The 485,795-nt window shown below is 40.7% G+C and overlaps 9 protein-coding genes across 18 annotated transcripts; 3 read left to right on the top strand and 6 right to left on the bottom strand.

The window, feature by feature from the left end:
* Window positions 1-24,963: 24,963 nt before the first annotated feature.
* NCOA1 (nuclear receptor coactivator 1) lies at window positions 24,964-267,242 on the top strand. 8 transcript variants are annotated; one of them, XM_041756552.1, is made up of 24 exons: window positions 24,964-25,315; window positions 82,545-82,679; window positions 109,010-109,115; window positions 110,423-110,475; window positions 162,639-162,795; window positions 175,174-175,279; window positions 181,861-182,027; window positions 187,190-187,287; window positions 196,130-196,307; window positions 198,581-198,760; window positions 200,058-200,153; window positions 204,577-204,717; window positions 212,007-212,154; window positions 213,485-214,805; window positions 217,854-218,034; window positions 228,906-229,023; window positions 230,635-230,803; window positions 231,850-232,164; window positions 239,972-240,073; window positions 242,237-242,639; window positions 251,705-251,876; window positions 257,682-257,865; window positions 262,141-262,230; window positions 266,078-267,242. In XM_041756552.1, the coding sequence occupies exons 6-24, from the start codon at window positions 175,191-175,193 to the stop codon at window positions 266,246-266,248; spliced, it is 4,323 nt and encodes a 1,440-aa protein (XP_041612486.1). In that variant the 5' UTR covers window positions 24,964-25,315; window positions 82,545-82,679; window positions 109,010-109,115; window positions 110,423-110,475; window positions 162,639-162,795; window positions 175,174-175,190; the 3' UTR covers window positions 266,249-267,242. The 8 variants fall into 8 exon arrangements, with proteins under 8 accessions (XP_041612486.1, XP_041612485.1, XP_041612487.1 ...); XM_041756551.1 differs by lacking the exon at window positions 109,010-109,115; XM_041756553.1 differs by lacking the exon at window positions 110,423-110,475.
* Window positions 52,236-53,777, bottom strand: LOC121491883 (steroid receptor-associated and regulated protein-like; the record flags this gene model as incomplete). Its single annotated transcript, XM_041757013.1, has 1 exon — window positions 52,236-53,777. A coding segment is annotated over one exon (294 nt), but the record flags the coding sequence as incomplete, so codon positions are not given.
* A 14,708-nt stretch (window positions 267,243-281,950) lies between the features above and the next one.
* PTRHD1 (peptidyl-tRNA hydrolase domain containing 1) lies at window positions 281,951-285,810 on the bottom strand. Its single transcript, XM_041755681.1, has 2 exons — window positions 285,539-285,810; window positions 281,951-282,289 (listed from the first exon to the last, which is right to left on the bottom strand). Exons 1-2 carry the CDS (start codon window positions 285,788-285,790, stop codon window positions 282,119-282,121), a joined length of 423 nt encoding a protein of 140 aa, XP_041611615.1. The 5' UTR covers window positions 285,791-285,810; the 3' UTR covers window positions 281,951-282,118.
* Window positions 285,811-285,842: 32 nt separating this feature from the next.
* On the top strand, window positions 285,843-298,223 carry CENPO (centromere protein O). Its single transcript, XM_041755680.1, has 8 exons — window positions 285,843-286,031; window positions 286,203-286,307; window positions 288,849-289,018; window positions 293,212-293,329; window positions 294,180-294,439; window positions 295,760-295,931; window positions 296,651-296,814; window positions 298,086-298,223. Exons 2-7 carry the CDS (start codon window positions 286,274-286,276, stop codon window positions 296,782-296,784), a joined length of 888 nt encoding a protein of 295 aa, XP_041611614.1. The 5' UTR covers window positions 285,843-286,031; window positions 286,203-286,273; the 3' UTR covers window positions 296,785-296,814; window positions 298,086-298,223.
* On the bottom strand, window positions 297,865-379,920 carry ADCY3 (adenylate cyclase 3). Of its 2 annotated transcripts, XM_041755678.1 has the most exons (22): window positions 379,511-379,920; window positions 378,278-379,112; window positions 341,221-341,370; window positions 319,840-319,970; window positions 319,222-319,333; window positions 318,929-319,056; window positions 317,702-317,860; window positions 316,831-317,005; window positions 311,654-311,782; window positions 309,699-309,841; window positions 309,414-309,575; window positions 308,258-308,345; window positions 307,340-307,456; window positions 305,282-305,541; window positions 304,933-304,998; window positions 303,599-303,680; window positions 302,636-302,794; window positions 301,969-302,115; window positions 301,294-301,413; window positions 300,217-300,340; window positions 299,465-299,589; window positions 297,865-298,881 (listed from the first exon to the last, which is right to left on the bottom strand). In XM_041755678.1, the coding sequence occupies exons 2-22, from the start codon at window positions 378,950-378,952 to the stop codon at window positions 298,699-298,701; spliced, it is 3,435 nt and encodes a 1,144-aa protein (XP_041611612.1). In that variant the 5' UTR covers window positions 378,953-379,112; window positions 379,511-379,920; the 3' UTR covers window positions 297,865-298,698. The 2 variants fall into 2 exon arrangements, with proteins under 2 accessions (XP_041611612.1, XP_041611613.1); XM_041755679.1 differs by lacking the exon at window positions 379,511-379,920 and having other exon boundaries at window positions 378,278-379,433.
* Window positions 379,921-403,361: 23,441 nt separating this feature from the next.
* Window positions 403,362-434,358, bottom strand: DNAJC27 (DnaJ heat shock protein family (Hsp40) member C27). 2 transcript variants are annotated; one of them, XM_041757477.1, is made up of 7 exons: window positions 434,114-434,358; window positions 427,745-427,827; window positions 425,340-425,409; window positions 416,577-416,741; window positions 415,819-415,941; window positions 410,313-410,473; window positions 403,362-407,289 (listed from the first exon to the last, which is right to left on the bottom strand). In XM_041757477.1, the coding sequence occupies exons 1-7, from the start codon at window positions 434,198-434,200 to the stop codon at window positions 407,157-407,159; spliced, it is 822 nt and encodes a 273-aa protein (XP_041613411.1). In that variant the 5' UTR covers window positions 434,201-434,358; the 3' UTR covers window positions 403,362-407,156. The 2 variants fall into 2 exon arrangements, with proteins under 2 accessions (XP_041613411.1, XP_041613412.1); XM_041757478.1 differs by having other exon boundaries at window positions 416,577-416,681.
* Window positions 434,359-449,327: 14,969 nt separating this feature from the next.
* Window positions 449,328-449,775, bottom strand: LOC121491311 (60S ribosomal protein L31-like). Its single transcript, XM_041756093.1, has one exon. It carries the CDS (start codon window positions 449,739-449,741, stop codon window positions 449,364-449,366), a length of 378 nt encoding a protein of 125 aa, XP_041612027.1. The 5' UTR covers window positions 449,742-449,775; the 3' UTR covers window positions 449,328-449,363.
* A 366-nt stretch (window positions 449,776-450,141) lies between these two features.
* LOC121491882 (N-acetylated-alpha-linked acidic dipeptidase 2-like) lies at window positions 450,142-452,237 on the bottom strand. Its single transcript, XM_041757012.1, has 2 exons — window positions 452,073-452,237; window positions 450,142-451,923 (listed from the first exon to the last, which is right to left on the bottom strand). The coding sequence occupies exons 1-2, from the start codon at window positions 452,235-452,237 to the stop codon at window positions 450,142-450,144; spliced, it is 1,947 nt and encodes a 648-aa protein (XP_041612946.1).
* A 530-nt stretch (window positions 452,238-452,767) lies between these two features.
* LOC121491881 (ferritin heavy chain-like) lies at window positions 452,768-453,821 on the top strand. The gene is made up of 2 exons (XM_041757011.1): window positions 452,768-452,896; window positions 453,178-453,821. Exons 1-2 carry the CDS (start codon window positions 452,768-452,770, stop codon window positions 453,694-453,696), a joined length of 648 nt encoding a protein of 215 aa, XP_041612945.1. The 3' UTR covers window positions 453,697-453,821.
* Window positions 453,822-485,795: the final 31,974 nt, after the last annotated feature.

The following is a 485,795-nucleotide window of genomic DNA, read 5'->3' as shown; positions in this document are numbered from 1 at the left end:
CTGGACGGGTTATAAATGCCAGGAGAGTTAGAGAAAATTGGGAGAACCTGTAACTGAACAGGGCTTGGCAAAACTGGGAAGGCAGCAATGAGGACCAGCAGCTGGGAGCACAGAAGTGGAAGGGGCCTGGGGGCGGGGGTGGGGTGGTTCAAGAGACAGAAGTCATTAGGGAGATCTCATGCATTTTCATGACTATGGCAGATTTGTTTTAAGGCAAGGATAGAAAGACTTAAGGATATGGGCCATGGCCTTGGAAAGGATTTTGTATTTTATTCTAGGCGTTATTGGATTGGGTGTAGGCGTGATTGTGCAGGAGGAATCAAGGAGTCAAGTGATGGTACCATTTATGGAGGTGAAGAATTTTAGATAAGAACCAGGATCCTTGACTCTGACTCATTTCATTTTACCTTTGTTAAGTCTGCATTGTGTTTGGATGCAGGAGCCTGAGACGGAGGAGAGACTTGGGTTGGAACATGAGTCTGAGTTGTCAACACATAGATATGTAATGCTACGTATTCTGATGTAATCACCCAGGGAGAGAGTATAAAAGTATTACCATCTGCATTTTATGAGATAACTCAGGATTGAGGAACATTGAGCAACGTATCAGATAGACCCATTCTGCCACAAGCAAGTGGTGGAACCAAGATTCAAACCAAGGTCCATAATGGGTCTAAAGAATAGTTATTGTCATTTTTGTTGCTATTTTTGTGGCTATTATTTCTTGTTGAGGTTAAGGGTTTGGCTCTATTACATTTATATAAACCAGCTTAGTACCCTAAATAGTCCCATAAAAATCCTCTGCTCTGGTAGTCCAGTGCCCCAGGAAACCCCCAGGATCTGCCTCCACCTGTCATTACAAACCACTTGCCTTGTCCTGGGATTTCAGTTCCTGTTCCTTTGCCCAGCACCTGGTTATTTCTGTCTCTTAGCCCAGATCCTTTGGCCTGGCACTTCAGTGGGACTCTCTGATTGGCATGCTCCCAGCTTTGCCCATGCATGCTATCTTTCCCTTGGCTCCATCAGTTATGGCCCACGGGCCAGTCTTTCCTCATCTCTGAGCGTAGTCCTGGATCCCAGATCCTGAAAGTGAGTAGGGTTCCCTGGGTGCTGAACATCCAAGAGGATATGTGAGACAATTTCCTGTCTCTGTCCCTTAACATATATTCTTTCCATTAAAGCCATCCTGGACATATTCTTTTTATTCCTGTCTTACTTTTCCAGACTTAGGCTAATCAAGTAAGATAGGATAGATCTTCATTTCATTATCTTGGATCCTCTGAGCCTTCTTTTTTTGCTTTTCTCTTCCATCTGCCCCTTATAGACTTTTATACCTTTAAAATTTTTTTAATTATTATTTTTAAAGATATTTATTTATTTATTTATTTATTTGAGAAAGAGAGCAAGTGGGGGAGGAGCAGAGGGAGAGGGACAAGCAGACTGCCCACTGAGCAGGGAGCCCTACCTGGGGTTTCATCTCACAACCCTGAGATCATGACCTGAGCTGAAATCAGGAGTCAGATGCTTAACTGACTGAGCCACCCAGGTGCCCCTATACCTTTAGAAAAGCAACAACCTATTTTACCTTCTTTTTCTTGTTTCCAAACGTCTTTGTTTTTCTTGAAGACCTTTTAGCATTTCACTCCTGTGTCTTGCTCTCTCCCATACTGCATCTGATTGTTGCTAGCTTCAATATTTTTTTAAAAAATAGTTTAAACCGGGGATCCCTGGGTGGCACAGCGGTTTAGCGCCTGCCTTTGGCCCAGGGCGCGATCCTGGAGACCCGGGATCGAATCCCACATCGGACTCCGGGTGCATGGAGCCTGCTTCTCCCTCTGCCTGTGTCTCTGCCTCTCTCTCTCTCTCTCTCTCTCTCTCTCTCTGTGACTATCATAAATAAATAAAAAATTAAAAAAAATAGTTTAAACCTCAACTGTTATCTTTTGATGTTGACCAATTATAGACGTTGACCATCTCTTGCTCTGAGATGTCTTCTTACAACCCAGAAATATTGTTTGGGGGAGGGCCAGGTCTCCAAACATGCATTTCCTTCACTGCTCAGTGCAGGGTATCCTTTAAGTGGAATTCACCTATTGGTTATTTGTGGTCAACCTTCATTCAGATTGTCTGGGAGCCATGCTGGCCAGCCATTTAATATTTTCAAGATCACCCTGGCTAAAATATATTAATATTTCTAAAGATTTTATTAATATTTCTAGAATAGAGGCATGCTGAGAATGAGAACTTATTGCTTCTAAATGTCAGTTTACAAGACTCTTGGTGGGCCACTGACCTCTGTGTTCTTTCTGGAAATAATGTGATGAAATAAACACATCAGCATCCCAAACAGAAGGTTTATAGGGCTTCCTTGCTGGGGATTGCTGCTGCTAGGACTCCTCAAGACACTGGCTTTCCCTTGCTTTTGTCCAGGGCTTCTCAACCAGGGCACCTTTGACCCTTGGGGCAATAGCAGAATCTACAGGTGCAGGGGGGAGGATTACTTGAAAACACATTCAGCATTAGCACATACCTTTATTTAAAAAAAATAAATGAAGTTTCGTATTTTCATTATGTGAACTGAGGAAAGTAAAGATGCACGTGTGCAGAAAGTGAAATTATCTCAGTAGGGAGGCCAGGGAGAGGGCCCTGCTTTTCTAATTGTTGGTTGTTTTTGCTGTGACTGTAATAATACAAGAAATACATTTTACATCTTAACTGAGTACACATTTGTGTGTGCATGTAATAAAAACAAAACAATTTTTTTAGACAGTTTTTTTTTTTTTTTTTAGTTCTTATTCTTTTTTTTAAAAAAAAAGTATGGGTTATGGCCACCTACACTGATTACATGATCCATGGTTTGAAAACATTTCCTTCAGGTGACAATGTTAGGATCTTGGGAGGGCAAAATTCTTAAGCTATTTCTTTTAATTAAGAAAAGGCATTTTGGGGGGCACCTGGGTGGCTCAGTGGTTGAACATCTGCCTTTGGTTCAGGGACCTGGGATTGAATCCTGCACTGGGGAGCCTGCTGCCCCCTCTGCCTATGTCTCTACCTTTCTCTGTGTGTCTCTTATGAATAAGCAAGTAAAATCTTTTTTTTTAAAAGCATTTTTTTTTTGAAGTTGACCTGGCCCTTCAGACTGCACTTACGTCTCTTCTCTTCTTCCCAGAGTCCCTGTTACAATTACTTCTTTTCATCCCAACTTTGCTCAGGCAGTGTGTGACAGTGCAGAATCAGTGTGCTACAGAATGTGGAAATCCTAGATTACATATCACAGGAAGCCAGTAAGTTGTAGGCACGTGATTTCATGATTTAAACCTAAACTTATCTGACAACTTACTAAGAGTTTGATGAATAAATTGATTATTAATAAAGATATAATGCATTAACTTTGTCTTGTGATTTTTAGTTCTATCCGGGAATATTTACCCCCAATTCTCAACAGAAGTCCAGTTCTTAGCTTACCTGGTTTATAAGGAAGCAAAGCCCCATTTTCCCCTACATGCTCAAGGCCTCACTTTCCTGCACAGGATGTGTCACATTTCACTCAGCCTCTCGAAATCCAAAACAGTGATACTCTGCTGATCCCTTCCACTCATCCACATCTTCTGTAGCTGCTTCTCTTGCTGGACTTCCTCTTAATCTACTGTTTAAGTTAACCTTTTCCTAAGAGTGACTTTCTGATCTTTTCTCCTATTTCCTAATCTTCCAGCTCCAGTATTCCTTCCATCTTTCCCTTCCCCTTCCCCAGAAGGCAAGAGCCCAGAGCAGGTAGATCACTTACGTCATCCATCAAACAGTTGTGTGAACACAGTTTTGCACAGTTTCTGAAATCCAATCTGATGTTGTATTTTTTCCTGATCTAAACCAATAAGATTCATTTCAACATTTCAAACTGGTGGGAGGAGGAGGGGACTACCTTATGGCCTCTGAATAGGCCCTGTCTGTCTATTCTAATTACCGGGGGCCAGGGCAAGGGCACAATGCAATGTTAAAAGCATAGATTTCAGAGTTGGGCAAACTCGGGTTGATACTCTGCCACTCCCTAGTGGCTTGTGACCTTTCTGCCTCTTTTGGCCTTTGGTGGTAATCCTTTTTTTTTTTTTTTTTTTTTAAGATTTTATTTATTTATTAGTGAGAGAGAGCACAAGCAGGTAGGAGGAGCAGAAGGACAGAGGGAGCAAGAGAAGCAGACTCCCTGCTGAGCAAGGAGCCTGACACATGGCTGGATCCTAGGACCCTGAGATCATGACCTGAACTGAAGGCAGTTGCCTAACTGACTGAACCACCCAGGCGCCCCTTTGGTGGTAATCATATTGCTTACTTCATTGAGACATAAGTGAGAATAGAAAGAAAAAATGCAGGTTAACACAGGACCTGGAGCCTAGTGCATACTCAGTAAGGGGAAGCTATTCCCAGCTATTATCTCTGGGAAATGTACATTATGATAAGGATGTCCATGCACTCAGATGGAAATGGGAAGGCCTTCTTCCTTACATGAGGTACATCTTGTTGGCTTGTGGCTTCTCTGATTCTCTCTGCACATCTATTTTCCTCTATCTGCTGACAGCTCCCTCTTGCCTTCTCATTGTTTCTTGCCTCTTCAACTTGGGTTGGCAATTTCAGCCACCCCTGCTGTGTTTTTCAGTCCAAAGAATCAGGAGAGGGAACTGGGCTTATCTAGTTCACCTTTTTTGCACCAGACCATAGGGGTAAAATGGGCCTGAGTCCAGGACCCATCTCTTCAGTCACACTGAAGAGGTTACTTTTGGAAGAATGAAGAGTGTGATGTCTCTCGGGGACTTACTTGAGAAGATGTTACTTGGGAGAGAAAGTAGAAAATATCTTATCTCTAGTTAAACTTCGGGTTCATGGTATATCCTCTTTTGATCTAAAGTGTCCTAGCAGAGACAATAAAGTTCGACCAAGATGATGAATGGTGCAATTCACCAATTCACACACTTAATAAATGGGAGTCATTTGCTTTGTGAGAGAACTCTGCTTTCCATTAGGACCCATCATACGAGTCATTCAAATAGCAGTTGCTTTTCACACTTCTTATGATTGCCTGTAGCTTTCTCTCGGGAAAAGTAAGTTTCCTTTTGTCACCACCACTTCTTACATGATACTCAGCCTAGTGCATTGATTTACATTCTTAGATATATATGGATCTTTTTTCCACTGGTTTATTTATTATTGCATCCAGCTGGCAAATATCCTTTACTCAGCATCTCTTTCTACTTTCCCACTTTATTCTTTCTTTCTTTTCTACTTGCTCATAGAATATTTTCTTCCTCATTTCAGTCTTGTTTGTTTTTGTTTGTTCTGTGTACCTCACACTGCTGGACACTCAAGGATGTTGATGAATGAGCCTCCAGCCAAAGGTCTCTGGTGCTGCAGCAGCCATATCCGGGCTTCTGGAGCATAGAAATACCAGTACACTGTTCCTTGGCTGCCCCGTATAGGCTTCTATACCATGCAAGTGATTATAAACCTCAGTTCTACAGTTGAATCCGCACATTAAAATTGTTATTAGTAAGCTGGAAGACCTGACTCCTTCAGAAACATGTTATTGCTATCTATAATGGCCCTGAGTCATGACCTCCTTAGTTCATCCCCCCTACATTGATCGTTATCTGGCTCTCTCCATTTGGATATTTTCCCAATATCTTAGCACGTTTATTTTTATTTTTTTAATCTTTATTTTTTTAAAAATATTTATTTATTTATTTATTTTAGAGAGAGACAGATTGAGAGAGAGAAACAGAGAGACAGCAAGTGAGGGAAGGGGGCAGAGGAAGAGAGAGAATCCTGAAGCAGACTCCCCTGCTGAGCAAGGAGCCCAATACGGGGCTCTCAATTCCAGGACCCTGAGATCATGACCTGAGCCAAAAACAAGAGCTGGCTGCCTAACTGACTGAACCAGGCAGGCACCCCTTAGCACATTGAAAATGGAATTTATTGTATTCTTTCTCAAGCTGTATCCTTTTCCAGCTTCCCTATGACAACAGTGAGAACAGTGATGGTGAACTGTACTGCCTCCACTTGTCCAGGACATTGTCACTTGTGTTGCCCTTTAACACAGATCATCTTATTTGTGCCTCACAAAACTGCCATGAGGTTGATAGTGGCACTTGACAGATGAGGAGATAGCCCAAGAGGGGCTAAGTAACTCATTCACAGTGACAGAAGCAGCTCTTCTGATCTTGGTTCTGTGCTTTGGGCTCAGGAGCACTGCCTGGCACTTGCACGCTAGCCTCACGGTTGTTTCCGTTCCTTTTGTCAGGGTTCCTTTAGAGCCACATATCTAACACCCCACAGGGTTCTCCTGATTTCTCTTTTGCCGTGTCCCGTTCTTGCCACTCTTAAACCAGTTCAACCACTGCCTTCCCGTGTAGGCCCTCATCTGCTGTCTTCTCAGACAATGTGAACACCTCTCCTTTTCCATTCTTCCCTTCTGCTCTAATTCATCCCGAAGACATGTGTTGGGACATAAGGTTTATTTGAAATATTTTTTCTCTTTCACAGCGTCTTCCCCCCCCCCCTTTTTTTTTTGCCATGTCATTCTGAGGTCTAATTCTGGCTTCCCAGCAGGACTGAAATGCGGGTCTCACGTACAGCAGCTGTTAGGACAGTGGCACCACATTCATAATTCCCACACCTGTTTGAATAGTAAATATCTGTGGCTGATTGGAAAAATCATATGCGTCAATATGCCGTTCTCATGAAATCACTCCCTTGTGGCCTACATCAGCCTCCTATTTCCTATTTTTGAAAATTCAAAATAGGCCCTGTATGGAAGCCTGCCTGTTAGCTGTGAATTTGCTAACCTTGCCCTAGGTACCAAAGCAATGCAGCACTTAAACTATCTGTGCCAAGATTCAAAGATGCATGCAGCCAGGGCCTCCCTTCAGGGGGCAGATGATGGAATCATCAATTTCAGTGCTGCTAAAAATTTCCCAAGGAAAAGGAAGAGAAATAACACTTATTCTGTACCTTCTTGATGCCACCACCACCACCAACTCTGATATTTTATTTACTTTATCTCATTGAATACCTACATCAACCCTGCAAAGCAGATAAGCCTGGGGGGGAGGGGAGGAGGTTGGGGAGGGCTCACGCTTGGCCACCCAACCTGAATTCATTTGAGGGATAGTATCTGAAAACCTGTTGGGAAGGGACCTATTTGCTTGAAGAATTAAGGAGGGCCTGAGAAATGAGTCATTCTAAGGAGAGTGGGGACATATTTTGGCTAAAAAATGGGAAAGGTGGTCATGAGTATTGTAAACAGCCTGACGCTCTTATTATCTGCTGACTCTGCTATGGGGCTTCTTGCCTTAATTCTAGTGAGATTGAATAAATAGTCAGAAACAGCAAACAAAGCCATTTCACTTGAAAGCTATGGAGGCAGGATGTTATGGGCTGAGACACCTTTGCTGGACAGCTCATGTGGCAGAGTGCAGCCCACACGGCTCCGGAGGGACTAGAAGCAGAGGGCATGCAGTCCCCTTGAGCATGAAGGCATGGGGTCCCCAAGGCAGCAGGCTTCACCCCTGATTCCACAGCTGGAATACAGAGATGTGGTCGACTCCACAGGCTGCTTGGATGACTATAGTTTTTTTAAGAATACTTAGGAGACCACCACTGGCTCCACTTTACATGCCCCTTCCCCACTCCCAGAGCTATTTGGGAGGAAGTCAAAGAGCCTTGTTTCCCAAATGCTATTTTTGTTGGCACATTTTAGTCACTATGCATTCCCACACCTGGCTGAGATGGCCTGGGAAGTAGACCATGAACATATCTTCATCTCCATTATATGGATGAAAAACCGAGGCTTGGGGAATTTGAGTAACTTGCCTAAATTAACACAATTAGCAAGAGGCAGTGCTTCGATTTGAATTTAGGCCTTCTTCATTTTGAAGCCCATGCTCTTCCCACTGCCTTATTTATTCGAGAAGCATGTATCATGTGCTTACCACACATCAGGTACAAGAGGCAGTGGGAAATAATAAGATTCTGCCCAGATGAACCTCACAGTTGGTAGTGGCAGAGATTGATAGGTGTTTGCCAAGATTCATGGGCTTCTCTTCTTCCTAGACTCATAGTTGGGCTACATTCCCCAGCTTGCTTTGCAGTTTGGTCTCCAGCCTGCTGAATATGAGTAGAAAAGGTGAGTGACACTTCCAGGCCTTGCCCATAAAAACCTCCCTCCCATGTGTCCCTACCAACCTTGGAAGCCATGTGTGGAAAATGGCAGAGCTGCCTCCACTGATGAGGAACATATGATTTGGCCTGCTACATGAACAAGAAATCAATTTATATTGTGCTTGAAACATTATACATTTAGGGTTTTTTTTATAGCACTAGCTATATCTTAATTGAAACATACTCCCACATGAATACTGCCTAGAATGGTTTTCTTTTTACCAAAAGAACTACAGATAAACTTTCCTCCTTTTTCAACTAACTGCTTTCTAGACACGACTCTGAAAATCTGGTGGTGGTGCATGGAAAACAATCACTTGCTGGCTGGAATGGGCAACGCTGGGGACTTATATGAGAAAGCCTGCCTTGGTCCAGTGTTGCCACAACGACAGGACAATTCTTCTAAGTCTGACTCTGTATTAATCATTCCACTTTGCAAAAAGACTTGATGCTACATCCTCCACTCTGGCTTCTTCCATCAGTTATAACACAGGCAATGTCATAACCTTCCTCTGCCACTCTTTTGTTTTACTTTCAATTTGTTCAAAAGTCAAGTTGGGAAGATGGCTGCTGCCCGTTGGACCCCCCTCAGAGACCTTGAAAGTTATCATAATCTTTTTTACACATTAGAAGTCAGGGATTGATTGTATTATGAAGATTGTATAAATAATCCTCACAATAGAAGCAAGTGGTATATTATGTCTATGCTTTGTTTCTAGTACAATTTTTTCCTGAAGTAAATATATGCCTTATTTTTTTTTTTGTTTTGAATATTTTTAGTTTACTATGAAGCTATCAGGATTTTTTCCAGCTGTTAGGATTTATCTGTCAAAGGTTTTGAAACAGTACAATAAAAGTGCTATCTATAGAAGAAGAGTTGATAAATTGGGAAACATTGAAAGTAAGAATGTATGCTTGTCAAATGGCATGATTAAAATAGAAAGGAAAAGCATAGAATGGGAGGAGATATTTGTAATATAAATATCCCAAAAAAGTACTTGTGTCCAGCATAGTACAAGGATCCCAATGGATCAATAAAAGCACAATAAAAAAATGGGCAAAAGATCTCAATAGCACCTTAGAAAACAGGATTTCAAATAACTATAAACATATGAAAAGGTGATCAACTTCATTAGTTATTAGGGAAATATAAATTAACACCACAGTGAAGTTTTACACATCTACCAGAATGGTTAAAATTAAGAAGATAGGTAATTTATGTGATGTCTAGTATGTGGAGCAACTGGAACTCTTCCTCACTGTTGTTGGAAATGTAAATTTGAAAAAACCGTTTTGGGTAACTGTTGTTCTACCTATTACAGCTGAACTTATTCTGTGAACAGGCAACTCCACTCCTTATACCCAACAGAAAAGAATATATATATTCACAAAAGATGTGTACAAGAATGGTCATAGTGGAACCATTTGCAATAGTTAAAAACTGGAAACAACTGTCCACCAACAGTAGAATGGATAAGCAGTGTTGTACTCATAAAATACTATACAGCAATGAGAATGAGCAAACTATTTCTATTTGCAGCATTATGAATGAATCTCATAAAATGCAACACTGAATGAAAGAAAACTGATATAAAAGAGCACATAATACGTGATTCAATTTACATAAAGCTCAAAACTGGGCAAAACTTGGGTGCCTGGCTGGCTTGGTCAGTAGAGCATGCAGCTCTTGATCTTGGTGTTGCAAGTTCAAGCCCTGTGTTGGGCATAGACCTTACATTAAAAACAAACAAACAAACAAACAAACAAACAAAAAACAAATCAGGCCAAACTCACTGATGGAAATAGAAGTTAATTCAGTGGTTACCTTTGTTAGGAGGAAGGGGGCTTGAGGGAAACCTTTCAGATTGCTGGTTATATTCTATTTCACAATCTGCATTGACTACACATTGTTCACCTTATCAAAATCCTTGGAACTGAGCACTTACAAAATATGTGCACTTTTCTGCATGCGTGTTATACTGTAATGAAAAAATATTAAACCCACCAGATCATGCAGACATGTTGAACAGATACTGAAAATTCTAGGAGATGAGATACTTCTGTGTAGAAAAGCTTCATAGTGCATGAATTCATCATTTTATGTAGGATTTGGTTTCTTGCATGACAAATGTGAATTCCAGCATGTAGCCTTGTCAGAGGTGGAAGGGCACTCAAGTAGCATCTTGTCCAATGACCTTGCCACACTCCATTATTTATTTCATTTCATTTCATTTCATTTCATTTCATTTCATTTCATTTCATTTCGAGAGCATGTGCATGCATTTGCATACGTGGGAATGGGAGACAGGGAGACAGGGGAGAGATGAGGGGCAGAGGGAGACAGGGAATCTTAAGCTGGCTCCATATCCAGCCTGGAGCCCAATGGGGGCACCAGATCATGTCCTGAGCCGAAATCAAATGTTGGATCCTTAACCTCTGCCCAGGCACCCCCACACTCCTTTAAAGGTGAATATTGAAGTGGAGGTGCCCAGAGTGGATATCAGTTATTTTTTGTGGGCCTGAATCCCTTCCTGGGAGGCCTGCCCCTGCTTGATATGTCCAGTATGTTGTGTTGATGGGTTCAGTAATAGCATTCTGCCCATCTACCGCCAACAGGGAGGTTGATATTTGATCTTCGCTTGGCCGATAACATTTTTTAATCCTGGGAACTTCCATTTTGAGCTGAGACATCCAGACACAGAAGGTGGTGAGGCTGCATTATCTGAAAGCAGAGCCATAGAAATACAGTTCACAAGATCCTGCTACCAAGGTGCCTGGAGCTCTTTGCTTCTGCCCTCCTCAGGCCAAATGATCCAACAGATCCTTTTATTCTCTGACCTGCCTTATGTCCTTACAATCAATTCATTTTTTGCCCAGGTAATAATAGTTTATTTTCATTACTTTCTACCAAAGAATTGATAGAATGTCAGATCCCCAAGCTGCAAGGTTTAAAAACTAAATACTTTTAGTTCATCCAGGAATTATTAAGCTGCACAGAAAGAATTCACATTGGCCAAATTCACAGGAATTTAATCTGTAAACCACAGTATTAATTTATTGCTTTATTCTGCAAGCTATTCTTAGTCTAAGGACAAAAACAATCATTGTACAGAGAGCATTCATTTCATTTTTAACATTTATTGAGTATGCACTGCCTGTTAGGCACTGGTGCAACGAAAGTGAAAAACCAGAGATTTTCAATAAGATTTTCCCAACCTCTGAATCACTATCGTTTCTCATTCTACTTCTAGAGTGCTGCATATTTGATTTTTCTATACCGTTTATTTGGCCTCTGGTCAACAATCTTCAGTGGCCCCTCATCATTTACCTACTGTCCAGAATGCTTCCATCCTCCTGTCAGCCCCCATCCCAAGACAAGGCTTCCATAAAAGGACCTGGTTTTTCTTCCACTCCTTCCCACCTCCTCCCAGAGCCAGCTCTGTCTCCACACCTTCAGGTCAGTCTGGTTACCTCATAATGAATTCTGCCTCTCTGATTAGTTTATCTTGATCCTGGACACGCCACAGTTTGTAATTCCACGTGCCAATCTTTCTTTACATCTTACCCTCCCTCAACTCCTGGACCAGGTGGGCATGGGATCTGAGCTCTCTTCGTTCCAGAAGGTTGTTAGGACAAGGAGCAAGTCCTGAGGCCTAAGACTGGCATTCAAACTCTCAGAAGTGTCATGTATTTTCTTTACATGAACATGCCACTCTAGCTGGAACAATTGTTTACTTTTTTGTTAATAGAAAATAAAGTATTTCCAATTGTCTGCTTTTGCTTATATTGTTCTCTGTCCCAGGAATGTCCCTGTGCCCCCCATTTCTTCCCTTCCTGTCTGGATCCTAGCCATGAAGCACTCCATAAATGCTCCTGACAGATCCCTCAGTGCTTTTCACCACCTGGTACCTCCTGCTTCGGTGGTGACTTGGCCATGCCTGTCTTGTCTCTACTACCAGTTTTCAAGCCTTTCAAAGGCAGTTACTGTATCTTAGACTGTTCTATTAAGTATTGATTTAAAGATGTGTGCTGAGGTCCTACTCTGTGAAGGGGACTTTACTGGGCATTTGGGGCATACAAAGAAATATAAGACTTAGGTCCTGCCTTCAAATAGTTACAGCTCAGTTGAAGACACTTTGTCACTATAGATCACAATGACCTGTTCATATTAGTCTGCTAGAGCTGCCATCACAAGATATCACAGATTAGGGGGGCTTGAACAACAGAGATTTATTTTCTTGGAGTTCTGGAGGCTGGAAGTCCAAGACCATGTCAGCAGGACCGGTTTCTTCTGAGGCCCCTCTCCTTTGCTTGCCAATGGCTGCATTCTTGCTGTGTCCTCACATGGTTTTTCCTGTGTGTGTGTGTGTGTGTGTGTGTGAGTTTCCTCTTGTAAGGACACCGGTCAGATTGGATTAAGACCCACTCTTACAGCTTCATTTTAACTTACTCATCCCTTTAAAGGCCCTTTCTCCAAATTCAGTCACATTCTGAGGTACTGGGGGTTAGGGATTTCAACATATACATTTTGAGTGGGACATGATTTAGCATACAACCCTGTTGAATGATTGGTTACTGGTAACACTGTGGAATTAAGGTCTGACTGTGGCAATTACCTGTGAGTTGTCAACTAACACATTTCCTGGATTTTTGGAGGCATTCCGTCAGGTATACTTCCTTCTGTTGGTCTCACAGTACACAATACAATGTAAGACACAGAGAAGACCTTATTTCCTTAAGTAATCAATAGAAGTATATAATATCTGTATTTGGTTTTCTATCTTTTAAAATTAGAGGTGGAGGGCAGCCCGGGTGGCTCACTGGTTCAGCGCCACCTTCAGCCCAGGGCATGATCCTGGAGGCCCCGGGATCGAGTCCCATGTCAGGCTCCGTGCATGAAGCCTGCTTCTCCCTCTGCCAGTGTCTCTGCCTCTCTCTCTGTCTGTCATAAATAAATAAAAAATCTTTAAAAAATATAATAAAATAAAATAAAATTAGAGGTGGAGAGCCATTTGACCCACAGGAAACTTAGGGAATCATAATCCTATCCCCTAGTAGTATTCTCAGCTTGCCACTTCTTGGAACTTGGTTTTCTACTGTTGGTCCTCCATGTCGTAAGATTTTCTTTGAGTCTTTTTTGCTGGTCTGTTAGCATCTGGATATGACCAGGAAGGGTGGTAGGTATCAGGAATAGTTATAGGCTAATGAAGGTAATTGGCATATGGTAATTGGCATATTGGATTAACTAAGGGCAGGCCTTGTACAGGTGTGGCTGGTTCAGGAGTTTGATGAATCAAGGAAGGCAGAGAATAATGAAAGTGGCCAACATCAGGGTTTGCTGAAGTCTAGGGAACAAAGTTGAAAAACCAGTGAGTACAGTTCTATTCTACTAGATGGAGAAGTATCCAGATAAGAATTGGTGGTGAAGACATTGCTCTGGAAGCATGCAACATTGCTTTGGATGCTCTTTCTTCTACCTGGCAAAATGGCCTTTTGAAAATAGCTCTGATGTTCTCTGAGCATCAGTAAAAGCAATAGTCATGTGCAGTCCTAATCACCAGTATGCACAGGTGCAGCCTCATGGGTTGCTTAGGCCTGGTCTGTTGGCTTCTGTGCCATATTAGTTGTTAAATATTTTGAATATCACCCCTGTGCATGTGTATGATTTCTTTATATTTTTGGGTAAAATTTCTATCAAGGGCACCAGCTACTCTGCTATTCCGGGTTCTCATATAAAGATTTAAATGATAAATTTCACTTGGCATTCAGAACTCAGGATGATAAATAACTTTATGCTGTAGTGTACAGTTCCAATTAACATCAGCACTAAAGTCACCAGAACTGTCAGTTTCTCTACATGACAGTGACTACTGACAATTCATCTTGGTTTCCTGGATGTCATCCAGTACATTGGCCAAAGAGGACAGAGTAGGCATCTGTGTTGTATTTTAACCTCCTTCTTGCCTCCTTTTTTTTCTTCTTTTATTTGGATCTAAACTTTTTGCTATTGAATATGTAAGTGCAGAATTGGGAGGTTCCCTTAGCATTCATTCATTCATTCATTCATTCCTCTAAGAGGTATTTTAGAGTTCTTACCATGTGCTGGATACAATGGAGAGCAAAACCTGACATAGTCCTTGTCCTTGTGGAATTTAGAGTCAAATAGCTAGTGGCACAATAAGCCAAGAGGTCATGTCCCTACTTATGTCTTTAATCTCATCCCTGCCCACTTCCCTCAAACCTTGTTCAGTTAGTTTTCCTTTTTTGCAACTTCAATCTTTTCTAATAAATGATCTTCCCCTCTGCCCATCAACATGTCATATCTCCCTTCTACTGAAATGACAATCCTCTTGTCTTCCTTTAAGTTCTTAATTACCAACTTCTCTCCCCATCAACAGACTTGACAAGTGAGTTAGCCTTGACCTTCCACTGCCCACTCATTTCTTTTTTAAAAAAATATTTTATTTATTTGAAAGAGACAGAGCACAGTGAGAGAGAGAGAGAGAGAGAGAAAATGCAGCAGCTGGGGGGAGGGGCAGCGGGAGAGGGAAAATGAGGCACCCCACTGAGTGAGGAGCCCTAAGTGGGACTTGATCCTACGAGCTCAGATCATGACCTGAGCTGAAGGCAGATGCTTAACCGACTGAGCCAGCTAAGTGCCCCTGCCCACTCATTTCTTAGCCACTTGTAATCCTGCTTCCACCCCAACCTCTCTGGGTGGCCAGGTAATTTCACTGTTCTGTGTATCAACTCTATTTGGTCAACTGAGGGTTCGTCTTCCTTTTCACGCTAACAGCCAGCAGCAGACAAGTAAGACCCTTTAAATCTGTTAAACCTCGTCCCTGAAAGGCTTCCCCTGACTCACTCCAGGAAAAAACACTCCCTATAGGACGTACCTAACTAGCTGTTTGGCCTCCGACCAATTAAGTTCTCCAGACCTCAGTTTCCTTATCGGTAATATGGGTACGTCGTGCTAAGATCTCTTCCTGTCTTAGAATTTTGTGGGTGTAGGGAATTAGATGAGGAAAGAGCCATGGGAAAGAGTGTCCCCAATGTTTCCTGACCCTAGGGACAATAAGGGAGTGAGGAGATAGTTAGCTCTCTGATAGTTCATGGAGGGGGGTAGTTGGGGAGGGGAGTCGAGGAGATACTGGAGGGCAGTGATGAGGCTGGAAAATGGGGGAGGGGCAGAGGGGCTGAATAAATCCTTTCCTGGAATCGTAGCTCTAGATGCTCATGGAACAAGAAGCGTGTGTAGGCTCTGAGTTTGTGCATCCACAATACGCAGAATTTGAAGTATGTCCTTGACACACACTAGCTCAAAGAATGGAAGTACATACATTTCCCTTCCTGTAATGAAGATGCACAGTAGAAGCACTGTGGTGCTTAGTTGGATGGTGGTTAGTTGGATACATGAAACTTCCCTACTAGAAGATGAGTGTTTTGAGGGCAGGGAGCCTCTCTTTTCAGTCTTTACAGTTTCCCAGTGACTGTAGGAAGTACAGCTTGTTACATTGAACTGGAGAACATTCTTAGATTTTATTCAGCTTCCTACTGAAGGGAAATTCTGAGAGTGATTCAGAATGATTGACATGTTAGATTATTTTAGCACTGACAGTTGCACTTTATATGTTCTAGTTATATGAAGCCTTTCCTCATTTATTGTTGATTCATTTGTTATCTGTTTCTTCCACCATGTAAGCTTTGGAAGACAAAAATTGTGCCCCTGTGTACCCCCAACACTTACAATTATGCTTGGCACATAGTGGGCTCTTAATAAATATTTATTGGGTGATTGTATGAATGAATCCCTGGATACGATCTCTACTTAAAATTCTTATGGTTGAAAACTTAGGGCCTGACAGCTTGCCTTGGGACCAAGGAGATAGAGCTAGCAATTTCCCCCTTTCTGCTCTCTTATGCTTTTCCTCTACCCAAGTGACAGAGTTTGGGCTGTCCTGGAAGGTGGGAGGGAAAGAGGAATGTATCCATCAAGCCAAGAGAGTGGGACTTAAATCTCTCTGCAGCCCAGTGGTGAGTGGGCGTACAGGAAGGCTTAGCACAGCCCAGATGGAGGATCCCTTCAGCAGGTCCTGCCTGGGGATTCTTTAGCAGAGCCCCAGTGGGTGCCACCATGAACTCTCATCCATGTATCAGCAACTGGTAGGCTCCATCTTCAAGGGAAAATTTATAGTTGTCATTGGTCCACAGAGACATGAAAGAATGAATTGGTGTAGCAATAGCTATTAGTTGCATCAGTGTATAAAGTGCAGAATTGTGGGTTCTTCTGAAAGTCAAACCTAATGAAAAACAAAGCTGTGGGCTTTATGATGGATGCAGAAACCCCTGCCCTCAGTGAGCTTGCATGGTGGTGGAATCCACAACCTAACAATGGTGGAAAGGGTGTCACTCCTAGTAACCATTTCTGTTGCTCTTGGAGAAACTGGCTGAGCTGTGAAGAGGGTAAAGGTCATCTTCAATGGCTTATGCTTTCTCTCTGTGCTAATTACCTCTACTTCCCCTAAATGGGAAAAGAACCATCTGCTTGACTGAATTCATGAGAAATCTAAGTCACATGCAATTTGTTTCTCTTCCTGTCTTTGAATTCTGAAAGAAGATAGGTAACAATAATGCCCTTTGATTTGATAACCTCCTTTGAGGAATAAAGTCTAAGGAAAGAATCTAAAAGCAAGAGGGAAGAGAAAAGAGCCCAAATTTGCAATATTAGAGAATGGTAAAATCAATACAACTGAAAACCATACAATCCTTAAAAATCAAGAAGTTTGAGGCATACATATAAATGTATAAGAAATAATATTGAAAAAGAAAACTAGAACATAAAATACTTGGTGCACTTGATTATATGTCTGATTACTGATTTGTAAAAATATGTGAATTTTTATACACTGATAATGTGTTCTGTATTACTAATCTGTGTCTAGCTCAGTGCCTAGCATGTAGTAGGTATTTAGTAATGTTTATTGCATGAAGAAGAGAATCAGAAGTAAATTTAGAGAAATGCTTGCAGTTTATATTCATCAATTTCCTTTATTGCTTAAAGCTGCTTAAATGCATAACAAAAGAGTTATAAATAAGGTCATCTTTTCAATTTCACGTTCATGATGAGAGAGGAAGGAAATACCAAATGTTAACAGTAGTGGTGTCTGAGTCTTGAGCTACAGGTAATTTCTATTTTGATTCATCAACCTCTCTGTATGTTCTCAATTTTCTACAATAACCATAATCAAGGAGAAATGATTTGTTTAAAGGATCATCCTGAGACAGCAAATTACAAACGCAAAGGAATGAATCTCTGTCATTGAAACTGCAGGCATTATGGTAAGCTTGGGGGTGGGGTATGCCTGGCATCTGGAAGCACACAGCACAGGCCACCGCCAATCCAGTCCTCCTACATGTACAATTGACTTTGGCACTCAGACTTCAAAAGTGAGAAGCAGCTGCTACTGAGAGTCTGATTGAAGCCTACACATGTTAGGGAAGCATGCCTGTGTTTTATATCATTATTGCTTGGGAAAATAGATGATATTGTCATCTCAGAAGGGTGCAAAGAAAGCATTTGTTGCAGTATGTTTTTAGTAGTATAAATTTTAAATAACTAAAATGTCCATAATAGAGACTATAGCCCTTAGAATTCAGATGTAAAAACCAAAGGAATTTGCTACGTTGCTAAGTATGTAGCTCTGAAAAGGGAACTAACTAATGCAGAACCTAAATATCTTTTAGATAGAGCTGCTGCATGATGTATAGAAATAAAGCCACAGCAATGAATCCACGAGACCATTAGGACATGATTAGATATTTATTTGACTTAAAAAATATCTACTTGCTGGGCAAAAGTTTTTACTACCCAAATAAATAGCTTGGACTGAAAGAAACTAAAAATCACTATCATTTGCATGGGATATACATACATAAATATTGCACGGGATATAAATATATTATATACATATGATGGAATATTATATATATGATGGAATGTTACTCAGCCATAAAAAGAGTGACATCTTGGGGTGCTTGGGTGGCTCAGTTGGTTAAGCATCTCACTCTTGATTTGGATCAGGTCATGATCTCAGGGTTGTGAGATCGAGCCCTGGATAGGGCTCTGTGCTCAGTGAGGAGTCTGCCTGAGATTCTCCCTCTTCCTCTCCCATTGTCCCTCCTCCCACACATGCTCACTCTCTCTCAAATAAATAAATAAATAAATAAATCTTGGGGTGACTGGGTGGCTCAGTGGTTGAGCATCTGTCTTTGGCCCAGGGCGTGGTCCTGGAGTTCTGGGATTGAATCCCACATCAGGCTCCCTGCATGGAGCCTGTTTTTCCCTCTGCTTGTGTCTCTGGCTCTCTCTCTCTGTGTGTCTCTCATGAATAAATAAATAAAATATTTTTTTAAAAATAAAATAAATCTTAAAAAAAAGAGTGAAATTTTGTCATTTGCAACAACCCGGTGGATCTAGAGGGTACAATGGTAAGCAAATATGTCAGAGAAAGACAAATACCATGTGATTTTACTCATCTGTGGAATTTAAGAAATAAAACAAATGAACAAAGAAAAGAGACAAACAAAAAACCAGACTCTTAAATATAGAGAACAAATAAATGGTTATCAGAGGGGAGGGAAGATGGGTGAACTAGGTGAAGGGGATTAAGAGTACACTTATTGTGATAAGCACTGAGTAAGGTATAGAATTGTTGAATCACTATATTGTACAGCTGAAACTAATATAACACTGTATGTTAACTGTACTGGAATTAAAATTTTAAAAATCACTATCATTTGGAGGCATAACCATTCAATTTGCCTAATGATAGCTAACTTAAGAAATAATATTTTCAAATTGTTAAACAGAAATTTATAAGATTTTCTAGATGAAACCCTACATTTATGTAATACCTATTTCTATTTGCTAGAAGACACTAACCTTGAGCAGAGTTTAGATGCAGTTTGAACAAAGCAGCATTTTCATAGTCTCAGATGAAAACATGATGGTGTATGAAGGGGTCAACATCTAGGCTGAACTGCAGAGTAAATCCAGAGTCCTGTTGCTTTGGAAACAATAAAAGATAAGATAGGTGTAGAGTGTTTGTCCAGAAATTCCCTTATCTAAAACTCTATGTCTGGGTTGTAAATCAGAACTACGTCTCTCTCAAAGGATTTAGACTCTCTGGGCAAGAGATGGATGCTTCATTCTTATTGATATAATTACAAACACCATAGTTTCTGATATCTGTGATTGTAGAGAACAAAGTTTCCCAGTGAGTAGGAAAGCAGTAGTCACTTGAAGAAGGCAGCTATTATGACACTTTACAGCTGCAGTATGTCCTCAGGGGACACTGCATCCTGTTAACTGTGCAGCTGGTTTTATCTGTGCCTGTTCTTCCAGCCTGATGAATGGCAGGGAAGATTTTTACCTTCTTAGTTTGTGCTCATTTTTACTTTCTCATGGGCAATCCTAAATGCTGAACACTATACTAAGTGCTTCGCATACATTATTTCATTTAATCTTGACAATAATTGTTGGCTAGTGTCCTATTTTATAGATGAGGACACTGAGGTCTGGTAGTGTTTAAAGTGGTTTGTTCAAGGTCACACAGTTAGGAAGTGGAAGAACCATTTGAAACTCAGGGCTGCCTAACTCAAAATATATTCTTAATGTCTATACTTCAAGCAAATGTGGAAATTAAAGACTATTCAAAGAAACACTGACAAAATTTATTTATTTTGTGGTGCAGTGGCAGACTCATTCACCCTAGGTAGGATTGTAGATGGGAACAATTTTCCTGGAGGTCAGTTTGGCAAATGTGTAGTAGAAAAAAATGAAGCCAGCAATTCAAGCTAGCAATTAATCTAGGAATTTAACCTAACAAAATAGTTTTCAAACTGGGCACAGAGGCATGCGTTAGAATTATAGCATCATTTTAAAAATAAACAAAAAAAGCAAGAAACAATGTAAACATTTTCCAGCAAGGGATTGGTTAATTAAATGGCTAAAGAGACATACAATGAATGAGTATTCAGCCATTTTAACGATAAAGATGTGTTTTAGGGTAGCCTGGGTGGCTCAGCGGTTTAGTGCCGCCTTCGGCCCAGGGCCTGATCCTGGAGACAGGGATTGAGGGATCGAGTCCCACATCGGGCTCCATGTATGGAGCCTGCTTCTCCCTCTGCCTGTGTCTCTGCCTCTGTCTCTCTCTTTTTGTGTGTGTGTCTCTCATGAATAAATAAATAAAATCTTTAAAAAAGATGTGTTTTATAGTAATAGATACCAGATTATTGGTAAGCATTTATAGTATGATTCTATTATGTAAAATTGAATACCTTAGTATAGTTGTATGTGCAAATATGCAGTCAATATATGGAAAGGTGTTCACTATGTTTTTCTCTGGCTCAATAGTTTTTTTTTTTTTTTTTTTTTTTTACTTCTTCGTACTTCTCTTTGTTGAATATTTTATGAATTTGCTTCATTATTACAAAACAAAAAACTATTTGAAAAAAAGAGTGTCAAAGCTAAATCAATTCTTGCTTCACAGACTGGAGTGATTTCATGTACACTAGCCAGATGTTTTATAGAACTGAGAATCTATTTTGCTTTGGAGAAAATTCAACAGGTATGTTACAGATCCTTGAATATGTTCTAAATCCTGGACCTGGGTCAATAGGACCTGGTCTAAAATCAGATCTATCTGGGCTATAAAAGTTAAATGTCTTACATTTTCATTGAAAAAAAATTTCTTCAAACCACTTTCATTTAATTGGAGTCCGTCCTACTTGTCGATTGGCATTGTTACTTGGAAGTAAAGGAGCTTTCACTTAAGTAGCTAAAGCAAATGGATTTCCAAAAGGCTGCCTTGGGGTTCAGGAAGTAAATTTAACTATAAATCTTTCACCCCTTGGGGTTAGTTGGAATTAAGGAATTGGGCCTTGAATAGAAAGGTGGTGTGAATAGAAAAGTAGATGGAATCAGAGACGTGTTGAAAATGACCAGAAAAGAGATGACCAATTGAGAGAAATAAAAGTGGGTAATTAGTTTATGAAAAGATGCTCCCTATTACTAATCATTAGGGAAATGCAAATCAAAACTCCAATGAAATACCACCTCACACCCATTAGGATGGCTACTGAAAACGATATCAATAAGAAAAAAAACATAAAAAGCAAGTGTTAGCAAGAATGTGGAGAAACTGGATACTTGTACATTGTTGCTGGGAATATAAGATGGTATAGACACTGTGGAAATCAGTATGGAGGTTCCTAAAAAAATTAAAAGTACAAATACCACCTGATCTAGCAATTCCACTTCTGGATATATATACATACAAAAGAATTGAAAGCAGGGTTTCAGAGATATTTGTATACCCATGTCCATTGCAGCATTATTCACAATAGCTAAATAAAGTGTGTCCATCAATGGATGAATGAATAAGCAAAATGCAGAATATTAGTTAGCCTTAAAAAGGGAGGAAATTCTGCAAAATCCCACAAAAGGGATAAACCTTAGGGACATTATAAGTGAAATAAGTCAGACACAAAAAGACAAATGTTGTATGATTCCCTTACATGAGGTACTTAAGGTAAACAAAATCATAGAGACAGAAAGTAGAATAGTGTTTGTCAGAGGCTGGGGGAGGAGAGAACGGAGAGTTATTGTTTAATAGGTATACAGAGCTCCAATTTTACAAGATGAAAAGAGTTCTGGGGATGGATGATGGTAATGGCTACACAACAATGTGAATGTACTTAGTACCACTGAACTGTATACTTAAAAATGGCTAAGATGGTAAATTTTATGTAGTGTGTATTTTAGCACAATAAAAAAGAAAAAAAGTGGGTTTAACTGTTATGGCAAGTGATTATGATTTGCAAAGGAAGAAGAAAAAGTCAAAGGGTCTTTAGAAAGAGTGTAACCCTAGAAAAAAAGAATTCTTTCCTTAGCATCTATGGATGGTTATGGCAATATAAATAATGCCTTAAGTTTCATTCATCATTCAACAACATCTTAGATCTGCATGTCCTGAGGATGTTTTAAAGTTAATTAAACCACTGAGCTGCAGTGTGTGTGTGTGTGTGTGTGTGTGTGTGTGTGTGTGTGTGTGTAGGGGGCAGCTAGAAGAAGGAGATGCAGGAGATATTAACAATCGAAGCAGTGGAAATAGATGAAGCCAAACTAAGTGAGGGGAAAGAAGGGAAAAATAAAATCTTGAGGATACAAACATATTATGGCTTTGTAAGAAACAAGCAACCAAGAAAAGTGCTAGTAAAGGGAAGGTCAGAAGACAGGTAGAGGAAAAGAGACTGATGCAGAAGAGAGAGGAGAGTTTCAAAAAGGAAGAGTTTGCAGTATCCATCCAGCACTGTAGAAAGGTCCATAGTGGGAGGACTAAAGTGTCCACTGGATTTATCAATCAGCAGGAACTAGAGTGTAGCCCCAACAGGAGACAGCATCACTATCCAAGTGACTCATTTGTGGGCACCTTCATGCAGTCTGGACTGGACTATACTGGGAGTATGTCCTGCAAAAGGGGACAACAGGGTGGATGTGGAGATGCATAGTGCTGGGTATTTCCAGCTGTTGTTGGGGATGGGGACTCCGCTGGTACCTAGAGGTCCTGATAAACCAGGTGAGGGCAAGATCTAAGGAAGTGCACCTTGGGCGCCAGTAACAGATCTTTGACAAGAATCGACTGAATGGACATAAATGAATGAATATGAGTGAATGTGGGATGTGGGCGAAAGGTTGCTTTATGAGCAGGACAGGGAGAAGGTGGAGGATCGTGGGTGTGGCAGGATGGAGTACCTGATTCTGGAGGAAGCTGCTCACTGCCTCAGAGAGATGCCAAGGGAGGATGGCGTTTTCAAGGCAGTCAGGTTTCGGTTAGGACGAGTGAGAAGGGTTTCAGGATTTTTTTTTGTGTGTGTGTGGTTTATGTATACAATGGAATATTACTCAGCAATTAGAAACGACAAATACCCACCATTTGCTTCAACGTGGATGGAACTGGAGGGTTTCAGGATTGACAAGGGGTTCGCTCTAGGATAGAAAACCCTGGAAGAGAAACAGCAGATAATATTGCGAGACAGCAGCGGCAGAATAGGATTGAGGCAGGTGAAAGGAGCTAACTGGGGGAAAAGAGTGCGGGAAAGGATAGATGTATGCTTTACAAAGCTCCTCCGCAGCCAGTGACTCATTCATCCTTGGGACATCCCGGGGGGGGGGGGGGGGGGGGGGGGAGAGGTACTATATTGCCAGCCTTTGGAATGAGGGATGCTTTCCAGATAAGGCCATCACGGCTCCCAAAGCCTGTTCAGCAGCTGTTTGATTCCTCCAGTGTCAAGGAACACTCCACTTTTGGAAGTAGTACTTCCATTACAGAATTTAAAAAGCGGGTAGGAAAGAAGAAAGGTGTGGGCCCCCCTTGAGGGGAAAGCTCTGTCAATGACAGACATTTTGGGTAATTCATAGAATCGCAGAGCCAGACGTGTCAGTCAGATCTGTTCATCTGTAAAACGAAGGGGGCATAAGATCTTTCTTTTCCCTCGTCTAACAGCCTGTGAAATCATCTAAGCAACCACGTCCCAATTTTACAGAATAGGAAAAAAAAAAAAAAAAGAGAGACAGCCCGCGGATGTGTCTCTTTCTCAAAGTAATACAACGGGTCGGTGGAGGGCCAGGCCCAGGAGCGACTCCTCCCGGGTGTGCAGGGCCTCTGGCCGCCGCATCCCCACCTTCTCCGGAAGATGAGCGCGGCGGGAGGCTGCAGGCCGGGCGGCCTAGCCGAGAGCGCCCCGGGGCTCCAGGCGTCTTCCCGGCAGCAGTCGGAGGAACGCCCCGAGGGGAGGGGAAGAGTTGGGGCCTCCTTTCCCACACTTCGTTAGGACGCGGGCCGGGGCGGGACCGCGGCGGCCGTCCCTCGGGCGGGCGGCCGGCAGAGGGCGCGGGGCGCCTCCGTCTCCGCGGCCCGGCGGGCGGGGAGCGCGCGGCCCGGGCGCGCCGTCGGAGCTCGCGGGCGCAGGGTCGCGGCGGCCGGGCGGGACCCGAGCGCTCAGGGGCAGCGCGGCGGGCGGGGCGGCGGGGCGCGAGCGGGGCGGGGCGGGGCGGGGCGGGGCGGGGCGCGGAGGGGGCGGGGCCGCGAGCGGGGGGCGGTGGCGGCGGCGGCGGCGGCAGCGGCGGCGGCGGCGGCGGCCGAGGAGGAGGAGAACATGGCGGCCGCGGAGAGCGGCTGAAATGCCTGTTCTTCGGGCCAGGCGAGCGGGAGTCTGACGCGATCCGCCGAGCCCTCCCTCCCCTCAGACGGCTGGACCGCGGCCTCGAGCGCCTCGGCTGCCCCGTTCCCTGCTGCTCCCTCGAGCGGAGCCCGCGCCGGGTTCTTTCTGCATCCCCCTGCGGGGGGACCCCTGCTCCGGAGGAGGGGGCCGGAGAGCCGCGGCGGCGGCGGGCGCTCGGCCCGGGCACCGGCGGAGGCCGCGGCGGCGCCGCCTCGGTCCCGGCGAGCGCGGCGCCCGTCAGCGCGGCCCAGAGGCGGCGGCGGCGGCGGCGGCGGCGGCGGCAGGTGAGTGGCGGGCGGCGGGCGGCGGGCGCCGAGCCTCCCGGTGGGTGCAGCTGTCACGAGCCGCGCGGCCGCCGAGGCCTTAGGGGGCGGGGAGCAGCTGGCGCCCCTCCGCCCCCCTCCCTCCTTTCTCTCCGTTCCGTCCCCCTCCCACTTTCCCCGAGTTCTCCCTCGGCCTCGCGCGGCTGGAGGGGGCGGAGGTCGCAGCTGTCACGGGCGCCAGCTGGGGGCTGCGCCCGCGGAGGAAATTGCTGCAGCAGCGACTTGGCGGCCCCTTTTCCCAGTTGCCCTAGTTAGCGCCGACTGGGCGAGCATCCGCGGAGGGTGCGCGAGGCTCGCGGCCGCCGGCCCGGCGTGGGGAGCGGCGCCCCCAGCCCGCCGGCGCTCCCCGCCGCCGCCGCCGCCGCCGCCGCCGAGAGGGGGAGCCGGAAGTCGGCGCGGGCGCCCCTCGGCCCCGGCGCGCGGTGACCTTGGCGAGCCGGGCCACCTCGCCGAGTCTCGCTTGCCCGGACTGCGAAATGGGGATGACCATGGCGTGCCTTTCCGTAAGCGCAGCCTTCGACGGCGCTTCTGTGTGCCCCCCGCGCACTTGCTTTTTTTTTTTTTTTTTTTTTTTTTTCCTCCCTTCTGCCGGAGAGGGATTTCGGAGGTAGAAAGGGGATGGATACGTGAGATTTTGCTGTAGGGCCAGGGTTTGGTCCCCTTCCCAGGAGTCGGCTGAAGGGACCTGCGAGGGGGAGCCGACGTGTTGACTGGACGACCGGGAGGTGGGACTGCTTAATGGTCAGCGGCAGAGCTCGAGCCGCCCTCCCGTCTCTTCGGAAGAGACACGGAGAAACCGGACACCAGGGTCCCTTGTCCTTACCAGCCAGCTGTGGGGTTTGTTTTGTTTTGTTCGTTTTGCTTCTTTTTAAAGCGGTCACCCCCGTGGTCTAGGCTCTGCCGATGTCAGAGGGAGGCGGAAGGTTTGACAGTGAAGCCTGTGTGTGTGACAAGGACAGTCCACGGTGCTGTGGCTGCAGAGTTTGGTGGGCAGGAAAACTTTAAGCTGGAGGATCTTTCAGCCTTTCGTGCTGGGCTCTCCATGTTCACTGTAGAGGCGTTGAAGAGGCAGGTGTCCTTGTGGAGAAGGTGACTTTTTTTTTTTTCTTCTGAGAGGGCGAATTTTTAATGTCGAGTCTGATGATGGTGAATGAAGGGTTCTTGACTGAATTGCAGTCCCAGCACCCTCTGTGGATGCCAAGAGTAATCTCTGTGGCGATGATTTGTGAGGGCTGAGGCTTACACTTCAGTGATTAAGAAATCTTTGAGTGTCTGTGTAAAAACATTGCTGTGGTGGAGCGTACTGTGCTGCTGAAGGGATGGATATCAAGGGTTAAATTTGTTTGAGGTTTGTCTCTTCTGCTGGAATTGGTTGGAGGTTAGACTCAAAAAAAAAAAAAAAAAAAAAAAAGTTGGCCAAAGGGGCCTCTCAGCTTGTTTCACAGAAGCTATGATGTAGTAGGAAGGGGGTCAGATTTCTTCATGTTGAGAATAATGTGAAAAGAAAGTATTTGCTTGGGTCTTTTGGCTCATGAACTAGAAATAGTTTTGGGTGAAAGGTAGCAGTGGGGTTTGATTCAGCTTAATAAATGGTTATTCCTTGAACTGTTTGTCATAAACTAGATACAGTTTGGAAGTCTTTCTATTTTATCCCCTGTACTTTGTGGAAAGGTCTAATTTGGTTTTGTGAACTAGCATCTGAAATGTTTTCCCTCCATTTCTTATTCAGACTTCATGCTCCGGGAACAGTGGGTCAAAAAGGGGGGCCTGAATAGGGAAATACATGGTTTGGAGAGAAAATGGAGGAGTGTCGCTTGTCAGAACAGGTGTTTGGTTTGATTTTTGTAGACATTTTGCCCTGCTTATTTGTTACATTTATTTGACTCGCAAGGAAGTTTGAGTTTTAAGGTGCAAAACTTGAATTTGACATAGTTTGTAGTTAATCTCTTCCTCGTTTCTTTTTGAGAAAATCTGTAGGATTGTGTCTATTAAATTGCTTTCTGTGTGGTTTAAGCTAAGGGAGTATTTTAGATCTGCATTTTTGGGTAAGTGGTTTTATTGAAAAAAAGTGCTTGATGGAACTAATGGTGATTGTTCCACTTAAACTGGGATTATATAGACAATGCATTTTCCTCCCTCTTTCTGCCAACATTTGTTTTTCTTTCTCCCTCAATTCTAGGGTTTCATTTCTAGAAATCTGGGCTGGAAACAGAAGCAGCAGTTTGTATAATCCCAAGAATTTGCTTATGCCAGGAAGCTGTAAGGGTAGCATGAAGTGGGTGTGATATAAAGATACTGCTACTACTTAAGACATTTAACTGTTGAGGGAGTCTAGGGTCAAATTTAATTTTTGTTGAATTTCCTGTTTTGTGTGTATGTGTTAATCTTTTGGTGGGCAGAGGATTGGGTTGCTATGGTGCTGACTGGTATATATTGTGAAAGCGTTGGCAACATTTCATGCTTTTACTCTATAGAGAAGGGTGGTAAACAAACCTAAATAATTTAAAGATGTTCTCAGGATGGAATGTTTTCTGCATGTATTCTTCATCTTGCTAATCCAATGACTGGTCTTCACCAGGACTAAAGGTTGAGTAAGTGATGAGGGTAGTGTAGAAGTGCTGAAAGGTAGAGTGTGGGAGAGAGGATATTGGACATTCCTTGAAAATCTTTTCTCTGTTGGATTATACATCACTATGCTATTTCTAATTGTTTTTCAAAGATTTAGCTTTCCCTTCTTTGTTTTCGTCAACTTTATATACCTTCTGGTGGAGAGATACTACCTCTCTTTCTATTTTAGTTTCTCTTTTTTTGCCTTATACTCCAAGCGCTCCACATTGTTTGAATGTTATGTGGCATATCTTTTGGAGTTAGTTGGCCTTAAACCCTATGGCTTAATATAGCTTTTATTTTAGGGCAAGTATGGGAGGTCAGTATAAGCACATACTACCCATAAGCCTTAGGGTATGGGAGGAGATCCCCAGGATGCTCATTATTATCTTGGTAGTAGTTTTTGCCTTATACAGAGAGGATAATCACAAGAATTCTCAGAGGGCCATCAACCGCTTTCCTGGCAGAGGTCCAAAACCATGTGGTGGGCTCTTTTTTACGTTACCTGCATATATCAGGCACAGATAGGAGTGTGGGACTGGGTGAAAATTCATGCCATCCAGGAGTTGAATCGAGTCTGAGCTGCAGAACCGTACACATTTCTTCCCATGGTGTACAACTTTCCTACCCACTGGGACAAACTAGACTGTAGGAAAGGACTTCTTTGTTGCTTCTTTTCCTGGTTAACCACTAGTTTAGCCTTTGGTCATTGGTCTGAGAATGGGTCCTGTGGCCTCTGACGTCTTTTCTTACCATTTGAGATGAGATCTAGTCATTTCAAGCCTTTCCTTCTTCTCCCTTCTTTATAGTTCGACTTTGTACCTTTCTCTCAACACACAGGGTTAGAGGTCATAAAATGGCCTAGTGGTGGCAACTGGGTACTGTTCTTGGTTGCTTAAAGAAGTGCAAGGATTTTTTTTTTTCTTTGTAATTCTGGACAGGGCTTTATGGTCATACAGCATTACAGTATTTGGATTATAGGTATTTGGACTATAGAGAAATGGTTATTTTATATTTCCACAGGATTGTGGTTGAAGAAGAGAAATTATTACAAAACACTGACATCAACATATAAATCCAATTTGGAGGTGCAAATAGAGTGGGTTGGTGAATCCATGCTTCCTCCCCCATACCCCCATCTGCAGCACAGTATTTTTGAGGCTCCTTGAAGTGACAGGCTTTTAGAAAAGCTTAGTAGAGTTATCATATTTTGAAGATAAATACCTTATGCCAAAACAGAAGCAAACTATAGGCACTTGAGTTTTGTAAGACTTGAGATTAATCACCCTCCAGTCACCCTATCTTATATATATTTTGATATAATCGCTCCCCATGGATGTTTTAGTGTGGAGAGCCAAAGTTTAACTTTACTGAGACATCATGGACCCCGACCATTGGGAACAGACAGATGAGACTGGTAACAGTAGGTGCAGGTGTGGAGGTAAAATACACATATTAGCAGGACCAGAATTCTGATAACACTGTGGTGTCCACCATTTCCAGAGTGATACTTAACTTTGCTCTTCTAGCTTATACTTTTGAGGCAAGTTTAGGTTTCTTTTCGAAATGGAGGCTTGACTTCAGAAAGGGGATGATGTCCTGGCTCTTCCAGATACTTAATAGATGTCACCTTGGGCTAGTTACGTAACCACACTTAACCTCAGGTTTTCATGTGTAAAATCGGAATAATGTACTTACCCTCATATGGTTCTGATCTTTCAATTATTAAATAACAATACAGGCCTAGCATGATTGGCACAAGGTAAGACTTTAACAATGTTTTCTTACGCTAACATAACCTAATCACATAACTATCTAATCTGTCCCCAAATTCTGATTCTTTTCTCTGCAATTTGGATTTCCCTCTTTATTTCTGGTTCTACAATGTGGTCCTCCTGTTGTTTTGCACATGGAGAGAAGAGAGTCACATAGACTCTGTGGGCCTGAGTTTCTTTATCATTAAATCAGCATATTGGCCTGATTTCACATTTTTTCCTTGTGCTAAATTCTATGATTTGTAGGTTTATAGCTGTTTGCCTGCATGCATTTGCCTAATTCATCCTACACAGAAATGCTTAAAAAATTCCTTTCCAAAATGGTTTTTCATGTTATTGTTTGTAGCAGAGACTTTCTGTGGACAAATTTATCAAACGTAAATAATTTAAACTGTTCTTCTACTTTTCATTCTGGAAAATTTGCTGCAGATGGCATGTGCAGAAATGCTTTGTAAACTGTAAAGTGCTACACAAGTGAAGAAAGTTACAATCACCTGTAGATATCTTGCTCTGATCTTATGTTTCATTTTCTTTAAATTGTCTCCTTTTATCTCTTGACCTTCAAAAACAGGGTCAAAGTTGGTGTGTTCTCTAGAAAACATGATTTTTATCACCCCTTTACCATCAGTTGCTCAGTTTTTTCCAATATAATACATTTATTTCTTTTCCTTTCTTTTAGAAAGAAATCCTTTTTTTTTTTTTTAAATTGTACATTAAATTGTTTTTCCTAACTAGGTTAGAATAGTCCTTGAGATGACATGAACTACACCATTAAAATTTTTTTTTTTAATTTAAAAATTTTTTGAATTTAAATTCAATTGAGTTAGCATATACTGTATTATTAGTTTCAGGGGTAGAATTTAGTGATTCATCAGTTGCATATAACACCCAGTACTCATTACATCAAGCGCTCTCCTTAATGCCCATCACCCAATTAGAACCACACCCTTTAGAGTAAAGGGGCCTTAATGGCAATTTAGCACAACCTCCTTAATATTACAGATGATAAGACTAAGGCCAGGCAAATATGGTAATTTTCATGGGTCATGTACTTAGTGGCATCACTTAGGCAAGAACCCAAGTATTTGGCTTTTTCGTGAGAGGCTTTTGTTTTGTTTTAGTATTTAAAAGTTATTACAAAGAGATCTTAAATTTCAAGAATTTTAGTAAGCTTTTAAGTAATGTGTAAGTGAGAAGGAAATGAGTATTTTTATTTTTCGGTCAAAAATTGACTGTCAAATATTGCAGTCAGGTATTAATCAGGAATTACTTAAGGCAGGCAGCCCTGGTGGCGCAGGGGTTTGGCGCCGCCTGCAGCCTTGGGTATGATCCTGGAGACTCGGGATCGAGTCCCACATCGGGCTCCCTGCATGGAGCCTGCTTCCCCCTCTCCCTGTGTCTCTGCCTCTCTCTCTCTCTGTGTCTATGAATAAATAAATAAAATCTTAAAAAAAAAAAAAAAGGAATTACTTAAGGCTACTCTCTTGAAAACTATAAAAGTGCCTCAAGGGAAACGTCTGCTTTTCTTATATGGCCCTCATTCAGAGTCAGCAAATATTGATTGAGTGCTGTTTCAGAGACATACTGTCCTCAGGTACTGTGCTTGTTCTACATGTTACATTTTATAAATGAGGAAACAAGGTTCAGGGTGGTTGAGTGGTTGGTGTAAGAATGCACAGCTTATAGGTATTAGGGAAGACATTTGAGTCCAGGGTCGTCTGACCTAAAATCACAGGCATACCTTTGTTTTATTTTATTTTTTAAAAAACATTTTATTTATTTACTTAGCTTGCATGTACGTGTTGGGGGTGGGGTGGGGCAGAGGGAAAGAGAGGGAGAGAGCGAATCTGAAGCAGATTCCGAGAGGGTTCCATCTAATGATCCCAGACCACGACTTGAGCCGAAATCGAGTCGGGGACTTAACTCTAGCTAGGTATCTTGTCACAGGCATACCTTTAAACTGGCTTCTCTCCAAGGGTTTTTGCCACAGTTGACCACATTGTAACCTTATTTTTTCCTTTTTGGCCTTTCTCTGTTCCTTAGTGTGCTGTGGAGACTCCTGCAAATTCCTTGCTTTCTGATGACTCAGGAGCCCATATATACGAGTTACTTAATGATAGTGTCACTTTAAGATTTTCATGTTGTTTCTGATCTCACCTTTGTACTTTAGTAATGTTGATTCTTTGGTGCTTCTGTCTAGGTAAGCTTATCTTTGAATGGTTGGTTTTGGATTCTTAGCAATAAAATTCTGCCTCTCAAGTTTCGTTAGCATTTAAATAGCTAAAGCTCAGGTGCTTTTTTTTTTTTTTTTTTTTCCATTTGGAATAAATTGCTTGGTCATTCTGTGTTTCCACTTGTGCTTTTTTAAATTTATTTTTATTTTTTTAATGTAGGCTCCATGCTGGGCGTGAAAGCCAAGTGTGGGGCTTGAACTCACGACCCTGAGATCAAGAGTTGGGACACTTAACTGAGTGCCACCCAGGTGTCCCTCCACTTGTACTTTGAATGGTTGATCTCATTCTTATAGCTATAATATATTACATCTTAAATTTTTAGTTTGCCTGTATGATTAAAGTATTTACATGCTTTTATTATCAAGCATAGATTTGTTTAATGGAAGATATTCTATGAGTGTATATATGTTTATATAAAGATATCACACCATATTTGACCAGATAGTTAAAGGATGAAATGTCCTTGCTTTTTGAAAGCACTTGTATGTGTAATACTGGCTTTACTTTGGTGAATTTGTTTGGAGGAAATTGGGGGAAAAGTTGCTTGTTGTGCAAAGCCTCATACCTCCCTCTCCATTACAGGTGGTACAGGAAGTCTGTAATTGAACTTCTAAGTAGCTACTCAATCATTCATTCAAGACATAGTTATATAAGTACCTACTTTGTTCAAGGTGATGTGTTGTTAAAAGATAGGGAAGTTAAAAGATAAGATACGGATCCTGTTCTTAAGGAGATTATGACCTAAGAGAGGTGATAAGACGAACACACAAATACCTATAATACTGATTGAATGTGATGAGTGCTATGAGAGAAGTATGAAATAGTACTTTGGGGATTCAGGAGAGGGAGCAGTTATTCTCATTTGAGAGTGATCAGGGTAGATTGCATGCAGGGCTTGGGGTGGACCAGAACATTGAAGGCAGAGGATGATTTGTATGTGAGTAAGGGTGAGGAGAGAAGTATATTAAGGAAGATTAAATAGCAAAGATGAAAGGACAGAAAAGCTTGGGATTATTTAGGAGTAGTGAAAGGGGAAAGTGCAAGGAGGAGGGTGGCACCAGCCAAAGTAGGAGGGGACCAGATGCTGTAGGTGCAGTAGCAAGACATTGCAGGATTTTAATGGAGGGAGGTGGTGGGGAACAGTGAAGTATGCAGATCTGGATGAGATCTAGGAGAAATGTCAGTTTTCCAAATTTACATAGATTTTTTTTGGCAGGTTTTACACCCCAAATTTTATATTTTCATAGTTTTTGAAATGATTCCATATGTAAGGCTTACCACACTAGGAACTTATTCACTCATTTTTATGTATATTTGAGAACAGATTATGTGTTTTTTTTTTTTTGATAGGAGTTAGTACAAAATCTTTTTCACTGGCTTATACTTTTTTTTTTTTTTTTTTTAAAGCAGTAGCTGTTTTTTTAAACAGCGTATTATCATTTGGCATTTATGCAGCGGACTTGTTTTTTAAGTGTAAAAATGTCATCTCCTTGTATAAATATATTTCTCTGTATAAGTGAGGATGGTCATGTAAGTTGAAAGTCCCTGGCTCTCAATATAGTTCATGATTTATTTTACTGATTTATTTATGCCCTGCCATGTTCCAAAAAGGATTTAAGGCAGGATATGTCATGAAGAGTCTTGGACCTTGTTCTAGCCCTGTCTATTATTTGACTGAACTGCTAGCCAACATTACACTGAGGGAACAGTGTTGAAGACAACTGGTGTCACAGAATGTGCTGCAGTTGTGTCTTTTGCCAAACTGGTAGTAATTCAGAGATGGAGACAATATAATTAGAGTACCTTTAAAGATAACTCCTTTTAAACTTTGTTAGAATGCTAGGGAAATTGGTTAAAGGGTACTGCTAGAACACTTTGCCCCTTGAGAGTCCAGGCACATTAAAAACCATGGTGTCCACAGTAGAGTTTACATAAAATTATTTGGAAAATTGGAGAAATATTAGAGGTCTCTAAGGAAGTTTCTTTCAGTCTGTTGTGATGTTTTCAGTTTATAGGAGTCTGGGTAACTGGATTTTCAAATTTGTTATTTTAAATAGTAGACTCCTAACATCCTTTGTAAGGAGTCACCAGGCAGATATTTTGTATAATATTTCATAGAGGGTAACTGGCCATCTTAAGGCAGAGGTCTCAAGAATTATCTAACTTAAAGATGACTTATTTTTCTTTAACAAAAACACAGATGTTCCAAATTTGCTGACATTTTCTGTGACAAGTGGCTGTGAGTAGTATGCTGCATAGCAGATATTTATGAAAAATAAACACTTTATCTGCCCCTTTGGGATGATGGTTTTTTTTTTTTTTTTTTAAGATTTTTTATTTATTTATTCATGAGAGACAGAGAGAGGCAGAGACACAGTCAGGGGCAGAAGCAGGCTCCTTGCAGAGGGCCCAATGTGGGACTTGACCCCGGTCTCCAGGATCACGCCCTGGCCTGAAGGCGGTGCTAAACCGCTGAGCCCTGATGGTAAGTTCTTAACAGTGACTCAAAAAGTAACTACCGGGGATCCCTGGATGGCTCCGTGGTTGAGCATCTGCCTTCGGATCGAGTCCCGTGTCGGGCTTCCTGCATGGAGCCTGCTTCTCTCTCTGCCGGTGTCTCTGCCTCCCTCTGTGTGTGTCTCTCATGAATAAATAAATAAAATATTAAAAAAAAAAAGTAACTACCTTTAGAATAAAATAAAATTCAATGTTATGGATAGAGATTATTGAAAATGAATATTTGGAACAACTTCCATCATTATTGGATTTATGTGCTGAATATGATGTGTGTAACTTTAAGAATGTTTTTAGGGATACCTGGGTGGCTTAGTGGTTGGGTGTCTGCTTTTAGATTAGGGCGTGGTTCCCCCCCCCCCCCCCCCCCCCCCCCCCCCCCGGGGTCCTGGGATCAAGTCCCACCTCCGGCTCCCCTTGAGGAGCCTGCTTCTCCTTCTGCCTATGCCTCTGCCTCTCTCTCTGTCTTTCGTAAATAAATAATACAACCTTAAAAAATTGTTTATATATATATATTTCAATTTGGAAACAAAATTTTCTAACTTGTATAAAAACCTTGTAAACTTAGGCATTTTAAGTGATTTTGTGCCTATCTGCTGAAAATATAAAAAAAAATACGCCATTTGATTTATTAGGAAGAACAACTGGTTGTCACCAGAAAATACGGAAATATACTAGCTGAACTTTAGCAAAAACCTTTGTGTAAGTGGTGAATGGGATTTAAAATTGAATATATCATGTTTTATGCAGTGCAGCAAGTGATTCCTTCATTTGGTTTTACTCATCTTTGTGAAATATATATATATTTTTGCTATGATAGCCATTAAAACTAAATAAAGTAGTTATTTATTATAAAAACTGAAATTTAGAATGAGACCTCAAGTTACAATATTACAAAATATGAAAGCAAAATTAGAAAATAGCAAATCATATTCAGTCACATTACTTTCACCAAAAGTAGTGTTTTTTTTTTTTTTTTTTAAAGATTTTATTTATTTATTCATGAGAGACATACAGAGAGAGGCAGAGACACAGGCAGAGGGAGAAGCGCTAGGCTCCATGCTGGGAGCCTGATGCGGGGACCTGATCCCTGATCTCCAGGATCATGCCCCAGGCCGAAGGCGGCACTAAAACGCTGAGCCACTGGGGCTGCCCAAAAATAGTGGTATTAATAATAGTGTTTATTAGGAATAGAATGAAACTGTCATCGATAAGGAAGATAAATGCTTTAGAATTGTTTATTATAAGAAATGTTCTGGAAAAAAAAAGAAATGTTAAGTATCCATTTTTGTGTGTGCTTTACAAGGTACATAATTTATTGGTCTGGTGTGAACTGTATACAAATTATAAATGTACATATATAGCTTCCTATTCAAAAACTTTTAAACTGTGAGTATATGATAAAAAATGATTATCTGTTTTCTAGCAAGGGTTCTTAACTAAGAACTCTTGGAATTCATGGAACTAAGAGTCTCTAGGTAGGCTTCAGAGGGTCTATCAATACTGTGAAATTATACGCAAAATATTGTGTGTGCATTTCTCTGAGGAGAGGGTCTATAGCTTTTACCAAATTCCCAAAGGGGTTCATGACCTCCCCAAAGGTTAAGAATCTCCGTTGTTAAGGATTGGGACCTCAATAACTCCATTCATCCAGTCTTACTCTCTTGCCAAGTTTAATGGATATATCTGATGTCATTACTCAAGCCCGCAGTATGACTGGATTTGCAGTCTATTTTTCCATTTTGCAATAGATGTGATTATACTGCCTTTGGCCTTTACAGATGTTTGAGTTTTGTTTGTTGCACAACTACCTGGCCTTCATCACTTGGCTGCTCTTATATATCATTTCCTTCCTACTTCTGTCCCTCTAAACACCAATAAAAAAGACTGGACCTAGGAGTGTGATGGGAATGCATATATGTATGGCAGAGCCTAGTATCAGTTCAAGTGTAGGGAGACCCTGCTGGGTAGGCTGGAATTCACAGTTGCTGTGCTTTTAAATTTTAAACTCTTTTTTTCTAGCATTTGAATCTCAACTTTCTAGAGTCCTCAGGGTCTGATTTGACACATGCTAAAAACACTTTCCAAGTTTGTTCAGATGCTTAGATCTGTTCCTTTTTCTCCTCACTGTCATTGTTCTGATTTAGACCTGATTATTGCAGTAGTGTCCAGGTGGTCTTCAGTGAGTTCCTTGTTAAGTCTGTCCTAAAGTTTGTTTTGGATTGATTATCCTAATTTTTATTTTCATTGTGTTATTTGCTTAAAAACCTTCAAAGACTCTTCATTACTGTCAAGATAAAATTGTTAACTTAGCCTGGCATTTAAAGCTTTCCAGTGTCTGGCACCAACCTGCATTTCTGGTCTCATTTCCCACTATTCTCCTCTAGTAAACTGTTCCAAATAAATTGTCAATTTATTGTCCCTTAAACATCCCTTCGGCTTCTCTGTTTCTCCTGCTTTGCATAGTCCTTTCCTGAATATGTTCTCCTTATCCTACTCTGTGTGTCTTGAAATCCTACCTATTCTTTAAAGCTCAGCTGAAATTCCACCTTGCTTGTGAATTGTTCAGAATATAAATTTAAACGTAACCTCTTCCTTCTATGAACTCTTAATATTTATTTTCCTTATTATTCATTTGATACTTTACTGCCTTCTACTTGTGCAATTTTTTGTTTTCATGTGTCTGGTCGCCTGAATTAGTGTATGAGAATGGCAGAAGGGGATTATGTTTTATATTTTGTCCTCTGCAATGTCTTAAACACGTAGATAATAAAATACTTGACAAATCACATCGATTAAATCATAATGCTACTCATTAATGTACTTAGAGTAACAGACCTTTTTTAAAAATTATTATTGTGCCTGGATTACTCGTGCATATTATCTAGGGATTTTCTTTACTGATTTCAGGGTATTTGGGAAATTGAATTGGAAATCAGTTGGTGCCCAGAGAGCATATTGTCCTACAGTGTAAGAAGTTGGCTCTCATGGGCTGTGTTCTAAAAGTCTGGGGGAGCCTGGTGAGTCATTTGTCTCCAGTGTAGAGTTCTACCTGCCATGGATAACAGAAAAACTTGTGTTCCTTCTTCTCTCTATTTTGCCGTGCTGGAGACACACATTCCTAATGTCTTGGGGATTCCTATACTTCTGTTTTAATGACTCAGCCCACTCTTCTCAATAAAAGCTATATTTTTATTGAATACTTATTGTTTGGATGGTGCTATGGGGAGCCACGAAGTTACTGTATCTTAAGGTTCTTGCCCTTCAAGGAGATTGTAATCTTTATAAGGGAGTCTCATTTGCTTTAAATCATATGTGAATTAAAAAATATTAGAAAAGATGTCATATGGATATATATAACTAGTTAGTTGCTAACTGAGATATGTGGAAACTCTGTAGTGCTTACTATTTTTAGGACTTACTTGGAATTTATTATCATGTATACTTATTTCTGTATTTACATGTGCCTGTTGCAGCAACCACATTGCAAATTATGGAGGATAGAGCATTTATTGTAGTAGTTATATGTCAGTACCAGAGTGCTTTCATAGTGATTTACCCACAGTTTACATACATAGTGTGTTAATGATGATGCTAGGAGGCTGGCATGGTTTGGGTAGGCTTCCTGGAGGAAGTGAAATTTGAATTAGATTTGTAAGATCTGGAATATTAACTTACAGCGTAGTCTCCTGGAATGTGAAAAAAGGGGTCTGTCGTTAAAATAATAAACTGTGTTTTTGGTGCCCACTCTAGAACGTGGAATCTCTTTGGTTACTGTGCCTTTGGCCCTGAAGTGACCCTTCATCACTTCCTCTTATGTAATCCATTGGTCAGGGTAGTCACAGTCCACCTACTTTCGGGGCTAGGAAATGTGTGCAAGAAATACTTGGTGAGCAATAAATGGCTTACTATAGTGGAATTGGCTTTCTTTAGAGAGGTGAATGAATACCAGAATTGGTAGGCCTTGCTTGGAGTCAGTTGAAGTAAAAAGGAATTGTTTTGTGTGTCAGTCTAAATAGAATTTTTATTTTTATTTGTAAAAAGAACTTGTAGGGGATCCCTGGGCGGCTCAGCGGTTTGACGCCTGCCTTCCGCCCAGGGCGTGCTCCTGGAGTCCTGGGATCAAATCCCTCATCGGCTTCCCTGCATGGAACCTGCTTCTCCCTCTGCCTGTGTCTCTGCCTCTCTCTCTCTCATGAATAAATAAATAAATCTTTAAAAAAAAAAAAAAAGAACTTGTAATATTGAATGGTGACCTTGAGACAATTAAAGGAGAAATTTTAATAATGTCTCTAAGGGTAGGTTCTGTATACATTGTTTTGGTTTGTTTGAAGATGGTTTGCTACCATCTTCAGAGTATATATTTGAAACAGGTAGAAAGTGATTGGTTTCAGTAAAACTGATCCTGAGCTTTTCTACATATACTGTTTGGCTGGTGACATTGTAGAGTGGGAAAAGTGAGAGAGGGCATAAAGGGCTTTCTGACGCTATTGGAGACCTTTTGCTGTCTGAGAATTTGATAAAATTTCTCCTTAGAGTCCCATGAGGTCTTTTCCCTCCCTCTTATCAATATAATGCTAAGTAATTAAAATCTGTTTTCTCTGTTTTTTGTTCATCTTTTAATGCTTGGTTCAGTAAGGACTATTGGGTGGTGGTTAAAATGTTGGTCAAATATGCAGAACTAGGAAGCCCAATTTCTTATTTATATGTGAGGCTTATTTTCCTCCTAGTTTTATTCTTAAAGTCATCAGCCCTGAACTTTTTAAACCTGAGGCTTTCTTTATGACTGCATTCCAATTAGTATTCTCTTTTAAATAAAAAATAAACCATATATATAAATCATGACCATATTTTAACAAAAAACTTGAAGAAATGGACGAATATATAGAATTAAAAGGTGAAAGAAAAAAGAAAAAAAAATAAAAGGTGAAAGAAAGTCTCTAGTGATTATATGGCAGATGTTAATTTAGGCTCCCCCCCCCCCCCCATTTCAGGTCACAGTATCTTTCCTGGTGGCCAAGGCGTGGACGTGTGACCTAACCTGGATCTGTATTTATTCATTTATTTATATTTACTTTATTTTTTAAAAAATGGGGTCCACACCTAATGTGGGGCTTGAACTCAACAACCCTGAGATCACATGCTCTACTGACTGAGCCAGCCAGATGCCCCATCATAGTTTCTTTGGACACAGTGATTGCTGCAGAGTAGCTATATGACCCATACAGGTTCAGAGCCTTCCCTTGAGATTGAAAAACAGATGCTGGACAAGAGACAGGCTCATTCCATGGAGTTGCTAAACTGAGATAGAGTATGCCTGGCCACATGAAGGAAGCCTATCTGTTATAGAAAAGAATGAGGCCAACATATAGGGTGAAGGGGAGCTGACTGAGACAGTGTGTCTCTCTTACACTCAGAGATGCACAGTCATACACATTCTCACATGCTTGCATGCATGGGGAGTCATTGGAGCCTCTGGATCCACTTGAACCTTAAATTAGATCCACCCTATATTTTCCAGTTAAATGAGCTAATTAGTGTCCTGACCTGCTTGTGCTAGTTTGAATCAGGTTTTTGTCTCTTGGAACTGAAAGTTCTGACAATTCAGACCCCTTTTGGCATCTTACCCCTCCTTTCTTCCCTATCCTCTCTACCCTGCCATAGGATCATACTTTTTGAATTGTTATAGACTTTCTAAACTTCATATTGTGGGGATTTTTTTACATCAGAATATGAAGGAGCTTTTGATCTTTGCATGAAATGCTGCATAGCATTACATTAGATGTATATTCTATAATTTAGCTATCTTTCTCCCTTTTGATGGGCATTTAGATATCAAGTATTTTGCTGTTGCAAGCTATGTTTTGGTAGGCATCCTAGTTCGTACTTGTTTTTGTACATGTATGAGAATATACTTATGGAATTGAGGTAATGCACATTTAAAAAATTGATGTCCTTTCAAAATGTTACCCCAAAAGCTGTATCAGTTTATACTTCCACCAACAGTATATGATAGTTGCTGCTTTCCCCTACTTCATCAACTCTGGATATTATCAGTCATTTTTTATTTGGGCCCTATTTGATGGATGAAGATGGTATAATAGCATTGTTGTAATTTTAGTTTTCTATTTGATAAAACTGTTTATCTTATCAGATGTTTATTCTGTATTGGGTTTATTCCCCCTTAAGGTTCTTTTATCCATATTGTTCGCTTTCCTTTTGGGATGTTTGTCTTTTTTTTTTTTTTTAATTGCTTCCTAGCCATAATGTGCTTATGATGTAGTTGTATTTACATTAACTCGGAATGGCCTTGTTAGGCAGCCTACCCTGCTACCTAGTTACTTCAGAAAGATTTGAGATCAAAACCTACATCATATGTATATTTTACAGATGTTGCTGGACATTTAACTGGTTTATATCTAATAGCTTTTATAACTGCCCAACTCATTTAGTTAGCTCAAGAATACATGTCTTAATTGGATGTTCCGTGAGTGCTAAATTGAGGTTAATTTTATGGTTGAGATGAATGTTGGGAGACTCTTGTTATGAGAACTTTCCAGTTCAAAATCATTGAGAGTACCTTGAATGGAATAGAACTTTCAGACTTGACTGACTGGTTTGCCCATTGGTGTAGAATCGGAACCACTTTCAGAGGGGAATTTTGGCCCCATAAGAAAATACTTTCTTGGCTTACCTCCATCAAGAGGAGGGTTGGCTGCCAGGTATCTTTAGTGGCTAATTTTCGTAACAGAATATTAACCTGACTCTGTATTTGGGTATGAAAATATTTAGTCTACCTGTAATTAGCAGTATAGAATAGCTTTGCTCTAGCAAGTATTGTATCCACTTACTTTCTACCCAATTCTTAAAAAAAACCTACCAGTCAGAAACAACACTCTCTGAGGATTGCTTAAACATTGAGTCCACTGCTCTAGATCACTTGGATCAAACCAGAATTCCAGAAAACTAAGTATATAGATTGCATTGTTTTTGACTGGGGTAGAATTACTTTATAGAATTGTTATTTGGTCTAATGCAATCAACCTTTATTGAGGGCCATTAACATAAACAGCTTTATAAAATTGAGTACTTCTCTTATTATAGAAGTCTTGTGAGCCAATTATCTCCTTTATCTTAGTGCCCTTATTGATGGTGTAACTACTGCTACTACTGTTACTATCAGCAGTTGTCAGAAGATGAAGACTGAACACAAAATGAGCTAATTAATAGCTGATGGAGAATACTCTTGCCCAAAAGAAGATACCATTCTGGTTGAGGGGTTATATAATGGTTTGGAGTGTGGACTCTGGATCCAGATTCCCTGGGCTAGAAGCCTGGCTCTGCTGCTTCCTAGTTTTGTATGCTGCTTGTGTGCTAACCTCTTGGTGCCCTAGTTTTCTTATCTTTGAAATAGGGTAATAATTGTACCTACTTGTACAAGGTTGTTGTGAGAATTCTCTGACTTTATAAGGGTTGAGGATGGGGAGGTGGGGAATTGGATGAAGGTGGCCCAAGGTACAAACTTCCAGTTATGAGATAGGTACTGGGGGTGTAATGTAATATACAATATGTTGGCTACAGTTAATACTGCTGTGAGATATATTTGGAAGTCAGTAAGAGAGTAGATCCTAAGAGTTCTCATTACAAATGAAAGAAAACATGTTTTTTTCTTTTTTCTGTGTCTATATGACATGATGGATGTTAATTGAACTTACTACTGTGGTCATTGCTTCACAGTATGTATAAGTTAAATCATTATATTGTACACCTTAAATTTACACGGTTCTGTATGTCAGTTATTTTTTTTAAAGATTTATTTATTTATTTATGATAGAGAGAGAGAGAGAGAGAGAGAGGCAGAGACACAGGAGGAGGGAGAAGCAGGCTCCATGCCGGGAGCCCGACGCGGGACTCGATCCAGGGACTCCAGGACCACGCCCTGGGCCAAAGGCAGGCGCTAAACTGTGAGCCACCCAGGGATCCCCCTCTTTTTTTTTTTTTTAAAGATTTTATTTATTCATGACAGACACAGAAACAGAGACACAGGCAGAGGGAGAAGCAGGCTCCATGCAGGGAGCCCGATGTGGGACTCGATCCTGGATCCCCAGGATTACACTCTGGGCCGAAGGCAGCGCTAAACTGCTGGGCCACCAGGGCTGCCCTGTATGTCAGTTATATTTCAATAAAACTGGGGGAAAAAACTACTAAAATACATATACAAAAAAAAAAAAAAAAGAATTCTGTGAGTTTAAACATGTAAAATGCTTGAAACATGCCCAGTACAGGACACATGTAATGAAAAAGAGCTGCTGCTATTTTTCCCCCCATTTTTAAAATTTTAGTAAGATACACATAACAAAATTTACCATCTTCACCATTTTTAAGTGTATAGTTCAAGCTGCCTATCATCACCATTATTATTTGAACCCATGTAGTAATTTTTCTTCTAGGTCTTGGTAGCAGGAAAAGCTGTTTCCCCTGTCCAGTTGATCTGCTTATATTACATAATCATCATAACTCCTGTAGCCAGTGGTATTTTCTCTGTGTCAAATGGGCAGTCAACTTTTTAGGATCTTGTGGCCATATAGTTTGTTTGGTGAATTTACCTCTGACTTCATCTTATTTTTCTTTCTCTTTGCCCCAATCTCATTACTTCCTTTTAAAAAAATTCTTAATGCTCTCTGTAAGCTGTCTCACATCTTTTTTAGAATACTATGGAAGTGGGGTACTTGGGTGGCTCAGTCGGTTAGGCATTTGCCTTAGGCTCATGTCGCTATCCTAGCGTCCTGGGATCGAGCCCTACATCAGGCTCAGGGAGGACTCTGCTTCTACCTCTCCTTCTGCCCCTCCCCCTGCTCATGTCCTCTCTATCTTTCTCTCAAATAAAATCTTTAAAAAAAAAAAATGAATGTGAAAGCACTCAAATCCTCCTTGCTTTTTTTTTTTAAAATACTGTAGAAATAAACAAGTAATCTGCATTACGATGTGTGCCCATGTTAAAATTTCAGATTAATTTTCGTTCAATTTACCTTAACTGACTGCTTCCTGGTGACAGGGGAGGTGCTGTAATTTTCATTAAGATATCTCAAATCTCATCATAGGATGGGTTACTTCTGGGAAGGTTCCTGTTGACAGCTAATCCTGTTCTTGCTGTGGGTTTTCTTTTAAGCTTCAGTTACAAAAGTGTTTCTTCCTGACTTTTCTTGTTTGTTTTTTCCCTTGACCTTTGCTCCAGCCATCTCTTGTAGACTGGGGGAGGGGTTTGGGGAGGATCATTATAAGGACCTATGAACTTGTAGTCTTTAGTAAATGCTCTTCAGAATAAGACTTTTATCATAGATGTAGCAAGGCTGTAGCAAGAGTAAAAGCTATATGTATTGTTTGCTTTTCTTTTAAAAACCTGAATGTGGATTTATTATTTACAGGGAATAAAAAGAAATGTCCTAAAGCCTAAAATATTCCTATTTCTGGTTTTATCCCTGGTGTATTCTCTCTCCCAAGCAGATAATATGGGGCTGATGCTATGCCTTTTTGGGGGGAGAATAAAAAAAAATTTTTTTTTGATATCAAGATTGATTGAAATGTCTTTTAAGTCCTTTTTAAATTTGTAGATTCCTTTTTTTTTTCTTTTGAAATTATATATTGAAGAACCTGGGTGGTTCGTCCTATACATTTTATTATAGTCTGAATTTCTGTTTAAGGTATTTCTGTACCCATTCTATATATCCTATAAATTGGTAGTTTGATGTAGAAGCTTGATTAAGATTTAGTTTTGGGGGGGAGGGGGGGCAAGACGACATTATAGATAGTATTATGAGACATATGTAATGTCTGGTTGTCTTTTGGTGATGTTAGCAGCTGTTGGTATTGCTGTTGGTTTTTGATTCTTAAAATCCTAATGGAATCACCGTGGTGTCTAGATGATAATGGCTAGGTATTGCCTGCAAATGGCAGAGTCTATGCTATCCAGTAGGACTCTTGGTGACCACTTGAAAATGAAGCTGTGTTGTGTGGAATCAAAGAAGAAGACCTAAGTTTCAATCTTGGCTCCCATGTTTAGGAGCTGCTTGATCTTGCTTAATTAACAGCAACAGTAGTAGCGGCTACCATTCCTTTAGTGTTTATTTTACACCAGGTTCTGTACTAAGCACTTTCTATATGTTGTGCAATCTAATCCTCATAACTATGCTGTGAGGCAGGTATTATCATCTTTATTTTGCAGTTCACATTGCTGAGTAGTGAAGTAGGGCTCCTGCTTCACTCCAATCTCATGCTCTTAATAGCTCTGTTCTTCCATGTCTGTAAAAAGGGGTATAAATAGAGCTGCTTTATCTATCTTGTGGGGTTAATGAGATACTGTGTGTGAAAGTGCCTTGAAAAATATTATAGATGTTAAAATGAGAAGTGTGTCGGGCTGGTAATACACAGGAAAGGTGGAAATGGAGGCCTTTGGCTAAGTGATAGTGAAAAGTGTGGATGGAAAGAACCCTCTGGTCACTTTCTAACTTCTGTTTCCATTACTACTGCTGTTGACATGTGGGAGTTTCCTTCTCTTGTTAAAATTGACAGTGATAGAGATTTTATGTGTGGTAAATGTCATATGTCAGAGGTCACTTAAAAGTCTCTAGTTGAGTAGTGATGTCTTGGTTTAACTCCATGGGCCACATATGTAGGCTCACTACAGATATTTTTAACTGAGAGAGCAAGAGTGTAGTCACAATTCTTTTTCTAAAAGAATAAATATTTATTAAAAGTAGCGGAAGTGTTAACTGAATTTGTAATATAGTATTTCTTTAGCCGGATAGTGGGTCTGTTAAAATTATTTTCGATATCTTTCTTTTCATGTCTGAAGTATTTTATATTTAATAAACCATTCATTACTTAAAGTGCTAACCACAACTTTGCATGTGTAACAGACAAGAGAAATGGGCATGAATTTAGTACCTTCAGGCCTGACCTTCAGTAATTTGTTATTCATTATGATCAATTGGTAATAAGTACATGGACAACTGTGTTGAGATATGTTGCCATTTCCAGCTGGAAGGCAGAGGGTATTGTGATTGATGTCCGATGTCAGCCTGAGGCAGACACACACAGAGTGTAGAAATATGTGCTTTGTTTTTGCTAAATGTTGGTGGTGTGTTTATCAGAATGCCCTAGGGCTTGACCTGGACACGTTTTCTTGTACTGTGCTTATTGCAGTTCTTGTGTTCCTCTGGGAATCATACTGTCATACTGTATCTACTACGGTGAAATATTTAGGATTTCATTGTGATATTCCCAAGAAAGATTTCCTATGTGTCTGTCTGTCTGTCTGTCTGTCTGTAGGCTTCATACCTATTGTAGAGCCCAATGTGGGACTTGAACTCAACCCTGAGGTCAAGACCTGGCCTAAAATCCAGAGTCCTACACTTAACTGATTGAGCCACCCAGATGCGCCTTCCTATTTATTTTTTTATTATTTTTTTGAGATGTAATTCACATATTATAAAATTATCCTTTAGTAGCCTTTATTATACTCACAGAGTTATGCAATATTAGTAATATCAGACTATTTCATCCCCCCAAGGGAAATCCCATGGAACCATACATATTTGACCTTTTATATCTTGCTTCTTTTACCTTACCTAATGTTTTAAGGTTCATTCAGATTGTAGCATGTATCAGCATTTCATTCCATTTTATGGCCAAAAGATAGTATTCCTTTGTATGGGTAGACTACATTTTATCTGTTTAACTTTTGATGGATATTTGAGTTATTTCCACTTTTTGACTATTATGAGTAATGCTCCTATCAACTTTTACATGGACACGTATTTTCCTTTCTTTTATTAATACACATAGGAGTGGAATTGCTTGGTCATATGGTAACTGTGTTTAACATTTTGAGGAATACAGACTGTTTTCCCAAGTGGCTGCACCATTTTACGTTCCCACCAGCAGTGTATGAGGGTTCTGATTTTTCTAACTCCTCTCCAACACTTGTTATATGACTCTGATTCCAGCCATCCTAGCAGGTATGAAAGGGCATGGTAATTTTATTTGTATTTCCCTAATGACTAAGATGTTGAGCATATTTCATGTGCTTATTGGCCATTCTTACATCTTTTTGATAGAAATGTCTACTCAGATGTTTTGCCTGTTTTAAAGTTTGGTTATTTGCCTTTTTATTATTGGATATTAAGAGTTCTTTATATATTTTAGATATGAGCCCCATATCAGATATATGATTTGCAAATACACCCTATAGTCATGTGGATAGTATTTTCACTTTCTTGATGCTGTCCTATGAGGCACAAAAGTTTTCAGTTTTGATGAAGTCTAATTTCTTTTTTTTTTTCTTGTGCCTTTGGTGTCATAACTAAGAAACTCTTGCCTAATCCAAGATGAAAATTTATGCCTATGTTTTTTCCTAAGAGTTTTATAGTGTTAGCACTTACATTTAAGTCTTTGGTACATTTTGAGTTAATTTTTTTGTGGTCTGAGGTGGATTTCAGTTCTTTTTGCAGTAGAGATAAAGCTCATTATTTTTCATATTTGCATGTCAGCAAGACCCTCTGAGTCACCCCACTTGATCATATTTTAATCAGTATATGATTTTCTGCCATTTCATTAGTTTCACCTCTGACTCCCTGCTAATGAGTATTTTGTTGGTCTTAAGTGGAGTTTCTTTACCAAAGCCACGTTAACCTTTGCACTTAACAAAAATGTGAGAATTAGGAGGAAGTTTATTGATCACACAGTATAGCCTCTTACCACAGTAGACTTTAGCATCTGTGACAGAAAGGCTTTCAACTTCTTTTTGGACACTTTCAGAGATGGTTAGTTTACTGAATTATATTACACTATAATGCAATAGTTACATTAAGAAATCTTACCTAATCAAAAATCATTTTATAAATAAAAAATGTTTCAGAGGAAAATGGTAGTTATTGAGCTTATTGATAGTTTCTCACAATTTTAATTTTATTTTTCCTGTAGCAATTTAGGTTAAAAGGAGTTGGTGATTATATCATGTTATAGATGGAGTGTTTGTATCACCCCAAAATTCATATGTTGAAGTCCTAACCCCCAGTGTGCTGGTATCAGAAGGTGGGGCCTTTTCGTGATAATTAGGTTTAGATGAGGTCATGCGGGCAGAGTCCTAGCAATGGGATTAATGTTCTTATAAGAAGAGAGAGCTTGCCCCACTCCCCACCGCTCCCCAGCCTGTGAGGATACTGCAAGAAGGCAGTTATCTATACACCAGGAGGAGGACCCTTATGAAGCACGGAGTCTCCTGGAACCTTGATCTTCGACTTCCTGGGCTTCAGAACTGTGAGAAATAAATGTTTGTTGTCTAAGCCCTCCAGTCTCCCATATTTTGTTATAGCAATCAGAACTGACGAAGACATATCATAACCCACAGTGTTTTATAATTAATTGAGAGCATTAGATCCACCAGCACAGTAAGAGAAATGCTTTTATTCCTAGAGCAATTCCGCTCAGTTTTAAAAAGCTAATGGTTAGAATATTTATTCTTTTATTCAGAACATTTATTCTTTTATTCAGCTGGATTGTCGCCTCTGGTAGCAACTCTCCATTTTATCAATGTCCTCTTAAAACTTGGCATCTAAAATTAAAGTTAGTACTTCATGTATGCACATAGCAGTACAAAGTATGGTTGGCTGATAGTTTTTGTTTTGTTTCTTTTATATAACCCAGAATTAAGCTCTTTTTGGTAGCCATATCTTTGGGGCTCATATTGAACTTATGATCAGATGAAACCCTTTTTTAACAATTTACTAATAAACTTCATGTTCCATTCCTTTGAAACTGCTTAGAGTTGCTGTGAAAGTTGCTTTACCCCTACAAATTGTCTGGGCTCTTCTCTGGACCTATTGACTGTATGACCTTAGCCAAGATAGCACATTTCTTTGACCTCATTTATTTGTCACATGGAGATATTTTCACACTGTTGTCGGGATTTAATTAGAATATTTGTGCTCATGTGTACATATGGCTCTAGCACTCCAAATGGAAATAGTGCTTGTGAAAACACTCTTCTGTCACAGTTGCTTCTTTTCTGGCTTTACTTACTCTTGGTCAGATATTGACTATTTGTTAAATACATCCACCCAGTTCAGATCTTTTTTGTATCTTGACTTGATGGGAAATATTTCAAACATGGAGAAAAGAATAAAGAATAGTAGAAAAATCATTCCATGTACTATCCACCTAACTTGATTAGATCTTCACATTTTGCTGTATTTGCTTCAGATTTTTTAAAAAGATGTATAATGCTATGGAGTTGAATCCTCTGTGTGCCATTCTCTCTCACTTTTCCTTCCTACCCATTCCCTAGAGGTAAACACTATCTGAATATATTTGTTTCCTTAACTAAAATTACTGTTTTGCATGTTTTTAGACTATAGATACATACTGTACTGCAATATGCTCTTGAAATGTGCTTTTTCTTCTCTTACATTTTTTTTTAAAAGATTTTATTTATTCACGAGAAAGAGAGAGAAAGAGAGGGAGAGACATAGGCAGAGGGAGAAGCAGGCTCCATGCAGGAAGCCCGGTGTGGGACTTGATCCGGGACTCTGGGATCACGTCAAAGTCAGACACTCAACTGCTGAGCCACCCAGGCGTCCCTTTCCTCAACATTTTTCTGTTGGGTGGCTATACCATAAATTATCTACCTATTTGCCTTTGGATAGTTATTAGGTAGTTTCCAGTTTTTTATTATTAGACAATGTTGCAGTGACCATTCCTGGATATGCTTCTTGTGAACATGTGTGAATTTCTATAGATTGTGTGTATGTGTGGTATGTATGTATGTTAAGATTAGAATCGAATCACTGGTTGAGGAATATATGCCTCATCAGTTTTGGAGACTAATCTTACATTACTTAATAAAGTACACCAGTTTAGACCTTACTGCTAGAGTGTTGCTTTCCCTACCTTTCCTCCAGCAAGTCTTAGCATTATCTAAAATAATGAATTCGGGATCCCTGGGTGGCGCAGCGGTTTGGCGCCTGCCTTTGGCCCAGGGCGCGATCCTGGAGACCCGGGATCGAATCCCACGTCGGGCTCCCGGTGCATGGAGCCTGCTTCTCCCTCTGCCTATGTCTCTGCCTCTCTCTCTCTCTCACTGTGTGCCTATCATAAATAAATAAAATTAAAAAAAAAAATAATGAATTCATCAGGTTCTAGAGGGTGAGCAGTTATTAGGTTTAGCAGTTTCTCTGGCCAACTTTAGAAGTGCATGGCATGTATAAGGAAACATACTATCAAATGAACAGGCTCCTGGAACTATGTGGCTCCAGGTTTGTGTCTAACTTCTTCTGATATAGCCCATAATTCATTTGACAAGTTTAGTTGAAAAATAGCAACTTTTAATTTCTTGGCAATAACACAATGCTTTAGCATTGGTAACATCTTCATTGCCTGTATTTTATTTGATTACATTCTATGTAGAGCTAGCAAAGTAAGATTCTAGCTAGTCTCCAGCAATTGCAACTTAAATAAGCAATTAATATTATATGTAACCAATTAATAAATTTATATTAACCAATTAATAAAACTGGTATAGGATATATTAGAGTAATAAAATAGAAACATAAATAGAAAGTTAAATTTTTATGATTTAAGATTTTGACATTGAAAGACATTTGTGATCATTTGTGCAAAGTAAATATGATTAAGTACAGTATAATGTTAGGTGAATCTGTAGTACTGTTAGTTTTCTGATATACTGGTAGTTCAAAGGCAAAGATGGTGTGCGTTTAGTGGATTAAGAAGCAAACGTGAGCCAGAAATAAAGGTGCTTATCACATCTTGACTCTTGCTTAAACTCCAGGCATCAGAGTAAGTTACAACTGTTAAAATCTAGTTTAGCATTAAGAAAGAGCTTATCTTTAATTTTTAAAAAATAATATTAAAAGCATATTTCTTCTGAAGTTCCTAAATTATTAAATGTGCATTTAGGAATAATTTGTTTTGGGGACATTTCCTTTGGCACCCGTGTTAAATTTCTTTCTCCTTTGGTATTTTGAGAGAGTAAAGGTCATTCCTGTTCTATTACTTGGTTGAAAGCTGTCTTGCTGTCTTGTTTTTGTCCCTGTTGGCAGGAAAGGAAAATGCAATATTGTGGGAGATAAGGAAAAATATTTAAAAGTAAAAGGGAGAAAAACTTAGAGCAAGTAACTAGCCATACATAGGCCCATCCCTAGACAAAAACTATTAATATTTTAGTCAATTTATGAAAGTTACAGTATGGATTTATAATTTTATTCAGAATTTTTTAGTGTTTTTTTCCAAAGCAAATAACTGTTCTTTAATTTTTTGGATCAGGAGTAAAACAAACAAATGGGAATGTTCAGTGAATTTTCTTCAAGAAAGAAGGTATTCTTAGGCTGTCACCGTGGACCAGCCATTGCGGCTCAGCCAGCTGTAATGTCAACCCTGAGCTGCTGAATATGACCTCCTTCGTGCGGCTGCCTGGCGGTCAGCAGGCTGAACCTTGCTCCACAGGCTCTAAAGGCACAAGTGACATGGACCCTGACCTACCAAATCTGTTTTTTCTGTTTATGAATATGAATAGGTTTTCCTCTTTCTTAAGTGAGGAGGAGCAAAGACAAAAGTTCACCAAGCTATAAAAGCAGATAAAAAAAATTAAAAAAAATAAAAGCAGATAACTATGTTATTGTTGTTAACTGAGCCAAATTAATGGCCACCTTTATGAAATGTTAGTAATAATTAGTAGAGTTTACATTTAAAAAAAAAAAAAAAACTGGACCTAACTGCTTTTGATTCTCAGTCTGGTATCTGACCTTCTAGTCTTCTCCCATCTGTTGGTATCCTCTTTCTCCCTCTCTGTTACTGCCTGTTTTACCTGTTGCTGTAAAACTGCCTCTTTAACTTTTTCCCCAATGTACTCTCCTCTCCAGCTTTTTTTCATTTTTAATATATCTTGAATATAATGTTAATATACCAGTGTTTTTATCCCTCACATATCGTGTAACCACTTATACACACCATTTTGTTTGGTCTACGCAGAGCAATTTAATATCCATTGAATTTGAGTGCCTTAAGGATGGCATGTGTTCTGTTCAGTAAGATATAGCCCCCACTTCTTCCTAGTGGCTTAAACTTGCCCCATTTACAACTTTCGTTACTTTGGTGATTGTAGGGATTTGAATTTATATATATTTTTTTATACTGTATACTATATTCTCTGCAAAAGTCAGGAATAGACCCATACACATATGTTAAGTTGATTTTTGGCCAAGGTACCAAAGCAGTTCAGAGGCATTAGGGCACTCTTTAACAATTGGGTATCCACATGCAAAAAACTGGACTTTGATCCATATTTTATACCACAGTAAAAGAAAAAATTAACTCCAAATGGATCATAGAACAAAATATAAAGCCTAAAACTTGGACAGTTTTAGAAAAAGGGATAGTATAAATCCTTTATGATCACTGATAGGCAAAGATTTCTTGGATTCAACACCAAAGGTATGATCTGTGAAAGAAACTGCTAGGGATGCCTGGATGGCTCAGCGGTTGAGCGTCTGCCTTTGGCTCAGGGCGTGATCCTGGAGTCCCGGGATCGAGTCCCACACGGGGCTTCCTGCATAAAGCCTGCTTCTCCTTCTGCCTGTGTCTGTGCTTCTCTCTCTCTGTGTCTCTCATGAATAAAAAGAAACAAAACAAAACAAAAAACAAAAAAACCCTGCTAAATTGGATGTCATCAAAATTAAGAACCTCTGACCTTTAAAAGACAATATTAAGAGTGTGAAAAAAATAACCATCAGGGAAATGTAAGCCAAAATACAAAGAGATGCCACTTCACATCCGCAAAAATCAGATAATAACAAGTGTTTATAAGAATGTGGAGAAATCAGAATCTTCCAGCGTTGGTGGGACTATGAAATGGTGCAGTCACTTTGGAAAACATTCTGGCAGTTTCTTGGATATCCTATCGAATTCCTTCAAGTCTTTGTTCACATCTCACCTTGCGTGAAAGAGGTGTACCTATAGCATCCTGTGTAGTGCCACAGTTTTTCTCTTCCCTTTTCTTTTCTTTTTTAAAAATATGTATTTTTTATTTTTTTTAATGATTTATTTATTTGAGAGAGAGAGAAAGGGAGCCAGTGAGTACAGGCAGGGGGAGGGGCAGCGGAAGTGGGAGAAGCAGACCCCTGCTGAGCAGGGAACCTAACATGGGGCTAGGTCCCAGGATCCTGGGATCATGACCTTTTCCTGTTCCGAAGGCAGATGCTTAACCAACTGAGCCACCCAGGTGTCCCTCTTTTCTCTTCCTTTTCACTCATAATCCCTTTTTGTTCTTTTTTTATGCCCTAATGCATATAATCACATATATGTTTTTAATTTTTTTTTTTACATATCACCTTTTAAAGTACTGTATACTTTCCTTATTTAATTGTGTTTATTGTTTGCCTCTTCCCATTGGAATGTAAATTCTATGAAGCCAGGGTAGAATAGTGCCTGACTTACAGTGGCCTCTCATTAAATGTTTGTTGAATGAATGAGTGAAAGCTGGGACTGACTCCAAATCTCATGCTCACAATCACTGTGATATATATCCTTTCTAACAATTACTATTATTGAGTTTTCATAATGACTTAATTTTTATAATGATTCAGTAACTAGTACTTCATCTAGTTTTGATATAATTTATTAAACCAGTTCTTATCATGTAGTTTATTTCTGAAAGCTAGAGCCATCCATTCAGCAAATATTTAGAAGGCTTTAGAATCAGATTTTGTGTACCAGCCTCATAAAGATTGAAGAAAATATGGACCTTGTTTTCAAGGAACTGTCAGACTATAGTGGCATAGATATAGCAGCAGTTCTTATAATGGTACCTGATAAAGGCAATATTAGAGGCATTCTGAAGCTACAAAGAGAGTACACCAGATATGGTGCCCAACTCTATATATGAGCTGGAGGTTGGGTCTTGATTTGAGGTGGGGTAGAAATGGGAGGAGGATGGACAGCTGAACAAAAGGATATAGTAAATAAAATGTGCATTGAGGGAAGTTTTGGCCAGACATTAAAATAGATGGGAAGAGGACTGAAGATTGTCAAGGATGAAAAAGGTGAAGTACAACTTTAATCATTAGAAATACCGTGTTTTCTATTAATTTGTAGTATAACACATCATTGTAATCTGAGGAAGATTCTTCTAAAAGCCTTAAGGAAGTAATACATTTAGTTTGTATTTATCTTAAAATACTTATTATTATTATTATTATTTTTTTGAGTGAATTGGCTTCTTTCCATGTGCAGGTGCCTTAACCTGCTCCTGCTGGAGGGTGAATGGAGACAGGGAGGAGGACCCTTGAGTGTGTACTTGGTGGCTGGTTCAGATGTCCTTGATCGATCTAATGCTCTTCATTGGGCCTGGTACAAAGATTTCTTTCTGCTTGGCTGGAGAAGAGGGGCTGGGCTCTGGGAACTGCAGCCCCAGCCCCCGAGCTCTGGAGCCTGCTGTGCCAACCCCCTTCTCCATGGCCAGGCTCTCCCAGTTAATCTGCCTGCCCACAGACACAGGAGGAGAGGGCTTTGAGCGAGCCTATGACCGTTCCCCAAGCTGAAGACCTGGAGGGCACAGACTTCAGGGGGCTCCCCTTGGCCTCAGGAGCCTCCTGAGGGACCAGTGGACTGACCGGGGCGGAAGCTGGGGTTATAGTCCCTCTGCAGGGCGGCAGGGTGCCCCTGGTGTGGGTAAGGTGTCCCCCACCCAGAGGGGCCTCCTGAGTCAAGTGGGGCTGGTTTTCTCCACAGAACAAGATGTAGGTCTTCATTGGAGGAGTGACAGGTCACTCTTAGGAGAGGGTAGGATTGAGTACTTAGAATTCCTTTAAACTATAAACAATGGGTGTTATAAACTAATAGTTGTAGAAGTGAATGCTTTTACAAACCAGTTACTGTTCTAAGTATTTTACATGTGTTAATTTAGAATAATATATTTTACAGGGGTGTCTGGGTAATTAAGGATTGGACTTTTGGTTTTGGTTCAGGTCATTATCTCAGGGTCCTGGGATCTAGCACATCTGGATCTGTGCTCAGCAGGGAGTCTGCTTGAGATTCTCTCCCTCTCTCTCAGCCCCTCCTCTGACTTACAGACTCTCTCTTTCAAACAAACAAACAAATAAATAAATCTTAAAAAAGAGACTAATATATTTTACCGTCAGATATATGTATGCTTGAGTCATGGTTATCTGTAGGTAGATTATTTGTATTTGGGTTATCCATTCATTTCAAAAGACATCTTTGTTGACAGTGTCCTTTTACCTTTCCCTCAATATTATCCCAATTGTTTTTATTCCACCTGACAGGCTTCCCCCACACCATCATTTATATCTGTATTTTATAGCTGTTAAAATAGATTGTTTTTGTCTTCCACATTTGTTGATACTTGATGGGAAAGCAGATGTCGTGTAAGCCTAAGAAAAGTATATAGACTCATTTTCCTCATTCTTAATGTTAATATTATAAGATTAATAATTAATATTAAGAGTTGATATTCTTAATATTTTACTTATCTATTCAAGGTTTTTCTCTAATTACAATTTATTCATTGACATAAGTATCAATGGAAACCATTTTTCCCAGTCCTATTTTTTATCAGACTCTCTCTGCCCATAAATTAGGGATATAATTCTTAGAAACCATAGACTTTTAAACAATTTGAAGGCTCAGAATTGAAGGAGAAGAGTTATGAAACAGAATCCACCTATAGGAGCTGATTTCAGACAAGGCTTATGATGAACTTTATACAAAAATACCTTCAACAACATGATGATTTTTTAAAATTTTACTTTGTTATGTTGCCTGAAATTCTATTAAGCATTGATTTGGATAACAAATACTGCTTTTAAGATACCTCTGGTTAGGTTAAGAATTTATAATCTGTTCTAATCAGATTGGCTCTCCATCCTGAGTTGTGAAGAGAGAAATGTGAATATTGGAGATCAGGATATTATGGTAAGTTGGGGCAGCCAGAGTAGGGTTAGAGTTGGGTTCTATACTGTAGCAGAATTTGAGGGTACTGAAATTAGGGAAGGGGGAGTGGAGAGTGCTGTGTGGAAATGTGGAATTCACAAAAGACAAATTGCTTTAGTAAAAAAATTACTGGAGATGACACTTTAGGGTGCGACTCCTTTAAGGGGGAAAAACCCACTTTTTTCAAGGCTGTCTTGTTCTGATGACCTCCTGCTCACATGGTCAGAATTTAGGTTGGTTCTTCAATGTAGTCTCATTTTCCATGTTTAGGAGACTAGTATGGGGGTGAAGATTATGTTGAATTTGGGAAAGATAAAAGCAAGTAAAATGTGACTCCACTGTAGTTAATGTTGTAGTACAGCTTTGTAAAATAAGCATATGTGGACTAGCCTGTCAATTGGACCATCATTTGTGACATTTCTTTCATAGGAATATGCATATAAAATGTCAAATGGCTAACATACAGTTAAAATTAGAACAGAGATTTCATTTTAAGGATAAGGATTAGGGAAAAAGATTTGTAAGGGACCTTTTTCTTTAAATTGAGGTATAATTGACATATTTTTGATGTTATATTAGTTTCAGGAGTACAGTGTAATGATTTGATGTTTGTATATACTGTGAAATGATCTAGTTACCATCTGTCACCATATAGAGTTGCAATTTTTTTTCTGTGATGAGAACTTTTAGAATTTACTCTCTTGGCAACTTTCAGATATGCACTATAATAATATGAACTGTAGTCACCATGCTGTGTATTACATCCTTATGACTTATTTATTTTATAATATTTATCTTTTATCTTTTATGAAAGGTATAAAGATATAAACTTTCATAAAGTTTGACCCCCTGGGACCTTTTTTTTTTTTTTTTAGTGCATCTCTCCTGTTTAACTTGTAATAATGATTGTGAAGTTGACTTCTTCACATTATCTGCTATGAGACCTAGTTGTACTCTCTGAAGTCATATAGAACATATCTCTGTCCATTTTGATATGTCAGGGGGTCAGATATTTGATGACTGTTATGATGTTGCTATATGATGATAACTGTTCTGTCTTCCCATATGCTTCTTTTCTTCAGGCTAATTTCCACAGCTAATTATTTCTTTTATGCCATTGTTTTCAGACTTGGAAATCCTTCTAGATAGTCTCTAAGTTCTTTAAATCATGGTATTCAAAGACCTCATCTAACGGTTTAAGTGTGATCATGATCAGCTGAGATTAGAAAGGGTCTGTTTTATTGGTGTGATCAATATAGCCCAAGTTTGCAATTATTTTTTTCTTTTTAAAATGACCATATCCTACATTTTGTTCCCATTAACGACTTCGGTCATGTAAGCCAATAGATGATTTTATTTATGCATTTACCTATTTATTTATCTACCTATCTGTTTATTTTCGTAATTGGCTATTAAGCCAGTTCTTCATTTTAACTTTAGAGAATAAAATGGTGTATGAAATCAAGTCATGGATGTTGGGGGCAAAAAGATTTGGGTTTTGCTATTTATTAGTAAAGTGCCTTGGATTATTGACTTAGCTTTTTTTCTTTTTGTTTTCATTTTTAATTTTTTTTCTTTAAAGATTTATTTTTATTTATTTATGATAGTCACAGAGAGAGAGAGGCAGAGACACAGGCAGAGGAAGAAGCAGGCTCCATGCACCAGGAGCCGGACGTGGGATTCGATCCTGGGTCTCCAGGATCGCGCCCTGGGCCAAAGGCAGGCGCCAAACCGCTGTGCCATCCAGGGATCCCTTCATTTTTAATTTTTAAAAATATTTTATTTTTAAGTGACCTCTACATTCAAAGTGGAGCCTGAACTTAAAAACCCAGAGATCAAGAGTCACATGTTATACTGACTGTGTAAGCCAGGTTTCTCTTGTTTTTATTTTTTAAAAAGATTTTAGGGATCCCTGGGTGGCTCAGCGGTTTAGCGCCTGCCTTTGGCCCAGGGTGCGATCCCGGAGTCCCGGGATCGAGTCCTGCGTCGGGCTCCCGGCATGGAGCCTGCTTCTCCCTCCTCCTGTGTCTCTGCCTGTCTCTCTCTCTATGTCTATCATAAATAAATGAGTAAATCTTAAAAAAAAAAAAAAAGGATTTTATTATTCATGAGAGTCACAGAGAGAGGGGCAGAGACATAGGCAGAGGGAGAAACAGACTCCCTGTAGGGAGCCCAATGTGGACTCCATCTTATTAGATCCTGGGATAATGACCTGAGCCCAAGGCAGACACTGAACTGCTGAGCCACCTAAATGTCCCTGTTTTTGTTTTTAAATAAAATGAGGACAATAATACCTCATTATTAGGATTGTTATGAGAAGCACATGAAATAATCTAGGGAAAGGACTTTAATATGCTTTATTCTAGTGCTTTACTATGTAAATATTTGCTATATAGAGTTCTTTATTGGCTACATATTTTTAATATATTTTGCATCTATTAAATGTTTACATAAAACATTTAAAAAATTAATAGTAAGTATGTCAACCTTAATTTAGTTCTAATTTTTTTTTTTTAAAGATTTTATTTATTCATGAGAGACACAGAGAGAGAGAGGTAGAGACACAGGCAGAGGGAGAAGCAGGCTCCATGCAGGGAGCCCGATGTGTGACTCGATTCCTGGTCTCCAGGATCACGCCCTGGGCCGAAGGCAGGTGCTAAACTGCTGAGCCACCCAGGGATCCCCTCTAGTTTGTTTTTAACCCCGTGTTGTATCCTTTAGATAATTTACCATTTTTAATTTTCATTTATTGCATTGTCTAGCCTACCAGCGTTTATGTTGTTAGCAGATCTGATGAACAAGTTTTTGAATTACTGGAGCAAGTCATTGAAAAAAAATTTAACAGAGCAGCCTGAGGCTGAGCACTGAAGCTGGCCACCACAGGGTTGTCCCGTGGTGGGTATTGAGTGGTTAGTTAGCATTTTGTAGGGCTGAGGTTTATGGATGGCTTCTCTGCCTGGAAGTGTCCTAACCACTTCCTTTCTACCATTTTTTTCTCTGGGAGGATATTTGAGAAATCATCGTAACATTTATGTATTCTCTTTAAGTATTCTCATTTTTTTGATGAGTAAGTTTTTTTGATGGTTATTCTTTGAAAACTGATAATTTTATGACAAAATTAGCCATATTTAGCATAAGGATATAGCTTAAGCTTTTAGATAAGTTATTGATAAAATATACACATTTTTTAGTTCTAGTGTACTGCAGATTTTTAAAAATTAGTTTTACATTTCTCAGATTAGGGCTCGTGGGTGGCTGAGTGGGTTAAGCATCTGCCTAAGGTCAGGTCACGATTCGAGGGTCCTGAGGTCAAGCCCTTCATCAGGCTGCCTGCTTAGTGGCTCCCTGCTCTCTCTTGAGTAGAAATTAAAAAAAAAAAAAAAAAAAACCTCTCAGATTATTAAGTTCTTAGTGTAACTTCCCATGAAGTTCCTAAGAACTTCTTTACTACTTAACAGAAACAGCATTTTATTAGTTTTTCACTAAAAATTGCAAAGTACATTGCAACTAAAAATTTCTACTTTTAGAATTAACAATAGTTTATTTTTCTGGTGCCCCATTTTTTGTGCCATATATTATTTTTTAAAGATTTTATTCATTCATTCATGAGAGACACACAGAGAGAGGCAGAGACATAGACAGAGAAGCAGGCTCCCTACTGGGAGCCTGATGTGGGACTTGACCCCAGGACCCTGGGATCAAGACCTGAGCCAAAGGCAGATGCTCAGCCAGTGAGCCACCCAGGTGTCCTTTTTTGTGCCATTTCTAATGGTCAAGCAGAACATTCAAAGAAGTGATAGAAGATATTCAGTACAGTTTTAATTTATTTATTTTTTTAAAATATTATTTATTTATTTATTTATGATAGTCACTACAGTTTTAATTTAAACAAAAAATCAGTTTATCATTAAAAATTAGAGATGAATCATTGTTTGAATAATTACCATGACTTTGCCATTTATGTCATGAAATTTTAGTGAGTGAATTTTTATTGTGACTAACACTATGGAATTTCTAGTTAATTAGGGCTATGTATTTTGGGAAATAAAGACATCTGTTTCTTATACTTCACTTTTGTAATAGTATGACCCTGGGCCTGTGCTTCAGATTTTGGCTTTTATTCTCTCCGGTGGATTGTTGATTCTTTGTTCCAATGGAGGGCCAATATTTTTAAGCTAGCTTTTGCTTTCATATAATTATTTCCCATGAGTTTATCATCTCTATGTAGATTAAACATAATAACAGGGAGGGCAGGGCAGTCTCTCTGTCTCAATCTAAGTTAGTTTGCATTTTTCTTTTACCTTGTTCAGTACTTCCTTTAAAATGGCGAAGTCCAGAGTCCATATCTGTTTAGACTTGGATATATAGGACCTCTGCAAATCACTTCTGTGCTGATAGGGAGAAGAGGGACTGATGCATATCTTGAGGTGGATACAAGGTGAAGACAAGGTACTTATGACTATTTTAGATAGGAGATAGCTCCTAAAAGAGGTTGATTGCTATGGAGACAAGGTCTTGTGGGGATTTCTTATAATATCAGATTTCTTTACAGTCTCGTCTCAGCAGTAGTAAAGCCTCCCAATAAAAAATGGTCTTACAGCTTCTTTAGTGTTGTAGAATAACCATGATAGGGATCCCTGGGTGGCGCAGCGGTTTGGCGCCTGCCTTTGGCCCAGGGCGCGATCCTGGAGACCCAGGATCGAATCCCACGTCAGACTCTCGGTGCATGGAGCCTGCTTCTCCCTCTGCCTGTGTCTCTGCCTCTCTCTCTCTCTGTGTGACTATCATAAATAAATAAATTTAAGAAAATTAAAAAAAAAAAAACCATGATGGACTGCTCAGCTGAAAACTATGCTAAGTTTTTGTTTCTAGGATGGGGGAAGGGAATAGCCTGTTACCACAAGCAAACAAACAAAACTCCCTTTATTCCCTTGTAAGCCCATAACTATGCAGGTTTGAGAAATTTATCTTTCTTTCAATATTTAAGAGATAACCTTTTATGTTTGTTTGCATATTCACTTTTTAGGGTATCTGATAAAATTACAGAATAAATCCACAAAAAGAGCAAATCTTTTATCTGTGTTTCGTATTTGGTCATCTGGTAAAATCAGATCTATGGCGTAAATGAATGCTTTTCAAACTTTCCTTCCCCAGTTTGAACACTAGAAGCAAGACTTATTTATTCTAAGGTAGACCAAGAGAAGCTTTATTCTAAGAGAGACCATGGCCAAATATTGATAGACTAAAATTTAGGTGATGGTACAGGTTGGGAGAACTTTCATTTTTTTTTATTTTTTATTTTTTTTTTTAATTTTTTTTTTCAATTTTTATTTATTTATGATAGTCACACACAGAGAGAGAGAGAGGCAGAGACACAGGCAGAGGGAGAAGCAGGCTCCATGCACCGGGAGCCTGACGTGGGATTCGATCCCGGGTCTCCAGGATCGTGCCCTGGGCCAAAGGCAGGCGCTAAACCGCTGCGCCACCCAGGGATCCCGAGAACTTTCATTTTTAAGCAGTGCTCAGCTGTTAAGATGCCATTATTCTTCCCAAGCCTCACATGACATGAAGAGTAGTAGAAGTCAGTAAAGTTGAATGAGCTTTGTAATGAGAATTAGAAGACCGGGGTTCAAATCCATGTTCTGTGGAAGTTCTGAGCTTGAGCAGATCACTTTATCTCCCTCTCTGTGATTTGATTCTTTAATCTGTAACCTGAGGGCTTGCTTGTGCTGATCTCTCACAGTCTTTTCTGATTTATTGATTGATTTATTTATTTTAAAATATTTTATTTATTTATTCACGAGATGAGAGAGAGAGAGAGAGAGAGAGGCAGAGACACAGGGAGAGGGAGAAGCAGGCTCCATGCAGGGAGCCTGACATGGGACTCCATCTTGGGTCTCCAGGATCAGGCCCTGGGCTGAAGGCAGCACTAAACCGCTGAGCCACCCGGGTTACCCTCTTTTCCGATTTAAAATGATTGCATAATTACTACATTTTCCTCACTACCTCTGAGCGTCTGTATATACTTCCCCCCCTTTATTTTTCTTGGAGGAAAAGTTAAATGACTTTCCAGGATCAGTTCGTATGATTGTGAAACTGCCCATTCCTAATTCTTCCAGTGTTGTTGTTTATTCATTTATCCAGCAAACATCTATACAGTAGGATAAAACGAGATGTAATGTGGCAATGTGGTGGCACAAAGTGGAAGTGAAGCTTTTTGGTAAACCACGTGAGGGCTTATAGAGCAGGGCATCCCTGACCAGAATTTTATTTTATTTTTTATTTTTATTTTTTTTAAATATATGTATTTATTTAATATAAGGAGAGAGAGAATCTTTTTTTTTTAATTTTTTATTTATTTATGATAGTCACACAGAGAGAGAGAGAGAGAGAGGCAGAGACACAGGCAGAGGGAGAAGCAGGCTCCATGCACTGGGAGCCCGACGTGGGATTCGATCCCGGGTCTCCAGGATCGCGCCCTGGGCCAAAGGCAGGCGCCAAACCGCTGCGCCACCCAGGGATCCCCTCTGACCAGAATTTTAAAATGAAAAAAGCCTTAGTAAAAGTAGTAGCTTCTTTTTTTCTTTTCTCTTCTCTAAAGATTTTATTTATTTAACTTGAGAGAGATTGAGAGCGTGTGAGTAGGAGGGAAGGGGCGAGAGAATCTAAAGCAGGTTGAGTGCCCAGCCCCAGGTGGGGCTTGATCCCACAACCCAAGGTCATGATCTGACCCGAAACCAAAGGTGGGACACTTAACCAACTGAACCACCCAGCTACTACTACACCCCAAAAGTAGTAGATCCTTAATGTAAACAAAAATCAGGTAATATAGATTAGCAAAACTCAGGGAAACAACCAGTCTTAAAACCTCGATATTCATTTCTTCCTATCCTTTTGAAACTGGATTTTAAAGGATGCCTAGACGACTAAAAAGAGGCTGGTGGAGGAAGCATTAAAGGCAAAAGAAATAAGGAATACAAATGTATGAAGGCTTGAAAAAGCATGTCATGTATGCCAACTCTAAGAAGTTAGGTATGGCTGGACCATAAGGGGTATTGCATGGGGAATTGGAAGATGTTGGAGTCATCAGCCATACCTTGGAGGACTTTGAATGTGAGTCATTAGAGTCTGTAGAAGTTGGGAGCCCATAAAGGGGTTTAAGATAGGAAAAGGACAGATTTATGATGTGATTTGCATTTTAGAAAACTTATTTTGGCAGTTTCAAGAAGGCAGATTAAACACTTGCTACCTGTTTGCTTTCCTTTACCAAATCTATAGACATAATAGAAAAATATACATGCAGTCGTCTACAGAAATAAGGGGAAATCTCTGTAAATCAGAAACTGAAGAATTTCTGAAAATAGGAGGTCCAGTGGGTAACACTCATATCCAGAGGTGGGGGAAATTGGGAACATGAAGGGTCCCAGAGTAATCAGTAAGGTGATTACTATAACATAAGCAACTCCTACCTGTGTAAATTCTGACACGAATTTGGATGGAGCAAAAGGTCTGTTACCATGCAAGAATTGTATGCAGGAGCCTGGGTCTATGGGATAGTGCAGCACTATGGGTAACTGGCTATACTCACACGTGGAAGACCAGGCACTGAGGCACCCTGAATGCTCTTCCTCCACTCTGCCTGAAAAAATGTGAAATGAGTATTGCTTCCTGAATAAGCGGTACCAACAGAAGCCAGCAGAATGTAACAGAATCCAAATACAAGGATAAGAATTTCCAAATGTTTCAGGAAAGCCAACAGCATGCAAGAGAATCAACAAACAGAAGAGCTTGGAGTCAAGTAAAAGTTATTAGAACAGAGTTCTAAAATAAGTTTAGCCAATAATTTTAGATAAGGAGTTTATTATATTTTTAACAAAAGCGAGTGATTATAAAACAAGAGTAGGTGTTTATTAGGAAGAGTTAGTTAGGGATCTGAGGAATGAGAAATATTGTTGTTGAAATAGAACAATATTTGGTGCCAGTGGAGGATGAATTAGAACAGTACACAATTGGTAGCAGAGAGAACTGGCTCTTTCTGGTGATCCAGTGTTATGGGGTCCTGAACTAAGATAGTAGCAGTAGAGATAGAGCTGAGGAAACAAATACAAGAGGTGTTAAAAATAGAGAATTAATAGGACCACTTAGGTGTGAGAATGAAAGAGAAGAAGGAATCTGAAATATTCCTAGGCTTCTTGATTGGTTAAGTGGAGAAGTAATATTGCCAGAAACCACAATAGCAAATTCAAGAGTAAAGGTAATTTTTGAGAGGGGTAGGGGAGATAACTGTTCTCCTCACTTGAACATGTTGAAATTGAGATGCCTGTGAGACAACCAGGTAAATTGTTGTCTGTTAGACTAGTGGATGTATGGATTCAAATATTTGGGCTTGAATGAGTTTTGGGAGTCCTATATAGGTAAGTTTACTCAGGAGGAATGCAGACTTTGAGACTGAATGACCACTTTCATTTGAGAGCTAGTACAGGCAAGGGAGGGTTGGAATAGTAAGATGTATACCAAGAATAATATCCTGGAAACTAGAGAAGTAAGGATGTGGTCAACAAGGTCAGATTACCAGGGGGTGAATGAGGGCTGAGTGGTAATTTGGCAGTTCAGTGGAGGTGGAAAGCAGCTTCAGTGGAGTGGTGGGGCTAAAACTGTATTGTAGTTAGTTAAAGAATGCATGGTGAGGGCACTTGGGTGGCTTAGTGGGTTAAGCATCTGCCTTCAGCTCAGGTCATGATTTCAGGATCGGAAATTGACTCCACGTGGGTCCTGGTCCATCTAGCAATCAGAGGGAATCTGGCTTGTCCTCCCTATCTACTCCTCCCCTGCTCATGTTCTCTCTGCCTCTCTCTCAAATAAATAAAATCTTTTTTAAAAAAAGAATGCATGGAAGGTGGGATGAAAGGCTGTGAAAATAGATTTTGCAGATACAGGTTATATAGAGAAGGGAGGTCTGTGGGAGCTGGGATATGGAATGGATGCAGGGTTGGAGGACCAGTGTTCTTCTCTTAGTCTAACTTTCTCTTCCCTAACTTCTCTTCTTCTTTGTAGCTTCTTACAAACATTGTCAGGGGGTTTCTCTCATTTTCTCCTTTTACCTTCTCCTATTTCAGTCTTTTTTTTAAAATAAGATTTTTAAAAATTTATTCATGAGAGACACAGAGAGAGAGGCAGAGACACAGGCAGAAGGAGAAGCAGGCTGCATGCAAGGAGCCCAGTGTGGGACTCGATCCCGGAAGGAACTCCAGGATCACTTGTCCTGGGCTGAAGGCAGGCCCTCAACCGCTGAGCCATGCAGGCATCCCTCCTATTTCATTCTTAAACATTTCTCCCAACTCTACATTTTTGTTGACACTTATTTTCTCTTTTCTTTGTTTGGAAGGATTTATGTGATATCTTACCTTTTTTGTTCATTTATTTGTATGCTCTGTCTCCTCAGCTACTTGATACCACAAGTCTTTCAAGGTCTTTTTGTGCCTTAAACTTGACCACAGTGTCACACTGAAGATATTCAATTAAGAGTCATTGAAAATTAATTGCACAAATACATCTAGTTCCAAAAATCCCATTTGGAATAATTGTCGCAAAAAAAAGTGCATTTAAAAAATTATTATTTTAAATAGACTCTATGCCCAGTGCAGAGCCCAGTGTGGGGCTTGAACTCATGACCCTGAGATCAAGACCTGAGCTGGGATCATGAATTGAATGCTTCACTGACTGAGCCACACAGGTGCCCCCCAAAAGCACATTTTAGGTAATTAGAAATTTAATATGACTTTTGGGAAAGTTTGAGTAACCTTAAAATACATTAATTGAAGTTATATTACAGGAAGAATAAATTATCCTGCCCTGGTGCAATACCTATAACATCTATTGTTTGACTTCATATTAAGAGGGATGTTGGCAAACTAGAATCTTGTTCAAGAAAGAGAAAAGGGCAGCCCCCGTGGTGCAGCGGTTTAGCGCTGCCTGCAGCCCAGGGCGTGATCCTGGAGACCCGGGATCGAGTCCCACATCAGGCTCCCTGCATGGAGCCTGCTTCTCCCTCTGCCTGTGTCTCTGCCTCTCTCTCTCTAGCTGTGTCTTTATGAATAAATAAATAAAATCTTTAAAAAAAAAAGAGAGAGAGAGAAAAATGATAGGGTTGAGAGTGCTGGTTGTCAACCCAGTATCTGTTCTCCTTTTCATTCATAGTAACATTATTGCTGTTGTGTGGACACATCTTTAAGGCCAACTATAAAACATTTCCTAGCAGTTGTAAAGAGAAGTCTAAGGGTATGGCTTCTAGGAAAGCTCTTTAAAGAGAGAGAGTCATCCGGGAAGCCTCAGAAGAACTCTTGTCTCTTCCTTTTTTCTGCCTGGGACATGGATATGATTTCTGGAGGTACCATGATCATTTTTTGACCGCGAGATGACTTTGAGAGTAGATGCCATGGGGTAAGGCTGGCAGAGAGAAAAGATAGAGCAGGGAGGAGTCGATGGTGACTAGCAAGCTGTCAGTCCATCCTGATATTCCTACCTCCAGATAGATGTCTTATATGACAGAAAAATAAACGTTTCTTTTCTGTCAGCCACAGGTATTTGTGTGCCTACTTTAAACTAACACAGAGGGCTAGTCCCCAGACTGGATTAAGGCTGTTACTGAGGCCAACCTTAGCAGTCGGAGATATTGTGGCCTCAGCTGGTTTTGGTTTTCAGATTTGACCTTAAGGGAAGATTTTCTAAAAAAGATTTTAACACTCATCTAAGTGATTTTTAAAAAAATATTTTATTTATTGATTCATGAGAGACAGAGAGAGAGAGAGTGTGGCAGAGACACAGGCAGGGGGATAGGCAGACTCTCTGCAGGAGCCCAATGTGGGACTTGATCCCGGACCCCCGGATCATGCCCTGAATCAAAGGCAGACACTCAACCGCTTAGCCACCCAGGTGTCCCTCATAAGTAATTTTTAAGAAAGCTTTTCTCAGCTTGATTCTGAAAATACATGACCATCCTTTCTGTAGGTATGAGCAAACAAAAATTATAGGAGATAAGACTCAACAGTTCAAAAGAAGGAATGAAGGAATAATTTGAATTTTTATAGCAGGTAGCTCTCTGCAAAGTAGTTAGGACTCTGTGCCAGATATAAAAAAGTGAAATTCTTAGACTTAGTGAAATTTAAGAGGAGATTGTCACAAACAGTGGGCATCCAGAAAACAGGAAAAGGTTTTTGGAAAACAAAATCGTTAATTTTGAACTAAAATAAGTAATAATAGTGAAAAGTAACTGTATATTTAGGAAATCATATTAGTCAATTAGAACATGAGTTCAAATGATATTTCAGAGTTATGTAAAGAATGGAGCATGACAAAAAAGATAATAGGCACAGTAGATAGATCCAAAAGACATGGCATACATAAATTGAGTGTTCTAGAAGGAAAAAAAAAAACAGATGATGTATAAATAATCAAGAAATACTCAAAAGTGTGTGTTGAAAATATTGCTAAACTGATGACTTACATTTTAAAAAGAACTCTCCAAATGGCAGAAATGAGTGATTATACTAGTCATGTTTCTGACATTCAAGGATAAGAGAAAATTCCAAAAGTATTCAAGGAGGAGAAAAAAAAAATGATTTTCAAAGAAAAGATAATCAGATTGGAATCTAGTCTTTTAGTTAAGATATTGCTAAAACAGAGAATTCCAGACCTTTGGATTTATGGGCCAATAAAATGCTGATAGAAAACTTGAGTGATTAACATAAATTATCAAAGATTTTTTGACTAAGGGCATGAAATATAAAGCAAACAATGAATAATTTTTGTTTTAGGGTGAACAACAGTCACTTTTATTGATTTTACTGGGTGGAGAGTAGTGAAAATTTCATCACCAATTTGTATTGGTTCTTGGTTTGGAGTTTGGTAACTACAGCAATATCTACAGTGTAAGAGAAAAGGATATAAACTCAGAGTTTTATACTTTACCATACTGTCATTTACATATAAAGGCAAAATAGAGATTTCCAGATAGATACTATTTTAGAAATAATACTGTCTTTTGTATCTTTTTCAAAACAAAGTGTCAATAATATAATCAGTAAATTTAACAGATTAATATGAAACTGTACCATATAAGATATTTAGTTCTGATTATTTGTGAAAAAGTCATTAAAACTAAGCCACAGAAATAGCAAAAACAAACTCAAAAGTATTTTAAGCATTTATTGTGTTCCTACTGTGTACTAGGTACTGTGTACTAGATAGAGAGCTTGGCTCTCAGGATACAGTAAAACAACAACGTCATGTGAATTTTGCCCTTTGCCGGACCCCCATCCCTCCCGCGTGAGGATGCGGGACCATGAGCTCAGAGTCTAGCAAGTGATACAAGAAATAACCAGGTAGGTACAGTGTAGTGCAATGGATGCTCCTACAGTGGAAAAACTGCAGAGTGGAACATAAGCATAGATCAGGAGCTGGTTTCTTGAAGGAGGAACATCTGTGTTGAGACAAATGTATATATGTGTAGTATATATACAAGAATACAGGAGAGAGAAATTGAAAAGATTTCAGATTAGTTGATTGCATTGAGCGTACAAAGTGGGAAAAAGGAACAGATGAGACCAGAGGGGTACCTAGGGACAGTATCACATAGAACCTTGGAAACAAAGTCAAAGCAGTTGGGTATTATCTTGGGAGGAATGGGGAATTATTAAAATATTTTAATCATGAAAAAGTGATGTGATCCGGTTGTTTTTTAGGAAGATCACTCAGGCTATAGTATGGAGAATATTAGATTAGAGCCTGGTAAAATTGAAGTTGGTAAGATCACTTAGAGAGTTGTCTTATTTATTTGTTCTAACAAATATTTCTGGGTCAGAGGCAATACTGGGTTGGCTATGATAGGATCATGGGATGATGAGTAGTGGAGGAATTTGAGAAAGATTTAGGCTTTGGTTGGATATTAGGAAGATGTAGAGGGAAGAGAACAGACCTGATCTTAAATTTTTGGCTTGTGCAAGAGGTACGTGATGATGATGCTATTCAGTAGGGAAACCGCAGAGATGATGATTAGGGAAGGATGATGAGTTCAGTTTGAGGTCCCAATCCAAAAGATAGATAAGTGGATTTAAAGTTTAGGAGAGGGCTCTGGGCTAGAGATTTGGAAGGTAACTAAAGTCACATATGTGAAAGGTCACCCATGTAGAATGTGCAAGGAGGGAAGACATGATTTAGGCGAGAGACCTTAGGAACACATATATTGAAAATGAGGATTCTTTGTCTTTTTTTTTTTTTTTTAAAGATTTTTATTTATTTATTCATGATAGACAGAGAGAGAGGCAGAGACACAGGCAGAGGGAGAAGCAGGCTCTACACTGGGGGCCCGACACGGGACTCGATCCCAGGACTCCAGGACCGTGCCCTGGGCCAAAAGCAGGTGCTAAGCCGCTGAACCACCCAGGGATCCCCAATGAGGATTCTTCTAATAAGACTTTTAGAAGATTGACAAAAAAAGTAAGACAAAAATCCAAGAGCGTGTGGACTAACAATTCTGAAACCATTGTATGTGTATGTTGGTATTAAACAAACAAATGAATGGGTGGTAAACAGTGGGAGCCAAGTTTCTCACTTTTGGAGAGTGAAGTTACAGATAGCCCTGGGCAAGAGAAAGGCTAGAACGAACCATGTAGTATTGTATTAGACTTCGAGACATCAGTAGAAACTCATGTTTAGCTTAATATACATAAATGATTATAGAGACGTATAAATAAATGGTGTAGTACATATACATATATTTCTTTGCTCTATCTACTGAGAAGACCTAGAAGCAATGGTACCCTGGTAGCACAAGCACACTTAGGATTCAGATCTTAGTTTTTAATACTGTTCTACAATAAAAAGAACTAGGCTCCTTGGAAAATAGCTCATTCTGGGAGTGGGGCAGGAATATGCAACATATACCCTAAACATTTTATAGTGCTGAAAGTAAGAATATATTCAAAATCCCAAAATGTAGGGGCTTGCAAAATGATAGAGGAGCCAGCTGGAAAGAACTTCCAGAGGCCTTAGCAGGAACAATTTGAACAACAAAATAAAAAACATATTACTGGATTGTAACCCAGAGTATAAAATAAATATCCCTAAGTCCATACTGATTACAAGAAGTGACTGAATAAATAAGTGCCCCTACTTATTTATTTACCCAGTACAGAAGAATTCAAAGTAATTGATACACACTTCCCTTCCTCAAGGAGGTAGAACCTAATTCCCCGTTCTTGAATGTGGCTGCACTTAGGACTAAAAAGGAATGCTTGTTTGTTTGGATGCTGTTTAAAATTAAATAAGGCAGGGACCAAGGAATTCTCGTGGGCTGCAGCGTTAAAGAAATTGGTGATCTCAGTGGGACCAGTTCTAGGGGGAAGGTAGATTGTTTGGCTATTAATTTATATGTCTCTGACTTTAACCAACCTTACAGAGTATTATTCTGTGTGTTCTTATTAGAAGATTTAATCACAAACTGATAGCTACTTAGTGTCTATCAAAAGCTCACAATATAAAAAAATGTAAGATAGTATAATGACAATCTTAATGTTGTATTCATCTAGTTTCTTAAGAAAACTTTTTTGGAGATTTTGTTTGTTTATTTGAGAGAGAGAGAGAATGAGAATGAACAAGCAGAAGGGGCAGAGGAAGAGGAAGAAGCAGGCTCCCAGCTGAGCAGGGAGCCCCATGTGGGGCTTCATCCCAGGACCCTGGGACCATGACCTGAGCCGAAGGCAGACGCTTAACCGACTGAACCACCTAGGCGCTCCATCATCTAGTTTCTTGTATTAAGAGAGGCAAAGATATAGGCAGAGGGAGAAGCTTCTCGCAGGGAGCCTGATACGGGACTCCATCCCTGGACACGGGATCACGCCCTGAGCCAAAGGCAGAGCCCAACCACTGAGCCACCCAGGTATCCTTTTTAGTATATGTGCTGCCGAAGCGAGCACAAGGCGTCCTTTTTGTATTAAGTTTTTATAGAACAAAAGTATCAGGATCAAATCATCTCAGTCTCCCTTGACATGAAAATGCCTGTTACTGAGTTCTGATTTAATGATATACTATCTGTCTGTATAGAATCTACCTGTAAGAAACATCATTTGAATAATGTGTATTTTCTAAAATTGTATTTGAAACTGTAGTCTCCTAGGTTTGTTCTTTATACAAGTGCTTATGGTTCAGATAAAAAATTTATGTTTTCTTCTTAATCCAAAATTAAAAACTTACAACCTAGAAAAACTTACAACCTAGAAAACAATAGACCCAAATTTGACACTCAGTGTTTATAATTTGCTGATGTCATGATCTTTATAGTGTCTGTTTCAGTTGCCAACTGTCATATAACAAATTACCCCCAAACTTAATATCTTAAAATAACCTTGATTTGTTCTTTTTACGGTTCTCTGGATCAGGAATTGGCTAGTGCTTGGCGAGGGGATTCTTCTGTTCTATGTGACTTTAGCTGGGATCTCTCAATCAGCTGTTAGCTGAACAGGGTTGGACAGTCTGAGAAGGTTTTGTCACGTGCTTGGCACTTTGACCTATCTCCATATGGCCTTTCCACAGCATATGGCCTTTCCACAGCATAGTTTCAGGGTAGTTGGATTTCTTTTTGACACAAGGTAGATGGCTTCTAGCTTCTAAACGAGAAAAAAAGGGAAGCTGCCAAATTTCTGGTTTGTAGAGCTTAAGAACATCACTTTCACCACATCCTGTTGGTCAGAGCAAGTCACAAGGCCAACCAAGATTTAAGGAGCTGGGAAATAAGTCCCATCTCTCTCTCTCCTTTTTTTTTTTTTTTTGAAGTATTTTTTTTAAATTTAAGTAATCTCTACACCCGACATGGGCTTGAACTCATGACCCAAGACCAAGTCACATGCTCTTTCAGCTGAGCCAGCTAGGCACCCCCCTCCCCCACCTTAGCTCTGTCTCTTGATGAATTGAGCGACATGTGCACAAGGGAGAGAAGGAATCAATGGCAGCCATCTCTAGAGGGTAGTATGTACCCATACCAACTGCTGCAGTGTCTAATTTTTAATTTTATTAATATAGTTTTATTGTCATGAATCCTCTTTACCTTACATTTTAACTTGTAACCAATCCAAGTTCTCTTAGAAATTAGCAAGGCTATAAATATTAAATAAAAATTATTACCTTAATTTAAAAGGAAAGATTTCAGGATAATGGACAGGGGTCATGCTAGGGCTTACAATTCTCATCAATCTGTATACATTTATCTTGGATTAATGAGTATCTTGGATTATTTAGAGTTAAAAGTCTTCAAAACTTCTTTCTTCAGAGCTGTTATTATGAGAATTCTCTGCTTTATTTTTAGTTTTCCTGATTTAGAAGATTTACTGACATATTTCCATATATATTATTTTTAAGTTCTGATAAACTTGTGGAGTCTAGTCTAGCAAAGGCTATTGTAATTTAAAATCAAGATACCCTTTGATTTAGTAATTCCACTTCATAAGTATACAGATATTATTTACAGCATTGTCAATACTGAAACAATAAGAATTGTTTCCCATCAATGAGAGACTGGTTAAATAAATAATGATATATTCATATATTATGAAATTGTTAAGGGTATGAGGGAATTCTAAAAGGGGTGATGTGAAGTAAACTCTAAGGTGTATTAGGGATGCCTGGGTGGCTCAGGCATTCTAATCTCAGGGTCCTGGGATTGAGCCAGTGTAGGGCTGGCTGCCTGCTCAGTGAGGAGCCTGCTTCTCCCTCTTTCCCTCCCTTTGCCCCTCTCTGCACTTACGGTTTTTCTCAAATAAATAAATAAATAAAATCTTTTTAAAAACCTCCAAATCTTTAAAAACAAAAAATCTTAAGTTACATTAAATTAAAAAATCATAATAAGAAGCTCTGTAAGTAAGCCACCACTTTCATTAAAAAAGTATGTAAATGTTTTATATGTGTAAGAATACCTATGAATACTTAATAAAGAAAGAATAGGATGATTGGGGGAAAATTTCTATTTACCGTAATTCTTTAGGACAGTTCACTTTTTGTGTCAGGTACATATACTAACATTAACTTCAGAAATGCTCTGATAGCTTTGTTTCTTTTTTCTTTTTCTTTTCTTTCTTTTTTTTTTTTTTGTGTGTGTGTGTGTGTATGTGTAAGCTGGAATGTTAGATGTTCCATTCAGACAGGAGTAGTCTAGATTCAGGGAGCCTAAAGGCCAGTAGGAAAGATTAAACAAACGTAGCAAGTAATGAGACTGCTTGTTAGAGTTGTCATTTTAGCATTGTTCAAAATCTCTGGCCATTATTTTTACTGGATTGCTTATTGTCTTACTATATTGAAAAGTTCTTTATGTTCCCAGAACAAGTTCTTTAGGAATGTTTTGCAGGTACTTTCTGCAAGTTTGTGACCTGACTTTCCTAACACTGTCTTTTGAAGAGCAGAATTTAAAAATTTTGTTTTACTCTGATATATCAGTTTTTTTCTTTCATGGTTTGTGCTTTTTCTGTCACACCTGAGAACTCTGCCTCACTTGGGTTGGCAGACTACAGCTGATTTAACCCACTGCTTATTTTTCTAAATAAAGTTTTGTTGGAAAATGGCCATGCCCATTTGTTTACATATTGCCTATGGCTGCTTTCATGCTATAATGACAGTTGAATACAATAGAGACTGAATAGCCTATAAAGCTGAAAATACTTTTTGCAAAAAAGTTTGACAACTCCTAGGCTAACCTAGGGTTCTCAAATTTTCTCCTATGCTCTCCTCTGGCAGTTTTATAGATTTGCGTTTTTAAATATTTAGGTCTATTACTTTTTTGTATAAGATGTGAGGTATGAGTTAAGGTTCTTTGTTCTCGCCATATAAATTATCAATTGTTCTAGCAGCATTTGTTACAAAGACATTTTTTTTCCCATTGAATTACCCTGGTGCTTTTGTTGATAGTCATTTGACTGTAAATTTGTAGATCTGTTCCCTGGATTTGTATGTTTATCCTATGCCAAAACTACAGTGTCTTGATAACTATAGCTTTAATAGAAAGTCTTGAAATCAGGTAGTGTAAGTTTTCCAACTTTGTTCTTCTTTCTTTTTTTTTCAAAATTGTTTTGAATATTCTAGATTCTTGGCATTTCCATATAAATTTTAGAATCAGCTTGTGAGTTTTTAACCAAAAAAATCTTCTGGGATTTTAATTGGGACTTAGGTTAAATCTATAAATATTGAAGAATTGCTATTTTTAACAATATTGATGGATCTGATATTTGAAAACAGTATTTCTCCATTTATTGAGGTCCTTGGTATTTCACTCAGACTTTCATATGTTTGAGCACACAAATCTTCCATTTATTTTGTTATATTTATCTTAAATTTTTTGATGTTAATATAATTGCTGTTTTGTTCATTTATCTGTAATTATTCATTGCTATTGTATAGAAATACAGTTGAATTTTATGTGTTGACTTTGTGTTCTGCAATTTTGCTAAATTCTTTTTTTACTTTCAGTAATAGATTCTTTGAGATTCTCTATATAGACAGTCTTTTGTGAAAAAAGACAGTTTTGATTTTTTTTTTTCATTTCTGGGCTTTTATTTATTTTTCTTGTATTATTGTACTGAAAGTACAGTACAGTGAGTAGGAGTGGTGAGAGCAGATGTTCTTGCCTTATTCCTGATCCTAGAGGGAAAGCATTTAGTTTTTCATGATTATGTATATTAGCTGTGATTTGTTGTAGATTCATGTCCTAGGCTGAGGACGTTCCATTCTGTTCCTAGTTTTCTGAGAGTTTTGAATCATGAATGACTGGGCTTTTTCTAATATATTTTTTCGTATATTAAGATGATCATTTATGTTTTAATCCATTGTTAGGGTGAATTACATTGGTGATTCTTTTTCATATATTGATCTAATATTAATAGTGCATTCCTGGGATAAAGTCCATTTGGTCATGATACATATTTCTTTTTATGTGTTGCTGGATTTATTTTTCTAATATTTGGTTAAGATATTTTATGTCTGTGTTCATGAAAGGATATTAGCCTATAGTTTACTTTTCTTAAAATTTTTTTTGTCTGATTTTTGTGTCAGAGTAGTGCTAAAATTTATGAATAGTGCTGTTAAAATGAATTGTTTTCTTCTTATGTATTTCTGCAAGAGTTTATGTAATACGATACAACTTTCTTAGATACTTGGCTTTCTTACCAAGGAAGCCACTTGTCATACAGCTTTCTTCATGGAAAGGTTTTAAATTATGAATTAAATTGTCCTTAGTATATCAAGAGCTATTCTTTTTTTTTTTTTTTTAAGAGCTATTCTTATAATCTGATTTCTTCTTTTAATGAACTTGGTAGTTTGTCTTCAAATTTTCAAGAAATTGGTACATTTATGGAAGTAATAAAATTTATTGCCATAAGTTATTCATAATATTCTCTTATCCTTTTAATACCTATAAGCTCTCTAACGATGTTCCCTTTTCATTCCTGATATAAGTAATTTGTACCTTCTCTCTTTTTTTCTTGATCATTCTGGTCGGAAGTTTATTCAATTTTGTAGAATGTTTTATTTTTTTTTTCAATGATATGTTTATATATTCATGAAAGACACCCAGAGAGAGAGGCAGAGACACAGGCAGAGGGAGAAGCAGGCTCCATTCAGGGAGCTTGACGTGGGGCTCGATCCCGGGACTCCAGGATCAGGGCCTGGACCAAAGGCGGTGCCAAACCGTTGAGCCACCCGGGCTGCCCAATTTTGTTGAATATTTTAAAGAACTAGATTTCAGTTTCATAGGTTTTCTTTATTGTTTTTTGTTTTCAGTTTCATTTCTTCCTTCTAATTGCTTTGTGTTTAATTTACTCTTCTTTTTCTACTACTCTAAGAAGGACTTACATTATTGATTCGACTTTGCGTGTTTTCTAATATTAGCATTTAATGCTCCGAGTTTGCTAACAACTGCTTTAGAGGTATCCCACAAATTTTGATATGTTCTAAGTTTCATTCAGTTAAAAAATATTCAAAGATTTCTCTTACTCTTTGACCCTTGGGATATTTAGAACTGTGTTGTTTAATTACTAACCCTTGATAATTCTTTATCTGTCAGTTTTTTACTCTAATTTAATTCTGTTTTGGCTAGAGAAAATACATTATTTGACTTAAAGTCTTTTAAATATCTTGAGGTTCATTATCTAGCCTAGAATATGGTCTTTCTTGGTGAATGTTTCATGTGCCCTTGAAAATAATATATATTTGGGATCCCTGGGTGGCGCAGCGGTTTAGTGCCTGCCTCTGGCCCAGGGCGCGATCCTGGAGACCCGGGATCGAATCCCACATCGGGCTCCTGGTGCTTGGAGCCTGCTTCTCCCTCTGCCTCCTTCTCTCTCTCTCTTTCTCTCTCTCTCTCTCTGTGTGACTATCATAAATAAATAAAAATTAAAAAAAAATAATGTATATTCTGCTCTCATTGTGTAGAATGTTCTGTAAATGTCCAATTAGGTCAAGTCAGTTGATAGCATTTGCAACTTTTCTGTATGTTAGTGGTTTTCTATTTTCTTGTTATGTTGATTAATAACACAGGAGTAGTAAGGTCTATAGCTTTAATTGTGGATTTGTCTAATCTCCTGTTTTATTAAATTTTGTTTCATTTATTTTCAAGCTGTGTTTAAGTGAAAATACATTTAGGATTGCTATGTCTATGGGTGAATTGTTCCTTTATGTAGTGTAAGTGTCTTGTGGCTAGCATACAATTGGGTTTCATTTTTGATCTGATAATCTCTACCCTTTAATTGGATGTTTAGATAATTTTATTTATATAATCATTGATAAATATGGATTTAAATCTTTTTTTTTTTAAGATTTATCTATTTATTTATGATAGACACAGAGAGAGTCAAAGACACAGGCAGAGGGAGAAGCAGGCTTCATGCCGGGAGCCTGATGCGGGACTCGATCCTGGGTCTCCAGGATCGCGCCCCGGGCCAAAGGCAGGCGCCAAACTGTGGAGCCACCCAGGGATCCCCAATTTAAATCTATCTTGCTAGTTTTCTATTTAAAAAAAAATTTTTTTTTTAAGAGAGAAATGGAGTAGAAGTGGGGAGGGGCAAGAAGGGGGAGAGGGGGAGAGAGAGAATCTTAAGCAGGCTTCACACCCAGTGCAGAGCTTGATGTTTGGCCTGATCTTACCCTGAGATTGTGACCTGAGCTGAAATCAGGAGTCGGATGCTTAACTGAGCCCCCCCCCGCATCCCGGTTAGTTTTCTATTTCTGACTATTTTAAATTTACTTTTTCCTTTTTTTCCTGCCTTCTTTTAAATTAGTCCTTTTCATAATTTATGTATGTAAATAAAATAATTGTGATTATAAATTATAATTATAAATTATACATTTATAATTATTTTATAATTATAAAGTAATTTTATGTAATAACTTGGCTTATTCTGTATATATGGTTATATGTCTGTGTATACACACATATAAACATGTATACATGAATGTTTTTACATATACATATACATATATCTGTATACATACATATATATTGTAGCAGTTGCTCTAGTCATGGTTTCTCAACCTTGGCACTATTGGTATTTTCAGTTGGATAATTCTTTGCTGTTGGGGACCAGAGGGGATATCCTGTATGCAGTATAGGATTTTCAGCAGCATCTCTAGCCTCTGTTGACTAAATGACAGGAGCAACCACTTCCCCCCTAGGTGTGACGACAAAAAATGTTTCCAAGGTACCTGGGTAGCTCAGTTGGTTACGTGGTGAACTCTTGATTTCAGCTCAGGTCATGATCATTCAGGGTTGTGAAATTGAGCCCTGTGTAGGGCTCCATACTGGGCATGAAGCCTGATTAAGATTCTCTCCTTCTGGGGCACCTGTGTGGCTCAGTGGTTGAGCATCTACCTTTTGTTTTTGTCATGATCCCAGGGTCCTGGGATGAGACCTGCATCGGGCTCCCTGATCGGGGAGCCTGCTTCTCTTCTGCCTATGTCCCTGCCTCTCTCTGTGTGTCTCTCATGAATAAATACTTAATTAAAAAATAATTCTCTCCTTCTACCTCTGCCCCCCTTCCCTCTCCCTAACTTGTATACATGTGCCCTCCCTCTCTCTAAAAAAATAAAAAGTTTCCAGAGTTTGCTTCATGTCCCTGAGGGAGTAAAATCCCCCCCTGTTTGAGAACCACTAGTTTAAGGTTTAAAAGATAGAACTTTCACTTATGACAGTATTTATTTACTTATTTATTTTTAAAAATATTTTATTTACTTATTTGAGCAGGGAGAGAAGAAGAGACATAGAGTGCATGAGTACAGGAGCAGGGAGATGGGCAGAGGAGGAGGGAGAATTAGACACCCTGCTGAACCAGGGAGCCTGAAATGGTGCTCATCCTGAGACCCAGGTATCATGACCTGAGCTGAAGGCAAAAGATTAAGGGCCTGAGCCACTCTGGCTCTTTGGCAATTTTTATTTATGTAACATTATTACTGCTTTATGTGTCACATGATCATCTTATGAGCATATATATAATTTTCTACCTTCCCTCTTTATGTTGTCACAAATTTTACTTCTATATATGTTAATAATCCCACAATACATTATTACTTTTTGTGTTCTTATATAACCTTCTAAAATGAATAAAAATTAAAAAAGGCTTTTATATTTACCTTTTCTTTATAATCCTCATAATTCCTTTTTGTAGATTCACATTTTTACCTGGTAATTTTCATTCCTGCCGAAAGAACTACCTTTAACGTTTTTGGTGTCTACAGGCAGTGAATTCTGTCAGATTTTATTTGTCAAAAAATTCTTTCTTCATTTTTGAAAAAATAATTTTCTGGCTATAGAATTCTATGTTCAGTTTTTTTTTATCTTTCTACTTTAATGTCTTTTTGCTTGTGTAACTTCCTGAAGAAAAGGAAATACTAATCTTTGTTCTTTGTATGTAATTTTTTTTCTCTGCCTTTGAAATTTTTATCTTTGTTTTTCTGTATTTTGGCTGTGATATATCCATGTATATTTGTGTGTGTATACATTTTCTTATTATGATTGGGATTCTCTAGGATTTTTTGCTCTCTGGTTTGTTGTCTTGGATTGATTTGGAAAAATTCTTGGCCTTTACTTACATATTTCTTCTATCTTGTTTTTTGTTTGTTTATTTCCTTTTCTTGCAGCTTCAATTGAATGGAATTTGTTTGAAGTTATTTTGATATAGTTCCACAACTCCTGAATGCCCTAAGATGTATTTTTCCTTCACTTTTTTTAAACTGTGGTTTCATTTTGAAATATTTATGTTTGCTTGTCTTTAAGTTCACTGATTCTTTCCTCCTCTGTGTCCAGACTGCTGTTGAGCCCGTCTCAGGAATTTTTTTTCTCTAATAAAATTTTTTTTATTTCTATCTTTTATATTTTTCCTTTCTTTTACAGTTTCCATCTCACTGCTGAAAATGTCCATCTGTTTGTGCATGTTGTCCATCTTTCCTACTAGATCATTTAACATATTTATAGTTATTTTTAAATGTTAGTTTCAATAGCAAAATCATTTCTGGTTCTGTTGATTGCTTTATCTCTTGACAAAGGGCTTTTTTCTTTTCTTGCTTTTGTGTAATTTTTGATTTAAAGCTCATCGTTGTGTACAGAAGAATAGGAGAGATTGCAATGATCTTCTGTCAGGCTGTTTGTGTTGGAGGTTGAGTCAATCTAATCATGAATTGAATTTGGTTTGGATTATTTTACCCTCATTACCTTCATTGTACCTCAGGCTTCAAATTTCTCCAACAGTTGGCTGCTGTTCCCTTGTGTTTAGAGTGTGGCACGTGATCCTACAGGATTTTTCTGTGTTCCTATACCATCCTCATCTTTCAACAATATTTGCGTATCTGTGCACCTGAGAAATTTCTCTTTATGTTATTGTCCTCTTCTAGTGATTATTGTTGCTTGTGGGGCAGGATGGGATTCTCTGTTTGTAGTCCAGACTTAATCCTGGTCAGGCCCTATGTTCCTGGGTGTTGGTGGTGGGTCTTTCTTGGCTTTTCTCCTCTTTCTCCCACGTGGCAATCAAGCTCTGCCATTTGTAGCTGGTCATGGGGAAGAATATCCACCCCCCTATCCCCCCACCGTGGTAGTTGATCTCTTTTGGTACTGGTGTAGGATCCTTTGTCCAAGACTTTTTCCTGTTCCCCCTCCCCAATAGTGGCAGAATTCTTTTTTGCCTCTAACTTTTCCTGCATCAGTGTATCTTTGCCTGTGTCTGGGGGCTTGACACTATTTTCTCCCCCTCCTCCAGAGGCAAAGGCATTTTGCTTCTGTCCTCCTCTGAGGCAGCGGATTTTTGCATGGACCCTAGTGTGAGAGGGTCTTTCTGTGCTTTCCCTAAGGGCTCTGGGCTTTTGCTCTGTGTTTAAGGAAAGGTTGGGGCATCAGGCTGGGATTCTGGCCAGTACTTGTCACCTCCTGCTCACTTTCCTCATTGATGCAGGGCTCTCTCTAATTTACCTTTAATTTTTCTTGTGAGCACCTGGTTGAGGCATGTAGAAGAACTTACAGTTGAGTATAAACTCCCCTTGTGTCTGGATCCCCAGCCATTCCAAACTGACACATGAGTCTACTTTTGGTCTTTAAGAATTTGTTAAAATTTTAGTTGATTTTTTTGGGGCACCTGGGTGGCTCAGGAGACTAAGCGTTTACCTTCAGCTCAGGTCATGATCCTAGGGTCCTGGAATTGAGCCTTGCATGAGCCTTACTGCTCAGCAGGTAGTCTGCTTCTCCCTCTCTGTCTGCTTACCCCATCCTATGCTTGCACTCTCTCTCAAATAAGTAAAATCTTAGAAAAAAAAAAAGTAAACTAAAAGTAATAAACATAACTGTGTGAATCTTGAAAGACAATAGGAACATCTGAAAAATACTTCAGAGCTGACAAAAAATGTTGGCCTATGAAATAAAAATTGTATGTGAGATACCTTTATTTTATGGAAATCAGATTTTATGAATTAAAAAATAAATGCAGAACACAGAAAATTATGAAGAACAAGGTTTTATGAATCTGACTCTAGGTGAATAAATATGTAAGAAGGGTAGCTTTCAGAGCTTCTGGGTGGCTCAGTGGTTGACCATCTTTGCCTTTGGCTCATGTTATGATCCTGGGATTGAGTCCCATATTGGGCTCCCTGCAGGGAGCCTGCTTCTCCCTCTGCCTATGTCTTTGCCTCTCTTATGAATAAATAAATAACATATCAGAAAGAAAGAAAGAAAGAAAGAAAGAAAGAAAGAAAGAAGAAAGAGAAAGAAAGAAAGAAAAGAAAAGAAAAGAAAAGAAAAGAAAAAAGAAAAGAAAGAAAAGGAAAGAAGGAAAGAAAGAAAGAAAGGAAGAAAGAAAGGTGGCTTTCTAGCACTATTAGAAAGATTTCAGTTCTAGACTCGGTAGTGGAATGGATGGTCCCTTAAAACAGAAAGGAACAGTGTGTGTAGGCAACCTTATAAATCAAAGGATGGTAAGAATTACTGAATGTTTTTAGGAAAACTGGCTGGCAATTCAGAAAACAGTTTAGAGTAAAATCTCATTCCATACATCTTTTGGAATGAAGTATTGGAACAATTAGCCCATAAAAAGGCAAAAATCAAGAGTATGTATCTGCTATCATTGAAAGGGGAGAAATTTCTAAGCAGAGAAATGTAAAAGAAATGGAGAAGGCAGTAGTGGACAAATCTGGCCACCTAAAAAGAAAAAAACTTTTATGTTAAAAGCCAGTAATTGAGAAAATGTTCAGTGAATGAAAGAAACAGTGTTTTCACAACGTAAACAACCTACATAAACAATTAAGGAAAACATGAAGAAACTCCTCTCCTACCCCACCCCCCATAGGATTGGAAGATGAAGTGTGGCAAAAGTTTGGAAAGAAAGGCAGTGTGAGTAATGGGGGAAGGACCTGATTAATGACATATAAAAGGCTCACTGGATAACATTCAATGTCAAAAATTGAAGACTTTAATGTTATAGCAGGATCAGTCCACATGGTTGGGTATTTTCTTCCTAGCAGGTGATTAAATTGAACCAGGATTAGGAATTTGAGGGTAGTGAAGTGGAAAGAAGAAAGTAACATATTAGGTAGATTGATAGCTTGGGTGGCAAACAAGATTTCGAGACTGTAATAGCACAGTTACTAACTGGAGAGATGAGAGTAGGTGGAGTGCATCTAAGGGATTAAATCTGGACCTAGGTTATAAAAGATAGATTGGGGTATTGAATGATGAAGAGAAGAGTATAGAACAACCACATGGCCTGAGCCTGAGGGAAGGGATGGAATTGCTTGTGAGTTAGGGTGCCTACTGCCTTAGCCTTCATTCTAGAGGGTTCTTAAGCGTCAGATTTAGCCCAGTGGTTGAAAGAAGCGTTCGTTGATAGGTTGAGGATGTAGAGGTGATTTGTTTCACTATATAAAAGAGGTTTCCAGAAATTCCCAAGGGAAAAGTTTGGAAGGAAGGGCAATGGTAGGGGAACCCATGAGGTGAGTGAGAAGGCACAGAGGACAGACACTGTGGGCATGAAAATAGGGGAGAGGTGAGTTGGCCAGAATGGTTTGTGTTTTGAGTAAAGCCCACGGGTGATGGGTGGAAGCCATAGGTAGAATTAACTAGCAAGATTCCTGAATTGACCTGAGATATAATGATTTCTGTGGTCCTAATCCACTCTGTCCACTCTGTCTTTGTAATCTAAGGGGATATTAATTTAGTAGAAAGCTTAGCCCTTGGTGGTAAAGCCTAAACCAGTTATGCTTTAAGTAATGAAAGCTGGTAGGTTTCACATTTCTTATGTCTGCCAAGTCCCTCCAGTGTTAGGAGTTAGCTTTTTATTTATTTTTATTTTTTATTTTATTTATTGGAGAGTGTTCACAAGCATGTATGAGCTGGGGGAGGGGCAGGGGAAGAGGGAGAAGCAGACTCTGTGTTGAGCAGGGAGCCTGACTGGATGGTGCGGAGGCTCAATCATACAACCCTGGGATCATGACCTGAGTGAGCTGAGAGCAGACAACCAACTGAGCCACCCAGGTGCCTCTAGGAGTTAGCTTTGAGATAAATGTGGGAAGACATAGTACTACCATTAGTTTAGAAAAATCTAATTTGTCCTATCCCACTGCCAGTATCCAGTAATGAATGCTAGCCATTACATTGAGGTATCTTCTGCTAGGAATCCCATTCTCTCCTATTGTTCCACTTTACCTGAAACAGATTACTGAGGCCACTGCTGCTGGGTGATGTCAGCACCTCTGATGAGTAAGCTGATAGTTGAGGGTCCTGGTCTCCTTGGAATTCCAGTGCAAAGCCCAATTTGCTCTGCATACTTTCATTAGGGATCTGAACTTTTGAAAGCTAGTAACTAATGATCTCTTATTAACTTTATTTATTTAGCCTTTAATCTTTAATCTCAATTTTTAAAATATGTAGTGGGGACAAGAAAGAATTGGCGTTTCTTGAACAACTAAAGCATTTGTATAAGAATCTGCATGCTTACAGGGAAACAGTGATACGTAGCAGAATCTAAAGTCTGTCATGTTTTCAGTAGACTAAATGTATCTTCTTTCTCTTACTTTAGATCTGTCCATATTAGTGGAAATGTAACTGGAATTTACTCTGATGATAAAATCAAGGACCATCAGCAAGAGCATGCAGTAGGAAATTTTGGTTCCAAATGAAGACACCAAGATTTAGGATTTCTACTTTTTCTAAGGTATTTGAGGCACAAATTTACTTAAATCTGACTCATTGGAAGTCATTTTATAATGTTGGTTTCTATATATATAGATTTCATAAGTTTAGAAGTTTTTATGTTAGTGGTTAGCTTTTATTTTTTTTTAAAGGTTTATTTATTTATTTTAGAGAGAGCAAGCATGTGTGAGAGCACAGTGGGGAGGAGCAGAGGGAAAGGGAGAGAGAGTCTTAAGCAGATTCCACACTGTGCGTGGAACCCGATGCAGGGCTCAGTCTCATGACCCTGAGATTAGGACCTGAGCTGAAACCAAGAGTCAGATGTTTAACTAACTGAGCCACCCAGGTGCCGCGGGAAATAGAATAGTTCACCCTTCCCTACTCACTTCCCCTTAAAACTAGTTGAGAAAAAAATCGAGATTTTAAAGGGAGGTAATCTTTATATTTAATTAAGCATGTCAATGATAAATATACTGAGTGCAGATTAAGACTGAGTAAACTATGTTAGAAGATCTGGAATAAATAAATGTCAATTTAGTAATTATTTTATGTCATGACCGTCTGAGATTAGTAGCTGAATTTAGCACTCAGAGTCAGCTCACGTGATACATGAAATCTTAGTGATTGTCCTTTAGTTTGATTTGGAAACTTTTTTGTTCCTGTACTCCTAAATTTATTATTAAGAGTTTTCTATTCACTAAGAAGTATCACTTTTACTCCTCATAGACTGTCCATGTAGGACCTTTGGGATCTGATGGGGTAGTTTCCCTTAGACCAGAAAGGGAGATATAATTAAAGAACCAAGTGACACTTCCAAGTCATGGGGTGGATCCCAACTTTAAAGACTACATAAGACTGTTGAAAACAATCAAAGGAAATACAGTGTCAACAGAAAACAAACACCATACTCTATTTTTCTAAAATCACATATATGCCAAACTAGATATAGTTAGGTTGGTGTTTATTTAAAAACAAAATTTTTTTCTTCTAATTATGTTTTCCAAATAGGAAAGAAGTATGGAAAATAATTATTTTAGGGATCTGGTCAAAGTTGGTTGATTCTCTGTATACATTATAGAGGTTTGTAAATTAATCTTGAGGACTACAAAGAAGAAAATGTGAGAAAAATCTATCACTTATTACTAGGATTATTAATTTCATTTTGTTGTTTTGGAAGAAGAATATGTAACGCAGTAAGTTGTAAAATAGTAAGAATCCATGATATTGGAAAATCCCAAGACTGCTATAGTTATATGTAACCTTTTAAAGGAGGTGGTATAACTGAGCAATGTTTGTGAAAGTAAAGTTACCTTAAATCATGTAGCAGATGAAGAAGAATTAGATTGCTTCGATAAGAAGTTTTAAAACTGTTCTTGGCAGCTAGTAGATATATTATACTCCTCAAAATTTTTTGGTATCATTTTGAATCAAATGGTAATGATAATTAAATATATAATGTGTCTTATCAGAACCATTTCCCTTGTTTTTTAAAGATATCTTCTTTCAACTAACACTTAACAACATTAGTTGAAAGTCCAAGCTTTGTAAAGAATAGTTTAGATATAGGGAAGAATATAAATTATTCTATAACTTCATTATAAATGAAGTTGAAGAAATCTTGTACTTCAAATGTTTACTCTTGGGGCTAAGGAAGCTAAATACACTCATCTGAAAACCTGTTTAAAAACAATCATAATGGGCAGCCCCAGTGGCTCAGCAGTTTAGTGCTGCCTTCAGCTCAGGGCGTGATCCTGGGGCCCTGGATCGAGTCCCACATCGGGTTCCCTGCATGGAGCCTGCTTCTCCCTCTGCCTGTCTCTGCCTCTCTCTATGTCTCTCATGAATAAATAAGTAAAATCTTTTTTAAAAAATCATAAAACAAGCACATAAAGTCAAAATTTGGAAGCCCTTTCTAAGTAATATAGTACTGTGTTCAGATTCCTAACAAAAGTTAAGATTAGGGAATAGGAAGTTCTAATCAATTTGCTGACTACTTAGTTGTAGCTGTTAACTGTTTATGGTTCTATTTGTGAAAGTGCCCTATAGCTAAATTTATTTGCTTAATCCTTAAATGAAAGTGTCTCTAATTCCTCAATTTCTCATATCTCCCCACTCATTTACAATCATTTGCACGTGATATCCTTCATTAGTATTTTTCATTTTCCCCTTTGGAAATGAAAAATAGTGAAAATTTCACAAACTTGTGCTCAGAAATTTTATAGGATACATTTTGACAATATTTAAAAAAAATTTTTTTTGAGGGGACTTTAGATTTTGAGATTGTGGGGTGTTGGTTTTTTCAAGGAGGATCAAGACAAAATCAATACCTGAATTATGGCCCTAGAATGTTTATAAGGTTATGTCTTAGATAACAGTTTACATTAAGTTAAAATGGTACCTTTAAAAAATATTTTATTTGGATGCATGAAAACATTTGAAAACAAATGTCAACAAGAGAAGAATAGGTATTCCCTTACTACAGTTTTCTCTGCGGCATGATGGAAAGAGCACAGGCTTTGGCTCTCCTACTTTCATGCCACCCTGAGGAATTGAATTAATATTTTTGTCTTAGAAATATTGCTTTTTAGACTTGTGATGAAAAGTGAAATGTGTGTAAATTATATAAAATAATGCTACTCAGTGTGAGGTAATGAATGTTGTTGCTAAAGAAAGAGAAGACCACAGTACTGAAGTATCATTCACAGTTACCCTTCTCATAGCAGAAAACAGGTCAACTCGCGCTACTAGTGAGAAGCTTGTAAAACCAGTTTCAAAGTTAATGGCAAATATTATGCTTGGAGAGAAAGTAAAATGAGCTTTTGGCAAAAATCCCTTATCAAAGGCATACCATCTGGAAAAGCAATTACTGTCATGTGTGCACGCTAGCAGAATTTTTGTTTTTCAGTTGGATGAAAGCACTGATGTTTAGAGAACATACCAGCACTTCATAGAGATGTGTTACTGTTTATCACTGAGAAATCCATACTGCAGCAGAGGAGTTTTTTGTTGTTGTTTTGTTTTGTTGTTGTTCGTGGTGGTTGGTGGCCTTTGTTTAAAGCCAGTATTGCCTGGAAAAGTTGCATTTGTTCCTGTGATCAAAGCCTCATGAAGTTAGCTGCAGGAAAGGCTGCACCTAATCTGTGAGGAAAATAAATTATACCAGGGTATCAATTCCTATCTGCTTTTTCAGGGAGAATTGACATTCAGTAATGTGATTTGAGTCTTTTTAGATTTTATTTATTTATTTTCTTATTTATTGAGAGAGTGTGCAAGCAGGGGGGAGGGGCATAAGGGAGCGAGAAAATCCCAAGCTGACTTCACTCTTAGGTGCAGAGCCAGAGCCTGCTGTGGGACTAGATCTTAGGACCCTGAGATCATGACCTCAGCTGAAATCAAAAGTTGACTCCTAACTGACTGAGCCATCCAGGTGCCCCTTCAGTAATGTAATCAGCATCTTCTGATTGTGATTTAATATCAAAGTAGTAAAAATTGTGGATGTAAGCAATTTTTGACCACCAAAGACATGTCCTTTCAGCATTTTGTGAAGGAATGGTCAGTAAGAATAGGATCCTGCTTTTTCACAGTGGTGCATGCTAGCTAGGTAGTATGACAGGGCTTTAAATGTTTAATTAGTTTTTTAGTAAAATAAGGTAAATATATTTTTAATATTGATAATGCCATTTCTATGATTTCAAGGGGGCACAGCATAGTAAATATATTTAATATTTCAAATAGTAAGGACTTACTGAACTTGTAAGTTCATATTCACAGTTATCATGAATTTTAGTGTTGAGAAGGTATGAGTTCATAATGATAGTTTACAAAACAACTCACTAGTTTTCTTTGGAGTATGCTAAGGAGCCAGCTGTACCTGAATGTAACCAAATAATTGAAGAGAGGAAGTTTCTTTTGTGAGGAGTATTTTGGTTGATAAATGAAAAAGGAGTGATAAATAGAACATCACCATTTTGTTTTTGTTTTTAAGATTTTATTTATTTATTTGACAGAGAGGGTGTGTGTGCATGAGTACAAGCAGGAGGAGTGGTAGAGGGAGGAGCAGGTTCTCCACTGAGCAGGGAGACTGATGGGGGACTTCTGAGATTGTGACCTGAGCCTAAGACAGACACTTCAACGGGACTGAGCCACCTAGATGCGCTAGAACATCAGCATTTTGTAGTGAATTCCTGGACATAAGTAAAGATTATCAGTGGCTGCTAACATCACAGAGAGAGACAGCCAGATGTTAGAGTTCTCTCAATGAAAATTCACAATTCAACCTAGTAAGTATTCCTGCCAAAAAATTGAACTTGAACCTGAATCTCATCAAGCTTCTCGCTCTACCTACCAGTTTACAGGAAACACAGAAATAAGGCAACAAACGAAATGATACCATGGAGATATAGTCAGTAAAATCTAGGCTTTGGGGAAGTCCTTGAGATACACAACTTGTTTTTTTCAACAAATTAATTGTAAGGAACAAAAAAAGAGAAATGAGAAGGAAACTTGAGATTAATGGCAATGATTGGACTTTATCAAGGACCAGTTTTGTTTTTAATTTACCTCCTGATCTGTAAGCTGCCTATTCATGGCTCACTTTACTTTCAATCACTTGTTGATTTCATTGGTCCTGTTTGCTGAATTTCTTTATGAATCTTAGATAAAACTACTACATCCTTCCCCCAGCCCTCACACCTATTACATAATTACTTCCCACCTGACTTTACGTAGGTTATATAAGGTAAAATTAGGCAAAGCCCTTAGTATATGATTTAGCACATAATAGGTATGTAGTAAATATATGCCTTCTGATTTAAAAGGTAACTTCTTCATGATTTTGTTTAAAAATTGTTCCGTTGCGTTAATTAATTTTTAAAATGGGAAGGGGTGAATATGGCTTAGTTATTTTAATAGAAGTCCTAGGCCTGGGACAGCTAGGCCTAGGACAGGTGGCAAAAACTGTTGGTAATATTACGGTGGTTTAATGAGTAATCTCTGTGTTCTCTGCAAGGAACTTTTTTATAATTATCTTTGAGTTTAAGAAAGATTACTGAGAGAGTTGGTCTTCAAAAGAATACTTGCTTATTGGGGGTGGTATGGGACAATTTAGGAGGAAATGTGACTTGTTCCAACTCCATGGATTTTAGGATAGCTAAACTTCATGAAAGGAGGCATATAGGCTCTAGTAAGAAGGAAAATTTTGAGTGTCACCCTCAGGAAAAAGAGATGAATCACAATTATAGCCTTTTCCTAAAGGTTATAGAAGGTAGCCATCCAAAGACCTGGTATAGCTAATTAAAAGCTATATTATTTTTTTTGTATTTCACCATGCTACTTCCTTTATCTCAGGTGCACCTGTGATTTTGTATAGCCATAAACTGTAGCAACCTAACATATCTTTACTGGTATTTTTGAAAATGATATTAAAATATTTGGAAACTAAAGATGGTAGTGGTATAAGAATTCCATTTTTCAAATGACAGCTATAATTATTGAGTGGCATAGCTATTAAAATTGAATAATCAGTCACTTGACTATTAAAGAAGAGGTTTTGTTGTTATGAGTTTATTGGTTAGAGATAAAAGATACTTTTTGAAAAATAGGATAAATGTGTATGATAGAAACTCATACTTTTATCTGATCATGAAAGCTTTGAGTAGAAAGATGAAATACTTTACAAACTACACCTGGATACTTTGGAAACAAAAAGGTGATAGGCAGAATTAAGCATAATTGAGAGGTACTCAATTTAATGTCTGTTGTGAGTTGGTAAAGGCATTGAGATCTTTATTGTTCTGTTCATGATCATAAATGAGGAGGCATAGCTAATGTGGGCATTTACAGAGTTTGGGATTAGTGACTTTAAGGGAAAAGAAAGCTGACATAAGGAAAACAAAAATATAATAATAATAGTTAATATTTAATGTTCACTGTATGCCAGGCACTGTGACAGACACTTTATATATATTTTCAGATTCTATCCCAATATTCCTGTGAGATGTAAACTATTACATCTATTTTATGTATAAGAAACTGAATCTTAATAAGGCTTAGTATTTTTTTTTTTTAAAGTGGGTTCCAAGCCTAATGGCAGGGCTTGAGCTCACAACCCTGAGATCAGGAATCATGTGTTCTACCAACAGAGCCATCCAGGTGTCCCAATAAGGCTTACTTTTTTTTTTTTTTTTTAAGATTTTATTTATTTATTCGTGAGAGACACACAGAGAGAGGCAGAGACATAGGCAAAAGGAGAAGCAGACTCTTTGTGGGGAGCCTGATGCAGGACTCAATCCCAGGACCCTGGGATCATGACCTGAGCCAAAGCCAGTCGCTCAACCACGGAGCCATCCACGTGTCTCAAGGCTTACTTTTTGAGGTTAATTCACAGTAGACCCAGGATTCATCCATCTCTTTCTCTTGGGGTGAAACCAAAAGTTTAAATTCAGAAATCTGGGGATCCCTGGGTGGCGCAGCGGTTTGGCACCTGCCTTTGGCCCAGGGCACGATCCTGGAGACCCGGGATCGAATCCCACATCGGGCTTCCGGTGCATGGAGCCTGCTTCTCCCTCTGCCTGTGTCTCTGCCTCTCTCTCTCTCTCTCTCTCTCTGTGACTATCATAAATAAAAATTTAAAAAAAAAATTCAGAAATCTAATTTCTAATCAAAATTAGAAAAGCAAGTGTATTATTCTAGTTCAACCAAACTGCAAAAGGATAGATTTGGGAAAACCAGTGATTTAGCTAGTTCAATATAAATTTCTGATATGATAGGGCTCCTGAAAAGTTGTTGTAATTATAGATGTATTAGTTGGAGTATAGTGTCTCACCCAAGAAAGGTTGTAGTACTAACATGTTACTCACTAGTCAAATCACATTTTACTATGTTAGAGAAGAAGGAGGGATGCATTATTTGTTTTTGAAAATTCCTTATATTATTAAACTCTCTTTGCCTATGAAATTTCTAATTTCAAGGAATTTCCAAAAGTTCTTGAAAATCTCAGTAGCTTTTTAAATTCATTTTCATGTTCATTTTTAATTGAGTTAAACTGATAAAATACTGATAAGTCACTCTATATCAAACACTATTTTCAAAATTAATTAAATTAACTAGTATTAAATGCGTCCTTACGATATTAAGAGTAAGGACAGAGATTCTCAGTTTTGCACCTAACCTAATTTTATGTTTACATTGCTAGACCTGTTTATCCTGACTGTAGTGCAAAACTTGCATTGCCTTTTTAAAAAATTTTTTAGATTTTATCTGTTTATTCATGAGAAACACAGAGAGAGGCAGAGACATAGGCGGAGGGAGAATCAGGCTCCCTATTGAGAGCCTGATGCGAGACTCAATCCCAAGACCCCTGGTTGATGACCTGAGCCAAGGATGGATGCTCAACCACTCAGCCACCCAGGCGCCCCTGCATTGCTTTTATAATAGGGCTTATTTAGTCACTTTTAAAGCTTTCATTTAAATTTGGGATTAAGTATACTTTTCCAGTTGACCACACAACAGTAAAACTAACAAACACATGAATTTTAGGTTATGCCACAAAGGCAAACCTCAGTAAATTCCAGAAAAGCTGAAACTTTTTGCGTCCATTTTCTCCCTACAATAGAAGTTTAAAATGCACTACTCCAACCACTTGGAAAAATCAAACAGAAACTGTTCTTAAATAATATTGAGTCAAAGAGAAGATCAAATATACAGTAACTGATTATTAAGCTAACAGAAATGAGACTTAGGCTAAGACTAATACCATGCTTAGAAATAAATTGATTAAAAAAACTCAACTCAACTGTAGAATTTAATATAACAAAACCAATAAAATAAATGCCTAGGAGAAAGGAAAGATGTAAATAAGATAAAAGCAGAAACAGATACATTAAAAAAGAAACTAAAGAATTGAAAAAATCTAAGAGCCGTTAATTAGGATTAAAAAACAAATAAACCTAATCTTATCAAGGAAAAGATAGAAAACCAAAGTATGAAAGAATAAAGGGAATGTGTATAGATAAGAGATTTTTAAGTATATATAGAAAAGAAACAGCTTTATTTAACTATAAGGCAGTTGATTTGAAATTTCTTTGAAATGAATTGTTAAACACTCAAACTGCTTTAAGGAGAAAATCTGGGTAAACCAAGAACTACGGAAGAAAGTTTAAGGAATTTTCTCCAAAAATTGGTTCTGGAGCCAGATCGTTTTGCCAGTGAGTTTTTTCTAACTTTCAAGGAACATATAATTCCTATGGTGAGAAGCTGTTCTAGAGATTATAAAAAGATGGAAATATGCCCAACTAATGTTATGAAATCTGTATGAATATCTTAACAATGGTTACTTATGAGAGTGAGATTCTTTTGGGGAGTTACTGTTTTAGTTTCTATTGCATGCAAAGATTTTTATTGAAATTAAGATAATTGTGAAAAAAACCCTAGAAATTAAAAACATAGACAAAGATGACTTTTGTATCTGTTATTATATTTACTATTACTGATGCTCTTTATTCCTTTGTAAGGATCCAAGTTTTGACATAATATTCTTTCCCTTTTGCCTAGAGAGCATTTCTTTAAGTGCATTGCATCTTACAATGGATTTTTCTCAACCTTTGTCTAAAAACATTTCCACATTCATTTTGAAATATATTTTAACCAGATATAGGATTTTAGGTTGACAGTATCTTTCTTTCATTATTTAGTAGTCACTCCATTGACTTCTCAGTTTCATAGGTTGTGATGTGAAGTCTGTTTTTCTGTACGTAATGGGTCTTATTCTCCGCATCTAGCAGGTTTTTCCATTTTTTTCTTTTTTAAAAAATATTTTATTCATTTATTAGGGAGAGAGCATAGAGAGAGAGTGAGAAGGAGAAGCAGACTCCCGGCTGAGCAGGGAGCTCAATGTGGGGCTCAGTTCCAGGACCTTGGGATCATGCCCTGAGCCGAAGGCAGATGCTTAACTGACAGAGCCACCCAGACATCCCTCCCTCCATTTTTTCTTAATCACTGGTTTTCAGCAGTTTGATTATGATATTTCTAAGTGTGGTTTGCTTTGTTTTTCCTTCTTGGATTTTGTTGAGCCTCATGGCTTATGGTTTGAAAAAAATATTGTCCATTATATTTCCAAATATTTTTTCTGTCACCTTCTTCCCTCTAGTTTTTGGACCCCAATTACATGTATATTAAATTGTATGTTGCTATATATCATTGGTGTTTTGTTTTTCCTTTCTTCAGTACTTTTTTTCTTTGTGCTTCATCTGGATCTTTTTCTCTTGCTGTGTTTTCAAGTTAAGTGTCGAATCTACTGTAATCCCATCCAGTGTATTTTTCATTTCAGATACTCTATTTTTCATTTCTAGAATTTCCATTTCGACCTTAAAAAAATCTTGCACTTATCCCTCAACACTTCCATGTGTTTCTCTACCTTCTTGAGCATATTGAGCGTATTTATAGTAGCTCTTTTAACATCTTTGTCTGCCAAGTTCTGTGTCTCTGTCAGTTCTGCATCTGTTTCTATTGATTTGTCATTCTCCTGGTTATAGGTCATATTTCCCTTTTAATTTATATGCCTGCTAAATTTTCTTTGGATGTCAGACATTGTGAATTTTTTGTTGTTGGGTGCTGGATTTTGTTGTATTCCTTTCAATGATGTTAGTCTAATTTTTGGCATGCAGTTGAATTTTTTGAAATCTCTGATGCTTTTTTGAGACTTGCTTTGTTTTGAGGAAGCTTTGTTAGGGTAGGTCTAGAGCAGTCTGTTTTCTTAGAGCTGATTTAGAGTTGATATCTTCTGAGGATTTTACTTAATATTTCATGTATTATGAAGTGTTTTCACCCTACTTAATGAGAAGACAAACTATTCCTAATCTTGTATGAGTTTTAGGACTTCTTTGGCCTGTTTATTTTTCAGTGGTTCTTTCTCCAACCTTAGGTAGTTTCCTCTCATACATGACAGATCACTTCCTGCCAAAGCCTGAAGGGAACACCTCTGCAGATCTCTAGAGCTCTGTCTGTGTAGTTCCCTTTTCTTTGATTTGCTTTTCCAAAATTCTGGCTTGTTGGCCTCCCTGAACCTCAGTCTCTGTCTCTGTCTCCTCAACTCTCTGAGATTTCCAGGCACATTGAAGTCCTCACTCTCTATGCTGCATCCTAGAAACTGCTTCAAGGGTGTGTGAGATGGGCCAATGATAGGACTCACCTCATTTTCCTCTCCCACTTTCTCAGGAATCCCTCTCCTGCTTTGTTGTACAATATCTGAAGATTATTGTTTTATTAGTCTATTTTATCCAGTTTCTTGGTTGTATAAGGCAGGAGGATTAATTGGATTTCTGTTACTCCATCATGGCTATTTGTGGAAATACTTGATGGATTGGTTTTTTTCTCCTTCTTTTCTGTGGGTTAAGATGTGGGTCTAAGTATAAAAGAATCCAAGATACCAGTTGGCTTATTCTCAGTGTCTCAAATGTTAGGCTAACCTGTAACTGAGGTGGAGGAGTCCCTAGATGCTTGTCCAAACCCTTTAATAAACAGGCAATTTTGCCTGGTACATCCTTTCTTATTTCACTCTGGAACCTTTTGCGGTGGTAGGGTGGCTGATCAAGAATTATGGTATTCTATAATGATGTTCAGTATGCTCTGTAGTTGGCTAATTGAATTTAAATTAAAAAATTTAAAAATTATGGTATTCTGAATCTTGTTCAGATACCACATAGTTTTAATAAGTTCTTAATACTCTTTCTTTAAGCTGAATTAAGACCCATTTCTATTTATTTTTTCTCAGCTATTTGCTATTGCTCACCTTTAATTTTATCAGATTAGATTTTTTTTTTTTTTGCTAATAGCTAGTTATATAGCTGGTTGTCATTTTTTCATTTGGATTGTATTTACTTCATTCATCATGTATTTTCCCACATCACAGTAACCTTTAGGAGCTTGACAGGGTTTGATCTTTTATGCATTATATCTTTAGTTTTGTTCCTGCTTCTCTGTTCTTACCATTCTTTACTCAGAAATGAATGAACAAATAAATAACCGAATAGATGTAGACAAATCTATGTATGCATATATATACACAGTGCATATTTTCCATTCTATTAACTGTGACATATACTATTGATTTAATATATTTTCAAGAAAAAAGAAACATTAAATTTATTTTAAAGTTCTTAGACATTAGCTGACACAGTCATATATTCATACATACAATTTTTATACCATCTTCTTTGGAATCATAAAATCTAATCCTTTTTCAAAGTCTGACATGCTGGGACACCTGGGTAGCTCAGTCAGCCGTTGGGCGTCTGCCTTCAGCTCAGGTCATGATCCTGTGGTCCCGGGATCGAGTCCCACATTGGGCTCCCTGTGAGGAGCCTGCTTCTCCCTTTGCCTATGTCTCTGCCTCTCTGTGTGTCAATCATGAATAAATAAATAAAATCTTTAAAAAAACCCAACAAAGTGTGACATGCTGATTTTCCTCACCTGTGCTTGCTTTTTTTTCTTTACACATTATGATGGTATAGTTTTGAGTCATATGAGAAATGTTTGAATTTAACTGCTTTTCTTTTTTTGGCTGAACTCATCGTTTCAAATTTTCTACAGATAAACTGTGAATTAAATAATTCCCTTTTTTTTGAGACACCTGGAAACTTTTGACAGATTGATAGCTAGCAGTTGGGTGTTAGTACCTTGTAAAATGTAAATTGGTCACACCAGTGTCTCTCTTCCAACTCTGATAACTCTGTGGTCTATTTTGAGAGATTGGGCAATTTCTACTGGCTTTAATTGCCCTTGCTTGTCTTGCAGTGGACAACTTTTATACCACAATAGCTGTTTATTACAGAGCTTCATCATAATTCATATGAATATTTTCATCTTAAAATCTTTTCTTTCTTTCTTTCTTTTTTTTTTTTTTTTAAAGATTTTATTTATTCATGAGAGAGATAAAGAGTCAGAGACATAAGCAGAGGGAGAAGCAGGCTCCCTGCAGGAGCCCTGGGATCACGCCCTGAGCCAAAGGACAGACGTTCAACCACTGAGCCATCGAGGTGCCTCTTTCTGAAAATATTTTCAGGCAACAGTCAGGCTTTCAGATTTAACTTGAAGTTCAACTGCATATGAGTTAAACTATGCAGTTAATTCAGCTATGGTCATAGTTGGATAAACAGCGATCTTCTCAGAAAAGGTATAGATTTACACATGGGTACAACTTACTCTTTTGCTTGGCTAATGGTAGGTTTTTGGACATTAATTCTGATATTTCTATTTCAGAAACTTTAAAATATTTTTTAAGAAAAATAAATATCTTTAGAATGGAAGAAATATGATTTAGGAATTTAATATACAGTGAGGAAGCTTAAAGTCTGTCATGTGATATAATTATTTAATAAGTTTTGAGATGATCAAATAGCAGCTGTAAAAATTAGTATTGAACCTATCTGTATGCAAATATATGGTTAACTTTTTAAAACTGAAAAGCTAGTAAAACTGTTCAAAGAATAAAAAGGCTAAAAAATTGACCATAAAAAGTTAAGCACATCTATATGAAGAAAAGTAATACAAAATTAAAAATAAAAATAACAAAATGGAAAATATTTACAAATATGCCCTTAAAGATTATCCGACATTACTGTGAATATTTGAAAAATATTTACAATGCTAAGATTGAGTGAGTTTGTTAGTAAAGTAATGCCCATTAGATCCTAATGGGACATTGAGTAAACAAACATAAGGAGAACTGGGAATTCAGACAGTAGTGAATAACCTTTCATACTTACTGAGTAAGTATAAGAAAGTAATCCAGAGGCAATCCAGTGCTTATGCATTGCTTTTGAAGTTGGTACAGTTCATATAGAGGAAAGTATGGTAGTATATATTGTAAAAACCATAACCTATCTGTGATCATTGGTTGATAAGGTAATTCTCCTCTTGGGAATTAACCCTGAGTAAATAATTCATGGAATAAAAGACCTGTAATTAGAGCTATATTCAGAAAATATTACTTATTATGGTAAAAACTGAGGACAATCTAATCGGTTAACAGTGGGAAATTTGATGTATTATCAGTTAATATCCAAATATTTCATATCCCCTATGTATAAGCATAAGTACCATGACAGCAGGGACTGTATTATTTTTGTTCTCTACTGTAACACTATCGCCTAGAATAGCTTCGCTTATAATGAGTCCTGAACAATTATTATTGAAATGAACAAATCAGTGGAATAATGTTAAAATGAAATATACACATATGGAACCTGTTGGTAAGTACCTTGTGAGGAAGGGATATTGGGAACAAGTTGGCTGATAAGGAATTTTTAGAAGTTTGCACTGGATTGTGAAAGTTCAGTGAGATACGAATTTTTCTTGAGAGCCAGGAGTTGGGAAAGGCACTCCAGGAAAAGGGTCAGTGTGAGGAAAGGCCTGCCAGTAGCAATTGACTGCAGGATAAGGTAGGAGATGAGGCATAGGTGGAGGCCGTGTTATAAGTGGACTTTGTAAGGAAATCAAGCTCAGTAGGTGAGACTTTAATCTGAGTATGGGAAGTCACTGATGATTTTTCAACAGAAGTTGACATTGGAAGAGTTATTTAATTCAAGAAGTTTAATCTGGCATTAGTGTCCCGAACAAGTTTAGGCAGGGAGATCAGTTTGAACTCTGTTGGAAAGGGAGTGGAACTTCATGTGAGAAGTCCAGTTACAGTAATTGTAAAGCTGTTTTGTTTTTCATCTTGAACTATGGCTAGGAATAATTGTTCCTTTGTGCTAATGTTATTTTTATTAATTTTAAGAGTTAAACTTGGTTATGTAAAAGGACAGTGTCATTAGAAGAATAAATAAAAATTTAAATATACAGGAAAGATTTTACTGAATTCTTAAAGTTTAAAATGATTCTAGAAATGTTGAGGGTAAAATAAAACTATCTTAGGAAGCCTCCATTGAACCATGCCACACAGATATGTAATTCTTTCAGCTTTACTTTCATTTTTGTAAATCTTTCCTTTTATACTGTGGAAGAAAACTATGTCAGCTATCATTGTTCTGTCAAAAATATTGCTAGAATTTCTTTAAAATTATAATCTTCTAGTGAAGGATCAGACTTTTAAAAATTATGAATTGAAGGCCTAGTTTGCTATCTGGGACTTTATGGAAAAAGTAGACCACCCCACCACCCCTGCAGTTTTTATATTAGTGATACTGGGGTAGTGAAAGTTGACATTTATGAAGCAGTTCATTGTGCTGAATTAGAATCATGCAACTTGTTTGGAATAAATTAAAAAGAGATCTTTAAAGAAAAACCAATGTGTTGCCAATTGTCCAAGACTAAAATCTGCATTGTTTACAAAATAGCAAAACGTCATAAATTACATTATCTTAGATAAATGTGCAGATTCTTTTTAAAAAGTAGCAAGCATTTTAACTAGCACTTGACCAGTATTTTTGAGCATTAATGTTTAACACTCAGAATTAAAAATTTAAATAAAAGCTTTTAGATGAGCATATGGTGAGTTTTTAATTGAATTGACACTTCAGTTGAATTGGTTGAGGAGTGGGCTAGAAGAATATATCCAAGTGCCTAACTAAATCATTTTATATTTTCAGGGTTAGAGGTTGAGTTGGAAAAGGGCTTTGCTGAGTAGGTGATTTTTTTTTTTTTTTTTTTTTAAGATTTATTTATTCAGAGAGAGGCAGAGACACACAGGCAGAGGGAGGAGCAGGCTCCTTTCAGGAAGCCCGATGTGGGACTTGATCCCGGGTCTCCAGGACCACACTCCGGGCTGCAGGCGGCGCTAATCCGCTGTGCCACGGGTCTGCCCATAGGTGATGTTTTACCTGAATCTTAAGATTATTTATTGAGTATGCATGGTCTGCTCTACATGTCAGATATTGGGCTTTTTACATATGCATAATATATGGTTCGTTCTTCAGTGGACTAATAGTTTTTTATAAACTAACACATATTGAGATAAGGGTAGTAATGATGTGCCATGGGAACAGAGAGATTAATTTGGAGAAGGGACAGGAGGAGAGGGGAGTTAGAGCTTTGCAGAGAAGATGGCATGAGCTGGTACTTGAATGATGGGTAGACCCACACACCCTGGAGCAAAGGAAGAGGTATGTTCTTAGATAGGATGTGCAGCATGAAGGGATGTATAAGAGTTTTCTTTCTTTCTTCTCACTAAATATAAATAAGTATTTTGATCTTTTAATTGGTGGTTGTAGAAAAAAGCTCTGTTAATGTGTCAAACCATTTCTCATTGAATTCATCTGGGTTACCTTTATTAAAGTAAAAATTGTCTGAACTGCAAAGTTATAAAGCTACATTTTGGAAGAATGGAAGTGTTCTAAATCTTGATTGTGGTAGTTCTTTTGTTAAAATTCATTCCCCTGTCCATCTAAATTAGACATGTTTTATTGCATATAGATTTTATTTCAATAATGTTGATTTAAAAATTGCCTGTGAAATCACATTTTTTTTCCAAATTTGTACCTATTATTTAAAAACTGCATTTTTGAAGAAGAGATTTTCAGCTCTCCATTGTCAAACTAAATGTTCAACCCAAGAAACAAGCATGTGAATCATATAGCATTGAGCAGAGTAAAAGCCTGTGCTTTCGTGGAACTTATATTTTAATGGAAGAAGGAGACAGATAATAAAGAAAACGAGACAGATAATAAAGAAAACAAAGCATATAATTATTTCAGGTGATTAAGTGCTATGACAAAAGTTAAATAGGAGAGTGGTAGGAAAGAGTTTTCATTTTTAGGAAGAGGAACCAAATAAAACCAGAATTAGAAATCAGCTTTTTGGTTGTGTTCTTTAAATATGACGAACACTGAACTCTCTTAAGATTGGAACTAAGACTGAAAACCTGTGGAAATTGCATATGTAATTATAATATGTAATTGATTATACAATTAAAATGTAGAGTGTAAATGTTGAAACTTGAACACAATAAAATAAATTGAGCTGTGGGAGTTGAGTATAGGTTTCTCAATTTTTGTAGCAGAAATTCAGTAAATGCTATCTAAAATTCAAATGTGAGGGAGAAGCACAGTATTGGCCCTTGATAATCTTTTTTTTCTTAAGGTAAAGGAATCTTTCTGGCCTCTGTGTTTTCTGATGTCATTCTAAGTCTTATGCAAATGCTGTTTTTCTCTGGCTGCTTCCAAGATTTTTTTCTTTGTGTTTAGTTTTCAGAAATGTGTCTGTTTGGATGGCTTTAGGTTTAACACGGTTTGCAGTTTGCTCACTTCTTGGATTTGTTAGTTCATGATTTTTACCACATTTGAAAAATTGTTGGTCATATATTTTCAAATAATTTTGCAGTGCACACTATTGCTCCTCTCCTAGGATTTCAATGACATGAATGTGAGATCTTCTGTAGCTGTTCCACAGGCCCCTGATGCTTCATTTATTTATTTTTTTAACCTATTAACTTTCTGTTGTTCAGATTGGATAATTTCTGTTGATTGATCTTTAAGTCCACTGATTCTTTTGTTAGTCCATCCAGTGAGTTTAATATTGGCTGTTGTATTTTTCAGTTCTAAAATTTCCATTTTGTTCTCCTTTTTGTCTTTTATTTCTTTGCCAAAACTTTCTGTTTTTCCATTTATTTCAGTAATTGCTTATTGGTTCATTTTACTGAAAGCTCCTTTAAAAATCCTTGTTAGATAATTCAAACATCTTTGTCACCTCAGTTCTGGTGTCTTAGTTGTTTTTTCTCATTTAAGTTGAAGTTTTTCATATATTGCTTTATTTTTTTTTCAGAATGAGTATAATTATTATAAAAACAGTAGAATAAGAATAAAGAGGAAATAGAACCAGTCTTAGCTATATAAGCTCAATTTCTTTTTCTATAAAGAAGAAATAAGGATGTCTACTTTGTAGACTTTTGGGAAAGACTGCATGAGAATATGTATGTAAAGTATCCAACCCAGTCCCTGGCATATAATAAATGCTTAGAGAATATTAGTTAACTTTGATAGAGAACAAACTGAGGGTTGATGGAGGGACGTAGGAGGGGGATGGGCTAGATGGGATGGGTTTTATTTTTTTTATTTTATTTTTTTGGTGTTTTATTTTTTATTTTTTTAATATGTTTTTTTCATTGAAGTTCAATTTGCCAAATATAGTACAACACCTAGTGTTCATCCCATCAAGTGTCCTCCTCGGTGCCAGTCACCTCATCCCCTCCCACCTCCCCTTCCACTACCCCTTGTTCGTTTCCCAGAGTTAGGAGTCTCTCATGTTTTGTCACCCTCTCTAATTTTTCCTAATAATTTTCCCTCCTTTGCCCTATAATCCCTTTCACTATTCATTATATTCCCCATATGAGTGAAACCATATAATGATTGTCCTTCTCCTATTGACTTACTTCACTCAGCATAATACCCTCCATTTCCATCCACGTCGAAGCAAATGATGGGTATTCGTTCTTTCTGATGGCTGAGTAATATTCCATTGTATATATATATATACCACATCTTCTTTATCCATTCATCTGTCGATGGACATCGAGGCTCCTCCCCAGTTTGGCTATTGTGGACATGACTGCCATAAAGATTGGGGTGCAGGTGTCCCGGCGTTTCACTGCATCTGTATCTTTGGGGTAAATCCCCAGTAGTGCAATTGCTGGGTCTTAGAGTAGCTCTATTTTTAACTCTTTGAGGAATCTCCACACAGTTTTCCAGAGTGGCTGTACCAGTTTCACATTCTTGCCAACAGTGCAAGAGGGTTCCCTTTTCTCCACATCCTCTCCAATAATGGGTTTTAAAGAGGGCACTTGTGATGACCACTGGATGTTGTATGTAAGTAATGAATCATTGAATTCTACACTTGAAACCAATGTTGCACTGTATATTAACGAACTAAACTTTAAATACAAAAAGGGAGAAAATATTAGTTAATTTGGAGCTGCTGCTGCATCTTCTTTTTCTTCTTCTTTTTGATTATAGTGTGTTGAAATCATTACTGTCAACTACATCACATTTTAAGGGAAGAAGCTCTTTAAAAGAAGTCTTAACTCCTCCCCCACCCACCAGTTCTTTAAATTGTGATTTCTTAATACAAAGATCATCCTGTTTCTCAATACTGCCTTAGCTTTTTTTTTTGTTGGGGATAGACCTTTTTGTTGTTAAACTGGATGAATTTCCTCTTGTTCTAGGCCCCAGGAAGTTCATCCTGTTCCATCCTTTCTTTTGTTCCTTAGGGAATCTTCTCTCTCCAGGACCTATCCAGGGCTAAAGTGGAATGATGTATTATTGGCAGCTCCCCCTTTCTTGCCACCAGGATGGCAAATACGCCCCCCCCTTTTTTTTTTGCTCTTAGGATTTTACACTTAAGCATAGGGGAAAGGTTGGAGGAAGAGGTAGAGAAGGGATGGTGGTCATGACAGATAAACACAGGGATATGACAAACCTTAGAAAATCTGAATAGCTTTTTAAGGGCTTTGGTAGGTCCTTATTCTTGCTGAGTTGATAATTGGAAGCCCCTTTGAACTGATATATCTTGATTTTTTTCATTTTGTCATGAAACCCCTTTGACCGTGATGATGGAAAGTTTTTCCTGAGAATGTGACATTTAAGCTGAATTCTGAAAGATGAGTTAGAAGTAACTAGGTGGGGGAAGAAGAATGCGCAGGCAGACAGAACCATATCTAAAGGTCTTTAAGTAAGGAAGGAGCGTATAGCATATTGAAGGTACTAAGAGATGTCAGTGTGGAAATAAAGATGGTGTGATATAAGCAAGGGGCAATATCTAGACACATAGATCATTGGAACAGAGCAGACAATCCAGGTATAAAGACGCACACAAATATGACCAGTTGATTTTTGACAAAGGTTCAAAAACGATTCAGGAGAGAAAGAGTAACTGGTTTTTAGTAAATGGCTTTGCATTCATATACAAAAAAATAAACCTTGATTTATACTTTATACCTTATATGACGATTAACCCAAAATGCATCATAGATCTAAATGTAAAATGAAAAACTATAAAGCTTTTGGAAGAAGGCATGAAGGAAAATCTTTGTGACTTGAGATTAAGCAAAGAATTCTCAGATGTGGTACCAAAAGCACAATCCATTGAAGAAAAAAATGGATAGATTGGTTTAATAGAAATTAAAAGCTCTTTCTCTGTAAAAGCCACTGTTAAAAGACAATACAAGCTACAGACATAGAGTAATAAGTATTTGCATATCACATGCAGTAAAGGATTTCTCCCAAGAAAATGATAAAGAGGGGATCCCTGGTGGCTCAGCAGTTTAGCACTTGCCTTTGGCCCAGGGTGCGATCCTGGAGTCCCGGGATCGAGTCCCACATCGGGCTCCCGGCATGGAGCCTGCTTCTTCCTCCTCCTGTGTCTCTGCCTCTCTCTCTCTCTCTCTCTCTGTCTGTCATACATACATACATAAATAAATAAAAAATAAATAAATAAATCTAAAAAAAAATAATATGATAAAGAACTGTCAAAGCTCAACAGTAAAGAAACAAACAACTCAATTTAAAAATGAGTAAAAGACAGACGTTTCATTAAAGAGGATATAAGGTTGGTAAATAAACACATGAAAAGATGTTCAAAATCATTAGCTATTAGGGAAATGCAAATTAAAACCACAGTGAGATATCAGTACATGCCTGTTAGAATGAGTAAAGTAGGAAATAATTTCATGAGAATACCAGGTGCTATCAAGGATGCAGAGAAACTGGAACTACCATACATTTCTGGGGGCAGTATAAAATGGCACATATTTTTCTTAAAAGAAATTTTGGAATGAATTTATAGAGATTTATAGAAAAATTACCAAGACGATACCGGATGCCCATGTACCTCAATTTCCTATATTAACACCTTATAAAAAAAACCATGATATATATTTTAAAATGAAGAAACATACATTGGTACATTAATTTTAGCTAAACTCCAGATTTTATTCATATTTTACCAAATTTTTTTGTTTCTAATGTCCTTTTTCTGTTCTGGAATTCAAATCAGAATCCCACATTTTATTTAACTATCATGTTTTCTTAATCTACTCTGGAATCCCACATTTTATTTAACTATCATGTTTTCTTAATCTACTCTGGTTTGTGAAAATTTGGTAGATTTTTCTTCTTTTTGATAGCATTGGCATTTTTAAATAGTATTGGTCAGATATTTTGTAGAATGTCCCTCTATTGGATTTGTCTGATGTTTTTCTAATGATTAGACTTAGGCCTTAGTGTTTTGGGAAGAACACCACAAGAAGTGAGGGGGTGCCCTTTTCTTTACATTGTATCACAGAGTACAACATAATGTGACTTTCACTGTTGAGGTTAACATGACTGATTTTTTTTTTTAAATGCTCTTAAAACTAATTTGTTTTTTTATATAGTTAAACATATATTACCATATGACCCAACTGTCACCCTCTGGGTATTTACCTTAGAGAAGAAAAACTTAATATGACATAAAAAATCTGTATACACATGTTTATAGCAGCTTATTCATAGTCACCAAAAACTGGAAACAGCTTCAGTGTTTTCCTGTTGGGTGAGTAGATTAAAAATGGGGTATATCCATACAGTGGATTACTACTCAGTAATAAAAAGAAAAAAATTAATGATACATGTAACAACGTGGATGAATCTCAGAGACATTGTGCTAGGTGAAAAAAGCTAGTCTCAAAAGGTTACACATAGGGCGGCCCGGGTGGCTCAGCGGTTTAGTGCCGCCTTCTGCCCAGGGCCTGATCATGGGGACCCGGGATCGAGTCCCGCGTTAGGGCCCCTGCATGGAGCTTGCTTCTCCCTCTGCCTGTGTCTCTGCCTCTCTCTCTCTGTGTCTCTCATGAATAAATAAAAATAAAATCTTAAAAAAAAAGGTTACATATATTATATGGTTTCATTTTTATGACAGTCTTGTATATGATAAAAAGACAGTCATTCTGATTAGACCAGTGAGGGTTTAGGTATAGTTGGAGGGTGTGACTGTAACATGAGAGAAATTTTTTGCAGGGAATGGGGCTCTCTGTCCTTTACTTATGTTGGTGGTTACAGTATTCTATATGTATGTTGAAATTCACGGACACATGAAAAAGTAAAATTACTGTATGATAGTTTATAAACTGTAATTTTTAAAAAGTGAAGCTACAGTTAAAAGAAAAAAAGACTACAGAACTAGAACACAGAGTAGTAGCAAAATTGGTAAGAGGTATGAAGAAGTTGAGAGGAACCACATCATTTGGTTCTCATAGGACTTAATGGATTTTAAGCATGACCTGATCTGATCAGATCATTTTTAAAGAGAAATGTGTGAAATGTTTTTAATATTCAATGTGGAGAATGAATTGATGGGGGATAGACTGAAGATCTAAGAGGAAGAACAGAAAATAAGGCAGTTCTTGCATATTTCCTGCAAATATTTGTAAAGTCCCACTTCCTGAAGTCTGTTTATGGTGTTAGGATTGTTGTGATGATAAAAAATAATTATAATTACAAACAGTCCTTTGTTTTTTTTTTTTTTACAGTCCTTTGTTTCTATGCTTTTGACTTTTTTATACAGTTTTTGCACATTATACCCTGCTTTTCTTATGAAAAAACAAGACTTTGTAACCAACTAACATGATAATTGCCTAATTGTGTCTGGACAATATTTTGGTTTCAAAAATGTAGCCATCTTTAAGAAAATTATTTATGCAGTCCTTGGGATATTTTTTTAAATGATTTTATTTATTCATTCATGAGAGACACAGAGAGAGAGAGAGGCAGAGACATAGAGGGAGAAGCAGGCCCCATGCAGGGAGCCCGGTGTGGGACTCCATCTCGGAACCGCGGGATCACCCCCTGAGTCGGAGGCAGACACTCAACCACTGAGCCCCCCAGGCATCTCAGTCCTTGGGCTATTTTAATGCTTGCTCTTATTTTGTAAAAATGAGTGGAAAATTAAAGAAATTCAATTAATCGTGGTAATTGTAAGTATGCTTATAAATTGAATATTAGGTAAGACCAAGATTAAAAGTACAAATCTTTGGCTTTAGTCAGATGCTTATCAGATGAAAGTATATTAATCCATATTGTGTGTTGAAGTAAGAGGACAGAATTTGAAGAAAATTTAGAAATGTTTTAATTATATTGTTGATAACTAGTCTGGTGAAGTTAGGGACATACATGTGTTTTAACCTTCTAACAGCAAATCATTTGTTCACACATTTTGTCTTTCATACAAGTTTTCGGGAATCTATTATATATAAATATAAAGAGTTTCCTGCAATGGTAGTATTGCTAATTAGAAAAACTCTTTTATGTCAGGTCTCATGAAATTGTCATTTTTGAAGGCATGAAATTGTAGAATATTGGCAGTTTCACCTGGTAAACCTAATATACTGATTTAAATGCACACATAGTTGTAGGAAATATATAGTATTGTGTGGATTATTTTTCATAAATAGTATACTTACTAGTTGGGCATTATGATTTTTGCACTCTGCAATATGTTTATTTTTTTTATTTATTTATTTATTTTTTAAAATTTTTTTATTTATGATAGTCACAGAGAGAGAGAGAGAGGCGCAGAGACACAGGCGGAGGGAGAAGCAGGCTCCATGCACCGGGAGCCTGATGTGGGATTCGATCCCGGGTCTCCAGGATCACGCCCCGGGCCAAAGGCAGGCGCCAAACCGCTGCGCCACCCAGGGATCCCTACAATATGTTTAGATCTGTGTTTTGTCATTTTTTTCAGTTTCTACATTTTTTTTTGTTATGGCTATATCATAATTTTATTTGAACCCTCAAGGTTTTTACTGCAGATTGTTTATAATTTTTTAAAACTACTAACAATGAAGACAGAACTAGCCTTGTATGTGCTTTCTCATGCGCCTACATGAGAGTTCCTTCAAGATAAAGAGAGTGGAATTGCTGAGTCATATGGTATATACATTTTTAAAATGTATTATTTGGAAAATTTCAAACATATGCCAAAGTAGGCAAATAGAATAATGAATTCCTACTCACTTTCAACAACTATCAATCCTTGACCTATCTTGTTTATCTGTACTCTCACTCACTTTCTCCCCTCTCGTATTTTGAAACAAACCTTGATACCATGTCATTTGATCTGAAGTATTTCACATATTTCTGGAAAAGATAAGTGTTTTCTTTTTTTTTTTAAACCAATAATAGCACCATTATACTTCTTTGACATCATTAAATATTCAGTGTTCAAATTTTCTTTCTTTTTTTAAAATTTTATTTTATTTATTCATGAGAGACAGAGAGAGAGAGGCAGAGACATAGGTAGAGGGAGGGCTCTCTGAGGTGAGCCCAATGTGGGACTTGATCCCGGTACTCCGGGATCATGCCCTGGGCGGAAGGCAGGTGCTAAACTGCTGAGCCAACCAGGGGTCCCCAGTGTTCAAATTTTCAATTGTTTTAATGTCAATAACATTTTGTTCTGTATTTTTATTATTTTACTTGTTTGATTTGGGATCCAAGTAAGGATCACAATGATTAGTTTGGTACGTGATTATTTTTCTTAAGGTTTCTTTTAATCTGTTTTTCTCCTTTTTTTCCCCTCTCTCCCATTCTCTGTTTATCTTCTCCTCAACCCCCTTTTCTTCTCCTGCCCCCATTTCCCCATTTTTTTCTCTGTTTTTAAAATTCTTGCAGTATATTGATTGGAGAGACTGGGCTATTTATCTTAAAGATTTTTCCACACTGTGGCTCTTGCTTATTGCATTTTGTGACATTGTTTAACTTTTTTCTTGTCCTCTGTATTTCCAATCAACTTTTAGTTGGGCATGGATGCTTAATGAGATTCAGGTTTGATTTCTTTTCTTTTTGTCAAGACTATCTTCTAGACAATGTTGTCATCTAGTATAAGGAGCACATAGTAATGATATGTGCATTTTTAATTTGGAAGATATTGCAAGATTATCTTTCAGAACAATTGTTTCAATCTATACCTCCATCATTAGTATTTGAAGCTTTGTTTTTTTTTTTTAATTTTTATTTATTTATGATAGTCACACAGAGAGAGAGAGAGAGAGGCAGAGACACAGGCAGAGGGAGAAGCAGGCTCCACGCACCGGGAGCCCGATGTGGGATTCGATCCCGGGTCTCCAGGATCGCGCCCTGGGCCAAAGGCAGGCGCCAAACCACTGCGCCACCCAGGGATCCCCAGTATTTGAAGCTTTGTTTCACACTTGTGAACGGTTATCATCAAGCTTTCAACATTTTTTGAATTGACTAGTGGAAAATGTTTTCTTGGTCTTTTAATATTTCCCTAATTACTAGTGAGGTTCCTTGTTTTCTTTATTTTTAGGATCATTTGTATTTTCTCTAATGGGAATTGCATATTCAATGTATGTTTTGTCTCTTCCTGTTGGATTTGAACATTTTTCTTACTGGTTTTAATTTCTTTGGATCTTTTGATTACTCATCCTCTTTTTCTCTTATATAATGCCAAATATTTTTTCTTAGGTTATTGCTAGGCTTTGACTTTGATTATATTGTCCTCCAATATACAAAAATTGTACAAAAAATTAGCACATTTCTCCATCTTTTTATGATGTATGTATACTTTTTAGTTTAAGAAATGTTTCTTTCCTCACAGGCATAGAAATATTCACTTAACATTTTTTTTAATTGTAAAAAACACATAACATAAAACATCTTAACTGATTTAAGTGTACAGTTTAGAGGTGTTAAGTATATTTTCATTGTTGTACAGCTGATCTCCAGAACTTTTTTATTTTGCCAAACTGAAACTTTTTTTTTCTTTTTTTTTTCAAACTGAAACTTTTTTAAAGGTTTTATTTAAATTCCAGTTAGTTAATGTTCAATGTAATATTAGTCAGATGTACATGAAACTGAACCTTTATATCCATTGAACAACTCCCCCAGATCTCCCCCCAGCTTTTTAAAAATAACTTTAGACTTAATTTTCATTTTTAGCTATTTTATTTCTTTCTTTTTAAAAGCCTTTTGATGATATGGAGTATAAATCCTACTTTTATTTAAGTATAGTTTGCCATTTGTCATGGCAACATTTATTACATAGTCTGCCTTCCTACTAATACCACATTTGTATATACTAATAGCTCATATTTACAGGTGCTGTTTCTACAATTTGTATTGTGTTTTGTTGATCCTTTTTTGTGCTTATATGCCATTACCATCTACTTTCAATGACTTGTTAAAATAGTTTTTGATATCTAGTAAGACAAAAAAGCTTTTTTTCATAATGGTCTTTGTTATTTATATCTATGCATATATGTGTGTCTTTTCTCTGTATTTTGAATCTACTTCATAAGAGGCATGAAAAATTTTGCTAGCATATTATTTGGATTTATATATCAATTTGGGGAGAATTAATATTTTTAATATGTATATTGACTTTCTCCATTTATGCTTTGAAGGTTTTGTCCTTTTGGAAAGTTAGTTTTCTGCTTGAACACCTTATTTCACAATTTTTTATTCCTAGGTGATTTTTATTTTTGTTTCTTCTAGAATGAAGTGATTCGTTTTTTTTGTTTGTTTGTTTGTTTGTTTGATTGTTTTTAAATTGTAGTCTTCCTGCTCGGGTTTTGATTTTCCCTTACCCTATTTTACATTACATTTTCATAGCATTTATCACCTTGTAACAGAGCTGATTATTTATTTTGTGTGTTGTTATTACCTGTCTTCCTTACCTTTTCCCCAAACCTAGAATGTAATACCTCTAAAGACATCTGTCTTTTATATCTTGACCTCATGCTGAGTACTCCCATGAATTGCAGTAGTGATTCACTCTGTTGTCTATTAATTTTATAGGAATAAGTATTCACATCTTACAGAAATAATGTTTTGGGAGTGTTTTCCTTTCCAGAATGAATATGTTTTGTTTTCTTTTATTTATTGCATTAGTTAAGTCTTCTGATACTGTGCTGAATAGTACATGTGATTTCCCTCATTATTATCTTGTTCTTAACCTGCATGCAAATGCATCTGTTATTTTATTCCTAAGTATAATGTTTACCATTGGTTTCTTTCTTTTCTTTTTTTTAAATTTATGATAGTCACACAGAGAGAGAGAGGGGCAGAGACATAGGCAGAGGGAGAAGCAGGCTCCATGCACCGGGAGCCCGAGTGGGATTCGATCCCAGGTCTCCAGGATCGCGCCCTGGGCCAAAGGCAGGCGCTAAACCACTGCGCCACCCGGGGATCCCTTACCATTGGTTTCTAATAGGTTTTAACAAAGTAGGGGAGTTTTTTGTCGTTCCTAATTTTAACAAAGTAGGAAAATTTTTTTGTTCCTAATTTGCTAAAGATTTTTATTTTAGGATTTTGAATTTTATCAATGGGAAAAGGAACATGATACATCTCTAGGAGAATTTTCACTGTTTTGTAGATAACCTCACCAAGAGATGGGAAGCTGAACATACAGTGGTTGCTAAGAAATAGAAATTGCGGAGAGCTTTGGCAGTCTTACAGGGGTGAAGAGCCTTGGAGTTCAGGTACTAAGACATCTATAACTTGAGTGACTAAGACCGTGAAGAGAATATAAGCATAAAGTGAGCCCAAAAGTCTGAACCCTGTTGCCCCTAGAAATTGTTGCAGATTAGTAAGCACAAACTAATAGGCAGAAAAATTGAGCAGAAAGCAGCTGTTGAGAAGCTGAGAAGCTAAGCAGAGTTTTCAGCAGTCTAATGGTAACTAGAGAGAGAGAGGAGTCCTGGTAAATGCCCTCAGCTTTCCGATGAGATCTGTGAATAACTATGTCATAGCAACTAGAGAAATAGACCAGGTCTTAATGTGTTTGAAAACTGGCTTCAGGTTAGCTGATTGGATTAGCTCCCATTGCCAACCAGAAACTGAAGAAAATCTTCTATATAGAAAGAGGAACATTCACAGCCTCTAAAGTTTTTATTACACAATATCTGACATTCAGTCCCTAGATTCCACACATGCCAAGAGTCATGAACAAGAGAAAAACGGATATAGAAACAGATGATCAGGTGTGCACTTCAGTGAAAAATGTGCTGCTTCCATTATCCCTTTTTTTCAGATGAGACATCTATCATTTGAATTGTCTTTTCCCTATAAAACATCATTTTTAGGCAAGGCATCATTTTTTTCTCTTGCTGTTTTCATTACATTTTTTTTGTCTTTAGTTTTCAGAAGTGTAACTGTGATGTGTCTTGTTTGTGAATTGCTTTGGGCTTATTCTATTTAGAATTCACTTAGCTTCTTGAATTCCTAAGTTTATGTGTTTGGCCAGACTTAAAAGTTATCAGCTTTTACATTTGTTTAAGAGTCCTTTTCAGCCCTGCCCTCTTTCTTCTATTTGGGAGTCTGATGACATGAAAGATAAATCTTATGTTATATTCCACAGGTTCCCAAGGTTCTGTTAATTTGTTTACAGTATTTTGTATCTATTGTTCAGATTGGGTAGTTTTTTTGTTCTGTCTTCCAGTTCGGTTTTTCTTCCTCTGCCCATTCCATTTTGTCATACTAATCTTTTTTTTTTTTTTAAGATTTTATTTATTTATTCATGAGAGACAGAGAGAGAGAGAGAGAGAGAGGCAGAGACATGGATAGAGGGAGAAGCAGGCTCCCTGTGGGGAGCCTGATGCCATACTGGATCCTAGGATCCCGGGATCACGACCTGAGCCAAAGATCACTCAACCACTGAACCACTCCAGCACCCCTGTCATATTCCTCTTTGAATCTTTCATATCAGTTACTGTGTTTTTCAGTTCGGAAATTTCCACTTATACTTTTCTTTCTTTGCTAAGACTATTTTTTTTCTTGTTTGTTTTAGACATGTATGTAACTTGAGACATTGTTATGATGGCTGCTCAAAACCCTTTTCAGGTAATCTTAACATCTCCCTTATCATGGTATTGGCATTTGTGGGTCATCTTTTTTCACTCATTTTGAGATATTCCTGGTTCTTGGCATAATGAATGATGTTCATTTGATACCTGGACATTTTGAGTATTATATTCTGAAACTCCGGATATTATCTAAACATTCTGATTTATAACTGGCTTCCTCTGGCACTGCTCCAACATGAAGAGGGGGATGCTTTCTTGCTGCATTACTGCATGGAGTTCAGGGTTAGATAGAAGTCCATTAACTCTCAGGTTGGAAGGAAATTCTTTTTTTTTTTTTTTTTTTAATTTTTATTTATTTATGATAGTCATACAGAGAGAAAGAGAGAGGCAGAGACACAGGCGGAGGGAGAAGCAGGCTCCATGCGCCGGGAGCCTGATGTGGGATTCGATCCCGGGTCTCCAGGATCGCGCCCTGGGCCAAAGGCAGGCGCCAAACCGCTGCGCCACCCAGGGATCCCTGGAAGGAAATTCTTCATTACTATTGGTCAGGGATGGGAGTTCTGGCTTCCACTGACTTTTCCTTGGCTAGGAGGGTCAGGAGAGCCCTCAGTACTACCTTCCACATGGCCTCCATAGGGGAGGACCAGTTTCTTTAGGGCCGTGATGAAAGGCCTGACTTCACTGGGCCTCTCCTAATACCAGCCTATCATAGGGAGGAAGAGGGGGAGCCTTGTTATTCCAGGTGAATGTCCAGTTCTCCATGTGGTCTTGGCTAACACCATGCCTCCCAGCTGTCTTTCTGTGACACTACTGTCATTGATAGTGTGGGGTTCCCTGTTATAGCTTGGCAAGGGTGGAAGTCTAGGCTTCCCACTTGACCATTGTTGGTGGGGGATGGGTCCACAGCTTTTAAAATTTTTTGTGATGTTTGTCTAGGTATTACAACTTTTATCTAGACTGTCCCCTTTCTGATTTTTTGGCTAAGGAGAATAAGGTTTTGTTTGGTTCGATTGGTTGGTTTTTTTGAGGGGTCTGGATATGTTGGTATTTCCAGGTTGCCACCTTCTTCAGCTCTTAGACTGAGATAAATTTAAGTCACAAAAGAAAACCCATAGAACTCACTACCGTATCATTTTCTTTGAACCCTGAGGTCCCTGCCTGGTCTGCCTTCTCTTACCTTCAGGGTGTTCTTATATTTGTTACATATGATGTACAGGACTTTTAGTCTTATTTTTGTGAGAGGAATAGGAAAAAAAAAATATCTACTCCTTTTTCCCAGAAGTGGAAGTCTTCAAGTACTTTTAATTGTTTAGTTTTCATTATAGTTAAAATTCCCTTTTAGTCTGTTTGCCATATGCTTGAGTGGGTAGACTTTTATCACTGTGGCTTACATTTAGGGCTTAAATTTTTTTTTTTGAATAAAAGTGGTTCATCATCTAGCAATGGAAATTTTAGAATTAATCTCTTAGTCTTAATTATTTTGGAGAAAATGACAAATTTTTATATCCATTTTATTAAAAATATATACATAAAATCTCTAGTTTTTGTTTGCTTCAGTAGAAATGTCCCTGTGTGGTTTATGTATTAATTACACATATCTTAATGAATTAGTGAATTAAGATATGTATAATTATTTTACAATATTTTAAATATATTAAATTTATTTACTGCTCCATTTTCTAAAGTAGATTGCATTACTTTCATGTGATTGATTCAGTTAAATACAACTGTCATGTTGTTTTCCTAATTTCAGGTTCGTTTTACAACTACATCAGAATGGATTAATACACTGAGAAATCAGGGCACCTGAGTGGCTCAGTCAGTTAAGTGTTTGACACTTGGTTTTGACTCAGGTCATAATCTCAGGGTCATAAGAACTAGCCCTTATGTTGGTCTCTGTACTGAATGTGGAGTCCGCTTGAGAGTCTCTCCCTCTTCCTTTGTGCCCCCCCCCATAAATAAATAAATAAACCTTTAAAAAATACATGCTAGGAAATCACTAAATACTAATCTGAGGGGTTTTGAAATAAATAAGGGTAAGTTTAATATCATCTTAAATACTACCTGAATTTTTATAATGAATTCTTGATTTGGGCTTAAAATGTATGAGGTATCAAACTGGACATTGGGAAGAATATCTTCACTTTGATTTTACTCTCTGCTTGTAGCGATTTTCAGTTTTCTTTTGGATCAGGAACCCATTGGAGGGTCTACCTAAAGTTGTATGCAGTCCCTTTTCACAGGCATTGACACATGTCCAATCAGGGTATTTCAAGGATCTTCTAAAATCCCCAGAGTTCACAGATTTTGGGTCAACGCTCTGCCCTGTAGTTTTTAAGACATTTTTACATGCTTTGATACTTTTTAAAATATTACAACAACTTTGAGAATTAGTGGCTTGTATTCATATTTTACATTGAAGAAACTGTTGCTCAACATGGTGTGTGACTTGCCTCATATCACATGGCTGTCAAATGTGAGTCTAGAATTGAAGACACTCCTAACTTGTAATAATTTGAGAGATCTTCAACATTTTCTAGGTTCTTGCTACTTAATGTAAAATTGCTGCCCAATAAGATCCTGTCATTTTTTTCCTCAGTGAACACAAATGAGGATGTCTGTTTAGCCATGTTATCACATTGGATGTTCTTCATCTCCAGTGTTTGCTGAATTGATAATGTGCACAATGATGGTTATTTCTTTATATTTAGGGTCCTCTATCCACTTGTCTATCAGAATATTATGGATTTTTAGATCATTGTGTATAAATTTTTAGTATGTTAAAAGTATTAACTTTGTCATGTTTTTTGCAAATACTTTTACCTTTTTTTATTTGCCTTTAATTTTGTGATTTCCTTTTATGTGTAGAAGTTTTCAAATAAGCCTTCAGATTTCCTCTCATTACCATTTCTTCTAATTTCTTCTGTTAGGGTAGAAATACCCAAAGATTTGTCCCGCTCAATCAAGTAAATGCAGACACATACCTAAATTCATAGGCTTTTTTAATTTAAAAAAAATCATGAGAAAAATTGCAATCAGGTCATACTTTCATGGGTTTTGATCTTTTATCTTTTAGAATTTTATCTTTGAATATTTTTTTGTGTAACTAATCCTTTGGGATTTTTAAAATAAATGGCATTGTATAGAAGTCTGTCTTCCTTCTCTTAAGATAGCTGATAAGTTCTGATAGTATTTATTGAATGATTCTTTTCTTACCTACTTTTGGCAGTCTACTTTTATCGTATATAAGATTCCCATATACACACATATTTGTATTAATATTCCTTTGATCTAATTCTGTATCACTGCCTAATTATCATCCTGTTTTAATGTTATTATAACATTACAGTTTTCTCTTACTGGTCTTTCAAAAATAATGTGTCTCACTTTTGCTTTTAATTCTTACAGAATAACTTAAAATATATTCATCAAGTTAAATAAGGATTTGAAGGATTTTGATTGGAATTGCATCAAATTAAGGATACATTTGGAGAAAAATTGGTATCGCATTATTTTATCTTTATGGTCAGTCATGTTATATCATTGTTCATTCCTCCAGCCTTTGCTGTGCTTCTTTATGCTGCTTCTGTATGTATGTACCTTAGTGGAGTCAGGAAATCTTCTCCTGTACTCTTGGGGACTTTCCTTATATCCTCTGGCTCCCAGAAGTTTTTTTCTGGCCTTCTCACTAGAAAGCTGTGGTTTGCTTTCTTAGCCTTACCCCTCTCTACTGTTACCCTGCTGTATCCCATTGGGCCCTCCTGGGTTGAAGTAGTAAGGGAAAAAGAAAAATACATCGGGAGGATTTCCCCTATACATAGCATCCTGGCTCCTTTTTCTAGTTCTTTGGGACAGATGGACAGGTTTTCTCTTAGGCTTTTAAGTGTCCTGCCTCTGAGGTATATAGCTTTGTGACTTCAGCTTGCTTCAGGGCAGAGAAAGGAAAAAAATTAGGGAACTGGGAACTAACCCCCCTCCAACCCCAACACACATAAACTTCCCAGCTCGAAGATGCCCCTTTTACTCTAGCTAGAAAAAGGGGGTTTCTCTTGGAGTTTTTGCTGTGTATACCTGCAGCCTCATTCTGGGACTCTGCCCACCCTCATGTCCAAGGTTTTTAATTTTTATTTATTTTTAAAAGATTTTATTTATTTATTCATGACAGACATGGTGGTGGTGGGGGGGGGGAGGCAGAGACACAGGCAGAGGGAGAAGCAGGCTCCATGCAGGGAGCCCAACATGGGACTCCATCCCGGGTCTCCAGGATCACACCTTGGGCTGAAGGCGCTAAACTGCTGAGCCACCAGGGTTGCTGAAAGGTTTTTTAAAAAAGAGTAAACTCACTACCATATTGATTGTTCCTTCAGATTTCGCCTTTGCTCCTCAATGCTCCTGCCATTGTTTCCTTGTTAGAGTCTTCAGGTAGTTGGTTTTAGTATTCTCTCTAGAGCTTTTAGCTGTATTCAGGGGGAGAGATGGCTGTAGTGAATGGGCTTACTACTTCTTGGCATTCACTGAAGTCAGATTATTTCATTTTGAAAATAATTTTTGTTTTTATTTTCTTAAAATGCTTTATTGTTCCTTGATTACTGTATTTTATGAATAGATTTTTCTTGTTTTATGAATATATTGACTTCTTGAATCTCCCTGAAGATACCAATTAAAATTAAGGACCTTTTATTTCTTTTTGTTGCCATACTCTTTTTTCTTTGGGTCATTGTGCCCTTGATTTTTCACCGTAGTGCCTCTCTTGGTTTTTATTAAGTAGCTGATAAATTGTGTCTCTTCACCTTTACAGTATTTTCAAATGAAGGTCTGAATCAGTGGTTATCAGCTAGAATATATATAACAATCCCTTGGGGATCCATTTTAAATGCAGATTCCTGACCTCACAAAAACCTGATTCAGTAAGTCTGGGGTGGGGCCTAAACATTTAGGGGATTCTGATGCTATTAACATTTGGTAACTGGTATAATTCTAGAAAGGTCAATATTCTTTAACAAAGCATTGTCTTCTTTACTGAATATCATCACTGACCACAGGACTCTGCTGGTTGGCTTTCTACTTTGGCAAATGGGAGGTGGAGTTCCCTTTTCTTTATCAGGCACTTGCGGAGACAAGGCTAACAAGCTGGGACCTGCCCCTCCCTCAATTTCAGCTACAGGGAAGGAATTTGTATGCAGGGAGAGTTCGGATTAGTTCTGAGTTGTCTTTTTTTTTCCCCCCTCCAAAGATATTGTCCCTAGCTTGGTATTATCCCTGTCTCAGAGTTCATACTATAAGTCCTCTGACAAAGACTTTACACTCATAGTAAATGTTGACCAGCAATTACTCTTTACCATCAGAGTTGTACTGGTCATCTTTGTTGTTTTTTTACTCAGTTGTTCTGTGGTCTGCTTACACTCGCAGGCTCTCCTGACAATGAGGTATTTAAGACAGGGAAGAGGTAGATGAATGGGTCAAGGCTGCCATCTTGAACCAGGAAGCTACTGTTACTTTTAAAGTGATGTTCGTTTGTAATGTGCCAAGAGGTATTTTGAATTCTCACATACAAAAAACACCATAAAATCTGTAGCAGGATTACAACTTACTTATACTCAGGAGTGCAAAGAAAAATGTAGCTTCTTTATTTTTTCATAACTCATCTTTTTGTTTTGATGGACTCTTGTCACTGAATAACAAGAGGAAGAGTGTTCAGTCTGGTAAACTAAGTCTCTTAAATAGTAATTTAAACTAAACTCTTTGGATATTTCAGTCTGTGTTTGAATATTGTCATTCACATATCTGTTCTCTCACATCTTTCCAAGTGGAATCCAGACTTAAGAGTTGCATGTCTGTGGCTTGTGTGTCCTTGTAGTGGTAGAAGGGTGTCAGGACCTATGGTCCATGTGCTGTCTCCTCTGGTTTCTCTCTCGTGTCTCCTTTGATAAGTGGTTGTACTAGTACCTGCAATTGTGACTACTACTACTACCAGAACTGTCCTTAGGTGTTCTTCAGATGTCTGTGGCTGAAATTCACAATTGGTGTTACTTGAGATCTGTTCTCTTGGTTCCCAGGATTCATTGGCCACCTTCCCAGGTATCACAGATAATCTGAGGTCTGGCTAGGGCATTGCATTGGCCCTCTGGGCAGGTGGTCTCTTTTCCAGGCCTCTACTATGGAGTTATTTTGCTCCTAATCACAGTGACCTCTTCTGGCAAACTCCCCATCCAGCATCTTTAATCACCTTTCCTGTACTACTTTAGAGCCCTCAGGAATTTCCCAGTGTCTTCCATGGTACATAGATTAGGGAGACTCCAGAGCTGATCTCACACCCTTCCTCAATCTGATCATGCTTCTATGCATATTTTTTGATGGTTATCTCCAGCTTGGGCTGGTGTATAGAGGACAGGTGAGAGTTTGATGGTGTGTGAGGTAGGGGGATGCTCCTGGAAGGCAGACACTTGGCACATTCTCAGCAGGAAAGAGAGCAGAAGCCATTCTAACTCTTAAGATTTCCTTATTCCATCAAACATTTTTTCCTTTTGCAGCCTCTACCTGGAGAGAGTACTGGGAATGTTGGTCCACTCACTTCTCCTGTGTCTGTCTCACTTTTTTATCCTACTCCTCTAGCGAGAATTAGGAATTGGAGGCTTTAATTCACACTCTCTCTAGGTTTTATCCTCCTATCCTAAGTAACAAGCCTTACATTGGAGCCATCATATGCAGAAGGAATGTCTGCTCTAGAATATGGAAAAAAAACTATAATCTGGGTCTTTCAGGTTTGGTTAGAAAATATTAGTGTCAAAAAATTTTTTTTTTCCTTTGGGAAAACTAAACTTTAAATGTTTTTATCTCACTGCAAAACCTCGTTTTTAATTCAGAAGGTAAATATTAAATATTTCTTTCTCTTCGTATTCCTGAACTTCTCCAACCACATGGCTGCAATTATAGAATAGTAGAGAAGTAAGTAGAAGGAAATGCAAATGGGAAAAGTATTTTAATAACTGTTTTCATAATCATTAGGGTATATCTACCCTCCTTACTCTTCTTTTTAAAAATTTGTTTTTTCTTACATATTTATCCTCTTACCCTTTTAATTATAGTAGAGATTCTTATGATTATGTTTCTGAAACGTATTTTCGTTATTTGATTTGTATTAAGCCTATAATTTGGGTATCATTTTATGCCTTAATAATATTTTTCCCAAACAGGAAAATAGTATTTGTCTCTATTTTTTTGTATCTTCTTTAAGATACAAAGTCTTATGCATCAGTAAGGTTTGTAAAATTTTGAAATGTGGTTTTAAAATACAGGTCTCATTCTTTTTTACATGATTCTCTTTTTTTAAATTTTGTTGTTGTGTGTGTTTAAGAAAGCAGCATCCAGCTTGCAGTTCAGTTCCTTCTGCTTTATGGTTGTATCCTATGTGTTCCCATCGTACTTTTGTTTATTGGTCTTTTCTCGAATTCCTCATATTTGTGTTTACTAGAGTGTCATCAGCTCAAGGACAGGAACTCGGGTACTGTTTGTCTTTATTTGCCTTAATGACTAACATATCCCTGCTCATAATAGGTGTGGGGGAATCAGCAAACTCCTCTGATTGACTTTTTTCCATAGTTCCTACCATGTATTTTTTTAAAGATTTATTTATTTTATTTTAGAAAGGAGGGAGGGAGAGTTCCAGGGAGACTCCACTCTGAGCGCAGAGCTGAGCACAGAAGCCTGATGTAGGGCTTAATCCTATGACCCTGAGATCACAACTAGAGCCAAAACCAAGGGTAGGGCGGCCCACCCTACTGTGCCACCCTGGCATCCCATATCATATTCTGATGTACTATATTGTTTACTTACTTGTTTTATGTATAGTCTCTCTCCCCCCACTAAATTCTAAGCACTGTGAAGGTAGAGATTTTTAACTTTTTTGTTTACTTACTGTATTTCTAATATCTGGAAGAGTAGCTGGCACAAAGCTGACCAGTGATTTTTTTTTTAATTTTTTTTTATTTATTTATGATAGTCATACAGAGAGAGAGAGAGAGAGAGGCAGAGACACAGGCAGAGGGAGAAGCAGGCTCCATGCACCGGGAGCCCGACGTGGGATTCGATCCTGGGTCTCCAGGATCGCGCCCTGGGCCAAAGGCAGGCGCCAAACCGCTGCGCCACCCAGGGATCCCCCCGACCAGTGATTGATTGTGGAATGATTAATTAATGAGTTCAAATTTAGATAATTGTCTAAATTATTCCATATGACCTACAAAATATGGTAGGTATGAATTTCTGGTATGGAAAAAATTAATAATATAGTCATAAAGGTATAGAGTTTAAAAGCTAGGAACACCTTAATATCATTGAATTCTGTCTCATTTTGTGAAGTAACCAAAGGTGAAGTGACTTGACTTAAGCACATAGCCAGTTAATTGTTGAAATGGAACAAGAATTTAGAACTCTTGAGTAAAAATAGTGGCATCTGGATATGTAGTAGGCAGAATATATGTGATTGTAGGTAAGAAGAAGTACAAGGTTCTGGAATCAGAGGTGGCACGTTATCTGATTTTCTGTGCATCAGTGTCCTCCTCTGCAGACCAGGAATGATTGTACATTTCTTACAGATTGTTCTGAGATATATATGAGGCAAAGCATATTAACTCTTAGCACTTAGTGGAAGCTCAAGAAAGTAGCTTTCATTATTACTATTTGGAATATTTTTCATCCTTAGCTTGTGACTATGAAAGATCTTTAGCTGTTTTTGGGACTTTAATAGCTGTAGCTTGCCAAGCTCCCAGGGTCTTTGGATTGAGGCATATCTTCTTCCTTTGACCCAGAGAACACTCTTCTCTGGCAGCCTTTGCCAGTTTAGCACCTACTTATTTTTCAGGTTTCTTCTTGTATCTTGGATTTTTAAACTTTTATTTTGAGAATTTCTAAGCATATAGTGAAGTAGAGAGTATGAGGAATCGCTGTGTATCTATTACCCAGCATCAGTAGCATCAACATTAAGTTTGTTTATATATCAAAGAAGCTGATCTATCCCAGTAAAAATCATGGTTTTTTTCCCTTCATAGTACATTAACACAATTTGTCATTGTGTATATGTTTCTCCTCTATTAGACTGTAACCCCCATAAAGGCAGGAGTTGTGTTTATTTTCTTTATTGTGATGTACCCAGTGTCTTTTAGAGTGCTTGAAATATGGCAGGCACTGTACATGAATGAATTCTTAAATAACTGAGAAAGTTGCTAAGGGATTTGAAAAAAGGAACATTTGATGTAAACCTTTTGACTAATGAAGATTGAGAAGCATGATTTGGGCAGCTTTATATGAAAACCATAGGTAGCTTCTTAGGCTCAGATGCATATACAGAAGGACAAGCAACCTTGTTCTCTGTTTTTTTTTCCACGTAAGCTTCTGCTGGAAAGCAAATTCACTGATTCCTGGCAAGACTATCAGTTGAGTTTATAGGATATTGTTCATTGTAAATGATGAAATTAGCTTTTGGGGGAATCACTCTTGGATAAGGTAAAATGACGCATTAAAGTTCTAGACCTGTAAGGGTAAGGAATCAAGTACCTCCGAAGCTCTGTGGAGAAGTGATAGTCTTAGAGGCCTTTGCTCAGCCATCAGCCTATCTATCTCTTGTTATTATAGCTTCATTTGATGAAAATCAAGAAAACTGTTTTTCTCTTCAAATTGCTGTCCCCTCCTACTTTTTTTTGTACTGTTTTGAAGCAGTAACCATGGTTACTAGTAGAGGCTCCTTAGAGCTTTAAAAACCTCAGACAGTTTCACAGCTGGAGGCAGAATGATCTAGATAAAAGCATAAGAATAAAGCTTACTGTGGTTTTTTTTCCTTCTGTTAGAACTAAGTTCTTTCATTAGAGAGCACTTTGCATAAAGTGAAATGTTCTTTGTTCTCACTAGAGTAGACAACATTTTCATTTAAATTAACAGTAAGTTAGCACCTGGCTCCTTTTTAAAGTCAGGAAAGAGAGGTAATACTACCACTCCCCTGTCTTCCTCCAGAACTTACCCTCTCTCTAACCTCTTCTTTCTCTTTTTTTCGTTATCACCTTCCCTGGACCAAAAGTGAGTGATAGTAATACTGGGATTTAGGCTCAGATGGAAAAGGTTGTGAAGTTGCAGGTTTAGATTAATGGGGTAAAAAGGAAATGAGGGAACACTAAAACCTAGATTCAGGGGCAGCCCGGGTGGCTCAGCGGTTTACCTCTGCAGCCTTCAGCCCAGGGCCTGATCCTGGAGACCTGGGATCGAGTCCCACATTGGGCTCCCTTCCTGGAGCCTGCTTCTCCCTCTGCCTCTCTCTCTCTCTCTCTCTCTGTCTCTCATGGATAAATAAATAAAATCTTTAAAAAAAAAAAAAAAAAAAAAACCAAATTCAGTGGTACCAGGAATGTGTTTGTCAGGATCAAGAAAAATCAAGGGCCAGCTTTTGTCAGAGAGCCAGAGTAAGTGATTTCTAGGAGGAAGGCTAGGCACCAAATACTGTCTTGAGGAATGACGCTGTTGAGAAGGGAAAAGAAATCTATATATATTAAACACCTAGTATTTATTGTGAATATCTGCATATGTACTTTCTACTCTATCATGCTCTCTTATACTAGGCTGAAAGGATTCTTTTAAATTTTAAAATGACTCATTGTTTTCTTTGTAGTGATTTTCTATTCTGAAACTATGCCACCTTAGCTTACAGCTGGTTTATACCATCTGGTTTCTTGGTGTGATCTAGACCAGATGTTAGCAAACTAAAGCCAATAGGCCTTTTATGTAAATAAAGTTTTCTTAGAACACAGCCACCATACTCATTAGTTTGTATATAGTGATTGACTGCATTTGAACTATGAAGGCAGAGTTGAGTAGTTGCTACAGAGACCCTATAGCCTACAAAACCTAATATTAAAATATTTACTGTCTGGCTCTTTACAGAAGAGTTTACCAACCCTGCTCTAGATGGACTGGATCAGTTCATCTTGGACCAGATGTGAGAATGGTTAATGGGAGGAAAACACAGTCTTAGGTTATACTCCTTGTGGACATTAGAATAGTAACAATGTGAAAAGAGGGTTCTGGGGATTTGGATGAACATGGTTTTCTGAGCCCTTTTTAATCATGAGCCTCAAACCAAACTGGAAAGAAAACCTTAAGTGTAAACATTGTAGACTGGGTTTTTTTTTGGCATATTTCTTTGCCATTTATTCCTACACAGTTGTGACCACAGTCTTATATGGACTTACCTAATTTTATTACTTGTATACTCACATAAATGTAGATTTACATCAGTATTTTAATTGGAAATGACCTTGGAGATCATCTACTCCAACATCCTTATATTACACATGGCTGAAATGGAGTTTCAGAGAAGTTGTCGTATATACCAAATGTCACAAATGCAGATTAGTGGCAAATTTGGGGAGTAAAACCCTGGTGTTTTGACTGATTTCTTGCTGTCATGCATTCACACATGAAGTCTGCTCTGTAAGGCCTTGTCCAGTGTGTCTTTACATAGGATTCAGAAAACTAAAGCTGAAGAGGAGAGAAACATTAATTCCAGATTCTTAGTTAATTCTGCTACTGATATCTTTGTAATTTTTAGTAAATATACCATTCTTTGATAGAAGTAAGAATCTAGAATACAGATTAAGTTTGCAAGGATGATTATAGACCAAGTTCTAGATATTTGCTTCATTTCCTGGTAAATGCAATTATTCAAATAGACACAGCCCCTCTTCACAGTGGATACTCACAGTCCCTGAGTAATTTAATTTTAAGTGGAACATTGAAGAATCCAGAATCTGTGTTGTTCTAAGTAGGTTACATAAATGTGTTTAAATGTTTTTCACTTGTGAACTGAACAAACTATAATTTGAGATTTATGATTTCATAACTTTTTGAAAAAATTCCTTAAGAAAATAAGCTATAACTAAGAAGGCAAAAGAAATACATCAGAAATTATAGCCATCTTACTTTCATATTCCTGATAGGAATATTGCCATTACAATTGGGGCAGAGTCATTATTTTCCTTAAAAGGCCTCTCCCTTTATTGCATCAGAAAATAATCGTAGAATGTCTTCTTGCTGGTTCCCTGGGGACCCATTTTAGACAAGAGAAATCCTAAGAAAAACTTGCAAAAAGATCTACATTGGAAACCGTACTAAAAGAGAAATTATTAGCATCCGTTTGGCTTATTCTGAATATGATCTATAAAACCTTAACACCAGTGTTATTTGCTTATATTTAATTAATCTCTACAGAGTTGTATAATTGCTCCTTCTCTTCCTATATATAAGTGAGGCCCCTCTACTTTTTTTCCTTTTACATTGGAGAAGTGTTCTAAATTTTTTCCTTAACTTTTCTTTCTTTTGTAATATAATGAGTAAATTCACGTAGCTCAACAAACTTAACCAATCTTAATTATAAATTAGTCATGTTCAACTTTTAAAGTGCATGATTGCTATGTAATCTTTCAGAAATTGAAGCCATTTTAGTAGGTCAGTATTTTATATTGAGTTTTATATTTTTATTGAAGGCCTATCTCCAAATGGATTATATACAAGATCAAATATAAGTTTAAGTTTGGAATCCTAACTAAATGTTTTAATAAATTATACCTGCTTCATGATAATTGAGATTGACATATAATCATCATGGTTTGGGGATATCACTTATCTGGAACTGATTTACTAACATAGACTAATGTTCTAAGCTAGTAGTTTGAGTTCTTTAAAACCATGTTTCTCTTTGATAATTATAAGAATAACTGATTCCTCTTTACAGTTATTTGAAATTTAATTTGTTAAAAAGAATCAGATGCAAAGTGCTGCTTTGTTTTCAAACTTATTAATATATCTCCAGTTATTGAATTTTATTTACATTTATGGAATATAAGTTTCTGAGTTCCCTAGACCACTTTAGAGGGTTATTAAACTCTCCTGATATTATATTAAAATTTTTTTTCCATGTGGGAATTCTTTTAAGATGAAGTGTCTGTAGCATTTATTAGAGTCTCAAAGCTGTCCATCAGCTAAACAAGGTTAAAAACCACTCTTATAGGGCTTCTAAAGCATTGTACCTTCCAAAGGAATATTGAAGGTAAATTTGCTTTGTTTTCTAGAATCACTTAATCATAGAATCGTGGAGTGACCAACCTCCCATTTTTTAATAGGTGAGTGAATTGAAGACCCCAGAAGTTAATGACTGCTTACCCAAGGATTATCCAAGAACCCAGTAGGGCTCTTGTGGTATCCTGATTGATTTCCTTTTTTTTTTTCCCCCTGATTGATTTCTTAGGGTGTTTTTAGCCTTCCAGTCTCAACACAGAGATTGTTGAGCTTTCAACTTGATAGCAAAGTATTTGTATTTGAATACAAAGCTTTTGTGGGCACAATAGAAATCTTGAATAATTTGCCCCAGTGGATACCTAAACTACTAATCTGATGCTAGTTTATGTAGTTTCTTGGAGGGAGGAGGATATATGGAGTTCCCTGTAGTCCCAAGGGAACATCTCTTAATCTTCACAAAAAATTATTCTTCTGGCAGTGTCAGTGTTGAAGAAGAGCTTAGAGACATTTAATTCATTCGATTAGCAAATATTTATTGTGTGCCTACTATGGGGATGTAGGTTTCACTAGTTGATAAAGTATAATTGTGGAAAATTAAGAGATTGTGTTAATCTAGTAATATCAGCAGTTTAATGTTGGAAAATGTTCTTCATGGTTTCTTTTTTAAATTAATTAATTAATTTTTAAAGATTTATTTATTTATTCATGAGAGAGACAGAGAGAGGCAGAGACATAGGCAGAAGGAGAAGCAGGCTTTCCGCAGGGAGCCTGATACGGGACTCAATCCTGGATCCCATGAGCCGAAGGCAGATGCTCAACCACTGAGCCACCCAGTCATGCCATTTGTTTCTTCTTTAAAGATTCATTTTAGGGCACTTCGGTGGCTCAGCAGTTGAGCTTCTACCTTCAGCTCAGGTCATGATCCCGGGTTCCTGGGATCAAGTCCTGCATCAGGCTCCCTGCAGGGAGCCTGCTTTTCCCTCTGCCTATGTCTCTGCCTCTCTATTTCAGTGTCTGTTTTGAATAAATAAATGAGTAAATCTTAGAAAAAAAATTCATTTTAGAGAGAGCACTAGGGGGAGGGGCAGAAAGAGAGAGAATCTCAAGCAGAGTCTACACTTACCACAGAGCCCTGTGTGGGGCTGAATCCCAGGACCCTGAGATCACGGCCTGAGCTGTAAACCAAGAGTTGGACTCTTAACTGTGCCACCCAGGCACCTTGGAAAATGTTTTTCTTTCTAGTCACTAATCCAGAGAAGAAAATGTATAATAATACTGATAGCAGTTTTTGTATGATAGTTCTTAGTATACCAGTTGACAGAGTTATGGAATATTACAGAATCTCAGACTACTGGGAATTAATGAAATTACCTTATATAAATAAGGACCAAAGCTAAAAAAAGATTTTTATTATCACTCTTAACTATCCGATTGAGATTTAACTATTGTTCTTAAGTTAATGATTTTTTAATGTTTAAATTTGTGGTCAGATTTCTCATTCTGAACATAGATTCTGAATCTTTATATTATTTGGTAATTTAAGGTAGCTTAGTTACAAGTGTTAAAGCTATAGTAAATTAATTTGAAGTATTCTTAAATGAACTTAAATTGTAATCACTTTCCATATATACTTAAGATGCTTTCAAAATAAGAGTTTTATGATTTAATGTCTTATTACATTTCAAAGAATTAAAGACTAATCCCATTTTACAATATTCATTTTACATGGTATGCTAGAGATTTATGAACTGTGAGATTTTGTGCATATCTTTCAAATCCCAGTTAGTTTGAATTTTAAAACTGGAACAAGATTCTTCAACATTCTGAGTCCTATTTTAAGATTCCTTAGCCAGTTCAGCTCATTAAAAAAAAAAAAAAAAATCACTCCAAAGGAATACTAAAAATAGAATTTCTATTGTGTTCATTTTCACATTCTATGTCTTTTAAAATATATTTACTTTATTTTTATTTAAACATATAAAGTGTGTAGTTGATTTTCAAGGGTGAATATATGATTAAATATTTTAGATATAGGCAGTAAAATTCAATCGATGCAGAAACCTCAGTTGTGTTCTGCCCCTACCCCTTCCTGTGCTCCCATGATTAGTATCCTGAGCTCATAACCTTATATTTATTGCATCATCATTTATTGTATGTTTATTTTATTGTTTCTTTCCTCAACTAAACTTCCCCTATTCCCAAGTCCTTGAGGAGAGGGATCTAGATCAACTTTGAATCTTCAGAATGTAGCACACAAAGGATGCTTATATATTTCTTAAATAAACGAATTGATTGAGGGCATGAGGAACCTATCTTTGGGTCCTTTATACTCACCAAACAAGACTTTAAACTCTGGCATACTGTATAATGGTTTCCCAGAACCTATATGTCTCCAGAGAGATTGACTGATGGATGGATTTTAGTTCGTGTACATAATTTTGGGGGCTGGGAAATCTGAAATCTGCTGAGTGGGCTGGCAGGTTGTACACCCAGGAAATTATTGATGTTGCAGCTCAAGTCTGAAGATGGTCTACAGGCAGAATTCCTCTTCCTTGGGGGACTGCAGTCTTTTTTTCCTTAAGGCCTTCAACTGATTGGATGAGGCATACCTACATTATGGAGGATAATCTACTTTACTCAAAATCTACCCATTTAAATATTAGTGTGTATCTTCAACCAAATCTGGAGTCAGAATGTCTATTAGAAAAAAAGGAAGAACAATTGCAAAGAGTGAAAGAAGTTTAAGAGACGTATACCGGGATCCCTGGGTGGCGCAGCGGTTTGGCACCTGCCTTTGGCCCAGGGCGCGATCCTGGAGATCCGGATCGAATCCCACGTCAGGCTCCCGGTGCATGGAGCCTGCTTCTCCCTCTGCCTGTGTCTCTGCCTCTCTCTCTCACTGTGTTCCTATCATAAATAAATAAAAAATTAAAAAAAGAAAATAAGAGACGTATACCTCAATGCTGTGCACTTCATTTGGATCCTGATTAGATTAAACCAGTTATAAAAAGATGGACTTTGTTAGACAAAGAAAAAATTTTAAATGGAGTATTAGATGATAGGAAGAAATTGTAATTTTATTGGTTATGGTAGTTGGGATTGTTCCATTTTTAAAATTGTTCTCTCCATATGGACTAAAGTCTTCATGGGTCAGACAAATAGAATAACTGTGATTGCTTTAAAATACTTCATCTTTATCCTTATGCCTAAAATAGGTGGAACAGGGGGCGCCTGGGTGACTCAGCAGTTGAGCATCTGCCTTTGGCTCAGGGCGTGATCCCGGGGTCCTGGGATAGAGTCCCTTATTGGGCTCCCCACAGGGAGCCTGCTTTTCCCTCTGCCTGTGTCTCTGCCTCTCCCTCTGTGTGTCTCTTATAAACGAATAAATAAAATCTTAAAAAAAGAATAAAGTAGGTGAAACAAGATCAGCAGAACATTTATAATTGCTAAGGCTGGATAATGGGTATATAGGGATTCATTGTATTATTTTACTTCTATGTATAAAAGTTTCCATAAGAAAAAAGTTGTCGTTTTTTTTAATGAGTGAAGGTATAATAAAAACCGGGCTTGTCACATAGTAAAAAAAGTTAATTCATCTAAAAAACCTGCATAGCAGCATCTAGATTGGTTTTGACCATGTATCTGGGTACTGTGGCTTAGCCAAGTTGACATGTAAAATTAACCATCACAGGTACCAAGAAAGTGATTAATTTCAGTGGGGAAAAAAGGATTCCTCAACATTTTCATAAAGAAATTAACTATGGAAAAATTGAAATTAGTATAAGGAATATTAAGTTAAAAAAAGAAGCATGCATGGATGGCTATGGCCAGGACTCTATTTATATATTTGAATCTTATTTAAGTGCAACATAGGAAAAAAATTGAAACATAATGAACAGGTATTACATGCTATACAAATTAGGACATTTTCAGGGAACAGTGATCAGAATGGGGTAAATTAAGGAAAATATTTTAAAAGAATATACATTTTGATCAAATTTTCAAGAGTGTGTGCATGCAGTGTATACATATATGAAGTTGGGGGATGATCCCAATAAGTAGAATACCAAAGGTTTTTTGAGAGGCTTGGGTAGGGAAAGGCAGGGAATACTGAAGGAGGGCCTTGAGTAGTATACATTTTACATCTGTTAAGCTAGACAACGAAAATGACAGCAAACTTTTGAGAGTTAATTAGGAGAGACGTGATTAAATAAAAACATTTCTTGAAGATACTGTTTGGTTTGTATAATGGGCTAGAGTGATTTCTAAGCCCTCAACCACAGGAGATGAGAACCTGTACAAAGATTTATAAATAGAAAGAAAATCCAAGTCTCTTAGAGGTTGCAGTAGAACTTTGTGATTTCATGTTGTAGACAAAGATGAGAGAGGATATGCCTAAACTGGGGGTCTGGAGCTATAAAAATGATGTTGTCAATTTCAGTAGTGATGTGGAAATATAGAAAGTGGGTGGATAGAATATGATGAATGATGTACACACATGACTCAGAAGATATTCCATGAGGTAAAATTTATATTCTTGTATTCTATTATTCCCAGTATATTACCGAGGCATAAAATAGAATACCCTCTTTTAAGGAATTAAAAAAATATCTATTTATTTATTTATTTATTTATTTGTGAGAGAGAGTATGCATGAAAACACAATGTGAAGGGGCAGAGGGAGAGAGCATCTCAAGCAGACTCTGTGCCAAGCGGCCAGCCCAGGGCCTGGAGCCCGGAGCTCGTGTGGCCTCCTGAATCCAAGAGTCAGACACTTAATCTACTGTGCCACTCAAGCACCCCTTACGGGATTTTATCTAACTTGATATGGCCAGCATACTTTGGTTATAAAATTTATAGTTTAATATTTGAAGATATCCAACTACGGGTAAATCATTTCTATCAACTGTGTAGTTGATAGACTTTTAAGTTTCAGTTGTCATCTATTGTGACAAAGACAAAGAAAAACTGTAGAAGTTCAAAGTGACAGGGTATTTACAACTGTATTTTGGGAAGAATTTGTGAAGGATGTCAACTTAAGCTCTCATAAATAGGATTTGGAACCTCTTACATAGTGGGACTAATGGGGCAAGGGAAAGCCCTGAAAGTTGGAGGCTCTATGACCAAACACATATTACGTGTTTTAAAAGAAAGCTTTGTTAATTTGGATTATCTTAGAATTTATACATAGCTCTTTTATCTGCTTATTGTGTATGATTAGTCATTTCTATCTTCCTCCGCCTGAGTCCTGTTTACATTGACCCAATTGTAGCTTCAGTTAGTTGTATTTCCCTTTTTTCACTCATTCCCCTTCTCTTCTTTAGTCTGGCAGTCTCAAAAACAAAACAAAACAAATTAAAAAAAAAAAAAACCTATGAAAGTATCGGTTACTTCTTGAAAGTAACACTGAAATTATCTGTTATTTCCCATCTGTTCTTTATTTTGTTATCATGCAGTGTATATGCTTTTGTTTTCATTACTTTGCTTTAACCATAGGTGAGGATGTTCCTTGGTCCAGAGCCACATATTCCTACCATTGTCATGGTGCTTTGGCCTACCTCCTCTTCCCTTCTTTCCAGATAGGAGCTTTTTTTCAGTGATAGTATTTCTTCCTCTGCATGCTTCTTAGGCTCCATTCTGATTTCTGTTTTCCAAACCTTATTGCCTCTTACTGTTTTACTCTCATGGTAAATCTCTTCTTTAGATTGCATGCATTCATTCATTCATTTAGATTTTATTTATTTATTTATTTATTTATTTATTTATTTATTTATTTATTTATATTTTATTTATTTATTCATGAGAAACAGAGAGACAGAGAGGTAGAGACACAGGCAGAGGGAGAGGCAGGCTCCATGCAGAGAGCCCGATGTGGGACTCAATCCTGGGTCTCCAGGATCATGCCCTGGGCTGAAGGCGGCGCTAAACCGCTGAGCTACCCAGGCTGCCCTGGATTGCATTTATAGTAGTTTTTATGAAATGCACAGAACTTGAATTACTGAAATAAAACTACATTTAATTTCCGTACTTCGGTTACTGTTCTTTGCCTCAGTTTTCATCAGGTCAACTGATTTTCTTTCGAGGTAGTCAATTTTTTCAAGATTTCAGTAAATATTATCATCTTGCAATAAAAAATAGCTGATTGTTGAGACTTGTCACTTATAGTTACTGGAGAGTGGAATATTTAAAGTATTCATGCAGTTTACATGGATAATTTTCCATAATTCTATAGCTTCAATATTATTTTAAAAATAATACCATACATTTATAATCAGTGAAGCTACATTTTTAACAGTGCTGGGAAAAAAAGATTTAAGAGCTCCTGAACATCTTGACCTGACTCCTTTCCCTGATAATTCTATTAATTGGGATCCCTCTGGAGATTGGTCTTTGGAAAAAAAACCCACCTTCTTCCCACCTTTACCCAAGAGATGAGAGTATAAGTATTCTTTTCTTTGCATGTACTTTAAACTTGGTTAGAATTATTGTCTCCTGAAAGACTCCTAACTCTGGGAAACGAACTAGGGGTGGTGAAAGGGGAGGTGGGCGCGGGGTGGGGGTGACTGGGTGACAGGCACTGAGGTTGGGCACTTGATGGGATGAGCACTGGGTGTTATTCTATATGTTGACAAGTTAAACACCAATAAAAACCAAATTTATTAAAAAAAAAGAATTATTGTCTCCCCCTCCACCTTAATCGTTCCTTGTTAATACTTCTGTAGTTTCAAAAAATACTCAGCTCTAACTAAAATTAAGGAAGAGCACCCAGACTTCAGTGGAACTTTCAGTTGTTATTAAGTACAATTATTAAGTACAATTATTATTAAGTATATTAAGTATTTCCTAAGTGGTCAAATGTAATTTCCATTTGGAAATGTAATTTCCTAAATGGTCATGTGATTGGGGAAGAATAGGAACAAGTAGTTGGATGGTCAACTGATAAATTCGTTTTTAATAAATACTAAATTCTTTTAAATATTTGTATAATAGTATTTTCTTCAGGAGTAGTCTTCTAGGTAATCAAGACAATATATTTTAGTTAATAAATAGGAACATATAGTGTGGGGGGGCACTTGTGTGGCTCAGGTTGAGCATTTGCATTCAGCTCAGGGAGTGATCCTAGGGTCCTGGGATAGGGTCCCACATCGGACTTCCCACAGGAAGCCTGCTTCTCTGCCTTTTTTTCTGTCTCTCTCATGAATAAATAAATAAGATCTTTAAAAAAATAAAAAAGAACATAAGTAAGGCTATTTGAAATGCTTATATAATTATTCTCCATAAAATACTATTCTATAATCTCCTTAATCCATTTAATAAAAATTACCATCCTCCATTAAAAAGTATGTTAATATGAACCAAGCAGTAGTATGTATACCCAGTCTAAGAGATGGAATTTTACCAATACAATGGAAACTCCCTTTGTAAGTCTGTCTCAACTCATCCCTCTTCCTGTGTCTCCACAATGTAAACACTATTTTGAATTTTGTGACTGTTATTATATAAATTTTGAAAAAGATTTTATTTATTTGAGAGAGTGACCATGTGAGCATGTGCATGAGTGGGATAGGGGCAGAGGGAGGGAATCTTCAAGCTGACTCCCTGCTGAGTGTGTAGCTTGAGGCAGGGCTCAACCTCACTGAGCTCAACAGTGCTGAACCAACTGAGCCACCCAGGCGCCCCTCTTTTAATTTTTAATTTTTCTTACTGCATATATATCTGTGCCTAAACAGAATAATCTATTGATTTATTTATTTTTGAACTTTTTAAAAAATGGTATATTGTATGTTTAATCTTAAGGTCTTTTAAGTTTCTAAGATTCATTTACATTGCTCTGTACATTTATTTTCATGGCTAATTGTGAATATGTGATGATACTGTTTTATTGTTGATTGACACTTTTTTTCTATTATGAACAATACCATGATAAGTATTCTTACACATGTTTTGTGGTATACATGTGTAAAAGCAACTCTACCTAGGAATAGAGTTGCTGGGCCATATGGTATATGTATTTTCAATTTCAGAAAATTCTAAATTATTTTCCAATTTGATTTGATTATTAGATGTACACTAAACATTTGATGTTCTTCCTGGATATAGAATAGGTTATATTTTCTTTTTTTAATTAATTAATTAATTAATTAATTAATTAATTAATTTATGATAGTCATACAGAGAGAGAGAGAGAGGCAGAGACACAGGCAGAGGGAGAAGCAGGCTCCATGCCCCAAGAGCCCGACGTGGGATTCGATCCTGGGTCTCCAGGATCGCGCCCTGGGCCAAAGGCAGGCGCCAAACCGCTGCGCCACCCAGGGATCCCTAGGTTATATTTTCTACCTTTTTTTGTATTAAGAGTGTCCATTTATTTTTATTTATTTTTTTAAAAGATTTTATTTATTCATGAGAGAGACAGAGAGAGAGAGGCAGAGACGCAGGCAGAGGGAGAAGCAGGCTCCATGCAGGGAGCCTGACATGGAACTCGATCCCAGGTCTCCAGGATCCAGGCCCTGGGCCGAAGGAAGGCGCTAAACTGCTGAGCCACCTGGACTGCCCCAGAGTGTACATTTAAATGAGTTCTAGTCTGTAGAATGTGACTGGAAGTAATGTATGCCTCTTTTATGCTTGACCCACAGAAATCTGCCATGTGTGATCATCTAGTTTCTCTTTTCTCATCATTTGGCCAAGTTTTGTATCTCCCATACCAATTCTTTCATCTTTCCCTCTTCCTGTATACTGTACCAGGCATACCTGTATAGGTGTAGAATAGAGGTGGTGCTCAATGACCTCCCCTCTTTTGTCTCTAATTTCAAAGTTAATGCTTCAGATATTTCACAGTTATCTACAGTATTTTCTATGTTCTCTGGATACCCTTTATAAAGTAGGGATATTCTCTTTAAGATTTTTCTAAAAATGTTATCAGGAATGTTGAATTTCATCACATGTTTCACCAGTAACTATGGGAATGATCATTTGAGTTTTCTCCTTTGATCTGTTAATTTTGTGAGTAATATTTATATCTTTATAATGTTAAATCACACTTGTATTCTTGACATAAATTCATGCGGATAAATCTTTTGCTCATCAGTGCATTCAGTTTACTAATACAAGTATCTTTCAGTAATACCATTTTTTTCTGTTCTTAGTTTGGATAGTAAGAGGATGCTCTTTCCCAAACTTCCCTAGTTCAGGGTGCCCTTACACCAAAGCTATACTTAACAGCTACATTTATTAAGCAGTTAGGTTAAAAAAACGTCATATTTGTGTCCTAACAGCTTAGTCGCTGTTTGAAAAAATACATACATGAATTTAAAAAAAAAGTTATATATTTTCATTTTATTTTTAAAGAACCACAATTACAGTTGAACTGTGAACAATGCAGGGATAAGGAGCACTGACCCTCCACACAGTCAAAAATCCTGTATAACCTTTCACTCCCCATAAACTTCACTACCAGTAGCCTACTGTTGACTGGAAACCTTACGGATAATATAAACAGTCAATTAACACATATTTTGTATTGTTTTTTACAATAAGCTGGAGAAAAGAAAATGTTATTAAGAAAATTATAAGGAAAAGAAAATACAGTATTGTAGAGTATTTATTAAAAAAAAAAAATCCGATATAAGTGATCCAGCACAGGTCAAACCCATATTGTTAAAGAGTCAGCTGTACTTACTAATGGGATGTGTGCTTCTGAAAGTATTGCAAAACTTCTCAAATCTTAAAATCAGATTGGGCACTGCCATGCTCATTTCCTATTCCATGTTGATTTTCACATGGTGATTGCTTTTTATCATGGTAACTACCATAAACTCAGATTCACAAAGGTCATCAAAAGGAATACAGTGTGATTTAATGTTGAAACCATGAAAGAATGCACGTGATGTCTGACAGATGTTGTATATTGCTGTTTCCTTCAAATTGAAAACATCCCTTAACACCCCTGATGAGTTCCCTGTGGCACCTCAGGACGACTTGGAATGTAGTTTGGGAGCCACAGAACTAGTTAGGTCCTGACTTTTGGACAAAGGATAATGACAATGTGGACATTGAAGGATATTGCATTTTTTCCCCATTTGATATATCTTATAAAGTATTGAGGTGAATTGGAATAACAAAAGGTATCAGCCCCACCTTAAATAAAATGTGCTGTATAAATTCATTTTCTGTGTTGAAGTTTTGATTGTAAGGGTTATCTGTATTATATTTAGACTTTCACACCTGTGTTCAAGAGTAAGATTGACTTACTTCCTTTACTTCCTTTACTAATAGTGTTTGGTTTAGTACTAAGGTTATACTGGCCTCATAGGATGAGTTGGGGAATATTATTTCCTTTTTCTGAAAAACTTTTTTTGGTAAAACTCAACTACCTTGTGAGAAGATTTATTTTTTAATTGTTATGATTGAGGTTTTTTTTCTATGCTTGTCTTTATTTTCTTATTTTCTATAATGCCATATACTTTTTTTTTTCATATACTTTTTTTTTTGCCATATACTTTTAAGAACAAGCAATCTTTTTTTTTTAGGATTTTATTTATTTGAGAAAGTCTGAAAGAGAGCACTGAGAGAGAGCAAGCACATGAGCGGTGGGAGGTGCAGAGGGAAAGGAAGTGCCCCCACTGAGCAGGGAGCCTGATGCAGGGCTGGATCCCAGGAATAATGACCTGTCTTCAAAACTTGTACTTTTAAACAAATCTAATTGACTCTTGGTTTGGGAGAAGATTTTAAACTATTTGATTTAGTCACCTGGAGACAAGTGGGATTTAGTAACTTAGTCTTTCCATATCTTCCTGGGTTAGTCCTTTTTTTAAGGCAGCAATAAAAACTTTTTTGAATAATTTTAGATTTATAGAAAAGTTACAAAAATAGAATATTGAGTTCTGGTTTGCCCTTCAACCACCCCAACCTTTTCTTAACATCTTCCATACATATGATACATATGTCAAAACTAAGACAGTGACACTGCCTAATTAAACTTTAGACTTTATTTGGATTTGAGTAGTTTTTTCATTGATACCCTCTTTCTGTCTGGGGTCCAGCTCAGAGTGTGACATTGTATTTGGTGGTCATGTCTCTCCAGTCTCCTCTAGCCTTTGACACTTTCTTAGTTTTTCCTTGTTTTTATAACCTTGACTCTTGAGGTGTGCTGACCAGCTGTGCTATAGAATATCTCCCTATCTATGTTTGTCCCATGTTTTTCTCATGATCAAACTGAGGTTATGAGAAGAATACCACAGAGAGGAAGTGCCATTCTCATCACATCATTTCAGGGAATATATGATATCCACTGCATCACTGATGATGGTAAATTAACCTTCCTGACTTGGCTAAGATAGTGGTGCCAGGTTTTTCCACTGTGAAGTCATTACTCCTCTCTTTCCCTACTTAATTCTTTGGTAAGGAGTTCCTAAACCACTAAGTCTAGAAATTAAGCTCCACCTTCTAGAGGAGGAGTAGCTCCGTATATTTTTTGGAATTCTTCTGTTTACTTATTTGTTCAGTCATATGTTTATATCAGTATATCCTAGGTTCGTTTTAGTGGGTTTTAAGAATTTACCTATTTCATTTAAGTTTTCAGATCTACTTGTGGAATGGTTATCATAATATTCTATTTGTTTAATCTTTGTTTTATTTATAGTTAGGTTCTCCTTTTCATTTTTAATAATTAACTTGTATCTTTTTTTCTTAACCTCATCAAAGGTATTTTGTTACAGATTTCAAAGAACCAACTTTTGGTTTTATCATTCTCTTGTGTGTTTTCCATTTCATTGATTTATGCTTTTATATTTCTATCTTTTTTAAGATGAGGTTATTTGTTGAAATAACTTTTTACTTAGGCATTTAGCTCATTAATTTTCAGCATTCTTCTTTCCTAATAAAAATATTTAATGGGAATACATTCTCCTCTCAGTATTGCTTTTTTCTGCTTTTTATAGTTTTGAAATGCAGTTTTTTCATTATTGTTTCATTAGTAGTTTTCCAATTTTTTTCTGTTAAAAGATTAAATTTTTTTCTTTATTATTTCTTGAAATGTGAGGTATTTAGAGATGGAGTTTTAAATTTCCAATTGCTTGGCAGTTTTATGTTAGTTTCTTTCTGACTTTTCTTTCATTGTATTACAATTAGAGAATATAGTCTTTCTGGTGGTGATGATTATTCCATTCTCTTCTCTATGTTTTTTTAATTTTTTTATTTTTTTATTTTTTTTATTTATTTATGATAGTCACAGAGAGAGAGAGAGAGAGGCAGAGACACAGGCTGAGGAAGAAGCAGGCTCCATGCACCAGGAGCCTGATGTGGGATTCGATCCCGGGTCTCCAGGATCGCGCCCTGGGCCAAAGGCAGGCGCCAAACCGTTGCGCCACCCAGGGATCCCACTTCTCTATGTTTCTTAACCTCTCTTTCACACTTTCCTTCCTAATCACTTGTGTAGGCTGCTGTAAATTTATCATAGCTGTCTCACTATTCACTTTGTTTTAGTTTATAGTTAACTCTTTCATTGTGATTTTACTTGTTTTTCAGTTCTAGCACTTCTGTTTGGCTCTCTTTCAGATTTGCCTGTTCATTTTTTATACCCTCTGGAGCCTTACTAGTGTTTTCTATTTGCTTTTCTTTCTCTTTTTTCTTTTTTCTTTTTTTTTTAAAGATTTTTATTTTATTTGAGACGGAGTGGGAGAAAGAAAGAAAGCACAGAGGGAGAGAGAGAAGCAGAGCAGGGAGCCTGATACCAGACTCAGTCCCAGGAACCCGAGATCATGACCTGAGTGGAAGGCAGATGCTTAACTGATGAGCCACCCAGGCACCCCTCTATCTGCTTTTCTCTTTCTTTTATGTATTAAACATATTTGTATATTTGATGATTTTAACATCTGAAATTGTAGGAAATTTTTACAATTAAAATTTTACTGACATTTTGTAATAGTGCCTTGTTTACCTGTGTGTTTTGTGATTTTCTTTTTGAATTCTGAACTCCTTTGTTTTGGAATCCTGTGCAGTTATGAAACTTTTTGGTTTGGGTTCAGGATACATTCTTCTAGGAAGGATTTTTATTCCTTCTACTATGTGCTTGGAGTTGGGGGGCTTAGTCTATGAACCTGGATTTTAACCTAAAATTCTTACTATTGGTTTTTAGGAATATCCACATCATGTAGATGATTCTAGGCATCAAATTCTCATGATGTGTTTGCTAAAGTAAAAAGGTACATTTTCCTTGATGTTTGCCTTTGAGGTGTATTTGATGTTTGAGTTCATTCTTTTCCTGGGTTATTATACTGTTGGACCCAGACTTGGTCTGATGCTGTCTGAGACTTCAGGAGGCCTGAGCCTTTTTCCTTGGTCTTTCCTACTCCTAGTTTATGCCCCTTGGATTATCTGGCAGCTTTGCTGCTTGCTTTTTTCTTTCTTCTTGATTTGTTTCCATTCTTGATGTCAGTGGTTTTCCCTTGTATTCTTTATGGGGTATCCAGCATTGAAAAGGGTAATTTTTATATTTTATTGAGCAGTTTCAGATGCTATATAGCAGAAATGTTTTAAAACCTCTAGCATATTTCAGAGAGTGGAAATCTTGTTGGAAATTTTTCAAAAGAATAGTTTCTAGAGGGATCCCTGGGTGGCGCAGCAGTTTGGCGCCTGCCTTTGGCCCAGGGCGCGATCCTGGAGACCCGGGATCGAATCCCACGTCGGGCTCCCGGTGTATGGAGCCTGCTTCTCCCTCTGCCTGTGTCTCTGCCTCTCTCTCTCTCTCTGTGACTATCATAAATAAATAAAAAAATAAAAATAAAAATTTTTAAAAGAATAGTTTCTAGAAACCAGTCCAGATCCACAGACTAGAATCTGCAGAATGCAGGTCCTGTGGGTATTTTTTAAAACTTCTTAGATAATTTTAATTCATATAAGGTTTGAGAGCCACTGACAGAAAAAGTTAACTTTTTGTGTAAACTTAAGTAATTAAACATTCATAGCTAATGTTTATTGAAGGTAAGTTAACATACATAGTAGGCATGCAATAATTCTGGCTATTAGTATTATTTACATGTTGGGCTCTATTCTAAAACCTATATTGTAATCTATTCCTCACAACGGTGCTATAGTTGCTAATACTATCTTCATTTTATAAATGAGAAATAGAAGCACAGGAAATTAAATAACTTACCCAAAATTACATAAACTAGTAGGTAGCACAATTGGTATTTGAATCCAGGTAGTTAATATATTTCTAGAGCATTTAAGCTTAACCTATAATCCTTACAGTCTTCCAGATACTTAACATTTTATTGATTCCCAGTGGGAATCTAACATTGCAGAATATAGCAAGAAAAGTATATTTGAATTATTATATATTCATGTCACTTCAGTGGTATAGGGGAATCAGAATAATATAGTAGAAACATCTTTGACTTACAGGGAGACAGGCATGAATCCTCAACTGCTTACTGTATAGCTATGAGAAAGCAATTTATCTTTTCCGAGCTTTTACTTTTCTTATTGGTAAAGGAGGATAATTATTTTTACTTCATAGAGATTTTGAAGAAATAAATAGAACTTGTAATGTGTTGCCTAACCACATGCAAAGTAGAAGGTCAGTATTAGGATTTATGGTATCCACTAAGAAAATGATATTGACTCCCATACAGGAGATTATATTAATTGTCTAGGATGATGCTAGCAGAGCAGATGATGGTACTGGTTGATGGTGCTGGTGGGGGCCACGCTGACTCTCTCTCTATGGAAAATAGTTGCTGCCAAGCACTGCTCTAGGCTCTGGAGATACAACAGTGAGTAAGACATAGCCTTCCTGCTCTCACAGAGTTGACGATCTACTTGCAGGGATCCAGACAGATACTTTACTAGATGCTGCAGTATGGCCAACATAGGGTGCTGTGGGGACGCATAGGAGGATTACTCAGCCAAACCATAGGAGATGAAGAATGGTTTCACAGAGGGAGGATGATGATGTGGGGGAGTAGAATCATAAATCCAGATACAAGGCAAAGTAAAGACTGGTAGTCATTGCACAAAAAGTGTCCCATTCACTAATGAAATAGGTATCCTCAACATTAATGAAAATATCAGAGATGCTAAGAAAGTATGCTTTTATCAGGTCAATGTTGAAATATTAAGAGCCTACTTTTAGGTCTAGGCTTTACTAAAGTAGTTTAATTTTTTAAAGTAAAATATGGGGACGCCTGGGTGGCTCAGCGGTTGAGCGCCTGCCTTTGGCCCAGGGCATGATCCTGGAGATCTGGGATCGAGTCCCACATCAGGCTCCCTGCATGGAGCCTGCTTCTCTCTCTGCCTATGTCTCTGTCTCTCTCTGTTTGTCTCTCATAAATAAATAAAATCTTTAAAAAAAATAAAGTAAAATATAATATTGACATTTCTATAAAAAATAAAGTAAAATATTGACATTTCTATTAAAGAGCACTTTCTGAGGTATTGTATATACATGGCCTACATGCTTATTATTCAGTATTATGGTCACATTAAATTATGCTTCTGAGTGTGGGGGAGAAACAATGATCTCCAAAGGGTGGAATGAAGATTTTTTTTTGTTTTTTTGTTTGTTTGTTTGTTTGTTTGGAATGAAGTTTTTGAGTTGGGGTGAATATCACCATCGGCTGTTTACACATTTCCTTTTCTCTCATTCTAATACACATGCAATGAAAAAATATTTGTTTGCGTGGCTCATTTATAGTTCATAGTTTTAATTTGGTATAGTACATTGCTCTGGTATGGATTTGATATTGATCAATAAAATTGTATGTATAGGAGTTGAGATTTCTTTCCATCTTTTTTTAGCGCCCCTTTCCAATAAAGTAACGTACTAAAACTATACAAGGGAAAGACCACTCCTTTGGCAGAACTGGGATATGAAAAATAGAACGAATAAAGAATTTCTTAGAAGGGATGGAATGTGGGACTAGAAGAAAAAAAGAGGACATTGAAATGGGCAGTTGTTGGGACACCTGGGTGGCTTAGTGGTTGAGCATCTGCCTTTTGCTCAGGGCATGATCTCGGGGTCCTGGGACTGAGTCCCACATCTGGCTCCCTGCATGGAGCCTGCTTCTCCTTCTCTCTGTGACTCTCATGAGTGAATAAATAAAATCATAAAAAAGAAGAAATAGGCAGTTGTAATGGATAAAACGCAATCAGTGATTATAGGAATAATGAATGAGGTTGGTCTTTAAAAATAACTCCAGGGCAAGCAGTATCTCTATGTTCTGGCAGCCAGTTGAATGTGACTTGATGTAAAAGTATATTTTGATCTACAACTCAACTTGTATCCATATGAGGCCCACCAATGACTATGGTATTTTGCAAGAGCAGTCCCTAACTATAGCTGGGGAAAGTGGAGCTATTGGTATAGGCATTTGGAAATATTAGAAACCGGTTGTTGGAAGACTAAAGCTCTTTAATTCCTCAGGGTTAAGCAGAGGAAGAGAAAAATGAAATCAAGTTTGTAAAAATTAATTCTGGAAAAGATATTTTAGAAAGTTTATAAAATGAGGTTGAAATTGTAAACATGCTTTCTGTGATATTGAATCTTAGTATACTAGGAGTACCCCAAATCTTGAAGGGAGAAAAACAATTTTCCCCCAAAAACCCTTGCTCCCACCCCTCACAAAACCCCTTTATAATGCCACAAATTGGGGGCAGCCTGGGTGGCTCAGCAGTTTAGCGCCGCCTTCGGCCCAGGGTGTGATCCTGGAGACCCAGGATCGAGTCCCATGTCGGGCTCCCTGCATGGAGCCTGCTTCTCCCTCTGCCTGTGTCTCTGCCTCGCTGCCTCTCTCTCTTTCTGTGTGTGTCTCTCATGAATAAATAAATAAAATCTTTAAAAAAAAATAATGCCACAAATTTATGTAGAAATCTTCATTATTTGGACCTTTATGGCATGAAGTTGGGAGAAGGAGATAAACACCTTGAGCATAAAAGTATATAGGCTCAGTGCTAATAACAATATGCTAAGGGTAATATTCAATATGGTAGTATTGGGATATATTGAATTCCTGGCATCTTTGAGGCATTTGTGTCTCATTGGGGTTTATTTTAGCAAGGACTCTTGACTACCTTTGGGCACTTAGTTTCTAAGAGTTCGTTGTGTTTTAAGGGATTGTGATTTTTTTTTCTTTTTTTAGTAGGTTGAAAATAATTCTTAAAGCTGGACATTGTGATCTCTCTACCTTCAACTTCTGGTTTTCCTCTTACCCTCCTCTTACCTTTATTCATTTTCTCTCTTTTTTTTTTCCAATTGATCTTTCAGCTTTAAATGCTGCCTTGCCCTCAAATATTATAATTTTTCCATAGTAATTCATTCTATTCTCTCTGTAGTTTTCCTTGGTTATCTCATGCACTCCACTTTCATCAATATGTCAGAGATTCCAGAACCTTTATATACGGCTTATTTGGAAGTCATCTGGATTTATCTGATTATATGTCATATTCATAATTAATGTGGACATAACTGAATTCATTAGCTTCTCCCTCAGACATCTGTTATCTCCTATAAACTCATTCTTGGCTAAATGGTATCTATCTAATCAATCTCTCTCTCTCTCTCTCTCTCTCTCTCCAGTGTCCTATGCCAGGAAATGTGGTATTTGTAGGAGCTTATTCAGAGAATATAATCCTGAATGTAAACAAAATTTTAGCCAGGAAGATGCCTTTTCATAGCATTGTTTTTTTCTTTTTAAGATTTTATTGATATATTGATTTATTTTTTTAAGTAGGTTCCAGGCCCAACATGGGGTTTGAACTCATGACCCTGAGATCAGGAGTTGCATACTCTACCGACTAAGCCAGCCAGGTGCCCTGTAGTATTGTTTTTAATAGCAAAAAATTAGAACCAGTCTGCACCACTGCATTGATAAAAACTGTGCCACACACACACAGAGAAATATTTTGCACACGATACAAATTATGTGGAAGAATATTTAATGACATGTGAAGTTATATACATAAATTTAGTGAAAAAAGATGTCCTTAAACAATATGTGCACGATAAATCCATAATCATTAAAACAAAACTATGTATGTATCTACATTTGTAGAAGATGTTTTCATTAATTCTAGATGGTACAGTTATGGCTGGTTTTTATATTTTTATAATATTTTATATTTTATTCTTTTTATTTGCCTATATTTTCTGGATTCGAATAGTAGAATTGAACTATGTTTGTAATTCACACATATAGACAGTTTGATCTCTCTTTCTCACCCGCAACTCTTGTTGCTTAGTCCAGTGTCTCATTCACCACATTCAATTGCTGCATTAGTCCACCTGCTCATAATGTTGAAATTAGACTGCCTCAGCAACTCTCTTGCCTCTATTGCTCAGCTACCAGAGCTGTCTTCCTAAAAAATCTTAGCTAGTTGGGTTCTTTCCTTGCTCAGCCCTTCCAGTTTAAGTAGTTAAATGTTAAATCTCCAAAACCATCAAGAGTAGAATACTTTTTGGATATTTTCCCTTGTTACACTTTCGTCTGAAGACCTCCAGCCAACTAGAATTTGGCCAACTTAAGACTTAATATAACATTTTCTCCTAACCCTAACAAAGTCACTTTTGGCCGAATAGCTATGCCAGGTTTAGGGGTGGGGGAAAGAGAGGACGAAACAGAGAGAGAAAATATAAATTGAACTCAGGCATTTCCAAATCTTTGCTCTTTGTCCCTTTGTGTAACCCATTACATTTTGCCCTTGCTGGGTATTTGTTTCTATTCAAGGGACAATTTATTGGTTTTCTTGAGTATTTAGTTAGTAAGAACAAATAGCCAAATAATGAAAATCCATCAGTTTTAGTGCCAATTGTTATATCAGCAGATCCTATTAGGAGTATTTATTGAAGCATGTCATGCTAATAGTCCCAGAGTGTAATTATACTTGCAGATTTTTCTTGCTTTCAGGGAGTTTGTAACATGTTCCAGATGGTTAAATAGGAAAGAGTAGACATTTTGTACTGTCTTTTCAATTATGATTAAGAATTTGATGTGTTACATATTATTTATGTTATCATTATTGCTTTTGTTAGATTTAAACAGAGGAATTTTTAAAAAATGCATTGGGGTTTTTTATTTCTTTTTTTAAAAAATTCTTAACTGTGGTCAACAATAAGCAGTACCTTTCATAGATACTTTTCCCTTGTTAAGTCGTTTAATTGCTTTAATTTAAGCATCATTAAAATGAGATAATTGCATCTTAAGCAGTAATTCTTTTATGAATGTCATCCTTAGTTTATTCTTGGAAAGTATTTACTTGAGTTTGTTTTAGACTTAAAATTACATGGTGAACCTTCTTGAAAAAACTTACATAAGACAGAAATAGAATAATTTTTCCAAACTATTGGTGGTTCTTTGACCTTTTTTCCACAAACTGCTGTTCGATTCAACATTAGTGGGACATACACTTTAAATTTGCCAGTAGTAGTGATGACTTTTCACTCATCTTTTTATATTCTCTTGTCTACCTTTCACTGACCATCCAGCTACTTTTCATTTAAAAGGAAGTTTACAAAGATTAGGCAGATAGCATGTGAATGCAGAATAGAATAGTTTGTGGATCATAGGGATCCAGACCTTTAAACTTTGGCTTTGTTGTGACCTTCTATTAACCAATTTGCTAACTGGTTAGCTGACTTGAAAAATAATGTTGTTTTTCAGAGTAAGGAGTATGGAACCCCTATTAAATATGTTGTTTTTCAGTGAGAAATAGACTACTCTGTATTTAAGTTTAAGTACCTGTATAATTTTGTAATGTACCTTTTGTGTGGATGGGGGACAAATTGGTCTTGACCCTTAGACTACTGTTCTGTGTCCTTGAAGTTCTCTTCAGGATTTCTTGCACATGATGAAAGGAAAAAAAAAAACATAAAAAATATAATGCCAGTTTTGTTTTTAGTGATGAATACTGTAGACTATTCCTAAAAGATTTTGTTGGAATGAAGGGAGTAGTTTACATTCTGTATCATCCAGCAAGACTTATTACTTCCTATAATTTGCCTTTAAATATCTTTGTTCATTCTCAGACTTTCCTATACCTTTCTGCCTCTTGACCTTCTCTCTCCCAAACAGCCTGCCTTCTCAGTCTCTGCAGACTCCTCAGTCTTCCTCATACCTGCTGTATACATTCTGTATAGTTTTTTCAGGTAAAATTTTTATCCTTCCTATAAAGTTATTTAAATTCCTTCCCAGCAAGATCAAAGGTAGCCTCAACAGACTCAAAGAAAAGCATGTCTTTGGGGGAGATTCTGTACATCTTGCTATAATAAATTGGCATTAAATTGGGATTTCTATTTTCATGGCTATTGCCAAGTTTTATATAGTTTGGTGTGCTTAGCATGTACAACTGTCATGATAAAGTATTTTAAACTGTTTAATTTTGTGAGTCTGGGAATATAGAAAACAGTATGGGCAAATTTAATTCTTGTGTGTGTGTGTTAAAGACTTATTTATTTGAGAGAGAGAAGGAGCATGTGTGCACGCACATTGGGGAAGGGGAAGAGGGAGAGAATCTTCAAGCAGACTCCCTGCTGAGTGGGGAATGCATGTGGGGATCTGTCTCACACAACCCATGAGATCATGACCTGAGCCAAAACCAAGAATCAGATGCTTAATTGAGACGCCCTGTATGTGTTTTGAAAGTATTTTATATATGCACTGTCCCATATGTAAAAATTAGATTTTCTGCAAAAGAGATGTTTAGGTGGCATTAATTTTTAAAAGAATGATTCAGGGGCACCTGGGTTGCTCAGTCAGTTGAGTGTCAGACTCTTGATTTCAGCTCAGGTCATAATCTCATGCTCCTGGGATTGAGCCCTGCCTTGGGCTCTCTGCTCAGTGGGGAGTCTGCTTATGGATTCTCCCCCCCCCTCTGCTGTCCCCCCTCCCCTACACTTGCATTTCTTTCTCTCTCTCTTTCAAATAAATAAATCTTTAAAAAATTAAAAGAATGATTCACACTAGGAGTTCATTGAATGAAATATTTTAGTTTTATTATAAACAATGAGAATTGATTTACAAATACAGTATGTGCAAGACCTTTCCAGGCATATCTATATGAGTTAAATGTACATGATGACATTTAGGCCAATTAGGGATAATATCTCTGGATTAGTGGGAAGAGATGACAGGATATTTGAAAAGCAATCCTATTTAGAATTCCTAAGACCATCTTTTATCTGGTTAACTAAGCTAGAAATTTTCCTTACCTCTTCTCTGCAGTATCCCAGCCCCTAATCTCTTTTATCCACTGCCCTTTCTTCATGAGGCAAAAGAGGGTGATGTGACTGTAACTTCCATAATCATGGGGCCCTGGAGGCTTTAGTTATCCATTGACACCTTGCCTAGAATATGACATTTGGAACATCTAGAAAAGCGCAACAATGGTACCTCAGTTCTCATCTTTCTTGAGGTTTCCTTTATCCTCTTCACATATATCTGGTATATTTAAAATCTCTTTATTTTTCTGTTTTCCCTTTGAATACTTTAACCACCACACCCCTAAACATAGGTCCTGTCTGTAGATTCAGATTTTATTTTTTGGTATATGTTCAGGCAAGTTTCTAAGCAGAGCCCATGAATTTGCATGCCCCATGGGTCCAATTTGTTACAGATCTCTGTAGTCCTGTATCCTAGGAGGCTATGTTAGGAATTTGTACACACCTTTGTCTCATTTCCCCAATATTTACTCTGTTAACTATCATGTTGTGTTTGTAGCATAGTAGGCACATGGTAGTACTTGTGACACCTCTAGTCCCCATATATTTTGACCCATTAACTATGTGAGAGAAAGATACTCAGCCTCTTGGTCAGGCTGAATCAATTTATGTGTCTAACAAAATGGATGATGAATGTTGGAGAGGGAGAGCCATATAGCAGTTGGACCTCTTAGTGCACATTGTTTACAACTGCCAATTACATAGCTGGTTAGTATACTAGATTTTGATGTAAATAAGAATTCATTTTCTTCTCTTCTGGGGAAGAGGAAGGATAGCTGCAATGATAAAAGCTCCTGAAACCAGCATTTCTAAGCCTCAGCATGATTGACATTTTGGGTCAGATAATTCTTTGTTGTGGGGCCTGACTTGTACATTACTTGAGAAGCTGAGGACAACCAGGAGAGTGTAGTTTCTTTTGATGCACCTGAAAGCTCAAAGAGAGTATTGACTTTAGAATGGACAGAAGGTTCATCTCAAATCTCCCTAACCAAATTCTGTAAGGTCAAATAAGTGATAAGGGATCAAAGAGTTAAGGAGTTGGAGGTAACAATTTAGAGAAGTGATGTAGTAAGGATATAGGAGGCTTAAACTTCAGAGTCTTTGTAACATAGGATTTAGGAAATCTAGGTGTAAGGGGGTGGGAAAGCCCGGCTTATATGGATTATCTATGGGACTTTATAATTTTTTCCCATTTTTATTTGGAAACTTTTGTTCTTTAGTATTCCTGAATGTCATTTTATTTTCCTTTTCCAGGCTTCAGATGGCCATCTTTTTCTTTGAACATACCTTTGCCCTCTTCCTTAAGAACAGAGAAAGAGATCATGGTATCTATCTAGAACAAAAATTCTCAAAATAAGGTCTGCAGATTCCTGGGGGTTTGCATTAGTCTACTTAGGCAGCCATAACAGAATACCACAGACTTTGTGGCTTGAGAAAATAAATTTTGTTGTTTAATATTCTGAGCACCGGAAGTTCAATATTAAGGTGCTGGCAGTGTTGGTTTCTGGTGAAGCCTTTTCTTCCTGGTGTGCAGAAGACCACAGTGTCTTCTCATGGCCTTTCCTCTGTGAGTATATTCCTGGTGTTTCTTCATTTTCTTTTTTTTTTAAGGATTTTATTTATTATTTATTCATGATAGACATAGAGAGAGAGAGAGAGAGAGAGAGAGAGAGAGGGGCAGAGACACAGGCAGAGGGAGAAGCAGGCTCCATGCAGGGAGCCTGACATGGGACTCGATCCCGGGTCTCCAGGATCACGCCCTGGGCCGAAGGCAGGTGCTAAACCGCTGAGCCACCTAGGGATCCCCTGTTCCTTCATTTTCTGGTAAGGACATTAATCCTGTTGGATTAAGGCCCCAAACTTATGATGTCAGTTAACCCTATCTCTTTAAAGGCCCTATCTTCAAATACACTCACATTGGGTTTAGGGTGTCAACATACAAATTTTGGGGACATAGAATTCAACCCATACCACGGTCCCAAGATCTTTTCATGGGATCTATGACATCCAAATGGTTTTGTTACTAATACTAAGATGTTATTTGCCATTTGTAATGTATAGATGTTTTCACTGAGGGTACAAAAATAATGGGAGGTAGCTTACCACAAATAATCTGGTAGCTTACCACAAATCAAGGCGGTGGTATTCGACTGTATTTGTGATCATTATCTTCTTCAGTGATACATATTTGCAGTAAAGAAAAAAATAGGTTATTAAAGGGCTATTAAGTACTCTTAAATTTGCTCAGTTTTAATTTATAATATAATAAATATTGGTAACCTATATAAATTAAATCTCTTATCAGTCCTCTATAAGTTTTTAAATTTCTTTGTCTTTACTGATTGCTATGGCTAGGACTTTCAGTACTATAGTGAATAAAAGTGGTGAGAGAGGACATCCTTGTTTTGTTCTTGATCTTAGGGGAAAAGCTCTCAGGTTTTCACCATCAAGTAAGATGTTAGCTATGGGTTTTTCATATATGGCCTATATTGTATTGAGGTATGTTTCCTCTAAACCTACTTTGTTTAGAGTTTTTATCATGAATGAATGTTGTACTTTGTCAAATGCTTTTTCTGAATCTGTCGAGACGATCATATGGTTTTTATCCTTTCTCTTGTTAGTATGATGTATCATGGTGAACCTTTTTTTAATGTGTTGTTGAATTTGGCGTGGAGTCCTCAATAGTTTTTAAAAGTGTAAAGGAATCCTTAAACTAAAAAATTTGAAAACTGCTGATGTCAGGAGGAAAAGGAGGCCATTATGTATTACTAATTAAGAAAAAAAATTTGTTATTTAAGTAAATTTTCATTTTCTTTTTTCTTTTAAAGATTTTATTTATTTATTCATGAGAGACACACACAGAGAGAGAGAGAGAGAGAGAGAGAGGCAGAGACACAGGCAGAGGGAGAAGCAGGCCCCATTCAGGGAGCCTGATGTGGGACTCGATCCCGGGACTCCAGGACCAGGCCCTGGGCCAAAGGCAGGCGTTAAACCACTGAGCCACCCAGGGATCCCAAATTTTCATTTTCTAACCTTGGTTCATAAAGTAAGTAGATCTTCTATAATCAGAGAAAATAAATGTTTATTTAAGAAAGGTTGAATTTCTATATTTCTCTTTAATAAAAAAATAAAAACATGAATATGCTTTTTAAATTCCCAGATGATTCACGCCTCTCTCTACTTCCTCTTTTGGTCTTGACTTCAGGGGAGAGGATGCAGGGCTAGTTTCTGTATCTCTGGCCCATTTGCTAGGGGTTTTGTTGATGGATGGTAGGTATGGTCCTTAGGAAATGAATGAAGAAACCAATATACACATATATAAAGTATTTAGTACTCAATATAGAGAATTTTGAACAGAATATTTTTCAAGGAAGTTAAAGTGACATTTCTCATAAGTGGATTTTGAGCTGATTCTTAGGACAGATCATGAATTGACAGAGAGGAAAGGTGGATGAAGGAGAGGAGATGTATAAAGCAGGAATTGGCAAACTTCTTCTGTCAAGGACCAGATATCTTAGGCATTGTTGGCCATGTAGCAACTGCTCAACTCAACTAGTGTAGTACAAAAGCAGCCATAGACAGTAAGTAAACAAACATGACTATATTTCAACAAAATCTTATTTATGGACATTATCATACAGTTTTTTTGTGCTATGAAATATTCTCTTTTGTTTTTTTTTCAACCATTTAAAAAATGAAAACATTCTTGGCTCACAGGCCATAAAATAATAGGTGGTGGGCCTTGTTTAACCAGGAACCAGAGTTTGCCTGACCCCTGGTATGGAAGATCAGGAGGCTGGTCTTGGGCTGAAGGCTGGAAGATGGCTGTCATGATTTCAGGCAAAGGTGAAGAAAAAGTAGGACTATGTTAATGGGCATTCTGACTGGGGACTTATACATTTTGGGGGATCTTTTTAGGAAACTAACTTTTGGTTTGTTGATTTCCTCTTTTTACCTTTTCATTGATTTCTGCACTTTTATTATTTTTTCTTTTACTTCCTTTACATTTACTTTTGCTTTTTTTTCCCCTAGCTTCTTAAGATAGTCCCTTAAAGGAACTTTTACTCCCCCTATTATAAGCATTTAAAGCTATAAAATCCCTCTCTTCTAAACACTGCTTTTGCTATAATATAGCAAGTTTTTGTATAGTATATTTTTTTTAAATCATCATTCCATTTGATGTATTTTCAAAAATCTTTTTTCTTTCCTTTAAAAAAAATTTTTTTTTTTTTTTTTGCTTTGTAGATAATTGTAATTTTAAACATTTGGAGCTTGGGTTTTTTTTTTCCCCCTGAAATGTCTTATTGTTACTGATTTTTAATATAATTTCAGTGTGTTCAGGCAACATATTCTGATGTGTTCAATCCTTTAAAATTTATTTTGATTTATTAGCAGTATCTCTTAGGCAAAGTACCACAAGCACTTGAAAAGAATATGTATTCTGCAGTTGTTGGGTGTAGTTTCTAAAAATATCAGTTAGGTCAAGGTGGTTGATAGTACTGTTGGAATTTTCTAAGTCTTTATTGATTTTTTTTTTTTAAGAGATGCTTGCTTCTGTCAGTTGCTGAGGGAGAGGGATGCTAAAAATCTCCAACTATAATGGGTATTTGTTTTTCTCTATTTAATTCATTCAGTTTTTGCCTCTTATATTTTTAAGCTCTGCCATTAGAGGCTAGGATAATAGGAAATCCTAAATGCCATGTCACACGAGTGAGAATTCTTTGTGCCAGCTATGGAGGGCGCTGCTGAGTGATGACTCGGGGTGTGACACTGTGAACATGAGGATATGGGAATGGGGTAGAAGGGGCATTGAGGAGGCAGAGCAGGGGTAGAGGTTAGGCCTGCTGTTGGAGGTGCCTCAGATTTGGGTTGCTAACAAGTGCAATGTGGAATGTGACGATGATTCTAAAAACCTGAACAAGATATTGGTCTGATAGACATGGAAGAGAAATAATTAACAGTGTTTAATGGAGTGGAAGATACGAAGTGCTGGGAGAGCTGCTTTCAGCAGTTCAGAGAACTAGGAAACTGGGCAAATGGAAGTGTGATTGCTGGTGATAGCGGTGTATTTAATTGCGACTTTGAGTGATAGTGATGAGTGTTCTCTCATTAAATGCTCCTTAGATTGTGGTGGTGCCTGGATATATAAATGTAGGCATTATGTAGGAATACAGAGAAGTCAGGATTAGTGAAAGAGGAGCAGAGGTTCTTTTTTAAAAGGTTTTATTTATTTTTATTTTATATCTCTCTGTGTCTATAGAGATAGTTGGATCAATAGAGGGAAGGGGGCAAGCAGACTCCCTCCTGAGCACAGAGCCCAACTCAGGGCTCAATCTCAGGATCCTGAGATCATGATCTGAGCCAAAATCAAGAGCTGAATGATTAACCAGCTGAGCCACCCAGGCACCTGGAGCAGAGATTCTTTGTGCTGAGTTTTTATATTACACATACTATGAAATCATTCATTTCTGAAATCATTTTGGGATAAAGTTTTTATATGTGATCTTGGCTCAGACGTTACCCTCACATATTAACTGGCCTTAACCACTCCATTGAACATATAAAAGTAGCTCCCCTAGTAACTCTGCCTCAAAATATTCAGTTTTATTTACTGATCTTTTCCTCTCACTGGATGGAATGTGAGCTTTGAAGAGTGGGAACTTCATCTCTGTTGTTCATTGCCACACCCAAGCATGTGCTATAGTGCTTACCATGTATCAGGCTCTTAAACATGTGAAGATTGAATCAGTCTGCCTGTTACAAAAGAAATGATGTGTACTGAGTAAAAGAAATAATAAAAAAATATTTTATAATCTGATTTTAAAATAACTTATAATGTGTATTACCTGTCTTTTGAAGTCATGAAGCTAGATGTTTGATTATTGTCTGCTCTCCCACCTGAAGCTACTATGCATGCTACTATGTGGAAAGTGATAGTTAAATGTAACTGTAGATTAGCACACCTCATTATGTGATTATAACTTTGCTTTCCAAAAAATGGAATTACTAGTTGAAACCTCTAGGCACATAAACAGGCCACTTTTCTATTTAAAAAGGTATTATGTAATTTAGAAATATCACAAAAAAGAAACAAATATCTAGATACAAGTATTTTTTTAAAGATTTATTTATTTATTTATTTATTTATTTATTTATTTATTTATTTATTTATTTATTTATTTATTTATTACAAGGAGAGAGAGACAGGCAGAGGGAGAAGCAGGCTCCTTGCAGGGAGCCCAATGTGGGACTCGATCCCAGATCCCAGGATCAAGCCCTGAGCCGAAGGCAGACACTCAACTGCTGAGCCACCCAGACAGACGTCCCTAGATAAAGTATTTTTATCAGTTAACTTTAGTGGGTATCTATTCTTTTTGCTACCCTAGAGAGGTACAAAGAGGTAATTTGTCTTTGTCAGTTGATAGTGTGTGGAGTAAACTGAGCCCACACATAGAAAAATGTGTAATGCAAACACTCATAAAGTATATGTCAATTTGAACTGTTACCTAAAGTGATCTAACCTGTGTTTTGTAAAATGCCATCTTAGTACAGTGCCATCTTCGAACACATATAAAACCTGTACTGGGTTTAAAATCCTATCTGAGCATCCCACCATAGTGTTTTGGAGATTTAGAACTGCTTAGTTTTGATAGTCCTCAACAGCTGTCTTCCGATTCAGTAAAGTTGCTCTTTAAGAAAGAACTAAACACTTGTAGCTTAGGTGTTACATTTCATTTTTAGCTCTTTAAATGTGGACTCTCTCCAACATCCTGGTGTTTTCTCTCGCCTTGTAGCAAAAACAGAGAGATAAATTATTGCAGAATGATGCCACAGAAATGGGCTTTCTCCGATTAGTAGAGACTAATCCAGCAGGTTTACTACTTTCAGCTTTCTTTTCTCCATGTGTTCTCACCTTCAAACCTGTGCCTTATCTCGTATACTAACAATCTAGTGCCCACCTCCCACCCCCACCCCGCCGCCATGCTAGTGATACTGTTCTTGGATTTGTTTAGAAGGGTATAAATAATGTCCTTTGACCAGTTTAATGATCCTCATTGTCCTTAAGCTTTTAACTGCATTACCATTGTTGAATTGGAATAGATTCATTAATAACATAAATTAACCTTTTAAAATGTTGTGTACCTACTCTGTGCAAGTTAAAAAACATCCAGTCTTGGGAGGGAGTAACAATAAGCAGAGAATCACACAAATATGTTAATATATTTTGAAAAATGCTATGAAGGAAAAGTAGAAAGTGCTATGAAAGTATAAGGAAGGGCTGATTTAGATTACTATGGTCAGAGAAGTAGAGTTTTAGCTGAAGTTTGGACAGGGACTAGGAATTGGGCAGGTGAAGAAAATAGGAGATTATTTGCAACAAAGAATATATTCTAGCAAAGGCCTTGGAGTGAGAAAGAAGACTGGGAAATAGGCAGGAGCTGAGAAAGGACCAATGCTGCTAAAGCATAGCATGCTACATATGGGAAGAATGGCTATGTCATGGTTTGGTATTTTATTATAAGTGTTATAAAACCTCATGGAAGGGACATAAGCAGGAATAGGATATCAGATTTGTATATATGTGGTTGATGACTTATTTTTGAAATAGGCAAGATAGAGTACAATATAGGATGGCAGCATTTGGGTGAGTGTGAAGGTATCTTTAAAAAAAAAAAAAAAGGAATAGCCAAAGAAAAGGAATATAGAGGAGTTTAGTTTGGAACTTCTTAATAAATAGGCAGATGCTTGCAGATGTGGAGCTTAACATACAGCATAAATATAGTAGGAGCATTCTTTTGATAATAACTTGTATCCAAAATAGATATGTTTATACAACATTCAGAATTAGTAGTTTTGAAATCCAGTAGTCTGGACTTTTCAGTGTTTATCTCTTTAATGTACATGTAATGGAGGCTGTAGGAACCGTTAATATTTTAGATTTAGTAGTTGATATACAGGCACTTAAACACACAATTTTGGTTTTAAGGTTATAATCTGGCTTTCTTAAAAAGAGGGGGGACAAGAGATAGAAGTAGTGATTCAACAAAATACTTTGAATTGATGTTTTACTGTACTGTTTACATTTATTTTATCTCTACAACTTTGAATTTAAGCATCAGTATTTCCCTGGAAGCCAAATGAAAATTAAAAACAAAAAGCCATATGAAGATACATAAAATTTCCTGAATATGTATTACTGAAATAAATAAAGAAATGCAAGATATCCAAGTCTGGAAAAAACCAAGGGAAAATGTGATGGCTGCCATCATTTATGAGAGAAGTGGCTGCCAGGCAGAAGAGATTAAACTTAGCTGGCTATGGTTTGTTAATCACTTCGCAGTGTTTACCACGTGCCAGCCATTGTTTTAAACTACTTAAAAGTACTCCATGTTTACTCTCCTGACAACTTTGGGATAGGCACAAAGTTCTGCTTTTTTGTAGAGCAGGAAACTAAGAGGCACAGAGAGGTGAAGATCAGAAAGTTAGTGATGGTAGAGTTGAGTTCCAGAATCCATACTTGTAACCATAATGAAATATACATCAGTTATAAGAAGGGAATGTGGTTGCCTATAGGCAGATGTGGATAGCTAAAGCTCAGTTAATTTATTTCAGTGCAACAAAAAGAAGAAAAAAATAAATAAAAATAATTAAAATTTATTTCAGTGGTGTGAGGTTTTATTCTATCAGTATACTCAATTTACTAATCCATTCTATTATTGTTGAGCATTTGGGTTCTTACCATTTTTTGCTCTCATAAACAATGCTGGCATGAACATCTTTCATCATACCTCTTGTCCATGTGTACAAAGAATTTCCTCGGGGTCACAGTTCTCTTAAATATTGGTCCCCTCAGAATTCTTGCTACTTACAAATCTTATTCTTATAAATCTTACAAGATTTATTTTCCTGGCTGGAGTTCCCTGGAGCTCGTGCTTTTACCACAGAACAACGGTTTTCATATCTTTCCAACATAATACATTGTCTTCTAAAAACACCATGAATTTACCCACATTTTTTAACACATCCAAAAATTGTATGAAGAGGTGGTTTTTTTCTGGAGAGAGATTATAAGGTTTTCATAAAAGCATTTTGTAATCATAAGAACAATGAAATCAGCCTTCTAAAAATCAAAGATTAATAAGGAAAAATAATTAAATATTGCCATTATATTAAAAAATAGTTTTATCTTTAAAGTCTTTTCTTAGGCCTCCTTAATACTCTAAGATAGTATTAAGAAAAAAACAGATAACTATTGAAGGAGTTAAATAAACTTTAAATATTTTAAAATTATTTTTTAACAATATGGCTGGTTTAATTTCAAATTTTATTCAGATTTTTTTTGCCTTTGATTTGGAGAGCATGACCCTTATTAACATGGTCAGGATGGACAGCCCCGTGGCTTAGCAGTTTAGCGCTGCCGCCTTCCCAGGACGTGATCCTGGAGACCCTGGATCGAGTCCCATGTCAGGCTCCCTGTGTGGAGCCTGCTTCTCCCTCTGCCTGTGTCTGTGCACCCCCCTCTCTCTTTGTGTCTCTAATAAATAAATAAAATCTTAAAAAAAAAAAAAAAACATGGTCAGGAGGAGGAGGGTTGGTAGCATCATTCTTTCGTTCTTCTGTGAAAACCTTACAGTGTCTCTTAAGGAAAAAACATGATTTCACACAAAATTTTAGGTGCCACCTTCCTTCTTAAATTTTATTTGGGGTACAACTAATAAGAGCAGAGAAGTTACTATGGAATCTTAACTCTGTGTAAACCAAAGTAATTTCTAATTGCCACTAGTGTTAATTGTTTATTTATAATGACTCACTACAGAATGGCAGCATAGCTAACCTAAGCTAGTCCCACCACACCCAGATTTTGGTTAACATTATCCCTTTCTCTCCTCATCAAAAAGTACATCATAAAGAAGAAGAGTTAAAGTCATGTTGTAATAGTAATAACCTTGAATCTGCACTAATTTTATGGAAGTAATGAATGTACAAACATTTTAATTTTAAGTGTTATTAGTAACACATTACTTTCATTACACTAAACAGTTACGGTCTACTGCTTTTAGAGATTTGAAAGTTTCCTGTACTTTTTCACAGAGAAAAGAACAGACCACAGCTTCTTTTGATACTCTTCTCATCATAAGGCAGCAGTTGCTAACAGAAGGTGGATTTTTTTCTGTTTTCCCAGTCAGAATCCATGGTATCAGCTAATGTGTATGAAGAGACGTTCCCTTTATCTAAAGCTGGTCCTTTTTAAAAATTTCCAAATAACTATTGTATAGGCCTTACTGCCTGTTGTTTAGTTCTTTTTATGTCATATCATTCATTATGTTATTGAGTAATTTCAGTGGCTGATTGGTTCTTGAGAATGTCAGGATGGTGGATTTTAAAATTGGCAGAAAGATTAAGTTGTTAATAACATACATGAAGGAAAACTTTAAAAAGATTATGAAAAACAGGATTATTGAAAATAAACAAAATATTACCAATAATAATATAGTATTTGATTCCAGGTAAAAGTGGTAGGTTGAGCACAAATTAATATTGTTCCTTCCTCAAACCAGAGTTTAGTTAAACAACAACAAAAATAAAGTCTGAGCAGCCTGGGTGGCTCAGTGGTTTACCGCTGACTTCGGCCCAGGGCATGATCCCGGGGACCCGAAATCGAGTCCCACGTCGGGCTCCCTGCACAGAGCCTGCCGCTCCCTCTGCCTGTCTCTGCCTCTCTCTCTCTCTGTTTCTCATGAATAAACAAATAAATAAAATCTTAAAAAACAAACAAAAATAAAGTCAATAAGGGTAGTAGTTGGATTATTTTTAGTCATAAATCCAGAGATGTAGGAGAATTGAAGAAAAATAGGGTAAAATTTTCAAGGGAAAATTCTGGTGGGAACCAGGTTTCTCACATCAGTATTTGCATCCTAACAAAGAGTTTGCCCAGGTTGTCCTGTAATGAAGGTCGCAATCAATAGCCCCATGTACTTAATTAGAGCTTTAGATAAGCTTTTTTGTTTCCAAAGATCCAAATATCATGAAGCATCTAAGAAAAGCACCTACTATGAATAACAGAAACCAAAGTAAACAAATCAAGAATACAAAAGAACTTGCTGAAAACAGACTATACAGCCGAGGAAATGTTATGTATACATTCACACACATACACATCCAGTTATATATAGATATATATGAATATACACACACATACATATACCATATGTGTGTATAACATATCTTCAGCGAGATGGGATGCTACATCCATAAAGCAAGAATAAGATACTTTAAAAAGAGCATTCAGAAAACAATTCCTATAAATTAAGAATATGAAGCAGAAAAAAATTCAATAGAAGTATTGGATAACAAAGATTCAGATGCAATGAAACGCCAGGACACCTGCACCCCAATGTTTCTAGCAACAATGTCCACAATAGCCAAACTGTGGAAGGAGCCTCGGTGTCCATCGAAAGATGAATGGATAAAGAAGATGTGGTTTATGTATACAATGGAATATTACTCAGCCATTAGAAACGACAAATACCCACCATTTGCTTCAACGTGGATGGAACTGGAGGGTATTATGCTGAGTGCAGTAAGTCAATCGGAGAAGGACAAACAGTGTATGTTCTCATTCATTTGGGGAATATAAATAATAGTGAAAGGGAATATAAAGGAAGGGAGAAGAAATGTGTGGGAAATATCAGGAAGGGAGACAGAACATAAAGACTCCTAACTCTGGGAAACGAACTAGGGGTGGTGGAAGGGGAGGAGGGCGGGGGGTGGGGGGGAATGGGTGACGGGCACTGAGGGGGACACTTGACGGGATGAGCACTGGGTGTTATTCTGTATGTTGGTAAATTGAACACCAATAAAAATTAATTTATTAAAAAAAGTATTGGATAATGAATTGAGGATAATTGTTTAGAAAGTAGAGTAAAAAGGGAAAGAAATGATAAGCAGAAGATTGAAGAAAATAAAAAGATGAATCTAGAAGGGTCAGCTTACTAGTGTTAAGAGTTCTAAAAAGAGAGAACAGAATAAATGAAGGGAAAGAAAAAAATAAATAGTATAATCCAAGAAAATTTCCCAGAACAAAAGTGTTTGTTGGGTGCCCAGCATAAAGGAAGAAAAGAGATCAATTCCAGTTCAAGAAATAGGATATCCACATAGTCAACTAAGACTCGGTCTCCGTAATATTCAGGGAAATTCAAATTGAAATGAAATCCCATTTTTATCCATTAGACTGGTTAAAAAATAAAGTCTGATGATATCAGGTGTTGGAAAGAATATGGGGGAGATGGTTTGTATACATTACTAGTGGGAGTGAGTATGAAACAACCATTTTGGCAAGCAATTTGACAAATGGTGAGTAAAGTGGAAGATATGTAGCTACTGTAACTCAGAAATTCCACTTCTGAGTATTGCCATTAGAAATTCTTACACTCGGATGCCTGAGTGGCTCAGTGGTTGAGCATCTGCCTTTGGCTCAGGGCATGATCCCGGGATCCGGGATTGAGTCCCACATTGGGCTCCTTGTGGGGAACCTGCTTCTCCCTCTGCTTCTGTCTCTGCCTCTCTCTGTGTGTCTCTCATGAATAAATAGATACAATTAAAAAAAATTCTTATACTTAAAATTGAGGTGGTTGCATTAGCCAGAACTTGTGCCAGAATCCAACATCAGAATCAGGTAATGAAGACAGAAAGGCCTTACAGGAGAGGAAAATTGGAACCAGTAAATTGAAAGCCTTCAAGCATGCCCAGTAATCTAATCATGGGGGTCTAGTAGGAGTCTGTACTGTCATATTAGATCTCCTACTCTGGATTCCTCTGGATTAGGGTAGGGGTGGTGAGGAAAGGCTTAAAATGCTGAGCTTTAGATGGCATAGATAATTACATAGTAATCACTGATGTATAGAATATTTGAATCACTGTATTGTACACCTGAAACTAATATGACACTGTATGTCAACTATACTGGAATTAAAATTAAATGAAAAAAATCACTAGAGAAGTACATTTTATTTTTTATTTTTTCAAACATTATATTTGAAAGAGAGAGAGTAACCACGAGTGGTGGGGAGGGGGTGGAGAAGCAGGCTGATCCCAGGGCCCCAAGATCATAATCTGAGCTGAAGGCAGGCCCTTAAACAACTGAGCCACCCAGGCACCCCAAGGAGAGATAAAATTTAAGAGAGCTCACTGATTTCACAGTAATAACCAAACATCAGATTATCAAAACTGTCTGTTTTCTCGGTATTTCTTCATATTCCTCCTGTCTTCTTAGGTTCTCTGTGTCACCTATCTCCTGGTTCCATATTTTTTACTTCTCATTGCGTACATATCTTTTTTTTGTACATATATTTTTTGAAAATGGATTTATCTTGTGCTTTTCCATCTTCTTACAGTCTGTAAACGACTGTGCTTAGCCTCCCTCTTAGCATTTCTCTCACCCTCCCTCACATGGTTCACCATGAATTCATCAGGACCCTAAATCATCTGGCTTCAGTTACTGCCTGGTTTTGAAGAAGTACCCATAAAAAAATCTCAGGTTTTACAGAAGAGAGTGGCATCATGTGGCAAAGACTATACCCACAGGATTAAGTATGCAAGTGATTTGGGGTGTTGCTCTTCCTTGGAAGCCAAATAATGACAGAACCTAGGTTTATGGATGACTGAACAGTGCCATCTTTGCTGATAGTCAGTTGCTATTTACCAGTTCCTACACACATTTACTTAGAGAAAATTTAATGATAAAGTTCTTCAAAATGAAAGAACACACAAAATAATATCAGGAGGTTTGAAATGAATTGTTTCATTCAAGAAAATGTTCTAGGGCACTGTATAATAAATGCAAATAAACTAGACATATAAAGTGAGAAAAATTCAAATATAATGTAAATTGGGCTAATCTAACTATGAAACCTTTTTAATGGTTTTAACTATAAGTCAATATGAAAAACTAGTTCAGGGACACCTGGATGAGCGTTGAGTGTGCCTGCCTTCCGCCAAGGATGTGATCCTGGAGTTCTGGGATCGAGTCCCACATTGGGCTGTCTGCATGGAGCCTGCTTCTCTCTCTGCCTATGCCTCTGCCTCTCTTGTGTCTCTCATGAATAAATAAATAAAATCTTTAAAAAACAGAAAAAAAGAAAAACTAGTTTCAAGTTTCTTTGAGTTTTTGAATTGTAGGTTTAAATAAAAAAAAATCTTGAAACTATAAAAAGCAGTTAGTTTAGAGAGACTAGAAGAGGTAAATACTTTTGAATCCAGGTGATTGGATCGCTCCATTTTGTAACATTAAACATTTTACTTTAATATGGAATTCAGCATTGGGGGAAATCATGATTTATGGAAAACAGTTTTTATGCGGAAAGAAAAAGCCCAAAACAAGCATTAAAAAAAAAACTATTACAAATGTAAAGCAAAAGAAAAATAGATTTGTACTTATTGGTAGTGTAATGTACTAGATATATGTAAAATAAACCACTAATTTTATTTTTGAATATATGATTTAATTTGGGAGGAGAATTGAATCTTGGTGAATTCATGAAAGTATTCAATCCCTCTGTTTTTGAGGGGGTCTTTTTTAGTTTCAGCAATATTATAAAGAAAATTTTTAAAATTTTGTTTATTTATTTTGAAAGAGAGGCTGCAAGTGGGGGGAGGGGCATAGGGAGAAGGAGGAGGCTGACTCCCACTGAGGCTATACAGGGAGCCCCATGTAAGGGCTTGATCTCAGGACCCTCAAATCAAGACCTGAGTCAGAATCAAGGGTCGGGCACTTAACTGCCTGAGCCACCCAGGTGCCCCAGCAATGTTAGAAAATTTAAGTGTATAGGTCTTGTATATCTTTTGTTAAATTAATTCCTAAGTATTCTATGTTTTTTGATATATTACAAATTTGTTTTGCATTTTATTTTCCATTTATGATTGTATAGAATGAATAGAATTTGTAGACTCACCTTATATCCTATTACTTTGCCAAGTTACATATTAATCCTATTAATCAGATTCCTTAGAATTATGTACCTAAAAATGATTTTAAGTGAACAAAGACAATTTTAGTTCTTCTTCTCTGAATTTCCTTTTATTTCTCTTACAGCGCTGACTAGGACCTTCAGTACATCCATTATAATAATGAACTGGCTATAGGGTGCCTGACTGGCTCTCTCAGTTGAGCGTGCAACTCTTGATCTTGGGGTTGTGGGTTTGGGCCCCACATTGGGATTGAGATTACTTAAAAATAAAATTAAAAAAAATAATGAAGTAGCTAGAGTGAACATTCTAGCCTTATTCCTAAAATTAGAAACTCCCAATATTTCACCATTATATAAAAACTAGATGTAGATTTTTCATTCATCCTCTTGATTATCATATTAAGGGAGTTACCTTGGGCAGCCCTGGTGGCTCAGCGGTTTAGCACCGCTTTCAGCCCAGGGCCTGATCCTGGAGACCCAGGATCAAGTCCCACGTCAGGCTCCCTGCATGGAGCCTGCTTCTCCCTCTGCCTGTGTCTCTGCCTCTCTCTTTCTCTCTGTGTCTCTCATGAAATAACAAATAAAATCTTAAAAAATAATAAATTCTTTAATTCTTAGCTTGCTGAGAATTTTATCATGAATAGGTACTGATTTTTGTCAGATTTTTTTCTGTATCTGTTGCAATGTTTATATCTTTTTATTCTGTTAACATGGTAAATTACATTAACTGATATTTGAATTTTAAACCAAACTTCTATTTCTTGGATAAACCACAATGATCAAGGTATATTATCCTTCTTATATATTGCTGGGTTCAATTTATTGTTTTGCATCTGTATTCATGAGGCTGATTTTCTTTTCTAGTAATATCTTTGTCAAGTTTTGGCGTTAGGGATTTGCTTATTTAATAAAACAAGTTGGAGAGTATCTCTTTTCTGTTTTCTAGAAAGTATGTAAGATTCTTATGATTACTTCATTAAATGTTTGAGATAGCCCACCAGCGAAGCCATCTGGGGCTAGAGTTTTGTTTTTGTGGTATTTTGTATTTTGTTTTTGTTATAATTATGAAATAGTTTCTTTAATAGATAGCATTCCATTTATTTCCGTAGTCATTTTGGTAATTTTAAGGGATTTTTCATTTTATCTCAGTTACTGGATTGATTTGCATTATATAGTTTAAAACATTATATTTGTAGTATCAGAAGTGATATTTCTCCTATATTGATAATTTGTGTTGCCTTTTGGTTTTCTTGAACAGTCTTGCCAGAGTATTAATGATTGTTTTAATCTTTTAAACTGTTGGTTTTAATTTGTTTGAATTGTCTTGAGTTTGGATTATTATTTTGACTTCACCAACTTCTTTTTGTGCCATCTTACATCTCCTATTAGCTAATAATAGTAGATTCAGCCTATTCAGTGAATTTGACAATTTTTATACTGAACTATCTAACTCTTGAATTTTCATTTATTTTTTTTCCCCATTTACTGCCAATATTTCTCATCTGCTCACTCATCAAAATATCTTGAACATGCTTGTTTGTATTAACTGTTTTAATATCCTTGTCAGTTAATTCAAACATCTAGATCATCTTGTAATAGGATTTTTCTCCTGATTTTCAGTTAAAAATTTTAACTTCTTAGCATGTTTAGAAATTTTTTTATTGCGTCCTAGATTTTGTTGATGATATTTTAGATTGTTTTTTTTTAGAAATTGTTTTGGTTTTTAAAATTTTTTTAAATTTTTATTTATTTATGATAGTCACACACAGAGAGAGAGAGGGAGAGAGAGAGAGAGGCAGAGACACAGGCAGAGGGAGAAGCAGGCTCGATGCACCGGGAGCCCGACGTGGGATTCGATCCCGGGTCTCCAGGATCGCGCCCTGGGCCAAAGGCAGGCGCCAAACCGCTGTGCCACCCAGGGATCCCTGGTTTTTGTTCTAAATTACTGGGTAGTAAATACACACCCATACCATCCAGCAATTGCATTTCTGGGTATTTATTCTAGAGAAATGAAAACTTACGTTCACATAGAAACCTGTACATAATTATTTATAGCAGCTTTGTTCCCATACTGTTTAATTCATTTTTTTTAAGATTCTCAAAGTGACAAAATTATAGAAATAAAGGACAGATAAGTGGTTGCCAGGAATTAAGGAAAGGACAGGAGGGTGTGATTATAAACAGCTAAGGGAATCTAAGTGGGGGTATAGTATATGGATCTTTACATGTACTAAAATGCCATAGAGTTATAAACAAAGATATATATCTAGTATCTATATGTAAAATGAGTGAATGAAAAAAACTGGCAAAATCCAAGTAAGATCTGTAGTCTAGATAATTGTATTGTGCCGGTCAGTTTCTCAGTTTATGATAATATACTACAGTTATATAGGATGTCACTTTGGGGGTAGGTGAGTAGTATGTACCTGGATCTCTCTGTAACACTAATACAACTTCTGGTGAAGGTAAGAGGCCATCTATATGTATCTAATACATATCCATATGTATCTAATCACCAGAAAGGATGTCTGCTGTAAAATCATATCTTCATCCATTGTCTTTTGGAAGTATTTTTCCGGATCACCTTACAAGTTGGATTTTCTTTCTTTTTTTCTTTTTTTTTTTTTTTTCAATTTCTATCCATTTATGAGAGTCGCAGAGAGAGAGAGAGAGAGGCAGAGACACAGGCAGAGGGAGAAGCAGGCTCCATGCACCGGGAGCCCGACGCGGGACCCGATCCCGGGTCTCCAGGATCGCGCCCCGGGCCAAAGGCAGGCGCCAAACCGCAGCGCCACCCAGGGATCCCGGATTTTCTTTCTTTATGCAGCATTTCTGACCTTTGCCATTTCTTAGAAATGACAATAAAATAAATAGAAATAAAGATTAGAAATAAAAATTCTATTTCTTAGAAAATAATATGTCAATCTAACTTCCTTTCTGCTTTTATTTTTTTTCTTCTCCTTTTAGTTGTTTGCGTAATTGGCCTTAAATGAGGTGAGAGTGAAGAAAACTAGAGCCATCTCTGGAAACCTCGCTACCCCACTACCCTGGAAGCTACCTTCTGGAATATTAGACTTGACCATATCTGTTTTGAGGACTCATTATGAACAAAGAAGTCTCCCAGGTGGGAATTGTACTTCTTCTTTTATTTATTTTTTTTTTTTGTACTTCTTCTTTTAAAAGAGCTTTGTCTCTACAAAAAGTATGGAGGGAAAAATGATTACCTGTTGACTCTTTTTGTTAATGGAAATATGTATTTGATTTGAGAGCTTCAAGGTTATTATAAAACATGTGCTGATATTCCTAAAGGAAAATATTAGAGAAGTTCTAGATTACATTTTATGAATCACTTTAATGCACATTTAAATGAATATAGGATTCATATCTATATTTTACAATGTGACCATTATTGAATTAAAAATGGCAAGCGAGTAAGTCATCCTTAGATTTGGTCTATCTATTTCTAACTTGTATGCAGTCATTAAATCTATATTTGGTGCCCATTTTTTTACATTTGGGCATTTTTACATAGTTGTTTTCTAAGAGTTTGTGAGTTGAGGGAAGAATACTTGTGTATCCATGAACATGACAATGATCATAGCAGCCTATAGTTAGAAAGATAAACATGCATCAAGCCAAGACCGTAGGTAAAAAGCTGAAGGTTAATCAGAAACTGATTAATCAGTAAGTGGAAGACTTCCAGTGGGAGGTTTTTTAAATTAAAATATTTTTAATTGAATTATGACATTATACAGATAAAAGTTACAAGTTTTAAATATAGAACTCTTGAATTATCACGTGCAAATTTGCTAAACAGGTTAAGAAGTAAAACAATATCAACACCCCCAGAAACTCCCCTCATCCCTGCCTCAGCTCTATACCACCTACTCACTTTAAAGGAGAAAGTTGTCACCATGGAGAGTGATAGCCACCAACTTGAATATTGGGGTGTAACAATCATAGAAGTCAGAGACAGTTAAATTTAGTTGGCTGACAAGCAATACCAATGTTTGGAATAAACAATGAACTTGGGAGATAAAGGCAAGACTATTTGTTGGCAGAGAGCTTTAAAGCAGGGACTGGATATGCAAAATGATTTGAGAAAATACTCATTTGATCCTGCTACTTCTCACTCTAAAATCTCATTGGTTTCTAGAACACACTCCAGATTTCTGTCTTTTATGAACTGATGGTACCTTGTATTTATTAATTTATGTTTTCTGTTATTTGAAATCAGATTGTTGATTCTCAATAAAGAGAGAGAAATAATAAAGCATTTTGAATATTAAGCCGTTTTGCAAAGTAGGGTGTATTATATAAGTAAGATAAATTTTAATCATATAGGAGACCCCTCTCTTTAATAGTTTTCAGGAAGGGAATGTTAGTACCTTGACTTCATGAAAGAGAAAGGGAGAGAAAACAGAATGATCTAATGATTGATCTCTGGTATCGGTGTCTTTTTCCATACTCATTATTCATTGAGTGACTCTGAGAAAGTCTCTTTTCTTCGTATCACAATGAAAACTTCTATCTTTTCTATTTCCCTTTAACATTTATCAAAAACAATTTTAAACTTGCCATATAGTTGCAAGATTGGTATGCTCTGTATGCCTCCTACCACTTTCACCAGTTACAAACATTTTGTTACATTTTCTTTATCTCTCTGTATATTTACTATTATTTCTGCTCCTCCTCTTCTACCACCACCATTATGATGATGATGATGATGAATCATTTGAGACCTATAGACATTTATGATCTTATACTCCTAAATATTCAGTATGTTCTCCTACTTAACCATAATATAATAATGAAATTCAGGAAGCATTTTCATTATTGTTATTATTTCATTTATAGTTCATATTAGAATTTTATCAGTCGTCTGATCCAGAATCACACATTGTGCAGTTGTGACTGCTCTTTGGTTTCTTAACCTAGAATTATTTATCAGCTTTTCTTTGTCTTCCATAAAATTGACATTTTGGAAGAGAACAGACCAGCTGTTTTGTATAGTAGCACTCATTTTGAGCTCAATATCTGTTTCTATCTGTGTTTCTTTCTGAAGAGACTATATGATGTGTGAGACTTTGGAGATTCATAGATTTCTTAACTGAGAACCTTATCTGGTAGAACAAAACCTATAAAGATTTTTTTCAGGAGAAAGTCTGTTAAAACATGGTAGGGGCCCAAAATTCCAAAAGATAGATTCCTAAAGATGATTTGGACAGTATTGAAAAGAATTTTATATGTGTGTGTATGTATACATATAATCTTAAAATCCAGCAAGATTTATTAGCTTTTGGACAAAAAATAGGATTTGTAATGGCAAATTTTTTTTTATCTTAGAGAAATAGCACATTTCATTTTAAAGTGAATCACATCTTATAGGAAATAATTGTTTTATAATGGTGAGAGAAGTCAGGATTAGACATAGGATCAATTTTATTTATTTCTGTATGATGTTTGGACTAAGAATTGAGAAGACTCTCTCTTCTTATGTTTGAGATTCTTGTAAATACCACCCAGGATTTCTAGAGGTGGCATAATTTAATGTCAGCTCTTCTGGGAAAACTAATGAAGAAGGATTTTAGTGTGGAAGCAAAAGTTGGGAATATATCTTTGGCTTTTCTACTTATCAGTTATGTGCCTGTAGCTTAGTTATATAAGTTGAAATAAAATAAAGCATAGCCAGAATCTGGAATCAAACTGCCTAAGAATGATTTTTATCTCTGCCACTTGACAATGTTGAGCTGATTAAAAAATGTTTCTGTGCCTTGGTTTCCTCATTTCTAAAATGGATTATAGTATTATCTATCGTATTTTATGAGTGAATGAATTAGTAAGGTTTTATGAGTAAATTAGATGCTTAGAACAATGATTGGCATATAGTAAATGCTCTGTAAGTGTTGGTCATCATCATCATCATCATCTTCATCATCATCATCGTCAGACAGTAGTTTATCAGTAAGATAAAGCTGTTGAACTCAGTGATTCTGTAAGTAGAAATAATAATACATACTTCATAGAGCATTTGTGAGGAAAAAATGAGTTATACATATAAAAAGCATAAACACTGTATTATTACATTGTCATATCCTCTAAATGGATATTAGTAGGCCTCCTTTTTTGTGAACCTTTTTATTATTTTGTTCCTCTCAAATACTTTGTTGCTGACTTTATACTATGCAAATGGAAACAGATAAGATAGGCATTTTGTATGTTCTTTCTTATTTGGTTTTTTTTTTTTAAGATTTTATTTATTTATTCATGAGAGACACAGAGAGAGAGAGAGAAGCAGAGACAGGCAGAGGGAGAAGCAGACTCCTTGTGGGAAGCCCAATGCGGGACTCAATCCCAGGATCCCGGGATCATGCCCTGAGCTGAAGGCAGACATTCAACCACTGAGCCACATAGGCGTCTCCATTTTGTATATTCTTAAGTGCCTATAATAAAAAGATTTGAGAAGCAGTACACTAGATGACAATTGATAGAGTCTCTCTGATTCTGAACGTTTGCATTATTTTCCATTGATCCTGAAATATAAGCATTATTTCCAAAGTTGTTGTTCTGTCAAGAACACTGGAAAGTGAAATTTGAATTTCACTTGTTTATAGTTAGTCTTTCTTTGGGCATTGCACTGGAAGGGGTATGACTAGCTCAATTAGTATGATCATTGAGGAAATATTAATGCTATTTAACCAGCTATTCCCCTGAAATGCTTGGGGATTTATTTTTCATTTCCCAATGGGTATTAATAAGGTTTTTTTTTTTTTTTTTTTTTTATTAATAAGGTTTTGCGAAATATAAATGAATCAAGTCAGATGACTTAAATTTCAAGCTAGGCTCAAAAAATATATATTCTTCTATAAATTTAAGCAATGAAGATTTTATGTACATTTATATTATGATTTTATTCATGCCCCTTCTGCAGTTGGGGGGATGACCCTGAAATTAACTGGAGGTTTACCTGACTTGATCATTTTCTAGTGCCCTCAAAATATAATTCCATTGTTTTGGCAAATAATTAGTATGTAGCTCTATTACTTTGGTACTTCTGCTACCTTATAACTTTAAGGATCAAATTTTAGTATATTTATTTTTCTTTTATTGGTCTATATATGTACATTTAAACATACTGTATTCCAAAATGAGTTTCTAAAATATTTGAGGGAAATTGAACAGCTTCTGATCAGAGGCTTAACTCTTATTTTAGATTTTGGAATAATTTTTTAAAATATTTATTTATTTTAGAGAGAGAGCACATGTGTGAGCAGGGACAAGAGCGGGAGGGAGAGAGAGGATATCTGTGTCTAATGCTGATCGTTATTCTCTTCTGGCCGCAACTTTTAGCTGATTTTCTGCTCATTAATATTTGAATCTGAAAGAGGGTGAAATTGATGGGAAGAGAGAGACAATGAAATTTGTATTGCTTAGTTTTGTCTTTCTGATCACCATTTTCTTTTTTTAAGGCTGTTATTTCTTTACTAAACTATTAAAAACTTTACTCTGCAAGTAAATAAACTTATTTTTTTGTTTACACAGCTAAAAAGAGCTGTGGTCAGGAAGACTAATTTTAATCTCTTTTCTTTATTTATTTTTTAAAGAAATACCAACATATTTTCCACAGTTAGAAAGATAGGGAACTGAGTTTTGGAAGACATGGTACATTGTATATACAATTACCCAATGTTGTAGAATAACTGGAATCATCTAGTTTAATGGATTTCTAAGGAAATGTTGAGGGTGTTTCTGCCCAGTTGTCTTAATAAGATAGTTGCCACAAATATGTATTTCATATGCTGACTATCTTTCCTCAGGCACAAATACAACAGGAGTATTTTAACAAGGTGAATGCGTGTTTATTTTTTATTTCAAAAAATTAAATTTTAAATAAAGTCAATGTGAGGAATTTAAAATATTGGGTTTTAAAAGTAATTTGATTTTTCTTTTTCCTGTATTTATGTTAATAGAAAACAAAAAATAAACTTTTATGGCTCTTCAAAACTTACTCTTTCCTCTTTCCATTTAGAAACTATAATGCAAAGAAAGCATTTTTCTTAATCTCTAAAATAAGCTTTTAGTGGTAAATATGAATTTATTAAATCGTTTTTCAAAAACTACATAGTTTTAGAATTTAAGTTACCAAGTCCTTGATACTGCATTTATTATTAACATAATATATGTAAGATTTTGCACAGGATTTTCTTTTTAAAAAATCTGATGTTTTATAGAATCAGTGAAATAAGATAAAATGATGTCTTTGTTGCTTTGAATCCATTTTTGCCTTTATTTTTTATTCCTGGCCATAGAGTTCAGATACTGGCAAACCATTTATGGCAGAGTCTTATTGGGGCAAGGATTCCTCTCTGGGCCAAGGATAGCCACCACCTGAGTTCTGGTCTCTGGTTTTGTGGATTCAGAGTGACTTTTTGTTTCCAGATATTGAACGAAATCCTTGTTTAGGCATTAGCTTCAAAATATCTAGTTTTTAACAAAAAAAAAAAAAAAAAAGGAAACATTCAGAGAAACAAGAAAGTAAGGCATATACACAGGAAAAATAGCAATCAATAGAAACTGTCTCTAAGGAAGTCAAGACATTGCACTTAATAAGAAAAAGTAAATAAATTGGATTTCATCAAAATTATAAAGACTTTGTTCATAAAATGTTTGCAAGTCATATATCTGGTGGAGGCTTAGTACTCTAATATAAAGAATTCTTATGACTCAACAATAAAAAGACAACCCAATTTAAAAATGGGCAAAGGACCTGAATAGACATTTCTCCAAAGAAAATATACAAATGGCCAATAAGCACATGAAAAAGATGCTCAGTTTCATTAATGATTAGGGAAATAAATGCAAATCAAAACTAATGTGATACCATTTCACACCTCCTAGGATGGCCTGAATTAAAATTACAAAGCAGAAAATAACAAATTTGGTGAGGATGTGGAAAAATTAGAACAATTGTACATTGCTGATAAAAATTTAAGATGGTATAGGCACTATGGGAGACAGCTTGGCAGTTCCTCTAAAAGCTGGAGAGAGTTACAATATGACTTAGTAGTTCCATTCCAAGAATACCAAGAGAATTGAAGACATGCTCACATTTATACATACAAATTTTTACAGGATATTTATTGATAAATAGCTCCTGAAATGAAAGAACCTAATGTCCATCAGCTGATGGATAAACAAAATGTGGAATATCTAAACAGTGGAAAATTATTCAGCCATAAAAAGGGTGGTGAATATCCCAAAGTTCCCATACTTACTTACCGCATGAGAAAGATTTCAATTGACAAGGCAATGAAAAGACAAAAAAATTGAAAACATCTTTTAGAGGACCGTAGGTGTCTGAGGATGTTAGTCTGAGAAATGTTTCCACATGGCAGTTGCCCAGTGCAGAAGCTCTTTGCTTATCATGATTTTCCTGTGTGGTTCTTTTCATACAGCTGTCAACTTGGAGAGATTTAGTTCACAGAATGCCTCTCTCATCATATCAATGCTGTTTTGTGCTAATTGCCTGCTAAGCAATTTTAAAGTATATTATTAGAGTTATTTACTAACATCTTGTTACTTACTTTTCAAATTATGTGGTTCTCAGCTAAGTCTGGGGAATGAGTGACAAATGTCTTATGTTCTAGAAATTTATAATTCAAATGAAATACAAAACACTAATCTATTTCTTCAGCCCCACCTGTTGGTTTTGTCTGGTTTATTTGAGATAGATGTGGTTTCTAATTCCTAAAACTGTTCTCTACAGATGGCCTGAAGTTGTTTGGGTATAAGTTAGTGACTCTTTTCAAATCAACAGAGTACTTTTATTTAGAAACCTTAGCTCTTTTTTAAAAGGTGATATGCAAATTGGTTTCCTGAAACCAGCATTTCTTTTCTTAATGAACCTTATTTAAGTACCCTTACTGCCAAATGTAAAGCCATTCCACAAATAGAACAGCTGTAATAGTTTTCACTCATCAAAGGTTTTGCATTCCACTATCTGTATATTGTGTTTTGTAAATAGAAAGCAGTTAATACCAGAATCATATCATCAGCACATTGTTGGTGACTCTCATAGCTTCTTAGTGTTGGCTCTTATTTTGGTAGGCTGCCTGTCTGGCTGCTGTTGAATTATTGTCTAATATCTTCTCAGTTCCAGAATCTCAGATAAATTTAGAAGATGTCAGGCTCCAACCTGTAGTCTGAGGGGAGAGCACAGTATGGGGAATCTGATTTTAAATCTAAAAACATTTGTTGCTCAAAATGATACAGTCTGTGAGATTGTATTATTTATGTTTACAGTTGTATGACTGTAACATGACCTCATGTCTCTACAATACTATGAAAAATTGTAAGAAATTTCCCCCAAATGGTACAAAATTAGAAGAGATGTTCTCCAATTTCTAGATCAAGAAAACAGGTTTTTTTTTTTTTTTCCATTGAAAACAGAGTAACAAGGACTTCAAGTGAGCTCAGTTTCTCAATTATAAGAAAGAATTCCAGAGTTTTATGAAGGATTCCAGAAAATATTTAACCATAAAATATCTTAAATATCCTTTAAACTTTTAAATGTTGTATTAGTTAAGTAGTTTTGTCACTTCAAACTCATCACCTGTTTTAGCTTCTGTATCTCTTGGGCATTTTGTTAGACAATGGATATACAGTAAAAAAAAGATCTAGTAACTGGCTTTGAGTTCATAATATAGAAGGGGAGGCAAGCAGGAGAATTACATTTTATAGCATAGTATAGTAAGAAGTATATGGCCCTTTCTATTTTGAGAGCCAGTAGAATTCCAAGTGGGTAAATTCTCAAATGAGTATAACTTAATGTCTTTGGAGGCAGAAAAGACGGACAGATAAGGAAGTAATAAGTAGTCCCTAAGCAGGAAGTAGGGACTTAGCTATTTTTCTTTTGGTTTAGTAAACTCTAAACTCTTCTCTTTATTTTCCTCTTTGTTTCTTCTCTCTTCTATTTCTACTTTTAGTTAGTGTTCCTTCATTATTACAAAATTTGTTGCATAGTTCCATTTTTTTATATTAATACATTAAAAATATTTCATATTTTTTATGTGAATATAAAATGAAGTGGCTTCTTTGAATTTTCATAGGAAAAGAAGGTAGCAATTATATTAATTATAGTAATATTTTACTCAAATGATTATTCTTATTTTGTGTTTGGGTTTCAGAATCGTTTGACATCTTTTTTGTTGTGGTGGTTGATATTACAAGTCTGGCATATTTGCCTTTGCGCTGAGGCTTAAATTGTAATTATTTTCCTTATCATAGGTCCTTCCTCTCTCCCACCATAAGAGATTTAACAAGTTTTTTTTTTTTTAATGACGACATTAAATGACAATGCAGCTCACCTTATTTATTCATCATTAATAGAAGCCTGGAATTTAAAAGTCCAGCATATTTTATAAATGTTGAGTTTGAGGTGACAGATATCCAAATGAAAAAGTCCCATTTAGCAGTTGGAAACTTAAATACCAAATTACTGAGATGAGAAAGATTGTACTTACCCTTTGTAGCAGAATTCTTAGAATGGAAACCAGACCTTGTCATTCCTCTGTTCTTTACCCTCCACTGATTGCCTAATTCAGTCAGAGTAAAGCTAGTCTTTAAAATGGTTTTTATGGCCTTACATGATATAGCCTCCCATGATCTTTCTGATCTTTCTGAGATCATCTGTTCCTTACTCTCTGGTTCTAGTTACATTGATCTCTTTTATGTTTCTCAAAAAGCATAGTTATGCTCTGGCCTTAAGGGTTACAGCTCTTCCCTCTCTGCCCCTGCCAGGAGCACTCTTTCTCCAGATACCTTTCTCCCTTCCCTCACCTCCTTCAAGGCTTTGCTCCTATCTCAACTTCTCAATGAGGCCTTTTCTAACTATGCTGCTTAAAGTTGCTGACCCTTCCAGAACTTTCACACATATCTCTATTTTCGCCTAATTTTTCTCTGTAACACTTAACCACCTTCTAATATACTCTATAACTTACCTTTTAATTTTATTTATTGTCTCTCTCCCTTACAATAAAATGAACCTCTCTGAAGACAGTGATTTTTATAAATTTTATTCACAGCTGTGTCCCCAGTACCTCAAACAGAGGCTGGCATATACCAGGAACTCCATAAATATTTGTTGCTAAGTTAAGTTAGGGCTACCCACTGAGATCAATTTAAAGTTTTCTGACTCATATTTACCTTTCCTGGGAGCATGAAGTATACCAAAGATTTTATTTTTAAAGTCTTTCCTTAAAAAAAAAAAAAAAAAAAAAAAAGTCTTAGGCTCAAAACTAAAATTAACGTATGTAATCTACATGTGTGTATAACTATTAACTTATAGATTTTATATATAGTCATAAAGTATAGTATATAACATCTGTAATTTACTGGATGGCTCAGGCGGCTAAGCATCTACCTTCAGCTCAGGTTATGATCCTGGGATCAAACCCTGCATCAGGCTCCCTGCTCAGCGGGGAATCTGCTTCTTCCTCTGCTTCTCCCCTTGCTCATGATTTTTCTCTTTCTCTCTCTGAAATAAATAGATTTTTTTAAAAAAAATCTATAAATACTTCATTGAATGGATGTTTAGTCACTTAATTCACCAGGGTCCTATAATAGACACACAATAGGTGAGAGCTGATGGAAACTTTGTATATTATGTCAAAGTTAAATGTCCTGCAGACAGTGAGGATTTAGTGAAGGATTTTAAGCAAGAAATTGAGATGAGCAGACTTAAATTTTTGATAGCCCACTCTGTGTCTCAGGGAGACCATCTGGAAAGCTACTTTAATAGTCCAGCAGGAGGGGATGAGAGAATATGAAGAAGGAATGGATTTTGGAAATATTTAGGAAATAAAAATTGACAAATCTTGGTGTCTGCTTGAATGTGGGGTATGAGAGAAGAGGCTAGAATGACTCCAACATACCAACTGAGAGGAGAAATAGAAATATATGTGGTAATGTTAAGTTCATTTTGGAAAGTTGAATTTGAAGTGCCTGTGTGACATCTGGATAGAGATATATGGTGAGGAATTGGATCAGGGGTCTGAGACCCAGGAGGTGTGAGCTAGAGATGGAGTTTCAGGGATAGTCAGTACAGAGATATGTTTTGAAATCATGTTGAGTGAGTGGTATCACGGCAGGATAATGTATATACTCTGAGGGAAAAAGAGACCTTAGGATGTTAGGACCATGAGGAATTCTGACTCCGAAGAATTGGGCGAAAAGTACTCAGAATAAGGTAAGAAGAAAAACCACACTAAATTCTCATCTGTCAGTTCATAACTTAAACATCACCTCTTCAGAGAAGGCTCAGGTGATCCCCCAGTTAAAATTAGGTCTCCTCTATTGCTTCTATTAACCCTATTCTTTTTCTTGGTAACTTTATCACAATTTAAAATTCTGTGTTATTTTTGTGTCTTATTTATGTCTCCTACTGCATGAGGGCAGAAACCTCTCTTTTGCTGTCCATTACTTGCTCAACTTTTAGCACAGTGCCTGATGCATGATAGATGGATAGATTTATTTGTTAAGTAAATGAAGAAAGTTTGGGATCACAGAAGCCAATCGATGACAAAGTTTCAGAAGGTAACTATTTCACATGTTGCTCTAAGTAGTCCAGTAAAGTAATAATAATAATAATGATAGCTAGCAGTATTGAGCCCTAGTAAAATGAAGGAATGAAAAATGTCCGCTGTATTTATTGATGAAGAGGTTTGGGATGAATTATCCACTGAGTGAACACTGCCCCTCAGGGAGCTCTCTGTCTATAGAGGGGGTGATAACAATAGCCAGCTTCTCCAGGAGCTACAGTATGCTCTTTATATGCACCATTTAGTCCTCACAGCAAATCTGAAGGTATGTGAAGGTAATTATTACCCTTATGTTACGGATGAGGAATTAGGTTAAGGAGATTACACACTTTGCCCAGATAGTGGTTAGGTTGAGATTTAAACTTAAGGCCTTCTGACCCCAAGGTCCATGCTTTTAACCACTGTGCTCCAGTAGGGGGATCCAGTTGATTCATCAGGGAACTGATACCTTGAAAATGACATTTGAGCAGGAATGGTTTAGGTGCTGTTTATAGGACAGATTAGAAGTGAGAGTGACTGGAATTGAGAAACCAGATACACGGTTCTTGCATTAATCCAGAATGAGGCATTTGGTTCCAACTGGAATCATAACTATATTTGAAAATAAAGGAGAGGATGATCTAAGATCTCTTATTAAGGAAGAATTGACAGGACATAGATACCAGTTAGAAATCAGGAGTAAAAGGGAAAAGTAAAAAGTAATTATAAGACTACAATCCTAGGCATTGGAGATTTTTATGAACGGTGCTTCTAATATGGGAGAAATTCAAAATGTGCCCTTTTGGTTGCATGAAATAATAAAATTGTGATTAGAATTTTAGATGCTATTTATAACTGAAAGGGGGGATTGACAATCTTTGGTATTGAGAAAGGGCTAGAGACAGACTAAGAGTAAGTTTTAGGACAGGAGGAAAAGGATTTACTAGATGTATTAACTAAAACCATGTGAGAGATTCTCAAGGATCTTGGTCTTTTTTGTAAGAAACTTTAGAAGCACAGCTGCCATGGCTTAATAATTTTATAATTTAAGGAAAAGTTAAAGGTTTTTCCCATTTAACAAGAATTTTCTTTCCTTTTACAAGAATAGGTGGAGTGAAAAATAATGGAGGAGGTGTGTTGTTTGGCACTAATAAAATACAAAAGGTAGTGATAAATATAAGGCCAGGAATATAATTCTGAGTGTCGTTAGGGATTCTATGAAGAATAGTGGTTGATAGGGACAGGTCAGAAGGGATCTGTAAGTGCAGTCACTAACTGGCACAACATGTGAGAGAGAGACCTGGCTAGCATGCTCAGGGAAATGACTTTGTGTTCTCTGGCATCTATACCAAGATCCTAACATAGACTAAACATTTGATCTTTGTCGCCTGACTACATAGACACAAGGTTAGGAGTATAGAATTCAAAGTTGGTAAGTACCAAATCTAGTTCATTGCTTTAACTTCATTTGTATATGTATTATTTATTTTTCCTATTGTATAACATCCCAAACCTTATGAATAAAAGTTGTTTAAAATTCTTTTAAAAGTATAACCTAAAATGAACATAAAAAATATCTGACTCCAGATTATACATTGTTTTTACATTTACATCTAAAAATGATGTTTTTTCTCTGAAAAAAATTTCAGTATCTACTTCATGATTCTAATAATATTTTCATCCTAATTGACCTTTATGATTTCATAAGAGCTTATTAATTTTGTTTTATAGATACAGAAAAAAAAGTATAGAAACACTAACTCTCTGCTTTTGTATAGATGTAGTGGTTTTTATGACGGCTGTAATTAGCTATTCATTGAGAGACTACAAAGTTTAGATATCTTCTAACCTAAGGGAGCCTCCTCCTCCCCTGTGGTTAGAAAGCTCACCAGGCTAGATTTCTTATTGTTGTCCTTCCTTTTTAGGTGTGAAGTTTTTCAACATGAGTGGCCTCGGGGACAGTTCATCCGACCCTGCTAACCCAGATTCACATAAGAGGAAAGGATCGCCATGTGACACACTGGCATCAAGGTAGGAACACTCTTTTCTTAGTCTATATCTGAGAGAACTTCTTTATCAATTTCGACATTTTAGAGCTCCTGTTCCATCTACTCCAAGTTTACTGGTCTTCTTTGAGTCCCTTAGACTTACCATGCTGTCTTGCTTCCCCAGGGCCTTTCCACATGCTTGCTCCCTCTAGATTTCCTGGAACCTATAGAACACCTGTATGTTATCCAGATGCCAGCTTAGATATATTACCACCTTAAAAGAAGCTTTATTTCCATAACTATTATATTAAATCTCCCTCATTCATGTGTCTGTCTCACATTATGTCTATAGCTCTGATCCATAATTTCAAGTTTTTACTAATTATGTGATTATTTCACAAATCCCTGTCTTCTCCACTACACACTTAGACTACCATTTGGTAAGGACCTTGTCTGTTCTTACCATTTTATCCCTAGTTTGTAGCATAGTATTTGGATTATGTAGAATAAGGACACAGTAAGTATTTGTCAAGTGAATAGATAAATTCATTGTACATCTTTAATTGCTATCTTAGAACATTATGGTCTTAGTAGAACAAAGAAATATATTGTTATAATGTTAGGATTTTAAAGGATCTCTATTTATGAAATTAAATATTTGTATATTGTAAGGAATATGATCACCTTCAATTGGCTAAAAGAGAATTACTGCTAAGGAGACTCTAACAAATTCCGATAGAAAAGGAACCACAATCACATCAAAAGAGCAGCTTTCTACCCTTTGAGGAGAAGAGTGGGGATCCATTCACCTTCTAGGATCTAAAGCAAGCTTTCTCAGCCTTTCACACTATTGTCATTGTCAGCCAGATAATTCTTTGTTGTAGGGCACTATCCTGTATTGTAGGATGTTTAGCAATATCCTGGGCTTTCACACTAAAGGCCAGTAGCATCTTTATATCATTTGTGATAACCAAAATGTCATATCAGTTGTGATTGCCAGAAATGTCTTCAAACATTATCAAATGTCTGTCAGTATTTCCCAAGGATGGGGAAAGCAATATGGCCCCAGTTGATAATAGCTGATCTAGAGAGTTGAAGTGACAAAAGACTCTTTTGTCACTGGATTACATGCTTTTTTCTCAATGACAAGGAAAGTAAAGGATTTTAACGAGAGTGCTAGGCTCTAGGCTGGAGAGAGAAACTTAATCAGTTCAGAGAACTATCATAGAGAGATCATAACCTAAGTACTCATAACCACAGGTATGTATCCAGATGCTCAGAGGATATCAAGATACAATCCAGATTTATGTTGTCAGAGTTAATGAGAACTATCATAGAGAGATCATAACCTAAGTACTCATAACCACAGGTAATGAGTTAACTAGAACTGAGTTAATGAGAACTATCATAGAGAGATCATAACCTAAGTACTCATAACCACAGGTAAGTCTCCAGATGCTCAGAGGATATCAAGATACAATCCAGATTTATGTTGTCAGAGTTAATGTTCTTATTTCTATCTGTATATAACAAAGTCAGTTGTTTACAAAGGAAAACTTAAGAATAAATAATTAAAACTATGTTTTTTGGATTTCATTTTTTTATTTGGGGGAATTATTTAAATCTATAAAAGTATAGACACTAAGAAAGTATCTCTACTCATCACATATATTTTATGGTATTGTTAGTATTTTGTTAATATTTTATCATATTTGTATAGTCTTGTTTGAAAAAAGGTAGTAAAATAATGATTAAATTGATCTGTCTGCAATTAATTTCTCCATTTTTAATGATTATGTATATAAAAGGATTGGTGAGTAAATATATATTGTACAATACTGTATAGCATATATATTTTCCTATGATACACTCTTTGCAGCATGCATCTTGAGATATAAGCGCATAGATTCAGTCCTGTCACCTTTTGATTAAATATTATATTACAGCAACGTACACCATTTGAAAAATCCATTTCTCTACAGAAGAGAGCTTCCCTATAGATAAACAAGCTTTTTGTTAGAAATTTTCTCTCTTACTGCTAGCACTGCAGCGAACATCCTCATATATACCTCCTACTTTATACATAAGAGTTCCTTTAGGATCTGAGTACATATTTTTTTGGGGGATCTGTGTACATTTTTTTGTTAACTAGGTAACTACCACATTGCTCTTCAAATAATAAGCATCCAGAGCTTTTTTTTTTTTTTCACATCCTTACCCACACTACTCTCTCTCCTCACTTTAACTCTTTGCCAATCTGATTGATGTGTGTGGGGTTACAGTTTCAAGTATATTTCACTGATGACTAGATACATTGATCATGGTTTTTGTTTTCCTCTTCTGTGAATTTCCTGGTTATATCTTTTGCCCATATTCCTGCTAAGGTGTTTGTCCTTTTTATTTGTAAGAGTTATGTTTAATTTTCTAGGTACTACTATTTGTTGCTTAAACTTGATTCATATGCTATCTCCCAATCTAACTCTGTTTTTGAAATCTTTTGACTTATTTTAAAACCTTCAGTTTTCATGTGTCAAGCTCATGGGGGGGGGGGTCTTATTAAAGAATATTTTCCCCTCTACTTCAAGACCTTCACTGCATTTTTACATATTTTCTTCTAATAAATATTTAAAGTTGTAATCAATCTGGAATTTATTTTTGTGTATGATATAGTTTTATTTTTTCCTACGAAGAATAGAAGTGGTTATGAATGACCCTATCCTTTCCCTGCTTTTGTGCTGTTAACTTTATCATAAACTGAGTTCCTGAATAGATAGAGATCTAGTTTCGAACCTTCTTATGACAGTCACCTTGATATCTGAAGGGGCAGGACATTCTTTTTTGTCATTTTTCAAAATTGTTTTCCCTGTTCTTGTCCCTTTACCATTCCATTCAGATTTTAAAATCAGTTTTATAAGTTTCCCCTGGGGGGAAAAATACTCCTGGGATCTAGATTAGAATTTCATTTACTTTTATGCATTAAATTGGGAGAGAAATGACATTTTTATTTTCTAGACTCCAGATTCTAGAGCGTTCTTATTTGTAAATATAAAGGCTGTTCACGTATTCAAGTCTTCACTGTTCTTCAGCAATAGTTTATAATTTTCCTCTTTGAACAACTAGCCCGTCTTTAGTTAGATAATTCCAGGGTACCACAGAATTTTTATTGCTTTTAGAAGTGATATCATTTTGTCTATTGCACCTTCTAATTGGCAATTTTTAATATACAGGAATACTAATGATTTGGGATTATTGGTCTAATGTTCTGAACTTTCTTATTTGTTTTATGGTTTATTTATAAAACTTTGATATTTTTGTACCTACATAATCATGTTATTATAAATATCAAAAAACTAATATATTATTCTCAGATGTTTTAAAGATAATCCTTATATGTTTGTAAGGATAATCGAATGTTTGCTTTCAGAATGTTTGAGAACATTCTCTCCTTCAGGTTTATAAGTGTGGGCTTTAGTTTTCAATTGATATTTTTGATATGGTAAACCAAAACTTTGTGATTTTGAAACTGGAGTTTGCACATGAATACCACCTTGTCATGTTTCTTTTGGTTTGTTATCTGCTGTCACTTTAAACAGATTTTGAACTCATTAATCATAAAAGTGTACGTTATATTTTAGGGTATTGAGAGCCCTTGTGCCCATGAGCCCTGATAGAGTTTCTTAGTAATTGTTTGATGGGATGAGATGTCTCATATCTCCTCCTATTCTCTTTTCTCCATTCCTTAACTCTACTGGAGAATGGGGATTAAAATGCTGGTCTCAAAATAGTGGATAGCTGTGCCTTGTGCCTGTATAACATTTCTAATTCAGCTCAACAAGTGCTTTATTAAGTGCCTGCTATTCAACCAGCATGATGTGCATGATGTTATAAGGATATAAGTGAAATGAGGCATGTTTTCTATCTTCAGGGAGCTTGCAAATCTGGTCATGCCACACATTCTTCTAAAACCCTTCTGGGCTTCCTCTTACCCTGAAAATAAATAATCATAGCCAAAATGTTGATAATAGATAACATTTATTGGACTAATAGCCAGGAATTCTGCCAAGCGTTTTACATGTATCATCTTTAATCCTCACAAAATTCTGGGAGATAATTAATGTCATCATCCTTGTTTTGCAGTTAAAGAAATTGAAGCTTAGAGAAGGTAAATTGCTGCCCAGGTAACTTGCCCAGGGTTACATAGCTAATAAATGACTGAGGAAGTTTCAACTTGTGCTTTTAAGCAATGTACCATGCTCTTTATCATGGTGTATGAAAGAGCCCTCATGATCGGGCCTGGTCCTCATCTCTTGCCCTTTTGTTTCTTATTTATACATCAGCCATGCTGAACTACTTACAGGTTCTTTAACTTGACATTTTCATTCTCATTTTATACCTTTGAAAAAGCTGGGTTTGTTTGCCTCCCCCACCCTGAAACCAATCCCTCTCTACTGGCTGGGTTGGGACAATTCATTCTCTAAGTCTAGGTGCTACCTCTGTGAGCTTCTGTAGTATTACAGTCTTGTCAGTGTAATAGCTCCTTTTCTTTATTCTCACACTAATTGGGGCTACCTCTAATTTAACCGTGGGTCCCTGGTACATACTACAAGGTTATCTGGCACATAATAAGCAGAGGAACATTTATGAAAAAGCTAGTAGTTGAAAACAAAAGATACATGAGGAGTTAATTCATAGCTTTGTTAACTAGCATGTGTGCCAGATCAATGGAAGTCTGTTGGGCTGGTGAAATGTAGGTGGCCCAGAGTAATAAAGGAAACCTTCTTTTCCATTAAGGTAGAAATTTTTTGTCACACCTGCCCCTTCTTCAGTTTTAACTTTATTTGAATATATCTGCTCTCATTTTCTGTCCTTGCTTATTAGTTACTTCATTTTGTGGTGATTTTCCTAGTTTCATTCTTAAGTCATTTTATAGACACCTCAGCATTTCGTTACTCTTAGCTTCTTCCTTCCTCTGTCACCTCTCTGTCTGACTATCCTGCCATTCTATCACTTTATTTTACTCTACAGTGGTGTCAGGCATTTCAGTTTTACATAAAACTTAATGTCAAAAACAGATTTGAGGGTTCCACCACATGAATCCAGTTTACTCATATTGGAATTTAGACTCCTGGATTTAAACAGATGATACTTTAAACTGAATCTACAAAATAAGTGTAGTATGAATTAGTTTCTCTAAGGCAAAAACTTGTCAATTTGCAGACATGGGGTTCTCTGAAACCTTGCATATATGGAAATGTGTGTTACTCATTTTCTTCATGTTTTCAACACCTTGGTGTGAAATTTGTCAAAATACCTTGCTGCATATACCATCTGGAAATTCTCAGATAAAGTTTTACTAAGTAAGATGAGACTAATAACTCAATAATGAAAGGCTTTAAAGATAAAGACAATGATTATTATGGTTTTAAAATTTGGTTATGTTTTGGGATGTGTACCATTTTGTAGTATTTTGTTTTATGTAGTTAAATACATTTTATTGGTTGACTTGGTTCTTTTCAACACTACTGCATTGTTATGGAAATGCTATTGCTTTTATCGTGTTTTTTTTATTACGAAAAGTGGTTTTTTTAATTGTCAATTATGAACTTTTTAAAAAGCAACTGATCTTTCCCTCTTTTCACCTCTTTTTTTCTACCATTATACCAGATGATTTTGATTGCTGCTTATTAAAACAAAGAGCTATTTGTGACCAGTCTTTCTTATTATGTTAATTTGATAATGGAAAAATTCATTTCAAAGTAATACTTCACTGTCTTTGCATGTATTACATAAAGCAAGTTGCCTGATGATTTGGCTAATTAAACCAGGAGTAAAGACTGGAAAACAAAAGTGAACGATATTCATTCACTTCATTTGAATGAATATAAAATGCTAGCTGTTTGCACTATTATCCTTTGTTCTCATTATTTTGCTTCCAGATAAATAAAAATTGATTGTATTACATTTATGAGAACCTATAAATAGATGTCTTTTCTATTTTTTTAGAACAAAGTTGTATACAAAAGACATTCTCTGTACCTTATCTCTAATTATTGATCTATTATTCTTTTTATTTTACTTTTTGGATGGATACTCCTTTCTTTTTGATGAGGACCAACTAATGGTCTAATCATTATACAAATTAAGAGTTTATTAGAGATGAGTTTTTCAGATTTCCGAGTATAACTTATTTGAACTAGTATAATCTCACTGCTTAATTGATATATATCAAAGTTATTTGAAAATTCACATTTTCTATTTCAAGGAGTTGTTATTTAGAATATAAAATAAATTCCAAGTGCAACTTGTATATGTACTGTCTGCTTCCTTTTAATGTTTAACATTCATTGGCTATTTGAAATATTTGATACATTTACATCATTAAGGAGGAAATACATCTGTGATGGCAGTTTTTCTTTTTATGTATTTTGGCCAGAATTGTCTTCTGCACTTTGGTATTTTGGAGTATCTGTTTTTCAGATGTGAATTTAGATTGTTTTCAAAATCTGACTTTATATTTCAGATAAAATTACAGATCTCTATAAGGTTGTTAATATTAAGTACTTGAACAGAGAAGGAAGTATGGTGATAGAAATGTACACTAACTGGTTTTTCTTTGTGGAACAGCACTGAAAAGAGACGCAGGGAGCAAGAAAATAAATATTTAGAAGAGCTAGCTGAGTTACTATCTGCCAACATCAGTGACATTGACAGTTTGAGTGTAAAACCAGACAAATGCAAGATTTTGAAGAAGACAGTCGATCAGATACAGTTAATGAAGAGAATGGAACAAGGTAAACAAAACAAAACCATGGCTGTGTGCTTTTTTATAAGGACCTTTATAATATGTGATTTTATTTTTTTATTATTAAGAAATTGCTTTGAATTTCATAATTTTATTAAACATTTTTGTTTATATGGTCTTTATAACATGAATCTGAGAGCCTTCTTGTTATAACAACAAGGCTTATTAATTTAACTTGAACACTTGTTGCCTTGGGAGGTTATAGAACCTGGTACCATAAGGGATAGAGTCAAGAAACATAAGTTGTGGTGTCAGACCTGAGCTTTGGCACAGTGTTGAAAGACAGTAGCTCAGTTGTAGGTAACTCCCTCCATCTGAAAAATAAGTTGGTCTCTGCCTTGGCTCTGGGTGTGGGAAACAGTCTCCTCTGAGAAGACTCTCATTTTTTTTTATGATTCATATTTATACTAGCCATATTTACTGAGGACCCCACGCCACAAAATCCCTAGCAAAGAGTTAAAAGAGACCAAAGGCAGAGTGTCTCTTGGCCCCAAGACATTCCCAAAGAAAAATTGCTCCCAAGGTGATTTTATGCTAAAACTTTAAATGACATATGAGGAAACAATCTACAGTAAGTAGGACCCCAAATAACAAACATAAGGAATAGTCCCAAAAGAACTTCAGATTAAGAGCAGCAATGTGAAAAGATTATAAACAAATATATTTGTAATGATTAAAGTGACAGGATTTTAAGATTTTATAAGCTGGAAAGTCAATTGTCTAGTGACAGCCGATTGAGCAGACAGGAGAAACTGGTATTTTAAGTCTGCAGGGGAAAGCCAGTAAGAGGCTGTATGTCTCCTTGCAGCTTGATCTTAAACCCTAACAGCCTGACTCATGCTCCCTAAGTCAGAGGTGAGAGGACTCCCCTGGGGATCCTGAGCAGTCCAAAGGAAAAGACACACAGACACTGACCATTGGGAATGGGTCAACATGACAAAATCAGTTCCCTGTCTTGCCCCCTCTATCCACATTTTCTCCCTACTCCCACTAGAGCCCCCTAAGGGTGAGGATTTTTGTTTGCTCATCATTGTGTTCTCCATCTCTAAAACAATTCCTGGCTATGTAGTAGACTTTCATGAATATTTGTTGAATAAATAGATGAAGGGTTGAAAGATAGTGTGAAGAAATCCCTTAGAAAATAAAGTAAAAAGATAAGCAGTGGAAAGCAAAGGAAAGATGGGAATTATGGGATTAGTTCAGGAGGTATAACATATGATTAATTCCAGAAAAAGAGAACAGACCAAATAGAAGGGAGGAAATTATAAGAGTAATGATATAAAAACAAAACACTTCTCAGAATTAGAGCAGTGTGGATTTCCAGATTGAAAGCACTCATATAGTGCTCAACACAGTGAATAAAAAAGAAAGGAAAAAAGAAAAAACCCATACCAATGCACAATTTTTAGAAACTACAGAGAAAAAACAAGAGAAAGAAAAAATAGGTGCATACTAGATTTTCAGAATGTATCCAGATTTCTGAATAGCAGCACTGAAAAATGAGAGTTCTAAACCTGGAATTCTGTGTGCACCCAAATGAAGTATGAGTGCAAAATAAAGACATTTTCAGATGTTCAAAGCCTCAGTTGAAAAGTTTTTTTGTGTACTTTTTTCAGAAGTAGCTACCAAAACCAAGGTAGTAAACCAAGAAAGAAAGGCATAAGATCTTAATCCAAGGAAACCATAGAATCTTAACAGAAGAAAGATAGAATAGAGACTTAGAACTACAGTTGTTCATCTTCCTAAAAATGTAGCCAGTCCCAGTTGAAGCAGGTAGATATGGGTCTCCAGGAGGAAAAGTTCCATTTAAAAAAAAAAAAAAAAAGGAAGAATATCTGATGACTGACCAAATTGAGAGGAATTTTTCAGCTCTTGGGGACAGTTTAGAGATGAGTTAAAAAAAAAAACTAAAACACAAAATATAAGAAATGTAAATTGTAGCACATACCTTGGCTCATTTGTGAACCATGTATTTATGTAGCTACAGTAACATAGACATTAAATACTGATTGCTCTAAAAATTCTTGTAACTATATTGGGAGAATGGAGGGAGGGAGGGAGAGTGAGGGAGAAATATATGTGTAGAAGGTTGATGTAAGTTCAAGTCTTTTTATGATTGCATGTCAGTAATGTCTGTCATGAACATAATCAAGATATAGCAAATAAACATGTTATTGGGAAATACAGAATATATTAGCTACAATTATAGGCTAGGCTACTGTAACAAGAGACCCCAAACACAGTAGCTTTAACAAGATAATCTATGTATGTGTCAGAGGTTGTGATTCCTTCCATCTTTTTTGCTGTGTCATTCCTAGTATATTACCATTACTCACATGGTTAGACATGGCTCACCTGTCCATATCCCAGCTGACAAGAAGGGGGAAGAAGAAAATGGGAAGGCATGCTTCTTTCCTTTTAAGGATAAGACCCAGAAATTGCATGTCATTTCTGTTCACATTCCTTAAGCCAGAAAGTAGGTCACTTAGCTACTCCTGCCTTAGGATTTGCCTAAAATTTTAGATGTTTTGCTTTTCACACAGTTATTTAATTTACTTGGACTTGATGGTTTATGTTTTTTTGCAAACTTGTTTAAAACACAAAAACCTGTGTTTTAATTCTATAAAAGCATGAATTGATGAAGGAAGTAGATCTTAGAAATAAATGAGAAACTTCTATACCATAATAATAAAAAGATAGCCCAATTAAAAAATAGGCAAAGGCTCTGAATAGACATTCTCCAAAGACCTATAAGTGACTAATAAATTAGCACAGGAAAAATATGCTCGATATCATTAGCCATCAGGGAAATGCAAATCAAAACCACAATGAGATAAGATAGCTATCATCAAAAAGACAGATAACAACCGTTGGTAAGGATGGGAGAAATTGGAACCCCTATATGCTGCTGGTAAGAATGAAAAATAAAATTGTGCAGCCGCTTTGGAAAATAGTCCAGTAGTTCCACCATATTGTCCAGCAATTCCATTTGTAGGTAAATATCTGAGACAAATGAAAACATATGTCCACATGAAAACTTGCACACGAATATCTATAATATCACTATTCATAAATAGCTTAAAACTGGAAACAACCCATATATCTATCAGTTGATTAATGGATAAGTAAAATGAGGTATACTTATACAGTGGAATATTATTTGGCAACAAAAAGGAATTAAGTATTGACAAATGCCTCAATATGGATTAACCTTGAAAATAGGCCAAACAAAAGAACCCATCACATAGGACCACACAAGTATGTTTCCATTTATATACAATGTCCAGAATAGGCAAATACATAGAGATAGAAAGTAGATTGGTGGTTGGCACAGGGCTTGGTAGTTTTGGGAAAATGGGGAGTAACTCTGCTGAAGAACACAAGGTTTCTTTTTGAGATGATGAATATGTTCTAAAATGCATTGTGAAGGTGGTTGCACAATTGTGAATATACAAAAAACCATTGAATTGTATGCTTTAAATGCATGAATGGCATGCTATGTGAATTGTAGCTCAGTAAAGCTGTTACTCTGAATACTATATGAGATGACATTTTACACCCATTAGATTCACACACACACACACACACACACACACAATTGTGACATCAACTGTCCATGCAGATAAAGAAAAATAAAAACCCATGAACATGACCAGTGGTACATTTTCTTTAGAGAACAATCTATCAAACTTAGCACTTTTTTTTTTTTTTTTAAGATTTTACCTATTTATTTGAGAGCGCGCACAAGCAGAGGGTGGGGGGTGTCGCAGAGGGAGAGGGAGAAGCAGGCTTCCTGCTGAGCAGGGAACCTGAAACTGGGCTCGATTCTGCAGCTCCAGAATCATGACCAGAGCTGAAGGCAGATGCTTAACCAACTGAACCCCCTAGCTCCCCAAACTTAGTAATAGAAAATACACAGACCCTATATGATCTAGCAACTTCACTTTTAGTATTTACCCTAAAGAAACCTGTCACACATGTACAAAAAAGGAAATACTGAAAATAGTTTATTATAGCACTGTGATAGTCAAAGGTTTGTTAATAGTGAACTAGGAAATCTATGGGTTATTCATATAATATAATACTGTATACCAGTTCAAATGAATGAATCAAATCTATATCAGTGTGCTTAAATTTCAAACATAATATTGATTAATGAAAGTAAGTTGGAAAAATTCTATATATTTATGTAAACTTTAAGACACAAAACAACAATCTGTTATTCATGAAATCATACATGTGTGTACTTAAATAATAAAAACAGCTTAGAAATTATTACACTGACCTCAGAATGCTGGTTATTTCTGAAAAGGGACAGAGGAGAAATGGTGGCAGAGCATTAGTTCTGTGTGCAACATTTATTTTTTAAAAAGGAAGGACCTGAAGCAAATGTTAACATCTGTGAAAAATGAACAGTGGCTATGTGAACGTATGCTATGTCATTTTCTGTTTTTTTTTTTGTAATATATAAAATAGTTCATATTTTAAAGTGAAAAAATGATATCTGTATTCAATAATACCACATTTGGTTTTTGGCTAACTAACTAGTTTGACAGATTGGAAACTTATTTAAGTATAGTGCTGCTTTAAGATGATGGATGACTTTTCCAGCATAGCATCACTGCACAAAAGAATTTCAGGATCATTTAGCGGTTACGGGTTTATCAATCAGATTGCCATGACATGAATGTGAAAGGTTAGCTAATTCATGCAGGCTTTAAAGGAAAGAGCATTTGTTCACTCTTTATTCAGTGGCAATTGATGAAATCAGAAGAGTATAAAAATGGAGGAAATCATCATTCTTCTACAATTTAGTCATTTCTTAAAAACTTTTGGTGTAGACTTTTTCAAAAGGCTATCTATACTGTTTTTCCCACTGTTGGAACACTGGACTTAATAGGTTAGAATTCAAATTTTCCTGTTGCCATTTATTAGTTATATGATGTGCAACACGTTACTCAATCTTTGTCACCCTCAATTTTGTCATCCATAAAATGAGTATATTAAGATGAAATAATACTATTAATAAATATCACCTAGATTATAGATGTTATTTGAATCTTAAATTAGGTGAATCTTGTCTTCACAAACTTGCTATTATAGAGAAATGCACCCTTTTTGGATGTGTGACTTTTTGTTTCTTTATTATAGAGAAATCCACAACTGATGATGAAGTGCAGAAATCAGACATCTCATCGAGCAGTCAGGGAGTGATAGAAAAGGAGTCCCTGGGACCTCTCCTGTTGGAGGTAACTGTTCTCACTTAGTCACAAAATGATCAAAATCTTTGATCTAAGCCAATTTGGTTTTTTCTTTATCTTTTATGTTTTACTTCTAATTAATAAATTTTAAAACACAGTAAGTTTTCAAAAACCTTTAATAATTATTTTATAATCTATTTTGACAGTTATGGCTATTTCAGAATTAAATGTGAATAATGAATATGAGAACTTTTCATAAAGGCATTCTATGTAGTCAGATGGAAAACTGAAGCCTGCTGCACGGCTCTGCCGTTTATTCCTGGAGTGGTTGGGACTCTTTGGGAGCATAAAACATTATAATTTAGTTTGCTAGTGTTATCTATGTATATCTATGGTAGAATTTCACTTTTGAGTAAGGGATGCCACACTTTATCAGAGTAGATGTTTTCCTAAAAAGTTTCCTGATTAAAATTTTTAATTGTTTATGTAAATACTATAAGGGAACTTAATATTTTAACAACCCTCTCCTAAACTTTTTAAAGTGAAGAACCTTGAAACTTGAATAATCTTGTAATTATTGTCATTTTCTCTCCAGCTTTTCCTGTCTAATCCTCACTCCCTCTGTTCTCAATGCAGATGTTTTATTTCCGAGCAAGCTCATCACCTCAAGTGCCCCCTCTCATACATGAATGTTTACGAACATGTGTGTGGACACACTCATTCCCTGCAGAGTATGCATTTCTGTCTCTAGGCCTAGTTTCATTTGTACACTTACATGTATACATATACATACATATATATATATACACACATATACACATATTTTATATATTTTTAATATATTTTGTATAAATAATAAATTCTCCTTTTCTTGTCCTGCTTGAAGGCCCTCCTTTTTGGTGAAGTCTTTCTGACAACTCAGACTTGTATGAGTCTCTTTATGTTCTAGCTCCCGTATACCTTTTCCTCTATTACCCCAACTAATTGCTCTTTTTTTATTATCCATAATTCTCTCCGCCAATACTGCTAATGTGAGAATATTCTGAAAATTCAGTTCTTGGCTTTTCTAGCCCCAGAAATTCTTTGTGTGCTTTAGGAGATGACACCTAAATATGTACTTCTTGTTCTAACCCTTCACATACTCTGTTCCTTTATTTTTAACAGGCTGCTAAATATTTTTTACTCTCCTAGTAGCAGTTTGCCCTCAGAATCTAAATTCTTCATTTTCCCTTCATGTGACACAACCACTATATTACTTACACTGTCAGTTTTAATGATTTTTACTAAGGAAATGCACGTATTTTGTAGATAGTAAAAAATATATAAAGACATAGGTCATTGAAACTGAATAGAAATGACTGCTATCTGAGAGTGTGTATGCATACAGGATCGAGAGGGGATGCTAATCATACCTGATCGAGTCCGACGATTTTTATTATATCCTCTTCATAACCTACTGAATTGAGTGTGTGACACATGACCATATTTTGGAAACAGTGTTGTAACAAGTAAGGTAAAAATGTTTATGGTAGAATCTAGGTGGTGAATGTACGGATGTTCACTACAGAATTCTTTCAAATTTGCTATATTTTGAAATTTTAAAATGGAAGCTATTAGAGGAAAATACGTTAAAGAAAGAAAAGTAACTTTTGGTTTATTTCCAACTTCTACCACATCTCCTTGCCTGGTCTGGCACCTGTCACCGGCCCCCTCCTTGAGTACCCTTGGAGCTTCCTGGAGACCTGCTCTTCCCCAGCATTTACTGCCTATCTCTTCTACCCCACAGGATGTTAGTAGACTAATTCTTGCATATTGCCCAGTTTTCGTGTGTTGGTTCTGTCTGCCTTCTCAGTGCCAAGTTTAAAGCTAGGCTCAGGACTCCTTTGGATTCATTAAATATTTTATTGAATTTATTTTCTGCATATAATGTCTTTTGAGATACTAAGAAGTAAAAAAAAAAAGAGATACTAAGAAGTATAAGATACTAAGAAGTATAGTATAAGTATACTTATATTATAAGTTGTTGAGATTTGGGGGGTTCCTGTAGGAAAATGGTGATCACTTAAATCCTAGCTGCATCATACATTCTTCAGAAACTTCAGAGATCAACATGGAAAGCAAGTAGATTACCAACAAACCGAACACATCACACCTGGAGATAGAGAATATTACTGCTGCTTTAATTTATGTAAACATTCATTATTGCTGTGTGAGACAAGTCCACAACACTTTAACATGAAGAGGAAATGACAGGAAAATGTCCATTTAAAGCTACTATAAAAAGAAAACAAAGTAGGAATTATTACTTTTAGCTGATGAAATTATTACCTGAAAACCACTGTGAATCAAGGAAAAGCTGTAACACAGTATCATACATGATTTAGAGGCCATCAGGCAAGCAAATTCAAATATGAAAAAGCACATCAAGTTAGAAATTCTGAAACCTCAGAATAGAAATATATTTAGGTTCTTGACTTCAAGGAGCTAACAGTATTTTCATTAGCTATAGATATGTGAAACAGACTTCACAATAGAATCACTAACTTTTACAGACTTGAACGCTGCCTCCATCAGCAGCTTTTTCTCTGCCTTCTTCTGCATCCCCCAATCTTGTCCTCATTGCCTTAAACTTTATATAATCTAATCCAGGGCAGCTAGGAGAAGTGGTGAAAAGCCATCATGACAGTGCCCTTGGATTCATTCAGGCAGTCTAGAGCTTCACTACTCAGGAAGATAGCCACTAGCTACACATGTCTATTCAAAGTTAAATAAAATTAAAAATTCAGTACTTCATCCTCACCAGGCACATGTAACATGCTCAATGCCCACATGTGGTTAATGACTACTACAGATACAGAACTTTTTGCAATGACAGCAAGTTCTCTTTGGCAGCATTGATCTAGAGGGACTTGCTTAGATAGAAGATGTGCACATCTCAAAAGTAACCAATTATCAACCATCCTATGAGGAATTCTCACCATATAGTTTTCCAGTTATTCCCCCCTTTTATTTGTTGTTTAAAATTTTTTATTTATTTATCAGAGAGAGCACAAGTGGAGGGGGAGGGGCAAAGGGAGAGAGAGAAGCATATTCCCCTCTGAGGAGGAAACCTGACAACAGGGGGGTCGATCCCAGATTCCTGGGATCATGACCAGAGCTGAAGGCAGAGGCTTAACTGACTGAGCCCCAAGGTGCCCCTCCCCCTTTTAAACATAAAGTAGTATGAGTTAAGAATGAAGATACTGGAGGTGATTTCCTCATATTTAAAAGGAGAGTGGAGTTAGACTTTATTCAACAAATATTTGTTGCTTGACACATAGTAAGTACTCCTGCATTTTTTATCGTCCTCATTGTCCATTGTTTCTACTGTCTGAATTTCCCTACCTCTTATTCAAAACTCTGCGTTGTCGGACTCTAGCATCTTATCTCCCACTGCTTCCCAAGAAAAATTCTGTTTTAATCATGGAGGTTTCCCAGTACCTTCCTCAGCATTCAGGCCTCCTAACCTCACTTTGTGCCATTCCCTGCATTACAGTGTGCCTCTTGACCACCGTTCACCACCCAGTCCCTCTTTATTAAGACTCTTTGTGTTGTATCCTTGACAAAACTATCTCCTCTCCAGCTCCTTCTCAGCCCCTCCCTCAAATTTCCCTTTCTTCACCTGCCTTGTTAAATGTCCGCATCCTTCAGGGTTCTGGCCTTTGCTCTTTTCCTTTTTGTTATCCCATGCACATTTTGGGTACTAGGTACTTTTGTCTACGTCTGTGTCTGTGTCCTGTGATATATTTGTGTACATGTGTGTGCATGTAGGTATGTATAAATTATCATTTAGGGTACTTGGTTTTCAAGCAGCAGACACCAATTCTGACTAAATTAAGCAAATGTGAATTTATTGGAGTGCTATTTGGATATCACTGAACCATAATTGGAAATAAGATAAAACCAGCCTCTTACTCTTAAGGAAGCTAGAGAGCAGATAGGATATGAACAGTCTCCTAGAAAGACCCATCAGGAGTACCCTGCTGCTATGAATGCATTCCTGCCATGTTTGTTCTTTCTGTAATTTTCCTCAAGGTCCCCATTCAGATTGGAAGTCTCCCATTGGCCTGATTAAGAATCTCCTGAGACTTTATTTAATGGGAAATAAGTAGAAAGTAAGTCTCCAAAGGAAATCAGATATTCTGTGGAAGGAAAAAAGATGATTATAGTTAAGAACAAATAAACAGAAAACCAGATGATTCCATATGTACCTGTAAATTGCAAATGTCTATCTTTAGCTCAGATCTCTTTTCAGAATTTTACTCTATCTTGCTACCTTTTGAACATCCCCATTTGAATGTTCCTTAGTCATTTCATATATTATATATATATATTTTTTTTTTTTTTTGAGAGAGAGAGAGAGAGAGAAAGAGCAGGCGCAGGAGGGGCAGAGAGAAAGAGAGAAAGAAAATCTTAAGCAGCGGACTCCCTGCCCAGAATGAGCCTGACTCGGGGCTCAGTCTCACAATTCTGAGATCGTGACCTGAGCCAAAATCAAGAGTCAGATGCAGTCCACCCAGGTGCCCCTCAAATATAACATTTCTAAAACTAAATTTACAATGTGTCCCTTTACCTCTGGCTTAAAAATATGAGGGGAAAAAAGTAAAAATAAATAAATAAAATAAAATATAAAATAAAATAAAAATAAAATAAAATAAAATAAAATAAAATAAAATAAAATAAAATAAAAAGAGTAGATTCGGAAAAAGGCACTTATCTACCAGGACTCTTACATCATTAGTGAAGGATCTCCCTAAATGCTCATTTCCACAGCTGCAAGAGGTCACCAAGCGCTATTTGTTCTGCGTGTGTCAAATTCTCTTCTATCACTTCCACTGCTGTTGCCTTAATGCGGGCTCTCATTTGAACTGGAGTATCACAATAGCATTGCAACTGTTCTTGCTTCCAGTCTGCACGCCAAACCTACTGCCAGAACGATCTTTACAAAAGCAGATCATGTCACTCTTGTGCTTAAAACCGTTGCCTTCAAAAAAATGCCCATTGCCTTTAAAATAAGTTTCTTATTTTTTTGTTTTTGTGGAAGATTTAAAAAAAACGCATTTTGCTGTTATATATAACAGAGATAATAACAAGTGCATACAAGGTGATTTTGTTTTTTGAATTCTGGTCTGTTTCCTCTGTTACGAATGTCCTTTCCATCCCTTATCCACCTGAGTTACTATTCCGTGTCCTTTAAGACTTCTCTTGGGTGTAGTGTGGCCTCCTCCCAGTAGTCCATACCAACAACAGTAGCTCCTTTGCCCATTTTGAGTGCTTCACTCTGTGCTTAACCTTTTTGAATTCCTCTTTGTACTATATTACAGCTATGCGTACTTGTCTTTTTCCCTTCAGAGACCATAAAATTGTTGAGAATTGTGTGTTTTATCTCAGAATTTTTGTATGTTAACTAGCACGTAGGTGATAGTGAAACTTATGGAGTGATATAAAGCCAAAGCCCTGTGAAAAGCCTTGGCCAGTGTGGACCCTGCCATGAAACACTGGGGGGTCAGGAGAGAAACCCCTCTGTTTGCTAATGTGAATGAATGAATGGATGTTTGTTACCATCTGTGTGCAGCTTGGTGGAAGACTGACTGCCAGGGCATGGAGAAACAGAAAGATTCCTTCCCAGAATCACCTTGGAAGTTAATTATATGCACAACATACAAGGGAAACTTGTAGAATAAGAGATTATCAGCAGATTATATTAGTCATACTTCAAGAAATTAGAGATGTTTGTATATTCATAGGAATAGTCTCAAAGAATATTCCCTGAAATGTTACCAGTCTTTTGGGGGTGAGATTTTGGCCGATTTTCTACTATTTCATTTTTCTACTTAAGCAGTTTTTATAAGTATATATATATATCAACCGTAATTAGAAAAAAAAAGGCATTTCCAGCAAGAGACAGGCTGTCTGCATCCCAGAAGTAGGGTTAGCAGGACAACTCTGCAACCACGAGGGAGCCTTTGTAGACCTGTTTTCCAAGCCAGCCTTTTCTGGGGAAGCTCAAAAGAAATATGATGCCCCAGACTTCCCAGAGGAAACAACAAGTCCATGTAACTGAGGCCAAGCAGAGAGAGACCTGGTGAAAGTTCTTCACTCCCTGTAAGGCGGATCAGCTGCATTTTTCCAAAAGCCAGTTACTAGAATAACCGCCCAGCCTGGCAGTAAAGTGAGGTACAGTCAATAGGAGGAGAACTTGGAGAAGCCCCAGTGGGTCTGTGGAAAGGATACCACAGGTACTCCAGGCCTACTATAATAAAGGAGAACTTTGGAGTCCTTTGATTTTGCAGATACTTTAAAAATAATTACACCAAATAGTCCGGGTGAATCCATAGGTGCTGGATACTGAGCCCACTGTTGGCTGGTCTTCAGACTGGGCAGACATGATCCCAGAAGTGGGTCTTGTTCTCTCCCATTCCCTCTGCAGATAATAAGCGACTTCCAGAGACAGACATAGAAAGTGAAGAAAGCAAAGGAGAGACTGTGGCTTTGAGGATAGACAGGGTCACCAGGGAGGTAGAGAGGGAGGAACCAAGAAGGCACTGAAAACTAGCTGATTATAGAGGCTGGGTAGTGTGGCCCTTGCAGTTGGCTCACCATGGAGCAACCAGACTTTGCTTGCCTGTCTTTTGATGTCAATACTGTTTCTTGGGGCAGCCCAGGTGGCTCAGCGGTTTAGCGCCACCTTCAGCCCAGGGTGTGTGATCCTGGAGACCTGGGATCGAGTCCCACGTTGGGCTCCCTGCATGGAGCCTGCTTCTCCCTCTGCCTGTGTCTCTGCCTCTCTCTCTCTCTCTCTCTGTCTCTGTGTGTGTGTGTGTCTCTCATGAATGAATGAATGAATAAATAAATCTTTTTAAAAAAATACTGTTTCTTGCTCTAAACTATGACACAGTTATACCCACACTGTTCTTTATTAAACTTTAAGAGACTAAAAATAATATAAGTGAAATCATATTTATACAGATTCAGTTAATAGCTAAGAACAATTTAAATAATTTTGGATCTACTTTTAAATAATTGATACAGCTGTATTTCCATTGTTTCTATTTTCACAAAGCCATAAGGCAAATAATATGTATTGATCATCTGCTATGAAATTGATAGCCAATTTAATTTTTAAAAACCCAAACAAAATGATTAGTTAGAAATGAGGGTGCTTTCCTATCTGTGTTCTTGTAATCATGAAATAGGTTAGCAAAGGGTTTATCTGATGGTGAGGTTTTTAGATCATTAATTATATCCCTAGGTTTTTATTGAAATTCCATCTTTTTTTATCTTGGTGATTCTTCCAAAGTAATCAAAAGGTGTTGCATTTCCACATTTAAAAAAAGAAAATTAGTTTAAAGCCTACTGAAACTGGAAGATTTTTGAGCAGGTAAAAAGTCCTGTTTTTAACATTTTACACAGAGAAGAAAATTCTTACAGGTAATTCTCATCATTTTGGCGACAAAGTCACAACTAAGGTAACATTTCAAAACATGCATTTTCATGTTCTGTCTCTGTAGTGTAAGTGTCTTTTTGAAAGGCAGTTTACTTTTTCATTGTTTAAATTTCATCTTTACCCTGGATAGACAAAATTAAGTGTGTTTGTTATTTGGAAAACATCTGCTAGGTAACTTATTATCATAACCACTTGTCATCATAGAAAAGGTCAGCAAATTTGGAACACTTGCCTTTTTAAAAAAGAAAAATGAATAAGCCATGACATTATTAGCTCTTTTAAGAATTTTTACCACAGATAACTAGCACACTTATGTGAGACATAAGGATTTTCATGGTCATTTTACATCTTGTTACAAAATCCTAGAAATGTACTGTTTTCCAAAGGTCTTGTTTCTACTGCTTATGCATATTCTATAGCAAGTAAACTGTAGTATATAACAATAAATGGAAAGGTTATATATAAGTAGGGTGCAGTCATCAACCTCTACATTCTGGATCTTCTGTCAGGAATCCATGGTTTGCGATATGTCTGTCTGGACTGAGTTGAGGTATCAGGGTGTCAGCATGATTTATTAATCTTAATTTCTTCTTTGTATTTTAGATTATACTATAAATAGAGATTCTAATTTTTTCCCTGCACCTCTGGATTTAATGCTCCCCTTAGGGTATATATATCCTTTAGGAGACCCCTAGCTCTGTATCAAGAGCATAGAAGGGCCCTCTGTGATTTGGCTCTTATCCGCCTCTCCAGATTTATTTCCTGCCATGAGCCTATCTTATACCATGTACTCCAGCAACTCTAAACGGCTTTTTTGTTTCTTAATGTGCCACACTCTCCCCTTTGCCTAGACTGTTTTTCCCTCATTCCTCTTCCTCTCCTCCTATGTCCTGTAGAACTCAGGTAGGGGTCTGCAAACAGCCTTTCTTTGTTTCCCACCCCAACCTCAAGTTAGGTGTTTATCTTTGTGCTCATAGAATATTTGGTGTATGTTTCCGACACTGCATTACTGGTATTTTATTATATTTATATCTCTGTAGTACTGTACCATAGGTTCTTTGAGGGTAGAAACCAGGTCTTAACCTATAGTTGAGAGATACTTATGACTGTATGCATATCAATTATTTGCTTCACATCTGCTACCATAGTGTGTCTCTCTCAGAGGGTTGATACACTCATTCATGTCTGCTGTATATTACTGTATAGTCTGTTTCAAAATCATATCCCTTCTACAGAGAACATGCAGTATTAAATCTTCTATTAAGTATTAAATCTTCTATTAAATCTTTTTTTTAACTTGCCATATTTTTTATCTCTTTTTCAATAGAGAAATGTGTTATGTTTATTTTTCTTTTATATTTTTAACCTTTCAATCTCTTAATTTTTTTTTTTTTGACTTTGCAGGCTTTGGATGGATTTTTCTTTGTTGTGAACTGTGAAGGGAGAATTGTATTTGTGTCAGAGAATGTGACCAGCTACTTGGGTTACAATCAGGAGGAATTAATGAATACCAGTGTCTACAGCATACTGCATGTAGGGGATCATGCAGAATTTGTGAAAAATCTGCTACCAAAATCACTAGGTACAAAGCAATGTGTTTTTTTAAAAAAATATGAACTCTGTATAGCTATTATTCTTCCATTATACAGTAATTATATTTATAATACATAGTATTATTCTGAAATATGTTATGTTAAAAATATTTTTAAATTTAATTTCAGCCCAATATGTAAATATGAAGGGAGGGTATCATCAAACAAGTGATAGCATTCCTTTTATCCTGTTCCTCTTGTTATGCCCTAATCATGCGACAGTAATGAGAAGCAGAGCAGTCATCTGCCTTGCCACCAGAAGCTTCTGCTTGAAATTACCTGTTTTTAATTGTGATTATGTACAAGAAAGTGACAAATGTATATCCTTCCCACCACCCTGCTCAAAAGGAAAAAAAAAGGGAGTGAAAAAATACTATCATGTTATATATGTATTAAAATGAACATTTTTGGAGATCAGTAGTTTCAACTCAGAAGTTCCAAATATGGTTGGACAGATTGCTGACAAAAGAGTCTAGCTGAGAGGATGGATGGAGTCTGATTTCTAGCCTCTGTTCATTTGCTAAACCCTGTGCCTATTCCTTAGCCTATGTGTGCTCTAAAAGTAAGGGGAGGGTGTTGGCTAGAAATTCTATATAACTAAGCCACACATGCAAATAAAATGTTAATCTGTACCTCTTTATTTTCTATGTTATTCACTCAATAGGATAGAAGCTTTATTTCTTCTTTGAAAAGAGTACTGTGTGTTTATAGTACCTAGGGGCCTGAAATGGTTATTTCTATTAAAATCACTAGTTTGATATTTGAATTATCAAGGGGTCTTTGGTGTTTTGTTATAGAATTTTAGAGTATAAATTACTTTAGAGATAACATAGCGCATTCCTTTATTTTAAAGATGGTGCAGAGATAAAGTAATTAACCCAAACCTCATAGCTAGCTCATAGCAAAACCAAGACTCCTTCCTCCAGTATAGGTTTGTTTCCATGATTTTCTCTAACAGTTACAGGCTGATGAAATGGTTAAAAGGAAGGAGGGTCAGTGAGGAGGATAAAGTAAGAAAACTATTGGGAATGGTGAGAGGAGAGCCTTTTTAAAAACCCTCTGACTGTCACCATGGTTTGAACATAACATTGTAACTGGGATATAGTGACCCATCACACAGTGATGATCACTTGAAATATACAGACATCTGGGGCAGTCCGGGTGGCTCATTGGTTGAGCATCTGCCTTCAGCCCAGGGTGTGATCCTGGAGACTCGGTATGGAGTCCCACGTTGGGCTCCCTGCATGGAGCCTGCTTCTCCCTCTGCCTGTGTCTCTGCCTCTCTCTCTCTCTTTCTGTCTCTCATGAGTAAATAAATGAAATCTTAAAAAAAAAAAAAAGAAATATACAGACATCTTTTCTATAACTGAATTCCATTTTCTTATATCAAATCAGGCAACATTTATGTTTTAACAGTCATTTTTATGTATTACATAAAATAAAGCTTTACATTTTTTATTTTTAAATTTTTTAGAGAGGGAGGTAGTGAGGGGAGGGACAGAGAGAGAGAAATCATCTTAAGCAGGCTCCACAACCAGCATAGAGCCCAACTCAAGGCGCAGTCTCACAACCCTGAGATCATGACCTCAGCCAAAATCAAAAGTCAGATAGATGCTTAACCGACTGAGCCAACCAGGTACCCCAATTTTTATGTAATAACTTATTGATTATCCACTATATTTGAGGCATTGTTGCATATAAAGTATGAGAAAAAATGGTTATAAGAAGCCAAGGTTGGTCTCTGTATATTATAAATATTTTTTGACTCACAGTCTCCTCTGAGAAACTTTGAATCCTCTCCCCAAAAAAGTGCACATTTTTACAAGCTCATCCTTAAGAATACATGCCTGCCAGGTTAAAACTCCTGCTTTACATTGGATTTGTGGCTTCCAATCATTTTTTCATTTCCAGTTACAAATGGAAAAGTGTATTAATTAACTGCTATAAAAATCTGAGCAAAAGAGTAGTAAGCTGTTACTTTTTAATTTCTGCCCTTAACTGTTTATGAAGACTGTTATGAATTTGTAAGGCCTTATTTTTGAGGGGAGAAATCCTGCACAATCTCTTAAAAATTTTAGTTTTGTAATTGTTAGACATTTGGTAAGAAATACAAGTATCCTGTTGCCTCAGGATAATGTTAGGTGTGAAGAGATCTGTCTTTTCATCTGAATATCTAATAAAGCAGATGGCTAAATGTATGTCTTTTGTATCTTCAGAGTTTTTCACCCTATTGGCGGACATATAATCAATTTTTCTCCCACAGTAAATGGAGTTCCTTGGCCTCAGGAGGCAACACGACGAAATAGCCATACCTTTAACTGCAGGATGCTAATTCACCCTCCAGATGAGCCAGGCACTGAGAACCAAGAAGCTTGCCAGCGGTACGAAGTCATGCAGTGTTTCACCGTGTCACAGCCAAAATCAATTCAAGAGGATGGAGAAGGTAAAACAAAGGGTGATTTTAAGGTGTTTGATCGCTTTTTCCATGGCTTTAAAGATCATGAGAGTAACTGATTATAAACAGTATTTTTCAGAGAGTATTTTTCGTCACTATATTATGTATCATAGTGGCTATTCAACTTACTACGTTATTTCTTAATACTTAAGAAAAAAATTGCCAGCACCTAGAATCACCCCTTTCATATGCCCCCACACTCTCAGTTTTAAGCTGGCATTCCCACTAAAATGTCAAATTCAAACCAACTTGCTGCCTAGAAATAAGAGACGTAGCTAACTGCTGCCAGTTGGAAATGTACCAGATGCAGCAGGCTGTTGAACAGCTCTGATTTTTAGAAAGTTTCAAGTTTAGAGTGTGGGGAACGTTGGAGAATGGAGTTAGCATTTTTGAGGCCATACAAGGTAATTTATAAGGAGAAAACTTATGAACAGATGAAAACACAGCTGACGCTCTAATAGGAACATGGTACCAACAGGGCATTAGTCAAATATGTGCCAGTGGATGAGTTTTCCATGTGAGCTAGCCTGAACTAAGGTCAAGACACCACAGATTAGAAACTGAAGGAAGGACTAGGGGAGGTAATAGGTGAGAAATTAATCGGATACAAAAAAAGGCCATGCATGTAGCAGCTTTCATCTGCAAATAGGTGCCACAGTCAAGTGAGGACTTTTTACAAGATACACATGCCAGTGCCAGTCTGTCTTCTATGGTTGAAGTTCATGTTTAGCTGTGTGACATTCTGTGTAGCACTCAAAAATGGAAATGGGACTTCAAAAAAATTATAGATCCTAAAACATAAAATCCTCCATCAAGGGCAAAATAATGCTTCTTCAGAAAGAGTTAAGTGTTTTTCTCATATGGTAATTATTATCTGCATAGCGGTTGTAAGAATAGTCTTTGTAGCCATTAAGTATTGATAAGCATAGGAAATTGACTAAAAACTGTATTTAAAAAATCACTGTGTCCCTTTAATCTAGTGACAACCACTTCTTCAGGTTGCTATCATCCAAGTACATGAGATACATCTGTCTCCTCTGGTCTCTGTCAGAACATTCAATGGGAAGGGATAATTTATGCTAACTAGATCTCTACCCAGAGCTGCCAGTTTTTGGCTACCAGCAATTTTATCTCCAATATTATATTATTAGATCAGAGTAACTCCAGTATTATGTCAGATCCTATAACATGTGTTGTTTTTATGAAAACCATTAATGGTAAATGATAGATGTGAACTGTTTTCTGCCTTCTTTTCTTCAACTTCCCCTTATCTTGTCTTGGGCAGATTTCCAGTCATGTTTGATTTGTATTGCACGGCGATTACCTCGGCCTCCAGCCATTACAGGTGTAGAATCCTTTATGACCAAGCAAGATACTACAGGTATTAACTGCAAAGTTTAGATTTACATCCAAAATTTTGTGTCCTTTTGTTGTCTGCTATTTAGCTTCTGTTCACTGGTCTTATACAAAAAGTATTTTAAATGATGGTCTTGATATTGTGTATTTTATTTTTTTTATTTTATTAACTTTTAAAGATTTTTCTTTTAAGCAATCTCCACACCCAACATGGGGCTTGAACTCACAACCCCGAGATCAAGAATTACACACCCTACTGACCAAGCCAGCCAGGTGCTCCATTCATCTTGTGCATTTTAGATGCTGTAATCATTGCCATTGGCAGGGTTGTGGGGAGAACATTATAGCTATTCACATATTGTTTTGGTTATAAATTATTTTTCATAATCATGGAATAAAATTTTTAAAGAAATTTGGCAATGTAGATGTAAGTATATTTATTTATAAATGATGTTTTTAAAATTATGCTTCAATGTATCTGACTATTTCTTTTCCCTTCCCCCCTTTAAAAAAATATATATTCAAGACATATTGATTAAATGCCTAGAAGTGCCTGTCACTGTGTGTGACTGCTCAGGGTGTACATGACTGAGCAGAAATCAACAATGTAATTACAAATTGTGGTATGTTTTACGATGGAAAAGGTATGAGATAATAAAAGTGAGACTAATAGGGAGAACCTATTTTTAAATTCACTGGTTAACTAATGCCTACTGAGGAGCTGATATTAAGCTAAGCTCCAAAGAATGAGGTCGTGCCAACTCTGCAAAGTGTGGAAGGGGTGGCAAGGAAGGGTCATGATGCAGCATGAACACTCCTGATTGAGGAAGGAGAGCCAGCTGCAAAGGCCCATGAGAAAACAGTCAAGTGCTTTAGAGAAACCAAAAGAAGGGCAATAGAGCCCAAAGTAAGTCATGGTAAGAGTGCCAGGAAGTCAGGCCTTCTTTGTAAGGGCCTACTTTAGGTTTAATTTTCAGCCAAAACAAATTGTTACCATTCTTAACAATTTTCTATAGTATTTTTTATATGTTATGTAATCTTATCTTCACTTTAACACATCAAGTTTCATATTTTTACATCAGAGTTACTTATATATCACCTCTCATTTTAAAATAGGGATAGATACTGCGAGATCTTTTTTAGCAGACCAACATTTAAAAAATTATTTCTACTATATTTATTCTTTGTGAAAGTTTAGTTTTAATGTACTTTTTGACTTTTGCCATTATTTATAACATTTATTAGTCTTTGTTACAATATTTAATAATTTTTTAGTCCCAGAAATCTAATATTCCTGTTGTGTGCTTTATTCTTGTGTTTTTAAAGATAAGCTCCCAGCTGCTCTTACTGAAGAGTAGGTGGGGATAAATTAGCACTAATAACAGAGTATAGTAAAGAAAATGTCTAGGACTTAGAGATACGGCATCCGTACATAATAATTATCCCTCACCATAACTTTCTTCATTCCTTCTTTGAGTCTTCCATCTACATGTCATTTTCCATTTTCCACCAATGAACAGCTCTGGAAAAATTTAATAACCTTTATTGAAAACCAAAAATACTAATGCATGGAGAAAAAATAGGGTCCACTGAAAATGTAATTGGTCTTTTGGGTCACTAAAACCAAGTAAGGGCTTATGAGCAGAATAAAAGCTTGGTAGAAAGGGTGGTAGTCAGGCTACAGAATAAATGGAGACAAAGGAGGCCTAAAAATTATGAGGATAATTTAGGAACAGTATATTACAGCTTTTTCTTGTATTGCATTTCTATACATTGAATCTTAAATTGGATTATTTTTATAAATTTTTAAAAATTTGAGAGAGGGAGAGTGTGCACAAGTGGGGGGAGGGGCAGAGGGAGAGAAGCAGACTCCCTGCTGAGCACAGATCCTGCCATAGGGCTTGATCTCAAGACTGTAAGATCATGACCTGAGCCAAAATCAAGAGCTAGATGCTTAACTGACTGAGCCATCCAGGCACCCCTTATTCTGGATTAAAGAAAACTGTATTTTTCCACAGGAACAATGTTATTACTGATAGTTTTATTCCTGACCAAAGAACCAGGATTAAAATCTTAGATATACCTGATTTTGAGGTAAATGTATACAAATTTTAAAATTAAGCTCTGAATCATAAAATAATTATAAATCTAGAAGGAACCTCAGAGATCACAGATTCTAGCCCACTCATTTAACAAATGATAGAATGGTGACTTTTCCAAAACCATACAGCTAATTGCTGAGAACAGATATCCTTAAGCCCTTTTGCTTTATATTGCATTGCCAGAGCACTATTACAAGGACATGACTGTACTGTACACACTTATTACATAAAAGATACCAGAGGAAATGTAAAATATAAGGAAAATAGAAAGGTGCCAAAGAAATACAGTGTTCTTAAAATGTAAAGAACATTTTATTATAGTATCATCAAACTGATATAGATAAAAATTAATAAACTAGTTGCAGTATTAGATATTTAATTCCTTAAATTTTAGTAGTAGTTTTAATTCTATATGGGGTGGTTCATGTCCTTTTAAAAGAAAGTCTACCAAGAAATGTTGTACAGTGGCTTACCGGTTGGTTTGGTTGGTTGGTTAAACTTTCAAATCAGCCTGTTCATGATTTTCTAAGATAGTCACTGCATTACCTAATTATTTGTTACCATTACTAATAGTTTGATCACTTTCTCCCCTCCGATTAGTACTGACATGAATACATAAACATGAACACACACACACCCCACCCTTAGTCATTGGCCCTGAGAAGCATTGTTGCATGTGAAGATCCATGTGACAGTTAATTCTCTGCTATAACCAGCTCTTGACCTCTGATGTAATAAGAGGCAAAGAATAAAAAATTGTAATTCTTAGAAAATCTGTAATTGTCTATAGTTGCAATTAAGTGTTCACCAGGCCTTCCACAAACTATTCTTAAATAACAAAATTCCTTTATTTAAGTGTGAATTTCTTTCCTTTCTACCATTTACATTCTTACCAAAACTTGGGTGACAGCCTTATCAGACAGACTCAGATATATCAGATTCAAGACTCTGAGTTAAAGAGGCCTAATAAATTTATTTCCAAACAAACCAAGTGAAATATATAAAGAAGGGGTTAGTTAAAATGAGGATGCACAAAAAGTACAATAGGTTTGAGTTGATTGTAAGAAGAAGGAAGATAAGAAGATAAGTCAGTGATTCACAGAAGAGGAAACATGAAAAATACTTTACCTCATGAGTTAGGAAGTACAAATTTAGATCATAAACATTTTTGACCTACTAATTGTAAAAAGTAAAGAAGCCTGACAGTACCTCAAGTGATGGAGATGATGTTGGATTAATAGTAACTCTTATATAAGTTTCTGGGAAACAGTTTAATGTTATAAAGTTGGACATTCACATAACCTATGATTCAGCTGTTCTGTTCCTACATATGTGCCCTAGAGAAACTCTCAAACACATGCTACCATGAAAATGTAGACAGTGTTTGCAGCAGCATTGATTGTAATAACAAAAAGCAATACGATTTAGGTGTCCCTTGATAGGAAAGTATAAAAACAGAGGGATATGACAGGTGAGGATACACACATAATGGAATGGTATAGGTTATGTTCAAGTTCTGAAATTGGATGGTAGGTTTGCAGATTTTCATTTTATTAATCTAATTCATATATATCTTACATATGTTATGTTAATAAAAGATTGCATAAAGAAATAAAACAAATCTAGGTAATCCCAAACTAAATGAATTGGCCCTGGCTAACTAAGGAATAATTTTCCTGAATTCTTCCATAGCCATTTAGGAAATTTGTTCAAATATGCTAACAGTAGCAAATCACCACTACATTTTATAAAGCATATGTTCTTTGTGCAGAATGTCTAGCCAGTCTCAGTGCTCTCACTTGTTATCTTTTTCTGATTTAACTTTTATTGTCTTCAGTCTTTGTTTACTCTTAAATGAAATATTGCCTATGGCCCAAGAGGAAGTAGAAAAGGAAAGTCTTGCTTACTTTCTCATATTCTCTTCACTTTGTTATTGGAAATGAATTTAAACCAAAATATATTTCATCTCTGTCTCTCCTTTCCCAATAAGTAATCTAGTCATTTAGTATATAGAGAGTAGAATCCAAAGAGCAAACCAGAGGAGTTGGATTTTCATTAGTCAGTGCAGCTTCAGGTCTTAATGGTACAACTGTAATACTTGACTGGAATCGAATTTTAGAATATGATAAATATATTACACACTCCAAGACCAAAGCAGATTTTATCATGTAAGTGTTATATACACTGTTACCATATGTAATAAAAATTAATGGTGTTTATTAATGGTTTTGTCCATTAAGCATTTAGGGGCAGCAGCAAATTTCTTAGATATAGTTGTTGATTTTGAAATATGGGTGACTTACATCAAGAGGCTATCACAAATGTAAACTTCTGTTTTTCATGTAGGTAAAATCATCTCTATTGATACTAGCTCCCTGAGAGCTGCTGGCAGAACTGGCTGGGAAGATTTAGTGAGGAAGTGCATTTATGCTTTTTTCCAACCTCAGGGCAGAGAACCGTCTTATGCCAGACAACTATTTCAAGAAGGTAAAGTTTTTTCTCTTGATTATTTTCATTGACCTTTTTATTAATATGAAGTAAATTGTATAGAACTTATGGCTTGATAAGTATTTTCTCCAAATTACAGTTTTTGCAATAATCAGTTTTAGGAAAGGAAGAAATGGGTAAGCAAAGTAATTCATGAGTGGATCCTGAATTTGGGATGCACATTTTAAAGAACAGGGTATCATGTGGTGGTCACTCACTCACTCATTCATTCATTCATTCATTCAGCAGACATGTATCAAGTTCCTCACATACATAGACCACTATGTCAGGTGGCAGAGATACAGCGATGGCTAAGAAGCAGGGTTTTGCCCTCAAGGAGCTCAAAATATATTTGGACAATAAATGACTTTAAATATCAGTGTCATATGAGCTTATACCCAGAGGTATAACCAAAGAAGAAAAAAAAAACTGATTCTGGCTTGGAGAATCAGGGATGGCTTCAGAAATGAAGTAATAATGTCGTCTGACTTTTGAAGATCATTCCCAGCAGAACAGGCATGTGAAAGGACTTCTAGATAATACAGAAATCTGTATCTCACAGGTTTACTTCATTACTGTTATGGTACCTGTATCACCAGACCCAGGATGAAGTTTGGAGTTAAAAATATGTCATATTAAATTAAGAACTGTGTATATGCTATGTCATAGTACTCTAAGAGATAAAGTAAGTCTATTCCCTGCCCTTAAGGAATTTAATCATATTACAGGAAACACAGGGAAAATTATTTGAGAAAGTTCATAGAGTTTCAGAAGTGAGGGTTTTGATATACTTTAAAAATATTGTTACATAATTATGTTAGCCTAGTACTCCATTCCCTGTATAATTTATTCTCTATTCTCTAATAGTTTCTTTGAAGAGTCTCTTTGTATGACTCTTCCTGAAAAATAGTTTAAAAAAATATTTTTCAGTGTTCCATCAGCCTTCTTAATTTTAATATTTCCTGTAATATTACGTTTCCTAACTTTATAGATGATTTTTCCATTTATTACATTTTAGGTCAACTGCTTTCAGGTGGTATGTGGAGAGGAAGCAGCTTGTTTTGTTTTGTTTTGTTTTTTCCTGGAAGCCATCTATTCTGAATCTCATTAGTCTGATTGCTTCTGGAACAACTTCCTACAGACTCATAGTTCTCCATTGGGCCTCTTACTAGACTGATACCTTCCCCAAAGATGGTATTTCAGTGGATAGGACCAAGAACCTACATTTTTTTTCAAGTTCCCCGGCCATCCTGGTGCAGTCAGGTTTGGAAACCATTGCAATAAGCCACTAATGCCATTTATTGGTTACAAACTTCATGATTCCCTCTACCAAGAATGGCACTTGACTTTTGCATAAGTTTGAGACTCAGAGCACTATCTTCATTCACTGCCAAAATGCTGAAGTATATTACACTGTTTGGTTTTCACCTTAACTTTTTAAGTTGGGCCTCCCAAGACTTTATTTGGAAGACTTTTAATTAATTTTATTTTCCTATAATTTACATATACTTCCACCTAGGCAAAACAGATCTAAATTACTGTCTTATTCTCTAAATGATTAGATTCCCTATGGATGTGACTGAACCACAGTTGATATGTTTCTAAATCATTAGAATTCTCTATAAAAATACTGATTAAAGTATAACAAGTACCTCATTAATATATGAAGTAAAACAATTTAGAGTAAAATGTAAGATAATATAATTCAACACCTCTTCCCCATTAGTCATTTCTTCATGTCCTTTTCTTCCACTTCTTTGAGAAGAAAACATTCCTCAACAGAGAGCACTTGTGTTTTTCTCAGCACTGTTGTCCAGAGTTCACATGACTCTTATTATATAGTTTTGGAGAATCTGGTCAATTTGCCTAAAAGTGTGCATGGATTGAACAGATCTTTTTCTGGTATTTCATATTCAGCAGTATCTAACCTGGTAAGAAAACTGTGCCATGAAACTCTTACATGGGGATCATCTGTTAAAGATATTGGCATGCTGAATTACAGCTTCCTGTGAGGGCCCAGGTATCAGAAGCTCCAAAGGCAGTGCTTAAGTACATCAAGTGTGAGATCCATTGGTCTGTCAAGAGTTGGGGAGGTATAAGTTTGTATTTGCAGTTTCATTACTCCCTCTTCACATAAGGGTCTGAATGAAAAGAGTGAAATTATGTCACTGTGTAAAACTTGATTTTGTGTGAAACTTTAAAAAAGTTAAAAGTTTGTAAAACTATAGTTTTTGAGTCTTTTTTTTTTAATTTTCCTGCCCATTAACTTACTCTTTGAAGGCAGTGACTGGTAGAAAATCCTAATATGTATTAAACTTTAAGTTAGTTCTTAGCTTAGTTTTTTAGCTGCTTTTGTCAGAGATGCTCATGGACTGCTTTTAAAGGGAGTTTACTATTTTCCAGAATCAAATTTGGAAAGAAGCCCCACATTTCAGCCTAAGAATATGTGGGCATTCATCATGAACTAGGTTATAGCAGTGGTTCTTCACTGAGTTTAGGGGGGAAGGGATATCAGGATCACCTGAGGAACTTTTTAAACTATGAGGAGGTCTGTGTTAGGTGTGTATGGTTTGGAAAAGTTTTCCAGGTTCAGTTGGATTGAGAACCATTCCTTTAAGAAAGTTTTAGGTTAAATGCTTCCCAAGGGTCCTTGATAACATTTATCCAGGGCAGTTGTTAAACCAGATTTCTGGACCCCACCCACACTACAGAATCAGTCTATAGTCTAAGATGTTTTCTAACAGAGAAATTTGGAAAACATAAACCTACATTCCACAAGATATTAATAGCTGTAACTAAAGAATGATGTTTCATGCTGAATTAAGTTTGGGGAATGTTTCAGTTTCTCACTCTTGGGAATTCATAAGACATATAAAGTAAGTTTCTGGGAGGTAAAAGTACCTGTTTGACTTTGTTATCCAGACTTCTTTTTCCTCAGAATACTTATTCCTATAGCACATCTATCAGCACTTGGGGAGAGTAGCAGTCATGGGAATGTTAACATAGCCTAGGAAAGTTTTATAAAAGTTCTGCTTACCTATTATCAGTGATGTAATGGATCATCATTTCTTTTCTTTGAAAGAGGTCCATGATATATTGTTATATTGAAAAATAGGCTGTGAAAACACAGCGTATGTAGTATGATTTCATGCTTGGATGTTTATCCAATTCTAGAGGGTTTACAAAATGTGGACAGTGGTGACTCTGAGTGATGGGATTACAAATGACTTTATCTTATTCTTTGGTCACTTCTCAGTTATCTTAATTTTATAATCACAAAATAAAATTATTTTAATTTAAAAAATCACAAGGCAATTATAAGGAGTTTATAGTACCAAGAAGTTTGGAAGCATTGCTATAAAACCTAAGTTCCCCTATGAATGATTAACTAGAATGTTCTTTGAGAAGACTGGTGTACTGTGATTAATTCCATGGTCCATATAACAGAGTTAGCTGAAAATCTTTTTTTGTCAGGCTTGTTGAAAAAACTTAAAATATGAATTTATTTCCATTTTTAAGAAATTTCATATACTGAATAGGATTAACCCATTGATAATTGAAAATCTCCGAGCATATGGGGTAATTATTTTTCCATTATCTTGATAACTGTTTTTAAAATTGCATTTTCTGCATATATCTAGGGAAATACCAAAAGGAAAAAGAAGCCTCTACCAGCATTGACCTGTAGTACCCTACCATACATTTTATACCTATCCATTTAGTTAATATCAGTAAAGCATGCTTGTTAAGGTTATCTTGGCACCAAATTGGGTGGAATCAAAAACCCAAATAGCTCTACTTTTACAGCTGCTATGACCAGAGGAAATGGTTTCCTTTACTTCATAGCTCTGTTGAGGCCTATTCTGGAGGGGAAAACAAAACAAAACAGTTGTTATTTTAAAAGGTTCCTAGAAGAGTTTCTGGGGGTGTCAGAACTACCTCATCAATGGTGTTCCTCCCCACTAAGTGTTCTAAAAATTTTAGAAATGGACACGAGTCAAGAATCACAATACCAGCTAGCTATATACCTGGCAATACTAGATTGGAAAACAAGGCCAGGACCTGTGATCAAAATGACATTCCAGATAGTTTTGACTCGTCGTAACCTTGAAACCCTTTATAGGGAAAATTTCATGTGCAGAGCAAACATTTATCCAGCCAGCTCTATAAAGAACTATGGCTCCCTTACTCATGTCTTAATTCAAAATATTCATGATTGTTACATATGATCAAAGCTATTGGTGTGAATGGTATCTAGGGATTGGCTGAATGTGTCTGTACTCAGGACATAGGTACTTTGTGTTTGCTTGTTCCGTCTTTGATGTTTATTCAGGAAATATTCATTTAGTACCTACTATATACTAAGCTCCATACTAGATATTATCTTACAGCATTACTGGCTCCATTTTAGTGATGATGGGAGAAGGTTAATTTGCATTATGAAGTCCTAAAGTTGTAAATGACAAAGTCAGAGTTCAAGCCTGAATCTGACTTCTAGGGTCTTGTTCTTTTTTTGATCCATGCTACCTTCCTGTTTACCTTTCCATCTGAAAAACTGAGCATCAGAAGAATTTTAGTTAATTGGATAGCCTTAATTCTAATAACTAAAGTTTTACTATAGCTTATATTATCTTTTTTCCTTTTCAAAAAATGACTGTGAATAATGATGTGTATTAAGTCTTTTTCCACACATTATCATCCAAAATAAATAATCTAACTTTAAAAATTAAAGTGTGGTAATTTCCTTATATAAAGTTAATAGGAGTTCCCCAATTTTGGAATTTTTACTGTTTTGGATAGATAGAGTCCCAAATTAAGACAGCATAGTTACCAAAAGGACCAGTGATGGTTCTGTAATCCACATTAAGCATTTAAAGGTTTCTATGCTAGTCTGGGTTTCTAGTTCTTTCTCACTTTATAGGGCTAATAAACAAATCAAGAAACTTCTGTTAATTTTCATTACAAAAGTTAAGTCCAGATTCCTACTAGAGCAAGAACATAAATTGAGAAAAGCATTAGAGAACACAGCTAAAATCTAAAATCTCTCCTTTAAAGAAGTGTTATGGTAGTTGATCACAAGTCAGTATTAATCTGTTTACATGAGATTCAAGGAGAGTGGAAAATAAGAATGGGACACAGTACTAGCCCTTATGTTTATTTTAGTTTCTGAAGAAAGATAAGTGTGTGTAAAGTTATCTACCTCTTATTTAAAGTGACAGAGGAAATATTTAGGAAGTAATGAAAAATAAGATTGGAATGAAAGTAAAGTCGGATTGTGTGTATGTGTATGTATATACATATATATATACATACATACACACACTGTTGAGTATGGGAGACAGTAGTTACATGTCACTACCGAGTAGTTGAAATGTGGCTAGTGTGGCTGAGGAACTGAACTTAAAATTTTATTTAATTTTAAGTTTAAATAGCCACATGTGGCTGGTGACAGTACAGTTCAGTAGTGAAGAGCCGGTGTTTTTCAGGAGAATGGGGAGATCCTAAAATACAATAAACTGATGAAGAGAGAGATAAAATGGTATAAACAAAATAACATGAAATATATTGCCTGGCCCTTTATATAATAAAGCTTTATTTTTCTCCCAAATTAATAATTTATCTTGAAATGCTACTTTTTTGTTATAGATGTGTTTTCTAAAATATACTGTTAAAAAGATTTTGACAATTTGGAATCATTACATTTTTTTAGGGTTTTGTTATAGCAAAACATTTATTTATATCCTTAAATAGAAAAATTATCCATTTCATTTAAGACTCTTTCATCATTTATTATTTCATTAGGTACTAAGTTTCTCCCTATGTTATATTTGGTAAATGTACCAGTGATTTCTGGCTGAAATTGCCAGATGGGTAAGGAATGTGGTTGATTGGACATCAGTCTTAATCCTTTCAATTAAGTCTGTGTCTTAATTTTAGTATTTAGGCTTATTTTTGTATGGTATAGGTTTACAACAGTTTATACCCTCTTTAGCATATGAGGTATACCCAAAGCAGGAAAAGAGAGTGTCTTCTCTTAAGTAATATGTAGTTTCAAAAGATATTTATTATTAATTGGTCATTTTAAATCTCTTTAACGTGTCTTTAAAATGTAATAGAAGGGCTTTCTGAAATGTCTATGAAAAATAGTACTAGCATTTATTACAGGCTAAATTGTAATAGTCATTTGTGGTAGTAATTCTTATGTTTCCATGACTATGATTTTTAACCTATAGCTGAATCTACCTATTAAATCTTTCTTAAAATAGAATTGTATCATATTGCTAAAACATCAGTGACATTTTCTTACTTAGTAGTTTGGTATAGCCCTTACATATTTAATAAATACTTAACAATATGGTTAGAATTTTGCCTGCTATTAATAAACCTTTAAGACAGAAGTAAACTATGTTGTTTATATAGTGATATGAATGCCTTAATCTAGTTTTTGTTTTTTATATTAGTAACAGTTGCCTTTATCTTAATTTTTTACTACACTAACATCAAAAATAATATATATATGTAAATACACAAATTTGACAGATGAGACCTTAGTGATTCACATTCCTGAGTGAAAAATTAAGTTTGAATTTCAGTTCAGTGACTCTGCAAACTAATAAAAACATAAAGGATGAATATTATGGTGTATGAATGATCTCAGTAAAGCTGTTATTAAAAAAATCAGCCAGCAGGGCAGCCCCGGTGGCACAGCGGTTTAGTGCCGCCTTCAGCCCAGGGCATGATCCTGGAGACTCGGGATCAAGTCCCCACATCAGGCTCCCTGCATGGAGCCTGCTTCTCCCTCTGCCTGTGTCTCTGCCTCTCTCTCTCTGTCTCTCATGAATAAATAAATAAAATATTTTTTAAAAAATCAGCCAGCAAAAGGAAAAAAACAAACTTGTTAGAGATAATTCCGAAAGGGAGACGATTACTTGCTGGTATTTTTAATGGACACTTAATAAATTTGAAGAACTGTCCCATTATGGAGAAATTAAAGTTGATTTTTTTTTTCCTGGTTTGAAGTTTCTTCATTATTTTAACTTATGTGAGGAGGCACTCATTCAAGTAGTACTAAGTTAAAACTTGTCATCAAGTGTCTATTTCAGCCAGAATCCTTCTCCCCCTTCAGATATCTGCTTTGTCTAAACTATTCTTTATTTTGAGTTTGAGCAGGCAGCTGTTGAGAGGTCATTTAAAATGAGGCTCAAGGTAGAAATAAGGCTTGGTAACTCTCCTCTGCCCAAAGTGCAAGTGTCAGAATTTTAACTAGGTTTTTCTTTTGTTTGAAACAGTGATGACTCGTGGCACTGCCTCCAGCCCATCCTATAGATTCATATTGAATGATGGGACAATGCTTAGCGCCCACACCAAGTGTAAACTTTGCTACCCTCAAAGTCCAGACATGCAACCTTTCATCATGGGAATTCATATCATCGACAGGTACTACTTATTTGGAGAGCTTCATATGAAATAAATCAGTTCACATATCTCTTCTTAGAGAAAATTTTTTTATTCTCTTGATGGCTAGAAAACAAAAATTCTAAATTAGGCATTAAGCTAGTGTGATGAGTATATATTCAATATATCCATATTGGGTTTTATAGGTTTTTTGCCTAACAATAACCTTATTGTTCAAAAAAACACAAACACACAGGAAGGGTTAGGTTGAAATTATGTGTTTCAGAGGTAAAAACCAAGAAGGTGGCTAAAAATAGCCTACTTTCCATATGTGAACTTTGGTCTTAAAAAAGATTTCAGAACTTGTTAATATTGTTATTTTTATTTTTAAAAGTGCTGTATTCTTATTAGAGCAAACTTGATGGCTCCTGAGTTTAAGTTGACAGTTTCTCAAACTACAGGTCATTAAACTATCAACTTGAGAGTTTTGAATGTCATTGCCTCTAATTTGTTCTCCTCTCTAAGTACATTTTACATTGATATATATGGTAAATTCATGGAACCATTCTTTTATCCTATGAATTATTCAAAACCCTACATTTGCAACTATTTAAAATGTAGCATTAAACAAAAACAAAGACATTTCCCCTCACTTCATCTTTTCCTCATCTGATATATTTGCTTATTGGAACATGGTAATACCAGTCACAAATCTGTTGTCATAATTATGGATTTGAGTAAAGAGCTCGATGAAAATCTGAATTCAGTATTCTGTTTTTTCTAATTTTAGTTTAATTTATGCTTGTGAGTGGAATTAGCACAGTTCTTTTTTTCATATTGTGATTTCTCTTTCAAAACATCTGCTATGTCTGCATATCACCCTTTTTAATTTTTACATCAGTGACACAGTATTTTCCTTACCCAGTCTTCCTCTTTGGAGTTGAAATACTTAAAAGCTGTAAAAGGGAGTCATGAATAAAGACTTTGTAAACAGAGGTGTGGGAAGTTTCTCTTTCAATCAAAAATATTATTGTAATGTTAAGTATTTGTATTAAATTTCAAAAAGCTTAAAAGTACATATATTGGATTTTTTCCAAGGCCAAGAAAGATTTCTTTCCCATATAACTGAAACCGTTATCAAATTTATGGGACCATGAGCACTATTGCCTATTAAGTGGTGCTAATATTTCACAGTAGCACTAACAGTCCACTGTTTTTCCTTAATTTAAAGTGATACAGAAGCTTTTTACTTGATGGCTTGCAATATTAATGGGGTTAATGGTCTTGGTTTATAATATGCATCATAAAGATATTTTAATGGAAAGCAGTGAAGATGTTTGAATAATAATGTCTTTTTCCCCCCTCCCCCCAGGGAACACAGTGGTCTTTCTCCTCAAGATGACACTAATTCTGGAATGTCAATTCCCCGAGTAAACCCCTCCGTCAATTCTAGTATCTCGCCAGCTCATGGTGTGGCCCGTTCATCCACATTGCCACCATCCAGCAACAACATGGTGTCCCCCAGAGTAAACCGCCAACAGAGCTCAGACCTCCATAGCAGCAGTCATAGTAATTCTAGCAACAGCCAAGGGAGTTTTGGATGCTCACCTGGAAATCAGATTGTAGCCAGTGTTGCCTTAAACCAGGGACAGGCCAGTTCCCAGAGCACTAACCCCTCTTTAAACCTCAATAATTCTCCTATGGAAGGTACAGGAATATCTCTCGCACAGTTCATGTCTCCAAGGAGACAAGTTAGTTCTGGATTAGCACCAAGGCCCAGGATGCCAAACAATTCGTTCCCTCCTAATATTCCAACATTAAGCTCCCCCGTTAGCATGACAGGTACTGCCTGTAATAATAGTAACCGATCCTATTCAAACATCCCAGTAACATCTTTACAGAGCATGAATGAAGGACCCAATAACTCTGTTGGCTTCTCTGCCAGTTCTCCAGTCCTCAGGCAGATGAGCTCACAGAATTCACCTAGCAGATTAAATATACAACCAGCAAAAGCTGAGTCCAAAGATAACAAAGAGATTGCATCCATTTTAAATGAAATGATTCAGTCTGACAACAGCTCTACTGATGGCAAACCTCTGGATTCTGGGCTTCTGCATAACAATGACAGACTCTCAGAAGGAGACAATAAGTACTCTCAAACCAGTCACAAACTAGTGCAGCTTTTGACAACAACTGCAGAGCAGCAGTTACGGCATGCTGATATAGACACAAGTTGCAAAGAAGTACTGTCTTGCTCAGGCACTTCCAACTCTGCCTCTGCTAACTCTTCAAGCGGTTCTTGCCCCTCCTCTCATAGCTCGCTGACGGAGCGGCACAAAATTTTGCACCGGCTCCTACAGGAGGGTAGCCCCTCGGATATCACCACTTTGTCTGTTGAGCCTGATAAAAAGGACGGTGCATCTACTTCTGTATCAGTGACTGGACAGGTACAAGGGAACTCGAGTGTAAAACTAGAACTGGATGCTTCAAAGAAAAAAGAATCAAAAGACCATCAGCTCCTACGATATCTTTTAGATAAAGATGAGAAAGATTTAAGATCAACTCCGAACCTGAGCCTGGATGATGTAAAGGTGAAAGTAGAAAAGAAAGAACAGATGGATCCTTGTACCACAAACCCAACCCCAATGACCAAACCTGCTCCTGAGGAAATTAAACTGGAGTCCCAGAGCCAGGTAGGTAATCCCTCGCGTCATAGAATAAATAGTCATAGTTATTTTTTCCTTTTCATGTATTTTACTCCAACCATAAACCAGATTTGGATTCAGGCTATGTTTTGTCCTACCCATTGGGCATATATTAAAAGGTTAGTATCAATGGTTGAAACATCACGGGATGCCCTCAGAGGAAATGGTTGAAAAATCACAGGATGCCCTCCTTGGAACTTTGGAGGGCTATAGCTTTTTGTTGTTGTTGTTGTTTTTTAGGGCTATAGTTTTAATGCAGCATTCTAAGCAAATGGATATTTGCTTCTTTCCATAAAATCAGTTCACAGCTTTGGAAATTTTTAAACATACCTTTCCTGCCCCCTCCTTCCAATTCCACCTGTTGAATCCAACTCTTTGGATATAGAACACAGAAATCTGTATTTTTAAGAAGCTCCCCAGAGAACTATGATGTGTAGCTAAGTTTGGGAACCTCTGATGTAAATGAAATGGGAAAGAAGTATGAGGAGGTGGGCAAAACTGCTTGGTCTGGCTTGCTTTGCTATTTAGTTTCCCTTGAAATGTTTTTTAAGGCTGTTTTTCTTCTTATCTGATTCTAATCACCTTCAGCCCTTATCGGACAGAATAGGGACTTGGAGTATTCTAGGAAGCAGGTACATAACATACTCTGAAACAGAAATAAACCTTTGCATAAATTGTTATAGGTTAGGAACTTCTGCGATTAAGCTGAGGTGGGGATGGAGTGAAATTAACAGGCACCTTCACTTATGGAGTAATTGCTGTGGACCCTGAAGGAATTTAAGAAAAACAGAAAATGTAGTCTCTCCCCCCTAGGAGCTTACAAATTATTTAGAAAGAATATAGACAAATATGAAATAGCTGAAAATATATTTACAAAGCAGCTAATCAATGAGACATTTCATTTTGAAACAGGATTCACACTTAGTGTACATAGGTCCTTCATTTTTTAAGCCAGCTTTATGTTCTACCCTCATCTCACAGAAATCTCTCTCTTCCCTCAGGCATACTGCATTCTAGGCACATGGAAGTCCTTGCCATTCCTGGAATAAGCCATGTCTCTTCTAAGCATCTTCTGCCTTGCTCTCCTTTCTGTCTGCTGAACTTCTCCTCATCCTTCACAAACCAGTTCAGACATCATCTCTGTAAAGCCTTCCCCACTAGCCCTCATTAGACATTTCTTTCCTCTCTGCATTCATAGTGCTCCATATTGTCTCTATTTACTATTTGTAATAACACTATTTTGATTACTTTTATGTGTGTGTGCTTTTTGAGTATAAAGCTATCTCTCATGTTTCTTGGTACAAGTAAACTAATACTGTGCTTTTAAGCTGAAAAAAAGCTTTAAATAATAACTATATTAAAACTCTCTTTAAAAAGTCACAACTTTATAAGATAATGCTATTGTGTACAGTCGTGATATATGTTTTGGTTTGCATATTCATGCATTTCTGCTGAGTTTTACCTACGAGTGGAATTGCAGAATCATAAGATATATGTATGTTCATCTTTAGTAGAGAATGGAGTTTTCCTAGTGTGTACAAAGAATTCCCTCTAGTGTTCCATGTTGTTGCTAATACTTAGTAAGGTCAATCTTTTAAATTTTAGCCATTCTGGGGTCTTTGTAGTGGTACTTCATAGTTTTAATTTGCATTTCCCTAATATTTATTAGCCATTTGTATATCTTCTTTTGTGAACTGCCTATTCAGGTATCTTGCCTATTTTCCCAATATGTTGTCTTTTTCTTACGGACCCATAAGAGTTCTTTACATATTTTGGATGAGTCCTATAAAGTAGTATATTTGCAGACATCATCTCTATGCTTTGCCTTGCCTTTTCTTTCTTTTAATGGTACTTTTGATGAAATGTCTTCATTTAGTCCAATATGTCAGTATTTTCCTTTATGATTAGTACTTTTCGCACATGTATAACAAAAGATGTGTTCAAAAATGTTCATAGTAGCTTTATTTGTATTAGTCCCAAATCCATCACAATAGAATGGATAAATATATTGTGGCATGTTCATACAGTGTGTTACTATTCTATAGTGAAAACAAATTATTACTACATGTGACAAGATCTCTGAACTTCAGACATATAATGTTTTTTTTTTAAGATTTTATTTATTTATTCATGAGAGACAGAGGCAGAGACTCAAGCAGAGGGAGAAGCAGGCTCCATGCAGGGAGCCCGATGTGGGACTCAATCCCGGGACTCCAGGGTCATGTCCTGGGCTGAAGGCAGGCGCCAAACTGCTGAGCCACCCAGGCATCCCCAGAAATATAAAGCTAAGTGAAAGGAGTCAGACATTTTAAAAATACATCTATATAATTCTATTTATACAGTCTAGAAACATAAATTTTAGTTGAATTAAATAGTGAAACCCAAACAGGTAGACATTTTATACTGATGAACTGTCTCAAATAGTAATAGCATAATACTGTGAAATAAGGCCAGTTTTCTCCTATGCATAACCTCAGACAACTGTAGGGATACCCTATCTCATCTAGAAAATAGGTTTCTTATTTTATTAAATCCTCAAGTGGGAAGTGACCTTCCTGGGATCTTTGAAGCTGATATACTATTTATAAGGAAGTTTCCCAAACTTTTTTAAATTATAAAGTTATATCAGTGTAAATTTATTTTTCATTAACATCATAAAGTAAATCATTTTACAAGATAGAAAAAAATCATCCAAAAAAAAAGAAAAAAAAATCATCCATAATCAGTGGAACACAATATTCTTGAATTCTTTCCAGTCTAATCTCTTTCCAACGCATAAATTTTATGCCAAAATATAGTAGACAAATATTATGTGTACATTATCTCATACCCTCCACTATATTAATATCATAAGCATCCAAACTGTTTTCCAGAAGCTCACATAATTTTAATGAGGCCTCAGTCTTTCCAATTATTTCTTCTTCATTCTCTCATAGTCACACTTAATTCATAGAGTATAAAGGAACAACTTTTTTTCTACATTGATTCAGGTAAAGTATAGAATATGTTTCCTCTAACTTTGGTTTCCGTTCTTAGTTTACAGCTGACCTTGACCAGTTTGATCAGTTACTACCCACGCTGGAGAAGGCAGCCCAGTTGCCAGGCTTATGTGAGCCAGAGAGGATGGATGGTACAGTCACCAATGTAACCATCAAATCGGAGACCCTGCCAGCTTCACTTCAGTCCACCACTGCCAGACCCACTTCCAGGCTAAATAGTATGTGTTGGGAGAAAACCTTGTTTTAAATATGTAACCATAATGTGGATTAGTGCTTTATCTCTCATCATTACTGCACAGACCATTTTTTTTCTTGAGAGTGAACTATTTTTACATTAATGCCACTGTAAATAATGTATAGTTATTCTTATACATATGAATTTCACTCATCATGTGTATCTTAAGTTATTATAACTTCTGTCTTTCTGTAATTAATGTTAAAGTGAACAGTTGATATTAAGGAGAGCAATTTTGTGTTCTTACCCAAACATTCCATAGCAAGACTCAAAAATATGGTACTGGTCAGATTATATTACCCAAAGTGTCTTCCTTGAACACTAGTCCTACAAGTTGGAAAAAAAGGATTTTGTGCTAAAATCCACTGGGCAAATGCTACATGGCACATATACCATTCTCCTCTTAAAATTCCACATTGTATATTAGTTTTTAAAAGCCCTGTGTTAAAGATACCAGTTTACATTTCTGTAACCCAGCATTTACCATACTTCCTTGATTATGGAATTCTTTTCACAAGTCATACATGTTATCCCATAGAGCACCATTTAGGAGACAACTGTGTTGAAATGAGTCACTGGTACTCTAGCCTAAAGAGACACTTTGGTAGTATAATACTTCATAAAGATAGGCCTGTCAAGTGTTATTCATCTGTCAAATTTTGAAGTTGAAAATAAACGGTATTGATAATTCCATTGTGTAACCTTGAAACCAAAAGAAACTGAACAGCTTACTTTCAAAATCTGCCTGTGTTCCCGACCCAAGTCTTGTCCCTCTTTTGACAGGATCAAATGTGGGACTCATTTATTTCAGTCTTACTGCAGCTTTTAGCTGTCATGACACAATTCCTGCAAGTTTGCCAAGATTTCCAGGAAGCTGGAAAAAAAGGTTTTTGAGTCATTTCTGACAGTTTTGGAAGCAGTTTTTCAGCTGACCAGAGCACTAGGTGTAAGCTGGAGCCCAGGTTCAAGTCTCACATTTTCCTTTTATTAACAGTGTTACTCTGGACACATGAATTTCCTGAGCTTTATTCTGTTTACCTGCAAAAGGAGAATTAAATGAAATGACTCCAAAAGTTTGTTCTAATTGAAACTGAGAGGCTCCAGACTCTGGGATAGTAGGCACAGTTGGAGAAACAAGAAGGTACAAGGCTAAAAGGCAATAAAATGAAGTCCGACTATAGAGTGTTTTGATTCTGGATCCCCATCCAATATGGGAGCCTGGGGGATTTATCTCAGGAGAACTGAATGGCCAGAAAGATGTCTGGATATGGGTGTGTAAGGGGAGCTCCCTAAAGCCAGAGGTCACCCTGCCATTTAATTGTCCAACAGAAGGCTCCCAGAGGACACAAGCTTCACACTCCGCTCTCACAGTCTGTGTTTTAGAACACTGAACAGACACAACCAGAGATCACCAGGACTTTGAGGGAAGTGTGAGTAAAAGAAACAAAGAAAGAGAGTAAAAGAAACAAAAAGAGAGTTCAATAGAGCTATACAACAAGCGCATGGACTAAAACTGAACTAAACTAAAAAACCTAAAGTTTTTGAGAAGATATTTTATCCATATGGGAAGAAAAAAGGCAAAGAAGAAGAAAGAATTTTTGGAAGTTAAACATCCAACATTTTAAAATTTTAAGAGAAATGGTAGAAGACAAGGCTGAGAAAAACTATAAGAAAGAACAAAAAGACAAGTAGAAAGTTGGGAAGAAAAAAAGTTAAGATTGACCTAGGAGGGCCAGTAATGATTGATAAGAATCGGTCAAAGAAGCAATGAGAAGGGGGGCGAAAAAGGGGAAGAGGATTTTTTGTTGTTTCAAACAACAACAAAAAATCAAGAATGTTTCTAGAAAGAAACAAAGGGCATAATTTTTCAGATTTCACTGGCTGAACACATAGCTAACACGTACATACTAAAAAGACCTATACCAAAACTTAGCATTTGTAATTCTGGAACACACCAGAGAGAAAGATTCTAAAAGCTTTCAGAGAAAAGATGTGAATTGCATGCAGTGAGTCATAATTGCCCCAAACTTGGAAGCTATCAAGCCATGAAAAGACATGGAGATACTTTAAATGCATATTGCTGAGTGGAAGAAGCCAATCTGAAGAGGCTACATATTTACATATTGTATGATTCCAACCATATAGCGTTCTGGAAAAGGCAACACTATGGGGACAATAAAAAGATCAGTGGTTGATAGGGATTCGTTGTTAGTATTTGTCAGAGGGAGGGATGACTGGGTAGAGCATGGAGGATTTTTAGACCAGTGAAATTGTTCTGTATGATACTGTAATGGTGCATACATGTTGTTATAAACATGTCAGAACCTATAGAATGTACAACACAAAGAGTAAACTCTGTGAACTATGAGCTTTAGTTAATGAAAATGTATCAATATTAGTTCATCAGTCTAACATATGTGGTACATAAATGCAAAATGTTAATAATAGGAGAAACAGCCCAATCTAAAAAATAGGCAAAGGATTTTAAAAGACACTACATAAATAAAGATTGAAAATAGCCAACAAACACATTAAAAGATAGTCAATATCTTTAATCATCAAGAAAATGCACATTAAAACTATAATGCAGTACTGCTATATATACTACTACTATTCCATTGAAATACCCCAGATTTTAAAAACTGATGGTACCAAACAATGATGTCAAAGATGAGCACCTTGAACTTTGGCATTGCTATTGGATATATAATATGGTAAAATCTCATCAAATGAGACACATTACCATATGACCCAGCAGTCCAACTCATAGGTATTTAACAAAGAGAAATGAAAGCACATGCTTATCCAAAAGACTTGACTACAAATGGTCCTACAACATTATTCATGATAGCCCCAAACTGGAAACCATCTAAATGTCCATTAACAAAGAAATGGCACATTTATAAACTGAAATACTGCTCAGCAGTGGAAAATAAGAAACTAGTGGTTCATGGCATGAATTATTTATTCTCAAAAACATGCTGAGTGAAAAAAGTCTGGATCATTGGTTGCTAGTGTGGGGTTGAAGTAGGGAAGATCGACAGCCAAGAAGCTTGAGGAAACTTTTAGACATGACAGAAATATTCTGTTTTCTTTATTAAGACAGGAGGGTTATGAGTTTATATCTTTTTCAGAGTTTATTACAACTGTACACTTAAAATGGGTGTATATTATATGTAGATTAGACTTTAATCAAATTTGCTTCAGGAATATCTGAGATTAGAGTAATTTCTTTTTCTTTTTCTTTTTTTTTTTAGATTAGAGTAATTTCTAACTACAATTAACCATGCAAATTTCTAGTAGTTGTGAAAATAGGTAAAAAGACATTTTTAGGTATAAAAGGGCTCAAATATTTGCATGATATAGTCACCCTTTCTAGTAAAGATCCTTAGAGAAGTACTTCAACAAAACAGGGAGAAAACCAGAAGAGAAAAAGATATAAGATCCAGGGAAAACAGAGGATCTGAAAGCATAGCTGATTAATAAGATTAGGGAATAGCCAGTACATATTGAAACAGGTGGCCTGAATCTTCTGGAAAGGAGGCTTCTGGGAGAGAAATGAAATTGATTTCTTTGAGTTTATAGAAAAGATTACAGATAGGTTTATGTCAACAATGTTGAAGATCTGAAAGATTTCTCTAGAAAAGCAGGCAAATGAAAAATATAAGGCAATTTTTAACTCCAGAAAAAGGGAAGCATGGTACAAGAAAGGTTTGAACATAGTGCACAATGTAATTTTGCAATGAGTAATATTTGCATAATCATAAGAATCTAAGTATTAACTTTTTATTATAAAAAAACTGTGAACTCTGTTAGGGAATTGGGGACATGGGAAGTAGTAAGATAGGTAGGTCTGAGAAAATTAAGACCTCATCTATCACAATGGCAAGTCAGTAATCTCAAATTGAGACATAAGGAATAGCAGCATATGCACATTTAGAAATAAATAAGCAAATGAATGAGTAAATAAATAAATAAATAAATAATTTAAAAAAAGAAGAAAGAAATAAGCAAATGCCAAAGAAAACAGTTACACAAGTTGAGAATGGCTGCCTCCATTAGAAGGGAAGTAACCAAGGGATTAGAAGGGGTAAGATTTAAAGCTGCTTTTATTTGTAATGGACCTTTTGGTCCTGACTTTAAAAATTATGTATATATATTTGATAAAAAGTAAAGGTAATAAAAATAGAAAGTATTTTCCTACTCTTCAGGCCTGTGAAATTGGAATATTTTTCCTTTATAGTCTGTCCTGAGGCAAATAAATTTTGCTTCTCCCTTGAGATTTCTTCCCCCAAATATAGCTCCATATATAAAAGTATATAAAATAGGCCAGAATCTGTTAAACCTTGTGCTATAGTGTTGGCAAAGGCCAAAAGCATAAAAGGGAAGATCTCATGGTAAAGGAGGGTGAGGATGATGGTGCAGACAGTCTGCAGTGTAGAGGAGAAAGAAAATAAGATTTTAGGAGGCATAAGGCTAAGGAAACAAATTGGGCAGAATAAAGGAAAAGAGGAGATCCCTGGGTGGCTCAGCGGTTTGGGCCTGCCTTCGGCCCAGGGCGTGATCCTGGGGTCCCGGGATCCAGTCCCATGTTGGGCTCCCTACATGGAGCCTGCTTCTCCCTCTGCCCGTGTCTCTGCCTCTCTCTCTGTGTGTTTCTCATGAATAAATAAAATCTTTAGGGAAAAAAAAAAAAGGATAAAGGAAAAGAGAGTAAAGGATTGGAAAAGGAAAAAGAAGATGGGGACAAAAATATATTAGCATATCCTAGGAAAGAAGAGAATAGCCTCTAATTCTCTGCCTCCTCTAGCCTCTGTGATGGCCATCACTACCTTTCACTGGAACCAGAATCCGTCATTGAATAGCTGATTTCACATCTTAACCTTGTGCCCACCTGGGAAAATCAAGCATCTTTCTTCACTTTAGTCTTCAGCCTTAACCTAAGCAGTGTCAAGTGTAAATGCCTGGCATAGGACACATCATATTTAGTTACCATCATATTTCACCACCTGGGGTACACCAGTTAGAACTTCTGGGTTTTTCTACCATGGCACTCATCTTTTCTCTTACCTTTTCCTTACGATTTTGTAGTGTATTTTGAGAGGATCTCTGGGCCACATTTTCCAGATCAAAACTCAATCTTCAACTGTATCCATTCTGCTTTTCAGTTCTATCTATTGAGCTCTTTTAATTGCAGCTATCAGGTTTTTAATTTTCCTTCTCATGGAAGCCCATTAGTTTCTGTGGGTATGATGATAAACTTTGTAATCTGTGTGACAATACATTTATTCTACTTACTCTAGGCCTCTTCCTTTTTCTGTAAGAATCTTTTTTTTCCTCCAAAGTTACTTTCTTTGTTAAATTTGCTTCTCTCTCTTTCCTGCCATTGACTTCTCTGGAATGTTTGGTGCATTTACACTGTCTGCCTATATACTGACCAAGGCCTGAAATGAACAATCTATTTAGGAAAGAGAAACCCTTTTTACTCTGGCAGCAAAGGTAGGTTCTGATTATAGAAGCCCTGTTTCTATGTTGCTGTTGTGAGAGAGTGGGGCTTGGTAATGGGGAAATCCTCATGGCAGCCTAAGCACCCACTCTGGGAGATTCCCTGGGCAGAACTCCCACTTCGAGTCATGCTCTTACCCCTTTAATACCAGGGTCAGACGCCAGAGTCCTCTGCATGGGGGGTGGGGCCTGCCGCAGCTGTTCAGTGGCCCAGATGCCCATGGCCTGTTCTTGTACCTGTTCCAGTGACCCCTAAGCTTGGAGTTGTTCTGGGCTTCTGGAGAATCTTCTCTTTGTCTTGTAGATTTTTTACTTTCATTGAAGTTTTACCATTTGTTTCCTCTGTTTTAGCTTTCAGAAACTCTTCATCAGTTGAGTTCAGCTGCCATAATATTTCTCTTGCCTTTCCTCCAGCTAGAGACTTATTTTCCTTTTTTTTATTTCTTTTATTTCAGAGATAATTTTGGAGGGAAAATAAAATAGAAGGGATATAAATCTGCCACATTGAACCAGAAAATTTCCTTAGGTCTATTTACATACAAGAAAATAAAGGTCCAGAGAATGAAAAGAAAAAAAAATACACACAGACAAAAACTTGCCTGGTTTTCTATTTAGTACATGCAGATTCAGGATTTATTTATTTTTTATTTAAATTCAATTAGGCAACATAAAGTATATACTTAGTTTCAGATGTAGTGTTAATGATTCATCAGTTGCATATAACGCCCAGTGCTCATCACATCACATCACATGCCCTCCTTAATGCCCATCACCGAATTATCACATCCCCTCCATCAACTCAGTTTGTTTCCTTTTTTTTTTTTTTAAGATTTTATTTATTTATTCATGATAGACACAGAGAGAGAGAGAGGCAGAGACACAGGCAGAGGAAGAAGCAGGCTTCACGCAGGGAGCCCGACATGGGACTCGATCCCGGGTCTCCAGGATCGCGCCCTGGGCCAAAGGCCGGCGCCAAACCGCTGCGCCACCCAGGGATCCCGCCCGCCTGGTTTCAAAACATCCTGTTGATATGTACACCACATACCCATGCAGTGTGACCAAGTGATTTAAATAATTTTGTTAGAAATGTGCTACCAGAACACATCAAGAGACAGCTTAAGACACTATTGTTGATCAAAATATGTACAATGAGCCTCTTGGCAGTACCTTCAAAACTTCTCCTATGTCCTTTTGACTGTCTTTAGATCCCTAGCCTCTGAGGGTGAATTTGACTTCTGAAATTTTCTGGAGTTATTTGAAGCCAAATTTGTTGATCCAAAAAGAATAATATTTTTTTTAAGCCCAAACCAAAATTGGATCTAACTTTAAGGAGATATATTTTCTTTAAGGAGCTTTATACTATTTTAGATAGATCCAGAAGAATTCCAAAAATATTTGAACATTGACAGTTTCATTAGAGTAAGTGAGTGATCTTGTGACATGGATGATTTTATGTTTGGTAAACATTCTGAGATGATTATTTTTTAAATCTCATTAATTTGTAGTATATTGAAATAATTGCATAACACTAAAGATAATGAGTTTCAGATAAAGCATTTTCAGTACTTAAAAAATCCATTTTAATTTCCCTCTTTTTAGTGTGTTGTGCTTCTTGGTAGGTATCTTTTGCTATTACAGAGCTGTAATGAATAATCTTACATAGAGATAATTTACCACATATGAGAGTATATATGAAATAGATGTTATAAATAGAATTGCTTGATCAAAAGATAGATTTTGCCAAATCACCCTTCTTAGATACAATGCCAGTTTACACTCTAACTGATAATGTTCTTCTTTCTATACATCCTTTCTAAGACATTGAATTATACACTTCCTTATCTTTGCCAACTCAATGGTTTGATTTTTTTAAGTATCCTAGTGTAGTTTTAATCTGTTTATTTTTATTGTAAATTAGGTAGATCATTTTTTTTTAATTTTTTATTTATTTATGATAGTCACAGAGAGAGAAAGAGAGAGAGGCAGAGACATAGGCAGAGGGAGAAGCAGGCTCCATGCACCGGGAGCCTGATGTGGGATTCGATCCCGGGTCTCCAGGATCGCGCCCTGGGCCAAAGGCAGGCGCCAAACCGCTGCGCCACCCAGGGATTCCCGGTAGATCATTTTTCAGTGATTGCATGTGACCTACCTGTTCATATTCTCTAACCATTTATCTATTGGGTTTTTCTATTTTTATCATATGATTTATAAGAGGTTAAATTTTTTAGTAATGTAACTTTTTTGTGGCTAATGGAGATAGTTTTCCTTTTTACTAGATTTAAAAGATTTATTTATTTATTTTAGAGAGAAAGGGAGAGTGTGAGCAGCAGGAGGGGCAGAGGAAAGGGAGAGAAAAACTCAAGCAGACTCTGTGCTGAATGTGGAGCCTCATAGGGGGCTTGAACTCTCACAACCCTGAGATCATACCTGAGGTGAAATCAAGAGTCAGGTGCTCAACCAGACTGTACCACTCAAGAACCCCTATTTTAAATGGAGAAAATATTATGTTGAAACCTTTGCAAAAATGATAAGGAAGATTACTACCTCCACTTCATCTGCACCTACCCAACCCAGGGACTAGGAGATGTGTCCATGTTTCCATTTACAAATTGTTGTACTTGTTTTGTGTTACATACACACTTACTCATGTTTGATAGGGCACAAACATGACCAAAAATAGTAGGTTTATTCCCAGACTAGGAGAAGAGAACATATATTTCTTAAAACATTCCAGTAAGTGCTTCAAATTTTTACAGAAATTTCTAAAGGAAATCCTAAAAGGTTGAGGTGACTTTTAGAATAAAAACTAACTTCTTTTTATTATAAAGCCTGTGCAAACAAAAGTTTTACTTGAATCAGAGTTTGATTTGTTTGGGTTTGTTTCTTTCCTAGTCATCAAACTTAGCAGATAAATCTTATCTCATTTTGAGGGGATCCCTGGATGGCACAGCAGTTTGGCGCCTGCCTTTGGCCCAGGACGCGATCCTGGAGACCCGGGATCGAGTCCCACGTCGGGCTCCCGATGCATGGAGCCTGCCTCTCCCTCTGCCTGTGTCTCTGCCTCTTTCTCTCTCTCTCTGTTGAGGACTATCATAAATAAATAATAATAAAAAAATTTAAAAAATCTTATCTCATTTTGAGAAATTTCATCCAACTTATTTTCTTAACATCTTCCCCATCAAGACTAGTAAAATGAAAGATACTATATCCTATTACTGAGTCAAATAGATTATCTTATAATATTCAGTACTTATGGTAGACAGCCTTGTAAATTTTCTTTGACTCTTAAATAGAATTAATTTTGTCTAGGTTAGATTTCTGAAACAATAGGATTGAGGAATTAATGTATGGAATAGAGCAATGGGTCAACTGTAGATAATCTTTGACTAACTTCTTGATTTAAATGGTGATAGGAATTAAGTGGTTACTTCCCATTATCATTTGTGGTTGGTGTTTGGTGGGTTTAATTTGCTTTGTTTTTCAGAATTCTACAGAATTTTGTTTTCTATCATTTTTCATGACAGAGAAGATAAGTTTGAGAGCTATAATTTTTTGCATTTAGAAATGAATGTATTTACTTGGACTCCTATACTTAATTCATACTAAATGTTGAGTATATTTCACATAAAAGTAAGCCTAACATACTTTTTGTAGTTAATAATGATCAGTATCTACCATTAAACACATTTTTTTAGGCATTCTTAAATCTACTTATTCTCTATTCATTGGAGTGAGAAATTCTACTTAATTATGTTTTCTATTAAAATTTCAAGGCAGGGTGCCTGGGTGGCTAAGTTGGTTAAGTATCCTACTCTGTTTTAGCTCAGGTCATACAGGTCATAATGTCAGGGTCATGAGATTGAGCTCCATGTCAGGCTCTGTGGTGGGTGTGGAGATTCTCTCTCTCCCTCTCCTCTGACCCCTGCACTTGCTTGTGCGCGCTTTCAGAAAAAAGAAAGAGAGAGAAAGAGAAAGAAAAGAAAAGAGAAAACCCCAAGGCATTTTTAGTTGTTTTTTAAAAAGTATTAATTTGCTAGGACTGCCATAATAAAATACCACAGACCAGGTGGCTTAAACAACTGAAATTAATTTTCTCATAGTTCTGGAAGCTAGAAGTCCAAGGTGAAGGGGTTTGGTTTCTTCTAAGGCCTTTTATGGGCTTGTGGAGTCTGCCTCTTTGCCGTGGCCTCATGTTCATCCCTCTATATATCTTGTCATATCCTAATCTCCTGTTCTTATAAGAATACCAGTCTTGTTGAATTAGAACCCACCCTAATGGCCCTATTTTAACTTAATCACATCTCTAAAGACCCTGTCTCGAAATACAGTAACATTCTTAGCTACTAGGAGTTAGAGCTTCAACAATGAATTTTGGGGAAATACAATGCAGCCCTAACAACAATTAACTTATTTATATCCTTTTCAGAAATTACAGATAACCATTAGAGGCATTAAAAGAAAAGTCAAAAAAAGAAAAGTCCTTAATCTTACAACCTAAAATCAACCAAAGATATATACACTCTTTCAGAATTACTGCTAATATACACAGAATAATTTGTAAAACTAGAATCATTCTGAACATAATGTCTTGGTTTATGGGTTTTTTTCTTCTTCATTTAATGGTACATTATAAATATCTATACCATGGTTCATTAATCAGTACCTAAATTTCTGGAATTTAGATTATTTACAATTTTTCCTAAACAGTACAGAAATAATCAGATTTTCCAAAAAAAAATACCTAAGCAAAAACCTTCTAAAATGCATATACTGTTTTCTTTCGTTATAAAGCATAACAACCTCTCTCTTTATGGGTCATCATCAGAAGCATTGATTGTTATACAGCTGTGTTCTCACTTTGACAGCTGCAGAACTTTGTCCATTTTCAGAATGACCCCAGACTGCTGTGCCCTTTAGTTTCTGTTACTGTCTATTATAGAACATATTTTATCTTCTGTTTGCCACTCTTGTGTCATGATAACATTGTTCCTAACTATAGCAGATTCTAATGTCCTATAGATTGAAAAAGCAGCTAACCAAAATTGTTATAATTATCTTTAAAAGAAATAATTTCTGACAAAGTTCCAAATGATTCTCCCTATGGTAACATCAACTTATGTGCAAACTTTTTTTTACATCAGATTGTCTTTGATTCAGAGACCGTTTCTTTACTTTCTCACTGGTTATTATGTGGCCACGTTCTAGGCAGTTTAAGTTTCTGGATAAGGGACCTTTGTAACATTTTATAGGGGAAATTTCATTCTCCCATACAGTATATTACTTCTGTAAAATACTGTCATTTTATCTTCCATTGTGATACTGACTCCTTACCTTTTCTTCTGTAATCAGGGTTACCAGAGCTGGAATTAGAAGCAATTGACAATCAGTTTGGACAGCCAGGAACAGGTGATCAGATTCCATGGGCAAATAATACAGTGACTGCTGTAAATCAGAATAAACCAGAAGAGTGAGTAATACATTTCATATTTTATAAAATATCAGATACTAACTTCTACAACAAAGAACTATTTTCATAAACTGAATTCCAACCTACATTGGTATTTTGCGATATAGGAGTGGAAGCAAATGTTAAATGAAAAAAAGGTGGAATGGAGGAAGACACCCAAGTTAAACAGATTTATTTACTGTGTGACTGCAAGGCTAATATGTATTGTAATTACCAAAAGATTGATATAGTGTTTGGCGGTTTTATTTTTCATCTCTTGTTTTACTGTGATTGATTACTATAAAATTTCTGAGACCTGTAGATGAATTGAGCTCAGTATAACAATTATTATAAAAGCTCTTGAGCTTTTAGTTCTATAATTTTGTGTTCAGTATTTTCTCTTTGGAGCAAAATGGTATAAGAAGGGAAGGTACTTTTTACATCTACTCAGTGTCTCATCTTGATTAGAATTTAATTTCTTAAAGGACATAAGTAGCCCCATTCCAAAACATTAGAGACATCGCATGTATAGCAACCAAACTAGATAGTATCGAGTGTCGTTTCGAGGCGCTTTAACTATGCACACTATTCCCACTTACTTTCCCCAAAGAAGAAGCCTTATAATTATATAATTAAATTTGTATTATTATTATTTTCTATATATTTCTAAGTTATATGCATCAGTTGGTATCAGTTTGGATTAACTATGTATTTCCTCTATGTAATCAACAATTTTTTTGTTGCTTAATGCTGAGCATGTTTCATTTTCCTAGTTTGATTTCTTTTGTAAATGGCAATCAGATGTATGTTATCAGTACAATTTGATCATCTTTGAAAGTGAAGTATAAATAGAATAAATCTTACTATAGGCTAGGTGGTTTTTTTCCTTGAGATTTTGACTGAGCTTTATTTTTTACTTTTTTTTTTAAAGATTTTATTTATTCGGGATCCCTGGGTGGCGCAGCGGTTTAGCGCCTGCCTTTGGCTCAGGGCGCAATCCTGGAGACCCGGGATTGAATCCCATGTCGGGCTCCCGGTGCATGGAGCCTGCTTCTCCCTCTGCCTATGTCTCTGCCTCTCTCTCTCTCTGTGACAATCATAAATAAATAAAAATTAAAAAAAAGATTTTATTTATTCATGAGACAGAGAGAGAGAGGGGGGCAGAGACACAGGCAGAGGGAGAAGCAGGCTCCATGCAGGGAGCCCGATGTGGGACTCGATCCCGGGACTCCAGGATCAGGCCCTCGGCTGAACACGGCGCTAAACCGCTGAGCCACCCGGGCTGCCCTATTTTTGACTTTCATCAAGAATTCTTTTCCCTTTCTTAACTATGTTTAATTTTTCAAGCTATTTCTGTAAGCAAACAGGAAGAATATAGAAGCAAATTTCAGTGATTGACAAAGTAGTGAGAATATATTCTAGTTACATGCAGAACATTTATAAATTTCTGCACATAATATGGAACATTTCATTGTGTAAGAACTGATTAAAAAAACATCAGAGAATTTTTTAGAACAAAATTTGCATATATGTGTGTATCATATATATACATATATGTAAATTTTGTATTATTGAGATTGAATATTTATTTGCTATATCAGTCTTAAACTCTGTTATCTTTTGATTCTATAGCCAGTGTATTAGTTCACAATTAGATGAGCTCCTCTGTCCACCAACAACGGTAGAAGGAAGAAATGACGAGAAGGCTCTTCTTGAACAGCTAGTGTCCTTTCTCAGCGGCAAAGATGAAACTGAACTAGCTGAACTAGATAGAGCTCTGGGAATTGACAAACTCGTCCAGGTATTTATTAAAATTGGCATTGTTTAAATGATTCAATCCTGAGAGGCTAGAAAATTATTTTTAAACAAGATTTTTAAATATTGTTCTATGTGTGTTTAAGTAGTTTTATAATTTATTCTTGTGAAAGTTATCAAAATATAGCAAATAATTAGTTTTTTAAACAACAACAAAAAAGGTCATTATAATTAGAAATAGTTAAAATTAGAAAGTCTTAGCCTTTCCTATGGACCAGAATCTTAGAGGCTCCCCCTAGAATAGAATCCAGATTTATATCATCACTTCTTATTCTAGGACTTAATTTATCCTTCATACATGCTAGACTTCAACCTGTATATTCCATAATACCCCAACTTCCAGGTATTTTTCACGCTGTGAGGTTGAAAAATCAATTTAGTGCCTCATGACCGTTTTTTTAAGTAGCAGACTAAAAGGTATCAGAATGCATAGCCCACAGAAAGGGGAAGTTATGTTTCATAAAACTCTCCTTTCTGTTACATACATATGTGTACACACAAACACACACAAACATACTAGGTCACAATTTAAATTAGATTTTTTTTTTTTTTTACAATGAATGATAGTTAACAATTTTGAAAGCCATAGCTATGGCATTCTATTAGGCCAGCTATGAATTTTTTTCAAATAAGAGGACAGCATGAATTCTGTATTTGAGATAGAAAAATGCCTAACTAATCGCCCCTTTAATAATCTACTTCTCATGGTAAACAACTAAATATAAAGTTTGTTGACTCTTAGGCTTTGCGATGTGGTTCTTTTCAAACCTTTTAGCCGGTATTTTAACCATGTTTTTAATCTCTATTTTGAGATTTTTTAGACATCTCCATTCATCTGTTGCTCCATTTCAAAAGTAACTTTCATAAGTGATTCCTTTAGGTAGCAAACTCCTAGAGAACTTCATTAATTCAGCATAGTATTTTATATAAAATGTTCTAGAGATAACATGTTCTCAGATCCAAGATTATAAGAAGCATGTTATTTATTGGCAATAATTTATTTGTAAAATATTCTGGCTTATTTCCCAACAGGGAGGTGGATTAGATGTCTTATCAGAGAGATTTCCACCACAACAAGCAACACCACCTTTAATGATGGAAGAAAGACCCAACCTTTATTCCCAGCCTTATTCTTCTCCTTCACCTACTGCCAATCTCTCTAGCCCTTTCCAAGGCATGGTCAGGCAAAAACCTTCACTGGGGACTATGCCTGTCCAAGTGACACCTCCCCGAGGCGCTTTTTCACCTGGCATGGGCATGCAGCCCCGGCAGACTCTGAACAGACCTCCAGCCGCACCCAACCAGCTGCGGCTTCAGCTTCAGCAGCGCTTGCAGGGGCAACAGCAGGTGAGTCCTCCAGGTTAGCAGGTGGCACTTGTAAAGACCTGTGCTAACTCTCACAGGGCTAACCACAGCCCATTGGCTAGAATAAAGGTGTCAAGAGGAACAAGTCCCACAACCTTTATGAAAGACTCAAATCATCCTTGGTCTGCTAGAATAAGATAAAGAAGTCTTTCTTTCTTTATTTCTTTCTTTCTTTCTTTCTTTTTTCTTTCTTTCTTTCTAAAAAAGATTTATTTATTCATTCATGAGGGGCACAGACTGAGAGAGAGGCAGAGACACAGGCAGAGGGAGAAGCAGGATCCTCATAGGGAGCCCAATATGGGGCTCGATCCTGGTTCCCAGGATCACGACCTAAGCCGAAGGCACACGCTCAACTGCTGAGCCACCCAGGTGTCCCTAAAGGAGACTTTCATTCAGTTAAAGACAGCTAGCTCATAACAAAGTACCTTGAGACTCAAAATTTAAAAGCATTTTAATTTTGTTTTTTGAGATAAAAAATATTTAGGATGAACATCATATTATTATTAAATTAACAAAGAGAAATATATAGCTTAATTTATAAAGTAGAGCATCAGGAGATACTGTTATAATTTTTGTAACAGAAAATGAAATTCGTGTTGTTTGAAGTTGGAGTGATTGATGCTTAGTGATATTATATTAGGAGAATGGAGGAAAGGATAGTTTGGGGGTCCTAGGGAGTTGAGTGAGTTAAATCTCTCTCATGACAGGTAATGAGTGGGTATGATAGCACAAATATTTAAGATTTATATGCAGCAAATACAGAAATAAGCATCAAGAACCAAAAACCGAATGATTAAAAGTATTATCTCTGCAGGGGGCACCTGGGTGGCTCAGTGGTTGAGCATCTGCCTTTGGCTCAGGTTGAGATCCCAGGATCCTGGGATGGAGTCCTGCATCAGACTCCTGGCAGGAAATCTGCTCCTCCCTCTGCCTATGTTGCTGACTCTCTCTGTGTCTCTCATGAACAAGTAAATAAAAAATCTTTAAAAAAAAATAAAGTATTTAAAGCAATTTCATAGAGAGTTACAAATTCAGGAAAGAAGAGAAAGAACAAAATTATATTAGAAAGACAATATATATAACATTATAAGAGCTCTGATTTCAAGTCCTAGTTCTAACCTTACCTTATGTGGTTTCACAGTCAGATTATTTACCCTTTTAAAGCCTCTGATTTCTGATCATATCCATAAAAGAAGCTCAATAAATAATTCCTCTACCTCCCAGGTGATGTGTGGAATAAGATAGGACATATAAAGATCCTAGTGCACTTCCAGGCATGCAGTAACACTTAATAAATACTACCTATTATTATGAAATTATATTCAATAAATAATATAAAATTAGTTTCTATTCCACTTAAAAAGAAGATGAAAAGGAGAGATAAGATAGGAAAAAATTGTTAATGGTAGAATAACAGAGAAAGGAATAATTTCTAAAATGCTGGGATGGAATAAAAAACTCAGAAAGGAATTAAGGGAAGAGAAGGAAGAAAAGAGAAACAAAGAAAGGAAATAGTAATATGAGTATTAGTTGAAGGTAAACTACTCGTTATAACTTGGGATTCATTATTCTCAGTAGAGAGAATAAGAAATTCTTCTAGTTCACAAAACATAGTGTTCACAAAACATATTGAGGGAGACTATACTAAGAACCATACAAAGAATAAAACATACAGGCAACTCTTAGAATTTACAGTCAGCTTGTGGTATTTCAAACATACACACCTGAGAAATTCAATAACAGTGCGAGTCCTAAGTGATTAAGGGCTAACCTAAAAAGTAAAAGAAAACCTAGGTGTGTTGATTTTCTCATTTTACAGGATAGAGTCAGTAAATATTTATTGAGCAAGGCCAGATCAACAGTCTAGGTCAGATTTGTGAATGGGTGAAATAATCATTCACACATATTTTGAGAAAAAATTGCTTTTACTTTGATTTCTTCCTAAAGTAGCTGATAAGCAGAGGAGCAATGCAAAGGATACACGTGTAATAAGGATGCAAATAGGTAAGTGTGGTTCCCTGTTGCTACCTGTAAATATTATGGAGGCATGTCCAAGCTTGGTGGCCTTAGTAGCCCAATATTGAAATATCCATCAAGTCAGAGAAATACAAAATTTGAGGCACACTAACACAAAAGTTTAAGCCTCCAAATATGTCAGTACACAAAACAACTTACACTGCCATGTAAGACAGAGTCTCATTGTCCGGACCTACTTTTTGGGTGCTAGACTGTAAGTTCTTCTAACAGTGGGGCCCTCAGTCCACAGTTGCTCTTGCTTTGCAGATGCTTGGAGTCTTCTGTGTGTGTTCACTTAAAGGCACTCTGTGAGAAGGTCTGCCCAAAGCTTATGTCAGTCAGTATTTCAGTTAAGATGCTTTCAGTCACAAGGAAAGAAAAAAGATCCATTCAAAGTAGTAAAGCCATTTTATGTTATGTTATTTTTATTTTTATTTTTGTTTTTTAAGGATTTTATTCATGAGAGACACAGAGAGAGAGAGTCAGAGGCATAGGTATAGGCATAGGCTCCCCTGTGGGAAGCCTGATGCGGGACTTAATCCCAGGACCCCAGCATCACACCCTGAGCCAAAAGCAGATGCTCAACCACTAAGCCACCCAGGTGCCCCAGTAAAACCATTTTTAAAAAGTATTTTGACTTAGATAATGAGAAGATAGAAATCAAAGAGGTCAAGGTATGGTTACCTCAGAGGCTCCGGAATGTTATCAGGGACCTAGGTTCTTTCTATCTTTTTACTCTGTAATCCTTGGCAGCTAGAAAAATGGGTCTCATGATTACAAATATCACATGGAAACAAAACTAACAGGAAAGGGGGAAAGTCTTTCCTACGCATCTTTTCTCAAAAGCTAAGAAACTATTTCCATGTTCTTGTCCTTCTCTACTTCCTACTGCTCCAAAAAAAGAAAATGGACCAAAAAAAATTTTTTTTAATTTCACACATCTGGCTAGTCAGAACAGAATCATACATACACCTTTAACCAACTGCTAACAAGGATTAGCTTAGAGTACATACGTTACCCCTTGAGATGTGTGCTTTGGGACAATCAGCTGAACAAAATCCTATTCTGTCATTGAGGAAAAAGAAGAGGGTAAATGTCTGTAGGCTGGCAATAACAATACCTGATAAAGGAATTAAAGTTTAAATATATCATTGGCACACTAAAAATTAAGTGATTTTGAAATACAGTAAGCAAACATGACAAAATAATCGTATATAGACAATACAAATGCTTATGTAGAAAATCCAAGAATATCTATAGGGAACTTAGAATCAATAGAGAAGTTCAGCAGTGTTTCTAGGGGAAAAAATAAGAAATAAAATTTAATAACAATCCTTTTCACGAACAACAACCAATTAGGAAATATAATTTCAAAATATGTTATCTCAATTTATAAGACTTAGAAAATTATAAATCATAATTGAAAGTCAAAAAAAGATCCAAGTAAAGATACCAGTGAATGGAAAGATTTTTCATAAAGATGTCAATTGTTCTGAAAATAATTAAATTCAGTAGAATTCCAATCAGAATCTCAACATGAAATTTAACAAATAAATGCTAACTTTATTTTAAAAGCATGAATACAATATTAAAGAATAATGAGGATGAACTTGCCTTATCAGATACCAAAATTTAAAACCAAGCCTTAGAAATTAAAACAATGTGGAATTGGCATAGGCTAGACAATTCGACCATTTGAAACATAATAGAGAACCCAGAGACACACCCAGACATATATAAAGACTTAATAAGGTACAGAGGTGACAATCAGTGGAGAAAGAATGGCATGTATAATAAATACTAGTACATTTGGCTGTCCATCAGAGGAAAAAATTAGATTCCTTATCTCATACCATACACAAAAATAAATTCTAGATATTTTGATGATCTAAATGTGAATATGAGAAGATTACTGTGGCCCTTTAAAAAGGGGCATAAGGGAAGAGGTTGATGTTTGCCTTAAAATTTAAAACTTAGTAGATAAAAGATACCATAAACACGATGAAAAGACAAACCATAGATAGACTCAGGGAAGATATTTGCAACTCTGTAAAACTGACAAAGAATAACTATCCAGAATACATCAGATTCATAACATGGTGTTCGTAATATACTTTCCTTGCTAGATTGGTATCAGCTGTTTAGTTGTTGGTCATATCCTTTCATTCCTCCTTCCCTCTTGCCAAACACAGATCTAAAGCATCTCATAGGCAGGAATTTAGGACAGTGCTGATGACTTGAAAAAAAGGCACCAACTACATCATAGTCTTTCTTTTTAATGGATTTTAAGAAGTTCAGTTTAAAAACATTTCTTCACCTTAGGTATATCTCATTGACTGGAATGTGGTACACAAAAAGTAAAAAGATCCTAAGATATCTTTTAAAGATTTTATTTATTTATTCTTGAGAGACACCCAGAGAGAGGCAGAGACATAGGCAGAGGGAGAAGCAGACTTCCTGCGGGGAGCCCAATGTGAGACTCAATCCCAAGACCCCAGGATCACAACCTGAGCCAAAGGCAGATGCTCAACCATTGAGCCACCCAGGTGCCCAAGATTCTAAGATTTTAAATTTGATTATACAGTTATGAATAATCCCCAGTTGGGGAACAGAGTAAGGAAAACACCCTAGGAAACTAATTCTAGTTATGGGGGCTTTCCCATTCATTTAAGAATGTTTAACAACATCCCTGACCTTTACCCATAAGATACCAGTAGCAACTTTTCTCCAAGTTGTGACAGCCAAAAGTGGCTTCAGACATTGCTAAATTTCTCTTGTGGGGCAGAATCATCCCTGGTTCAGAACCTCTAGGCTAGATAATTATCTTTTGGGTTTCCTGTGGAAGCACTTCTGGCACTGAAAAAAAATCCATTTAGCAGACAAAATGTCAGCCATCTTAAACACAATGTGTGTGTTTTATATGTGTAGGCTGAGTTTCTAGTGTTCCACTGGACACAAGCCCCACGTTTCCTCTTATAATGCAAGCCTTTTGACCTGGACTTTATAGACTTTTGAATTTCTGTCCCCAGCTCTGAGGATTCCTGACCTCTCTTCTCCCACTGACCAAAAGTCAAGATTTCCAAGGAGTTAAAGGATACAGTGATCCTTTTGGGAAGACTTCCTTGGAAGAATAGAACTTGATCTGCTTGCTAGATAATGGGTAGCATTTTAGTAATCAAAGAGGCAGGTCAGAATGAGATAACTGTACACAGTGTTAGGTTGTACACAGAGTGAAAGGAGAGGAAAAGGAAAAGAATTATTTTAAGAGCATAAATAGATCCATTTTTTTTAAATGGAAAGTGCTTGTAGATTACTGGTATTTAGAATAATTTCTTCTTCTAAAAATAGCTTGTTTGTTTTCTGAGGTTGTGATTTATTTCCTAAGGTTATTTTCTCATTTTTACTACTTCTCAAGCATCTTTCCTCTGTCCTCACCCATTTCATTAACACATCATCTCACAATTTAAAGAATATATAAAGTTGTAAGTTTGGAAACCCAACTCCCGCTCCCCTGGCAATGTTAACTTCTCTTTATCGCTATGTTTAATGTATTTTCCCTTGTCTGCATTGCCTTGTCTTCTGTTTATAGACTTGCTGTACTTTCTGCCTCAAGTTAGCTCTGTCATCCTTCTTGCCACCCGGCAGTCTCACCTTTCAAGTCCCATTGAGCACACTCGTGTTCTTGGTTGTGAATGTCTCTGGAAATGCAAGTATAACACTTCTTGGTGGCGCCCTTCTGTATTGGCCTCTGACACTGAACAGAAATTCCCAGAGGACAGAGATTTGCTCACCTCTGTAGCCTTCAAACTTTATATAGTATCTTGCATACCCTTAATTTTTTGATAAATCTTTGTAAAATTAATGGCTTTTTTAAACTACTGTCTGTGGTCTATAGAATTTAAGAAGTACGTAGATTTTTTTTACTTAAGAATCCCTTTGACTTTTAAAACTATAATGTTCGGGATCCCTGGGTGGCTCAGTGGTTTAGCGCCTGCCTTCGGCCCAGGGCGTGATCCTGGAGACCCAGGATCAAGTCCACATCGGGCTCCCTGCATGGAGCCTGCTTCTCCCTCTGCCTGTCTCTGCCTGCCTCTCTCTCTCTCTCTCTGTCTCTCTCTCTCTCATGAATAAATAAGTAAAATCTTTAAAAAGTAAATAAAATAAAAATTAAAACTATAATGTTTGTATCTCCATTTTTAAGGTGATTCCAGATGTTTTTATCCTATGCCACAAATGCCTGAAACTTTTCATTTTTATGTTTATATTACAGTGAGCTTTTCCTGCCAAAATTGCTTGCTTTCTGATCTAACGGGAGTCAGAAAATTAATGAAACCAGAATTAAGAATTGAGCTGTTTAGAGATGGAAGATTTAATCACTGTTCACAGCAGTTTGGATTCTCTTATAAAACTTTCAGTCTTTCTAGTTTATATCTCATATTAAAATATATTAAATATACTAAAATATAAAATATGTTAAAATATATGGATAGTATTTAACATTTTATCTTATAAAGTACCATATAAACACAAAATAGTATTGATATTGTTTTTATTATCTCTCTGAACAGTTTATTCACATCAATTTATTGAGCAAGAAATTCTGTAAGCTATAGAGTGTTTATCAGGAAATATCACTTCTCACGTTGTTTGTTTTATTACCTGATGAAGTTAAGGCATGCCTATGATCTGGAACCCTAAGCTTGATACAGACACCATCTTCCAAACTAGTGTTCCATACAAGATTGTATTTATCTAGGAGATAAATATTAATGGCTAGATGTCAGGAAAAAAAGGCTCATGAAAACAAGTTGCATAGCATATCCCCTTCTTGAAGATCCACAGTGTGCTTTGGCCAATTAAAGGCTCAGAATTACTGCAGTAAAGAAATCTGTTTCACCTTGTGTAACCCATCATTTCCAATACTTAATACAGCACAGCATGCTATTTTCCTGGCACATCTATTAATATCCTGCAGAACAGTGTTCTTTAGAACACCAATTTGGGAAGTGCTGGTCTGAAGTAATTACTTCTTCTAGTTAAATAAATAGCCTATTTTCTCAAACCATTTGTTACTTACATAATTCTCTCCAGCGAATAAAATCATGTTGGATTTCCCCAAATATGTACTCATCTGACAGCTTCCAAGTGAGAAGTACCTCAACTTTTCCATTCATCTTCCAGACCTTTGTAGAATGTGCCCTATTGTGTACTTACTTTTATATTCACAATAGTTTAAGATGTGGGGCTGATGTTTCTTTTCTCGCCATTATTGTATTTATCTGAAATAACTGAGTATTAACATGATTTTAAGAGTATGATATGTGGGGGTGCCAGAGTGGCTCAGTCGGTTAAGTGTCCGATTCTTGATCTCAGCCCAGGTCTTATTCTTAGGGTCATGGGTTCAAGCTCCATATTGGGGTCCATGCTTGGTGTGGAACCTACCTAAAAAAATAAAAAATAAAAGTACAATATATGTATGTACATGTGTATATACCTGTATGCATATGCACACACACACACACACATACACATATATATGCACATGTGTATGGATTCTGCTTTTAAATGCTCTGTCCTATTTCGTATTCTGTAGGCAGGAAATATTTGAGAAGTGTTAGGAACTGCTAATCTTTTGGCAAATAAACATGGAAATAATAAACCTGTAATACTAAAACTTGTTAATAATTAGTAAAAAGTTTGTGTTACTCTATAAGAGCCAAAGTATATGTTTATATGTAGAAATATGATATCCCATTGTTCCTTTTTTCTTTAGTTGATCCACCAAAATCGCCAAGCTATCTTGAACCAGTTTGCAGCAAACGCTCCTGTTGGCATCAATATGAGATCAGGCATGCAGCAGCAAATTACACCTCAGGTAATATGAGAAAACCAGACATTGTTAGTACTTCTCTAACCCAAGTTGTGTTTCTTAAAGTGTTGACTTGAGTTTCCAAAATGGTCTGTGAATTGATCTTCTAAGGTAGTAACACAGCTCTTTTTTAGAATGAATTTATAATCAACTTGTGATACCCCTTCCTGATATTTGATCTAAAGCCAAGGGTCCTTTTCATTTTATTGGTATTGTTGTCATTGCTATTAGATACCAGGTGAATCAGTATAATACTCTTACTGCTATCCTGAAAAGGACCAGTAATAAGATGCCTAGGTAAGAAACTATGTGAATGGTACCTGAAACCTGATCAAAACCCAGTCACATTGCTGAGTTATCTTAACTACCTTGTGTTCTCTCCTCAGTCTGAGCAACAGTATTGTCTGTTTTTTATATATTTTAACAAACCTTGTACATGAACCCAGGGCCATTGGAACTTTTTTTTTAAGATTTTATTTATTTATTCATGAGAGACACACAGAGAAAGGCAGAGACATAAGCAGAGGGAGAAGCAGGCTCCCTGTGGGGAGCCTAATATGGAACTCAATTCCAGGGCCCCGGAACCACAACCTGAGCCAAGGGCAGACGTTCAACCACTGAGCCACCCAGGCGCCACCCCCCTTGAACTTTAAACATAAAAAACTGGGTAGCCTTCTAAGACTTGTCTAATACTCACTCCCTGCTTAATTTCTACACATAGCTCAGTATTTTTGCTTCAACCACTTTTTCATGTTTTCTTAACTAAGGTGACACAGAAATTTGAGAGATGAGGAATTTTAGACAGGACTCACAAAAAACTTTTCTTTTCTCCATAAAATGTACCTAGATGGATTCGAGGCAAATACAGGAAGCCAACTGTAACCAAAAGGATAAATATTGACAGAAACTACTGTTAATGGGACACCTCCGTGGCTCATCGGTTAAGCATACAGCTCTTGGTTTCAGCTCAGGTCATGATCTTGGAGTCCTGGGATTGAGCCCCATGTTAGGCTTCTCTCTCCCTTTCCTAGCCCCACTCCCGCTTGCTCTCTCTCTTTCTAAAGAAAAGAAAAAAGCGAAATGAAACTACTGTTAAGCAGCAGATATTGGCATCTTCATGGATCCATACTTGGGTTTCCCTGTCTTAAAAATCTCTGTGATTGGCTCATGCAAGGGAAATTAGGTCATAAGGAAACAAGACCTCACTTTTGTCATTCATATAAAGATGATTTCTATTAAAAAGTTATATGTCACATTTTCGTTTAGATTGGACTATATCTACTTGGCAAGTATAATTTTAAAGGAGTTATATACTTTGATCAGTTCCTCAATCTGAATTGAAATTTTCTAAGAAAGGCTTTATTGATACGCCATGTTGCTTTACGAGTTACACCAAAAAGTGATTGTAATCTAATTTTACTGCCGCTTTTGTCATTCCTAGTATTTTAGCTATTAAAACACATACTCTAATGCCTGGAGTAGTCTTTACTGCAACAATGATATAAAAATAGATGGTTCCGGGGCCCCTGGGTAGCTCAGTCATTTAAGCATCTGACTCAGGTCATGATCTCAGGGTTATGGGATCAAGCCCTGTATCTAGCTGTGCACTTAGCAGGGAGTCTGCTTCTCTCCCTCTCTTTCCCTCTCCCTCTGCCCGTCCCCTTGCTCATGCTCTCTCTCTCTCTAAAATAAATCTTTTTTTAAAAAAATAGCTGGTTCCATTTATTTCTGTTTATTATTTTGTTTATAATTATTTTTTCAAGTAACAATTTGTTTGGCATTGGATCCTGGATTTCTGATTCTTCCTTTTTAAATGGTATTTGTAGGTTTTCTAATTGTGAAGATAATGCGTGTTCATTATCAATGATTTGGAAAATGCAGGAAAGTATATTGAAGAAAATTAAGATCAACTATAATCACATTTTATTCATTTAAGTAAAGTGGAATCAATGATATCAATGAGAAAAGGGGGAAACTAAGAAACAGTAAATTTTGGGGAAATGAAAAAAAAGTCTCCTAACAACCTAATGCCCGATAAGATTGAAGTCATAGTGATAATTGCTACGTATTTTGTTGCCCCAAGCTACTAGGCTTTATCCTGTAAGCTTTCCAAAATAGGTGGCAATGATAACAATATTAATAAGTGAGGATTTATTTTCTCCTTTGCAGCCACCCCTGAATGCCCAAATGTTGGCACAACGCCAGCGGGAGTTGTACAGCCAGCAGCACCGACAGAGACAGCTAATTCAGCAGCAAAGAGCCATGCTGATGAGGCAGCAAAGCTTTGGGAACAACCTCCCTCCCTCATCTGGACTGCCAGTTCAAATGGGGAACCCCCGTCTTCCTCAGGGTGCTCCGCAGCAATTTCCCTACCCACCAAGCTATGGTACAAACCCAGGAACCCCACCTGCTTCAACCAGCCCATTTTCACAACTGGCGGCAAATCCTGAGTCAACCTTGGCCAACCGCAACAGCATGGTGAACAGAGGCATGGCAGGAAACATGGGAGGACAATTTGGCACTGGAATCAATCCTCAGATGCAGCAAAATGTCTTCCAGTATCCAGGATCAGGTATGAGGATTGCACTCTGTCCTCCATCATAAGTATACAGGTTTGTGTGTGTCTTAGTGCACTAACAGTGAGGCAATACACTGAAGAGAAAAGATGCTGTCATGGGAGTCAGGAGATAGAGCTCCAGACTCCTCTCTTGCCAGTTAATGGGTAAGTGGTCTGAGGCTTACCACTCACTGATAGCTGAGATGATTAATTAGAAAATCTAGAAGGACTTGTCTGATTCTAAAATTTTGAGCATTTTATCTACAGAGTATATTCTCTTACTTTCTTACTTTCTGTCATAGATCCCTATAAGAATCTCATGAAAGTCCACTTCAGACAATGGGTTGAAGTACATTAACTCAAAATGTGCATACAGTTTTTTTCATTATGTTTGACACTTTGTTTTCGATAGTTAATATAGGGATAAACCAGCTTTACAGAGTCTCAGCACTCCTACCTGCTTAAGTTGTAAGCTATTCCTCTGCAATATCAGGAACTTCTGGCTTCCAGAGGTTGTTTTTCTTTTTAATCTTTTGTTTGCGTTGTCTCTCTTCCATTTTCTTTGTCCTAGGTGATGATATCCTTTTAAATTTTGCTTCTATCACTTTCAGATTTTAATGGGTAGTGATAATAAAGCACATTTGATTAATCCATGATGTTTAATCAAATTTTGTTGCAAAATTAATGGCAGATTCCTGGGGGAAAAATTGAAATAAATCCCTTCATTTTATAAGTCAAAGAAAAAGCAAATTACAAGACTGCCTAAAAACGAATTTCCATGAGAAGCCTGCTATTTGACTTAAATAAAATGTTGAGGTTATATAGAGATTTTTTACATAGCAATACACTTATCAACTTTGACAGCCAAATCAATTTAGACTTTCATTCTGGTGGCAACAAGTGCTAAAATCTTTGACTATTAAATTATCTAGGGAGACTTGTGTCAGACAGCACCAGAATTCTCTAAGACCTTTTACACAAAATTATGTCAATCAGTTCCTTTGTCCTCAAGACAATGAAGTCATCTTTGGCTGGTTTATATCACTGACTCTATCTGTATGGCAAGAAAAGGGTTATAAATCCATATTGTAATTATAATATTGTCTGAACCTTTTGAAGGCCACTTTCATGTGTCTTACGATTTTCTGTATGCAGAGAACTTGACAAGGCTTTTTCACTTTATTCTAGCCTGCAGAAGTACTTCCTCCAAAATTAGAATACTTATTTAGTTACCTGGTTCTCTGTTCCTCTTCCAAAATGGCAACTTAGCCCAGACAGCAGATATAATCTTAGTAGCATTCAGAATATTGATTACAGAGGCTTAAATCAAAAGGTTTATCTCATTCATTGGCAAAAAAGAAGTAGCTGTGAGTAAGCCAAACATTAGTAAATTGCCCAAGGATTCTTTTCTCTTAAAAAAATAAAAATAAAAACAATACTTCTGTCCATTTTCAGTCATGTTCTTCAACACCTCTTCTTTGGAGAGCCAAGAATTTTCTGTCCTGCGCTTGTTTCTTGACAAAGCCACCTAGAAAAGCAGTACTTCAGAACCCGATTTCCAGTGGAGTTGACAAGATTTCTTTCAGAGTTGTGGGTCTAGTCTTTGATCTGTTGCCATGTCAGTGTACACAATGATTGAGATCATGAGTGGGTGGAGCTTACTTCTTCTCTAGGCAGCATAACTGGATGTGTTGCTACCCATAGTATGCACTCGATCTGGTACCTGGATTTTTCTTCTAGTCCAAATTTAGATTAACAGAAAATACTTTTCACAAAATAAGAATTCATCATTGATGAAGTCAGCATTCCTATTACAAACAAAACCTAGAAGCTGGGTGCAATGAAAAGAGTAATTGTTTCATCCAGTTGCAAATTGAAATAAAATGACAGAGCTTGTAGTTCTTCCATGAACTACTTCAAAATAATAGGGGGAGAAGTTGTCAGTTTTTCTGGAGAGCAAAAGAACATTTAAAGAGGCAGTGTTGGGGATCCCTGGGTGGCTCAGCGGTTTGGCACCTGCCTTCTACTCAGGGTGTGATCTTGGGGTCCCAGGATCGAGTCCCACGTCGGGCTCCCTGCATGGAGCCTGCTTCTGTCTTTGCCTCTCTCTCTCTGTCTCTCTCATGAATAAATAAATAAAGTCTTTTAAAAATTTAAAAAATAAAAATAAAGAGGCAGTGTTTTTAAGTTCTTCCATTAATCTAAGTTATAAACTCATTCCAACATTATCAACAACCTGGTAGAAAACCTCAAGACCAGGTTTCTGTCAGTACAAATTCAAGTTCTGGAGAAGTTTCAACTTTTGTAAATGAAGTTTTACTGTAACACAGTCATCCTCATTAGTTGATGTATTGTCATGTGAGGTTGGCTTCATACATGGAGTTCGGTTGTACTAGAAACCTTATGGTCTGCAGAATCAGAAATAATTGCTATCTGGCCCTTTCCACAAAAAATTTGTTGTGTTAATTGATCATAGTAAAACCAAAGGTTGAATTTATTAACTTAGCTTTAGTCCTTTGCTTTGGCATCTTTTAGCTTAGTAGAGGCCCAAAGTAAATGAAACATGTAGGTAATAGTAATGGCAGTTTGCTTTCTTTTATTTCTGAAGACCAAAACTTTTTCTAGATTATCAGGCCATAATGATGAGTGCACATGAACAGAATTAGACGTTTAAACTTGTTTTAGAGATGCCTGAGTGGCTCAGCAGTTAAGCACATCTGCCTTTGGCTCAGGGTGTGATCCTGGAGTCCCGGGGTTGAGTCCAGCATTGAGCTCCCTGCATGGGGCCTGCATCTCCCTCTGCCTATGTCTCTGCCTCTCTTTCTGTATGTCTCATGAAATAAATGAAATCTTTAAAAAAATAATAATAAAATTTATTTTATACCAAGGTGATATTTAAAGTATATATGATGGAAATTTTTACAAAATTTTGTACCCATTTCATGAATTTCTTTTTTTTTTTTTAATTTTTATTTATTTATGATAGTCACACACACACAGAGAGAGAGAGAGAGAGGCAGAGACATAGGCAGAGGGAGAAGCAGGCTCCATTCACTGGGAGCCCGACATGGGATTCGATCCCGGGTCTCTAGGATCGCGCCCTGGGCCAAAGGCAGGAGCTAAACCGCTGCGCCACCCAGGGATCCCTCATGAATTTCTTAAAGCCAATCCGTAGCTCCCTCTTCTGTGAACTACAGTAAACATGCTACTCCACCCATTCTTCTTAAGTAATCTCTTCTTCTGTGTCTTCAGTGACCTCTTCATGCTGATGATTCTCTTATGTAGCTCTAACCAGATCATATAGTTCTTGTTTGCAGCTGCCTCATGACAGACATACTTGAATTTTCTTTCCACTAGCATCCCCAATGCAACTTGTCCAAAGTTAGACTCCTCATTCCACTTCCCCTTCTCTCCAGTTCTCATTGTCCCAGCTGTAAAAACTTCTTAAGTTCCAAGAAAGAGTACATACCTTGCTCTCTTTTCTTACTAGGCCTTGTAATCCTGTATCCTCTGTCTCAAACAATATCTTTTGTTCAACTGCCTCATTCCTGTTCCTTCTCTCTGAAGTGTCTCCTCTGGGAAGCCTTCCTTGACCACTCCCAATCATAAGCACTTACCACTCTGTCTTACAGACGCTTGCTTACCTAGCTGCCTTACTTTTTAAATAGCAAGTTCCTTGACTGAGCCAACTGTGACTTTTTTAGTTTCTCTATTGCTTAGCACAGTGGTCTGGCAGGGAGAGTAGATGTTCAATGAATCTCCAAAGAAGTAAATGAATGGAAGGATGAATCTCGGTTCTAGTTGCTGCTGCCAAATGGCTGTGATGCTATTTATGGCCCATTAGGGAGACTTAGCATAGTCTAGGCAAAGATAGAATTATAGAAATTTTAAACCGGAAGGGACTAGATTGGTCCAAGAAATCCAAGGTCCAATGTGGTGGCAGAACCCAGACCAAAACTCTGATTCTTGCAATTCATTATTCACAAGGTGGTTCTTTCTACTAAAAGTAGGTCATCTGATAAGGAAAACAATTAGAATGTGAAATGAGTCCAAAAAGAAATGTCAAAAAGTATGCTGATATACATGCAATCTCTTATTTATTGTTTAACTTCAAATCCACAGAATAATGTCCAGAATATATTTTCTTTTCTACCCTCACATATTTTTCTGAAAGAAATTACTTCATTAATAAGGCTAAAAATGCATTAGGAACAGACAAGTACTTTTTCAAAGATCACAACCAAAACAATTATAATTTAGAGTGCATGCAAAGATGGTCAACATATAAATGAAGATGATGGAGGAAAAAAAACCCATCTTCTAGAGTCCTAAATGAAAAAAATTAGTTTCTCCATATGTTCTAAGTCAAAATTATTAGAGATTAAATTACAGATGGAGGAAGCAAAAAAGAAAATATGTAGCTTTATTTTTATAATCTTTTTTTATAATAAATTTATTTTTATTGGTGTTCAATTTGCCAACATACAGAATAACACCCAGTGCTCATCCCGTCAAGTGCCCCCCTCAGTGCCCGTCACCCATTCACCCCCACCCCCCACCCTCCTCCCCTTCCACCACCCCTAGTTCATTTCCCAGAGTTAGGAGTCTCTCATGTTCTGTCTCCCTTTCTGATATTTCCTACCCATTTCTTCTCCCTTCCCTTCTATTCCCTTTCACTATTATTTATATTCCCCAAATAAATGAGAACATATAATGTTTGTCCTTCTCCAGTTGACTTATTTCACTCAGCATAATACCCTCCAGTTCCATCCAGTTGAAGCATATGGTGGGTATTTGTCATTTCTAATGGCTGAGTAATATCCATTGTATACATAAACCACATCTTCTTTATCCATTCATCTTTCGATGGACACCAAGGCTCCTTCCACAGTTTGGCTACTGTGGACATTGCTGCTAGAAACATCGGGGTGCAGGTGTCTCGGCGTTTCATTGCATCTGTGTCTTTGGGGTAAATCCGCAACAGTGCAATTGCTGGGTCATAGGGCAGATCTATTTTTAACTCTTTGAGGAACCTACACACAGTTTTCCAGAGTGGCTCACATTCCCACCAACAGTGTAAGAGGGTTCCCTTTGCTCCACATCCTCTCCAACATTTGTTGTTTCCTGCCTTGTTAATTTTCCCCATTCTCACTGGTGTGAGGTGGTATCTCATTGTGGTTTTGATTTGTATTTCCCTGATGGCAAGTGATGCAAAGCATTTTCTCATGTGTGTGTTGGCCATGTCCATGTCTTCCTCTGTGAGATTTCTCTTCATGTCTTTTGCCCATTTCATGATTGGATTGTTTCTTTGGTGTTGAGTTTAATAAGTTCTTTATAGATCTTGGAAACTAGCCCTTTATCTGATACATCATTTGCAAAGATCCTCTCCCATTCTGTAGGTTGTCTTTTAGTTTTGTTGACTGTATCCTTTGCTGTGCAAAAGCTTCTTATCTTGATGAAATCCCAATAGTTCATTTTTGCTTTTGTTTCTTTTGCCTTTGTGGATGTATCTTGCAAGAAGTTACTGTGGCCAAGTTCATAAAGGGTGTTGCCTGTGTTCTCCTCTAGGATTTTGATGGACTCTTGTCTCACATTTAGATCTTTCATCCATTTTGAGTTTATCTTTGTGTATGGTGAAAGAGAGAGGTCTAGTTTCATTCTTCTGCATGTCCAATTGTCCCAGCACCATTTATTGAAGAGACTGTCTTTCTTCCAGTGGATAGTCTTTCCTCCTTTATCGAATATTAGTTAACCATAAAGTTGAGGGTCCACTTCTGGATTCTCTATTCTGTTCCATTGATCTATGTGTCTGTTTTTGTGCCAGTACCGCACTGTCTTGATGACCACAGCTTTGTAGTACAACCTGAAATCTGGCATTGTGATGCTATTTATATAATCTTTAGCAAGAAAAGAAGTAGTTAAATATTTAATAAAAGAAAAAACTATAGAAAGTCACTCAACTTTCATTGAAAATTTAAAATATTTTAAAAATTGTTGTCTACCCAAAAAGCGAAAGTGAATGAATTTAGCTACATCTCTTACCAGATTAACCACACACAAAAAAAGTTGTAATAACAATGGCAGAACACAGAATATGCAATTATATTTATAAAGAGACGTTAAGGACATAGAAACATGCTTATGATACAATCATCAGGGAAAGAAGCAGGTCACAAAATTGTGCAAGGTTTTATAAAGTAAGATTTGAAGGAATTATACTAAATTATGGGTAATCAAATTATGGTATTCTTTTTCTCCTCACCTTTATAACTCTCTGTACTTCAAGAGTATTAAACTATGAAATGTATTTTGTCAGGAAAAAAAATATGAAGTGTTAGCATAACAGAAATCATAAAAAAGAAATCCATTTTTACTTCTAAAATGTTATGGACTTGCACTTTTGGCTAAGTTGGAGTAACAGGAACCAGATTTATTCTCATCTGAAACAAACAAAAAAATAAAAGCATGTTGAATTACAGTTTTAGAAATCATTCAGACCATGCTGCATGGAGAGGGAGTCCAAAAGGAACTAATGGTTTCCCTGAGTTGAGCCCATGGAGCTGGGAGTCCAGGGAAGCCAAGGCAACTAGAGGTCTCAGGGAATAGGACCAGAGAAAAGAGAGTCATAAAGGGAGAGAACTGCAGGGATGTGCACAGGGTCCCACTCAGGTTTTGTGTGTGTTTGTATGTTTGTGTGCATGTGTGTATGTGTGTGCAAGCCAAGGCCAGGGAAAACCACCTGGAAAAATTACAGGGAACGGTCTGCAAAGTTCACACAGGGCCAACTTCTCTTCCCACTAGTCAGAATAGAAAACTTCATGACTCATGGGGTGTCAAGTAAAATACTCAGAAGGATTTTGTCTCAGTAGCAGGCAAAATAAACCATAAACTCTGCTCTTATCTCTTGATTGCAAGACCCCAAAGAATTAAACTGTCTCCATGTCACCTAACTACAACCCAGACAAAGGTTGAAAATATTTGAAGGACTTTTAGGGGCACCTAGGTAGCTCAGTCAGTTAAGCATTCAACTCTTAATTTTGGCTCAGGTCATGATCTCAGGATCGTGAAATGGCGCCCTGCACTGAGCCCCATGTCTGGCTCCATGCTGGACATGGGGCCTGCTTAAGACTCTTTAAATCCCACCACCCCCAGTCATGTGCACTTGCTCTCTCTTCCTCTCTTGGGGCGGGAAGGGGGAAGTGTATACATATACATATACATATACATATACATATACATATACATATGTGTGTGTGCGTGTGCGCGCGCGCGCGCGCGTGTGTGTGTGTGTGTATATATATATATATATATTTTTTTTTTTTTTAAGGTCTGTAATATTCCAGGACCTAACAAGATAGAATTCACAAGGTCTGGGATCAGTCTTTTTAATTACCAGGAATGCAAAGATGCAGGATAATAAAACCGATAATGAGGAGAAAAATCTGTCATCAAAACCAACCCAAAGGGCAGCCCGGTGGCTTAGCGGTTTAGTGCCACCTTTGGCCCAGAGCTGATCCTGAAGATCCGGGATTGAGTCCCATGTCAGGCTCCCTACAGGGAGCCTGCTTCTCCCTCTTCCTGTGTCTCTGCCTCTCTCTCTGTCTCTCATGAATAAAATCTTTAAAAAAAAAAAAAAAAAACCAACCCAGAAATCATACAAGTGACAACATGAGTAGACAGGCCATTGAGACAATTATAAATTATACATTTATTTCATATGTTCAAAAAGCTAGAAAAGCTTGAACATAGTAAGTAAAGGACAATATAAATAAAACCAAACCAAACTTTCGGAGACAAAAAGTACAATGTCTGAGATGAAAAATGTACTAGATGGAATGAGAAGGTGATTAGATATTACAAAAGAAAATATTAGTGAACTTGAAGGTATAATAGTGGAAGCTGTACAAAGTGAAATCAGATAAAGACTGAAAAGACGGCAAATTCACTCCAAATTGATCTTATAATTCAGAGCAATCAAAATGTCAGTATGCTTTTTGAAGAAATTGACAAGCTTCTCCTATAATTTATATGGAAATGCAGAGTACCCAGAATAGCCAAGACAGTTTTGAAAAAGAAAAGCCAAGTTGGATGACTGTCAAGTTTCAAATATTACCATAAAGTCACATCAGCCAAGACAATATAGTATTAGTACAAGTGTGGACATGCAGATCACTGCAACAGCCTAAAAATCCAGAAGTAAACTGTTAATGTTACAGTCAGTTAATTTTTAACATGATTATATCAATAGCTGCTAATCATCAATCCTGCATAGAAAGGGACAAACTACCAATAAATGCTACAGAATGGTTGGACCTCAGAAACATTATCAAATTGAAAGAAGCTCGACCCATAAGACCTCATATGATTACATTTACGTGACATTGCCCCCAAAGGGCACATCTGTAGAGACAGCAGATCAGTGGTTGCCTAAGGCTGGAGGTAAGAGACAGAATTGACTGCAGACAAGTCCAGAGGGATGGTGAGGGTGATGACAGTGTCCAGACCGCACTGTGGTGATGGTTGCAGGGCTCTGTAAATTGACTAAAAATCATGGAGTTGTGGGTGAATTCAAGGCAGCCTAGATTACACCTCAGTAAAGCTTTTAAAAAATTAAAAATAAAAAAGGACAGGGAAAGAAAGAAGAGTCCACAGAGATGACTGAGGCACGGACAAACCTTGGCTCATTTTTCATTTCACACATGTGTTTGTCATACCTTTCCCCCTTTCTAACTTATTTTGATTATTCAAGTAATCTGTCATGTATGTTCATGTATGTTTTTTACACTTAAAAATCCATGTAAGCAAAAAAGAACAGAAAAAAAAAATTATACATAATCCTGGTACCAAGATCAATATGTTAATGAATAGAAGGCATTCTTCCAAACTTGGTGTGTTTGTCTGTTTATACTGAAATCTCCTCCTGCCTTATTTTGAAGAGATTGAAATGCTTTCCCTACTTGGTTGAATAGGCTATTTCTAACTATATTGTTACAGATCCTTGTGGAGGGGGAGGTATTCTCTTTTATGAAGCTAATAAATTTATAGTATATTCACATAAATTAATTTGTGTCAATTTGCAGGAATGGTTCCCCAAGGTGAGGCCAACTTTGCTCCATCTCTAAGCCCTGGGAGCTCCATGGTGCCGATGCCAATCCCTCCTCCTCAGAGCTCTCTGCTCCAGCCAACTCCACCCTCTTCTGGGTACCAGTCACCAGACATGAAGGCCTGGCAGCCAGGAGCAATGGGAAACAAGTAAGTAAGTTTTTATATATGAGCAGGCCGGGTCCTCTGTAGTACATAAGAACAGTCATGCCTTCACAATCTAAATAGAAGGGTATTGTGACACCTGGGTGGCTCAGCAGTTGAGTGTTTGCCTAAGGCTCAGGGCATGAGCATGCAGTCCCGGGATCTTGCAAGTTCATGGAACTGAATGAATTTTATGTGATCGCAAAGAGAAATAATGACTTTTAAATCCTTTAAGTTTCAAGTCATTTTAAAGGCAAATTTACACATTTACAGTACAGAAAATATATCTAGTGGCCCCCCAACCTTTCCATCCCATCACCAGCATACCTGAAGAATGTGATTAACTCCTGTGTGTAACAGAGCTTTCCTGGGACAGATATAGAAATGGATACTTAAAAAAAAAAAAAATAGGTCCTTTATAAAAACAGATAAAAACTCCTAAAACTCTAAAGTAAGAATGGCTATCAGGATTCATTAGAGCCTGAACAGTGGGCACACAGGCTTCACCCCTCTCAGCATGTTTGAAAGATTTCATAGCAACAGCAAAGGTTTTGAGGCTTCTCAGGCCATTCTGCCTCAGCCAGCTCTTTGAATTTCTAGATTTTCAGTGGCCTCATCTTGCCCATTCTGCTTAGAATTATCTCACTAACGTCATTTTCCCCCCAGATCCTGGCTGCTGAACTTTTCACACTTCACTTGAGTTTTATAAGGCTTTTAATTAGGTTGTGTCTTGGTTCTAATGACAGGGAAGCTGTTTGATCTGACAACATAATAAGTAAGGCAGTTAAAGTTAAAAACTTAAGACCACATTTTCCTAAAGTTCACTGAAAGGTGAGAGGAAGTCTTCCCGTTAGAGAATTGTGTAGCTCTCTGTGAGGACTGTGTGTAAATTAGCTAGAAATGGAACTGTCTATATAAGATGCAAAAAGAATTTAGTCTCCTAATATGTTCTGATCCCAGCTTCCTAAATTCACTTTAGATTCTGTGTTCCGTGATTATAGCTATTCCTCTACAGACACTCTCAAATCCCTTGCCCAGCTCTCCCTCTGTTGCCCTGCTAACTTGGCCCTGCTAACAAAACACTCCCTAAAGAAATCCAGCTAAACTCTAGCCTCATACCTACACCTAAGCATTTAAATGTATCTTGGAAAAAACACAATTCCCCTGACAGCTCTGCTCCCTTTTACAGTTAAATTCCCTAAAAGACTCTAACACTGCTTCTCCTTGCCTTGTTGACCTGTACGCTTTCACCCCTACCACTTACCAGAAGTATCCTTGTCCTCTACAGTGGTCATCAGTGTCCTCTGCAATACCAGATGTAGTGATTATTGGTAGCATTTGACATACTTAGGCATTTATTCCTTCTTAAAGCTCCTTCTTCATTGAGTTTCTGGAACAGCATTCTCTCTTGAGAAAGGTAACTCTCAGTGTCCTCTGCTGGATCTTCCTCATCTCCCAGAGCTCCATTTGAGGGCCTCTGGGCTCATTCTGTCTACTTTCTCCCTTGGTTATGCTGTCCACTCTTAGGGCTGTAAATGCCTATCTCTAGGTACATGACTTATCAATTTAAATCTCCAGTCCAAACTTCTTCCCTGAATGCCATACTGTACATACAGCTGCCCAATCAGCACCCCACTGTCACTACAGTTTCTTAGGCTAGCATATGGAATATGCTATGGAAGCCACTTCAGGCCAAATTCTTTATCCTTACCTTCCTCCATGGCCCCCACCCCATGATTTAGGGGCTTCCAAATACCTGGTGCTAGCCTAAGAAACTGTAGTGACTGCCATGGGGCTGCCTAAGAAAGCAGAGAGAGGGAGGGTTTCTTTGTATATTGGGTCTAAGGCACTGGTAAACCCCACAGTTCCTTCAGAAACCTAGAATAGGGCAGCCCGGGTGGCTCAGCGGTTTAACGCCACCTTCAGCCCAGGATATGATCCTGGAGACCTGGGGTCAAGTACCACATCAGGCTCACTGCATGGAGCCTGCTTCTCCCTCTGCCTGTGTCTCTGCCTCTCTTTCTCTCTCTCTCTCTCTCTCTCTCTCTCTCTCATGAGTGAATAAATAAATAAAATCTTAAAAAAAAAAAAAAAAAAGAAAGAAACCTAGAATAGTGATACTAGTGATGGTAGGCAGACCTAGAATAGTGATGGTAGACAGAGTGATGCTTTTTATTTTTATTTTTTAAGTATTTATTTATTTATTTATTTGAGAGAGAGAGTGAGAGAGAGCAAGCACGTGCACAAGTGGAAAGGAGGGGCAGAGAGAAGGAGAAGCAGACTCCCTGCTTAGTTAGGAGCCTGATACTGGGCTCAATCCCAGGACCCTGGGATCATGATCTGAGCTGAATACAGATGCTTAACCGACTGAGCCACCCAGGCACTCCAGAGTGATACATTTCAAACATGAGCAGTATGGCAGTTCTTTACTCAGTGCTCACCAACTTACTCACAATGCAGTATAGGGCCTGTGAAGCCCACATAATCTTGTTCCTGGGTCCCTTTTTGACCTCAGCTGCTATTCCCATCACTCAGTCTGCCACACTGATATCTGTTTATTCTTCTGTTCTTCACATGTGCCAAGTACATTGCAAACTCAGAGCCTTTGCATTTTTAAATCCCTCCGTTGGAATGTTCTTCTCACAGTAGCCACATGGTCTGCTCTCTCACACTTCAAGTTGCTCCTTAAATGTCACCTTATTAGACATAGATATTAAATGTCACCATATTAAACTTACCAGATCATCATTTCTAAAACAACAGCATTTCCCACCTGCTTGTCCCTTTTTTCCCCTTCTCTATTTCTCTTCATAGTACTTAACACCTGACATGTTGTGTGTTAGTTCGTTTGTTTATGGTCTGTCTCCTCCAACTGGAATAATATCATCCTAAGAGCAAGACTTTGTTTTTGTTTACTTGGGTATGTCCATCCTTTAGAACAGGTGAGCATTTAATGTACACCTATTGTGAACGAGTACAAAGATTCCCTGTCCTACCTCAGTCACTTCTTGGATTCAGGGTCAAATGTGGGCTTGAATTTTTGTTGTACTTTCACAGTTTTTGTGAACTTTGACTTTGCCAAATCATTGAAAAAAGAAAATAGTTGTCACCAAGTCTTTAAGCATTCACACTTGCTTATTTGCTTCATGTGTAAAAGCTTATTAGTCAACACAGGCAGCATGTATTTTGTGACCACTCACTGTTTGTCTTGCACAGTGCAAGGTACCACAAGGAACAGGGGAAAACTGCCCTTGCTGTCAAGTTACCAAGAGTCTAGGTGGTGACAGGAGTAAATGGAGAGAAATAAAACATGAAACAAAGAATCATTTAGTAGAATGATGTAATAGAGTTCAGACTGTAATGTGATTCTTTTTCATGATCTTTCTGGTGGCAAGAAAAATAAAGGGTTAAACTAAGCCTCTTTGTCCTGGAACAGTGCAGGTTTGTGTGTAAAACTAGGCACTAGGGAGAGTCCTAGCACTTATTAGCATTTTAAAGCCTAGGAAGGCCTGTTGTTTAACCCTTTGGTTTTAGACTTATTTGACCTGGAGCACCTCCTTGCTTGTTAATAATATCTGTAATACGTATGGAAGCCACTTCAGGCCAAATTCTTCATCTTTACCTTCCTCCACGGTCCCCACCCCATGATTTAGGGGCTTCCAAATACCTGGTGCTAGCCTAAGAAACTGTAGTGACTGCCATGGGGCTGCCTAAGAAAGCAGAGAGAGGGAGGGTTTCTTTGTACATTGGGTCTAAGGCACAGGTGAACTCCACAGTCCCTTCAGAGACCTAGAATAGTGATGGATGCTGCAGCAGGGCTTGTCTTCTTCCCATAATGGAAGGAACTGAAATGGAACTCTTGGCAAGAGCAGTTTGAATGAACTTAAGCTAATAGAAGTCTCAAGTATAAATGTGAAAAGAAATTAAACCCTGAACTTTTTTTCACCAGTATGACATCATTGCAGTCCTTGAAGCTTTTGCATGCATTAACTTACATAGCCCTTAGCTGAGCCTCCACAGTGGTGATTTATGGATCAATTGACAAATGAGCATTGTCTGGGGCAGAAATGTTCTCATTAGAAAATAGGCAGCAAACTAATAGGCTTTTCCTCACCTTTAGTTGTGGGGCACTGCCTCACAAGCATACACACTGTACAGACATTAATGGTTCAAAGATGTATTATTGACCATTTCCTAGGAATATAATTTTCTTTGAGCATTTGTGTTTTATAATTACTTGGAGAAAATTTGCTACTTTTCTTCAGACATGATGAATAGGCTGTTTCTCAGCCTGTTAATTTTAGTATGATTACCTTAATCTACTGGAAACTATAAATGTCAGTACATCCTGCTTACCTCCCAAGAGCTAGCAAGGAATAGATAAGCCATTGATGGGGTAAATAATTTTTAGAAATCAAATTCTCCAAAATTAACATTAAAATAGGTGGAATTTTACCAGCAGTTTAATGTTTAACAACTGATAATCATAAAACATTTGATGTTTTGTAGAACTTGGAAAAGACATAATTCACATCATTTTCCTTTAGATATGTCAGTCTGTATCATTTAGAATTAGGGGGTTCAAATATAAAGTTTCAAGTTGTATTCACTTCTAGTTTATTCCATACTATTCTACCTACTAAGAGACATTGGTTTAACATTTAAGATTTTGGTATAACAGCAGTTCAGAACAAGGCTGTAAAGAAGGACATCAGTAAAAGAAGCCCTCTGAAAAACATAATTGCCCTTGCATTTTGCTTGTAGAAAAGACATAAAGCCATCTTCTGGCCTGAGAAGACCTTTGGAGTCTTTAAAAACATTATGTTTGCCAAATAAAAATATCTAGTTATATTCCTCTTAGTTTATAGCATAGTGAAAGCAGCCAGAAGCTGAATCCTTGAGAAGAGACAGCAAGCTCTAGAACATTGAATAAAGGCCCTTGAGTCTTAATGTGCATGGTTAAAAATGTGACTTTCTGTGTCCACCCTCAGAAACTGATTCACTGGGGCTGGAGTAAGGCCTGAGAGTCCCAATTCTCAACAAGTCCCAGGGAATTCTCTTCAGATAGTCTCTCAGCTACACTTAGAAACTAACATTAGTGTCAATACCAGAAAATCTATAAATAGGAAGCAGTCCAAACCTCATCAGTTGACAACACTGAGTAATAATAACCCATGTCATAAGTCACTCATTCGCCAGATATTTACTGAGTGTTTGCCATGTGTCACTTATTACTAGAGATGAGGAATGAGTAGAACAAGATAGTACTATTCACCTTAAGTGTAAGTCTAAGATGTATAAGCAACCACAATATAAGAATGCCATCTTTGAATTACTGATTCCTTTGTTAATTAATTCAGTGAACATATATTGAGGATTGATATATATCCCAGGCATTTTGCTTAAATAGAATATTCTCTGTTTAGGAAGATAAAATGGTGTAATAAATTTTAGAATGATTTTAATGGTTAAATGAGTAAATTTCAGTTATCTGGAAGGTGTGCTTATGTGGAAAACTTTCTTTCTTAATTATCCAGCTAATTGGAGCTTGACAACTCTGATACTAGGCCAGATAATTGTAACTTAAAAAGAGCTCTTTGTAGTTATTAACTCCTTTGGGCAGAGTTCAAAATTCATCTCAATTACACTCAATTTCTATATGTTGTAGTAAGATAAAGTCTTAACACATAATTTAAGACTGTAAAATCTTTCCTTTCGATTTTTATCTGATAATTAAGCAGCAGAGTCCAGTCACATTATCCCCATCTTTGTGAACCGTGGATGTAATTGGGATTGTTTTTGAGTTAACAGTGTGTTCAGTCAAGCTGTCCAGAACCAGCCCACACCTGCGCAGCCAGGAGTGTACAACAATATGAGCATCACCGTGTCCATGGCAGGTGGAAACACAAATGTTCAGAACATGAACCCAATGATGGGCCAGATGCAGATGAGCTCTTTGCAGATGCCAGGAATGAACACTGTGTGCCCTGAGCAGGTAAGTGGCACAGCTGGCACACTTGCTACACATACATCCATACCACACCACAAGTCATTATTCCAAGGAAAATCAGGTATGTTCACAGTTATTTATCAAAAATAACCACACCATACAGTGATGTGTGTCAAATATTTCTCAATAAAATTAGGGGGAAAAGAAGCACTTCTTTATGATTTCACACTATCTTTTGATAATTACTACCTCTTAAGCTATACAATGGAAATTTTGATAGACCTTGCAAGATTTTAGTCTCAAGTTTTATTGTTTGGGGAACCTGAGTGGCTTGCTTCTCCCTCTTTTTATGCTGCACACTGGTTGTGCACACTCTCTCTCTCTCTCAGATAAATAAATAAAATATTTTTAAAAGAGATTTTATTATTTAGATTTACTATAAAATGATACAGGGGCACCTGGGTAGCTCAGTTAAGCATCTGATCTTGATCTCGACTCAGGTCTTGATCTTGGGGTCATGAATTCAGGCCTTGCGTTGGACTCCATGCTGGACATGGAGCCTACTTAAAAATAAATAAATAAAATAAAATGATACAGATAATACATTGGCTTGGAATTTACTCCTTTATATCCTGAATATGTTTTCTTCACTTTTCCCTTTCATTTCAACAAACATTTATTCGGTACTTATTATATACAAAGATAGCTCTGTGGGAGATAATATTAACAAGTTGGGGAGACCCAGCATAAACAAAGAATCAGTTGAATAATAGGACAAAACTGCCATATAAGAGATGGACTGCCCTAGGACCTGACATATTTATATCAGTTTGGGGATACCCCCAACTAACTACTGCAGGGTTAAGAGGAAAAATCATCTGATTAGGAAAGGTTCTTGGAAGATGTGTCTAAAAAAAGAGAATAGAAAAGAACATTCAAGACTGGTTGCTACAACATAACGTAGGCAGGGATAGAGGTGGAAAAGTCTAATGAATGTTAAGGGGACATTTATATTATATTTAAAGCAGAATTTTATGTGGTAAGCTTTTTGGGAATGTTGCAAGCCATCTAAATGTTTTAGAGTTTATCCTGGAGCCTCCTGAAGATTTTTAAGGATAGAATGACTAAATTCAAAATGATACTTAAGTAGATCATTGAGGTACCTTCCTATAGTTAATGTTCTCATTTTTAGCAACCACAACATGGACTGTGATGACCAGACTATGACTATGTAGCCTTAATTTCTAGCAAGTCTTTTATTTTTTAGAAAGATTTCATTTATTTATTCATAAGACACAGAGAGAGTGAGTCAGAGACAGGCAGAGGGAGAAGCAGGCCCCATGCAGGGAGCCCGATGTGGGACTCGATCCCAGGACCCCAGGATCACAACCTGAACCATAGGCAGACGCTCAACTGCGGAGCCAACCAGGCATCCCATATAGCAAGTCTTAAAAATCAATGTAAATCCTGATTACCTTTTCTATAGAATGCCTTTTTGGTGTGAATTTTTTTTGGAAAACTTTCAATTCCCCAGATATTATATAATAAGTCCCTTAGGAGTTTAGCAGGGAAAAAAATCAACAACCTAGTGATTCGTTTCTTATAGCAAAATAGAAGACCTAAATAGTGTTATTTCTTGTCCTTGTTCTTATTATTCCGTTATCAGAATTTTTCACTATCTCCAGTAGGTTAAAATAATCAAAATTATAGTGAATTAAGGAATATTACACTTAAAGCATATTTCTTATATAGTTGGGTTTTACTTTCTTATTCAATTTGACAGTCCACACCCATTTAATGTGATTATTGATATGGTTGAATTTAAATGTCTCATCTTTTCTGTTTTATCCTTGTGCCATCTCTTGCCTTCCTTTGATTTAATTGAACATTTTAATTTATCTCCTTTGTTAACTTATTAACTATATATAACTCCATTGTGTTATTTTAGTGGTTGCTTCAGAGTTTATAGCATACATCTTTAACTCATCTTCATGTGCCCTGAAGTGCTCTGATGATACCACCTTGTGTAGAAGAACCTCACAGCTATTCACTTCCATTTCTCCCTCCTGTGCTGTTGTTACCATATATATCATGTCTACATTTGTCATATACCCTACATACTTTTACTTTAAACAATTTTATATATATGTGTGTATATATATATATATTTTTTTTTTTAATTTAAAGAAGAACTTTTATATTTACCCATATAGTGATTTCCAGTGGTCTTCATTCCTTTGTGTAGATCCCAATTTCTAGCTTGGTATCACTTTCCTTCTGCCTGAAGGTCTTCATTTAGCATTTCTTGTAGTCTGCTGCTGCTGAATTATTTCAGCTTTTGTATGTCTGAAAGAGTTTTTGTTTCACCTTCATCTTTGGAATTTTTTTTTCCCCTGAATTCTAAGTTAGCTTTAGTTTACCTTTCAGTACTTTAGAGATGTTGCTCCGCTGCAGTATTTCTGATGAGTTATCTGCTGGCATTTTCTCTTCGTTCCTCTGTACATGATTGATTTTTCTTCCTCTGGCTGCCTTTAAAAAAGACTATTCTCTTTGTCACTGGTTTTAGGCAATTTGATTATGACATACCTTAGTGATTGTTTTCATGGTTCTTGTGCTTGGAGTTCAGTGAGCTTTTTGATTTATGGATGTATAATTTTTATCAAATTTTGAAAAATATTTGGCCATTGTTTCTTCAGATATTTTTTTCTGTTACCACCCACCTTTCCTTCAGAAGCTCCTAATTATGCATGTACACACACGCGCATGCACCCACATATTTTATTACATGTACATAGTTGGCCACTTGAACTTGTCCACCAGCTCCATGATTCTCTGGGTTTGGGGGTGTTGGGGGAGGGGCACAAGATCAATCTTTTTTTTCTCTGTGTGTTTCTTTTTGGATAGTTTCTATTGCTATAGCCTTAGGTTCACTAACTTCCTTTTTTCTTTCTTTCTTTCTTTCTTTTTTTTTTTTTTTTTTTTGCAATGTCTGATCTGTTCATTTCATCAGGTGTATTTTTCTTCTCAGGTATTCTGTTTTCCTCTCTACAATTTCAATTTGGACCTCTTATATCTTCCATACCTCTAACACATTTAATCTTCCCTTATCTTCTTGAGCATTCGGAATATGGTTATTATAATAACTGTCTTAATATCTGCATCATTTTGGGGTTGGTTTCAATTGATTGACTTTTCATTATGGATCATATTTTTCTGCTAATGTGCATGGAGTGGTAATCTTTTATTGGGTGCCAAACATGTGAATTTTACCTTGTTGATATTCGTACATTCTTGAGCTTTATTCTGGGAAATGGTTTGGTTACTTGAAATAGTTTGATCCTTTTAGTATCAGGTTCATTTCACTTTTCTACTGAGGCAAAGCCTTTCTAAGATGCTACCTGATACTATATGAATTACAATGTTTCCCATTCTGGCCAGTGGGACCAGGACTTACTCCCAGCTTTGTGTAATCTTTGGAAATTATTCCATCAACATCTTTTTGGTGACTCTTTGCTCTGCTTTGGGTTGTTCCCTAAAATCCATGAGCAGGTCAGTACTAAGCTGCAGACTCAAGGGGATCCTCTGCAGATCTTCAGAGCTTGCTTTCTGAGTAGCTGCCCCTCTTCTCTGATATTCTGGAATTCTCCTGTGAATTCCAGCTGCAGTGACCATCTCAGACTTACAGCTGCATCATCTCAACTCAGGGAGCCTACAGGGCTCTCTGCCTGAGTTCCTAGTCCACACAGTGGCTGCAGCCTGGAAATTCTCTGTAGACAGTAGCTGAGGCAAGTGTAGGACTTACCTCAGTTGTTTCCCAGCTCCTTAGGGATGGCTTTTCTTCACTGGGTTTGTCCAATGTCTTGAGTGCCTTCATTTTATCCAGTTTTTTTTGTCAATTCAGGCAGAGGATAAATCTGATTTCTATTACTATACCTGGATAAGAAGTAAAAGTCATTTGCTGATTAAGTTTTATATCTGTGAATTTAATTTTTTATTCAGGTATCATATAAGAATATACAGAAAAATATACAACTCCATGAATTTTCATAAACTCAACACATCTTTAAAGCTACCATTCAGATCAAGAAACATTATCAGCAGTACCCTAAAGGTTCTCCTCATGCTCCCTTCCACATCATCCCTTTTCATCCCCTCTGAAGGGAACCACTGTCCTGACTTATAACAACATAGTAGGTTGCTAAGCTTTTTATTTCTGCTGCATCCCTATTTTCTGTCAGTGAGATTATTTTCATCGAAAAATTTGATCTTCAACTTTTAAACAACTAGGATGTAATTTGGTCTTATACTTATCTTTAATAGATAAATGATCCAGCACTGAGACACACAGGCCTCTACTGCAACCAGCTCTCATCCACTGACCTTCTCAAAACAGAAACAGATGGAACCCAGGTCAGTAAGAAAATTCTAAACCCAGAGCTGCCAAATTTACTCTAGATACCAGGAAACTTTGTTTAGCATCATGGATAGGAGCCTGACCTTGGGAGTCAGACCTAGGTATGAGTCCTGGCTCTACTCTTCTTAGTGGTGTCCTCCTGGGCATGTTAGGGAACTTTCCTGAGCTGCTATTTAACCAACAGAACTAACAAGATACCTGCTAATAGGATTGTTGAGAGGGTTAAATGAGATAAGTTTTCAGAAGATTTAATCCAGTGGTTAAACAGGATAAAAAGATCACAAACGGTGGGCCACTGATTGTTACATTGTAAATAAGCACGATTCTAAAACTCACATGTAGTCAAAGTACCTCAAAAGATCTCAGTAAATTCAGACAAAATAGAGTGCCTGTTGTGTAGTCTGCCTCATTTTCGAAGTTCATTTCAAAGCAATACAAATAGCAAAGATGGCCACTTTCCTATATTAACCAAAGGTTAGAGATTTTGGATGTTTTAGTTCAGTAACTGATTTAGTCTTTAGTCTCTTAGTAAATATGTATTTTTAAGATACTGTACAGGCATTTTGGTAAGGTGGAGATACAAAGAAACACAAGACATGTTTGCCCTTTAGGTGAACTGTGGGTAGAGGTGAGGAAAGGAAGTTTCATTTGTGAAATGCTTATGATTTGTCTGGCACTGCGCTAAGCACTGTCCACTTTATCTCACATAAGCCTCATGATGACCCTCGTAAGGAAATAGTATTCCTTTTGTTCACAGATGAAGAAACAGAACCTGAAGAGATTTAACTACACACACGATTCACAAAGCTAGAAAGGGGCAGAGCTGAGGTTCAAGCCAGGTATTTGTAACACCGAAGTTCATGCTCTTTCTGCCATACCACTTAGGGCCCATTAAAAGATAAAACGTGTAGACATACACATGTGAATTGTCACATAACCAAAAGAAGGCAAACCCAAATTTATGTTACAGGTAACAAGAACCATCAGTGTTAGAAGAAAGGAGAAAATGCTGTGAGGGTCAGAAGAACATTTACACAAGTGCTGAACTGGGCCTTGGGAATAGTTAGCAAGGCAAGGTAAAGGAAAAAGTGTCAGAGGCTGGAGGAGGGAGCAAGCTTAGAAGTGTAGGGGACTAGAAGTAGATGCTCCAGAGACAAGGAAACAGTAATATCTTAGCATGGTCCTGGGAAACCAAATCCACTGAAGGTAAAGGGTTTATAAGAAGATTTTATAGGAATTAAAATTGGTAAGATAGATTGGGACAAATTTCTGGGAGCCTTGAATGCTAAACTCAGGGGTTTGGATTGAGTTCTACAAGATTGAGTCACCCTCAGGGGGAGCAGTGATATAAGCACCAGCTCAGGCTTCATCTTGAGGGAGAAAAAGGACAGGACATGCAGTGGGCAGCCACCTCAGGCTGAGAAAGACCAGTTAGGAGCTGTTTCCATAGTCAAATCTGATTCCCAGGAGGGTGAAGAGGGGATTTTGTGATTGGGGAAATTGTGATTGGGGAAAGTCTTCATTAGAAGGTTTTCAAAGTCTTACTCCTGCAGGGAGACATATAACTGGCAGCTCGGCAAATTAATTAAAACTAAACAACCAAGTTTTAAAGTTCTTGATCTCTGAGAGAGCATTTGAATTGATGTAAAAACTCTGCCAGAAAATTTTGCGAGGTTGAAGACTCCGCTCTTTTCACCTGGCAAATCGTAGGATGTATATGCATCTTGCTTTGCCTGTCTGTGAAAGTGTGGCCGTATCTGAAGTCCTGTGAGGTCTAGCATGAGGCACCCTGTTTTTAGGAAGCAGTTCAAAATGACTGAAGTTTGGTTCTTTTCCATTTTTTTTTTTTAATTTTCAAAATAGACTATCTTAAAAACGTTCTTTTTAAAGGAGCAAAATTTTCTCTCTAGTTCGCTTGGTCATGCCTTTATTACGAATGTTTTTAAGTGTTTGGGGACAGAAATACCTTGTGCTCTGACCCAGTACTTCCTATGTTGAAACACATAAACGTGGAATTTTACATGCAGTTTTTTTTAATCAGTCATTGCCTGAAAGCACTATTGCTTGTGCTTATGCCAAGTTTCAGTGGCAAAATCTTAGTTCATCATGCCATCTCTGCTCCAGTGCTTTTGTATTTGCCAGACGGAAGCTGGGGAGTGAGTTTAATAGAAATACAGAGACAGGTGTACAGAAAAGGAGAAGGAAAAGAACCAAGAGAGGATGGCTTGAGGAGGACTTAGGACTCCCTGTATTCGGAGAGCAGAGGCAGGGAAGAGGCAAGACCAAGAGAACCAGAAAAGAAGAGAATCTAGAGAAGCAGGAAGAAGGCTTAGTAGGGGGATGATTGACCTGGAGAGAAAGGTCAGGGGTGGAGCTCCAGAAGGAAAAGAGTAGGAAGAAGTTAAAAACAAAGGAGAGGGGAGGACACAGGGCTAGCTAGTGGATAGACTCAGAGTTGGTGCATATTAGATGCACAAGAAAAAGCCCAAAGAAAGAAGAAAACAAATGGTATCTTGTGGGATCCAGAAGCAAAACTTGGGAAATCAGGCAAAGAAGAGGATAAGGAGAAAAATGATGCTCATCTAACTAGAGGTTAATCCAGCAGGCTAAGAAGACTCAGCTCAGAGGCTGTCTTCTCTGAGTGAGCCTAGAGTGGAGGTATAGATGGATCAAGAGGGGAAGACATTGGGGGCTGGACTGATACAGCAGCTGGAGGTTGAGATTTTGACATGAGGTCAACAAAGGTCGATGAAAACAACTTTTATTCAATTAGGATAGAAAGGTTTTCAGGAAGGCTGAGTGTAATTGACATAAATTAGTAATGAATGACCAAAAAATGCATCACTAATCTAAAATACTTCATGAACCTGTGAAACACTAAGCACAAGTTTGCCAAACAATTGAGACACTAATAGATGCACTTGGATGCCTTAGAGAGGCATCTCCATTCTTGGTCTGGAACATTCACAAGTGTGATACTGGCTTGAATCAGTTCTACAAATGACTTTTTAATAAGGATGGTTGTAAAAACTAACTTCTGGCTTTGTTTTCCCAGTAGAAAATGCTAGAATTATACAACGTTAGATATTTTTAAGGAATACGTGTATTATTACTGGAAGTAGCTAAAGGGAAAATTCACACTGTTCTCAGCTAGTAATTTACTGTTATTTTTAGCTCATGTGTTTAAATGAATTGTCTATCAGGAAAAAGAAGTTAAATATAAAATTGTTCTACTAATATTTTGCTGTAATTCTAAAGGCAATATGTAAGAGCTATGTAATAGTATATTTAGATATTACGCAAATCTTCTGGACATTGACTTTAGTAATGCTAATGTCCTGTTACTGAGTTGTGGTGGTTTTTGTTTTGCTAATACTGGGTTAAAGCCCTTAATTTTCTAACATCATAAAGTTGTTTTTTTTTTTTTATCCTACTAAAGTCATCCATAGAATGCTTTTGTAACCAGTTTCCAAATAATATAGAATATATACACATATATATATATTTTTAAACCCACCACCAGACACCCAGACTCTGAAACTGGGCTTTTCCCAATCTTGGCAATATTAGCAGTGACGCTCATTTTCATTATTGATGGCAACCCTGTAGGAGGCTTGACCATTCCAATTTTGATTTTATTTTTAAAGTGTGAACTTTCCAGAACCCTGAGCAAAATGAGTGCAGCGATTTTCTTTTTGTAGGACAAGAAGACAGAAGAGTTCTTCTCTGTGGTGACTACAGACTAGAGGAATGCTCTAGTGAGTTTCCACTTCAAGTAGTACCCACTCATAAGCCGGGGGGGCAGACCCTTCTGTCTAAACACATCTTTTATTTGTGTTCCAGCAGGTGCAGCAGGTTCAGGTGTTTGCTGACGTCCAGTGTACAGTGAATCTGGTAGGCGGGGACCCTTACCTGAACCAGCCTGGTCCACTGGGAACTCAAAAACCCACGGCAGGACCACAGACCCCCCAGGCCCAGCAGAAGAGCCTCCTTCAGCAGCTACTGACTGAATAACCACTTTTAAAGGAATGTGAAATTTAAATAATAGACATACAGAGATATACAAATATATTATATATTTTTCTGAGATTTTTGATATCTCAATCTGCAGCCATTCTTCAGGTCGTAGCATTTGGAGCAAAAAAAAAAAAAAGGAATTCACTTTTGTTGGAAGATTGAGAGGTGTTTTTGTTTCTTTCTTTGTAAAGGCCTTGGATATTGGAAAAAAATAACAAGGCAGAACAGTTGGACAATCTATTTCTTGAGCCAAATTTAATTATTCTTATTTTTGTAATCAGTCATTGGCTTCTTATCTGGATGAAGGCTTTTGGAGGAGAACCAAAACGACAAGTTCCAAGGGGAAGATGAAGCTCCGCCTCTGCTGGCTCACTCCTGACCCTGACAAGGAAGAAGGGCCCAGTGGGGCTTTGCCTGTGCCCGTCCACCAAAGGCTGTCACGTGTGTCTAAATCAACAGCCCTCCCCTTCCCGACCCCAGGCAGCTTGTGTGTACAATCAGCTTCTTCTAGCAACTCTATATCTGTTGGCTTCAAGAGAATATTTTGCCTCCCATATGTACCCCTTCTCCTTTTTTTAAAGATGGATTTAAACCAAGATGCCTCCAGGAACGAGGACGAAATGAGTATATTCACAGAGGAATCCAAAAAATACAGTTTGGGGGAAAATGCAATAATTTTTGATGAGATGGGTAAAGGACAAGAAGCAAGTTCTGTCAATTATTGTAGATACAATTTTCTGATTAAATCTGGAAAAAAAAAAGGCAGCCTGTTCTTTCTGCTTTTATTGTATTAACAGCTAAGGTAGCTAAAGTTATTTAAAATAAAATTAAATTTATGATCCAAGTAGCTTATTTTTCCCTTTAAATCTCACTGTAAATATATTTGATTTCTTGTAGAAATTGATTTCCTTCTGTTTAATTTTATGGTTTTATTATCATACTCTTGATTTTTCTAAACTTGTGTGTGAATATATCATTGATTGAATTGCAATTACATTTGACTAGTGATATTTCATTATTTTACTAACTGTGATGCCATGTATGGATTTACTTTGCGATTCAAATCAAAATGCCACTGCCAGAAAAAGCTGTTCGAGATGAGCTAGAGCATACTGCCCTAGAGTGTCCCTGGGATCACCTACCTTGAGACAGTGCAAGGAGTTAACACCAGAAGTGCACAGGCTACTTGTACAGAAAAAAATTAGTACTCAAAGAAAATTTTCATTTGTTTTAGATTGACTTTGGGGATTTGAATTTTCATCCGTGCAAATAGAAATTTCTCTATCCTACTCTGAGGCTAATTGATACGTATTTTCCCTTTGTGTCTTGTCACTCTGCCACGTCTTGTCTCATCCTGGCCTCTAAGTCAAGGACCCAGTGAACTGCCTCTAGTTCTAGAAGTTCCACTGCAAGGCCAGGAAAGCTTGAGAAGGGTCTTGTGGAAGAAGCAAAGGTAGACCCCCATCACTCGCCTTTACCTGCCCCCTCCCCCGGGCCTGTGAATGATGACACAGCATCTGACATCGTGCACCAGCTACCTCTGCTTCCACGGCAGAGCAAAGGCCATAAGAACTAACAGCGAAGAGGAGCGTGGACTTGGACACCAAGGAAGAAGCCATTCTCCCAGGTCCTCCTTTGTGCATCTCACCACCCCTAGTTGCCAATAACTCCATTGAACAGCATCTACTCAGAAACTATACCGAATAAAAAGATTGCTGGAAGGGCTCACATGGGTAGCAACTATGAAACAGAAATAGGACACTCAGTTACAAACATTATCTCTTTTAGTTTTTCAGAAAAATGCATCCCTGATTTCATTCATTCCCAGCTTGAACGCCCAGCCATATTACTCTAGTCCTTACCAAACTGCTCTAGGAGGTCATTTCTGTTTTGTTTGTGATACTTAGATGTGCAGACTTCAGGAAGTTCACCTTTAACTTCAGCATTCCAGATGAAGTTTCCTGACTCAATGCTTTTGCATAAGGAACTAGTTTTAAAAAGCGGTAAGGAAAATTGGAGATGCTAATAACAACCTCCCCATCCCAGCTGCACCTTAAAATATGCATGTCACCTTCAAGGTTTTATAATTGCACTGTTTGTTTTATGTATGTACAGATTAAAATTATTGCTACATTTGAGGAAAATAAAATTGCTTGCTTCTATGTAATTCCTGTCATTCCACAGGAAATTCACTTTTCCACCTACTGAATAGAATTTGTTTAACAACCTCCTGGGTTGCCTCTTCATTTTCAGGGAAGAAATGAAACCTGCTTCCTGCAGAAATTGCCAAAGCCCCAGTGACTAATGAGTCATTAAAAGATCGTAAAAGAAAGTATCCCTGGAGTCAAAGATCCTCGAAGGCACCCTGATAGGAACTGGTGAAAATTGGAAAGGGTCAAAGTTAAGTTGTGAGAATGGGCCATGAGGAAATAGTAGTTTTGGCCATTTGCCTGATGATTCAATATGCTGGGCCTGTTGTTTCTGGACCCAGGAGTTAGAGTTGGGGCAGCCCTTCATAGCTAGCTATAAGATACCATCTCTCTCTCTCTCTCTCTCTCTCTCTCTCTCTCTCTCTCTCTCCTCTCTCTCTCCCTCTCTCTCCCTCTCCCCTTCCCCCCATCACTGGTTTTTCTATACTAACATTTATTAGTAGTATGCAGATTTCAGAGACGTTGACTCTTACTTGAGGCTTCTTCATCTTGTCCTTGCATTTTGTAAAACACAGGCTGTTTCTTGTTTGTATGTTTTTAAAACAGCCTAAATCCACCAACACTTGGCTAAGTAGGCCATGGTAAGGAGGATAATAAGTAAATGTGATTGTAAAAGGCATTCCACACACATTCCTATGTGTAAATACACACAGATTTGGTGGCTGCTCTCTCAAGTCCTGCTTACATACGGGAGAAGAAAACCTTTTTTTCTCAATGTTGGGATAAGGTAAAAATAATACTTCTATGAGATGAGTCTGAACATTGATTTAAATTTATTTAAGGCAAGGATGGGAAGGCCATTAGAAAAACAAATAGAAACAATTGAGGGAAAAGTGAGGTTGATATAGAAGAACTTCATCTTCTTTATGGTTTTTCCAAGATAGTTTCACACCTAGAAACTCTCCTGGGCCCTGAGAATCAAAGAAAAAGAAAGGACGGTTGTCTATTTGCGAAAGTAGCAGTGCTGATTTCCTCCTTGACATGTACTACTCTTCCCAGGAGAGCAGCTCCACTTGAAAAAAGTGAATAATTCAGAGCAAGCTTGATCCTTGGCCATTCCTGTACCTCTGAAAAAGATCTTGATGATTTAATTAAGCCCATAAATTCTTTTTATTGGAGGAAACTGCCAAAAGAAGCATTCCTCCATCCAGAACCTTTTCTGCCAGGACTAAATTAGTTTTCTTTATATATTTTATTTTCATTGCCACAAAGCTCTTAACAAGATTAAAGAAACCCAAAGCTGTGGCCTCATTCAACATGTTTTACTGTCTGTATCCACGGCGCTAAGATGTAGAAGAATCCAGAGACATGAACCCTGCCCTCCTGGGACTTCTATTCCCAATGGGGAGGACTTCCATAGTTATAATCACAATGGGACTGAGTGGTATGTAGGAGAGCTAGAAGGTGCTTTATGAGTGAAACCTTGTCTGGAGAGTCAAGGAAGGTTTCCTTGAGAAGAAATGGAATTTGAGGTGTGGTTTGTAGGATGAAGAGGAGGGAACTCACAGGGCAGGGTGAAAATTCTGAGGAACTGCACATCCCAAGGTGTGGAGACAGGAAGAGGGACTTCAAAGAGCTGTTTTTTTTTTTTTTTTTTCTTTTTAATCATTAACCAGTTTCTGAGTTCTGAAACCTCTTACTAGAATCATGTCAGCTGGTGAACTGGAATGTAATTCAAATTAGCCTTTGGCTCCAGGAGAAACATGAACCAGGCTTCAGGACCCACTTGGAAATTGTGCCAGCCAGTAGCAAAAATCTCTTCCATAACTAGCCCTATCCAGCCAGAAGCACAGGCTTTTCTATCTTTCTCTGCCAGATGGGCCACGGTAATCTGTCATAGCACTCGGAGCATTCAGGGAAACCACATTTGCGCTATAACAATTTCTAAGGTGCTTTTAGGTTCATTGTCTCATTCAATCCCTGCGGTCCTTTGAGAGAGTTGTCAAGAGAAAACAAATTGAAAGATTATAACACAAACCATTCATCAGGAGCACTGGGACCTGAAGCCAGGTCCGTTTCCAAATTCTGGATTCCCCATCCTGGACTACATGATGGAGGCTGCTTCAGAGCCTGTATGACCTTAGGCACAAGGCTTTCTTCTAGGAAATAACTTTTTAAAAACAGGCCTTTAAAACTGGATAGGGTGGGGTGGGAGCCCAAGTGCTGAGAAGAGAGGAACTGGCCCTTCTCTGGAGGCCATCCAAAGCCTGCCCTTCGGGGACCTAACTGGGGATGAGCTTTGGCATCAGGTCAGGAAGATGTTCCGCCATGGTGTGGGGAGAGGCATCCTATTCTGCATAACCTGGAAACAAGGGGTTCCATGAAACTTCAACGTCCTTCCCTTTGCAATGAGTAACTAAGGATCACTTTTGTGAGGCAGAGCCCTACGGTTGCTCCTAGGAAATTTGGTTTCTTGGATCAGATCACAGAGGCAAGCATTCACTTTTTTCTTGCTCTGGAGCCTTCTGCAAAGAGTCTTTTTCCTGTGCTGGATTTTAGCTCTGGTCTAATCATTTGTGCTTGTCTCAGAACTTTGGTAGTTTATGCAACCAGCAGAACCAACCAATGCCCACAGATATCTAGCAGACCTGAGACATTGGCTTGAGAACAGAAGAACAAAAATGTTTACAGTAATAATTTCTTTTTTTTTCTTTTGTAAAGTGAGTTTTTTTTTTTAAGTAATCTCTACCCAACATGGGACTTGAACTCATGACCTCGAAATCAAGAGTCACAGGCTGTATCTACTGAGCCAGCCAGGCACCCCTCAAAAGAATAATGTATATTCCATCAGGTTTTCTTCCCACTCCAATGCCCAGACTAAGGTGCAGAATAAAACAAAACCTGACACTAAAGTTTATATATTCCATTTCTGATGATCTGTTGCTGTACAGACAACTGTGATAGCCAGTGTGGGAAGTACAGAGGCAGTTGCCTGAAGCTGCTTCCTTCCTAATGATGGAGATTCTGCATCTGTTAAGAAATAGCTTTCGTTTCTACTCTGCTAGGCAATATGCTAGGCTGATATTCTTATGCTAATAATTTCTTAGTTTGTACAGCACTTTCATATACAATGTATACTTTGATCTGAGCTTCAGATTCTAATTGCTTCATAGTATTTTGAAGATCAATTGAGGTGGCTGGGAAGTTCTGGACACAAAAGTCAACCCTTGGGTTTTGTGATGAGACCTGCCATTGCTTCCACCACACATACAACTGTTAGAGACAACAGCATCTAGACAACAGACACCTAGACAGCCACATAAAAACTGTGGGAATCCTGATGCATTAACAGGTGTTCTTAGAAGCCTGTAAGGGTTTCCATTTTGAAAATAAAACTGGGCATTAATTTTGAGTTTGTTAAAGTGCTGATATTTTTTCTCATATTTTAAATTCGTGTAAGGATGGTAGTTCTCAGGGATCCCTGGGTGGCGCAGCGGTTTGGCGCCTGCCTTTGGCCCAGGGCGCGATCCTGGAGACCCGGGATCGAATCCCACGTCAGGCTCCCGGTGCATGGAGCCTGCTTCTCCGTCTGCCTGTGTCTCTGCCTCTCTCTCTCTCTCTCTGTGTGACTATCATAAATAAATAAAAATTAAAAAAAAAATAAAAAATGTTTAAAAAAAAAAAAAAAAAGGATGGTAGTTCTCAAGCAAGTCCTTGTACTCTCCCTGAACAATTCCATCTTTTTCTTTGATCTCCGTACCACTTACATTGATAGACATCTTAAGTCCACTCTTCTAGCCTCAATTGCTCACAAGATCTAGGCCTGAATTTCCAGCTGGTGAACATTACCATATGCATGGATCCCACCAGCCTAGCCCAGCCCCTCAAACTTAATCCCAAACCAAATCACTTACTTGCCCATAAACACATCCTTGTGTCCCTTATCTGGATTAATTGCATCACCACCCTGTTAGTGATCATTTTCAACAACCTCCTCCCACTCATCTCACCAAATTGCCAATGGTTACCTTTGTAATGTCTTCTAGCTATCTTCCTTTCTAGCTCCATTAATCACAGACTGAATTCAGGACTTAATTATCTTTCTTTGGATGATTACAGTAACCACTTCCATGCCTTTTCCCTTTATCTCTCACACAATCAGAGAAGACTCTGAACTCAACCTCCAGAGTCTTTTAGGGACTATTTTTTGTCTTTAGTTGATTTGAAATCAACCAAGCTTCATTACCCTCTACATTCTCTAAACAACAATCCTGTCACTGTCCTGTGCCCTTCATCCCTGAATTTAATACCTTTGTTCTCACATTGCCATATTCATTTCTTTTCCTCAGCCTTTAATGCTCCTCCTTTCTCCTCCCTACTTGTCCTTCAAAGCTTCAGTTTAGGTGTCCTTTCCAAGAAGCCCTCCCTGGTCCACACACTTAAGTTAGCCACCTCCTCTGTACTGTCTTGCTGCAGTGATTGGGCCTCCACTGGCACTTGGTTATATGTACATCTGTTTCTCTCCTCCACCAAAAGACAAGCTTTCTATTTTTATTTTTTTTAATTTTAAGCTTTTCAAAGAAGAGGCTCATGGCTCTAACCACCACCACCCCGCCCCCCCCAAAAGCCTTCCACATAGTAGGCTCTTACCTGCTAACTGAAGAAAAAGATTCAAAAGCAATACTATTTTGTATTAGGTAAAAGAGCTGATGGACAAACCAGGCACTGAGTTGCTCTCCTACCCTGGATTGTTGAGCTAATGAAAAGTTGCAAAGTGTCCAAGATCCAAGAGTTCAATATAAATCCATAATTCTATTCTGATGAATATTCTCTTCTTTTCATGAAATGTGAGCCCCCACATATTTGCGGAATTTGAATAACACTAACAGTTACCTTTAATATTTCCACTTCTTAAGGATGATGTTTTTAAAAAGTTAATGCACATGTAAGTTACTCAAAAGTAATAATTTTATCATACTCTCAAGCTTTGTATTTATATATGATGTATGCTCTGTTAAATCCTTTACTTTTCTCAGAAATTACTTCCCACTAAAAATCAGCTGATTGGTTGACTCCAGTCTTAAGTGACTCCAGGCAAATCAGGAGAGACAAACCCTTCCAGTTTTCCCATCCCAAAATGAGTATAGATCTCCCATATGATAGGGTTTTGTCCCAATAAATCCATCATAAGCTGAAAGTAACATTAGTCAAAAATGCATTTAATACACTAATCTGCTAAACATCCTAGCTTAGCCTAGACTACCTCACATGTGCTCAGAACACTTATATTAGCCCACAGTTGGTCACAATCATCTAACACAGAGCCCATGCTACAATAAAGTGTTGAGTATCTCACATAATTTACTGAAAGTGAAAAACAGAATGGTTTATGTGGGTACAGAAAGGTATTCAGTGTATTGACTGTTCACCCTCATGATCACATGGCTGACTGAGCTGTGGGTTGCTGTCCAGCATCACGAGAGAGTGTTGTACCTTCATATCACTAGCCTGAGAAAATAACCAATTAAAAATTAAAAATGCAATTTCTCCTGAGTGCATATTGCTTTTGCACCATTGTAAAGTTGCAGATGTTTAAGTCCAACCATTGTAAATCCAACCATAATAAATCAGGGACTATCTGCATACAGAATGCCCTACTACCTCTTTCACTTACTGTAGAAGAATCATTCTAAGAAGTGACTCACCAAAATTAATTTCACCAAATTAGACAAGAGTAAGATGGCTCCTTGTGAAATATCTATTACATTGACCTTTAAAATCAGTGCCTCTGGAAGGCAGGTGACTTCATCCACTTGAAAAGCAGACAGATGGAACAGGTCGATGAACAGGAAGACCTTTCTCTAACAGAACAAGTGTCCTTCCTGGAATTCCTTTTCTCATACCTGAAGAGCCAGTCCTGCTCAGTTCTGTTTTGTTTTCAAATCTAAAGTAATTTATTATACACCTGCCTGTACTAAATTTTAGGCTGAATATTTCCCATTCATTCTCTTTTTTAGCTTACAAACTTTTATAAAATGGTCATTAATTTTTAAGGTTAGCTTTCCTTTTAATATGCTGATGTTAGCAATTGTTTTTTAAATGGTAATTATTTAGTAAGCTAGACTTTTAAAGTTCAACCAGAATCAGCTGGGGAAAAGGCTCCACATAGAACATACTTTATTTACTTTAAAAAAAAAAAGATTTTATTTATTCATGAGAGACACAGAGAGAGGCAGAGACATAGGCAGAGGGAGGAGCAGGCTCCATGCAGGGGCCTAATGTGGGACTCGATCCTGGGACCATGGGATCACACTCTGAGCCAAAGGCAGACGCTCAACCGCTGAGCCACTCAGGTGTCCCTAGAACTACTTTAAGACTCATGCACATCTAAGCTTAGACTTCAAAATTTCATCCTTCCGGGATCTCTGGATGGCCCAGCATGCCACCTGCTTCTCTCTCTGCCTCTCTGTGTGTGTGTGTGTGTGTGTGTCTCTCAATAAATAAATAAAATCTTAAAAAATAATAAAATAAAATTTCATCCTACCTTCTCTTGAAAGCTTTTTCAAAGCCTTTTTTTAAAGGATATACTCAAGTGTGTATTAAATAGTGTAACGAACCAATCCCAGGTATTAAAATCAGTCTTTGAGGGGCAACCTGGGTGGCTCAGTTGGTTGAGTGTCTGTCTTCAGCTCAGGTCATGATCACATAGCCCTGGGATTGAGCCCCACGTTGGGCTCCCTGCTCAGCAGGGAGTCTGTTTCCTCCCTCTCCTTCTGTCCCTCCCCACCTCCAGCTCATGCTCTCTCTTCAAATAAATAAATTTAAGTCTTTAAAAGATAAAAAAATAAAATAAAATCAGTCTTTGATATATGATCCTTATAACCAAATAAATTGGGATTATAATTGATGACTTCGGTCACTCTATCAATTTCCAATTCAAAATTAAGTGTGGTTAGCCTTGGGAACCTTTAGACTGAAGAGTTTGTCTTTTAAAGCATTGCACAATAGCTATTTTAAAGAATGGATATTTTAAAGAAATCGTAATAATAATATGTTTTTTCAATCAATAGATATAATTTCTTGCCTACTGTTTGCCAGTTACATTCCAGGCACTGGGGCTACATTAATGAGGAAAGGAAAAATCCCTGCTCTCATGGAGCTTGCATTCTAATGAAGGCTGGTTGACAAATGAGCAAAGCATGGAGTATGTCAGGTGCTAAATGCTATGAAGTAAACTAAGTTGGGAAGGAAGGACAGAATGTTTCTGGAGGGGAGTGGTTACAGTTTAAAATGGGAAGGTCAGAACAAGCTCTTCAGAGAAGGACCTAAAGGAGGTGAGTGAACACAGGAGCCATTAGAACATTTTAAGTGGAGGAGTGATGTGATCTTACTTGAGTTTTTTAAGAATCATTTGGGATTTTGTATTGAGAATAGTTGTAAAGAAAGCAAATACAGAAGCAAGTAGATCTGTAGGAGGCGATTGCAATAGTCCAAGCTAGAGATGATGACTTGGACCAGGATCAGAACAGTGGAAATTGTGACAGGTGGTTAGATTCCAGATGTATTTTGGAAGTAGGAACAACAGTATTATCAGATGTGGAGTGTGAGAGAAGAATCAAAAGTAATTCCAAGGTTTTGGACCCGAGCCAAACTGGAAGGATGGAACCTTCATTAACAGAGATGGGGAAAAGAAGCAGGATTAACCCATTTTCTGTCACAATATTTGATATTCCTGTTAGACATTCTAGAAGCAGAGATACCAAATTCGCTGTTGGATATATATGGATTTGAAATTTAGGGGGTTATTTGGAGCTGCAGATACAAATTTGGAAGCTGTTAGCATATAGTTGGTTTTTAAAGCCAGGACACTAAAAGATGAATGGAACCCAGGTCTCTTTTTTTTTTTTCCCAAATATTTTATTTATTTATTAGAATGTGTATTTGCATACACACGGGGGGGGGGGGAGTGGGAGGGGCAGGGGCAGAGGGAGAAGTAGACTCTCCACAGAGCAGGGAGCCCGATGATGACATGGGTCTCAATCCCAGGACTATCGGGATCATGAACTGAGCTGAAGACAAATGCTTAACTGGCTGAGTGACCCAGGCAGCCCTGGAACCCAGGTCTCTTAACTAGGCCATTTTTCTCATGTTAAATAATCCTGCCAAAATAGGGTTTATCCCAGGAACAAGATGGTTCAATATTTGAAGTCTTGCAATGCAATTTGCCACAGTAAGAGAAAAACCATATGATTATCTCAGCAGATGCAGAAAAGGTATTTGATTTTTTTAAATCCCATAAATGAATTTTTTTTAAATTAGCAAACCAGTGGCAGAAGGGATCTTCCTTAATCTGATACAGAGTATTTGCTGAAACTCTCAACAAATAATATACCAAATAGTGAAGTTCTAAAAAATTTCCATTACAATCAACAGCAAGTCAAGGATAATTGTTAACACTGCTTCCCTTGTATTACAGGTACCCACCAGTGCAATGACCTGTTTAGACATCTCCATAATGCAGTAAGATGAAAAAAAGAAGTAAGCATAATGATTGCATTGAAAGAGATGAAATTGTCTATGGGATGATAGTTACATAGCATATACTTACGAGGTATTCTTTAAATAGATCCTTAAAATTGAGTTGATTATTTAAATAATTTGTTAGGAATTATTCACAGGGGAGGCAAAATTGCAGAGCCATTAAGTAGCAAAGCTCGGCCTGAATCTCAGGCCTTCTAAGGTTGTCACCTGCCTTGCTCTTGTCATTTGTATCATAAGGAAGTAAGATCATATTTCTTATGGTTCCATTTTCATTTTGCAGCCACATCATCACAGTTGTGCCTTGATTATCTTGAGGAGCCTCCCTACTGATGCCCCAAGGTTCCTCCCCACTCACAGAAAATATATCTTGTACCTGTTGCCAGATAAATCTTCCTTTTGGATCATTGGCACTTCAGAACTCCTTACATCTGACACTGGGGAGAAAGCAGAATACTTTACCCCACTTCTGCTTCTATAGAGTAAACCAAGGAACCTAGTATTCCTGGTAGCTCCACCCCCTTACTCTTCCTCATGCAGGCTGAATGAATAACCTACTTGGTGGATGATTGCCTTTGGTCCACATTTTCTCAGTTGGGTGGAAACTAATCTCTCAAAGTTTAAAACAGATTGAACGTGGGGGATTTGTTCTACTTGTACTTTGCAACTTTGGTGGTATCTCCTCCACTCACTTTCCTTAGGACAGGAAGTTATCAAGCCCATTTAGGTGATCATCTAAAGCTGTACCTTCTAACCATTGGTAATAAAAAATATTTTGTTTCTCCATCTGATTTTTATCATATTTATCAAGAATGTATGTTTAGAACTTGGGTGCCACCTTTTTGGCCCTTGCAGAACCCCCACAGCTACAAGCCATAGGCCAGGATTCAAGACCTACCAAACTTGGATTTTAAAGTAGAGAAGGAGTCAGCGTTGTGTTAAGCTTAACATCAGAGAGCAGCTAAAACTGGTGTGGCAGTCGTAGCAGAGGGCCATGGTTCTCAGCCACATTTCCACACTATCACCACCCGTCAGTAACAGTGGTTCGCTATTGCCAAGATTCTCGACCAGGAAGCAGTGCACACCCCTAGGATGGCATCTCAGAATCTGTGGGGGAAGATGTATGTTGATTAAGTGACAATAAAACGTGATTTTAAATACCCCTCCAGGGGAGCCCTCTGTATTCTGCTGGCCCCATGAGAGGCAGTGACCTAGGCACCGATTCTCAGCGCTACCAGTTCAGAAACCCAATTTTGTCAGCTCATCCAGTGATAATTGGACTCTAGGGTATTGAGTCACACAACTCACAGTCACAGGAGGCTGATTTACAATCCAGAATGTCAATTAACCAATTTAAAATGGAAGATACAGCTTCCCAGCACTTGAACTACTCATGACCCCTTTTCAAACTACTTTCTAGTACCTAGATGTCTGAAAACCAAATTAGTAGCCAACTAGGAGAGGTTACGAGAAACCCAGACTGACAAAAGGCCTGGTTTTCAATTCCAGTTCTGCCACTGACTTTGATCTCAGACAAGTCAAAGCCTTTTTGAATCTGTAAACTTGACACAAGGTAGCCTGCATTGTAAAATTGTCAGAATTGATGAGCACATAGGGAAGTCCTTTAATTAATTACAACACATTTTTTACATGTAAGAAACTTACCAAAGTATAGGAGATTCTTTTTAAGGATTTATCACCTATTCTGGGGCTTGCAGCACAATCTTTGCTCTATTGGAGAATATATCATTTTTTTGGTAAACTTGGTACACAAGGCCAGATATACTACACTTCGTGCCAAATTCTTGCTCTCCATCTTGTTCCTTCTCGTAGGCACATTATACACTACCACAATGTGTTGGTCCTAAATCACATACATAATTTATTCTTCATCTTTTAAGCCTACTGCTTCCTGGGACCAGGCTGCTTCTAGACAGCATCAGAGTTTCCAATTCAGTAGGTCTGGGGTAGGGCCTGAGAATTTGCATTTCTAACAAGTACCCAAGTGATGCTGACCTAGGGACCACATGTCAAAAACCACTGATCTAGTTCAAATGGCAATGGTCTGAGCTGATACAAATACAATCTGCTACTTACCTGCTACTAGTTTGCATTCACATAGTATCAACACATGAATACCTGTCCTTTCCCCTCTTGGGTAGAAGTTTACAATATTTGTCCTCGGATCTCAGCTTTAGAGATTTGCCTGAGCTATTCTCTCTCAGCTGTATAGACTCATCTCTCTCTCTCTCTCAGCTTTATCACCATGTCTTAGAGCTGTTTTTTAAGATGCGATGTCATTTAGAAATATTTTCCTAATAGCAGGGAGTGCTTCATGGTACTTGGATGGCATCACTCTCAAGCAGGAAGGGAATTAGACAACGGGCTCACTTGATGGAAAGCTCCTTGAGGGCTGTGTCCTCTAATAACTTTTTATGCTTAGGTTCTAGCACCAAGTGCCCAGGCACTGTTCTCAGGGACCTGTACATACTGAGACATATTTAATCCACATAACACTCCTGTAAATCCCTATTATACAGATGAAGGAACTGGGGCTCAGGAAGTTGAATGACTTGTCCGAATTCACACAATTTGAATGTATGAGAGCCAGGATTTGGACTCAGGCCATTTGACACCAGAGTATGAAATCCTAACCACTATGCTAGCCCATATAATATGATGCTTAGTAAGTTTGTTCAGTGTTATGAAAGGCTATATACTTCCTACTTGACAGAAGAAAATTAAGTCAACAAGGACGGTCAACTTCAACTTTCTCCCCTCTCCAGCCTATAAACTCATGGATATGTATCTGTGTCCCCACTTCTTTCCTCCAGTCTCATGAAAGTTTTCTTTCTTACTGTTCAAGGCCAGTCCTTTTCTATCTCCTTAACCCTGCCTCTTCCCACCTTTTCTGGACTTCATTAGTAACTTGGATTTCTCTTCTCCCAACCCTCCTTCTCCTCACCCATAAACTTGCTTGGACATCTAAGGAAATTCCCCTTATGGGACCCAGCATTCACCTCTCCTGCCTCCATTCAACCATTACCTCCTCCCATCCAAGCTTCTTGAAAAAACAGTCCCCACCTCTTAGCTCCTCTCCTATTCCTGTCTCAGTAAATGACTGTTAGATGCCCACCCTCATATGCTACTTCAACTGCTCTCAGCAAATTCACCTTTATGTTTCCAATTGCTAAATGTTTTCAGTACTTATATACTGAAATTCTATGCTGCATTTGATTGTTCTCTTCCACCTTGAAATTCTATTCACTTGGCTTCTTAGAAATGGTTCTGCCCTGTGTACTCTACCAATTCCTCTATCCACTCTCCTAGTTTCAAATGACCACCTCTTGTAATGGAAAATTTTTGTATCTAGTATCTTAGTTGTTTAGTATCTAAAGGATAGGGGGAAAGTCAATTCACATTACCTTGTGCAATTCTCTCTGTATGGATTATCTATGTATCTGTCTTCTCATTAGATCTTAGCTACTTGAAGGCAAAAACTCTTTTCATCCTTATATCCTCAGCTCCTCATACATCCTGCCACGGTAGGCTTGCAATAAATATCTGCTGAGCAAATTACCCTTTATAACTTTTGCCTTGCAGGGGTCCAAGCAGTTTCTGTAGACATTTCCAAATGTGTCTAGAAATATGTAAAACACTGTACGGAGTGTTCTAGATGTTCAGAGAACGGAACTGCATTTTGGGCTGTGTGAGACATTGTGAAGGTGATCAAATTTGAGCCAGAAATAGTTTAAAGTCCAGAGGTGGGAACGGGGAGGGAAGAGTACTATTGCTTGACTGCCAGGTCAGGGACTGGCAGGCAGCAACTGGAGTGCCTCTGTGGAAACGTAAGTTTGGATAAGGAAAGAATAGAAGATAAACTTAAAAAGCTGGGTAGGACGGGTGGCAGGGTGCCAGAGTTGGTTAAGTGTCTGCCTTTGGCTCAGGTCATGATCTCGGGGTCCTGGGATGGAGCCCCCCATTGAGCTCCCTGCTCAGCAGGGAGCCTGCTTCTCCTTTGCCCCTCCTCCCACTTGTGCTCTCTCACTCTCAAATAAAATCTTAAAAAAAAAAAGCTAGGTAAGAAATATAAAATGGACGGTCTGAGGCTAAGCTGAAGAGTTCTGCCTTTATTCTGTGGGCAAGTAGGAGTCTACCCTGAAGAGGGTGCTCAATGTTCCTAAGTAAACCTAGTGGGAGAACATCCACTGGACTGTAGCCAGGCTACACGAGAGGTGAGTAGACCAGTGGGACACTCGGATGAGCAAAGCGAGAGCCTGATGCAGGGTGGTAGCACTAAAGACAATAGAGATGGTACTTGACAAATCAAATGTGTGTGTGTGTGTGTATACACATGCATGCATATGTATACACCAGTCCTCCAGTCTCATGAAAGTTTCTCTTTCTTTCTGTTCAAGGCCTTAACATCTTTGAAACTGAACATCTTTGAAACCTTAACATCTTTTTTTTTTTTAATTTTTATTTATTTATGATAGTCACACAGAGAAAGAGAGAGAGAGAGGCAGAGACATAGGCAGAAGCAGGCTCCATGCACCGGGAGCCCGACGTGGGATTCGATCCCAGGTCTCCAGGATCGCGCCCTGGGCCAAAGGCAGGCGCCAAACCGCTGCGCCACCCAGGGATCTCCAAAACCTTAACATCTTTGAAACTGAAATGCATGTCATGGTTAATTGCATGTCTTAACTGGTAGCATCTCTTCTTTCCTAATAACCATTTCCTATAAAATAATGGCATATCTTAGACTTGATATTGTCCTAGATTCAATGAATATATCAGGATGTGAACAAGAAATAAAGAATTCAAAGGCAAAGTTTTAAACTTGGGTGACTGGAAGAACCCTTATTCCTAATAGAGAAGGAAGGATGTTTGTTTCCTTGGCCCCTGGGTAGGAGTCTAACCAAATCTTCCAACTGAACAATGACCTAAAGACAATATTGTGGCTCACCTATTTTCCCCACCTGAACTAATTAATAACTAAAAATAAGAGGAGTCTTATTAATGACAACTTTAATATGAACATGTGTTTGACCCTCAAGAAACATTAATAACCTCAAGGGAGGAGTGAGTTGCCATTGAAAGATGATGCTTAGGGATGGATGGCATGCAGTTTCTGGATCCAGTCGATACTCAAATACATCAAGGCAACTGATAACATTAGTCATTTGAACAATCGGTACTTCTTCAAATACTGGTTCACTTCTTCCTTGGGGTAGGGACGGAGTGCAATGCAAGTGGCGATGTTCTCAGGCTGCTCCAGCCACAGCATGTGGTCAATGTTCTTCTGTTGCAGGGTCTCAGCCAGCTCCTTCAGGGTGCTCTCATCTGCAGCCTACCAGTGGCAGAGCAAAGAACACTGACCAAATGGCCTACTTAGGAAGTATCAGAAGGCAATGAAAAAACAAGCATGGGGACGCCTGCATGGCTCAGTGGTTGAGTATCTGCTTTAGGCTCAGGGCGTGATCCAGGGATCTGGGATCGAGTCCCACATTGGGCACTGCGCAGGGAGCCTACTTCTCCCTCTGCCTATGTCTCTGCCTCTCTCTGTGTCTCTCATGAATAAAGAAATGAAGTCCAAAAAAAAAGAAGAACGAAAAAACAAGCATGGAAGGGGTTCTTCTTGGCTGAAATTGACTGAAAGTAGGAGAACAGTTCTCTCAACAAAGGAGCCTAAAGCACATCTCCAGAAGCAACAGCTCACTGCCCCTTCTGCCATGTTCTCTCCGTAGGCCCTTAGATAAGCAGCCTGGAGGCAGGACAGGGAGAGGCGTAATATACGTTTCTAAAGTGGAAAGATTTTTCTCTTCTCTCTTGGGATGCTGCATGTGTTGTCCGTAATTATGCTGTCTGTATTTTCTACTTCTCTTATGGTGGTGCCCATACAGCTATCCCTAATCCTTCAGCCAGCTCTGATTTTTAAGAGCTGAGAAGGATATGACACTAACAGCATGTTACCTCCATCTCCATTCTCCCTTCCCACCCAACCCCACCCAAACCTGAAGGGTTTTCCTTTTGCTGGGATAGTTCCTATTTGTTGGCTCAGAGGGCAAACCATTCCTCCCACATCTTTCTCCAATTGTTTCTCATCATTCTCATCACCACACTGACTCCTATTAACAGCAAGTGTTAGAGCTAGCACTCAGAAAATAATGTTTTTTTTTTTTTTAAGAATTTTATTTTATTTTATTTATGATAGTCACAGAGAGAGAGAGAGAGGCAGAGACACAGGCAGAGGGAGGAGAAGCAGGCTCCATGCACCGGGAGCCCGACGTGGGATTTGATCCCGGGTCTCCAGGATCGCGCCCTGGGCCAAAGGCAGGCGCCAAACCGCTGCGCCACCCAGGGATCCCTCAGAAAATAATTTGTGTTATGTGGCATATATATATATATATATATATATATATTTTTTTTTTTTTTTTTTGCCTAGTAAGGCAGAAGCCACTCAGATAAATAGAGGTTTGTCCTATCAAATTAGAGGAGGCCAAGACTGTCACTCTATATCTAGAGTCTTCTGGACACAGCCATGCTAGAGGCAAACCCATGCACTTCTGCCTCCTTCTTCAGCATCAGACAGCAGCACAGGACAGTGAGTTAGAGTGAGTCCAAACTCTTGCTCTGTCCCTTAGTGACTGTGCGGTTTTTATTTTATTTTATTTTATTTTATTTTTTTTTTTGGTTTTTATTTTTAAAGTAAGCTTTAGGGGATCCCTGGGTGGCCTGCCACCCAGTTTAGAGTCTGCTTTGGGCCCAGGGCGTGATCCTAGAGACCTAGGATCGAGTCCCACATCAGGCTCCCTGCATGGAGCCTGCTTCTCCCTCTGCCTGTGTCTCTGCCTCTCTCTGTGTGTCTCTTGTGAATAAATAAAATCTTTAAAAAAAATTAAAAATAAAGTAAGCTCCACACTCAGTGTGGAGCTCAACTGGGGGCCCAAACTCAGGACTCTGAGATCAAGACCTGAGCTGAGATCAAGAGTCACATGCCTAACCTACAGGGCCATCCAGGTACCCCAGTGACTGTATGATTTTGATAAGTTACATGACTAAGCTGGGCCTTTCTTTCCCTTTCATAGAACAGGGATGATAATGCTTCCTAGTAGTAGTGACGATTCAATGGAATTAGGCTCAGACTAGTGCCTGGCACATAGTAAGCGCCCAATAAATGGAGTTAGCCTTGGCATGTTCTTCTATTTTACTGGTCTTTACAGCTACAGCATCACCTTAATTTAATCCCTTGTGACTCCTTGGTCCCTTTCCTGAGTTAGGGCTAACAACTAGGAATCACCAGATGTCTTTGACTTAGAGGAGGTCACCTAATCTCTGTGGGCTTTAGATCTCTCTGAGAAAAGGGGTAAATATATTATCTGCTTGAATGTAAGGGAGGAGGGATGTCTGAACCAGATGATTTACTGAGGCTCTCTTCCTATAAAAAGAGTCTAAATAAAAAGCTATCTGCTTCTTTTCTGTCTGCTCAGATTCTCGAGATATTTTCCCACAGGTTATTGCCTGATATTTTACTACCCAACAGTTTTTCTCTTGAAAGATCATCTGCTCTTGCCAGCTACCCATAAAGGGATCACCCCACCCAAGGGTCCTAGTTTGTTTAAAATAAATCTTATACTATAAAGTAAAATATGTGCTTAATGTAGAAAACTAAAAAGAATAGAGAAGCATTAGAAAATAACCAAAGTCCCACCACCTGCTTAATATTTGGATGTATTTCCTTAGTTTTTCCTCCCCAAATTTGTATCATTTTGTATAGAATACAGTTCAGCTCAGTAATGAGCACTCTTCCATGCCAACTAAATATGCTCCAAAACCATGATTTATGAGAGCCTTATAATAGCACATTTTATGAGCATAAAATGAACCAATCGCTAGTGTTGGAAATTTGGTAATTTCCACATGTTTTTACTATTATAAAGTGCTCCTGTGAATATTCTTGGACTATACGATGAATGCTCTTTGGTGCATCTGAATTATCTTCCTAAGATACATTTCCAGCAGCAGAATTGACACACGGAGAAAGGTGAAGGGTAAGATCTGTCTGGCCAACTGCAAAACACCGGTGTGTCTGGTATTTATGATGCTAAGTTCAAGTTATATTAGGTACACATTTACTTTCAAATAATTAGGCGTCATACCCTGGCAATGCTTCATTTGGACTTCGCTGGCAATAAGGAACCCCGTGTCCTTGTCCCTGCTGCAGGGTTTCTCGCGGGAGGGAGCGGCCGGTAGCTCGGGCCGCAGGGATAGAAGGGCCGGCCCCGGGCACAGGTAGAAGGGCGGGGCCTCGTTCCACCTGCCTCCACCCTCACAGGCCTCTCCCAGGAGGGACGCTCCCCTAGAGCGGAGGGGTGCCGGAAGCATCAATAACCCGCCCGACGTCCACACTTCACACAGGCCCCGTCCAGCCACCGAGGGAGGGCGCAAGTCCCTGAACCCCTTTCCGAAACTCAGATGTAAAGAACTCCTCCCCACTGAAGCGGCACCCACTCAGCCAGGTTAAGCCTCGGCCTCAAGGCCACACCCACTTCCGGTCTCGACGGCCTCGGCACCCCTCCCCCTCCGCCGGGTGCCTCACCTCGAGGACCACCTTGCGCATGCGCCCCAAGTCCTGGAGGTAAGCGGCCGTGTGGGGGTGGTCGCGATGAAGATGCAAGGCCGCAGTGGCTGCGTGACAGGCCTGCGCTACTAGTGCGCCCGCTGGCCAGGAGAATGGAGCTTGCGATAGATCCTTTCGTAACACCAAGTATTGGACTAGGATCTGCGGCTCTGCGCCGGAGGCCGCCATCTTCCGGGCCCACAGAAAGGCCGGACCTACTCCCCGGTGCATGCCGGGATGAGGGAGGGGCCCTGAGCGCCGCCATGTTTTTGTACGGTGGGGACGCAAAGCACGCTGGGTCCGACTGGTTTGATTTTGAAGGCGTGAAGGGCGGGAATTCTCAAATGTGTCGTGCGTGAGCGAGAGGCGCGGAGGAAAGGAGACGGAAGACCCAGTGACGGACAGGACCGTGACCAGGGTGGAAGGCTGTCGGCCTCTTAGAAAGCCGTGTTGTGGGGCGCGCGCACGGCAGGTAGACGGGGACACCGCCGGCGGGGACCGGGAACGGGAGGGGCGGGGCGGGGGGGGGGGGGCGCTGGTTCTTAGTGGTGACACTTGGACTGTCCGGGGGCCGACGGTGCGTCCTGACTTGTGCGCGTCTTCCCGTGAATAGGTGTGACTTTCTTTTTTTGTCTTTTACCAGCAAGGATATCTGGGTCCCTCTTACCGCTTGCCTGCACAACTTCATAGGAGGGCCTGTGGAAATCTAAGGAGATGGAGTGGGCGAATGACGGCAAGTCCAAAGGAGGTATTCCCCGGGTCGCCTTTCCCCCTTACTACTGCTGCCGAGATGACCCCTAGGTCAAAAGAGCCCCTTCCTCCAATGAAGGATGTATGACCTGGCCTGTTTGGGAACATTTTGGTGAAAGGAGCAAAAAACATTGAGGACTCAGAGGGACAGGCAGCTAAGATGATTCATCGCATAGGAAAATTCTTCAAATATTTGTAGGTTCCAGCCCGTTTTTACACGAGAGGGTGTGTTCATGACATGCTCAGTGTTTATATTCAGAGCTACAGGTTAGCCAGTGAGCTCTCTTTTCAGGATTTTTTTAAAAATTTTATTTATTTATGATAGGCACACAGTGAGAGAGAGAGAGAGAGGCAGAGACAGGCAGAGGGAGAAGCAGGCTCCTCACAGGGAGCCCGACGTGGGATTCGATCCCGGGTCTCCAGGATCGCGCCCTGGGCCAAAGGCAGGCGCTAAACCGCTGCGCCACCCAGGGATCCCTCAGGATTTTTTGGGGGTCCCTTACACATTACACCTGTGAAAGGGTCGGTGCCAGGCAGTGACTTTGGGTGTTGGTTAGACCTAGGTTGGAGTCCTAGCTCTGCAATTAGAAATTTCTTGGCTTTGGGGAAGCCCCGGTGGCCCAGCGGTTTAGCGCCGCTTTGGGGCCGGGGCGTGATCCTGGAGACCGGGGATCGAGTTCCACGTCGGGCTCCCTGCATGGAGCCTGCTTCTCCCTCTGTCTCTGCCTCTCTCTCTGTATGTGTGTCTGTCGTAAATAAGTAAAAAATCTTAAAAAAAAAAAAAAAAGAAAGAAAGAAAGAGAGAGAGAGAGAAAGAAGAAAGAAAGGGAAAGAAAGAAAGAAAGAAAAGAAAAAGAAAAGAAAGAAAAAGAAAGAAAAGAAAGAAAAAGAAAGAAAGAAAGAAAAAGAAAGAAAGAAAGAAAGAAAGAAAGAAAGAAAGAAAGAAAGAAAAGAGAAATTTCCTGGCTTTGAGGCACCTGGCTGGCTCAGTGGTTGAGCACCTTCCTTCAGCTCAGGGCGTGATCCCCTGGGGTCCTGGGATCAAGTCCTGCCGGGAGCCTGTTTCACCCTCTGCCTGTGTCTTTGCCTGTCTCTGTGTCTCTCATGAATGAATAAATCAAATCTTTAAGAAAAAAGAAATTTCCTGGCCTTGGGCAAGTTGTTTTGCTTTTCTCTGCCTCAATTTCTTCATCTGGAAAATGGAGGCAAATAATAGCCTTAACGATGGTGGTTGTGGAGATTAAATGAGTATTCTCTTCATGCTTTAATTCTTTTTTTTTTTTTTTAAGATTTTATTTATTTATTCATGATAGACACACAGAGAGAGAGGCAGAGACACAGGCAGAGGGAGGAGCAGGCTCCATGCAGGGAGTCTGAGGTGGGACTCCATTCGGGACTCCAGGATCATGCCCTGGGCGGAAGGCAGGCGCTTAAACCGCTGAGCCACCCAGGCTGCCCCATGCTTTAATTCTTTACATGGTTTGCAAGTAAAGCATCTAGCACAAGTGTCTTAACGTGTAGGAAATGTTCAGCAAATGCTTTGTTAGACTGGATTGGCATTATGAAACTGACCTTTCCTAAATTGGTCCTTAATCTCTTGGGAACTGGGATTTGCCTCAATTTCTGTCCAACCATGAACTTGTTTTCCTTTTCTAATACCCAGTAATACTGATAGGCAGTTCCCTTTAGTGTGTATCTTTATAGTCCTTTGTGAATAATACTTTTCTTAAGATTTTATTTATTCATGAGAGACACAGGCAGAGGGAGAAGCAGGCTCCCTGTGGGGAGCCTGATGCAGTATTCGATCCCAGGACCCCGGGATCACACCCTGAGCCAAAGGCAGATGCTCAACCACTGAGCCACTCAGACTTCCCTGAATAATACTTTGCAGAGCTTCAGAGTATTTAGTTTAAGTCTCCCTGAATGTCTAAATCCAAAGAGATATGCATTAGCACTTTGGGAATACATGCATAAAAGCCAATTTAAAAAATAATTCTGCATTTTATTTTAAAAATGTTTTTAAGATTTTATTCATTTATTTGACAGAGCACAAGCAGGGGGAGCAGCAGGCAGAGGGAGAAGGAGAAGGATCAGCACGGAGCCAGACACAGGGCTTGATCCTAGTAGGACCCTGGGATCATGACCCAAGCAGAAGGCAGACACCTAAGCAACTGAACTACTCAGGCACCCCTATTTCTATATTTTAAAAGTTTCTGAGAGACCCTGAATCTGGTGACCCTGTTTTCTCCTAAGTCCTTATTATCATGGGTAACTGAGATGAGTTATATTCAGAAAATGCTCTCTTTAGGCATTGTCCTGGTCAGAGACTACTTGTACATTAGTGCTGAGCCTAAGAGGTTGCTTATCATTGATTTCTGTTGTCAGCTCCTCTGGTTTTATAATTTGTGGCCAATGTCTAACATTTTAGTGGGCTAGGTTCTGAAAAAAGAGCCACCCTGTGTTCCCCACTGAAATGCTTCCTGTTGCCAGAGTTAGAAATCCCCGGCTTCTTGTGAAATTGTCTTTTTACTTTTCTCAGGTGTTTTAGCTCACTTGGAAAGATTAGAGATTCAAGTGAACAGATCTCATAAAAACTTAGAAGATCCACAGAGAGCACAGGCAGTCGAACATGCTCTCAGGACCAAGATTCATAAACTGAGATGTCTACGAGATGAGCTGAGAAGTAAAGTGAAGCGACGTCAAGCCAGAGTGAGTGCAGAGGCAACATTGTAGGTTTTCCTGGAGTGTAAAGAACAAGGATCATCTGGGAATTAGTACATTTGGATAATGAGTTTCACTTGTGTTCTTACTAGATTGATTTCAGCCCTTGACCTCTCAAATGATCCATCCTGTTGAATCAACTAATACCAATATCAAGCAATAATTTTCAGACGCTGCTGTTGGGCCTGGCAAGTTCTTTGTAATAGTCTTTTAGCCTGTACTCAGAGACATGAGTGTTACTTTACTCTCAGCCTGACTTGAGTCATTGGCACTTTTGTCATTAGTGCCATCTTTCCCTTACCCATGCTTGATACCATGTAGTGAACTTTGATTCTTCCCTCTTTTCAGTTTTCTCTCTAGCCCAGGGTCAGTCAGCAAGACCTGTCAAATTTTCCTATAGATTGTCTTTGTACTTCAAGTATTATCCATATATTATGTGGTAAGTATTTACTAGGTGATTTGAATACCAGGATCATTATAGTAGTCTGCTAGTTGTTTCTCTTCCTGTATAACTAGTTCTCCAGTAACTCTTGCACAGCCAAGAAAGTGCTTCATAAAACACTATATCACTGAACTTTATATAAGTGTAAAAAATATAAACTCTTTCATGTCTCACTTTGCTGAGTGTTTTATCTGAGATTCATCCAAATTGGTGCAATATAGTTATTCTTTTTTATTGGTATATAGTAATTTCATTTTATGAATAGTACACAATTAATTTACTTAATTGCATTGTTGGTGACATTTAGGCTAATTAGGTTGTTTCACTTGGGGGCTGTGAAACATTCCTGTTCCTGTCTTTTGATGTAAAAATATGTACTTTTCTATTGGGTGTATACCTTGTAGAATTTGCTAGGTCACATGGTATGTATATTATCTTTAGTAAATACTGCCACACAGTTTCTGGAAGTGATTATACCAGTTTTATATTCATAGCACCAGTGTATAAGATTTCCATTGTTTTGCATCTTGATACTGTCGGCTTAAAAAATTTGTCCCTCTGTAGAAGTGTCATAGTATCTTATGGTGGAGTAATTTGCAATTGCCCGATAACTAACACTATTAAAGTACCTGTATTGGATACTTGAAAGTCTTCTTTTGTGAAATATGCTTTTTGGCTTCTGCAAAAATTGTATTGTCTATCTCTTATTGAATTGTAGAGTCTTTACGTATATTGGATATGAATTCTTCAGTATATGTATGATGAATCTTCTCTTAGCCTGTGGCTTGCTTTTTTTACTCTCTAATGGTGTCTTGTGATGAAAAGAAAGTCTTCATTTTAATGAAGTTTGATTTAGGAATCTGACTTATTGCTTTTTGTTTTCTTTTAATAAATCCTTGCCTAACTTATGATGATAAAGATGTTCTGTGGTATTTTCTAAAAGCTCTATTGTACTTTCTACTTTCAGAATTATAGTCCATCTGGAGTTGATTTTTTTATGTATGGTATGAAATAGAGGTCATACTTTTTTTGTTTTTCCATATGGCTATCCATTGCATCCAGTACCACTTTCTAAAGTCCATTCTTTTCCCACTGTTTTGTCATGGATCTTCGGGTCCATTGTGAGTCTGTTTCTGACTTCTGTTCCATTGGTCTATTTGTGCTTGTACCAGAGGTTCATTTACTCTTAAATGTTAACACCTGTCATGTATATTGTCTCCTTCAGAATTATCTTGGGTATTCTTGGCCCTTTGAATTTTACATAAATTTGGGAATCAGCCATCAGTTTCCAAAAACCTATAGTTTTGATTGGGATTGCATTGAATGTATACACTAATTTGGAGGGAATTGAAGTATTTTCAGTATTACATCTTCTAGCTAATATACATGATATATCTTCCCATTTATTTAGTTCTTCAGTTTCTCTCAGTATTATGTATAGCTTTATGTGCAGAGATCTTAAACATCTTTCATTATATTTATCTTTATGTATTTAATTTTTCCTGATATTACTGTATATGGCAGAGATCAGCAAACTTTTCCTGCCTAAGGCCAGATCGTCAACATTTTAGGCTTTGTGAGCCAGTTGGTATTTATGGGAGCTGCTCAGCTCTGTGTTTTGTGAAACAGCCATAGACAATATGTAAATTAATGAATGTGTTCCAGTAAAACCTTACTACAAAAATAAGTATCAAGTTGGGTTTGACCCACAAACCACATTTTGATGACCTGTGATATATGGTATTATTTGTTAATAATTTTATTTTTAAATTGTTATGTAGAAATATATTTGTTTTTTGTATATTGACTTTATATATCATAACATTGCTAAATCTACATTAATTCTATTTATCTCTCTATTCTTTTGGGATTTCTACATTTGGAATCATGTCATATGCAAACAATAAGTTTTACTTCTTTCCAACCCTTGTAACTTGTTTTTCTTGCCTTATTCGATTAGCTAAGATCTTCAGTATATTGAGTAGAAATCGTCTTAGAGTCAGCCTGTTTGCTCTATATTTTGTATAGATACTCTTATCAAATTAAGGAAATGCTCTTCTATATCTTGTTCGCTAGAGTTTTGTGATCAGGTCTTGAATTTCTTAAATATTTTTACTGCATATATTAAGATGATCATATGGTGATACACGTTGATTGGTGTTTGAGTGATGATGGCTTACATTTTTGGAATAAACCTAATTTGGTTTGATGTGTTATCCTTTCTATATAATGCTGAATTATATTTGCTAGTTGGACTTTGACGTCTAAATTCATGAGATTATCTTGTGAAATTTTTTTAATATCCATGTCAGGTTTTGGCATCAAATTTAACCTGGTCTCAGAAAGCAAGTTAGGGTGTTTTCCCTTTTTTTTCTATTTGCTGGAATAGCTTCTATAAAATAAATGTGGTTTTTCCTTAAATTTTTATAAAGAATTACCTGGTAAAGCCCTTCGGGACTCTTCTGTGGGAAGGTTTTAAATTTATGACTCAATTTCTTTGATTAATATAAATTGACTAATTTATATTAATATTGTTAATATATTACTATAAATATATCAATATAATTATAAATATAAATTAATATAATTTTAATAGGAATTGATTGAATATAAATTTCCTATTTCCTCTTGGGTCATCTTTTGTAAGTTGCATTTCTCAGGGAATTTGTCCATTTCATCTAAACTCACATGTTAAAGTTGGTCAGTAGTAGTGTCTCATTTTTATTCTGATGCTAGTAATTTGTGTTCACTCTTCATTCTTTTTCTTTCCTTGGTCAGTTTTGTTAAGTTTTATCAATTTTGTATTAATTTTATTAACCAACTTTTGGCATTATTGGTTTTCTCTATTATACATTTGTGTTGTATTTTTATTAACATCTTATCATTCTACCCTTCCTTCTTTTTGGATTTAAGTTGCTTTTTAGCTTCCTGAAATGAAACCTTAATTGATTTTTTTTTGTAGTCTTTCTTTTCTCTTTTTTGTATGTGAGGTTATAAATTTCCCACAAAGCATAATGTCTTAGTCAATGTGGGCTGTTGTAACAAAAATACCATAAACTGGGTGGCTTATTAGTAACACATCTGTCTCACAGTTCGAGAGGTTCCAAAATTATGGGCCTAGCAGGTTCAGTGTCCAGTGAGGACCTGGTTCCTCATGAAGTCTTCTCATGTAGCCTCATATGATCGAAGGGGCAAACTAGCTTTCTGGGGTCCCTTACATGGGTACTAATCCCATTCATGAGGGCTTCAATATTGTGACCTACTTACCAGCCAGAGGCCCCACCTCCAAATACCATCACATTGGGCATTAGGTTTCAGTGTATGAATTTTGAAGGATACAAAGATTCAGTCCATAGCATGTGGCTTTAACTATATCCCTTAAGTTGGTATGTTGTTTTCATTGTTTTGTTTACCCTGTACTTATCCTAGACTTTGCTCACACCCTTTTCTTGTTCCTCTCACAATACTCTCCATTTCCACCAAAGTTGTAATTGTTCTTCAGGCCAGCACAGTTTCTTTTTTTTTTTTTTTTTCCAGCACAGTTTCTACTTCTGATTCCTGGCACTGTGACCCACAAGGTTCTTCCTCTGTTGTGAATTCATAGCACTAACTGGTCATTGTAGCATTTCTTGAGTTGTTATATAATAAATACACTGCACTTAGTTTTCTTTTTACTTGTGTGAGGCCAAGGACCCTTTGCGGTGCCCCTATCCAGTTTGGTTTGCTGCGTATTTTGCAGGTTAGAGCATCTATTGCTAATGAAGAGCCTGATCAAACACAGGAAATCAGTGAGCAAGAAGTTGCGGAAAGAAGACAGGAAAATGTGAAAGCTATTCTGCAGGCATATCGTTTTACAGGTATAATTTATTTTCTGACCTATTCCAGTCTGAGTCTCTTGCTTCTAGTGAGTTGGTTTGCTATATGTATCATTAGTCTTGGACTTATTTCATGAGCTTAGATTTTGCCTTCCTCCACATACACACACCAAGCTGGCATACTATTTGTAGGCATCTTGACCTACAAAATTGGCCTCTTTTTGCGAAGGTTGGTTGGGGGCTGGCTTAGATTATTCATTTTAGCTATTCAGTGTGTCAGAACTTGTACTAGAACTTCCTTTGCTTGGAGATCCCTGGGTAGCTCAGTGGTTTAGTGCCTGCCTTCGGCCTAGGGCGTGATCCTGGGGTCCCGGGATCAAGTCCCACATCAGGCTCCCTGTGTGGAGCCTGCTTCTCCCTCTGCCTCTCTCTCTGTCTCTCATGAATAAATAAATAAAATCTTCAAAAAAAAAAAAAAAGAACTGTCTTTGCTGCTGGCTGGCTTAATGCCACTGGTCAAATAGTTTGAACCCATTAAGTCTCTGTTTCCCCATTAAAATGGGGATCTATCCCGCCCATTATCTATGGCATAGATTGTAGAAGAAACTGGACATTAATTGACACTCAGAAAAAGAAGTAAAATGAAAATTTCAAAATGTTTTTCCATAATTTGATATTAGGATGTTTTTGTCTTTTCCACCATTCTTCTGTGGTTTTAATAACTCACATTCAAAGTGAGCCAGAGTAAGTGAAAAGAGTCTGTGATGTCCTTTCAACACATTTGAACATGTACTGTATTTATGAGGCAATGCTGAAGCGAATGGAATGTGCAGCTGAAGAAGATCCTGCCTTTGCTGACATTTGCTGAGAGGTGTTGCCTTGTTTGCTTCAGGGCTTAGTGGGAAACTGACCAGCCGAGGGGTCTGTGTCTGCATCAGCACTGCTTTTGAGGGAAATCTGCTGGATTCCTATTTTATCGACCTTGTCCTACAGAAGCCACTTTGGATACATCACCATTCAATTCCAATCTTCATTCCCTTGGAGGAGATATCTGCAAAATACCTGCAGACTAATATTCAGCGCTTCCTGTTCTGTCTTTGTGAATACCTAAATGCTTATGCTGGAAGGAAGTACCAGGCAGATCGACTTCAGGTATCTGTCTGGAATCTTACATAGCACGTTATGAGCCCAGAATAGGCTTTAAAGGGGGTGGGGAAGGCAAATTTTCTTCTGTATTTTAAAATATTTTATAATTCTGAGCCAGATATTTGACCATTATCCTTCTCATGTGTGTTTCCTATTTATATACAAGCTATTGTCCACCTCCTTCCCCTGTTGAAACTGGATGCTGTTGAAGTGTGGGTATTGCTTACAGGATTATTCACTCCTGAATGGTGGTCCTCAGGCTTTTATACTTGACCCTTTCTTCCTTCACAAAGTAGTATAGTCATACCTCATTTTATTGTACTTTATTGCTCTTTGCAGATACTGCATTTTTCTACAAGTTGAAGGTTTGTAGCAATTGTTGAGCAAGCCTATTGGTGTCATTTTCCAACTTGTTCACTTTGTGTCTCTGTCACATTTTGGCAATTCTTGCAATATTTCATACTTTTTCATTATTTGTTGTGGTGATCTGATCATTGATTATGACTCACTGAAAGTTCAGATGATGGTTAGCATTTTTTAGTGAGAAAGTATTTTTTAATTAAGATGTGTAATTGGTTTTTTTAGACATAATGCTATTGCATACTTAATAGACTACAGTGTAGTGTAAACAGAAACGTCCTGGGAAACCAGAAAATTCATCTGACTCACTTTATTGCAGTGGTCTGGAACTGAACCCACAGTATCTCCGACATATGTCTGTATAGTTTCTATGCTTTTAATTCAGTGGGTATATAGAGTACCTACTATGTGCCAAGTGTCTTGCTGAATCTTGGGTCTATATAGATGCAAAGCAGAAAATTACATAGGGGAATACTATCCATCTTTGCCTAAACTCTGGCCTGGCTTCTCAGGGTTGCAGTGGAGCTAGTTTTGGGGTAAAACAAGTTTTTTTAAGTAGACAGGAAATGAATGCAGATAAAGAATAGGTGACTTTTATAAGTTAGTGCCTCCCTCCCATGCATTTAGAATGACTCTGAAGCTCTTGGTTGTTAGTTAAACTGATATGAGAATGCAGACACAAAGCATTTTAGCCAGCTATACAAAGACAACATACCTCCCTTTTGTCCCCAGGCTCTGGCCAATTATTTAGCACTTCCTGTAGGCCTTCCTAGGATGCTGCCAACTCTTAGTTATCTTTTAAATCTTTATCATTAGTTCTTTTTACAGACTTTTCTCAGTCCTTTAAGTCTCTGAAATTTGATTCATGGGCCCTATTTTTGTAGATATGTTTGAAGTCACCACCACTCACTGCCTTTGGAACTATAATCATCATATACTTTGTGTCTTGATCCCCACCCTCTTCAGAGTGACTTTGCAGCCTATCTCGCTCGGCCCTTGCAGAGAAACCCCCTGTGCAACTTGCTGTCATTTACTTACAAAGTGAAGCTGCGGGGTCAGTTGTTCCTGTTTTGTGCTAGACTGCTGTATAAGGACCTCACAACCACCCTCCCAACGGACGTCACCATCACCTACCCAGGTGAGAGGAAGATGCCTCATGAAGAAATAACGTGCTCTGTGTGATTCAAGTTAAATGAAACATAGTAAAATAGGTAGACTATATCAGTTGGACCTCTGGAGACCTATTCTGTTAATTGACTAGAAATTTACTCAGTAAGATACAAAGAATATTTTCCTTTTTTTTTTTTTACCATTTTTCCTCTCTTTTGTTAGTAGCAAACATAATTACCCTAGTTCCCACCTCCTTTGCTCCGTCCAACTCTGCCAGTGTTCCATCAGTTTGTGATTTGTTGTCATTGGAGACCCCCTCTTGAAGAGAGACAGCTAATGAGGCTGAGTCATAGGGTTGGTTACTTGTGTTGAAGGCGGCCAAAATACTCATTTCACTAAGAAGCCAATTAGACAAATAAGTATACACTTAGTTCTCTAGAGACTCTTCTGTATATGGGAATTTCTTACGGCTGGCTGAGTTGTGTTATTGTTTTAGTTAAATGTACCATAGTCATGTGACATGGACAATAATGAAAAATAGGATCAAATATTTTTAGGAGGTGGAAGTTTTGAAGCTGCCACAGATTTCACACCATAGGTTTTAGACTTCTGACAGAGTCTGTTTGGGTCTCAAAATTTCATTTGGTCTCAGTTCTAGAGCGAAAAAACAGGTTACATGAGTCCAGAACATCAATGATCTGGGTTCTGATTCCCTCAATTTCACTAAAGGAGATTGATATGTTTTAGAAACGGATGCATTACCCCCCTCATGGGAAGAACAACGAGCATCTCATGAAAATCTGTTTTTTACGAAGCCCTTACATCAAGTTTTTACTTCATTTGCAAGAAAAGGAGAGAAGTTGGATGTGACCCGGGTCTAGGATACTATTTTCATTGGGAACACGTCAAAAGTGAGTAAAATAATACTGTGCATAGTCCCAGGCTAGGTCCTAGGAACTGCAAAGTATTGAAAGGCTCAGACCGCTGCCTGGGGACTGTCCTTGCAATGAGAACAGACACCCACCTCATCAGGGTGGCAGGGGGCAAATTTGGATGGTGGAGGTATTGAGCATATGTTTTAGATGAAATCAGAATGGTTTATGGGGCAGAAGGCATTTTGTGAAAGGGAGTTTGTACCTTTTAGCTAAAAGGTATGTCTAGCTTTTAATGAAGGCTTTAAGTCTGCCTTACTTTGAGACTTTTGCAGAGAAAGTTCTTAGAACACTCTAGATTCCTTAAGGAGAAGGTGTTTTTGATCTTTATTTTGAAGCAGTTTGTTCTAGGCTACAGTTTTATAAAGAATATGGAGTGAGAAAGTACTGTGGATATCAGGGCTCTATGTAGCTAATACCTTGTTCTAAACATGCTAGTAGAGAGTTTGTATGTATTAAGTCAGCTATAAAGAACCCTGATTGGAAGTCTGCTCAAACTCAGTGGTAGTAAACGGAAGCAGACCCACCCTCCCTCTCTCCTGCAAGTTCTCAGCCACAGCTGCATGGTTATTCCAACCCCCAACCCTTGCAGTCTTCTGATCTCAGTTGTGGATCCTTTCTCCTTATAATCCTGGCCTCAGCCTTGCTGACACGTTTTGTTCCTTATGGGGATATGTATAGGGATGGTGCTCAGATGTGAAAGCCTGTGTCTGGTAGGGTCCAGCAATTTCAATGCCTGTCCTCGCTTTGCCCAGTCACAAATAGGAGTCTTTACTTTCCTTCCTGCCCTGGACCCAGAGCTGCATCCAGGCCTCTAATGTGGTCACTTCCTAGACTTGATGATCGGGAAGCAACCTTCCTGGTGTGGGTCCCCAGGGGACAGGTAGGGTCAGCTTGGACCACCATTTAGAGGAAAGGAGTTTGAGACTAATCACATGTCTTAGTTCAGGCTCTTGCCTTTCAGGCAGGTGGTAAGGATGCATGGTGTGAGTTAGCAAAGTACTTAACAGAATTCTCACAGTGATCACATTCAAGTTGAATAAAGCTTTTAATAAAACAGTCTTGTTCTTTATCAATACCTGTAAATTCTCTTTTAAAGCAGTAGCAAAGGCGACTGTAGCAAGAGCTCAAGAGGCAAGGCAATATCGGAAAGTGTTTTTTTTTAACAGAAAGTTAAAAATATAAATGTAGAAGATCTGTTTATATATTTTTCTCTCAGAAATAAATTCCCTTTCCCTCCCTCCCACCAGGTAAAAGGAAATATTGCACTTTCTGCTCTCATGACTAAGGTGGCAGGGGTTCCAGAAGAACCTTTCAAGATTATCAGGAACATCAGCATGAGGGCCAGGTCACCTAACCTGGACCATATGGAGACAAGCAGGTCTCCAGCTTGAAAAGGCTGCTTCCAGGTGAGCACTGGGGAGCAGAACACTTGCCTGCTCAGCCGCCAAGTCCTCTTCTGAAGTACAGCTTTCCCACCTCTGCTCCCAGCCTGGAAGCAAAGGCTGCTTTGTTCCACCCCGGACACATTTCCTACTCACAGTGGCCATGGCCTCTCTGGGGGAAGGAGGGCTGGTCAGACCCAGGGCTCCGGAAGGATTGTTCCAGTACTACGCCTAAGACCGCTACTCTCTGAGGAAGCTGCAGGCACACTGAGGAATAGTATGGCCATCCTCAGAGCTCACGTATCCATGAACAAATGAAGGCTTGAGGAGATTTTTAAACCTAAAGTCTATGTGAGTGTGCACTTCAACAATTTGGGAATGTTGGGACTTGGTCATTTGTCCTTTCCCAAGGCCTTTCTTTGACTCCAAAAAATAGATTCTCCCTTCTCATTTGGACTGTTGTGGGGCTAGAGGCCATTCAGGAGTTGTCCACCACCTGGTGGGGCAGGGTGACGGAGGAGCCATTAGGGAAGGCAGCTGGCTTGTCACGCCCCTTCAAGAAAAAGGTTAGCAGTTCCCCCTTCCCTTTCACAAAGATGGGCCCTCGCCTCACAAAGCGGAAGCCATACTCTCGAAGGATGGCTTGTGTTTCTTCCACCACCTGTAGAAGAACATAGTGTGGTCTCAGACCAGGACTGCCCAGAGGTATCTGCATGGAGCCCACAGGTCCCAGTGAGCCCGTCTGTCATGCTCTTCTCCAGACCTCTTGGGGTAAGCCCCTTATTCTATATACCAGTAGGCACAGGGTGGTTTGCCTAAGGTCTTTTCCTCTCCCAAAGACTGTGATGCTGCCACAGAGAATCCATGGCCATCCTCTGGGGACAGTAAGCACTCCCTGTTCTTTTGTCTCCTGTCCCTACTCTGAGGCACTTTCTAGCCCAACCCAGGTGACTCCATTCAGGGTGACTTCAGGGGGGAACTGCTGGAGGCACAAGAGGTTAGAAAGTTCTTACCAAGAGGCAGGATAGTCTAAAGAAGAACTTAAATTTTAGAAAGCGGGGCAAAGTATTTCCTCCCTTCTACTGAGACATCTCTTCCCACCTTTGCCTGTAATCTCCCAGAATTACCAGCTTGCTACTCTGGGCTGACACAGAGGCAGTGGTGCATGGCCAAATACACCCTGTCCCGATTTTTTTCCCATCCCCTGGGTCTGAGCACATGCTCATCTCTGTTGCTGGACCTACCTGAATGTTGCCCATGACCCCTGTGGACTCCATCCTGCTGGCCACGTTGACAGTATTGCCCCAGATATCATAGTGTGGTTTCCGGGCTCCAATGACCCCAGCCAGTACTCCTCCTTTGTTCATGCCTGGCGGAGAAGCAAAACATTGAGTACAACCACGAGCTGTATTTTGTCATTATCCCATCTCAGAAGCCACCAGCTCTAATGGAGAATTCACCACTTGACCCCAACCACTGAGCAAGCTCCTGAGTCTGTTAACCTATTCCTCATGAAGCTTGTCTCTAAGCCACCAGAGGGCAGATATGTCTCCTCTTTATCCTGTCCTGGCCAATGTGGTAACTAATTTATGCAGTATGGAAGTTCCAGTGTCTTGTGACCTCACCCAGGATGAGAATCCGTGTGCCTCTTCCTACTCGGGGCAGCAGGGGACATTAACTCCCAACAGGCTGGACCAAGGTAGCAAAGCTCTCTGCAGGCACGGGGAATTGCTCAGGGAGGTAGACAGCCTGACTTCCAGCCATACTCAGAAAGCAGGCTAATCGCTGTAAGCAGTATGGGACACAGCTGACCATCATTTTGTCAGATTGCAGTCGTCATCTGGGAGAGATCCCTAAGGTCCCATCCTGAGCTGTATGTGTGACCCTCCCCAACCTAAATGCCTCAGGGCTAAGTCTCTCGCCCTTCCTGTCGATTCGCTGAGTCCCCTGCTTCAGAGGGAGCCTTTTAGGGGCACACAAGCTGAAAAACGCTTACCTATGCGCAGCATAAAGTTGTTGAAGGATTGGTTGTTGATGTTCGTGAGTGTATCCTTCATGGCTAGAGCAAAGTCAGCCAGATCAGCCAGGTGCTGCCAGCGCTCTTTGTCTGACTTCTCCTCCTGTGCCAGGGAGCAGCAGGGAGTGTGTCAGGAGCCAGTATCGACACCTTCCTCCTCCTCTAGCATCTGGAGAATTCTGCATCTCCTTGTTAAAGGCCTTATTCTCCACTTCCCACAGAGGCATTGGTGACTGCTGCCTCTGCTTGCCACTGACTGTTCACCTGGATCCCTTAGGGTCCCCAGGTGGGGAAGACCAATCCTCCCCAGCCAAATTCCTGTCTGCCATGTAGCTGATCAGGAGCCCTACCTACCTCATCATTAACCTTGCCTGACCTGGTCTCTCAGGTTTGGGATAGTTCTCATTTTGATTCCTTAACTAGATTATAAACACTTGAAGGCCACAACCCTTTTTAAACACATTTTTTTAGCCTTGCCAATAAAATGGAGGTGGTAATAGTACTTACCTCCTATAGAATGGTTTTAAGATAAAACAAGATGATAATAGCTTAAGAAACAGCTCTTGGGACCAGGGTCCCCACAGCTCATTTCCTTTCCTAGTAGCTAAACAACTAGCTGCACAGGTCTGATTTAACAAAAGAACAGGCTGATGCCAGCCAGTGTGCTCTGAAGACCCCTTTTGTAACAAAACTCCCAACCTGGATGTCTTCATTGTTACATAATCGCATGGACCGTTTCTACTTCCTCCCTAGTTCTTTCAAAAGTCTAGAGCATGAAGGGAGCATGGCCACTGTTGGAGCAGCTTCTGCTCCAAGCTGTGCAACAATGAGGGGTCATGTATCTGATTATTTCTCTGCTCATTAAACTTTGCCAGTAAACCCGATTTTAAATTTGTATCACGTGGTGGTGGTGTATATGGGTGACCCACTGGCACAGCAGCACTCAGCAGGGTCTGCTACCCTTGTAACTCCTTGATTCACACATGCTAGGTGGGCTGCCTCTCTCTCACCTCAGGAAGCAGAGCCCCATCTCCAGCCACTGATGTGGTTAGCTACCTTGTTGGAGCTGGCAAAGCCATTGGTGTTGACATCTGGGGTGACTCCTGAAGCTGCCATATAGGTGCTGCCAATGGTTTTGATCTTGGTGATGACCCGGAATTTGGGATTGTCCAGAAGCTGAGCCAGTGTTGAAAAAGAAAGAAACGTCAGTAGAGTCTAGGGAGATGAATGAGCCAACTAATGACAGATGTGCCTGTTCACTGCAACCCAAGTCTTCCAAGAGATGCTTTCCTAAAAACCCTACCTATTCTGCCGTTTGTTGGGCACAAGATGTTAGGCAGTCTTCCTGATTGAGCCTGTTTCTAGGACCTTAACATGGGACAAAGCTGCCAGGCCCCTAGGGTGTTTGAGCATATATGCAAAGTATTTTCCTTAGTATACAATTTTCTTAATAAATATTTACTGAATCTGAATTTGGGGGTAGGAGGAACCTGGGGCCTCAGGATCTTGTTTTGGCCAGTCTTTATGCTGTGAACTTGTAGGCAACTTCCCAGGCTCCGCTTTCCCCACTCAGCTCCACCAGGCTACTGAAGTTCCTGCATCACAGGGAGGCTTATCTAAGAAAACGGAGCAGACAGGGTAACTACAACTTCCCTTTGGCTTCTGCAGCCTGTCCTGAGAATCTGGAATGAGCTGGCTTTGGGGCAGGAGAGAAGCAGGATAGGCACTCACAGAATCAAAGTCTGAGATGATCTCATTGAGGAAGCGCAGACACTCAATGCCACCATTATTGATGCTCTCCTCTGTGTAGAAGTCGGCAAAGTTGGGTAGAGAGGCAAACATGACTCCAATCTCATCATAAGACTGGCTATACAGCTCCTAAAAAGAGGCAGGGCCAGAGTGCTCAAAGAAATACCAGTGGAATGATGTGCCACAGAAATGAATCTATCTTCCACACACGTTTAGTACATTCAGCTTTTTGGACAGTTCCCTCCCAGATTATCCTAACTTTGGGTTATAAGGCAGTGGTTCATCACAACTTTGAATAAGTAAAAAAGTTTCTCTAGGCCCTGTAACAACTCTAGCTTTGAGAAAGAGGATGGAGTTGGAGTGAAGCATAAGAGCCCTTCCGTGTGAGGGGATCACAACTGACTGGTAGGCTCCAGCCAAGGCCTCATCTGAAATGGGGCCTTCTCATGATGTGCAGCCCACGGAAAATCTTAGTAGTGCCCTTTACTGAAAGCCTGTGAAATTCCTCCCTTGCTTATGTTGCAGTTGCTGCTTGTGTGCAGCCCTGCCTGGACCAGTGCCAGCTTCTGAGATGGCCTTGGCCCAGAGGGGCTGATGAAGGCAAGATCAGCCTCATGGCTACAGGCTATGCCATGAGGCCACCCCTCACCTCATCCCTCTTCTTGGACCCCAGGAAGTGGCGTGCCACGTGCTCAGGCAACATGTTGGTGACCAAGGCCTCATTCCAGCGCCGCATCTCGTAGACACGCTCCTTCTGGTCATGGACCTCAATCTTCCACAAAAACAGTGTCCTTGCCAGTTTTTCAACCTGTGGACAGACACAGGCAAGGTGTGTGCTTTAGCTGGCTGTTTGATGAAAAGATGAACAAGTTGGAAGGCTTCTACGTGGAAAAATGCAGGAAAATGGCTAAACGGCAAGGGAAAGACAACACAGACCCACCGACTCAAGGCCACCACAGCAAGGACTCCAGCCTCGCTGTGGTTATGCAGAGCTCCAAGAAGCCTTCTGGATATTTGGGGAACGGGGATAGCCCTAATTCTGGGACCTCCTTCTAGCTACAGGTCTATCTTGGAGCCGGGTGGCAGCACTGGCAATCTCAGCTCAGGGTGGAGTTCCCACCTCTTCTGTCCAGCAAGTGTCTGGGAAATGCCGTACTTTCGCTGGCAAACCACTGGGGGGCACTTGGGCTGACATGGAACCTCTTCCCCTCCCTCTCTGCTTTTTTTCCCTTCAGAACTTCATCACCTTCTTTCCCTTTCTCTTCTGTTTCCATGGTGAGTGTTAGTGACCCCCAGAGCCTGGGTGGGTGAAAATCCTCAGGCCCCTGGCCCCAGGAAACAGAGCCTATTTTCTCTAAGCTTTTACACCTGATCCGTGTGCTGCTTCAGCATGCTGGGGGCAATCAGAAGAAGAGGTTAAAAAAAAAAAACCTGCTCTTGTATTACAAGGGAGAGAATGAGAAAACAGAGCTGGCGACAGCTTGGCCAGGGCCACATGCCAGGCTGGATAAGGGAGACCAGCATTCCTTAACAGCTTGGTTTTTAGATCCTGAGCCTGCTACTTGGGAGGCCCCAAAAGGTTGTGTGCAGAGGAGGGTGTGCAGGCACTTACGTGGCGTGAGAAGTAGTAAAAGCTCAGCATCATGACGAAGATCATCACTGTCATGGAGTACTTGGAAGGCACCAGGGGCAGCCTGCAGGGCAGAGAGGAATCCATCTGCCCATGCTGCCCTCTTGGAAGGGAGTTTGATTCCCTCCAACTGGGCTGTGCCTTTCCTGTCCCCCTGGGCCAGAAACTTCCCAGCTCCTTAAGCACTTTCACATCAAGTCCAGACTCTCATGTAAATCTTAAATCACTGGACTCCTAAATAGCCCAGCCCTACCCCCTCCGGGAATGCACATCAGAGCTCCCCAGATGTTTTATAACTGCTGCATCAACTGGTAACAGCAGTAAGTGTGACCTCTGGAGAAAGAGACTAGCGTTGCCGTGATGGGACCAAGACACCATTCTATGATTTTTTTAGTAACTTCACATTTTTGTATGGAGCTACAGTTTTCATTACTATACAGTAGTCCATTGTATGAATATATCACAACTTGTGTACCCATTTGCTATTGACATGAGTTTTCATCTGCTTTGGATGTTTGTGTGTATGTGTTGCTATGATGAACGTGACTATGGATGATCCTACACACGCCCTGGGACACAGAAATGTGCACAAGTTTCTATAAGGAATGTAGGGAGCAGTGGAATTGTTGGGTCAGAAGTCTATTTGCAACTTGACTAAATTCCAAGTTGTTTTCTAAAATGGTACCAATTTATAGTCCCATCAGGAGTGAATTACCATTGTACTTGATATCACCTGACGCCTTAATTCCTGCCAAACTGGTAGGTGTGTAGTGGTCTTTTGTTTTGGTCCCTAATTCTCATGTCCTTAATTATGTGAATGCCTTTCATTTATTAAGTGGCCAAATTCTAAAAATTCAGAGCTAGAAGGGACTTCGGAGAACTTCTAGTCCAGCGTCCTCTTCAAGACCTGAAACAGACTCAAACGCTGGCCAGTCTGCGGCCCCAGAGAGTGCCTGCGCCCCAGAGAGCTTCTAGATAGGGTGCAGTGCTCTTTCCTCCTCATTTTCCTGCAGTCTATCTTGCCATCCAGTTACATGCAGCCGTCACATCCATGTGGCTGTTCCCGCTCTCCTTACCCAGCCTGGCCCCTGTCCCACCCCTGAAACCACACAGCCGCTGCTCTCCTGATGAGGCCACAACGGCCAGGTCCACACCCAAACCATTCTACCTCTGCTCCAGCCCTCCTACAGAAACACTAACTTCTCGAAGAATTTCCCACATCGTGTGCCTCTGAAGTGTGACACAATGGACTTCTCTGGTCTCTAGAAGAAAAGGAAACTAAATGCAGATCAAAAAGGGGAAGCAGCTGCCCTTACCTGACAGTGCCATTGAGCCCAGAGGTGGACAATCCCTGCATCTTCTCTAAGGCGACCATGGGAAAGCTGTAGGACAGACAATTGCACACTCAGGTCCCATCTGGGGACAAGATGCTGATGCTAGTGGCCAAACACAGACATAGCCTGGCTCTTCCACTCATCGAGAAGGGAAAGCATTACCCCATGATCACAGCCAACTAGTGGCATATTTGTGAGAAGTCACAAACCCTGATTCCATACAATCCTTTGATGAGCCCAAGGCCCATGACCTTGGAGTAGGGACTTGGGGGGTGGGAAGGAGGAGGCAGTATAGACATTTCATCTTAGATGAAATGGACTTTCATCTTACTCATGTTCCTGGAAACGTTTGCGGTCGTATTCATCAAAGATGGGGCGCCAGGCATAGATGTTGATGACGGCCACAGCACCCGTGACGAGTAGCATGAGCGTGAGTTTCACCATGTGGCTGACCTGCACCAGCATGATGGTAGCGATGAGGGACAGCACGGCAACATAGTTGTAATACTTGGGGTTCTCTACGCAGCCATCGTCCACCTCCAACCCTGCAGTGCTGTTGTGTGGTCCTGTGTAGTACTGGAGACAGCTAAGCTGGAGGCCGGGACCATGGGATGGGGAGAACACGGGTTGCAAGAAAACAGCAGACACTGGTCAGAGGCGGCTGGCCTGTGGCTCTGTACACGCAGCTGCCACGTCCCCGAGCAACCTCAGAAACACTGCCAGGACGATTTACCAGGGAACAGTAACAGAAAAGTTAGTAATTCCTGCTAAGAGCTTGACCGTATCTCATTTGAGATTCATGAAAATTGTCAAGTATTTTTAGTATTGCCACCTTTATAGAAAACCCAGAGGCTGGACTTGTGCCAACTAGTACAATCAGCAAGTGGTAAAGCCAGAGTGAGGAGTCCAGTTTTTAGCTTTCAAATACAACACACTCTTGCGCATATCACACTGTTACTTAAGGAGGGGCCACAGGGCCAACCAGTGAGCCCCCAACTCACAGCCTTGCCGTGATGGCAGCCAGCCTCTGCTCAGACACTTCTGTTTCTGGAACCTGGTCCCGCTGCTGGGCAGATGGAAGTCAGTGGAAAGTACATCCGTAAACTGAATCAAACCTCCTTTTTGTAACTTCTACCCACCAGTGCTGGTCTGGCTCTAGGGAAGTTCTCAGCATGTGGAAAGTTTCCATGCCTTCCTGGTCTTTTCACCCCTCCACTAGCTACAGGATCTTGAGATGTCCTGCACAGCGTCCATACCCTATTAAACAATGGTCCCCAGACCCGGCACCAGGCTCCAGGAGTGTTCAGAAACACGAGGGGCCTCGGGCTTCTCTTGCCTGTGCTTGGGTACTGTGCAAGCAGGGGCACGTTAGGTTCTGGACCTCCTAACTTATCATTCTAGTTGGACTTTGAATCAACTGGCCCTAGGTCTTTTTCACCTGGCCTGCTATCAGAGTAAGTCTCCATGGTGAGGTTTTCTTCCTGTGCTTAAATTGTTAAAGAAAATAAAGCAAATGATAGAACATTTATTTGAAAAAAGTAGGACTTGTAAGAGCACGTATATAGTACTGCCAAAATTGTTGGGAACCATGACGACTGACGAGAACATCAATTGCAGATCCAAGCTGCCAATGCTCATCAGTAACTAACTGGTGGCTCTGAATCAACAGATCTGAGCTTCCAACTGCTGGCCCCCCACCACCCCCAGGAAAGCATCTGGTTGCTCCCTTGGGACCTGCAGCTTCTCCATGAATTGAGGAGGGCAGAGAGGATCATTTGTCTGCCCCTAGCCATTTGGGCTCTAGGAAGGTCTGGCAACAGTCAAATGGACGAAGGCCAAACAGGAGAGCTCCTTTAGCGGAACAGGTTTACCTCCCTGGTCCTGCTGGATGCCAGACACTAGCCACACTGTAGGGAGCACTTCAGATACGCAGAATGCTTGCAAGTATTGTGCCCCGTGGGCAATGACGTACAGAGCTTCTTCACAGCACTGGGATTTAGATCGGCTTAATCCTTGATTCTGTCACTTAACTGGCTTTGTGATCTGAAACAACTGAATTAACCTGAGCCTCAAAGGTGTAGTAGATAAGGACATCAACTTCTTGGAACTGTTCGATTGAGTCAACATCCAGTACAGGACCTGGAGCATGGTGTTGGGCTCTTGGACTCTGGGAGAACGAGGAGCTGGGAGAAGCAGGTCAGTCTCAGGTTTCTGCGGTACAAGACCCCCTCTGTTTGGCCAAGGTGATCTGTTTAGGAAACTAAGTGCCACTCCAACCCCATGTCTAGTGGTAGAGGACTGGTTGCTAAACTGCTCATCCTGGCTAATACAGAAGCCCTTCTCCACTGAGAGCAGGTGTATTCCTTCAACAAACACAGCAGGAGCTCACCATGTCCACGACGTTGGCCATAACCAGAATGAAGATGGCTAACATGGCCCATGTGTTCCTGGCCCAGCGGGTCCGGTCGATCCAAGTCGAGAAGGCGACGAGCTTCTTAGGAAAGGCCTAGAATGAATGGAATTCCAGGGGCCATGAGTCTTGATAGTCTTTTCCTCCATAAGTATGACTGCTAATAACTCTGGTTGCTCCCCTACCTCCCAGGGACCTAAAACATAGTCCTTTGCCTACGAATCAACCAAAAACTGGCAAAGCTGAGAAGGTAGAGCAGGAAGTGGGTGCTCTGTTCAGTCCTATGGGAGGTGTCTGTGACAGAGCAGGGCGTCAGATACCCGAGCCCTTTCTGCAGCAGATGTGGTGACCTGCCCAGGACACTGGGGGTGGTGCCAGCCAGCAGCAGTTCACTCTAAGTCCAAGCAGCAAGTCTGTGTCAGGGAACAATTTTCAGGGCCAGTAATCTTTGCCTGGCTGCTCTTGCCTTTCCTGCATCAGTATACCCTGAGTCCTCCACATTACCTGACAAGCCCCTTGCTAGACTCGTTTCCCTTCAACACTGCTTTTCTCTTGTCGTTCTGATCAAAACTTCTGTATGGCACCCCAGTTCTTATAGCAGAAAATCCCAGTCTCTTTGTCTGGCTTTCCTGGTCCTTCAGAGTCTGGGGCCAACCCCCTTCCAGGTGGGCCTCCATTGCTTTTCTGCACATTTTCCCATTTGTCTGGGCTCTGGGGTATGTACCCATGCTTGCTTAGCTGAGTGAATAACATGGAATGAATGCATGGATAAATGCCTGAACTGTCCTAACACAGCCAGTCTATTTGTAAGGAGCTAAGGGGACGCAGAACTCCATCCACACCACTTTCACTTCCAGGGGCCAGGGGGCTGTGAGCCAAAGCAAAAGCGGCTCTTACCCGGGGAAAGATGGCAGCCAGCGAGCAGATTGTCAGGATCAGAAGTAGAACCTCCCCAACCACAAAGGTCATGTAGTTTGTCATTAGCCTGTAACAAGGAGATGACACTCAAGGAGGGGGGCAGAGGGATGGGTGAGATTGGGGGAGGGGCTAGGAGAGGAAAGAAGGGGGAGGGCAGGCCCTCCACACTTGTACCTGGAACATTCCCACCACCAAGTCAGGCCTCCGGTGAGGGCTCCCTTCTTCACTTGACTTTTATGCCCCCCACTCGCCCCCGTCTGCATTCACATTTTGCATATCCAGTTTTTGGCCTCTATCTCCCCCTGCTAGAATGTAAGTCCCCCGAGAGCAGGGGTGTCGTGTGCTGGGTTCACCAGATATTCCTCGCCCGTGGCGCCAGGCTTGGAAGTAGCCCGTAAGTATCCGTGCAGTGAATGAATGAATGCATTTGATCCTTCCCACAATCCTGAGTTAGCAGGGCAGGCATTTATCATCTTCAAGTTGTTAGTCCCATCATCATCTTTGGCTTCTGGAAGCTTAGCAACACGGCCATACAACAAACAGGCGAGGAGCCTGTGACTAAGTCCAAGGCTCTTTCTGGTTCCCCCAGCTACTGCCAGGACAGGGCTCCAGCCCGCCTCCCCTCTCATGGGGACCCTGCGCAGGAGTGAGCTGCTGACAGGCCTCAGCAGCTGGAGCGAGGACTCCAGAACATCCCCCTTGCCCTGGGGGCCTGCTGCTGTGTGAAATCAGTTTGTACCTAAAGCCTAAAATCCATCTGCTAAGACGAAGCAAGAGAGGGAAGCCAGATCAGCCTTGGTGACTGAGCCATCTTCCATCTCCTTGTCCTACAACCACTCAGGCCCATGCAGCCACTGTCTCTATCCTCCTGGATCCCTCTGTTCCTCAGCTTCCTCAGTCCTGGCTTTGATGCCAGGGCTATTCTGGAACCCTGGGCTAGACAGGAGGAAGGGGGTCCACAAACACCTGGGCCTGAGTTCAGCTGGGCTGTTCCACTGGAGGCAAGAGAGAGACCTAGGTTTGCCTCAGGGTCATGCTCCAGCCCAGGCACCCACATCCCTCACGCCTCTGGCCTAGGAAGCTCCTGGCCTTCACCCTCTCCTGGCCTCTCGGCTCCTGCCGTGCCCTCCCTCACCAGGGGTCGATGAGTATCTCGACCAGGGCCGTACAGAGCAGGACAACGCAGGAGCAGCTGAAGGCAGCCCCACTCTGCTTTTCCTTCTCCACTGAGTAGCGGGTTTCCATCTCAGGGTCCATGAACCGCATGGAGAGGAGGAAGGTGTTTCTCTTCTTCACTCTGCAGTGGAAACACAGATGTCACACCTGCCTTGGCCCATCAGGAAGGGGCTCCACTCAAGATGGCTAACTTCCTGAGCCCCCAGGTTGGGGCCGATGAGGGGCGTGCAGAGGAGCCACTTACACCTGGGCAGACTCGCGCTCCAGTAGGGCCTCGTTGAGCAGCTGGTTGAGCTCATGCTCATCCTCTGAGGCGTCCACCACCCGGTCGGCCAGGTCCTGCAGGCGCAGCCTCCGACGTGGGTTGGGGAACGAAGGGTTGTCGGCCTGCAAGCCAGGGCGCCAGGTGGGCGCGGGTGGGAGGGGACGACAGGGATCACACTCAGCAGGACTTGGCCCTCGGTTCTAGAAACCACTTTGAGGGAAGTCTTCCCAGTGCTCCAACACAGCTCCATCCTGCTGGAGTCTGGTCCCAAAGTCACAATCCCTCCTAGTTTCCCAGGGTCCCTGACAGAAGCTCTGCTGTGAGACGACCTGCTAATAGCAGCCTGTTGGGAAGCAACCGCTGGCTCCAGGCAGGAGACTGGGAGGGGGAGACCGCTGCTAGGGCAGCACAGTCCTGGCGCATCCTGCTAGGAGGAGGCGGTGCTCCCCAGCCACTGTGCATTGGCATCTCTGGGGAGGTGAACGACCCCCAACCCTGGGGCTTAAGGGAGCTCTTTTTTAAACAAGATTTGACAGAAAAAGAGAGAGCACAAGCACGGGGAGCTGCAGGCAGGGGGAGCTGCAGAGGGAGTGGGAGAAGCAGACTCCCTACTGAGCAGGGAGCCAGATGTGGGGCTCCATCCCAGGACCCTAGGATCATGACCTGAGCCGAAAGCAGACATTTAACAGACTGAGCCACCCAGGTGCCCCCTGAAGGGAGCTGTTAAAGGAGGACACATCTAGTTCATTTGGGGAAGGAAAGTGTGAGGTGGAAGGTGCTGGGAGAGGAAGGGACGCCCTTGTCACTAGTGGGGTGCTGGGGCTGGGGTACCCGCTACCATTTTTATTCCTAGTCACAGAGGAGAAGCATAGCTCCAAAAATATGAATCCAGCCTGTGATTACACGGCCATCAGCCCCAATACTGACACTGGTCCCCATTGGAGCTGTGTGTACAGGTCCAAGAGTGAATCTTGAAGCCAGAACCAAGACAGTGCGGCCTTAAGCGCGGGTATGCCACTGCTTGACAACAGGATCCCTGTGTCACTCCTGTTCCCCAGCTCCAACCTTCTCTGTAAAATGACGTGGAAGGTCTGTTCTGGCACCAAACATAGCACCTCTGGCCCCGAAGCCTATGCTGGAGGGTGCGGCTGATTGTGAGGACAGAAAAACCACAGGCTGCTCGAACTATCTGCGCCCCTGTTACTAAGTTACACCGGGTCTATATTTCCCCTTTCTATCAAGAAAATCACGCTAGGGAAAAGCTGCCGAATGTCATGGTGATCCAGAGAAACCCAGTTAACTTTCAGCCCTGTCTCCCCTCTTGTGCTGCAGCACCTGTGATCTAAAAGCGGCAGGGCAGTGCTCCGGCCTTCCCGGCAGTGAGGATGGGGCGCTGCCAGCGAGCTCGCCTCAGCAGGGCAGAGGGCCGGTCTCAGAGCACCTGCCTTCATCAGTGATGTACTGGGGCAGCTCTTTAGTAAGGGGCAGGTCCCGGACGCCTCCCAAGATGGACCCTGTCTCCAGGGGGGAGAGCATGTTAACTCCTTTGGAAATCCCCCACCTGTGTCCCGGGACTTGTGGAGTTTGGATGTCGCCAGCGAGGTGAGCCCACCCTGAAGTCTCACTTCCAGAACAGTCTGTCAGATCCTACAGAATTTTCCATGGATGCCCCTCTCGAAGCCAGGAGACTCTGGGACAGGAGAGCTAGCAAGGTCTCAGGGCTGAGCGCCTCTTTTGCCCTTTTTCACCTCGACCCTAGTAACCACCGAGGGGACAGTGGGACCGGGGCAGGAGGTGACGCCCACTGTGTCTCTGCTATGAAGGAGCAGAGCCCAGGCCAGCAGTCAGGTCTCCTACTCCTACATAGGACACTTCCTGCAGCAACCTCCCCCTCTCTGTCCCCTGCTACACCCTGGCCCTCACTCTGCACACACCTGGGCGTCCTGTTCCTCGGGCTCCTCCGATGTGGAGCCGCTGGTGTGGATGCTCCCGTTGGGCTCCTTGGTCTCAATGAGGGCGGGGGAGCTGGGCTTGGAAGAAGCTGGTGCTCCATTTAGCAGGGGCTGTGGCAGAAAGAAGCGGCCGTCAGGGACACCAGACACCGCCTGCTGCCCACCTGCCCCAGCAGCCCTGGCTGGTCTACGGTCAGCCCGAAATCTTCCCACTAGAGTTTGGAAGCCTGTAGACCAAGAAATGTCACTACCTGACTCCTCCTCTAGAATAATTAATTCTAAAATGTCCTACTTCTCTGGTATCTATTTCTACTATTCGAATTTTTTCTCAGCAGAGAAAGACCCTATTGCTCCAACTCCTATTTCCAGAACAGCAACTCGACACAGTGACCACAGAGGTCTTCTTTGGTTGTAGCACCTGTCAAATGCCTTCCAAAAGTCTGAATAAATCCCACACGTGCGTTTCCCCAGTGATGAGTATTTTTCCCTGACGGAATGAGTCAAACCCTGTAACGGCAGAAGAGTCGACTCATTTAACAAGCGCTGAGTCCCTACTTCATGACAGGAACTGTTCAAACCTCTGGGGATGCACACAGAACGTCCTGACCGCATGAGCTCACGTTCTCGTGAAGAAAGGTAGACAACAGGAAAACAATAAAATCAGCACAGCACATGTGAAGGGAATGAGCTCTGGAGAAAGGTGAAGCAGAAAAGGGGTGTGGGGATCTCTGGGAAGCGTGACAGTAAGGAGGAGGTCGGAGAGGTGTCACCTTGAGGATGACATTTCAGTGAAGACCTGACTGAGCGAGCAAATCCTGCAGCTCTCCAGGAATACGCTCCCCTCCCTGCCCACCGGAAGAGGGAGAAGCTGGTGCAAAGGCCCTGCAACAGTCATGGGCCCAGAGCACCTGAGCACCAGCCAGGAGGCTGCCACGCTGGGACAGGGAGTGAAAGCAGAGCAGGGGGTGAGCACCTGGCTGCACAGGGCCTTCCTGGCCTCCAGGGGACTCTGGCTTTCCCTCCAAGTGAGATAGAGACCAAAACAGGGTTTTGCACAGGATGCTGACAGGACAGCAGCTGGTGCTTCAGCAGGAGTGCTGCCACTGTGGAGAAGGGGCAGTGGGGCAGGGTGACCAGCTGGACACCAGCCATCCAGCCACACAGGCATTGCTGCCAGTGGCAGCCGTGAGAGCGGGCAGGTGGTGATTAGAGCCCTCCCTCGAGGGAAGGGTCAACAGAACTTGCTTGTGGGAGGTAAACAGGGGTCAAGCCTGTCTTGGGTGTTTGGTCTGAGCTGTTGGAAGAACAAAGTCGCCACTGATGGAGATGGGAGGATGCAGGGACATGCAGGGCCTGGGACCTGGGGACCAGAGTGTTCATGCAGGTACACGTTACAGGGGCCACTGGGTGAGTGCAGGCAAGCTGGCTGGGCCTGAGGTGGAGATCTGGGATCGTCAGAGGTGGCACCCTGCCTTCGGCCTAGAGTGTGATCGTCAGAGGTGGCATTCAAGACTAGGTGAGGCTGGGCAGCCCCAGAGGTTCAGTGGTTTAGCGCTGCCTTCAGCCCAGGGCATGATCCTGGAGTCCCAGGATCGAGTCCCACATCGGGCTCCCTGCATGGAGCCTGCTTCTCCCTCTATGTCTCTGCCTATCTGTGTCTCTCATGAATAAATAATATCTTTTTTAAAAAAAGACTGGGTGAGGCTGACAACAGGGCAGTGCGGGCAGGAAGAGGTCTGGAAGCTTTTCAGCACTCGGATAGGACTCACCGTGAGGCCTCTCCTCACTCTCCTCCCCTTCGCTTTACCCAGGTCAACCATGGGGACAGATTTCTGCAAGTGGAAGTGTGTTCACTCCTGTGACTTCCTAAGAAGCACCTCTTACCACCTTCCTTCCTTCTTCCCACTGTCCCCTCCCACATCACTGTCATCCCCCCCATAAGGCCCAGGCATTACTGCTTCCAACCCCGTGATAGTCAAGAAGGTAAACATCACCTTATCCACATCCAAGGTGGAAACTTCCCGAACAGCTGCTGAGCTGGCCACATGAGCTACCCCGGCCCTGAAGAGGTGTTCATAGGAGCTACGGCAGCTAGAGGTCAAGAAGTTCCCTGAGACACAGCAGTGATGGCGTGTGGCGGATACCTGACAGGTGCCTGGTGACCGCCACATGAGCAAGGGTTCACTGCTCCAATACTCAAAGAGCCCTGACACGGCAGAGAAGGGGACAAAGCCCCGGACAGAGCAGAGCAGTGAGGGGGCCCCACTGGGGGCTGGCAGGAGGGGAGCAGGAGAGGGGTAAAACTTTCAATGTGCAGAAACCTTAATCCAGACTTTCTACTTCAAGAAACGTAAGTTTTTCAGGCTGGGGCATTAAGAAACTGTTAGAAGACAACTTGACCAAAATAGCGAAACCCCTAACGGCCATGAAATGGCATTGAAGGAAGAACTGAAAAGAGAACATGTTTCCACTGCAACCGGCGCGGGCTCACTCGCGCGATGGAGCACTCAAGATGACAATGTCCATGCACCTGACCACATGGCCGGTGCTCTGTCCTGTGCAGGCGGTGCCCTCGGCACAGGCCCCTTCCTACTCGCTCAGAGCTCCGGTGCTAACATTTGAAGTGATGCAACCACAAACTCAACTTTTCCTCACTTGGAATTTGAATAATAACTCAAGCAGAACAGCTTCACAAAAGCCCCCTCTGCGCAGGCTCCTTCTGCCTCAGTTTCCTCATCTGTACCCTCAGAGGGGTGTCGGGGTGCCAAGAACAACTCCTGATCCAAATTACACACCATGTAAGGGTTGTTGCAATAAGCAAAATAGGGCAGCCAGGCTCAGCGGTTTGGCGCCTGCCTTCGCCCCAGGGTGTGATCCTGGAGACCCGGGATCGAGTCCCACGTCAGGCTCCCTGCATGGGCCTGCTTCTCCCTCTCTGCCTCTCTCTCTCTCTCTCTCTCTGTATCTCTCCTGAATAAATAAAATCTTTAAAAAAAAAAAAAGAAAGAAGCAAAATAAAATACAGGATTAGAACAAACAAGGATGAGTGTCATCCCAAAGACATAACTGAGTGCTGCTTTGTGACTTCAGGATGGTCCCTGGTAAAACCAAATTTGTGGGTACCTTTTGAAAGGAACAGCATTTCTCTATTAAAAATTTTATATGCCAGAAATTATAAATTTCTTACCACTTTACAAAAGTAGCTGATTTCTTATTGCCAGTTACTGCCTTGTAGAACAGCTTGGAAGACACATTTTTAATTTGTTCTAGTGAATATATTAAAGCTCTGCATGTAGCACTCTTAAAAATACAAACGACTTGTTAATTTTGTGACAAGGTCAAGTCTTATTTCATGGGGCTCTACTTTCTCCCCTAACACTTCCTAATTTTCCAAAAGTTTCCAACTTTTTTGAGTTCTTTGGAGCATTCCATTGTAGCTTAGACTTAACATGCGGCACAAAATACCTTGAGCTGTCCTTTGCTTTAACACTGGCACCTGGGGGCATTTTAAATCACTCAAGAGTGAGGTGGTGTCCAATCTACCTGTGCGTCCCTTGCAGCGCTGGGTTTGTGTGAGCTGCACACAGGAGCGACCCACACACATCTGGGGTGCACTGTAGCTGGCCGGCTGGGGGCATGGGCACTGCTCTGGCACCTACTAGATCTGCAATTTGTGCAAACTTCTGGGCCTCAGTTTCTTTCTCTGCACAGTAGGTATCACAACAGCCCCCTTCTTGCAGGGTTGTCTTAAGGATTAAGTGAAATAAGGGACGCACAGAAGCACTCCCTAAACAGTGACTGCGATTAGGGCTAATGGATGAATCTTCGATTCGTGTTTGATTCACTGGTCATCGCGTACTCTTGGGGGAGGGGAGAAGGCATATAGTTTTATTTATTTATTATTTTTTTATTTTTTTTTAAATTTATGTATGATAGTCACAGAGAGAGAGAGGCAGAGACACAGGCAGAGGGAGAAGCAGGCTCCATGCACCGGGAGCCCGATGTGGGATTCGATCCCAGGTCTCCAGGATCGCGCCCTGGGCCAAAGGCAGGCGCTAAACCGCTGTGCCACCCAGGGATCCCCTATTTATTTTTTTTAAAGGTTTTATTTATTCATGAGAGATACAGAGAGAGGGAGCGGCAGAGACACAGGCGGAGGGAGAAGCAGGCTCCATGCAGGGAGCCCGACGTGGGACTGGATCCCGGGTCTCCAGGATCACGCCCTGGGCTGAAGGCGGCGCTAAACCGCTGAGCCACCCGGGCTGCCCTATTATTTTTTAAAAAGATTTTTATTTATTCATGAGATATGTGTGTGTGTGTATATATATATATATATATATATATATATATATATATATATACACAGAGAGAGAGAGAGAGAAACAGAGAGGGGCAGAGACACAGGAGGAGGGAGAAGCAGGCTCCATGCAGGGAGCCCGACGTGGGACTCGATCCCGGGTCTCCAGGACCACACCCTGGGGCGAAGGCAGCACTAAACTGTGGAGCTTCCCCTCACCCCCGGGCTGCCCTATAGTTTTCTTTTAAAACTCATCAGGGGTCAGGTGTTCAGCCATAGCCCCTGAAGCCTCACCAGACCAGCCGAAGCTCTGCCCTAGCCACCAACTAGGCGAAGCCCTGGCTGCAGGGCGGTCCCGGTCTCTGAGCACCGAGCTCCTTGGTTGTTAAATTCTCGTGACCGGTGGGGTCTCTAAGGGCAAAGCCAGTAGGAGCCGAGCCCTGTGCAGCCTCAGCAGAGGACGAGACGGGCTCAGTTCCGCAGTGGCCACTGGCGGCGGCCGGCGAGGGCGTGGGGTCAGCCGGGAGGCGGGGCGGCCGCACAGAGGCGAGGCCAGGGCAGGACAGCAGGGCGGCCTCACTGCTTCTGTCCCCTTCTTTCTTGTCTCCTGCCCGGGGAACCTTCCCGCCCTCGGCCTTGGGTGGCCTCCTCCGTGACCAAGCCAACCCTGCTGCCTGTTCCCGGCATCCCCGGCGGCTCTGGGTGCTGCCCCCTGGGCGCCCCCGGCCTCCCCCGCCCGCCGCTGTCCCCAGGGCCGCTGACACCACGGGGGCCTCCCCTCTGGCCTGGGAGGTGCAGCAGGGAGCCCCGCGTTCCTCCCCACCCAGCGCGCCGCAGCCCGCCCCGGGCGTGTGGGACTCACCGGGCCGGCGGGGCCGCGGCGGGCGGTCTTCTTCACCTCGGGCTTGGACGCGATGATGAGGTAGGTCTCGATGCCCTTCTCGTCCAGGTACTCACAGCGGCTGCCCCCGTCGCCCGGCTCCACGTCGAACTCGCCCTTCAGGCAGTCCATGGTACTCTGGGAGATGTGCACCCGCCTGGGCGGCAGAGGCCCGGGCCCGTCAGGCCGAGGACCCCGGGGTGGGGCGCACGCGGCCCCCAGAGCCGGGGCGCTGAGGCAGGACCGTCCTCAGGCGCCGCCAGCCCGGAGGAGGCAAGGGAGTTGGGGGGCGCCCTGGACTCCGCGGTGAGGTCCTACGGCTGCTTGCTGCGTACCTTGCAGCTTCCTAGTTGCAATACCTGCTGTCGGGCGTGGGGGCACGTAGAGCCGTTTCTGGGGAGTCCCCACGGAGGGAGAGAAGGGCGACTGCCCTGGAGGGCTGCTCCCCGAGCCGGCCGGGGAACGTGCGGCCCTGTCCCCAGCCTGCGGCCCTGTCCCCAGCCTGCCCGCCCCTGGGAGAGCACCGGCCGGCTGTGCAGGTGCCTGGTGGCTGCAGCCCCCCTGCCCCACAGCCTGTTCCGCCAGCGCAGGGCCCTGGGGAGCCCCGGCTTGCCCAAGCAGCGACGACTGCCGGCATCTGCAGCCCCCCAAGTGGACGAAGGGGCGGGAGCGCACACGGCTGCGGAGGCCCAGGCAGGAGAGGCTGCGGACTCGGCCTAGGAGGCGGGCACCCTGAGGGGGAACGCTGCTCCGCTGCTCCGGGGTGTCTCCCACCCAGGCCGCAGCCCTGACGGGTGGGCAGCCCCTTCCCTTCGCGCCCACCCCTCCCTGCTGGGAAGGAACGCTCGCTCACCCGGGGATGCCACCGGCCTCCATCTTGTTGGCCACGGTGACGTCGGTAGACCACACGTCGTACTGCCAGCGCTTCTGGCCCAGGACGCCCCCCAGCACGGTGCCCGTGTGCACCCCCACGCGCATGTCCACTCCGGTCTTCGTCTTCTCTCGCACATACCTTCCAGAGACACATGGAGAGGGGGGCTCAGCCACGGCCAGAGCAAGGTGGCCAGCCCTCCACGCCCTGTGGAAGGAATTCGCACAGGCTTTCCTCCCCTCCAGGCCGAGGGGACTATCGGGCGCCCCACAGCTTTCTGCCTGCACTTGAGCTGGGTAACCCGTGTAAGGGCCCAACAGGCTAGACTGTACCAAAACTCCACATCATAGGCTCATGTGACGATGCAGGCAGGAAACCACAGGGTGCCCAGCGTCCACCTGTGCCAGGCACCGTGCCAGGGCTCATGTGCAGCGGGGAAAGGTGCCCCGTGGTGAGGGAAGTGGAGGCCAGTGATCCTGAACTCTCTCCCCGCTCCCCTTCCAGTGCAGCATTTGTTTCTAGGCCAATGTCAGAGGAGCTCTAATCCAGAAGGCGGTAACAATGCAAAACTGCTCTCTGGTGGCAAGGTATCCCCTACCTGCACCCCCCCGCCCCCCGCACCGGTGGTGGTGCGGGGAGAAGCCTCAGCAAGGAGCCTCCTTCCCTCCCGGGGCCTGATCCAGCCAGGGCCTGTCTGGTAGGGCCTCCAAGCCACTTGTGGTGTGACAGTGACAGGGAGCGGCTTGGAGGCACGAGGGGGATGAGTGCAGTGTCCTCACGGCTCACAGCACTAGAGGCGGGAGCCCTGGCTGGGAGCCCAGCACAGAGGCCAGGGTTCCAGTCCCACACCGCCACACACGGACCTCCTGCCCGGGGACGGACCTGGAGGCCCCCAGTGAGAAAACACCGAGAAAAGGGATGGGATGGACAACCTGGTGGGACCATCCAAATGAGTGGGGAGGTGGTAGTGGTGACACACTTTACCATGACTGCCACTTCTCCAGAAACCCACAGTGGATGGAGGCCGGGCCCCTCAGAGGCTGTGGAGGGCTTGTAGCCCCTCAGCCGTGAGGAAGGTGAGCCACGTCCCCACTTCCCAGAACTGGGGACTGAGCCACCTCCTGGTAACACTCACATGATGTGGGGGCCTGGGGTGCGCTGGGTCCTTGTGACAGACCACTGCCCCTCCCCCCAGAGGCCCCCACTCACGAGATGGCCTCCACCATGGCGAGCCCCATGAGGATGGAGCAGACGGCGTGGTCCTCCCGGTAGTCGGGCAGGCCGCAGATGCAGTAGTAACAGTCCCCTAGGATCTTAATCCGCAGCTGGTGGTATTTCTGAAAGAACAGGGTGTGGGGTGTGACTGAGTCCCTCCTGGGCATGGGGGACAGGCAGACAGCAGAGCGCTCAGGGTCGGAAGCAACCATGGGAGCCAGGGAGGGCCAGGCCCAAGCCATGAGGGGGGGCCCCCACCAGAAGTCGAGTGAGGCCCCCGTACTCACGGCCGCCAGCTTGTCGAAGCGGGCAAAGAGCTCGTTGAGCAGCTTCACGAGCTCCTGGGCACTGCAGGCAGAAGACAGCTGGGTGAAGCCCACGATGTCCGCGAAGAGGATGCTGCGAGGAGGGAGGGCGCCGCCGTGAGGCTCCACACAGTGTGCCGGGCTCCCCCCACCCAGCTCCTGCTCCCGATCACAGGCAGCCGGGATCACCCCCGAGTGGGGCCTTGCTCAAGCCCCAAAGCTGCGAGACCTCGGCACTTCCAGGTTCTGATGTTCAGCTTACCCTGTGGGCCCGTCCTCTAGGGGGCCTCCTCCTCCCATGCTGCCCACTCCTGGCCCCAGGATGAACCTGCCCCTCCTGGAAGGAGCATGGCTGTTAGCCCCAGTGCTGGCCCTGAGTGGGGACAGAGGTCACCTGCACAGTGAGTGAGGTCTGTATGACAATGAGGCCAGCCCCCACATCCATCTGCAGGACTGCTCCCGCAGGGGCTGAGGCTCACATTGTGGGGACAGCCTGGCTTCTAGTCCTGGGTGAAGACTCTCGAACCCCACAGCGCATGGCCAACCCCACAGAGTCTGGCCCTCATCCCGCTCAGAGCACGGGCCCACACGCTGGCGCACCTGACGTTCTCGTGGCGGTACATGTACATGGTGTTGAACTGCTGCTGGTCCTTCTGGCTCTCGTCCTTCTTCATGTCCTTCAGCATCTCATCAGCCACGTGCTTGGGCAGGATGGAAAGCATAAGGTTCTCCTGGAGGAGGAGGAGAGGGTTGGCATGGAGGCAGGGGCTGGCCTGGACCCTTCCACGGGCAGGTTTGGACACCTCCGGCAACAGATGTGTGCCAGGGCCAGCTGACCCTCTGGGGGCCTTCCAGCCTTCCAGCGCAGACCACACGCTGGGAAGCAGCCAGAGGCCCAGGGCAGCAGCTTCCTGTGCCGAGCAGGCTCGGGGCTGCACCTGAGCATCTTTAGGGCCCTGACGGGAGTCAGAAACCATGGGAAACCCACACTTCCCTCTGCACCTCTAGAGCATCCTCAAGGGCCACAGGAAGGCGACAGTTCCTGAGTGGGCCTGTTCTCGTTTAGCCCCCGCGCTGGGAGCCCAAGGGCAGGACTCTGCATCACCCGCCCCGCGTCACACAGAGCAATCACTCGGGAATTCTCACTCAACATGACTGAAGAAGACCTACTGCCCACCAGATAGCATGCTGGATACCAATGCTACCCAGCAAGTGAGTTTCTGCTCTCCTCTGAGGCTGAGGGTCTCATGGGGGGACAGGTGAATGTGCCCACTGCAGCACAGTATGGTAGTAAGTGCCAAGACAAGTGAGGGAGAGCAGGGCAGGGGAGGAAGAAGGAAGGAAGGGTGCCAGAACCAGCAAGTGTGTCGGGGGCAATCGGGAGGACTTCCTGGAAATGAGGTCTGAAGCGTGAGATGCTGAGGACATCCTGTCCTACACAAGGCACAGAGAGATCTACGTCCCCAGGTTCAGGGACCTGCAGGTCTTCCAGGGGAGGCAGGAATGGGGAACCACAGCCTAGGAGGTGGGTTTGGACAGCAACGGTGGGGGGCGGGGGGCAGCACACTGCCACCTGTGGCCGAATCTGGCTGCTGAGTGCTCGACTGAGGTCTCGCTGGCCCCCAGCCACGCTCGCTTGTCTCCATGCCACCTACGGCAGTCTTCTTGCTGCAACAGCAGAGCTGAGTTGTGACAGAGAACATATGGCCTGCAAAACTGGAAGGGCTCTCCTGGTCCTTTCCAGAAAACGTCAGCTGACCCCTGGTTCTGCACCATGATGGGCCTCATGTGCCAGGCAAGGAAAGGGCCTCTCCTCCTCGAAAGCTGCAGAGAGGGACCAGGGACCAGGGCAGAGGGGTGTGACACAGCAGAGTGGGGCAGAGTGACCAGTTACAGTCATCTGGGCAGAGTGAGTGGGACAGGTCCCTGGCTGGGGCCTCTGGGTGCAAGGTGCCAGTCTCTGGATTAAGGAACAGAGAAGCAGAGAGATGCGAGGGAGAGACAGAGCTGGTCTGGGCCGCACTGCAGGCAGACGCTGAGCTGGCCTGCGGGCTGAGGCTGCGGCACGGGTCAGGTTGAGCAGCAGGGGACCGGGCAGGAGACAGCCCGGGGAGGAGGTGCCAGGAGAGGAAGCCAGGCTGAGAAGCCCAGGCAGGGCATCCTGCCCTGTGCCCGGAGAGGGGAGGCCGGTGATGACGGGTCTGGTGGAGAGAAAACTGAGGTCGCAGGTCAAGCTGAGGTTTGCAGGTTGGAAGGCAGAAAATGTCAAGGGGTACAGGAAGTGTGACTGGGGTGAGGCTGACCTGATGCCTGGGCGGCAAGGCAGCAAGACCTGAGGTCGGCCTGGGAGAAGTCGGGGAGGTGGGGCAGGTGGTGGGAACAGGAGGGGACAGAGAGGCTGGGTCTGACCCCTCTGGTAACGTGGTTCTGAGTGCCCAGGCCATGGGGTGCAGAGGTCAGCCGACAGACAGGGAAGAGTAAGGCAGGAGGTTGCACAGGAGGTCCAGGAGTCTAGGCTGCCAGCTGCGGAGTCACCTGGGAGCAGGGGTGGCCAGAAAGCCAAGAGCTGCCGCCTGCGTCCTCAGTGCCTGAGGCCTGACCAGGGGTTCCTGGACCACAGGGAAACCAAGGCTGCGGGCCCAGGCCTCAGCAGGGACGCCAGCCTGGTGGGTATAGGAGTAGGAGACCTCGCCTCCCACCGAGGCCTGGGCAGGAGGAGGGCCTTGTTCTCTGCTGTATTCCGTGAGCCCTGTGGCAGAGGATCCAGCTCTGTGTCTTAAGTGCACCCGCTCTGGGGCAGGAGAACCAGGTGTGGAGGTTCTGTTCCTCTTCTCAGGGTGGGGCAGCCAAGAGGCCCCCAGGGTCTGGGGCCCCCAGTAAGGCAGAGGCCTGGCACCCACCTCCTCCGGAGAAGACGGCTGTGCTGTAGGGGCAGCCCATCCCCCCGCTCCCAGGCCAGTCTGCAGATCAGGGCCTCCGCCTGCTCTGCCATCGTACAGCAGGAAGGTCCTCGCACTTGTCCCTCCTGCTCGTGGCAAGTGACAGGAATGACAAGGCGCGTGCCCCTCGGCCCCGCATGCCCAGCTCTAGCCTGAACCACTCAGTGATCACTATTATTCTCCCATTTCCCCAGCTCGCTCTCTCGCTGCTAAAAGCCTCGCAAGTGGCACCACCGCAGGGGAACGAGAAGCCAAGATAACGCAGCGTGTCCTGCCGTTGCCGAGCCCAGGAAGTAGCACCAGGTCTCCCGGCCCCACAGCCGGGCACAGCCAGAGCGGGGCTCCAGGACCCAGGGGCTCCGTGCACCCATCCCTCTGCCCAGTGTGTGATGAGGGGGCTTCTGGAACCGAGCTAAACCCAAGCACCGTGGAGCACGTGCTCAGCTTGGGAAGGACAGGGGCCACTAGGAGGATTCTCAAGACAAGCCGGAAACCCGGGGCCTGGCCAGCAACCGGGGCAGCCCAGGGGGAGAGCTGCTGGAGTCCTGGGGGTCCCAGCCCACCCACAAGTTCCAGGCCCTGGTCTGGCGACCCCCAGGCTGGCAGGGATAGGACGGTGCAGTGGCAAAGCCACCGCAGGCTGGCTCTGGGCCACACAGCCTAGCTCAGACCCCTGTCCTGCCACTGACTCACTGCACGATACAGGCTACTGCTAACTGCCCCGTGCCCTGGTTTCCTTGTTGGTAAAGCAGCACGAAGTGACCCCTTCCCGTCCGACACAAGGGACAGCGCCTGCACACGGCAAGGGCTCGATATACTGCAGCTGTTGTCACCTGAGAAGTGTTACTTGGGGGTGTGGTGACAGCAGGTGCCTCAGGAAGATGAAGCTTAGACTTCCTCTGGGCTTCCGAGTCGCCCACAGATTTATAGCTTAAGCATCCCAGTGGGGCGTCCAGGGGGAGCAGAAAGTCCTTGAGGTCACTTGGCCAGGCCTAAGGACTCTATCTGGTCCAGGGCACAACGATGAAGGGGATATAAAGATGTGTCTGCCTTTCTCTCCTGCTCTCCCTCCATCCCCTCCCCGCCTTGCCACGTGTGCACACAGGTGCTCCTAAGGGTAGGAAGAGGTAGATGTGCGAAGACCTGGGGGAGGGCCGGCCGGCCTGGGGAGGAGGGCACTCAGGTGTGCGAGGGAGGGATCACGGGACACCAAGGATCAGGAAAGTCACGATGCTGTGCTGGGCTCCCGGCCAACCAGCCAGTGCAGCCCCAACAAGCAGCACCCACGCAGTCAGCCTTTCTTGCGCTCTCAGACCCCGCCTCTAAACCCTGCTCCTCCAGAGGAGCCTGTGGGGGCTCCCTGGGAACCAATCCAGTCCTGCGAAGTGTTTCTGGCCCCTGACCACAGTCCCGATTTCCCTGAAAGCACAGCCAGGCCCCTTGAAGGGCACAGGGCCACCCAGAGCAGCTAAGGCATGTGGCTTGGTCTCCCCAGAATATAGGCAGAACCCGCTCTTCCTAAAATAGCAACTACTGTATGTTTCAGAAGTCATAAGAATGTTCCAAGCCTCTGACCCATTAATGTCTCTCCTGGGACTTCTTCCAACCGAAAGATCCAAGGGAAGTAAAAAAGACATATGTGCAAGAACTTCAATGCAACGTCACTTATACTTGTGGAAAAGACCAGGCAGCCCAAATGCCCAGCAAGAGGCTCCTTCAATGGGGGCACATCCTTTGGATGAATCTCGAAAATGATCATGGTGACAAGAGCGGTGATAAGAAAATGGCCAAAGAGAAAAAGACACAACCCCATATCCTGAGGAGATGCAGACCCACGAGTGCCCCTGAATCAAGGCAGAAGAGTATATGCGCAGGACAACAGGGTACTCTAACCTGGTAAATAAATGGAAGCCAGAGAAAACTTGAAATGTTTTTCAAAACTGCTGTATAGTTACACTACTGCTGTTTTTTTAAAAACACGTTTTAAACTGGAAATAAACAGACAACTTCCTGTTGCCGCCAGCTGTGACCCTGACCCCAGCTTGAGTGTAATGAGCAGATTTCTTAGAAAGGGAAGGACCCTGCAAGTCCACTGGGCCGACTCCGGACTCCCATGTCTGCCTGGATGTGAGCTGAGGAAGGAGACTGATGGTCTCGGGTTTGGAGCCAGGAGGGGACCCCCACCCCCCAGCCCAAGGCGGGGTGGTAGAGGTTCTCACGAGAGCTAAGTGACAGGATGATCACCCTGGGCTGGTTCCTTTCTGTCGTTCGCAAATAACTGCCACTCGACCAGGCAAGTGGACATTAGCGACCGATATCAAAACGGTCCCTCTTCCTTGCTAAAGCTTCCTCATCTGTCCTATATTTTCATATTCGTGTAATACTGCCTCTATTTGGCAGGTGACCAAACCAGGGTGTGGAGGGATTAAGTGGTTTATCCCAGGTTCCTCAGAGTTAGTGATGGATCCAGAACTAGAACCCAGGGCTCTTGGGCCAAAAGAACGGGTGGGATTTTCTTGTTCGCCAGGGGATGTGCTTTTCACACACCAATTCTCTCATCCACGTTGGATGCTATTGTGCTGCAAATGTAAAGGGAGAGGAAGTGCCCAAATCTTCTCTAGTAAGGACCTGACACAGCTGCTCTAGAAAACCCCATGAGGACTCTCCCAGTGGGGGAGCCCACTGGAACATTCTGTGGGCCCCAGTGCTTGTAGACTTGTGTGGGGCCACCTGGCTACTCCTGAGGTGGGTCCTCCTTACAGAAGGGGACCCGGTTGAGACCTCTGGGTGCCAAAGCATGGCGGCCCAGCAATGACCAGACCACCCTGGGGCCTCAGGGAGGGCAGGCAGGGCCAGTGGCAGCTGTGGGAGTTCCTTCTGATGGGTCAGTAGAGGAGACGAGACTCCTGGCTCTCCACAACGGACCCTGGGCAGGCCACAGTGACGTCCCTCAGCCTCAGGACCCCCTCCTCGCTGGCAGAGGGGAAGAGAAAGGGGTCCACCCCACCTAAGTGATGGCAGTGGACCTTGAATGTAACCAACAGGCCCAACAGGGCTCGGAGATGCCGAGTCACCCCAGAGCTGTGACAGACGCCAGCTGTGGCAGCCTCAGAAGGCCTCCCCCATGGCACGTGCACAGCACGATGCCAACCCAACCGAGTGCAAGGGGCCCAAGTATGGTTAATATGGGAAACTTGGCATCATTCCACCACTGCTACCAGGAGAGGACTCTACGGCGAGTCCCTGGCCATCTGGGCTCGGGGAGGTACCTGGTGAGTTGAGCCCATCCCTCAGGACCTAGGGCCCCACAGCCCAGTCAGGCCTTCTGAGCGGCAGCCTCCGCATCACCTGATGCTGGTTCCTCACGAGGCCCAGATACCCTCAGGCAACTCGTGACCACTCTAGGAGCATTCGAGAACGATTTCCCTGAGGAACAGTTCACCTAGGTCCTCGTTAGGGAGTGACCGCAAGGGGCAGGTGCCTGAGGCCAGGCATCAACGGTGGGGCCGAGGGGCTGGGAACCCCCCCAGAGAAGAGTGGGACGCTGCGGTGACACAGAGCAGCCTTCAAGCCCAAGGCTGTGTAGAAAAGGAATGGCGCTCGCCCTGGAGGTTCTCACGAGAGGAAGCTAATGAGGGAAGGCTTTGGGGAACAGACTGCTGCTTCCAGGGCACGAAGAATGTTCTGAGAGTCAAAGCAGCTCAAACAAAGAATGTGCTGCCCTGAGAGCTAGCGAGCTCCCGTCCTGGACACTGGGTGGGAAGCCTACGCATGCCACTCAGCAGGAGGGAGTCACCCACAGGATGGAAGACTGGCCCAGGGCCCTGCAACCTGGGTCCACACGGACCGAGAACGTGGGTAAGCTGCCTCGCGTGGTCTCTCGGCCCTGCAGAGCTTTGATGGCTATCCTAAAAATACACACACACAGTCAAGGCCTTGACCTCTCTGGAAAAAGAGCCAAATGAGGCAAAAGAAACAACCCTTGAAAAGGTCCAGTAGGCTTTCTGGGTAGAGCGAAGAAGTGACCCAAATCCCAGGGGGAAGCACTGGAGGCCCGCTCTGGGGGCTGTGCAGATGTGGGGTGGGGCAGGGGGCTGGCTGGGGTGCAGTGTGTGTCCTGGGCCCCGGGCAGGGATCTGTAAGCACTGCTGCGCTGCTCAGGTGGGCCGCGAGCCCCTGACCGGGGCGGTCCGTCGCATGGCCTCCGCCAGGCTCTGGGAAGGAAACATCGAGCCCGCTTCTCAGCGGTGACTCACGCCAGGCCTCGCCTTGGTGCTGGCCCAAGTCTGAGGCAGAGGCGGAGGCCCGCGTGGTTCCCAGCAGCCCTGATGAGGCAGTCAGGAGTTAATTACAGCAAGGTGGCCAGCAGGGATTTGATACATGAGCTTGGCTGCTGAGAAGCTACGTTTCTGCAACATCCTTGCCAAGGGGCAGGAGGAGGGAGAGAGACTTAAAATGCAGAGTGAAATCAGCAGAGTCCAGGTAGCTGCCGGGGGGCGGGGGGGGGGGGTGTGCACATCTGCATGAAGCAAGCATGTGATGTCTGCATGCTGTGTCCTTGTATGCCCACGTGGGTCCTATGTGTGTACTATGTGCACGCGCACGCACACACACACACACATCACCTACAAGCCATCACAGGGTGTGAGCAGATGCACAGCTGTCCACAAATACATCTGCTCTGGGCCCGATTTCTCCAGACTCTTGGAGCTTCCCAAGCCACTTAAAAGCCAAAAACGGTCAACGGATCCCAACAGGTACCTGTCCTGGCCCAACCAGCTGAGCAGAAGAGGCAGCAGAAAGATGGAAATGAGGAGCAGGAGGACCTGGGCCGCCCGCCCTGGGAGGTCAGCACCCAGACAGCTCACCTCTCCCTGACGAGAGGGTGAAGGGCCACAACATGTGGAACCTGGAAACCCCCGTGCTGCCGTGTGCATGGGCCAGGCAGCCACCATCTAGACTAGGGACCCACACGGGCGGCATCCAAAGACATGGTAACCACCTCACCCAAAGAACAGTCACTGGTTATCTCTGCAAGTCTCCAGGAGCTCAGATGGCCAGGGTACTCAGGTCACCTGGGGTGACTGGTCTCACGGGGCAGGAGTGTTTTGCCATCTTCAGCAAAGGGCTGTGGGAATTCATAGGGAGCTCAAAGACCAGTGTCTCTTGAAACAAGACCTTCCAATGTGAAGACAGGCTCTGAACCAGCATCCCCAGAGTCTCACAAGTTGTCAGTTCCAAGGAGGAAGCAGAGCCACACTTAATCTCAGCCTTGGGGGCAGGGTTGGGGGGAGCCAGACTAGCAGGTCACCACCAGGCCATATCATCTGCAACAGTGCACAAATCACCCAGACCCTGGGTCAGCCCAGAACTCTGACCCTGCTGGAGGAGAGGAGGGACACTAAGCCTGGGACTCTAGTGACTTGCCTGGACTCCTATATGGTCTCCAGTGACAGGGGCTACTGTGTGGGCCAAGGTGACTGCAATCTCAGGAGACATTTGGGCCCTTTGGGCCCAAAGACAGCCGCGTGCGTGGTATCTGCAGCCCTCCCCTAGTGTGGTTGGCACAGAGCAGATACTCCTCGGAGGTTTGCTGAGATAATGAGCTGTCAACCAGGAGCTGTGGCCCCAGAGGCAAGCCCATCACCCTCTAGAACAGCACTGTTAGAACTTCCTGCAATCAAACCAATGCTTTGTAGCAAAACCGTGCTATCCTACATGGTAGCCACTGGCCACTTGTTGCCACTGAGCAGGAGATGTGGCTAGTGCAACAGAGGCACAGGTTTTTTATTTTTACATTTTAGCTCATTTAAATGTTAATAGCCACATATGACTATATGGGCTCCCACATCAGCCCATATAGCTCTAGAACACTGTAGCAAGTAAGTGAGGTTTCTGTGCCAACTCTGGTAACAGAGAGCCTTTGCCTTGAGAAGGAGGCTGAGGCCACATCTGTGATCAGTGGGGCAAGACCTGCAGTGGCTACGGTGGAAGCACAACCACGGGCGGAAAGCAACAGCTCAACCCACCCCAGGCGTGAAGGTTCCAGCGGGTTTACAGATTAGCCTTCCACCTGTGAGGGTTGCTGGTGGTTTGGTTTCGCTCTCTTTGCCTCCTCCCTGCGGAGCAGTAAGTCTGGCCAATGTTTTCCTGAAGGTAGCTCCCACCTGCCTTCACTCTGCAGGCCTTGGCTCGGCTGGCCCGGCCCAGGCCCTGCCCCAGTCCCTCCCGTGAGGGCGCTGCAGGAGGAATCGGTCAGCCGCGCTTCCCTCGCCACCTCCACACTCAGCCCTCGCTAGCCCACCTCCGCCTTTCCACGCAGGTCAGGACTCCATTCCCCCCAGCATGCACTGGCCGGCGCCCAGCCCTCTTCTTGAAAAACCCACCCGAGAATACCCCCCCTCCCCCCATCGTGCTAACTCCAGCTCCCAGCATGCTTCTCTGGGCGGCCGCCACCTTCCCGGGCCCTGGGATGCGGACTCTGCAGCGCTCTACTTTGTGCTCACAGGCTGCTTTCTTGCTGCAGGTTCAAGAGAGCCCCAGAACTGCAGCATCCCAGCCGGGCCACAGCCAGATCCTGTGGTTCTCCTGCCCTGTGTTCCTTTTGCCGACCTGGGCCTGTCGCATCGTGTTCCCAACCATGCAGGCCTGGACACAGAGGGGCTGGCTAACCAGAGGCAGTCACTGCAGAAACGGACATTTGTACAGGGAGCTGCTCCTCCTTTTGTGCTTCTTCTGGATGGCTTCTGGAAGGCCCTGAGAGCCTCTGGGGCAGGACTCAGCCCAGCACCTGGTAGCAAAATCACCTCCCACTACCTTTGAGTACAAGTGATAAGTGTTCCCCACGTGCCCTTTGGCTGCCAACTTTCTCTGAACTCCTGGGCTTGAGGCACTGTCCTACTAGGCCCACCATCCTCACCCCTGGAGGGCCCATCAGGGGCCTGCTGGCCATGCAAGTAGCACACAGGATAAGATGTGTCTCATCAGCTATCTTCCTGGACGTAAGACTGACTCTCCACCCACCACCAAACACCTGTGCCTCTCACCATCCTCCTCCTTCCAATTGCCTCCCAGCCAAAATCCTGATGGCCACCATGGACTCCCCACTCTCCCACCTCCCGTGCCACTCAGCAGTGAATCCTGTTGGCTCTGCCTTCAAAAAACACCCAGAATCCTTCTCCTTATCACCTCCATCCCGGTCTGAGCCACTATCCTCTCTCCCTAAAATTACTGCACTGCTTCTTATTGGTCTCCCTACTTCCACGGCTATCCCTTCTCCACCAGCAGGCAGACTAATTCATTTAAAACCTATAACCTATGATGCGTGGGTGGCTCAGGGCATGATCCCAGGTCTGGGGATGGAGTCCCCACATCGGGCTCCCTGTGGGGAGTCTGCTTCTCCCTCTATGTCTCTGCCTCTCTCTCTCTCATGAATAGATAAAATCTTTAAAACCTACAACCCTCCAATGCCTCCCATCTCCCTCAGGGGAAAAGCCATGGTCCTTACAAAGCCCTTAAGACTGGACCCCCACCACCTCCCTGCCTCACCTCCTACCTCTCTTCCCCATCACTTCTACTCCACCTGCACCCTCTGCCATAATGTCATGTGAACATACCTCAGAGCCTTTGCACTTACTGCTACCTCTCCCTAAACACTGCATGGCTCACACTCTGACTTCTGGTCTCTGCTCAAATCTCACTTTATCAGAAAGCCTTCTCTGGCCACATGATATTAAATGGCAGCCTTCGTTCACCCCAGGCAATTCCTCCACTCCTTCTCCTGCTTCGCACACCACCTTCCTACCTGATAATAGCATATGCTCATTTATTTAATATCTGTCTCCCCCACTGGAATCTGTTCTGCTTACAACTGTATCCCTAGTGCCAAGAACACTGCCCACAGTATTTGTGGGGGGAAAAATGCTCTCTTTTAGACCTTTTAACAATCTCATTCCGTTCCCATTTTCACAAAGGAACAGGCTCAGAGGCAGCCTGGGTGGCTCAGTGGTTTAGCGCCACCTTCAGCCCAGGGTGTGGTCCTGGAGACCGGGGATGGAGTCCCGTGTCAGGCTCCCTGTATGGAGCCTGCTTCTCCCTCTGCCTGTGTCTCTGTCTCTCTCTCTCTCTCTCTCTCTCCACCCCCCCTCCCCGTGTTTCTCATGAATAAATAAAATCTTAAAAAAAAAAAAAAAAGGAACAGGCTCAGAGGGCATAAGTGACTGGCTCGAGGGCATATGGCAAGTAAGCAGGCTGGTGAGGATGTGAATGCAAGTCTTACTCTCGAGCCCTGTGTTGTTGTATCTTTCTATTTTCTAAGGCAGTCAAATACTCACTTTTATACAGAACGTCCACATTTTTAAGTATTAGAAATTTCTCAAACTCTGCACAGGTCAAACAAAGCAGATACCCACAGGCCACATGTGGTCCAGAGATGACACACCTGAAACTCCTAAGACACAGAACAGAACAGAAGCCCTTGCCAGGAGGGAGTGTGTACCAACCCTCCGCTGGGTTTGCTGTGATGATTCAATGAGATAATCCAGGAAAAACACAGCCCAGGGCTTGACACAAAGTCACTCCAATAAACTACCCCCTAACTAAACAAAGAGGTCGGTCCTCTAGCCAGAAAAAGGCGGGGATGCACCACAATCCTGGCCATACCAGTCACAGACAGCAGACCCTAAAACCAGGGATAAATATGCTGCGGGAGGATGTGGCAAGGGCTCTGACCCTCCAGGGCCCAGCAGGGCCCCGGCTCGGAAGCCACAGGGTCAGACACAGCGCTGTCTGCAGGCCTGTCACCGCCACCAGCGCCAGGGGCTACCTGACACAGCACACGTCCTCCCGCGGCCACGAGCCCGCCAAGGCTTTAGAACCACCTGTCCTCCTCTGTGGGCTCGTCACCTGCATTATCTACAACGTGGGTTTGTTGTGCTGAACCCTGAAGCGTCAGGATGGAGAACATTCTATGGAATCCAAAAGGTCAGGGTTGGAACCAGCAGGAGCACGGGTTCCTACTTGGCGCCATGGCAAACTCGCCTTCTGGTTTCCTCAAACCAAGACGCATTCGAGGCTAAAATCAAACTTAAAAAATATTAGATACGTTCATGAGTGGGTCCGCGAGGAAGCTAAGATAGCAGGTGTATCTCGAGGTTGACGGCGGGGCGCGGGGCCCTCTGCGGCGGTCTAGCGGGCGAGGGTCTGTCCGGCCCACGTCAGAGGCTGATGGCTGAGAGCCTGGCCCGGGCCACCCCGCAGGGAGCCGGGGCCGCCTACCCCCCCACCCCCCGCTCTGCGCCACCTCCCCGCCCCGCGCGGCCCCCAAGAGGCAGACCCCAGCCCCCACGCACGTGCTCGTGCTTGGGCACCAGAGGCCCGACCCCAGGGCAACAGGTGGCTGGGCTCCATGTGTATGTGGCTCTGTCTCGCTGTCCTGTGAGTCTGTCTCTCCCGCCCCCAACCTCTCATGAGGCTACCCTCTGCCTTACCCCCAGAGCGAAAGGCCTTGAAGGGGATGGCGAGGAGGGCCACGCAAGGAGACGGCGAGGAGGGCCACGCAAGGAGACGGCGAGGAGGGCCACGCAAGGAGACGGCGAGGAGGGCCACGCAAGGAGACCAAAAATGGCTGAGCTTACGAATGCAGCACTCCTGAGTCCCAAGCTCTGGAGCTCCCAGGTGGGAAGTCTGTGACTCTCAGGGTAAACGGGTGGCTCTTCCCTCCAAGGCCTCGAGGGCAGAAGGTCACCCTTGTGACCCTTGCCCTTTTCCCTCACCCAGAGTGAGGGAAAGACTCTGGCATGAGGAAGAAATACCATCTCCCTGGTCACAGTGACCCTAGGCGCTGGGTTGGAGGAGGAAGAAAGGCAGAGAAGGGGTGGCCCTGTCCCGCATGGCCCCCGGGAGCTCAACAGGAAACCACCCAGCGTCCACCTCCAGCGTGCCCCCCAGGGTGCTACAGAGAAGGTGACCCCGGCCGCTGGCCCTCACCAGGGCCGGAGGATGCTTTTATGACCTAGAACCGACCCTGCACAGCCAGCCCTGGGCTCTCCCTCCTCACCTCTGACGGCTGGGGCTGAGGGCAGCCCCCTGGTCCCCGTCTAATTGAGTGTGGTCCAAAGGAAGTGGCACCTCTGCCCTCTGCTGTCGCCTCTCTATCCAGGCCGCATCCTCCCTGGAGCACGCCCCACTGCCTGGGAAGGTAACTGAGCGCGAGATCCAGAGCAGCTCACTGTTCTGTCCTCTGTACCTGGTGACAGGTCCGTGCTGGGCGGATTTCCTGTGTGCCTGCTGTTACCAGGTGGCAGCTGGGGCACTTAGCAACCCTCAAGGTGCCCAACTAAACCCTGGAGTATGGCCACATGGCAATAAAGAAAAACAACTCCAGTTCTCCAGCCTCTGGGCTTCCTGCTCTACCCTAACAGGCCCATGGAGCTGGGGAGACCGGAGAGAGACCCCACGTCCACCCTGATGCCCTCTGTGTCACAGGCAGATGCCAAGGTCTGCCTACAAAGTGAGCTATGTGATCTAGCACACTGCTGCATGCCTGTCAGGGCCACCCTTCGGGGGCTTCAGTCCACGAGGACCTCAGAGGGTGAGGCCCACTCTGCCCAGAAGAAAGGAAACTGCAGCTAGGGAGCCCCCAGCAGCCCAGCACCTCCATCCCACTTCTTTTCACTACCCAGACATGCCCACCTGGGAGACAAAGGCGGGGGGGAAGCCTGCATAGCAAGGCTTGGGGGTGCTTTGTACCTTCCTGGGGCCATGGCTGGTGGCCCATCTGTCAGGACTTGCCTGCCATTAGCAGGAGGTTGGTCGAGGTTGGTCGTCTTCACAAAGGCTAGTACCACCCCCCAGGTGAGAGACAACAGGGTCAGAGGAGGAGGGGAGGAGGAGGAGGAGGCCACACAGCCGCCAGGGCAGGCCTTCCCCTCAGCACAGGGCACTTCTTCCCAAGGAAGCTTAGAAAACAAGATAAATACACGCTGACATGATAAAAAGTAAGTCATGAACCAGGGTAACTAAAATTCTGAAATGAAGCCTCCTCTGCAAAGGATATACTGAGCATATTTTAATTGGGAATTTTTAAAAAGACATTTAAACACTGTGAGCTGCTAAGGTGGCCAGTGACCTCAAACAGCTCCCCAGACAGAAGCCACATCCCAACCAGTTTCTGTTTCATCTCCTAGGACTTTCTGCAGCTCTTTCTAGCATTTTCACATCTATGATCCTGTTTTAATTCTCCCCAGAGGTCTTCGCAGGAGGACAGTGCAATGGGATGGCTGACCTCTACCCTCTTGTTTGCACTCAGCCCACCTTCTTAGGAGGTAAAGTCAGTCCCACTCCCCAGAGAGGGATGGAGCTGGGTCTCATCCTAGCTCTTGCCCCTCCCCACCAGCCAATGTCTCCAGGGCAGGAGCCAGCGTGACAGCAGCTAAGAGCTGTAAACCAACCCACGGTGATTAGACTCATCTAAATGATTGCTAAACAACTAACTTCATGACCGTGGTATACTCTTTAATCCTATTTTTTTCAGAAAACTAAACTGAACACCGGAACAGGCAGCGTGCTAAGATCACACGGTGAGAAGGTGGGAAGCTCCGGGCTCACTGTCCCCCAGAAAATGCTAGAGGAAGCGATGGACCCAAAGCCCAGGTCCACGCTCAGCAGTGGGCTTTACCTCTGGCACAGCTTTCAGGCTCTGGTGTTGGCCACTCTGGGTAGCGTGCACAGGACAATGGGGGAGTGGATGTGTGCAACGACACCAGGCGCCTGACCTTACGAGCAAGGAAAAGAAGCTGGTGCTCAGGGCTGTCCCTACGCTCACCAGGGGCCATTCTGTACGGTTTTAAAAATCAAGCTTGAGAAAAAAAAAATCAAGCTTGGGTATGGGATTTTCTTTTGGAGTGATGAACATGCTTTGGAGCTAGAGGTGGTGCTTGCACAGCATCAGGAAGGGGCTCAACCGCATGTTTTCTATAGTTAACTTGACGTTATAAGAATTTCACCTCAATGAAAAGGAGAAAGAAAAATAAGCAAACATGGAAAGTTCTGAAACCTTTTCTAGCTGAGAGCACAATTCAGCACATCGTATTTTTTAAACTTATTTTTAAAAGAAACACCCAAACAATGGAAAGTTTGGGTGGTCTTTTCTATACTTCTATCTTCAGATTTTTGTCCAGCAACGACAGTATGATAGGAGACAGCTTAGGTGCCTCCTAGGTCCAGGCATCATGCTAAACAGACATTTTACATCTAGTGTCCACAGTAGCCGTGTGACAGGCATACAGGCTCAATGATCTGGCTCTTGCTGCTATTCTTAACAGCTATCTATGAGAGTAAGGTGTTACTTCTATAATCAGTTTAAGATGGCTAGGACACTCTCAAAACACAAAAGAAGAAAAAGAGACTTATAGGAATAACTCCCTATCAATGTTTCTTTTTTCTTTATACTTGTCTGTGTTTACCAAATACTGTACAACGTATGCTAAAAAAATACAAACAAGAAAACCTCTCCCAAACCTCAGCCTACCTGGCTGTGACTTGACCCAAATGAGTAAAGAGCAGGAAACTGCTCACGGGATGCCACTGCTGCCATGTGGGTATCATCCCTGCCACTGGGGTTCTCAAATAGGCATTTTTTGGAAGAGCTGTAGGGTTCCATATCCAAGAAACACTTTCTCAGTAAACAAGGAAAATTAACTGCCTAAGTGCATTCTTGTTCATCACTGGGAGGAGTGTAAATTCTTTGGACCTCTAAATGAGACAATTCGGTAACATTTCTCAACATTAACAATGGATGTGTCTGGTTTCTCAAAAATTAGAACTACTACATGACCCAGCAATTCTACTTCTGGGTATACACCCCAAGGAATTAGGAGCAGAGAGTCAAACAGGTACCTGTCCACCCAGCTCTGTTCATGAGAGCTGGGAGGTGGAAACAACCCAAGTGTCCATCCACAAGTGGGGGGATAGACAGATGTAGTATATGCAGGCAGAGAGTATTATTCCACTTTAAAAAAGAAGGAAGTCCCAACATGGGTGGTACCACAGCTCAACTCTGAGAGGACATTATGCTATGTACAATAAGCCAGTTGCAGAAGGACATGATTCCACTTATCATGAGGTACCTAGGAAATGTAAACTCATACAGTGATAGAAGGTAGGACGGTGGTGGCCAGGGGAAAGGAGGATGGGGAGCTAATATTCAATGGCCACAGAGTTTCAGTTTGAGATGATGACTAAGTCCTGGAAACAAATCGTGGTGAAGGTTTTACAACACTGGGAAGGTAACTTAATGCCACCCAACTCCATACTTAGGAGCCCAGTTAAATAATGTTACTTCCCTATCACGGAATACAATGCAGTTGTTAACAAGGATGAGGCAATGCATCGTAGCCTTAGAACCCTCTTGAAGACAGCAGGTGAAAGATCTGGTGAAGAGGGGATATAGTGCTTGCATGCATATGCAAAGTCTGTGTCACAGATCTGGAAATAAATGGAATCCCGAAAGGGTATGTAAGACATGACGGTGGCTGGCTGAGGGATGGTAGAGCGGATGGCCGTGCAGGGAAACTTATTTTCCATGGTGTAACCTTTGGGATTTTATTCCATGTACACCTTCCTAATTTTATACCATGCATGCTTTTAGCTACTTAAAAATTAACTTCAAGAAATTTAAGATAATGTCCAACCTTTGTTTCTTGCCACTATAGAGGATTCCAAGGCAGAGCAGAGGGGTGAGGTCCTGGAGAAGAGGGAGCCTCTTATGAAATAGTCCTTCTAGGGTTTTAATTCAAACTATTTCCTAAGAGGAGGAACAACAGAAACCAGCTCTCAGACTAACACCCAGACCTAAAGCTTCTCAACCCCACACTGGATCAAGGTGAGCTGCAAGAGAAATAAATCTTCTCTGGAGAGAGACATCCTCCAGAGACCCTACTATTCTCCATACATGATATTCAGCATTTAATTTACCCAGAATTTTTTTTTTTTTTTTGGAAAAAGGCCAGGATGCCATGAGATGGCAAAAATTAATAGGGAAAAACCCAAAATCAATAGGGAAAAGCAGATCCATTGATATATCAGATACGCAGCTGTCAGAGCCTTTAAAATGTTTCATATGCTCCAAAGAATTGATGACAAAAACAGAGATCTTAACTAGAGAATTGGAATCAGTTTTGTTTTTTTTTTCTAAAGTAAGTGTAAATTCTTAGAAATGAAAAAAAAAAAATACAATACTGAAATTAAGGATTCAACAGATGAGCTCAAGCCTTGATTTAACAAAGCAGATAAGAGGATTAGTAACCTGGAAGTAAGGTCAGTAAAAATATTAGGTCTGAAGCCCAGAAAGAAAAAAAAAAGAAAGAGATTTATGGAACATGGTAAAAATGTCTAATAAAGACATGTAGAGTTCTGGAAGGAAAGGGTGGAATGAGGCAAAAAGGTACTGGCTGGAAATTTCAAAGCCGATGAAAGACGTCAAGCCATCAATTCAAGAGGCTCTTCAAATACCAGGCAGAGTAACTGCAAAGAAAAGTGCTAAGCACATCATTATGAAACCGTGGACACCAAAGACAAATTGTAAAAGCAACCGGAGGGAAAACACACATGATTTTAAAAGGAGCAATAGTGTGTCTGACAGCTGGCATTTCAACAAAAATAGTAGAAGCTGCAGGATCACAGAATGATGCCTTCAAAGGGCTCAGAGTAAAGCAGAGTCAACCTAGAATTCCACTTCCAATAAAAAGCAAATTTCGAAACTGAAAGCAAAATAAACACATTTCCAGCAATTAGAAAGAGAGAGAATTTATCACCAAAAGACCTTCATGGGGGATCCCTGGGTGGTGCAGCGGTTTGGCGCCTGCCTTTGGCCCAGGGCGCGATCCTGGAGACCCGGGATCGAATCCCACGTCGAGCTCCCGGTGTATGGAGCCTGCTTCTCCCTCTGCCTATGTCTCTGCCCCTCTCTCTCTCTCTCTCTCTCTCTGTGTGTGACTATCATAAATAAATAAAAATTAAAAAAAAAAAGACCTTCATGAAAAGTGACACTACAGGGAATTCTTCAAGAAGATGGAAGCACAAAAATGAAGGAATGAATGGAGAATATCCGCGAGGGCAGGATGGGGGCAGATGTGCATACTGGCTATTCGCCGTGGAAGATTGCAATCAATCATCTTTTGGGGCTTCAAATATACGTTGAATTAAAATACATTACAATAGCCAGAAAGTCTGGGCGAGGGGAACTGAGTGTTGTGAGGTCCTTGCAACTGTGACCAAAAAGGTAAAGGTACTAATTTGGGGTAGAGGCAAATGCATCACGACTGACACGTATTGACATTATTTTATTCTTGAAAGATATTCTGATGCATTGAGTAAAATGCATGTTGTCCTTAAGTGCATCAAACTCACTAAAAAAAGCAAAAAAAAAGCAAAAAAAAGCAAGGTCAAAAATCAAGTCCTGACAGATTTTAAAGGACTGATATCATACAGGGTATGTTCTCCGACTGGAGCAGAAATAAACTAAAAATCAATAAGGAAAATATGACCTTAAAAATTCCCTGGATGGGCAGCCCGGGTGGCTCAGCGGTTTAGCGCCGCCTTCAGCCCAGGGCCTGATCCTGGAGACCTGGGATCAAGTCCCACGTCGGGCTCCCTGCGTGGAGCCTGCTTTTCTCTCTGCCTGTGTCTCTGCGTCTCTCTCTCTCCTCTCTCATGAATAAATAAATAAAATATTTTAAAAAAAATTCCCTGGATGCTTGCAATTTGATTAATGCACTCTCAAATAGCTCATGAATCAAAGATATCTTGATGGAAATTAGAAACTAAAGAACAATGGAAAAATAGGACATAACAAAATTTGTAGAAGAAAGTGAAAGCAAGTAATGAGGGAAACCCATAGCATTAGGTGCCTGTTTTAGAAAAGAAAAATGCTAAAAAAAATTGCTAACATTAGTTAAATTCCATCTTGAGAAGGTAAAAAAGAACATGATGCTAACCCTGAAGAAAGCAGAAGAAAATCAAAGGTAAAAACATAATGAATTATGGAAGTATACAAAGAAAGCAACAAAAAGGCAGTTCACTGAAAAGGCTCAAACATTAATAATCCTCAGCAAGACAGATTAAGGACCAAAAAAAGGGCACAAACTACTAATATCAGTAATGGGAAGGGAACAGCGCTACAAATCCCACAGACAAGATTAAAAAAAAAAGGATAAACATGTCAAAAATGTGTCATGTGAAATGGATAAGTTCCTGAAAAAACAAAAATGTTCTATAACTTATACAAAAAAAAAAACCCAAAACCAAAATCCTTGTACCTGTGAGGGAAACTGAATCTCATAAAGAGAACTCCTGAGCCACAGGGCTTCACTTCACAACTCTGTAAAGAACCTGTATGTTCTTCAAGCTCTCCCAGACTAGAAAAAGGAAGCACTTCTCAAATTATTTCCGAAGTCGGGCACAATGATGATGCCCAAACCTGCCAAGGACACGAGAAGAGAATAAAATTGCAAGCAGATCTTCCTGCAGTCACGAGTCCTAAAGGAAACACAAGCAAACTGCAACGCACGGTGGTGCTGGAGGGCTGCAGAATCATGCCCCTCCTATTGGTAACAGTGCTTTTCTCGTTTCCAGAGGGATTCACTTGTATTGTCTCATTTTCACCAAGGGTTTTATTTTCACGTATACTTTACACATAGGGAAACTGAGGCCCAAAGAGGTGAGGATGCTATCCCAAGGTCACACGAGTTACAGCTGGGTGAGACAAATTCATTCCACTTGATGGATATTTACAGGCATCTGCTGTGTCCCAGCTAGGCCCGGGCAAGGACGTTTGTGTCTCTCCTATCACCGTACCTCCCTTCTGCGTCCCTGGACTTGTTATTCCTCCAGCCAATGTCCGCTCTGCTGCTGTGGCCCTGGGCAGGCACCAGAGTGGAGCAGCCGCAAGGCCTGGACAGGCTGCTAGCGCCCCCTGGCTGCTATGTGGCGTTCAGGAGTCCTGGAACACACAGGAGTGGCCCTCTCCCCCAGGCCCCAGGCTCCAGATGCTGACCCTGCCCAGAGGGGGCATCAGAAGATGCCCATGCACCGTATGGCCTGTGCACTGCAGCCAATCATCACCATTTCCAAGCTCAACAGGCTACAAAACACTTGTGTCTGTGTTTCTACCTTCAGGAAACCCTACAAGACAAACATCAATACTCTTGCTTTGCAAATGAGGAAAGCAAGGCTCAAAGAGGGGGATAATGCATCTAAATTACCTTTGCAGAGAATAACAGATTCAGGTGAGACGCAGGACCTTTCTGACCACATCAGGAACCAACCCCCTACCCCCACCCCCAAGCACTGTTTGATGCAGCTAAAGATGACCTGGGGTATACCAATTACACACTGTGAGACACAAGACTGACAGGTGTGCTGAAAACTGCACAAATACCATATGTAAAAAAAGAACTCCTGACCTAGCTAATGTAGCATTTTTTAACATAGAGAACCCAGAGGAATGCTTCCACAGGAGGAGAGATGAGCTGCAAAGAGAAACAAGACAGCATAAAAACCAGAAACTGAAGACCATCTTTCAAGAGACTCTGTAATGCCAGCAAAGCAGGCTCTATACATACATTCATGCAGGAACAGCTCCTGGGTAACCACAGGACACGGGGATGGAGACAAGGAGAGAAACACAAAGAGCTGCCAAGCTTGAACTTGGCCTTTTGTCACAACGGAGGCTGGGGAGATTCCCCTTCTAAAGTCTGCCTTCTGAAGAAGCTGGATCTGAGGCCCAGCTCAGAAGCTTCTAGATCTCCTTGGTAAGCAGAGAGAGGAAACACATCCTCAGGACTCTTCAGCAAACAACTCAGTGTGTGCCTTTGCATAGCACCGTCTAGGGGAGGTGAGGCTTGCCAGTGGGGCTCCCTGGCAAGGGTTCCAGAGTGGTGGCCCCCAAAACTATAGCTCTATCCATGTGAGTGGCAGGGTCTGTGAAAACAGCAATTTCAGTGAATCCAGAGCCAACACCACCACCTGAACACAAAATGACATTGTTCCCGGCAGTAAGAATCCTGTATTTTCAACCGATCGAGTTCATGAGGGTGAAATGAACCTATGGATCACGGGAAGTTGGATGTATGTAATTTCTGCAGACCTTCGAAAGGCATTTTGAGATGAATCCAGACCAGAAACTATTTAAAAGACCGAATCACATGAGAACCGGGTGGATCAGGCTGGAGTAAAGCCAGTAAACAAAGAGCAGGGACAGGAGGCACTTCTCTCCATGGAAAAGTATAAACAGCGAGGTCCCCAGGGGTTGGACTGGTCTTACTTCTTCATCAGTGCCTTAGGAGGAAGAAGCAGGAACCTGCCCCATGCATGAAGGAAATGTGGTGCTCTAGGTGGAGGGGAGCGGGCTGCTGGGCCTCACCCAGGAAGCTGCCCACTACGGCTGGGCCCACCAGGGCCGCAGAGACCATGGTTCTGGGTGCACTGAGGGTGCGCACACCCTGTAGCCCTAGAACCAGAAAGGGGGGCAGGGGAGGACGAATGTGAAGTGACGCCCATGGGGGAAAACACTCAAAATAAACACACAGAATTTTTTTATTTACGAGAGAGAGAGAGAGAGAGAGAGAGAGAGAGAGAGAGAGAGAATGAATGAGAATGCAAGCACAGCAGGGGGAGGGGAAGAGGAAGAAGTGGAATCCTGTCCTAGGATCCTGGGATCATGACCTGAGCTGAAGGTAGATGCTTAACCGACTGAGCCACCCTGGCACCCCATCGTATTTCTTTAAAAAGTTTTAAATTATAGGGGGAAAAACCCAGAAGGAGGGGAGATTTAGGTCAACTATGGAGGAGTTAGGAGGGAGTTTCCAGCAAGAGAAGCTCCTTGAAGTCAGGAGGAGCCCTCTGAGGGCAGGAGGCGGCCCACCTGACCCTGGCAGGTGAACTGCAAGCCCCATGGAGCACTGGGGGCCACGGCACCAGGCCCACCCCCTTCCATACTGCTCCAAGGCCACCCTGGAGGGGCCTCTGGAGGCCTGAACCATACCTGCTGCTGGCTCTGCTCCTCCAGATTCATCTTCACCTCCAGTGACTGGCGCGCCTCCAGGAAGGCTTTTCGGTGCTTGCGGTCAGCCATGTAGTAGGACATGATGCCCACGACGATGGCGCACAGGTAGAGGAAGACGTTGGCCAGGATCTGTGCCCCGAGAAGAAGAGAAAAGGACAATGATGAAGGAGCCTGCTCAGGAGGAGGGATGGAGAAGGGGGGGCTGGTGGTAACGAAAAGCAAACCCCTAACCACTCAGTGTCCGGGGGGACCCCAGAGAGCGTCTGACCTCAGTGAGGTACTTAGGTCTCACTTGCCACGGACAGGTGAAGCCCAGGTCTGAGAGGCTGGTGGAGGGGCTGTTCTCCCCTCCTGCTTCACATCATAGCTAACCTGGCCAATCCTGCCCACCTGTGGGGCCTGGGCAGTCCCTCTGCTACCCAATTCATTCATTCATTCATTCATTCATTCACTCACTCATTTGTTCAATCACCACTTACTGAGGACTTATTAGGTGCCCTTAGGTGCTGTGCTGATTAGCGCGGCAGGGGAGTGTTCAAAACCCAGATCACTAGCCAGGAGTGTATAATCCTAAAAGCTGCAGGTTGTATGGAATATCACAGGAGATGTGAAGCAGTCCAGGACTAACTCACAGTCATCACGCTACCTCACATGGGGTGCCACAGGTATATAGGGGTCTAGGATTCACGTACATCCTCTCAGCCAACCTCACTTGCCAGGACTGGTGTCCAGGTCCCCTGAGGAAGCTACAGGAAGGGGAAAGGGCAGCTGTGGGGCCCCACATCTGTTCTGCAAGCTCAGTATGTTGGCACAAAGGCCTTCTTGGGCACTGAGAGTCTGCTCCTCCATCCTTGATACTCGCAGGCTCTCCTAGGTGTCTGTGGTCCTCAGTCCGCTTCCACAGGCTGCTGGGACTGCAGACCCAACTGTCTCCTGCCACAGGTAACCTTCGATATGGACCTGAACATCCAAACCACATCCAATTTCCTGGTGCTTGTTGCTAATGGCCATAGCCTTTGACCCATGTGGGGCTGGACTCGGTTCTAGCTCCTCCCACTTCTCTCCTGCCAGGAGCCATCTGCAACGAGGCCCATTTCCAGGTCTGTCCCAACCCCCTTCCCCAAGGCCAGCTCATGCCCTTCTTCCCCACCTGGGTCCCTGAGGTCCTGCTGGGGACCTCCTCTTCTCAGGCAGAAGTTGGTAGCTGAGATGTGGGTAGGGAGGCAGAAGTGCATTTCTGGCCTTATGGAAAGAAAATGTTCTCCTAGCAAAGTAGAATGTTTTCTGAATAGGTGAAAAATGTGGGGAAGTCAATTTTAGATTTTTGAACAAGATGGTTTAATAAACAATAAGAGAGATTAATTAACTCTGACATGAATTTTCTGGGACTCCTGGTTATACCATACGCCTGTTTCTGTTTCATCAGGGCTGATCGATGCCAACCCTGGGGACCCACCACCTCTGGCAGAAAGTTCCTACAGGCCCGGGCACTCAGCCACTGAATAACAAATTTGTTAGTAGGTGAGGGTGAGGGGTGTCTTGATACTGGTCACCAAGTCACCAGATGCAGATTTCACAAGCTCCTTTGATGGCTAGTTCCAGCAACTAACATCTCATTGTGTTCTTGGGTTTGGGCAGCCCCGATTGCCTACATCATACAGCAAATGGGCAATTTCAAAATCCTCTGGGACATCTCTTACACTTCTGCTTGGCCATGACAGGCCATTCCCACCTGACCGGTCAGTATCAGTATGGCCTCAGGCCACTTATTAAATACCTGATAGTCCAAAGAGCTGCCAATTTATGTTGAATCGAAGCAAATCACACAGACCATGCTGGGTCTGAAAGCCAGTCTGGCCCAAGGTCCAAGCCAACCCAAAGGCCACCTCCCTTTGGGGGCTGTATAGCCTTGGAAATCTGCTTAGGCCCCAATTTCACCGTATAGGAAGTCAACACGGTCAGGCTGTACCTCACGCATCCTCACTGGGCAGTAGCACTTTACTAAAGCCCATGCAGGGTCCAGATACAGTAGTCACCAAGGCCAAGGGTCTCCGGTCTTACCAGGCTATGGGTCCTAGAGGTCAAGGGAGCAAGCTGCAAATAGAGGAACCACACATCTAGGCCCATATCTACTAGTATCTACAACTTCGAACCAGAGGCTCCAGACAAGGCAAGCTGCCTACAGCCAGTCTGGGCTGCTGCACTGGGCCAGGGACAAAGCTGCATGCTCAGGGGTCTCCTTGCCCTGTCTGGCCACCTCACAGGGTGGAGAGAACAGACCGTAAGGTGTACAGGGCTGAGGCTGTGTCAGGAAGGACTGCTGTCATCACTCATCAAGGTGCCCGCCTAAGAAACCACACCTGCTCTTCAGACAGCAACTATTGCGGGAAAGCTTCAAACCAACCCCCACCAAAGACTATTATCCAAACAATATAATAGGAATCAGGTTGGGACGCCTGGGTGGCTCAGTGGTTGAGCATCTGCCTTTGGCTCAGGGCGTGATCCTGGGGTCTGGGACCGAGTCCTGCATCAGGCTCTGCAGGGAGCCTGCTTCTCCCTCTGCCTGTGTCTCTGCCTCTCTCTGTGTCTCTCATGAATAAATAAATAAAATCTTGGGGGAAAAAAGATACCAGTCCTAAGGCACTCTTGTGGGAGCTGTTCACATTTTTAATCTGAAATAAAGTAGTACATCTACAGGGGTGCACAGGTCACATACATAACAGCGGTCACTGTCTCTAAGCTCTTAAAATTCAGACATTTCCCATTCCGCGTTTACCACTATAAATGTGTCTCACTTAGCAGAACGGATGTGCTCAATATCAATGTGAAAAAAATGGGTTTTGCTCCTTCCACAGCACGGAGCTGGCACGGAGCCGTCCACGGTGACTGAGATGTTGTCCCTGCCCCCAGAGCCACCGCTGATGGGGGGAGGCCCAGGGAGGACATGACAGGGGTGAGCAGGGAGGTTGCTGTTTCTCTAAAACACACCGATTGGTTCTGCTTCCCGCTATAGGTTAAGAATTGCAGAGCCAGGGAAAACCTGGTGAGTCTGAAAAGTGCTTCTCGTGGGACCGTGACAAGTAGGTGCCTCCAGGCCGAGCCTTCAGCTCTGCTGCCTTAGATTAAGTTTCTGGTGCTCCCACCCAGGATAAGGGGGGAGGATCTCCTTTTCAGGACTCCTCTCTTCTTCCAGGGCTGCCTTCCCTGCACCCACCGCTGGGCAAACCTCCCCCAGCTACACCTGGCCCACCTGGAGGGCCCCTCCCCCTGCCCAAGAGCCCTACTCTGCCTCTCTTCTCCTCTCAGCTGCCCCCCTGCTGCCCCCATGCTCCCCAGACCCACCTTTAGTGTAGTGTAACCACGTCACAACTCGCTGCTCACCCCAGACCCCTGCAGCCTGTGGTCAGCAGATGAGCAGACCGGAAACCAAACCTGACCTCCCAGCCTCGTGACTGCCCTAGGACCCAGCCCTCTGATTAATATCCCATCCGCTGCACCCCAACCTTTCCCACTGCACCCCACTCCAGCCTAAGGACAGAGGCACGAGGTTCAGTGACTTTGCTGGGGACTGTACAGGCCAAGACAGCAGGAGCGACGACAGTCCACTGTGGGGATATCCAGGGGACAAGGCCGAGGTGCAAGCAGAGGCTAGGCGGGCCGCACTGGATCAGGGAGGTGTCACAGACCTTCGGGAAGAGGTGGGCCTTGAGACAAAGCACTCAGCGACCATGAGAGCATGGCAGCACGGCCAGGGGGGCCTTTCCTGTCACTGTCAGTAATGCCTGGTGGGGGGGGGGGCAGGGGCAGGGGTTCACATGACACCTGACCCCGTGAGCAGACAGGGAAGAGGCACCCAGCCCGGCAGCTGCAAAAGCGAGCAGGAGCCCTGACGCATGGCCCGGCTCTGCGCTGCGGTCACTGAGCACCCCATTGCCCCCACACACACACACCAGGCTTAGTCTAAGGGTGACTCCCTTGTACAACAAGCCTGAGAAGCCCTGCTCTGGGGTACCATCAAGGTCACCTCTTCTTACCCCAGTGGCCCCCTTTCCCCAGTGAAAGAGACCGAGCAGCAGTCTCATTGCAAAATACTTTTTTTTTTTGCAAAAGAATTTTTTTTTCTAAACACGAGATTTTTAAAATAATGAGAATCAATGAATGAATCTCCCAAGTGGGTAAACACTCAGACTACAGCTTCATCTAACCCATGACAGCCGGATGAAGCGTCTGTAATACCCCAGCTCAGAAACACAGCCGTGAGAAAATTCCTTTACAAAATCCTTCCCCTTGGAATTTGATGAATCACAATATCCTGCACATTTCTAACAGTCCACGGGGACACAGACAGGCTGCTATGAGCAGGGCTTTAAAAAAGAAGTTATCCCATCGGAGGAGGGCTGGTGCCTCTGCTGCCTAGGCTGATCCCTCCCCATAGGCTCGGTCCAGCCTGGAGATTCCAGAACATTCCAGAACTGGGGAGAAGAAACCCAGGGAAAGAAAGCCACTCTGGCGAATCAACCTCCTTGTCAGCTGCCCTCGGAGACCTCATGATGCTCTGCTGTCAGGGAAGACCATATTGGAGCCTCTGTACATTAACAATAACTTAGAATGTTTTTTTGGGGAAAAAAAGGGTCTCCCAGGAGCTGTGGGGTAGGAAGGAGCAAGGGAAGGGACCAGGCACCTCTGCAGGCAACCAGCTCCCCCAACCCAGGCCAGAGCCTGGAGTGGCCCACACACAGTGCCCAGGAGCGCCCCCTCCAGAGCCACACTCACTGCAGGCCCTCCTCATCAGTCAGGTCCTCCTCATCAGGTCCCTGCTGATATGTCCCCTCCAAGAGGCCCTCCTGACTAGCCCCCTCACTCTCTATAATGTTTTCCTGTTTAAGGCCCTGCAGAGAAGCATCTGCACTTAGCATTCCCTCACCCTTTTCTTATTTGTCTGTTTACTCTGTTTCCTTTACTAGAGATAAAGCTCCCAAGGGACAGGGCTTTGGTTCTGTTTCTCTGCCTACTCCCCAGCACCTGGAACGGCCAACGCCTGCTGGATGAATGAGTGGCAGAGAGAAGTTGGGCTGTGTGGCCTGGAACAAGTCATTTCCCCTCTGAGACGTGACGTCTTCATCCCCACAATAACCCTGAAGGCTGTTCCAGTAAGATCCAAAGACAGGTTACACACACTACCTGGTACAGGGCTTGCCACAAAACATGCTGAGTGACTTTGGGAAATTAGGGCCTAATGACTGTACTGTAACAACAGCATTCCATCAGAGCCTTCACGTTCACTATCCTTATTTGTCACAACAAGTAAAGCTCTTATTCTCATTCTGTGGAAGAGATCTGAAGTCCAGGGAAATGAGGCCACAAGGCTGTGGTCTCCTGGCGGCGCTGACACTGGAGCTCAGATCTCTTTCAACTTTCTCCCGCCTACAAGCACAGAGTTCAAGTTTCAAGATATTAATAAAAGCCTGCCCCCAGAGCAGCCCAGGTGGCTCAGCGGTTTAGCGCTGCCTTCAGCCCAGGGTGTGATCCTGGAGTCCTGGGATCGAGTCCTGCGTCGGGCTCCCTGCATGGAGCCTGCTTCTCCCTCTGCCTGTGTCCCTGTCTCTCATGAATAAATAAATAAAATCTTTTAAAAAAAATAAAAAAAAACCTGCCCCCAAACAAGGGGACTGAATTATCAGAAGCCAGCCTGACCAGACCTGTTAGTCTTGGGGCAGGTCCACTGCGGCCCTCGCCCCCAACTAGCAAGCACGCCACCCAAGCACGAGTCCTGGGTTGTCCCTATGTTACTTAGCTGAGTTGTGATGAAGCTAAAGTGAAATCCAAGGCACTGGGGGGCCCCGTAGGCAGCACAGAAGCCAGTAAAGACCTGAAGCACCTACACAGGTGGGGAGATCTGCAGACAGTGGGGGGGCTTTCTCATGCTACCCCGCAGCAAACTCTAGAATCAACGTGCCGAGAGAGGTCTGGGGTCTCCGGTAAATACAACCCTACTCAGCACAATTCAAGGTTCAAGCCTCGGAATAATGCTAAGCTTGTCCTTCCAAGCTGGGAAGTTTCCAACAAAACAAGAGGACCTCCAGAAGTTTCCAACTCATTTTATAGCTTGGTCATGGCTCTGCTAAAAGACATTCAATGTCCACCCTCTTCCAAAACAAAGACGACTTCCAGAATAGTCATTCAGCCAACTTGACTTGTTATATGAGGTCCCTCATGATCTGCTGGGTTGCCAGAATGGCTTCTCAGGTTGTGCACTGCATAATCCCAGGGGCACCACTCTGCAGACTCTGACCTGATGGCTCCCCTACAAGTATGGAACATGGCAGTCCTGACAACTGGGCTCTAGAGTCACTCACTTCTTCTACCTGTCAGCTGCCTATTGAGTTCCCCTCACTCCAGCCACACTGTGCCTCTCTCCAATCCTCTAACAAGATGTGCTATTTCAGGGCTCCATGGCTCTAACCAGAACATCCTGCCTCTGCTCTGCCGGTGGAGAGCCACACGTGATGATCCTCCCATGTAACCCAGGACATACCTGGCCTTAGTCATCCCCAGTAAATGACAGTTATTGTTAAAATTCCAAGACCCAGCTCCAACATCACCACCCCTTTTTCCCCAAAGAGAACTATTCATTCATTCAAAGATTTAGTGAATGCCCATCCTGTGCCAGAGAGGCACTAGGCATGCAGCAGTGAATATGGCAGAAAAAGTCCCTGCTATCAGGAGCTGATATACTGGTAACAGTAGATACAAAGAAACATAATTCAAAAAAAAAAAAAAAAAAGAAACATAATTCAACAAGAAGAGTATCAGAGCTCCCCAGAGAATAAAAATGATAGGGTAGCTGCTTTAGATCAGGTGAGGGCGACTGCTGGCCCCCATCCTTCCCTCCCCTGTACAAGCATCCTACAGCCACACCCTTGCCACTGCCTCACGAAAACTCTTCCCTGGGCGGACTCTGACCATGGGATCTGCTCCAACCCAAATGGATGTCTTGCACACACGACACAAGCAAATGTCTGAGATACATCCACATATCGTCCTGTGCTTCTGCTGTTGCCCTGAGAACACCGAGAAGCACACTGGCCCAGCACATTGAAAGACTTGTGGAGGGCAGCCTGGGTGGCTCACTGGTTTAGCACCTGCCTTCAGCCCAGGGCGTGATCCTGGAGACCCGAGATCGAGTCCCACGTCGGGCTCCCTGCATGGAGCCTGCTTCTCCCTCTGTCTGTGTGTGTGTCTCTCTCTCTCTGTGTCTCATGAATAAATAAATAAAATATTAAAAAAAAGAAGAAGACAGACTTGTGGAGCCCCACAAAACCCAAGCTACAGTCTGGAGCCAAACCCAGCTGCACCCAGCCTGGATCAGCTACACCCGAGCCAAGCCGTGGATGTGCATGTGAGAAACGGGTACTTGCAGGTCACCGAGCTTCGGGTTGGTATGCTGCATCAGGTGAAAACAGCTGGCTGATGCAGGTGGTTGGGACAGGCGTCCCTGAAGCAGGATCATTTAAGTGGAGGTATGAATGCCAAAAAAGACCCAGTCACAGGAAAACTCAGAAGAAAGTGCAACCTGGATGGAGAAAATACTGCAGAGGCCCTGGGTCACAGGCCTCTTTTTCACAGGCCACCCCCACCCAAGACACAGTAAGCCCCCAACAGCAGGGGGTGTCTCACACCTCTGGGGCTGGCACAGAGCACCAGCTAATGAGCTGCATGAATGGCAAGAGAGGGAAAGCCAAGGAAGAGTTCATTCTCCATGGAGGTATCTCCCTTAATGAGAGTGTCAAAATCAAGCTAGAGAAAGGCTAGAGCAGTGGTTCTCGACCAGGAGTGGGGGTAAGGGTGGGGGTAGGGGTGCTCTGGCCTCCTGGGAGCCATGCAGCAGTATGTCTGGGGACATTTTTGATAGTTGTGACTAGGAGAGAGGGTGCTCCTGGGATCTACCAAGTAGAGGCCAGGGATGCTTCTTTCTAGGACTTTATTTATTTATTCATGAGAGACACAGAGATAGGGAGCCTGATGCTGGACTCAATCCCAGGACCCCGGGATCAAGACCTGAGCCAAAGGCAGACACTCAAGCACTGAGCCACCCAGGTGCCTCCAATAGAGGCCAGGGATGCTTCCGAACATCCTACAACGCACAGAGCAGTCCCCACAATGAGTAATTACCTAGCCTCAAACATCAATAGATCCAAGGTCGGGAAACCTTGCCTAAAACAATGCCTTCTTCCCTTCTGATCTCTGAGTATTCACATGAAACTTTCCTAAGCTTCCTTACTGACCAATAATGAACTCTGAGGACAAAGATGTAAGTGAGCAGATTTTTAGGCCAATCATAGGCCTTGGGGCTAAGAGGAAAACCTCCCTGAAAGTAAGGACACAATATCTTGATAAACCCACCCACGATGAAAAGAAGGCCTCACATCACTGGGCGAGGGACGACTGAGACTGGAGAAGGTCATCCGGTCTCTGGAGGAGGAAACACAGGAATAAATACCCCACATCTAACATTTTACACTGACCCAGGGATTATTCCCTTGAGGTCTGGGGACTAAGATGGAGAGTCAGGGACGCCACAAAATTAGGGGCAAATTAGGGTCACCCTTTCCTGGGGGAGCAAATCCATTGTTCTTACCAGATTCTCAAAAGGATCCGTTTTAAACCCAGATGCTTAAGAGCCACAGAACTAATCAAAAGCTCCCGGCTCTCCCCCAGGGTCTTCACTAGAGCCAAAAAACATCTGGTCACAGCATTCTATGACTTCTCTCACTGAGGGGACCCCAGTACTTGGTCACTCTGTTTTTTTTTCTCCTGGCCAAATAAGTCTAATTTTATATAAAGGACTCTATTTTAAAACATTTAGTCATGTTTGGCTTTGGATCCTGTTTTAAAAAACTCAACCCCACTGATGTCTTGGCAAGCCGTGGGGCCCCATGCTGGGTCCTCGATGGTAAAAAATGACATCAAGAGCACAACTCTGGCAGGGATGAAGAGAGGGAGCACAGACCAATCCTGATGGAGAGAAGGGTAGGTCAGCAAAGGGCCCTCCAAGGGAGCAAAAGTGGGACTGGCACACTTGGTTGAGAGCCTGCACACACACAACACTGAGCTTTTACAGACATTTTAACATGCAGATTCTGGATGGTAGAGAAAATTTAAACCAATTTCTGATAACCAATGTTAAAAAAAAAGCACAAAATAATTAACTGCATCCTTGTCAGAGTAACACAGGGTACCACGCTGCCTGCTCCAATCTTGTTATCTGCAAGCAATACCAGTTGCAGTTAATGCACGGGTCCTGACTTTTCCAGAACTGTCTTTGAATGAATTCAAGAACAAACGTACTACCCCGGAGGAAGAGGAGCACATAATCTGGAGACAGAAGAGTTTTAGGGTTCCAGAAATATAATCGGCAGATAAACCTGGCATGTGGAAATGTGAAGGGAGCTCGCCCATCACACAAAACCATCAAAGCCCTTACGTACGTGCCCATGGAACAGAGCAAGTTTAGGATCCCAGAACTTCCTCTAAATTCAGAATGACTCAGATCTTGAGAGTAATACTTTTTGCAACCCTCAACCTGCAGCCATCACTCCTCCCTGGGGACTCCACTCCCTTTCTCCCACCAGGCTTCTTAGGCCTTGTCCAGGGGTCCTTCCCCACAGCCCCTCAGAGCCTGTCCAGGGACATCCAGGATGGCTTTCTGAAGTCACTGGTTCCAACTGACCCCCTCAGGGCTTACTCCCTAGTTGCTGTTTCTCTAGCTCCATGCTCCTGAGCCAAGTGCACTGGTGTCTCCAGGGGATGAGGAAAAGAATGGGAGACTCCTGGGTCCCACTTGCCTGCTGAGGCCCAGGAGTCTGAATTGCACACTCTCTACTTCTAGGTGAGGGTCTTCTGCAAATCACTGTTCTAGGTGATGTAATAAGTATGAAAGTAAAGCCAAGATCCTTCCACTCCTGGTTCTGTAAACCAAACTCTAAACATACATGACCAGGGGCACCTGGGTGGCTCAGTGGTTGAGCAGTTGCCTTAGGCTCAGGTCGTGACCCCAGGATCCTGGGATCGAGTCCCACATCAGGCTCCCCACAGGGAGCCTGCTTCTCCCTCTGCCTCTGTCTCTCATGAATAAATAAAATCTTTAATTAATAAACAAACATACATAACCGGTTCACATCACCTCCCTGTGCCTGTCACCTATTTGTCTTCTGTCCACTGAGTCTCTTTCCCTAATATTCACCCCTCACCCCAAAAAAACACACCTCCTACTGCCCTTCCCTGAACCAGCACCAGCCCATTCTCCCTATCAAGCCAGTGGTCCTCTGTGCACCTCCAGTGGGTCATTCATCCCTGCTGGTCTCTCTGGTCTTCCTTCCTTGTCATTCCTCCCGCTACTTCTTGGCCAAAGCCTCACCCCTCCCACAAGACTGGGCACAGACTTTTCTCTGGTCCCTCTCTGGTCCTGCCCATCCACCCCCCCTGGTATCACATTAATCTTCCAAATTTGTCTTTTTGCAAGCGCTACCACCTGCTCAAAACACATCAATGGCTTCCAATCGTCTAAAAGGTAAAAATTCAAAATCCTCGTACTAGCACTCAAAGTCCTACACACTTTGGCCTCAATGAATTTTTCTAAGTATTCCCCCTTGACCCAAGTTCCTGATGTAGCGCATCTGCTTTAGCCAAGCCGAGACCCAGCAGGCATGTCTGGTCTCAGCACGGGCTGTGGTCCATACTTCCAGAGCTCTCAAACTTTCCCTCTGAGGTACCTGGGAGGAAGCCTCACATATTACCTTGCTAGGGCATGTGGACCTGGCATTCTAGTCCATAAAAACCCCTCTTTGTATTACTACCTTTAAACGTTTTTAAATGTTTGCCTTTGAGTAAAACAGATGTGTCTGTCCATTATATTACATGCACCACTAGGGCAGAGACAAAATCTATTCTGATCACCACCCCATCCCCAGCACTCAACAAACACCAGGCCCATACAAGTAATGAATACAGGGTGATGGAGGAAAGGAAATGTCACCTCCATAGCTATGACCCTGAGGCTTCCAACACAGCAAACACAGTCCTACGTCCCGCAATATGAGAAGCGCCCCATCTGAAATGCCCTCCATATACCCTACCCCCTTTCACCCTTCTCTTAAAATCTAGCTAAGCCCTGCCTCCTCCACAGAGCCTTGACAGCCCCACCTCTGAGCAATCACTCTCTCCCCTACTTCTCTTGAAGAGGAAATATCTGCAAGATAAATTAAGAGAAGAAAAGATCTAAATACGCAGCTATGTTCTCATCTCATTTTTTTTTTTTTTTTTTTTTTTACAGAACAAGATAGGGCAGGAGCAGAAATACCAAAATGTCAGCAGTGGTTATCTTGGGGGGTGAGGGGGCTGTGGATTGTTTTTAAAGATGTTATTTATTTATTCATGAGAGACAGAGAGAGAGAGAGAGAGAGAGAGAGAGAGAGGCAGAGACACAGGCAGAGGGAGAAGCAGGCTCCACAGAGAACCTGACGTGGGACTCGATTCCGGGTCTCCAGGATCACGCCCTGGGCTGCAGGCGACGCTAAACCCCTGTGCCACAGAGGCTGCCCGGGCTGTGGATTTAAGACAATTTCTGGAAAACAAAACAAAACAAAAAGACAATTTCTGTTGTCCTTTTTTGCCTTATAATCTATCATAAATCTTTGTGAAGAGAAAATAAAGACAACGAGCATATTTGAAAGTTCCACTCACTTGGAACACACTGACCATCAGCAGACCTGGGGACCCCTTGGGACAGACTCTCTCGTGGGCACTCCCTCCTTGCACTGCGGACAGCACCTCCAGCCCAGAGCCTCTGTACCTGGTCCATGAGTTCACTAAGCACCTCCTCTCTGTTTCTCTGGGACATGCCTTGCCTCCCACCAGATCTTTCAAAGGATCAGCTGGGAAGAGAAATTTTCCTACGGTCCTCAAACAAGGTGTGGGCCCAGAATCCAATGGCCTCACCTTCTGCTCTCTGGCTCTTGTGTTGTGAAATGCAGGAATTGGGAACCAGAGGGTCACGGCCACCAGGAATGGAAGATGCCCTGCCTGCCCAGAGATCAGTGCGAGCCAGTCATCTGTCCCACATCGTTCAGTGCCAACATTTACAGGGGATGCATTGCCATTATAAACTGGAACTGGTTCGAGTTGTCCCCACAGAACTGTCATCTCAGATGAGCCTTCCCTCCAGGACAAGGGCGAGTCCAGCTGACAAGGGGACTACAATCAGTTCTGAGCAGTTCTGTGTCAGCTGATGCACATGGTCCAGCCACTGGTCACTGGGGTTCTGCTGGACAACTGCTGCTGGCACGAAGGGCCTATAGCCATCGACCTGACCATCCCTCACAAATGATGCCACACGACTCACTTGTTGGGCTGATCTCCTCTGCAACCACCTCATTTCCCTCCTCTTGCCTTCAAATGCTATTCCCACCTGCCAGAGCCATCATCCATCTGCTCCCTCAGAGATGGGCCACTGCCACAGCGCCGGCTGGGATCTTCCCATCCTGGGCACACACGCTTTCTGGGCTTTCAAAAGTTCTAAAACCAGCCCCTGGCTTCCCGAGAAGTTCCTGACTTTTAAATTATTTCCATTGTGGGCAGCCCGGGTGGCTCAGCGGTTTAGCACCACCTTCAACTCAGGGCCTGATCCTGGAATCCCGGGATCGAGTCCCACATCAGGCTCCCTGCATGGAGCCTGCTTCTCCCTCTGCCTCTCTCTCGGTGTCTCTCATGAATAAATAAAATCTTAAAAAATAAAATCAATTATTTCCATTGGTTTTGCCTTGTTTTCCCACTTACCAGCCTTCTGCTCTTGACACACTGAGAGTCCAGAGCTGGACTCTCTTGGCCCGAGTGCGGGATGTAAGCCTGTCATCAGTCAGCGCTGCCAGCCCTGCCCCCGTGGCTGCCCCGCCACTCCCAGCTCACCCCTGGGCACCATGCTCCTGTGGCATCCTCCGTGGTGGGTCCCCGATGACCGTGCAGAAAGGCTTGATGAACGTCAGCTATTACGACAAGGCACGTTGTAAATTCCCAACACTGCAATGAACTTTGTTCCCAGTTCTCCAGCTTCCTGAGCCCGCTTTATTTTTTTTTTAAAGATTTTAGCCATTTATTCATAGACACAGAGAAAGAGAGGCAGAGACACAGGCAGAGGGAGAAGCAGGCTCCACGCAGGGAGTCCGATGTGGGACTGGATCCCGGGTCTCCAGGATCACACCCCAGGCTGCAGATGGCTCTAAACCGCTGAGCCACCGGGGCTGCCCCCTGAGTCCCCTTTAACGGCTTTCCATCCCCAGGCCGGGTAGGGGCATCAGTGGTTCCCAAGCCCGTGTGCGCTTCTGCTCCCAGGCTCCACCCGCCGGCAAGGACCCAGAATCTGCATTCTGAGCAAAGCCCTCCTCCCCACCCAGGGGATCCCAGCGCAGCCTGTTCCACTTGGGAACCACTAGAGTGAAGGATCATCTTCCTGCTGCATGTTAGTATCTACACACAACTTCATGGGGCGCCCGGGGGGCTCCAATGGTTAGGTGCCAAACTCTAGATCTCAGCTCAGGTCCTGATCTCAGGATTGAGAGTCCAAGCTCTGAGTTGGGCTCCACGCTGGGTGCAGAGCCTACTTAAGAAAAAATAAATACAACTTCATGGCCCTTAGGCTTGCCCTAGAAGGTTCACCTTGATGCTTACTCAAGCTGTCCCCACACACAGCTTTCAGCGTCTCCCCACTATTGTGACCCTCTCCCAGGGCCCATTGGCTCTCCCCAAGTCAGCCTGCCAGCCAGACCCTGGGACCCTACTGCTCAGCTGGAGGGCTCAGTCCCTCTCCTGTCCCTTTACCCTCTCTGACCAGGAGGGCTCTTCATGGCAGGGCCAGACACTGCTGGAACCATCTGCCTGAACTGCTCAAGAGAAGCAGACTCCCCACTGAGCAGGGAGGCTGACATGGGACTTGATCCCAGGACCAGGATATCATGACCTTAGTGGAAGGCAGGCGCTTAACCAACTGGGCCACCCAGGCCTCCCTGAGCAATGGCTTTGGAGCCAGAGAAGTTCCTATTCTATCATTTGTTAGGTCCCATAAAACCTCCCTCTTCAACTTCCTCCCATGGAAAATAAGGTTAGCAGCTTTAATACTTATCTCCATTCAAGAAATCTTTGCCCAACCCAAGGTCACAAGGATTTTTTTTTTCCTGAATGTTCTATAGTAGAAGTCTTACTATGATCTATTTCAACTTAATTTTTATATGCGGGGTAAGGTACAGATTATGATTTTTGCCCATATGGATATCTAATGATTCCAGTATTATCTACTGAAAGATTATAATTTTTTTCCATTGAACTAACTTGGCATTTTCATTGAATATTAACTGATCAAAGATGTGCACATTTCTGAACTTTATTTGGATTCTATGCTTAGGTTAGTACTATACTGGTCTTGATTGCTGTAACTTTATATCACATAATCAGGTAGTAATATAAGTCCTCTTTCTTAAATTCTTTCTCTAATTTATGTATCCAAATAATTTTTTTTAATTTTTTTTTAATTTTTTATTTATTTATGATAGTCACAGAGAGAGAGAGAGAGAGAGAGGCACAGACACAGGCGGAGGGAGAAGCAGGCTCCATGCACCGGGAGCCCGATGTGGGATTCGATCCCGGGTCTCCAGGATCGCGCCCTGGGCCAAAGGCAGGCGCCAAACCGCTGCGCCACCCAGGGATCCCCAAATAATTTTTTTTAAAGATTTTATTTAGGGATCCCTGGGTGGCGCAGCGGTTTAGCGCTTGCCTTTGGCCCAGGGCGCGATCCTGGAGACCCGGGATCGAATCCCACGTCGGGCTCTGGGTGCATGGAGCCTGCTTCTCTCTCTGCCTGTGTCTCTGCCCCTCTCTCTCCGTCTCTCCTTGTGACTATCATAAATAAATAAATTTAAAAAAAAAAAGATTTTATTTATTTACTCATGAGAGACACAGAGACAGAGACACAGGCAGAGGGAGAAGCAGGCTCCATGCAGGGAACCCAATGCGGGACTCGATCCCAGGACTCCAGGATCACGTCCTGAGCTAAAGGCAGACACTCAACCACCGAGCCACCGAAGCATCCCTATATAAATTTTTAATCATCAATTTCTACAAAAAAAAAAAAAAACAAAACTGATGGGATTTTTATTTGGACTGAATTGAACCTGTAACAATTTAGAGAGAATTGACATCTTATTATCTGTGTTCTTTCCATTAATTTAGGTTTAATTTCTTTCAGCAAGGTTTTATATTTTTCACTATAAAAAGCTAAATTTAACAAGATGTGTGAAGACTTAAGTATTTCATGGTTTTGGATGCTACTTTAAATGGATTTTTTTTTTCAGTTTCCAATTGTTTGTTGCCAGTACAGAAAAACAGGTTTTTGTTTTTAAAGAGAGCATGAGAGCAGGATTGGGGGGGGGGGGGGGGGCAGAGCAGAGGGAGAGAGAGAATTTTTTTTTTTTTTTTAGATTTTATTTATTCATGAGAGACACAGAGAGGGGGCTGGGGGGGGGGGGGCGGGCAGAGACACAGGCAGAGGGAGAAGCAGGCTCCATGCAGGAAGCCCGACGTGGAACTTGATCCCGGATCTCCAGGATCCGGCCCTGGACTGAAGGCAGCACTAAACCGCTGAGCCACCCGGGCTGCCCAAGAGAACCTTCTCTGAAAAAGGCTCAATAACCCAGCATAGAGCCCAACATTGGGGCTCAACTCAACAATCCTAAGATCACAACCTGAGCTGAAATCAAGAGTTGGATGCTTAACTGAGACACTACCATAGATCTTTTAATATTAATCATGTAACTTCCAAATTTGTTAAGTTCATTTCTAGGATTTTTGAGGATTCCTTAGGATTTTCTACATAGATAATCATATCACATGAAAACCTACAGTTTCATTTCTTTCTTATTTGTAGGACTGTTTTTTCTTGCTTTATTGCACTGGTTAGGACCTCATGAAAGAAGCGATGAGAACAAACTTTCTTTCCTGTCCTGTTCTTGACCTGAGGGACAGAGACAGCTCCATAACTTAGAGGCCTACTGCAAAGAGAAAAAGAAGGTTCCCTTATTCAAAAAGCAGGAAAAAAGAGCCAATGAAGGTACTAAAATATAAGGTTTTGCCCTGTCCTCTGCGGTGTTTGATTTGTCATGGTGATTTTTATTTTTTATTCAACCCTGGTCTAAGTTAAATTTTAAAATTATTAGCATGGGGGCACCTGGGTAGCTCAGCAATTGAGCATCTGCCTTTGGCTCACGGTGTGATCCCAGGGTCCTGGGATTGAGTCCTGCATTGGGCTCCCTGCAGGGAGCCTGCTTCTTCCTCTGCCTGTGTTTCTGCCTCTCTCCTCCTCTCTCATGAATAAATAAAATCTTTAAAAACAAAGTAATTAGCATGGATTTTTACCATCTATCTTTACAATGTACAATGCCAGTTTTAAATGCAAATATAAGAGCATTTAACACGTATGAAGAACACTAAAATGAAACAATGAGTATCTTAGGTCTATATGTGCATATATGTATGTCATTCTTACCAAAACAGTGGAAACATTGTACAAAACTAAGCTTTTTATTTCACTTCTTGATATGCACACATTCTAAGGTTTACCTTAGCTTACTAATGAAGGCCTGAAAAGAAAAAGAACTATGGTTTCTACCTTTCCTTTCCTTCTATGCCATTAATTTCTGTGTTAAATGGTTGGCTAACACAGGAAAGCAACATGGGTAATAAAGACATGGTGTTGGTTCCTTGTATGCTCATGTTTACTAGAATGCCACAGCCAAAAAACAAAAATAAAAAAAAATAAAAAAGAATGCCACAGCCTTCTTTCTGCATTAGAAGTTCTAATTTGAATAGAAAGCATGGCCTCTCAGGGTTGTCAGGATCTCCACATAGCTGTAGATATAACACATTTACTTTGTACTTGTTTTGCATCTTGCTGAACTCCCAGACACTATGATTCATGCCATTGGAGCACTGCAAACACTCCATGAAAATGGGCCAGGCAAGGAATGGAAAACACACATATTGTGTATACTTCCTCTGCACACGGGCACGTTCCACTGTCCCAGTAGACTTCAGTTACAAAACACAAGGTCAAAGATAACATCAGAATTTCAAGACTGCACAAGCCACATTGCCCATGAAGCCAAAACTGCTTAGGAGGGGAGGATTTAGATTTTCACTATTAAATATGATGTAGGTTTTTCATAGATGCCTTTTCTCAGGTCAAAGAAATTTTCTTTTATTCCTAGTTTGCCAAGACGTTTTACTACAAATAGGTGTTGAATTTTATCAAGTACTTTTTCTGTATTTATAGAAATCATCATGAATTTTCCTTTTTAAAAAGTCTAATATGTTAAATTATATCAATTAATTTTAACATGTCAAAACAACATTATATTCCTTCAAAAATCCCTAACTGGTCATTATGTTTTACCCTTTTTACACACTGCTGGGTTTTATTTGCTAATGTTCTATTAAAGATATTCACACACACAATGAGAGCTATTTACCTATTCTTTTTTTCCTATGTCTTTTTTGTGGTTTTGATATCTGGGAATGCTGACCTCATATCATAAAATGAGCAAGCAAATGTTCCCGTTCTATTTTCTGGCATAGTTTGTGTAAAACTGATATTATTTCACTCTTAATTGTTTTGTGGAATTCAGCATTGAAGGCAGGTGAAACTGGAGTTCTCTTCGGAGAAGGTTTTTAAGTTCAAGCTCAAGTTCTGTAATTGATATAGGACTACTCAACTTTGGTAGTTTATATCTCTCAAGTCATTTGTTCAATTTGTCTAAGTTGTCAAATTTGTTGGCATATAGTAGTTAGATAATAGATAACCTATATTTTCCTGTTAATGTCTGTAGGATCTATGACTATTTCCATTTCCGGTATTTGTAATTTGATTCTGCTCTAATTTCCCTGATGATCTAGCTAGAGATTTATCAATTTGAACTATTTCAAAGAACCAGCTTTGGATTCACTGATTTTTCTTTAATTATCTTTATTATTACTTTCTACTTTTTACTCTGGTGGAAGCATAATTGATTTTAGACCTTTATTAATATAAACATTTAATACTATAAATGTCCCTCTTAGTACTACTTTGCCTACATTGCACATATTTTGGCATATTTTCATTTATTTACTTTTTTAAAGATTATTTATTTATTCACAAGAGACATAGAGAGAGAGAGGCAGATACATAGGCAGAGGGAGAAGTAGGCTCCATGCAGGAAGCCTGATGTGGGACTCAATCCTGGAACTCCAGGATCACGCCCTGAGTCAAAGGCGGACACTCAACCACTGAGCCACATAGGCATCCCAGTATATTTTCATTTAATTCAACATATTTTCTAATGTCTCTTGTGATTTCTGTCTTGACCCATGGGTTATTTAGGTATCTGTTTAATTTCCAAATATATTGTGATTTTCAAGATATAGGAGGTGATTCACTAAATATTCATCGTAATCCTAAATGCATATGCACCTAATAACAAAGCTTCAAAATACATGAAGCAAAAGTTGACAGAACTAAAAGGAAGAAAAGACAAACCCATGATATTTGAAGATTGCATCATTCCTCTGTTACTGGTAAAATAGACAAATTAGTCAATATATAGAACATTTGAAGAAACTGAACAACCATCTGGACCAATTTAGACTTTGGAATATTTAATATTACCAGGGACAAAGGAACATTTCATAATTTGTCTATAAAAGAAAGTTTATTGGGGTGCCTCAGTGGCTCACTCAGTTGAGTGTCTGACTCTTGATTTCATGGGTCCTGAGATCAAGCCCCAAGCAGGCTCCATACTCAGCAGGGAGTCTGCTTGAAGATTCTCTCCCTCTGCCCTTCCTCCTACTCATGCATGCTCTCGTGTGTGTGCTGTCTCTAAAATAAATCTTTAAAAATTTATTCATGAGAGACAGAGAAGCAGAAACACAGGCAGAGGGAGAAAAGTGGGACTTGATCCAAGGACCCCCAGATCATGACCTGAGCCAAAGGCAAACACTCAACCACTGAGCCACCAAGGTGCCCCTTTAAAAATATTTTTAAAAAATACTTTAGGGGATCCCTGGGTGGCTCAGCAGTTTGGCGCCTGCCTTCGGCCCAGGGCATGATCACGTCAGGCTCCCTGCATGGAGCCTGCTTTTCCCTCTGCCTGTGTCTCTGCCTCTGTGTGTGTGTGTGTGTGTGTGTGTGTGTGTTTCATGAATAAATAAATACAATCTTTTTTAAAAATACTTAAAAAATTTCTACCCCCAGTGGGGGACTTGAATTCATGACACTGAGATCGAGAAATCACATGCTCTTCCAACTGAGCCAGCCAGGCACCCCCATCAAAAAAGTATTTCACCTTCATTTTCTGAAGGATATTTTTGTTGGATATAAAATTCTAGATTGATCATTTTTATCTTTCAGTTCTATTGTCTTCTGCCTTAGAATAATTTCTGACTGGACATTTGCTGTCATTCTTCTTTCCATGTAACACATTTTTTTCATTTTCTTTCTAGTTATTAGTTTCTCCTTATTACTAGTATCAAGTAATTTGATTATGCTACAGTGTTATGTGATTCTCTTTTAGTTTTGTATTTACCTGAATTATGCCATGCTTCTTAAACCATGGATTTATAGGTTTTGGACATTTCCCCACCATTATTACTTTAAATATTTCTTCTGTACTCCCTCCTGGGACTGCAGTGCTCCCCACGGACTAAAGATTGCAGCCAAGGCCATCTCAAATAGCTGTCTAGGTCTTCCCCCTCAGATTCAAAATTACCTGCCAGTTTTCTTACTATCTTACCCAATTCTCCAAAAAATCTGTTAAATATATATATACATATGTTATATATAACATTATAATATATGTGTGTATACCCACACGTATTATATATACAACATATATATGGGTGTATATAATATATATATAGTGTTTATCCTTTAGACCACTGCTCAAAACTTGCTTCTGCCTCATAACAATATAGGGCTCACAGTACAATTTTCCCCCCATGGGCCAGCTCAGTAATGCCTGCTCCATGAGCCCACTCCTAATCCAGGCAGAAAGAGGCATTTTCTTTGTACTTTCACAAGTCTTGTGTGTCATAGTACCCCCTTGAGGACTTGAGGACATCCTTTCAGTCAATTTGGGATGAGCCCCAGCCTCACATCCAGGAGAAGGAAAGACACTGTACTCTGCTGTCTCTGTCATGGGAGGCAAAGCAATGATTATATCAAAACATGCCTATGAGAGACTTTCCTGGGGGAGAAGTTGAGCAACAGTATCGTATGAAGGAGTGAGTCAGGCTGTATCTCTCCTTTTTCCAAAGGGAAAAATGAGCCACATTGCAGATTAAGTCAATTATTCTGAGCCAGAGGAAATACCTCTCAGGGTATTTACTCTCAAATCAGCCTCTCTCAATACGGCCTCTCAGGAGTTGGGGGAAAAAAACCACACCAGCTTCTGACTTCCTTCTTACACAGCCAGGGGATCAAGGGCAGGCAATCATGGCCCAGGAAACCACACAGCTCCTGGCTCCAGATCTCTGGGGAGGGAGCCCTGTCTCCAGGGCAGCAAACCATTCCCAAGATTGGGCGGGGGGGGGGGGGGGAGCAAGATCAACCATGCAACCAAGAGCAGTTCACCAGCAAAAATCTGAAGCCTGAGACCACCCTAGTTTCACACTGGCAACTCTTTCAAGGCACAGAATGCCAGACGATCCCCTTCAAATGTGCTTACACGAGGTCACCTGCCTTCGTTCCATCCATCTCTCAGTTCACGTCCTTTTCCCCACACAACCACGGACTCAATAACCTTCCACTTGAATAAATTCCTCATAACACCCCACTAATCCCTCACTCACCCTTGTCACTCCATATCCCGATACCCACCTATCCCCTCTGCCCACAGCTCCCCGAAGCTCTCCCATCTCCATGTAAGAACCTGGAGCAGAGCCTGAATTATGTCATGCTTCTTAAACCATGGGTTTATAGGTTTTGGACATTTCCCCACCATTATTACTTCAAATATTTCTTCTGCACTCCCTCCTGGGACAGCAGTTCTCCCCACTGACTAAAGATTGCAGCCAAGGCCATCTCAAATAGCTGTCTAGGTCTTCCCCCTCAGATTCAAAATTACTTGTGAACAGACTCTCCATCTCCTGCTGCCTGTATCCATTGCAGGGCCCTGCCTCACTACATAAACAGGTGCCACAGTGTTCATCAGCTCCCTGCTTTGAGGGGGTGCAAGAACACTGGTTTGGGAGCCAGATAGGGACTAGGACACAGTCCCTCTGTCCTCAGGCCAGGAACAAGTGACTTCCCCTCTGAGCTTCAGCATTCTCTCTCTGGAAACAGTAATATCTCCAAGGCCATCCCCACCTGGCAGAAGCAACACACCAAGTAGGGGGCAGAAGGCAGCAGGAACAAGATCCTCTTAGATGCAGACCTCAACTCATCCCAATTCATAAATTCCACACAAGCAAAATTAGCACCTCTCAAAAGGGATACATGCTTTCTGGTTTAACAGCTTAACAGCATTACAGATAAAAATACAGTAACACTTGCATCTGAATAGGGCTTTGTGGTTTACAAAGGACTTTCACTCATTGTCTCATGGGTTCCTTGCCACAACCCAGCCAGCCATCATCGTCATCATCATCACAGCAAACCTATGAGGCAAGCATTGTTCTAAGAGCTTTAGACCCATGGCAACTCATTCAGAGATTTCATAAGGCGCAGACCCAGGCTAAGCAACTTGACCAAGATCACAGAGCTGATAAATGGCAGATGAATAGATAAAGAAGATGTGGTCTATGTATACAATGGAGTATTACTCAGCCATTAGAAATGACAAATACTCACCATTTGCTTCAAGGTGGATGGAACTGGAGGGTATTATGCTGAGTGAAGTAAGTCAATCAGAGGACAAACATATATGGGAAACGAACAAGGGGTAGTGGAAGGGGAGGTGGGTGGGGGGATGGGGTGACTGGGTGATGGGCATGGGGGGGACACTTGACGGGATGAGCACTGGGTGTTATACTAAATGGTGGCAAATCAAACTCCAATAAAAAATATACAAATAAAAATGGCCAACCTGGAACCCCAGCGTCTGGCCTTGTGTTTGGCTCTCATCCATCAGGTACATGCCCCTCTATTCTCCTCACTAAGGGAAGAGCAAACCAAAGCCCATGACAGCAAATGGCTTGCCTATGACCCCAGCACTCACAGAGGCCAGCATTTGAACTCAACTCCTGTTCTCTAACAAAGGTGAGAGAGGCAAAATCAGCAACACAAAGACAGTCGGCACTTGCCAGAAATGTGGGTACTACAAAGCCCCAACTCTCCAGCAGAAGCCCCAGGTTCCCTGAGCTGCACAGAGCCCTGGGCATCCAGCTCCTAGCCTGGCTTCCCTCCTCCTGGCTCTGCCTCCTTCTGCACAAACTGTCACCCTCCTTTTCTTTTGCCCTACAAGTTGATCTGTGTTAATTCGGGTGCCTCTGAGTGTCCCAGTGAATAAAGCCCACAGCAGATGCCAGGACTAATTGCAGCACCTCACTCCTGGCTAGGATGCTGCTGCCCACCCCTCACCTGGCCACCTCCGCCATCCACCTGCTTGGCGGGGCTGTGCCCACGCTTCCTGCTCAGTGGGACCCAGCTAGAGTCCTTCTTGCTGTGTCACATGGAGGCTGGCAGGAGCAGCTTGCCACTCCAGCCTGGCTCTTCCTCAGCTAAAGGAGCAGCCACCCCTGCCCCCAAGAGGCACCAGGTGAGCCTTGGGTGGACCCACCTGCCTGAAGGAGGAAAGGGCTGCAGACTGCAAGTATATCACCACCTGGAGAGGGAAACTAGTTAACAGAGGAGCATGCGGGTGTTAGCACTGATCTGCATAAACGCATAAATAATCCTTTAATCCTAAATGTGCATATATTCACATAAATATACAAATTCATAGAAAGCTCCCGGGAAGTACGTGCACCAAAGGCAACACTTGGCAATGGTTGCCTATGGGAAGGGGAGCGCTTTCATTGTTACTTTTTATAACTCCTGCCTGGGTCGAATCATTTCTTAGAACAAGCACTTCACACAACATAGAGGAAAATCAATCTTCGAATCTATCAATCTATAAAAAGGGGTCCAATGTTACCAGTAGGCATCCTGGAGGGATGATATCATGGGTAATATATTCCCATATGATTTAGCATTTTCTGGGCTTTCCATAATGGGCACATTTGTTACTTCTATATTAGATTGAACCATATGAAAGGTCTGTTTTTTTTTTTTAACAGATTGAAAGTGGTTGGATATTGGTGATTTTATGTGATTCAACCTAATAACTCATGCATCAACATTCAACAAATAGGGCAGCCCAGGTGGCTCAGTGGTTTAGTGCCGCCTTCAGCCCAGGGCCTGACCCTGGAGACCTGGGATCGAGTCCTGTGTTGGGCTCCCTGCGTGGCACCTGCTTCTCCCTCTGCCTGTGTCTCTGCTTCTCTGTGTGTGTCTCATGAATAAATAAATTCTTTTTAAAAATTCAACAAATATTTATGGAGGGACACCATGCCCATATTCAGACCATTTTTTTCATGTTAAATAAGCCAAGCTGAGGGATCCCTGGGTGGCGCAGCGGTTTGGCGCCTGCCTTTGGCCCAGGGCGCGATCCTGGAGACCCAGGATCGAATCCCACATCAGGCTCCCAGTGCATGGAGCCTGCTTCTCCCTCTGCCTATGTCTCTGCCTCTCTCTCTCTCTCTCTCTCTCTCTCTGTGACTATCATAAATAAATAAAAATTAAAAAAAAAAAAAGCCAAGCTGGGTACCCCTTGTAAGCAGGACCCCAGGTTATCCATCTCTGTCGCACCCAGCACCCAGCACCGAGCAACTTGTGTAAACATATATCCAGAGCCATAGGTGTTTGGCTGGGTGAAAAGATAAAATACTAGCTAGATGAACAACAGATGCCCATCTACAGACACACAAATGAAATTCTACAGTCTAGGTCATACCACATGCAGCATCCCTGTAAGAACGGCTGGCAAAGAAGGGGATGGGTCAGACTGGTTAACATGGAAATCATGCTCATCTTGGCCGTTCCAGCAGGGTGATGGGAGCAGAGAAGCAATGGAGGAAGGAGACAGCATAGGCGTGTGCAGGCTGCAGAGGGTCACAGCCATGGGCAGCCCAGGCTGGCCAACACCCCCTCCAGCCATGAGCAGCAATCCCCAGCTGAATAGTCCCTTGGAAGGGTTCCTCTGCCTCTCCCTACTCTCTTAAACAGCACAATCTGCCAGGTAGGGGAACATTCCAACAGTCTCCACAGGGGTGTCCAGGCAGCTACATTAAAACAAATACTTATGTAGATTATAATTGTTTCATGAAGGTTTGAGACCTTAATTTTCCAAGAGAGACCATCCTCTCCATCAAATCTTAAAGAGCTGTAGAAGAATTGACGCCTCTAGCACATAAGTCCCAAAGCCAGGTAGTACGGTCAGGCTCTTAGGCAAGGGTAACAATGTCTGGAAGACAGGAACAGGCATCCCTGGGCACCGCATGTCATTTGCAAGCAGAAAGCTGCCCCGGATCCTGTAAGATCCAAAAACCCATATCACATGGATCCTGTAAGATCTAAAAACCCACATCACTTCTTGAAAAGGTAAGGTGATTTGGCTGAGACAACTGGAGGCAGCGAGATGGCTGAATTTAAGTACTGACGGGCTGCTGGAGAGAATAAATAGGAGGCAGGTGCGCATCCCTCTCTACAAAAACTACAACCAGGAACAGATGCTAAGATTGGGAAGGAAGGGGCTTGAACAGAAGGGCTAGGAGCACAGGACAGCCCTGAAGTGCTCTGAACCGATCAATATTCCAGATGAGTCAAGAGCATCTGTCCCTCTGTAAAACCGGCCTTTCACAGCTGGCAGGATCCTCTCTAGAACACTCCCCTGCATTTCTGCTCTAACTTATGGAGTGTTTCCCCACCGGCAGTTGTGTTTAGTCCCAAACCTGGTTATGTCCGCTGCTTTTTGGCATCATATTTATATAACTTAAATATAACCTTAACAGATAAAGTTTGAGTTTGAAAAAAAAGCGATTGTTTCTAAGAAAAGTAAAGTGAACGTCTTGGAAATATTTGAGCAGTTAAAGAAACCACTGACAAGTTAGAAGTGAGCAAGATACCAGCAAAAATTTGGCCAAAAAAAGTCCTAAAAAAATCTAAAATTCTGTACCCAGATTATTTCCAATTGACTTTTAATTCTCTCTTTGTAAATTACAGACGACATATCCTGGCTACAAGGAACACTAAAGGAAAGATCTTTCCTCAACAAAAGATGAGCAAGCAGCCATACAGCTAACCGTGTTCAATTAAAATAAGATCAAATACATGTAAATGTATATACAGATGTACAACCGCCTTGTGATCTCTGGATTTTACTTTTTAAAAAATCTATCTCATGGCATTCTTGTTTCCAATCAGCAAGCGTGTATTTTGAAGAGTGTTGACAAATGCATATGGCTGTGTGACTACACCCTCAGTCACGATTTGGAACACTTCTTTTCACCCCCAAATGTTCCATGATGGCCAGTCCAAGCCTACCCCCCTCACTCCACAGACGGTCCTGCTGAGGTAGCACAGCTTTTACTTAACACACTGTATTGAAATCCCTCCCTCCATCCCATTGACCTCCCTCCATCCAGCTATTTTTATTCCTTTTCACATACAGTGAAATTCACTCCTTTTGGTATATAGTCTATGTGTTTTGACACATAGTTGTGTGGTCACTGTCACCAGAACTCTGCACATTAACTGACCAAAGACCTGTTCCAATCTCATCAGGTGAGAAACTTTCACCACATTTGAATCTAGAAGACCTGTGATGAGCCTACACTGCATTTTCCCTTCACAGTTCTGGGCATTTATTTGCCTCATCTAGCCCTTCTCCCCCCACCAAGTAACCGTCCTCCCTCTCCTCTTCCATATATTATGCCAGAGACAATATCAACTCAGAGTAGGTATGAGGACTGAAGACACTCAGCAGATAAAAAGTACTTTCAAGATCTATGTAAATGCCCCCATAACTAGTTTTAACAGCATCTTCAGACCAATGAGGCTGTCCTGAAAGGGATTTCCCCATCTCCAGAGAAATGGAAACAAAGATTAGAGGTTGTGTCGGGAATTCCACAGTCTGCAGGTTGGACCATGAGCCCCACGACCCTCTCTACCCCCTAAATTCAGTGAGAAGTCTTGGGAGGTGTATCACTAATGCTTGTGGAGAGGAGCCACTTGGGGCCACCCAGAAGCAGTAGGGGGTATCCCACAGCCCCCAGGGCCCTCTTCCTTCTCAATAAAGAAACCAAGTCCCACATGGCTCAAGTGATTTGATCCCATGGAAGGATGCATTTGATATTAAATCCATTCTGGAGATTTTTTTTTCACTGAGTCTCACCACCCACTACCTACTCTTAATTCATTCCTCTGCAAATAGGGAAAGTAAATGAAAGGCCACTGCCATGATGCAAAACTGAACCCAAACAAACAAACAAACAAAACCTCAATCAAAAGTATTCTTTGTCGGGACGCCTGGGTGGCTCAGCAGTTGAGTGCCTGCCTTTGGCTCAGGTCATGATCCCAGGATCCAGGATCGAGTCCCACATCAGGCTCCCTGCAAAGAGCCTGTTTCTCCCTCTGCCTCTCTCAGTCTGTCTCTCTCATGAATAAATAAATAAATCTTAAAAAAAAAAAAAAGTATTCTTTGTCCTCATGGGAAACTTCATCTGAAAAGCACATTCCCTCTAACACTTACCAGGCAACAATGACAACAACAAAAAATGGTGGCCCAGCTCCCCTCCCCTACCAAAAAGGGGGGTTTAAGAGTTCAATAACCCAACCAAGGTGCCCTCCAGACATCTGCTGGGAAGGCCATGTACATAGGTTAGCGTGTTTCTTCTCAGCACTGAACCATTTCACAGAGGCAGATCCTAGATGGAGATTAAATAATGTACCTAAGATCTCACAGTGGGTAAAGTTGGGAGCCAGGAGGTACTTGGAGTCAAAATAGTGAAGCCAAGTGGCTTTCTGGATTCCTAAAGTAGAAAGCTCATTGGCAGGCCAGACTCCTGAGGTCCCTACATGGTTATAACTGCAGAGGTCAGCTGGGTCTGGAACCAGATGCTCTGGAAGGGAGAGGAAATGCTCCCTAAAATGATCACACTACAGCAAGTCCTTACTGAAATAAAGCAGCAGGGTCCCAGATTTGTTCCCAGAGGGCAGGCAACGTAAACTACAATCCCAATTTGTGAGGGGGTTCTGAGCAGTAATGTTTTCCAGAGTGCTCATGAAAGACAAGCTATAATCACGTGTAGGAGTTTAGAAAAAGAGCCGAGGTGAAAATTGTACCACTTTCCTGGCAATTGACAGAGTCTTTGGACACTGGGAAATAGGCCTTGGGGTGACAGGAGCAGCTCCCAGCCCCAGCCTAAGACGATGACCCACCCTTAGCACCATGCAATGCTCCTTGTTCAGATTCCCTTTCAGGAAATTACTGATTTGGTTTCTTAGGAATTTGTAGCAAATTTGTACCAAATAACAGACGTACATAGTTTTCCTCCTCGTGAGGGTGGCAAGGTCCACCTACCATCATCAAGTAGTAGTGATCTCACGTTGGGCTTATCAGTATCTTAAGAAATTGGCTCACAGAGATCAATTGCCCAGGGCCCAGTCCCACTGAGTGAAAAACAGCCTTCCAGGAGGCAGCCAAGAAGCCCACCTAGAGCCAACCACGGAAATGGGAGAAGCAGCTGCCTGGCCTTATGCTGCCAGATCTGACTCAGCTGGCACCAAGTTACATTTCACAGGGACCAGTCTTGAAAGGACATGGGAACAGCAAACCACAACCATGGAAATCTTGCAAAGGTTCAACTCCAGTCCACTTACTTTGGGGTTTTGAATGGGAGTAGAGAGTGGGGTGGGATTTCGTCTTAAACATGTCATTTTCTGTTCTGTTTACAACAAAGAAAGCATTCTTGAAGAGAGGAAAGGGAAAAGAAAAGCCTTCATTACTAATCAAAGGAAATTTCTTAGAAACCACAAAGAGGAATTTTGCTGGAGGAAAAGGCTGAGAACCTGATCAGAGGAAGGAAGATGCATCAAACACAAAATGGCCAAGAGAGAGCTCAAACAGTCCAACTTTACCTAAAGGAGTTAAAAAGAAAAAAAAAAAAAGAACAAAATTCAAGGTGAGTAAAAGGAAGGAAATCATGAAGAACAGAAATAAATGAAACTTAAAAAAAATAGGAAAAAAATTAATGGAACTAAAAGCTGGTTCTTTGAAAAGATTAACATTGATACCCTTTGCCAGACTCATCAGGGAAAAAATAAAGGACCCATATAAATAAAATCAGAAATAAAAGTAAAAACTGATACCACAGAATACAAAGGACTGGAAGAGAACACTGTGAAAAATTATATGCTCAATTGAACATCACACACAAAAAAGAGAATTACAGCCTAATATCCATGATGGACATAAGTGCAAAAATCCTCAAGGAAATATTAGCAAACCACATTCAACAATATATTAAAAAGATCACTTATCACACAATCAAGTGAAATTTATTCCAGAGATGCAAGGATGGTTCAATATTTGCAAATCAGTCAACACAATACACATCAACAAGATGAAGGATAAAAAAAAATCATATGATCATTTCAATAGATGTAGAAAAAGCATTTCACAAAATTCACCATCTGTTCAGGATAAAAACTCTCAAAGTGGGTTCAGAGGGAACATACCTCAATGTAATAAAGGCCACATATAAAAACTGCACGTTAACATCACACTCCACAGTGAATAACTGAGACCTTTTCCTCTAAGATCAGGAACAACACAAGGATTTCCACTCTTGCCGCTTTTATTCAATGTAGTACTAGAAATCCTGGCTGTAGCAATCAGACAAGAAAAAGAATGAGGCATCCGTATTGGTAGGGAAGAAGTTTAACTATTTACAGATGATATGAAATGATACACAAGCCGAGGCCTGGGTAGGAAGCAGGGCAGGGCACGGATGTTCTGTGCTGGGGACCCCCCTTCTCTGACTACTCCCTCTAGTGCTAGGCCCTAAAGCCCTCTTCTGATTCTACACACTTTTCTTGGGCAAAACTCACCTTCACCACGGTGATGAGTGCCATTTAAATGCTAACAATTCCCAAAGCTGGAACATCTGTCTCTAAGCTCCCACTGTTGAACACAGGGCCTATGTTGAATAATTACCCACTGAATAATCAGATAATTCTACTTGGATGTCCCATGGGCACCACAAAATTCTTCAGCCTATTTCCATGTGGGTAGATGGCCTGGTAGAACAGGCATCACGCCCCAGATGACCTCAGCAGTCTCCTAATCAATCTTGACCTCACTCAAGTCCACCAGAATGATTATTCTAAATGCAAATCAGATCCTATCTGCCCCTGTTTAAATTCCTTCAATGGACCTCATTATTGTAGGAATAAAGCCCAAATCCTTTAGTCCTTCTGCTATCTGGCTTCTCTACACCTCGTCTCTCCAGCTCCTGTCACATAATAATGCTCACCAGTCCCAGTCAACTGAGAACATCTTACGACTCTGCCTGGGAAGCCCCATTCCCACTGTTCCACTTAGCAAACTCCTACATATCCTTCAAAACTCAGAACAGCCAGCTCTTTAAAAGCCTTGTTTTCCTAGGCAGGCCTTCACTGATAGGATTTGTACTGCAGCCTGTGAGCTCCTTGAGGGAAAGAGCCAAGTTTTACCCTGCATACTCTCACTAGGATCAATGCTTGCAGCCCTGATGAAATGTTTGAGAAGTGACGGAAGGAATGAAGTTTCTCCTTAAACTGGAGAACAAGCAGAGGAAGTAGAATGGTAGGAGCTCCAACTCTGCTTAGCCGTTCTTCTGCATGATCTCATGCAAATCATTTTGTCCAAGGAGGAGATTAGAATTAGGCCAAAACAAGATATCTATGACTCATTTTTTTGGCTCTTAAGAATCCTCCTCTGTTGAGGCTTTCCCCCTAAACAAGAATATGAACAAGTGACAAAGGAGTATTGATTAGTATCCCTGAAGGGTTATATAAATCTTACTTTAAAAAATTCCAAATCACTTGGATTAACACTAGAACATTCCCCCTATCTTGGATCTAGCCAAAAATTTATCAAATTCTCCATGAGTTGATGAGGAAGGAAACAAAGGTAAAAACAAAGCAGGAATGTATGTATTCAACATTTATAGAGTGACAGTCACAACCAAGGCACCACAAAGGACTGAAGAGGAATTCTATTCTCAGGCTTTCTCTCTCCTTGAGGCAAATGACAATCTGCTAAGAAAGACAAATTCGACATGTTTCTGAAGCACGTACCTGAGCAAACTCCCACCTTCCCGTGAAAGGATTACAAACATCAGAGCCAGGCTGCCAATCTAGCTGATTCGTGGAAAAAGAGGACCAGGACTGGTGCTGGGATTGTGGCTGGAGGCCGGGACAGCTTTCCCGGAAATGTGCACAGTGCCCTGGACAGAGCACATTTGACAAGAGAATGAATTCAGGAAAGTAAGGCAAGGCGAAGTCCATGCAAATGAATCACGAGCCACTATCTTTTTACGGGCAATGCAGTTTCTGAAACTTTCTGAAAATCTTAGAAATGATGGATTTCACAGAGAAGCAATGCCTTAAAGTTATATATGCCTTGACCTGCACCACATTTCTAACATTTGGAGCACCCCTTAGGCATGTGGTATTTTCGTACCCCACTCAGACTCACGGGTTTCTTTAATTCCTTGTCTTCAGCATCCTCCCGCCCCCACCCCCACCGGCTTGTGCACAGCCTCAGATGCCTATCCTCCACTTCTTCCATCCCTGTGCACACCTCCTACTCTCACATCAAAGGGTAGAATCCACCTCCCCTTATCCTGCTTCCAGCTTAGCCTTACGACTTGCTTTGACCATAGTGACCGGTCCAGCCTCTAAAAATTCTGGTAGCTTCCACCTTCTCCCGGAGAACACCATGCGTGTGAGGAAGCCCAAGCTGGCCACACAGAGAGGTCACTTGGAGGAGTGCCAAGGCTCCAGATATGTAAGGGCTTCCCAGAGCTTTCCAGCACAGCAGTCCACTGAATGTAAGTCAAGTGAGCCACCCCAGCCAGTGCCACCTGAAACAGAAAAACTGCCCAGCTTAGCACAGTCAACCCAGAGAATCATCAGGCAGTAGTCGTGTCCAGATTGGTCCAGCAATGGGTAGAGTCACATAGTTGTGTACACAGATGTGTGCAGGAAGGACACAGAGGAATGGGCCATCCCACATTGAGTTTCCTAGAGAACCCAAATATCCAAACAGGTTTTTACCCAATTCTGACAAAAAATGTTTTTAGGATGTAATACTGCATCCCCTCTTCCACTAAATGTAATCTAGTATTTTTCTGATGAGTGGGTCATCACTGCACACATTGGTTACCCAGTCCTGGAACGTAAGGAAAGCTCCAGCAGTTGCACAAGTGTGCGTGCAGGCTTTGGGTTCCAACCCCCATTCAGCCTCCAGACAGCTGTGTTCCTCATCAGTGGGGATATGCCTGTCCCTAGAAACATCCATCCTCCACCAAGTGGCTCCTTCTAAGGATTTTGAGTTAAGAAAGCAAGGATCCTATTGCTCCCGGAACTTTAAGCTCAACAGGTTCTGAGGAAAGCTAGTTTAGATGGTTCCTTTATGATCGCAAAAGAACTCTAGGATCCCACTGACCTGAGTTCAAATTCTGCTCTGCTACCTGCTAGCTATGGGGTCTTGGACGAGTCATGTCAATTATCACACATTTTAGTTTCCCCCTCTGTAAAATAAAAAGATCTACCTCTTGCTGGGAACTACTCAACCGAAACACAGCAAGAGCTCAGGAGATGAGGGCACCCTGGGTATACCCGTGTTCAGTGGGCCCAGGCCTGGCCCTGAACATGCATGTTGCCCCTGAGCATACACATCTGAGCATTGGTCAGGATTACATCCGTGGAAACCCACCAACAGTGCATATCAAGAGAGGATAGGGAGGCAGGGTGGTGGGGTGGGGGCAGGTCTGAATATTTATTCAGGGTTGGAGCACAGTAGTGGGATTTACTGCACAAAGGAACTGCAGGACAAGAATAACCTTGGGGCCCTAGCAAGTCCAGCTCAAGGAGCATTCATCAGGACTATTGGGTAGACCAAGGCCACAGGTGTGTGTGTATGTGTGTGTACGCACGCATGGGTATATACACAACATGTACCTGCTCACAAGGCAGGCCTGGCAGGGGGCAAGGGGAGATCCCAGCGTGAACACAGGTGTCTTACTGTCTCTGCTACTACCCAGTTACCCACTAGCAGCCCAGCCCTGTGCTCTGGTTTCCTCTCCAGAAAAGCCCACTAATGATAAAGTGCTGATTTAAAACAAACACAAGGGATCGGATACTCATGAGGCAAAACATCAGTGTGGCAATGTGGTGAAAGGCAGGGCCAGTTGCACATGCAGGACCGGACATACTGGAAAAGCCATTTTCACATAGAGAAAGATCAGGCCACAGAGAAAAGTGGCCTGGGACAGGATTGAGGGGTTGACTTGCTGCAAAGGCATTTACATGTTTGATAATTAACTGTCCTTCCACAGTTGGGTTTGATGGGGCCTCCCCACCCCTTCTACACCTTTCCTTATTATTCTGATTCCTAAAACATGACCACCTGCATACTCTGCATGTGAAAGGAGGGGAGGGGTCGGGGTGGGATGACTGCTTCTGTCCCAGGATGGCAGCAGAGGGCCAATCCAGGGTTGGCTTTGCAGCACCCCTCCCTGGCATTTCCCACACCCCTCTCTTACCTCAATGCCTCTGGTTGGCTCAGAGCCCCCCCCCAGCCTGCAGTCTTCCTGCCCAATTCCACCCAGCTCCTGTTCCAACTCATCACATTTCATCTCTCCCATACTCCTGCCACATTCCCACCAGGAAGATTCCATCATGGGCTTCTTCCTTTTGGCCAATTCCAGAGGGATGGGAGAGGCATGCCTCCTTTGATATTTTAGGGCCCCCCCTCCACCTCTTGGCACCTTTGTTCAACACCACTTAGCAAAGATATTTAGGGGCAGCCAGAGAAGCAAGAAAGAGACCCAAAAGTCCACATTATAGAGAAAGAGAGGCTTTCAGGGAAGCCTTGGAATGGGTCCTGCCCCTCCCTCACCCCCCACCTTGTCATTCACTAGTGACCCTCCCCAGTTACCCAGCCCCTCCAACCTTCAACCTCCCTGAGCCTCGGTTTACTCATCTGTAAAATGGAGCCAGTTACAATCCGGGCTCAAACGAGATGATGTCTATAGAACCCTAAACCCCAGCGTGCCCCCGAAGGAGTCTGGAAGCGTCAGCCCCTCACACAATGCTCCTACTGTAGCTGCCTCCAGCACCTTGGAGGCAAATGTTCCTTCACGGCGTGAATGGTCTATGTAATTTGTACGTGTAGTGGGAGTTATTTCATCTGAAGCTCTATTGTGTTCTAATTTGTAAGGTCTTAACAAGTGATTAATTTCAAGAGAAAATTTTGCTTCCAAATAGTCTTTCTTCTATGAAATAAAGCTATAGGGTATTTTTCAAATGTTGCCATCACAGATTTTAACAACCGCATCAGATGCTAATAGGTTGTGGGTGCACCAATGGTCTTGGGAATGGCCACTGGCCTCAGGAATGCTCCCCATCACCCTAGCTGTGTTTTCTGCCCCCCACCCACCCTCACCCATCGGCTGCTGCCCAGTCCTGACCTTGACCCCCTCCCGCTCCATCACATCACCCTAAGGGCAGTTTGGGGCAGTATAAGGCAAGTTGTGTCCTAAGAGGCCTAGCGGTGCCAGGTGCCAGAACCCAGGCAAGGGGAGGGACATGGGGAAACTGCCAGCTGCAGCTTGCTCCCCACAGCTCCAGCTCCCGTACACTCCAGAACAATCGTCTGATTCTTGTTATTCCTAGATTCTGTAAGGCCCATACCTATTGCTCAGTAATATGCACTAATTCACTAAGGCCCAGCAACACCCCAATCCCACACCCCATCTGACAGCCAGACCCCACATCCTCTTCCCGTTGGAACTCCAACCGGCCTGCCTCCCATGAGAAGAACCAGGGGCAGAGTGGATGGCTTGCCACTGACCTGTCAGGCTGTGCCTCCCCATCTGTCCCTATCTACTGCCACTCCTCACTAGACCTGAGTTTGGGTTCGAGAGAATGGAGGGGGCAGAGGAGGAAGACATGGACACTGGAAAGGCTTCCTGGTACTGCTAGTGGCAGCAGCAACAGAAACATCTCCAAACTTCCAAAATCCGGTGTCTGCCTTTTTTTTTTTTTTTTTAAGATTTTATTTATTTATTCATGAGAGAGACACAGAGAGAGAGAGAGAGAGAGGGAGGCAGAGATACAGGCAGAAGGAGAAGCAGGCTCCATGCAGGGAGCCTGATATGGGATTCGATCAGAGGACTCCAGGATCACACCCTGGGCTGAACACAGGCACTAAACCACTGAGCCACCCAGGGATCCCCTGGTATCTGCTTCTAACCTAGTTCACCTCTCATAGGCCCAGGAGGGAATCCCTGGCTGGATCCAAGAGGTGATGGGCAAAGAGAAAGAAAAGGGGAGGCTGTAGGCAAGAGGAAGAAAAGCAAGGAGGTGCTGGGGTATGTTCCTGGTGTCACCCTAGCTGGGGATCTGGCTACCTCATCCTCACGTCCCTGGCCCATCCTATCCTCGATGGTGCCTCCATCCCAGGAAGTAACACGCACCCAGAGGAGCAGTGGCAGGTGAGTGTTGCTTCATTCCACAGCCGGAGAAGAGATGCAGCCGGTGTGCTCACAGCAACACTCAGCCATCTGGGCTTAGTTTCCACCACATCCACATCCAGAAATACTGAATGCATGGAACTCTCACTTAAGGACAACTTGGGCGAGTGGGCCTGGGAACCCAGGCACCTTTTAAGAAGTCACACTAGTTCCAAACAAGTGACTCAAACTTCTGGAACATTGCCCACTGGAAACTGGGGCCTCCTGCATTTTATCCCAGGCTCCCAAATGGACCCTGGGAGCCACCTCCTCCATCCCCTCCATTCCCAAAGCCACATCCAGGGAGGGCCCTGCTTCCACGTCAAGACCATGCTCTCCTGGGATGCTAATACAGTTATCTTCTATTTACTTCTTGATTTTCCTGTTTTCTAATCTTGGGGATTTTGTCTCTTAGCGGTGCCCAAAGGACAGCCTCAATCATGGGTTTAGCATCAGGGGCTCCAAAGAGAATTTTTGTTCTGTTCCCTTCATGGACAATCAGGCATACGGGAAACTCGTGTGGTCCAGGGACCCCAGCAGAGGGGAAACGTCAGCAGTGACCATTCAGTAGAAAGGAATGAATGGTTCAGAATTAGATCCCAGACCCCAAATGTTGCCATGTCCACCTATCTGCCCCAAGCTGTGCTTTCAACAGATTCCAAGCAGAAGGACTCCCATCTTGCTTCCCCCGATAGCTTCCAGCGGGGCCCTTGGCTGGGAGAAGCACAGGCTAAAATTCACCAACCCAGAAGCCAAGCCAGTGGTGGCAGATTGTCACTTTATGTGAGCAGGGCATTGGGAGGGGAAAAAAAACTGTTGGTGGACCCACATGGTCCATGTGCACCAGCCCAGGGCTAGGCTCCTGGAGAACAGCAGCACAGGGCTTCCTGAGAGAGGACGGTACATGAGCCAGAATGAAACAACAGAAGAATTTTGGCCCAAGAACCAGGAAGAAGTCAAAACAGAAAATCTGTGTTTTCCTCTAACCAAGTGGGAGGCAATGGGACAAGCCTCACTGGGTTCTCGCATCAACTCCCTAGGGCGCTGCTGGGCTCCTAGAGACTCAGCCCTCAAGCCCAAAAGACAAGGACAGTGGCTTTAGCCAAGATGCAGCCAGCATCACGACGGTAGGAAGAGCGTGGACATCGGAATTGAGAAGCAGACACTCCAGGCATGTGACTACTGTACCCACCTATGTAGCCTGGGCAGGTCACTTTCCCTCTCGGGGCTCACGCATAGCGGAGGTAGCAGGGAGGTCACAACACTGTGGAATTTACTGATTAAGCCTCCCCAGACTCCTCCAGATGGGTTACCGGGTAAACGCAGATGCTGAGAATCCCGTCTCCCAGTCTCTACAGCCCCTCAGCACCTAGCCAGGCTCTTGGCTCCCAGCAGGAGCACAACGCTGTTAAGTGGAGGCCCAGACTCCAACCCTTCCAGCAACACATGTCCTCAAAGAACTAGCAGACCCTCCACTGCCTGGCCAGTACAGTTGTCCCTGGTTATGTCCCAATGCCACATCTCCCATCATCTAAGTCCTCCACACATTCTGAGCTCCCAACAGCAGGAGCAGGATCTGGGACCATCACACCTTCGTGTCTCCAACGTGTCTTCACCCACATTCCCTTTGATCTTGGTAACGACCGCTCATGCAGGCAGGCAGACAGTCCCCACTTGACAGAGGGGCACTGTGTCCACACAAGTTGGGCAACTGCTGAAGCTAACCGATGACAGGCTGCAGATCAGAAGCTAAGGAAACTCCTTTCCCCACAAGAGGTCTTCCTGAAGGAGGTCAAGGACAGGGAATGGCTGGGACAATGTGCCCTGGAACCAGCCGTAGTGGGCCTTCCTGCCACCCAGTTGGGCTGGCAGGACACAGGTGACAGAGTAGCCCTGAGGCCCAATGACCTAACATCCTGCACTCCCTCCCGCCCACCACAGAAAGCTCTAGTGCAAAGCCAGGGGGTTGCGGGAGAGACTGTGTCTTCCTGCACAAGCAGCTGAGAGCCCCCGAGACACCCGCAACACATGCTGGCTCAAAGGCAAACAAGCAGTGCCATCCCCCCTCTGAAACCGGTACCCCCAGGGATCAGAGCTGGCAGGAGGGGAAGCCCCTGGTGGGACCCAGGGCAGGACTCACCTCCCTCAGCAAACGCATGCCCTGCAGCCCGTCCTGCTGCTGCTGGGCCACGGTGACCCCCAAGACGAGCGTGTGCACCACACAGGAGACCACCGAGATGATGACGATGGGGCTGAGGCTGAGCGGCAGCGTGATGAAGAAGGAGAAGACGAAGAAGGCCTGCCAGCCCACCGTGTCGCTGGCCGCATGGGCTCCCGCGAAGTTCAGGCCCAGGTAGGAGAAAATCTGGGCAGTGATCAGCAGCCACAGCATGTAGGGCACCACTTTCCGGGTGACCCGGTCGGGGAGCAGCCCCTTTTTGCAGAGCACGAAGAGGAGGATGTCCAACAGCAGGCCCACCGCGGCCACGAGGAGCGGGGCCAGCTTGTCGCTGGAGAAGACCACCGCGCACATGAGCACCACGTAGCAGTCGAACAGGGCCGCGACCACCACCAGCACCAGCAGGGTCTCGTGGCGCTGCCGCTTGAAGTAGGTCTGGTACAAGTTCTCCAGGGACTCGGGCACGAAGGTCAGCCGCATGAACCGCGGCAGGCAGAGGCAGGAGCCGGAGGTCCGGACCGAGATCTCGTGGGTCCGGCCCACCCCGCGGTCAGGGTCGGAGGGCAGGCTCACGGAGTACTCGGCGGAGTACTCGGCCGAGTACTCCGGCTCGGAGAAGCCCTGGGTCCTCGGCATCCCGGCTGCCGGCGGCCTCGACGGGGCCCGGGGCGGAGGCAGGCTCTGGAGCGGGCCCTAGCGGGGCTCCGGGGGGCCTGGGGCACGCCGAGGGCCAGCCCCCTCCAGCAGCGGCGCACGGCGCGAGTCCAGGGCACAGGCAGCGCCGCTCATCTGGGACCTAGAAGGGCGGCGAAGTGGGGCCCCGGGCCTCGGCCCCCGCCCCCGCCCCCGCCCCCGCCCCCGCCCCCGCGCAGGAGTCGTCGCCGCACGGGGCTCCAGGCCCTGCGGCCTGTCCCCGCCGCTCTCCTCCCGCCCTGGCTTCCCCAGGGTCCGACCACCTCTCCACCCCGCGCGCTCCGCCGCTGCCCCCGTCCTGACTTCCTCACCTAGGGCACCGCCAGGCCCAAGCCGCAGAAGCTGGAGCTGGAACGTGCCCCAGGGCCAGAGCCACCCGCACCATCCCGGGGATTCCTGAACCTTCCTCCGGTTTACCCGCCCCCCCCCCGCGGCCCCGGGCCTCCACCTCCACCTCGGGGCACCACCTGCCCTCCGGGGAGGCCCTGCCGCGCCGCTTACCTGTGCGGGGACTCGGGAGCCGCGTGGTCCTGCCGGTCCCCGCGCGGGCTGCGGGGCCGGGTCCCGCGGGGGGCGGGCGGGGCAGGAGGGCTCGGCGCCGGTCCCCGGGTCCCCGGGTCCCCGGGTCCCCCCGCCGTCAGGCCCGGGATCCGGCCGGGAGGGGCGCGGGGCTGCCCCCCAGCATCCGCGGGCGCGGGGCCGCTGGAGGACGGAGGCGGCGGGGCGGGAGGATCTGGGGGCGCCTGCCCCTGCGGCTGCGGCTGCGGCTGGCGGCGCGGCCGGACCCCTCCCTCTCGCCCCCGCGCTGGGCGGTCGCGGCGGCGGCGGCGGCGGCTCTAGGGGCGCAGCCCGGGCCCTCCGGGGCGGGAGCGCGGGCCGAGGCCGGGGCAGCCCGCCAGCATCCTCCGGGCCGCCGGCGCGCCGAGCCGAGCCGAGCCGAGCCGAGCCGAGACAGCCGAGCCGAGACAGCCGAGTGCGGGCGCGGCGCGCTGCGCTCTGATCCCCGCGCGGCGCCGGCGGCTCCGGGGCCACGCGCGCTCCAGGCCCCGGGAGGCGGGCGGCGGGCGGCGGGCGGCGCCCCTCCCTCCCCCCTCCCCCCTCCCCCTCCCCCTCCCTCCCCGCAGTCGCCGCCCTCTCGGGGAGCGCGGCCCGGAGCTGGGGGGGGGGCGCCGGGCTGCAGCCCCGCGGGCGGGGGGGAGGAGAGGGCGCGGGCGCGGGCGCGGGGGGGGCCCCGGTGGCCCCGCGCTCAAGCCCGGGCGGCGGGCAGGACGGGGGGGCGAGGGGGAGAGCCCGGACGTGCCCTCCCGCAGGTGGGGCGCGCTCGCTGCACCCCCGCCGCCGCCCCGGCCGCCGCGGCTTGGTCCTGGGCCGGAGAGGAGAGGCCGGGGCTGAGGTCTGCGGACGCCCTTCCCGCGGGCCCGCCGGGGCCTAAGTGGCAGCGCGAGCCGAGCCGTCCGCAGAGGGGCCCGCAGCTGGGCTCTGCTCGCGGAGGGAGGAGGTGGGAGGGGCCCGGAGGCACCTGGCACGTGGAATTGCCAGCGACCTGGCTTCAAAGAGCGCTCCCGTGTACATTCCACCTGTTTGAGATGGGTTTGAATTTACAAACACGCCTCAAAGACGCAAATGCTCCTGTGGCTGGTTAAGCCTATTAGTCTCTTACACCTTAGTATAAGTTACTTTCCTTGGCTTTGACAGAACACCTTGCTAAGATCAATCAGGCTTTAAGAATTTAGATAAAGGGAAAGGGGAACAAATCATGTGTGTGTAGTTGGGGGGGGTGTTGCTGAGGACATCCAGCAGTATTAGGAAATGGGCTCCCCGAGGGAGTGTAGAAGAAATGGGTCAGAGGAGAGAAACTCAGCCATCCAGGCCCTGGATAGAGACAACTCCTCCAGCTCCTGAGAGTCACCCATGAATGCCCTTTCTAGAACCCCAGTCAACTCACCTCCCTCAGGAATAGATTCATCAGGGGATTTATCCTATCACAGCTGTTTCTGTCCATCCCTCATTCAAATTCTGAAACTCTGCCAACCTCAGTGCAAACTTGTCAGGGCTTTGATTACCAAGGTTGGGGGCTAAACATCAGACTTAGGGGGAGCATAATTCAAATAAAGCACCTTTTCCCATTGTTTTCATTTGTTTGGAGTCCTAACATTTTTTACTTTGAGTTGTTACATGCTGTTAAAGGTGGTGTGATTTTTATGCTAATAAAAGGAGAAGAGGGAACCCCGGGTGGCACAGCGGTTTAGCGCCTGCCTTTGGCCCAGGGCACGATCCTGGAGACCCAGGATCGAATCCCACGTCGGGCTCCCGGTGCATGGAGCCTGCTTCTCCCTCTGCCTATGTCTCTGCCTCTCTCTCTGTGTGTGACTATCATAAATAAATAAATAAAAAATTAAAAAATAAAAAAATAAAAGGAGAAGAGCTGATAAATACTGCTTGGGCCTGAGCAGGACGGGGTGACTGGGTGTTTGGCATTAAGGAGGGCACTTGATGGAATGAGCATTGGGTGTTAGATGCAACTGATGAATCACTAAATTCTACCCCCTGAAACTAATAATACAGTACATGTTAACTAAATTGCACTTAAAAATACTGTTTGGGTCTGCTTTGGCACAAAGGACGCCCACATTGCACCCTCCCCCTTTCCTGGGACATGTGACAATGTTTGGATTTCCCCTTCCTGGCTTCCTAGTTGGCAAGACGGTGCCTGGCTCCTGGGCCATGTGGATTCCTTCCTGGGCTTTTGCCCCTATTCCCTAGCCTCTGCTCCGCACCCACCTAATGAAGGGAGAGGATTCCACACGGCTGCCCCTGGTAAAAACAAACAAAACAAAACAAAACAAAAACCTGATCTCCTGCTCTAATCGCTGGCCTACACTGCTGCCCTCTCTGACCTTCCACAATCCTCCTCTCTTTGTTGGGCCCAGGCATCAGGGAAGACCAAAGGAGCCCCTGCCCTCAGGATGCCTACTGGCTTTGTGAGAACACTGGATCCACTGACAAGACAGACTTTCTGTTGTGCACAGGTGGCAATCAGAGGTGACCTGAAACTGGGTCTTTCAGAACTGGTCCTGAAAGGGGTGCCCTTAGCAGCCTGGAGCCTCCTGACAAAGGCTCAGCAGTGGGAGTGTACCCTGCTCTGCATTCTGGGTAATGGGTGCAACCCTTCCCTGTGGGTATGGGAAGCTCCACAGGCCTTCCTAAGAGTCAGAGGCAACTGAGTGACTATTCCAAAGCAAGAAAGCTGTGCAAGGTCCTGCCTACAGAGATCAGGGAAAACACAACTATTGGGAGACAGGCAGTTAGGCCTGCGAGCCTTCCTTGTCTACCTTGCTCTTGGCAGCTTCTCCAGCACCTAAAGCCAGTCATTGAATGATTTCCCTAAGAAGAAATAACATTTTATAAGTGCACCTCCTACCCCTGAGGGAGCCGATAGACCTCATTCGTTGATGCTGAAAATGTCCTGGTCCAAGGAAATCAAAAATAACCCCACTCAAGAAAAGGGTAGGAGGTGCCTTCAGTTTCCAAGCTATACATTTTGTATTGCTATCATCTGGACAACCAGCAAGCATTTGCTTTCGTAATCAAAAGATACAGTAAATCTATCTTAAAACACACGCGTACACACACATGCACGCACCCACACAACCCAAGACTATGAATGGTTGTGTGGGTGACTTGCCAAGGACATGTGTCCTAAAGTGGAGACAAAATCTTGGGCTTGGGTAGAAGCTTGGTTGGTGTCCTGAGCCCCCACCTTAACCCAGGATCAGGAATAGGATCCCTCCTTGCTGAAGATACCTTTTGTTTGTATGGCTTCGGAGGAGATTGCTGAGCATTAATAGTTGTTGCATAAACAAGAGTGGTTTGGCGCCCTGGGGAAATGTGGTGGCTCCTGAATCTAGCAAACAATAGATCAGAGCAGAGCCCTGGTGTCCAGGGAAAAGAGAAGTGGGAGGAGAGAAGATCATTAGCTCCCCTGGTGCTGGGCCCCAGGAGATCCCTGTTTGGGGCCTTAGCTATAGGCAGAGCCTGCGACCAGGGCCTGCAAGCAGCGGGTTTAATTGGACAAGTGATTCCCAGGGCAAGAAGGCAGAAAAGCTGGTAAATACAAGGGTGTGTGATGAGGGGTCGCTGTGGGCAGTAGGGTTCAATTCCTTCTGGCAATGAGCACCTCGGAACTTCCCACCAGAGGGCTGGAAGAGGGGAGTGTCGTTCCACCTGCTTCCCTACCCCATGGTGAAGGGTTACCCGGGGTGTGTTCACTCCTGAGTACTTGCCGGTGTGTGCAAGCTTCAGGGGGGCCAAGTGCTGGGCTCCAGGGCAGAAACGAGACAGCGCAGAGGGGCAAGATGCCTCGGCTGCCTGTAGAGTAGAGCCGTGGGCCAGGAGGATGGGCCTGTGACTGGCCAGTGTCCCAGATGGGGCCCAGACCCCACATGCACACCTGCCAGTTTGGAGGTTTGCATCCCATCGCCTGGAGGAGGGACCTCCTCCCGTGCAGGAGGAAGCTGGCCTTTCGAGGTCCGAGACCTCAGTCTGTGCCCTGGCCATGCTGCTGACGCTGCCTGGCATCTCAGATGGTTATTCACTCACCCTAAACTTGGGTCCTGGGGGTGTCATGACACAGCACTAGCCCCACGTGGGGTCACTAGGAGGAAGCCGAGAATTAACGGGAACCCGAGTGATTGGCACACCTCCACAGAAGCAGTCATGGGGAGCCCCGGGCCACCTCATGGCCGGGTCCCCACAGCACTCCAGCTGCTCCTGTTCAAGACTGACCTGTGCTGGGCTGGGCGGCCACCTCCCTGGAGCCTTCTCTGCCTGCGTCGGGAGCCTCCTGATTCCACTGCAGTTTTCCTCTCTGGCAGCATCGGCCTGTCCATCGCTTCTCTGTCTCTCTCTGTCCTTGCTGTCATCCCTGGCCCTCTCTGTGTCTCTTGGTGCCTCTGCTTCTGGGCCACTGGTTGTGCCGCTCTGTTTGTATGAGTGTGTAAGGATAAAGAACGTGTGAGTATGTGTGCGTGTATTTGTGTGTGTTGTATATAGGAGTATGTGTTTTGTGTATTGTGTGTCAGTGTATACGTGAATGTACGTCCAATTGGTGTGTAGTGTGTGAGACCAGTGTGCGTGTGGGCAAGCGTGTGTGCAGTGTGAGTAGGTGTGATGAGTGTGAGCATATGAGTGTAACCATCAGTGAGCATGATCACTGCATGTGCATGAGCAAATGTGGTGTGTGTGGGATCAGTGGGCATGATCGGCATGCAAGTGAGTGAGCACGTACACAGTGTGAACCTGTGCCCTGCAGGTGTGGCTCCAGCCTTCCCTTCCGGTCCCCATGCCCCACTTGTTCTGTCCACTTGTGTGGTCTGCTCATTGCCCTTGGGATCTTTCAAGCCCTCCCCAGTGGGCAGAGGGGAGCTAGTAGAGAGCCACAGCACTGGCCTATTCCTGGGTGTCAGCATCTCCTTGGGAGCAGGGCCAGGTCCCCTGATCCCTCCAGCCCAACATTTTAAACAGACCAGCTAGGGGCACCTGCATGACTCAGTGGTTGAGCCTTTGGCTCACGTCATGATCCCGGGGTCCTGGGATCGAGTGCCACATCGGGCTCCCCACCGGGAGCCTGCTCTTCCCTCTGCTCATATCTCTGCGTCATTCTCTGTCTCTCATGAATAAATAAAATCTTAAAAAAAAAAAAAAAAAAACCAGACCAGCTATTCCCTAACTTGCCACTGAACTGACATCAAGTAAACCCTAACCATATGTCTGTTTTCCTGGGCCTCCCAACAGGGGGTGAGGACAGTATCCTCAGCACCCATGCCATGTGGTTTGCGCTCTCTCCTATAGGTCTATGAGGTAAGTACTAACATCCCCATTACATGGGTGAGAAAACTGGGGCTCAGTGGCCCAAAGGCTAGGGGCCTCAGAGAGAGGGCTGGATGCCAAATGTGCTCTAGGCCACACAGGAATCTGGCTCAAGCAGGAATCCTCAAGAAGCTTCCTCTGGTCAGTTGCTGCTTCCTTAACCAAGATTGTCCTCGATCTCAGAGACCAGGTGCTTAGTTGACAGCCAGAAGTGGCCTGTAGAATCGTGACTCCCTGTATGTCAGAGGAAAGAGACTCAAGGCGTCCATCCATCATTCTGCTCCAGCCCAGATGAGGAAGTTGAAGCCTAGACAGGTTAAATTTGGGGAAGGCAGGACACATGCCCATGGAGTGTGAAGCAATGTGTGAATGCTGAGTAATCCCAAGGCCTCTGTGGAAATGTCACATTTCCAAAAGCACTCAAACCAGGGCCCCTCTGGGAAGAGGCACCATAGAAATATGTGCTAACAAGCCTCTCCCCAGCCTGCTGGGGATAAGAAGGAGCAGACAAAGATTTTAGAACAACAAGAGATGGTGAGAGAAGGCCGATGCCAGGAGGAGAGGGGTCTCTAACTTCACAGTCACTCTCACAGGTGGAAAGTCACAATGCCCAGAAGGGCAAGGCTGAGACCCCTGGGTGGAAGGTCACGTTGGAAGGGCTGAGAGAGGGCTGGCACAGAGCCCTCACTACAGATGAAAGCAATCTACCATCCCCATCACTGCTCCTCCCACCTGTCTCACCCCCAGCTCAGGAATCACCCTTGATCCTGCCCCTCTCACCCTTCAGTCAATTCATAGCTCGGATATCACCTTCTCTTTCAAGTTGCACCAAACGACCATCAGTGATTTTTTTCTTTTTTTACTTAGGTCATGTCCAAAGCCCTGGAACCTGTGAATGTGACCTTATTTGGAAAAAGAGTCTTTGCAGTTGTAATTGAGTTATGGATTTTGAGATGAGACCATCCTGAATGGCTTGGATGGCTCTAGTCCCAATGCTAAGTGTCCTTTGGAGAGACAGGCACAGAGGAGATCATGTGAAGATGGAGGCAGAGGGTGGGGCATGGGGCCCCAAGCCAGGGAGCACCTGGAGCCACCCAAAGCCAAAGGGGCAAGAAGGCGTTCTCTCCTTGAGTCTCCAGAGGAAGTGCAGGCCTACTGACCACCTTGATTCCAGACTTCTAGACTCTGGAATGGCAATGGAATACATTTAAACCACCCGGCAGGGTAGCCCAGGTGGCTCAGCGGCTGAGCACCTGCCTTTGGCCCAGGGCCTGATCCTGGAGACCCCAGATCGAGTCCCACATCGGGCTCCCTTCATGGAGCCTGCTTCTCCCTCTGCCTGTGTCTCTGCTTCTCCCTCTCTCTCTCTCTGTGTCTCTCATGAACAAATAAATAAAATCTTTAAAAAATAATAAAAAATAAAAAAATTAACCACCCGGCATGTAGTAATTTGTTATGAGAGCCACAGAACCCAAAGATAGGATCCAACAGCACATTTTCTATACCTGTATTTAATATTTGCTAGTATTAAACATTCGTTCTAATTTTACCTGTCATCCCATTCACTGGACTTTGAGCCCAGGGTCAAGGCCTTGGTTTACCTTCATACCTGGAGTGCCAGCCCCTGGTAGGTTATCAGTAAACCTCATTGAATTAAACTAACAGATCAGTTGGCTCCTCTTTTCTGATCACAGAGCTTCTTCAATTACCCAGAGATGTTCCAGGAGCTGGGAAAATCCACCTCATAGTTATTCCCAGACTTCAATTCTACTTGAAGTGATTTTTTTTTCCCTTGGAGGGAAGTTGAGTGACTTAACTGCCAAGTAATTTTAATCACTATTTTTATCGTGAATCCACCAGGGATTGACTGGTGAGTGGAACACATGAATTTGTATCTGTTTTGAGGTACGAGACAGGACTGCGAGAACACAGACACTGGGTGTTATCACTGGATCATGCCTCCAGATCTCATGGAGGGCTCATTCTCTCCATATCTGCAGGAATGCTGGAGGCACCCAAGGTCCATGCCATTACCCCTACTGCCCTGCTACTCCTCCTGAGCCTAGTCACATCCTGAGCTCCTCACAGTTCTGAGCACACTCTTCATGCCCTCATCACTTTGCACGTGCCATCCCTCTGCCCAGATCTCTCTTCTCCCTGTTCTCCCCTGGATACACTACTACTCATCCCCAAAGACCCCCTTCCCTTGTCACCTGGTCTGTGAGGTGTTCTCTGATCCCCAGCAGGGGCAGCCCCTGGGGAACCACTGTGAGGACAATGGGCTCACCTGTCTTCCACTCAGGCCGAATTCCTCAAAGGTGGGCAGTGTGTTCTCATCCATCCTTTCACCCTGCTTCATATTTCTTTATGGCACATTCTGCCCGAAACAACAGTGTACAATTGTTTGTTCATAAGTCTTGTTTCTTCCCCATAGAATGTGAGTTCTGTTGGAAAAAAGATGCTGTTTTGCATTTTTAACAAATTTATTTGAGAGAGCAAGGGGAGGGGCAGAGAGAGAGAGAGAGAGAGAGAGAGAGAATCTCCAGCAGACGCCCCACTGAGTGAGGAGCCTGACACAGGACTTGATCCCACAAACCTCAGATCACAACCTGAGCTGAAATCAAAATTTCAGCTTAACTGAAATTAAGTTAATTTAATAACTGACTGAGCCACCTAGGAGCCCCTTGTTTTGGTTTTTTAAGCTGTTGGTCCTCATGTGCTTAGCATCAAGTCAGCCCATAGTAAATGTACTCCTTTTCTGTAGCTCCCATGACAAATTACTATAAATGTAGTGTCTAAATGGTACAAATTTCTTATTTCCAGTTCCAGAGGTCAGAAGTCCAAAATGGGTCTCGTTGGGCGGAAGTCATGGTTTTGGCTGGGCTGCATTCTCTTCTGGAGACTAGGGGAAAATCTATTTCCTTACTTTTTCCAGCTTCTAGAGACCACCCACATTCTTTGGCTCATGGTCTCCTCCTTCCACCTTCAAACTCAGCAAGGTGACATCTCTCTGGCCATTCTTCCATGGCCACATCTCCCTCTGACCAGGGCCTGGAAGAGTTTTCCAATTTTAGGGACCCATGGGATGAGGCTAGACCCACCTGGATCATCTCTGCATCATATTTGCTAATATGATTAAGATCCTTCATCATATTTGCAAAATCCCTTTTGCCATGTAAAGTAACATTTCTAGAGATTGGGATAATGACAGTTTGGGGGCCATCATTCTACCTGCCCCAATAAGCTCCTGACAGGATGGCCAGGCAGTGCTGATTAGAGCAAGGACCCATGTTAGTTCATTTCTCCTAAACGAATCTTCCCTGGATGTTTCTAATCTTGCTGCTGCGCTAAATGGCACTAGCAGGTTAAGCCTGGAGATTGTAAACCATCTTGAAAGTCTGTGAAAAGGTGCTTTTTTCTGAGAGGAAAGAGGCCCTTGAAATCTTTTAATGCAAGAGAAAGCTGTAGAAGGAACTCATTTGCCTAAGAGGTCTGCCACTCTGCTCCAAGTTACCTAATCTGCATTAACAGAACAGATTCATTGTTCCAGGAAGGCGGTTGGGAACCAGAGGTGATCCCGCAGCAGAATGAATGCCTGAGGTTCACAGGATTCATTCCAAGTCTCTCCAAACCCCCTACATGCTGCCACTGGAATAGTCTCCCAGAAGCAGTTTAGATTATTGCACTTGCTCAAATATCTCTATTCCTTTCTTTTCTTTCTTTTCTTTTTAAAGATTTTATTTATTTATTCATGGGAAACACAGAGAGAGGCAGAGACATAGAGGGAGAAGCAGGCTCCTCACAGGGAGCCCAATGCAGGACTTGATCCCAGGACCCTGGGATCATGACCCGAGCTGAAGACAGACACTCAACCGCTGAGCCACCCAGGCGCCCCCCTCTATAGTTTTCTTACTGTTTTCTGATTCAATTCTAAAGTCTTTAGCATCCAGCATGTTTCTTGGTTGGGCCCCAAGATCCTTATCTCATGTATCTTCACAACAGTTCTGTGATGAAAATATCATTATTGTGTCCATTTCACAGATGAGAAAACTGAGCCTAGGTTCAGAACTTGCCTAAGATTCCATAGCAGATAAAGGGCATGGCCAAGTTTGTACCAATGTACCTCACCCTAGGGCCTTGCTCACCCAGGTGCTGAGCAATCTGACCCACCCCGCCTATCAGTCATTGCTGAAGGAATGACAGACTCAGTAACCTGCCCCCTGCTTGGGCAGGGGTCAAGTTAGTGCTGGACCACAGGGTGTGGGGTTCAGAAAGCAAAGAAGTAGACTGGCTGGGCCTCTGCCTTAAGGCATGTGTGTTCAAATCCAGAGTTATCCCCTCCAGCCTGGGGGCCAAGAAGGCAGCCCAGTTAGAAGGGTGGAAAACCAGACAGCAGGCCCACAACAGGGCAACAACACCCAAGGGTAGTCCTTGCATTCGGGCCCAGGAAGGACTCAGGTCAGCTTGATTTACATACCGCTGACCCATTTTCATATCTTAAAATAAGAAACACTGAGTACAGGCTTTAGGGATTATATTTATCAAGTCGGAGTGCAGTGAGCCCCAGGTCTGCAGGGCCAAGGTTTGTCTGTCTTCCTCGGTCTTCTAGGGCACCAACCCCTCCCCTCGCCCACTGTCTGGGCCTCTCAGCTTCTCTTCTTCATTTCTCCCCCTCAGGAGAGAGGACCCCTCAGGACCAGAGCCTGGAGAGTGATCCACCTGAAGCAGGAGTGACTTGCATGTTACTGCTGAGGTCTTGAGGCGATCATCAGCTCCGCCTCCACCTGCTCCTCCATCTGAGCCACCTAGGAAGCAGACTCAGGAAGCAGGCAGATGGGATGCACAAATCCCCAGGGATGGATGTTGAGCCAGAGCTTGGAGCTCAGACATGTGGCCACAGTCTGCGATGATGCTTCATTCTGGACTTGAACCCCGTTACTCAGTCCCAGGTGTTGTGGGAGGTGACCAAAGGTCCCCCTGGAGGGGCACAGCCTGCCCGGGGATACGGAAGTGAGAGGACAAAATGCACCCCATCTCTCACCCAAGCAGCAAATGGGAACAGAGTGAGAGGACCAAGCAGATGGGTCCCGCACAGTTCCTGTTCCCCATTTCACCAGAGGAAAGTTAGTGAAGCCAGAAGAGCTCTCCAGGGGATCTATAGAAGCAGGAGAGGGAGAGTACTCCACTAACAATGATCTACACACACACACACACACACACACACACACACACACACACACCTTTGATGGTCAAAGACTTGGGTCAAAGGAATGTCAGAACAATGGCATTTCAGATTTCACTAAGTAGGTAAGGGAAGATGGTATTTTTTAGGCACAGTGGCCTTCCAAGCACCCCCACCTCCACCCCTGCCACCCTTATATCAGAGCATATAGGATCCACACAGTACAATGGAAATTGTAGAGAGAGGTCCCTGCCTCCTGTCTGGGGCTGACTCCTCCCCTTGCCCCGGAGACCATCCCCTACACCCAACCCGATCCCTCCCCTTCTCTCCTCAACAGATGAGGCTGCTCCCATCTTAAACCATGAACCCCAACCCTGCTAGCCCCTTTGTTCCCTCTAGCTGCCACCTTACCTTCTTTCTGCCAGGTCAAGCTTCTTGTGGATGTTTACGAAGCAGCATTCATAACATTTGCGTCAAAAGAGAAAACCAGAAAAGGCTCCACGCAGTAGGGTACATCTGGGAGGAAGCAAGGAAAGTGTATCTGCCCAGGATGAGGGTGGGACAGCCCACAGAGAGGGAGCAGCATGAGCGGAGGTGGGGACATCCAGCCAGGACACGGGAATGGCCAACGCAGGTAGAGAGTGCAAGGGTGTCAAAAGGGAAGTCGCGGGGAGGCAAGAAAGTAGAAAGGGGCCAGATCAGGGAAGGCCTTGAATGCCGAGCTAAAGCGTCTGTGTTTGGGCTTCACGCTTTACAGTTGCCGAGGATTCATCTGGACAAGCAACAGGTCCTGACTGGCTACATTCTCTCCGAGGATTGATTTGGAATAAAAGATGGTTTGGAAAAGGGAGAGACTATCAAGGGAAAACTGGCAAGAAGGCACAAAATAAAAAGTACCAGAAGACTGTGGTCCAAATTAAGTAATGCTCTCTAGGATTCCTTCCACAAGATGCTCAGGCCTCGCGCATGGGCTGTCATGCTGACTTACACCCAAATCAGACACGCTCAGGTTTGGGGGTAAGCATATTCGTGTGTTTTTACAGATAGTAATTTTTATAGCTGTTAAATAATTCATGCTGGCTTTGTATTCCCTCTTGTGTTCTTAAAAAGGATGCTGTTTACCGCACAAGTGCTGGCGGAAAGAAATGAGCTACCCACTCTGTCATTCTTTTTTCCAATCTTGCTGTGCCACGTGGGGGAGGCCAGACACCTTTCTGAAAGTGGTACCTTCGGTGGAAGGCGTGCTAAGCTTTCTCAAAACCAGGTCGAGAGCTTAGTCCTTTTTTTTTTTTTTCTAATTAGAGTTTTTATTTTAATTTAAAACTTTTTCACTTGATTAAAACTCATCTCAGTGAAAGAGGTTCAGAGTGGGTTTCAGCAGTTGGGTCTCTCACTCTTCCTCCCGCTCCAGGACGCCTCTGGCTCTACATGCAACCAGCCCTGACGAGGGAGAGGCAGGTGACCGCTGTCCTCACAGCTGAGTGGGGGCCCAGAACCTCCAGGGTAAGGCTTTCGGGTCAAAATGACTCTAGTCCTTCCCTTCAGAGCCCACACTACCTGTCAGCTTTAAGTCTCTTCAAATGGGAAAGCTTATAGCCCCTGCTCTGCTATTTTTAGGAACTGCTAGCATTGACTCACTCTTTCTGCTGGCTTGCAGCCTGCCGCTCTCTCCTTCCCGTGATGTCAGGGACTTGCTCTCATTGTTGGGTCAAGAGCTCGTCTCCCGTCTCCCTGGCCTGCTCAGCTTTGGCCTGCATCCTCCATTCTGTCACTTTCACAGGGTAGAGACAGATTTTTCAGGGTCTGCATTTCCTTGTTTCTCCTTTTTTTTTTTTTAAAGTAAGCTCCACAGCCAGCATGGAGCCCAACGTGGGGCTTGAACTCACCACCCTGAGATCAAGACCAGAGCTGAGATCAAGAGTCAGACACTTAACAGACTGAGCCACCCCAGGCGCTGAGGCTTCCCTTCATAAAAGCTGCTCTGCAAGTCACAGTCAGACACTAACCTGGATGGACTGGAGATTTTTCATCTTGTTCATAACTTTGTATTCATGTAGCTATAAGTGGGAATTAGTTTTTGTTTGTTTGTTTGTTTGTTTGTTTTAATGAAGTCTAAGTTCAAATATGCATTTAAACAAAAATAATTTACAGTTGACCCTTGAACAACACGGTTTTGAACTGTGTGGGTCCACTTATACATGATTTTTTTTTCTTTTTGGTAAAGTATAGTACCATGAATATACTTCTCTTCCTTATGATTTTCTTGAAAACATTTTCTTTTCTCTGGCTTACTTTCTCCTAAGAATATAGTATCAGGATGCCTGGATGGCTCAGCCATTGAGCTTCTGCCTTTGGTTCAGGCGTGATCCTGGAGTCCCGGGATCGAGTCCCACATCGGGCTCCCTGCATGGAGCCTGCCTTTCCCTCTGCCTTGTGTCTCTGCCTCTCTCTCTCTCCTCTCTCTCTCTCCCCTTTCTCTCTCCCCTCTCTCTCTCTCCTCTCTCTCTCTCTCTCTCTCTCTCTCTCTGTGTGTGTGTGTCTCTCATGAATAAATAAGGTCTTTAAAAAATACAGTATCAATACATATAACACAAAATACGTGTTAATCCAATCTTTATGTTATCATTAAGGCTTTGGGTCAAAGATAGGCTGTTAGTAGCTAATTTTGGGGAGAGTCAGAAGTTATACTCAGATTTTCAAGTGCATGGATGTTGGTGCTCCTAACCCCTGTGCTGTTCAAGGGCCAGCTGCACATTTAAATAACTTTGGAGAGAATGACATGAAGGAGGATTTACAAACTATAAGCTGATACTGTTCATTATATCTTCATCCCAGAGCATAGCAGAGTGACTTACACAGAGAAGACACTGAATAAATACTCAGAGGAAGGGATGCTTAGGAATCAATGGATACATTCTGAACTGTTAAAAGCTTGGTGATTTATGCCTCTCAAGAGTAAAGCTTGCCGTTCAACATGCAGAACTTTTCTTCAATAAATTGAAAACAGTGGCGTTCTCAGACTTCTCTCCCAGGATGGAGCCAGAGAGATATTTTTGGCAGTTGGGTTGTATGATAGTTGTTGGGATGATTTCCATTTTAAGTAATCCCAAATCCAATACAAAATGGCTTAAGGGATGTATGGGTGACTCAGTGGTTGAGTGCCTGCCTTTGGCTCAGGGCATGATCCTAGAGTCCCAGGATCAAGTCCCAGCATCGAGTCCTGGGATCGAGTTCTGCATCAGGCTCCCGATAGGCAGCCTGCTTCTCCCTCTGCCTATGTCTCTGCCTCTCTCTGTGACTCTCGTGAATAAATTTAAAAAATTATTTTTAAAAAAGGCTTAAATGGTAGAGAAATATATTACCTCTATAACACGTCTTTTTTTGTCTTGTTTTGTTTTTATAAAGATTTTATTTATTTGACAGAATACACAAACAGGGGGAGGGGCAGAGGGACAAGGAGGAGTAGGTTCCCTATTGAGCAGGGAGCCCAATGAGGGACTCAATCCCAGGACCCTAAGATCATGACCTGAGCCAAAGGCAGATGCTTAACCAACTAAGCCACCCAGGCAACCCTATAACTTATCTCTGGACAGGACCTCTATCCAGTCTTTGGACAGCACAGATCTAAGGTTCATTATTCAATGGTTCAATAACCTCTTTAAGATCCACGAGACTTTCCACCTTCTGCCCTACCACCCTTAGGATATCAGCTTTGCCATCATAAGCTAGCACTCTTCATGGTTGCAAAATGGGGCCACAATCCAGGGTCATATGCAGATAGGACATTGTACCACAGAAAAAGAGGAACAGTTTCCTCCTATGCCTTTCTTTTCAGGAGTACAAAATCTTTCCCAAAAGCTCCCCTCAGGAATGTCCATTATGGAATCTGCTAGCAAGGAAGAAGGGAGGAATGACGATTGGATAGGCCATCAACAGTGTGGGTTCCCTCAAAGGCCAGACCTGATTCCTGGCAAAGCCCACTCTCTAATCATTTTTATGAGGAACTTCCACAAACTAGGGCAACTCTTAGACAAATATCATCAAGCAAATTACACCAAGATTTTATTGGTTAGTGAACAACATATTTGGGTGCTAACAGCACCTATATGCTTTTATTTTCTTACTCTCAGGCCCCCTTTTATTTTATTTTTTTTCAGGCCCCCTTTTAAATCAACATTCAATCTGTCGAGAATCGTGTGGTTGAAGGGTCTACAGTCTATTCCACAGTGCAGCAACACAGGTCATTCATTCATTCATTCATTCATTCATCAAATACTTATTTACAAATAATACTTACATACTTACTATGTTTTTATTAGGCACTGAAAACACAAGGACAGAAAAGACAAAGTTCTTGACTGCCAAGAAGTAATACATTGAGGAGACCTTGCCCTGATAAGGAGAAAATCTGCTAAATGTGCCTGAGTAGCAGAAGTGAGTCTAGAAAAAAATCAGAGGCAGTGGCATTTGAGGTGGATATAAAAATTCAGTAAGAGTTTGTGAGGCAAAGAGGAGTAGGGAAAGAATGTCTGCCTTAGGCAGCTGAGCCTGCTGGAATAAAATACCACAGACAGGGGGGCTCAGACAACAGACACTTATTTCTCCAGTTCTAGAGGATGGATGTGTAAGATCAAGGTGTCTGCAGATTCAGTTCTTGGCGAGAGCTTTCTTTCTGGCTTGCAGATGGCTGTTTTCTTACTGTGTCTTCACCTGCTGGACAGAAGACTCTCTGGTGTCTCTTCCTCTGCTCACAAGGACCCTAATCCCATCGTAGGGGCTCTACCCTCATGACTTCATCTAATTATCTCCAAATACTCCCACCTCCAAACACCATCACGCTGGAGGTTAGAGCCTCAACATCTGAATCTGGGGTGGCAGGAGGAAGGTGGGGGACAAACATTGAGTCCATAACAGTGTGTCAGGTCCAGAGGGCAGGAGTTACAAAGGTACAGAAGCCATGAAGAGTATTGAATGTGTTCAGAGAACAGCAAGAAGGCACACAGGAGGGTAAAGAGATGTGAGAAGGTAGAAGAAGGCTGGATTATAACCAGGCCAAGGCAGTGTGGTGTTGTGGCAAAAGGCATGGGCTCTGAAGTCAGGCCCCAGTCTGCACACAGGTTCCACTCTTAGAATAGCTAGCTCAGTGATTATGTTAGTTTTCTAGGGCTGCCATAGCGAGTTTTACAAACTGGGTAGCCTAAAACAGCAGGAATTTATTTTCTCACAGTTTGAAGGGCCAGAAATCCAAAATCAAGGTGTCAGTAGGGTTTGGTTCTCACTGGAGGCTGAGGGAGAATCCATTTCTGCCCTTCTCTGAGCTTCTGGTAGCTGCCAGTGACCACTGGCCTTCCTTAACTTGCTGCTTTGGAATTCCAGTGTCTGCCTCTCTCTTCTCATGGTCTTCTTCTCTCTGTGTTCCTCTGTCTTTTCCTCCTTCTCTTGTAAGGATGTGGCATTGGCTTGAGATCTCATCTTAAGAGCCTTGCCTTACCCTAATTACATATGAAAAGACTCTATTCCAAATAAAGTCATGTTCTCAGGTTCTAAAGGGACATATCTTTGGGGGACCATAAGCAACACGACTATGGTATTAGATCACTTCCTTAACCTTTCTGAGCACATTTCCTTATCCATAGTTTGGGGATAAAATGTGTATCCTGGGGGGCACCTGGATGGTTCAGTTGGTTAAGTGTCCGACTCTTGATCTTGGCTTTGATCTCACGGTCATTAGTTTGAGCCCGGTACTGGGTTCCATGTGGGATGTGGAGCCTACTTAAAAAAATTAAAAAAAAAGAATGTTTCTCCTGAAAGGTCACTGTGAGATTGAAATAAAATGCTTTTAAATTGCTGAGAAAGGACTTGGTTTCTAGCAAGTGCTCAGTAAACAGTAGGAATTCCTACTAGAATTATGGGGCAACAGAAGGCTTGCAAGAGGTTTATAAGGAGGGAGGAAAAGAAGAGCCACTTCCCAAATTTGTTCTGTTTTTGATTGCACAGGGGCAGCAGGTGAGGCTCTGAGCAATCTGTGACTCAGTCAGTGTGGGGATAAAGGAGGGGGTAGAGGTGCAGCTGCCCCTTGAGGAACAGTGGTGGCCCAGGATGCTGGTTCCAGATCCCACTTCGAGAATCATTGTCCTACACATTTCCTCAGTTCCAGAAGCACCTTCTTTGCACATATTAAGTGTTCAGTCAGTCTTTGTTGCAAGGAGTCATATACTGTGGGCTAAAAAGTGTATCAAAGACTTAACACCCGCTTACAATGTTGATTGGAGGCTGCTAGTGAGTTAAGTCAGGTCTTCCTGCTCAGTAATTTAAATCATGATATAAATTGATTTCAATCAAATCCATCCCACTAAATACATTTCATGAAACCCCACACTTCACTGTATTAAAAATTCCCTGGGTGGGGGTGCCTGGCTGGCTCAGTTGGTGGAGTGACTCTTGATCTTGGATTTGTGAGTGTAAGCCCCACGTCGGGTGTAGAGATTACTTAAACAATAAAATCTTTTTTGTTTGTTTGTTTTTGTTTTTTCTAAACAATAAAATCTTAAAAAAAAAAAATTCCCTGGCAATATGACAGGCATGCTCTCCGTGCAGGGTTGAGGAGCTAAGGGGCATTGGATTAATTTCATCCGGTTTGTAGGGAAAAGCACAAGAAGTGAGCCACCTTTATGCCTCTAAGAGCAAAACAGTGACGTTTATCAGGGGGATCATTTCATAATGTATAAAATTATCGAATCACTATGATGTACACCTGAAACTAACAGGATACAGTATGCCAATTATACTTTAGTAAAAAGAAACAAAATTGAATTAAAAAGAGTCTTCAGTGGCAATATTGTTAAGGAATGTAATCCATCAACGTAAGTACTGAGTGCCTCCTGCAGTCACTGTGAGAAGTGCTTTGGGAGCCAGGGCTTTGAGATGTAATCCTGCCTGGAAGAGCTAACCATCTAGTCGAAGAGATAAGAGGGGAGGAACGGGAAGGGTGTGGGGAGAGCTTAGGTGTGGGAGGATGCCTACAAGCCCCTGCCCACTCCCACACTTTCCTGGGGTGAACCGTGCCAAGTTGGAGTTTGTGGTATCATGGTTATGAAAACTTGTTGACGTGTCTTCCCAGCTTGAAATCTACCATGAGTAGGGTATTTATACAACAATTGGGCAAAAGCTACAAATCAGGATTTCCTCGCACCCCCTCCCCCTGCCCCCAGCCAGTTTGCTAGCACGCCAGTAACTCCTAGGGCCACGTAGATAAGTTCAAGGTGGCTTCCAAGGTATAGCCTAGAGGGTGCAATTTTGGGGGAAGCCTGGTGTGACATTGCTCTTGCCAGGGCACCGGAGCCAGAGTGACCATGACTGGGAGGGGCCCCCAGGGCTGGGCCTCCGTGGCTGGGCTGGGGAAAAGTGGAATAACTGACCCTCCAGGAGGACAGGATGTAGAGGAGCTAAGGGGCCCAAGGAACAAGGCAGAAGAAGCCAAGGGCCAGCCTGCACAACCAGGAGAACATGGGGTCTGGAGGGCCTGGTGGACCATGACGTCGGCAGCAAATGGCATAGCAGGTGGGACTGGCTAGAGGCCAGCAAGGATGAGGGACAGCAAGAGGGCCCGCAAATGCTTCTCTCGGCCAAGATGAGAGGCAATGCCCAAGTCTAGATCTCCTCTGGGAAGACAAGGGGTAGAAGTGTCAGGAGGAAGGGGTCTTGCATTTACTGGGTTTTAATTTAGAGCTGATCATGTTTAAAACCAGAAGTGACTAACTTGCCTTAAGAGGCAACTTTTAAGTTTTCCCACGTTTGGTGGAAAATGTGAGCTCAGGACTCAAGATGACTTCCGTTTTATAGGAATAAAGAATGTCTTTGTACATCTGAGTCTTGTGGACTTGTTACTAAAAATTTCCAACACCATTTGCCTTTGTAGAGTGAGCTGCTAAAAATCATGATTGCATGTCGCAGGAGTTTGAGGTCTATTAAAAGAAACGAAAGGGTTCAACAATGCCTATTATTCCTAACTTTAGCAGAAGTCTAGCTCACTAACATTTTTCTAAAGTCATTTTTCTTCTCCCTTTCCTTTTCTGTGTTTGGAGTGGTGGAGATGTAGAAGAATGATATACAAGAGGTCTGGGGGGGCTTTGTCAAATTTCAAAAGTGATAGTCTTTACAAAGGACCTGAGGTGTTCTTTAACCGAGAGCCTCATCTAATAACAGAGGAAAGTGCACCTTGGAAGCTAGACCCCCTTGCCCAAGACTATTCTCTTAATTAATTGGAGAGCTAAGGCTCTGTCCTGGCTCTTCCCATTTCAGTTCTGCTGTTTCTGGATTACAGGAAAGAGTTTATGGATATGTAACTACATTAAGTGAATTTGAAATTCTAGTTGGAGAGCACTGATTGCTATGTTAGCATTTCAAACAAACTTGTAAGAGACTAAAAGCTTTTTTTCTTTTAGAATGGAGTTTCTACTAATGTAAAAGAAGCAAGATTTAATTACAGCCCAGAGCCACCCAATTTAGAGATTCCCACAGTTTGGACTGAGTCTCTTTCTTTCTTCTTTTCTTTTCTTTTCTTTTCTTTCTTTTCTTTTCTTTTCTTTTCTTTTCTTTTCTTTTCTTTCTTTCTTTCTTTCTTCTTTCTTTCTTTCTTTCCTTTCTTTCTTTTCTTCCTTTCTTCCTTCTTTCTCTTTTTCTAATGTGGTACCATATTTAGTTTTTTGTTGTTTTAACTTTTTAGATGACTAAAATCATTTATATCCATTGGGAAAATGCAAATAATATAGACAAGCATAGGGTAGAAAGTCAAATTATCCTGACTTCATCCCTTAAAACCTTCTCCTCAGACACTCTTTTGACAGTTTGGTGAACATAAACCACCTTTCTTCCTGGTGCTAGTGATTCTAACACAAAAAGCCAGGGCAGGGCTTTGAGGTGGAGGGAGGGAGAGAAACCACCTTTTTAGGGCTTCATGTGTTCTAATATGACAAGAATAAATTAAGGATGTGAAAATCACCCAGAAACAAACCTTTAAGCTGACATAGGCTATACAGGGTCTATCTCTCAGATCCATAGGTTTAGTTATCCTTTAGTTGCTGACCTGGGTGGATGCCCTTTAAAACATGATTTTTAAGCTGTTCAGAGGCTCCTCTATATTCCATATTTTAACACACTGTTAACTTACGTTGCCATGCTAACTTCTCTTGGCTTGGACGCCCTCAGAAAGAAGTTTCCTTCATTCCTGTGTACACATGCAGGATTTAAACGTGTCATTATATGGAAAGCTGTACATTTGTGGTCTTTTTTTTTTTAAACATTTTATGTATGTATGTATGTATGTATGTATGTATGTATTTATTTATTTATTTATTTATTTATTTATTTATAGAGACACAGAGAGAGAGAGAGGCAGAGACACAGGCAGAGGGAGAAGCAGGCTCCATGCAGGGAGCCTGATGTGGGACTCGATCCTGGGTCTCCGGGATCATGCCCTGGGCTGGAGGCGGCGCTAAACCTGCTGAGTCACCAGAGCTGTTCATATTTGTGGTCTTTAAAAAAAAAAATGCACCTATTTATTCCATTTAAGCAACACAGGACAAGAGGGTACAATATTACTCACGGGTGTAAAGTAGAATATATTAAAATTTCGATCCTGAGGCTGATAGCGTAGACTTCAAGCCTGTGTTCTGGAGCTGGGCAAGCTTAGGTTTGAATAGCTTCCTATGTGGCCTGGAGCAAGTCACTTAACCTCTCTGAGCCTCAGTTTTCTCATCTGTTAACATTATAAAACATATCCATCTCCTTAGAAGTCCTTTGGTTGTTTCTGTCACTGGGCTCTTCTCTTTAGCTATCTTTCTAATATTTCCTTTTTTTTTTTTTTAATAGTACCTATCTTTTTTTTTTTTCTTTTTTTTATTCATGAGAATACACAGAGAGGAGACAGAGAGAGAGGCAGAGGCACAGGCAGAGGGAGAAGCAGGGAGCCCGAAGTGGGACTCAATCCGGGGTCTCCAGGGTCACGCCCTGGGATGAAGGCAGGCACTAAACCACTGAGCCATCCGGACTGCCCTAATATTTCCTAATATCTAATAATTTTTATTTTTACTTTTATTTTATTTATTTTTTCTAATAATTTTTAGTATCTAATGTCTTTCCAACTATCCTTCTTAGAGGACTCCAGCCTTCTGCATCATCTTCCTGGTCCTTCTTCCTCTTTTGGCAGCTCCAACCCCTAGAAGTCTTGTTCATGTTAGGAAGAGCAGCTCAGCTCTTTGCCTTAGGACGCAAAGCCATGGTACTTTCCTTTACGTCTAAAATGTCATCGGGGCACTTCACTAAACAGAGTCCCTGCCCAGCACACCAGCAGAGTGCCTGACAGCAGCTGGTAACTGAGTGTTTCCTTGAGCCCCGTCAGTCTCTTGGGTGAGGTGCTCCCCCATCAATATTTGCGAGTGGGAGGGAATGGCATGGGGATTTATCTTCTGATAGGAACTCTGCCATCTACCTTGGGAGGCAGAACTGCCTGGTAAGTTGCTTTTTTAAGGAGTGATGTTAAAACTATTATCTTACAATTTTATCCTCATAAAATGTTGTTCTTAGTTGTTTTACATACAGGGACCCTGTTTTGGGAGCTCACTAGAAATATAGGGTTCTGTCAATAAAGAAATCTGACAGACACTGGCTTAGGGCTTTTCTCCTTCCTCCCTGATACTCAGAATGGAAATAGTTTCTTTTTCTTCTTTCTTTCGTTTTTTAAAAGATTTTATTTATTTGAGAGAGAGAGAGAGAGAGCTCATGAGCAGGAGGGAAGAGCAGAGGGCAAAGGCAGAGGGTGGCTCAGGGAGCCTGACGCAGAACTCGATCCCAGCATCCTGGGATCACCACTCAGGCCAAAGGCAGACGCTTAACTGACAGCCACCCAGGCACCCTGGATATGGTTTATTTCCGGTTTATTTTCCTTTTAAAGGTTTATTTTCCTTTTAAACCACTAAGATGCCTTTGCTCTCTTAAGTATTTATTTTATTAACCTTTCTGTTTTCTCTTATACTCTGAGACTAGCAGAATGTTCACATTCTGCTATCTGAGGCATGTAGGCACCTTCCATCTTCATTTCCCTCAATCATAGCAGACTTTTATTGTCTCTTCCCTGGGTAAAATGCTATTGGGGGCTGCATTGGCTGCTTTTATAATGATCACTAACAACTAACTGCTTGGGATGTAGAGAGAATCATTTTTTTGAAGTCATACATCCTTTACAACAGTCAGTTTTATTTTTATTTTTTTTAAGATTTTATTTATTTATTCATGAGAGACACAGAGAAAGAGAGAGAGAGGCAGAGACACAGGCAGAAGGAGAAGCAGGCTCCATGCAGGAAGCCCGACATGGGACTCGATTCCGGGTCTCCAGGATCAGGCCCTAGGCTGAAGGCGGCGCTAAACCGCTGAGCCACCAGGGCTGTCCCCAACAGTCAGTTTTAAATGAAAATTTTCATTGGCTGATATCAGAGGTACACATTATTGTTTTAACTAAAACAACTTAAATTCTAGATATTTTCCTCCAAATAAATACAACCTTATCAACTGCTTTGAAAGAATACATTAATTATAAAACATATGTAAAGAAACTCTTTAAGTCTGGAACTATTTCCTTTATGCCAATATGAAAAATTGAGCTTTGGATGATAATAAAGTTCTCCAAAAAACCTTAATACAGCATTTTAACACCTCCCATGATCTACAGTATATAGTAGCACTCAGAGTATTAATTCCAAATTGCATATATTGGAGACTACTCAAAAAGTACAAACTTGCCTCTTTGGAAATAAACCTATATAGGAAATAAGCCTATAGAAAAATAAGAACCTTTTTTCAAAACTTCACACACACACACACACACACACACACACACACACACACACACGACACTAGAATGTTAAGAGCTGGAGGGCAGGGATTTTTGTCAGTCCTGAGCTCAGTTATATACTCAGTGCCTAGAACAGGGCTGACATGAGTCACCTACTTGAGTAGGTGCTCAAGACATGCATGAAAATGAATACTTTAACAATAAAATTCAATTAGAAATTTAAGAAATCACAAGTATTTTGCATCTTAAATTGACCCTGAAACAAATTTAATAAACCTAATTTTGCTTTTCAGTTTACAACTGGCTATTATTGGTTTAAGATATGGCCAAAGACTCCAATTGAGACACATCAAGTAAAAAACAAATAACAAACAAAACAAGAGAAACATCAAGTAATTGGACATATTATAATATATAAATGTTAATAGTATACTTACCAAATGTTGTACAGTCTACAGACCATAGCTTTCTTATCCTTGCTTACAATCCTTGAGGTCTACTATCTTCTAATATTAAGTTTCAAGTAATGGAAAGCAAACTCCAATGAACCTAAGCAGAAAACAGGGGTTGGAGATCTGTGGGAAGGATTCTGGAGTGGCATAAGGATTCAAAGACAACCTGCTCAGGAGACCTCAGGGATTGGAAGGCAAGTCTTTGCCATCAGGATTCTGTCTCTTTATGAATATCTGCTTCAATCTTTCAGAATTTTTCCATGATACTGGAATCACAGTTGCCAGTATCAACAGGACTTATCTGATCTTACTCTCCTGAGAGGAAGGTGGTTTTCCTAGCTCCAACTGGAAAGATCCCAGAGAAGGATGCCCATTGGTTCAGCTTGGGTGACATTCCCATCTCATGGACCAATCTGGGTGGTTAGGGAGCCAGGGTGGCTTAGAGGAGAATCTGGCAGCTCCTCTTGAAAGCATGCTAGCAGGATACAGAGGGTAGAACAGTTCCCCAAAAGACTGGTGGGCATTCTTAGGTGACAACACATATAGTTCATAATGAAAATTCCAGCTCTTGTGTGAAGGCTTCAGAGATACACTGCCTCTGTAGGTTGGCCCTACAAGACTTTCCTTTCCAAATTCTGGGTTCACAACAATCTGTTACTTAAGGATTCTTTTTTCCAGGAACCAGTTAACTGAGTTAGTAAGCTATCCAGCTGAGTGAGCGCTGCATTATTAAAATAGGATGGTAACAGTTTCATCTGAATTAAAAAGGCAAACACAATATTAGCATCTTTCTTTAAGAGATCAAAATGCTTTCATCACAACTTACTAAGTTTAGAATTGCCTGATGGACTGATAATAAAATTTCTTAAATTTACCACCCAGAAACTCAAGCAAGATGTTCTCTGTAAGGTCTCAGTTGGTGAGGGACTGGGCTGCTCCTAGACAAGTCCATTTTACATTGAAGACCAAGGTCTCAACAAATAAGTGCAGCCCACAGACCAGTGTTTGAGTTTTGGCTTTATTTTATAAAAATACACAACTTAAATACATATGACACTCTCTATACAAGACATAAACAACTGTTAGATTTAACATTTTCAGTTATTTCAACAGAAGCAAATATGTAAATTACCTCGTAAGAGCGAAGGGTTTCTTTAGATACTTTGCATTCACAGTCAAAGGGGACACGTGCCCCACGGGAAATCAATGCAGGACACTAACCCAAACCGTCCAGCCTGCCAACAAGTCGTTTCACCACCGGGGCCTTTCTGGCACAGCTGAATATTGCACTGCTTGTTAGACACAATCTAACTTACCCACATCACAAATTTAAGCTTTCGTCTTTCCCAGAAAGGTTTAATGGAATAACCAACACACAAACGTTATTGGCCGTCTTACAATTGTGCTAATACCAAATATGAGAAGTATGAGCCTTTCTTCACTTTGCAAAACTTGCAATGGAAGGTAGGGAGCTCTATTCTGCAGCTAAACTCATTTTCAAGAGTTTTACAGAAATGTTGGCAGCTAGATGGAGTGCAGTGGAGAAGGGAGTGACATCCCAGCGCCTACAGAAATTACCTTTGAGAAGGGCGCTGTCACTGTCAGGGGCAATCTGTACACTGCTGCACCCTTTCTAACTTGGGCCTGAAACACCTCCCACCCCCTCGAGATTTTGTTGCTGTTCTCCGAGGAACAGCTACTGTTACTGATTCAGGGCTTACAGGGGCCGCTTATTCACTCTGGTTTTCTTTCAGAAATTTAGCTGCCTTATCTATGGCTCTTTTAACTAGCAGTGAATTAGGTACCAGTTTTTGGGTACAAAGAAATTATTTACCAGTTGAGAATTTGATGCATGAGAACACACTAGAGTACGTTTCCTGAGGTAAGTGTAAGCCCTAAAGGACAGCGTGCCACTCTAGGATTATAGCAATTTATCCTGGGTAGCGGCACACTACTCCAGGCCTAGACTTTCATGTTCACAGGCTAACAGGGCCAAGGACACCTGTTCGTGATGATATGAAATGACAAGGCGGAATTAGGAGGACTGCTGATGGCTGAGAACATCAATTCAAAAGAAGCCACACAGGGGAACAGGGGGAAAAGGAGGGTGTATTTTAAAGTGCTTAGGTAGGATGGGCAATTAGGTGGAAATGCCTCGAGGGATTTCTAACAAGCTTTCAAACTGTTCATTCTTGGTGACTCAGACATGGAAGTAATGGCTTTCTTTCAAAAGAACTGTGCAAACTTTTTAATTCTTTTCTGAAAAACAAGATTCTCCATCAAATTTTTTTTAGCCAATGGAATGGTTCTGCTAATTGTTACTCTCACCAACATATTCTGAAATCCTAACTGGCTGAAGGAATTTCATAAAGTTGAACTACAAAGTACATATATTTGCACCGAGAATTTAAACTAATACACAGAGGTCTACAAAGTTTTGTATGAAGTTAGTACCAAAAGACTTTGCATTGCAAATCATGCTTTATTATCCCTTAATATTCTGTGCAAGGATTATGGCACTCAGACAAATTCTAGGGCTGTGAAGCTGAACTTTTTTTTTTTCCTTCTTCTACATAAATGAAGTAGTTCATGGCTGACCTTAACATTAATAAAGGAGGTGCTGGGAACTGGGTTCCAAGACCTAAGAATGAAGATCAGGCTAAATTTCAACAAGTCACTCATTATATAGGAATGGAAGCACTATAGAACTCTGTTATAACTGCTCATCTATCTGCACAATGTAGTTGAATAAGATGACCAATCTGGCCTTTAGTAACAGTGATGAAAACTGGCACAGGCTTTATACAGAGCCACATACTCAGTGACCTGCCATGTCAATTTGGACTGACACTACCATGCACAATCCCTCGTTTTGTTTTTTTTGTTTTTTTGACTCTAGTTCTGTTGCAAGAATAGATCTACATTTAATTACTTTAGGCATGATGAAGGCCTTAAGCAAAATTTAAATTCAGAAGAACTTTGGGTTGGTGTTCTGTAGTCCCAGAAGCTATTTAAAATTAAAAGTCCAGAGGAAAATCCCTAGGAAATCATATATCAGAATCAATTCATAAAAAAGAAGCATTTTCAATACCACCAAGATGAGAAGTCATAGTAGAACACAATGCTCTGGTTTCCTGACAACAAGCTCAATGCAGCCCAAGTGCAGCCACACAAAGGGAAGCTGCTTTGGAGAGAAGAATCCAGCAGACTGCAGAGGGCTGGAATTAAATTAACATAGCTTTTCTTGGGTAGAAGGTGAATGCTATGTGGTGATCAATATGAGACAGCTGTTTAAAATTCACATACAGTAACATTTTATGTACCTCAAAGCCTAATTAGTGCAGCTAAAAGTAGGAGCAATGTACTGAGACTGACGATATAATGGGTCAAACAGCAAGACCAGTTCTGAAAGCTCTGGAAGAATGGTCAGTCCTCATATACTTCATCTTCAACCATTCCTTGGATGCTGAGGAGGAGACTATGGCAAGAGAATATATTTTTCTATGTAAAATTAGCTTTCATTTTCTATAGTTTAAAAATATTACTATTTAGAAATATGAAGCCCAAACAAAAATTAGAGATTCTTTCCACTCAGGCCTTAAGATTTCTCCCTCCACCAACACTCAAAGGATCCATACTGTCTCTGGTCAACCAGGGCTTGTAAGAGAGGATGGAAGAGGCAGTGGCCAAAAGCCAGGGACTCAATAAGAGAAAAATGACAGATGTGGTATATTAAAAAATAAAAATAATAAGAGAAGAAAAGAGGAAGAAGAGGGAACTAATGCAGATAAGGAAGTGAAAAAGAGGCCCGGCTCATAGGAGTAACCCTATCTTTCCTACCTATCTATGGCAAACTGTGCAGAAATGAGAAAAGGCACAAGCCTCATACACAGGCTCTCCTAGGGGCATCACACAAGCCCAAGCCAGGTTGGCTGTGCCCTTAGGCCTTGCCTCTGATCTTGCCCTCTGGGGATGTGCACACACATGCTTCTGTAACCTGCAAGCAATTCTGTTTTGGGGTCCGATTCCTGCTTCCTAGGTGCACGATGCTCCCTACCACTACCAGCACCTGGTTCTATGCTAAAGAAAGGCCTCTGATCCAGGGGCAAGACTAGTAATAGCCAGTGTTCCCAGAACTCTTGGTTGCCTCTGCCTTTTCCTTCCTAGGACTAGCCTGTCTCTCCCCCTGGTGGCTGGAGATGGGGACAGAGTGCATGTCCTACAAGGGCTACTCTATTTGGAACTGCTTCAATTCACAAACTTCCAAAGGGCTGTCAAGAGTTCATTAATTATGGATTGATCGATGATTCAAATATTTCTTAAGGAACTTGTAAAAAAAAAAAAGCAACTTGCTTGTGAGGTCCCACCAAACTTTTGCGGGTTTTGATATTGTTTCCTTCTGTTTTTGCTGTTTCCTTCTCCAATGAACTTAAAAAAAAAAAAAAAGGAAAAGCAAAGCAAAGAGGTCTTCTTGTCCCCCTTCCTCCCTCCAGAAACCTGGATTTTCCTGAGTGAAGCGCGTGAGGGATGCTACCACTATAGAGCTTACGAATGAAGGAGGAAAAAAATTCAGATTATTTAGAAATAGGAAATGAACTATACATACAAGTGGCACTTGGTTCTTGTCACCACTCTGTGAAATGATAACAGGCACCTGAATTTCTAATTTACAAATGACAACACGAGAGAAAAAAGCAGTAAGATTTCTGTGGAGAAAAAAAGTCCATGTTGGTTATTTCACTTCTAGGGACAGTCCGTTCATACTTGAGGCCCGCATTTGTCTTTTTCTCTTACTTCCTACTTGATGTTTTTCAGGAGGGCTGTCCGGGCATTCACAACCGCTTTGAAGGCATCTTCACTACCAGGTGCCACGCACTTGTCAGGATGAAGCAGCACAGCGAGTTTCCGATAGGCTTTGTTGACTTCATCCCTACGAGAAAGAAGCCAAGCTCCATGTGTCAGCAATGGGGTCAGCCCCCACCCACTGCAGTTTGGCTGTGTGGACTTACATCATATCTCTCACAGTAAGCATCTCCCAAATCATTATTACATTTTCTCACAAGTGGGACTAAAAGACTCAGAAACACACAATAAACAAATACATTATATGTTACATACAAGTAGAAAAAGAAATTCAAAGTGAAGCAAGTATTGAAACACCAAGGAAATGCCTGGTAAAAGAATGATCTGTGAAAAGGTCCTTGGCATGGAGCAGGCACCCAGCAAACTTTGCTGTGAAGCGATGAGGGCACAGGGTGATCAGGGTAGGCCTCTGGAGTGGGGTTCTGGCACAAGTGGGGAAACACAGAGCAACTGGGAGAGAGCTGGCAGAGGCTAGGAATTAGGAACAGCATGCCATGGCATGAAGTTCCATGAGGACACTGCTGGTGGGGGTGGGTAACAAAAACAAAGTTGGCCAGGAAGCAGGGGTAAGAGAAGGGCCTTGAAATCCAAACAATCACGAAAAAGTGGATTTGATAAACAATGACATCAGTAGGCATTTCATGACAAAAAAGGTGCTCAGAAAGCTGTCTCTTGAAGTTAGGAGACAGAGAGGAGGTTGTTACAATAAGCCAAGCACAACAGTTTGGATTAAGGTGTTTGTGGAGACAAATAAGGGAAGACAAGAGATAATATAGAAAAAGAATTGGCAGAAACAGGTGATGAACCGGATATACAGGTAGAAGAGATGGAAGAAAAGGGGCTGAAATAAGTTCCAGGGTCATAGGGACTCTGACACTCAGGGAAGATGGTGACACCAATGATCAAGAAAGGGATGCTGCAAAAGGGGGAACCTGAGAGCTCCAGCGAGCTCCTAAGACCAAAGAAGAAACAAAAGAGAAGGGAGCATTACCCAGAGAGGAAAGAGGGCAGGACAGCGAGTGCTTCCCAAAGCCCAGAAGAGCTCCATGAGGGGTCTTCAGGCTTCTGAGCTCTTCAACAAGCAAGGACTGGCTGGGGAGGAGCCTGAAGACCATCTGCCCCTCTCCCTGCTCTTCATAGTCCTCTGGTGTCAGGCCTCCACATGTTTCTAAATACCCAGCTCCTCCTCCAGTCAGGTTTAGCTCTGTCCTTACTAGATAGTTTTATTTCCTACCTTCTTTTCGTAATTCAGGGTTCCAATTATCCTACAAGCCTGGATATGGTGCCTTCCCAAATGCCCTAGCTTTTCTCCTTTATGTTTTCTCAGAAGAATTTCTATTTAGCTCTCTGAATTAGAGAGGTGGTCTTTGATTGTCTTGCAGTGATGAAAATTCTTGAGTGCCCACTTGGAAAGACTGAGGTCACAAGGCCATGTTCACAGCTGTCCTTGGTTTGGGGTATGTGTTCTAAGGCTTTTTCTGCTTTCTGCTCTTAGATAAATCCTGAATTCTCTTGTTTTAAAACATGCATGGGGCTTTTTTACAGAGATAATTTTGATATTAACTAACAAAAATCATATTCTCCCTCTCTGAAGACTCAAATTGCCAGGATTCTTCTCCAAAATAACACATACATTAACAAATACATTTAACAAAGTAACAAATATATTAATTCTGCTGAAGATGAAAATTTTCTTAAAGTTCAAGAACAGTAAACGTAGCACTGAACAAACATTCAAACTCTTTATAACTTTAAAAAACTGTTTTTAGGTTCTGCTAAATGTTCTCACTGCCAAGTGGAATTAATCTGACCCAGAGAAATAGAGCTAAAAGAAACACATGTTTATATTGGTCAGTGATATAGAACTTATGGAGGTCCCGTACATTTTGGATAGATTCCAATTAACATAGTTTGTAAGGAACCCAAAGTTTCTTTTTCCTTAATAAATACTGTTCTAAGTTAACTAATAAGTAAAGTTTCTTAATTTTACAGCCAATCTCCCTTGGAGGTGAAACAGAAGACTTTAGAATGAGACTATGGAACTCCAAAAGGACATTTAAAAGATACCAATTAATTGTGCTATATACATGAGATCATCCAAACTGTTCATGTGTTTAAAGCCTCCTCTGTTAGGCCTGGTAGGTCGAGGTGACCAGTAACTGTTTTACTCTTCCCCTGCCCTCTTTCTTTCTGGGCTTGGGGTGGGCTGTGTGACCCAAATGGAAAAAAGAAACTTAATGCCACTGGTACTGACAAGGGATTTCAACATGCACTTTTTTTTTTTTTTTTGTGGGAACCAAGGTGACAAAGTAGAAAGGGAGAAGGATGGGGAGGAAAGTTATGGTGCAAAATAAAAAGATCTGAGAACCCTTATAATTACAATAAAAATCATAATATGTACAGTAACAGAAGTGTTCTATTGTTAAAGGTTACATAACCATACCGAACAAGGATTTATTCTCGCACAAGCAACAAAGAATAGTGATTGTATTCCTCTTCCTCCCAAATATTTCTTTTGGCTAAAAATAAAACCATTTAACATAAATTCATACACAGATGTGAACCTAGCAGGATTCTGAGGGCTGTAGAAAGACACAGAGCCAGGCAGACACACAGTGTTCAAGGTCAAAAACCAATTGTACCACTAACTCCTAGTGTCCTTGAACATGTGTTTAGTCTCACTGAATCCCAGTTTTCTCACCTATAAAATGAAGTGTTTGGAAAAGCTGCTAACATTCTTTTCCTCTTCTAAAATTCTATGATTTAAGAATTCTCTTTTGTAAGGTATTTTTTTAAAGTTACATTTGCTTCAAGTCTCTTACTCAATACAGACAAAAGCAGAACACACCATATCAGAAAGTATTTATGCAACACACTACATAGTTCTTCACATCAGGCAACTGTGCCCTCTATTTTGATTCTTTGGTATTCAGTTAATTCACTGCAGAAGAGTTATTACATAATCTAGTGCATTTCCACACATCTTCATATTTCCAGCCAATTATAAGAAGATCTACCAGACTACGATGTTGACAACTGAGTTTTTCTCCAGGATAGAACTCAGCACTAATATCCTAGGGTGTTGCTTACCTTGAGGCCCCAGGTTTGACTCCCAGCATATCCCAACTGTCTTTACTGTTTCGAATTCTGCGAATGGTGTCTGCTTGTTCTTTGGTGAAACTAGCATTGCTATTAGTGATTGGACGTTTCCCGCCGTTTTCACATAAATCAACTATGGATACATAAAAGGTCTGCAAAAAGAAACCATCCCAGAATAGAACTGATTTTATGAAAATAGGAATTCCTCTTAAGCATAACTTAAAGAATTTTGATATATTCCAATAACTTAAAATTCACCGTAAAGCATAAGGAATAAAATTTAAATGGCTCATAATAATCCTCCTCTGAAATAATCACACTAGAGGTTAAAAGGTAATAGATACACAGTTAGAAAAATTCAAATAGTAAATAAAAGTATAAAATGAAAACTACCTGTCTCTCAAGTTCCTCTCCTTGAAGTAACCATTGTTAATATTTTTTGAGCATCTTCCAGAAAGATTTTCTATCAGAATACCAGTGCATTCATCTACACACTAAACACTGACATACAAGAAAGCTGATTAAACATACTGCTTAGATCCTTGCATTTTTTTTTCACATAAAAATACAGGGGTGCCTGGCTGTTCTAGTCAGTAAAGTGTGTAATTCTTGATCTTGGGGTTGTGGTTTGAGCTCCACACTGGGTACAGAGATTACTTTAAAAAAATAAAATCTTTAAAAAAATACATCTTGGACTCTTTCTCTCTGGAGAGTACATATAGACACTTTCTTCATCCTTTTTCATGACTTCAGTATTTCACTGTGTGACTGTATCTTTATTTATTTAACAAGTCAATTGTTTCCAGGTTTTGCTACTACACACAGTACTTTAATGAATACTGTGTGTGTGTGTGTGTGTGTGTGTGTGTGTATGTATACACATCTGCACAATTGTGGAGATACTGCTTTAGGATAAATCCCTAAAAGGAGAAGTATTAAATAACAGTGTAGAAGCATTTTAATTTTTTATTTCAATATCTTTCATTAAAAAAAAACTAAACTCCCATCACAGTGTCTGACAGTGCTATTTCTCTATATCCTTGTCACTATGGGGCATTATTGTACAGCTTCACTTTTTTTTTAAGATTTTATTTATTTATTCATAGAGACACAGATGGGGGGGGGGGCAGAGGAACAGGCAGAGGGAGAAGCAGGCTCCATGCAGGGAGCCCGACATGGGACTCAATCCAGGGTCCCCAGGATCACACCGCGGGCTGCAGGTGGTGCTAAACTGCTGCGCCATTGGGGCTGCCCTATAGCTTCACTTTTGCCAAGCCTATGTGTAGTACATAGTTTGGATTTGAGTTCTTTAATTATAAGTGAGGTTGAGTGTCTTCATATGCTTAGTACTTTTCCATTTTCTGTAAATTGTTCAGATTCTTTGACTACTTTTTGATGTTTTTCGAAATGAAAACTTTTTTGATTCTGTTCATATTTCATACTCTGTACACTTTTTAGATTCCCTTTGTTCAAAATACTAATTAATATATACTATATTGCTTTCCAATGGACACATCTCCTCTTCCCTCCAACTCTTATTTAAATCTCTTCCTCTTCTTTTTCAGATATTTCCATAGTTCCTGTTGTTATCTAAAAATTTTATAATTCTCTTAGACTTCTTCTTATCTCCAGTTTTTATATTTCTCTTAGACTTCTCCTTATCTCCAGTAATAGCTAATAGATTTGGCAACCTAAACAAGAGGACTTGATTTGTGAGAAGGGTGTAAAAGGAAAAGCCACTAGATACCAAAACAAGAGTTGATGTGATTTAGTCTTACTCTCCATTCACAATGTGAGTAAGACAAAACTAAGCTCCTTTCTGACATAAAGTATCTATAAGTATATAGGAAACAAAATATTAAATTGAGCCACCAGGAAAGCACTACTTCTAAGTGTTTGCTCACATAATAGTTTTATTATATTCCTGGTTAGCTTTATAAAAAACAGACTAATTTATTAGTGCTGCCCAAGATTCATCTGAAAGGATAAAAGCAACCTAAAAGCCATGAAGAGTTCACAGATGTTTGCTTATGCTCTGTATCAGTAAAGCTTTCTTCCAGTTTATAAGTTAAATTGAAATAAAAATGCCCCCAGATTTCTGAGGGCAAGTATTCACTCATAACACCCATGGTCATAGAAGGCCAGCTGTGGCATATTATATGGACAGCAGAATTGACGTCAAAAGTCTATTTACATTCTACGTCTGAGTTCCAGCCATGATGGAGTGATGGGTACTAGATGGGACTAGAACGCCTGCCATAAACTACAAAAATGGACAAATATACGAAGCAATTATTTTCAGGTAGTGGACAATTGCAAGTGCAACACTGCCACTTGGCTTTCTACCTGGAGTCCATTTCTTGTCTGAGCGGTCCCAAAGTCCCACTGAATTGAAGAGACAGAAATCAGAGGTTAAAGATACCTCTGAAAGTGGTTAGAATCTGCAGAGCAGGGCATTGGAGAGGAAGCAACTAGGCAGAGTTGGGCCCCAGAAGTCCATGTCCTCGAGGGTTCCCTACTAATTTGTAGCTGAGGTCAGGCTCTACAGACACAGGATGAGATCACCTGAGGCTTACCAGGTAATAGCTATTATGGGATTGAGAATAGAACCAATATACTAGAGGTCTTCCCAAAGAGGTATAATGGAAACACTATAGTTTGACCTTGCCAGAGTGCAGAGGTTGCCTTACTACCTCATTAGCACCCTCGTATCTAGCTGAGACATCATGGAAAGGCTGTGGTTTGGTAGTAGACTCATCCTGACAAAACCTAAAACCAAGAGCTGACAATATCTGAGAAGGAGACAGAATTTGAAGGCTGAATTCTGCCATGTTAGAAAAGCTTGGGCAACACTTTGGGCTTTGTTCAGATCCTTGCTATTAAGGCAAAAAAACAAGCCCACACAAATTCGATATGATCTGCCAGTAACTGACTGCCTGCTGAAATAAGAACCAATATTCTGCTGAGGAAAATACAGAATCTAGAGCCTCTACAATGTATTATCCACCATGTCTGGTATTTAATCAAAAATCACTACTCATACAAAGAAACAAGAAAATGTGGGCAGCCCGGGTGGCTCAGCAGTTTAGCGCTGCCTTCAGCCCAGGGTGTGATCCTGGAGACCCGGGAACAAGTCCCATGTCAGGCTCCCTGCATGGAGCCTGCTTCTCCCTCTCCCCGTGTCTCTGCCTCTCTTTCTCTCTGTCTCTCATGAATAAATAAATAAAATCTTAAAAAAAAAAAAAAGGAAACAAGAAAATGTGATCTATACATAGTCAGGGGAAAAAAAACTGTCAATAGAAACTGGACCCAAGATGGTTCAGATATCAGACTTACCAGACAGACTTTAGAGTAGCTATTATAAATATTTCAAAGAGATAAAGGAAAATATAGTCTTAATAAGTGAACAGATAGAGAATCTCAGCAGTGAACTGGGAATTATACAAGAAAATCAAATGCAAATTCTAGGACTGAAAAGTACTGAAGTGAAAAATTCACTCAGTGGATTTAACAGCAGTTGGAAGTCAGATCAACAGAGACTATGGAATCTGAAAAACAGAGAAAAGGGAAAGAAAAATAACACAGTCTCAAGGACTGTGGGACAAAAATCAAACAGCCTATTATACATGTAACTGGAGTCCAGGAAGGAAAAGAGTGAAAATAGAGCCAAAAACTTTTTAAACAAATAATGGTGGAAAACACCTGTCTAGCAAATCTGAGAAACTCAACAACACCAAGCAGGATAAAAATAAAGAGAACCACATCCAGTCACATAGTCCAAAGCTGAAAGCCAAAGATAAAGGAAAACTCTTGAAAGTGGGCAGAGGGGGAAAAGAATCCCAACACATTATGCACAAAAGAGTAAGAGTAAAAATAGGTGGTAACACCTCATGAGTTGCAATAGAGACCAGAAGAGAATAGACCAACATCTTTAAAGTGCTGAAAGAAATTTAATTGTCAACAAGCATTATTTATACCCTTTGGACAAGTCATTTTACTACTCTTAGATGTTATAACATCTGAAATGAGAATAAAACCTGCCACACACAGTAAGTCTCAAATGAAATGAAACATGTAAACTTCTCCAGAATTGTAAAACACTATTCAAATGATTAAGTATCATTATTGCACATAAATAGGCACACAGGTTCATGTACTCAGTAGAATAGAAAGTGTGGCAAGCCAACATCAACCTTATGGTCTTAAAATAGAAGCTACTGATGCCCAATTCAGCCTGTCAGCCAAGGATGAAACCTGTCTTCTAGTAGGGGCGGTGACATTTTAAGAGAAAGAAATTTAGCATAAAAGATTAAATAAAATCCCACTCGATAATTAAGAACAACTCTTTATAGTATAGCTACATTATTTGAAATGCTAAAAATTCCCAAAATATCAGATATATTCATAAGAAAAAAATGCATAATTCATGCCACCACTTACTTCCAAATGTATCTGTAATTAAGAGTTGACTTTACTTTATAACTTATTGTTTTAAAAAAGCCTTGTTCTGGGGGTGCCTGGTGGTGCAGTTGGCTAAACATTCAAATCTTGGTTTCAGCTAGGGTCATGATCTCAGGTTCATGAGATCGAGCTCCACATGAGGCTCCATGCTCAATGTGGAGTCCACTTGAGTTTTTCTCTCTCCCTGTCCCTGTACCCTCTAGTTTGTGCTCTCTTTTTCTCTCTCTCTCAAATAAATAAATAAATCTTAACGAAAAAAAAACCATTATTCTGGGCATCCAGGTGTTTCAGTTGGTTAAGTATTCAATTCTTGATTTTGGTTCAGGTCATGATCTTAGGATTGTTAGATCGAGCCTGCATCTGGCTCTGTGCTGGGTGTGGAGCCTGCTTAAGATTTTCTCTCTCCCTCTCCTTTTGCCCTTCACCTTCTAAAAAATAATAAAAATAAAAATAAGTAAATAAATCTTGTTCCCTTAAAAATATTCAAGATTAATAATTTTTAAAAATCACCATCCATTCAGTTCCAATATGAGTACATCCTTCCATTGTCTACTTGGTGTCTTATTTTTATGTGACTGGCTAGACTCTGCAATGCCATTCTCCTATAATACCATTAACCAAAGAAATACCATTAACCAAAGAAAACCTTTGTTCCTACTGTAAGTATATAGTAACTGTTGTTAAACTTGATGGTCATCAAAATCACCTGAAAAGCTTTTTCAAAATATAGATTCCTAAGTTCTATCACAGCACTAAGCTTCCAGTAGGTCTGGAGCCCAGAAATCTGTGTTTTGAAGAATTTCCCAAAGTAATTCTGATGATCAGCCAGGTCTTGTACACTGTAGGCAGATATCTCACACACACACACACACACACACACACACTCACTCTCTCTCCCTCTCTCTTAGTCTTTTTCTCACCAGCTTCTAAAAAGAGTTGCTCTAATGAGCAACTCCTATTATATTTCTGCTTCTCATAATTTAAACTAAAATTTGGCATGGTCAGCCTTGTAGCAAACTAAACAATGCTAGCTTACCTGGAACATCTCATTGATTCCTTCTCCAGTTTGTGCTGAAGTTTCAAAGTACAGGAACCCTTTACTTTCGGCCCACAGACGCCCTTCACTTTCATCTACACAGCGGTGCTTGGTACAGTCAATCTGAAATAGAAATTTGGGGGGTGGGCAGAGAGAAGACTCCAAACTTGATTCACTAGCATAGGTCCAGTGAAGTCTTCATCAATCCTTTACTGAGGCAAAAACTACTCTTAAATGAATGCCAGTATATACATACAATTATCGGGACCAAAAGGACCAAAAAAATTGCCAATGTTGAACATAGACTGATTTCCTGTGGCGAAATGACAAGTGCCTGCTCCCACACTTTATCCTTTAAGAAAACTGCTCCATACCTCTCTAAAAATTAACTTCATAATATCTCCCATGCTCCAGGGGCCACAGTATACTTTTCATACCTTTCTGTAATCCATGCTGCACCTAATTATTGGCCCTTTTCTAATGAGGTCGGTGTAATTATTAGTCGGTGACTCTCCTGCTCAGTCACCAATATCCTTCCCCGTGTAAGGCACCAGAAAAAAAAGTGGATAACTATCCTGACACATGGGAGTTTTTGTTTTTATTCTTTATGTTCTAGGGATGTATGTTTTGAAAAGCTGTTGATTACTATATTATAGAATAAGGGCTTCTTTTCTTTTCATTTGTTCCCCAAAACTCAGAGCTGCACTCTTCCCATAATGAATCTAGAAAGTCAAGCATACCATTTCCAAAGCAGTTACCTTGTTGGCACACACTGCAAATACAATATTTTCCATGTTTCCGTGAGGTCCAAGATCTTGTTTCATCTCTGCTAGCCACGCATCAAGAGCATCAAAGGAGTCTTTCTGCCCAACATCATAGACCAGTATTACACCCTGTGTATCCTTGTAAAACTCATTACGAACCTTCACATAAAAGAACAGATGCACAAATTGCAGTTTTGTGATTTTGTAATATACCTCACAGTCATTAATGAAACAAAGCATGTTCTCTCGTATATACATAGTATTTGCTATTGTATCTCAATATCTACTGGTCATTAAAGGACTTCGTATAAAATCAAAGTAACATGATTTAAAAAACCCTACTAGTACAAGGTCTTGTGATGAAAACAACAGCTTCCTGCCCCACCCCTTCTCACCTCCAGCTCTACTCCCTAGAGGCAATCAATCTTTATTTCTCGTTAGTAGACCTTAAAATAACACAAATTCTATAGAGTGAAGCTCTTCTCAGGAAGAACCAGAGGGTAAGTGAACAATTCTGAAGAACTTAAGGCAAAAATAACACAAGCATCAGCAACAGATACAGCCATTTATATACCACAGCCCAAAGCTGGGTTCCCCAGGATGCTAGGCAGAGTTTCTCTAACTCTTACGTCTGCACACCAACTTCAGAACTCTGAACTCAGAGCCTCAGTGTGATGTAATGGCTCTGGAGTCACACAGATCTGGGTTCACATTTACTTACTAGTTGTATGATCTTGGGCAAGTCACTTAACCTCTCTGCATCTCAGTGTTTTCATCTGTAAAATGGGGATAGTACTACTTACTTCAGGGGGTGACTGAGGATTACATGAGATAATGAAGGCAAAGCACCTAGATGGTGCCTGCAAAACAATGTATATTTGCACCTTCTGCCTTCCTTCTTCACACTCCTTCTCTAATTGTCCTCCTTTGATATTTTTGCTAGAAATAGCAACTTGCTTCTGGTACATATCTATAATTCTAGGAAGAGGCAGCATGAAGTACAGGGCACACGAAAGTAGCAGAGGCAATGACAGGCCAAGTGGATGCAGAATAACATTGACACACTCAGGGTTTTAGGCCAAAATTCCAGTAAGAGATAGAAGACACATGTTACTCATTCTTCCCATAGAATTCCAGTATGTACACAACTATACCAGTCTGTAGTAAGAAATGAAGACATCTTACACACATCAGGTATGAAATTTAGGTTTCTGAGCATAGACAGATGCCTGGGCCAAGAATGCAAAAGCCTATCAATTTGTAGAAACAGAAGAAGCTATCACCTAAATTAAAACCAACAAAATCAGAAAGAATTTAAAAGTGATGAACAGCAGGGGTCTTCTCCCCTCAGTCCCTAAGGTCCTTAGCCCACCTGCAGTAGTGAAAACCAGCCTCTCCCCTCTTTCTTGCAACTTACTGCCTTGGCCCCCATATACCATATTCTCCAGGTTCTTGACTAGTCTTTTACCAACTTCTCCTTTCTCCATTGTTTCCACTCCAGCTGGCCACCATAATTCCCCAAATCCCATCCTGGGCCCTCAGCCTTTCTTTTTCAATCCTTTCTTCCAACTCAAACAACGTTATCACCTGCATAGTTTCAACTGTGAGAATCTCCAAAGTGAGCCTTTTCATCTGTGCTTCCAGACCTGCATTTTCAGTTAGCTCTAGACTCTCCCAGCTGAATGTCCTGCTGGAATCTCAAATCCAGTATGTACAATAGGAAATCTTCCAGCTTATTCCTTCCTAGTCTTTTCCATTCCTTGAACTTCTAGTGATGAAAGAAGCACACCATTCTCTGAGTCAGGTGGATTGAAAGACTAGTGTTAACCTTTGCTGCTTTGCTTTCCTCTCCCTTTTCACTCAGCAGGTACAAATAATCCTGTAGGAGCTACCTCTGCTAGGTTTCCTGCACCTGGCACTTCCTTTCCATTTCCACGTCCCAACATTACACTATCTCTTGACTACTACTGCAAGAATTTTCTAAGTAACCTCCCCAGCAACATTATACACATTGCATATTTATCTCTTTAAAGCCCTGGTTCAAAAATTCTTTGGAGTTTTCCTACTGCCAACATCCTAAAGTTCAAATTCTTTTCACTGGTGTTGACAGTTTCTGATCAGCCTTCCACCAGCTTCCCAGCCTTATCCTCCTACCTCCTGTTATTTCAAACTGGATAATCTCTCATTCCCTAAACCTGCCCTTTGCCTCTCTAGTTCCATCTGTAAACAAACACCTCTTTATCTTTAATCTTTCAAGTTTAGCTATGACACCATATCTTTCCTGGTTTTTCTGCCCCCACCCCTCACCATCTAACCCCCAACTCCTTCCAAACACAATTTAATATCCATATTCCAGGAATTCCACAGCCTTGGTGCTTCTAGTAGTGCTCATATCACTTCCTGTCTGGTTTTATAGTTGGTAGCATATACAGCTGCCTTCCCCAGTAGACTGCAAGCAACGTGAAGGCATGTATCTTGTATCCATCTTTGTGTTGCCAATAGGGCCTAGCAGGTCTAAGTATTTTAGATATTTTAAATCAAGAAGAGCTGAAAGTAGAGAATGTAAGTAGAGGCCAAAGGGGAAAAGAAAGAATTTCAAAATGCAAATTATGCTATCCAAAGGGAGATTTGTGTGTAAATAGAGATTTAGGCAAGCTCCATGGATTTCTCTTTCAACTGCCTCAAGTTCAAGTCTGGGTTTCAGCAACTAGTTACCTCTGTAATCTTGACTAAGTGGTTTTATCACCAGCTTTAGTTTCCTCATCTGTAAAATGAAAAAGTCAAAGGAGAAGCCTCAATGGAGTCCCCCACAGCTCTCTTATTCTTGCTCCCAAACAGTTCTCAGAGTTAGTCCTGGAAGTCTTGCTGCATCCAAAGTTTAATTAAATAGGATGCTAAGGGAATGGCAAACTTTCTAGCTTGTAGATCAGAGAAAGCTGTTACTTTAATGTCACTTGGGCCTTGGGGCGCCTGGGTGGCTCAGTGGTTGAACATCTGCCTTTGGCTCAGGTCGTGATCCTGGGGTTCTGGGATTGAGTCCCACCCTTGCAGGGACCCTGCTTCTCCCACTGCCTATGTCTCTGACTCTCTCTGTGTGTCTTTCAAGAATAAATAAATAAAAAATATGATTCGGGCCTCAAGAATTTTCTGTAGACTGTCTAATTCATACCAGCAAGCCCCAGAATGATGTGTGCATCAGTGGAAACGAGATTGCTGTTAAGATACAGGTCCAGCATTCCCTTGCTGTCCTCTCCTTGACACTGTCCTCTGAGAGTGCTGTCTCACATGTTAAGTAGACTGTCCTTTCTCAGTAGGGCCTTTGGGTAAATCTGTCAAAAGGATGGATGACAGTAGTAGTTTCAATAGAGGACAGGCCTCCAGGATGAGGGGAAGCCAGGGATCATGAGAATGGCTATGGGTGCTTCACCAGGTGTGTGCCAAGCAAAAGTATACTTTGGTCAGTTTGAAGCTTAGGGAGGAGATGGCTTTGGTCTTGTCAAAAAGGAGGGTTTGATCTACAGACAAGTAAATATTTGAAAAAAAGGGAAAAATCACAGCTATTCAGAAAAACAGTACTTCAAAAGTGGTGATTTCAATTCTATTAATTATACTTCTATCTTTTTGAGCTGCTGGAAGAAAAAGCTATTGTAATTTCAGTTTGCATTGATAAGATGTCTAGTGTCTAATGATAGAAAGTAAAGGAACTCTCAGTGCTTTTCAGTAGACAATGTCTAGAATGTTGTGTTCAGTTCTCAGCTCCCTATCAGCTAACTAGAAATTATCCACAAATGATGTTTAAAGGCCTAGCTGGGGCAGGACTAGAAAATATTTTACCTGAAAAGTAACAGAGTAACGAATATTAGAAAGGTTCTCTAGTAGAAGCACAGACTTAGTCTATGGTGTTCCAAAAACAAGGTGAGGATCAATAGCAAAAGTCAAAGAAAGGCAGCCTTCAAAAGGAAGTTGTTAACCTAGAATTTTTACCGTATAAAGGATGAACTTGTGAAGTAGTGTGATCCCATCATTAGAAACATTCATTCTCCAAACTATTACAGTCCGTACCACTCAAAACTATTCTGTATATCATATCATCCCTGGATTCCCACCAACTTCTGTAATTCCAACTTATCCATCAAAGCTTACTTTATTTTTTTATTATTATTTTTTAAAGATTTATTTATTCATTTATGATAGACAGAGAGAGAGAGAGAGGCAGAGACACAGGAGGAGGGAGAAGCAGGCTCCATGCTGGGAGCCTGACGCGGAACTTGATCCCAGGACTCCAGGATTATGCCCTGGGCCAAAGGCAGACGCCAAACCTCTGAGCCACTCAAGGATCCCCTCAAAGCTTAATTTAAATGTTGCTTCCTTCAACAAGACTTTCTATCCTCCCAGATAAGCTAGGCTAGGTATTAACTGTATTCCTAAGCATTCTGTCATTTGTTTAACATCTGTCTTCTCTGACATATTTGTGTTCCATGAGGACAGGAGCTGTATATTACTGGTGTCCAACACAGAAACTGGCATACTGGTATGTGGTGAATGAATGACAGCCATTGATTGGGAAGTTACAGAAAGAAATCCTACAGTAGGCAGAGGTCTGGCCCACATTAAATTCTCAGGCATTTTCTAACTCTGCATTTTTTAAAACATTTTTTTTTAAAGATTTTATTTATTTATTTATAGAGACACAGAGAGAGAATGAGAGGCAGAGACACAGGCAGAGGGAGAAGCAGGCTCCATGCAGAGAGCCTGACATGGGACTCGATCCAGGGTCTCCAGGATCACGCCCCAGGCTGCAGGCGGTGCCAAACCGCTGTGCCACCAGGGCTGCCCTCTAACTGCATTTTTATAACTTTGGAGAAATCTAAGATTTATTCTGGTAATCAGAATCTATGCCAAGCTTACAAGCACCTACAGCCTCCATTCCATTTTTACTGACAATATATACTTGTAAAATTGATTTAACCCATGTAAGCCTTCACATTTAAAAAGAATTCATTCTACATACATATTTGGGTACATTCACAAGATAGAAAGTTATACAGCCAATACATTTTTTTTTCCCAAGAAGATAGAATAGATATACTTTTCACTATTCTTCCTGCTAAGTACAAGTAAAAACTGAGTGTTACATAAAACACATATAAGACACATGGAAGATGGAGAGAAGAAGGCAGATAAGCTAGGGACCTCAGGATCTAACAAATGACACCATGGTAAGTTTCTGGATTTTCTTTTGCCTCATACATCTAAGACTTGGAACTAAAGAAATACAACTTAGAAATGCCAGTGGGTACAGACAAATAAAAGCCCAACAAAAGCCTGTTCTCTTTAGCCAAAGGAGCAAGAAAGAGACAGCTTCAACAAAGAACTTTAGACGATAACCCTACTCCAGCCACACACCTCAGGAACAATCTGTCTCTCCATCCCCACCCACCTAAGAAGAAGCTAAGAGGAAATTGTGGAAAAAATAAATTACTGAAAATAACTAAACTAAAAAAGCTTAGTAGTTAGGCTCAACAGAAGAATGGAGGAGACACTAAACAAACTCAGTGACCTGGAAGGCAAAACAGTAAAGTTTACCCAATCTGGAACAACAGACAGAACATAAACTTAAAAACAAAATACCCAGAGCCCCAGGGACCAATAGAACTACAAGAGATCAGTCCAGAAAGGAGAGAAGAAACAAGATGGGGCTGAAAAGTACTTAAAGAAATAATGGCTGAAAATTTCCCAAATTTGGTATGAGACATAAAGCTACAGATTAAATAAGGTGAGAAAATCCTAAACATGAAAAACCCAAAGAAATCCATGCTAACACACTTAACTAAAAACCTTAAAAATTAAGGACAAGGGAAAAATCATGAGAGCAGCCAGAGACAAATGACCTCTCCTATGTGGGAAACATTTTCAAATGACAGCAGATTTCTCATCAGGATCCATGGAGGCCAGAGGAAAGCACTACACTAATCAAGTGCTGAAAGAAAAGAATTATCAGTCTGGAATCTTATAACCAGAAAAAATATTCTTCAGGAACAAAGGGGAAATTGAGACATTCTCAACAAGGAAAACTAAGCTGATGCCAGTAGACTTATGCTAAGAGAATGGCTAAAGGAAGTTCTTTAAACAGAAAGGAAATGATGAAGGAACTTATGGAATACAGCAAAGGGTGGAAGAACAAAGTAAGCAAAAATATGGGTGAATATAACATTTTCTTCTTTCTCGAGTTTCCTAAATTATGTTTGACAAACAAGCAAAGATTAAACAGTTTGATGTGGTTCTAGCAGTATATAGAGAATATTTTAAGACAATTATAAATGGGAGAAGATAAAGAGATGCTAAGGGAGGAAAAGTTTCTAAAATTCCACTCAAAGTGTTAAAATGATGACACCAGAAGACTGTACTAACTTCATTGGTTTTATAATTGCAGCACCCATGAATGTAGCTATTCAGGGAGATTAATTGAAAAACACTATGGACAGGGATGCCTGGGTGGCTCACCGGTTGAGGGTCTGCCTTCAGCTCAGGATGTGATCCCGGAGTACCAGGATCTAGTCCCACCTTGGGGTCCTGCATGGAGCCTGCTTCTCCTTCCTCTGCCTATGTCTCTGCCTCTGTGTCTTTCAAGAATAAATAAAATCTTAAAAAAAATACTATGGACAAATCAAAATGGAATTCAAAAAAGTGTTCAACTAACTCATAGGAGGCAGGAAACAGAAAACAGAGAACTGGAAAAGCAGAACAAACAGAAAACAATATAAAACAGCAGACTTGTGCTCCAATATACCCATAATTACATTAAATGTAAATGGTCTAAAGATACCAATTAAAGGACAGAAACTGGCAATAATAGATTAAAAAGCATGACCCAACAATGGGCTATCTACAAGAAAGTCACTCAATACAATGATATAAGCAGATTGAAAGTAAAGGGATAAAAAAGAATATATTAAGCAAACATTACTCAAAGAAAAGCAAAAAAGCTATATTAATAACAGATAAAGTAGACATCAGGACAAAAAAATTACTGGAGACACAGGGGGACATATAATTTTATTTTAAACTATATAATGAAGACATAGCAATCCTTTTTTTTTTTTTAAGACTTTTTTTTAAAATTCATTCATAGAGGCACAGAGAAAGAGAGAGGCAGAGACACAGGCAGAGGGAGAAGCAGGCTCCATGCAGGGAGCCTGATGTGGGACTCGACCCTGGGTCTCCAGGATCATGCCCTGGGCTGTAGGCGGCGCTAAACCTCTGTGCCACCGGGGCTGCCCAAGACATAGCAATCCTAAATGTGTATGTACCAACTAACAGAGTTGCAAAATATATGAAGCAAAGATGATAGAACTGAAAGGAGAAACAAATCCACAACTAAGTTGAAGACTTTAACAGCCCTCTCTCAATAATTAATAGAACCACCAAACAAAAGATTGGCAAGGATATAAAAGAATTCAACAACACCACGATCAACAAGATCTAATAAATATTTGTAGAGCACTCTATCCAACAATAGCAGAATACAGATCCTTTTTACGTACTCACAGAAGACCAAGATAGACCATATCCTGGGTCCTGAAAAAAACCTCAACAAATTTAAAAGAATCAAAATCATACAGTACGTTCTTTCATCACAATGGCATCAAATCAGAAATTAATAATAGATGGCACCTGGGTGGCTCAGTGGTTGAGCCTTTGGCTCAGGTTGTGATCCCGGGGTCCTGGGATCAAGTCCCACATCAGGGTGCCCACAGGGAGCCTGCTTCTCCCTCTGCCTATGTTTCTGCCTCTCTCTCTCTGTGTCTCTTATGAGTGAATAAATAAAATCTTTTTTTTTTAAAGAAATTAATAATAGATAACAAAAAATCTCTACTACTTGGAAACTAAACAACACCCTTCTAAAAAAAATCCATAGGTCAAAGAGAAAGTCTCAAGAGAACTAAAAACCAAAAGCACATTGAATGAATAAAATGAAATATAAATGAAATTGAAAATACAACATATCAAAATGTGTGGGACACTGAGAAATGGTGCTGGGAGGAGAATTGATAGCACCAAATGCACACATTAGAAAAGGAGAAAGTCTCAAATCTATAATCTAAGCTCCCATCTGAAAGAACCCAGAACAAGAGCAAAAGAAACACAAAGCAAGCAGAAGGGAGGAAATAAAAGATAAAAGCAGAAGTCAAATGGCCAAACTAGAAAAGAACTAAGAGCCTCCTCAGGGAAAATGAAAAACCCAAGGAAGGAAAAATAAAAGAGAATGGCTTTGAGATTATTTTGAGACTTCTCAGAATGGATGGCAGACAAAAGTAAACCAGGTGGGGTTCTCTCCGGAGAGATAACACATAAGGCTGAGGAGTGAACTGGAAAGATCACGCTAGAACCTTGCAATGAAAGAAGTCACATTGCTGAATTCTTAAGTCCAAGTGTGAATATAATTATCTCTGGGCTAAGGTATAAAGTATAAAGCAACAGTCCTTTGAAAGTTAAACAGTCATATCTATGTGTCTGAAACATTAGTGATGAAATTTCCTACCACTATTTAAGGGGATGGAACAAAAGACCAACAGGTTAAAGCTCAGAAAGGAAGCCAAAACATTTAGTTAAAGCTCAGAAAGGAAGCCAAAAACAGCAGCTAAATTCACCTAATTTTATACATGATTTGCATACTGATTGTTTCAGATAGCTCAGGATCTTTCCCTAATCCACTGATAATACTGGATACAAGTTTTCCCAAAAAGGCTTTCTTACCTCATAGAAGAAGGGATGGCCAGCCATATCAAAGATGTTAACTTTGATTTCTCTGTCTCTGACTTGTACTCTGAAATGTTCAAATGCAAAAAATTCCAAAGAAGGTTATGGCTTCTGCATTCCCATTCATATCATTTATGTCACTTATGAATTTAAAAAGGTAGTGTAGAAAATTTATTTTTTTAAGGTTTTTAAAAGAATTTATTTATTAATGAGAGACACACACAGAGAGAGAGAGAGAGAGAGAGAGAGAGAGAGAGAGGCAGAGACACAGGCAGAGGGAGAAGCAGGCTCCATGCAGGGAGCCTGACATGGGACTCAATCCCGGGACTCCGGGATCACTCCCTGGGCCGAAGGCGGCGCTAAACCGCTGAGCCACCAGGGCTGCCCTAGTGTAGAAAATTTAAAAGAGGCTTTCTTAGCACCTCTTCTTGATTCCCAATAACCGTTACAAGAGAAGCTAGCAACTCAGCAGCTTGTCAACCCGACATGGGACTTGATCCCGGTTCTCCAGGGTCACACAGGGCCGGAAACGGAGCTAAACCGCTGGGCCACTGGAGCTGCCCACTAAGGTGTATTTTATTAAAGTCTGTGTGAGGGACGCCCGGGTGGCTCAGCAGTTTAGCGCCTGTCTTTGGCCCAGGGCATGATCCTGGAGTCCCACGTCGGGCTCTCTGCATGGAGCCTGCTTCTCCCTCTGTCTATGTCTCTGCCTCTCTCTCTCTCTCTGTGTCTCTCGTGAATAAATAAATAAAATCTTAAAAAAAAAGTCTGTGTGACTTTCACTGAACAAGAGCAACAGTCCGCTTGTTTTCAAAAAAATTTAAATAAAGAACAAAAAGGGAAAATAACACCCATTTGTATCAGAAATTTTAAATACTGTCCATCATTGTAGCATATTTGCATCTTGTCCTTTTATTTTTTCAAGAAAAATCACTATTGGAAAATAAATTAATGAAATATTGTGTTTCAAATGTTAAAGAAAAATACAAAGATGGAAGTTTAAAATTTGTCCCAAATCCTATGACTCAGAAAAAAAACCTTTGTCAATATATATGAACCTCACTGCAGTCTTCTTTCATGCATAGATATGACTGATAAACATAAGTATTTTCATAAAAATGGGATTATGCTATTTTAAAATAAAAAGTATAAAAGTTACTCATTATTGAATTGAATAAAAGAAAAAGAAACTGAAGTAAACTAGAATTACTGAACTTTAAATGTTTCCTCATCACAAGATGTATTTCCTAAAAGACCCCTCTAAATTAAGAATAGGAATTATTAACAATAACAGGTTAGAATCACGCTCTTAAGTGACATATTTCAGTTTAGACAGCATTGACATGACTCCCTCCTACAGAATACAAGGACATCAGTACTCACTCTCATTGTCCCTACGCTACCTCCTGGTTTATTTATTATTATTATTCCCTTGTTCACATTTATAACCTCCATTTTCTGTTCTGAAACCATAATTCCTACAGTTGTTTTATATTACTTGTAGATTTATATCAAGCTAACCACTAATCATTTCTTTATTCCTGAATTCTCAATCACATTTCAGCAATTCTAAGACACATATTTGTTTTCATTTTAACATCTGTGAAATCAGGATCCATCTTATAAAAGAGGATGTAAGAACAGCAAAACAAAATAACAACAGTCTAAGAGCATCTGGAGAAGATCTGGCATAACAATTTATATTAGAAAATTTTGCTTTAAAGAGAGAGCAGCTGAGAGGGGATGTAACTAAAGGTTATGAAGTCGGGAATGAACACAAATGTATTCACACACTAAAACTCAAAGAGGTTAATTTAATTCAGATGCCAGACAGGAAATTAGCTTAAGAGAAATGGTACTTTTTTACCTCAAGGTCATACTTTCCTAGGTTATGGCCTGGAGACCACCTGCATCATTATTACCCAAGGCTGTTAAAAATGCAGACTCCTGTGCCCCACTTCAGACCTGACAAATGAGACTCTTAGTGGACAGGTCCCAGGAATCTGCATTTTTACAAACTCTTAAAGTACTTCTCAGCATGCTGGAATTTGAGCTTCACTATGTTAGAAACAGGAAGGATGGAGTTGGTATCTATTATTTTTATTATGACGCTTTACAAACATCTGCTAATAGGATTTGTTTATATAGAACACATTTCCTAAAAAGGTTCATCTGCCAGTTAGGCTTTTGACCTCCTCATTTTTGTAGACCCTACACCTAAGGCAAGGCCTGGCAAAAAGAATGTGCTCAGTGATGAACAAATTATATGATCACTACCTTATCTGTAATGGTCTCATTCCTATCTTCCCTGATTTATCTTCAGAATCTTTATTTCAAGATGTATCATTTTAGAACAGCCCAAGTCTATGTAATTTACAAGTCCAAAGAAACAATGTACTTACTTTGTGACTCCATAGTCAATTCCAATTGTTGCAAGGTATTTAGACACAAATCTTTTCTCACAGTACCGTTTTATAATACAGCTCTAAAAAGGTAAAGAAAAATACTTGCTATTAGTAAATATACTCTGGAAACATACAAAATGAGCACAATTCTTCATTACAGTTTCATCATCATCACAATGAAAGAGAAAGCATTTTCTTTTTTAAAAATATTTTATTTATTTATACAGGAGAGAGAGAGAGACAGAAATAGGCAGAGGGAGAAGCAAGCTCCCTGCCAGAAGCCTGATATGAGACTTGATCCCAGGACCCTGGGATCCCAGGACCCCAGGATCATGATCTAAGCCGAAGGCAGACACTCAACCACTGAGCCAGCCAGGCATTCTGAGAAAACAAATGCTAAAAGTGAAAATTTTAAAGAAAAATTAGTTAAATATTCTTCCCTTAATACTAAACATGTTTCAGTTTAGTTCTTGATCCTTGTGCTCTTTTCTTTTGAAGATTTACTCATGCTTTCAACAATACCACCAAAACATCTATGTTTATACATTTGTCTAAATGTCTGACCTCCCTTCTCAAAAGCAGATCTACAACTTAAAATACTAAGACTAGTTTCTACTTAGGTGTCCTGCTGTTACCTCAAATTCGATATGCCCCAAAATGAACTAATCCTATACATTAAATCAGTTCATCCTGCTGACATCCCTGTTCTGTTAATAATACCACTATTTTTCCTACTACAGAAGATCAGAATATTAAAGCCATGTTTGATTCTGAGCCTTTCTAAATCTTCCAAATGTTTCTTGTTTCTTTCTCCCCATTCCAATTCCCATTGACATCATTTGGATTTAGATCCTCATCATCTACTCCTAGACAGCTACAAGAAATTCTTTTCTGGTCTTTTTGCTTTCCTTTCCTCCCAACTGCAGTCAATACTACATACCACTGACATTATTTCACTTCCCTAACTCAAAAGTCTTCAGTGGCTTCTCATTGCTAGGTTTGAAATCCAAATTCCTTTGTCCTTTATTCAAAGTTCTCCATAATCTGGCCCTAATCTGTGTTCCCTGTCTTAACCCTTCTAACATAAACTCTCCATTTCTGCAAAACTCCCAGAGACCCGATTTCCTGACTTTTGTCATTACTTCTCCCTCTTCTTGGAAAAGTACTACTCCCTTCTTTACAAGTCTTACTTAACCTTTAAGACCCAGCTCAAACTCTGAGCTCCAGGTTGTAAGAGATCTTTCCTGCATCTGAACTCTTCTAACACTTTACATGCATACTAACATGTATGCATATATTACACATACACACACATGCACACCAGCACTCATATATTGCTTTGTTAGTTATCATTTCACATGTGTATATTTACCTTCTCTCTTTAGCTAGACAGTAAACTATTTGAGGATAACAAACATCAGTATTTTACTTCTTTCTCTCTTTTGTTCATGCCAATGAAATTTGCTTAGTGCCAGGGAAAACCAATTTTAGAAGACTTGTATATTAATAACCTTTAACACTCATGAAACTTATAATTTACTTGGGAGTGCTAGTAATGGAGTTTATTCTGCTCAAATCCTTCCCTGATGAACGTGAACCTAAATTAAATAGGACAGTTAATTTAAAAAGCAGTTAATAAGCTTATTGTGAACTGAAGGAAAAATTTCTTTGAGTGACTACTGCTAAGAGGCTCTACTTTTAAAACATTTTATAGCTTGAATGCACTTCACAAATACTTTCTCTCACAATAGCCGGGGAAAATGAATATAGCCTTTTTCTAAATTATTCATAAGACTAAGGGGTTCGGCAGCCCTTTAACTCCAGTACACTATTTAAACACTAGTTCTAAGTGTTTCACAAGACACACATTTAAGTAATTGTATTAATAACTATCCCTAAAACACAAATAGACAGGGTTCCTGGCCCTTAGGATCTTATAAGCTAAGTTAAATAACATAAATACAGAGAGAATGTTTCACTATTTTTCTTAAATAGACTTTTAGGTACTTTTCTTTTTTTAATGCAGTTTTCATTAAAATCTTAACAGGTTTGAGCCTCTTTTTTAAATAGAATAATCCTAAAATTCATATGAAAGAACAACTGTCTGGGAAGAAATAATCAAATTATGAAAAAGAGGAATGGGACAGGGCAGTGGAAAGAGGAGGGAACCCATCTTAAGAGATTAAAATATAGTCTGAAACCAATCAAGACAGTATTATATTGGCATAAGATTAGACAAATAGGTCAGTAGAACAGAACAGAGAGCCCAGAAATAGATCTCATTAAAAGAAGAAATTTTAAAAGTGACCAAGGTGATATTTAAGGTTAAGGGGAAAAGAATGATTTTTTTAAAAAGATCATTCATTCATTCATTCATTCATTCATGAGACACACACACACACACAGAGGCAGAGACATAGGCAGAGGGAGAAGCAGGTGCCATGCAGGGAGCCTGATGCAGGATCGATCCCCAGACCATGATCACACACTGAGCCAAAGGCACTCTCAACTGCTGAGCCACCCAAGCATCCCTCAATTGGGTTTTCTACTTCTTTTCAAGTCAATTTTGGTAATTTATATTTTGCTAGGAAGTCCTCCATTTCCTCTACATTTTCAAATGTGCTTCTATAGAATTAGAATGCAATATTCTCTAGTCAGTCTTTTAATCTCTTCTGGTATGTAATTATGTTTCCCTTTCAGTACTAATTTTGTCATTTTTTGTTTCTATTTTTCTTAAATAGATTTTTTAGGCACTTTTCTTTCTTTCTTTTTTTTGACTCTCATTAACTAATTCTCAAAATCCAAAACTTTTGGTTTATCTTGTGACCTTTTTCTAATGTCTTAGGTACTAAGTAGTCCTTTTTTTTTTTTTTTTAAGATTTTATTTATTTATTCATGAGAGACAGAGAGAGAGAGAGAGAGAGAGAGAGAGAAAGAGAGAGAGGCAGAGACACAGGCAGGGGGAGAAGCAGGCTCCATACAGAGAGCCCGACGTGGGACTTGATCCAGGATCTCCAGGATCCCGCCCTGGGCTGAAAGCAAGCGCTAAACTGCTGAGCCACCCAAGGATCCCCACTATGTAGTCTTTTAAAATGAGATAAACCATATATCAAAATTCACATTTTTAAGATATACAATTCAGTGGTTTTAGTATACTCACAAAGTTGTAAAACCATTAAGTTCCTTTAGTTTTTCTCTCTCTTCTTTAGAAATGAATGATAATGTGTTTTCCTTTCACTACAGCTTTAATTTTGTTAGGAGGGTTTCAGTATAGATTCTCTCCCTTGCATTGCTTTCTAGTTATTTTGTCATTTGTTTTTATTGGCCCTTTGACCCAAAGATTATTTACTAGGGCATGCCTTAATTTTTTTTTTTTAAAGATTTTATTTACTCATTCATGAGAGACACACAGAGAGAGAGAGAGAGGCAGAGACACAGGCAGAGGGAGAGGCAGGCTCCATGCGGGGAGCCTGATGTGGGACTCGATCCCGGGACTCTAGGATCACGCCTTGGGCTGAAGGCAGGTGCTAAGCTGCTGAGCCACCCAGGGATCCCCCCATTCCTTAATTTTTAACTTAAAATTGTTTATCTTTCTACATTTTCCACATTCTTTTTTTTTTTTTTTCATTTTCCACATTCTTTAAAATGAGCATGGTGCTACTTTTATAACTAAGCCTTTTTTTTTTTTTTTTTTTTTTTTAATGAGAAAGAGTGAGCATGAAGGGAAGGGCCAAAGGGAGAGGGACAGAGAGAATCTTAAGCAGCCTCTTTGCCCAGCATGGGGCAGGATCTCATGACCCCTGAGATCATGATCTAAGCCAAAATCAAGAGTCAGACATTTAAGCAACAAAGCCATCCAGATGGCCCAACAAAATGGTATTTTTTTCCAAGTTACATTTAAATCTGTGGTCCATCTAAAATTCATTTCTGAGAAAGCAATGCCAAAGGAATCTACCTCACTCCCAAATAGTAAATAGTTGTTCCAACAGTACTTATTAAATGGTCCCTACATTCCCACCGCTTTACTACATTCGTTGTAAATTGAATTTCCTTATGTGTTTGGATTTATTTCTCGACTCCAGTCTGTTCCACTGATGTCTCTCTATGCCCTTTCCAGCACCAATAGGAAAAGTTTGGTAATTTTAAAATAGGTTTTATTATCTGGTAGTGTTTTCTTTTTTCCACAGTTTCTTGGTTATTTTCACATTTAATTTTTTTTCACATTTAATTTTTCATAAGGACTTTAGTATCTTTTATGAATTTTGAAAGGAAAAAACCCTGTTGGTATTTTAATAGGACTGAATTACATTTGTAGATTATTTTAAAGATTTGATATCTCTAAAATGTTGAGTTGTCTTATTAAGGAGAAAGTATATCTTCCCATTTGCCTAAGTAACTTTATGTCACTTTGTAGAGCTTGAAATTTTTCTTTATTTAGGTCCTACCTATTTCTTCTTAAGTTTAAACCTAGGTACTTTATTTTGGCTGTTATTGTAAATTAAATAATTTCTCAATTATATATTAAAACATATCATTTGATATATATATATTTTAAAGATTTTATTTATTCATTCATGAGAGACACAGAGAGAGACAGAGACACAGGCAGAGGGAGAAGCGGGCTCCCTGTGGTGAACCCGATGTGGGACTCAATCCTGGGACCCCAGGATCACGCCCTGGGCCGAAGGCAGATGCTCAACTGCTGAGCCACCCAGGTGTCCCATATCATTTGATACATTAAAGCTACTTTTTGTATATTAATGTTGCCTTACTGAATTTTCTTGTTTCTTTTTTTTTAAAGATTTTATTTATTTATTCATGAGAGACACACACAGAGAGAGAGAGAGAGAGGCAGAGACACAGGCAGAGGGAGAAGCAGGCTCCATGTGGGGAACCTGATGTGGGACTCCATCCCGGGTCTCCAGGATCACGCCCTGGACCAAAGGCAGGCGCTAAACCGCTGAGCCACCCAGGGATCCCTTATTGTTTCTAAAAGCTTTTCAGTTAATTCTCTTTGGGTTTCCAGATAAATAATCATATCACTAGCAAATAACAATAATTTTGCCTTCTTCTTTCCAGCACTTCATATTTTTTTTTCTCTTGTCTAATTGCATTGGCTAATAAATCTAAACAATGCCAAATAAATGTGACACTGGGCATTTTGGGGTATTTTTAATGTTGTACTGTTAAGCATAGAAAATTAAAAAGTGATGCATGATTACTTAGCCAGCTTACTATTGGACCTTTCAGAGGCTTTATTCTTTACTTTTTAATGCCTGGCACATATTTGATGTTCAATAAATGTTGACTTTCAGTGACTGCTACGTTAATACATACATACAGACAGATACATAATTAAAATAGTACTGGACATTGCTAAATGGAAAGAAATGACACTAATAAACATTTACTGAGCATCAACTACATGCAAGGCACTGGCCTAAATACTTGCATTAACAGCTCTTTTGGCATATAGTTCCTACTTGGAGTTGATTTTCACAGCATACAATGATGGAAAGAAAGATCCAAGTTCTAATCCTGTCTGTCATTGATTTGATGATCTTTGGGAGGTTCTTAACCAATAGCTTCCACTTCCCTAGAAAGGAAGATAATCTGGGTGAAAAGCAGACAGTTTAGAATTCACTTGGGAGAAGGCCTCTGGTTCCTCTGCCCACCCTCCTCCCCCTCCCCCCACCCCCAATGCGGGAGAGCTTTATAGCAGATACCCAGTAGATCCAGCAGAGAGAAAGGCGGTGGAACTAAGGCTTTGACAGAATGGATATGACGACACTACCAGAAATAAAAATAAAGCCAATACACAAAAAATAATGCAGGCTCCTTGACATCCACCGCACTTCCCTTGAGAAACATGTCACCATCAGTTACGCTCTTAAAATAGATTCTGGGCTCCATGTCTGCAGAGTAACATTTACAAACTCCGATCCTCACATGCACCCCCGTGAGTTCCCTTAGGCTGCCAAGAACTGCTGGGATAAGTAAACTTTTATTCTCCACCTCCAAGTCCTGGACAGGTCACCTAGGACGCGGCCAGGGTAGCTAGGCAGACGATCTGACATCAGGACCTAGGCCTCCTTACTCTTTGGGGGGGCACATTCAAGGGGTTAGCGGTCACATGAGGCACCTCCTTATGGAGAGTGACGTCAGTGAAGGAGGAGGGGGGCAACCCAAAGGTCAAAAAGGTCGGAAGTGTTTTTCCTCGGGAGGCGCATCCCCTAGGAGGAGACCCCGGCCTGCTCAGGGGCGGGGAGGAGGCTGGGCCGCGGGCTGTTGAGTGGCCGCCGTCGCAGCCAATCGGCACGTCGCCCCGCCGCGCTGAGGTCCCGCCCCTCCCAGCGCGGTACTCACTTTTCCCACTTCAGCGTTGCCCATGGAGATGACTTTGATGCGCAGGGACTTGCCAGGTTCCTTCCGTTTCGGCATGTTGGCCTCCATTGCCCTCGCTCTCTCGGGGCCACCCGCCTCGCTATCTCCTTGCTCACTAGGCTGGCCCGTCCCTCAGGCCTCCTCGTCCAATGGCGGAACCGCTGCTATCGTCACCGCCCCGGCTCCGCGGCTCGCCATCCCCGCCGCTGCCTAGCAGCCGGCGCGGGCGGTCGGGAGCGCTGGGAACTGGGGGTGGGGGAAGAGAGTCTCGCGATGCTAGGGAGGGGCGGCGTGACGTCATCACCGGGCTCTGGAGACGCGGTTTTGGTTACCTGTTCCCGGGAGTCGCGCCTCCGCGCGGGGCCGAGTCCCTCGGCAGGAAGTCGGCGTTGAGGGGCGGCTGTTGCCACGGAGAGTGCGGGTGGGGTGCGAGGGCGCGGGCCGGCGGCGTCTGTTGACGTTTGCAGCGACTGGTAGAAACGTGTTGGTTTGGGGCAGATCCTCGGGCTGGGAGTATTTGGAGCTGTGGGCGCAGGCCCATAGGCTCGCAGACTACGGTGTGTCTGGGGTGGTTTTCCCCTGAATTCTAAAGGTCCCTATGGGCGCGTCTACGCTACCCCCCACCCCGCCTCCCCATACTGTGTTTCTGTTGCTCGGACTTGCGGGGGAGCCGGGGGAAGTCGGGGCTCTGGTTCTGGAACAGAGGCGTTAGGCGACATCTGAATCCCGTTCCTGTCGTTAAAAAAAAAAAAAAAAAAGCAAGTTGTCTATTTGGAGTAAAAACGGATTTTAGTGGAGTCATTGGTCTTCTATTAAGTGATCCTTATGTGTAGGAAGAAAGCTCACGTTAGACATTTCTTAGACTCTTCCAGTTAAATGGGGTGTGTGTGCTTGTGGCTGTTTGCTCCTTCATTTTCCTCTCGCTCCCATTTCACATTCAAACTTAACCCCATCATTTATTTTTTAATTTTTTATTTAATTGAAAGAGAGAGAACACGCGGGGGGGCGGGGGGAGAAGCAGCCCCCCCTCCCCCCCGCAGAGCAAGAAGCTGGACGCGAGACTCGATCCCAGGACCTGAGCCGAAGGCAGACGCTCAACCATCGGAGCCATCCGGGCGTCCCAACCCCATCATTTTTGCTCACCCTCCCTGTAATTGGTAATATGATAGTAGAATAATCATGAATCCTAACATAACCAATTTTCTGTTCCAGGGGACGAGAAAAGCACCTGCTTGGATTAAGAAAACAACAACAACAACAAAAACAGAGGAAGAGTAATTTTTTGAGTGATTAAAAAACCTTGATTTTCTTGATTTAAGAAGTTAAATAGAACTTGAGAAATGTTTAGTGCCCTGAAAAAGAACGACTGCCCAACCTCCCAGTAAATTACAAGGGCAAAAGTAGCATTTCATTTTCACATAGCTTTCAATATTCTAAAGGAAATACACATTGCAGGGAGATACTGAATAAAGCTTCAATATTTCTTAGCTATATTGAGTCGGATTTTCAAACATTTTGTCTTAAAGACACGGTTTTTAAGAAAGCTTACTCCGGGTTGTATTTATAATGAACAAGTAATAAATCTTAGTTTAATGAAGCTTCTAAGATTTTTTTACGACCATGAAATACAAGTCCTGGTCAGGATTTTGATATTTTAAAGTTCAAAATAATTGAATTTATACTGATTCTTCACAAATCTAGATGCTGATCTCTCAGAATAATTTAATAAATCAACAAATGTCTATTTCTTTGCTGGTTCACCTTTGGCCCTGCAATAGAACTGGTGTTGTGGAAGAACAATTGCAAAATGTCAAATCTTCACTTAGTAAAAGACTGATGAGGTATGATACTATTGAGCATATGGGCAGTAAAACAGGCCAAAGATTAAAATTTATTACCATTTTTTCATATTGATATTTGTGAGGTTTGAAAGTGTATAGCCATATTTTCTGCTAGGTGTGTTAAATTAATTCAGAATAGAAAAAGCAAGAAAGTTAGCTTTCTTTTCCAGTTTTTTTTTTCCAGGTTCTCCCCACCCCTTTTTTTTCTAGGCTTTAATGCACAAAGAAGAAAGAAGTGTAGGGGTGCCTGGGTGACTCAGTTGTCTAAGCATCTGCCTTCAGCTCAGGTCATGATCCAGCCCTGGGCTTCCTTCTCATCAGAGAGTCTGCTTCTCTCTTGTGTTTTCTGTGTCTCCCCCTGCTCCTCCCCATCACTCGTTCTCTCTCTCTCTCTCTCAAATAAATAAATCTTTAAAAATAAAAATTTTTTTAAAAAAGTATGCATTAGCTGTGTATAGTGTGAACCCTGGAAGGCAGGGATTAGGAACATGAGCTTTGGAGTCAGCCCTGTTATACTTTATGTTGGCATAAGATGGGCACGCGGTGAGGGTAAGACTTGCAGGAGATAATGCACATGAAGTACATGGTAGTTCCCAGTAAATAGCCCTATGTTTTCTTGTACTCATGTTTATTTTTATGTATTAAAGACTACATATTTTAAGTGAATATTTTTAAACTAAATTATAATATATTTTAGACACCGTTAAAGGTATAACGAATAATATAATGAATACCTATGCATCCATCATATAGCTTAGCAAAATAAAATATCACTGATACTATACGTAGTTTTTCCCAATACATCCATCCTTCCTCTTCATAAAAGTTTGCAACTATCTGAATTGGTGCTTTTTTTTTTTTTTTTTTTTTTAAATTTTTATTTATTTATGATAGTCACAGAGAGAGAGAGAGAGGCAGAGACACAGGCGGAGGGAGAAGCAGGCTCCATGCACCGGGAGCCTGATGTGGGATTCGATCCCGGGTCTCCAGGATCGCGCCCTGGGCCAAAGGCAGGCGCCAAACCGCTGCGCCACCCAGGGATCCCATGAATTGGTGCTTTTAATTAACAGGCATTTAAAAAATTGTTTTTACTACATATGTGTATACACCTTAAAATGTAGACTATTGTGCTGCATTTTTAAAAATCTTTATTTTGAAGTAATTTCACTCAGAAAAGTTTAATAGGGCAAAAATTGTATATATCCTTTACCCAGATTCATCAAGTGTTGACATTTTGCCTCATTTACTGTATCACTTGTGTTCACTATCTATATATTCATATATATACACACACACTTTTTTTCCTAAATAATTTGACAGTAATTTGCAGACATGTTTATTTTTTTAAAGATTTTTTTTTTTTATGTATTCATTCATAGACACACAGAGAGAGAGAGAGGCAGAGACACAGGCAGAGGGAGAGGGAGAAGCAGGCTCCATGCAGGGAGCCCAACGCGGGACTCGATCCCGGGCCTCCAGGATCACACCCCAGGCTGCAGGCGGCGCCAAAACGCTGCGCCACCGGGGCTGTCCAACATGTTTCTTTAATACCATAAATACTTCAGTGTATATTTCCTAAGAAGAAGGACTTTCTCTTACATAGCAGTAGTATATTTATCAAAATCAGGAAATGTAACATTGTAACAAGAACACTATTATCTAATCCTATGGTTCTCAAACTGTGCACTGGAGTGCTCCACATCCTCACAGGGTTACCCAAGGGGATATCTGGGATATTTTACATTGTAAGTTTTCAAGGCAAACAAAATGAAAACTATTAGCTCAAGGTCATGTACAATTTCAACAATAGGTGGCACCATATTCCTTGGATATGTCACATATTTGGGAAGCTGGATTTTTCAGGGGTTGTGATGAAAAAGCAAATACGGCACCAAAATCAATGTGAAGCAGGAAATGAGCGTGCTTTTGTCCAATCTGATGCCAAGGTTTGAAAAATTGTGCAATGCCCAACAGGCGCACAAATCCCATTGTGGTTCAGATGAAATAAAAAGCTTTCAATTTATGTGTATTATTTTTTCAAATGGCAACTAAATTGTCAGCACATAAATAATATGTTGTTTGAACCTGGATATTTCCTTTGACCAAGGAACACTGAAAAAAATTGAGATACTAAGGACACTTTGAACAAAGATATTTGGGAAACTGATCTAGCCCGCAGTTTGTATTCAAATTTCACCATTTGTACAATAATATCCATCATAGCTATGTTCCCCTGTAACCTGGTCTGGAGTCTCATCCAGCATCATTTAGTTGTGATATATCTTTAGTCTTCTTCTATCTAGTATGGTTCCTCAGCTTTTTTTTTTTTTTTTTTGCTTTTTTTGCTTTTTTTTTTTTTTTTTTAGATTTTATTCATGAGAGACACAGAAAGAGAGGCAGAGACAGGGAGAAACAGGCTCCCCATGGGGAACCTGATGCCGGACTCCATCCCAGAACCCCGGGATCATGCCCTGAGCCACAGGCAAATGCTCAACTACTGAGACACCCAAGTGCCCCAGCTTTTCTTCACAATAAGTTATTTTTAGAACAGACATCAGTTTGTGTTTTTTGATATAACCTTATGTTTAGATTCAATAGTGTTTGGCTAAAACATCACAGAAAAGACATGTCTTTTTAAGGGTATATCAGAAAATCAGTGATGTCAATGTTCCATTTATTGGTAATGTTAACTTGAGTTAAGGTGTAGTGTTTACTGGGTTAATTCACAGTAAAGTGACTTTTCCCTTTGTAATAAGTAATCTATAAGCAGATACTTTGAAATTGTATAGATATCCTTTCTCCATTGATCTTGCACCCACAGATTTTCAGAATCCAATGCGGATCTATGACTGAAGAGATTAAAGTTTTTTTTTTAATTTTTATTTATTTATGATAGTCACAGAGAGAGAGAGAGAGGCAGAAACACAAGCGGAGGGAGAAGCAGGCTCCATGCACCGGGAGCCTGATGTGGGATTCGATCCCGGGTCTCCAGGATCGCGCCCTGGGCCAAAGGCAGGCGCCAAACCGCTGCGCCACCCAGGGATCCCATGACTGAAGAGATTATTATGATGAATGCAAAAAGGCGATTTTTTTCACTCCATCATTTCTCCTACATTTATTACTTAGTAGTCTACCATAAGGGAGAGCTTTCCTTTCTCATTCATTCACTTAACTTATATCAGGATACCCTCGTATATGCTTATTTTACTCCATGAATATTCTGTTATTACTATTATTTATTTCAATGCTAAAGTTGGCTCTATATCTTTTTGGTATGTCTTCACCATTTTTTTGTTGTTATTTCCTTGCTTTCTGGCCAACAGTGAGCCCTGGATCCCTGGGTCCTTTTAGTGGAGAATGGTATTTGGGTGCAAATACCAAAATCTGGGTGCATTTGCTTGAACCCTTTTAGTTAACTGAGCCTGCAAAAAATACATATACGTACATACATACATACATACGTACCTATTTATATATACACACATCTAAATCTTTGTATTAAAACATAGTTCACATTGATATCCCCAATCCATTTTAGCACAACAGAATTCATTCTGGTGTTCCCCCTCTCCGCATTTATAACTCTCAGCTTCAACAATGAGAAACCTGGCTGTCATTACCTTTAATATATTTACTAATTTGTCCAACCCACAGTACACAGGAAGTAGTTTCAGAATTGTTAATCCATTCCATTTTAAAAAATGGAAATATTTCAAACTAGAATTCCATATTTGTTTATAGCTATTTTTTTGTCTCAAAGTAACATATATAGTTTTTCATTCAGTTTCATATAGTATAAGTATTATGTTCAAAAGTTAATTGGGTTAATCCTTTTTTCCCTCTTGGGTATGATTATAGTTTTCATATGAAATGCAGTTAAGTTGATTTCTTTCTGTCTTTTTTTTTTAATTGCTGACTTTTTAAAAAAGGATTATTTATTTATTTATTCATGAGAGACAGAGAGACAGAGAGAGGCAGAGACATAGACAGAGGGAGAAGCAGGCTCCATGCAGGGAGCCTGACATGGGACTCGATCCCTGGTCTCCAGGATCACGCCCTGGGTTGAAGGCGGCGCTAAACCGCTGAGCCACCTGGGCTGCCCTCTGTCTTTTTTTAAAAAAAAAAAAAAAGGATTTATTTATTCATGAGAGACACAGAGAAGCAGAGACATAGGCAGAGAGAGAAGCAGTCTCCTCTCAGGGAGCCCAATGTGGGACTCGATCCCAGATCCCGGGATCACACCCTGCACCAAAGGCAGACGCTCAAACACTGACCCACCCAGGCATCCCAAGTTGATTTATTCTGTTTGTACTTTAGCTTTTTCCTCTTCGTTACTGATAACTTTACTATTTTTTGAATATGTAAAACATGAATGTAGTTTCAAAAGTCGAAAGGATACAAATTGGTGTACTCGGAAAAGTGTCACTGTCCACCTCATCCTAATCCTCTTCCCTTCTTCCCACTTGCTTCCTGATGACCACTAATCACACTAGAGTCTGGTTTCTTCTTTCTTATGTTTCTTATAAAAATTAAGCAGTTACATGTATATTTTCTTATTTCTCCTTCCTTATTACACAAAAGGGTATGTCTATTCTTTGGAACTTTGCTTTTTTCACTTAACAGTGTATCCTAGATAGCATCTCATATTAGTTCATGAAGATCATACTTATTCTTTTTTGCAGCTTCATGGTACAGCACTTCATTGCACAGATATTCCATGGTTTTTCCAATCAATATATTTATGGGCATTTATGTATTTTTGTATTGTTGTGGGCATTTATTTAGGGTAAATTTATTTCTTTTTTTTTAGGGTAAATTTCTTAAAACGCATTACTGGGTCAGAGGTAAATGCAGATTTAGTTTTGTTATATATTACCAAATTCTGTAAGGTAACATTTTGAGAAATTTTGCATCAATATTCTTAATTGATATTCAAATTAAATTTCTTAAATGATAAATTATTTTGTGATACTTTAGCTGGTTTAAATATTCATGTTATACTTGCTTTATAAAAAAAACATTTAGGGGCGCTTGGGTGGCTCAGCAGTTGAGCATCTGCTTTTGGCTCAGGGCATGGTCCTGGGGTCCAGGATCGAGTACTGCATCAGGCTCTTTGCAGGGAGCCTGCTTCTCCCGCTGTCTATGTCTCTGCCTCTCTCATGTCTCTCATGAATAAATAAAATCTTTTTTTTTTAATTTGGAAACTTTGTCTCATTTTCCTTGCTGGAATAATTTATGTGACAGAATTAATATACTGGCAATAGTAGAGAAAATAATGTAATCAATGCTCCATGTACTCATTTCCCAGCTTCAGCTCTTCAACAATATCAGTTGTCTTTAAGATAGGGAGATTATCCTCCATGGGCCAGACCTAATCAAGTGAGTCCTTAACTGGGACTGTCTTCTTCTAGCAAGAGATATTCAAAGAAAGAGAGGGATTCAACATGAGGGAGGTTCTCCATTGCTGGCTCTGAAGATGGAAGGCACCACATAGCAAGGACCTAAGGGTGGCTTCTCAGAGCTGAGAGTGACCTCTAGCCAATAGCTAGCAAGAAAATGGGCACCTCAAGCCTGCAATCTTAGGTAACTGAATTCTGCCAAAAACCAACATGAGGTTGGAAAGAGCTCCTGAGCTCCAGGCAAGAACATAGCTCTTTGATACCTTGATGGCAGCCTTGTGAAATTTCAGGCCTAGAGAATTTAGCTACTTCATGCCTGGACTCCTGACCTACAGAACTACGAGATTTTTAAAAAGATTGTATTTATTCATGAAAGACACACACAGAGAGAGAGAGAAAGGCAGAGACACAGGGAGAGGGAGAAGCAGGCTTCTTCTGGGGAGCCTGATGCAGGACCTCAGGGTCACGCATCCAAGCTGAAGGCAGACCCTCAACCACTGAGCCCCCCAGGTGCTCTGAACTGTGAGATATTAAATGCCTGTTGTTTGAAGCTGTTAGGTTTGTAGTACTTTGGTATGTGGCAATAGAAAACAATGGAAAATGAAACATTTTTATCTACAGATGCCATTTCTTGAGAAGTTCTGCTTCCAGTATGGCAGTGCAAGTCCCTACAGACCAATGCTCCCATTAATAACTATAAACTCTGGTAAAAAACAAAAACAAAAACAAAAAACAACTATCTGGAGGTTCTGAAGAGTAGTAAAACTCAGTAGTAAAAATCAGGCAGATGGTGGAGGGAAGTAAAAGCCTTGGAGAAATGACTGGCAAGGGATGGGTTTTTCCTGAACAATACAAGGACTTGAGAACCTACTGATTCTGATTAGCCCTTTCTGTCTTACCTTTCAGTGTACAAGATTTTAGTTCTGAGCATGCACAACACCACATCAAAGGGCATGGATATTAATACTACATAGACATCTACAGGTTCATCCTACTACCATGCTGAGGACTGGGTAGCAGTTTGCATTTTCTAGATATGGATGAAACACTATCTCCCATCCCATGGTTTATCTTGATAAAATTAAAATATATGCAAAAATTGCAATTTAAGTGTACAGTTTAGTGGAATTAAGTATGTTTACATTATTGTACAACCACTAGTACTAGTCATCTCCAGAACTTTCTTGTCTTCTCAAACTGAAACCCTGTACCCTATCTAATCCCTCATCCTTCCTCCCCAGACCATGGCAACCACCATTCTATTTCTGTCTCTATGATTCATATGAGTGGAATCATATAGTATTTGTCCTTTTGTGACTGGTTTATTTCACTTAGCATAATGACTTTCAAGATTCCCACATAATAGTCTTACAATGGGGCTAACATTTCTCCCCCTGATAGGAGTGGGAGTCTATGTTCCCTGAACCTGGGTAGTCTTATAACTGTGGCATAATTGACATTATGACACTTTAAAAACTAATAAAAGGCAATGCAAATTCTAGTTTTCTTGGAATGCTCACATTTGGAATGTAGACCTCAATTGTAAAGAAGCCCCAGCAGTTTGTGGAGAGGCTCACATAGAGAGGAGCAGAGGTCTTCCACCACCTACAACCACAGCTGAGTTCCCATATGCCAACTAGCACCAACTGCCAGCCATGGGATTGAGCCATCTTGAATGTGCCAAGGCAATGAAACAAGGATGCCAATAAGAAGTGGAATGTAGCAATTAAGAAATATATAGTAGATGATTCTTGAATAATATAGACAGGTAGAAAATTGCCATTAACCCCACGAAGGAATTTGAGCTCAAAGCAAGGTGTCAGTTTGGGAGTAGACATCCTAGGGTATCAAGTGAATTACAGAAAGAGCTCAAGAGCCATCTTCCTTCCATTCTTGGAATTCCAACTTCATTTGAACTCCTTGGTCTTTGTACTGAGTTTCCTCTTCCTCTGATTTCCAGGTGCTTTGGCCATACTGGTCTGGTTCCCCAGGGAGGAGAGACTCTGGCACAAACCAGTGTTTCCACCTATATATCTAGTTGCAGTTAATGGCACTGAATTGCCTAATAACAAGTTTAAGAAACAAAAAAGGGAAGGGAAAGGAATGACAAGAAATAGAAACAAAGAGTATAAATGCCTAGGTGGCTCTGTCAGTTAAGCATCCGACTCCCAATTTTGGCTCAGGTCATGATCTCAGTGTGAGATTGAACCCCACCTCGGGCTCTGTGATGGGCCTGGAGCCTGCTTGGGATTCTTTCTCTCCCTCTACTGCTTCCCCCTAAAAGAAGAAGAAGAAGAAGAAGAAGAAGAAGAAGAAGAAGAAGAAGAAGAAGAAGAAGAAGAGGCAAAGATGGAAGGAAATCTCTAATCCTATGCTATAGGACTCTGCTTTTTACCTAGCTCTCTTTAGCAGTTTGGGTTAAGATATAGCAGAGTCTTTGATAAGAGTTGTGGATAATCATAAAAAATAGGAACTCTGATGATTATGTTGGAAATATTTAAAATGACCAATCTGCTACTGATTAGTCATACATATTAGGAGCTTTATGCAATTTTAACATTTTGCAAATCCATCAAAATTACGGTGTCCACATTTCTATGTGGCTATTTTGTCATAGGGTAGATATATATTCAGCCTTGGTAGGGGGTACCAAACAGTTTTTCAAAGGAAGCTCTAACGATTTATACTCAGCAACAGTGAATGAGTGTTCTAGTTCTTCCAAATTCTCATAGGCCTTCAATTTCATCAGTTTTGTTAGGTTTAGCCTCCCTTATAGTTTTGTAACAATATCTATAGATTTAATTTGCCTATCCCTGATGACGATGAGGTTGGGTGCCTTTTCATATGTGTATAGGCCATTTCCTTTTTTTTTTTTCTAAGATTTTATTTATTCATGAGAGACACAGAGAGAGGGGCGGGGGGTGGGGGCAGAGACACAGGCAGAGGGAAAAGCAGGCTCCATGCAGGGAGCCCGTCGCCAGACTTGATCCCAGGTCCCCTGGATCACACCCCAAGCTGCAGGTGGCGCTAAACCGCTGTGCCACCGGGACTGCCCTAGGCCATTTCCTGTTTTGAGAAGTGTCTGTTCAGTCATCTTGTCTAATGTTTTGTTGAGTTGTTTATTTTTTTTTTTATTGATTAGAATTTTTTAAAAAATATTTACTTATTTATTTATGATAGACATAGAGAGAGAGGCAGAGACACAGGAGGAGGGAGAAGCAGGCTCCATGCCAGGAGCCCGACGCAGGACTCGATCCTGGGACTCCAGGATCGCTCCCTGGGCCAAAGGCAGGCGCTAAACCGCTGAGCCACCCAGGGATCCCCTGATAAGAATTTTTTATATATATTCTAGATATATATCCTTTATCAGATGTACACAACCCGCACAAGTAGCAGTACTATATGTACTAGTAGAAAGCTAGAAGCAACTCATTTGTCCAGCATGGCAGATGGATAAATAAGTCGTGGAATATTCTTACAATGGAATACTATGGTATTGCTGTACGATACTACACTATTGGTATGAACCTCATAAATATAATGTTGATTTAAAGAGGCTAAACACAAAAGAGTATTATGATCTCTGGATCTCTGGAGATGATCCAGTTATATAAAGTTCAAAAATGAGTAAGACTGATCAGTGGTATTAGGAGTCAGGATTCTGGTTATCTTTGGGCATAGTGAATGAAAAGGGGTGTAAGGAGGATTTCTGGGGGCGCTTGAGTGGCTTAGTCGATTAAATGCCTGCTTTCATTCAGTTCAGGTCATGATCCCAGCATCCTGGGATGGAGCCCCACCAGTCTCCCTGCTCAGCGGAGAACATGCTTCTCCCTCTCCTCCCCGCTTGGGTTCTCGCTTGCTATCCCTGTTGCTACCTCTGTCTCTCTCTCTCTCCAATAAAATTAAATAAAATATTTTTTTAAAAAACAAAGAGGGTTTCTGGATGCTGGTCATGTTTCATTTTCTTGATCTGAGTGGTGATCACATAGGTATGTTCATGTTATGAAAATTCACTGGACTACACACTAGGGATTTGTGCACTTCCCTGTAGTATGTTACTCTTCAACACACACACACACACACACACACACACACACACACACACAAAGTTTACAAGAACAATTCTTGCCTAATTTTCAGAAGAGCTAAAAAAGTGCCCTTGGCCTGATGGTTTTCTCTGCTCAGAGTTTCTCATGCTGTTGCTGTGATAGATATTGGTGTCCATGGAAACCAGACAGAGTGTGCAAGCAAGCAAGAAGGGAGGGGAGCCTGGGGAAGAGGCACGTGCGACAAAGGAGCAGACACTCTTGGCATCTCCCCCTACCCCAACATACTTTCGGATCCCACGTAGGCTACCGCCAGTTCCCTGCTAACACAACTGTCTGCCTACAACAACTGTGACAAAGATTGCTTGTCATAACTTACTGGGAATCCACCCCATTCCCAGTTCTAGCTCATTCTCTCCATGACTGGTTTCCATTTTACTTAACCCAGCAGGAGCGTTGTCCTGGCAGGGGCTCAAAATAGAAAAAACCTGCTCTGGATGAGGGACGCTAATACCTCACTACCTAGAGCTCACTTATGGGCTGACCTCAGCTCCAAAGTAGACTGTTACTGAGGGCATAAGCCTGAAAACGTCTTTCAGCAGTGACAGCAAATGTTACAGAATCTGTGCATTCATGCACATGCACTTTACTTACAACAAAGTCCTTCAAGTCTTTGCTTGGAGCCTATTAATTCCTATTTTTTTTATTAATTCCTATTTTAATGATAGTTATATCATTTCATTATCTAGTGTTCTAGGTCGATAAAAAGACAAATTAAAAGTGGGTGGGTGAATTTTCCCTGAAGTGGTGCATGTGTGTCTGGCTTTGTTAAGTTTGAGAATGATTCTGCATATATTTGAATACGAGTAAGTATATCTGTGGAAGTCTATGTGTATATCAATGTGTTGGTTATGATGAATGTGTGTGAGAGAGCATGTGTAGATTTGCATCGTGTGCATCTGTCAGTTTTGTGTGTGTATATCGGGTATGTGGTATGTGAGGACATTTGTGAATGAGTTTGTCATTTCGCGTTTTTATATACGTACGTGTGATCAGATGTAAAATATGTAAATGAGAATTTACACTTATGGAAATATGTAGGATGTATAAGAGAGCATTTGTGGGGCTGCTTTATAAGTTTGTGTCTTTGAGCTAAACTGTAAGTTTGTATGATGGATTTATGCAGGGATAGCTCTGGGCAAAGTTTTCAAGTCATATGGTTGGACCATAAGGAATTGCCATTTTTGTGGGTTAAAAATGGTTAAATATTCAGTGATTTTTGTGATTCAACCTGATGTGTGTATGCGTGTACATATGTATACCTATTACATACATACATAAATCCAAGCTAGCCTAGCCTCTGTATTACCTTAGCATTACTATCAGAACTAAGAAGGAGATGGCACACATTGGTATGAGACCTGGGGAAAAAATTAATATGGATCTTGAAGGAAAGAAAAGATATAGAAGGAATGATGAGTAACGCAACAGAAAGTTGCAAGAGGGGTACAATGAGAAATGAGATTAAAAGTTCCTTACCCTGGGAGCTCCTGGGTAGCTCCACTGGTTAAGTGTCAAACTCTTGATCTCAGCTCAGATCTTGATCTCAGGGTTGTGAGTTCAAGCCCCATGCTGGACTCCACACTGGGCCTGAAGCCTATTTTAAGAAGTTCTTTACTCTGGGAAGCCTTCTCCAACACTTCTTTTAAAAACTTACCCTCCCCAAGTTCTCTGCCATGGGCTTCTGCACCAGCTATGAACTTCCTCTATGATAACACCTGTCACATTGAACTGCACTTGTTTTATGAAGTGGCTATCTTCCCCTCTAGGCAGGAAGTTTGCTGAGGGCAAGAACTGGGTCTCTGCCACTCACTTAGTCCCAGTACTTAGCATGAATCCTGGTACAGAACAGAAACGCAGTGTTTGTTGAAGAACTGGATGAATAAAAGAGATACATGGAAAAAGGAGAGCCCTCTTACACTGTTGGTGGGAATGCAACCTGGTGTAACCACTCTGGAAAACAGTATGGAATTTCCTCAAAAAGTTGAAAATAGAGCTACCATATGACCCAGCAATCGCACTACTGGGTATTTACCCCAAAGATATAAATGTAGTGATCCAGAAGAGCACCTGCACTGCAATGTTTATAGTAGCAATGTCCACAATAGTCAAACTATGGAAGGAGCCCAAATGTCCATCGACAGACAAATGGATAAAGATGTGAGATGTTATATATATACATAATGTATATATGTATATATATGTATATATAATGGAATACTACTCAGCCATCAAAAAATGAAATCTTGCCATTTGCAATGACATGGTTGGAACTAGAGGATTCTATGCTAAGCTAAGCAAAATAAGTCAATCAGAGAAAGACAATTATCATATGATCTCACTCATATGTGGAATTTAGGGAATGAAACAGGATCATAGAGGAAGAGAGTAAGAAATAAAACAAGAAGAAATCAGAAAGGGAGACAAACCATAAGACTCTTAATCATAGGAAATAAACTGAGGGTTGCTGGAGGGGTGGGGGGTGGAGGGATGAGGTCACTTGATGATGAGTGTTAAGGAGAGTACAGGATGTAATTAGCACTGGATGTTATATAAGACTGATGAATCACTGACCTCTACCTCTGAAACCAATAATAAATTATATGTTAATTCATTAAATTTAAATAAAAATAAAAAAGAGATAGATATTCTGAGAAAGTTATGCATGTATGACTTCTGTATTGGCCAAGGTCCTTAGCTTTTTTTTCTGTGCAACTGATAGACATTTTGGAGAGGGGATTAACATGCAAAGAATACCATTTTAGAAAGATTATTTTAGGAGTTGTATAAAGCATAGACAGAAGTAGGGATGGTTGGCAATCAGGAGCCCAGTAGTTACCTAGATATGTGGTAATAAAAACCCCACACTCGAGTGACAGTGAGATGGACAGCAAGGGACAGATGGAGGAAGAGCAACAGATGAAGACCCAGTGATCAGTAGGCATGGGGAAACAGAGGGTGGGAAAGGATGACCCCAAGTTTTAGAGCTGGAGTGACTAAGATAGTGATGAGAACACTATGTAGTGAGAAAAGAGGGTAAGCAGTATAGATGATGGTGAGCTCTGTTTTGAACATGTTGCAGATTTCTGATGTGTTGAACATGAATTGAAGCTAAAAAACAAAAGAACATCCTAATAAAGATGACCATCAGGCAGTTGGATATGTGACAAGAGCTCAAGCGGGAGGCCTAAGGTATAGACAGTCATTTCTTTAACAACTTTTGGCTCAGTACTTATGTGCCAGGCAATAGTTCAGGCCCTGGCCATTCAGCAGTGAACAAAACCAAGTTTCTGCTAACTTTTGTGGTTTCTTAGCCCTGCAGATAGTCATGAGCCATCTTTTTACTTATTTAAATACAGTAAGCATAGTTATATTATAATCCATACTTAAAAGTTCTTTATCTGAAATCCCTGCTGGTCTGTCTCCACTGTCAGTTCTTTCTGTCAGCCTTCTCTCATGCTGGCTTATTTCCCTTCATGCTTAACCAAGCTTTTTTGACTTTGAGTTGGAAAATTATTTGTAGAGATTTCTTGAGAATTAAAATGAAATCTCCTGAGAATTAAAAAAAAAAGTATAAAGATGTCAGTTCTCCTTAAATTCATCTATGAAATCAATGCCATTACAAGTCCACTCCCAAAAGGAACCTGACAAAGGGATTGTACATTTTATCTGGAAGGACAGAGGACCAATACTTGTTAAGACACTCCTGAAAAAGAATAAGTTGGTGAAATTTGTCCTGTTGGATAGAAAGACCTATTTTAGACCCTCTAACATGAAGTAATAGATGTAGTAATAGATGGTAACTACCTGGTGGTAGTTCTGTTTTTTTTTTTTTTTTTTTTTTTTTTTTTTTTGCAGTTTTATACCTTTATTTGACAATCAGCGATTAGTTCTCATCCACATTAACAGTCTGTAGATTTTTGAAAGTGGTGACAGGTACGTAGGTAACCAGCGTGTAGAGCTTGTTTGGTGAATCTTCATCCTCGTTACGTTTTCTGGACAACCGCACACGGATACGGTATGGAACATTCCTTATTCCTTTGGCCCAGACAGCTTTGTTGAGCCTGGTGTCAATGCGCACATCTGGAGTTCCCATCTCCTTCATGGCAAATTTCCGGATCTCTTTGAGTGCCCGAGGGGCACGCTTCTTGAAACCCACTCCATGGATACGTTTGTGAATGTTGATGGTGTATTCTCTGGTCACTACCTCGTTGATGGCAGAACAGCCCTTCTTCTTCTCGCCACCCTTCTTTGCGGGAGCCATTCTGCCGGGCCCTAGTTGGAAAGGAAGGGCGCGAGGTATTTTTTTTTTTTTTTTTTTTTTTTTTTTTTTTAAATTTTGCAAGGAAACCATATTCTCTGAGAATTAAAGTTTTTTTTTTTTTTAATTTTTTTTTATTTTTATTTATTTATGATAGTCATACAGAGAGAAAGAGAGAGAGGCAGAGACACAGGCAGAGGGAGAAGCAGGCTCCATGCGCCGGGAGCCCGATGTGGGATTCGATCCCGGGTCTCCAGGATCGCGCCCTGGGCCAAAGGCAGGCGCCAAACCGCTGCGCCACCCAGGGATCCCTTTTTTTTTTTTTTTTTTTTTACAGTACTTCTCCTGGTATTGAAGGAGTGGCCTGGTGTAGATGAACCTTTTCATCCAACCTTGCTTTATCTCATTTGTATCTCAAACTTTTGTGACTGTCCAAGCAGGCTATTTTTAACAGGTCCTGGTAGTTGAGGGTTTTCCAAGACCTGTCACTATAGAACCGCCTCCCTGGTAAACCAAGGGGATCGATGAATGCTCTCTCCAGGAGCATCAATTGGTCATTCATGATTCTCACTGCAATAGGATTATTAAGATCAACTTGTCTAAGTCTTCTATGAAAATCTGAAGCAGCATCTGAGAAGTTCTTCACAGCAGAAAATAAAGAATCAAATGATACTCCATGGTCTCTTAATTGCTGGTCATGTTTCTTAGATAAATTGTAGATACTTGTTGCATAGTTTTTCAAAGCTTTTGCATAATCTTCAATATTGAAAGGAATGATTTCAGAGTCTGCGAGCTCATAAACCAGTGCTGCTCGTAACTGAGCCACAGAGAGCTGTTTTTTAAATGTAGGGTCATAAAAATTCTCTACTAATTCAAACGTCTCATAAATCGTATGGTATACTGGGTAGCTGCTGTACTTTTCTGTTTTCCTATTCTTCGTGTAACGAGCTCTGCCTGATGCAATTCCAAGTCTCTGAAAATAAGCTTCAAAATCACTTCCAGATCCAAGTTTGTTGATTCTAGGAAAATTTATATTTTCAGATGAAGGATCCTTTTCCAACCAGCTTTCATAAAGAGATTTACTCTCAAAACCATCATCTGGGCTAGAGATCTCTTTTGTCAGTTTATATACCAATTGGTAAAGAAGGGGTGTACAGTCAACTCTGAGAGTATAATTGCCTTCTATAGATGAATCTGAGTTGATATAAGCAATGCTTCTCTCCTGGAGTGTTTTTACATTCTCCTCAGCCCATTCTGTGGAGCCCAGCAGCCCAAACTCTTCTGCGTCCCAGCTGGCAAAAATGATGGTTCTCCTAGGTCTCCAGCCTCTGCTCATCAGTTTTCCAAAACTTTGGACGATTTCTTGCAAAACAGCAGCCCCACTGGTCGGGTCAATTGCTCCAAACACCCAGGAGTCTCGATGACCTCCTAGAATAACGTACCTATCAGGTTCCACAGATCCTCTGATCGTTCCAATGACATTGTAAATCCTTGTAATTTTATTAGTGTTATGAACGTGCATTCTTACCTTCCTGAAGGACTCACGCCCTGCAAAGCCAGGCCCAATGTTATAATCCACATTAAGACTTCCCTTCCAGCTGTCATCTGGTGGACCAGTTCCTCCCATGTGACGTAGTAATATTTCTGCATCATTATACCCAATAGGATGTACAGGGATCTTGGGGATTCCCACTCCTTCTTTGACATCAAGTCTAAAGGTGTACTCTTTAGCTGGATAGCCTGGAGTGAGCGGGTCACCAGCACCATTCAAATTTAACACATTCCCTCTCTGCGCTGCAGTTCCAGGAAGGTTCCATCCTTTAGGATATGGCTGTACGGCAGGGGCAAAGTAATCAGCTGGATCTGAGTACAAGATGATTCCTATGGCTCCTGCTAACATGGCATTTTTAACTTTATTTCCTCTGAAGATTTTTCCATATCTTGCAATAACAATCTTGCCACTGCAGTTGATGTTCATCTCTCTTTCCAGTTTGAAAAAGTCTTCAGTACGAGCATAGTTCACATATATGAGATCTCCCTCTGGTATGCCTTGGGCTGAGAAAGCGTTATATGGTGGAACTGGGGGTTGAGCCACACGTCCTAGCCCTCCTCTCCAGGCCAAGAGCCAGCACGCAGCTGCCAAGGTTCCCCCTTGGGGAAGGGAGGTGCAGATACCCTCAGCACCCTGCGTGACCCGGGACGAACCGGGTGGCACTGGACCAGAGCGCTCAGGCTGTGGATTCCTCGGACCCACCTGGTTGTCGTGGATACATTTCAGTTCTTCCCCACCCGGGACCCTCAAGAGAAACCACACCTGGACTGAATGAAGGTCACCTTGGGCCACAGGGTCTGTTCAGGAAGGTGGCCGAGGGCCTCCATCCCTCGGTCAGCCTCCTGTGCACCTGTCCCTGTAACATCCCTGTAATGTCCCTGTTTGTGTTCCTGTGGATTGAGGCCAAGGAGCGCCATCCACACACGATGGGTGGCCTTGGTCAGCATGCCTGCCCAGTGTGGGAATGTGTAAAAAGGGAACCCTGGTTCCTCGGGCACACGGGGTGGTCCTCCCAGGTGGGCACATTCTGGGGGATCCCATGGCCTGCTGTTCCCACACACCAGGCTCTGTGGAGAGGGGCCCCAGTGGCTCTGGGTTGGTGAGGCGTCACTTGTGTGCCTATACCCTCCTGCCAGCAGAGGGGACCAGGGGCTGCGTTTCGATGGTCCATGGACTGACTTCCTGGTCACACCGCTGTGGGTTGTGGTGACGTGGCTCGCCGTCTGTGCGGCGTATTTATTTATTTAAGCACCTGGGGAGTTTTGGTAATAATGAGGGTGTCTGTGAATGAGCCCTGAACCCCTGGGTCATTGGCTCTTGGGCTCCCCGGGGCCCCCAAGCAAGTTAACCAGGTCCACAGATTTCAGGTCAGGGAACAGACCAAGCGTGTGTGTGTGTGTCCCGATGTCCCTGAGGCATGGTTGGGCAGCACAGAGGGTCCAGAGTGACCACCAGCCAGAGTGTGTGCCAAATAGCCATGGCCGGGCTTGGGGCGTACGTACTCCTGCCCGCCGTGGTTCCACAGCAGCAAAGTGGCAAACCCACCTCCCTGGCACACGGGTCACATGCTGTGTCGGGCAGAGGTGTGTCCCCAGGACCCCATGAGGCACAGCACGTTCACACGGGCTGGATAAGAGCCACCACATAGCAGGACCTCCCATGATCCCAGCCCCTGTTTGCACGGCGTAGGCGGCTGCAGAGTGAGGGTACAGCTGCGTCCGTGCACCCCTTTCCACATGACTGCGTGGGACCCTGAGTGCAGCTGATCAAAGTGGGTTCCACGGTGGTTTTATAGCTTCCTTGTCTTTGTATGATCTTGTTGGTAGAAAAATAAATTGTATAAAACCTAGAAAAAAAAAAAAAAAAAAAAAAAAAAAAAAAAAACAGAACTACCACCAGGACTCCGAGGCCGCCATCAACCGCCAGATCAACCTGGAGCTCTATGCGTCTTACGTCTACTTGTCCATGTCTTACTACTTTGATCGTGATGATGTGGCTTTGAAGAACTTTGCCAAATATTTTCTCCACCAATCTCATGAGGAGAGGGAACATGCTGAGAAACTGATGAAGCTGCAGAACCAACGAGGTGGTCGAATCTTCCTTCAGGATATTAAGAAACCAGACCGTGACGATTGGGAGAATGGGCTGAATGCAATGGAGTGTGCATTACACTTGGAAAAGAGCGTGAATCAGTCACTACTGGAACTGCACAAACTGGCCACTGATAAAAATGACCCCCACTTGTGTGACTTCATTGAGACTCATTACCTGAACGAGCAGGTGAAATCCATCAAAGAATTGGGTGACCATGTAACCAACCTGCGCAAGATGGGGGCTCCCGAATCTGGCATGGCAGAGTATCTCTTTGACAAGCACACCCTGGGAAACAGTGATAGTGAGAGCTAAGCCTCAGGCTGTCTTCCCATAGCCACAGGGTGACTTCCCTGGTCACCGAGGCAGTGCATGCATGTTGGGGTTACCTTTACCTTTTCTATAAGTTGTACCAAAACATCTACTTCTTTCGTTTGTATCATTCCTTCAAATAAAGTAATTTGGTACCCAAAAAAAAAAAAAAAAAAAAAAAAAAAAAAAAAAAAAGAACTACCCAAAGGTAGTTCGTTATCTTACCATCTATGAGTTCAGATTGTCCATAACCATGCTCTGCCTTCTGGAACCTACCTCATTGTCCATCACTCCTCAGCATGAAATGCTCTTCCAGTCTGTTTGGTGTTCTCCCTGTCTTCTAAGCTGCTATTACCTCTCCTTTTTTCCCCTTTGCTCTTTTTGTTTTCCTTGCCTTTATTTCTTTTTTTAAGATTTTATTTTTAAGTAATCTCTACAGCAACATGGGACTTGAACTCAGAATCCTGAGATTAAGAGTTTCATGCTCCACCTACTAAGTCAGCCACTGTTTTCCTTGCCTTTGGTTCACAAATCCCTCCTCTCTACCAGCCCCTGGCCCAGCCCCATTCAGATACTCTCTCCAGAATCTTTTTTTTGTTTGTTTGTTTCTCTCTAGCCCACAAAAATTTCTTTCTTCCAAACTCTCATGTTCCTTATCATTTCTGCCATTTATTTTGCTATTTTATCACATATACAATAAGAGAGAAGGGAAGAGGAGGAATCTAGAGATGAGTATGCAAAATCAGCCACATGTATGCCTGCTGTCCCCCATCAGGAGGTGTTCTGTTCCTTGAGCAAGTATCCAGGTTCTGACAGAAAACTTGCCAAGAGTCATTAAACACTCATCACCTGATTTGGGTGGGAAATGTCACAGAGTCCTATAAAGCCTTACAGGATGGGTGGCAACCTTGAGGCTGCTGATATTCAAGAGCTATTTTCATCTCTCTTCGTCTGGTTAATAGTTTTGAACATGAAAACAAAGACTAAAAGATCAGAAACCACCTGTATGTCCATTGGGAAGGGCTTTGGCTCTCTTATGGTCTAGGAAAAAGAACGAGGCAGTTCTGTGTTAGTGATGGGAAATTCTCTCCTAAAGGTGGATGAAGAAAAAGCCAAGTGTGAAGCACCATCACCATGAGTAGGTTTCTTGTTGCTTTGTTTGTTTTAAGAATCTGTACACCCATTTTGGACATACAGAGAGACTGGCATGGGTGTATAGGGAGAAGGGCTGAGGATTGGGAAATAGGAGGAGACCTTGCTGAATGCCTTTAGTACCTTTTGTGTTTTGTACCATGTGCAGCTGTTGACTATTCAAAAAATAAACGTCTCAGACAAAATAAGAAGAAGCAAAGATATTGGAAACAAACAACAAATTAGATGGTGCCAAAGAACAGAATTTGGAACTTTTGTGTTACATCATTGAGGCCAAAAGGAATGGCAGCAAGGGACAGCATGCTCCTCATAAGACAAAGATGAGTGTGTTCAGGACAGAACTTCTAACCTGATCAAAAAACTTTCAACTAAAATGTGAAACAGAGGAAAGATGGGGCCAAGCTCTGGCTGCAAAATCCAATGCCTCTGAAAAGATACTAGCATCACAAATATAACTGGAAGAGAATGGGTTGCTTAGCACTGGCTATTTGGTTCCAGAAAGAGAACCATATTAACAGTTGCACTAACTTGAGGAAGCCAAAAAATGTCCCTGTGTGGTTGCAAACCAGATGCTAGTTTTTAACCTGCCTTCTGGTGGAAAGGGACAGGTGGTCTGTCACAGCTCAAGGCTCTGCCCAGCTCTATCTGTGAAGAAGACCAGGTCTGAGCATCCACAGCTGCTGTAGCATTTGGTATCAAGTGGGCTTTGGAATCACTGCTTCAGGCTAATGGTTGCCAGAGATCCAAGAAATATACAGAAAGGGAAAGATTAGGACATGAGAAAAGTACTTGATTCATGGTCAACACATGCCCAGGCACTGCTATGGAAGTGAAAATCCCTGGGAGCCTAGAAATGCCACTAGCCAAATGACAATCTCCAAAGTCCCCTCCTGAGGTGTTAATGGAATTCAAAACAGAAAAAAACATAATTTTGGTGTGAATTCTTCTTTATTCTCTAAAGAAAGAACAGCAAGTTGGATAGATAATTTGGGGGATGAAATGTCAAATTCATAACCAGCAAGAAGAAGACAACAGATCTATGATGTATTCCTGCCAGAGTGGGATATTCACAGAGGTCAATGGAACAAAGTCTGGAGAACCAGTGGCACTTGAATAATCAAGATAACTTAAGAATGATTGTATACTAGGAAATATGTAATCAAGATGTATTCACAACCTCAAGGGTCCCATTGAATTCTCAGTTTTGGTGACTTGTTCAGGGATGAAGAAGCAAAAAAGAAACCAGAATGACTCTTAAGAAAAGAGAACAGATTGGATGATTAAGTCCTGGAGCAGCAAAGAAAGTGGCATAGCTGGGCCTCTACCCCTCAAGCCAGATCTCTGGTCAGTGAGTTTCAGTGTACAGGGGTCAGCTGCCTTCCAGACCCAGTCAAGGAGCAATGAAAGCCAAGTGGGCTCTGATTACAGACTTCACAGCCTGATTTGTTTTCAGAGTGTAGAATGTGTCATAAGCAGTATCAGTGTGAATACTCAATCACCGGCTTCTTGGCATTTTTCAGATTCAAATTTATTGACCACCATTAAAAGTTGGGCAGATGGCGGATGGCCCCATATTTGCTTCAGCTATAGCAAAGAGGAACAGCTAATGGAAGCCTGCAATTTTGAGGAATTTACCCAGTGAACATATACTTTCTTATATATGATAAGGCAACTTCTCCTAGAAAAATTCTGCATTCTTCAACCTTAAGAATTTCAGGCAGAAACTATGAATAACTAAGAATCTGGCAGCAGCTCTAGAGTCCTCCATTAAGATTACACTCCCCCAACAGGGGGTTGGAATATAAATAAAAGGAACAGTGGATGGCCTAAAATGATATGTATCACTCTTTGTGAAAAACCACAAATGCTGTACTGGGGGGGCGGGGAAGAAAAAGAATTGACAATGGTTAAAAAGAGACATGAAGATCAAGAGGAATGGTGGAGAAGGAGATTTTTTATGAAGTATTACAATAAATTATGAATAGGTCTTTATTAATAGTCTTTGAATGAGGCAAATAGAAATCACAATTTCTTTTAAATACTTTTTATTGCTAAAATCTGTTTATTTGACTGTGACACCCTGCAGAGACTAGGGATCATCAATCATAGATCAGGCTAACTAGGCCCTACCCTTTTTAGAAGCAGAAGAAAATATAGGTAACAATCAGTATTTTGTGCTTCATAAATATTTGTTGTTGAATAAATAAATGAATTGATTAATGAGAAAGTGCAGGTAGCAAAGAGAGGAGATGACATATAAGAGGAATAAGCAGTGAACTGGAAGAGAGATAAGGTTGTTACATGGCAGCAGAGCAGTAAATGGGCAAGCAGGGTCATTGTTCTTGGAGGATAGGAGACTAGAAGATGATTGAAATAAAGACTAGGAGTTGTTGTGTGGCTTAGAAAAGCTAAGTTCAGGTGGATGGAACTGGATGTGGCTTTCTACAGACACCAAAGAGAATGTTATCAAGATACTTACTAAAAGCATAGTGGTTCCATGTTGACCTTGAATTCACTCACTTACCAAACATTTATTGAATGCTTACTTATTTGAAATCTTACTTATTTATCATCCTAAGCCCTGGAGGTTAATCATAAACAAGGCATAGCTCTGACTATATGAATCTTACAGTCTAGTGCAAAGCTTAGCAAACTACAGCCAAACCCAGCCTGTTTTTGTAAATAAGCCTGTGGAACACAGCCACATCCATTTGTGTACATATTGTCTATAGCTGTTTTTTTAAATAGCTTTATTGAGATATAATTCACATATTGTAAGATTCACGCTTTTAATGCATACAAGTTAGTGGTTTTTAGTATATTCACAGAGTTGTTCAATCATCACCATTATCTAATTATATCCCCCCAAAAAACCCATATTCATTAAGAGTTACTCCCGATTCTCCTGCCCACCCAGCTCTTGGAGGCCACTAATCTACCTTCTGTCTCTATGGATTTACTTATTCTGGACATTTCATCTAAATGGAATCATACAGCCTTTTGTGTCTGGTTTTTCTCAATTAGTGTAACGTTTCCAGGGTTCCTCCTGGGAGCATGTATCAGGACTTCTTTATATGGCTCTGTGGTGGCTTTTGCACTATATTGGCAGAGATACATAGTTGTAACAGACTATATGGCCTGTAAAGCCTAAAATATTTATTAATAGTTATTAATATTTATTAAATATTATCAAAAAGTTTGTGATGTATGGTCTAAGGAGGGAAAAAGATATCTTAGAATCTTGGTCTTGGTGAAAAGTGCACAAGTCAGTAAGTTCAATAGCTCACCTAATTCTGGGATCTCTTCATTAGCATCCCTGCTGGAAATCTTAGTCTGTTGAAAGGACATCTGATAGATTCTTGACTTGACTTGACAACACTATATCAGGAAATATTGAGAAAGAACTCCTAATGGAGAAGTCATGAGAAAGTGGAAGGAATGGGTGGGAATTTGGGGCATAGTAAGACCAGTAACTTAGATTTTAGAAAACCGGATCTTTACAAAGAAAACAAAATTTGACCCAATAGTTAAAAAATCAAAAAGGGCACAGAACAAATAAATGGGAAAACATCGTATTCATGGATTAGAATACTTCATATCATTAAGATATCAATACTACCCAAAGGGATCTACAGATTGAATGCCATCTCTATCAAAATCCCAGTAACATTTTTTTTTTTCAGAAACAGAAAAATCCAACCTAAAATTCATATGTAATCTTAAGAAACTCTGGATAGCCAAAACAACCTTGAAAAAGGACAATCTCCCTGGAGGTGTTTGGATATCTGTGAGTGCCATTTTGTTTGCCTCAATGATTGAAGAACGCCAGTGGGTTGTAGTACGGGGGCCAGAGATGCTGGACATTGTGTAATGTGTAGACAGGCCCATGGAATGGAGAACTTACCCCATCCCACACAAGTTTCCCATGCCACCAGAAATTCATGTAGGAGAAATCCTTCTTATACTTATCCAAGCCAAGAGGTGAACTCCATTTTACATATGAACACATGCATGCACAGTTTATATGGTCTAACTGTATATACAGAATTTTTCTCAAGTGCAACTGCAGACAGTTGCTGGTTAAATTGAAAGAACATTGCACTTTGTTTTGTTGGAAACTTTACCTAGAGTTGCTCAAAGTTTCAAAAAATCATATCACTTGTGGAATTTGAATCAACATACCTATACCAGCCAGCATTTGTGTCTGTCCGATCTACAGTGTTTTAATGGTTTGTAGAAACATATTTGTTTAACCTTTATTTCTAAATGTTAACTAGAAAGATAAAAGATCAACAGTATTCAGATGAATGTCATCTTACTCTTCTTAAATCCAAACTTATTCATTATAAGTAGTCATAAGCATCTGCCTGTTTTATAATATCTTCTGGCTTAGCTGTGCCTGAATATTTATGTATTAAAATACAAACTGTTTCATCATAAATTACATTTCTTTATTTCTTGTTCTTTAATTTAAAAAGATTTTATTTATTTATTTGACAGAGAGAGAAAGCAGGGGGAGGGGCAGGCAGAGGGAGAGGGAGAAGCAGGCTCCCCACTTAGGCCTGGGACTTGATCCCAGGACTCTGGGATCATGGTTTAAGCCAAAGGTAGTGCTTAACCAACTAAGCCATCTAGGCGCTCCTCTTTATTTATTTATTTCTTTTTTTTTAAAGATTTTATTTATTTATGAGAGACAGAGAGAGAGAGAGATGCAGAGACAAAGGCTGAAGGAGAAGCAGGCTCCACACAGGGATCCCGATGTGGGACTCGATCCCGGGTCTCCAGGATCTTCGCTAAACAGCCGAGCCACCCGGGCTGCCCTATTTCTTCTTTACATCACAAGAATATATCAATTTTAGGAAGTGATGTGATTATGTTATCTGTATTGCCTGTGAATTTCATTTCAGAATGTTACAAATATTTTTAATAAAAGTTAATTTTAGATCTTGCAGAATTGGAACCACTATCCTGGAATATTAAATGAACTTTTATTTCTTTTTACAGATTTATTTATTTATTTTAGAGAGAGAGTGTGCATGACTGGGGGGAAGGGCAGAGGGAGAGGGACAAAGACTTAAGCAGACTCTCTGATGCAGGGCTTGATCCTACGACCCAGAGATCACTACCTGAGCCAATACCAAGAGTCGGATGCTTAACCGACTGTCCCACTCAAGCACCCCAAAACGGACTTTTAAATATAGCTCTAGAATTATAGTTCACACACACACACATACAATCTATGTGTCCACATAGATGCATAAGTGCACATATAAAACAAATCCCTTCTTATAACATAGCTTGTTATGATTACAAGCAATCAGAAAGAACACATGTCAAATGATATACCCCAGGACATATCAACTTCCTGTGGAAAAACTGAACTTAATTTGTCTTTAAATATCCTTCCTGGCCAGGCTTGTTTTCTTGGAATAAGACCAAACTAAAACAGTTTTGGTGTGTGTTACTACTTTTTTAGTTTAAAAGGAGCCATGGTTCTTGTCCTTAAGATTTCAGAGTCTGTAGAACACTGAATTTGCCTGTGCAGTATATATGAGGTTGTATTGCAAGTTACAGTTGCTGTATTATAGTAATAACCTTTTATGACTTTAGTCCCCTCTTCCTTCCTAAGTGACATCAAACTGGACTGCTGGATCATCATGTGAAGATATTTTGTTTTGTTTTGTTTTGTACATTAACGATTGCAGAGACCACGGGGTAGGACGTGTTTACAGATTCAAAGTTGCAAGGCCTTTGTTCCTTTGCTTTTTCTCTCCTTCCTCTCCGCCCTGCATCTGTGTTTTCCTCCCTGTCCCTTCCCTCCCTCCCACTCTTTCTTCCATTTGCTGTGCCTCCACACAGTTTGAGTCACTGCCTCCCATCCTGAAGGCGTGATTGTTAGTCAGGGATACAGGCTCAGCCTTCCCCTGGTTTTCCCTTGCCGGGGAGAGCCGTGTGCAGTGGCTCTGGCTCTTTACAGGCATCTGAGGAGACTGCAGGGACAGCTCCTTGGCTTGCACAGCCCCAGCTCCTCTGGAATTGTGGCAGTGATGGCCATGGGGGCAGCAGCCACCCCAGGAGAATCGGTGCTACAAGCTGACCGTGGCTACTCAGGGGAGGCCAGAGGGGCTGTATGTGTGGAGCCTGAGCAGGTGTACAGGTCAAATAGCAGATCAGGGCTCTAACCTGCCTGCCTGGAGAAAGCTCCTCTGAATGTGGTGCACTGTACAGATCTTAAGCTAATCGTCCGCCTGTGTGTCAACTGGCCCTGTTACAGGAGCCAAGAGGAAAGAGTGGCCACCCCTAGCTGTGCCAGCCCTTGACCTTCCCTCTCTCTTCTCTGTGTCTCACTTCTCATCCTTCCTCCCACACCCTCTGGGGAAACAGTGCTCGTGGTACTTTTTAATAGTTGCTATGAGGTAATGCTCTGGAATCCCCAGGTCCTCGAATTATATAAATCCAGGGACTCTGAGGAAGTAAATATGCCCTCAGAATCCAGTCCTGCAGGCAGGAAGGAAACACAGTCTTTTTTTCCTTCCTTTCCCTGAGCTCGCCAACTTGTTTTTGTTTTTTTAATTGGTATGGTTCTGTTGAAGCTGATGGCCATCACCCTTTTGTGTCTTTTTCAACTTAGAGTCCAGGGCAGAATGGGACCACAGCAACAGGTTTGAAGAGATGAGCTCTGCTCTCCTCCATCAATCTTCCCTGTTCCCGGCCAGGTTTCTGCCACTTGCCTCAGCATGAAATTTGGTAGCAAGGTCAGAAAAATTAAAGTTCAAAATTGGAATAGATTCCTAGGGAATGAAAGTAGGCATGGCCGTCTCCCTTTCTACCAGGCTCAGGGACATAACATGATGGACTCTCTTATCGTTTTTTACCCCTGCATCTCTAGAAAGGACACATTTAAGGTCAACCAGCAGCTCTAGCCTTAAGTGAAATTGAAAAGAAATTATAGTTTATGTTGGGTGTCCTCATTTCTTTTCTGTGCCCCTGTCTTTGCATTGCCCTTTCCTTTTAATTTACTTCTCTCCAGGGAATTATGTTCCCCATGGTGCTCTATCCTGAAATGCCCCAGCCAGATCCCCTGGGGCAGCAGTGCACACTGACTTCTCCTTTATCTTCTTCCACATTTCATCACAGCTATGGGTTCCCTGGGGGTGGGTTATCTTAGCTAGTAGTTAGGAGAAAAGCATCTAATTAAGCTAATTCAAATTAAAGTCATGAAAATGCTCTTCTTACAAAGTTTGGCTATTTCCTGACCTCTTGAAATAACCACACAGGATACCCAATTGGGCTGATATGAGGGAATCCTCTTTAAACCAAGAGTCTCCTCTATCCCCCCTTTTGTGGTCACCAAACTCTGCAGGCCACTTAAGAGAAACCCCACCTTGATCACCTCCTCTTATGCCAGAAATGTAAAGTGAAAGCTAGGAAATGTCCCCAGGGATGGTTTCCTGAAATGTATTCGGCATTTTTAACTCAACAGGTTCTTGAGTGAATGTCCACATCTCTGTGTCTAGAGGTAGCCCTGATCCTTACCATCCACCCTAAACTCCTTAAATTCCCCAGAAATCAAGAGCTTCCAGAAGCAGAGTAGATTACTATTGGCCTCAAAAAGCAAATAGATGCAAAGTACCAGCTATGATGAGGAAGAAATCAATCATCTGGAACAGAAATAATGAAGATGCAAGCCAGTGATTACCACTTATGATATGTTTTGTCTGTTTTGCTCCTCTTGAAAGAGACTTAGGGAACAGGAATATGAGGATGGGGCCCCCAAATATACCTCAAATCCTTTGAGGCATGTGAGAAGCAGCCTGGATAAAAGCTCTCTTCCTGGGCTGCAGAGATGGTGAGGATTCAGGTGTTTGTGATGGTTAACCTAATGTGTCAACTTGACTGGGCTAAGGGCTGCCCAGAGAGCTGGTAAAATATTTTTTCCAAATATGTTTGTGAGGGTGTTTCTGGAAAAGATTAGCATCTGAATTGGTAGACTGAATAAAGAAGATCTGCTTTCTCCAACACGGATGGGCATCATCCAATCATTGAGGGTCCTAGTTGGACAAAAAGGAAGGGGAAGGGTGATTTGCTTTCTTTACTGGAGCTGAGACATCTATTTTTTTCCTGCCCTGGAACATCCCACACTCTTGGTTCTTATACCAGTGGCCCTTGATTCTCAAGCTTTTGGATTCAGATTTATACCATCAGCTGTGGTTCCCAGATCTTTCAACTAGGAATGAATTACACCACTGACTTTCCAGGTTCTGTAGCTTGTATATGGTAGATTGTAGGACTTCCCATAAGCCAATTTCTACAACAAATCTCCTTTTATATGTAACTATATATCCTAGTGGGTTTTTTCCCCTCTGGAGAAACTTCACTAAAATAGCACCTTGCCTGATTTCTCCAAATCAAGAAAGGACTAAATGAAGGCTAAATTCTCATTCTTCATCTCACTTTACCTGCTTGACCAAATGTGGAATGTCATGGAATCAGATCTTGTATATTTGTCAGAATTTTGTCAACTTAAAAGGCAAGAAAGATGGGGATCCCTGGGTGGCTCAGCAGTTTAGTGCCTGCCTTCGGCCCAGGGCGTGGTCCTGGAGTCCCGTTATGTAAGACATGGGGAGTCCCGCATTGGGCTCTCCCTACATGGAGCCTGTCTCTCTCTCTCTCTGTGTCTCTGCCTCTCTCTCTGTGCCTCTCATGAATAAATAAAAAAATAAAATCTTAAAAAAAATAAAATAAAAAATAAAAGGCAAGAAGGAGGGGATCCCTGGGTGGCTCAGTGGTTTGGCACCAGGGCGTGATCCCGGAGACCCAGGATCGAGTCTCTCATTCGGCTCCCTGCATGGAGCCTGCTTCTCCCTCTGCCTGTGTTTCTGCCTCTCTCTTTCTCTCTCCTCTCTCTCTCTCTCTGTGTATCATGAATAAATAAATAAAATCTTTTTTTTTTTTAAAGGCGAGAAGGAAGAGATTTGTTGACTCATGTACCAGGTAGTCCTAAACATGACTTCAGTTGTGACTGGGGTTAGAGGTTTAAATAAAGTCATTAGTCTGTCTTCCCATTGTTGACTAGTTTGCCCTGGTAGGTTCTCCTCACCTGTAGCAAAGATGACCTCTGGTAGGAGTAGCCATTACGTTGTTTTCCCTTCATGACTTTCTTGCTAGCTCCTTCAAAGGTCCCAGGGACGACTCTGATAGATTTGGCTTGGGCCAAGAGAACCAATCTTTGCAGTCAGTGGGATGAAATCCTTTAATGGCTAGCTCACATAATGTGCCCACCATGTGTGGGAAGACCAGGCCAGAGATTGGCCATCCTGTTAAACAGAAAAGGAATAATTCTAAAAAGGAAAAGGTACCAGGCAGGTAGAAAGCAATGTATCTAATATACTTTTATAAATGTCAACCTACTTGCTGAAAAGCTAATTCAAATCAGCAAGGAAGGGACGCCTGGGTGGCTCAGCGGTTGAGCGTCTGCCTTTGGCTCAGGGCATGATCCCATGGCCCCGGGATCGAGTCCCACATCAGGCTCCCTGCATGGAATCTGCTTCTCCCTCTGCCTACGTCTCTGCCTCTCTCTGTGTATCTCTCATGAATAAATAAATAAAATCTTAAAAAAAAAAAAACACAAATTAGCGAGGAATAGGGTGGGACATGTGAATAATACAGAGATTTATAAGACATGCTTTTTGTCCTTAAATAGCATATAATCTAGTTGTTCTGAAGCTGATCACATTATTTAATAATTTGAGGAAACATGAATTATTTTATCAGAAAACTATTTTCTGAGCGCTTACTTAACACCAGACACACTAGATTTCTGTCATATAGAGGTAAAAGACAAATTTCTTCTCATAAGGACCTTACAATCAGGTGAGAAAGACAAGCAAACCAGGAAACATTTTCAATGTAGGGCCACAAATGTAATGATAGGCGTGGGCACAGTTGCCATGAGACACCCCCCACCCCAAAAAGGGCACCTATTTAACTCTAGGGTCAGTGTCAGAGTAGCAGATGGATGAGCCAACGCTTGAAAAACAAGTGGGAGTTAGATGATGTTGGAGAATGGGGAAGAGTCTTGCAGGCAGATGGACTAGTGCATCCAGGGGAACAGGGGCGCAAAGTAGGGTACTGTGTCTGAAGAAGTGTAGATAACTTGAGTAATGCACACAAGGAGTTCAGGGAGTGGTGAAGCTCAAGAGGTAGGCTGGAGATAGATCACAGAGCCCTGCACCAAACTCACAGATTTGAGTTTATCCCTGAAGGATTCTAAACAGGGCATGGATGTGTCCAGATTTGCAATTGAGCATACTGCTCCTGGCAGCAGATGGAGCGGAGTGAGCCAGACTGGAGGCAGGAAAAGTAGTCAGAACACTGCCGTGGGAGAGCATGTAAGACATGGGGAGGACTTCTTTACAGAGAATAAAATAGGAGCTAATAAAATAGAAGAGGTAGCAAAATCAGTATTTTGCAATCCCAATTCAAGCAAGGGTTGTGATTATCCACTGACGCTAGGATCTTAAAGAATCACTTCCTGGATTACTAATTGCAAAGGAGAATCCGTGCCTTTCCAGTGGAAAGATCTGCTGGCCATCCCTTAAACCTTGAGGCCAAGCTTAGCACAATGAACAATCCGATGTTCTGTGCCTTCTGCTGTGATGCAGTAAGAGACACAAAATATCGCTTATATAGTATTCATTCCAAAGATGTGTAACCTGAATTTAATCATGAAGAAACAGACAAGCCCAGAATGTGGGAGATTTTCTTTATATATAAAATAATAAAAAAAAAAAAAATAAAATAAAATAAAATAATATTATATATTTTAATTAATATATTATATATTAATATATAATAATTATATATTATATGTAATATTGTAATATAATATTAATATATTTAATATATTATATGTAATAAACTTTTTATTGGTGTTCTATCTGCCAACATATAGTATAAAACCCAGTGCTCATCCCGTCAAGTCCCCCTTCAGTGCCCAGTCACCCAATCCCCCCACCCGCCTCCCCTTCCACTAACCCTTGTTCATTTCCCAGAGTTAGGAGTCTCTCATGTTTTGTCACCGTCTCTAATTTTTCCCACTCATTTTCCCTCCTTTCCCCTATAATCCTTTTAACTATTTCTTATATTCCAAGTATGAGTGAAACCATATAACGTTTGTCCTTCTCCGATTGACTCACCTCATTTAGCGTAATACCCTCCAGTTCCATCCACATCGAAGTAAATGGTGGGTATTCGTCATTTCTAATGGCTGAGTAATATTCCATTATGTGGGAGATTTTCTGAGAAAAATGGCTAGAACTCTTTAAAAATGTAGTGTATGGAAAACAGAAATACAAAATGCAAGGCCATGTTCTAAATCAAAAGAGGTTAAGGAGACCCAGCAATCACAGACATAGGTAACACTTAATGAAATCTCTGATCAAAAACTTGAAACAGCTATAAAAGACATTGTGGGGACAACTGGGGAAATTTGAATAGAAATATTGAATAGAAATTAGAAAATAGTTTTCTTAGTGTGGTAATGAGACATCATTCCTACATAGGAGAATGTCATCACTCTTAGGTGATGCTGCAGAACTGAGAAGTGAAGTGTCTTGATATCTCCACCCTAGTTTCAAATGGCTCCATCAAATGTGTAATTGTATATATGTACACATATGTTTTATACGGATGCTTTGGCATATGTGACATATGTGTGGTATGTATGGGTGCTCTTTCATATCTATGTCCTATAAGGGGAGGAGTGAGAAGGAGAGTGCAACATGGCAAAATGTTAATAATTTATGTTTAAGTGAAGGATACAAGAGCTCTTGTGCTATTCTTTCATGTTTTTTGTAGGTTTAACACAATGAGAAAGAATAAAAAGGAGGGGAAGCAGAAAGAATAAAAAGGAGGGGAAGCTTGATCCAAGACAGTGGCAGTGAGTTTGGGGAGGAAGGTTGGAGTCAAAAGAAACACAGACCTCCCAGGAATCTGGAATAATGTGAAGGGATCCATTTGGAGTTTGGAGTGAAGTCAAGGAAGCAGGCCCAGTCAGGATTCCCAGCCTTGGCCAGGTTCTATAAGGTATTTCTTTCTTTTCTTTCTTTTTTTTTTTTATTTATGATAGTCACAGAGAGAGAGAGTGAGAGAGAGAGAGAGAGAGGCAGAGACACAGGCAGAGGGAGGAGCAGGCTCCATGCACCGGGAGCCCGATGTGGGATTCCATCCAAGGTCTCGAGGATCGCGCCCTGGGCCAAAGGCAGACGCCAAACCGCTGCGCCACCCAAGGATCCCAAGGTATTTCTTTCTTTTCTTTCTTTCTTTCTTTCTTTCTTTCTTTCTTTCTTTCTTTCTTTCTTTCTTTCTTTCAATATTTTATTTATTTATTCATGAGGGACAGAGAGAGAGAGAGAGAGAGAGAGAATGAGAGAGAGAGAGGCAGAGAGGCAGAGACACAGGCAGAGGGAAAAGCAGGGTCCATGCAGGGAGCCTGACGTGGGACTCGATCCTGGGTCTCCAGGATCACGCCCTGGGCTGAAGGCAAGTGCTAAACTGTTGAGCCACCTGGGCTGCCCTATGAAGTACTTTCTTAATGCAAACCATGGCAGCAACCACAATAACAGCAGCACTTAACTGCCCACCCTGAGACGTGGAGGGCACTGATAAGGCCTCAGGATCCTGGGTTCTAATCCTGACTCTGCCACAAAGCAGCTGTGAATGGATGAAGTTAACCCTTCTGGGACTCTTTTCTGAAATGGAGATTGAACCAGACATCCCCTGTGGTCCTTTAGGAGGTTACCTTCGGCGAGTGCAGAGTTGTACTTCTCCTTCCATATTGATGTTACTCAGAGCCATTTGAGCTAAGCATTAGTGAAATTTTGTCACATCTACCATTTTGTTCTCTCAGGTCTGATTTATTTCTCCAGCCCTCTTGGCCACCCTCCCTTGACAGCCTGTCCTTGACTAGATACAGTTCTCTCTCACATTTCTCCTGAAGTGGAGCTGCCATAGCTGCCAGCTCCTGACTGTGGCTCCTGACCGTGGCTCCTGATTGTGGCTCCTGCCTGCATCTGCTCTCTGACTTCATGGCAGAGCTTCTCCCCAGACACTCAGAATCACTTTCCATTGATAGTTCTTCTGATTGTCTCTTTGTTACAAAGCTACCACACACTTATCATAGGAAATGTGGAAAATTGGGGGAAATTATGTAGAAGAACATTTAAATTGTCCACAGTTACACCATTTCAGTGACAGCCACTATTAAATTTCTTTTTCTGAATGGACAGGAGCGCACACGTGTCTGTGTTGCCTAGCTGATGTCTTATATACTTATTGTTGTATTTTTATTTTAACTGAATCATATGCATTACCACTTCTTTGATTTTTTTTAAAACTTAACACATTGTGGGCACTGTCTTGTGGGGGCACAGGATAAATCACCATCCTGCAAGGTCTTTTTCAGAATTTTACAAGCATTGGAGGTCATTTGGGAATTTTCCTAGGATGAAACACATTCCATCTTCAAGAATGAAAGAATTGAAATATTAAAATGTTAACATATGTGAAAATGAAATATTTAAATGTTTCTTTATCATTATTCATATCTCCTTATATAATGAAAAGATTCACTGTTTTCATATAAGATTTTTTCCAAATGATGCGACAACTCTTGGCTCATTTCTTGTTCTGATATAAGGCTGGCCTGTTACATTATCAATCCAATACCAGAGAATATCAGGATAAATAAAGGACAAGGAGAAGAAACAGAATATCTCAGTTTATGATACTCTATCACTGCTTCTGGATAGTGGTGGTGGGATTGGTAGGAGGTGTGAGTATAGCAAGTGCGTAGTAGGGGACAACAAATTGAAGGGAGTAAGGAAATGAATTAAATAGAAGAATTGTGGGAACCCATATGGTAACTACTTTGGAGATTCCTTCTCCTCCTTTCTTAGTAATGCCAAATAATAAAGTTTAATTTTAATGTACTGTGTATATGTGTGTGTGTGTGTGTGTGTGTGTGTGAATGTGTGAGAGAGGAGTGGGAGAGACATGTAGGGGAATGCATTCTAGAACTTCCAAAAAACCCCCCAGCATTAATCATGAGCACTTTCTTTTTTCTTTTTTTTTTTTTAAATTGGAGTTCAATTTGCCAACATATGAGCACTTTCTAATGTCATTAAATTAATTTAAAAACATCCTAACAGTTGACAGATGGATATTGTTTACTATTTCCAAGGAAGAACCTGAACCATTCACTCATCTAAGCATTTAATACTTTTGAGCCAAGCAGTTCAAACCACTTAATTCGTCTTCATGGTTTCCCTGGGAAGCAAGGGGAAAGAAGAAATTACTCTCCATCCCCTCTTTCATGCGCTGTATGTCTATAAATGCATATATTTTGATTATGCACTTCACAGAAAAGGAAATTCCATAAACCAAGTATGTCTCTCTGAAATCGCTTCTAACCCTCATTTGAATATGTACATTCATCTGAAATTGTTACCTAACACACTCCCTGTATTTCTGCAATATTCTGAATATGTACATTTCTATGACCATCATGCTTATTACTTTTAATGGCCATATAATATTCCATTTATTGATTATGCCACAGTTCACTCAATTATCTTTACTGTGACAGCTTTAAGGATTGTTTCTTTTTTTAAAAAAAAAGATTTTATTTATTTATTCATGAGAGACACAGAGAAAGGCGGAGATATGGGCAGAGGGAGAAGTAGGCTCCCCACAAGGAGCCTGATGTGGAACTTGGATCTCAGGACCCCAAGATCAAGACCTGAGCCAAAAGCAGAGGCCCAACCACTGAGCCACCCAAGCGTCCCCAGGGATTATTGTGCAGGGATTGTTCCTAAATTATTTTTGGCATCATAAGTAATGCTGTGAATGTATCATTGTGCAAGTTTTTTTCCTTTGAATTCTTTACTCAATGATGTTGGCTTTTATTATTTCATTTTTGCTAGACTTGTAAGTATATAATATTTAAATATATATATATATAAATATCTAAGCTGTTTGATTTGTATTTATCTAATTTCTATCAGAGGCTTAGGCCATAGTTTATATTTTCCTGTATATATTTTATATATGTCTATACTTATCCTTTTACACTCTGTTGCCACAGAGAAGCTAAAGATTAGCCATAAAAATTTTTATTAGATCTAGATGTTTTAGGAATGTAAGCTCCCACGAGTTATATTTGTCATAAATCATTTTCACATTCTGTGGTCTTTCTTTTTTAAACTTCGTTCAGTTACATTATTTAATATGATCTATTCATAGACATTAGGAAGAAACTGGAACAGGAGTTGCTCACAGATGCTTTTCCAATGATTTCTATTGCCCTTGGAGACCTCCTTATCACCCTGCAATTCCTAACACCTGAATCCTCTGGTCTCAGAACAAGAAGAGAAAATAGCTTTGACTCAAAGTTGAAGTGGGGCCGGGGATATCCTGGGAACATGGTCTCCTCCATGGGACTGTCAGTCCCCAGAGGCATTTCTATCAGCACTCTGTTTTTCCACTTCACTATTTGTTCCAAAATGATCGTTGTGATATCCTAGAATTAAATCTCTGGCTGTCCCTTACACCATGTGGTCAGGGAGCAGAACTTATTATTCCCAGAGCTGCCTGTGGGTCACAGGGAGGCATGACCAAGGATGGTATGTTTCTTTGACCTTAGCCAGGTTAGTTCCAGATCACTGTGATGACACAGTTGTTTCCCTTCCATTATCCTGGGCCTGAACCAGGCATAGTATGCTTCCCTGGCTTGGGGCTAGAGGTGTGAGACAGATCCCAGCTCCACATAGAAGATTATCGTTATGGTTGTTTCTGGCTGAACTCAGTATGTGTGTGTGTGTTGCCTACTGTGCATCATACCTGTGTGACAGTCGCTCTGGCATAGTCCTTGTCACAACAGGGAGCCGTGATGTCTGGATAAGTGCTTGGCCCCCAGCAGCTATGAGGAGGCAGGTGCTACAGGGCTGCTGAGCCATAATCGCAGACACGGTAATCCTGCTCGGCTGTGGGTGCTTGGACTGTGGTGGGTCGTCACACTAGAACTGAGCTCTCCACTCTGAATCTGCTGAGGTGTAAGTAATACAGCCTAGGGGATGCCTGGGTGGCTCAGTGGTTGAGGTCTGCCTCTGGCTCAGGGCATGATACTGGGGTCCTGGCCTTGAGTCCCACATCAGGCTCCTCGGAGGGAGCCTGCTTTTCCCTCTGCCTATGCCTCTGCCTCTCTCTGTACCTCTCATGAAGAGATAAATACAATCTTTAAAAAATTATCATATGACCCAGGATGAGAATCCACAGGAAGCTGGAGAGGCTAAGGAACATGGTGGTTTGGGTATGGGCATGGCAGAGAGGAAGAGAAGGAACGTGGAAATTGTCCACCACTGTGTTTCAAAGAAGGCGTGCTCTAAAACTTTAAGATAAAAGGATATATGTTTGTTTGAAAAAGCTCTTTTAAGAGCTCTGAAAGGCTTATCAACAGCCTGAATTAGGGAGCTGCAAAAGCCGATTATGATCTTCCTCAATTTACAATGGGGTTACATCTTGAGAAATCCCTTGTTAAGTTGAAAATACTGCAAGTCAAAAATGCGTTTCATACACTTAACCTACACAATATCACCCACTTTCCATGTGCTTAGAACTGTTCCATTAGCCTAGAGTTGGGCCAAATCATCTAAGGCAGAGCCTATTTTATGCTCAAGTGTTGGTTATCTCATGTAATTTATTGAAGATTGCACTGAAAACAAGGAAAAGAATGGTCGTATAAGTGCAGAAGGGCTGTCAGTGTGTGGGTGGTTCACCCTCATGGTCGTGTGGCTGACTGGGTGCTGTGCTCACTGCCAGGCGTCATGAGAGAGGTTCATCCTGTATATCGCCAGCCCAGGGAAAAGATCTAAATTCAAAATTCAAAGTATGGTTCAACTGAATGCACATCACTTTTGCACCATTGTAAAGTCGAAAAATCATAAGTTGAATCATCCTAAGTCAGGGAACGCCTATATTGAGCACATGGCGACAGAGAGCTGTTCACACACAGGCAGAGTGAGAAATTTCAAGAATAAAACAAAGGAGGCTAAGACTCAGGGCAAACATTGTGTAAAGAGTCCAAGGGTGGGTCAAGGGAGGGGCAGGACAGGGTTGTTACTGGCAGGGCTGACCCTAGGCAACATGGTGCCCTCAGCAATTCTGCAGCTCTGCTCCCCACCCATAAAGAGCTTTCTGCCACCAGTACCATTATTTGCTTAATATTTATAACTGACTTGCTTTTTAAAATGTAAGTATCTAGTTTCATCTTAAATAATACCATCCAGGAAATCAAGTTTGATATGCTAGTTTTATATATTTTTAATATATATTAAAATAAGCACATAATTAGTATGATATACATATCTGTGGAGCACCTGTGATAATCTCAGGTACTGATCAAGTAGTAAGCACACCACTCTCTGGAAAAATCCATCCTCTCTTCACCCTACAGCCCATACCTTGGCCATCCTCACCTCTTACTGGAATTATCTGAACCTTGCCCAGAAAACTCTTCCTTCTCTCCATCTCCTCCTTTGGTAAAGTTGAACTTACTCTTCAAGTTTTAACGTGGCCTTCACTTCCCAAGGAAATGCGCCCTACCCCCAAACTCCTACCCCTCTAGACTGAGGAAGGTTTCCATGGTTCTCCTTCCTTCCTAATTCACCAACTACACTTATTACCATCACTGATTTCATTATAGCAGCCCTTGAACAATGCAGGGGTTAGAGGCGCCGACCCCCACACAGTGGAAAATCCACATATAACTTTTGACACCCCAAAACTTAACTTCAAATAGCCTACTATTTTCCAGAAGCCTTACTGGTAACACAAACATTTGATTATCATGTTTTGTATATGTATTATATACTGTATACTTACATTAAAGCAAACTAGAGAAAAGAAAATGTTACTAAGAAAATCATAAGAGAAAAGATATTTACAGTACCATACTGCAATTATTGAAAAATATCCACATATAAGTGGATCCGCACAGTTCAAACCTGTGCTGTTCAAGGATCAACTGTATTTTTCAACCCTCCATTGAAGGTGAGCTCTGCCAGAATAGAAAAACATTAGTCTTTTTCATCATTATGTTATCAGGCCTACCACACTGCCAAGTACATTGTAGTTCTCGATGTAGCACTCAACTAGCTGTTGAGTGAATGAATTCCACTATCTAGCACCCTTGAACAATTCTTCCTTTTATCAAAATCTTTTTTTAGCTGACTTTCAATCTGCAAAGTATTAAGATTTCTGGGTTTAGATATAAAGACCAAGTACATAATGTGCCTGTTTGTGTGGTCCAGCTAGCCAGTGAGATATTTCACTACAGACAATGTGCTCAGAGTCCCTCAAATCACACTTACGTGGTGGAGTTACCTGTTTTGCTTCACAAAATAGCAGTGTGTGTGATGAGATGGGTGACAGCAATCTCCCAGGGTTGGACTCGCGAGTTCCAGTCTCTGATTTTTAACTTACTAGCTGTGTGACCTTGAGCAAGTTATTGAGCATCCTATGACTCAGTTTCCCTATCTGTAAAATTATACCTCTTTCATAAGTTTTTTTTTTAAATGTCTTTGGCATGGTGCTTGGCATATAGTAAGCACTCGGTAAGTTATCATTATACCCACTGGATGCCATTCCTTGCATGCACTCCAGTTTGTTACTCTTTTTAAAAGTATAATCAGTCAAAATTAAAACCCAACACTCCAGTCTGACCAGAGCAAAAGATATGGGAGGCTAGCATCCAAGTTCTAGATATTTTACTTATTTTAATACATTCTAAGATCACACTGGCTTGGATTATCATTCTGTTGAGCCATACTGACTTTGCATTTAATAAAATCTTCAGATCTTTTTGTGTGAATTTCTGTCCAAATGGCATTTACCCTTCCTGTCTCTGAACAATTGATTTTTATTAAAAAAAAAAAAAGCAGAACTTTAACATTTCTTCCTGTTAGTTTTAATTTTGTTGGCTTAGACCTGGTATTTCAGCTCATAAGGATCATTCTGAAGTTTGGTAAAGATCACCAGACCCTTATTTGACTGATAGTGAGCTGGGTCAGTAGGTGACTGATTTCTTTTTTTCTTTTTCTTTTTCTTTTTTTTTTTTAAGATTTTATTTATTTTTGAGATCACAGAGAGAGAGAGAGAGAGAGAGAGAGAGAGAGAGAGAGAGAGGCAAAGACACAGGCAGAGGGAGAAGCAGGCTCCGTGCAGGTAGCCCCATTTGGGACTTGATCCAGGACTCCAGGATCTCCCCTGGGCCAAAGGCGGCGCTAAACCGCTGAGCCACCCGGGCCGCCCTTCATTCTGAAGTTTGATGACATTCTACCATATTTATTATTATTATTACATCTATGGCATCTACATATTTGTTAAGCACATTTTTTAATGGCATATCTAAATCATCCATAAAGTTGTAGAACAAAAAGAGGCAAAGTCCACAGAACTTTAGTAAAGTCTCTGCAAGTCAACATCAATGGACCAGCAGCATTCTTCATATGAAGTCATCCACCCTAGAAATTTCCATCTCGTCCATAAGGATTCTAGATGACCACTTTTCAATAAAGATGCCTGCAAAAACTGGGATCTAAAGATGTTTGTCAAGGTACTATTTATAAAAGCAAAAAATAGAAAACAATCTTAATGTCCTATAAGAGGTAATTGATTGAATACATTTTTGCACATACTTCCAATGGACTATTCTTTGTCATTGCAAAAAAATAAAAATTTTTTTGCAGATTCATTGTTTCCAAACTTATTTTTAGCCATTGATATTATAGAAATTTGCTGGGTTTGCTCCCTAGGTTTTATTCCCTCTCCTGATAATATTACTTTGACATTCCAGGGAGGAGACTTACCTTTTCTACTGATGTACGTTTAGTGAAACTATCTAATAATGGACCTTTTGCTTCCCTAGCTAGAGAGTGTACCCTTGACCCAACCTAGGACAAGTGGGCTCCTCTCCCTCCCAGCACTTTAAAAACAAAAAGTTGAAACATGCATCACAGCAGTCATGCCTTCATCCAACTGGTTGATCCAATATTCCTGCTGCCAGGAACCTAGAGCTGCCCTGGCTCCAGCCTTTTCTGATTCCGATTTTTCACCTATGTCTTTGATTTGGTGAGATACCCATAACCTTATAATGAATTGCATTTTTGTTTAAGTTATCTAGTATTTCTGTTGCTTGAACCAAAAACTCTGTGCATGGTAACAGAAGGAAGCTACAACTGTGGCAAGCATAGTATAATGTATAGAGTTGTGGAATCACTATGTTGTACATCTGAAACTAATGTAACATGGTGTGTCAAGTATACTTCAATAACAAATAAATTTAAAGATTAATTTTTGAAACTCAGTCTAGAGCCCTTTAACATTTTGTTAAACCATTTTTTAAATTCTAGTATATAAAACAAACAAAAAATCCAGAGTGTCCGTGTTAATGGGAGATCTAGTCACTTGGTTACCCCTTGCCCTGTACAATAAACAGGTAAGGATCTACAATAAAATAAAAGCCATCTTTCATTGATGTAATATCTTTTCTTCCCTCTCTGGTGATGTTAAATGTAAAGGTTTCTCCTACTACCAGTATTGCCTCTAATTCCTGCAAGTCCTTTTTACTGTTTGTTTTGTGTTTTGTTCTCTTTCATGTTAGATCTTTTTCTTAAGCAGCTGAGTATCTTTGGCTTTCAGTTCCTATTTAAAAGCAACTTGCAAAAATATGATCAGAAATGTAAGTGGACAGGAGTCGTATCCAATTCTCCTGTTTTCAGCTCCACTTCTTACATCTGGTTCTTACTGCCTTTGATTCCTGAGAATTCCTGGAGTTCGGTTATCCAAATTGCCTTGTTTTCATTGGCATCTTCTTTGTAGGCACTTGCTTTCTACTCTGTATGTGCTGCCAAATCAGTTCCATGCATCCACTTATTTTCCATCTTCCAAAGATGTGCTGTCCTCTATGATCCTTTTCTCTCTTCTCTTAGTCTCTTTTTCCTTGTGGATTCTTATATTTCTTATTCTTTTAATGTAACTTCAGTGGGGAGGAAGCATAGATAATAGTCAGAGTTCATTTCACTAGAAAATTCTATCTACTTTTCCATAATTACCATGGTTTCTTTTTATAGTAAAAGCAAATAATGGTATTTTTAACTTTTTAAAGACACAGTACCCATAACATTCTCATTTTCTACCAATAGTCAAAAACTAATTAATTAATGGGCTAATGGATTGATTGATTGGTTGACGATTGATTCAAAAAGAAAATAAAGATGGTTACTATGACTGGTCCTTAATAAATTCATATTGGCTCCAAGTGTTCATTTAATCATTTTCTAGGTATTCACAGCAAGCAACCCTGTTTAACCAAGTGATTGTATTAATTCTCAGCATTCAACACGAAGCTGGTAATTAGCAGAACCCACAATTTTCCTTCCTACAAGGTCAATTCAATTTCAATTCCTCTCTAGTTTCTCATGAATTTTTAAGGCTTATTGATAGTTATTTTGCAATATTTTTCCCAAGACTTCTTAGCATCTTAGAAACTTACCTAGGTATGGAGATTTTCACTTGTTAAAAAAATTAATTCTAATAAATTACTTTCACTTACCTTAGCTTTTGTCTATTTGCTGTTTGTTCTAATCGTTTCAGTTTAAAGACCATTAGACTTTTTCAGGGATGGGGTAGTGGAATGGGACTACCTAGCATCCACTCTTCTCATGTAAAGATCCAACATATATAGGAGACAAGGCTCCACCTCTCACTATGGAAACCAAGAAAAACAGCTCTCCTTGTTCTCCACCAAAGGTATTAGCATGTGGTCTGCAATCAGTGAAACAGATGCTACTGTACAGGACTTTGAATATTGTGAAGATAAGAAGGTGGGAGTTCTGTATTACTGCAGTATTGGGTTTGAAAGAACATGCAGAGGATGGGGATCCTTTGTCAGAGACACCAAAAGTGGCAGCAGCAAGTAGCCAGTGGTGGTGGTGTCAGTGATGATGGCCTTATTTTGATGACATGATCTTGATGGTATTTGGATACCCAATCTCTCTTGGTTCCTGGCTGGATTTGGATTTTTGGCTTCCTTGTTGACTCTATACTATTCTAATGAATTCCTTTGCTGCTTAAGCTAGCCAGAGTTGGTTTATGTTATGTGGACGAACCTTGACTAGTAGGGAGAAACTGGTGCTGGGAGATGGTTGCCAGCAACAGAATCTTGGGGAAATGGGTGGAAGAGAGAATCCACCACCTAGTTATTTAAGACCAAGGGCAGTAAATATCATTATCATGATAATCAATAGTAAATATCATGATATACAATGGTTGGAAAAAATTAAAAGATAAATAATGCCCCTGATTTCTGTTTATTAGAACCAACTATTTGCTCCTGCCAAACTGCAGGAATGTTGAAAGGGATGAAAGGACTACAGAATGGTATAACTTCTTCTGTTGGATTGAATTTGATTAGAAGAAAATAAGTCACAAGCTCAAATCCTTAAATTCTCAGATTGTCATACAAATTGTCTAAGAGTGCATGAAAAAGAAATTCGTTTCTTACAGCCACAGAACAGAGATAACTCAAAGCTAAAGTCCCTGACTTGTTGAATTACAAATTCAGCTGAATTCACAGCCTCACTAGATCTCTTATATCAAAGTCCAGGGCATTGATTAGGAAAGTGGTGTACCTCAAGCACTAGAATGGCAATATATGCAAAAACCTGAAGAACTCAGAAGACCATGTTCCCCTAAACCTCACACTGAATCTCCTCCACCAGTCCAAACAAGATCTGCTCCAATATCTAATGAGTCTATTGTTGTTTTACATCAAGATGTATCTAAGGGAGTTAACTTGCAAAGAGAAACCAATTATCCTTCCCTACTCTACCCCCTTCACTCCTCATTATTTCCAAACATAACTAGAATTAGGTACCAGCTTGCCCAGGGAGGCCAATTACAAAGTACAATCTAGGAGTTAATGATTAGAACCCACTGTGGTCAAGTACACGCACACACACACACACACACACACACACACACACACTAACTTTTGTTAATTTATATGAATACGGGGGAAAACACAGAGAGGAATAGATTTTTTTTTTAAGGAAGAAAACCAACATTTTGATTCAGGCTGAATGTATAGACATGGATATATATTTTCTAGAAATTTGAACCTAACATACTAATTTGAGTAGTTGGAAGTGTTTCTACCTATGTTCTTGGTGGGTTGCCTAAATCCTAGTCACAGTAGAGAACAATGCTAAGTGAAGCTGAGATACAATGTGGTGTAATATTGAGGAAGAGCTTCAAAGACACCAAAAAGTATAAATATCAGAAGGCATTTTTCATATCCTCTATGTTCCCAAGGTGGCCCAGAAAATGCTCATGAAGGGAATCTTTGAGAGTGCTTTAGCAGCTATTCTAAGTAGGCCAGGAATGGCTGTGATATGCTACAACTGAAATGGACCCTCTCACATCCACCCCTCCTTTATTTCAATTATTGTGAACAGATCCTAGCTCAGCAAAGACCAAATGGTGACACTTGATTGCTAGTGGTACAGGGACTTGATTTGCATTTTGGGCAGCAAGGCTGGTATGATAAATCAGAAGCTTCAGGCCTCCAAGGATTCTTTTTATGCTAAAATGAATGATTAGCCAGTAGGATCCCATTTGATTTTAAAATATTTTAGGGATGCCTGGGTGGCTCAGTGGCTGAGCATCCACCTTCTGCTCAGGTCATGATCCCAGGGTCCTGAGATTGAGTCCCACATCGGGTTCCCTGCAGAGATCCTGCTTCTCCCTCTGTCTATGTCTCTGCCTCTCTCTCAGTGTCTCTCATGAATAAATAAGTAAAATCTTTAAAGAAACAAGCAAGCAAACAAACAAACAAACCAAACATTTGAAAACCAAATGCCTGGTCTGCTGAAAAAAATATTTGGCTCAAGTCTTTACAAGAGAGTGGCAGCCTCACATCAAATTGCTAGACCTAAGACTCCATGAATAAAGGGAAAGCCTGGGTTTTTTTTAAGGCACAACAGTGCAGAACCACCACAAATTTATATTTCTTCCACCCTTTCCCAAAGGGGATTGTGGCCATAAAAAAAGGATCAGCAAGGGATTATTGGACAATGACTTTGATGTAACACTAATTCTTCAGAACACTTAATATTGCTACTGCCCACTGGTTGAAGTGAGGGTGTATTAGAGTCAGGTCATAAGTGGAATTTTGGCCAGAATCTACTTCACAGTGGACTCTAGAACCCTTGAATTCCCCATAGTTATTCCCTCTGTTCTTGAGTACAGAATTGGACTAGACTTTCTCAGAGATTGGCATAATCACAGAAATGAGCTCCTCACCTGTAATCCATTCTACTAAACAAGATGCTAATGAACATTTAGGTTGTTTCCATATCTTGGCTGTTGTGAACAATGGTGCATTGAGGATGTGAGTGCAGATCTCTTCAAAATATTGATTTCATATCCCTTGGATGTATATCTAGGAGTGGGATTGCTGAGTTATATGGTAGTTCTATTTTTAATTTGTTTAGTAACCTCCATGCTGTTTTCTACATTTGCTATACCAAATTACATTCCCACCAACAGTGCACAAGGGTTCTCTTTTCTCCACACACTCATAACACTTGTTATCTCTTATCTTTTTATAACGTATGTGAAGTGGTATCTCATGGTTTTCATTTGTATTTCTCTGATGATTAGTGATGTTGAACATTTTTTCATATACCTGTTGACCATTTTTCTTTGGAGAAATGTCTATTCAGATCCTTTGCCCATTTTCAAATCAGGTTCTTCATTCTTTTGATGTTGAATCATATGAGTTCTTTATGTATTTTAGATATCAATCCCATTCCAGGAACATGGTTTGTAATTATTCTATCCCATTTTATAGGCTGCCTTTTCATTTTGTTCATTGTTTCCTTTGTTGTATAGAAGTTCATAGTTTGCTATAGTCCATTTCTTTATTTTTTGCTTTGGTCACTTATGCTTTTGGTGTCATATCCAAAGAATTATTGCTAAGATCAATGCCAAAAAGCTTTTCAAGTATGCTTTTTTTTCTAGGAGTTTTATAGTTTCTGGTCTTATGTTTAAGTCTTTAACCCATTTAGAGTCAATCTTTGTGTTTGGTATAAAGTAAGTGTCTAACTTCATTCTTTTGCATGATATTCAGTTGTCCCAGGACTATTTGTGGAAGAGCTCAACCTTTCCCCTATGGTCTTGGCACCCTTGTTGAAAGTCATTTGACTATAGATGTAAGGGTTCATTTCTGGGCTCCCCATTTTATTCCATTGGTTTATATACCTGTCTTTATTCTGGTACCATATTATTTTGATTACTATCACTTTGTAATATAGCTTGAAATCAGGAAGTGTGTTGTCTCTAATTTATTCTGCTTTCTCAGGATTGCTTTGACTATTCAGAGTCTTTGTGGCTCCATATTAATTTTAAGATTTTTTTTCTATTTCTGAGAAAAATGCTGTTGGAATTTTGATAGGAATTGTATTGAATCTGAAGATTGTTTTAGATACTATGGACATTTCAACAATATTAAATTTTCTAATCCATGAATACAGATGTCTTCCCATTCATGTCTGTCTTCCTTAACTCCTCTAAGCAACATTTTAGTTTTCAGAGTCCTGAGATTCTATTTTGATCCCTCCTCTGATATGTCATTTTTCTGTCTTGACTTCTCTACTAGACTGAGTTTTCTGGATGGTGGGAGCATTCTTAGTTCTCTCCCCGTGATGTTTAATAGAATCTCTTGCATGTAATATGCTCTCAATAAATGCATGTCCCATAAATCAGAGCACCACTGAGTCCAAACCTAACAGACATCAGATATTAATGGGTTCAAAATCAAATTGACTTTCTTTTTTTATGGTTTTATTTATTTGACAGAGAAAGAGTGCACAAGCAGAGGGAGCACAAACAGGAGGAGTGGGAGAAGGAGAGGGAGAAGCAGGCTCCCTGCTGAGCAGAGAGCCAGCCATAGGGCTCCATCCTAGAACCCAGGAATCATGACCTGAGCCAAAGGCAGATGCCTAACCGACTGAGCCACCCAGGTGCCCCATAAAATTGACTTTCTTTGTTATATGCGTGTTGATATATAGATGTGTGAGCTTCTCTATTACTTTCACCTGAGAATTGCTGAGCATCCTGTCATGAGACTGAACTGAGCTGTCTTCCTGAGCCAGAAAAGTGAGAGCTAAGCTAGAGATTTAGAAGCTGAAAATGGGGCTGAGTATCAAAGAGGGGTCCTATGGCTAAGGAAAGTCCAGGGAGGGGGAAATGGTCATTGCCAGGGATTCCTCACTGCATGGCTGCCAAAGGCTGAGCATCTTTTGGAAGAAAAGGAGAGGTGCTTTCCAAAGCCAACACAAGTCTATGAGTTGACAAGGTTGGGGAGCCTGGGTTTGGCTCAGGAGAGCCAGGGTAACTTCTGTGGAGTCTTGGCATCCAGCCCACTGAAGCCCCAGTGTTCTTCCTCCACTGGAAACACTTTCCTGGTCTTAGAGTTCAGCATCTCACATGTCTGTTCCATATCCTTCCCTAGTGGTCAGGTTTTCCTCCGTCCTCCAATTTCATTTAAACCATACTTTCACTATGTTGGCCAGGCTCTGGGCAAACCTGTTCCTGCTGGCTGTGGTGCCATACAGGTCTCCTTAGCCAAGGTTTAGAAAGCCAGATCTGACCTTCTGAGATGATCTGTCTGATCAGCTATTAGCTTCCCATATCCTTTCTTCTAAGCCATGCCTATCAATGGATGAAAATGTCACCATGGGCCTTCAGGTCCTTCAGTGTGTCCCAGTAGAAGCAAGAATCATACAGGCTGGAGATGGGAGGTGATGGGTGGGGAACAGGTGCCTCCTGATAGCTGGGAGCAAGGACAGAGTGAAAGGACAGAAGGGTCAGGGCAAAAGGCATGGTAATGCCTGAGCTTTTTTTTACTAGAAGCAAGAGGACATGGATTTGAACCTCCCTTGGGAATGGAGCCTTTTCTCCAGGGACCACGGGCAGCAGCAGCAACTAATGAAGGGAAGCTGACTGCCCCGGAGGGTGAACACAAGGTAAACCAGAGATGGGGAAGAGGGTAGGAGAATTTGCTCAGTACCCTTAAACTCTGACATGTCAGCAATCAATACCTCAAACTTCACTCACTCTCTGGTAAAATCTGGTTTAGAGGTGAAATCAGTCTGCAGCAGCCTTCTGCATGTACCCCAGATGCTCAGGCCCTGATCTCATGGCAGCAAGCAGCTCTGTCCCCCTGTGTCCCTCCAGGCAGCTTCCAGGAACCTAGCCAAGAGCACGTCCTACTGACCCGGCTCGTGAGCTGTTTTCCGTGTTGTGGAGATGCATTCTTCAGCCCTTAGATACCCACCCGCTCCTAGACTTGGGTATTGTTTTTATAGGCTGTTCTTTCCCTGCGGCTTCTGAGAAGTAGGTCAAGGTACCTGCTTCAAGGAAGAAGTGCCAGGAGTTCAAGTCACCAGGCCTGGAGTCAGGAATCCTGACTTCTATTTCAGGCTTCACAGCTAATCAGCTACTTGACAATCTTAGGGGGACACTCTCCCCTCTGGTTCTCCCTGGACCTTTCTCTAGGCCTCATAATTTTTTTTCCTCTGAAGCTGTATCCCCTGGAGCTGTCATCTTCTTGCCTTTTTCTCTCCCTCTGGAAGGCCCTTTAAAGCCCTTGCCTGTTCAAGGCTGGTGCCCAGAACAAGAGCTGCTGTAGCTTTGTGGCTGATGGGGTGATTAGAGGCTCCTAAGCAGACCAGTGGAGCTGGTGTGGCTGTGTGAGGCTGGAGCATCACAAGTCAGACTCCTGGACTGAAGGATGGACCTGGTGCTGTGCTGGGGCCCAGGATGCAAATGATGGTCCTGGTTTTTGTGCCATGGTTGTGGATTGCCTCCCACTTCTAAGCTCCCCTTTCTCTGAAATCCAGGGAAATTTGACCTTTGGTCCATATGGAAACTCTGGAAATTGTGGTGCTTGCTCATGTCACCGGGGATCACTGAACTGTTGCAGCTAAGCACCTTGCTCAGAGCGATTGTGTTAATTGGGTGCACGCTCGCTAAAGAAGAATAACTTTTCCTTAGGTTAGTTCCTCCAGCCTGACTGAGGAACAGCTAATACCACAGGGGTCTGCTGCTGATGGCCTAGGAGGGTGGAAATTAGAGCACCTGCTTTGGTCTGGATAGCTTGAGACCCCTCTCTGCTCTCTCCTCCAAACTCAGGTAATGGGGGAATGAAATACAGATGAGAAAGGGAGTGAAAGCAAGTAAAAGAGCAGGAAGGGAGCATGGCCTTTGCACTGTTAAAACTACTCAGTTTAAAATGCGATTGTTCTCCAGTTAGAGTGGCTAAAATTAACAAGTCAGGAAATGACAGATGTTGGCGAGGATGCAGAGAAAGGGGAACCCTCACACACTGTTGATGGGAATGCAAGCTGGTTGCAGCCGCTCTGGAAAACAGTATGGAGGTTCCTCAAAAAGTTGAAAATAGAGCTATGCTATGAGCCAGAAATTGCATTACTGTGTATTAACTCCAAAGATACAAATGTAGTGATCGAAAGGGCACCTGCACCCCAATGATTATAGCAGCAATATCCACAATAGCCAAACTAGAGCTCAGATGTCCATTGACAAATGAATGGATAAAGAAGATGTGGTGTATATATATATATATATATATATATATATATATATATACAAGGGACTACTACTTAGCCATCAAAAAAATGAAATCTTGCCATTTGCAATGACGTAGATAGAACTAGAAGGCATTATACTAAGTGAGAGATAAGTCAATCAGAGAAAGAATTATATGATCTCACTCATATGTGGAATTTAAGAAATAAAACAGAGGATCATAGGGGAAGAGAGGAAATAAAACAAGATGAAATCAAAGAGGGAGACAAACCACAAGAGACTCTTAATTATAGGAAACAAACAGTGTTGCTGGAGGGGAGGGGGAGAAGGGAAGGGGGTAACTGGGTGATGGATGTTAAGGAGGGCACGTGATGTAATGAGGACAGGGTATTGTATCAGAATGATAAATCACTGACCTCAGCCTCTGAAACCCATAATACATTATATGTTTATTAATTGAATTTAAATAAAATTTTGTTCTGTGTATGTCAGTGTGGACTGCAAGGCATCAGAGTGTGGTGGGAAGAAAATGAGTCCTGGGCAGAGTGTTCTGGGATTGAATCCCTGCTTGATATTTACTAGAGTTATTGCATTTTTCTGGAACTCAGTTTCCCAGCTGAAAAATGGGAATAATACTAGTGACCTTGCAAAGTTGCCGAGTGTTAGCAGAGATAACCTGTGTAAAGTATTTGACCCAGAACCCAATGCATAGTGCATACACAGTAAATGTTATTTCTTTTCCACTTTCCTTTCTGCCATACTCATCACCATGTTTTGGGTTTCTGCAGATACAGAAAGAACCTAGCTGCGATAGAAATCGCAATTCTGACCTTTCCTCTTTACCACAATTCACCTAAATTGCTGATAGCTACTTGATGGCACACTATCCTGCATATTGGGACCCTTGGGTTCTGCACTTATGTTTAAACTGTGAGCCAGGGGCACCTGCAGTTGGTTAAGCACCTGACTCTTGATTTCAGCTCAGATCATGATCTCAGTGTCCTGAGATGGAGTCCCACATCAGTCTCCATGCTCAATGCAGAGTCCCTGCTTGTCCCTCTCCCTCTTCCTCCTCTTCCCTCTGCTTAGTCACTTGTGCTCTCTCTCAAATAAATAAAATCTTTAAAAACAAAAACAAAAACAAAATCTGTGAGCCAAAAGACTGTGCCCCCACCCAACTTCCTCACATGGGAATAACACCTGCCAGACATTTCACTCCATGAAGACAGTGCATTTGCCATTATGCTGCAGGCACCAGAGTTTAATGAGTATGTTTTGTGTTGAACAGAACTGTGGGCTGGGAGTATCTCCAGGTGTCCAGACGGAGCTTGACTCCAAATTCTCCCTTCTGCCCTGGTTCAGGTGTGACTCTCAGCAGATTTCAAAGCCACTTGACCTCCCAAAACTGGAAAATAGAGACAGAGCATCTTTGTAAGTCATCTAAGGGTCTAGACTAAATATGAGACCTGAGAACCCTCCCAGGGGGGGATGGGGGCAAAAATGCTCCAGGGCTCATGTGTGTTGCTAAGAGAGGTAAAGATTTAAAGGAACAGGAACAAAATCTGGAAACAGCAAGGGAGTAGGAGGAGGTGGTAAGGCCAGAGAGAAATAGGAAACGTGAGTTTGGGATACAAAGAGAGAGCACTGATCCAAGAGTCCAGCAACCAGTATTCTCTCTTCAGTTCTGTTCCCTGCCTTGGGTAAAGAAAGGAAAAAGATAACTGTGTGAGTGCCCACTGTGTACTTTCATGTAGGGTTTTTTTGTTTGTTTAAGATTTTACTTACGGGATCCCTGGGTGGCGCAGCGGTTTGGCGCCTGCCTTTGGCCCAGGGCGCGATCCTGGAGACCCGGGATCGAATCCCACATCAGGCTCCCGGTGCATGGAGCCTGCTTCTCCCTCTGCCTGTGTCTCTGCCTCTCTCTCTCTCTCTCTCTCTGTGACTATCATAAATAAATAAAAAAAAATAAGATTTTACTTACTTATTCATGAGAAACACAGAGAGAGAAACAGAGACATGGACAGAGGGAGAAGCAGGCTCCCTGCAGGGAGCGCCACATGGGACTTGATCCATCGTGGGACCCTGGGATCACGCTCTGGGCCAATGGCATATGCTCACCACTGAGCCACCCAGGTGCCCCTCATGAGGTTTTATATAAACTTCCCTATAGTCTGCAGGAAGCTGAGGTTCAGAGAGGGTAGGAGACTGGCCTGCAGAAACAC

The sequence above is a fragment of the Vulpes lagopus genome, chromosome 5 (assembly GCF_018345385.1).
Source record: "Vulpes lagopus strain Blue_001 chromosome 5, ASM1834538v1, whole genome shotgun sequence".
Classification (NCBI taxonomy): domain Eukaryota; kingdom Metazoa; phylum Chordata; class Mammalia; order Carnivora; family Canidae; genus Vulpes; species Vulpes lagopus.
Note: the sequence above shows the minus strand (reverse complement) of the source record. Positions and strands in the feature narration are given on the sequence as shown.

Excerpts from the sequence above, each read along its gene's own strand:
- NCOA1 (XM_041756549.1), top strand. The coding sequence starts at position 175,191 with ATGAGTGGCCTCGGGGACAGTTCATCCGACCCTGCTAACCCAGATTCA. Across the intron at positions 232,165-239,971 it reads GCTTGCAGGGGCAACAGCAG|TTGATCCACCAAAATCGCCA; the intron begins GTGAGTCCTCCA and ends TTTTTTCTTTAG. Across the intron at positions 262,231-266,077 it reads CAGAAACAGATGGAACCCAG|CAGGTGCAGCAGGTTCAGGT; the intron begins GTCAGTAAGAAA and ends TTTGTGTTCCAG.
- PTRHD1 (XM_041755681.1), bottom strand. The coding sequence starts at position 285,790 with ATGCACCGGGGAGTAGGTCCGGCCTTTCTGTGGGCCCGGAAGATGGCG. Across the intron at positions 282,290-285,538 it reads TGCGCAAGGTGGTCCTCGAG|GCTGCAGATGAGAGCACCCT; the intron begins GTGAGGCACCCG and ends TGCCACTGGTAG.
- CENPO (XM_041755680.1), top strand. The coding sequence starts at position 286,274 with ATGGAGTGGGCGAATGACGGCAAGTCCAAAGGAG. Across the intron at positions 286,308-288,848 it reads TGACGGCAAGTCCAAAGGAG|GTGTTTTAGCTCACTTGGAA; the intron begins GTATTCCCCGGG and ends TACTTTTCTCAG. Across the intron at positions 294,440-295,759 it reads ACCAGGCAGATCGACTTCAG|AGTGACTTTGCAGCCTATCT; the intron begins GTATCTGTCTGG and ends CACCCTCTTCAG.
- ADCY3 (XM_041755678.1), bottom strand. The coding sequence starts at position 378,952 with ATGCCGAGGACCCAGGGCTTCTCCGAGCCGGAGTACTCGGCCGAGTAC. Across the intron at positions 319,971-341,220 it reads AGGAGCAGAGCCAGCAGCAG|GAGAACCTTATGCTTTCCAT; the intron begins GTATGGTTCAGG and ends CTCCTCCTCCAG. Across the intron at positions 308,346-309,413 it reads GAGATACTCATCGACCCCTG|GCTAATGACAAACTACATGA; the intron begins GTGAGGGAGGGC and ends TCCTTGTTACAG.
- DNAJC27 (XM_041757477.1), bottom strand. The coding sequence starts at position 434,200 with ATGGAGGCCAACATGCCGAAACGGAAGGAACCTGGCAAGTCCCTGCGC. Across the intron at positions 425,410-427,744 it reads ATTGACTATGGAGTCACAAA|AGTACAAGTCAGAGACAGAG; the intron begins GTAAGTACATTG and ends TGAACATTTCAG. Across the intron at positions 407,290-410,312 it reads GTCAAACCTGGGGCCTCAAG|GGATGAAGTCAACAAAGCCT; the intron begins GTAAGCAACACC and ends TCTTTCTCGTAG.
- LOC121491311 (XM_041756093.1), bottom strand. The coding sequence starts at position 449,741 with ATGGCTCCCGCAAAGAAGGGTGGCGAGAAGAAGAAGGGCTGTTCTGCC.
- LOC121491882 (XM_041757012.1), bottom strand. The coding sequence starts at position 452,237 with ATGCTGACCAAGGCCACCCATCGTGTGTGGATGGCGCTCCTTGGCCTC. Across the intron at positions 451,924-452,072 it reads AACAGACCCTGTGGCCCAAG|GGTGCTGAGGGTATCTGCAC; the intron begins GTGACCTTCATT and ends CGGGTCACGCAG.
- LOC121491881 (XM_041757011.1), top strand. The coding sequence starts at position 452,768 with ATGGCCGGGCTTGGGGCGTACGTACTCCTGCCCGCCGTGGTTCCACAG. Across the intron at positions 452,897-453,177 it reads TGTCCCCAGGACCCCATGAG|AACTACCACCAGGACTCCGA; the intron begins GCACAGCACGTT and ends AAAAAAAAACAG.